The sequence below is a fragment of the Colius striatus genome, chromosome 2 (genome assembly GCF_028858725.1).
Source record: "Colius striatus isolate bColStr4 chromosome 2, bColStr4.1.hap1, whole genome shotgun sequence".
NCBI classification, from domain to species: domain Eukaryota; kingdom Metazoa; phylum Chordata; class Aves; order Coliiformes; family Coliidae; genus Colius; species Colius striatus.
The window spans coordinates 41,762,162-42,338,877 of NC_084760.1; the positions used below are offsets into that span (position 1 = coordinate 41,762,162).

The 576,716-nt window shown below is 38.3% G+C and overlaps 2 protein-coding genes across 10 annotated transcripts; one reads left to right on the top strand and one right to left on the bottom strand.

The window, feature by feature from the left end:
* Positions 1–67,063: 67,063 nt before the first annotated feature.
* RUNX2 (RUNX family transcription factor 2) lies at positions 67,064–217,449 on the bottom strand. Of its 4 annotated transcripts, none has more exons than XM_061989504.1 (7): positions 217,377–217,449; positions 153,788–154,074; positions 146,634–146,790; positions 140,364–140,468; positions 101,730–101,903; positions 92,119–92,280; positions 67,064–67,627 (listed from the first exon to the last, which is right to left on the bottom strand). In XM_061989504.1, the coding sequence occupies exons 1-7, from the start codon at positions 217,432–217,434 to the stop codon at positions 67,149–67,151; spliced, it is 1,422 nt and encodes a 473-aa protein (XP_061845488.1). In that variant the 5' UTR covers positions 217,435–217,449; the 3' UTR covers positions 67,064–67,148. The 4 variants fall into 4 exon arrangements, with proteins under 4 accessions (XP_061845488.1, XP_061845489.1, XP_061845491.1 ...); XM_061989505.1 differs by lacking the exon at positions 217,377–217,449 and having other exon boundaries at positions 153,788–153,967; positions 153,998–154,090; XM_061989507.1 differs by lacking the exons at positions 92,119–92,280; positions 217,377–217,449 and having other exon boundaries at positions 153,788–153,958; positions 153,998–154,090.
* SUPT3H (SPT3 homolog, SAGA and STAGA complex component) lies at positions 173,261–441,667 on the top strand. 6 transcript variants are annotated; one of them, XM_061989513.1, is made up of 13 exons: positions 173,547–173,595; positions 183,774–183,868; positions 311,882–311,966; positions 355,199–355,285; positions 356,449–356,539; positions 358,157–358,293; positions 382,872–382,947; positions 385,565–385,677; positions 386,357–386,464; positions 386,929–387,117; positions 389,370–389,480; positions 439,969–440,054; positions 440,750–441,667. In XM_061989513.1, exons 2-12 carry the CDS (start codon positions 183,774–183,776, stop codon positions 440,008–440,010), a joined length of 1,134 nt encoding a protein of 377 aa, XP_061845497.1. In that variant the 5' UTR covers positions 173,547–173,595; the 3' UTR covers positions 440,011–440,054; positions 440,750–441,667. The 6 variants fall into 6 exon arrangements, with proteins under 6 accessions (XP_061845496.1, XP_061845495.1, XP_061845493.1 ...); XM_061989512.1 differs by lacking the exon at positions 173,547–173,595 and adding an exon at positions 173,261–173,317 and having other exon boundaries at positions 439,969–441,667; XM_061989511.1 differs by lacking the exon at positions 173,547–173,595 and adding an exon at positions 173,282–173,344 and having other exon boundaries at positions 439,969–441,667.
* Positions 441,668–576,716: the final 135,049 nt, after the last annotated feature.

Below are 576,716 nucleotides of genomic sequence, written 5' to 3' on the forward strand. Positions count from 1 at the left end.
CACCAATTGGATATGCAGCCTGCAGAAGTACATCTTTGTTCCACATGGGACCACAAGGTTTTTCCGATCCAAATACACATGTTGGTTGAAGGGGGTTAGGACACAAAATTCAGCATGTCCTTGTGTCCCTGAGGTTTTTATGGAAAGTTACTGCAAGTTACTCGAAACAGTTTCCTGGCTTTCTTCCCAAAACAAAGTTCCTGCTTACAGAGGTGCTTGATCCTTGTTCACTAGTGGTTGGCTGAGGATGCTGGATGTTGGGTTTCCAAAGTGTTATAAATTGGGTCTTGATCTTTCTAAACAAAAGCAAAAATACAGTTGAGTTCAAGTCCAGCCTCCATTTTCATCCAAATCATCAACATTTTCAAAGAATGAGATGAAAGGTTCAGGTTTGGCTCAACTGTAGCGTTAAGCAAAACGGTGTTGATGGTCTGTATATAGCATGGCTAGTCCCTGTCCACACTGGCCAAACAATCCAAAGTGTAATGTTTTTTCATACTTTGGAGAGCAGCAGAAGCTCGACAAAGCTTGAAGTAATGGTTTAGCACTGTGACAAATAATTGTCACAACTGATTCTCAAATGGCTAAAGAACAATTTGGATTAAAATATAAGGAATAGTAACTAATGTAGACAAAAAGAGAGGCAAAAATCTGTTCACCAAAGGCTATTCTTTTAGCTGCAATATTTCCAAACAGCATGGCTTCCCTATCAGAAGCCACAGCTTTGTCATCTCCCTAATCTCCCCTTAAGATTTATTTATGCCGTGCAGCCTTTTAAACACATCTTGCTCAGCTTGATCAGGCTTCCATACTTCCATGTAAGAAATTCCACATGGGCATCTGAGCACCCATGCAGAGAGCCCGATGTATCCAGGACATGTGGAAGCAATGGCATCACTCAGATCAACAGCCAGGGATGTGTGTGGCTGACATAGTGCAGTCTGCAAGCCCAGAGAGACTGCTTGTCTGGATGGCGTCTGAATCAACTACTTGTCTGGATGGGGTCTGACTCAACTGCTCAATATCCAAAGACCCAAACTGATGACTGAAACTGCAGAATCCCATCATCGCTGAGATGTGAAGAGATCTCTGGAGACCATCTAGTCTCAACCTCTGGCCAAGGCAGTGTCAGCTAGGGTCAACAATTTTTTTCTCCATGAACGAAATTGCTAGGAGATGTTTGAAAAAGTCCAATAATGTGGAACTCCTAGGCACAATGAGGCATGTAGCAAACTATCACAGATATACAATAGGGTAATTCTATTTATTTCCTTCCCTTGTTTATTTGAACATTGCAACTCATAACGACTTCTAGTGGTAGCTCTTATCACTACTTTTATATAGCTCCAGCAGAAACAGAGTCTTCTTAACTGGAGCACACTGCTGCACACTCTTTCCTGGATGTGTAAGATTGTAGACTCATAGAATGGTCAGCGTTGGAAGGGATGTCCAGAGATCATTTAGTCCAACTCCTTGCTAAAGCAGATTCCCCTCAATCAGGGAGCACAGAAACGTGTCCAGGCAGGTTTGGAAACCTCCCGAGAAGGAGACTGCACACCCTCCCTGAGCAGTCTGTGCCAGGGCTCCCTCACCCTCCCTTATGTTTAAGTGGAAATTTTTGTGTTCCAGCTTATGTCCATTACACCTAGTCCTATCATTGGAGACTACACAAAAAAAAAGTGTTGTCCCATCCTCCTGACATCCAGCCTTTAGGTACTTGTAAGTGTTAATGAGGTCCACCCTTAGCCTTCTCTTCTCCAGGCTAATCAGCCCCAGGTTTCTCAGCGTTTCCTCCTATGAAAGACGCTCCAGTCATCTTGGTGGCCCTGCACTGAACTCTGTCCAGAAGTTCCCTGTCCCTTTTGAGCAGGGGAGCCCAGAATTGGACACAGGACTCCAGATGTGACCTCATCAGGACAGAGTAAAGGGGGAGGAGAAGCTCCGTTGACCTGTTGGCCACAATCTTCTTGATGGTCCCAGGATGCCATTGCCACGGAGACGTATTGCTGGTTCATGTATAGTTTATTGTCAACCAGGACTCCCAGGTCTCTCTCTGCAGAGTTGCTCTCCAGCAGGTCAACCCCCAGCCTGTCCTGGTGCATGGGGTTGTTCCTCCCCAGATGCAGGACTCTGCACTAGATCTACATCTAGACAGATCTGTAGCTAAGTGGTTTGGATGGATGCTGGCAAAGAGAGATGTCTTAGACACAATGACTTTTCCTAAATGTATTAACCCACCTATGCATGGTCATTTAGCATCCTCTAGTACACTTAGTCTACAGAAGGTCAGTAGGCACTAAAGCATACTCCCACACACAGACACACACTATTCAAGGTAGGCTTGTAGCTTAGAAGAAAAGTTATGAAAATTAGTCCAAGACTCAGAAAATGTGGGTTGGGATCCAATTCATCTAAACAACCAAATTTTAAGTGCCTATTGAAATAAAATCATGAAACGAACTGCATTTTCTATAATGTATATAGAGGGAAAGTCTGCAAATTGAAGGCTTAGACACATAGGCTGTATCTCTCTGAACAGTCTCAGAGACACTTCTTTCTACTGAGTGCACAGGGAGCTTGGACTCATCCTTTAGGAGGTCTACACTATAGATGTCTACATCCTATCAAGTTCCCTAGCCTTTCTCCAATCAGTGGATAAAACTGGTCTCTTTATTTCTAGAATGAGAAATACTTGTCCTCATCTCTTTGCTGGGAATAATATAGGATAATTAACCCTGATGTGAATGCCATTCACTGAAAATGTCTACATTTCAAAAGAGACCTCCTGTATGAGGCACATAAAATGAGTGCTCAGCTTAGAAACAGTGATTGTCTGATTACTCTCCTGATCTACTATAGATCTCCCAAAGACAAAGCAGCTGCATGTCTTTGTGTTACAAATCTGCAACAGGGAATGTATATGGCACTACCATCTCTGAGAGGACTTTGATGTATTAAAAACTCACAGGACTGTAGCTAGGTCAGGTGATACAGTAATAAGGGAGCAAAGGAGCACTCCAGGAGTGGATTTCCTGGTACTTCTCCTGCCCATGATGATGGATGTTACCAAAAGATTAACTTTTCAGGCAATCTTGCTACCTGAGCTGCTTTTGTTTGACTACTGATTTTATCTGTCTTGCAGTCAAATGGCTTCAAACTCAAATTTCTTAGTTTTTTTGTCAGCTAACAAGAGAAAGGTCTATGAAGAAAAAACCTTGAGTCAAAAGGAAGGGCATTGACTAGCACACTGTCATTTAGCTGGCATCTAGTACAAGGTAGTAAGTTATGCTCCAGTAGAGAGAGAAGAACCTCTGTGGACAAGATATCCCAAGTTACCAGGTCCCTAAGAAGGGTGAGAGGATCATGCTCTGCAATGTTCCTCTCCTTCCAGCACTTCTTATAGATCCAAGTCAACTATCTTAGCTGGGATGACTAACTTCTAAATGGCTAAAGTTGGGTAAGCTGATTCCTTACTCTGTATATAGATGTAGCAAGTAATTTCCTATCAAATCAGAACAGTAGATGGGTAATGCTGCCTCTGTGTTCCCGTGGAAGGCATAAAACCATGGGGATGAGGTTTAAGGTGCAAGAGAATAGAAAATTAGGCCTCTAGATTACTTCAAGAAATGAGCTGGTAGTTCAGAGGGTGATAATCTTCCAAGTGAGTCACCACTGAACAAACAATCTATTTCCATAATAAGGATATTAAAGTGTTGAAATGAGTAACACAGTCCCTTTGATGACACAGTAACCTGCAGGAGACCATTGTGCACTAACACTTCTGCTGAGGATTATGAGGTGGCTCTAAAGCTATCAGCATCTGCATGTGTGCCTGTGAGACCACATGCGTGCACGCACTACCAATTCATTTTGCAGCTGCTTCCCAAGAAAGTCTAAATATACACCTGCCTCCTCTTTTTGGTGAGAAGTGAAACTGAAGTCCTAACAGCTTGTGGTAAATGAAAGTCCAATAGCAGCATTTGCGTAAGCAAGGTTGGAACTCTTTTTACATGTGTAAAGTCCATCTTTGGAATCTGAATCTGAAGCTATACCCATCCCTCCTCTGCTGTTAAGCTCGGCTTCAGATACAGAGTAGCATTGCTTCTCACTGCCAGTCTTCAGTCAAGCATCTTAAATCACATTTAGAAGGGATGAAGTGACAGCATTGGGTAAAGAGACTTCTGGGCATTACATTAGAATAGTTCTAAACAGTGCAAGTACTGCAGCATTAACGTTTGCACGTGTCATTTCAGAAACTGAATTTGTTTCTAGATATTGTGTCTAGGATTTTTTTTTTATAGGAATTCAAACTAGCTCTGAATACTCACTTGGTTTTGTGTGAGCAGCTTAGAAATGCATAGAAAAATAATAAAAGGATTAGGCAAGGTTATGGATGATTATTTTATAGATAAGTCACATTTATAACCTAGGAATCCACCCCTCTCTGCATACACAGAAATTTCCTAAAACGCTGTACGTATCAGGATATTAAAATCTGTAATGACAGAAGTGGTTTCATGTAATTATATGTGTTCATTCAAGCTCTGGAGTTTTGTACAAAATATTTACTTGAAAAAAAAAAAGCCCATATTAATAGATCACAGTGTTCAAAATCAACCCTATTCTTCTAATTTTCAAACTCATGTGTCACTCTCACAATTAAATTTAAAAAAAAAAAAAACAAAACCCAACAGATTTTGGAGTTGGTTTTAGGTTACCAGAACCATGCTGTACTAGGGCATGTGGCAAAGTCTGTCCAAGACATTTCACCCCAACATTGTGATGTCAAGTTAAAAACTCCTGGTTGAGTCACTACAGCAAGGTTCCTTCCTCTGGTCTCTTAATTTTAAGCAGCCTAGTAACAATCCAAGAGCAATTCTACAGATTGTAATTAACTTACGAGTTTTTCTGACTTAATAAACTCATTAATCTCTTTGGAATCTTTTTTGTTTTCTTTTTTCTAATTGTCATCTGTTTTCGGGTCTGTTTCTCCTCTTTCAGGTAAAATACACCAGGCCTAGCTAGACTGGGCTTTACATGACTAATCACATTATGACTCCTGTGGAGTGGTGTTCTTTCAAAATTTCTTGAGTAATAGTCTGTTATGAGTACATACTTTTTCCCATGTCATGCGAACAAATTTGTTCTCACAGCTTGTCATGGGCCATCTGCTTTTTCATCTTTGTGCCTGGCTTAATTTCAGTGAGATTTTATTCACTTCCTGACAAAATGTGCATTTTTACACTCATCTGGGACCAGATTTTCCAAGAACCTGAGGACCTTCTTTGACACCTATGGGACAAAGCCAGACTTTTTGAAGTGCTCTGGAGCTCCTGTTAATTTCTTAAAAAAGATGTCCCTGAGGATGCCCTGACATCTCAGCATGGAGAAGGAATAGGAAAAAGGAGGCAGGCTCATTGAAGAGGTAATATTGTTGGGTAGCAGGCAATTCCTCATGACAATATTCATTGCCTAACATATTTTTCCTGCTGTGCTCAAAGCACTGCACAGACGAGTCTCACACTAGCTGCACTTTATGGGGGCCCAACTGAAACACATCACAAATGAAATGCCTTGACAGAGGTCCACAATGGAGCCAGAAGCAAAAGCCACTTTCCTCTTCCCCATCAACTGACAGACAAAGCAGCCGACATAGCTCCTTTACCCTTACCCTCTATTAATGCATCTTCTTAAATTGAGGAAGCCTTTTCCCCCTCTTCTTTGTAGCATAGAAATAAGGCACAGCAGTCAAATCTTTAGGTTTAAGGAGTCTGTCAACCTAGTTCTCCCTGCAGCAGTACAAGGGCATCTTCCATTCTCTACCTACACATGATCCCCTTCTCAAATACTTCCTGAGGACGGAGAAATAGCTGGACAGAGCGTCTGAGTCCTATGAAACTAAAATAAGACTTACATCTAGTTCCAAATAGTCAAAAAGAAACACTAGGCATAAGAAAGCACTACAATTGATCATTATAATTGGTCATTAACTTTGCCCATTTTGTCTTGTTTTGACTCTATCAGTGGTCCGATGCTATCAAAAAGTCATCAGTAACAGTTATGCCATCATTTGCTGTAGGAAATTTTCTTGACATTAAGGTATCAGATTTTTGGCCCAGGACAGATAATTCCACTGTCTTCCATCACTTTTTATAGGTCAGGTCAACAGGTCAACCAATGTGACTTAAGATCAGTCTCAAAATGGACTGCAACTGTGGACTACAATTGAAAGGAGAGCTGATGCTTAATTACCTCTTTGAATTTGATCATTACTACACCAAAAATTTTTACTGTCTTGAAACACATAGCCTTTCCAATGTTTTTAATTTTTCTGAGAGTCTTGTTTTCTTTCCTTAATAAGTACTATTGTGTTTCTAAGTGTCCTTATTATATTCCTATTAGTGTTGTAAACATCCCATCCATTTTGAAATTATTTTTATTTTTCCTGCTTTTTTTTTCTTTTTTCTCGTTTTCTTTTTTTCTTCTTCTTTGGCAAGGCTTCGGTCTCAATGAATTCCCATAGAAAGGAGTTTCTCAAGTTAGTTTTGCATTTTATGAGGAATGTTTTCCATTTGTACAGCAGATTTTTGGTACTCAGATAAATTTTCTCTGAAACCATCTGTGTATCTACTCTTTGTGCCTTTCTCAATAGCACTTCCTTCTACACGTGCCCCTAGAACAAGCCTTTGACAACGTGAAATTCGGCAGATACTAAAGGATACAAAAGAGAAGACAGAAGATATATATTTTTTGCCTTTACCCAAAGTCTGAGGCAACCAGGAACATTATAGAAACGAATCTCGAAGTTCCAGACATTTGAGGTTTTTCTTTTTATCTTTGTTCATTTGAGATTAATTTAATTTCTTTAGATATATGTTCTGGAGATTTCAAAACACATTCAGATGTTAACTAAACAAATGAAATTTTATTAACCTGCTCTTTTCTTTTTTTCTAGGAAAGATATAAGATGCACCATGTGATCTCTTATGGTTTTAGTAGCCAGTGAGTCAAATCTGGAAATTTGGTACACGAGTCAATGAGATTTTGGGTTCCAACGGAGTGTCCAGCAAGGACATTTTTCAGCCAGAACTGAATAAACCTCTGTTGCCTAGACCACAAAGATCTTCTTGGGCTGATTAATGAAACAAACTACATCCAGAGTGACAGACCCTGAACCTGTGCCATGTTATGCTTTGTATAGGATTGGTCATCTCAAAGATTTGTCCCAGTCATATTCCCTGCTGAAACAAAAATGACTCTATCTTTTCCTGGTTATTTACCATCTGATCGCACCAGCACAAGGCTTCTGCTGAGATTTAAGAGCTTTATACTGTAGCAGATCCATGGTCCAGCAATTCTTATCTTGTACCGTTTGTCAGGCTCTGGAAACTCAAAAGCAAGAAATGATGAAAAGGAGTGTGGAAAATCCCACACTCTTTTCTCGTCTTGAGCAGAGCCAAGGTTGTTGACCTTCCTTGGTAAGCAATGTTTTGATGAAAGAGTGAGAGACTGAGAAGGAGACCATGATTAGGATATGGAACAAGAGAGTGTCTCTGAAAGATTAGCTTGGCTGTTCACTGACTAAGAGCCTGCAGGGCAAAACCTGCTCATCACGCTAAAGGTAGACACTTTCACTATACAGTAAAGAGCCCCTAGGTGATCTGAAGATGACAGTGGAATGATCTTGCCTTAAGTATGCAAGAAAAGTAGGAACTAACTCATGGAATTCATTAAATTTTCATATATTTACCAATATGTTTCATCCCCAGAAGGATGGTGCCATTTTAAGGAAAATAATCTTTTAACAAAAATCCCCTGAAACTGCACAGCCTGAGGTGCTTTTTCTCACCTTCATACACGGAGGAACCGCATAAGCTGTATCTTTCCTGCTGAGTTAATCCAGGTGGGAGACAGCCATACCTGAACACCCGAGTTATGCCAGTCTGGACATGAATTATCTCCCTGAATGACCCTACTGCAATTTTGCTGTTTGTGAACTTTCTTGAGTGTACTGGGAGAGTCTGAGGGGAGGAGGCATTATCTCAAAAAATTTCGTATTTAGATACTCTGGATTTCTTTTCTGGTCTGCTGTGTCAGATGTGGGAGAACTTGTTTAGCCCAAGGAGAGGCTTTTTGGGCAAGTTCTGAAAGATTTGACTCCTGATCAAATCTGGGTCCTCACTGCAAAGCGGATCAGTGCCAGCCCATGGCCAGACAGGGCCCATGATGCTTATTCCGTCTTCAGGGTTCCTGGCCTGAACTGAAGCCACCTCTCAAGACTTAATGAAGTTTTTAACATGTGTGGAGGATTCGTCCTGGAGATGTACCTTTCATCTTAATTTTCATTTCAACTGCTAGATATGCCCAGGCAATCATGGCAGGCATTGTGGAAATGCTGTCTTCACAAAGACACTTTGTCTTCAATAACGTTTTCATTTTACACCCAAGTCTAGCCGGAGGTGAATTCTTTTGTTTAACGAAGAGCCACAGCTCCTTTGGAACAAAATGTTCTCCTGTAAGCTGGGTGAGCCACTAGTTTTATTGAAGAACAGTCCTGCAGACCAAGACAATGCTATACTTCACTACTCTTTTTGAATTACCACTCTGTCATTTCCCAGAGGAACATGAGCAACTGACCACTAAACTCTGCTTTAAGATCTTACGCCCGATCTAAATGAGACAGAATGAAGCCCTGGAGAGATTTCAACCCTTGCTTTGTTGAAACAACATTGCTTTGTTTGGAATGTATTTGCCTTTGTACTGGGGAATGAAAATGTAACCCAGTGCCCAGTTTTGAAATATATAAATTCAATGCTTTTGGTAATGTAGCATGCATAGAGATCCATACATATGTTCTGCCTTACATATCCTTTTTATTCTTGGAGATCTTCAACCAGTTTTGAAACTTTCAAGTCTTGAGACTTATGACAGTTCAGTGAAGGAGGAACATATCATTTCTGTGTCACAGGCTGGCACGGTGACACAGTTGGGAAATCTGTAGCAGACTTGAAATGAAACCCAGACCTGTGCTTGCAAAAGAGAACTCAGCCTTTCCCTATATCCAGTTCAATTACACAAGCCAGTAGCCACTCAGATATTCATGATGCTCACTCACAGCTTCAACCAGTGGTCAGGGTCTTCCTCCTGCTTTGCTTTAATAGCCTTAGATTATTAACCAAACAGATCTAGGGATATAATCCAGATCTTTTCACCCTACAGTTGAATCCTGAGCTGGCAACAGTTGGACAATTGAGACAACTGGGCTTTTTCTTACCCCTTCTCACATATTCACTGTTGATTCAATGCAGCTTGGGGCAGACATTTCATGAACACAGGCCTTTGCTTTGACATTAACTGTGTATGACACAACATCTTTACCAACTGGGCACCAGAGCCAGCAAATTTGGGATGTGATGCCTGTGATAAGGATGGAAGAACTGCTCTAGGAGCCCCCCAGTCCCTTATTCCTCCACCTTTTGAGTCTTCCCACAATGTGTCCTCCTGAATAACAAACCGGAGATGTTCACCCACTAGGAGAGCAAACAGACAGATCAGCCCTGCACAAACAGAGAGGCTTTTGTCTCTCTGAGTCCCTTTCCTTTGATTACCACAGATACCAACTCCGGTCTGATATTTTGGACTGTGCAGGGTGGGCTTTGACATTCGCTGAGTGGATGGAGACACCTTGGCAGGGCAGGAAGGAGTGATTCAGCCACTCCTCACTCTGAGTCAATATTTACCCAGTGTCTCTGGGTTTGAGGGAGGGGGATCATCTGTCTCCGTGGCACATTCCCACTCTCCTGAGCAAAGTAGCTGGAGCCACTAGTCAAGAGGGTGCTAGCAGCCTTCTCCTAAGAGCATATCCTCTTTTTTTAGGCTTCATTTTGGATGCAAGGTGGCATGCTGTGGCTGAGCCTCTTTTTCTTGTTTTTTTTCTGATTGTAGTCTGGAGTTTTCCTTAATGGGACAGAGAAGTCTTTGAGACTGGAAATGTGCTCTTCCCTTTGTTTCTGGTAAGACATAACACTGGCCTCATGGGACCGCCCTCCAACAGGGATATTTTAGTTCTGCCTGGCTCAACTTCTTGCTGGCTCGTGGTCTGATTGCTATTTGTCACTGAGACTGCAAGCACTGGGTAACAGAGACTGCCCTCAATCTGGCCGCTCTAGTAGACTAGAGCCCTGGATTTGGCTGGGCTTCCCAAGAATTTCCATGAGGCAAATAACAACACTAATTTCAGCTGGACAGTATATTACTTGCTACATTCCTAAAGAGCTGTGTTGCGCTGCTTTTGCCTTGCTCACTATTTTCAATGTATTGCTAAATTTCACCCTGGGGGTTGTTGTGTCCTGCTGGTGCATGACTGGATTTTTCTGTTTGAGAGATTGAAGATGAAAAGACCTTTGAAATCCCTTTTGATAGATGGAAGTACCCTTCTGTCTCAGTTCTCAATGTGATTTTGTGAAGGTGTTGGATATGTCTCAGCCTACAGACCTCGCTCTCAAATATATCAGTGTAAAACAGGAATAATTCCATTGACATCAGTATCATTATGCCAGGGTAGTCATAGGAGAAGGAGAAGAAACACGCCCATGGGGATTTTGTTTTTTATTTTTTGGGGGGGGGGGGGAATTGTACTGTCTGTAAAATCACAGCAAAACTATTTTTAAATGAGAAAAAATTCTTTAAGACAGTCTCTTAAAAATCAGTCAGTCTCTTAAAAAGAGAGACAAACAGAAAGAAACACTGCAGTTCAGAAAGTCCTACAGTATTTGGAAATAGTACAGTTTGCTTCAGAGAGGAGTAAATAGACAAAGCCAGGATAGTTGCAAAAAGAGAAAGACCCAGAAAATGAAGTTGTTTATGTGTTACATTATCAAAACTTCTCATAGCACAAGAGATGAGACTGTAGAGACAAGTTTATTCTCAGCACATCTGTGGAAAAATGTAAAACTCTTACGAGCCACTGAGTAAACCCGAGAAAAGAAAATGACTATGCCTGGAAATGTTTAGAGGATGGCGTTTGTCAATTAATGAAATGAGAGGCTACTGTTTGCAGCTTGGTACACAGCAAAGATGTACACAGACTAAGTCCAAAGAAGGTTTTTCTTTTTCCTCAGTAAGAGGGATGCAGGGAAAATTCGCTCTGTTCTTCATCCACAGTTCATTTATTTTTTTCCTCTTTCGTAAAACCTTGTGATTATTGAGAAGAGAAAGTTTCCTCTTTGTGGCTGAGCGGGGAGGGGGTCACAATTACTCACGCCATCAGACTCCTGCTTGCCTCAGGTTTGTTGATTTTGATGACAAGTCTTTACCGTTCATTTTCTTAGTTGTGCCAGCAGCTTTCCCAACAGCGTAGTAATGCATTTTGTGTTATGCTGTTCAAAGAGGACAGCAGCTCAAGCAAAAAAAGCACACATCAAGATCATGCTCCTGACTTTAAGCAACCTCATGGTTTCTCCAAGTTTGGATCCAGCCTTATGGTTTAGACTCAGCTCTAATAGAAATACACGTCTCCAATAACACATTTTAATGGAAAGAAGTTTTCCAAAGACACAATACATACATCTTGTCAGCAAAGACTCCTCTCTGTTCCACAAAGCTTCTGTCTTTCTTGGGGGACCTGCTCTCTTTACATACTAGCCTGCCTTAAAAAGGGGATGGAGGATGATTCTGGCAGCATTGGGAATCTTCAGCGTGACAAAAGGAAGAAAAACCAAAGGGTCAGCTGCTCTGTAAAAGGAGAGCTTCTTGATTAACTTTATGGGAAAAGCCTGAGCTGTAAAAAGATATAATTTTGTCTTTAACAACGGCTGTGATTCAGTAATGCAGGCATCTGGGTAGCCCAGAACTATTAGGAGATCAAGGTCAGAAGGAGCCCAGACGCCACTAGTAACGTGAAGAGAGACAGTCTGGCAAAGCAGCACTGTGGAAGAGTCGAGGTGCAGTTGCTGAAGTTCATAAATGATTCAATAAGCAAATTCACTGAAGATCCTGGCTTAGAAGGAAAAGAATTAAGTCTTCCAAGAAAAAATAAAAAACATCAAACCATAACAAAAGCCATATTGTGTCCATCTATACATCTGTTCCATAGACGTCAATGATATTGTTACAGGAAGAGGAAGACCATTTCAAGACAACACTGGCACTCAGTCTCTCTGGGCACTGCAAAAGTGAATGCTCCTTCATAAATGACTTTAAGAACCTCAAGTCATTCGAGCATATCTTCCACTACAGCTAATGCTTTCAATGTAATAGCAGCAGAGTTTTGGAACAAAATACGCAATCCAACACCTTGTGTACAATGTCAGATGGAGGTTCTCCACTCAGCCCGTCCCTGTGACATTATAATTAGAGATTGGGCTTGAATGACACATCCAAATGCAGAGCAGTGCTGTGAGTCAGCTGAGATACGTGCATCAACATTGTCATTATCCTCAATTTTGTCATTTATTATGAAATCCAAAAGCTGTAATCTACAGGACATTCAAAATTTGTATTGAGAGTCACTTCCAAATTTAGTTTTCTTATCCCTGCTATCCAAGACCCAAAGTTGGTAAAGTGTTTAAACACATAGCTGGGAGACTATGAGATTTTGAGAGCTGCACTTACAAAAAAGCTGCCTGAGGCTGAACTTTACAGAATAGAGATAGTCCTTGATTTTTAGGACTCCTTTGAATGAAAACAAGTCTCAAGTTCAAGCATCCCTAACTTGACCTTAAGAAAAAATTATCTAAGCTCCATCTCTATCTCTGTAGTCTCCTTCTCTGAAGGTTTTCAAGACCTGCCTGGACACATTCCTGTGCAACCTGATTGAAGGAAATCTGCTTTAGCAGGGAGTTGGACTGGTTGAGCTCTAAATATTCCTTCCAACCCTTACCATTCTTGGATTCTGTGATTTTCTGACTAGCATGGTTTTGATAAGAAAAGTGAATCTGTCACATAAAAAAACAGGAAAGAAAAATCTCATAAAAGAAATTGATTAAAATGATTTAAAAATATGCAACCATGGCACAGCATATGCCAGTGAAGCCTATCATTTTGGGGTAAGATCTGCCAGTCCTGCTGAGCACAACACACAGTACAGCTCTCTTTTTCAGTCTGGGGGAGTATTCTCTGCACAGTAGCTTGAGCTAAAGGTGAGATGTGAACTGTCATCTGAAATGTGCTGCTTCATATTAACTTCTTTGCTGATCACAGAATCACAGAATCCGAAGGGCTGGAGGGGACCTTGAAAGATCATCTAGTCCAACCCCCCAGGTAGAGCAGGATGTCCTAGAGCAGGTTACACTGATGCACCATATGTCAGCACAGAAAGTATTTTTGTAACAGAAATGACTGGGGAGCACTACAAAGCAAATGCACCCAATCTTTGAGGACTACAGAAGCATGGAAGGACATTAGTTTGTCAGGCACAGAGGGATAGGGGTTTGTAGATCCCCTCTAGCTGGCTAAGGGAGCATTAGCTGGCAATGCTGTTTTGAGCACCTAACCCATAGACAGGTCTGCTTTGCAGCACCAATGTCTATGCAGAACCCAGCAATTTTGTTATGAAAGCTCTCTCTGCAGGTCGTTTCTTTTCATCCCCAAACTTCCTGATGCATTCAAAGGACACTCTTGTAAAACTCCCTATATGTTTGCCAAGGAGCTGTTCCATTAAAGGACAGATTACCCTGAACAGGTGAGAAAGTACTCAAATTTCACTTGAATTCATGTTTTTGTCTCTTTTGGACATTTTGTAAGATATTGTATGGAATAAGTCATTCTAACAACCGTGTCCTGAGAAAACATACTCTACAGCCAGTCACACTTTTTTCTTCCTTCCTTTATTAATAGAGGGAAACAAAATCATTCAAACTTCTCAGTTTCTTACTTCAGGTATTGCAAATCTTTGAGACTGGTCCTTCTCAGTGCAAATGGGTGTGCATTAGCATTTGGCCCCTACATTTCTTTATCCTGTATTCGTTCCATACCAGGAGTCCTCAATCCCAAATGTTTTGCAGACATATTTGCAAGAACAGTTTAACTAACTTTTGACAACATAGCATTTGCACAAGAGAGAAGGAGTACATGCATTCCTTCTTCCAGTGATGAATCAAACACATTTAGCAAACTTGCAATTCAATCTAAATGTCTTGTAAAAATTAGAATTTTATTCACTGTGCAGTAGAGGGACATCAGCCCCTAAAGCAACAAATTTTCGGGAAATCCTATGACATATATTGATTAAAGGTGGGCCTGTGCTCTTAGCACCAGCAACCTGAAACAGTGTCTAAATAGTGGTGCTTCAAGATTGTGGGGACTAGTTTTAACACTTACTAATGCTTTAGATATTCCTTACAACTGTACCATGATCTGCTGATACATAAATAGCCCCAGGGCCATACTCTGCCATCAATTACACTTATAAGTTTGAAACATGTGCTAGCAAATCAGAGAGGTCAAATTCAGTCAAAAGTCAATGGGATTGAGAATAAAGTTTGGCACAGAGATATAAGTGAAACATTTCCCTGACACATACAAAGCAGTACATTTCTCAGGATTTGTTCTTTGCAAATGGAATGTGTGTTTTTGTGGATTGGAAGATGAATACAGTTACATTTTTCTCATGATGTGGAAATTCAGGAAGCTCATCTCTCTTTGATGGTTCAGCTGTATCTTCTATAGATTAAAACCTCTATTATCTGCTGCTGGTAGTTATCCCTCTTTATAACAGAATATCCTTCCCACCCGGAGTATACTTAACTATGACATATGATTATGTTAATTTTATTTCATGGGAGAAACAGGATGTAGTATTCACTTCTTCTGGAAGAAATAGTGAGGTTGACAGGTTGAAAATCTTGAGCTGTTGTGCACTGCAGTGGTTAACATTCAGGTAAAAAGAGAGTCGGGAACTCCGATTTTAATTCCTAGGTAATGAAATTGGCTGTATGGACTTGCAAATATCTATTGGAGTCATAATTCTCAAGCCATTTAGAGCTTTGTCTGAATGAGATTGCTATTTGTTTCACAGTTTTTCTGTCTCCCAAATTCTTGCTCCCAAATACAGTAAGGATAAATCTTCCCTCCCACTGGCACAGCAACTGTTAACTCCATGTTGGCAAAACTCATTACCAGTTTTGGATGAAAGGTGTTAGAGAAGTGCAAAACAGATTTGATACCCTTTTTATAGAGAGCTTTCAAGGTTTCCTGTGATTGTCCACATTTTTGGAGGTTAGTTAACTTCTCAAAAGGATTATGAAAAATGAAAGCCTGCAACAGCAGGATGTTTGGATCAGTGACCCAGAAGGTCCTTTCAGTCCTGTGTTCCTCGAGGCTTTTCCAAGTCACATCAAAGATATGAAAGACTACTTGTGTGGTCTGACTGTAACATTTTCGGTACATGCTCCCCATTGACATCTTTTGTTGTATCCATTTAATGGAGTGGAAGCAGGGGAAAGATAGGACCTCCATGCAAAGGTGAGAGAAAGCACTTGCCACAGCAATGGAGAATACCATACAAGCCAGTGGACAGCTCAGGAAACTGAAGCAATCAAACATGTCAAGAAACACCTCAACAGACACAAACAGCCTAATCTCTCTGGCCTCAAGATTCCACCTCTAGAGGTATCACTTGTTGTTACCACCACCCTGGACCAGTCCTGGAAATCCCTTCTGAAAACCAATAGATGGCAGCAGTTATGATGGCTGTTTTTGTGGTATAGACACCTGTCCCCATGAAACTAACCTGGAACCAACCACAAGCTCATTTTCTTGTGGCAATTTACCAGCTTACCGTATGGTAATAATTTTTGACAGTCACCACTGTGGGCTGGATTAAAATTAGTGATCCACTGGTGGAAGATGCTTTGGTCATGCTCTTAGCCAAGACCATACTTTGCCTAGCTGGAAAGTAGGTAGTGGTGTTGCTTCCCTGTGTTGGGGCAAGTATATGTTAGAGATTAATTCAGATAGTATCACATCACTCCACCTCTAAGACTATCCCAAATGAGAAAACCAACAGTTTCTATGTTCAAATGTACTTTGCCAGCCAAAATGTCAACCACATGCCACCTCTGAGTAGGCCATAATTCAGTGCTTGCACATCAGTCCAATTGGTCCATATTCATTAAGTGCTTTGATATCCCAGATGAAAAGACAGTACATAAATGTCTCATTCATTTAGTCTGCATACAGTAGCAGCAAACAGAAAAATCATTACCTACAGGGTTAGAAAGATATATTCCTATTTATTAATTGAAGACTTCATAAAGAATGCTTGGTTAAAGTGTTTGGAACGGATATTTCATTACCCGACCAGAAAATTTAAATAATCTTGAAAATTTGCATAGGCAAAAGGCATAAACATCAAGTTTGAACAACTCAAACCAAAATTCTCTTTAAAAAATGCATTGAAAAGCTTTTTATATGGAACTATCTTTGTTCCTTACACACGAATGGGAAGTGAGACAATCAGTCTTTTGCCAGGATTTGTCAGAATTGCAGTGAAATTATTCTGCTAGTTAAAAATAATTTAATTTAGAAAAAGAATATTTGGTGAGCATCATGGTGAGCATCAGCTACTCTACAACTTAGTATGCATTATATTAAAACACCCATGGGTTCACTGTACATCTGTTTCCTCTCTTTAATGCACATAACCGTGTCTTTGGGTTTCTAGACCTGTATTCCTCACTTCTTCCTCTGTGTATCTTGAGATACACAACCTTCTCAGTTCATTTGGAAAGTTATGTTAAATAAAACCTTTTCTGTCTGTCATCTCAATATGTAAGTGCTGAGCAGATACCCATTCACAGTCCCTGGGAGAGTGTAGTGTCTTTCATATATTGTAACTGTAAAAATAAATAAATTACAAAGCAGAAAGGAGATAAGGCACAGGTTTAGGCTGCCTTTTGAAGATTTATTAAAACAAACTGATATTTCTTATAACGCTCATGTAACCAGAATGCATAATTGACAATGATAATCATTAACAGGTACTAATGTTATTTCAGAACAGAAGACAGAACGAGACAGACTAAACCTCCATGAATGCAGTAGAGGAAATCCAAACTGTGATAATTAAATGCAAATAAAGCCTGAGGGTAAAAATTCCTGGTCTCTCTAAGATAAGAGAAATGTATTTCTACCATCTATACTTCATTTATTTCTCTTGAAGACTCTAATTTGTTTTTAAGCTAATAGATCAAACATTCTTGTCACAGTTCATACAACTGTCTCAAATATGTGAGAAGTACCCGCCAGGCGAGGACCACCAGCAATTTTTATGATTTCTTTACACTACAAATATTTGGCAGAACTGAAATCACCCAATAAAATAAACCTGTGGATTCATCTGCAGTTTTAGACTGTCTCCAAGTGTTTTTTGGACTCCTTCCCAAAATAACTGATGCTCATGATATTCCAATATGAAATGAAAATATGCCCTAATTTTCATGTCTCAGTACCACTGTTATTAAAGAGAAAGTTGTCTTTTTCCTAGCTGGACCATGAGTCCAGCAGCACTTCTGATCATTCATACTGTTGGGCTGGAGAGATTCAGACGTAATCTAAAGGCAGAACCATGGAGCAGTGGTGGTGGAATACAATTTCTTCCAGTACCAGCACCATCTGCCAGGTGGTGCCCAAAGAACCAGCAGCATTGCAACATGAATGTCTCCATCTCTCCAGGGGAGAGGAAGCTTGAATTTAATTATGTGCAAAATGGCTTCAGGGGGAGGTTCAACATCCTCTCTGGAAATGCCTTTGGTAAAATGAATAGATTAAAAAATACTATATCATTGCAGAGGTCTTCAATTAAAGCTGTTTAGCAGTATACAAATGTTGCAGTCACTTTTGTGAGGTTTAGATCAGCTAGCTGATACTTCAGAAAGCTGAGCTTTGTAGACGTTCAGCTCTCTTTAATTTTACATTCCATGCATTAAGAATAAGAGTAAAGTCTTTCTCCTTCAGCCCAAAGATGAATGAATTTAAAAACCACTCCAACCTTCTGCCTCTACTGTTGTATTTGACAACCAAACCACATCACCGTATATTCACCTCACCAAGGCATCACAGAGAGCCATTCCTAAACTGCTGACACTGCTCTTCCCCATTCCTGCAGATGTTTTTCTCTCCAGAGTTCTTAAGCTGTATAGTGTTAGCAAGTGCTACTTGCTGTATGCCTTGTAAATCCTACAAACCACTATAAAATCTGGTGGATAGTGTCAATTGTACATGTTTTCAGGAAAAAACAGAGCATGGCTTTTGTTTCCACCAGCCTCTCAGTTGTACAGTGCCTTGCAGATATTAATTTCTAGAGTTATCACCCACTCTGATTTTGGTAAAGCACCCTAATTTTATGAGGCTTGTCTCACATCTTGTTAGCCTAGCCGGCAGTCTGGCTAATACTGAGTAGATGTAGAAGAAAACTTCTTTATTAGAGTAGTGCTGAATTCAAACTTTGCTTTTTTCCTGTGTATTGAAATGGAATCCTTTTTGATGTAGCAGCATTGTTCTACAGTACTCACATAAAATCAAGAGGACAAGAAAAGAGAATCACTCAGAAATTTCCCATTTTGGGGATGTTCTGTGGGGTTTTTTAAATACCAAATTTGTTTTGTGCTTGATTTTCCTGAAATATTTTCATTTTCCCTCAGGAAAGCTGAAGGAAAGCATTTAAATTGAGAACAATGTGATCTAAAAATTGTTCATGTCAGGTCTAAGCAAGTTAAAACCGCTAGCCTGACATGAATCTACTTTAACTGGAGTTGCACCTGCATGTTTAGATCTGTATGTCTTTTGGAAAGCAGTGGACATTCGCTTCAAGAAGAAAGCTCAGCCAGCAAGGAAACAACTAGAAGAAAACAACTTTTTCAAGGTGAATGGTAAACAACTGTAAATACAGCTTAATGTTGAAGTAGCCCAAATTAACTAAATATTTCAAAATATTTCCCACATTCACAATAAAAGATTTCTCTACAAGTATCTCACTCTATTATATTGCCAGCAATTCAGTTTAGGACGCAAATTATAGATGAAAATTCAAGTTTAAAGGCAAGACACAAATCTGGATCTTTTTCTAGTGACATGTCTGCTCGGACCGTAAATCTGTTTTGTTAACTGACAGGGAATACTATGGTGGGTTTTCCTGTGTTTTATAATCCCATATATATTAGATGATGCTGTACACTATCATTCCTATCCACAGATAGAAAACTGAGACCACACGAGCACTGTTACATGGGCAATACAGAAAACTGCAAGGACATCTAGCTGTTAAAACTGAAAATCTGGCGAGAAAAACTCCCCTTGAGGTAAGCTGTCTTCTAGGACACGACCACAAAGGCATCACATGAAACTGTTAAGTGGAAGATTCACAAAACCAAAACCAAAAGCAAAGACATGATTCTTCACAAAATGTGCAGTGAATCTGCAGAGCTTGTGCTACAAATGCTTGTATGAGGTCAAAAAGTGATTGAATAGTGACAGCTTGTGTAGACAGGGGATGAAGAAGAGGAGGGGCATATTTCAAAGCCAGGGCATCCTTCAAGGTCATCTTTGACTGTACAAAGTTTGCTTCAGAGAAGGGAAGGATGTCTGTGATTCCCTGTCTCTCTAAATCTGCCCAGTCTTATCATGTGTTCCCTATTCTTGACCCAAACCACTGGCAGCCCATTGAGTCTCTCTTGTCCTTCTGTGACACACCTCAGCTCCAACATTGGTCTTTTGTTGCAGATTTGTAGATGGCTACAATGATCTGTGAGATAGAATGTGTTGTAGCCTGGGTAGCAAATCTCCTGCAGACACATCTGAACTTTACCTGCAATATGGGGGACTGGAAGTGATGATCAAAACCATCTCTTCTCAGGATCCTATAAATGAGGTATCATTCAGAGAGATTTGCACCAGGATAAGACTTGCTGCAAAAGGGCTAAATGCTAAAGGACCTTCTTGTTAGGGATTACTGTTCTTCAGGAATAAGTTCTTCTGTTGCTCATCTACTGCTTACACAACCTGACCATGTTCTCTTCTCCATCTGACTAGAATTACATATAACAGGAGTTCGACCCTCCACTGTATGAAAAGGCAAATGGGCTTTGTGGTAGAGGAAAATCCCAGCCTTGAAAGTACAGTACAGAAACAAATAAAGAACTGAGGAAAGATAAAGATGTACAGAAAGGGTCAACATTATCTGAGTTGCCTGCAAGTCCAGTGCAGAGCAGCCTACACACTCTGTCAAAACAGTCTCCCAGTTATTCTACTTCAGTTTCTTAAGAACGTTATTTGCAGTGTCAGCACCAAGAGAGATGGTTCTCCAACACTCAGAAATTGCAGATGGAGGCACCTTCACCAAATACCCACCTGGACCAGCTCAGTGGATGCTGATTTCCTGCAGATTGAACTGAATAGCCAAAACCTAGTAAGTGGGAGCTGTGTGAAGTCTCATATCCTCTACAAGGATCCAGTAACACATTCACCATCGGGTTAAGCTCCTACTGAACATGAGCAGAGCTCCTTACATGTTTTGCAACACAATGGAAAATTGAGACCATACCATAGATGAGGACATACGAGTTACGTGGTTTGCCTGAGGCCACACAATGAGTCAGAGGCTAAATTATAAACTTGGGAGTCCCTGGCTCCAAGTCACTTATTCAATCTATGCTGCCTCCAAGGCATATTACATTGGAGGTATTGTATGGAAATGACATTAAGTTTAAAGAGCAGTGTACAGTAGAAGCAAGAAAAATAAGTGGTCTTTATTGTGGGCTGATTTTTATTTTTTTTAAAATCATAAAAAAAGTGACATGACCAGTTTTGCAAGCATACAGTGTAAATTAATTTTGCACAATTTGATTTCGAAATCTCCCTCCTGGATTAAAAACCTAAACATCAAGTTTCAGGCCATAATGGACCCTTCTTTTCCACAATTTTTTTTTTTTTTTTTTTTTAAATCTCTTTTTTGTTTTCTGTTTCGGGCAATTCTGTTAACCCCCGAAAATCGAGTTTTAAGATGGAAATGCTGACAGCTCCTTAAGTAGAGCATTGCATTTGCAACACTGTAATTATGCCTACTTCAAAATGCTCCAAAGAAAACAAGATTTTCTTGTTCAAACAAATCTTGAATGGTTTTAGCCCAGAATTAAATCATTCAGACCAAAAAAGACTGTGTTAAGCATGCTGAACCAGGGCTATACCAAGGAGATGTGGAAAGAGATAAATGTAAACTGATTTTACAATACTTACCTAATAAGATCCACATCTCTCCTTTTCTCTCTTGAATGAGTAAAGACCAGATTAACCTTATTATTATTATGTTTATTTGATTGACTTAGGAATTCCATCTGGATAAAGGAGAGTCTCTATGTGTTTCTCCATGCACGCCCAGCGTGAAGCCAATCAACATGCCTCTCTAAGTAACAAATTTGTTTTATGTCATCTATCAGCAAGATACTGTAATATTGGATATAGCTTTAGTTCAATTGATTACTTCTCCTTAAAGACGACGCAGCTTGGAGGCTTCCATCCTGCATTTTTATGTCCCCACGGAAAATTACTTTGTTGTCAGATTTTCCACTCCTGTGAATATGTTTGTCAGTAAACGTATGGTGCAAAAGGCATGCATGGCACACTGAAATGAGAATGCAATCAATGTCTCAGCACTGCTTTTGATGGTGGAGGATGTTTGTTTATTTTGCAAGACTTTCTTGCATTCCATTCTTGCACTGTAAAACAAAGGCAAAGATGTGTGTGGGTATAGGATTCCTGTGGAGGTGATTGCAGAGTAAGAGAAAAGGGAATGATTTCTTCTGCTGCTCGTAGCTTGATTGCTATGACTGCTTCATGCAAATAATCCTTCCTAACAATGTGTGCTATATCTCCATTCAGCAGAAGTAATTTTAGATCAAAAATAGGAAGAAATTTGGTGCCAGCCTCATTGTGTTTGTACGGGGAAAAGCAATGTTTTGAGTTTATAGCAGGAGAAGTCCCTGAAAATGGATTGTAACTTCCTCTGAGAAACTATTCTACCAGCTAATTAAAAAAACATTGTCAGGAACTTCTCCTGGTAGTTACCCTCATTTTCCAGAGAAGACAGAAAATACAGTGGGCTGAAGCTGGGACAGGTTGGATTTATTTCCCAGCTTTAAATAACCAAGACAGAGACGCACAGTCTATTTTTACCATTTTCAACCTGGAAAACAGAAACTTTTTTTTTTTTTCCCCTCATTTTGTCAATGATAAAAGGATGCCATCATTTCTGGGCAGAGTCTTCTTCTGACCATGGGCAAATGTAACAGTTCAGACCTCTCAGTGCTACTCTGGCAAATGCAATGTCTTGTAAAGAGGTGGCCATTTGAATCCAACCAAGAACATTTCTATCATCAAAGTGGCCATTTTCTAACTGTAAATGGGCATCTCATGGATGTTTCTATGTTAACTGATTTCCCATTTCTCACTCCAATAAGAATATAGGAATTTTCCATCAGGCTGCCATCTGAAACAGTTATGTTACACGAGACTTTGCATGTTATCTCATTTCTAGGCTCCCTTTGTCACAGACTTTCTTTTGACTTCCTCTCATGCATTATCATAACAGACTCTAACTCACACGCTTTGCTTTTCTGTTGGGAAAATATTGTGTAACGTACAACACTCACAGCAACCCTTCCCTCACAGGGAAGGAAGCCTCCAGCCAAACTAAAGCTTTGATATTAAGAGCACAGCAATGTGTAAACCCATAATAATGCACTTGGACTGCATCTTCCCTTTAGGAAAACAACAAAACAAAACACTCCTAATTAAACTATTGGCTCAGAGGAAGTATGAAGTCCAAAATTATTTTGACTCCATATGGAATTTATATGGAATGCAACTTGCAGTAAAACATCAGCACACCCACATGTGGATGTTACCCAGCTGTCTGTCTGTCGCTTTGATGGCAAGCTACAAAGACCCTTCCCTACACAGTCATCTCCGCAGGAAACAAGAGGTGACTCCTCTGTGCTCACGTATCAAGCTGAGTAGTGGAAGGGAAATTTTAGAAATAGAACACGCAAGTTTACAAAAGAAAAGGTTGCATTCAGCTCTATTTTCTGTGTATTCAAAACAGTGGATTCTTAGTATCTGATGCCTCTCAAATTCAATCATGGGTCACACAGTGCCAAGAGTCTTCCCAAGGTTTCTGCTTGGAGCTGTGGATGCAGATGTTATTTTTCCCAGCAGCTGCTGGGGGCAGCAGACAATCAGTCCTGGGTTCCTGTAACCTGTGTGACCTGTGTGAGGATCTTATATGGGCAGTGTATGTACCTTGATGGAGAGCAGATTAGCAAGCCACATGGCATTTCTGGGAACATAGGGAAAACCTAAAACCTGCCTTGAGTAATGGGTATTTCAGTGGTTCTTGAGATATGGACTATTGAGCTCCCGATCAATGTAAAATTCTGTTATCTTAAATTGCAGTATGATTTAGCAAATGCCAGAGGATTTTGGCCAGAATTTTCTCATTTTCAAGCCATGAGTATAGTTATTTTAAATGTAGCTACTGAATTTTCAAACAAGTTCCAGGTACCCAGTTCTTTAAGTCCCAGTGTCAGGGAAATAGATTTGGTTTGGATATAGGCAGGAGGCAAATTACAGGCAGAAACAAGCGAGACAAAATTTTGGAGATTTTTATACTAATGGGTACAGAAGACTTTTTTTTAATCCCAAAAACTGCACTACAGCCATAAGGCATGCTGGGCATAGTTACTAGCACTGAAGTGTGCATTGAGCTACATGATATGGGAAGGCCACAGTACTGATGTGCAGCAGGAGCAAGGAGTTGGACCCAATCTAATCATTAATCGTAATTATGTTAAGATATTGTAGGATTCCTTGGTCTGCACTGATATCTGTGGTGAACGTTTACATTATTCAGAAGCCCCTAAAGAAGAAGAGACTAGCTTGTTCCCATCCTTAGATCTCAGAAATGAAAGGTCTTGTCTCCATTATGTACTCTCAGTAGTAAATGGTGAGTCTGCAGCATTAGAAAACTGACTGATTTCTCCTTTTTCTGCCCTTCTCCATCTCTTTGCTTGCTTATGAGCGAGAGGTGCCTCTCCATAAAACCAGCACAGCATGAACAGTTCATGGCTTACTTAAGCAAAGTTCATGTTCTCAGACCATCCCTGAGACATCTGATAGTCCCTTCAGGTCCTAACATGGCCCATCAGTTGCTGTCCTGAGGGTTTTGCTGTCTGCTGCCATCTGTTCATGATGTTTCAGGTGCTGCTTCTAACAGTCAACAAGCTCGATGTAATGAAAAATGAAGATTTGTAGTCTGGTTGCCCATACTACTCTGCTAGTTTAGTCTTAGAGTCAGTGGGAAGAAGTAGGAACATTCAGGATACAGCTAATCTTTCCTAAAAGAAAAAAAAATCACTAAAATGATTCAGGATTTATGTTGTTTCCATGTTTTTTTAGGAAGCATTAACTCCATGTGCCTCAGCTTGACCTTCTGCATCATCTCTGTTCAAAAACCCAGGGAATTAGATATTTTTTTCTCTAGGGTACTCTCATTCTGGAAAGCGAGTGCTCTGTGGCATACTAGTCCCCCACTTTGCCATACTGGGAACATGCCAGAACAGCTCCAACTGCCTTCTGGTCTGGGTTGGGACATAGATATATCTGGTACACAGCAGGGTCTTTCCCCATATGGGACTGCACCAGTAATTGTAGATGTCTGGTACAACAGGTGCCAGAATGCTCCTTTAATAAAATCACTGCTTTTACAAAGAGCAATGCCCAGTAGCTAAAAGGCTAGACCTTGATCCTGAAAATACATGCTCACATGAGTAATTATATACACTTAACAGTCCTCCTACAGGGCTCTGAGAACTTTCGTATGGGCCACTGCAGTTCCCATGGGCTGCGGCAGGGAGAGGACACTCCAAGCTGTGTGGTTTGACTCTTGTTTCTAGAGCACTATACCTTAGGTGTATGCCTTTTCCAAAAGCCGAAATGGAGTTCTGCAGAGGGCAAATGCCTAAAACAAGGTATTAGTTACCATGACATGGCTCAAGGTTTTCATGTCGTGCAGCTTCCCAGTTTCCATTGACCTGTGTGATGATGTGAGGATCTCAGGAGATTTAAAAAAGATTATTGGTTCCTATGTTGGAGCTATAAACAGTCCTGCCATCATTTCACCCACCCATTCATTCCTGCTCAATTTCCTCTTCAATTTTACATTAAAACATTTTTCTTTTTGGAAAGATCATCCAGGGATATCCATGTAGGTAATTATTTTAACAACTGAGCTCCAATACTGGACCATAGTCTTTGCTTGTTTCTAACGGATGTTTTCATTTACAACAGACTAAATTGTTAATCAGAATTAGTAGCATATGATAAACCCAGGTGTTGCATATAGTAGGTATTTTTTTTTCTTCAGGAATTAATATTTCACCACAAACAGTAGTGAAAGAGCTTAATATCTGTATCATAGAACTTCTAGGAATAGAGAGATGGAGATGTTCTTGCAAAGGCTTTCCTGTACAGACAGTTGCACTCTGACACTAGCACAGCTCTTTATAACTTAACATTTTTAAAGATGGATTTGGGAGTAGAGCTTTGAAAAGCTCCAGCCTGGAGAACTAATATTGCAGTGGAGCTCACCAGGTGGTTTTTCTCTTCTACCCTAGAGGTAGCTGCATTTCCACTCTGTGACTAAGCAGATCATACATACTCAGGACAGGATTTTGTTTTTCACTCTCACATTACCAGAACAATTCTTGACCCTGCAGTGGAGGTCCCATATAGTATGGTGGAGTAAGTGGCTCTCAGTTTGTAAAGAACATTTTGCTTGACTTGGTGAACACATGCCATTTTTTAAATATGTATACGGTGCAGCTTGGCCCTTTTGTTTCTCTACCACGGGTGAAAATATGCTTGGATTTATTCAGCTAAATAAGACATTGTCCTAATTCTTCCTCAGTCCTCAAGACGATGAGGACATTGATGAGGGAATGTGAGAGTGGTTTGTAAGCTAAGTTTTTCCTTCCTCTTATTCTCATAGCTCACTTAATAATTGGCATTTAAAAGCAAAGCAAACCAAAATAAAATAAAAATCTGTCATACTACAGTGTCCAAGGGAGTGTTTGTGTAAGCAGAGGACAGGGGTTCACAGATCGCCCCTCTTCTTTTCCTTACGTCTCAGCTTGCTGGATGGTTGGGAGCAACCCAGATTGACTCCAGTGCAAGACAAACTTTCCGCAAGGAATAATGCCGTTGGACAAATGTACAACCGGTTCTACAGCTAATTAGAGCTCAGAGTAGAAATGATCATATGTTTTCATTATGAAAAGCAGGAACTCCTGGCTTGTACCACTGTCAGCTCTGCACACTGACAGAGAATTCCTCTGGAGAGGCAGCTCATAGCAGCTGTATTTCTTGTACATACATCTTATCCATCTTACAGTTGATATCAAGAACAAGTTACCACTTGAAATAATTTCATTCTCATTTTCAGAGCACTAGCTGCCCAGCATGAAGTATTTGTCAAGAACAGCAGGCAGGGACCCTTGTGCTTACACTGTGCTTGTGATTCCAGTGAGCATTTTCACAGCATCCTTTCCCCACGGGACTAACAAGTCTCACCAGTGAGGGAGGGCTGCCCTTGAGTGAGTGCACATGGGACATATTTCCAGCTTAATGCACCTACCTTTATGTTTCACCACACCCCTGAGGTTTACACACACATCAGCATGCTGCTGAATGGATGACTGCAATGACCATACACTTTTAAGACCCTTCAGCAATCAAGCACAAATCATTTTAGAAGAAATCTTGATAGTTAATAATCTTTTTGTTTGTTTAGTCCCATCTAAGGATTCCTACAGTATTTCTACATTCTCCTTTGTCCACACATCATTGCCCACTGATTTCAGTTTTTGTCATGGAATTAGCTGACACAAATATTACAAGTGTCAGAAAACGGTACCTACAACTTAAGTGCATTGAGTGAAAGAAATAGTAATAGTCCTATTGAATATTCATTCTCTTGTTCGAATTCTTCTGTATCAAAATCCAGCCTTTATCTCCTTAACTGTTTCTATCATTTGTTGGAATTAACTTGTGCTCCTTCAATTTTTCCGCTCTTTATGTCAAAATTGCCAGTCATCAAAATTACCATCAGAGAAGCATTGGTTCACCCTCTTAGCAGGGTGAAGGGCTTAGAAGGGCTGACCAGAGAGAACTGAAGACCAACATGTATCAATGCTGCTCCCATGATAAGCAGACTCAAAAACGGATGGTCCAGAAGATTCCCTCTAGATCTGTGTTTCTGTAATGACATCTTTTTCTATTTGTGGGCTTCTACTCACAGATAAAGCTTGGAGGTCAGAGCTCCAAGTGATGTAGAAAGTCATGCTCACAAAGAGTAATAAGCCCTTGTGCCAGAGCAAGATACCTTTGTAATTGTCCTAAAAATGGATTTGGATTTATGCCAAAATTGCCTTATTCCACCATTTCACATTGTACAGATGTTGCCTAGTCACTCTTAAACATCATTACCAGCTCTTTTAGAAGATCAATGTTTTTTCAGATCTCTCATCCTCCTATTAAATATCTGTGTTTTGGATTATTATTCCCAGATTTATTCGTTTTCCTTTTTTGAGACAGAATCTCATTCTGTTTTCTTCTCATGTTTCTAACCTCTGGTTCCATTAGTGTTATTTCTCTGTCTTCACTTGCTTTACAGTTCTTTCCAGTCCAGCGTCATATGCAGATCTAGTTAATGTACTTGGTTGCACCTCCATCCATACCATTAATAAAAGTATTAAATAATGTTGCTGCTAGCACAAATCCATGCAGCACCCTGCTGTTCACCTCCATCATCTTCAAGACCACAGTCATCCATCACGTGCAACATTTATCATCGGTAAACAAACTTTGCAAACTAAAGCTGCTCTGTTTGAATTGTGTCTCTAGCTCTGGGTAAGGGCAAAAGGGAAGAAATGTCAAGTGTTAGTGGCAGAAGGAGGTGGGACAAGGGCTGGATGATGATACTGCTCAAAGCCACTCCCTACCAAGGAAATAAAATAGAGAGGAACGTAATCCCTCTCAGCATCCCACCATGTTCTGTAGCAGAGGTTTCCCTGATGCACTCTGGTCTGGCACTATCAGGACTGCATACTTGAGGAAGGAACTATATATTACCCCCAGTCTTAATCCACTAGCCAATGCACAATGGCAATAACAGTCACTGGCAGAAGAGAGATACGGTTTGTTCCCACATAATTATTTCCGGTAAAAAATAATCACATATTCAGACATGAATGTAAATTAAAGAAAGAGAAGTTTAGAGCAGGCACGCTGAGGGATGTTGGTAAAACTGAATATCAAAAAAAATCCCAGGCTGGAATGGGCAATTATCTGGGGACTTATACCAATTCTGGGCATCTAAGCTGAAAAAGAGGTTGGCAGAAAGGCAGCAGAGTTTCTTTCCATTCAATCTTTCTTTTTAGGAAAGTAACATGTTCCCCATCTACTTGTCTAGACATGTGGCATGTACAGACTGATGTCAGGAACCTAAGTGCTGCCACAGCTGAGGTCCAACAAGCTCAAAATCCTGCCTTGGAGAGTGGTCAGCATCACGTACCTCTGGGAGAGGTTTAGCCCTCTTGAAACATTCAAAGCTGGCAAAATGTGTTGCCCCTGCCTTCCTTCTAGAAATAACAAGTGAGGTTTCAAGAGCAAAAGACTGTTTTAATCCCTGAAGCCTGAAGTACAATAGTTTTTTTAAAATGTGTAATACAGCTATGAGAACTGTGGGTTCACCAGCTAACCACAGAAATGTCCCAACCTCATTTGTAGGATAAGAAGATCCTAGAAGTCCAGACAAATCCAACCTCCAAATATAGGGGTTAAGCAAGTGAGAAAATTGCACCGGAAGACAATATATGTAAACTAGGATGGCTGCTATGGCCTGACCAGTTAGTTAACATTTGGACTTCTGCAGATCTGTTTCTATGAGCCAGCAATGTGTCCTTGTGGCCAAGAAAGCCAATGGCATCCTGGGATGCATCAAGAAGAGTGTGGCCAGCGGGTCAAGGGAGGTTCTTCTCCCCCTCTACTCTGCGCAGATGAGGCCTCATCTGGAGTCCTGTGTCCAGTTCTGGGCTCCTCAGCTCAAAAGGGTCAGAAAAATTCTGGAGAGAGTCCAGCGCAGGGCCACCAAGATGATCAGGGGAGTGGAACATCTTTCATACAAGGAAAGGCTGTGGGAACTGGGGCTGTTAAGCGTAGAGGAGACTGAGGGGAGATCTTATTAACATTTACAAATATCTAAAGGGTGAGTGTCAGGAGGTTGGGGCATCCCTTTTTTCTATAGTATCTAGCAACAGGACCAGGGGTAATGAGATGAAGCTGGAACACAAAAAGTTCCGCTTAAACATAAGAAAAAACTATTTCACTATGATGGTGATGGAGCAGTGGCACAGGCTGCCCAGAGGGGTTGTGGAGTCTCCTTCCTTGGAGGTCTTCAAGACCCGCATGGACATGTTCCTATGCGACCTGATCTAGGTGACCCTGCTTCTGCAGGGAGGTTGGACTAGATGATCTCTAAAGGTCCCTTCCAACTCCTACCATTCTATGATTCTATGATTCTATTAGAATAAACTTCTCTTTTTCTTGAGTGCAAACCTGTTTAACTAAGAAATATACCTAAAAAATCCTGTTTGGTTGAATGGAGCAGAAACAAAAAAGAAATAAAAAAAGCAAGCAGTTGTACTGCTCTGAAATATCTAAATTTCTTTCTGTAACAATTTCTGTGCTGCTCAAACCATTTGTACTCAATAAATCATTTAATAAATATAAGTGAAATAAAGAAATTTGGATTTAGGTAGAATTAGAATTATGGAGCTCAACTTTCTCTGGATAGTTGATAGCAGAAAATACTTTAAGAGAATACCAAGTAAAAATATTTCTTGAGTGTACATGCATCTTTAGCTCGAAGTTGAAAACACTGTTGAATTTTAAAGGAACTGGTTCAATAGCTTACCAAAGCACCTGGAGTTCAGTTTTGAACAGCTATGGGAAACAGAAGATATAGGACATAGGTAGGTGGAAATAGGAGGAAACAGTATTGAAATTACTGTGTGTTTTTAATTAAAAATGGCAGTTTAAGCAGCTTAAATTTTGCTGCTCAGATATCATAAGTATGGTTATAATGAACAAGTTTGAACAGAAAAGCAAGAGAGCAAGACAGGTAGCAGAGGATAAGGTTGAAAAGGGAATAATAAAAATATGAGCTATCCAGAATTTGATTTCAGACAAATCACAGAATCACAAAATCTTAAGTGCTGGAAGGGACCTTGAAATATCACCTAGTCCAACCTCCCTGCCAGACCAGGACCACCTAGAGTAGGTCACACAGGAACTCATCCAGATGAGTTTTGAATGTCCCCAGAGAATGAGACTCCACAACTCATCTGGGCAGCCTGTTCCAGTACTCTGTCACCCTCACAGGGAAGAAAATGTTCCTTGTATTTCTTTGGAACCTCTTATGTTCCATCTTATACCCATTGCCCCTTGCTCTGTCGTTGGACATCATTGAGAACAGTCTGGCTCCATCCTCCTGATGTCCACCCTTTACATATTTGTAAAAATTAATGAAGTCACCCCTCAGTCTCCTCTTCTCAAAGCTGAAGAGTCCCAGCTCCCTCAGCCTTTCATCATAAGGGAGATGCTCCACTCAATCAGCTTTTTGGCGCTGTGCTGAACTCTCTTTAGCAACTCCCTGTCCTTCCTGAACTGAGAGGCCCAGACCTGGACAAAGTATTCCAGATGTGGTCTCACAAGGGCAGAGTAGAGGGGGAGGAGAACCTTTCTCAACCTACTGCCCATACCCCTGCTAATTACACCCCAGGATGCCATTGGCCTTCTTGGCCACGACGGTACATTGCTGACTCATGGTCACCCTGCTGTCCACCAGGATCCCCAGGTCCTTTTCCCCTGCACTACTCTCTAACAGTTCATTCTCCACCCTGTACTGGTATGTAGAGTTATTCTTTCCCAGATGCAAGACTCTACATTTTCCATCACTCACTCAAACAACACCAGAAAATTCTTAACTAAAACTTGAGAACTGAGAGGTACAGAGACTAGAGTGAATATAATGAATTTTAGCACAACAATTTCATACACATAGATGATTTATCATGAAGTTTCCTGCAGAGAGTCAGATTCCTGAATCCACACACGCAATACTTGAACCAACCCTTGTTTCTTCTGTGGGGCTTGGGTGATCTGTCTGTTTGCAGATCATGTGCTGTGATCTTATCAGTTCTCTTAAACCAGCTGCTCTTGGCTGTGCCACACTACTAACATTTCACTGGAAATTTTTATCCCACATATGTATGAAGTGGCATTCATTCTCTGGAGTCTGAATGGAGCTTTTGTGCACCCCAGAATGGTGCATCTGATGGCTTGGTGCTGTTGGATTGGGCATGATTGTTTAATAATCAAATAATAATTTTTTATCTCTAAATATTTCCATTGTTCACAGTGCTCAGCAACAATTAGGAATAAAAGAAGCAATTGTTCTTCTTTCATAATTTTAGATATTGAAACTGCTTGTGAGAAAAGGCTGTGGAGCCTGATGTGCTGCCTGAAGTTGAGTTGTGTACTAACACTGAATTACTTTATATTTCTGTAATTTAATTTAATAGGGTAGTAAATTTCACTTTCTTTCCTAAGCTATATCACTGTTGCTTTCACGTTTGGGTCCCTCATCGCAAGAAATTGAGGTACTGGTATGTGTCTAGAGATAAGCAACGAAGCTGGTGAAGGGTCTAGAGAACAAGTCTTATGAGGAGTGGCTGAGGGAGCTGGGGATGTTTAGCCTACAGAAAAGGAGGCTAATCACTCACTACAGCTACCTGAAGGGGAATTGTAATGAGGTGGGGGTCTTTTCTGCCAAGTAAGGAGCGACAGGACAAAAGGAAACAACCTCAAGTTGCACCAGGGGAGGTTTAAACTGGAGATAAGTAAGAACTTTTTATCTGAGAGGGTTGTTAGACACTAGCACAGGTTGCCTAGGGAGGTAGAGGAGTCTCCATCCCTGGAGATACTGAAAAGCTATATAGATAAGGTGCTGGGAGAAATAGTTTAGTGGTGGGCTTGGCAGTGTTAGATTAATTGTTGAACTTGATTATCTTAAAGATCTTTTCCAAACAAAATAATTCTATGTTTCTACGTATTAATAATTGCTCAATGCCCAGGACTCAGGGGAAGTGATCCCTCTGATTTAAGACATACATACATAAGGTCCCAGTGCAAACCACCCTACCAGCAAGGCATCTCCTCATGATCCATCTCCCCTTCCAGCTGCAATCATGGAATATATGTGTGGTAACAACAGCCACACCACCTGTCATGACATAGCACTAGGAAAACACACACTGAATTTCCTTGCAATGTGACATACGACTATAAGAAAACTCTGTTCTGGTGAAAGGTGCTGATAACAGAAATATTTTGGAGGGTACTGTCAGCAGTGAAAAGACCTGAGTGACTCCAGGTTTAAGCACATCTGCCCTGTGTAACCAAACACAGTGATGAACTTGGTGGAACCTCATGCGGTATGGTTTGATATTTTATTTCTCAGTTAAGCCAAACAAAGGGGCAAAGCCTTTAAGAGAGTAGAATTTGCTCCTCTTCCTACAAATGTCTGAACTTTGAGACACTCATGTACCAGGTTTACTCCCTGTGACACCTCATAGCAACTCTTCCTTCTGACCTTGCTGCTGTTGAAGGCTCCTCCATCTGCCTGAAACTGTTTAGAATTAACTGATGACTGAGCATGTTGAGATCATGAGCTGCTCACTTAGCCTGCCCTGGGACACTGAAACTTAGGTGCCAAGAGAGGAAAGAAACTTTTGGGTTTTTTTTTTTAGAATTTGTTTTGCTTGAGGCTTTAGCTATGAGTTCTCAGTGTTGCTATCAGTGATGGGGACAACAACAGCTCTCCAGGAGTGAAACTGCCGTGGAATTTGGAAGTATTTGCTTGCATGAAGATAGATATTGGAGCTGGCCAGGCAGGTCAAAATGAGTAAGGGCTTCCTGTCTTTTCTGGTGTTTTTCTCTGTTTAAACAGGCCAGCACACAGGTGTAATAAACAACAGTGTTTTAGCCACTGGCAAAAAAGAAACATTTCCTTCAGCCTGTCTACCAGGGATCTGGTTTTCCTCCATGCAAAAATGTTGAAGAATGCAAATGTTTTCATGCAGGGAATCACAGAACAGTTAACACCTTTATTCAGATCATGTAAAGTGAGATATAGGTGTGAGAGGGCCTGTGCAGTCATGTGAAGAAGAGAGAAGGTAAAACAGTATTTCTTAAAGCCAGAAGAAAATCAGTGCTGTCCAACTAGTGTATCCTGTAACTAGTGTTGCTAGCAAGAAAGCCAGGCACATCCTGCCCATCCAAAGTGAAAAGGTTGTTCAGCCAGCAAGATTGTGTCTTGTTCAGTCATCAGCCCAATAAAACAAAATTTGATATTTTTAATGCAGAAAGCTGTCTGGACTTCTTCTTACTGTTAGTAAACGTAAGGAAGGGTGTGAACACACAGTCTAATACAGAATTTCCTGTTCTTTTCTTGATTCCTGACACCTTTTGGCAAAAAACACAGTTAAAGTTGTAAATTGAGACACAACAAAATCTTACACTGTCTTGCACAACAGTTTGGCAGCAGCTGACTTTGAATGGGCTGTCCAGGAAGGTGGCGGAGTCACCATCCCTGGAGATATTTAAAAGACATATAGATGAGGTGCTGAGGGATGTGGCTTAGTTTAGTTATGGGCTGGGTAGTGTGAGATGAGTGATTGGACTCGATCATCTCAAAGGTCTTTTCCTATTGTGATGATTCTATGATTCTAAGACTTGCACTATTGTGCAAATTCTCATTTTCACAATTCACATTAAATTAACTTTGATTACTCAGGACAATAAATTAATGATGCATTAGATGCAAGATCTAGCTACCAATATATATGTTTGCTCCAGTATGCTCCAGAATGTGTTATGCAAGGTTATTTTCCAATATTCTTTATAATTTCTAACCTTAAGGTATACTGTCTTTGAAGATTTAGAAAATACACAGGTCCAGATCCAGAATGGTGTGGGCATCTACTTTGTATCTAGATCCCAATCCCTAGGTGCTACTAAGGTATGAGCCTTGACAGTAATATTATGAGGTCCATAGTAACAAATCACAGAGTCATTTAGATTAGCAAAGATCAAGTCCAACTATTAACCCAGCACTGCCATGTCTACTGCTAAATCACATCTCTCAGAGCCATAGCTACATGTTTTTTAAATACTTTCAGGGATGGGGATTCTACTACTTCCCTGAGCAGCCTGTGTCAGGGTTTAATAACATTTTCAGTTATTTTTTTCCTGCTGTCCAGTCTAAACTTTCCCTTGTGCAACATGAGTCTGTTTCCACTTGTCCTTTCACTTGTTACCTGGGAGAAGAAATTGACCCCCATCTCAACACAACCTTCTTTCAGGGAGTTGCAGAGAGCAAGATCTCTCTTCAGCCTCCTTTTCTTCAGGCTAAATATCCCCAGTTCCCTCAGCTGCTCGTCATCAGACTTGTGCACCAGAGCCTTCCCTAGCTTCATTGATCTTCTTTGGGCACACTCATAGTGTTAACATTATCTCATTGCAGTGCAGTCTTTACCCCTAGTTATCCTAGACATTTTTTTTTAAATTCTTTTAACCATTTCACTAAAGCAGTATGAACCCATATGGAAACTCTTATTTAAGAGAGATGTATTCTATTGTAGATATCCAGACTGGACTCCAGCTCAGGCTTTAAACTGATAAGGCTGTTCCATTCATCAGTATGTTTCAAACATTCCCATTTTCACAGTAGTGTTGTGTTCGCCCCTGAATTGGGTTAGCAGAGCTTTTTTCTACTGTCTGGCAGGTTCGCTTGCTTCTCCTCCAAAATCATTGGAAGTACCTAGACCCAAATAGACACTTCTTTAGATAAGCCTCAACCTAACATTTCCACTTTAATATCAACCTAAGATAGAAAAACTGGTTTTGGAGAAGCAGCGGTATCTTTAAATAGCTTCAAAAATGAACACAATGCAAAAGGCTCCCAGAGGTATGTTTGTGTAATGTAAGCATATGTTTCTGTATGTGTTTTCATATAAATGTTATTTCAGTATCTATTTCATTGCTAGCATTCAAAAGGAATTAACAATACACTGATAGGACACATGACAGTCCTCCCACATGAATTGTTCCCGTACGCAGCGATAACACACTTCCAGCACTTTATGCATCAGAAATATTTATTCATTTGCCTACATGGGAATATGAGGCAAAGAATATTAAATCAATAGCCATGCAGAGGGTTTTGTTTTTCTTTTAAGTCTCCAAAATAAAACTGACAAACTGATTAAACAGATCACATCTTGCAGTTTCCAAAGTCTGTTTCATGGACTAGTCCTTGATATGAATCAAATTCTGAGACTGAGAAAAACATTGATTAAACTCAGAGAATAATAGTTAGATCCTCCACTGATGTAAAATGGAATAATTCAGTATCTCTACCTCAGATTACTTTGGCTACACGTCTAGTCCACAGGCTTGACAACCACAGCTCTTTTGAAACAACAACAAAAAAATCTATGTATTATGTTTTCGCTTTCTCATTCACATGATAATAAAAGATTTAAACAGCAAGTTCTTTGAGGCAGGGATTTCCACAGCTGCCTACAATGAGCTGTGTGAATATATAACTCCCATAGTTTGGAGGAGAAACAGGTTTTCCCACCCTCACAAGGGTCATTCTTGCTGAAGGCACAAGTCCCTACACCTGTTTTCCATTGTGCTCTCAGTACGATGTGCTCATGTTTGACTGTAAAAACACAACCCTGGGCTCCTCAGAGTGAAACTGCACGTCAGAGCTGAGGCCAAGACGGAATTTCCTACAGCTCTCAATGTTGGGGCTTTCTTAATACTCTTTTTTGGTAGGTGGCAAGGTCTCCTTCTAGGATTATGTGAAATTTTGCCAATCTCACCAGCTCACAAGCATCCATGTTCACCCAGCAGCTGTTCCTACCACCTCTGGGTGTCCCAGGTCACAGAGCATTTCCCCAAAACCTAAAATACAGAATATAAACCACCAGTGTAGCACAACAAGAAGAAGGGAATAAGAGATATGAGGTGACTGAGTTACCTACAACAGGTAGGAACTGTTCTTGCAGTTGAACTTGCATTTCATGTAATCTCATCAACAGCATATCTACATCCCTGCTACGCATGTTATCTATAAAACCATAATCCCTCTGAGATACCCCACGTCTGCAGTCCAAACAATATGTATAAAAAGAAAAAAAAAAAAAAGGGAGAGAACACTGACTTTGACTTCTTTCCTTTTGCCTCTCTTTGCCTCTTTTCATAAATCCTGTGCTTTCCTATAGAATTTTCAGCAGACACTGCCCATGCATACCTGACCTAGGCAGATGACTTTTTTCTATAGAATTTTTATCTATAGTAGCCTACAGTGGGTGCCTAGCACAAGAAAAGATAATTGCTCTGGTATTTCCCAAGGATATTACATCTTGGGGTTAGTGGGCTGGGACTTGTCATTGTAAGAGCAGTTGTGAATAGTAGAGTCCATGTAAGCCAGGAACTGAAAAATTTGAATTGCAACCCCTGATGCCAGGTTACTATTTAAGTCTGAGCTAACCATTTCTTATCTCTACTAACTCATCTCCCCATCAACCTTTAGCATTATGGCAATGCAAAACAGTTTTAAAAGTCAGAAAAAAGGGACCATTGCTACATGACCCTGAACTCATCCCACTGAAGGTGCTGGCTGCGACCTGGACAGCGGCAGAAGGGAGGGACAACAACAGAGTGAGATGGGCTTCTTGTCACCTCCCTCTGATGTTGAATTTCAGGATGCCTGCAGCCTTATGCAAAAAGCCAAACCAACTACTGCGTCAAAAATGTCCTGTGAGTAGTTTTACATAAATTGTTGCGTACTCTCTTCTTATCTTAGCACAATAAGATACATTCAATGCAATAATTAGGAAGATAGATTTCTCTAATAAACATTTTCTGCTCTTGTGTATACTTTTTCCATTTTTGAGCCTTGGGGGACTATTAGCAACAGACCAGTAAATCTTCAAGATCTATTTTCCATATGAGCACAATTCTCTGTCGTTTGCCAGGTTACAAGAAATATAATTAGGACTCCTTCACCTGACAGATTAATGAGTTGAATGGCAAAGGCCAGATAGTAGTAAATTAAACACCTAAACCCTACGATCTCCGCACATAATATAATCATGAAATAGTACATCTTTTGTAATGGCCTTGGCTGTTCAACACATAAATTTTTAATAACATATCAATTTTATGGTAATTTTTTATTGTGCCTTGGTATAAATATTTACACTTGTGTCTTGCCTTGACAGTAAATATTTAGTATTTTGTTCTTAATGGTGACAGCTTCGGGTTTGTACGCACGAAATGCTGCATGCATTTGTCACGTGAAAGCATTTAATGAGCCACCGAGAATGTGCATTTGGCAATAATCACCTTTTAGAAGAACTAACAAATGCTCGACAAGCTGCTTGTTAAATCCTACTTGCCCCCAGACTCAAAAGACAGAGCTCCAAACGCGGTGAAAGCAGACACATCCGTTCAAGAGCAGCATGTTTCATTGGGTTAGATTAACATGCACTTGTGGAGGAAGGAAAAAAAACCCATAAAATACAACAGTTATCTGCCGAAGTACTTAATCCTGTTTCAACAAGAAGTAGCAGGATTATGCTATTTTAGAGGCAAATTTAAAAAAACAAACCCACAAAAAAACTTGATCAAGTTGTTTTGTACTTGCAATGACGTTTTATCCTGTTGATGCCATTGGCAAAACTTAAGGGTTTTAGTTGGGATTAGATGCTGAATTCCTCCTCTCTGTAGGAATCTAGAAGAGCATTGGATTCTTATTTAATTTTTATCATAGTGATGCTTAAAGAAATCAAGTTAGAGCACAAGTTGATTTCTCACATATCTTAAATTTCCCCAACATCTTACACTGTTTAGGTATAAAGTGAAATGCAACAAGCTGATAGAGTGTATGATCACCAGCGAAGCTGAATGGTATGGCTATGATAATAATAATAATAAGACTTACTTGCAACACTCAACTTTTCACTCCTCATCTTTCACAGCTACCCAAGAGGCCCCACCGGGGTCACGCTTCATGTGGGCAAAGCTCTCCACAAACACATACTCCAGCAACTCATTAGCTACTTCGATTTCCTTGGGGTGGGATTCATCTCACCTAATTAGCCATCACCACACCAGCGCTCTGTGTAAAACCCATCTTGCGGGTTCTCCCCCAGCCATGGGATAGATGGTCACCTCCCCGGAGCGATTTGTTTTGCCCAAAGATGGAGCGAACAACCCTGAGAAGGTGCCTCCGTCTCCCCAGGGTTGTTAGCAGAAGGTGGAATGACGGGTTTAGACTGGACACCTAGGTTTTAGACAGCTAAAGTTAGGTGAGAGAAACCCTATCCTGCTAGTGGGAGCTGATCCCAGTTCCCCACATGGCAACATTGTTTTGCTCAACAAAGGGGTCTTTCTTTAGGGTGAGGCTCAGGATGGACATCTCAATGAAGGGAGGCCAGGAGCACTTCCACTGGAAAGTGTTTACAGGAAAAAAGACCTTTTCTGTCTCTTCATGGAAAAAAGTTCCCTTCAAACTCCTCAAAAAAACCCTACAAAGCTGAAGCATAGCATTTAATTTTCCATCTGCTCAGAGACAGGTAGCTCAGACTACATCTGCCAACCCCAAGGCCTCCATGAAAAAAATGGAATATCAATATTATTTGGTGTTCCTCCATATAAAAAGTTTATTGATTTACTAAGGTTATCATGCATGCAGTGTCAGTGTGTGTTGGGTAGACATACAGCAAAGCAGTTCTTTCAATCCTTCTGATACTTCTACCATTAATCACTGAATCAAAATAGAGCAATTCAACTAAATATACCCATGGTATGAGCTAATACAGAAACATAGAATCATCAAACGATATGAGTTGGAAGGGATCTTAAATATCATCTAGTCCAACTCCTCTGTCATGGGTATGGACATATACTATCTGGCCTTGAACACTTTCAGGACATCCACAACTTCTCTGGGCAACCTGTTGCCAGATCTCACCACTCTCATCATAAAAAGCATGTTCCTTATATGTAGTCTGAATCTACCTTCTTTTAATTTAAAACTTCTTGTAATATTGCTCTAGGCCTTACTCAAAAAGTTTGTTCCTATCTTTGTTATACATTCTCTTTAAATACGGAAAGGCCACAATAAGGTCACTCTTCTTCAGACTGAATAATGCTCTGTCAGCATTTCCTCATGTGAGAGGTGCTTTAGCTCTTTGACTATTTTCACGTCCCTCCTCTGGACCTGCTTCAACAGTATGCTTCTTGTACTGGGGACCTTGAGCTGGATGTGGTACTCCCATGAGGTCTCATGAGAGCTGAGTAGATGAGAATCACCTCCCTTGACCTGCTAGCCATGCTTCTTTTGATGCTGTCCAGGATAAGATTGCCTTTTTGGCTTGTGAACATGCACTGCCAAATCCTATTCTATCCTGTCCTATTCGGTCCTGTCCTATCCTATCCTATCCTATCTCTTGAGAAACTCCACAGGCAGGCAGTGGTGGTGGGATGGGGCCATACTGTAGCCTGGAGTGATCCTTGGATAGCAGCAGTACCACGCCCCGATGTGCCTCATCAAGGGGGTGGCAATAGGGATGCACTCAGAGGGCTTCACAGACCCCATATTATGTCTCAGGGTGCTTCCTAAAAGACACCATGCCAACATGCACAATGCAGCATCTGCTTCTCATTGGGCACCAGCAGGTGCTTTCTTAGTCAAGCAGTTGGAAAAGGATTGGATTATCATGAGGAAATGCCAATGTGGCCAAGGGACAGAACAGCATTGCTGCACTGCATCCCTCATATGCACTCATGCTCTGCAAAATCCACAACGAGTGTCTCCCAGCACAAAGCTGATTGGACTCACCCCTCAAAACAAGCAAGAGATGTTTTTGTTATTGCCATGAGTCACGTTTCTACGGCTGACTTTAAAGAGTAGTCTCTAGGTTTTTAACATCCCTGAAAAATCAGGAGTTGATGAAGAGCAAGAGGCCCAGAAGATCCCATCTTCAGAGAGTGGGATTTATTGAGCATTTTGAAGAGCTCTTGTGAAATAAAACACCCTGATACTCAGACAGGGGTGTAAGGGCTTGTCTCTGCAGCAGCTCCTGGATGGGATGAACACTGCAGAACCCAGAGCCTGTATTTTTCTGTAGGATGACGGCAGGTCACAGTAGTGGTGGGGAGGAAGGACATCTGAGACCAGAGGGGCCTGTTTTGGCTGCATCTGTGTGGGTGCGAGGCGGCAGCCACAGGTTTCGGTTTGTGTGAGGCTGTGTAAGTGTCGGGCCTTGATGGTGCAGTGATGGCTGTGCAGGAGTGTGGGCGGCACACAGTGCCTGCATCTGACAGACAGTGTGGGTTTGGGGCTGTGTGGCTGTGGTACGGATGAGTTTGTCTGTGAGTGTGTCCCGTAAATGCTTCTTCTGTTAAAGGGAACCACTTCATAACAATGGGGTGGGGGGGGAATTAAAAAAAAATAATATGCATTGTGTGTTGGGGTGGGAGGCTGCAGGCTGGTAGCTGGGCAGCTCCCCAGCCCAGTCCATGCAACAGCAGAAGCAGAAAGAACATTCCCCAACTTTAAAGACAACGAGAACATGCAGTTGTTCCTCCCCAAACCAAAAGCTTGTGTTTGGAAGCAAGCAATGCTTTGTTATATCATCTCTGCTTCTGACCTCGGGTGAGTGAGCCTTTTCTTTGCCTTTTTTAAAGAAAAAATGTAAGATAAATAAAAATAATCCCATCCTCATTTCCATGAGTGTGAAGAAGAATCATTTTTTTCTACTTTTGCCACTGTCATTTTCAAGTAACTGTCAAAGCCAGAAGAGTTACTTTGTGTGTGCACCAGTACGACTGATGGGTGAAGCTAACCTTATTTCTCCTGGACCTGCATGGGTAATAAAACCTCAGTGGTCTTTTCTGGGCAAAGAGGGATGGCTGGGGATCTTTTACTTCACAGTGTGCCCAACTGTTGAGATGAGATTAAGACATGGGTAAGAAGGAGAGGGACAACCCCTCCCTTGCAAGTGGACAAAGAAATCTTTTCAGGGATGGCTCATCCTCACTTCATCATCCCAATAAACTCTCACCACCCCAATAAGCTCTCCCAATACCAGTCCTTTTATTTAACATGAACACTGGAAAGCAAGTCAATTCATAGGGGCTAAAGCAGATCACTGAAAACCTGAGTACTGAAATATGTCTCATTTATCAGTCTATCTCTGTCTCCATATGATCTACACGATAGGGATATTAACTTCCTTTGAAGAAAATAAAGCGAAGCAGCCACATGTTTTACCTGGCAAACGTATGCAGGGGTGATTCATTCCAAGAACGCTCTGAAAAATCCCCACCTCACTTTTACCTCTAGGAAATTCCCTTTTCATGGGAATGAAAATCACAGCTCCCACGCCCACAGATCGCAGGGCTTTGGCACTTCGAAAGGCTAGAGATGCTTCACCAGAGCTTTGCTCATTGAGATCGTTCTGCCACAAGCAAAGCACAAACAACATTTTCCCCCAACCAGATCATGGAATTTTTTTTTTAACTGGCACATTTCTACAGTGGGCTTAAGCAGCTTCCTATGCTCCTGTTGTTACTTTTAATTTTTTTCCCTACTTCGGGTGAAACCCCTGCAGGGGGAAGGGAAAAAAATAAAAAAGAGAGAGAGAATAAATAAATAATGAAGAAAATGTTTCTCTTTCCCTCTCGATGTCAGGAATGTATGGAAAGCTTTAGGCTGCAGCAGTATTTTGACACTGTGCGCAGTACTGCTCCCCTCCCCTATTCCTTTGAGGTTCATCTTTCAGACCACAGCTCTGTTCCGCTGCCAACTCGTTGGAAGTGTTTAGTGACTGGAGAACTGTTGCCTGCTCTCTTCAGAACTTCACACTTCATTTTTCCAGATCCCTGCGAGCAGCAGCAAATATTTCACCAGCCTGGTTTGCTGGCTACCACCATAAATCAGACTTAGGACCCAAAAAAATATCCAGACCTGTCAAGGCATTAAGCTTTTATTTTCAGGCTAGATCCAGTGGTAAATGAGAGCTTGTATTTTCCTTTTAAAACTGTAAAGGGATTTTAAGGATTGTCGTTGGACAATGGCCAGATTCAAAAGATAGAATGCAGAATGTAACTGGTTAGGGGAGATTTGAAAAAGTCTTAAGTATGAAAAATGGCTTTTCTTAAAGGTTTTTCAATGAAATGTGAAGCTGAACTTGAATTTCACAAAGTCTTTAGCATAGACTGTTTATGAGGAAATAAACTGGGAAAGTGAGAAGTATGATGCTCCTGAGCATTTGGGGGGCAATTTGTCCCACCCTGCCCCTTCAGATTCACCAAGTAGAGATCTGCTGTGGATATCACAGACATGACAGCAAGGAAAAATGTCTTAAATGGTTATTTGTTTTATGTTAATCACTTTAAAAAAATAGATATAAAATGGGGATTTATATAACATCATGGATTTGGGGAAGCTTGTGAGGCAAAGATGCTCTGGAAACTTGCTCTTCACTGCCTAGGCTAGAATTAGATTGCAGTAGGGTTTTTTATAACAGTCTCTCAAAGCAAACAACCCCAATTCCCTCAGTCTGTTCTTCATTACCCTAAACAAGCAATGAATAGAAACTAGATGGGGAGTCTAGAAGCGGATGCTTGATTGCCAGCATTGTCACAGGCTTGCTCACAACCTTGCGCAGCCAGGGTTCAGCAAGCTGGTAGCTGTATACAAATGGTCTTTTTTTTTTTTTTTTGCATGATAATAACAACCAAACTCATTTGCACAATTTAGGTTTAAAATATGCCACAAAGCTTCCTGGAAGAAGCAAGCTGAACATCATCAGAAATTGCCAACCGAGGCATTGTCACATGTCCTATGCCTCAGTTTCTACCACAGCTGAGAAGTGAGGAAAAGACCAGACGACTTTCTGGTTCAGTCCCTCTGAGCTGGGCAGAGTAGGGGTCTGTTCTCATCTTTGTTGTATATTCCCAGGGTTATCCAAAGCAGGTTGTTCAGTATTCCTGCTCCGGAGGGAGGCTTGTCATTCACCATGGCAAGGTGTTTAGAAAACAAGCTGGTTGATATTTGCATGGTGACAAAGTCATATAAAACAATCATGAAATCAGATCTATTGGGCAAGTATCCCTTCCCCAGTCTCCACATTAGCCTACATCTATTTTTACAGCTCCTGAGATAGCAACTCTGGCTCCTGGTCCCAAAGATATTGAGAATATATACCAGCTTTTGCAAATTGTGTGCTTCTCTGCTTCTCTTCCTGCATGCAGCATGGGCCAACCAAGAAGAGTGCTGGCGTTCACAAATATCAGCTACTTCACCTCCAGAAATGCCTTTCCTTTGCACTGCGTCTCTCAGAAATGTCAGCATCCTCCCCACTGTGCAGGCAGGGAAAGTTCAAACACGTGCGGGAGTGATGGTGGCTTAACAAATCACCTCTCTATCAGCTGAGCCTCTGTAACTGTCTGTGCATGTGCCCCTGGGCCACCTCGAGCAGGAATTAATGTGATTTAGCTGAATGTGCATTCACCAGGGGTTTAGGCTGTGGTGCTTTGCCTCACAAGCTGAGGTGGATGAAAGCGCGCTCACAGATCAACCCCTGTCCATCAGCCAGCCGTGAATGGGAAAGGATTATGCTGCCAGCACTCCATTGCGTGTCTGAAACATCCCCTGTGCACAACCTGCTCAGGGTTACACGCAGACAGACCCCAAAGGCATTTGGTAACTAAAGGATTTCCACAAGATTTCACTCTCTGGCTACTTTTGAAGAGCTGAACCTCATTAAATCAGAGCAGGCACAAGTTTTGGCATACTCTGCATCATGGACAATGAGTGCAGCCTGAGAGCTCCTTTTTTTTTTTTATTTTATTTTTTATCTATGAAGATACACAAAATGAGAGCAAATCAATGAAGTCACATGAGAAATGCTGTTGTGGAACTGTACCTGACCCTTGTTCCTTTTTCCTCTCAAGGGTCTGACTCCCAAGCAGATGGAGCGCCTGAGATAAACTACATAATTTAAGATTCCTTTACATAGCAAAGATGTTGCTTTCTGCATTCACAGGAGATGAGTCCTTGGGGTACTCTTTGCACATCCTGGCTAGAGGCAAGGGGTCTCTGGAGACCTCCACCTCCTACAGTGAGCCGGGGGCATTTCCCACCACAGGCACTACCAGCTCCCTCAATAAATACCAAAGCCTCCCAAGGTCCCATTGCCTTGTCTCCCATAGCTGTGTCTGATTTGAATGGTTTCCTTTTACATTTCCCGTTGGTGCCCATATTCTACTCTGCTTATTGCTTGCTACCTCTCTCGTGAAATTTCCCACCTCCTCTGACCTTGCTAGCACTGCATCTTGGGTGTTCTGTGTTTGAGGCTGCTTCAGCAGTAGGCTCCAAGTCAATTAATTTTCTAAATCATAGCTAACTCAGCAAGACATTCACGAGCAGCAAGGTGGGGAGGCCAGCCATACACCAGGAAAAAAAGAGAAAAAAAAGGGGTTTAGTTTCCCAATTTAGCCTGGTGTGTAGCAGGGGTGGCCAGGAACTGTCGTTGGCTGTGAAGTGGGATAATTTTCCAGGTATGCAGAGAGCACAAGCACTGTGATTAGACTAAAACAGAAACAAAAGCACCAACTCTTTCCCATGTGTCAGGATTGGACCCCCAGCAAAATTACTTCCTATGCCAGGAGCTGACATAAGACTCCACACTTGCAGGCAAATAAACACCTCTTCATTTCAGTGGCTATCTGACACTGGTGGAACAGAGGGCAGGTCAAAGCTTACAGCTCTTTTATATTTTTAATAGCTATGAATACACTGCTGCTGCTTAAGAAACAGGCTCGTTAATAACTGAGGAGCGTGAAAGGGCAGCTCAGCGGTTAAGGTGGGTGGTTCAGTAGAGACTGGTTCCACCCTTGCCTCTCTCTGCTGCAGGCTTCTAGGGTGATTTGGGGGCAAGTTGCTTTGTAAGGGCATATGAACGAGTTTCCACAGGGTGAGCTATGGTGGGAGCTCCAACTGAGTCATCTTCACCACTGCAAGTGTGTTTCTTCACCCCCTCCCCCAAAACTCTAAGCTAACTGCTCCTCCGTAGCAGAGGAGACGGGTAACTGGTACTTGAGGAGATGGGTCACCCGACACTCACTGTTGGTACCTGGAGGTAACATCACACACAGCTACAGTGGTGGAGGAGAAAGGTCACACCCTTGTTTACCCTGCCACAGCTTGTTTGTATGCCCACACTCCTAGGCGAGCAATGGTGTGATCGTAGCATGGGTAGGTACATCCCCTCTGCTTAGTGTGGGTCAAAACCACAGTGAAGACGTGACCCTATGGCTTCCAGGCTGAAAAGCTAAAAACTGACTCAAGAGGCATACACTACACTTTTGAGGTCCACAGTATGTCTTTACAATGTTTAACCTCCTTAACTTGCCTGCAGACAATTTGATCCGACTGTTCAGACAGACTTCCCTCCTCCTCTGTCATCCTCTCGCTTCAATAACGTTAATAGCTCTCTCCTACCTACCAGATGGGTTGCAAAGATAAATATATCATGGCTTGGTAAGCACCCAGACGTGCTGATGATAGGGTGCAGCTAAATGCTTTGGAAAGATAACAAAATGAGTACTCTTGGCCACATCAAAAATAAAGAGGACTAAGGCTCATTCCTTGGACAGACGGCCAACAGGCACGGCTTGGCCATGCCCCTGGTATTTAATTTAGCCTCCTAAACAGTGTGATCACATCCAGACTGCCCATTGGGAACAATCCCTGGCTCCTGAGCTGTGCCAGGCATTGTATGAGAGAGTCCAGGCCAAAAGCTTGCCCAGGCCCCTCCTAATGATTCTGTTAGGGCAAGTCCAGGCTACTAATGATAGCCAATAGATTAACTGAAGGATTTCATTTATTTGTAGAACTATTCCCTTTCAGGCTGGCTTTCACAGTTGAAATGCCTTTTTGTTTTAGATAATAATTTTTTTAATCACCTTTTTGTTGCCCATCACAGATCTATGATGTGGACATTTACAAGAAAATGGCAACTTTGTGCTTGCATGGCATCAATTATTTCATGTAATCTCTGCCTTCTCTCCCAGATAGACCACTTCTTTTACCTTTTTCTCCACCTCCTTCCTTAATCTAAGGAAAACATGAGTGATTTTCATTAGAGGATCTGAAGGCCTCCTACTCCTGTTCCCAGGTTCACCCTTTCTCCACCTGATCACAGTGTGGTGGGTGTAAAACCAGAGAATTGAGGTGTGCTTTGAGGGAATTAACAAGTCTTTTTTGAAGTCTTGTCACTGTGGCCCTTCACAGTAATGAAAAGCTTAACTGTGTCTGTCTGATTTTGAGAGCCTCAGCACTGAGCCAGCTCACAGACCAGATCCAGATCATGCCAAACCCTTCACACTCACCCCATCCACATAATTCTCACATACCCCAGGTGCACAACTGGCTTAGGGAGGCGCAAAATACATTTTAACCTGGTTTGCTCCAAATTTTATGAAATTGCAGAAAGGATGAAGCAGGTTGAGAGCTTAAATTATACTTTTTCTTAATTTTGTCTTACATTGGTTCACTTGTTACATGTAAATGCACTGAGTTCCTTTAACATGCCCTGTACTGGAGGGGTTTTGTCATCTTAGCCAAACCTTTCCTCAAAACCATCTGCCCCTGCAGTGAGTTACCTTTCATTTTGTCATATGGTTGTGCCATCTGGACAGTTATGTCCCTCGAGACATGTCCTTTTACCTCATCCCAACTCCATCTGAGCCTTGTGCACAATCCTAGTCTCTCTGAAAAATGTGCTTTGCAAGAGTGCCTCAGGAGCTGTTGGAAGCAGAGGGAACGTGAGTCACTGTGCAGGCGCAACATCCCATTGTGGGTTTTACAGCTCCTCCTACTCTCCCTGAAAGATGTTTAGCTGTCTTTTAGATCCAAATGCACAGATGGAAACAACTCCTTGCAACAATCTCAGCTCAAATTGTCCACCTAAAGACATCTGGCTGGGATCTTGCAAAGAATCCCATCACATCTCATCCCATCCCTGATCTTTCTCCTGAAATTGCCAATGGCAACGTGTCCTCATCTTCCAGATCTGTGGCAAGTCCCATCTTCCATTTGGAAAGTCAAATTCACCAATTGTTTAGGTGGGCCTAACTCTGTTGAGGTAAGTCAACGATGAATAGGTAATTTCAAATGTTTCAGCCCTTTCCTGCACAACTAGTTTCACTTTCCACTTGCGGAGTCCTTTTGATGCTTCTCTGCCCTCATCCTGGATGTGGCCCCTCCTTACAACCCAGCCCCAGCCTGCCTCCTAAATTCAGCATTATTGATGATAGCTCTGGCATCTCCAGCACTCCCAGATCCCAGTAACTCAACCCAGTAACACTCCTCAGTAACATGCCCAAGACAACCCTCACGTGAGGCCAGTGCAGGATAGTTGACAGAGGTGTGTTAAGGAGGTGGTGGTGGTGAGGTGGAGCAGATGAATTTCCATAGCAGGCTGTAACACTGTTACGTTTAAATTGAGCAACTAAAAGGAGGTCTAAGTCCTAAACAGGCTTTCTGCTACCTATTCCATACACTTTAGTTTAGACAGTGAATTGTGAAGCATTACCAATTGATTTCTGGGATGTAGTCATATTGGTCAGCAGTTATGTCATAGTACCAGGAAGCCTCAAAGCAGAAGCAAAGCCACAACTGGAAAAAAATCTCTTGAAATGGCTTTGTGTAAGAAACTTTAATTCAAATAAAGTTTCACTTTTTGCTTTATTTTTCCCTGAGAAAAAAGGATTTGATGAAAAAAGAAAAAAAAAAAAAGACTTTCCTGAACCAAAGGAATTTATTTTGGAAGAATTCTGTTTCTGAAGGAAGAAAAAAAGAAGAGTCACACTAAAGTTGCTTGTGTGGTTGGGGTTTTTTTTATACTGTATTTAGGCAACTGATTTCCTAATGTCTCAGTAGTAGTGTAAATATATACCCAGCAGAGAGATGAAATCATTTGATACTGTGGCAAGTTGTCAAACAAGACCTGGTATAGCAGAAGAAACAACCTATTTTTTTATTGTATACAGTTTCTTTAAAAAAAAAAAAAACAACATTAAAAGCTGCTGTAAGCACAAACAGAAGATCTTATCTTATTCTTTAAATCAAAATCTACCCTTTTGGTGATGTCATGTAATAGTTTGACTCTGACACGTAGTATTGACATTTCATGCCAAATGGAAGTAATAAGACTGTGGGTCTTGCTGAACACTTCCTCCATGCACACATAGACACGTGTTTCTCCTCCTACGTCCCCCCCCCAGCCTGTAATCACTGCTCTGATGAAGTGTGACCAATCCAGAAGAAAATTATTATGTGGGATGGTGGATTCAATGGAAAAACATCATTTATTTTCCATTCAGCAAAATCCGTTTTTGTTACTGCTCTTTGATAAACCATGGTTTGTGTTCTGTTCAGAAGCCTCAACAATGGTAGATTGTGCATTTTCACCACTCGAGCACTTTCACTTCGGTCACTCTGCTATATAAAGGAAAGTCTTTGTTCTCTCCCCCTTGGATCACAGTTACAAACATGATCCATGGAGGACACTCAACACTTTCCATGTTTCTTGGTTGTTCTCCTGTGAGAAAGCAGCCACACAAACAGGCTGCTTTGTTTGTACTTTCTCTGAAGTAACAATTTCTTCCACTAAATGTTTACACATTCCAAAGCTTAGTAACTTGCTTTGCATCTTGGGAATCCAGCACTGGTGATTTACATTACTCTCAGGAAGATTTGGAGATGTATATTTAATGGGTTCAGTTAACGAACTAATTAGCATGTTTTTTTTTTTTTCTCAAAGCTAAACTTTTGCTGAAATAAAAAACAACTAGCATTTATTTTTGTGCTAATGGGAAAATTTTCATTAAAATCTGAGCCAGTAGAAGAATCCTGGCTTAGAATATTGTCAGGACAAGGGTTCAATCTGAAGCTTTTTATACAGCCACATGAGTTATTCTCTCTGCGTCAATAAGTTTGGAGATAGTTGCTCAGTTTAGGTGTAGAATGTATAAGAGAGGGCAATCTCCCACTTAAGGTCCACAGTGTCCTCGAGTCTGACCTGGAGGACCTACCTCTAAGATTCAAAGTCAAAGAAAATGTTAATGATACCTTCAGACGCTGGCATTCCAGCACTGGATGCTCTGCTGGACATGTGTGACAGATTGAAAGCAGAAGAAGCTCCTGAAAACCCTAGTGCCTGCTCATAGCTGGCTTGGCTCATGATTTAACCACAGAGCAAGAGGCAAGCAATCTCTTTTTTACACGTCTTCACTGGATTGCCAGACTACTCAGTTACTCATTTGTGAAGCTTTTCCCTGCCTTGTTTTCATTTCTCTTTCAGCTCAGGCTCATTTTTTTCTATTTTTCTTTTTTTTTATGTACAAATGAACTAAATTCTTCAAACCCATCTGCATTACTATCAGACATCGTTTCTTTTAAAAACTTGGCATTGTTTCTGAAGTTTCCCTATGTACACTTTCCTGTTCGTGTATTTCCGTCATCCAGGTATCATCACTCAATAACCATACTGTGGCTGTAATGCTTTTCACATGGAAGGAATTGTGTTTTATTGATGGCAAATGTTGTAATGCACTTTCATGTCAAGATGAAAATCTGAAAAAGAAACATTTTATAGTGTATGCTACATGAAACCTCTATGCTGAACCAGGCTGCGGAGAGAATATATTCAAGTATACAGATGGTATGACTATATATAGTAAATTAAACAGTCCTGGCATGTGGAGATAGGCACAAGGACACATTCCTGATGAAAAAATTTTTGCATGGGCACAGTCAAGTAGCACTCTCCCAAGCCATTTCCAGGCATTTTGAATGTGGCTGTTCTCTTATAGGGGCTAAGGGTACTAATTGTTAGGGATCTGCCAAAAACAGAAAAAGAAACCCTAGTGGCTTCAGGAGCAGAGCCTGAGCCCATGCACTGTTTGGTTCACGTAGCTGCGGTGATTAAGCCTACCATGGCCATAGACAAAGACATTTTAGGGATTTTGTTCTACTTTACACCTGATTTCTAAGATCACAATAGGGAACAAATACTGCCGTATCTTTGCTGACGAGTGCCTGGGGATCAGTGGAAGCAGTATTCCAATGTAGGAGCAAATGCAAGAGCAGCCTGGATCCAGCACCATCTGTAAGAGATGCTTGGGTCCCCAGAATCAGAGTTTCTCCTTCCAACATCTCCACCAGCACTGTCCCAGCTCATCTTGAAGCACAGAGGGAGAAAAAAACTCTTTGTGGGAAGCACGTGGAGTCCTGGGTGTGTGGCACAGCGGCTAACATAACATGCCTGCTTGGCATCAAGGGGTTGACTACATGATGCAGCTGGCGACACCAATGCCTCTATGTTGTCACTATCCCACCTCTAGAGTGACTCTTTATGCAGCTGATTGATGTTCCTCCTCCCGCTGCTTAAGGAAATATGGAGCCTGGACAGAGCCCTTGGTCAGGTACCACCTGCACCCAAGCAATGGGTTCTTGCTATTGACACCATATGAATCTTTTTCTTGCTAGTTTTTAGTCCCTCACTCTGCTTAGGACTGGGAACCCGAAATGAACTGCTGAAATGCAGAAGACCCATCCCCTGACTGTCTTTTGTCCCAGTTTGTTACCCTGCTGCCACTTGCCACCAGCTCCCTTCCAACTGCCCCAACATGAGGAATAGTTGTCCCAGAGTGATTTTAGCCCCATCACACCAAGAAGGTTCAGACACTTCTTAAGAAAATCTTCCTGGGATGTTTCCAACTTGTTTTTTTTGCAAACGCAAAATGTTTAGCTACACTTTGGGAAAGAATCCAAGTCTATGTCTGTTTATCTGAAAAAGCCTTGGATCTTTTAGGTGGATTGTCTCCCTCATTCAGCCACCATTTTTTTGGTTATCTAGTGTTAGTGAATTTGCATCTATGTACTAGAGCAGTAAAATTATCACCTGTCCCAAACACAACACTGAGACAAATCCAAAGATTGTCATTGTTAATATCTCCTAGGGTAGTATGTGGAGCTGATAATTTTTTTTACTAAAACCAATTTCCAGCTCAAAAATACTTCTCTTTCACTGGTTTTGTAGACAATCATCAAGCCAAAGGACTGAAAAATAACTTTGGACTTCAACACTCAGAACTATTTCCCAGCCATGAGGTACATGAAATCTACTGGTAGATTGGTTCCAGGGCCACAGTATTTTACCTCCCAGATTCCAGAGTAGATGCCTCTGCAATTCCTCTGCAGTTAGGGGAAGGGGTGGGGGGGAAGGGAGGGGGTAAAAGATGCTTCTAGACCATCTCATCCTGAAGTAGACAACTAAACTGTTTCAGATTGAAGTGCTACTTTCCCTCTATTGACAATAAAGGGATCAAACATAGGGTAGCTAGCCCAGATGTGTAAGTCTGTCCTGATTTAGGACCTGTCCCACCTCTTTGAGCTCCAGCACTGGACCATTTGCAGTAGTTTTTTACAAATAGCCCCAACTTGGGCTGGGTTTTAGGAGGATGGCTGCTACATGTAAGCATTAATTAGCGAGTGATATAGGTCCTGGAAAGATTCACACCTGGTAAAATCAGAATGCAAATGCACTCCTGCCTCTTCGCAAGGGAGCATCACAATTGGTACATCTGCTTTCTTTCATTTATTTTGTCCCAGACCTCATAAATCTCACTTTCCTTTCCACACTGCCTCCCAGCATCAGGAGATGTGAATGCTCCTGTTTGCTCAGCCAGAAGGGAAAAAAATTAGATTTTGACAAGCTCAGCTTTGCTAAGCAAGATGAACTCTGTGTGTTAGGGGAGCACAGGTACAGGTAGATGTCAGGAATGCAAAGGATAGGCCCAAAGAAGCCCAAAGTGTGCGAAGAGGTAGGACCCAGACAGGCAATCCTGATAAGGGAAAAGCTTTTTGCAAACAACTAGCAGAGCCAAGAGGAAAAATTTACTCTCCCTCTGTACCATTTTCCTCTCTATAAGCTTGAGCTATGACAAAACCCTTCAGAAAATAGCCAAACCTACATTAACAGTTAGTTGTTTTTTGTGGACGGAAAGAGAGAGCTTGATCTTTACTCTGAAAACACCCCACCCAAGGTTCCTGGAAGAGGCTGAAGTCACTGGTTTCTACAGTGATTGCCTCTTATCAAGGGCTCAGGCTGGTGTATGACTCCGGTTTTAGCTCAACTCTGCAAAAAGTTCGGAGGAATAACCCCAGGAGTAGGCAAGGTGTGCATGGACACACAATATGGCTGTCACTGGTCCAGAAGTATCATGTTTCTGAGGATATGGAAAGTGGGAACTCAAATTCTTTTAAATGGAGCATCTTCTCATTTTGCTTCCACATTGCTGCACCTTTTCTTTTTTATTTTATATCTCTCCTTTTCTAGTTTCTGGGGCTTGAGTGAGAAAAGTCATCTCTTCCTATTTCTTAGATGTTTATGTTCAACATCCTGAGTTTATTCATAGAGTAACAAGCTTGCCTTTAAAAATCAAGGCCAAATCTAGGTCAACGCTGATAAACATTTAATTCTTTGCTCTTCAATCGGAAGACTCAGACACGTTGTGTCACTGAAGCTCAATGAGTGACACCATGTCACTGCACCAACGGGCTGCGCACACTGAGCTTCAAGGGTGAGGCTGAACACAATGAAATCTCTTTCACTGAGCTTTCAGAAAATGCGTTTTATCTCACATTTGTTGACAGTCACCACTTGAGTTACATTATTTTGGTGCTTGTGGGCCCAAAGCCTTTTCATAAGCACTTAATTTTCTACACATCAAAATTCCTTGCAGTATTTTGAAGGGACCAGGAAACGTGGCACATCTATAGCTGAGCTTATAAATCAGGGCTGGGCAGCACTGGTCTGCCAGTTATCCTGTTCGGGGTCCACTGATGCACAGTAGGGCTGTCCAGCCTATATTTCCTTTGAAGAACATCAGGATGCAGATGAAAATGGTTCATGGTCCAGTTTTCTCCCCACAAAAGAGATTATATGTGGCAAGAGTGCATCTGAGCCACAAATGTGTTGACGGTTGGAGAGGGAAAGGGCATTATGGAGCACTTCTATTGCCTGCTGTGGCCTCAGTCTTTGAAATAACCTTGTCCTTGAACACTGAAAACTACTCCAGCCCTCAGTATGCTTAACCACCAGGCAATTTGCTCAGAAAGCTCCTGAAACTGCAGCAGAAAACGCATATGTATGCATGTGCATTCACACAGGCACATCCAGGCACTACAGTTATTTTATCCTTTATAAGCCAATTAGCCATTTGAAAATGACACAGACTTCAGGATAATATGATGAATATGATATTGTATGCTTCAATTCTGGGATGAACTTATTCTGTAGACGTGATTAAATCCTTTCCTATTACTGTAACAAGTAGTAATGTTTAATGGCAGTTGTAGGCAGTGGATCAGTTTGAAGCAATGAACTACTTTAAGAGCATCAGTGGGACAAACTTGTAGGAGGCCTCTGAGACTCCTGTTGCCTTAGTCTAGGTCTAAAATATAGAGTCTGTAAAACTAAGAAAAGAATAAAAAAGATCCCATAAATTCTGAAACATGTAACTAAATGAAGAATAAACCAGTCTTGTTGATGAGTACAGGAGCTTGCTCTTCTATAATATAGCATGTCTTGGTTGTCCTCTTTGCTGCACAAACTTTGCATCCAAATCTATGCTTGGACAGAAACATCTCTGCCACCTGGGGGGATATCATAATGAAATGTGCTTGAACTCGGGAGTTCTGAAATTACTGAGTTTCATTGAACTGTGACTGGCCATGGGACTGAAAAGCTATAAGCAAAAGGAATAGACGGACACTGCCCTTGTGTCCACACACAGTACAAGCCCAGTAGTCTTGTCTCTTTCTAAAGGGGGATGAAAACTAAGGCTAAACACCCCGAAAAGTCTAACTTTTAAACCAAAGGAAGGACTTACTTCTGTAGAAAATCACTCACTTTGTCTCTCTGCACTTCATGTACATAGAGTTCCTTTCTTATTCATGGAACTGCTTGAAGAAGCAGCAGCTATTCATAGAAGTTGCTTCTACACACAAGTCAATCAAGGTAGTCAGGATGTGACAGCCCAGACAAAGTCAGAGCAAATAAAATTCAAATCATGAAACTAGATTCATGTGGTTCAGACCTTTTCTTCTGCTATCTTCAGCATCTTAGCAACACTGCTGTGATGGCTGATAAGAAAACAAAGGGTCAAAGTGTCAAGAAAACAGGTTGTTTCCTTTGCCACAAGTACGAGAAGCAACATCTCCAAATTTCTCACGGCTTACCCCAACCCAAAGAGTGGCTAAACTTTTCTGAGGTGGGACTGATGGGTGCTGACTGTGAGGCAGAGGCATCTGCACAGAGGCATCACACTCATTAGCATGATTCAAAGCCTGAGACACCTCATGTTCTTTTCTCTTGTTCATCTGAATGGTGGAGGATATCCATTCTGGCATCAAGCTTTGGTTTCCAATTTAATGGTCTGTATAACAATTCTTACATAGCCCGTGGGACATTTTTAAGGCAGTTTAAGGATTCAGTTCCTGCTTTAGGAATGATTTAGTCATTGTCCCCAACCCTGAGATTTCTGGGAGCTGTGAGGGATCATCTGGCAGGTGAGAAGTCACAAGCCAGGAGACAATAACATTCAAGGTTCTGCTTCCCACTGTCACTTCTGCAGAAAACATTCAGATGGCTTTTACTAGCTACAAAGGAGAAAGCAGTAGGATTCAGTTCCACCATTTATTACCTGAAGCAAGACATTCCTTTGTGTATTTTGCTGATAATGTTTTTAAACTTTTATTGTAAACTCATAAAGGGCAAAGTAGAATGAACAATTATAGCATCTGTTGCAGAAAAAAAACAAATCAAAACAAAACTTCCCTTATCTTTTTCTTTGGGACTGGTGTTGACCTGTTGAGAAATGTGCTTACTTGCAAGGTATTGCCCTGTTCCAGAAAAATGGCATCATAGCCTTTTCAATTCTTTGAAATTTGCCTTGTCAGAAATATTAACAGATGAGTACATATTTTACTACGAAATACTGGTTTCTTAACAAAAGCTGTAAAGCAGCCAAAAACCCTTGGAAGAAAAACAATAACTGCTTTTTAAGCTAAAAGAAGTCACTAAATAACAATCACTTTTCCTGAGCAAACCAGGAACTGCAGGATTAATAATATCAGCTCCCTTGTGCTATATATATATTTTACCTGTTTCTGATAATATTTCAAAAGCCACACTTGACTTAACAAGTTGGTAAATATAGAGGCCAATTCATATTCACATTCACATTCAACATTTTCACCAATGCCTCTCCAAAGTATTACACAACTTTCTTTAAGTACCCATTTCTCCTGGACACTTGAGAAGAGAGTGAGCTTAAAAAACCTTTTTCAGAAGTGAATTGTTTCTCATCTTGGGAGGCAGTTGAAAATTTTATTTCTCCCTTTCTTGTACTGCATGTGGGTGTGGGTGTGCTTCTGAGCTTCACATCTTCCGTCTTTGAGGTTCAATTTCTTACGTGCAGTTGTTTTGGAAAAAAACACTGAAGAAATTACTTTGACGTTTCATTCGCAAGGCCTGAGGTCTGTGGTCAGTCTCATCTCTCGCAGGAGAGCTGTGCAAATTCAGTATTCAGTCTTTTTCTCTGTTGGGTGCATATTTTCACGGGTTTGAGGACCAAGGGGCACTATCCAGGTAGCTATAATTTTACCTCATTTTAGTCCATAACACCAATGTGGGGCCAAAAGGACACAAGAAGACTGGAAAAGCCCTGCGTGCATCAGTGATGGACTTGGGCTACACACCTAAGGAAGGGATGGATCCATCTGTGCAGCTTGCATCAGCTCTCATGGGTCAAGAAGGGCTGATAAAGAAAATACTGTAACACAGCAGTAACTGAGGTGCCAAAAGATCAATATTGGTGTTAAATATGGCAGTGACTCCAGCAAGTCTATGGTTCCTCAAAGCACAAATTGGATCTGACTTTAGTTTTGCTTTTTGACAGAACAAAAAAGCCAAATGCAAGATCTGAACACTGACTCTAGATGTCAAAAACCTTCTGGGGTAGCTGGAATAGGAGATGCTTTCAAGATCCTACTGTTTCCAGACGAAAGACAAGATCTGAGCATGAAGATTTGCCTCTGAAAGGACTTTTGTTTATGGTATGCATTAATTTATCCATCTTCCTCAGGTTTTCAGCTCTCAGCCCCACTGGGATGGTCATGAGCCCCCACCAACTAGACTTGAACAGACACAGGGAGGTGGAAGCTCCTCTGAACTACGGTCTGTTCGGGTACTAGCAGTTTGTGTTTTCCTGTCTCTAGATTGTCACACTGCAGATGACCTAAATTCTCTCTCTCTCTCTATTTTGTCTCCACATGGTGAGGTTTGATACAGGAAGGTTTGTCTGAGCAGTCAATTGCCCCAGCAGGAGGTCCATGCCCTCAGACATGAGCAGAAGATCCTCTTTCCATCTTTCACCACAGGTGCTGCTGACAAGAGTGGGCACCGGGTACATTTTTCTGTACCCTGGATCAGTAAATCCAGGAGACGATAACTAGGTAACACTGTTGTTCATCAGCATGTTATCTTTTGGTATTTTCTGTCATGGATAAGCTGAGAAGCCTCTCCAAGGCAGATGTCCACGACAAATAAAACATCAGTCTTAACATGACTATCTCCCCAAAAGTATCTTTTCTAAATACTTGCAGTGCACAGAAAAATAAAAGTCCAAGTTCTCAGTTAAATGGAGTTCCTAATCGGAAACTTATGAAAACAGAAACTGGGGGGAATCAGGTGGAGACAGGGAGGTTTGAAACAGCATGTACAAAGCCTTCCCCAGCTGGCAAGGAAAATGGCTGCACAAGTACTCTGTAAACATTAGTCAGTAATCCTAAACACTGGATGAGTTCTCCCCATCATTTCACAATGAGTTTTTTCTGGTTTCTAGGAACTATTTTCAAGGACTGGCATTCAGCATATGAAAAAAAAAAAGTGTGAACACGATACACAGTCAGTTCTTTTTTCTCTTGGACATTGTCCCATTACAGAAATACAAAAATATCATGTCACCATGTACATTACTTTTCTCTAACACTCTCCATCCAATACCTATAAGCACATTACAAATATGAGTGATTTTACTGTGATTTCAAAGATCCTTGCCCGGAGGGAAATGTAATTTCTGTACTGAACATACGGAAAGGATGACTGAAGCAGTATTGTGAAGAGAGTAAGAGGCATTTTTTATAATGTCCAATGCAATGCCTTATAAAATGAAAATCCTGTCTCTATCTAGTAGTTTGAATTAATCTCTTCCAGACAAATAAAACAGACTAAGGAAGGAAAACAGCGTAGAGGAGAAACTACAAAAAAAAAAAAAAAAGATAGAACAAAGATGCCATTTTAAATCACTGGCCCCAACTCAGCATGTAACTATTTTCTACAGCAAGGAGCAAATCAAGCAAATTCCTCATCGACTGGTACTTTCTACAGCTCCATGAAAGCCAAAGCCTGTGGATTTCACAGCCCTTTAAAGTACAGGGGGAAATCCCCACCAACACTGCTGCAAATCCCTGAGCGGTGCAGGAATTGCTGCTCAACACGCGGCGACCCATCAGTAAAGGGACAGAAGCACAGACTGGATTTTCAGTCCCAACTTTAAGATCTAGCTGCCAAACGGCATTGCAAAGAAAGATCTCTGGAGATTTCTCATACTTTTTTTTTTGGCTTATTCTCCTGGTGTATTCATCTTAACAGAAATCAGCTGTTCTCCTCCTCACTTTTACAGTATTTGCAGAAGAGACTTTAGCATCTGGCCTGGCTTATATTTAAAGATGAGAACATCCTGCTCTGTTAGGAGGACACTACTACTGGCAGTAAAAGGTCAAAGAGATCTTTCACATCCAGGTTGCCCAATATCTGTCTGGATTATTTACGGGTTTCTTCCCCCTTCTGCCACGGCCCTTCCTTCCTATTTCCTGACATTTGCTAACTGCCCTCGCATACTACAGAGAAGGGATAGAAATTGTGCTTTCCTGGGAGAAGCTGTTTCGCAGCATTTGGATGCAACAGCACTGTTTTAAGCCACTAAGGACTTCTTTTTCCAATGGCGGAAATGAATAAGTAAACAAGCTGGGGGGTGAGGGTCTGGCCTGGTGTTTAGGCTCAGGCTTGATTTTTAATAGTGCTCTAAAGTCACAGCCTGGAGGAATTACAAATGAAGGGATGGAGAGGTTACTAAGGTCCAGATTCCCATAGTTGTACAAGGAGATTTTAAATCTTTATTGTGCCCTGTGTGCCCAAACCCAGAGGCAGGGAAAGAAACAACTCCAGACCCAGAAGCTGGGGGAAAAGTCACCAATTGCACTTTGACGTTAGAAGCTTGGGGATGTGATGCTCTGCTTAAGTCACGGCTTCTACTCCACACTTGGAAAGCATGAAGACTTGCTGGACAGAGCCACACTGAGCAGATCTGGTAGTGGTGGTCTTGCATCAGGACCAGGAGACCCATGGGGATCCCTTCCAATCAGCATTTCAATGACTCTTTATTGATAACATCCACATTTCTGGGTTGAAAACTCCTGGTGTCCAAAAAAACGCAATGCTATTAATAGAGGGACTTCAACTGATCTCTACTGGCGTAATCACCATCTGACTTTGGCCTCGCGGTGAACATTAATCACTGGCAAGTTGCTGCAGCATATCAACTGTAATGTGGGTTGTTTGCTTTTCTCTAAGTGTTGGGACATCCCACAAGCTCCAGCTGCTCATCCCGAGCAAGCTGCTGGAAGGGAGAGGCCAAGGGCTGCCCCCACGGATTGCAGTGATCTCTACTTTTCTTCCTGCCCCACCGCAAATCCTAAGTAAATCTGTTGAGACAGCACAACTTGGCCTTAACTCCACATTGTTTTTTGACCAGATCAGCAGTCTGGAAACTGGGTCAATTTTTCTAAACATGTGGTTTAGAAATGTGCTGTTTCAAAGGACATTATCCAATGGTGTGAGACCAAACACTGGATTTGTAGTAAAATGAGCTAAACAACAACAGAAAGAGTTCAAAGCTCTCTATAAACAGAGTCCATGGGACACCCTGAGAAAATAGGGAAATAGTAAATTCCCTGTTCTATAGTTTGGGAAACTGAGGCATAAAAAGGAGTCCAAAGCTGCCTGGACAGTCACAGACAATGCTGAAATTTCCCAGCTACAGGACAAAGGTTAATTTGTTTCATCTTTATAGGCCCTCACAAATATAACTATAGGTGTTTTGTTTTATTCTCTCACCCTAACTGCAGCAGGGAAATTCAAGCCCACTTGTTATTTGGGTAACACAGTTTACATTAGAAGTGTAGGTTGCATATATCCTAAGTAATACATGCAGTTAATCTGCATGGAAGTAGCAGAGCAGGCAGAACTTCAACTTTAAATTATGTTGTAGGTCCCCAGTTACTTCGTTTGCACAACAACAGATCACCAGACACTTTTGGAAGTTTAGTATTTGTTCTCTTTGTATCTCACAGCCTTATCTGTTAGTGAGGCCAAAGCTTCCTATTCCCAGAGGAGTATATGCCAACATCGCCCCCTCTCCAAGGCCACATCACAAGAGACCCCAAGGGAACAACTCCATACGTCCCAGACTGATATTGCACTGTTAGATCTACAGGGAAAAGATTATAATTACAGAAGGGCAAAGACAGCCCTTTTGAATGTTTAATTTTTTTTACTTTAAGCTCATGCTAAAACTTTTCTTCAAGATGTTGAGCAGAAATGTTCAGCCTGCTCCCAATATTTTATCCACCATAGTCACCGCCATCACCTGTCCAAAGATTACAGGCTTCCAGTGGATTTGCTTTTAATTTTAAGTTATCCAACAAATATTTCTGGCAAATAACGCTCTTGGGCTGTTCTCTGCATGTGTTCAGTCAAGTGGTGAGCGCCTAAGCTGCAAAGCTGGTCATCCACACCACACCATGCCCTCTCCTGCTCAAATATATATGATCTACTGTGATCTGCTCCCCCCACCCGCCACCAAAGTGCTGCAGAACATCACCGTGACTTATGCCAACCATTGGCCATCCACGAGCAGTTGCTATAAGGAAGTATTTCACTCCAAAACACCAACTCATTTCCTTCTGACCATGCAGAAGGTAACTAGACAGTACATGTCAAAACTTGGATGTAGTACTGAGGTTATTTCCTCCTTTTCCCCTGTAAACAGCTTGATGAATTTTTTATTTGGTGCCAGCATAGGGCTTGGTGATGAACCATAAAGTCAGATCCTGCTCCTTCTCTCCCCCACCTCTCCCCAAGAGCTTGTTTTAGGCACAAAAAGGCTGATTTAGACCTGTGGCTGCCAACATGTGGCTTCTCTGAGCCCCTCCAGTGTTGCTCTCAACCACAGGAAATTAAAAAGTTAAAATCAAGGCCAAGAGGGAAAGGCAGCGTGAGATGCCCACCGTATGCACGCCGTGTGGGACCAGTAAAGGCCTGAGTCCAGCTATCCAGAGCTGATGTTCTACCCTCACAAATTGAAAGCAAGAAGTTATTTACTGACACCAAAAGACGGGGAAGACAATAGTCAACATCCCTTGTAGGAAGCATATTTAAACCTTATCTCCTAAAAGTACTTTGAGTTTTGTCTTCCCTCACAGCTCTACATGTCTTTGTATGGGGCAGTCCTCCATGCTCACCAGAGGTGATTGCTTTGCTTAGAGACTTACTGCTTTCCAGCTAAGGCATGAGAACACGAGTCACTTTCTCAAGCTGCAAAAGGGTAAATGAATCAAAAAATCAAAAGCAACAGCCCCAATGTAACAAATGATGGAAATTGCTGGGAATTGCCACACAGGATCAGAATGATGGATCAGCTCTCCCAAGCCTTGTACTGATCTTACTGCCATAGATATCTCAGATAACCAAGAAAAGATAAATGGATCACTGTAACTTCTCAATAACCTGCTTATGTGAGAATTTCATCCTATCAGATCTCTTGATTCAGATTGGTTTTAGCTGAATATGCATTAGCTGTAGTCATGCAAGCAATCATGCAAGCTTAGACATCAACCTGTAACAGATAGCTCTTAAGTCTGACTCACAAAGCCAGGGGATAATTTGGAGAGGACCACAGGAGATCTCCAGCCAAACCTTCTGCTCAAGCAGCCTCAGCTCTGGTGTCAGACCAGGTTGCTCCTTCATGCTTTACCCAGTCAGATCCCATAAACCTCCAAGAACAGAGATGGCACAATCTTCTCAGGCCCCTGTTCCATTACTTGACCATAAAAAATGGTGAAAAATTGTTTATTTCCCTTTATGAGCATCTAAATTAAGTGGCCATGAAAGCAAGAATGTAATAAACATCACTGTGTGCTCTGACTAGCTGAGTTAGTCTGTGTAACAGAGGGCAGCAGAAAGTCTGAGCACTAATGTTTATAGCGTAAGTCCCCATCAAACAATTTCTATGTCAATTAAACCTCAGAGTATTGATTGGTTTGCTTGGTTCCACAACTCTAGGATAAAGCTTCTCTAAAATCAGAGAGAATCAAAATCAATTCTCTATGGGCTGGAATGAAAGCACCACTGAAAACCCCCAAACATTATCTTAATCTTCAACTACCACACAAAAATATGTGTAGGTCCATGGTAAAGACAACAGAGCCCACAAAATCAGCCTTAGTGACATTTAAACTTCAGAATTAAAGGTTTCTTGAAATGACCAGAACCTCATGTGTCTCTCTGCTACTATTTCACTTTTGCAGACTCACAAAATAGCTAAAAAGGATAAGAACTTACTATGAAACCAGGTACAAGCTTGCAAACAACTCCTGTCCTGTCCTCTCCTCCTGCAGACAGCCCTGGATGAACTTTACCTCACCTTCATTAGCTGCATCTCCTCCTACCCCTGACACTAGGCTGGAGGAAAAATAGCCTCCTTCCCCAGTCTCCTCCCTATCCATATATCTTTTGCTGCTTGGAAACTATTCTTGCCTCAGGCCATGCAAATCATAAGATTATCTGTAACTGCATTCCTCTGGTGTGACCAGGAAGAGGTGGGAATAGCACAACCTCCATCCTGGAAAAGAGCCATAAATCCAAATCCCTCCTTCCCTAGTTGGGAAATCTATCCCAGCTTTACCTATACTTCATGCTCTGCTCACAGCACCCTAGCAGCAGAATGTCTTGGCAGCTGTTAGGTTTCAGAGTTAATAATCTGAGAAAGACAAATGGAATAGTTTGCACTCCTCTAAAAAACACAGGTATTGATAGTTTTCAGACTCAAGAAAAGAAGTGACACCTGAGATCAGATATAGAAGGTGTCCTTTGCCATCCATAGGCCTGAGAAGCTGCTTATTCTAGTTAATTGAAAACTTAAACACTGCAGATACTGATGGGGCCACCTTGGAAGGGCCAGTATTATGTCCTACTGTCTACTCCCTTTACCTTGCCTGGTGCTAAGAGGAGATAGCAGAAGAAAAAGAAGCAGAGAAGAACATTAACAAAAAAAAAAAAAGCCATTTTATTGAAAATGAAATTCAAACTTCAAATTAATATTACAATCATGAGAAAATGCCAAACAATTCAATTTACAGTTGCAACATACAATACAAATAGTCCCTTTGAAGTTGAAGTAAACTGATCCACAATCATCATCTGTGGCACAACGCGGAGTGTGTTTGTACAATATGTGCATGAAAAGCAAATCTCGGGTGACAGCATTTGAAAAAATAAAAAATTAAAGCTTGTATTTACACAAAATGCTACAAATATTTTGTTCCAGCAGAAATTCAAGACTGGTAAAGCATATTTAACAACAACAACAACAAAAATGGAATGTCACTCATATTACCTAAAACAAAAAGTTACTGTAAAAGTATGGTTTTGGCTGATATACTTAAAAGTACTGCATTAAAAAAAAAGAGCAAAGACTTATCTGTAAACATGGAAGTAAACAAACATCTAAAAAAGTTCTCAGAAAATGTTAAAATGAAATGCATTCTATTTAAAAATAACAAGAAATACAGGGGTTCAGAGAATGGGGTTTCTTTGAGCTCATGGCTGATCCAGGTTCTAGTTATTGCTTTTGCTCATGGCTTGGATGCCCCAGCATGGGGCCGTGTTTTGCTTTGCTAAGTGTGAAAGTGCAAAATTTTCCCCACTCAAGATGGTACCTGTGGAAACCGGTAAATCTTTGCTCAGGGGACTGCTGGCAAAACAGTTCAATGCTAAGAAAGACACAGCAGTTGGTCTTTTAAAAGGAATGATAAACACCACATGAATGAGGCTGTGGGTTAAATAATTTTTTTTACTCATCCATCCCGACTCACTGATCCTGATCTGGTTACCCTTAGGAGTAAGGAGAGGAGGATTTGATCCTCTGTTAGGCCAAAAGGACATCGTGCCTGTTGTGCTGGAAGTAAATCTTTGGTAGGGTAAGAGAGCTGGAAAGTAAGAAAAAGGCCATTTGTTTATCTTTAGATCTATGACCAGTGTCAAAGGTTGCCACTTACTGAAGGGCTGTCTGTCGTACCTTTGAGAAAACTCCTTTCTGTGGATGCTAAGCACCTCGCAAAATATCAAATAATCTGATACTATTTACTACCTAATGCCGATTGGGGTGGGTTTTTTTGGTCTGAAATTGTGATTCAAGAGCATTTCCAAGTGAACTTGAAAGCATTTTCCGAAAGCTTTGAGGAGTATCTCTGCCTCAGCCTGTACAACTCCCTCTGTGCCTAGCCTAATGTAACAGGAGAGAGATTTTCCAAAGGCACCGGGAGGGTTCAGGAGCATTGGGAATTACTGAAGATCAAGGGGCTGGTGCTCCTCCATCTCTAGGTACTTAGAAAATCCTTTCCTTTCTGTCTCAAGCAGGCAGTGCCAGACACCTGCCTGCACAGCCAGGGGAGAAGAGGACACGGATTGGGTGTGCGCACTTCACCAGGCAGAGAAAATGGTTTCAATATCTGTCCCTAATGGTCCAGTTGAAAAACCGTGGGGACACAAACAGAGTCCTGTCGGTACTGAGCAAAACAAAAGTCTGGTCTGTGCTGGATTTATCCAGAAACAAAAACCAAGTGCTTGAATTTTACAACAAAGTCTTAAAAAAAAACACAACAAAACTGGGTTGCTGCCTGCAGCCACTCTTAACAACATTTCAACACAAAAGCACCCTAAAAATTACTTAATATGCATACAGTAAACCTTAAAAAGCCCTTCTCAGCAATAACAAATAATGTACAAATATAGTACCTTTTATTAAATAGGAAACAGCTTGCACTGGCAGTACATCTTTTTCTCTTGCTTACTAAACAAAAAACAAAACTGAAATGTGTAACCAGACACTGGCTTTTTAAGTGCTGCTGAGACTAACAAACGTATTTTACAGTTACAAATAAATGGACAGTGGTATGCTTCAAGCTACCACAAACCAACAATAAATAGAATCAATTACAGCTTCCATCTTTGAAGGAAAACTAAGAAGAAAAAAAAGTGTCTTACTTATACTTTAAGCATACTTGGTATACAACCTTTAGAAGGCAAAGAGTTTATTCATTTTATTCTTTTTTTAAGAGCACGTCACCATGAAAATCGGAAGGATGTACCATGCTAATGTCAACTTGTTCCACAGCTTAGCTGCTAACGAGCAGAGGTGGTGCTGCCCGGCTCTCTATGGCTAGGCCCACTGTCAATGTGTTGCAATACTTTGGAGGTGGCTGAAGTACAGACAAGGTAGCTGGCAGGCCCCTGTGGAGGCTGCCGACAGCAATGGCTAAGGCAGGGGAAGGAGGGAGCAAACCCTGCCAGCATGTGCCAAAGACCCCACTAAACCAGATAACGTCACCCATGTGGGGATGGCTTCTCAGCTCCCACCACATCCAGCTATGCCATGCCACTTCCCCCTTTGCTGTGGCAGTCCTGGGCTAGGCAGAATTTGGTCCCCTCTACTGGAGAGTTTGGTTTGGCACACACGTTGATTAAGGATTCTGGGTGGAAACTGCTCTCCCTGTATCACACCTGAGGGCCTCAGGGTGGCTTTTAAGGTGACTTTTAATCTCCAGCATTGGCGGAGGTATCACTGCCCTTGAGTTTGTCTCTCCAACAAAGCAACAGCCAAGTCAACACAGCATCCTTTATAGCTCCAGCATTTCATGCTAAGGGGTGGTGATATGCTACCAGGCAGACTCTGTCTCAAGTTTTGAACATTTTTATTCCATTGAGTGGGCTAAAATTGCAAGGGGAGGAGAAAAAGTTTCACCAGTTCTCCCTTAATCCCGTTTCTGAGATATTGCATGATTCATTATTTTTAAAATAAGGGCTATGAAATGGTTTTGATTTTCTTCTTTAGGAAAACAAAAACCCTGTCAAAGTGAAAATTATGCTGTCAAACCATAACATTTTAAATATGAATATTTTCAAATTTTTAAGTTCTGACAAAAATCCTGGGAGAAGAAATTAGGGGAAGGATGGAAAATACTTCATCCTTCCTACCATTTTTCCAGTGTCTCCACAACTACTGATTAAAAGGCAAGACTATGTTGAAGGCAACCAGAGAGCTAACAAAAAATATTTAAACACAGCATTTCCTTCATAAGTTATATAAAAAAATCCTACATCCAGAATCATTTGATGTGGATGCATTTGGGTTGGGTTTGTCATTTTTAAGTCACATTGTAAACTGGTTCACACTGGAACTGCTTTTCAGAGTTGGATAAAGGTTTGAGGTTCACACCATTGCAGAAATTATATAAGTAAAAAACAAAACAAAACACTTTTAGAGACCGAAGTCAATATATCATTACATTAAGAAACGTTTAAAGGGTCCAAATGTCATTAAATAATTATAAATATTCTTTTAAAGTTATATGATGATTCATGTTAGCAAACAACTTCAAATTTTACACATTTATAATTTAAAAAAAATAAAAAATAACATAGCCGAACACAAACACTATGTATACCATTTTGGCTCTAGTAATATATATTGCCATTTTTGTATTTTGCATAAGTAATAACATTTTGGTTTTTGTTTTTAAAGGTTTTGGTTGTTATTTTTGGTTTTTGGCTAATCGAAGGCAAAATGAAAAGATACAAAAGCAAAAAGGAAACCCCCGGGTTGTCTAGCCTAACTTGAAGACTCGTTCTTTTTAACTACCCCAAAACAAACCAAAAAAACAATGAACACAGAGAAGTTCCAACTGTTATCTGCAGCAAGGCTCGGAGAGAGTTTTTTGGGACAGCTGTTTTCATCTGAATATACATATAATGGCAAAATGGAAGCAACTCGATCTTTGCTTTCATTTTTATGTGCACCAATACAAGCCAGTTGAATTGCACTACGGATGTGAAGAGGGTCCCATACGTTGTATGATTGCAACTGTATCTGGAGTTCATGGTTAGGGGTTAATTAAGCCTTTGCTTTGCATCACCATGTTTCTCCTGTTATCTGGGGAGTCCATGCTCTCCTCATTGGCAAAAGAACTCACTAATTATAACAACACTCTAGACCCCAAAAAAAAAACCAACCCCAAAACCCAAAAAAAAAAATTGGAAAAGGGGAAGAGGTGATTTTTTTTTTTCTGGTGTGTGTAAAAAGTATATTTTAAATATAAAACAAGTTAAAATGGTTCCACAAGAGGGGGAAAAAAAAAAATGTGTCATGGTGTGTTGGTAACTCGTGTTATTTATGGCCATTATCATCCCATCTACACAGTTGCACATATTGGTAAAATCTCTCTTTTTTTTTTTTTTAAAAAAAAAAAAAAGGAAAAACAACACAAAAACCAGGCACTTCGTAGTTAGTCGACCATTTGTTTGGGCTTTGTTTGGGTTTGGTTTTTTTGGTTGGTGGAGGTCGGGCCGGCTACGGAAGAAATCTCAGTACGGCCTCCAAACGGACTCATCCATTCTGCCACTAGAATTCAAGACGGTTGGGGAGCTGCTGTGGCTGCCATCCGCCTCCACACCATCACTCTGGTTAGGCAAGTTAGGGTTTAACAGCGTGCTGCCGTTGGACGTGGTGGTGCACGGAGGAAGCATCCTGGAAGGGGAACGGTCCCCTCCTGGCACCATGGGGAACTGGTATGATCCTGATGAAGTGCCATAGTAGAGATATGGAGTGCTGCTGGTCTGGAAAGGTCCACTTTGGTTTTGGGAAGAGCCGGGGTAAGGTGGTGGTAGGTAGGTGTGGTAGTGAGTGGTTGCGGACATACCCAGTGACATGCCTGAGGTGACTGGCGGTGTATAGGTAAAGGTGGCTGGATAGTGCATTCGTGGGTTGGAGAAGCGGCTCTCAGTGAGGGATGAAATGCTTGTGAACTGCCTGGGATCTGAAAATGGGCCCAGCTCTGAAGCACCTAAAAAATTATAACAAAAGACGGGGGAAAACAATTCTGTAAATACCATTTTTTGTATCAAGTGATGATAGAATTTTATTTTTCTAAGAAAACCCACTTCTTTTGGCCCCCAAGAGAACAGCAGACCATATCAAATAATACATTGCAAGGAAGAGAGTCATACACCTGTCTTCTACAAGCGCTGGGCCAAACTTATCCCTGGACTAACTCCACTGATGCCAAGGGAGGGAGTAGCATTGCCAACCTTGAAGCGTTGAAAGGTCACAAGTCAGGCTGGGGGACAGGGAAAAAAAATTCTCCAAAATCAAGGGATTGAAAAAGAGCCAAAAAGAGAAAAGTGGATTTGGAGTTGATTTGCCTTCTGGTTTCTGAGCTTTGAGGACTGCATGTCTCTGGGTTCTTGTTATAGCCTCTGAAGAAACTCAGGTCCTGAGGTTCCCACCTCAGTACACGTTGTCAGAAGCTGGGCTTTTCAGAAAAGTATAAATCACTGTGCAACTTGTAATAAAACTACAAGGATTGGTAACACTGAGTTAATTGCACCACTGACACAGGGGAGTTACATCGGTGGTGACTAATCCCAGCTTCTTGCCTTAAATTAATTCAGTTGGGTGAGGATCTGCTCTGCTACTTCCTATGGCCAAAACCCACCATTTGCTGCATTCAAAGGACTGGCAAAGCCACTGAGCTGATAGCAAAGATGCAAATTTTACTTTTAGTGTAGTTGATGGCAAATTACAAGCCCAACACTCTTTTTGCCATTGGAAAAAAAAAAAAAAAGTTGTTTTCATATGTAGTCTGTGCAGTCTGGTTGAAAAAAAGACCACACAGTTTATGGCTACTGTGAACGGCTGGATGGTAACGCTGTGAATTGGAGTCTAACGCAAAACAGGGATGGGTAAACTCATTTTGCCTAATTTCTAATCCCACATCAAACACTCAAAGTTTTGGAGCAGAAGTGGAAAGCAAACTTTAGTAGCTTGGTGATCTGCTTAGGAGACTGTGGGATGGACAGGAGCAGAAGAAAAAGATGGTGAAAGCTTGTGTTGCAAGTCAGAAAAACAGAAAACAAAGAGGATTTTGGGAAAAGGGATGGGGGAATGAGAAAAAGCTTAATGAAGAAGTACAGTGCAAGAGGGAGGGAAACACGTCAGCCAGTGTGCAGTAGATATATATTTACATTTTTAGAGCGTGAGAGATTGAAAGAGTGGAGCATAAACAAAGCAGGAAAATAATGAAATTGAATCCTGTGCTTCCCAGCCGACACTTCTACAGCTTTACAGTCCTTTAGGTCCAAGGTTCACTCATCTGTCTGTCAATATAGCAAGACTGATTTACCTAAAAGGAAAACACAGCATCTTCTAGCTGGCAAACTGATGTGCTAATCACTGAAACACCCTGTGTATCCTCAGTGTAAGATGCAGAAATGCTTTTTTTTGTGGATATGCTTTGGACCTGACCTGACAGCCCTGCGGTGCAGACGGAAGGTCCCTCTAGCTCTTCCACCCTTGGCTCCCCTACAGCATCCACAATGGTGGTTACTACCTTAAGCCACAGACACAACAAAACTCAGCACCTTGTGTGGCACATTTTGTGATTTAGATGACTATTTTCTCCTGTTCTACTAGCTCATTTAACCCAAGCCTTCCAGGATATCTAAAAACAGCAGAGGGGCAAAGCTCTGGTACAGCTTGGGTTCAGGATGGAGAACCTGGGCCACAGCCAGCCAGGCATCCAAATCACCCAGCCTGAGACCTGGGGATCATAATCTATTGTCTCAAAGATATCGAGTACAGAGCTTTTAACGGGCACTAAAAGCCCATTTTTAACTCCGATGACAATATGATTACTATTATCTTTATCTAGAACTGAATCAGTGACCCACGGGGGAATGGGTCTGTCTCCATCATCAACCCCTCCAACCACAGTCCCGTGGAATGTAATATAACTTGTACCTTTACAGCAAACACTCTACTGCTTGATGCAACTTCTTTCATTCCCAACTGCAAACAATGGCCAGAGGCAATACCACCCAGATTCAAAGCTGTAATTTTGGAACACTATCCTTTATATTGTGAACAGGTCTGATATGTATCTGGAAATATAGGGTTAGAACATAATTTCCCCAGCTGCTCAAAATACTGAGTTTCAATCTGCTGCTGCTTATATTCCCCTTTTTTATTATTGCTATTGCAACTCTCCCAACATGAACAGAGTTGCTTTTAGTTTACCCTGATAGAAGCTAAATGAGACTTTTATAATCAAAGGTAGAATTGGTATGAGCGTAAGGGTGTAGAACAACATCATGGCATTTTTGGTTCCTTTGCAACCCATACTGCTTTTTCTTAATAACAAACTATCCACATAGCTTTACACATTAAAAGGCAATCTCCCTTTAAGAGCTAGATCCAAATATTGTCTGTGTGGGTGCTATCAAAAGATCATTTATATTGAATGACTGGGAAAGTGCACACCACACGTAGGCATTTCTAATGTGGGGCTACAGACCTCCTTTTACACCCTAGTAAATCCACACTTGTTTGTTTTTACTGTTGCTTGTAAAGCACAATCCTATTTACCCCAAGGCCAAATAACCATAATCCTTTCTTATCTCACTCATGGCTCTGTCTGCATGGCTCCTTGCACACTTACCTCCAAACTCCCCTTTTGCTCAAATGCCTTTTGCTATCTCCATCCCTCCCAGCACTAGGTTGTGATTTATTCCCAGACTTCTGTATCGTCATTGTGTAAAGTTATTTTCATAGATCAGAAAAATTTCCTGTGATGCCAATTCTAAAGTCTTCTTTCAAAGTGAGTCCAGAAACTTTTTAAAGTGTCACCTCTAAAATTCAGCTTCTTCGCATCCTCACTGCCATGCAATTTCACTGATGCCTTTTCACCCTCCTCCTCCTCTTTCTGTGCTACCACCTAGGAAAGATTGATTTTGGTTCTAACTTGGAAACACAAGGTGCATATTCAATTACATATGTTTAGCTCTTTGCTTGACTGGGAAGATAAACAACTCTTCTGGGTATGACATCCATCTTTGTATATCTAGTTGCACACAAATAGTGATGTTGATCAGCAAGATACTAACATGACAGTGCAAGTAAATAATTTATTCAGTCCTCTCCCCATTGGGATTAAAGATTTATGCTGATTTTAACTCCATCAGAGCAAGAAAACAATTTGCATCTCTGAATTCCCACTCTCATGATAGCTTGTATTAAATGGGTGATGCACGGATCCTCCACCCTCCATTGTGGCCACGAGATTGTGAAATCACATTTCTGTAAAGAGAGGAGACTTTATTTTGTGTTACCAAAACTGTTGCCAGCAACTGATCAGCTCACCGTGCTTGACAATACCAAAAAAAAAAAAAAAAAAAAAAAGTTGTTTTTTCTTTTAAAAAACCCTCACTTTTACATCCAAAAGTGTCCAGGTTAAACTGCTTTTTAAATCTTCCAAGCTGATTCCTCCTTAACGTAACCCAGCCCTCAAGTTTTCTGAGAGCTACACGTTTAGAACAGAAAAGTGGTCATGTTAATATGCCAATATATATGCTAACGTGCTAGATTCAAGAATACTTCTCCAGTGTGTTTCATATTTAGAATAAGAACAATTAAAATTCCATGTGGTTTCACTTATTTTGATGCAGAAGTCTCATTAAGAAGCCTAGACTTGGGCATTTGCCAGCAGCCGACTAAAATGGTTTTGCATTTGTGCTTAAAAAACAATTTTACCTGTTGCAGCTTTGCAGCTCTACAGTTTACAGCTGAATGCCTACCATGACCATTTCTCTTTTTCAGTTTACAGATGCCAGCTAATGCCGGTTAATGTTCATTTCTCAATTAATAAGCTGTGCTTGTGGTTTGCAGAAAATAAGGCAACAAATTTTTGCCAGGTTTACAGCACTTTGGCCAATCGCTTTCAATTATTCAAGATCATAATGTACCATGGATAGATTAACTCTTTGTGGGTATCACAAGTTGAAACCTACCTTAAAGGGTTATAGGATAATTTTATAACTTACAAATATTACAATTTTCTTTTTCATTTTATGCTATAAAAAAAAAAAAAAGTCCCCTTGGCTTACTGCATATGTCTGATAGGGAAATTTCTAGCACATCAAGTCAATGTGTAATCACTGGATGCAAGAAAACAGAGTGGTGCTGTATTCAAGAGTCACTGGAGAGTCTGTCTCGAGTAAATTCAGCTACATATAGCTAAATATATTTACCAGTAGCTAAATGATTCACTTGTGTTTTGGGGAACTTCAGTGTTAAGACATTTGCTGAAGCAGATACTAGACTTTGTGGGGTTTTTTGTTCAATAGTTCCACTCAGTCTGAAGCATAGCACTAATTTGTCTGTTAAAAATGATTTTTCCTTCCTTTACATCTACGTCTATGAATTATATGTGCAGCTTGGATTACTTACAGCTGATAGTATCGCCTCATATGAAGTATGCCACACACTTCACACGATGAGACAATTTTCTGTCTCTTACAGCTTTGCCAAACTTTAAATGTTCTGGCTGAAATTGTCCATGCTGGGCGTCTGTCTCAGGCTAAATTGTGATTTATGCATTTATTTGTTTTTAAAATTTCAGCTGAAATTCTTCTTCTGGGAAAAATATATTGTTTTACTAATCTTAAACTCTGAGGAGCCTTCCTTTGAAAAGCTGTACCCATTCCACGCTTTGAAGTAAGGACTTGAACTTTGGAATAGGAGTGGCTTTTGTGTGAGAGATGTTGCCACAAAAATCCAGCCAAATATGAACAAACCATAAGCATTCTGCCTAAAAATGGGCAGAAGAGTCTGTACCCCTACAGAGACACTTGTCCAGAGACTGGAATGAAATCCAGGAGTCCCGAGTCCCAAATCCCAGCATTATTTTCTGCAAATGTTGCTGAAACATAATGACACCCCCACCCACCCCTGTGCCAGCGCTGATCGAGATCTGTCCATCATCAGGTCTGTTCACTGGGATGGCAGAAGCCTCAGTAAAAGGAGATTAATGGTGGTAAACTGAGATATCTGTATGACAGTGCAAAGAAAGATTTGGGAAAGTGAGGTTACGTGAAGGTTGCTTTTTTGATAAATCTGAGAAACTGTAAACACAACTAGAAACAAACACAAGGATATTATTAAGGTTACCATGTGAAGAGTAAGAAAGTTAGGAAATACCACCATTCAAGTTACTTCTCCATATGCGCTATGATAAAGCACACAATTACAGGAGAAGATGTTGTTTCTTTCACGTGAACCCTTCTGCAGGCAGCACACAAGCTGACCTCCTCTGGAGAGCTTTCAGAGCTGAGGAATAGAGAAGACCATTGTCTACGTATCCCTCAAATCCACTTCTGCTGAAAATTAGAAGCGATGAAGTCAACAAGGCGAGGGAGACCTGATTATTTCTTGAACAAAATGGGTTTATATGTGTTTCTGCCACATGGCTCCTACGTGACTCACTTGAAATCTCTCCAAATCACATCTTAGTTCCTCTCATTTTCTGTGCCCAACAAAGATACTGGCTTCTGATTTGCACATGTGCTAAATATTCACAGATGCAGCTGAAGCCAATAGGACCATAGGACTAAACAGAAAAAAAATCATGCTATAGGTGACATAAAAATGTGCCTTGAATTACATGAGACCTTGGAGTCAGTCTCAATACTCTTTTTAAAGTGGATTCTTTCTTTCATGAGAATATTTCACTGCAACATTCTGTATACAAATGCTATGGCAGAAATATTAGAGCTCATCGAGAAATTAAGAATTCCTTCTTCAGAGTAGAATTTAATGTTCTGAAATAAGCAGAGCCTGAGGAAATGTAAGGAACAAGAAGAAAACAAAATATTGAAGAGCTGCTCATTAGCACTGTCCATCCTGTGCACTGAACAAGACAGGAATCCCGTGGGAAAACTACCATGTGATCCTGTAATTAAAATCTGTAATATAATGCATAAGCAGAATGAGACTGATTTACAGTTGCACAGGAACCGTAAGTACTGAGATTTCCCAATTTCTGAGCACTTGGTTTTGCAATCTTGCAACTTGTTCGGATGGCAAGGAGTGATTATTTGCTACCTGGATCTCTGTTTTCCCCAAGCATCCTTCTGTATCAGGGGCAGGGTGTTATTTTGCTCTTCATTTTGTTAATTCTTGTCACCCACCTCTGCTAATAAGTGTTTAGTGAACCACACATGACAGAATCCTGCTTCTGCCTCCTTCCATGCAAACCTTTGACTCTCCAGAGGTGTTATACCACCTTCCCTCTGGACGCCACTGAAGGATAGAGTCTGGGACTGCAATTCTCAGGGTTCTCAAACTATGTCCTCATATATCTGTTCCTTGCTGTAGCTGCTGGGTCACGATCCTGCAAACCTATGCTGGTGCTCAGCTTCAGAGCATGTATCTACCTGCTACAAGGGTAAGACCCTCTCAGAAATAACGCACAGGGCTTCTCCCTCCCTGTTTCACTTTTGGGATGAGCTTGCATTGTCTGGATACTTGCAGTCATTTACCATAGGAAATCGTACATTTTCCAATGCCATTTTCCTCCCTTTAATTCAGAAAAAAAATAACAAAAAAGCCTTTTATATATTAGGATTATATTGGGATTTTTTTTTTTTTCATTTTTCTCACCAAAATTACCCTAAGCAGGTCTCCTGGCAAACAACACCATCAGAAAAGGTGCAAAAGGGCCCCCCTCCCCCTTTCCTTCACCTCAACAAGGTGTTAACTTCAAGGCCTAGTTGGGACCATTTAAACTGCAACATTATTAAGCACAGCAGTCTCACAAAAGTCAGAGGCAGGAAGGAACATTTTAACCCCTTCAGAGCCTCACACACAACAGGAGAGAACCAAATTCTAGTGCACCTCCTCCTCATCCCTCAGTACCCCAATCCACACAGTAAACTGCACGCTTGTACCTTCTGCTATTTAGGTAACAGGACTTTGGCACCTAAAATACCAGGGATTAATTTGCAGATAGATGTTTTCACTGAATTTATGGCACGGCACCTAAGCCCTTTGCTGGGAGAAACACCCCATAAATAACACAGTTAGCAGCAACCATTAAAGTACCACTCCTGCAAATAAAGGAAAGTGTTTCCCAAGCAGAACTGTTACACTGCTTAATGGTAAAATCGGGATCTCTTTGCACTTCTCCAGCCTGGGCTCCATCGTTATCTGCCCTGCTTCTTCAATACGACCTTTCTGCTGGATTAACTGTGCTGGAAAAAGGTGATTTTCTTTAGGCACCTAGGTCTTGCTGGGTGAGACTATATATCTAAACACAAGTGGCTCCTGGCTGCACCTCAAGAGGTAGCTCATCTTAAATTTATGAACATCAATGGGTAGGAATTCCTCCCTCATGTGGAAAAAAGCAACAACAAATCCCTCCCAGATGGACTGCTGGGAGCAGAAATGGCGCTCCGAAAGCATCAGTCATCACTGTCTCATTTATAGATGTTGCCTCTTGTGAAGCTTCACTTATATAGAACTCATAAACCTTTCTAACGAGGACCACAGGAGGGGGACAAATGGTCATATTACAGAAATACATCCTCTGCCAGCAGTTGTGACCTGTCAGCTGTGGATACCTCTTGACCTGGTGTGATGGGGAGCCTCTGAGCCTCTCCGTCTTTGCTACCTCATCTCAGTGACTTCAGTTTGGAGCCATCATGGGTGATTCAGGTGGAAAGGAATTGGTAGTATGTCAAAATACTCATGCTTGTTTAAATCTCAGACCATCCACAATGCTTTACATTGGAAGCAAAGAGTAAACAACATTTCCTGGAAATAAGTCTAGCAGTTCTGCAACACGCAGACACACACACAGGCGCGTATCACTCTCACTTCAGTTTTCCCCAATTTTTTCTGCCTGAATTTCAGACGCTGTTGTTTTTTGCCAGCCCAGGTCGAAACGCATCAGAAGTAACATGTGAGGCTTTTCTTGGATAGCAACCTCAGCGGCATCGTATGCAGCAAGGAGGTAAAGCCGCGGGGCTGATTGCTGCAACACATACACAGTGATGGCAAGCATTGGTACAAGAAGAATCCTGTACAAATTCAATGAATGGGAAGATAATATACATTGGGGCTAGCAGTCTACTTTATTGCTTTCTTTTTTTTTTCAGAAAAATGTGCCTTAACTATCCAGTATAAATATTTGTTTCCAATGTTGTTATGAATTGTACTTTTCCACTGCATGCTAGCAACTCAGAAATACCATCTGATCCTCAAGCAGACACAAAGAAACTGTTTTGCAGGGGCGGGGAGGGGGTGGAAGTCCTTGGCATAGCTCTGAAATTTCACCCTTTAAACCCCTCTTTTTCCTCCCCATCCAAATTTTCCTTTCGAATCTCGTTCAACTAATATGCGTCCCTCCTGAGGACAGAGGATTCCTTGCTGGTTCTTGATTAAGTTTTTAAGAAGCCGGGAAGGAAGATATTCTTTGAAACTGGATCTACTGTAGGATGGGAGCCAGCACACAGGACACCGTGTCTTTCAGAGAAGGCCACACACAGTGCCACTCCAGTCATATGACTTCTCTGTCACATCCTGAAGCCATTTCCAGCTCGTGTGCGAGTTTGTACTCCCATTTAGAAAAAGGATGGGATATATTGGGAACACACATATGGAAACACTTTCAGGGAATCAGTTTCCATGAAATCCATAATAAGCCAAGTGGCTTCAGATGTGGCAGTGTGCCTCAGATTAGCAAAAAGAAAAAAAAAAAGAAGAAGAAAAAAGTTTTAAAAAAAAAGGAGACAAAAAGAAAAAGCACAAATCTGCCCTTTCAGCCCTTATTTCAGTTTTAAGGAGGGGAAAAAGGAAAAAAAAAATAATGACTTATGGCTACCAAAACAGGGAGCCACAAAAAAGTAGACCTAATGAGAGTGTTCCTCCCTCCCCCTAAAAACTGCCATGGCTCCCAGACAGCTCCCCCAGCATCCGCCGGCACAGGGAGCTCGCGTGGGGCCAGGAGAGCCATTGCCCTGCCTGCGCCAGCACGTGGGGTTTGGGCAGGCTGCCCACCCTCTGGTACCAGGCAAGGGCAACTAAGAGCATTTCCAAAACCTGTAGCTCAATGATAAACTGCTCATTAAATAAATCTCCCAGGAAAGGCTGGATTCAGGAGGGACAAGCTCTGCATGGGGCTGGCTATACCTGGCTCATAATAAAAGCAGGATTTATGGTGGGGAAGATATGTTGGGTGTTAAGCGGTGATGCCAGGCAAGAGGTGGATATCATCTGCCAAATACATCCCAACAGCCAAGAGCCAAAGGCCAAGAGCACCCCCTCTGTGCCCTCAGTGATAGGTACTGACAAGTAGGAGCCAGAGAGTGCACAGCCCAAAATTCTGCTGATCCCAAACAGCATGGCAGAAGGCCGAAGGCCACGTCAGCCCCGGACAGGAAGGAAGCAGCCAGCTCATCCGAGCTAGCATGGTGCTGGAATAATTTTTGCAAGGCTAAGGAAGTGGGAAGAAGCACGGAGCAAGTGGCAGGAGTTCAAACAGGAACTGAAGAGATGCTACGTGCACCTCTGTGACAGCTAGCTGTGTTTTTATCACGAGAAAACAACCAGGAATTTGTCTGCCAACTGGGCCTGCATCCTACAAACCCTACTTTTCCTGACAAACAAATGTCTCCACAAATAGTAGTCCCTCTGTTTTCAATAGGGTTATTTGTGGAGGGACGGACCACCCAACACGAGAGGATCAGGCCCTCCACTCCCTCACTCTGCAGCTCACTTAAACCTTCCATAGTCAAACGCAAACACAAAAATCCCCAAGAACTGCAAAGATTTTTCCTCGTTGTTGCTGGAAAAGCCCTGGATGAGAGGCTCTGTGGAAAGGTCTCCTGTGCTGCTATTAATACAATGTTCTCCCCGACTTCCGCCTCCAAAATGGGGATTTGCTATTTGTTTCTCAGGCTGTTTCTTTCCACCCGAAGCCTCAGCACAGTAAACTAACTGAAAACTTCTGCATCAAGGAGAAGGTCTCTTTTAAAGTTTTGCTTGGCTTTGCTTTCAAAGAGTTGTCTGTATACTTTAGAATATGTAGAAGTTGCCTTTGATTTAAACCTCTCTCTTAACAATAGACAAGAGACGATTTCTCTACTGAGCAATTTAAACAAAAACAAACATATTTTGGTTACCCAGGCCTTGTTCTCAAAATGTGCTTTTTTTTGCCTCTTTTTTTGCTTTTTTTTCTAGAGAAAAATCAAACCCTACAAATTGTTATGCTTCAGGCTGAAAAAAACTCAAATTCACAAACATAGATAGTCTGATTTTTTTTTCATGAACAATATACTACATAGAGGAAGAAAAGGCACCTCCCCAGCCCCCAGACATCCATAAAACACAAAATCCCTTCATCTAAACAATTCAAAACACACTTTTCTCCAAAATAACTTCTCCCTTAAGGGACATTTTCAGTCACAGTCCCTGATCACGTCTGGGCCATGATGTTGGTTTTTTTTCTCCTCCCTGGCATGAAGTCCTGTGTCCCCAGAGGGTAAACAGCCACACCTAGTCCCACAGGAGCAGCTGAAAGCGGCTTCTTGTGTTGGGAGCGGGAGCTGCGCAGGGGCCACAAGAGCAGCCACTCCGGAGGGGTTGAGGGTACTCAGCCCACAGAGAGCTCCTGGGTACTGCAGAAATGAGAGGACAGATAGCAGGCAGGCATTTCCATCTTAGGTTAAAGATTTTAGCAGCAGGCGAAATAACGCTGTTGGAGTGAAAACAGTGGAAAATAACTCGCCCAGTGACAGCCAGAGTTTTTTTCCTTACAGTGAGAACACACTTCCCTACACGACTGGCGGTAATGTCAGGCCATGATAATATTGTCAAACACGTCAGCATGACTCAAGACCCACTGGACAGAGGAATTTCAGGAGAGTCAGGGTGCGAAGGAGCCCTGTGGGGAGATGCGTGGGTGAACACCAAGCCAAACTGCTGTGATGGTCTCATGGGGCAGAGGGAGAGCAGCTCGGGGATGTCACAACCCTTGGCATCACAGGAGCAACAGTGTGGCTCTTGACAAGCCGCAGGACAGGAATTGCCAGTGTGCAGTGCAGCCTGCCCCGAGCCACCACAAGCTTCAGGGAGACAGGAAATCCTCGCACGCAGCTGCTGCTCTTAGTATCTAAGAGTCAAAACTACCGAGCAGTGCAAAGACCTGCAGAGTTTCAAACCATGCATTTAGTCACTCAGTGCCCGATTAGATATTGAACTGTCACGAAATTCAGCAGGACAAAGCTAAACACAGCTGTACAGCAAGGTTAGCGTCACTATGTCCCTTTTTATTTTCAGCATTGCACCACTTTAACAATATATGATTTTCAATTTCGTTTAATAAAAGTAGTGTAAAGCACTTGGTATATTTTCTTTCATTCATTTCAGACTCAACCTGAGTTTCTTACAAAGTTAAGGCAAACTGCTGTAAGCTAAGTTTCAATCCATTATAAGCTTGTCCACACAGCATCTGCATTCATCAGCTGAGGTGAAGCTTAAAGCAGCCCAGCTTTGAACACCTCTAAATAAATGCTTCTTCTCCATAGTGCACTGTCTGAATATGGTTTTTATCCTCCCAGGAAACTGGTGATGAGAAAGAGAAACAGACTTTGGTCTGTAATAGATCACACCATAAACATGCTTTAGGCTGTTTGCTATATAGCAACTTAGACTATACCACTGGCAGCTCAAATCACTATTGACGGCATAAACTTAAAATCCAAGTTACCAAGTCTAAGATAAACCACAGTAACAGTCACTTGAATGGCCACAGCTCACGGTAAATGTGAGACACTACAACTCTGTAACAGGAGGTTAAGACTCTGCCTTGTGCTTGCTACAGGCTATAGAAAAGTACACTCCTACCAAAGTCTAACTAGGCCTGCAGTTAAGTGAGAATAACGTGGCTAGTCTCTGAAAGTTCTTTATTACAGAAAAACAAAGAGCTTGGACCAAAAAAAAGTGTATGTTATTCAGAAGTTTAGAAAGTCCACTTATCCATTAAAGTCATTAAAAGGTGAAACACGATGCATTGCTTTCTGGCTCTTGCTACTGGTTTGTTTTGTAGCTTAGGGCAAATAATTTGATTTTCCTGGCCAAATTTTACTTGCTATAAGATGGATATTTTAATACTTTGTATTATCCAAGTGACAAAGGTCAGCAGCATAGTTTGGAAAATACTATGAAATCCTTTGTTGGAAGATGTTGTAAAGTTTCAAAGATTAAAGGCAAACCCACCAGACATTTTTTATAAGTTCTTCAACAGGTGAAGACACAGAAAAGGTGCCAGTCAGACAGAGTAAAGAGAACTTTGCTTAAAATAAACTCTCATACGCAGTCCCGAGATCTGAAGTAAAAAAGAGTCGTACAAAGCCTGAATTATCGCCTTCAGTTGTCTTCATCTGCTTGAGAAAGCAATGGCTAGAATTGCTTTAAACTAAACAACCCTCCAGCGCATCTGCAGAGCAGACTGGTGTGAGCAGAAGCTGGCCCGGCTGAGGACGAGGCGCCGTGCTCCAGCTCCACTGCGCCTGGAATGGTTTCATCCATGGGCAAGCAGCCTGGCCTCAAAACAGCTCCAAACCAGTCTGGCCCACCTACGTGGGCCAGGCCAAACTAGGAACTAGTTGGGTTTGGACTACCCTGAAACCCAGCTTCCTATCTAATTTTGGAATCTAATCCGATGGCTCCTAATTAGGCTCCAGTGGTACTTAGATCCTCCCCTGCGCTCCTTTTCACCCATAAAAAAGAAAACAACACAGGGTTGGCTTTTAGCAGGAATCAAAATGAAAACAAAAACAAGCAAAAAATCCCTTTAGAGGGAGATATTTGAGAGAGGAAGAGGGAAGAAAAGGGGAAGAGAGGTGCCTTTTTTCCCATTGCCAGGATTCCTCTGCGGCTCCTCCAGTCATGCCAGCATCCACATCACAGTTCCCAGGGACTTCCTCTGAGAAGCTTCTGTGAGATGCCTCTTCCAATGAGCCATTTCATCTCAGGCTTATTTTGCAGAGATTTTGGGTCAGCAGCCCTCCTGGTGTTTTTGAGGCACTTGCCTCCCTTCCTACTTGGTAAACCAGTCACCTTTGCAGAAGGTCTAATCATCTGTCCTCAGTCTCCAGTTCATATCCCAGCCTTTGCAGTCTGCACCCTGGAAGCTGTCTAAATGTTTATGCTCTTTCTCACAGAGGTTTCTTCTCGATACCTTGCCTCTGTCAACACTGACAATCCCTACAGTTCTAGGTCTATTCACCACACTCTGGTGATGGCTCCCCCTTTACAACCAGCAGTCTCACTCAGAAGCCCGGGGATATTTTGAATGTATTCATAAAGCCCCCACCACTTCTCAAGCATGTATTCATGTACTCTTTTATAATGTTAGGTTTGACTTCCTTTGTTTTCAAGTTTATTTTCTAAAAATCTTTTAACTGCACTGAAATGATCTATTTCAACCTTAATGAGGTTTTTTTGGCTGGGACTTTTCCTTCTTTAGGACATGATTTTATTTTTGTTTTCAGTGGCAGCAACACACATAACTAGCTGGCTACACTTTACAGGAGTGACCTGCAGATGTTCAATCCTGTTTCTGCACAGAAGGGCACAGACCATATCATCTCCTGAGGTCCCTATCAGTCCTATATGACTATGATATTATAGACCTATAGGAAACATAAGAATTGATCTATCAGCTCCTCTGGGGCTATTTACAGAGGTCTACTTAAATACAATGATCCAGATAGAAACCTCCAGCTTTGGGGAGTATGGACTAGATGATCTCTTAAGGTCCCTTCCAACCCTTAAGATTCTGTGATTCTGAAACCCTTACAGCCTGTGAATATACATATGTGGTCTGGTTTTGCACTCCAGGAGAACTGAGCGATCACTCTTGTCCATGCTGAGAAGGCAATGGGTACTTGATGGACCCTTGGCCTAACCTGGCGGGGCTGATCTTCTGCCCCACTCAGCTTCTTCAGTGATGGTGCTGACCAACACTGCTTTCCTCTTGTTACAAGCTGTAAAGAGCAACTTTGTGCTTTTCTTTCCTGCTGCCCCTGAAGCCTGGGAGGAGAAGAAGAGCCACAGAGCTACCCCAGTACCCTCCTTCAAACACCATCTGTGCACTCCCTTCTGACCCATGCTCACTATTATCCAGCTCTAGTGAGGTTGCAGCCACTGCTCTCACCTCATTGGTTTTCCTCCTGTTTCCTCAGTTCCCTCTTGTGTTCCCTTCTACATCTTGCAACCAATTGAATGCAAATTCATAGCGGACAGGGCTGACCTCTCTTTTTTTTCCTCTTCTTCTTTAGTTGCATAGTCCTTAGCACAACGGGATTGGATTTCCAGATGCTACCGCAGCACAAACAGTATCAGCAGCTGCTGCCTGTGGTGCGGTCAGCAGTGATTCCAGCAAATGCCCATTAGCTATTCACAAATGCAACCATTACTTTGATCACTGAGCCGCGTCCGCCTGCAGTAGCCAAACTTGGGTGCTCCAGCTAAAGTCAAAACCTCAGGCAAAGCCTTGGCAAGGGGACTGATCTCCAATTTGTGGAAATCTCCTTTCAATACCACGTTCAGCTTTCAACACAACACAGAACATAATTTCAGCACACAATTAAATAAGACAAGCTGTGTTTTTACAGACATCTACCACCTAAAAATGATGTGCCTTATACATTTGGTCCTCTGTCTCCGCTGCAATCCTGTTTTCCAGGCAAGCCCATTGCGCAGACTAATTATACAAACTAAAACAAGGTGGGCATACCTTTAGCTGACAGCTTTAGAATATTCTTCCAACTGTAGACAGAGCTTGTTTAATAGAAAACGGGATAAAAACCTACTGATGTCTGTGGATCAAACAGTGATAGTCCAGTTAATCATTAAAAATAACGAGTGGAAACCACGCATGTGGCATCACTAGACCTTCTGTAGAGACTTTACTTCTCAGCTAAATGAAAGAGGCTTTGTGGATATCACTCCTAAGCCAAGCATACCACCTTCCACTTCTCACTGCCAGAAAAATGTAGTGTTAAAGAGGCAGAAAGACTGACATGAGATGTCTTACCAACTCCATTTTGCTTTCAGAATTGATACTGGTTTTAAATGTCCCATACTGGTTATCTCTACTAGTGCTCTCCTTCACTCAGCATAGTTGCTCCTCTCTCTCACAAGAGCCCGAAGAGGTTTCTCCAGTCACCTACACTCAGTACTTCTGTATTACAAAATAGCATATTATGGCAAACATTCATGGCTACCATAGGACAAAAAGAGTGGTTAGAGAGACCTCTGGGAAAAATGACCTTGAAAGCACTTTTAAAATGCCACAAAAGCTCCCTACATTACATGTCTAAACCTTTTTTTTGTCAGAACCAAACTTTATGCAATGAAAGCATTGCCTGGTCCAAGTAATCCCAAGGGTTTAATGCAGTTTCAACTCTCTATTCTGAAATTTGCCCACAGAGTAATTATGGAGAGCAAAGAAGTTGCTCTGGCTGGATGTCTGCTACCCAATGGGGCCACAGAATGAGCTCTGAGCTGCAGGCTTCTCTTTGCTTTTGACAGAGCAAACGCTGAGTAAACCTGGAGGGAAAAGCCCCCCTGACTATAGTTGCATTTTAAAATGAAAGGTTAAACGCTGAATGAAAACTAGGGAAGAATGCATATCCTGTTGTATATCTTTTATCTCCATCTAGGATTGTGGGTGAGGAATGAAATTAATTTTGTTAGAAAAAGTGGGAAGGACTTTACAATCAGGCAACTATAAAAGCAGAAAAAAAAATCCTAAAGGAATCACAGAAGCCCACAAAGTCAGTGAAAAATTCCTCTTCAGTGCGTTTTTTCAGGTGGGCTAGAAAAGCAAAAGTCCCACTAGTAATTCAACCAAAAATAACCCCTTTTCAGCGGATATCGTAGGAGTTTGACTGATTAGGAAGGGGAACTTCCACCATTTGAGAGATCACAGTGAACCCACAGCAAACTTTAAATGTCAAAAATATTTTTGCACTGTGCCTCTCCAGTCTCTTTGCAAGTCAAACCAGTTCCACATCCAACAATGTCTGGTTCCCTGTGGCTTTTGCCATCTCCCCAAGACTCATCATAGCAACCTCCTTTCTTACCCACCTCCTTGTTGTATCTGTCACTGCCACAAGAACCCTCTCAGAACCTCAGAAATAAAAATCAGGGCTGCAATCTGACGGACAAAGTTAGAGTAAGTTCAAATGACTGGAAACTAAAGTTAGACAAATTCAGACTAGTAATAAGACCCACATTTCCAAAGCAAGCTTAATTAGCATCTGTAACGATAGGTTGTGATGGATTTGGGTTCCCTGGAAATTTTTAAATGAAGACCAACTGGGGTTTTGTAGTTTTATTTGGTTGGTTGTTTTTTTTTTTTTTTTTTCTCTCAAAGGTTATCCTCAAGTTCATATGAGAGCTACTTTGGTGAAATTGTACAAATAGGTTCAAAACACATGATCGCAAGGGTTTCACTGTATTAATAGTCTATGAATCTATATATCTATGGAAAGCTCCTTGTATCAGATTATTCTTTCCTGGGCTTTATAGATGAAGTTCCACCATTGCTTAAAGTCTTTGTCCTATACAAAAACTCCTTGGACACAGAAGCACTATTGAGCATCGTGTCGGTGCGGGGTTGGGTTCCCCCGAGGGGACCCTGTGCTACCCGCACACAGCTCTTGAGGACATGGGCAATCTGTCGCAAGCTCAAGAAGGCACCTCCTGCTTTGATCCCTTCCCTCACTTTTTTTTTAGTCTGTCTGAAAACAAATATTAAAGAGATTTCCAGATAAGTGTCCCCAAATACCCTCCCTTTACGCATATAAAATAGTTCCTTCTCTCTTAATAACATCATTTATGAGCCACTTGAAGATGTGCACCTTCATTTTATCTCATTGATCTTTCTCTTTTACAATTGCCTGCATTGTTTTCTTTTGTACGACCACAGAAAGTCTGAACCACCTGCATGGCTCTTACCTTCTCTTTTGGTCACAGGTATCAGCCCAGTATTACCAATATCAAAGCTCTTTTAAACCTGACAGTCAAGCTGGCATGACAGCAGATCCTTTTCTGCTAAAACATGCAACAAGGGAGAAGGAGGTTTGGACATCTGTAAAATGGGGACAACAAAAATTAATCACTTCAAAAAGGTGTTGTAAAGCTCCACTAGGCTCTAACACTCCCTTTCTGATCAAATTCTGCATGGTCAAATTCTGGACTGACACAAATGCAAGGATTTTTCACCAAACGTCAAGGCAGATCCAGCTATTTCTACCAGCAGCAGTTTTTGCCTTTTGAATTGTATTTTTCAGTGTAAGATTTGCAGAACTGGGCCTTTTAAACCAAACAGCTCCTAAAAGACATAAGATGCTTTTCTATCTGACTTGTACCACAGATGCAGTCTGAGAAAACCCTAATTCTTCTGCATTTTATGGAACTATAAGTTCAGCTTGTGCAAGTCATCAAATCACATCCACTGCAACAAAGATTCAAGCCCATGGAGACCTTTAAAGGCCAAATAAGGAGTCCTGATTACTCTATATGTACCAAAGATCCTCAGGTACGGAGTTAGGTTCCCTCTCTGTAATCAGGAGACACACGGTCATATATGTCAACACCACTGGTTCCATCCTAGTTGGAAAAATCAATGGTGATTCCACCAAGAAAACAGAAAGCTCACCAAATGTCTTTCCACAAGGATGAAACAAAGAGCTTAGTCCCACAGCCTTCCTGTTAGGAGCTTATTGACTTTATTGGAAGCACACATCTAGCTAATGGCTCAGGATCTGGCCCTTTGAAAGTCTGGAATTGAGCGCCCGGTTGCCCCATTAACAATTAGCATTCTGTTTACAAAACCCAGCAGAGTCAGTAAGAATAATCATTACAAAACATGCTCAGACTGTGATTCCGGTTTAAGTTAATATAATTTTAATGAGTTCTTCAGAAAAGGCCTGGCACTTATGGAAAATTTCCTTAATTAATATCAGACCCTAAATTAGTAATAAAAAAAAAAAGCCCTGAATATCATTTGGTCTCAAGCTGGAGCTAAAGTATGTTTTGGCATCATTACTAACTGTTAGCAGCAAGTTCTGGAAACAGATGCAAATCTCGATATGTGTCCTAAATATAAAACACATTGCAAAAAAAAGCTCAGATAAAAATATATCTATACATCCACATATATTTGAGTGTGCTATTTCCTGCCTGTATCAGCAACAAATTTATTCCATTTAAAAACATTCCACTTGTTTCTTTTAGGTATTTTTTAAATCCCTTAGTTCAGAAATAAAACCTCTCTCCCTTTGCCTTCATTCTTCCTGTTTATTTCCTCTCTCGACAGCCGTTTTAAGTAAATGAAAAGGGCTTAAAGATATGCATTATAATATTCAAATGTCTGAAAATCAGCCCACTTGTTTTACCACCTAAATATGGGTATAGGTACCTAATTTGAGGCCACCCACGCTAGAAAAATTTGGCCTTCATCCTTGAGGTAGGGATCATGCAGTGCATCTTCTAGACAATCACTCCAATGAGAGATTCTACCCAGCAGAGAGGCTGCTACTGAAACCCCACAGACGAGTGCCAAGGTGCTGAGATTCCCAGGTGGCACCTAGTGGGCAGGAGACTAAAAATGGAAAACCTGCGGTAAACAAAATAAATAGAACCACTGAAAAATAATGTATAAAAAGAAAAAAAGACAAGTTAGATGTTTAGGGAGGGTAGCAAAATAAGCAGGCTGTTTCTGAAGACTCAAGCTCCCCCAAGTTCTTTGCCTTTATTCAGTGTCACCTTGCAGGGAAAGCATTGAAAATCAGTTAGGAGAAATGGAGACAGAGACAACCTTGAGTCTCTCAGCTTCCGTTTTAAAAAAATAAGAAGACAGAGTGAAAATTGTTATAGTCACCAAGAAAAACATCACAACGCAGTGAGCACACCAGAAACAGAGCTGGCTTCTTGGGTTTGCCAAGAGCCTGAGACAATATTGCTGAAGCGTGAACTACTCATTCATTTCAGGAGCTGCTAACACCAAGGCTGTGGTTGGCAATAGCCACGGTGTTAACCATTTCTCTGCTTCCCAGAGCACATGAAGAGGAGAATAATTGTATTTTGGAGATAGCACTAATGCCTTCTCTTATTAAGGGTCTCATCTCGAAATGTGCTCATTATCTACAATATTTAATGAAATTAGTAGGCATTAAGGGATGCAAGAATAGCTACTTCATACAACGACAGTTTTAACTTCATGGTTGCAAAGTTTCTGAGCTCCTTTGAAGAAGATAAACAACATTTCTTTCATGTAGTTAATATTTTTCAAAGACTAAATCACCCCTAAAAGGTAAAATCCTTTTAGGGATCATGCATGTACTTGACATTAGGTATAAGCCAAAGTAATTCATGTTCAGGGTTTAGAAACACAAGATGACAACCAGCACAGGACCTCAAGAAAAAAACAGCCTATCACTGTGAGCTACTTTCTCATTAACATACAAACACTAAATCCAGAGGTTCAGCTGGAGCCGCTTCCATTATATTCAGGGAGTTTTACTTTCTGATCGGTAGACTTACACAAACGAAAATTAAATTGTGCAAAGGAACAGTACTGTCACTGATGAGGGCATGGCTGGAATTCATTTCCACTTGCCAGTCCTCAGTGAACTGGGAGAAAAGGAACATCTCTTATATTTAATACCTGATGAAGGTCCAGGATGGTCTGAACAGTGCGATCATATCTACAGAGCAAGATGAATTAATGGGAAAGTTTGGCTATGCTTGAACTAGCAAACAGTTCAGGTTGAGGGCCCATTCTATCACTCTAAATCATATGGGATGGCCTGGCCACAGATGTAATGTCAAATTCCTTTGGGCTCCAAAACAGGGTGGCTGCCTCTGAGTTGCCCATGGGAGCAGGTTTGGCACTCTGATCATTTGCAGACCACAGCTCAGACCTGTTTGCTACCACACTCGCCAATCCTGCTCAACACCAATCTTGCTGACAATTTAATAGTACTGATATTTAATAGCCCAGATCCTACCACTGTGTAATTTATTGGTAAAGATACTACTTTCTGGCCATTTTAGTTCAGAGGGATCAGTCTGCAGACTTCTTTTGTTTAGAGGCTGAGCCTAGCATATCCCTTATCTGTCTCAGCGTGTCCCTCATCTATTTCAGCATGTCTCTATTCAATGTCACAGTAAATATAAAGACAGCAAAATATACCCTGCACACTTCAGAGACTCCAGTATGTGAGATGGGAGAGTTTGGGTGTGGTGGCATGAGGCCAGCATCTCCAATTGACAACTGTCTGCAAAGACTGCAGGAGAAGGTAGGTTTGGTGATTTGTCCTGCTACTTAGATTCAGTTTTCATTGTCTCCTTTGCCATTTGGGCATTTGTCAAACATAGCTGCATAGGAAAGGCTCTTCCACAGCCAGCATCAAGCTTATTTATGTTACACTTGCCGGGCAGGTCCTCCAGCAAGACCCTGTCCCTGCAAGTCTCTCTCACAGGTGAAGCAAAAAGCAAGACACCAGAATTTAGGCAGAAGGGTGAGGAGGTCCAGGGAAAATGTAGGGGAAGAAGTGTCTCCATTTCCCTTCTCAGTATTCTCAACAAAATTAAAGTCAAGCTCAATCCCTGCAGTTGCAGAGCAGGCAGCGGTCAAGATGAGGCAGACTACGAACAGAGTTAAGCCAGGACTGAAGTGTAACAAGGCTGCAATACAGATATATTTATGGGACAGTTAAATCACCTCAACAAAGGCAGGCTATCAGATCAGACATGCCTGTACCTGAATTACTACTCACCAAGGCTTGCTTTAGAGGCTGTGGAGACAAACAGGCTCTTCCAAGGCACTGCCAGGGAACAGCACAGCTCATCTACAGACTGGTCAAGCCCTGAAAATGCCAGTTTGTCCTCACTGACTCAAAAGGGAGCTGTGAGTAAACTTCTCAGATATGGATATCTACCCTGGGGACACCTATACACATATTTCACCTGCTGCTGGGCAGCCCTCTTGTGATTGCAGGAACAACTCGACCTGTACGCCCTACTCTGAACTTTACATCTGCTGTGGACTTGTTGGATCAGTCCTAGAGCTTTATGTAAAATCGCTGTGATTTGTATTTATATGAATCATATACATTAATTACATAATAGACAGTTATACTCCCCATCCCACATGCACTTTGGTCATGCCTAGGACACAAAGACTGAGGGCAATCACTATGAATCATACAATAAGACTACGTCCTTCAGGCAAAACTCTCTCCAAAATGACCATGTTCTTATATTCCCATGGTTTCCACTACACTATTATTTAATTAAGAATATTAATCTGCTAGGCCACCAGCTTTCACCATTTTCTGGAGAAGTCTGAGCAGACAAAAATTTTAATAAAAGATGGGGAATCCTGCTCTTTTTATGACTGAGTTGGTGCAATAAGGTAAAGCAATTGGATAGCCCTGTGAGCTTATTTTTTATTTATTCTTGATACAAACATGAGACGTAAACACCAGACAGATCACCATGTCAGATAATTTTTTGTCCTTTGTTTGTCGGATATTGCTGTTGAATAGTACCCAAATGTGTGTGATACAGGATTAATTAGTTATATTACACTGAAATACAGCACTGATCCCCATTTGGAGAACAAAAGAAGAATACTTGAAGTCTGACAGTCATGAGTACTCATTTGCACGTGCCTGCAGCACGCATGCAAACATTTCAGTTGATCAAAGAAATCAGCCTAGACACCCACATGACCAGTTCAGCCACATTGCACCAGGCTGACCAAAAAACTCCTTGGAGTTGCAGCCCGCTGCTCTTTTTCCCCTCTCCCATGGGACAGAACTGCATGAACTGCTGTGGTATTATCTCCTGCCCAGCAGCTCCAAGTCTCTTCTGATACTCAGTCTAACCTGGTATTGAAACACAAGTGTTCTCACCACCAAGAGATGCACCCATCTAGGACAGGACAGAACTCCATCCAATTTTGGCTATGGGATGGATGTGTCATGGAGATACCATCAAAAAGTGCTCTTGAGGGCTGCCACTGACGATACAACCAGGAATCAGTCTTTTGAAGAACACAAGAATTTGTCTAGGCAGAGGCATGGACAGGCTCTGGAAAGCCTGAGTGATATTAAGTTGTTGCAGGTAGGAAGTCCTGTGCCTGTAGGTTGGACACTCAAGGCCTAAGGGGCAAGTTTTACCCATTTTTCCTCCTGCATGATGTTAAGCAACAGGCGGTAAATATGGCATTCATTAAAATTACCTTGAATACCTTTAACAGCCTTGATAATCAGATTTCTGCCACTGTATCAGAAAGTACAGTTTCTTTTTATTCAAGGCCTTGTAAAACTCTAATTTATCCCTTATGCACTGGAAGTGCCTGAAATTTTCTAAAATCTTTTTTTCCCCCTCTCTGTTCTCTGAAAGGTGTATCAAGCAACTGAACCAAGATTTACATTTCTCTGTGTCTGAGGGATAAACTGATTGCTGTAAGGGGCAGCTTTAAACTTGCTATTTCTCTACTTTATACACAAAAGCAGTTAGATCCTGCCTTCCCTCCCTGTGGTACTGCTAAGCAGAAACTCTTGAGAGGGACCGCAGGGTTTGCAGCTGGGGCTGCAACGTGCCTCCTTGCAACTCCTCCTCCACCCAGGAACACCGCTCCATTTCTGAACATCAGCAAACACTGCAGACAACCTCTGGCACTTGTGGAAGATCAAAGTCCCTTTTTGAAACCTTGAATCTAACCGTAAGCAAGATCCCCTTGCTGTGAAAAGGTAAGAGCATTGAGGAGGCGTCGGTTGAACCCCCAGAAGATGAAGGGCAAGAAGCGTGAAAGCAACCGACTGTTAGAGTACAGCAGAAAAGTTCAGTCTGCGGCCACATAATGCACACAGCCATGTCTTCTAGTCATTCTGCCTGTGCCCACATGCCAGGCACTCATGTCTGAATACACACAGACAAGCAAGGGCTGCAGGGCAAGTACTTGTGGTACAGCTGCTGAGGTCCCAGCCGAGCCTCTCCTGGAGGTATTGCTGGGGGCATAATTACAAAAATAACCCATTCTACTACAACACAGACCATTGGGAGGCTCTGACTCAAAGGGAATCTGTTTCAGGCCAAACAAAGCATTTCCTCAGCATCAAGTTGATCGAGTTTTTTGAACCAAGTCAGCTTGTTGCACAGAGAGCCTGCAGGAACCTGCTCCACCATCCTCCAGCCCTCGGCCCACATGGAGCTGTCTGGCATCTCTGAGAAGGCAGAACACGCTTAGGACGGCAGAGGGTTTTGCAGCTGTTTGTTTGAGAAACAAAGCTTCCCTCCTTCAAGATGAAAGAAATCAAGGAGTCTACGCTAATCAAATCCTCCACGCCTGTTGGCTGAAGTTCAACTTGTCAGCAATGCAGCTTAGTGAAGTGATCAACATTACTAGTGCTGTGAGCTCAGTGGAAGGCGAAAACACGACAGCAGGAAATTCACCTGGCTGTGAGTCAAACAGGTGTATGGCAGCAGCATCCAAGATTATAATAATATCTTGCAAACATGCAAAAATAGATGTAATAAGACTGATTCTTTGGTTTTCATTAATGAATCATAAAAGCTTTCTTTACACTACACATGCTTTTTTGGCATACGCTGCTAATATTTCCACACTTGCAAAGTTGGAGTTTTTATACTGAGCCTCCCTCCCCTAAGGTTCCTTACTTTTGGCAAGATATACAAGGTGACTGTGTGCCATGACAGGCTCTGTCTTACTTTGGGGCAATCAGATTATTTCACAGAGATGGTTTTATCATTGAGACCATTAGGAATGAATTGCACAGTATGTAAATGTACATTTGTTCAATTAAAAAAAAAAGTCTCAGCTGCTCACTGCTGTCTTGTCTATATTTCTAAATGTATTGTCCAATATTTACCCTAAAGTGACTCACCTAGCTTCTGATAGACATCTTAAGTACACATTAACTAAGGAAATAGGCTTCCTTGAGCTACTGGACTGGAACGCGGTAGAATGAACCTTAGCCTTAACTGTTGAAGAAATAAAGGCATCTATCTGCCAGGATGCTTAACATCACATACACCACCAACATAAAGCACCAAAAAATAGAGACTATCACAATTACTTTAAAACATGCAAATAAACACCCTCTTGTAGACAAAAAATAGAGAATTTCCTCATAGAGTCAGATTCACAATTCAAAACCAGCCTGATCTGAAATGGACCTAGAGACATTCAAATGATACATGTTCTGAGCAATACAGTAGCAGTTCCACTTTGGGAAAAAAAGGGACTTTGAACCCCTCCCAACTGTGCAGCAGCCCTGATATCACCAAGAGAGCTTTGCTTTTCTTATTAAGGTTTGTCTGAGGCCACAGAGGCAGCCTTTGGCATTCCTGTTCCTATCTACATAATTATTTCAGGCAAAACTCAGTCTTTACCTGAGAGGCGTCTGGGCACATCGGTGATAGCTGGAAGTCCTGTGCCTCGAGTGGAGGACAGGGGAGTTGTAGAGTGAATGGACGGTGAAGTCATCTGGCTCAAGTAGGATGGGTAAGACTGGTCATAGGACCATGGCGGTGATGACTGTGCCTGCCTGGGGTCTAGAAAAAGAAAGGAAAATAAAAATTATTTTAAAAGGAAGAAAAATTTTAGGGCATGAACAGCCTATTTGAAGGAGACGGCAACATATACACATCAATGCTATAAAGAATGAGAATGTAATGAAATACAACCTGCTCCTCTAGGACTCAGTCCCCTCAAGCCTCACTCTGTGCTTTTCCCTCCTCATAAAAATTTCGGGGTCAAATGAACAGAGCAGTGAGCAAAGATCCAACAGCTGTGCTGCATGTTATACCAAGACTTGCCAGTCCTCCAGGATTCAAGTAGATAAGCAGACAGCAAGTACAACAGCCAGGTCTGAGCTTAAGAAGTGGACTTCTGAGGTGGGGAGAGACTCTACAGTCAGCACTTGGCACGCCTGTCAAGCTGTTATCCAGTCCAAACATTACTCAGTAGTGTTTTCAATACTGAAAATACTATCCAAGAAGGAAAATGTCATTAATCTTATCAACATCCGTTCAAAAATGTCACATTTGGAAGCCGGCCCAATTACCTACAGTCACCTCAATGACAACAATATGAAACCAATGGTTTGGGATAACTATCGGAAGCTAGTGATGCCTTTTGATGTACTTGCCACAGCTCACTATGGAGGAAGTTATTTTAAGGATAAATACAGTTTATTTTTTGCTGAAGCACTGGTGGATTGCCTTAAGTGAGAGAGGAGACCTAGTTTTACTTACTGGTGTCTGGATTTATAAACCTTTTTCTCTCAGTTAATATCTGGTGATAAAGATACCACTGAATTCCTCATAAATTATTAGTTTTATTTCTTTACATCGATAGAAACAAAGCACTTTTAACCTCGAAGTTTATTTTGGGCACTGCACAATAAACAGAAAACTCTCTGAATTGGCTCATAGAAATTGTAGCACATCCTTCCAAATCATCCCTGATGTTTTCAGTCAGCAGACTCAATCTGGAGAGCCTGCAACATCAGAGGGCTCTGCTAAGGCCCTACTTTGTAGCCAGCAATGTGATAGCCACACAGTATAAGCAAAGGCACTTTGTCAGGAAATCCAGCTTTTTTTTTTTCTTCTTCTTTTTTTAACTCCTTTCCCTGCTCTTCCACACAGCAAAACCTTGTCGTTTCAGCTATTTCTTGTTTATTTTTTCTGTTCAGACATGATTTGTTTGAAGAGATGTCTGGAAAGCAGATACTTCCTTGAAGCAAAATAACTATATAGATATATAAAAACCCTCCAACTTTCCAATTTAATTTTAAGAGGATTTTCCTGGAGTTTGCCATTTATAATAGAGCTGAGTAATATAAATGGTTAACATAAACTCCTCAGAAATCCAAAGGACACTTGATCATTAAATGTAATGAACTTCTTTGTTTTAACAGTTTCAAGGCTAGGGTTGTATAGATTGGCATGGGTTCAAATCTGACTGACTGCTCGTTGTTATATCTGATATCGACATATTTCTCTGCCTCATTCCACTACTATAATTCACCATGCAGTCAATGGTAAACGATCTTCAACTGGGAACGGAAAGCCTAGGCTTGCTGTGAAAACAATCTTAAAATTAATGATGTGTCAGGAGCACAATCTCAAATCCAAGCTCTTTCAAACTCCAAGAGCTTTTCAATCTCTGCTTCCGAATCCAAAACAGAGGCTCTTAAAAGTTTTCAGTTTAGGTCAGCTCTGATGCTGGAAGGAAATTATCCAGCAGGTAAAGGCTGGAAAAAAAAAATCGTGACAGAGGATGTTTTTACAGGATTTTGGTCTAAGATGGTGAAAACCTCAGGAAAGGAGCTGCCTTCTGGAGGTTTGTGCCACTTCTGGCAGTGCAAACCTCATGGCATGAGAAGATCTTGAGCATCTTCAACACTCTCACCTCTTTGACCACCTGTGCTAGATTTGATTTTACACCTAACATCCTTAACCCCACAACTGCAAATGCCTGTGTGGACCCAAGAAGGGCAAATGGCAAAAGGAGTCTTTCAAAGGCCCATGTGATCTTTCAAACCAATATCTCATCCTATGTTATCACAGACAGGATATGGGTCTGGATGGACCATTAGTTGGCTCAAAACCATATAGATTCTTACAACATCCATCTTGGATTTATATGCAGCTTCTATAGTTCTTTCCAAATTCACATCCACAATACCACATTTCTTTTATATATATATATATACATTTGATTTCAGCTCTGCATGAGTCCAACACTGTATTTTAGATAAAAAAAGGGGACGAACTGTTAGTGAAGATGCTGCACTGTGACTTAACTGCTTCTGGCCCTGAAGTGGATATCCTGCTGGACTTGGGTAACTCACTAAAGCTCCATTTGACATAATTTCTATCTAACTGTAAGGACAATAATGACATATTGCATATTTAGTTGGTCACTCTCTGAGTACCTCATCCACAAAATGGAGTGCTTATCTTGGCTGAAAGCTTTCAACTTAGATGTTCAGGTGCAAACTACAGCCCGTCTGAAACTAGAGTGCAAGCAACTTATCTCCAATGAAATAAGATCATGATGTCATCTCAGGGAATAGGAAATTCTAAGGAGGGAAATCCTCAACCAAATTGGACATTAGATGATGCATCAGGGTTCAGTGACTCAGGAGAAGGTCGTAATACTCCAGGCTGGAGGGTTACACCAATTCCTTCACACTAAGGCATGGCTGGGGTCATAGTCAAGGCAGAGAGGGGAATTTTGCCCTCGTGCTGACTGGTTTCAAGAGTTATCTTCGGCCCCATAGGAAACCAGAAAGCTAAAACACAAATTTCATCAGATCCTAGAGTAAATACCCTAAACCCAGTCTCTGCTCACTGTCAGTGCCCAAGGTTTACACGGACATGCAAGGAGAGAGCAGTGAAGTACCCTCATCTTGCCAAGTCAAAGGGATCTGCTAGCCCACAGGGCAAATGTCACTGCTCAGCAGCATTGCCCAATCTCCACAATAAAATGTCACAAAGCAGCGTCCAAATGTGTGCCGTCTAATGCTTGAAGGCAGACATGAAGCTCATGTGGCAGCTTTTAGTGAGCCGGTAGACACTCTTTACAGTACTGCTGGAACAGAGATCTTGGCTGCTGAGGCCCAAACAACCCATCTCTTTTGGTCCCATACATCACCAGATTTTCCTGGGAGAAATTAGGGTGCTGAGAGCTGCACGGGAAGTGCCAGCTGCCAAAACATCACTTCCAGAGCAGATCTGTGCATATGCTTCTGATAAAAATACAGTAACGTCCTTAGGAGGATTACCATCTCCTTGGTCAGGCATGGAAGGTGCCTTGACTTTTTACACATACTAGCAGAGAAGAAGCCACAATCAGATTTGAGAGGTTTCCTTTGATCTCCTAGACCAGAGACCAGCTTCCCTGTTTGCTCCAGGCCAGGGACATTGTGTCAGCACTCAAGTATCCTGTGCTCTGCAGGCACAGCACATCTTCCCAATCACAGAAAGTCCAGAACAGATGAGAAACCTTAGAGCTCTGAGGCACAGTGAATGCGAATTTCTCCCTAAAGGAACTCCCTCAAAACAAGGCAAAATGCTAATACAAAAAGAGAGCAAACAGCTCAGGAGAAAGTCTCCCATCTTCCCATATGGCAACCATGGGAAAGACATAACAGAGCATTCAACAACAGCAAAGTCGTCAGATGGCCATTTTGAGTTGGCATTTGCTCTTGAAAATTTTGGAGTGATTACTAAGAGCAGTCCTCCTTTTGTAAACATTTCTGTTATGCCTGTGTGGGTGTGAAGAAAAGTGAGGCTTTCAGCATATTTTTCACAGAGGTCCTATCGTGTTTGTGCTAAGAAAGCCTGGGCACAGCGCAGATGAAACAAGTCAGTGGGGCGAGGTCTAAACCAGTACACAAACAGCTCTGTCCTATTTGAATCTCCAGGTGAACTTTGTCAAAGCAGGAAATATTGAGTATTGCAAATTATTTTGTGTCTAGGTTTTACTGCCACATTTGTAATCAGTGGGAGATATATATGGCTCTGACCCCTCTGATTTGGGGTTGACTGCATCAATGGATAATGGGCATTGATGCTTAATGGACAATAAGCAGTTTTAAGAATTAGTCTAAAATGGGATGAACTGTATAAAACTATAAAGAGAAGCAACCAAAAAACTAAGAAAAAATGAAAAAAAATAAACCCCTGTGGCCCATTCTCCCACTGATAACACTGGCTCTCCAGCAACTTCTCTTCCTTCAATGGAAATGTTCTGAAGTGTCAATGGAAAGAAGAAAAAAAAACCTAAATAGCCCCAAAGAAGTTTTTCCACTGCTTTGGCACCGGATTATGAAGCACATAGATTTACTATAGAAAAAAAAACTAATCTCCCATTTCCCAAGCTGAGTTACATGATCAGAGCACAATGACAGGCTTGCAGCTCCTCAGCTTGCAGCTCCTCCTTGCAGTTATAGTAACATCTATAACACCCCACTGTCATGTGTCACATGCTTTGCAAAACCCCTCTCATTTAAATCCAGACATCAGCTCTACTACTGGCTGCTGCTGATTGTATTTGTGTTACTGCCAATAGTAAAATAACCCCAAAAAACTGTCTGGAGCTATCGTTGGTAAACACTTAAAGCAAATATCCTCACTTCTGATCTTAACAAAGCCAAGATGACTTTCTGCATGAGTAACCAAACTATTGTTGTAACACTACCCCGGCTCCAGCAAAATAACAACAAAAATGCAATCTCTTTCTCTTCTCTATTTCTCTGGCATCTTGAAAAGCCCATGGCCTGATCTGGATTGCCCAATTCAATCAATGAAATCAAATCTGATGGAGTTACACCCCAAAGTACAGAAGTGTTATTGAGACCCGATTTTGGCCCGAAGAACCTCTAAAGCCATTTTTCCTCCCAACCCCTCAAGAGTCAAATTTCTAAAATAAGAAAAAAAAAAAAAAAAAAAACTAAAAACAAAAATGGAAAGAAGTAATGCCAGGAGGGCAACTACATTGCAAAGTGAGGAGGGGGGAGAATTAAGTTAAAAGAATATTTTAATAGGACGGACACAAGCTTTACTAAGTAGAGGTTCACAATGGCAACTCGCCAGTTGCCTGAAGGATGCAATTTGCATAAAATACAGCAGACTGCAGCCAGCCCTGTCTTCATGGCAGCAGGCTCATCTGCCACCTCATCCACTGAGTCTTGTAGCTTTTATTCTATGTTACAGCGAGTTGAAAACGTAATTCACCCTACAAGACTATTACCTGGGCTATTTCTAAATTACGGGTTCCAGATAACCATGTACTTGAATGTGCTCTCAGATTGATGCGCACCAGCTACAAACTGGTGTGTGCTGGCCCCGAGTAAAACACAGGCCACCTCTGGCAGAGCACTTGCATACTACTGTTCTAACAGTAGCTACACAAACTTGTCCTGCAGTTGATGGTCTTGGAGAACAAACATTGGTCTTTGAGGCACATGCTGCACAGCTTAATATCCAGAGCCCAGGAAAATGCTAGATGAGCACACTTTTCTGCCTTCTCCCTGACTCTGCCAAAGGGCAGCATCCAGTCCATTGCCTGCAAATCCTGATCGGGGGAACTAAAGAAAGGCCTAGCTTGTACCATCTTCCATCTGAGAGATGAAGGTACTTTCTCTCTATGGTCTTCCCAGGAGACTCAGTTTACATTGTCCCTGAAACCACTCCCTGCCTGTCCATGGAGATGGGTCCCCTCATTAACTTCCAGGTAAGCCAGCTCTGAAGCCTTTAGATCTGCTTCCTACAATCCTAAAAATGATGAGAAACAAGAGTGCAACGTCCCTGAAGTGCACAAGGAGGGGAAGAGGAAAAGAGGAAAAAAGAAAAAAATATTTAATGAGACCTGTTTTCAGTGCTGTTGCTTCAGTGATGAAAATCACAGGTTGCCTATAGATCAGCTGGTGCCACAGTGGTGATGGAGCATGAAACCTCACTTAACTCCCACTTCGCAGTCCCCACAGCCCAGTCACCAGCGTCCTCTCACAGAGCACATTCCTGCCCTTATACTTGGGGCTTTTCCTGGCCCATAGAAGCTAACCCTCACAGGCTGCATTTTAGAAAAACAACATTTTTCCTCATTTCATACTGAAGCACTGATGCAACAGCTCAGTGCCTGAACGGGAATGTAATCGGATCTGTGAGCAAGTTGTGTGAGTGCCGTTAGGGAAAGGGGGGGAAAAAAAAAATAAAAGCAAATATACCAGTGTCCAAATGCGAACAGACAGGATTCCTGATTTACAGGCAGCAAGCAGGGTTCAAATTGAATCTGCATTGCCTCAGCAATGGCATCTGCTTATTGGATGATTTGTTTTTTAATGACCCTTCGATGTTGCTTTTGCAGGATCCTAGTTAAAATGCCATGTTGAATAAGGGCAACTCTGTGCCTTGTAGTGCCACAGCCAGGTCCTGTGGTAGGTAAAGAACTGTGCCGTGATTTGTAAAACCTGTACTCTGATACTCTAGGAAAACAAACACAACCTAGACGGAGAAAAGAAATGTAAGAGTGAACCCCAAAGTGCTGAGTTCTTTCAGACTCAGGTATGGGTCAGCCAGGCTTTAAATATTATTTCTGTTTAATCATGCAAGGGCTATGCAAGACCTCAAGTAGAATGAAACAAAAACAGTTTATGTGCTTACTAGCAATAATATAGATTTTGTTGTAGGAAACCAGTATTTACTGTTGAAGTTATTAGGAATTAATTATTTTCCCTAAATTACTGGGTAAAAAGATTAAGAAACAAAGGTATTTCTAAAGGAATGCTTGGTTAAATCCAATAAAGGTAATAAATAATCCTTGGCGTTCAGACAAGGGTCTATTCTCCTTTTAATGCATACCCAAGGCATGGCAGCCATGTGAAGCCAGTGATATTCCCACATCACAACGAGGAAACCACTGTAGATGGACAGTCCCAACAGCTCATTCCCTACTACCACATCAAACAGGTGGACGTTTAGCAATTTCCAACGGCCACCTAAGACCTGATCAGTGGTGCCTCATTTACAGCATCAACTTAATCTCTTGTTGGCACAGTTTATACAGCAGCGAGCATCTATCCATTCCAGAAGAATTCAGAAAGACTGTTTGCAAAAAGCATCCCACCTCTTTGGTGGAACATAAAAGCACATGGAGCTTTACAGATTAAAATCAACATCCTGAAGAGCACCAAAAAAGCTTGTGAGGAAGCCAATGCAACTCACAGAGCTTGCACCGATGTAACATGTTCGTGTTAATCACCTTATAAAATGGAAGGGCTACCAAAAAGCTAACAAGTAACCTCTGAGCTTTTCTAAACTGAGGAGGAGACAAGGGTGGGAATAACATAGCAAATACTGTATGACACCACTTATTCACTGCAAACATTAATAAACAGCCGAGTCCTCACTGTTCTGGGGGAAATGAGAACAAATTGGGATTCTAAGTATCCTATGACCCTGAGTTTATCTGGCAAGAAAAGCACATAATCCACAATAGATGGAAAAGTCAGCCTGCCTTCCTCCATTCAGCTCACTTCCCTCTGGCTGACCAGCACCACATCTTCCTTCTCTTGATAAAGTCCTGGCTGGTACTTTGAACTGTTGATTCCTAAATTTCAAGAGATGACAGTGAATGCCACACAGCTTTGTTTCCAGTCAGGCTTATTTAAAGCTCATCTGAAGTTTTCACCTCCCGCATCTGTAAATGCTGCTGCTGATAAATAGTGAGGCAGAGAAGTACTCTATTAATCAAACCCAGCAGAACGTTTTCTACAGGAGGCATTTATGTGAGCAGCATATGAGGTTACACTTAGCTAGTAAGAAAATTACAAGGGGATCTGTTCTCATGCTTCAGGGCATAAGCTGATCACCAGATGGGGTCAGGAAGAATTTCACTTTCCTAGATATAGTGTAGCACAATAGGTAGACGATGGAGGCATAAAGAAGAAGAAAAAAAGCTGATTATAGCCCTCAATTTTCCCCTGGCTTTGCCAGAAACTATGTCCCCAAATACCACCAGACAGAAGACAGTAGGTTGTACAAAATATCAGACTTCACTTTGGCAGTTTGTACCCACAAAATGATATGCACATGTCCAACAAACAAAACACTAAGTCTGGCCAAGAAAACTGCTCTTGGAAGCTTGTGGATGGCAGGTACTGTGATAATAGGTAGTATTGACATATTCAATATATGATAAACATTTTACACTAGTTAAAGCAAGACTTCTAGATCTGGGAGAACTTTGACACAGCTCATGGGAACAATTTTTTCATTTCAACTCTCTTGAGTGGTTTGGGTTCAAATTAACACACTTGCTTCTCTTCCTTACTGCAAATTAATAAACCAGTTGAACTTAAAAAAGAAGAAAAAGAAAGAAGAAAAAAGCCACAACACTTTGTTAAAACCACTAAGTTTCAGCTGGTAAAATGTCAAAACCACTTGAAACATGAAACCAGAAATCTTCCTAGGTTGACTCAAAGACTATGTCTATACTAGGAGTGTGTTACCGGTTATGGAATGCTGGTATATAACATTGGCAAAGAACTCCTGATGTAGGTGCAACTATAGCAGCAAAACTGATTTTTAAATCACTCTAATTAATTAAGCCAAGAGTTTTGTTGATAAATTTGCATATAGGTGAAGTTCTCCAACAGCTGTAGCAAATGAATTGGTCAGAGGCAATACCCCGTCACATCCTGGATAGACACAAATGGATTAGCACAAATTTTGAGTGTAGGAATTGCCAAAATTAGGTAGAGGTTGTTTTGAAACTCTTGAAAAATTTAATCAGTTCTGGATTTATAAAAGTAACAACACCGGTTTTGTTGGCTTCACAGTTTTCTTGCAAACTTCTGGCATAGCTGCAGTTAAACATCTTATTTCAATCTTAAAATCTGTGACACGTGGTACTTTATGATTTCTCTCCACACAATGAAATCTGTCTCTCAGCATGCAATCATAAATGTTGCATACGATCCTCACAAGCAATCTTTGGAGACTTCTCCATAACCCAGTTTGTTTATTGTAACAGTGGTCAGCACTGGTGCTAGAAGGAAACCGCCACGTGAGGGGTTTGTATTATTACTCTGAGAGAAAGGATATTAAATGCTGGATGCTTCCCTCAACACCAGTGCAAAATAAAAAGGTTGAACAAGAATTTTCATTCTATTATACACTAGCATGTATTATTGCACACGTGGAGGAGAAGGCAGAGCAAAGTGGCAGTTAGAATTTCATCAGACTCCTACTCAGTTTACCCAGATTGACTATTTTGGATTATTTTGGATGTATGGCAAAAGGATATTTTTAAGAAAAGAAAGACATTTTCAACTTCAAATGCCACAGAAAAATTCCACTTCTCACCTAGCTTTGCTTGGAACACATTTCTCTCTCTGTAACAGCCTCTTTTACTGCAGTTGAGACACAAATATCCATAAGCAATTGCTACTGTTGCCTGTGCAAGTCAAACCTATGGTTCTGTCTCTTACCTGTAATCTGACTCTGTCCTTGTGGATTAAAAGGACTTGGTGCAGAGTTCAGAGAGGGCCGTGGGCTCTGGGTCGGGACCCCTACTCTCATACTGGGATGAGGAATGCGCCCTAAATCACTGAGGCGTTCAGAGAACAAACTAGGTTTAGAGTCATCAAGCTTCTGTCTGTGCCCTGGAAACAGCAAATCATAAAATAAAAGGGTTAATAACAAGATTTAGTAATTTAACATACACCCAAAAAAACCCAAAATAGCCTCTAAGGACCTCTTATTAGACTTAAGAGACTTAGAGGTATCTCAGCTACCCCCAGTAACACAGCAGCATCAGTGTGGGGATTTGTGGTGTGGATATGGTTGTGCTAGTGAAAGCCATATCAATCACAATTGTACCCATACAGATGTGTAATGTTGTAATTTGGATCAAAATAAGCATTTAGGAGGACACCCACACAAGGTCTTTCTTTTTTGTCTTTTTTTTTTCTTTTGCTGCTTTAACTACACTAGGAAGTTAAAGGGGCAAACTTTCTGTTACAAAATCAAGCCTTATACATAAGAACAAACTATGAAGTAGGGCAAGTAATCCATGTCTGGTTTATATGTTGTGAATTTTTGCTAAGAAAGTTCAAGAATTTCTTCTCCCTTTCTCTTTTGTATTTTACTGTGTCACAGTTAGTCATTAGCTTTCATTCCTCTTGGAGCTCTTCCAGAAAGTAAACAGTCATTGTCATTTGAGGAGTATTGCGCTGAAAACCTTCAAAGCTGCTGGCTAAGACTGGGTCCTGCACTCCCTTGCATGGTCAGCCTTCCTCAGCTCTCCCATCTCTCTCCCCAAAAGCAGGCTAACTCTCCCTTGTGCTGTATGGCTGCACTGGGAACACTCATCTATGTTACTGAGATGTTTCAAGAGTAAAGGCCTTAATTCTCTAACCGTTCTATTTTTTAACTCCTGGGTTTAATTTCTTTCCAAAGTAGTTAGAGGATTCTCCTTGCCCAATGATGCCTTTGAAGGTGATGTGCAGAAGGTGTTATTTCTATCATTCAAGGGATGGAGAAACAGGCATGCATAGAGATTAATGTCAGGACTAATTTTACTTAACTTTAGCCATTCATAAATCAGGCATCTAGTCTAAACTCTTCTAATGTAGACTTCCTCTACAGTTAATGGAAAGAAATGGCTACTTCCAGAGGGCAATTAATCTCATTTTTCTCTGACACCAGTCTTAAAACAGGGTGATTCACCTTCTGAATTTGCTTTCTCTTCCTCCTCTGATCAGAGAGGGAACAGACATGACTAGCTTAATTAGACACCCTCATCATTAGTCAATATTAGATGGAATGAATCTTACCCTAAGTTACCGACCAAGGTCACACAAAAACCCTCTGGCAGAGCTGAAAAAGGGGCCCAGACTCCTAACTACAACCCAGAACCACATCGGCCTCCATCCCTGTAAGCAGTGCTGAGACACAGGCACAAGCAGTAATTGGGTAGCATATTTTTGTTTGTTTTTAACAATAAAATGGGTCCCTGGTAGGGTCTGGGCTTGAACCCTTCCAGATGCTTCCCAGTGGCTTGAGATAATCCGTGTTGCCTCTCAGCAGTGTGAACAGAACCATCTGTCAGAAGGCTGTGAGAGTTCAGCTTTTCAGACACACTCAGATTGCCCCATCGGTCTTAGGGCCAAGATAATCAATTCCATCACAGGACAATTTATTTTAAAAGCATAAATGAGGCCTCCAAATCTTGAGATTTAACTATCATACTACCAGTCTTAAGAAAAATGCCTTCAGTACTCACCACAGTACTGAAGTACATCATCTAACTGGGACTGTGGTGCTTACATGACATATAGGCAAAGCAGCATCAGCACTAGACAGCTAAATCCAAACTAAGTTTAGAGAAATTAGGGTTCTAGATGGAGAAAGTGAAGGATGATTCTATGGTTCAGGCTGAGAGGTGAGCAGAAACTGGATGGAACTTAATTTTTGAGAAATTTCTCTAGCAACTTTAAAAAAATAATTGCTTGACCCATAGTTTTGTACTTTGAAGTATGATTTTTCTCCCCTGGGATGATTCACTCTAAAAGTATGAGGTAGGTGGGAGCTTTCTTCTTAAGAAGAAGGTGCTGTTCCATGTTAGGACTACTTCTCTTCAGGAGGTATCAATTATTTTAAATGGGAGGGATTTTTGGTGGGCTCCTAACAACTCCATAACGGCAGCTTAATTAACACGATAACATCTAACCTGGTAGTCTTTAGCATTATCTTTTTAATCTGTTTAAATTACATCTTGTACAATTTGGGTGCTGCTAAATCTGAAGACAGGACTTTCACACACATGTGCCCAGTCAGTATTCTCATGAGATTTCTTCCTTCTTCATCTTATTTTTCTACACAATTTTTATGAATTTGCTTTTCCCTTTGCCTATTATATTTTCTATTCTTTTTTTGAAGGAATCTCCTTCTTCTCCCCTTTTCTCTTCTACTCATTTCTAATTACATTTTAGCAAATTCAAGGGGGTTCAAAATAAGGCAAACAAATCTGACCTCACACATCCAGGGTTAACTTTCTACAAAAATGAATTCCTCCTCAAAGTGAAATTATGAATTTTTGTAGAAAAATATCTTATGTGATGTTCATACAAGGCCCTTTTTGCTAAAGAATCACTAACTGGTGCACAAAAGCTATTTTAGCTGTCTTGAGTTAACTCAATGAGCACTTGTGATACAGGTCACCACTCCTTCACCAACCCATGCCTAATAACACCCAGCTTTTTTCTCACTGTGCTTTATTTGCCCATGCACAGCTTTACTAGGAAAGAGCTTATATTTAATTATGTGTACTGTTATTAAAAAGAACTAGTAATATCACAGAAAGACAAAATTCATCAGGATAGAGCTGTACTTTATGCAGGAGGAAAAAAAAAAAAGGAGAAAAAAAAAGAAGGAAAAAAAGGGGGAAGAAAAGTGAGGGAGGTGGGGGAAAGGAATAAGAAGAAAAGATTCCTACATCTGGTTGAACTGAAATGATCTAGAGATGTGTGGGTTGGGTATTGCCACCTACCCCCCTTCCCCCAAAAAGGAAAAGGTAGGGAAAAGGGAGCTATATGCACATCTGGAAGACCCCAGGCATCAATGGAACTGCAAGTCCCCAGAAACCAGCACGGAGCCAAAGGCAGACTTGACTTCCCCTTCTGGACATTTAAAATTCAGGGTTGTAAGACAAAGTCATGTTGTGACAAAGAGATCCAGAGGAGTCACTCCCTCATTGAAATGTCCCAGTGAGACAAGATTACATCACAGCTTTGCACGTTACGGGTTTCTATGCTTTGACAAAAGCTAAGACATGCTCACACTGAAAGTAAGTGGGAAGTTCAACAAAAACTTCATATTCAGGAGGTGCTCACAAAGAAGTGGATGTAACTTAAATAAATCTCCTGCCCTGATTCCTGTGCAGAAAAAAAAAAAGAATCCTATTAAGTACAGAGGAGCCATAAAGCATGGGCTGAAAACACTCTAAAAAGGCCTTCCGAGTAGCACATAAGCAGCAGCAATGAAATATGTGATACATGTTTAAAACTCATTCCACAAGCTGCTTTTCATCTCTCACTGATATATGTGTCCGCTGACAGAGAAATTCCTGATCCCAGGGGAGCATGCTAAGAAAAGCTGTATTCCTCAGCCTCAGTCATGAGGTGTAATTTTATTTCAGGAAAAAAGATTAGGGTAGCAAGTGCAGAGAGCTCAGGGAGAATCTGTGATCTGCTGCAGCAGTGAGTACATTAAAAAGCAACATAATAGCTACATAAAGAATAGAATTAAATAATGTTGCAGATATTCCAATGACTGCAACACTGCATTCAGTGCCTGTTGCTCTGTTACAAAAATGATTTTGTGGAATGAATTTGGCTTAGAGGGGGACAAGATGCTTATGGACACAGGCAACATTGGATACAAAATGCAGTCAAAAAGATTAAGGCTGTTCCATGAGTTACTGAATAAGGATGGGACACAGCAGCCATTGGAATAGATCAGATCAAGGAGATGGGAAAGATGAGAAAAATTAGGAGTTAATAGACAAAAGCTATACAAGCTGTTCTATCTGTTGTCATAGCACAAAATATATTAGATATTATAAATCCATTATTCTCTCCAAAATGCTGAGCAACATTCTGGTCTGTCACCACTACTCAGCCATTTCAAGCCAAACACTAACCTAAGCGTTAGTTTCTGAAGACAGAAAGTATTGCTATTAACGTGCCTTGGTACTACTTTTGGCCATATTTCATGAATCGAACCAGAAAATAACACTGAGATGGTGCAATAAAGCCCGGGCAAACTGCAGCCAGCCAGACAGTGCCTGTACTGCTGCTTCAGCTATCCAGTCCAGAACACATTAAAATGGCTCATAGAAGTTAATGTTCAATTATCACGTCCCAGTCATGGCAGAAGATGTGAGGAGACTTCATCTCCAGCTTAATCATTTCAGTTTAAGCTAAACGTAGGAATGTCTCCCAGATTAAAGCAAGGAAATCTTGAGTCTGCTGGATATGGTAACTGGAAAGGGACGTGAGCTCATCTCTTAATCACTGAACTTCTACCACTACAGTGGAGAAGTCAAGATGTAAATCGGGCCATGGAAGAGGCTGACTTGCAAAATGTAAATATGGTGTTGATGCATGAAGTTTTTTACCTCCTTGGGGAGGAGGGGTGTGAGTTTTTTATCTTTCAGCTTGTGGGTGTGGAACTGAAAACTAATCAGATTATGCCACATGTGGCCCCGCCAGATGCTGACACTCAGGGACTCCCTTTCTTTGTACACCACCCACCAGTTTTTTGTGTGTGTGTTTTTTCTGTCCTGTACCAAAGAGATCTGGTTACCAGATTTTTAACAGATGCTTTTATCACTCTCAAGTGGGTTAGCTATTTTCAGTCATCACCCAGTTCTGTCTTTTTTGCTTTTGCCTTAACAACAAGTATTGTGGGAGTCAGGTGTCTCTGTAAAAGAGCCAAGGGAAGGCAGAAAGGTCATGAAAGTAAGAATCTGGGCTCCCACCTGCTGGGGACACATTTGCTGGGACATCTCAAGCATAATGGAGGGTAATGACCCAACATGAAACATCACCCTAATTTCTGTTTGGTGTATGTCACAAGTGCAATCAGCATCAGCTAGTGAAGTCTGGAGAGTCACTCCATGGAGTGACTACAGCTGCAAAGGGCAAACAAAAATTCTTTGAACTCTGGGGCCAGCAACCAAATTCTTTGAACTCTGGGGCTTTCTATGGCTCTGGGTTCGGTTCTGAGATTTAAAATGAAGAAAACTTTAACCAAAAACGGACTGTCCTTCAGGCTAAAGGGTGGCAGAAAGAAGAATCACCTAGTTTACAAGCTACGAATTTATAGCTTATACACTTCAAGCTTTCCCTGACTTCAAAAGAAGCACAGAAGAGCCCGAGAACACAAGTTTTGATTATTCCCAATGTTCTCCAAGGGTGAAGTGCTTTTAAAAAAAAAAATGGGCACATTTTTTCTTACTGACATTATATATCTTTGAGATAAGCACTCTGATTACTTCTCTTTTAACATTAGCATGCTAGTGACATACTTCTGTGTGCACACTACAGAAGACAGTTTCACACCCCAAGAAAGATAGGTTACACGTCCTCTGAATTTCATCACAAAGTCTCCTTAAATTCTCTTTAGATGTATTCCTGCATTTCAACACATATGGTCCTATGGATCAAATATAACTGGAAGATATTGATATGAGCTTGACTGTGAATTCAGCTACAGGCTTGTAAAGCTGAAATCAAGGGAACCACATTTATACCACAGTAAAGGAGTTGAGACCTGAGCCTAAGGCTTCTTAACAGCTGTTGTGCAGGGACTGAATAATGCTGAGCATTCACCATGAAGCAAAAATATTCACTGTTCTGTTACAAATTTCAGACAATACATCATTGCAACAACATGTCACTCCAAAGCAGTGTCAATCTACACACAGGAGGCAAAAATGAGAGTGCCATAAATCAACAAAAGCCCAGAAGATGCACATCAGCTCTTTCCAAGGAAGAAATCTGTGAAGTAAGTCACAAGGGTCCTTCTTGTGTTGAAATATGACTCAGGCTGGCTTCTTCCCACTCAGTCCTACTGAAAGCTCCCAATCTAAACTTCATAAAAAAACCCAAACCCAATCCCAAAACAAAAGAGCTGGGTAATTTTTACCCAGGAAAGGGGAAAGCTTGGAACCCTTCCAGTCTCTTGGGTAAAGACACAATTATGAGAAGAAAAGTATAATCCACCTAAGAGACATAATTACATAATTAGGCCATAGGCTGTGCATAGGAAAGGTTCTTATAGTTCATAAAACAAGGAGCTACGTAGGTGCGGTAACTACAGTTAATTCGCTCAATGGAGGAAAAAAAAAGATGTTTGGTTTTTAAATAGCTGAGGGCACCAGTTTGCATGAGACTGGAGAGCTTATTTTCCTGACTATACATAGAGCCTTATTAGTGTCAACAGGAGTCACTTAGACGCAGGCAGAAAACATGACTGTCTCTTTTTGTTCTCAAAAAAAAAAAATTACCAAAGCAGGTAAGCCCTATACCTGAAACTGCTGTAGAAAAATGGCAATAAATAGACAGAGGAGTGTATGCTGTGGATAGGCTGAGTTTCTATACAACAGATCTAATATGGCCTATTGCCAAAATCCCACTGAGCTCCTCCTTCTTGACTCCTGCTCTCCTGAAAGTCTGCAGGCTGCTGGTACAGCTCCAAAAGGGCCAGATCCAGCACCCAGGGGAACCAGTTAGGCTACTGTATTCCTGGAGTTGTGGCTCCAACCCAGAATGAGCAGAGGAAGGGGCAAGTTTGAACCTTAGCATAGAGATCAAGCCTGCAGAGCATCTCTGGTGTCAATGGTCACCTCTCCACTGACTTATTAGGAGCAAAAGCAAGAGTCGACTCAGCTCAGCTCATCTCTCAGGCAGCGTGCCCAGCATGGGATGGAGACAGAGCTTCCAGCACCTCAAGGGGAGGAGAAAGGGGCAGGAAGTGTAAGGAGAAATGATCCCATGGATGTGTAACCTGCATCCCTTCGTGCCCATAGGAATGCCTCCAACTCAACCATAGCAAAGCCTTTGAGGATATAAAGTGCCATCAACGCTTTTTTTCAAATTCAGAGTGTGAAAAGCAAGTATCCAGCTGAAAGGTAGACCTAGAGGTCAGTGTTTTTCAGCAAACTGCAACAGCTGCAAAGAAGCCTCTCACTCCCAAAATTTCTCTGCATAGAGGGCGGAAAATACTGACTTAGAGCAGAGCTCTAGGCTGCTCCTCCAGCAGACAAAGGGTTGATGGAATGCATGTGGCAGAAGCTGAGCGGGTCTGGGAGCCTGCACAGAGAAGGTTGTGTTAAAGCAGCAAAACCAGAAGGTTTAATGAATGAAACCCAAATGATAATTTGAGAAAAAAAGACAAGCAGACAAGATAAGGGGCGTGAGTGAGTTTGTTTTTGTACCAGTTCTCTCCCACCCTTCAACTCATCCCAGCATTGCAGGAGTCATGCCGTCCTCTGCTTTGCCCCTTTGCTGTGGCATAGCCTTTGTTCCCCAGTAAAGGAGCAACTTTTGCCTTTGCTGTAGTGATGAGGGTTTGGGTTTTTTTTTTCTTTCTCTTTTCTTTACAAAAATCATTACAATTCTGACTTAGATCTTGAAAGTTGTTTTGCAAAGCTGAGCAACACCTCATATGAACATCGGCACAAACCAACTGGGTTGAGGAGGGAGCAGGTGGGACCCTCTTGTGCAGTGATGCTCTGCCTTTGCCTTCATGGGCATAGAGGACTCTGTGCATGAGTGCCAGGAAACCAGATAAACACTGCTGGCATCACCGCTCGCAGACGTTAATGCCAACTCATATAAACTGAGGGTGTCACACAAGTCTCAGCCCCTGCCTTAGTTCCCTTTGCGTGCTGGTATCTGTTATGCTCTCCCCCTTCTTCTCTCCCTTTTTTTAGCAGAAGGAGGGAAGAGGGAGAGCAAATGCTGTCCCTCAAAGGCTCAAGAGCTCCTCATTAAGACTTTATCATCCTTATTCCAACGTAATCCAGCAATATCTTTGAGGAATAAGGCTTTTTCCCCCCCACAGAGGTAGCTATCCTATAAAGCACCCACCAAATTCTGTTGCTTTCTGCAGCGACCGACCTGCAGTACAGATCATAGCAAATGAGGGCGGGGGAGAGAGGGAGGAGAGGAAAAAACCCCTCCTTGAACTGGCCTCCCTCCAGCTGGGAGGAGGGGATGGTTTTCTTAACGCTTTTGAAACTTGATTACTTTCAAAGAACCAAAAGGGATGTGGGGGGGTGGGGAAGAGGGCTGTGTGTGATGTAAACATAGCCATTAAATCAGATTTAAGGCTCTTAGTTTCACTCTAGTGTAAGAGTTCTCCAGTGCTATGCTGCTCTACTCTCTAGATATCAATAAGGTGCATTTTCATTTTTGGTTTTGCTTTACACCCCCAAAACCAGGAGCATACTGCGGGCCGAATGCTGCGGTTACAACAGGAATTCAGGCATAGAAGAAACAACAGTTAAGCAATAATAGATGGATGTGTGCATGTTTGCACTCTATCTTTCAACAGATTGTTTTGCTGCATTAGAAGACTACTGTGTTTATATCCATACAGTGGGTTTTAAGCAGACTGTTTAAACTTGATTAAAGTGGGATATTCCTAGAATAACCTCACTAATACAATTCAGATGGCTAAAGAAACCTGAAAACGTGGTTGAAAACAAAAAAATATGCCATTTCAATCTACAGTGGGGAGGGGGGTAACTTGATATAAACTCCAAAGGAAAACAGTCTTTACAAGTTCGACTTGAAGGATTATCTTGTGTATCAGCACCCTCTGTGGCAGAATAGCATTTATCCATGTATCCACCCATGTTAATACTGTTGCAAAACTTACTACAGCTGTGATAGACAGATAATTGCTTTATCCACCCAAGTGTAATAAACGGAGTCTACTATGTTAATCCTTGTGTTCTTATTGTCTGCGAATGCCAAGTAAGGGAGAGACGTACACTGAAAACCCTGCCCTCTCCTTCCAAAACTACTGGAGTTTACTCGCTGTCAGACCTGCTAAAGTGTCCTTATTGCATTCCACTCCCCTGCTTGCAGCGCCAAGTATTTTGAGTAGTATCAAGTTATTGTTATATAAAGGGCACCTACAGTCAGGCTATGTGCACGCAGAAGCCAGGATGCAGCAGCCTTTGGCAAAAAAAAATACACGAAACCAGCCACCCTCAAACATCTTTTCCTACTCAGTAAGTAAAACAGGCCAAGTATTATTTGTTCCTGGGCAAAGCACAGAAAGGAATTAACCTGTCCTTCTAAAACTGGACATCTACTCAATTTGTGTGGAGTCTGTCTGACTGTTGAGAAATGTCATTTAGCTGCTGGCCCATCAGTGTTTTCCACAAAAGTCTATAAAGATTTTTTTATTTTGAATGTCAAAAACAGGCGTATCCTTTAAAAGGTTTACAGATTCCTGGCGGCTCCATGGGCTTAGGTTTGTGCCATCAAATTTGTAATGACAGTTTGATGGATATCTCCCTTTCTTCCTCCTGAAAGGTATAAAGGATTGGTGGTTCCCTCAATAAAAATCACACTTAACACCATTCTTTGCTCTTATTTATACACTCAAGTTTGTAAAAAAGTCTTGTGCTTCTGACAAGGAGTGGGTTTATTGGGGAAACATTCACGTTGCAGAAAGTGTTCAACTTTCTGTGTAGTCAGAACACTTGCACAAGCACCTACACGATGCACAAGGTTTGAAGATGGACAGCCTTAAGCGACATGTAAATGATGCAGCTGGGCTTAAGAAAAGAAACATTGGCTTGAAGATTTTGCCAACAATCCTGGAGGTGAGTTGCAGTTTTCATTCCCTCGTTACGCTCCACCTCTATCTGCCAATGCCAGCAGGGGCACTTCTGTTTTGAGGTGGAAGATGGGATGGATTAACACATGCCTTTGGGGAAGTAGAAAGTCATTTGAATGCTAAAACATAGCCATATGGGATGCATGGATGGGGGTTCAGTGTTACTAGGTTGCCTGATGACTATCACTAGTCATACTAGAGGACTCCAAACCCGCCTGGACACATTCTATGATTCCTGCATAACCTGATTGAGGGGAATCTGCTTTGGCAGAGGGTTGGACTGGATGATCTCTAGGTGTCACTTCCAACCCTCACAATTCTGTGATTCCGTGATACATAAATGGAAGATATTTTGTGTCTTCATCCACTTATATACTTTTTTCTTTAACAGCTTGGATGATGCAACACAAAGCACAACTACAAAATCTTGAGATGACATCTAGTAGACAGAGGTCCTCCAGACATTGGGGAAAGAAGTCAGAACTCCAAACAATCTTAGCCAAATGAAGAAATGATATTTGACATGTCATTAGTAAAAGTGCATGTGGTAAAAGTTAAGTGGATTGTACTACACTCTGGAGCAAGAAATCAAACACTCAGATGCACCACACTGACAAACCTCTTAGCCAGCAGTACTGCAGAGGGAGATCTGAGGGTAGCAAGGAGTTATATGTTGAATGCAAGTCAGTTATAAGATTCTGTCTTTTTTTAAAAAAAAAGTTCTGGGAAAGATTAATGGTTAAGTTGCATTGAAGACATAGAAGGTAACTATTACACTCTGTTCAGAAGTGGTGAGACATCAGCTGGACTGCTTTATCCTGTTTGGGACACCACCCTCTGAGAAAGATACAGACAAATGAGAGAGAATCCATAGAAGAGCAACAGGAGCGATAAGAGATTTAGAAAGCATGACCTAAATGGAAAAGTTGAAGGAAGTACATTTGTTTAGTCTAGAAAAGAGATGAGCAAGAAAGGACATGATAAGAGTAAAATGTTTTCTGAGGAAAATGGTAATCAATTGATCTCTATGTCAGCTGAGAACAGAACAAGAAAAATCTGTCTTCATTCAAGGTAGAGGAGATTTAAGAGATTCATGTATGGTATTAACAAACTCCTTTTTAAGTAAAAAAGAATAAAACACCATAACCAGACTTGGTAAGTAGAAGACATGGTACTGGAAGACTTAAGAATTTGGACAAATGTCAGTGATGATCTAAGTATATATAATACTTCCTCTGAGGAAAAATGGACTGGGTGGCCTGAGGTTTTTTTTAGCCCTATGGTTGTAGGACTGAGTGATTGTCTGTGCTTGGTTAAGTCACGTACACAATACTTTTTACATGAGTACATCAAGTCAGGCAGCTCATGCTGTGGGCCTGACACTGCAAAGACCTCAGCATCTCCATCTGCCATGAAAGGACACGATGAAATGCAGGCTGTATCTGCTTAAGCATTCCAGACCACAGGGACCCTGAGTTTGGAAATGCTGTGCCAGAGTTTCCTATGGCTCTGACTTCAGAAGAGCTGTCATTTGTCTCACAGTGGATATGACAAGATTGACTTCATCACTAATTTAATGAGCATGACTCTAGGTTTCCATTATTTTTGCAGGGGACACAAAGAAGTAAAACTAGAATTTTACATCCAGCGCTCGAGAGTGTTCCTGCATCCCCACATGAAGGTCCAGATACTAGTCCACAATTGGTTTTAGTTATTTAGTTTAGTTGTTGCTTTCTTCTTTGTGCATCTGCTGATTACTCAAAGAGATAAGGTCCTATGCAGAGTACCCCTTCTGTTGAAACATGCATGTCAGTATGAAGAACAAGACATCCAAACAATATACTTTTTGGGAAAACAAACAAACAAACAAACAAAACCACTAAACTTGGAAGCAAATGTTTTGGACAATCTCAGTCTTCTATGAGAGTGTAGGGAACTCCTCGACACAGTGAGAGGCTATAACATCCTGGCATTTTCCAACAAGACAATCTGTTTCTTTGCATTATTTGCTCCTGGAAGAGCTTCACTCTTAACTACTTTCACTGCATTTTTTTTTTCCTTTGGTGGAAAAGAGAAGCAAAGCTACATTCTGAAGTGAGCTACACAAATTGAAATCTCATCCTTGCTATGGCAACCCCAGCCCTCGATACATTTATCTCACATCAACTCCCCCAGCACTAAGGCTCACTGCCCTTACCCTGGACCGGCTGTTTAATAACATTGTGCCCAAAACTCAGCAAAGCACTGCAAGCACATGAAATGCAAGTTCTTGGCCAAAGTTAAGCCTGTACTTATGGGCTTTGCAGGTTGTTAATTCAGTGCCTAAGCCAGGTGTTTAACCTGCTCAAGGGCAATGACTGCTACCCAAAGCCCCAGAGGGGACAGCAGGGAGGGAGGTGAATGACACAGCTGCATTTGGCTGCGAGGACTGTAATTTTTTTTTTGAAGGGCTCTGGCAGGAGGCTGACCCTTTTGCTGACAGTTGTAAAGTTTGTTTAGTAATGGGGAGCCTCCTGTGAACTTAAAACCAATAGGAAAACAGAGTCCTGGAGAATAAATCTCGCCCCCTGCCCCAGTTGCCTGTGTGTTTGGCTACCAGAAGGTAACAAATCCCCAGGAATGCAGGCGGTGGGGGGGATGCGCCTGCGAGACAGAGCTGGAAGATGGCCAACACAAGCAGTGGGTGATGCCATTCACGGCACAGAGAACTGCACCGATGAACACCCAGGGAAAGCCTGGGAAAGGCTGGGGCTGTCTCAGCCAATATGTCCCCCACTACTGCTCTGGCTGCTTCTACAGGGAGCTCTTCAGGAGTGTGTCCCACAGAAGCCTCAAAAACTTCTACTGCTTTCAGCTGCATCGAGTTCAGTATAAAGTAAGCTTCTCAGGGCACAGTGGAAAAGAATGATCCAAACAGGACACAAGTTTTGCTTCTGAATTCATCAGTCTCCCTCACCCACACACCTGGGGAGCTCAGAGGAAATTAATTTTTGGTCACTAGACAGGATGTAGCAGATGAGACAGGGAAACCTCTGTCTTATCACCAGTCCTCTCAGCCATATAGCCTTCATAGAGTCATAGAATGGTAGGAATTGGAAGGGACCTTTAGAGACCATCTAGTACAACCCCCCAAGTTAATTTTTTAAAGAAGTTCACAAGCTTTACTTTGACCTTGCTGTAACTACTTCATTATTTCACTGCTCTATCGAAATCCACTTGGGCATTACATTGTGGGTGCCATCCTCTGGAAACAGAAAAATCGAAGAAACAGAAACTGTAGGTGCCTAGTTATATAAAACCTAAGTCATTCAAATGGACAGCTGTGAAGCTGATAGTTTTTAAAGACATACACAAACACATAGAGCCCTACCTATATATCTCTCTCTATATATGTATGCTTCAAGCTTGGAAAGACATTAGAACTTCTGGCATGTGCTTCATATAATCTACAGCTATTTTATTATTATTTTGGTGAATCATTAAGTTTGGGTGCCCACTACAGTGCACCAGCGGAAAACGTCTCTGCAGTACAAGAGTGGCAAGGATATTTTATTCTGCTCTCTTACAACAGGCAGAAATAACAGTAAAGTACTTAAATTCTGGAAATACTCATCATCCCTGTGCTATTAATATCGTCTCAATAGCTTGTTCTATTTAAAGCAAGTTTATTTCTTTGGATTTTATTTTGCGGGTGGCAGATCCTCATTTAATTTGCAGGATAAAAAAGTATGAACCTCCAATTGGAAAAATGGGATTGTATGGGGCCCAGGCCATCCACCACAGCCATGAATAGAGGCTTTGCCACCGTCTTCAATGGGAGACAGCCTGGCCTTGAAGTCTTTCCAGCTTGCACAAATTTCAGTTTTATTCTTTGCTTTGCTTTTAATGTCATATGACTCATTTTAAGGGATGATATAGCTGCTTCCACTGCAATGCTTACATTTCTGTCTCTCTGAGGCCAAAACTTGATACCTCAGTTATGGAATTTCAGACACAAGCTGTACAGCCTACCTTTAAGTGATACTGTTTGCTTTTTTCCACAGAGAAAATTAGGCACATTCAAGCCATTGGTATTATTTATTAGAGGACAACACATACGTATGATGGCTTCCTTTTTCTTTAAGCACAGCCCTGATTTAATTCAATCAAAGAATGATGGAAAATAGAACACAAAGTACTCTTCTCCTTTTGTCCAAGAAAAGTAAAACAAGCAATGCTAGTGATGCTGAAGAAATTGGATATCATTTAGTAGTGTGTTGCCTCGGGTTTTTTTACAAGTAAAACTTATCTGTCTTAACCAATTTAAATGAAGTAAAAAGGCAACAACAGTAAAGAGGGATGGAAAACTTTTACCAGCTTCAATAAACTGTCAGGAAGTTACTTTGTTTTTTTCATAAAAAAAGAAAGTGATTTTTTTTCAGTAAAAATCTACAGAAAGCTCAGTACAACAACAAAGGAAGAAATTTAGTTTTAACTCATGTCCAGGTAGGACAGATCATTGCTTGCCCCTTTGCTCCAGATTCCCATAAGGCCCCCAAGATTATTCTCCTTTTAGCAGCACAAAAGAAGTTTTGCTGTCAGTGTCTCCATCATTGACCATTTTGACACACAAACAAGTTATTCCTCTCTTGACAAAAGGCCTTGTGTGCTAACAATTCACCTTCAACAATGGCTCAACATTAGACTAGGACTGAACTCAATTTCAAATCCCTGATGGATTTAGATGGTCAGACTGCTCTCAAGGGTGATCTGATGTCAAGTCTACCCTCCAGCATCTGGCAGTGTTTCTGACAAGACATTGGTTCAAAATTATATATCTTGTACACAGCAGGGGAAAAAATGCCCCCTTCTCCATGATACTGATATTTCACTACATTGTTTGAACAGAATATTTATCCCCAACACTCTCTCACACCAGCTGTGGTGGTAATTTACTTCCTGTACACTGCTCAGATTTGAGAATGAAAACTGTTTTTTTCTGGTTTTGCTTCTGTGTGATAAAGTTTCTTGATATTGTTTGAGGAGAGCTGACATTACTGTTTGATAATGTTTTGATGTTTCTCGCTTTCTTGTTGATTGTTGTACAAATCTCCACTACAATAAATGGATGAACTTTGGTATAAAACTGATGTAAGAGAGAACTGTGGCCTCCAAAATTAAAGTGGAAGTCAAGGCTTGCTCACCTGAGAGCTAACTGTACCTCTACCAAGCTCTGTGGTTTTGAGACCTTCATATTTAGCGTTTGGATGTTTCCTTCTTTCACAAAAAACAGTGACATGAAAAACTGATCCTATGAGGGGCAGCTCCCTCCAACCCTACCAGTCAGGGAGAGATGTCTAGCTCCTGATATCACATATCCCATCACATCAGACCAGGGTAGCCCCTCTGTCACCTGTAAAAGTGGCAGGATATGAGACGCCAGGGAGAAGGAGGAGGTGACTTATAATTAAAACCTGCCCTTTGGGTTTTATTTTGTGTATATGTATGAGTTAAGTGGCCTCACTTAAAGTAAGGTAACATCATTTCCATGGGCTGCAGTTTCTAAAAGCACCATTGCTTGTCCTAGGCTTAAACATAACTCATTCTGACAGAGTTTCCCTGTTCCGCAGTTTTGGTATGTACATGTGAAGGTACATTCCTTCTGTATCTCTCATTTTGTTCAGAGGCACTGCCTTTTATTGCTGCTTCAGTACGCTGAAAAGCAAGTTTACATGTGTATGCAAACAAACACACCAGCACCCTCACACATGCTAAAAATGACATTTTTGTGTCTGCTAACAAGGAAAAAGAAGGATTAATTATGCACAAACATAACAATTTTCTCTAACTCTGCCTGGAGAAGTGAAAGAGAAGTGGCCCTGTAATCACGTCTCTTATGAGAATACTGCCATATGGTTTTAACAGAGGTTTATTTCCTGAAGCAAGAGAGGACTGCAGATTCTCAATCCAACTAAAATAATTATGCAGACAATTTCACTTCATTACTTTCAGTGGAACCCAAGCTGTGTGGTCCTCGCATGCTTGCTGACACCTTTAAAGAGACATTAAACCATTTTTACATAAAATTCTCTCAATGGGTGGGATGCAGGACAAATTTCCTGGAAGATTAGCACCTGTCGCATTGCCTTTGCCTGCTGCATTAATTCCCTTCCATTGATAGACAGCAGAACTGTGACTGAAGCCTCCAGAACACGGAGCAGTGAAGCATCAATCCTCTCTCTACAGAGGGAAACTTCTCCCCTTTCTGAGGTTTCCTATGCAATTATTTCACCTCCCACGTTTGACCCCGAAACAGTACAAGAGTTAAGCACAAATGGGTGCCCCACGTTAAGTAGGAGGAAATTGAAATATAGCCTTGAATTTCAGCGTTGGGTTATGCTGTGAGCACAACACAGAGAGTTTGCCGGGAACTTTTTTCAGAGACATCCTGGGCTGCCAATCTTTCCCCTCAACTAGATAGCCCACAGTATAAAACTTCCAATCTTTCAACCAACAAAGAGGAAAAATCCAGCAAAATGAAACCACTTTGACTCAACATAATACAATATGTATTAAAACATCACCTATCCAACTTTGAATGCAAACTACAGGAATCCTGTAAAAACAGTGACGTTCACCAAGACACACAGTGATTAAAAGATATTTTAAAGGGAGAAGGCAGACCACCCTTAAAGCACTGGAATATCCCTTTAGGAATAAAGTGCAATCTGGATTCTTTTTTTTGGTAACTGTGTCTGATTTTAGTTACAGTAGCTGGTTTATGGAATTAGCAAACATACTACATTTCGAACTAACAAATCCAATCAAATCAGAAGAAGGCATACACATACTTTCAGTGTGTCAATCTGCCTACGGTGTTAGAAAGACATAATTCCCAGGAGTGAAGGGGTGAGGAAAGGGGAAAAGGTTTGCCACGGGATCAGGGGGTTGTTCATAGCATAAACCACTAATTTCTTCAGATCAAAAGGTAAATGTAAGGAAGAAAAACAAGTGACTGGGACTGTGAGATCAGATGAGCAATCAGGTATATACTAACAGCAAACCACAGGGCTCGATCAAATGGTGCACAGGAGTGCTTTCTTGATGGCTTGCAAATCTTTGTGCAGCTTGAGGCGACTGAATGAGCATCTTCCTCTGCTGGGCATGGGAGCTCTGCAATGGTTAATGGCACACTTTGCATGTGTGTGGCCTGAGTGGAGAGGAAACCGAGCAGGAAACATGTTTCTAATCTTTTTCCAGTGGCAATTTCAACATTATGTTTCATTTAAATTATGGTAATGTAAATAGTAAAATACATTTCTCAATTCTTTGGCTCGGCATCTGCCACCATCTGAGGTTTCTGCAGGCGGGACAGGCACAGGGTGCTCTGCCATGGGACAGACATTCTGTGCCCAGCTCCTGATGCTGCCATATGCAAGGCAGTTTCCTCTCTGCTTTCCCTCCCACATTTTACCCCTTTGCACTGTAAGCTCTGGGGAAATTTCTCCCATTTCAAGTCAGGGAGTATGGTACCAAAAGATCGCCCTCTTAGCTGTGGTTCAATGCGTCTTACTACAAAGCAACTGCCCCCTTGATAAAAATGTGAAAGTGCATTTACCATTATCAAAGCTGCCCTTACTAATACAACTAAATAAGGTTGGTTTGTTAAGTCAACAGTATTTTCTCTGTGATAACCAAGCAAAATGCTCTCACTGAGCCTTTCAACACAGTGAAAAAATACTGAAGACATTAGCAATGGCATTGTCTTTCTGTGACAAAACCTTCCCCCAAAACCTTCTGTTTTCAAAACAAAATCTAAGTTTTAAGCTGTTTCCTGTGGTGATCACTGTGGTTCAACAATATTTGTGAGTTTTGTGTGATTGATAAGGTCTCTCAGCGCTGTAGCAGAATTGCTTGTCAACAGAGGTGTGGCATTTGGAGACAGAGGTTAAACCCATCAGAAATAGCCAGATCCAGTTCTCCTCTGAGTTTATGGCAAAACTCCTACTGGCTTCAAGAGATGAGAGATTTGGGCTGATACAGCTATTCCAGTTAGCCTTTGGTCTTGTGGGGAGAGGGGTGGCAGATTTTCTTGTGTTATTCACCAAAACAGGAGGAAAATGCTCAAAAGGATAAGAGTGCCAGGGTTTGGCCAGCTGCATCTACTCTTCACGCTATGTGCCACAGACATCTAAAGCGGATCTTGGGGAAATTACCCATAGTGGTTTTGAGGTTTTAAATAAGGACCAAAAAAAGCCCCACCCAAACCAAAAAACAAACCAAAACAAAAAACCAGGAAAACTGCACTTGAACACTGGTTCACGCTACAAATGGATTTAACTTTCTGACAGTTGAACTGAAAGTTCAAAGAGGCAACATGGTTTATCAAGATGCAACCCTGCCATGCAATCATTTAGTCAAAATGTTGCTTTGGAATATTTTGGCTCTTCTGAAGTATTACTCATTAATTCTGGAGTATTCTGGATCATGTATTTAACACACTTTCTCCCTGATTTGGCATGGACACATGAGACCAAACTGACATAGAGACCTGCTCAAGAGGCAGAACCATGACTATCTAAATGAGTTCAGTCTTAGTTTAGGAATAAAACCAAGCAGCAGTGATTTACAAATGACCAGCAAGAATTGTTGACCTCATCAATTAATAATATCAGGTAATTTGGGGGATTTGCACACAAGTCAGGAACTCAGCAGCCATATAAAAATGTGCTAATTACGTGAAGCAGCAGTGAAAACTCCTACGGGTATGGTTATAATGGCTGGCATTCATGGGCCAATATTAATGTGCTGGTGAAAGTACAATGAGATCTCTGACCACAAATGATAACAACCTTAGTTTTATGCCGCTCCCTCAAGGTAAAACTTGGGAAATGTCAATGTTCCCTTGGTCTTTTCAGAAAAGGGCCTGTTGGTTCCTTATCTTGATGGGGATTTCCACTCAACTCTTTAAAATGGAACCTCTAAAGTTGGGGTTTTTTTCCCGGTACCTGGATGCTTGTTTACCCAGCTACTATATGCACTATATGCAGGCTTGGACTCATTTGCCCATGTCAGACTGGGGAGAAATTGTGTTAAAGACATGACTCATAATACTCCAAAATTAATGGGTAATACTTTTGGAAAACCAAAATTTTCTCAAGGAGGGAAAGGAGTCTACCTGTCTTGTGTTGAGGTCTAATTGCCAACACTGAAAAAAATGATTTCGTGGGACAACTCATCAATTAATCTTAAAATTATGGGCTTGTTAGACATTGTTTCTTCCCGTAGCATTGCTTTGTTTATTAACAGGTTCTGGAGCACTCTAGGTTATGCTCTCTTCCATGCCTCAGAAATTACTGAACTTAAATCAATGTTAATACTACAATTAATTCAAAACATGCTGGCTGTTTGGCTTTTAATGGTGCAACTAAGAGGGAAACAATTTATCAGTTTGATTCCGGAAAACCTGATGCATTTTTTGTGCTCTCCTTTTTTATTTTCTGACGACTTCCTCCAGAAAACAAACGAAGACCAACAAACATTTCTTCTCTAATGTATCCCATTCATCTTCTTTTCCCCTCCTTCTCTTATAATTTGCTGTATGAGTATTTTGGGTGCTTTACTCTCCTCTCATTCACTAACCTTTCACTGTTCTAGCTATAACAGCACTAGACATTTAAGTCTACTGTCTCAAAAAAACATGATTTTACTACTTATCTGCTTTTCTTCTCTGTGAAATGCAAGGTTTTCAAGATATTCGAGAAGTTACTTATTCCTTGGCTATAGCAGGTACTCTTTTCTTTATAGTTCTACGCTGGCCAATATGCATGGAGTAACCGAAGCATGGGCTACTTGTGCCAATATAGGTACAAATAACACAGTAGCAACATTTCCACAGGTTTTCTTTTCTGCCTGGGTTTTTCTACACCAGCACTTCAATTGAGAGGAGGGACATGCTGGACAGTAACACACAAGAACACATTTAGCATCGCAAATTGCTCCCATGTGTTCACTACTGCAAATGAAAGGTGAGGTTAGCAAATACGGGAGGCTCCATTTCAGGAATACTTATATGGGCAGTGTAGAGAAGTGACAAAAAAGTAAGTTATTAATTACAAAAGACAACAAAAAGGTCATTGGAGTACTGTGAGCCAAAGTGAAATGGGATTTCACAGTGACTCCTCTGGTACCTTGCATTTAGAAATGCATCGAGCCAAACTTCCCACAAAGAACTTGACAATTTACTGCTGTCTCTAATGTAGAAATGAACTGGACAAAAAATTGAATTAAAAAAAAAGTTTTACTCATTAATGTCAGGCTGCAGAATTCTAGATTAAAACAGCCTGGAGGCTTTCTCCCCTCTCATAGATCTCAATTATTTTATCCCCCTTAGGGGAGAAATGACCAACTAGGCCTTGCAGCAGCAGGTTTGTGGCTAGCACACTGTCAAATTTCCAGGAGAAGCCTCTGTTTTCAAGATTTTTTTACACTATTGTAGAGCTCACTCAGGCTAACATTTTTTTTTTGCCTAACAAACTCTATAAATTTTTAACGAACACTTTCAAAAATAAATCTTGCTTAGGCACTCAGATAATGGGAACTGACTTTTCTGGAGCTCACTTTCCATTCACAAAGCAGAAGCTGATCTCAGTGAAACTTTTAATTGAAGCCTTGTCACTGCCCACTTTGCAGCTTCTCTATTCATCATGAAGCTTGGATGTGCCATCAGCATGGGGGTGAACTGAGCCTGACACAACCAGGGCAGTGTTCACGCAGCCACTTCAGGTTGCTGCTGTGCCAGCTGAGGAGGATATCGTGACTGGCCTTTGTCTGCTCTTAATCAGTCATTCTCAACCACAGCCACCACTGATTTGGAGCAGGACTCTGCTAAGCCAACTTCTGCCTTTTCTAGTGTATTTGCAGCAGGTTCTGCTATCAGCTTCCCCCACTGGATGTGGTCATGAGAAATACCTAATGCAAGGTCCACCTGAGCTCAGGAAGCGGCTGATCTACCTTCTCATTTCCTCCATTACAGAAATAATATTTTATTTTACAGAATCTCAAGGGCTGGAAGGGACTTCAAAAGATCATCTAGTCTAACTCCCCTGCCAGAGCAGGGCCACCTAGTGTAGGTCACACAGGAACTCATCCAGAATGATGGTTTTGGATGTCTCCAGAGAAAGAGATTCCACAACCCATCTGGGCAGCCTGTTCCAGCATTCCATCACCCTCACAGTGAAGAAATTAATATCTTAATCCACAAGGAAAAGATGAGAGATTTTCCATAGACATGCATGTTTATGAACATCCATGGACTGTCCATACTTATATATGATAATAATCAGATGTCATTAGGCACATCAAAAAGCTAGTACAGGGACAAACACCACTTACTAGAATATTGCAGACATAGAACAGAGGAACAACCTGGAGGACTGTGAATTAAGGAACTGGAAATTATGTCTATTTAAAAGGTCTGCAGAAAGCAGGAAAACAAATTCACTGCTTTCTCAAATCCATTGTCTAAGGAGGGTTATAAGATGTTAAAGAAGAACAGATTAAGAGTATGCTGTTATAAATCCAGCAGTCCAAGTTTAGGAACTCACTCTGAGTTGAAACAACTAAATGAGTTATTGTTCACATTGGAAGTCAAAAGCAACACTAAGCTGCAACTTACTGAGCCAGGTCAGGAGTCTGCCCTGGTGCATGGTGCAGTCTTGCCTTCTCACATGAAGCTCACAATTGTGCTTGCTGCCTATGTCCCGGAGAAGTGTTGCAACTTTGCCTTACTCAGCAAGAAAAGGAGGCCACAGGGGATTTCAAAAGCAACTTTCTTAAATCAGCTCTTGGTTGCTATATACTAAATATTATAGAGTGTGGAAAATACAGAGTTTAAGGTAAAGAAATGCAAGCTATTTTCCATATCCAGGATATCTGAGAAGTCAAGTCTGGTAAAATTTAGGGCCTGAAATATCTGTCAACCAGGCTGAGAAATAACATAATTTCTGTTTTAAATGAGCCCCTCAAAGCACCATTCTCCTGTGAGCGACAGTGCTTGTGAGGCTGAGAGAGAACTGGCAAAATTTCTATTCAAGCAAACAAACCCAGCTATGTCAAGGGATTCAACAGTTGTTTTTTAAACGAGAATGTAAATGCTGATCTAAAAATTGTCATGACTATTGCCAGTATAGGACCATACAGATATACAGCCTGGGGTGTATATATTACATACAGATATATTCCTTGGATGGAATGGGTTACCATGCCCTGGACCTAGATGGTAACCATCTGCGCATGTGCTGTCTGCCTGTGGCAAGTGTGCAGTGATTCTACTTATCTTAAGCCTCTTTTATTGAGGGCTAAGCTAAATCAAATCAACTCACATTTATGGGGGGCCAAGAACACCTACTGGGCAGCTGCTGTGGCTCAGTTGACATGTGGAAACACAGACAATCCCTGTAACTTGATCATGCGTCTAAGCCCTGAAATTTTCTCAGTATGGACTCAACTGGAGGCTGAAATTAAGTGCAGTTTCAGATCTACCTTCTTTCAGACTGAAGTGGTGCACGGGTCTAGTGTTAGCACTTCACAGTGGGGCAAATTCCATTCATACATACCAATGCTATAATGATTCTGTAAGTTAAATATAAACAGTTTTGTTTGTGTTGAAATATTTGAGCATCTGTCTACAGTGTTGGGAACCTGAATAATAGAAGTACATTACTGCACAAGAATCAAAGAATGTTACTTATGGAATGGAAAACAAAAATTCATGATAGACTGTTTCACAAGCATCCAGTACTATTATATATATATATACACATATATGCATATGTCGGCATATGGCATAATAAAAGAAAATGCAAAAAACTCAATAATCATCAACAAGAAAAATTTAAATGTTAAAAGTCTGTCTCATTGAATAAGTGAGACTGTGGTTGGAAACACAGCCACAGACATTTATATGCAAGTCTTCAACATTTCAACTTTCTTTGCAATTCAAAAACAAAGAAAAACAATGGTGCTCTCATGAAAAGGACAAATTCACAATGCAGAGACTACTCCTCCCCATCAGGCAGGGTATTCATTACTATTTTAGATGTTCAGAGCCTAAAAAGCTATAAAAATATTTGAGCATGGTGTGTATGCTTTTATTTCTGCACATACTCATCTTGTTCCACCAAGCACTTGGCATCAAAGGTTTCCTTTATGTGCAGGTGTGAAAGGTGTGTGTACAAATGAAGGAAGATCTCACTAGCTATTCTGTCTGGAGGAGCACATGAAAGAATCCGGTTATAACAACCCAAGGAATTCATTTTCACTCTGAGCTAGGATTCCCATGCTCCAGAGTTGCTCCTGCCCTTTGCACATCCAAGACTCACACTGACTTCTGCAGGACTTAGTCAGGAGTCCTCATGCTAATGTTTCCTTGTTACAGAGATGGATGCAAACAGCTATGGCTGACTTACCAGTTAGCAATTGCAGTTCAAAAATGCCAAAAGTTATTGGTGAGATTAATTTCTCAAATGATCTGCACATTCTAAGGGCTGCAAGAGGGCTTTTAAAATTTATGAGGTTTCTTTCAGTTCAGAAAGGGAAGTCATTTGCCCCCACAAAGTGAGGTGCACCCGTGCCTTCCCAGCAGCTCCAAATGGCTATGAGTTCAGCCATATATTCTGGCCAGTAGTCTCAAGGCTGGGGTTAAACAAGCAGTTTGTTCCTCTCTTACATAAGCACTGAAAGACAATACTACATTCGAGCTCATAAAAATATTTTAATTGGTGATGATTTCCAGACAACTATGTCAAAATTAACTCAGAGTTGATGCCCACTTGCTTAAATTTCATTCATCTGGGTTAAAATTATTTGCTTAAAAGAAGAAACATTTCCTTTTATACACACTTTGGTTTCAACCTCCAAAACCATTGCTAGAAATTAGTCCTAACCACCCAGTCGGCTGCCTCAGAAACCAAGCTCAAATCCATCACTTTAATGACATCAATAACAAATATACAACTTTAAACTCTATTGTGAACAGTGGCATACTATGGAGCATGTGTAGCTGTCATCTCATTAGTCATTAGAAAAACACCAATGAAACCAAAAGAGCCTGACCATGACAAATTATTCAAGACTTTAACCTGAGACATTAATGAGCACTAAATAGCTTGTTTTCATGCTTACTTAAGGAGATTTGTTTAAAATCCCACCAACCTCCCCTGAACGTTGCTCGGTGAAGCCGTTCATTCTTGTCAAGCTGGTTTTCCTATTCCAGCTAAAACAGCAGGTTGCAAATGTTTGGTTAAGGATGGCTGCCTTCCCCACCCCTCAAGACACACATGCGCACAGAGACAACTGCACCAGCAGTAAAGCTTCCTCCGTTCAGCTGCACAAAAGTGCCTGAATTCACTTCCCAAAGTCAGAAAACGCTTGATTGATGAAAGCATGAGCACCTGACTGCAGTCATTCAACAGCCATTGCTATAAAATAAATGTGAAAAGAACATCTATCCATCCAGAAGTTTCATTTGTTCAGACTTCTTATTTTGTCTGGTTTTCATCTCTCTGGTGTAAAGCTCTAGCAAAAAGCTTTATCTAGCAAAAGCTCTCTCTAGTGTAAAGCTCCTAAGGAAGCACTAGAAGACCCTGGTACTTACCATTCTCTGAAAGCGGCACTAGGCATGTAATTCCAAGTAAAGGCTGATTTCAGGAGAATTCAATGAGCCTAAGACAACTATGTTGTTCTGACATAGCGCTATGAAGCAGTAATGTATGGTGGGAGCTCGAAGCTGACAGGATAGAAAAAAAACCCCACATTTCTTCCTCTCTCAAGGATGGATAAATATGAAATTAAAAAGAAATATATGAAGATGTTTCCATTATCAAGATAAACTGAAGTTTTATGACTTTTATTTTGATATAACATGGATGGGAATACACCTTAAAAACACAACTTGAGTAAAACAAACACCCTGACCTTCACCATCTTCCCATACTCCCGTCATTTGTTGGACAGGGTAGTGCCCCTATTCATACTTCACACAAGGGGAACTGAGGCTGAAAGAAAGAGGTACTCAATTTCCACTTATATCAGTAAGTCTAGACATATGTTTAGAGGGATTTTTAAATGCACAGACATCATAAAGATGTCAAAGTCAGATGACAGACCTGGAGGACCCATGGTTAAATGTGTCACTGAACCATCCTCCTACATCCCTGCCTTATTCATCTGGCCAGAGAGCTGCTCTTCAAAACTTCTTGACATGAGAACTAATGGGGAAAAAAAAAAAGCGCAGGGTAGTAGTGCCTTTATACTGATGTTCCAGATATGCTAACATTGCTCTTTGCTATATACAGTCTAAATCGGCATTCAAAGTAGACATGAGCAGGCTTCCAAAACAGGAGCAGTCTCAAATGCACTCCAAAAAACTGCATTGTTCTGCAACGTAAAACTATTCTTCAGTCCATATGGGATGTCTCAAGCATTTGCTGAGTCTGGCTTTACTTTTAATGGAATTTATGTTGGAGAAACAATTTTACTTTGACCAGATTGTTTTTTATGCCAGAACCTTTTTTTTCTTTTAAATTTTGGGCCAAATTTTATTTCACAGTATCTTCTTTGAAGACATGACCAAGCACATGCAACTCTTCTATGTTGCATATGAAATCTAAAACCTAATCTCTCCCCAAACTTGTGTCCTTATAAGAAATATGAAGCCTTTTCACAACTTTAAGTTGCTCTGCACACTGAATGTAAACTAAGTGAGGGGTTTTGGACTTTTTTTTTAATAACTCGTAAAGTTGGGGCGTTTTCGACGTGGATTTTGGAACTGAAGCTCAGGGCACACTGAACTAATTTTAAAATGTAAATGTAAAAAGATATGACCCATAAGTGACAAATTAAAGCGGGAATGTAAACGGTTTGCTGAGCACGCTGCTCTCTATTGCTGACTGCTTACACAGTGTGGCTACTCCAGGGTCAACAGTTTCTGGCAGCACAAGACAATAAAAAACACATAAACTTGCCGTGCATGGTAAAGCTACTGTGTCTGACACAACACTAACGCAGAGGCCCAAAGAGGTGACTGAACTCTGTCTCCCAGCTGCATCAATCCCTATTTTAATCACCCTCCTGACAACACTTCTCTTTCAGCTCTCAAGCTGCTTGGCTCCCAAGGATGGGAACATCATTGTAGTAAAAGACACAGGGAAAACCTTAAACAAAGTTGTAGTAGTGAGTGAAATAAAACTGCCTGTGAAGGTACATTTTGCCCAGCGCTCAAATCTATCTCCAAAAGAGTTTGGTTTAACTTCAAATAAAAAGTCACACAGCAGGTCACTCATCCCTGAGCCTCATTCCAGGGAATGGCAAACAACTCAACCAGGAGCACAGTCCAGCAGTGCCATTTCTTCAAATAAGAATAAGCTTCAAATAAGAAAGTATGTGTTTTACACAGGAGGAGGGGAAGATTTCCATGCAGGAGCAGATTTCAAGAATAACTTGCAACACTGCTTCCTTCTGATCAGCTCCTCATTTACAATCCAGATAAAACAACTCTTATTGCTGGGTTTAAAAGGGCCAAACATCCTCAGCAGCTCTGAGTCACGTAAAGAAAGGTAATAACGAGTAAGTATATTTTCACTGGCTGACAGTGTCCAAAATACCACAGACTACACCTCTGGATGCACCTATTATGCAGGTATGCCCAGCTTATTTTGCAAAAGAGATGGTCATTTGCTCTGTATCCTAAATAACCTGTCACTCTCCCCAGGAGGTTCTCAGGAGCCCACAGTACCTTTCTCCACATCCACCGATTCCAGTTGGATTTCGGCAACAAGACTGGGACCAGATTTTCCCCACCCTGAGACCTGGATGGTGCCTAGATGCAGATTGTGGCTTTCTGTTACCTCAGCTAAAGGAGGTTCAGACAGCAATGCATAGCCATACTGGGAGCTATTGTGTCTAAAATACTCTTTTTCATTAGCACTGTTGCCCACACTGGCTCTCTCAGCTCAGCAAAGGGGTACTGGAGGTGCAGGCACACTTGCAGTGAGAAGGCCCAGGTCTGCACCATAGACATGTTGGAGGAGTCCTGTCTCTGACCCAAACCTCTCTTGGCTCACACCCCATGTATGTTACAGCCTGCAACGTCTCAGCGAACTGTGCCAATTTAGTTGAAGTGAATACACACCAAATTACCCCTCTGAAGAGGTTAAGGGTGGGGAAGACGAGTCCTGCCAAACACTGGCGCCTGAGGGCATGCTACCTTCCAACCTGCACTGCCGCCAGAGGCCCTGACAGCTGCCATGGCCCCTGTTTCATCTTTTACAAAGCTTGTTGCCCCAGTTCCACCTTTCACAAAGCCTTCTCCAACACATCCCTGACACACAAGGTAGGAGTCTCATTGTGTTTTCCTGTGTTACTGGAGACACACCTCACTCATGGCCTGTCAGTCACCAGCCAAACCTGACCTGTTGAAGTTGACATCAGCGTTGCTGCAGCCCACAAGGAGACCCTGCCAACTGCTGAGTTAATTTTCTATGCAGGATTTCCACTGAAGCTAATAGATTATTTTTCAGTGAAATTAATACCACAGTAGATTAAATATGTCAGAGGTGGGACTGGTCATTCAACTTGCCTAATGCTTCCCATTATAAGACCTCATTTTTAGTTGCCTGTGACTTTACTGAACTTTGTTTGCATTCCATCTTTTCTTGCATGAGTAAGGAACACATTTATTCAGTTTCAATCAAAACGTCTCAGACATTCCTGGAAGTGAGTTAGCTCAGGGAAAACGTAGCGCCTTAAAAAACATTTTTGGCAATCTTTTCTCGAAAGAGTTTTTTTTGACACTGTATTTTGGAGTGGAGACTCAAAACTTGGCTCAGCAGGTTGAGGTAGGGTTTTTTTTCAGAACCCCGTGATAATCCATCCAGAAATTGAAAACTGGGTAAAATTGTAAAATTTTGAAAATAAAATTACATAGTGCCAAAATTCCTTAGAATTTATCAGCTAAAAGCTTTGATTACAGCTTGATAAAGGTAGCTGATTGCTGGCCCGCAGGTTTTATGCTCCTGTCACGTGATTTTTTTGTTGTAACAAGAGTTAAGTTGCTTAAAAAAAAGTGTATTCATACTTTTCCCCGTTTCTGGTATAAGACCTTCACAGCTTTTCTTCAGAAGCACTGACCTTTCACTATTAACTCAAACTGAGAACAGTATTTTGAACATATAAAGCACTATATATTGTTAGATTTCTAAAAAATAAGAGTAACTGGCTATTCTCGATGTCACAGGACATTGCTGTCCTATGGATAAGCCAACACATGTCCATGAAGGACTTTTGTTACACACACGACAGGAATGAATTAAAATTGCACAGATAACCATAAGCTTGTCATGTCCAATTCTGAGTGCTCAGACACGTTTCCTACTGTAATTTTTGTCTGTAGCATATGCCTAAAGTAAAATTTAGAAGTATCTGCCTTTTAATCAAAAAAGGTCTATTTCTTTTATGTCAAGAAGTTAATATTTATCTGATGAGTAAGTATCCCCTTGTTACATACCTTAAATCTACTATTTATTGCCTTTTACACCAAGATACTAAAGAAAAATACTTCTTTTAATTCTTAATGTTGCATGGCATGTAGAGTTAGTGAGGTGTTTACACAGAAGTAAACATGCTTCCCTGACTTCCTTCATCCTTGAACTGGGTCTAAGGAACAGTCACTGTTACCTGGATTTTGTGGGCACCAAGTCCTTACTACTGTTTCCTACTGGTCTATAATAAAGACTACCTCTATAAGCCAGCTGCTATCAGGTTTCTCTTTGCTGCCATCTTTCAGAAATAGCAAAGATCAAGAAGAGTGAAACTAGTAACATAGATTGCTAAGTCTGTATACATGCTAAGCATGAACCCTACCTAAACACTGTATCTGAATTTTCTTCCTGTACTTTAATTCTGCTGTCCTAATTTTCAGGGATGCTTATGATTGTGTGTCATACCACAGGCAATGAATACCACTTTGTGAGGCCTCTTATGGCACTAATAGGCATACCCTGCCCCATTCTTCCAAAGCAGAAGATAAAAGCTAATTAAATTGTCTGACTTTACTGTGAAGTTGATGAGGATCACATATAAAAGCCAGACTACTGCTGAGCTGTAGGGGCCACAGCCTTTAGGAATGAAATGGTAACAAGTACATCGGCACAAACAAAGACATTTCAAACCTGAGAGCTTCAGCCCAGCAGGCATGGAAAAGGAAAACATAAAAGATCATACACTGCCTAATTATGTCAAACAAGAAGGGGCTCATCGACATCCTAAAAACAGACAAACTTCAGACAACAGCCCTTCAATGTAGCTTTTGAAAAGCAGGCACTAAAGCCTCCTTTTACAAAATTTAAAGAATGATAAGGAGTGTAAAGAAGCATTCCAAAACTGTGTGCTGCTGCAGTTGCTGGTAAGCCAGGTAGCTTGTTCAAAGCCAATGCAAATATCTGCACAGCACTGACTCTTAGGCCTTTGGCCCACATTGCCCTACGTCACCTCTGCAGTCAGCGTTCATTACCACTTGTCCCCCGGAGTTCTGCACACTCACACTTGTAGATTCTTAGGATGGGATGAACCAGGTTCTAATGCATCCATACACCTCTCTCTCGACCACAACAGGCCAGAGATGGCTTGCTGAAACACCATATCTAGCTTTTAGGTAACTATAGCTAAAGAGAGTCAATCCACCCTGTGTTTCAGAAAATTCCACCCATATATCACTTTACAAAAAAGATTTTCATTTTGACTGCTTAGTTGATGAATTAAAACACTGAATAATTTACATTCACAGCTCTATCACTGAGCCCTCTTCTGTAGTCAACACTTCTGTCTACAGAGGTGGTAATTTTATTACAGCACTGATTTTACAAACAATTTTTCAAAGACATCAAAAAAGACCAAAAGTGGAAGTGGACTCATAGCCCAAATTATCAAAACAAAAGAGTGTCCAGTGTGAAAAAAAGGATGTTCCACAATTCTAGAGTCTATGGTGATAAGAGATCTAAGGAATGAAAAATTAAATTATTCTTAATTTAATTGGCATCCTAGAAACACAGAACATTATTGCACCTTGTATGGCCACAGTGTTTGATAAATTCACTAGATAATTAACTGAAGTATACTGTTGTCTAAGAATCTGAATCTGTGTCTTTGATTGTGTCTGTACACATGAAAAAAAATAAAGTGTTCCATGTATAATACTCTCTGTATTATACCTCCTGTATTATAAATCCTAAGCAGTGGTTTCTATGACACAGTGATTGTGTATTTCGTTTCCAGGTCTCTATTCTTTTCCGGTTTCTACACTACTGAGAAACACAGGTCAAATTTCAAAAATACAACACATAATGGAGGGTATCATCTCTTTTTGATGGGTAATCCCTGAATTTCTGAACCCTTTTAAAACAATCAGTAAAATCTTGGCTTCTTTTGCAAATCTATTCTAGGATTTGCCATATATGAACAAACATACACCTGATACTACATCAGTGCCTCCAAGTGCCTACTCCTTTCCAAGAAGATGATGCAGCAATGTGAAACTGCTGTATATAATTGTCTACCTGTCCCATGATGTGTGAAAAGAAACTCTGGACTAGAATGAGCTAGATCCCTGTTTCTAGCAAATTAAACTACAAATGTGAGCTGAACCCATCCATTTCTTCCACAGCAGACTTCTGCAGTGCTTGTGGAGGTAATGATTTTCCTGCTGAACTCTAAGAGCAACGAAACAAAACACCTTCAAGTGCCTCTGACTGCACGTGACATTTAAGACCACATCTTCTACTGTGGGAATGCAAGAATGAGAAAGTGTGTGAAGATTTAAGGAAGTAGACAACTAATTGGCATTACTCACATGGATTACAGGAAGGCAGGAAGCTGTCTCTACACTTGTAAGCACCCTGATTAATACCTGTTTGGCATCTTGAATTTAAATTAGCAAGGCTACTAAAGAAGCAGGGTATTATGAAGTGGGAGCAAAGTTCACAAAAAACAGGTATGAGAGTTAGAAGAGGTATGGAAGCAATAAACATTTATGCTGGCAATAATCAGGTTAAAGGGTTTGCCTTTCCACGGTATGGGAAAGATTACATCTCAGAACTGAAGGAGAATAGGCAGCATGTTCAGCTAAGCAACAATTACTATCATAGAATCATAGAATGTTAGTGGTTGGAAAGGACCTTTAGAGATCATATAGTCCAACACCATGTTCTAATGTGAAGCACAAACACTGGAAACATGGAGTATTTTCCAGTGTTTGGAAAATCTTTAAACATATTCCCCAATATTCTTTAGGTATTATTACCTGTATATTGTTTCATATGCAGCTGCAATATATCAGTTAGTGTGAGAGTCTTATTGAATATTACGCCCATAGCTAAATACCTGAGCTTTATTCTCAGCAGTTCACACAAGCTAAACTGAGAAGGGTCTGAGCAGTACTTGACTACTGAAATCCTGCAAGGGGTGATACCTATGCCTCAGTAGATAGCATCATTTTTTAAGTAAGTGTGTATTGCTCTCATTATGACAGCTGTGTAGACTCTTCAAAGTCAGCTTTAAACAATTCCCTACATTGTCAGAAATGTGGCATAGACTGTTCACAGTTCAACTGCAGGCAAAGCATCTACCCAAGAAGCTGGGCAAATGGTTAACCCATGCTGAGCTCCACATTTTCTGTGACTGTAGTGCTACCACTACCTGAGCTACCTGCTTGAAAGCTAATTCCAGTCGTCTGAATTTCACAGAAGTCACTAGGTATACCTTAGGACTATAATATCTCTTGATCTCATCTGATTTCAGCCATGAAAACACCGTGCGTAGTCTAGGTTAGTCATCTAGCCTCCATTTATAATCAATGGAAAGGGATGGATAGCTCTGAAGGGCAGTTCATTGCACTCTAAAACAGGCATTAAGATAGGTGGAATGAATCACTCTCTGAAAGTGCCTGTGTCTCTTCATTCACGTCAGAGGAAATCTACCCTACGTGTCTAATTTTTTGAGAGCTGAAAGCCACTCTTAGTCGACAGTGAGCCACTATTGTGCTGAGTAAGCTGGTCTACTGTAGATGAGATATGTTAAGGGAATCTGAGCAGACACACACACTAAGGAACCCAGTTCTTCATAAGAGTGAGGTTTCCGGTGTCCCAAACATACTGCAGCATGAGATCATTACTAAGTTTCTTCCCCTGAAGTTTCAATTAAGTATGATATTCTTCCTCATTTCCTCTTCTGCATTCCTTGTCTGGCTAAATCAGCATCTGTGTTTCACGTCTGGGATGACCATGTTGCAGTGGAAAATGAAGTTTATGTGGACAATAAAAATAAATTTTATAAAAACCTTATGAAGAAATTTTGGATTGAGAGCAAGGAAGAGATACATAAGTGCTCTACTTACACTACCCTGATGCAGCATCTCCCAAACATATTTGCCCTGTTCCCTGTTTCCCAGTCCACTTTGGAAAGTGGAGAGAGAAGTGTAAGAAGTGCTACACTGAAGTGTGAGAAAAAAATGCTGACATTGGTAGCAACATGCTAAATGCATTTCAAAAGTGAAGGTGTAAAAGAGCTCAGTTGGAAGGAAAGTATGGAACAAAACAATCTGGGAGAAGCTGCTCAAATGGCTTTTCTCTTATCACCTTCCTCCATAGTACCTACATGGAGTAGAGTCACAGACATATATACTGCAGGTTTAGGTTTACATTTGAGATGGGTAGTGGAATACACAGGACAGTGGCTTCCAGTGGGATGAAAACAATCTGTTCTATTGACAAATACAAATTTAGACTGAATTACTATTGCTGACGACATCCTAGGGAATGGTTTTATGCTTGGACTTATTTGTTTTATACAATCTGAAGACTCTTCCCTCTCTCCGTAATGGGGAATACATGATCACTCTCATTTCCCTAGGTAGCAATGTCATCCTGTGGAGACAGTCAGTATCACGTAGGTCACTGAGATTTCAGAACCGCGGCATATGAATTCAAGACATGAGTGAACTAAGTGGGTTTTGCTTTCATCTTACCCTGTGCACTACACTAGCAGATAAAAGTTATATCACTGGAACAGAACGCATTTTTACTCTCACATCTTCATATTATGAGGTTTTTTTGCACCAGCCTCCCACTAGCCACAGTGTTAAAAACAAGAACTTGTTGGCCCTTGGGATGCAGTTACCACCCCTGAGAGCCTCCTGGTCACCTTGTTCCAGAGGCATGCATCACGGCTGGGGTAACTGTAAGAAGCCCTGCTCTGTGAGTTCCACACCCATCTCAAACGTAAACCTAAACCACTGGCATATATGATGTCTGTCACCTTTGACGAGGAACACTTGAATCATCTCCTCAGTTTCTTACAGTGTCTGGGAAATACTCAGGAGCTCCAGTCCCCAGCTAGTACTGTTTTGTGAAATTACACATTTGCAATAAAAAAAAAAAAAAACCCAGCAGCAAACGATAGTGAGTGAAACTACAATGTCTTGCACTTTACACTGCAAAAAGGACCTGATGTTGTACCACTGAAATCAGAAATGCTACAACTGCTTACCAGGGACCTGAGCACAGGAGGCCAGGTCCCAGCCTCTAAGTGGACTGTGATCACACTCAAATCCCCATAGCATAACCACACTGAACATTTCTTTGACTGTAGAATCACATTTTGCCTCATTTCTTACAAAGGGGCATTATAACACAAACGTTTAAACTTTACAAAGTCATTTGGAACAACTTGCAAACCACCAGACCGCCCACTCTGCCTTCCTCTGCTCCCACTTACGCTGGGAGAAATCCGGAATAACCTAGCCAGTCTCAGCAGAGATTTGTCACTCTGAAAGACACCAGTGCGAGTCACAGATTTTCTAACTTTGGTTTGGATGAAAACCCAGGACTTGTTCATCATATCTGTGTATTTAGCATTGATTTTAATTAAAAGCCTCCTTGCCGTGCCAAGACACACGCAGATGCAAACTTCCATGTTCAGCGTCTGTACCACACTTCTTGAAAAAACTGCCATGCTACATTTACAGACTGAGGTAGAAGGCACAAACTAGGACCTGTCTGTAAAATTTCCTCTTGTTCTACAAACTCTGTCTCTCTGTGCTGCCCCAGTTTACCATAGTGCAAAAAGCCCACAGTCAAATCAACATATTCTTGGGAAGAAAGAGGGGCTGGTACAGTGGTTTTGAAGGCAAGCCAGAGAATATTTTAAACAGGGGACACACAGCGTGTTTTAACTGCTGTGATAATTCTGCGTAAAGAGATGTTAAGGATCTAGCTCCTTGCTGTAGCTTGCCATGTGTCCCCGAATAAAATTACTGCCATGCAGGCTGTTAGCAGAGGAATGCGTAAACAGACAATGTATCCTTGCATCAGTTCCACAAAATGTTGCACAACACAAATGCCTCTCGATGTGTCATTTCCTGCTTGGCCATCGGCCCAGCTCCTGACAGACAGTCAACAAAAAAAAATTAAAAAAAAAAAAAAAGGGGGGGGGGGGAGAAAAAAATCCACCAGAAATATTTAAAGCTGTTTTACTCCAAAGCACATTCCACTGCCCCCAGATTTATCCTCCCCCCTCTGCCTTTGAAAGAAAAGTGGGAGAACTTCCTAAAAACTGTTACGGTTTTCAGTCGAGGAATCTTAAAAATCTCAATCACTTATCTGCGTCTTATAAGGCGGTCGGCCAAACAGTTAATACAAAGACTGAGCAGAACCTCTCTGGCTTTCGCTGGCTTCTGCAGCATGCACAGACAAAAAGCCGGTGTTTGCTCATACCTTTCATCACGTGTACACCTTACAAGCTGCAGAGGCAGAGAAACATTCAAGAACTGAATGAAATAAAGCTGTTTTCTCTTACTGAAATGCTTCAGTTCAAAGCTCAAAACTACTCAATCATGCTGATAAAGAAATCTGTGGTCAGTGACTTTGCAGACTACTTTTAATTAGAGATGAACTAAAGTCTTTGGAAGCGACGCAAATATAATAATTAGAGTTCTCTCTCCTTCCTCATGATTTCCCTTCTGACTGGGTTTCTATCAAAAGCAGTTAGAAAGGACAACATGTCTCTTATTTAGAAAGTACTACTATGGAAGGGCAAATAAATATTTGTCTGTTTGTAATGAGGTAAGGCAAGGCATTAATGGGGGCTCAGATACAGTCTTCTAGGGGTTTTGTTCTGTTTTTTCCTCTTTTAAACCCTTTATAGTGATCCCTAGCTATCTCTCAGTCAGTTATGACCTCATGACAACTTATTTCTCCAGAAAACTTCTTCCAATCCTCCCAGCTGGAAGATAGTTCTGCTGGCTAAGGTGCATATGGCAGAAGTCTCATCCTGGACAAGAGGAGAGAAAAGTATCTGCAGGATTTCCCAATGATTCCCAGAGATCTTATACAACCTCATCTCTAGACTCCATCACTCAGAGTGCAATGTGCTGTCTCAATCCAACACAAAAACTGTGCAAAATAGCAGATGTCATTAGACAGTGATCTAGATAGATTGAAATAGATATTTAAACAAATCTTTTGCAAGGAAAGCTTACCTGAAAATTTTTTCTCATATAGAAATGGGCAGGTTTTCCTAACAGAGCAATCTGACATCACTGTTTCTATTAAAATGTTTTAAAATAATAACAGAGAGACAAGGCAGCAAGCTTCTACAAGCATATGTTTAATATGACTAAACGGCACTTACATATAAGAATCTGACTTTCTAAAGTGCGGAGCATCCAAAGCATCAGCTGGAGTCACCATGTGCCATGACAGTTGAGCACTCTTAAAGCCAGGCTCTAAATGACTGTGCTATCTGTCATGGCATTGCTGCTGCTCCTGCTGCTGCTGGGAAGCACGCAGCATTCGTTCGCTTGAGTCAACTTGCCAACAGAAGGTCAGAGTGCCTTGTCTATAAACAAGCCTTACAAATTCATGATCTAAAGCATGATGTCATGTCTTAAAATGATAAGCTGGCAACAAAGTAAATGACATTTTGTAAAGATGTGCATAATTTTATGTTTACGCTACTTAGAATGAAGGTTCTAATAAGTCATCGGTTGTGTTCCTTTAAAAGGAAGTTTTATAACTGAGATGAATCACAACTGCAAAAGATCAAAGTTAAAAAACATCAATGATGCCATGGGGTACTTTTTAATCTTGTAATGAATGATGATCATGTGCTCTTATGAAGTTGGTCCAACTGCCAACGCCAGATGTGTATATTAAGGAAAAAATTGTTTGTGATGTGACAGCTAGGCTTGAGCTGCCAGGGAGAGGAAAACTAGGGTAACATGCTTGAGATGTCGAAGTGAAATACAGATCCTGGCAGAGAGGGGCACTATTTGCTGATACATAATTTGTTAAGAAAAACACATTTCTTATCAGAGCCACTCATTGACTTGAATTCCTTATTGCCCCAAACCACCTAATCTTCCTTATGAAACATAAATACCAGATACACTTCTTGAATGATTACTACTAAACAGTAATAAATCTGCACAAGTGCAGGGGCTCTCAGAAGGAAGCAGAACTTCAGCAAAATTCCCTCAGCTCACTGGAGCTACTCTTTCCCTCAAAATTAAAGTTTAATAACTAGACATTCTGGAAGTGTCATAGCTTTGACAGTATCAGACTGCAGTACTGGAACTTTCAGAACCAAAGTGAGTAGAGCATCACTAAGTATTTAGCCAAAATACTAAAGTTCAAACAGATATTCAAGCTCAAATTTGTCTTTTTTTTTTTTTTAAAGACAATTTTTTTTTTTTTTTAAAGAGGAAAATATTAAGAAATACTTAATATCTCTATCTAGGCTATAAGAACTAAGTTAGCAAGCATTCCTAGGTTCAGCTATTCAATGAGAAGAACAGACATGCATTATGTACAGAGAGGCCTTTTAGGTCCAAACTAAAAAAATAAAAAAACCCTTAATCAGAACTTGGAAACCTGATTAAGTTATATGAACTTAATCCACTGATCTCCAAAGTGGTTAGTCCCAATGCAAGCAAGTTTCCTTCCTGTGATAAATAGGGTAGCCCAAGCTATTCTCCACATAATTTCCAAACTGCTCTGCTCTTTCACAGTGGTTGTGTTCCCTTCTGGGAAATTTCCTCCTTTGCTGATGCCTCAATACATGTAAGAAGCCTCCAAATGGGAACAGCTAAGTGATATCTAAACTATTCCCTGGTTTTTGTCCCATGAATGCAGTTTATCCAGTGTATTCAAGTAAGTCACATGGAGTACTAGCTGCAGGTGAAACTTAAAAGTAGGAATTACTTCAGCTCAGGAGAGAAGGTAAAACAAAAAAACCCTCACTGTGACGATGGACAACTCAGCTGTGAGCAGGTAGCAACATAGGTATCTGTGTAATGAAATTTATCCATAGATCTATAGCTACTTGCTTTTTCTTATCTGTTATTCAAGGTGAAACTCCACAGCCTGGACAATTCTTACAGAAGGCATTTCAGTTCCCATCTCATCGTAAGAAGAGGTGACACCGAAGCATGTATTAGCATGAGAAGCACTTAACAGTGTGAGTTCTGCCTACGTCTTTCTACTTCTTCTGTCTTTGTGGTATTTTAAACAACACTCCATAAAAGCTCCTTAAAAGTCTCATTTGTATGTGCAGATCAAAGGCAAAATAATTATTTGGGTGTTTCTATCATAGGGATTTTTTTAATGTGGCTATTCATCAAATAATTCTTAATCTCTAAATGTAATTTTAAAACAGCTACACCTGGTTAATCCAATCAATTTAGAAAGAGTCATTCTAGTTAGATTAAAAAAAAAAACCCTCCGGAACTAGCCCATCACTGATATCCACATCATGTGAGACCAGTTACCAGCTAAATGTTCTAGACAGACAGCCATATAAGTCATGATGCATTAACCAGACCTGACTGTATCTAAAAATAAATGCTACCCTTAAAACTGCTAGAACATGACAAACACAATTGTCATAAAAATATAGCCAGTGATTACTGCAAGTAGATTCTTAGGAAGAGAAGAAAGTGCATTGCTATGAGCTAAACATGATGAATGAAAATCTGCTCAACTACGTTTAAATAAAATTTGTGTTCTGTGTACAAATAAGAAACAAAGATCATGCTGTTAATATACTGTTTTTTTATCTTTCGTTGGCCCCCAGGGGTCTGCGATGAGTCCATAGCTGAAAACTGCTTTCGGGTATAATGAGATTAACCAGGTGCATTAATTACCTGATGGCAAAAGAATTTAAAAGCAAATAAAAAGGCAACATATTCTATATTTTCTCTCTCCCCTCCTAGGGCTGATCCTGAAAGATCGTTCTCCTATTTTGTCCTAAACGCCTTTGGTTGGAACCTTACTGGATTTTAGGAAATCAGCATGCTGCAGGACTGCATCTATTATGCCTAAATGAGATTATATATAAACGTAGAGGGTTTAGTTCTCATCTACACTGGCAGATAATGTATCAAGACCTTGATGTGAATGAGAATCAGGTTTGTGATTGCTCAAAATCAGCCAAGCACTTATATGTATTTAATGTAAGTATGTGTGTGGTCCAATAGACTTCAAATTAAGCATGCACTTACATATTTTGCTGAGCAGGAATCAATGTTTGACAAAGATATATATTTCATTTACGGGTCTCTGTTAAACAAAATTAAGCAGACATAAGTGCAAAAATAAGAATATAATACTCACTTCTTGGCTCCCTCGGCCCATCCACTGTAACCTTTATAGCTCTGTGGTACGTAGCGACTTGGGGGGGATTTGTCAGGACAGTTATTGTCAAAGTAAAGCTCTTCCCTACAAAGGGAAAAAAGCAACAAGGAATGGATGATTACAACATGAAAACAGTCACATGCATGTTCAGTAAAGAGTCAGAGGGAGACATTTAAAATTATTCCCTGTCATTACCACAATCGTGAAAATTAAAAACATAACTGACCATAGGAGTTTTCTTCCCCTTCAGTTTTACTCTATGTCAAGAATATGTCCATGTGTTGACAATCTAAATGTTTCTTATTTAATAATGGGTCATCATACAATGACAGAAAAAAAGTGATTCACTGCTGAGGACAAGTCGAATACTTTACTGTATTGAAAGTGGTGTAAATCCAAAGCAAGTCAGATAATTTAAAAATTTACTCCAGTTTTGCAGCTGTGTGACAGAGAGCAGAATGTATCCACATGTTATTTACTTCACACAGTTTTATCATTTCATTTCAGAGCTGTCTTGCAGAAAAGGACCTGGGAGTGTTGTTTGAATGTGAGCCCGCGGTGTGCCCAGGTGACCAAGAAGGCACTGGCCTGTTTAAAAAATAGTGTGATCAGCTGGACCGAGGAGGTGATTATCCCCTTGTATTTGGCAATGGTGAGGCCACACCTCGAATACTGTGCCCAGTTCTGGGCCCCTCACTAAAAGAAGGACATTGAGGTGCTGGAGCGTGTCCAGGAATGGTCAACAAAGCTGGTGAAGGGTCTAGAGAAGATGTCTGATGAGGAGCAGCTGACGGAGCTGGGGATGTTTTGCCTAGAGGAGGCTGAGAGGAAACATGATCACTCTCTACAACTACCTGAAGGGGAGGGGATTGATCTCTTCTTTCCAGTAACGAATGATAGAACACAAGGAAATAGGCTCAAGTTGTGCCAGGGAAGGTTTAGATTGTACATTAGGATGAAATTTTTACCAAGAGGGTTATTAAGCATTGGAATGGGCTGCCCAGGGAGGTGGTGGAGTCACCATCCCTGGAGATATTCAAAAGACGGGTAGATGAGGCTTGGAGGGATATGGTTTAGTTCAGTGACGGGCTTGGCAGTGTGAGGTTAGTGGTTGGATTCGATGATCTTAAAGATCTTTTCCAACTGTAAATGATTGTATGATGTTTCTATGATTTGTTTGACTTGACTACAATAAGATGTGGAAAGAATATATTTTCCTCCTGGGAGGCATTTTAACAGGGAATCAGTGTCTCTGTGCTTCATATACTGAGGATAATATGATGATATCATCATTACTGGAACACATTTTTTTTCCCTATGTATATTCCAACTTTGAAATACCAAGGAAGCCCCAAGCTTTCCTGCAAGGGTGAGAAACTGCTGTGTGCACATACATTGCTATTGCAAGTCGGCTTTTTTCTTTTTTTTTTTTTTCATTTTTCAAAGTTAAAATTGCACAAGTTCATACGCAGCCTTTTGAGCCGAATGAAAACGTTAAAAAGAAACACCACACTCTCACAAAGCCCTGGCCCCTGCTCGGGAGACTCACTGACAGTTGTAATCTGTTAGATATGCAACGGTTAGTCACGTCAGATAGTCAAAACTGAAAACTGTTTCAAGACAGGAAAAGGTGGGCGTACAACAGTGACTCAATAAAACAGTCAGCAATCTTCAGCCTTCATGCTCATTTAAGCTGCTACTTTACCAGACACTGAAAACTCTTTTTTTCCCCTCCTTCCCTGTGTGCATATGTGCATTTTTGTTGCTAGGGCTTTTCTTCTTGCTGATCTCTGAAGGCACTCAATCAAGACATAAATCTTAAATGATATGTAACAGTGCAAACTTAATGCAGTTTTTCTGAGACCGATATAGAACAGCTTATATATAAAGCATAATACAGAACAGAGCTCTGGCTGTCAAATCTAGTAATTGGTCTTTCTTTCTCGTCGAAGTCATATATCCCCTAAACCTGCCTGAGACACGCATCATTTATTATTAGGAGTGCAACTGCAAACTGCCTCGGCTGTATTTTTCACATGGATTTTTTTTTAAAGGAAATATAGCTGTCATTTAGAGTAAAATGATTTTCCAGGTGTAGCTAAGCTCCTGCTGTGCCCACCTCTCTGAGAGATGCAGGTTAGAAGGAAGGTCAGGACCTCCAGCAAAGGTGCAAAAATCTCAGGAGGCTGAATGTTGCTTCAGCGGAGTTCCATGGCTGAAAGTGGCTTTCCCCAGTTTCATTGGGAAATGGATTGTCTCTCAAATCTTTTTAGAGTGATCACCACAAAAGGAGAGTTAAGTGTTTTTAGGACATCCAGTCTTTTTCCAGTCCTGCCCACCTGCTGTCCCCAGAGGTAAACTATGCATCCTGACAGTGTACAGCACATACGTAAGCAGCCTTCTGACATATAGAAGCAGCCCCACTGAACCACATAGTGCCTCCAGACCTGCTTGTTTAGGGCTGAAAAGGGTCTGTGCCTTTTATCCCTCTCCAAGTAGGAATTCGGCCTATTGCTGTGTGTATATAATTCACCAGGAGCAGGTTTAAGGCCTCCTTTGGCATCATCTTATCATGTAAAAAACTTCTGGCTATTAATTTGTACGATTACGACATCCAGATCTCAGTTATCCATATAAAATCAGTAGAATATTATTGGTAACAAAGATACTAGGAGGCATTTTCTGTACACCTTTGAATGAAGAATTTGGCCTTCCAATGCTGTCATTCTATTCATACATCAAATCACTATAAAAGTTTATCACAACTAATTATTAACCCACCAAAATACACAATTTGTCAGACTCTGTAAAACTATTCTACAGAAAAGCATTGCCAGGGTTTCTACACTAAATATATCTCAACAGGATACAGTGTCCAGAAAGAAATGCATTCCTTAATATAAAGAGCTATATTTCAATCTCAACTTAGAGTATTTCCAGACTGCCATCTCTCTCACTGACAGGCTAAACTGAACAAGTAAGAATCTAATTTGAAAGGGAAACAGTCCATAACTGGTATTCTATGAAAATAAAGCATTAATGAAATAACACTGATGAAGTCCAGTCACACTCAGTAAACAATGCATCATTTCATCATGGGGACCTGCATGGCCCTACCAGCAAATGCAGGTTGCAGAGCTTTCAAAAGATGATTTACATATTACAGGATTGAGGAAAAAAATAAATTTTTAGGTCCCCTGATTCAGTGATGCTTATGCCTTTCACAACTACCTCACAGATATCCCTTCTCAGCTACAAAATCCTTTAATGCACTTTTTATCACCTTTCTTTATTGCTCTTATCCACTTTGAGAAGCTAAAGACTAATTGTAGCTCGCTTTCATTAAATTCCCCAGCCAAGCAGTCATCTGGCACTATTGCTTCAGTGTGTCTAAACTGTGCATTCTTTGTTATTCACACATGTGAGTTGAGCTGACACATGAGGATGGGATGGACATATGCTGAAGAGCAAGGCAAACCCCAGAAATTAGCTTGAAAGGAGACTCGTCAGCTTGTGCATGTTGCATATTTTTTCAGTTAGATGCTAATGTGATTAAAGTATCAAGACACAACAAAATTAAGGTTGTGATCCTTTGCTTATTGAAGACAGGAATTCTTTCTTCTCTGTGCTGTGGATCGGCCTTGTAAAAGTGAACTACTGCCTCAAAACCACATACAAACAACTTCTGCATTCACATACAGCACGCCAGTTACTTATTCTTATGAATCCAGAAAAGGTGTTTAAGAGAAATTATACAAACAAAACCATGCAGCTTCTGTTAGGCAAGCAACATTAATATGTATAAAAATCAAGTTTCTCCATTGAGCCATGGGAAGCAAGAAAAAACGTGGGAGAGGAGGTAAAGTGGTAAGTTGATGATTCAGCCTTCACAATCAAATTTAGAGATACAGAGATCAAAGAGCAAGCTGTTTAGAAAGATGTAAATCTAAAGTCAGGAACAGGTGTGGATTAGTTTCTCGCCACCGAAAAAATGATTTCTTTATTACTTTATTTTTCCTATTCTACTTCAAGACCTGTATGTACCGATATTTGTCTAAGTAAGGAGCTTTCTCACTTCTGTTTGCCACTACTGCTTTCTTTTCCTGCTGTTTTAAACGGAGTTTTAAAAATCCATCATTAATGATAACTCTTCTCCTTCTCCCCCCGCCTCTCTCTCCTCTTCTCTGTTCTAAGTCTGGAAGACAAGTCTGGACCAATTTCTCCATCCTGCCTCTGGCAGCAGAATGCAGCATTTCAGATCCTCCACCGAGTCCCGGCTGCTTCAAAGGAAAAGCCCTACTTTCTTCCGTTAAGATCATAAGAAATATAGGGGGAGGGGGTCAGCTCTGTTTGGACATAATTACACTTCATCAAAAGAAGCTTTCTTCATCTTCCATGCGTGAAAAGTCTGCAAGCAGTTAAGTCTGTCTTTTTTCTTCTTTTTTTTTTTTTAAATATAAAAATTGCTATTTGGGAAACTAGCCAAAACTCAGAAAGCCAATATAGTAAAACAGTGCACACCCTTTGTTTTTCTTTGAAGTCTCTTAAATAAATATGTTGAGGGTTTGAAAAGTACACTATCACTTTTCTGTAGATTCTACCCAGACTGATCAGAAGTCTATTCCAAGTCTGCTAGATACAAATATAAATTAAAGTACTGGAACCAAATATTCTCAGGTTTGTGTTTATATGTCCCTGTAGTCATATCTACTGAGGCTTTAGGCCTTCTATTTCGTTTCCTATGCTTTAATAAAAAGTATATATCATAGGTTTCAAATGAAATTCACAGATCAGAAGTAGTACATCACATTTCAGTTCTTTTTCAGCACTGCTGAAAGACTGATACACTACTGAACTTTTACTATAAGGCAGCAGTAGTGATGGAGCCAGAGAACTTTCAAACCTAATCCATCAACAGAAAAACAAAGCACACTAGTCTTTTTTTTTCAAAGCAAGCAAGACAAATGGAAGAGACAGGTAACACCTGATCCAAAAGAGCAATTAACTCCATATTTATATTGCATTTCTGTTGCAATAGTTATTCTGTCTTTTAAGTTATTCTTTCTTATCAACAATTTTTCAGTTGTAAAATGATGAAGAGAATTGTTGTCTAGGACACTAAAATAAAAAATAGCCACTGTAAGCCACTCTTATGGGCTCACTTTCACAAAGCACTTGTAAAAGCATGCCAACTCACTTAAGCTATCTAGGCCTCTGCTGCCATATGTTTAATTTTTTTCCCAGATATTCTTTCCTTCCTTAAGATGAATTGCAACTGCTTTCTAAAGAATATTACTGTAAAATTTACTTTATTGCTAATTTTCAAGCTCAATTGTTCAGCTTCTGTTGTTTTGTTTTGCCTCATGCAGAGCTAGTTTTAAAAAGTAAAGAATCACCTTAAATGCATAAAGGGAAAAAAAAGTAGGTTGAATTGATGACTGATACAACAAATCCCTCTTAAAGAGGAATTCTTGCTAACTTGCAATGATTGCAAAGGCTTTCTATGACTGTAGAGCAGTTTCCAGATCATAGGGAACTCCTAAATAGCTGGAAGACAATGACAGCACTCCACATCTTCAAAAAATAACCAAATTGAAAGTTACTCTGTCATTTAAAGTAAAGGTTAAATCTAGTTCAAGCCCGAGCTTACTAGCGATTCATAAAAGGTCAACTAGTTTACTAAAAAGAAAAGTACAGATTATTTTTGTGGGTCATATGCAATTTGATTTTAAAGGGCAAGGAAGTCATTAGAAAGCTTTCCACCAATAGCTGTAAGCCTTTAGAGATGTAAGTCCTTGAAGAATATAACCTATAGGACATGTGATATGCAAAATCTCCTTAATTACAAGGTATTCTTACAACAACTTCAGAAGCAGCTCTACTGCTAAAGGGAATTCTGCATCTCTCATTGCTGTGGCCTGAGACACACTCTCTGACTCCAAGTAATCCAGAACACAAAGACTTCCATTTCCTTCTGTCTCGGATGTGTTGTTAAAAAGGGAATATTTGTTTAAAACTTGTGTCTGATAAAAATGCACAGAGATGTGAGGAGTCAGAAAATCTTGAGAGAAACTCTTAACTTGGTTTGCACAAATGCTGAAGTTCACAAATAAAACATACATTCATGCCTCCCAATGAAAGGTTGACAACGATGTATTCACAGATTGATCAGCATTTCCTTGCAGAGTAAGTCTGATGCCTAGAGATTGGTTTTACTTCACTATGGACATATAAAATGTGGTGGCCTACCTCTTCCACTTCGGCCCACAAATCGCAAGTCATTAAATCTGGCCACCTGGTTCTTCATCACTGCAGAAGCGTTTCGCAGCTCCGCGGAGTAGTTCTCATCATTTCCAGCCATGACAGTGACCACCGTCCCATCAGGCACTTCTCCTAAGGCCACCACCTGTTAAAATGGGAAGACGGCCACAACTCATGAGGCAACACTTGGAAAACGCGCATCTCCGTCCCAGCTTTGCAGGCTGCCATGCTCATTGCAAAAGCTCTGTGGCCCACTGGGGTGAAGCGTCATGTACAAGTTGAATGCAGAACAAAGTGCCACATCAAACAAAGAAACATCTTGTATTGTCTCCCTTTCTCATAGCCTAATATGGAGTTTCTTCTTTGTTACATTTCTTCAGAAACATTCAACATCTTTACGTAGAGTGTATGGTTTACTGTTTCCTGAAGGCCAGCTTTGTTCTTAGTAACCAGTGAGCAGCAAGAAAACATGAGGCATGGCTCATATCCATAAATTATACGCGGGAATGTATTTGAAATTGAAAGCTGGAAATTACTATTAGAAGCCTTATCACACAGATTTGGTTCTACTTCTCTGCTGGTTGCACCCAGCACCCTGACCCCAGAGCTCCTCAGGCTTCAAGCTAGAGAGAAACCCTCCATTCCACCCTTCCCAGCAGTGGCATCAGGGACATCAGCAGAGAAAGCACTCCACCCAACATGCTGCTGCAATGGAGCCTTTTATGGCTGGAATTCAAACTCTTCAGATACAATATAAAACAAAGGCTGTATTTCCTTGCAGGCATATAAATTTTCATAGTGCTCATAAGAGTTGTGTGTGGTTAGTGCTGATACCTCCCGCAAATTCCAGAATGAGGGAAAAGAAGATACCAAAGTATTCCATCAAAGTATTCCATTTCACCCAGCCGACAGACTCACTTTTAACCTTCAGTGACTATGTAGTGCTCCAATGTCTTATTAGGTAAGTGTCACAGAGCAGATAGCTACTGTCTTCTAGTTTGAAAACACCTGGGATACCTACAGTGTTACTGCACTGACTTTAAAAGTAAGAATAAAGTTAAACAGGAATACTAAGTAACTAGAAAGAAAATACATATGTTTCTTCACATGGGGTAAAAAAGGCAAAAATAGTGTCACGAAAATAATTTCCTTTGCCCAGCTAGCTGATAGTGATTCTGGAAATAAATTTATAGCAAGAACAGATTCACAAGTATTGTGTGGCTGAGCTCAAACTTGGGGAAAAAAGACTCATCTTGCGACACAAAGTCTATTCCCTGGCAGCTTCTACCAGTTTACATGGTCAGATAGGATTTTTCATTCTGTCTCCTGAAATAGATACTAAATTTTATCGTAAGCCTGGCCTGAAATGTCTTTCTTATAATTGATCTTGGCTGAAACTAATAACTAAAGGCTGTGCTTTAATATTAATTAAGCAGAAAGAATGAAGAGTTCTGAATATACAGGAAGAGCTCTCAGTGCATTGTACAGTGTTTCTCTAAAGCAATAAAAACTAAAGGAAAAAGGTATACAGAATCAGAAAATATTTAAAATAGACTATACTGATAAAATTATAGCTCATTTTATTTTAAAGAAATATGGAAAAGAAAGAAGAAAGCAAAGATGAAACAATGTATAAAAAGGATCTACCCTGGTGCTTTTCTGTTTTTCCATAAAACACCAGGTAACACGACCCGAAACTGAAAACTGAGTTTTGCCACAAACTATGGTGAAGTGCCCATCTATCAAAGAAAGATTTCACTTTAAAGTGATATGAATGTCTGTGAATGTAAAAAACACAGGAACCACCGTTGTGGATAAGATCTGAGGTCCCACTAGCGTGGGTCTGACAGCAACCAGTTCTGACAGCTTCAAAGTGAGGTGTACGGAAAAATAAACAGCAATCAAATAGCAAATAATAATCTGCTGAACAGATTACCGAGCTGACTCTAACCCTTAATAAATGGATATTGGTCTCAACTCTAAAGCACGGGGCTTCAGATTACTTCTAAAACACTCCCTTCCCAGTTTGCGATAGACCATGTTATCTCTGGATAGTCTTGTCATGCACATCCAGGGGAGTTGCAACCTATGCTTTTTCATATCTCACAAAACAAACAAACAAACAAAAAATCACATTAACTCCAGAAATGCAAAGAAGCCGAGAGCACAGGAGGAAGTGCAAGTCTGCCAGGGGCCTCAGAAGAGGGAGCGAAATGACTGCAGCCTCAGCTCACCTCTTTCTCTTTAGGTAACCAGAGTACAGAGCAGGCAGTGGCATCACCTCTCCATCTCAACCCGGGCTCCCAAACACGAGTAGAGCTGGCAACACCTGGGCAAGAGGGAGCAAAACCTCTTAAAAGGCCTCCCTGTGCCCCGCTGCTTTTCAGAGCTTTCCTTGCTATCCTTTCCACTCGACGACTTCAGTTCAATTTGTCAGCTTAGACATAAGCCTAAAACTGCATGTGCTGCTGCCCAAGCTACTGGCCCAATCAAGCCTAATCACGAACTGCATCATGCACCAGCTTTAAGATGTAGTATGATGCAACACTGCTATTTGTATCATTAGGAGACAACTGAAGGAGAATACAAACTGAAATCTGAGGTGAAAATAAAAACTTTGACTAATAAAGTCCTAATTACATGGGAGGCTCTCCTGCTACGCAACAGGAGTAAAATGCCCGCTCATTTAATAATTTCCTACGTTTTTTGCCATGAAATACCAGAAGACTATTGCACACATACATAATAGCACTAGTTAGAAAAAAAAACTTTGCAAAACAAGCTTGAAACCCTGAGAAATACACATCATTTTGAGAATTTAAAAAAGTAACTTTACATACTGAAAGACTGTTGGCATAAACCTTGACTTGGTAATTTTATGTCATGTATTAATCCAAAATTATTTACATGTTGTTAGAAAGAGAATTGAAAGTGCACTGGGAATTGAATAAGGACTGTGTAAAAAATTAAAGATTAAAAGTAGCCATAGTGCACATTCCTTATCTATTCCTCAAACATAAATACCTCCTATTTCAAAATCTTATTTTAAACTACTTGCACATTCTGGTTTTTAAAGATAGATTTTGCTTTTGCCTTTTTTTTAAACTAAAGTTCAAAAGATACTTGAAGTCAGGTGAAGCCACAAAATAAAACCAAACCAATTCTTATAAGCTGAAAATAACTATGTATTTTTTTGCATAGCACCATTCTCTTCTGGTTAGGCAACCTGTTTGCCCAGTTTCGGTCCAGTGGGATTTGAACTGGTCAAAGTATGTAGCCTAAAGACGGAAGTTAGAAGCACAAAGCAAAACTACTTTGGTACTAAGCAGGTACTAAGACTTTCTTCAGAGTAAAATGCTTGTTTAGAGAAAAACAAGGTAGTGTACATGCTAAGTAGCTCCTCTCTAACATTGGTATCTACCATTTCAATAACTTTACTTGCAAAACACTGAATTGAAACAGACTCTAAATGTAAAATCTTCCGTATTGAGAACGCCTTTTCCAGAGATTGCCAAAAGAGCATCTGATACTATTAAAAATATTGTAATGTTCTGTAACCTAAAACAGAATAACTGATTTAGACTACTTTTTGTTTCAAAATATACATCTGGGCTGACAATTTATACAGCAGGTTGCAGCTTGAAGTTATTTAAAACAGCTGAGTTATAAACTCTGAAAATTGGGGTTTGGAGTAGAAATGCTGACAGACCCTTAACTACTGTGGTGCTACCGGGGAGAGATTTTAGACTTCACATCCCTTTTTTCCCCCTCTACCTTTAGATCGGCTATTACTTGTTGCTACTATCAGCATCACACAGAAGCCACTTGTAACATCTAACGTGGCAATCTGGAGCTTTATGACTTTCAGTAAAAACTCCCAGACTGATACATGAAGAGAGAGACGAGTTCTAATGACTTGACTCAAATAAAGTACTGTTGGCTTAAATGAGTACGATTTGAACCCAGGTGTACTACATCTATTTCTTTTATGCCAGAATAGCACTAGATAGTTAGAGTGGTATTAGTAGGTACATGGCTAATACTCTTCCCCACTAAACCAGTTTGCATGGACAATCTTATTAGTTAATATATGCAACACAAATTCCCTCCCCAGTGCACGTAAATATTAAAATCTAAAATTCAAATCCAATATTAAGCTAACATTATTTTAAAAAATTACAATCAAATCCAGCACTGTTTCTAACACACTTCCCTTCTTTCACATGATTTATATGCGACTTTTTTAAAAATTAAAACAGCGCAATATCCAGAATACTTTATAACTAGAGATCTCTGCAAGAGAATTACAAGACACTTATCACACCACTCAAAACATTATTATCAACATAGTATTTGTTGCCAATAAAACTTCAAAAAGTGTGATGCCTGTGAGCTATTTGAATTTCATGTTACTGTTTAGTTGAGATTTCTATAGCCCAAATCTGGTTTGTTTTTTTTTTTCCTTTTCAGAGATAATTCCCGTTCTGTTATACCACAGTCAAGTGTTTCACTATGTGATACAAGCAGCTTCCTTGGTCTAACAGTACTGGACATCTGAATGCAAGTTATATTTGAAAAATAAGTTTTTTGAAACAGTCAAAATTATTTTAACTCAGCTTCAAATGAATTTAGCAGCAAATAAGAGCATGTGTGTCTTTAGAAGTAAGCACCACACACTGTGTGTGAAAACACTGATGCACCCACAGCAGAAGGGTGGAACTGGCAATGCGTACTCTTGATGCATCAGTAAATTGGTCGTATCTATGCCCCCCTGTCAGCAAACAAATATAGAACCCAAATATATGACATATATATATATATATATATCTACATAAACACAAAAAGATGGGGAAATGCTGTGAACCTTTCACTGTCCTTCAATTACATGTAAGCATTCTCATTGCAACAATATTCTAGATATTTTAATATTTAGTTTAGATTTTTCCTTATTCTAATGAACTGCAACTGCATCCTTTGAATTGCTGTAAGGTAGGAGAAGGCTCAGACGTTTCAAATGAAAACTGCAGTGTGAGTACAATAACGTAACAGCTCTCGTGTCCCTTCTATAAAGAGTAACTCTAGTACCAACTCAATCTAAAGCTCAATTAAATTATAATCACAATTCTCTGAAAGCTCTTCCTCCTCACCCCGCAGCCCCTGTGAATCAGAATCACCATGAACCTCACCGAGAGAGCCTTTGAGTGCTACAATGAGTTAGGAAAACAAGAAGACACTTCTGACATTTCTACTGAGTCGGTCCATCGTGACCTGTGCAAGCAGGCCCTGCATAAAGGGCTCCTCTTGCAGCTCTCTCAAAGATTTCTCCCCCACACAGCAGTGCTTTAGGCAGCTCTGGTGTGCACTCCTGTATCATTTTTTATGCAAAGCTTCATCTTTATCACTAGTCACTTTAACATGAGCTCATTTAACTTTTTCTACCAATTTTTCCTAGACAAACGGCCCTGAAAACATGGCTAGCAATCATAAAACACAAGAACATGTTCTGGAAATGTGCTGGGTGAGACCATATCCAAACTCTTTTACTTTTTGAGTGATTTCTAGGCATGTTGATTTTACCTAAAGGATGTGGGAGCAATAGGTCCCTCACAGCACCACCTCCCTACTGTCTCGGGCAGGTGCTTTGGGACACCCAGGTCACTGCCTTTTCCCTACTAAATGCCACAGGAGAGAAAACTCCTAGGAGGGAACACTTTCAAATATTGCTAGAGGAGGAAGAGGGCTTGCTTTAAAGCATGAAAGTATTGTTGTTGTTATTAAAGGCTTTAAAAAAAAAAAAAAAGATATTTCCTCTCATTAGCACACTGTGGGGATCTAGACAGAACATTAAAAGCAGCATCCCTGATGCAGATGGGGGTTGTATTTATTATTGAAACATGTGAGCCCTGACAAGGAGAGGTCTTCTGGCCAGCCACTTCCTCACTTGTCCACCAGGAGAAGTGCAGGGGTCCCGTGTCCCCCCATGCTAGCCCCATCTCATCCTGAGCTGCCTCTGGGGTAAGGGGTCAAAGCGTCAGTCCCTCTTCTCCCATCCCAATCCCCCCAGAACGTTTCAAAGCCATCCTAAATCCCCCAGTCTCACTCCCGGGAGTGGGGAGGAAGACAGGGGTATCCCTGTGGGTGAGTTACCAGTCTACTCGGGGCAGGGAGGAGTGGTCACCTCGCACCTCCACAGAGAGGTCCGGCAAATGGTCCCTCGGTGAGGGAAAGGTGGGCTGGGTTGCTTTTTTAGGAGGGGAAAAAAAAAAAAAAAAAAAAAAAAAGAAAGCCCAGGAGAGGGGTCGGGGGCGGGGGGGGAGATGTTGAAGGTGTTGAGAGATGTCTCTGGGGGTGCTGCTGGGGGGTACAGAGTGTGTCCTCTGTGTGCGGTGGGGACACGTCGGCGCTGCCCCGCGGGGACGAAGATAACGGGACGGGTCTCGAGGGTAAGCACTGTGCCGGTGAGCGGGCGGGAGAGCGAGAGGAGGGGGCGCATCACCGGGAGACACCGGAGCCGCTGAAGCGGGGAGCGGGCAGAACAGGGAGAACCGGGCGCAGGGCCAGGGGGGACATGGGGGGGGGGGGGCAGGGGGTGCACAAGAGGCATTGGAATGCGGTGGGGGCGAGGATGCGTCGCAGGAGACGGGGCACGGTATGGGACACGGAAGTTACCGCGGGTCGGGGGTATGGGGCTACAGGAGTCACAGCAGGACGGAGGGAGCACAGGAGACACAGCAGAAGGAGGGCTTGATTCAGAAGCCACTGCAAGACTGCGGGGGGTTACAGGAAGCATTGCAGGATAGGGGGTACACAGAAGCCCCTGAGGGCCGTGGGGGGCAGGACTGGGCGGGGGGCACAGAAGATACGGTAGAGCTGGGGGGCACAGGAGGCATTGCAGGACCTAGGGGAACGAGAGGCATTGCAGAACAGGCGAGCATAGGTAGCATTGCAGGACTGACGGGAACGGGAGGCACTGCAGGACAGGGGAGCACAGGAGGCATTGCAGGCCGGGGGGGCGGGAGGGGGGACGACTGGGCAGAGAAGCCCCTGTGGGCCGGGGGGAGCAGAGGCGGCTCTGCGGGAGGAAGCGCGGCGCGGGGGGAGGCATCGCCGGGCAGCGGCTGCGGGAGGGGTGGGTGTCTCACCTTGAATGCCACCGGGAGGGTCTTGTTGCAGCGCCAGTGCGAGGGCAGGACGGAGCAGAGGAAGTTGGGGCTGTCGGTGCGGACCAACTCGGCCGGGTGGTCAGCGATGATCTCCACCATGGTGCGGTTATCGTGGGGGCGCAGCCTGGGCACGGCGGCCGCCGCTTCTTGCTGCTGCTGCTGCTGTTGCTGCTGCTGTTGGGCTACTACGACCGGGCTGACTTCGCTCATCTTGCCAGGCTGCAGGCTGCTGGAGGGGGGGCTGAACCTCCGGCTGGTGCTGGGATCTACGGGAATACGCATCACAACAGCCACAAGTTAGCGAATTGGGGGGCGGGGGGGGGGGGTGGAGGAGCTGTAGGGGGATCACTTGAGGAGGCGTGTAGTGGGAGGTGGGGGTTGCAAAAAAAAAATGTAGCGAAAAAAGGGGTGAATGAAAAAGTGGTGCGGTGAGGGTAAGGGGCAAAAAGAGCAAATCAGGAAAAAAAAATCTCCACAATCAAACAAACAAAAACACTTAGGAGCGGATTAAACGCACGAGAGAGAGAAAAAAAAATCTCAGTCTGTTTTTGTTTTGTTTTGTTTTAAAAAAAGAATGATGAACGGGTTGGGGGGCGATGCCGATCTGTGGACGCCTGCAGCCTGGAGCAGCGAGGAGACAGAGTCTGGCTGTGGGGTCCGAGGCTGCCCCTCTTAGCAAAGCCCGGCTGGAAACTGCATGGTCCCGGCTTCTGCCCAGCTGCAAAACGCTGCTGCTGCTGCTTCTCCTCCTCCTCCTCCTTCCTTCCTTCCTTCCTTCCTTCTTGCACAGTCTCTCCTCTTTTCCCTCCTTCTCGCCACTGCTTCTTCCCTCAATGCTTGAATTTCTTTCCTTTTTCTTCCCCTCCCTCCCTCGTCCTCCTTTCCTTTTCAGATTTTTTCAAAAGGTTGTCTTGGGAGAAGTAAAACTCGCTGCTGGTTCAGCTTCCTGGGCTGCTGCTGCTGTTGGTGGCTGCCAGAAGAGGAGCGAAACTCTCAGCCCCGGAGAATGGGGTGTTCAGGGGAATGTCCCGATTTCTTCCGAAGAGATCTTCCTCCTCCCGGACACATAAAAAATGAAAAGAGCAAACAAAAAGCCTCGCTGGGACACAGGCGAGGAGACTCTGGGCTCCCCGGCTTATTGCCTTTGGCTTCAGGAAGCGGGATCTCGGGAAGGGGCTTGGGAAAAGTGCCTCCCCCTCCAAAAAAAAAACCGCTCCCGAAGCGACTTCGGCGTGGAAAGTTAGTTAACTGGGGTTGCTGGGGTGAGGAGGAAAGTCACACGAGTAATAACTAAGTTAATAACACTTTAGTCAATTCCTTTGGGAGGATCAGGACTTAAGAAAAAAGCCGAACTTTCAGATTCTCTGGGGAAAAAAAAGCGGGGAGCATATCTGGGAAAGAAACCCAAACCAATACCCCAAAACACCCCTCCTGAGGCTGATTTCTAAAATATGAACAAGCAAATTCGGGGGAAAGGCAGCCTCGGTGCAGTCCGCTCCTTTTAATTAAGTCGCCGCTGGATCCAAGTCCGTGGAGTTGAATAGGCAAACAAAAATCTTTCTCTTTTTTCCGCTCTTGATGAACAACAGCAGCAAAAAAAAAAAAAACAAACCAAAAAAAACCAGAAAAATCATAAAAATGCCGGTTTGGGTTATTTTTTTCTCTCTGAAAAATCGGTTTGTTTGGGATTTAAAAAAAGAAAAAAAAAAAAAAAGAAAAAGCAGTCAAAACCCAATAAACTTCTTTTGGGTCCCAAGAAGTTGAGGTCGGGGAAGATGAAGGAGTCGAAAAAGAAAAAAAAAAAGTCTTTGGTTTGGTTTTTTTTTTTTTTTCCCCTCGTCCTGAATGTGGTTTTTGGAGGCTGGGATTTCTAATGATTAGGTTTTTGCGGTTTATATATACAGGAGTCTCTGGCTGAGGCGATCATTATGCTGATGGGAGTCAGCAGCACGTGGTGCTTCAGCCCTCTGACTTCTGCAGCCTCGCAAATCAATACGACAATGTGCATCCCTCCTCGGAGCAGCAGCTTTGCTTTAAGTTCCTCTCACCCACGGGTAGAGGGACGGGGAAGGGAGGGGGGGAGCAGAAGACAGTCTCTGATCGCCACTTCTCCCTGGGTTGGGTTGGTTTTTTTTTTTTTTTCTATTAACACTTTTTGGCTTTGTCTGGTAAAAAAAAAAAAAAAAAAAAAAACCACAAAAAAACTTGTTTGGGAAAAAAAAAAAAAAAGAAGTAAGAATAATCTGGTGCCAAAGGGTTGTTTTGTTTTGTTTTTTCTTTTTCTAAGTCTCCGGTAGTCTAAAGCCTAAACCATTTCCTTGAATGAATGAAAGCTATAAACCCCCTTCAGACTATTAAGGTAAAGGGAGTCTGGTTTGCTTTCTCCCTTAAAAAAAAAAAAAAAAAAAAAAAAAAGGCAGATCTTATTAAAAACAATTTACATACCCAATAGTAAAAAAGTGTAAACGCCTCCCAGGGCAGATAACCACCTATCACAACCCTCCCTCTAATTTCTAAGGCTTTACTTCGACTTGCTATTTCCACCTTCTTGTAAAAAGCCAGCGCTGCGTGTGTGCTCCTTGCTCGCCTCCTGTGTGTGACTCGGGGCTGTGTGTCTGTCTGTCTGTCTCGATGTCTGTCTGTCTTGGCGGGGGGTGGGGGTGGAGGAGGAATGTCCTTTTTATGAAGCCTTTTCAAACCTTAACTCCGGTACCCAGACCTAGCAGAAAAGTCAGGTTTGTCCTTCCCGCTCCTCCGTGAAGCGGCCCCACGTACATGGGCACGGCGGTGTGTATGGGGCTGTGGGAGGGAATGAAGAACTTCTCGGGGCTGTTTCCGCGCCCTGCGAAGTCTCCACACCTTCCGCCGGCCTAGCTGGCAGTGCTGCCCACCATGCAACACCTGGCAACGTTCCTCTCCCCTCCTCAAAATTTCTGCCCTTCCCCCCGAGAGCGAAAGTCCCGGCTCCGCACAGGGGGAAGGTGGGTGCGAAGGCAGCTGACAGGCTGCAGCGCTTCTCCTGCCGTTTGGGGTTTTAAAGAATAAGAATAATAATAATAGGAAGAAGAGATCTGATGTTCGGTCACAGGGGAGAGCTCTCGCTCCGCGCACCGCGGCTGCCGCCTCCGCTCCGCTCCGCGCCTGCCCGCCGCTCCTCCGCCTTTCCCACGGTTAAAATGGGGAGTGACAGCCCCTGACCCACTGCCTTGCCGCATCTATGCCCTCTTCCCCCCTCCCCGCTTTTTTATCCCTTCCCCTCGCCTTTTTTTCTTCCTCTCTACCCCCCCCCCCCCCCCACCCCCCCCGGCTTTCCTAGTCCAGCGTCGGAGGGGCTGTGGAAGTTTTCCATCCCGTTATGAAATGCAATCACTATAGACAACTCTGCAAACCCCTCCTGAGCTCGCCTCACTTCTCCAACAACCCTAGGGATCTGTGTTTCCCCAAAAGTGGCCACAGGCATTTCCAAAGAGCAATTACACGTCACCTAAGAGGACTAGTATATTCAGAAGCCCCGGTTTGCTATAGTTACAAGAGAATTTTTTTTTCATAATTATATTGGTAAAATGTTTATGACCACAGGTTCTTTTGTCTTCCCCCTTTAGCTTTACCTGGAGGGGAAATACATTCCATTACAGCCATGCCAAAGGTACTAGAAAGAAGGGCAAGAGGTTGTTTTCTATCCCAATAGTATATGTCTGATAATCATGATTTATTTTATTTCAAACAAGAAGATACATTCCTAACTTTTAATCGGCCATACTAAAACTTTTACACTCTCCTCTCTTCCTACTAAAATAAAAATAAAAATTTAATTAGGATAAACTAAAATATAAGTTATTGGAAGGTACAGGTACAAGGTCACTTAAAAATAGTCGATGGTTATTTATAATGTCGAAATAAAATTTTCCACTGAACGCCCTAACAAAGTTTCAGGTATCTGGCACAGCTGATTTTCAGTCTCCGTGCAAAAATATCTTTCTGCTGAACGTTTACACATTTAGCAGGAACTTACTACAGCCTGGAACAGATCACAGCTCAGAGCACTAGAGTTTTATTTAAATGGCTATGGACAAATTAATAAAAGTACCAGTAATGTTTATGGACCTGCATAAAAGCTGGATGGGATTTTTCAGGAAAAATAGAGTAATTTATATTTTGATATATATAATCTGGAACATTGGCTTGGATTTGGCTGAAATGGAGAGCAACCCTGCTGCTCGGCTTTCCTCTGGTTTTATTTCAGAACTTCTCGGAATTTTAGCACTGGTTGCAAAAATAGGTCATATTTTAAGACATTAGAGAATTGTAGGAGGTTAGTGAAAGAAATGTGTTTGGATGGTAAACTATATCTTAACAAACACCTTTGTATCCACTTTATAAAATAAGATTTTCATTAGCACGGCTATGTCTGCAGCTACTTCAACTGTCTTTTAGCTTTTTCACTTTTAAGTATGTTATGAATACAGGCATAATTATATTGCTTTTGGACAAAAAGGTAATGTTTTAAAGAGCAGCGAGTTTGTTTACAATTACATTTATAAAACATGGGCCCAACATGCTCCTGGTTGTAAGAAACGTATGCTCAAGATGAAAAATAATTGTCAGATGTGAAAGATTCTAACCTGGATGATGTTCCCTAAAGAAAGGGTTTCGATGCCAGTTTGTTGGGCTGGAATGTGCTGTAAATATGATGAATACAAGATTTACTTTGAGCTTCTCTACATATGTAAATAACTTCTGTGAAATGGGAATAAACAAATGGGTCCACTGGGTTTGTTATTGTACTGGGTATTTTTAGTCAGAGCAACTATAGCAATGTGAAGCGATTATTATGATAGTTCAGGACTTGCCAATATTCTCCTTCCAACATCTAGCTTCCTGAAGTTTTTTAATTCACTTGTGAAAATGTGCACTGACCAAAATATGTGAACTTAAATTAGCTTAATTCGAGATAAGGTTTTGCCCAAATTTCCTGCAGTAGAGGCAGGATAAGCCCCAGTGACTCTTGTCAGCCCTTTACTTTCCCTTTGGTTGTAAATTGACTGCTTACCCAGCTATTCTTTACTTTTTATTAAGTATGACAAATAGTCACTCTAAGATTTGCACATTATTTGATCTGTTAGTCATGTGGTAATGAATTCTGTAACTAGTAAGGCTATGGACTACTATGGTTTGTTTAGCTACTGTGTCCCTGCCCCATTGATTTATGGCCCTGATAAAAGACAATTATTTTTGTCCCAAAATTAGTAAAAAGCATTTAATATTTCAGCACCATGCACTGTTTTTTAGTGTTTATAGTCCCCGATACAAATGTAAGCATCAAAGTTTGAAAGACAGGCTAGAAAATGATTACACCGAAAAAATAAATTTTGAGAATATTACTTTTTCTAGCAGTATTTTCAGTAGGAAGTGAGGACTGAGAGCTGAGTCTCTTGCTTTCTGTCGCAGGGTTCAAGGCTGAACTGCTCTGTGACCTCAAACAAGCATTTTAGCAAGTTTTCCTTCGGTATAAAACGGGGTACTAACTATTGCCATATACTTTTTAAGATATAAAAATATCTGTTAAATTCTCAGAAGTACAAAGGTTCACGGGGCTCTGCATCTGGAAAGCATACTGGTAATACCAGGAGAAAAATTCTGAAAGCTGGTGTGTCGCTACTGAAAAATTGTTGTCTTTTCCATGGCATGCAGTAAAACGCACGTTATACAAACAACAAAGTAAATAGTTACCGCTTCTGACTTTTTTATCTTTTTTTTTTCTTTTTTCCCTAAATGATGTATTTTCTGCTTCTCTAATAAGCTTGGTCTTGGTCCTGCTGTAGGGTTCTCCCATTTCCTTCCCTGTCTTCAACCTCTTATGCCCCATTGGAATTGTGTGTATTTCAATGAGGTTTAAAGCAGCAAATGACCATGTCATCATTGCATAGGAAAGAAACATGGGCCTACTTGTCAGCTTCTAACACTGTTTGAAAGAGAAAGTATGGTCTGTGCTTTCTGGCAGTAAAAACCTGAATGTGTAGTATGATTAGAAAAATGAATGGCCTGTCTTTTTCAAGTAAAAGATAGATTTTTTTTTTTTCCTTTTAGCTCCCAACATGCAAACTAAAAATTAACTGTAGAAAGTTGTTAGGGTCCCCATTGTCAGGGATAAACTATATTTTTTTTCTGACTGACTCTACAACACTGACCTTGTCCCTTTCCATTAATCCTCCTCCCAACTTCTGTGTTAATAATTTCAGATGAGAAAAAAGTTGTGCTTTTTAACTTGAGTGAATTCAGATAAAACCAGCACATTGTTTTAGAGATATAAAGGTTAAAAAAGGAGACTTTAAATTTTCTTCTTTTTTTTTTCCCCTTTTTTCCTTCTTTCAGCATATATAAAATCAGCATGAGCCAGAAACTTCACGGTTAGTTTTTCTGTTGACCTCAGTGAAAACTGGTTCCCTTGACTAACCATGCAGAAAGTGGGTGGTATAACTGTTTGTAATTAAAAAGGGTTTATACATTTGGAACCTTGCAGAGTTTCTAAATTTTGCATGCTGTTTTTTAAGAGACTAATGAAGTGCACTCTGGCCAGATACAAGCTCCATAAAGCTCACACAGAAGATACTACAACATGTAAGACAGTCTCGACTGGGAGATATTGCTTTTCATCCTCTCAACCACAAGCACACCACCAGGCCCTTGCATTTACTCTCCCAATGTTGCAACGGTGAGGATTCACATTGTAAATCTATTCTCAGTGGCATGAAAGGCAGAAAAAAAGACTCAGGCACATTCTTTGTTAGTTACAGGAATATTGAAGCTGAAGCAATAGAAAAACAACAACTAGTGATAGACTTCTAAGAACCTTGAAAGAGATGGTGCAGTCTACAGGTCCGAAATAGAAGGAGAAAGCATATAGTAATGGCAAATGCAGAGTAAATATAGCTGTCAGAGTAAACCAACTCCTTTAGGAACTATAAAATTAGTCTATTTTTGACCTTTCTTTCCTGAAAATTCACTCAAATGGTGAAGGAAGCATAGTCAAGCCAGACTAGATAATCAAGAACAGAATTGTATTTATCGTATAACTTAATGTAATCCTGAAAATGCTGAGCATCCTGATCACATTTTAGCATGATATATGGGTGCCCCACATGTCGTGTGGCCTTAAAACCTTGGGTGTGTGGAGCATAACACCGGCTTAATCCCTCAGTTGACTATTGTGGAGTTGGCAGCCAAGTCACTGGAGACAAGACTGTCAGTCCAAAACCAAACCATACGAGCAGATCACAAAATATCAGACATCACAGGAATGATTCTCTGTAGTAATGAAAGATGAATATCTGACAGAAAAAATATTATAGGTGAAGCTGCCAGCAGTATCTACAGTTAAGCTTGTCTACCACTTTCAAGTATAAAACCTTGTTTTCACTCACATAATGTTGCCAATTTTTAACTATTCAGGATCAGCTTTTCAATCCTGAGTCTGCCTCAAGCTGAATTTTTTGGAAACTTCCAGCAGAAATATTTGTGTTTCTTCTAAGGCACTAAGAGAAAACATATTGTTTCACAACAGTTTAAAATTTCTTAGAATCACCCCAGTATTTATTTCAGATCTGAGAAGGGTAAGTTTTACGAAGTAGGAGAGGAATAAGGAGCAAAAATCAGATAAGTTAATTTTGTTGCTCTTGACCAAAAGGATCCACCCGAACTTGGCCGAGACAAAAGTTGCTGAAAGTTGTTGAGGTTTCTCTTGCGCGTGCTCAGTAGAGATGCAGTAGTTGGCAGCTGAATTTTTCAAAGCCTCCACAGCAGCACTGGGCTTGCTAGACTGGACTGGATCTGTAGACAGTCTAGTCTGACCAATATTCTCCTTGACAGTAGGCTGCACTGTTTTAGAGGAAAGGATAAGAAACTCTAGAGTCAGCAGATAGATATGGGATCTATTCCTCCTTTAAGGTCTCATCCTAGTTAATAGTAGCTTATAAAATATGATCAGAATGACTGTCAGCAGTTCAGTTTTAAATTGTGTCTTTTAGAAGCCTATAATTCAGCCATAAAAATTCCTTACAGGCTGAAATCTGGCTTATACTCTCAGCTCTGAAGTCAGATTTTTTTTAAACAGTCTGTTTTGAAATGCTAGAAGAGAAAAAAGAGTCATGTACAAATTCTGGCCATTTATTTCATAATGCACTTCATAATTCAGTTATGTTAAGTATTTTAAGTTTTAAACTATTTGTTTCAAATGCTGGTCAGGCCCTAGAAGGTACATGAGTCATTAAAATCTGCACCATTAACACTAGACATTCAAATGTGAGTAAGATTCTGTGACCTTGGGGCAATAGGAATATTACAATATTAAGAGCTTATGTCATGTAATATCAAAACCTGTTATACTAGTTTATCTTATTAATATTTAGGTCATTTATTAAATGTATTCATAGTGAAAAGCAAGGGAGAAATCTTTCTGTCCTTCCATGGCAAAACTCATTTTGAAGATAGTCATTCAAATGTTTTCCTAATTTAAGCATAAGAAGAAAGACAACCTGGAAGTGTCCAGGAGGAATGAGTAAGAGGTCCTCAGAGAGGGGAAAGTAGATGCAAAGCCTTGCTTGGAAGACCACAGCAACACTCATTACTACCACTCTTTTCTTTGTAGTGGAGAAGATAGAGCAATTCTTCCCATCTTTGGAACGCTTTCAAATGTACTATGCCTGGCACCTGAGGTTAGCATGATATTTGAGCAGATAAAAAGCCTGTTACATGTAAAGGCATATCTCACTTTTATCACTCTCCACCCCCACCCCCCCCCCCGACTCGCCTTGCTAAGAAGGAAAAAGAGAAAAGCCTTATTCTGTCTCCAGTTCCACTGATTTCAATGGGAGTCTTCATGGAATAAGGTGCTGTTTCACCTAAGAGAAGTAGAGGCTAGCCTTTAGGTAACTTGCTACTTTGGGTTACTCTCCTTATCCTTTATCCTTTCATATTTCTATGACTAAAAACTTGTCTTGCTGAAGAATCTGTAAAGTCTTTCAGTTCTTCATTTTCCCTCCGCTTTAAAGAACTAGAATTTTTATGCATGAGAAAACCATCTTCCACTGTTTTTGACAATTGAAGAACGTGGACTGAGGGAATCAGAGGAAAGCTCTGTTTACTAAACACCACATGTAGATTACCACTGATAGTTTTTCTAAGGAAATTTATGACCTGTGTGGAGTAAATAAACTCCCTTTTTGGTAAAGAATCTGCAAGCCAATCATTCATGCCTGCTTAGAGACATTACTGTTCCTGTTGCTTTTATGTGGAAGGCTACAGTAAAGGGCGATGTTATGTCTAAAATAGACATTTGGCAGCTTGGAGAAAAAAAAAAAGCCATTTCTGACATTACTTATCTTAAAATTTTTGCTATATTATGGCACATTCACTCCGATTCGGGAAAGAGAGAGAAGATAATGTCAGGACAGTTCTAATTCTTGTAACTAATATGTTATCTTCATGCATGCACGTCCATGCCTAGCTGTATTTACTGGCAAGTTATGACATTTTACACGTCTGAAATAAACAGAAAGCTCTTAGTATCTTCAAAATGTTTAGTAAGTCTGAAAGCTGTTTGCTCTGTATCTCTAAGTAAATGAGAATGGGACAGGCATTTTTCTTCTCCTGGCTGCCCACTCTATTCAATCATTGCACTCCTTTCTTGCTCCCCTTCCTCTCCCCATTTTATGCTCTGGATCCAATAGAGACATAACCATTACAGGCAATCAGGAAAATGTAGTAAGTACCTTTATATAATATTTTCAGAAATATTAGTGGCTTCCACACACACAACTCAGTGGCTTTCATTGGTACCCCTCTTAATATACACTGATGTGAAAGGACAACTGGGCTGTTATTATCTCTTATGACTACCTAATTTCATAGCTGCATGCAATATGCATGCTTATTTTCTTTTGACTATCATATATGAAATTATCAACACAATCCTTAGTAAATACTGTTGTAACTATGAAAGTATTCTGAATTTAAAACAAGTAAGTGCCTTTCTGAGTGATGATCCCACGTCCTTAACTCTACCTGCTGCACTTCAACACATAAGCTATGCAATGTCACTTGGGCACTGCCTTCTCTAGAAAAATGATCTGTCTCTGACAAGAGGTGTCAAAAATAGTTTTCCACCCTCAGATCCACTCAAGTAGTAGTAGAAGTGGGTTGCTTATTGGTGTGGACAAGGTCAGATATGTTCATTTCTTACTGTAGCAAATCACTCGTCGAGTGCTCATGGGACAACTTCCCTCTATAGAATTCACCTTGGAGTGTATAGAATATTTTATTACAATAGGTGTTGAACTCGATTGACTTTGTTGTTACTGGAAGAGCAATTGTTTTGAATGCTACTCCAAGATGTGAGGGAAGTGGGTAGACATTTTGACACCAGTTATCAAAACCACATAATTTGTCTGGGGTAGGTAGGTAGCTACTGAAACATTGATGATATAAAAGGCCCAACACAGTAGTAAAAATTGAGACAGTGCAAAGTCTGCAGTGTCCACATGGACTATGACTTTCTATGCTGGTGTACGCTTGCAGGATGTCAGATGCTGAATGGGATTTTTAACACTTTGTCATCATCTACATAAATATGGGACTCAAGGTTGCACGGTATTTGTCAAAACCAGATAAGTTTTAAGATCATGCAGACAAATTTAAAGAAAAGTTGACTTTGACAGAACAGTTAGTGGAAGAAATTACCCATGTTATAAGGAAATGATCAATATTGTCATCACATAATGTTGATGACATAATACATAAAGCCAAATCCTGTAGCCCCTTCATACACCATGTGTTCTTTGTGTTCTGTGAAAAAGCCCAAGAAACTATTTTTCCAGACCAGACTGGATCAAGTATCTCTGCTTCTTAGACACTTATTAATAATTGACCAGCTCGATGAAAGCATCATGAAAGAAACAGATTTCGTTTACTATGGTATTTATTTTTGCAATTGCACAAAGAATAAGCTAGCATATGAAGAAGGAAACTGAAGCAGTAGTCATTTTCAAACTGATAAAAGAAGATATTATTTTGTATGGTTTGTATTTTGCCCAGTTGACCTTTGCAATGAATGCCATAAAATATCATTTTGGCCATAAATGGAACAACATTTTTAAAAGACTTAATGTTTAATCTGTCTGTCTATCTGTTTATGTATCTATGCAGGGTTTAAAAAAGACTAAAGGAAGTTAGCATCTCACTCTCATATTTGTATCAGCGAAACTTTAAAACTGTGCAAGACCTTTCTCTACTGTGCTGGATACCATTAGCATCTTACCACAGAAAAAGAATCTAATCATAAGAAATCTTTTGAAAGCCTTCCATCCCTTAAAAACTTTAATCCCCAACAAGAACCTGACTTTCACAAAACCCACTAAAATATATGAACTGTTCAGTATACTTGCAGTGTTGATAACAGTCAGAGTACTTTTTGATAATGATAAAATCCAGAGCTATATTAGATGGGAGAAAGTACATGTTGAGGAATTTTGAAACCCTGGAGAAATTTCAGAGTGGTCAATCTCAGGGGTTTTTTTTGTGGGTTTTTTTTTTTGTTTTTGTTTTGTTTTGTTTTGTTTTGTTTTGGTTTGGTTTGGTTTTTTTTTGCATGGGTACAGGTTTCTGTCACACAGCATGTCCTATGGCATTCACACAATATTGCATGAGTACCATGCAGTCATCCTTTGTTTTCACTGGCCCTGGATCTTAGGTAACTCACAAAATGGTTTGGGTTGAAAGCAACATTAAAGATGATCTAGTTCCTACTTCTCTGCTATGGACAGGGACACCTTTCCCTAGACCAGGTTGCTGAGAGAATGTGAATTTTATAAATAAAATGTACGCTCAAGCATCTAGATACTTTACAAATGCTTTATAACAGAGGAGAAAAAAAAAAGATAGCATGAATAGGGAAAGAATCTCCCCGGATTCAAGAGTTCTGTATTGGTACTCTTTAGCAATTTCCAGTAAAAATGCACTGGTTGATCATAGTTGTAATACTGATTCCTTGGATTGGACGTGTCCTTTGGCTGATCTAAATACATTGCCTATAGTTTAAAATCAACATCTTAACTTTTGCATAGTTAAAAAAGTCTCTGATTCATTAATCTCAGAGTATTTACAAATGCTTCTGTATTTTCCATCATGATGCTAAGTTAAAACTGGCAGAATGGAAAATGAAAGAAATAAAAAAAGTATCCTATTCTGTTTTCCAGCTACAGAAATGACCAAAGCTGCCAGAGAAACATCTTATACAAAACAAAGACTGTCTCAAGAAGAAGTAAGAATATCTTCAGGAGCTCTACTGAAGGCAGTGCCTCTTACTCAAAAGAAAGACAGAAACATGTAATTGTAGCTTTCCTTTAAAACTAGGTCCTGTTCCTTTCCTGTGGATTACACATCACACGTTATTTTACATTGGAGGCTTAGTGCTAAAATCTGAAACATTAAGGGCCAAGTTCTGCTCTTAGATACACATGCACAACTCCAATGAACTCAAAGACAGCTGTGTTCATATGTTTAGCAATGGAATTTGGCCCTAAATATTTAAACATTTATTCAGAGGGGGGAAAAAAAAGCTTCTCTGATACATTTGTATCTCATATCTAAAGTATAAAGATCACCACCACTGGGCACTCACACTAAGGGATAAAAAGTTTTAGGGAACCATAAACTCAGCATTTTACCTGCTCTGTACAGTCAAATAATGTGAATCTGTTTCTGAACATTGAGGAAATGAAATCCTTAGCAATCTGTGGCTGATGTTATTTATTCTCCAATCCAAGAGTCATTTGATGCAAATTCCTGGCACTATTCCTGTATTTCAAGAAATTACTGTTATGAATGGACTGATTCTGGAAACTTTCATTATATTAATATGCAATACAGAAAGAATTAATGTCCTCTGCTTATATTTCCTCTGCTCAGGAAAGTTTAGTATTCTGCCTAATTCTCACTTATCTTTCAAAGGCTTATGATGGGAGTCCATAATGATCTAAAGAAGTCATTTGGAAATGGTTAACCTGAGGATCCCACCTGCTTAATGGGAAAATGATCCCAGATGTAATTGTGTTAAGGATACAAAGGATTTAGAAACCTGCAAATTTTCTTCAAGCAACATAATACTCCAATTTGTATATCTAATGTAAGTAAACAATAACTATATATACATGCTATTTTCCTTGGACAAATGACAGCCAGAGGAGAGCTGAGTTCCAGATTCAGACATCTAAATTTGGTTGTCTCAAATGTAAATGTTTACATTTAAACTAACTGTTTAAGCTCTTGTTATACTCAATAGTGATCTAAGGCTCAATTTATTTGCCTAAAATTAAGTCTGTTGTGCCATTACAGATGCCTTAGGCTACGTAAGAAATTGCCATAAGGCTGGCACCTGACATCAGGACGTGAGGCCCTTTACTCTTTGGAAAGGCAGATGGAGGCCAGACAACACAGCCCTAGAGTATGTGATGTATATAACTAAACTCAGCCCTAGTAAATGAAGCCAGTAGCTTCTAGAGAGTAAGTCTAATGACCACACATAGGTGTTGCCTTTTGGATGATGCAAATCAGTCTCTTGCCTGCACTGACCATGTTGACTGGGTTTCCATTGACTATAATTGGAACCTAAACACAGTCCACATGTAGACATCTAATTTTAGGTGACTGACTGCACCTGAAATTGAAACTTGCTCCTGAAACCATAGTTGCCAGAATATATACTGCTATTAGTGATCACTCTGCATTTGATTCAACCAGGGCTAAGCTATTTTGATTGCACACTTTGTGTAGTAAGGTGGTTTCAGTTAAACAGTGGCAGGCAGGAGAGCAAGAGTAATGGGCAGGTGTGATTACGTGGGTGATTAGTGTGTTGTGAGGTTGTTTTGCTTCAATGAGTTCCCTGTAATCCATATGGACAATGTTTAGCTCAAGCTGCTACCTGCTTCCCAGCCAGAGAAGTCTCTAGCTACTCATGCTGGCTCTTTCCCTTGCTTGGCAGAACTAGAGCTTTGCTTTTGCAGTAAGCTCTCATTTTTCAGTGACCAGAATATCTAGTATACTGACAGGGTTTTCTTTTCAGAGCTGTGTGTTTTTTGGGCACAGTCAGCTTTGTAAAAAAGGCTTTACACCATGACTTAATTTCTGTTGTTATAGGCTTTGGCTGGAGCTCTCTAATCACAGAGGTCACCCTTTGAACATCTCTGGCTACAGAGGCACAATGAAAGACATCGCCAAAATGTGACCGTTGTAGGAAGTAGGTTGGAACAAAAAGCATGTGCAGACTTGTAAGTCCATTAATAATCATGACCAGTTGGGCCTTCTATCCAGGTCTTGCATCAGTACTAACAAGGTAAGTTAGCAATGATCCAGAACCAAGAAATGCTTTACTGGTACAAATCCGGATTTGGTTTGCTCTGGTGTTTATCTTGGTGGAGATCAAATCTCAAGCATTACTTCAGATAATATTTACAATTACTAGTTTAAGTTTTCTTGACTGTGTCGAAACTCCCAGCCTCATTTGCAGAGCCATGGTTTTGAACTGCATATAGCAAGCTACCATTACTTAAGCTATAGTCCCAGTTGACTGGAAAGACCATGAAGAAGTTGGTGCCTAGGAAAAGGACCTCTCTAAGCAGTTTTTCTTCAAGTGAACTGACTCCGGTCACTCAGGAACAAAACTCTGCTTTTATCATATTTTCTATTTCATTTGTATGCTCCTTACTTAAGGGCGTGCCTACGGTGTTGGCTTCTGATAGGACTGTTAATACATGTGAAAAATAACTATTACAGTTTGAAGGTCTTGGTCATAACTGGATTACACACATAAACTTCTACCTTCAAGATCATGGTGCTGCCTAATTCTGTTTCTCCAGGTCTGTAATTTCCACGCGTTGGAATTGCCTCAAATACATTTTGGCACAGAATACATCGTTATTTTCATATCGTGCTACTCTACTCACCGACTTTCATCCATATGAGCCAGGAGTGAATAAGAGCTGGCAACTTTGTACTCGACTATTATATGGCAGAGTACACTTTAATCAGCACCATAATAAATAGCACGCCCAATTAATTGGGACACTTGCCAGCAAAACAATTCACTTCCCTACACTTCAGTGTCTGTAAACGATGGATAAGTAGCACGCTTGCTGTTGTTTGTGAGCATATTTGTTGTAATTAACAGGTATGATTTGATGTTTGCTGGCATGCATTTCCTCAGTAGCTCACTGTTTATTTTTGACCAGTTGCTCAAAATTAATAAGGGACAGATTTCCCTTTTGGTATTTGCTTAAATGAGTGTAGTGCCTTTGTATTAAAAAATACTGAGCATAAACTATGTATTTCTATGTAATACATGCCCATATGGTTTTGACAATAAAGGTGATAATTTAATTAGCACATTTCTATTTTAATTACATAGTTATATATTAGTATGGCAAACATGACTTTGCCATACCATTGAATAATTTATAATAAAGGGAGAGATTTCTGCTGCAGCTTTCAAAGCTACCTTTTTTTTTTTTTTCCCAGAGGCTGCAAGGTGGTTTAAAATGGTACTTCTTTGAGGGAGATCCACCAAAGTACAATCTATTCTCTGAAACTGGTATATGCTATGATTTACTGTATGCATGTGACACCTTCCCTTATCTGGAAACTCACTGCCAAAGAATTAAATAAAATTGAACACAGCAAACCTTTCTAATCCTTCCATTCACACAGAATCAGAGAATCTTAAGGGTTGGAAGGGACCTCGAAAGATCATCTAGTCCAGAGCAGGACCACCTAGAGTAGGTCACACAGCAACTCATCCAGGTGGGTTTTGAATGTCCCCAGAGAAGGAGACATTTACTTCCAATATTTTTTTGGGTCTCTATTAAAGCATTCCTCACAGATTGCTTTAATGGAGACAATAAAAAAAAATTGGAAGTAAATGAGTATGAAAAGCGAAATGGTACTGGAGAAATCTCAACAAGGGATCTTAAAACTCAGGATGGCTATGGATCAGCAAAGGGTAGAAACATTCATGTAATTAAAGGAGAACATCATTTGTGGGTTATCTGAAAAGAATAACCCACAAATGCCGTATTGGCATTTACTTTGACTTGTTGGCAGGAGGAAAAGAAACTGCCCTGTACCACTGCATATGGTTCCTTATTAGTTGTGGCTTCTGCAAAGGCTCCATCTCTTCTTTGGAGCATGGAGGATTTCTTTCATTACATAATCTGGATACTGTTTGGGGTTTTTTTTTAATATATCCATTTTTTTTTCTCTTGTGTGTGCAAATTCTCTTTGCACACATGCTTCTATACTGAGGTTATTATGCCAAAGGAATGCAAGCATCTAGAGTAACAATGGTTAATTTTCCTTTAATGACTTTGTCGACAGGATGGAGACATTTTTGTGGTGTGATGAATTCACTCGGCCTCCCGTTGTGTTTTCTCCACATGCTTTAGAAACTCTCTCTCTTTCTCTAAGAATTGTGGCCATCCACTCCAGCAAAAGCTTCATTACTTTATATTCATTGTATTTAAATGACACCCCAGTGGTACTGACCTCCTGGGATGATTGATGTAAATTACATGCTATGTAGGGGAAAATAAAATCTCTTTCTGACTTTTTATGTTATGTAGAGAAATAAAAAGTGAAAACAAATGACAAAGAAAATCGAGCCTATTCAAAGTGAAACTTTGTAAGCATTATGATTTGAGCAGATTCCAGTTTGCAAAAGTGCTGAGACAGTTTATAATGACCTTATGATCTGAAAGTTGACCTGAAAAGGGAAAATAATTTTGTAGGGAGCAGGCACTGCACTGTCACCAGCTATGCAAAGATACAGTAAACTTCCTGTCTCCTAGATTTTTTTTAATATCAATTTAAGATTCTGTAGCCAGTAGGTATCTGTCTTTCTATGCCAGAAGTTATCACCTATAGAAATGGCAACAGTGGGAATGTTCTTTCATCTGCTCAGCTCATGATTTAGCAGGAACTTCAATTGCTTTTCAACTGGTAACCTCTCACTATGAGTAAAAAAGTTTTGCATAACAACAAAATTTGTCAGAAGATGTTCTGCCAGTGGTTTTTCAGGCACCTCATCAAGTCACATTATTCTATCCAAGCTCCTGGAAGCTATGTAGTTCACACTGGACAGGCTCAACTGTATTATCCCATTAATTCCCTTATTAAAATTACATATGCAATTGGCATATCTCAATTTTCTATGTTTTTATATTACTCTGCTCTACCAATTCTGATATATGTAAAGATATGGATGGTACATATGAAAGAAATGTCAGCAATATGCTGCCTTGCCTTCCTCAGTTTAATGTAAGGTTTTGGAAAATCATAGAATTTGGCAAAAAAATTGAGTTGCCTTGGGGTAGACTGCAGTATCTTTCATAATGTGACAGAATGCTTTGATTCTCCTTTTGGCCAGGAAAATACTTACCAATAACTGTGCTTCGGCTAAGGTTGCCAAGGTGGCGTAAAATGTGTAACAGGAAGAAATAGTTGAGGGCATCCTCCTCACAGCAATAACTAGACTTTTCTGTACATGCAGGAATCAGCAGCCCAAGGTCACTTACTCTCTAGGATATTATCTTAGCTGCATGGTGTTTTGCCCTGTTGCTGCCAGTGCTTGGGCTGGTATTGGCTTTACCTTCACAATCGTAAGCAACAGGAAAGAGGCTGGCAGCACTCAGCAGCAAGCAGCAGAGTCGCTCTGTCTGAAGCTGATGTAGGAGGTAAGAACGAGAAGGAAGTAATGCAGAGGGGACTGATAGGGTGTTTATATGAAGTAGTAAGAAGTACAGGGAGTGAATGCTAGCCAAAAAACCCATGTAAGTGTAGCAGGGTAGCAGAAAGAAGCTAAGGGGGAAAAAAGGCAGAAAATAAGATGATTTTCTAGTAAGCTGGCATTCAGATGGCCCCTAGAGTGTTAAAATCATTGCAGTGGTTGCCAGAGCTTCCTCCTTTTTGTATCCCTCAAAAACAAGTAAAATGCCAAGATGTACTTAAAATTACAAACTCCCTGTCAGTTTCTTAGAATGAATTCTCATAGAAATAATATGGATCCTGTTTAGTGGGCAGGCAGGAATTTGAAATATAGATGGACTGAGAAGGATAAAGCAAAAAGATGTAATTTTGGAAGTTATATACCCTACAAACCTTCAAGCAAGATTTTTGGTGGTGAAGAAAGCACTGTTACTCTATTTACCTCACATTTATTAATGTCAATTTATACAGTGGTACATCAACCTGTCTCCTAACAAACCTGCATGTGTACTTGCAGATGAGCAGAATGGTGAAATTGAACTCACAGAAACCTACAGTTTGGGTGAGTCGGAGAAAGAAAAAGTTGAAAGAATAAAGGAAAGGTTAAAAGAGAAAAAGGAAAGGTAGGTTAAATGCTCCAGCATGCCCTTCCTATCAACCTGTTGAGCTGACAGGACACAGGAAGAGAAAAGCCACCATTGCCAGAAATCATAGGCACTCCTTATGAAAGGAAGGTGTTCAACCACCCTGATACATTTAACCAGCGCAATATAGAATAAACTATTTGATTGCAAAGGACCTACAACGATCATTTAGTCCAGCTACCTGAGTGATTCAGGGCTGACCAAAAGTTAAAGCATGTTGCTAAGGGCAACATGTCCAAACTCTTTAAACACTAATAGTCTTGGGGCACAGACCACCTCTCTAGGAAGCCTGTTCCACTGTTTGACCATTCTCTCAAGAAAAAAATGCTTCATAATGTCCATAATGAGCAGCTTTGAACTGTTATTGGTATAGCTGGAAGTGGTATGGCTTGCTATGTTGTAGAAAGGATCCAGCGGTATTTCTAAGGGCGAAAACATATGCAGACAGCTATTTTTCACAGTGATAGGAAGATGCTGTACTATTTTCAAACATTTCTTTGTGCTGCAGCTGCAGGGATGAGGGTGCGCCGATACTTGGGCTGAGGCCAGAGACCTGTGTAAATGCACTCGTCACCCCTGCTACAGGGGATCCAGCCTTCTCTCCCTGTCCTTTCCCGCGTTTTAGCACTTGAAGCAGCCTTAAAGCCTCGCACCGCCACCCTCCAGCGTCGGCCCGTGCTGAGAGGGAAGGGGGTGTCCATAGCCGCCCGCGCCCTCCCCACAGCTGCCAGGTAGCACCTGCGGGAGGCCGGGCAGGCCGAGCAATACCGCGGCGAGCTGACGGGAGCTACGACGCACAGGAACCAACGGACTGCACCGCCCGAGCTCCACCCCTCGCCCTGGGAGGCCGCGGCTGCCACACAGTAGATGGAGGCGGCGGCGCGCCGCGGTCGCTGTGTGGCGGAACCGGCTCCTCCCCGCCGCGGGCGGCGCCATTTTGCCCCCCCCTTCGCAGAGTGTGCGCTTCAGCGCCGGAGCCGCAGCTGCCGTGGCGGAGGCGGGAGGGGGGTGAGGGGCAGAGCGAGGCTGCCGTTTGCCACCCCGTTCGTTTCTTGCCACGGTCAGCGCGTGGAGGGGAAGGGACGAGGTTCAGTTCCGACCCTTTGCTTTCCCCCTTCGGATAGCCGCACACGGGGTGGTGGTGGGGAACCGGGCACCACCAAGTCAGGCTGTTCCTACCCTTCTTCCTTCCTTCCTTCCTTCCTTCCTTCCTTCCTTCCTTCCTTCCTTCCTTCCTTCCTTCCTTCCTTCCTTCCTTCCTTCCTTCCTTCCTCCTTCCTTCCTCCTTCCCTCCCTCCCCATCTCAGCCTCCTCCTCCTCTTCCATCCATCCCCGCGGGTGAGCCTTTGAGTGAGTCACCAGCGAGGGGCACGCAATTAGACAGTGTGTTGCTGTTAACTAACTTAGCGAGGCTGCTCATTTTTTGGGCCTTCAGAAATACTAACCTCGCGGGCTCCAGTCAGCGATACCTGCGAAGCGCTGCATGTTTGGCGGGAGGGGGGGTGGGGGGTGGAAGCCTGTGGGTGCGGGGGCTTCTGTTAACCCCATCTGTTTGTGATCGCGGTTTTGCGTTTCGGAGGTCGCGCTGTCTAAAGGCGAGCGGCAGCTAGCCAAGCTCCTGCATAAAGCAGTCTGCTCTGGTATCGAAGCCAAGATGCTGAGAGGCGGCCCTGCCTTCGAGCCAGGCAGCGATGCTGCCTGGTACCCGGCAGCCAGCTCACCCTCGGCGCCGCAGCCTCCTAACCATACCATTTCGGCTGGAAGCGCTGACCTGGGGCTGCTGGCTGCTGGGAGGTCGCAGCGAGCAGCTTTTCCCACATTTCAGTCTTGCGTCGGTTTGTCTTACGGTCTGTGGTGGTGTTTACGCACATTTGACCCTGCCCTGTTCATTTTGTTGTCTTGCAACCAATCTTGAGGGTGTTTATAGATTTTTTTTTTCTGTTATGGGAGGCTTAAAATTATATGACAGGAGGCCAGGCTTCGGCCTGCAGTATGCCATGCACTGTTGAGTGTGATTAATTTCTTCTTGTCGGTTTCATGCTGTGAAATGTCAGTAGTTTGTTTCTCCCGAAGAAGTGGATTTCATTTCTTTTGTGCCGACAGGTGAGGTGGTTTATGGATAGGAGTCGTGCAATATTCTTTATATAAATTACTAGTTCTTACAGAGATTATTAGTCCTTATAATAGTAAATTTTAAAACTTAGAAATAACAGCTAATCCAGATAATACTTTTATGTAGATTTAAGTGGTTTTGCCACTTTCCAGCTATATTTTTGTACGTCTTATGTACAGATTGATTGCTTATACAGTCCTAGAAATTATACAAATGAATGCTTTGTTGTCTCTGAATTCAAAGGACAATATACATGCAAAATATTTATTACCCTGTGTGTGAAGGGGAGGTAAGAACCTGACATTGCAGACAATCAAGTTTGCTGTACAGCATTAGTATTAATGATTTATTGTGAGACATTTGATTTCCTACGAGCGAATCTGTTTCAAGATTTGCAGTGGTGTTGGTGATATGCTTAATTTTCTTTTGAAGTCTTTGATCTAACTCCCACATCATTCTCTTTCTTGGTACAGGCCTCTCTTCCCCTTTGGCTTAAGGCACTACAATCTGGGCAGTGCTAGCTTACTTGGCAGGGTGCCGTGCACACCCTCCCTTTCTCCCTTTTTGCATATCTTTCTTCATTGTTGGCCAGATCCAAGTGACATGGAAGGCAGTGTCATTCTTTCTGTTAACTGTGGTGGACTTTGCACAGACTTGTTATTTGCACATTACTACTACAGAAATAAGATTTTATTTTATTTTGGTTTCTCTGTCCTGAGCATTGTTGCTGTATAGGTGGGAATGCTGATGTTAAAAGTCGAATTTCCGACTGTGAGAGTATTTATGGTTTTCTGAAGGCCTCATCTCTGTCAGTCTTTAAAAATTGTGAAAAACATTAGTTTTCACTTAGATAAAACAACTTTTAGTTGTGATGATTCTGAAGAAGAGCTTAAGGTCTATCCAGAAAAGGCTAAAAAATGCCAGAAAAAAACCCCATCCAAATACCGTCTCTGATGAGTAAACAAGAAATCCTTCTTTACTTCACTGGCATTTTATTTGTGATTTTTCAAATACATGGCTTTGGAAACATTGCTTAAGGTTTAAAATGATTCAGTAGCCTTTAGATTATTTGTTAAGCCTCTGAGTGTCATAAGCAACTGAATTGCTCTCATGGGCTCAATTCTGAGTAACACAGAGTGGAGCTGTCTGAAATTTGATTAGTCAATTAGTAACTTGTCAGCATAAGCAAGCTGTGATTTAGTAAGCTACAAGTGTTTTAAGAATTACTTATATGTAATAGTCTAGAGTGACACTGAAGATTGTTACCGTTGTTATTGCTGTTCTGATGTCATGCCCTCAAGCAATGAGACTTGCTAGACAGTGGCTTTCCAGGTCATTATTGCAAGGGTGTTTTAAGGCATGAGGCCAAACCCAAGCAGTATAATTATACCATAGAAACTAATTGAGTTGATGTGCCTGTTCTAATTGTGAAATACTTAAATGTGTAGATGTACAAAGTATGCAAAGAAAAAGAAACTAGTTAGGCTTATGTTCTCATGGAATCAGCCAGCAGTGACTGTCTGGAGCTGATCAGAAAACTGCATGTCAAAGGTACTGAAATGATATTGATTAAATCTCTAATCTGTGTTGCAGATACTTGGCATTTGTACTGCTACAGGGAATCATTAATTTGAAGTAATCTTACTAAGTGTTCATTTGTAAGTTAATGAAGAATAAATTATTGTTTATAAATAATCTTTGACTTTTCTTTACCCCTGTATTTTGCATACGTTTGAAGTATTATATTTGATTACAGTCAACATTCACAAAGTCATTTGTGAAGTTTCTAACCCACACAATTGCTTCAACTGTTAGAGAATGGTAAAAAGAGGCCAAGAGGTTGTATGAAAGAGGTGACTTGAAGCTCCTAGGTATTGGCCTAACTCTTGCTACCTTATCACAGGTAAATTACAGGAATTATCAATACGACTCTACATTGTTAAGTACTTTTGAAAATCATGTGCTTAAGTAGTGAAGAAAAATATTTATCTTAAACAAGAATACCTTTTAGCAGAAACCTGTTGGATATCATCTTCGACAGTGAGATGTCTGGGAACAGAGTGCACTGTCAGTGATACTAAACTGAGGGGAGCGGCTGACACCCCAGAAGGCTGTGCTGCCATTCAACAAGACCTGGACAGGCTGGGGAGTGGATGGGGAGAAATCTGATGAAATTCAATAAAGGCAAGTGTAGAGTCTTGCATCTGGGAAAGAATAACCCCATGTACCAGTACAGGCTGGGGAATGAACTGCTAGAGAGTAGTGTAGGTCAAGGGGACCTGAGGGTCCTGGTGGACAGCAGAATGACCATGAGCCAGCAATGTGCCCTTGTGGCCAAGAAGTCCAATGGCATCCTGGGATGTATTAGAAGGTGGGTGGGCAGTAGGTTGAGAGAGGTTCTTTTCCCCCTCTACTCTGCCCTCATGAGATCATATTTGGAATACTGTGTCCAGTTCTGGGCCCCTGAGTTCAAGAAGGACAGGGAGCTGCTGGAGAGAGTTCAGCACAGGGCCAAAAAGATGATGAAGTAGAGCATCTTCCTTAAGATGAAAGGCTGAGGGAGCTGGGGCTCTTCAGCTTGGAGGAGACTTGAGGGGTGATCTCATTAACGTTTATAAATATATAAAGGATGGATGTCAGGAGGCTGGAGCCAGGCTGTTCTCAATGATAGGACACGGGGCAATGGGTACAAGCTGGAACATAAGAGGTTCCAAAGAAACATAAGGAAAAACTTCACTGTGAGGGTGATGGAGCACTGGAACAGGCTGCCCAGATGGATTGTTGAGTCTCCATCTCTGGAGACATTCCGAGCCCACCTGGATGAGTTCCTGTGTGACCTACTCTAGATGGTCCTGCTCTGACAGGGGGGTTGGACTACATGATCTTTCGAGGTCCCTTCCAACCCTTAAGATTCTGTGGTTCTGTGATTTGGGTTGGTGTCCTCAATGTTACTGATTTACTGTTACAGCTACTTTTTAAGAGCTAATTTTCATGACTGATATTAACATCATGGCTGTATCTTCTGCAGTTTTTCTTGTGTTGGGTGCAAATAATCAACAGTGGAAGTGGACACTTTCTGCTCTGGAGAGTCGAGGCTTATGATGGCAAGCAGTGAATTCAGAAAGGAGAGGAACAATTCAACAATAAAAATTGGAGAAAATTGATTAGGAGTTTTCGATACATACATTGATGCCCTAAGTTCAGGACAGCAATGGGGCAAAGAACTATATTAATGAAACTTCAAATTTTAAGTTAGAGGAAACCGAAGGTAGTCAGGAACCATGATAACTAATGGATTTGCTGTTGGCAGATGATCAGTAAAGCATACTAGCAGGACTAACCTGACATCTCTGTATTCATATAGGTATAATTGACTCTTCAGAAAAAGCAGAAGTAAAGAGAAAGTTACAGTTTGGGATCAGTTCATCTTTGCATGCTGGAGTCAAGTATGTACATTCTCAGTGACAAAGCCTTTTTTTTTTTCCTAAGACTTGCAAGCACACCTTGCATTTGTTTTACTGAAAGCTGTCAGAAGTTACATCAGGAAAGTCACGGTCACTAAATTGCATGTGGGTACAGTTATTAAAAAATAATTATGGAAGATTTAGAATACTACTAAAATAATGCATTTTTGAAAAAAGAAACTCATAGTTTCATGAGACAGGTTCTGGAAGTTGTGATGTTAGGTGTGAAAACTTTGCTGTTGCAGGTTGTTTGGGCTTTATGCTGTTTTGTTAAGGCATTGTTAGGAAGGAAATAAAAAGTCATTGGTGCTTAATTTGCGGTTGCCATTAACTACCAAGTGTGTCATGGAGTTATGCAAGAAGTGCTGCATTTTCCACTTAGAGGGAGGTGGTCATGTATGTGACATCTATTGTCGCTGCTTTCCTGGTTAAAAATAAATAAGTTGCTTTTGGGAAAGGACAGAGCTCTGATTAGATGAGTTAGAAACACTGAGAGCAGTGCTTGTAAACACTCCAGATGTAGAGGCATACCTCTTATGTAATATTATGCTATATTGTTTTTCAGTCTCAAGTAAAATAGTCACATCTGTGTATTAATATTTTTTCAGTGGTCCAAACTATTCTGTAGTTGGTTAGAGACAGCAAAGTCAATGAGAGGCAGTAGTGCTTGCTTACTGCTTTGATTTAAGGTCTTGTTAAAATTAATGCACAAAGATACCTTCTTAAGAGATGTGAAAATGAACATTAAGGATTACTTTATCTCCAGGGATGTTGAAAAGGACAGTTTTAAAGATGCATTTTATTATTTGGACCAAAATCTATGCCTACATGTGTTTGAAAATTTATTTTGCTGTTTTTTATTACACATACATGCTTCTGCTGTAACTTCTAAATGGGAATGAATGACTGAGTTGCCTTGTCATTGTAAAGGGGCAAATGACATTCAGTTGTATTCTTTGTATTTATGTAGGATTTCCAATCATCTTTCTTTCCAAGAAAGAGTGTCATAGTTAAAGATGAAATGCGTATTTGTCTGAGTAGTGAAGCCTAGACTGTGCATTGACAGCTGTAAGATGAATATTTCTTTTTGGTATTCACTTTAAAAGAAAAACTATCCTAAGTATCTAGTTTATCCGGTAGTAAATGGAAGCAGCAGTAGCAGATGTAATTAGTTATCCTTAGTCTGAAGAGTGCATGCATTCCACTTTGTGATACTTTGTTAATTAATTAAAAAAATGAAAGCAAGCTGGGATTGCATCCCTAGCTTTGAACAATATTATTGTGTGCAGTCCTGATGCAGATGTGTCACTGCCTGCCCACAGATTGCTTATAATCCTGGATTCGGTCTGGCTGTTCCTTGAAGGTTGTGCCTTTGCTTTATCTGCATGGCTTTTAAGAGGCCACATTTAGGGAATATGGAAGTTATTAATTTTACTGCCTATAAGCAAAGGCATTTACTCAAGAAGCTGATTTTTTTTTTTTTTAATTAAAGAACAGGTTAGAGGATGATGAAGGAGTTTCATTATATACTTTGAATCATTCATTTGTTTTAAAATCTAGGTCATTCATGCATTGTGCTGAGACCCTTGATAGTATTTCAAGTTCCAGCAACAGCTCAGGAGAACTTAAAGACTTAATACTTAGTGTTTTAATTTTGAGTTATTCCATGCTAGTGGGAGAATGGGTGATGTGCAAAACAACATATATATTCCACTATTTGATTATGGGTTATTGGGTTTATAAACTTTATTTTTTTCCTTTCTTTTGATAATTTTGAGCATGGACTTAGAAAGCCAGTCTTGCATGTGTCCAACAGGATTTACAGTTGTGATTGGTATTGTTTTTAAAAGAAGTGTGCTAACAGAAATTTGTATTTCCTGCAATTGGTTAAGTTTGTACATCTCCAGTCCAGGAAAACTTACACTCTCTTGTCTTCCTATGAGGCCATGCATGCAGTAATATACTCATTGGTAACAGACTAGTCCATCTAATTACTCTGAAATAGAAGTGTGTGAAAACAAAAGCATTAATTTTAATTTTTTGTTAATTCATAGTTGTCTTGGCTTTTTTTTCCTTCCTATTTTGTTTGAGTTTATATAAATGATAATATGTCAGTCTTTAAATTTTTGCATGGTTTCAGGTTATATGCAAAATGTATTTATGAAAGGCAAAAGAAGAGGACTGATGCAATAACCACACTAGATGTATGTTTGAATTAAGTCATCATAACAGTAAATTATTCTCTTAATGTGTTAATTAATACAAAAATTATACAGGGACACTGCTTTTTTTTTGTAATTCTGCACCTTCTTCTCATATGGCAGAGATATTATATGGAATCCCTTTTTTTTTAATGAAGTGAAAGCTGTAGTAATATTAGTGTTTACCCTTCTTGATTGAGCTTAGGTCAACTACTGAACAGATGTACTGAAGGACTGTTCTGGAGTTACTGATTGGATGTACCTTTCTCTTAGATCCTCGTGTGGCATTCTGGTGAAACTATTTGAGTAATATTTCAAAAGACAGTTGTTGACTGTATGGAAAAGAAAAAGGAAATATATTTTTAGGACTTCTTATGTATTTCCCAAATGATACGAAATAGCTTGATGTTTTGGTGTTCTGCAGTTACTAGCTAAATGTATAACCTGTATATTAAGTTCAAGTTTTAGGAGCAGTGAAATTTAAATTCTTGCATGTCTCTCAACTCAATCTTGATTAAATAGGTGGGTTACACAGCTTGCTTACTGATAGTACAAACATCAGTGTTAGTTAGTATTGCTTGATAATTTCAGAGTGGTTATGGATATAAAGATTGCTTATGAAACCAAAGCCTGCCCAGGTATCTTACTTCAGTGAGAAGGATGGAAATACACTTGAGTAAAAATTACTCAAACTTTGTTCCCTGAACTGAGAACTTATTTATTCTAGTGATTTAGATGGAACTGTTGTTACATTAAAGTAAAAGGCATTGAGATTGTAGTAGATGCTTTTAATTATGTATATTAATGATTAGATATCCCTTTTAATATATATTTTAATTTACATTTGATTGCAGTATTTAGTGGGAAATTGTGGGAAAAGAATTTGTTAAAACTGGACCTATTTTGATAGGAATTTGTAATTACTAATATAAATAGTGTTAATTAAAAGTTATTTTCTTGCCAGAGTTCATGATCAAAATACGACATGTTGAAGTAATCTGTGACCTAATCTGAACATCTGAATTCATTTTGTAAAATATGGCAAACAGCTGCATTTCAGTTTGGAGCTAAAACAAATACAGTATATTGACCCATTGAAGATTACAGTAGGCTTTTCAGTTCCATGTTAACTGTACTTATTGAAGAAAATTGATTTGAGAAAACTTCTGCTTTTGAATGATTTTTTTTTTTTTTAATGTCCGGAAGAAAGGAAATAGAACATACGGATGATGAGACTTTGATGTGTAAAGAAGTTAATTATCTAAACCATCAAACAAAATGTGGGCTGTGGAAGTAATTATTGTAAAGGGTCTGATGAAGTCTGACAAGCTGTTGTTTTTTTAATGTCAAGAAAATGCTGTACACCTGCTTGATTTGAAAGTTAAATCATTTGATTGCAATAGTAAGACCAAGTTCTTACTGAAGCAGTAGCTGATAAGCTTTCAACTCTTAAACCTACTGATACAGATGTGCAGTCCTTAAATTTTTTAAAATTAAACTATTCTTGTCCACTTGGAGGGAAGCGACTCAAAAATTTACTCCAAAACAGGACACACACGAATCTCAACTGTTAAGTGTGTGGAGACAACTGTGAAACAGTCCCAAGTCTTTTGGGAATTTTTGAGAGGATGCTTCATAAGTTAGCAGAACAGAAACTCATGGATAAAGCAAAATGTCAGCCATGGATGTGCAAAGAAAATAGCCATATGCTTTAAATGATGTAGTTAGTTTCAAAAATAGAAAATAAACTTTAAAACTGTTAAATCTTTTGATGTTATTCAGTGTTTAAAATTGAGGATGCATATGATTGGTATGTTTCAAGACTTTTTCTACCACTGTTTTACAAAGTATTGACTGAGGTGTTCCCCTAGGTACTTTCCTAAGAGTCTGAGTAAAATACAGAATTCACAGTGTATTGATTTATATTTTGGAATGTTGGTACCATGATATTGTATGTAAAATATTGCTACTAAAATGAATTGTAATCAATGCCAATCAAACAATGAACAGTAAAGTATAAATTTTCAAATCTTTGGGCTGTTCCTGGTGAGTACTATTGGAGCTTCCTCTTTGCTCTTTTCCTATATATACATAGACCTTTTGTAGAAATACTGTGTCACCTTCCTTTGTATTATATATGCTTTTTAGCTTAGTGTTTTGCGGTTTTGTTTTTTTTTTTTTGTTTTAAACTCACTAATTTGACTGTTTAGATTAATTGACTACTTGGTAACTGCTGATTGTGGCAGGATCCTGCCAGCACTTAAGCCTGGTGTATAACTATTGATGTGATTAAAATCAGATTTAGTGGGAGTAAACTTGTGATTAAAGTTATACATGAGTGTAAGTGCTTGCAGGATAGGGACCTCAATTAGCATCTGCTTGAAGATGAACAGAAGTCTGTGAAGTTTACTTGAAAGCATTAATTAAAAAGTAAACATACCTGAATGCATCCACTTCTTATTGTTGTGTTTCATGCATAAGCTGTTATGTCATTAGCCTTTCAAAGCACTAATTCTTGCTTTTGGAAGGTGTCTTGTGCTTTGTATTACACATTTTCTTAAGCCAAAGGATAATAATTGTGATTGATAGTGATGCTTTTAAGGGTATTTAATATAAATTTGCTTGTGTACTTTTAGATTCTTATAGAAAAGAAGTCCATTTTAACCTGAAAATTCAAAAGTGGAGAAAGCTGGAATCTCTTTAGAGGTCTTGCAGCAAAGCAAACTGTATTAACATATGGTTTTCAATGTCATTACTATTACTACTACTGATAGTAAAAGGAGTAAGCAGTACAACTCAACTGTTATTAGTGTGCAGTAAACTGGAGGAGGAAGGAATATAGTAGTGATAATATATCCTGTTTATCAGGAGGCTGAAATAATGTGTGCAGTTCTTTTTTTAAAAATTCCTTAAGGGAAAAAAATTAAACTCCCTATTTTGAAATTAGAGTTTTTCATAATTAGATAAATTTTGATTTCTCAGTGTTTAATTATTTTTAAAAATTACATTGTTTAAAAACATTTAACTTGTCTGTTATTGAAGGGAGAATGTATATGCATGGATTTCTTCTTGGATTAAGAGTAGAAATGTCCTTAGTTTAGTTTGGGGTTTTTTAAACGACAAATTTGTATTAAAAAAATCTGTAAAATATTTTGGATAAAGATAGTACCTTAAGCCATAAGTATTATGAAGATGTTCACGTCCCACTCTAATGTATTGCTGTTTTAAAGACTTAAGTAATATATGTACATAAAGCTGGTGTTTTAGGAAGGAAGGACATGATCTCAGTGCTCATCAAGTTTTGTTTGACTTTTTTTGAGATTCTGTTTTACTCCTCTTAGTCTCAATGGAGAGAGTATGAGCGTGATTTACTGGTGCTTAGAATACTGCAGAAATATAAGAAGTTGGTTGGGTAGCTAGATCCTAGTGTCTATGAATATGAATTCCAGGATAACAGTGTTTTTATCCAAACATTTTTCTATTGGTGATCCTAGGATACAACTAAACGATATTTTAAAAAATAGTGTGCTTTACAATACTTGCCTTAGAGTGAACATCAACTTGCATGTTCCTAGAGTATCCTAGATAGGCTTGTTTTTATAAGTAGAGCCTTTAGATTCAAGTCTACCCCAAATAGTTTTTGTTCCCTTTTTGCATATCTAGTCTGAAACATACATGTCCCCTTTTTAAAATTGAAGTAAAGTATTCTAAGTGCTGTTTTTTAATTTGTTTACTCAGATGAGCAGCACTGTGGCTAGCCCAATGTCAACCGTTGCCTCTTCAAGCAGTGGAAGAAAATCAACGAGCTTTACGCCAGAATTGCAAAGTATGATGTAAGTAATTGGTCAAAATATCTGGTAATATATGCATAGTGTATGCATTTTTTAGCTGGTTTCTTACAATGTGTGTATAAGGGTGGTGGGGGAAAGAAGAGCAGGTGGTAGTGATGGAGCTGTTAGTGTTTTTCTTCTGATCTGTCAGACATTCAGAGGTCACTTTGATAAATAAAAAGCACATCCTATATTGAGAGAAAAACCTGCTGAATAAGAAATGTATTTTTAATCTTACTTGAATTATTTAGAGACCTATACTTCTCATTCCTTCATCAAAGAAAGTTAAGCTTCCTTTTGTCACGTACTTGGATAAATATTTTGTATTAATGTCTTTCATTGTTAATACAGAGGTCTAGACTGCTGAGATCATAATACCGCTGATGAAAGTTAGATACGAAACCTAGTTGGGAGTAGAGTTGTTTAAAAGTTATTTTTGTAAATTAATAGTAGATTCTTAGAAACCCAGTTATAAGCTATGATATTACGTGATTTGTAGTTTACAGCGTCTAAAACCTTGGATGTTGCTTAAGGTGAGTTTTGTCAGTCTTAAAGACATTTTCATAATCAGAGGAATTACTTCTACAGAAGTAGTTTTTATCTTGACTGGTAACCTACTATGCAGAGCTGACTGTAGATCTTCGTTTCGTAGAAAAGCAACACATTTGTCAAAGTTTGACCTGCCACTACACGTGCATTTTTTTTTACCCTATTTCTTTCTATGTGCATCCAAGACACTACTGTCAGGATGGGGACAGGCAGGGAAGGAATGAGCTTGTTTCCATGTGGATTTGTGCTCTTGATTTATCAAACACTTTAAAGAGTACTTCAACCTAGAGTTAAAAGAAATCTAACCTCTGTAGCTGTAGATAGAGAGCTGGGCTGTAGTGGCTCATGTCTAAGTTGTACATTTCTAAAAAATATGTGACCCTGAATCTTACTTATGGAGCCGGGGGAGAGGATGCACATTTGCCAGTTGCTGAGGTCAGCTGCACATAAAAGGGAGCTTTGCTTTATGTAATCTTGCAAAAGTGTCTTAAAGTATTTTTCCCTGTGTTCATTTATCTGACTTTAAAATGAAATGGAGAAAGCTAGTCCCATAGTGCTGAGACATAAATCCATGCTTTCAAAAGGCAGTGATTATCATTGGTTCTTTAACTAAGGTCTTGGCTTTGGAAGCCCATCCAGGATGTTATTTAAAATAGGATGAGGTAAAGAAGGATGGTCTTAATCAGGAATTTTGGGCTACTGATCTTGACTTTGGCAAGATCATTGAAAACACTCAATATTGGAAAGCTTCTTTTTTAGTCCTTTTTAAAAGAATGAGTTTTTAATCAGCTTGTTGTTAATTTTGATTTATATAAAATCAAAATAGTTACAGTATCTACCTTTCGACCCATAGATAGATAACTTTGTTTATAATGACAAAGAAAATGTATTAATTAAAATTATGGATATGTCCTGTTACCATGATACCATTTTATTATTGCTGTATCACACTAGGTACACTCTTTGTTTTCTTTCACATTTGCAAAGGAATTTATTTAGGAGCAAAAAGGTGTTTCGGGTCACTTCAGGATACATGTTAACTGCCTTTTTGTTTTGTTTTGTCTTGGTCAATTATGGACATGAAAATGTTATTTACAAAGAATAGTAAATCTTCTGCATGTCATGTGCTGAGTTCCCCACCTTCCCTACTTTCACACACTTGACTTCTTGCTGTTACTTTTAGGCAGGTGAAATAGTGGTGAGAATAATGTTGTCTTGCTTGGTCTGTTATGTGTCATAGATTCACCTTCAATGTCCTCTAACAGTTTCTGATTTGAATTGCTATATGGGCAATAGATAAACGCATTTCTTGCCTATATTAATTTTACAAAAAGTTCCCTGTCCAGAAGCAGAAGATACATTTTGTTTTCAGTTGCATGGCCTTAAGAGACTACTGAGATAGAGTATGGGATGCATTCTACTTGAGATTTTTTTCTGTGTAATGTAAATGAGACAACTATTTCCTGTACATTAAATCTTCTGAAGTAGGTGAGTACTTTTGGTATTCAGTTCTTTTCAGAGAGAAAAATATTAGTTCACTCCTTCAAGGAAACTCTGTTCAGTTACTCTTCATGTCTATTATAGTCATCTACACTGGAAAAATAGAATTGTTGTTCTTGGTGGAGAAAAGAGCTGTAACTATCTTTAAAACTTAGTTCTTTCGTCTGAAACAAAAGGCCAATCGTGAAGTTTGGAGTACATCAATTTGGATCAGTATCTGGGGAGCCTGCTTTTTATTTAATTGTGGACTTCCTGATAAAGTGTTTTGAAACTACCCTCCCTGCCAGTATACACATGATTCTGTCAGAATGTAGAAGTTATTGTTGGCCATATAAGTGGAAGAAATAGACATTTTCCCTTTACTTCAGAACTGGTTCATTTTTACTTTGAAAGCTATGCAAACAGCTCTTCTGTGCTTTAAAGTAACAGTTCCTTTAAATGTAAGGAGTACATTGAAAATTACTTTTATTGTTTGCTGGAAAAGAGGCTTTTGAAATGATTAAAGTTCCAGGGATGAACCATCTGGAGAAGAAATGACAGACGTTTCTTTTGGCCAGGATGGCAAAATGAAGTTCCCCCTTTAAAAGAACTTTCCAAGATCTGACAGAAGATGACATTTTTTTTGTAAACTACACAATTTAGGAAGTTAACAGAATCTTCCATTTCAGCAATTGATAACAAATCCATGCTTACATCTCAGGATCCTATGATACAGTAAAGACTGGAACTTTACAGCGAAAAAAAGGTATCAACTTTCTTGAAGAAAATAAAGACTATCTCTGCATAGTTTGTTATTGTGAGGTTGAATAGGATCACCTGTTTCCTATGTATTGTCACATGGAATAATGTGAAGAGTAACTTCAACTTGTGTTGACTTTCACAAGAAGAACATGTGTGCAGCAAGATGGACTTGTGAGAAATAAGTAGTATACGGTTATTGAGTACTAATCCACAACGTTATTTGGTAGTTTGTGCTGGTGTTAAAAACTGGGCTTTTGGGTTTTAGAGACTTTAAAGGCAGAAGGAAGGCAAATTAGAATTAGAATATCAAATCCTGTTATAACCTAGTAGATCTGAAAATCTGTGACTAACAGTGCCTCATAGACTGGAGGCGGTATCTTTGAGTAGTGTATAATTTATGACACTTAAGTGTTGAATCAGGGCATGATTCCCTGGAATGCTTAAATTTATATAGCATGTTGAGCTTGTGAGTTATCCTGTTTAAAGTGAGAAGGTTATACATGTGCTGCATCTGCTATGTATGCTACACCTATTTTTTAACCACAGCATTAGAGAATGAGCTGAATCCTTTTGTAGAGCTGTGTTTTTACTCAAAAATATTTTTCTGATCTATTTGAGAAAGCAGAAAATGTATAGGAGTCTTGCAATCATAAAATATTGCAAAAAGATGTTTTAAAATGTTTAAATGATTTGTGTAGTACACATTTTTAAAATAATGGTGCTGATTTTCCTTTAAGAATATTTAAAATACTTACTTGAATTTGAAGAAACTTCTATGTTTGTCAGAAGAAAACCTGTTCTGTATTATATCTAATGCCTGTGTAAATAGTATTAAGTATAACTGGTGATAGTACTTAATGTGCTTAACTTAATTATCTCAAGATTAATGCAGAGTTAAATGAAAGTATCATACTGTCACAGATCACCCAGACACATGCCAGTTTACAGTGTGCTACCATTTCCATGGATTTATTTGGCTTTAATTAAGTCCTGTGGATTATTTCGTATTTATATTATAATAATTTTAAAGAGCATAATGATATGTAGATTTTCTTTTGATTCTCACATCCTTCATTTCTATTTGGATATTTTATTATGTCAGAGCTTACAGCAATAGGTGTTAATAATTTAAAACAAATTTTCAACACATCTAGTGCATTTTGCTGAGGTTTGTTTTACATAAGCTTCATTGGCTGATCTACAGCCTGTTTCCAAGCTACTTGCTAACCTTAGGTCACTTGTGCTTAAAATTCTGCTCAGGAGATTCACAACTGTGCCAGTTTCACAGTAGCCAATAAAATTCATAATTTAGTTGAGATCATCTATTTTACTTATAAATCTCTGGAAACTGAGACTATCTAAACAGTTACATTGAAAAATTTTCAGATAAGAGGGAGTTTTTACCCCCAATAAAATACCTGGATCTGTATAAGCTATTTTAACTATTTACAGAAATACTAATTACTAGGATCTGAAGTAAATTGAGAGGTTGTTATTATTGATTCATTTTGTTCTCTTCTCCTCCCACTTACCCTCTTCTCCAGAACTCATATACAGGTGGAACAGAGGCCATAGTCAAGATTTAGTTTAACTTATCAACAGAATACTTTTAAAAATCATGTGAGTAAAATTTTCCACTGGCAAACATATATTAAAAAAGCGATATGAATCCAACACTTGTTTCCTACACTCTACAACTTGATCCTGCAGGTGACCCAGTGTTTAGCTTTGCATGTTACAGTAATTTTATGACAGTTAAACTTTTGTAGGATTTGGCTCCAAAATTGATGATAAATCTTTGAATTATATAAAGTACTAGTTAGAAAACAGATATTTTTATAAGGAAGTTCAACTATCTAGTACACTTTTTGTGTCTCAATGTGCAGCATCATTGGTAATGGTAGGCTGTATTAATATAGTTGTGAAAGCTGGTTGAAAATGTCCTTAGGTTTAATTCATAGGAAACTGTGAAGAGCTGATTTATTTTGTTGTTTCTATGGATTGAAGCCAATAAGTTGAAGATCATCAGTGGGGATGCATGTAAAGCCTTCCTGAAGTTAGTTCCTACTGAAATAGGAAGGAAGCCGTAAATATTTGTTTAAACTGGATGATTTTCTGATGTAAAAAAATTGTAAAAATACATATTTCAAGTAAATGAGTGGACATGTTTATTTTTCAACATTGTAGCAACATGTATTATGAAGCTGATGTTCATTACTTAAACTGAATCAAGAGGCTGAACTATATTCAGCCACAATGCCCATGTTTGGTTTGATAACATTATGAATTAAGTGCATTAAAAGCTGCCTTTTTTATCCCCTTTGTATATAACTTGAATATATTCAACATAAAATAAACCTAGTTTCTTCATTAGCTCTTAAGGTAGATTTCATACCAAAACTTAAAATTTGATGTTAAAAGGATAAAGATAAATGTAATGATGGAGGTAGTGGAGAAAACAGTAATTTTTTTTCAGTTTTATGTAAAGCTTTCTGGTTATTCATTGTATTTTCTGTAGTTAGTATAAAAAGAATAGTATCCATTGATATAATATGAAATTTAATATTGCTACTAATTGACTGTTTCTTTCCAGACAGTGAAAGTCAGCTGTTATTTCAAGTGTAGCTCTTATTTCAGCTTCCTCAAGCTTGTAGCTTATGCCCATCTCTAATATACTCCAATGTTGTGTAAGTGTGCAATAGAAATATTAATAAAATATTAATATTACTTATTAATTTATTTTTTCTTTAATATGTAGCAAATTATGGGAGAGACTTTAGAAGAATTTGGGATAGTTCTTAAACTTTTATTTTACTAAGTGCCCTTGGACATATCTGTCCAGCTCTGGGATGTTTGCTACAGTATTTGGAAGCTTTCTTAGTATTAATAGTTTTTCTTCTGTTCTTCAGTTTTATGGATAAGCATGTATATGTTCATTGTTCATCTATATATCACAAGAATCAAGTAAGGAAAACCTAAGCTAAGGACTTGTTTTTTTAACACAGTGGTTGTTTTGTTCTGTTGGATTAACATTTTATTAAGATTATATATGATCCATAATGAATCGACTGACAGTTCTGTTTTTTCAGTTACTCTTTCTCTAGTAAACAGTCATAGAATAAGCAATAAGAGTAAATGATTGATTATGAAGAACACAGTTGTGGGAGTGTTCAGTTTGGGAAAGTGATGAAGAATCATTTCAGAGTTTAAATTATTATCTGGATATTTTCAGTGTCTAAAAAACCTCAGAGGAGGTCTATCCTAAGTTTAATGAAGGCTATATCAGAAGTCATGATTCAGTTCAGTTTTTCTGTATATACATATGTGTCCACTTAGAGATTAGTGAATAGAGATTATTTATCTCTATTCACCATAAGAATAGTGAATGTTATAGCTAACTAGGAACATCTTAAACCTTGCTCTGGATATTGCATTGGTATGGATAGGCAATACATTTGAGTAAAGACTAACTTCCATTTCTTTAAGGTTTCTTTTTCATACGCTTATAACTCTTTAAGGTAATTCTGGTGATGAAAAAGTTTCAGTTCAGACTAAAAGGCAAATGTGAACAAGTCCTTTGTTTTAATTCAGAGTTAGCATGGAGAAAACATTTGTGTTTGCTTATGTTGCTTTTATAAATGCTTACTGCAGTAGTTGAAGTTAGAAACTTGTTTTGACTGACTTTGTAGATCTATGATATTGCTCAGTCATGTTTCTGCCTTTGTTAATTTTCAGCTTCTAAGCATCATAATTAAGGTAGTTACTCAGAAGCAACAGAGGAATCAAAGCTTGTGTCCTCTGTCTCTCTATTCTTTCCCCTCCCCCCTTTTTTTTCATTTTTTCCTCTTTGTTTATATAGATAAATAAACGGCAAAAACTAACCTAAAATAACTTTAGGAATTTGTAAAGCTGATCACTGGTGACTGCCAGTTCCACTTTGGGTATGATGTGTGTTTCATTGTACTCAAGAAAAATGAGGGAGAGTGAGTTAGGCTTTGTCTCTGTTTTGCTAGCATTATTTCATCTTACTAAGATTAACCTGGTATTTTTGATCTTTTTAATGCCACTGACTGTGTTGCACAAATTGCCCATGGGAAAGGGATAGAAAATACTGTGTATGCAGAGTGTAAGAAACAAAAACAACTGGAACACTTCCCAGTTGATCTTAATACAATGTTAAGTGTCTTCTGTTATTTTTATTTCTGTTTTCAGTTTTGCATCAAAATACTTCTGGAATGGAGTGTTACAGAGAATAGTGTATATGGTGCTGAGCCTGAAGGCTTTTCACTGGAGTACACTTTCAGTAAAAATTTCTTATGTACTGGGACATCACTGTGTAACAGAGTCCGCTTTTATGATCATTTCTATTTGTTATATCTTCAATAATATTTGCCAGTTCAAACTGGCTAGTTGAGCGTTGGTCTAGACCCCTTGTCACTCATGGAGTGCGTGTGTTGAAACATACCTTTATTTCAGACTTGCAGACACTGCATACTATTTTTTTTTTCTCTGTATACAGTGTGATCTTATGAACGTGCTACTCTTCTTACTGTCTGTTGCAACTTTGTCAATAAAATAAATTGTTTTTAGGAGTTCTTCTACTTCTTTAGGATTTCTCATGCTTTCTGAGATCTCACTGGTTTCTTCTATTATGGAACTTTACATTTATTTTCAAATGCAGAAATGCGAATTGTGTTTGATAACAGTGCTTATGTATGCTAAAATAGTGTTTTGTTATCAGTTAGAAAGTTCAGGGACTTTGTTGCTCAGTGCCAAAGGAATGCACACCATATGTAACATTAAAAGATGTGATTCATACAGCTGTGCCTTGCCAGGTTGGCTTGTGTTTGTGTTTTATTTAATTTTGAATATCGGAGTAATTATAATCGAAGTATTTTGAGTCATTCAGACTAGTTACTAACTAGAAAAAATACACAATATGTATTTTGTGCTGTTTGCAAGACATAATTTATGATGGAATATTTTACCCAAAGTGTTTGATTATATGATTTAATAAGGTAACTTTTAAAATACATTCCCTAACCTGATTTCTAGCTCTTGTAAAAAATCTTTGCTATTCTTTTTTTAACTGTTACAGTCAGCCTCTTTGGTTCATGATAAACATCTAGTTTTGTTATCCTAGTCCTCAAAACACTTTTTTTTTTTAATACATCTTTGTAAAAATGTGTTTTGGTGCTGATAGGTGTGGTTTGCAGTTTATTGCCTTGATTATTTTGAGTTTATGTGATTTTTTTTTTTTTTTTTTTTTCCTTTCTCATTACACCCAAATGTATAAGCTCAACTCACTCTTGTGAAGCAGATGTAAGTATAAATATGAGAGTTGCCATTCCCCTCATGCCAGGTTCCTCATGAGGTTTCCCCTTATGCCAGGTTCAGTTCTTCCCCAGGAAGAAGAGAGTTTTTAGTGTTGACTTTCATATGTCTTAGGTTTCTTGGAATGCAGAACACATGCAGTCCCTGATTCTACTTGAAACAAGTAAATGATTATAGTGACTAAGACGTTATGCTGAATAGACAGCCTAGATAATTATTTTTAATAAGATGGTGCAGAATTTATCTAGCATGTAACACACAATGAGCAAGTGCTTGAGTGGAATATTAATAATTTGTTTTATCTTATGTATGATGAGGGATGTTAGTACTCACATAACCCTATTATGACTGTTATCTTACTATGTCAGTTGGTCATACATTTATCCCTCTTTGCTTTGAAGTTGATCGGTAAAATCATCTGACTCTGGATGGTTCATTTGGAATGATAGTGGGAGAAAACAGCAGTAATGACCTGGCTGAGGGAGCTCTTTGGTTAACCAAACTGTAATTTAGGATAGTGAAGAATTTCTCTGTTCTGTCCTATGCTTATTTACCATACTTGAACTCAGAATTGTGCTGAGATTGCATTGTTCAAAAATACCAAGTTTAGCCTCCTGAGCTGAAGTCTTTTTCTGCAAACATGCATGGAAACGTTCCCCTCCCTCCATTTTTAGTATAAAGACAATGCAAAGGCAGTGGCATCAGATATGGTACTTGTTTATCAGATGGTGTGTTGCTTTTTTTCATCTGCCTTATTAAATGCATCAGGCAAGAATGGTATGAGATGGAATACTAGGAGTAGACTAAATTTTCCTTTTATAGGTTGGATGGAGTACAGGAAGGACATTCATTACAGAGAGAAAGAAATGACTACAGCTCTTTCTGCTGCTACTGTGATATTTTTAAGTTCTTAAAGGCAAAATATCTTCTGTGTACAGTGCTCAGCACAACAGTATTTTGCTGGGGAGACCTGATAGGGTTTGCATAATTGATAATAAAAGATACAAGAGCTGAAAAGTTTTAGAAAGCTATTTGAAAATTCATTCTTTCAGGCTACCACATTTCTGTACTGCATTGTAAAGTGTAGTTTCATTTTACCTTTTAGTAGCCGAGTTCACTTGAAAGCCAGCCTGAACTTCAGCCTTTCGAGTGTCAAACATCACATCTAAAATAAACTTGTTTTATCTCTTGCATTTCTCTCTAGTTTTGTTGTTGTTTGAGTATCATTTCCCTACTTATAAGGGGGCAAAAGGTGATGGAGGATCTTAAATTAACATGTAGAGCGGTACCCAGGCAGTCTTTTACATAGAGAAAATAAAATGCCGAGTCTCTTTATAGACTTATGAAGGAACATTCCTGTAACTAATTTCAAAACTACATTCATATGCTGAAAGCTTGGAAGTACATTAAGGATATTTTTATGAGGAAAGACTGGAGAGATTAATCTGGATAACAGTTTCTACTCTGAACAGAATGACCTGTAGTTTAGCAGTAGTCTGGGTTACGCATATCTTGAATTTCTGCTCTCCTGGTACTATATATTTTTCTTGCCTGTGCAAAATTAATGGGTTTTGCAGTTAATTTGTGAAATAAGTTTTGATGAGTATGAGAAGAGTTCCTCTAAGTATAGTTACGATCCATACAGGTCTACTCAGTTTCTTCTGGATTGCATATAACTTCTCAAGTAGATTCTGTGTTTGAAATAATTTTGAACTGAAATATTTTAAGACATATGGTTCCAGGATTCTGAGCTTAGATTCCTGAAACTTTCTGGTTTTAAGTTTTGTCAAGTGACTTTAAGATATTATACCTAAGTTTTACTTAAAGAAAAAAGAGCAAGTTTTGCATCTTTGTCTTCAGACTTTTAAAATTTGGAAGTTATCTGTCTTACTGAAGTGAAAACAAAAACAAACACATATTGTAACCAAATACTAATTAAGGCATAGACTAATGTGTTGATGAAGATCAGCATTTTCTACCTTTTTCCCTGGTGTAATAAGTTGTAAAACATGAGTTCTATCAGACTGAACCAGAAAATCCAGTTTAACTACAGCTATGACCGTAACTGACAGATGTGTCTGTTCTCAACTTCCAAGGTCTTTAAACTGCAGCTGTTTGCATAACTTGCAATCTCAGTTTATTTGTTTTAGTCACATTTTGTATTGTACAGATTGTAGATGTCAGTATACAATGTTGTTATAGAACAGTATTCATAAAGAACAGAAGGGAGATACTATTGACTTTTTCACCCTTCTGAAGTCATCCAAGCCCATGGTATTATTTGCAGTTGCATCAGATAATTTATTGAAAATTTACTGTTAATATGTACCTAAGTGACCAGAAATAGAAGGAGCAGAAGGGAACTGCAGATTGCATTGCATCCTAGGCAGCTAACAAAGAGGGTCTTTCCCATCTGGTAATGTTTCTCTCCCATTCAGTTATTTGCTCTGTGACTTGTCTGGTAGATGACTATCTCCTTGGAGGTACAAGGTAGCCCTTAGTGGTTAGAGAAATATGTTTATGTGTTTTTTTCTATCATTAGGAGTTCAGGATAGTAATTTAGATTGTGACGTTTGCCCTAAATCGGTCTTTAAGGTGATTAGTTTATCCTCAAATCCCACACTGTCTCTAGGACTTGAAATGAACCAACTAAATAGTAATAGATGGAATAACTTCTCCACTTGCATAGTTTCTAGCTCTTTATAAATCATCAATTTTTTAAAATAGAAATATGTTGCAGAAATCATTTACTCTTAATTTCCATCCAATTACTTACTCTTCCATTTGACTTTGTTATAGATATGTATACATACTTGCTATATATATCTAGTATACTACATATTATTTCTTACTGTCTCTTTTTAGTAAGTTGATTTCAAGTCCTATAGACCAATGTTTGATCTTTTTGAATAGCAGATTTTCTGTTGGAACTTCTGTAATGATAGACTCAAGTGTTGCTCTGATTAGAAGGGAAGCCACCCTCCCCTACACACTTCTCGTGGCTGTGCAGTAACTGAATACTGTTTCTTTTAGCTTAGCTGTAGAATTGTTAAATAATAATTCGGCAGTTGTCATATAACTGAATGGCAGAAATGTCTGTAAGACTAATGGCGAAGTGGAAGAGAAGTGGGTGGAGGAATGGACAAGAAGGAGAATAGTCTAACAGTATGTGTTAGTTTATTTGATAAAATACTATTGTAGTCTTAATGTGTAAGCAACGATGAACTTTTTTAGAGTTGAAAAAGCAGCACTACCCAGAATATCTAGCTTATACTTAAAGCTTGCTCTTTGTTGAAAAAAGAAAAACAACATTGCCAAACAACTTATTTGCTTTCCTGATTTGGTGCCTTTTTTTTTTTCTACTCCAGTTTTCAAACAGGAAGCTATAAGCATTTCATGGTGTTAAAAAGCAGCAGTTTCTGACCTTATGTACCCTTCTCTGAATGGTAATGTTTCTTTTTAGCTCAGATTGTTTTTCTCCCCTTTCCCCCAACATGATTTGTACAACCTTTAGAAAACTGAGTAGTTGTGGTTTTGAATCATCCTCCGTTTCTAGTCTCAATGAGTATTTCTGAAGCAGCACTGGCTTGCTTGTAAGTGGGTCTTTTTCTTAAAAAAGGCAACAGCCATGACACAGTCATACTCCTTGAAAAAAGATGCAATACCATAGACGCTTAGTAGACTGCTGTGACCCTGGAAAGGACAGTGTGTTAAGTACTCATTTCATTTGGTACAAATGTTATATTGCTAGCTGTTGTTTTCCTTTAATTGTGATTCAGAATCATTTGGATAAAACATCTTGAACAAGTATACTTAGGTAGTGAAATGAAGCATGACTATCCATTCTGAAACTATAGTAATACTTCATAGTTAATCAATCTGTATTTAACTCCATGTTTGTTTCTAAAGCCTTCGGTATATCTAGTACAAGTCTAAGTACTGTTATTTGTGCTTTTGGTGAAGTACAGTGAGATAGCATAAACATCTGGTGTGTACACAGAGATTTAAAAAAAAAAAAAAAAAAAACAAAACAAGGGGTAAGGATAGTGGTGCAAAAAAGCCTTAAAAAATAAATCTGAGTTTCACGAATTATAAATAAATGTAACTGACCATGTTAAGTGTGTGAGAAAAGAAACATTGAATTTTGTAGCATTTTTTTTTCCTTTTAAAGTTAATACCTATATATTGGAAAAGATTCCTATTAATTCTATAAATACGATAGGTCCTCTTTAACCAAGCTTGTAGGTTTTAATTGGTTGTAGTTTTCACATTCTGAGTTATTCATAGGAAATCAAGAATCTGAGGGATAGTCCTGTGCTTTTTTTGTTGTATGCGCATATTATATGGATTTTCATTTAAATGGGTACACACACACACACTTTCTCAACAGTTTGGCAGTATTTCTGCACCAGGTAAATAATAATACCTAATCTAAAAATAGAAAGGAATCATAGGAAAATTTAGATTGGAAAGGACTTCTGTAGTTCATTTGGTCCAATATATTTGTTTCAGATCTTAGACCAGATTGCTCCTCAACTGTATGAGAAAAATGTTTTTTATTTTATAGCCTACTTTAACTGCTGTAGCCTACAGTAAAAAGTAAACTACTTTTTCTAATATAGCTAAGCTACTGTTACTACTCTGGAAAAAATTAAATGTGGACTAGACCTTAATATTAAGCAGCATCTAAAATTACTAAATAATATTTAATTTTAATTTTTCTGGAAAGTCCCTTTTACTAGCCAAGTTAAAAGGACAAAAAATATATAGACCTTATGGAAGGTATGTATCAATGTGGTTTAATACGTGACTCCATACCTATGACCAGTTTTTCTGCTAGACCACAAAGCTACTGCACATCTATATTTTAAACTGTAGACATTAGAGTAATTCTGCATATTTCCCTGAAAAAACATGTTTTAGAGGTAACACTCCCACTCCCCACCACCCCAACTCAAACACTTTCTATTATCTGTTTCTAATTTTTAGAGAACTTTCACAAAAAAAACATAATTCCTATTTCACAGACCTCCTACTCAGGTGTGATAAAACATTTGTGTTGCTTTTAAAACCAAGGTTTGTTATGTGGCCATTACAGTGCTGAAAGTTTGGTTTGGTTTTGTTTTATTTACAGTACTGAAGGAATAATTTTTATAAAGCAAAGATTTTGAGAAAACTTGGAGACTTGATGAAGTATTAGAAAGGGTGAAAAAGCACCTTTCTATTACTTATTTTTAAGAAAAAAAATACTCTTGTTCGAATTAAAGTAAATTCTGTTTGTGTATTTGCATATATACGCTTGTATACAATCATAACATCATGCTGACTTAATATTAAACTATTTATCTAGCCATCAAGGAAGAAACATGGGAATAAAAATGTTAGCATACAAGAAGAGGTTGATCTGTGAGAAGTGTTTTCTTAACATCCCTCCATCCCTCAAAAAAGCTGCCTAAAGTTAGTGTTTTGTTCCTCAGAAACTTTAAGTGTAATGTATAGCTGTTGGCAGATTCATTACAGTTCTCTCTTCTACAATTATGCTTCATCTAATAATTTGGTAAGGCAGTTTAGTCAATAGCAGTGAAGGCTACTGAATAACTTGTATCTCTTGATTTGCAATCTCCATGATGAGGACTTCATTGTAGTATACTGGCTAGTATATAAATCCTGTGTGGTATTTTTTTCTCTTTTTCTCTTGTTTGTGTTTACAGAGGTTAGAGAAGAAAAAGAATCTATTAGTTGTGATGTGCTAATATAGTACGGGTGATTATTGACTAAGAATTTTAATGTATTGTCTGTGTAAATATTGTGTGACAAAACCATGGAATTGAGTGTGACTTCATATTGCAAGCTTTGATGTGAGAGAAGCCAGTTTTTTTATATTACTTACCAGGAGGGAACATAACACTTTTTGAAGGTGGCCATAGTAGCCTTTTGCTTTGTTTTTAACACAGGAAAATATTATCTCTTGAACTCCCTAAGCCTCAACTGATGTCTCAGTAATTCCAGTTTTGTTTATGAGAGTGAACAGATCAGTAGGGGAGACCAAATTTTTGGTAACTCTGAAACATGTAATAGAAATAATGTAATTAAATTTTGCTGTATGTACAGTAACAATTCTAGAGGCATAAAGGCTGATTGTCTCTGAATGGGATGTACTATGAGAATTACAAAAATGTTATTGATCCTGGATGAGACATTTCCAAGTCTGTTTATGTCTGCTGAACTGAAATGGCAAGTAAGTAGCCCTATGTATTGAATACTGGAAATCTAAACTGACCCAGCCTTGACACATGTTAAACAGGGCTAGATGTGTATCTGGTGACTTACAAGAGAAAGGCTCTGTAGCTAGTTGTCAAATTACTGTGTTCTCTGTTTCTCTATTAAATTTTAGTTTTATTACTTTGAGAATGAGAGACTCTTTTGGAAAGAAATGTATTAAAACAATCTCTGCCTGTGACTTTGCACTGGCAGGATCTTCCACTCTGCCTGCCCAGGTAGGAACCTTTACATTCTGCTCTAGTTATGTGACCAGTGCTGACTTTAATCACAACTCGGTATCTATTGCGTTCTGCTATGGTTCAGATGGCTGAAAAGATAAGTGATCTATAGAAGGAGAGATGAAACTCTAAGGGTTCTTTCTAATGAACTAGAGAATTCTTTTTTTAAAAAGCACTGCAGTGTTTGAGTAATCAAAGTCAAGTATATTTCTGGAGCTGAGGCTAGGATGACAATATTTGTCTTTGAATTCTTAAGACAGATAAAAATAAAAAACCTAAACCACCAGCTATTTTTTTAATGTTTCAATTAATTCAGAAAAGATAGATCAACATTTTTAAAATTGCTTATCTCAATGCCCCATATTTAGTTCACCAGTCCATATTTAAAGGCATTTAATTTCTTTCTTAGAAGACTTTTCTGAGTAGCAAGATAGGATTTAAAAAAAAAAAGATACTGATTCATCATTAAGACCCTTTTAAAACACGGAAGTCATAACACTGTTTTATCAGTTGAAAACTGGGGCTCTTGGCATAAATTCCTCAACTTCATTTAGTTTTAATGGAGAGGCTTTTGTTTTCTCCTTAAAAGTTTTAATAAAGCTTTTTCTAGTCTGATTGATGTAGGTGATACAGTGAAATGTGTTTGATACCTGTAAGGATATCTTATTTTTTTTGTTGGCAACACTGTTTTCTTTATTTACATGCAAGGGAAGATAGTTGTCTTACTCAATACAAATTAAATAGGAAGTAGAGGTGAGATTTCTTGACACCATTTGTTATGTGTAAGTTTACCATGTGGCTTTCTGTAAATGCCACTTTTCCCGTATAAGCATCTACTATTAAAGATGAGTGTTGGTAGCTAGAATCACTAACAATCCACATACAGTAAATTGTGAAGCTAACATCTTCTCCAGCTGATGATAGATATCATTGATGTTTTGGTAGTTTTATAGCTTTAAATTTTTTTGTGTGAGGTAACAGAAGCACAAAGAACAGCTGCTCCTAGTTGAATAATACAAGAGAAGTTAAATATTAATGTTTGTTTTTGTGATGGGTGAAAGACTTCATTCTTGTATATGAAAGCAAAGATATTGGGGAATATTTTATTGCTGATTCTAAGAACGTAGCTGTCTTTATGTACTTCAGAAATTCAAAGAGCACTTCTCAGCCAAAGCTGAAGAAAATTTTATTGCAGGGACTTTAGACTTAAAGAAGTGTAAGTATGAGTGTCAGCAAACATTAAAACTGCAGTTTAGATTTTTATGCATGGTACAGTAGTTAAATTACTGAAGTTTTTCTGATATACTTGCTTGTACGTGCAACAACATGTGTAAGTGGTCTTTATTTTTTGCCCAATGAAAGGCCCAAGTATTTTTCTCAAAGAGGTGATGATGAGTTGGCACAGTCTTTCATAGACCCATGGAATCATTTAGGTTGGAAGAGACCTTTTGAGATCCAGTACAACCATTGGCTCAGCAGTAAGCACCACACTAAGTGCCACATCTACACATCTTTTAAGTATTGCCAGGGATGGTGACTCCAGGTTCCAATGCCTGTTCCTCATCTCCAATCCAAACCTCCCTTGGTACAACTTGAGGCCATTGCCTCTTGTCCCGTTTCTTGGGAGAAGAAACCAACCCCCACCTCACTACAACCTCCTTTCAGGTAGTTGTAGAGAGTGATAAGATCTCCCTTTGGACTTCTTTCTACAAGCTTCCTTTCACCTTTGCCTCAATTTGTCTCAGTTCTGGTCTTCTGAGGCTATTGATGGAGAGATCTGTATGATTATTTTTGTATATTTTTAACCTTGGGGCTTGGCATGATCAGACTTGGATTAAGAGTTGGAGTCATGTCTTCTAAGTCTTGGTCAGGACCACTACCTTAAAGTAATCCACTTGATTTATAAACCAAAGATGGACTAAATTAAAATCTACTAAAGAATTAAAAGGTAAAATAGTAATTTACTTGCAAAGCTGTCAGCTTTCAGAAATTCATGTTACTTTGTTAAAATTTATCTCCATAAAAGCACTATTTCTTGTAAAACATAAGTTTTAAAACTCCTGCAAAAAACCCCACCCTCCTTATCTGAACAAGAACAGCACCACTCTGCAGTGAAGTTCATTAGTTAATGAGTCCTCTAGTCATTGTGTCTGTTAAAAAAGAAAAAAAAAAACCTCTAAACATAAATTCAGCTGTTATGTTGTTACTGAAGCAAATGTTGAGCTTTGGATTTTTCTCTTAGTAATGCAATATAAAAAACTTATACTCTTCAGAATGTTCTTCCAATTTAAAAAAAAAAAAATCCCCATCCCTTTTTGTCTGCAGAGTCAACATTGGTGTGCTTTAAAGTTTTGCAGAAACTTAAATATTACTCGCAAGAGAAACAAAAAATTGTAGAAGTCATTCCTGTCATTTGTGGCTTTTTTTTTTTTTGTAATCACAAATTAAAGATGAATTGTGCATCACTTACCAAAGTCAGAGTCTAATTCCAGTAACAGGAACTGGAAACATTTTATATGTATTTTACACGTTGAGAACAGGCTGTGAGCTGATTATCTGGATGGTTTCAGTTTTTGAGCAGGATATTAGCATTGACTACTGGGAATGAGATACAAATAGTTGTGCATGTACTTAAGTGTTTTGCAGGGTAAGATCTATGTATTTCTAAATAAAACCTTTCACTGAGACCTAGAGATCAAGACTCATGATGCTTTCTGGTATGAATTATTGCTAGGTTGTTGGCATGCAAACAAATTCCCCATAGATAAACTAGGATGTGAAGTTGTACTGTCTTATGCATTATCATAGTTGAATATATATGTGCTTTGTACCCTAATAAATAGCCAATTGTTCATTCCCTCTTCATTCAGGGATAATATAACCAACTGAAAAACAAATAGGTGCACCTGAGCACATCCTTTGGAGTACCTGAGTCACTGACAGGCTTCCATCCTGCTTTTGTTTGTGAAAAGTTAGGTACCAAAGTCCTTAAGTTTATCAGTGATTGTTATCTGTTAGTCACTGAATATAAGATGCATAGAATGTGAAGGGAGCTAAAAGAATCCATTTATTTCAGTCTGAATCACCGAGGCAGGATTCTCTTACAACAGTCTTCCTGACAACTAGCTGCCTCATCTGTTCCAAACTCTAGTAAAGATTATTGGGTAATTTCCACAGTACTTGCTTTCTCTTACGATTGTTACTCCACTGTTTCTTCAGAGAAACAATGGCTGTGATAACTTTGCTTTTTTTTTTTTTATTGCACAAGATACGACCTGGGTCAGAGTGTACCCTCAGCAAGTTGGCTGATGACACCAAACTGGGAGGACTGACTGATTCCCCATAAGTCTGTGCTGTCATTCAGTGGGATCTCGACCAGCTTGAGAGTTGGACAGAGAGGAACCTCATGAGGTTCAACAAGGACAAGTGCAGAGTCCTGCATCTGGGGAGGAACAACCCCATGCACCAGTACAGGCTGGGGGTGACCTGCTGGAGAGCAGCTCTGCAGAGAGAGACCTGGGAGTCCTGATTGATAATAAACTAACCATAAGCCAGCAATGTATCCTCGTGGCCAAGAAGGCCAATGGCATCCTGGGATGCATCAAGAAGAGTATGACCAGCAGGTCAAGGGCAGTTCTTCTCCCCCTCTCCTCTGCCCTGGTGAGACCTCATCTGGAGTCCTATGTCCAGTTCTGGGCTCCTCAGCTCAAGAGGGACAGAGAACTTCTGGAGACAGTCCAGTGTAGGGCTACCAAGATGATCAGGAGACTGGAGCTTTTTTCTTATGAGGAAAGGCTGTGGGACTTGGGACTCTTCAGCCTGGAGAAGACTGAGGGGGAATCTCATTAATACAAGTATTTAAAAGATGTATGTCAAGGGGGATGGAAAAACACTTTTTTCTGTAGTGTCCAGTGGTAGGACTGGGGGTAGTGGACAGAAGCTGGAACACAAAAAGTTCCACTTAAAAATAAGGAAAAACTTATTTACTGTGAGGGTGATGGAGCCCTGGCACAGGCTGCCCAGGGAGGTTATGGAATCTACTCTGGAGGTTTTCAAAATCCACCTGGACGTGTTCCTGAGTGACCTGATCTAGGTGGACCTGCTTGATCCAGGGAGTGGACTAGGTGATCTTTAGAGGTCCCTTCCAATCCCTACCATTCTGTGAAGATTGTAGAGACTGTAGGACCACTTGGTGTTAGTGGCTCTGGATATAATGTGAATTAGGTTGGATGTGGAGAATATATTTCAACAACTTTCTAATGGTTTAAAAAATAACTAAATATCTTGGGACACAAACAGGCTTTAGAACTGAAGTAGATAAATCTTTAGACCTAAAAGTCCCAGAAAAAACAAGCTGTCAATTCCTAGTGTGGCATATATAGCATAGTTGCAACCTATCCATGAAATACTGAATTGTTTGAAAGACCTTCTTACACCTCCTTTGTTTCTAATTTCTTTCTGTCCTTCACTGCAAGACTGAGGAATAATCACCATTCACTTTATAGTGACTAAACAAATTCCTTTAATCTTTTCACATTTATGATGGTTTCTAAAACCTTTTATTCTACCAGTTTTTGGATTTTTTTTTTTCTCTCTCCTCTCCTAAAAGATGATGTCCAAAGGTAGAGGAGAAAAAAAAGATCAAAATCATCTTGGGCCACCAAGATGATCACAGGACTGGAGCATCTTTCTTATGAGGAATGCTGTGGAATCAGGGACTGTTCAGCCTGGAGAAGATGAGACTGAGAGGGGAATCTCTTTAATAAGAATATTGAAAAAATGTATGTCAAGACAATGGGGCAGCACATTTTCCTCGTTTCAAGTGATAGGACAAGGGGTGATGGACAAAAGCAACATAGCATGTCTCTGTGGGACTCTTAACAATGATCCTATATGAAAATAGAAGATATTATCAACTACAGTTCACAACACTGTACTGCAGTACTTAGTCTGTCTTGGATAATATGTAGACAAGATAATTTTTTTTCTGAAGCCAAGTTGCTTTGATTCTGCTGCTTAATATTTATTAATAGTTTTCTGTGAAACTGATCTGTTTGATAGCTAATTATTCTTAATTTGTTTTTGTTGTCTTTTAACCTTGCTACTCTGCAAGTGTTTATGGATTGACTATTTTGGTTTGTTCAGAATCTCAGGGGGGCAGTGGTTTTAGTGGAAAATATTGGTGTATCAGGACCAGATGTGCAACAACACTTTGTATACAGTGTAAACTCAGCTTTTAGGAAGCTAGCAGAGGAAGAATACAATCTCTTTTCGATTAGAATCCTGTATGGTGCTGTTCACATATCCAAGTCAGTCAGTGAGGTTTTTAAATGCTTTGATTTGATTTTTTTTTTTTTTAATTTTTAGTTGCAGCCTAAACCAGTTTTCTGGTTGAAAATCCCTTCAGGATTCTATCTAAAGTAGGAAACAGCTATATTTGGTGGTGGCATAATTGTTTGCATTGCTATTTTCAGGTTTAAAATATGCTTACACAAAGAAAATGAAAGCATTTTGCTGACAATATTTGCTAAGCATTTTTCCAGCAAGAACCAAAATTACCAAGTCCTGATGATGTGAGTCATCACTATGCCTTTTACTTTTGACTAAAACAAGCAGACACTCAGCAAGGCTGAACTGATGATGCTGTTTTTATGCTAAGTAAGGGCCAAACCTATGGATCAGTATTTTTATTATGATAGGTATTGAAAAAGAGGTATATAAAAAAATGTAATTTAAAAAAAAAAAACAAACACTAAAGAAATGGAGAGTACAGGTTTTTTTGTAAAGATATCTAGAATTTCCAGGTGACGCTGACTTGTACCAGGACCTCTGAAAGGCATGCCAGATAATGATTGCCATGTGAGAATAAGACAATTGAATGAAAAACCTTTGGTCAGGTGGTTTTATTATTTTTTGTGGATTTTGAAAATAAAAGAATATCATTTATAATCATGATACATTTGAGTAAGTTTCTAGTCATCTTGTAGGAACTATGCCTTGTTCTATCAGAAAATAGAGGAGACAGCAGGACTGTAGACAAATGTGAAGATACTTAGAAACACTTTTGAAAGAGAAGAACAAGAACTGGTGTTTGAAAAATGGAGTCATACCAAACTTCTTACTTTCAAGAATTGAGCTTGCGAAGATCAGAAGTATGAGAGCTAAGTAGTAAAGTCTTAACAGGCAAGTTTCCCAGAGTCCAAATTTTGATTGTGAAATGACATTCTCCTACTACTTTCACTATTGGAATATATGGAGAGAACCATTAAACCAAAAAATTAATCCCCTGAGAAAGGTAGAGAACAATCAGAATTGCCGTGAAAACAAGATGTGTTACTCAACTTATATGTTGTCAAAGTATGCACATTGCCTAACCCTCAATGTTTGTTGCTAAGGTCAAGTATTTTTTGATGCTCCTTTCTTGTTGTGTAACACCAATCATGTCAGAAATACAACTTTTCTGTATCTTATAACTTTTCTTGCTCGAGTTCTTATAAAACAGCTTTGCAAAATATTTTCCAAGAATTTGCTGTGTTATTACTTTGTTTTCCTTTATTCAAAATACTGAAATAAAGTTTTAAGGTTCCGAGAATATCACAGTTGTAGTCAATGCAGTCTTGAGTAGTGAAGTGTGTTTCTTTTTACAGACATATATGTGTGGCTGTATGTTTGCATGCTTATATGTGTGTGTATATATAAAACCTTTATGAACTGAAAACCTGGAGGTGTTTTTTTCTGTGGCAAACCTGTGTAGACAAATGTACTCAGAGGCCTGTGCTCTCGAAGTTGAACGTGTACATGTTGTGTTCCATCGGAACAGAGCAAAAGGTTCCCTACGTGAGTTCTTGGAAAGGTTGTGGATCTCCCCTGCTAGGATATTTGTTAGTAGTCAGGAAAGGAAAGAAGTTTACAGGTTAAGAACAGAAAGTTAGTTTTCCACCATCTGACCTTTCTCACACATCAGCACAGAGCAGCTTTTCTGTAGCATCAAAAGATGTTATTGTTTGCCACGATAACTATGCTAATAAATTCTCTTGTACAAATATATCTATTATGTTTTAAAAAAACCCGTGGGCTACTGTAAGTACTTTCATTAGTGTGACTGCATTTAAACTAGGCCTTTTTCCATCATCACTGGCTATAAAAAGTTTGCATTTCTCATGTATTTCACCGCTTTTCAGTATTGCCTGGGTTCGTCCTTAAGGCGCACTGTTACAGCAAGTGACAGCAAGTTCTGTTCTGTGACATAAAAGTGGAAGAGAGATGCAGCTCTCAGCACCAGTCTGTTCATTACAAGAATTCTCAAATGTGTATTGTTCCAAGGATATATTTTTTTCCTAAAATCTATAGGTTTTGTTATTCATCTCCATTAACTTTTATTCTACAAGTACTAAAGATGAAATTGAGTAAGCGTGAGCTGATCCGCTTCAGTGACCTTCCTAGGATCTTTTTTGGAGTTACAAGTTAGTTATTCATGGATATTGCACTCTGGTCTGCATGGAATAACTGATTGAATGCTCTCAGTCTACTGCAGTACAAAGCAAACTGGGTTTGCATAAATGCAAGCACTCATCTGATCAGATCCTTGAAGTGCAGCATGAATGAAGGCAGAACTAGGCTCTCTGTAGAAAAATCTCTGCTGCCTGTCTTAGTTTTTTCTGGTTTAACAAAGTGCTAGGCTCTTATCAAGGGATATCTTATGCGTGGCTATTGTATATTTGGATATGGATTTATCTTTAGTATATTTCTTAGAAAAAGTGGCAGAACAACCGAAATGATTGATGTAATTTCTGACAGGCAAGCTGAGCTCTGAGGGGGGAAAAAAATCTGAGAAATTACAGATCCATATTTTTTGGTATGCCATACATTCTAATTCTAATTCATTGCCTTGATATACTAACTTATCTGCTTACTATTGTAGGTGAGAGAGACCTTAATATCAGTGATTTGTAGACATTGTTGTCTTCAGGAAAAAATGTAGATACAAATCTTAGTAAAACATGTGATCTGTGTTAGTGTGTTGCCCACCTAAACTGTGCCTGGCTATGGTTCTTTCAGTTTTGAGGAATAATATATTAGAATTTAATGCTAATAGCTATTAAGAGTAAGAATAATTTTCATTAACAGGTTTTCTCCATTTGGGTTTGTTTTGTTGTTTTGTTTGTTTGTTTGTTTTGTGTTTTGTTTTTGTTTTTAAAAAACCCATCTCTCTCTCCCCCTAGTTTTCACTAAGAAATAATATAATTTGTAGCATACTTGCTTTTGTTTGACTAATTACTCAGTCACTGTATCCACTTCTGCTATACATTGTTATGCACTTTACCATAATGAGCAACTCCAAACAGTTTACTTTCTGAAAAACGAGTTACTCTATATGGTTTGTAACATTTTAAAGGGCAGCAAATAGTAAAATACATTATTTTTTAAAATCCTGAGCTTCAAAATAATAGACAATGAATCTAACATCAAGAAATACTGTTTTGAAATATGTATGAAATAGATTTCTGATGAGGGAATTTGAGAAGTACTTCTTTAAGAATTCTGGTGAGATACACAAACCACCTTCTGTAAGCTTTCTGAACATAACTAGCATGCTGCTCAGTTTATTCAAAACGGACTGTAAATTCTGGAAGTTTTAACTTGATATGTTTGCAGGTAACATGATTGATGTGTAACTCTAGAATGAAAGGAGTATTTAGAGTCTTGGCTATCAGTTCACCAGTTCTTATTCCTTAAACAAAGACAGGTCAGATATTAGTCCTGTCCCGTAAATGTTACAGATTCTGAATTCATCCTATAAATACAGACACATACAAACTTTGAAAATATTCTAACACTTGAATGCCTATCGATCACTGAATCATAATAGTGGAGGGGGGCTAACCTATCTGTTATAAGATTATTTTTTCTTCATAACTTCTCAGAGGTATATCATATTATAAATGCATTAGAAATGTTTTGCTCTGAGGATATGTAGCATTCCTATAAAGGTTAAATCAATAAAAATGATTTGGCCACATTCCTATGCATGACTAGAACAGGTAGCCCGTTGTTTAAGGTACCCTTGAATTTCTGGATCAGATTATTATGGTGCAGCAAAAAGACTTACTAAAGGCTTCTTACTGTCTGCAGACCTTGTGTGTTTTTATGTGAAGATATCGTCTGCCTAAAAAACACCTTCAGATTTTCTGGGCTACTAAAAAAAGAGTATTTTTATGTATATAAGTCTCAAATGTTGTGCTGTGTGTGCTGTAATTTTTAAAGGAAGTTTTGCAGCAAGAAGGCGTGAAGACACATCAGTAATTGGTAACAACCAGGTATGTAAAGAAGAAAAAAAAGAGATGTCTTTTCGATCAGTGTTCAGGCTAGTAAAATTGTTGCCCATCTCAGTATCTTAATTAGTTTAGATTATTGTTATTTTATGCATATCTGATCTAGTGGAATAGCCATTATATTATGTGTGTTTACTATATCGAGCCAGTTTAGTAAGCAAGTAGGATTACTAAATGTGATGGCAGAAGACTTGAAAATATTGTTAGTTCACATTCTTCTAACTGTATACAAAGCTGATAAAATATATTAGCCATTAAGTAGTGTTTATTCAGTCCATCTGGTCGATTCACCATACAGTGGTGAAATCTGACAGTAGGATGTTTTTATAGATTTAGTGCATTTTAAAATCTTTCATGCACATTGAAGAGCTACTGTATATTATTGTTACAGGGCAGATTTGTGTCTTACATTGCATGCATGTGCTAGGCATCTATGCTCCTGACGTTTTTATGTAGGTTTTATGGAGCACAAGCTCACAGTAAGATCGTGTCACTAAGATTAGAGTTCAGATTGTATGGATATTTTAGCTTTATTTCATTCAGTCTTACTGCCCTTTAAGAATGCTGGAAGTGAAAAACAGTGCCTTTTTATCTTTTTGCTTCTTCCTTTTCAATTTACTTTTTTGAAATGTGAGAAAGAGATTATATTGTTTTTAAGATACATCCTAAAATGTAACATGATGAAGAGTAATTTTGATGCTAAAGTAAAAGGCATACACTATTGGTAACCAGGACTATATATTTCAAGATGTTTTTCAGTTGTGAAAATTTGATCAGTGAATTAACCACACATCCGGCTACATACATCTTTGATCAGAATTGGAATGTTCCAGTTCCTCTGTGTGTGTGTATGTAAGCTGGCTGCATCAAGTAGATCTCACACATGTGCACTACACATGTGCCTTGAAATTAGTTAGTAAATTAATATTATAATTTAAAGTAATAAAATTATACTCTTTCAAGTCTTTGTTTTTTACCTAATGAGTAGAATAGTAATGTAGCTTTCTGTCTGAACAAGCTCAAGTCTTCATTTATTTTAAGATGTATTAATAGGCATTTAGGTAGCTCAGCTGTAATTAAGATTTTACTTTTGCTTTTAAAGGTAATATTAAAATGTTACTTTAATTATTAAATCATGATGAATTAATTTCTATAAAGAATAGCAGGGCATGATTTTAGGTCCTCTTCCTGACATACTGTAAAATTAAAAGTTGTTTTAGTGTTTGCATATGCAATATACAGTGTTGTGTTTGAATGAAACTGGTTTTGCTACATTATGAAAATGATTTGTGCTGTGTAAGATACATTTATTCAGTTTTCATGATAAATTAGATTTTGTTTTTCTACTTAGATAGTGATGTTATTCAAAAATGACTGGACTTTTCCTGAATGTTGATTTCTTAAATAAAATGTTGGTATAAAGAGTATGCCCTCTGAATCTGTTTTAATGTTTCTATTTATGCCTTTTAATCAGAAAGGGAGAAATAAAAATAATACTGAATAGCAAGAAAAATAAAACAGTTTTGAATGTACAGAGTTGGATGTAAGAGGGGTGGGAAGGAAGCAAAGTGAATGCCCTTTATGCAGAAAATCCTTTTGGGGAAAAAGAGAACATTTTTACTGGTGTATACTAAGGTACGCTGCCTAAGTAAATAGTTGCTGCTTTCTGGTCCTGTCAGTTTTAAATAAACCATTCATTGTTATGGCTTGGTTATTCCACAAATAACCAAACACAGTGGAGTTAAACTTTGATACCGCTGATTGGAAAAACGCACATGGTGAACTCTCTTAATGTGAATTTATACTTAGAGGAAACAAGCTTTGCACATTGTGTTAGGAAGTAAATATGCTGCAGATTTTACTCTCTTACAAAGCTGCTCCTATGCCTTGAGTATTATACAATACCTAGTAGCATTAATTCGTCAAATGCTCATTACTATACAAGTCACTAAGCTACACTGTATCTGTCTCTTGGATGTTAAAGGGCAAATGTGACAGTTTTTTTTTTTCCTGAAAGTTTTCTGTTTAAAGGTGGAGGATTCTCAGAAGAATAGGTTATGCATTTTAATGAAAGCAGTTACTTGTCAAACTTATATAAAAGCATAGATACTACAGCGGTTCAGTATTGTGGCTCACCTGGAAAGGCTTTTTGAGACAAAGAAACATAAAATAACAAATTCTGACAAGCAGCCTTCAGAATTTGGTTTTTTTTGTTGGTTATAGCTTCAAAAGAAGTTAAAAGACATTTTACTCCTAACTATTTAATCTGTGAAATTACTCTTGCTGATTCTACATGAAGGTTGGTATTTGTAGTAAATTAATGATGTATTATAGTATTAATATAAAAATAATGTTGTGAAGTAATATAATTTCTTGGCAGGACAACTCTGTATTTCACATCAGAATTCTTTCAACACAAATATGGTGTGCCTTATTTTTTTGATCACTTTCAGAAGATCAAAACCAGCAGCCAACCGACAAATAAGACTCTTTTGGCTAAAATATACAGTTTCACTTTGAAAGTTCAAGTGCATTAAGATTAGCCAGTCTAATGTCCACAAAAGCAGTTTCTCTCTTCATGGGACTATGGAAAGAAGCAAGAAGATACTGAGACTTATTCCCAAATATCTATTTCCTCGGAAATATTGCCAAGTATTATAAATGAGTACTTCTGCCATCTATTATTTTACTAGTAGCACTAACATTTACAGTTTTTGTAGAATGCTGTAATAGCATTAATAGACCTTTTTCTTTACAAATATTAAGACCCTTGCTGCAAGTTCCTACACTGCCTATTAGAGTAAGGAGAGATAATAAAAATTCTTTGGGTATTTGTACTACTGACAAATCTGAGTGCACTAGCACATTCTCTTTTACAGCTTCAGCGTTAAGGGACAAAATATTGTACCAATAGAGATGTTTTCTAAATTTACACTATTGCTGGGGGTTTTTGGGTGTGTTTGTTTTCTGTTTTTTTTTACCTGAAGAAATAAAAAATTTTGGAAGTACAGATTAGAAGGAATTAGAGGCTTGAACTGTATACATGTGCATGTTTGCACATAAACAGCTCATTAACCTTTCTAAAAAGAAAATACCCTGTTCTAATGCCACACATGGATGCATTAAAATATCATGCTTTTTTAACTCTGTCTTTTCTGATTTGTGTTTAAATGAATTACAGATACTTTGAGGGATTAACACAGTTTGGAAGTGAACGTATTAAGGCATAATGATTTGTCTATGATGATTTCCCTTAAAAAAATCGAAACCCACAACCTTCTTTCTTTCTTATGTGTATAGGATCATACGTATTAAAGATATTTAACAAGGAAATTAAATTAATCAATTAAAAATTATTTGCAACATCACCCTTCTCTGATCTGTTATACCAGACCCACTTGCAGAAGAACTACACCCAGCGTATGGTCGTTGGTGTGTATGCATATACGTGCATATAGAAACAAACATATCTTATTAGTGCTGTAGTTAATTTTCATTGTAGTAGAGGCTGGATTCTTTTCCTCCAAACAATAAAATATTATATAACTGGCAGTGGCTCTGTCTTTCTGTTTTAGTAAACCACAGAATGGATTTAGATGTAAGATATCTGACCATGAGGGATAAGTAAACAATGGTTTGGCATACTTATGGTTCAAATAACTTCTGAGGAAAAAAATGTATGTAAGGTCATCAGCTTTTAACTTTTCTTATTCAGGAAAATGAATGATAATAAATTTTAGATCATTATGAAATGCAAGCAGTTCTGATGAAATATAATATGTGAAATGAGCTAGTGTCTATTAGAAATATAGTAACCATATTTGAATGAATTCCTGCCAAAATATTTTTTTGCCATGGGGTTTTAGCTATAACATATTAAAACTTAAAACTATTGTTAATTCCAGAACTGCCTGACCTTAATGAATGCGGCATTTTTAGGAGACAGAGAGCAGAAGAAACTGTTTTTAGCCTTTGCTGTGAAACTAATGATAGTTTCATTAGACATAAAAAAAAAAATTCCTAAAGAAGGCTGTTAAGAATATAGTAAGTATGATACAGAAATACCTTACTTTTTAAAGCACAATGTGTATTTAAAGGAAAACATAGTCTTTTCCCCCTTAATCTTTTGCTCTGCTGAAATTAATTTTTAGAAATAAAAATGCTTAAGAAGAAGGTTGCACAGAATAATTTAATTGCTCTGATTAAAATGACTTCAGCAGTTAAAGTGAGTCAGTAGAAAACCTATGTTTTTTTTCTCTCCTGGGGCAAGTCCTATATGAAATAGGAAACTTACAGCTACATAAGGAAGGTTAGAACAGTGCACAATATGGTAACAAGCAGAATAAAAAATATATACAGGAAACAGATGCATGAATAATGGATTTTTTTATTGGAAGTGTTAAACTGTTTTACGATATAGTAACTGGAGTTTATTTTGTCTCTGTGCTCATCTTTAAAATATTCTCTTTAGGGTGCGCTTTTCAGTATGGTAAGTGGCAGCTCTTATATTTATTTGTAAAAGAGAGCATGTTTATGTAAGGAAACCTGCTCTTAGATTTAAACTTTATTAACTTAAAAACAAAAACACCTGAGAGCAAAAGACAGACTTCCTTCGTCTGTTCCCCGTAAGACTTTAGAAGGCAGTTTGAAATAAGTTTATACAGTAGTAATTAAAACAATTGTATATTATGTGAGGAAAAAAATAATTTTGTTGATAACACTAGTTTCTTGTGGGAGATCTCCCATAGAGAAGGTGGATGTTTTCTGCATTTTGTGGGTGTCTACTGTCTCTGGATGAAAATCTGTGGTTAATTCATAAGCCTGGCAAAATTTACAAGGAAAATCTCTTTGAAATAAATAGTGCACAGTTTGCTAATTCATTTCTGAAAACACTTATCAGAATAAATGTACACATTGAGTTTTTTGTTTAAAATAACGATATTTTCATGTTGCAGTTTCTTAACTTGTTGTATGAAACTTGGATTCCCTTCATGCTGAAGTTAAGATCTTAAAACGCTTCAGTTTTTAGCATCTTAAACTCACTATTTATCTTGAGGCTGCCTTAATTAAAACATCATATACTCTTGGGCATATTAAACGTGGCAATTTATTGTAATTCTTATTAACGGAGTGTATTTAATGAGTTTTCAAAACCAACTCCATCACCTGCAACATACAATGTTGATTTTTATTAGGTACGTAGAGTAAAACATACACAGGGTGTAATTTTCAGGAGGTGTCCTGCACTGACAGCTGCCGTTGGCTCCTGTAGTAGCCAAGCAGCAGAAATGCGAGTGCTCAGCACCTTTGCAGCCTGGCAAGCATGGGATAATTCCTCCCTTCCCTTTCTGCTTTAATTTCCCTGGAGTGTGCTAGATTTGTGTGTTAAAGTATACCAGATTTTGCTTGTATTTTCGGCTTCTGATGTAAACTTACATTTCTTCTTAGTTGTTATTAATGCTACCCCTGGATGGAAGTGTGCCACAAGGTGTGATATATCCTTAAACACTGTTATCTAGCTCTTTTGAACTGTCTGCACTGCATAGTTAGCATCTCTTGCAAGAATTATTTACCGCTTTTGTTTTCCCTTTACACTGAAATAGATGCAGTATTAGATCTTCATTATTTACTTAAGACTGCTCTGAGCTTCATGTTCATAAAATGTACAAACATGTTCTGAAATGCAGTCAGGAAAAATAAAGGCCTAGGTGCAGTTTTAAGATTAATATTAGTCTGACTGTGACCAAGAAATCACACCGATGAAGAGAAATTTCAGTGTTATTGTTATGCTGTTAATGTGGGGTAGCAGAGCCTTTAAATATTTCTGGTGGAGTAGTTAATACAGCATGGAAGTTTGATATTTGTACAGTTTGTAGAGGAATTTGAGGTGTTACCCTATTTTGACTTCAGTTTTCAAGTATGCACTGGTGCATCATTAATCATAGGAAATGCAAAAATAAATAATATAGTCCCTTTGGATTTTTCATGTGAATACTTACCTTTTCCTTTTTTTGTATATACAGTTGAGGTATTTAGGTAACCCCTAACCTTTTGCTTCAACAAGGAGGTACAGTATAAAAATATTACCACAGTCTTCATATGAGCAGTTCTCTCTAAGAAAACCTCTAGATGAATATTTATTGAAAAAAAGCAAAGTTGCAATACAGAATGACTTAGCTTGGCCTGAATATTATATTTTAGACCACCAGTGAATAAAATTAAAAGCACATGGATTTTGAATAACTAGAAAAGGTTGTAATTGATTAGCACTGCATGAAAGTATTGAAGTGGAGTAAGTTTTGATTTGTGAATGGTTCTATTCAATAGAGATTAATCCTGTATGTTTGATAAAATCTTAGTGCCCCTAATGAGTTAGGCTTTTTTCCCTCTCCCCAATTTATTTAACCATCAGATATTTTCATGTTCTTCTAACAAACTGGAACATTTCGATCTCAGTGAATTTTACGTAAGTGTGGTTGATTTAAACAATATTGGCTATTAATAGTTCATTTGAGACAGATAGTGAAACAGATCAGTGCATTTTTCTGACTAAGAACCCTGTAAGTGGTGTAGTGCAATTCTGCATGGTTGAGGGTTTTCATATACTGAAAACCTTAGTGAGAAGCTTGCAGCTTGCTTAGCACACATGAGAATAGTCATTCTTGTACAGTTTTCAGTATATTTTTTTAACATTCTAGTATTTTGAATTATATTTTATGCCAAGGGCAGCAGTTCCTGAGATTCTGCTTAGCATTCACAATAACAGGAATATGTTCAACTGAGCTGGAACATGCAGAAAACTTCTGCTTTATGTAAACAGATAATAAAAAAGGATCTACTTCTCTTCTTATTTTAAGATATCGATAAAATGTAAGGTTTGTTACCAAGTAGTAGAGCAGCAGGGACCTGAAATCTGCAAAAGGTCAGTGGGTTTTTGTAAGGATAAATGAGAAGGTTCTGAGGAATATTTTAATATAAGCAGAGTAAAATTGATTTATTATTAATCTGAAGAATTTCATTTAGATTTACCATGTCTGTCTGTTGTGATCAGCATGTGAAAGAATCGATTAAATTATCAGCCAAATTCTGATATGGTTGACTTTTTAGGAAGAAATCCACCTATGAAGAGGCACATACTTGCTTTTTTTTAAAAAAAGTGTTGTAGGTGATGTTTTCCCCTTCATATGAAGTCAAAACCAGACAAAAATAAGTGAAATATGAATTTTCAGAAGTATAGTTAATGGCATAGAATAGCAATCATGTGAGTTAATCATCACAGCCCTGTTCTCCCAATTAATACTCATCATTATGTTTCATCAGTTAGTTCTTGCAGAGAAACATGATTAAATTCAACAGTCCTGAAAGGAATAAGGTGGAGATGACAGTAGAAGGAGAACCAGTACAGAAGAGAAGAACAGACTCTGTATTTTGATGTACTGCTGTGCCATTGGTAGGGAACAGCAAATTTATGAGTAACTTGGGTCTTCTGACATTTGTTCTTTTTAAAATATACTCTGTCTTCTTTTTAAGAAAGTGGAGGGTTTTTTATTTATTTTTTTTTTAGCTTCAGATATATCACTTGATAGAATGAATGAGATTTTCTTGCTCCTTGCATCCATTGTTTGTGTCTAAAGTGAAATTTGTATTTCCAGTCCTATTTAGTGGAATTTGGGGAAAAGTATTATTCATATTACACTGCTTCTCACTTGCTTTAGGAATGATCAAAAGTAGATGAATTAAGCAGTCACCACTCTGTGTTTTGATAATTTTAGCCAACTAAATTTCTTCTAATCTCTTTTGGAAGTAAAAGCAAAAGAAATCCCTATACATGTAAACTGTATTTCCTGTTGTAAACACTGGGATAATGTGGTCTGGCTACACTTCTGCTGTGCTTCATTAAGACAGCCGTTTCAGTAGAAAAGCTGCTAACCAGTTTTGAGTTAGCATTTCAATGCAGCATTTGTTGTATAATAGCTACATGATCAGCCACAGCTTCTGTTATCTCTTTCGGTGTCTGTGGATTATACATTAAATTGGTCTCCCTGAAGAAGCTATTCTTCATTTCTATTTCTATACACAGTCTTATAGCTTATTCCTGTGCTTTACTGGAAACCAGTCAAAACATGTGAAGTAGGAGGGGTAAAAGGAACTCCAGTCGTCAGTTCATTACAACACAAGCTTAATAGGGATGTATATACTGGAAATGTTTCTATCATTGTTGGTTTTCTAGAAGGGGGCAGGGGAGGAAAGTAAATAGATTTAGCCACGATCCCATTATAGTTTCATCATGGACACCATTAAGAAAATCCTGTAAGTTTTCAGAACTTTTTTTCTTGATCTTTTAAAATTTTCAATTAGTTTTTCTCATCTGTCTCAGTAAAAGATGCTTTGAAAGAAATTTTCAACAGATTTCTTAGTGCTCGTCAAGGAGGACTAGAATACAGTATTTTCCAACACATTTTAAAATATATCTAACTTGCAGATAAATCAGTCATATTCAATTTTATTTACTATTTACTGAGTGAGGTGCTCTGTACTGATTTTAAGACTGTATCTGAGAGGAAGCAGCTTTTCAAAGAAAGCAATGATAGAGGTGCAATTTTATAGTGTATTTATGATTTTTATGGGCATGCATTTATACCTCAGTATACATACATGATTTCTTAAAGGAATCTGTGTTTACAGTTCAGAATAATGAAGTAAATATTTGGCAGTCCTCTTCCATGTTTTTTTAAAATACCACCTTCAATTAAAGCATAAATTCACCAGCATGTGAAATCTTGGTTATTTTCTTTCATAGCTTAGTATTTTTATACAGGAATGTTTGCTTGTTCATAAGTGTAATGAGAGGTATTTGCTTTTACAAGTGAATATATTATCAAACATGTTTAGCTGTGAAATGAGGGCAACAAAAGACTAGCTAGAGAACTGCAGATTTACCCTGGTAACTTCATCTGATATATATGCTTAAAAATAAGATGTTCGGAACAATGTGATAGAGCAGTTTGGGTAGGATAGGATACTACATGTTACTCATTTTCATCAGGCTTAGAGAATAAGCAGTCTTAAGTCATATAATTTGTCTCATATTATCTTTTGTTAACTGATCACGGTGGGTAAATCTTAAGTATTATACTTTACATCACAATATCTTAATAAGATATTCTATGCTGTTGTTGATTAACTCATTAACTGTTGATCTTTTTCCCTAATACAAAATTAACCGTTACACTAGATCCCATCAGAGTCTTCCAAATTTATGTAGCTATACCTTGACCCAGGTGACAACTGAGCACACCTGCTGTTGAACACTAAAAGACTAAGCCACCAACTTCAATTTACTCAGTTTATCAACTAGCAAATTTGTTCAGAAATCTGCAGAAGTTATTTATGGTGACTTCTTTTTTTTCTTTTCCCCAACAAACCAGGTATGCTATTTTAACACCCCAGCATCCCATTTGGCAAGTTTTTGCTTAGGTAACTGTAACCAGTGTTAGTAAAATTAAGAAAATTCCCGACAACTGAAAACAGAAGCTCAAATATTGCAGTACTTACCCCAAAAGAAGTTTTGCTGACATGGTGTCACTGAACTGAACAGGCTGTTTGATGCCATAGTCCCTTCTCGGTTCACGCTGAGCTTTCACCTTCTGGTGTAAATACTTCTTGGATCCTCAAACTGAAAACACAAACCATAGCCAAGCCTTGTTTTAGTTTTACAGTGTTCCTGGATTGCATAGACTCTATAGTTGTTTTTTTCCCTGTCAAAAAATTGTGTAGCACTGGTAACATGTGAAAAGCAAGGAAACAAAACCAAAAAAAGAGAATGAGCAAATATTTGAAGGACCTACTATTACTGCATAGACTGTGGTTAGAGAGCACTTACTGACTCTGTTGGTCTCAGTGGCTGGTAGTGACCTGCGGAGATTAACCATTTAAAAACCAGAGACTTCTTTGCTGTCCTCCTGGAGAAAGTTTGCACCGCACTTGTGGTTCTGTGGTTGTTTGTGAGGCGAATGAAGCATTCACACAATCCAAAAAAGCAAAAGCTTTAAAACTCCTTTTTTTTGCAAGCACTGTTACTGGAGCGAGCGAGTCATGTGGCTGTGACATCAGAAGACTCCAAGTAGGACTGCCTACACTGTGGCTTTTTCTTTCTCTCCTTTTTTTTTTCTTTTTTTTTTTTCCTTTTTAATTTTTTTTTTTTTTTGACAAAAGGCCCGTGGTAAGGCCCTTCCTGGCATCCAGAAGGATATAGCTTTTTAATTTTTGTGACTCACGAGGATTTGGAGAGAGTACAAAACGCTGTAAGAGCCCAAACTTCTGTGCAGTTAAAGCATATGGACAGCAGAACTTTATTTGTACTTTTAGTTCAGGTTCCCCCCACTCTTTTTGTCCCCTCCTTTTTTTTTTTTTCCTTTCTTTTTTTATTTTACTCCCATCTCTCTACTTCATTATTTTGTCTGTGGAAAAGTGAGCAAAATTGGCACAAGTGGCTGTGTGAAATTCAGAACAACAGTGATGATTTACAATAATTTACATCTTTGGATTGTATCACGATCTTGGGTCTGCTTCATATTTGCTGGGTTGCTGGATTCCTTCTGTTTTACTTTTTCTCCTTGTCTTCCTGTACTTGTGAATCTGTAACTCATTGTAAGAAACTTTACCTTTCCTAAGGTCTAGTAGCAGACTGCTTGTTGGGGTTGTGTTTTTTACTGTAATTGGCTGTCACAGAAGTGTTAGTCTGGGGATTCCTTTGCAAATCTTAAATCATGTCTGCCTTTCCTTTACATGCTGTCAAAACTACTTGACAGTTTTATGTAATGCAAATTAAGGGCAATTATGTTTCTTTTATATTTAGGGGAAAAATATGTCATTTGGATATCATAGCTAGTTGTGTACTGCCGTCTAAATGATGCTTTGAATACTGATATTGCTAGGATTTAATGTAGACATTGCATTACAGGAGGAACTGTGAGAGTTGGGAGATTTTGATTGTACTTACATTAATTGCTTATTATAATTTCAGTGTTTAAGAGAAATAGAACAGTCTTAAACTTTTTGGGAGACTATAAATAACTTTATTCACCAGTTAATGTTAACACTTGGTTTTAAAATGAAACATAAATTTGATACATATGTAAGATTTAAATACTTAATATCATATGTGTGCATGTGTGTATAATTTTTTTTGTATACTTAACATACTGTAACTTTGATTTTGTAATATAAGCCTTTACTGTACCAGTACAGAGTGGGTTAACAAAAGCAGTATTTTTTTGTTTATAATAGAGGCTTTGAAATAAATTGCAAAATGCTGTGTGTAGTAAGGAATAATGTGCACAGACAGTGTGTATTAGTAGTCTTGATTTGCTCACTCAGATTCAGAGCAAAATTGGAAACATCTTTGAAAAAGTATCTTATTTTTAGCCTCTTTGGACATTATGTCTAGAACTTTTCTTATTAGTCTGATTGTATCACATATGCACTGTATGTTTTAGTTTTAGATGAATGATTTTAAAATTTATTCTTTTTTTTGTCATATTTTTGGAAGCAGAAAACCATGTAAAACAATTTCTAGATATTGTTCAGTTTTTGTTTTGAAAAATAAAATACATCTCTTTGAAGCTGCTGTCCCTCCTTTTTTATTTTCCTCTTTTTTTCTCAGCTTTTCCAGTAAGAAATTGGTCAAGAATGAGATGAGATGCATAGCTGGAGGTGGGGGTGGAGAGCAGGTTCTCTGTTTTGTGCACATTTTGAGAGAATGGGAAAGGAGGTTTCAGTAAAAATTACAGATTGGGTTTTGATTTTTATTGTATATTTATCAAAGCAACATAAACCTCTATTAATAAAAACTAGTTTTGTACTATTTATTGTAAAATAGATGGCATTATACTTATTTCAGTACTTTGAAAGTTATTAGATGCTGGCAAATTTATAGAATTCTACCTGAAAATGAAAAAGGCACATTCTGCAAATAATCCATATCATATGTAAGTTAGAGTGATATTTATTTCTCTTAATGATGGATTGATTTTACTTCCTTGTTTTCACAGTATGGTAAACAATATCAATGGAAAAAAAAGTTAAAGGTATAAAAACAATGGAAAGAATGATAATCTTTTTATATAAACAAAATACGTTTGTGTGCATTACAGTTTTAATCAACTTTTGATGCAGCCAAAGCTTTTTTGAGGTTGCTGCCTCTATTATTTGTGAAATTTTTAATTGTAAGCACAGTATTTCTTCAACTGCAGTTATGCATTTAAGATAGTTATGAACTTCTATTTGACGATAGGTAGATTCAATGTTTTTATATAATAGATAACTCATGTCTTGATCTTAAATATTTTTTTTCATTCATGTGAATGCAGTTGTTTGATTTTTAAAACTCCAGAATTTATTCTTAGTCACATCCTTAATTAAATTCCTACAGAAGCTGGAATTTTCAAATTTATTGCACTGAATTACTATACTCAGGTTTTTTCTGGAATGGCTTTTTAATGCTTTCGCTTTTGTACATAAAGTTGTTCTCAAACTTTTTTTACTGTATTTTCACATAATTACATTATAAGATTTCGGTTTTTTGCTATACATACTTTTTCACCTGTGCTGTCAAGATTAAGAACATTACAGTGCAGTCTTTATCTGGTAAGGCAAAAACCAGTGAAAGCAGAAAACCAAGCAGTTTATCTGAGAAATCTAGATGCAGTTTGCAGAAACTGTCACTGAAAAAATTGCTATTGTTTAGTATAGAAACTTTATAAAGTTCAACTTTATGTGGACCTGAAACCTGTGAAATCGATGTCTTTGTTCAGTGTAATTTGCCCTTCTGATAAAGCATGATGTATGAATCTTGAAAATCCAGTGTATAAACCAGTGTCTTCACTGGAGACTCATGCTTGACAGTCCTTTGTTTAAAACATAGATCTACAAAAATCAAAGTTAACTTACGTGTTCCACAGGGGATGCTTTAAGTCACAAGTACACTTACAAAGGAAGTATTATGTGAAGGAATTTTTCTGGTAAACTATGAGCTTGATCTTTGACGACAAATGAAATCTTATTTAAAGTTAATTGTAATGCAATACTAAAAGATAATTACGTCTTTCACTTTTTTGAAATGTATTTTGAAACTTTTAAGCTGTGCTTCATTTCCAAACATTTTGCCTAATGTCACTCAAAGTTCGTACAGCATATAAACAGTGTGATGCCTTGCTGAAAGTTTTTATACTTCAATGTTTGTTCCTATGCTACAACTTATTAAGTTACACTCACAAGTTTTACAATATATCCTGTAATAAACCAGTCCTATTGCAGTATCCTGTGATTCAGGTATTACTTATATCAGTTTCTACTGGAGCAACATTTTCTTTTTTTACATAGTGAAACCTCTCCTTGGCTCTTTTTTTCATAAGTTAGAAGTAATATTTAGAGGTATCGTACTGTGTTTTTTGATGGTTCTTAATTAATACTTTTAACATACCATTGATTTAAAGTATTTCCACATTTTATAGAACTTTTTTCCTAGACTTCGGTATCTTGTAGACTTCTAATTTCCGTCATCTCTGCAACAGCTTCATGTATGTCGATACTACATATATACTGACCTGTTAAAGCAAAAGGTAAAACTGTCTGTGAATTAAAGTTATATCAAGAAGGTTGTTTTAGGAGTCCATTTTAATATGCTGCTGATTGGTGTCTGCAAGGAGTAACATTGAACATCTGGATGGTCATGTTCTGTTACTCAGCGAGTACATCATAATAGCAATTAGTAATAAATTGGTTTAACTCATCTTGAGTTGCCAAAAGATATTCTCCAGTGAAATGATCTACCACCTGATCAGGCTTTGATTAAAGTGTTAATGGTCAAATATGTTTCATCTTGATTATTCTTGCTACTCAGACATGTTTTTTCTGACAAATGTTACTTTTCTTGTATTCCTCAGATGCTTGTCTTGTGCATTGTAGAGAAACTGAGGGGAAAAAAAAGCCCTTTTATTATGTACATGCATTCTAAATAGTGAGTGTATGGTATTTAAAATCATCCTAACCTTCTAGATATATTCTTGTCTGATTTTTTTTCTTTTTTCTTTCTTTTTTTTTAAAGTCAACTTGCAGAAAACATGGGAAACTTGTCTCATATAACAGCTGAGGATGTGGCTAGGTTAAGGCAGGAAACTGCTACCCACAATGCAATGTTACATACACTACCACTTAATAAAATTTATTTCAAACATGCTACTGACAAAACCAAAGAAAAATAATATCCTAACTATGCTAGTTAGTACACTAAATATATCTAGGGAAAAGTGAAAGTAATCTCTCTAGAGCCTTTCTTGCTTCTAGGATACAGTGCTACAAGTAGTTAAACCAGAGCAGATCTCAGTAGTTAAAAGCAGTGACCTATTTTTAGAAAATATTCACATCACTCTGGAAATTAATGATTATATGCTTTTTAATAACAGTCAAAGTTATTTTATATAGACAGAATTCAGATAAGCTCTCCTCAAGAGGATATTTTGACAACCAGAAAATTCTAAAGTAGTTTTAAAACTGGCAACTTTTCTCACTTCGTCCCATTTTAACTGAATCTTACCTTTACTGTAGCCAAGCAGTCTTTATCTCTCCTTCCCACAATCTATTTGTAGGTTGGTGTGAAAATGTTTTCAGTGTCTGAAGTGGGAAAAGAACTAAGAATAGCAAATTTCATCTTCCTAGATTACATGAGGTTTAAGAGTTCTAGTTGTTGATTGCCTGCAAATTGAACAGTGTAATAATTTGTGGAACGTAAATAAATTTAGTTAAATTCTCAAGTAAATTAGTAGACTTGAATCTTCTGTTATTATTTCCAAATATCAGACAGAGATAAGTATGAAGTCACTGATGCTGTTCTGCCATAAATGTCCTGAAAGCCTTGTTCTAGATATGTTTTTGTTTCTGTTTGTTTTTAAATGCATATATATTAAGGGTGATCATCTTACGGAACGTTTTGGAAGCATTTGCCTCTATAGTTCTTGAATGCTTATCAAGAACAGCTGCTGTAGTGCTGTGGATCCTATCCATGGACTCATGGTGGTCTGCTGAACAGCGTTCTTCAAGTTTGACAGGTGAGACAGAGACTCTCCAGTGCCACTGCTTTTGGATGAATCTAGCTGTGGTTGGGGAAAGTGCATCTTGCCAAAATATATGGGTAAGACCACACACAGTCTTTAAAATAGTCATTGTAAGCTTATTTTTAGGCAATCTGTGTCTTGACAGTTCTTTTATTTGCATGCCAGTTTCACTGCTGCTTATAGATTTTTCATTTATTTTAGTAATGGCAATTGCAGATTTAGATCAATGTTTGTAAGGCTTTTGCACAACATTTACACTGGAAAAATACAGACTTATTACTTTCAAGCCTCAGTCAAGATTAGAGAACAGATTTTTAAAAATAGGAAAGCCGAGTATTCATGCTCTTCAGATTTAGTGTCAGCAATTCCATATTTAACCCCATTTTTAGGAGCATAGTTCAGCAATAAAAATTTCCTTCTGGTTTTAAATTTATACAGTTTCAGTAGCTTCTGTGCTTGTATAAGTCTGTAGCAATGTAGATTTAAGACATGAAATTAATTCAGTAAGTAATAAAAACTAGATGTTTTCCTAAATTGTGTAGTTATTAAATACTGAATTTAGAGTCTGTATTTGATTTATAACTTCTGGACAGTATTTTTCATGTGTATTTTAATGTGTAGCATTTTTTTTTTCCTAAGTGCCTGCTTCAATGGTTGGCTCCATAATATGTATTTAAACTATTGTATGTTTAACTGACAGTCTAGAAGCAGTTTGAACCCTGCAGAATTCTGAGTCAACAATACTCATTTGATAACTTTTAGAACAGATGTTTTTTAAATACCTCAAAAGAAATTAAATATAATACTAAAATGGAGTATCGTAAACCATTCTTTGGGTAGTGATGCTTGAAAGTTATGGATTCATTATGGCTTTTTTTTTTCTCCTATTTCTGTATTTTCTGGATTATTGTGCAGGATTAATACTTGATGTATCTCAACAAACATTACTATTTTTTTAATACTTATCATTGCATAGTACCATTGTTTATAGCAGCAGATTTTACAGAAAATTAAGGAAATGGTCACTGCCCTGAGGAGTATACAGTTAATTATATGCAGTTAGCCATTTAAGGAAAATAAGAGAAAAGGAGAGAAAACCCCCATATAATGAACTGTAACAAAAATGAGCAATGCGATGGTAAAGCGAGAGTAGTTAGTTCTAATTTTATTATTTACTTTTTCCACGTATTCTAGTATGATTAGTGTTAGTTATTTGAGTGTAATTAGCTGGTCTTGTTGTCTGCTTGAACTTGAGCATGATTCCCGATCATCGCAGTTACTTCTCTGTAATTTTTAATAAAGCAGAAACCCCAAACAAAAATGCCAACCAAACAACCAAACTCAGCTGTTTAATTTTTTCTTATACAATCATTGCAAGTTGAAGTATTTCTGTACCTGTTTGTGATGTTTGTATAAGCTTGAGACACTCAATATTGTAAACAGCATATAAAAAAAAAAAGTTAAAATGAGGTAGTTTCATCCTTTCTCACATTTCTCTCTCTATGTCTTTTCTTCTTTTTTTTTTTCTTCAAATTATTTAGTACCTGGATCTGCTACTTTTTCACAGCTTGTCAACAGTTTAAGCTTTTCCTTGTAATTAAAATGTATTATGGTATTTGTTGGAGAAGAGATCTGAAGATCATTCATGAGAGAGTTGAAAAGAGGAGATTAAAAGGAACAAAAAATGGGAGGAGAGTTTTAAAATATTTCTTCTTTTTAATGAGTTTTTTAACAATGTGGTTCCCAGGAGGAATCATAGAATCAGAGGAATACTGAAGTTGAGGGGAAATGAAGGCATTGAAACAGGATGAAGAACTGAAAGATGCACTGTTTTTTGTGGTAACAGCATATGTAGGAGAAAATTGCTCTCCAGCCTTCCAGGCAATGTGAAGCCCAATTTGTTCTGAAATAGCCAGTTCAGAAACTGGGAGAAACATAGCTGTGTTCAGTGTGGTGTTGAGCTCATTTGAAGTGCAGTGGGCTATCTCTGCAGAGCATATAAAATGTTCCATATAGATTTGCCTAAAGAGCTATAGAAGAGAATCAAACTTAAGTGGGGTTGGAAAGAGTATGGGAGACGTTTGTATTAAATTTCCGACATATGGTGTGTTCTGTGCTAGATAGTAGTTGGTTTTTCATATCTGGAGGAGAACGCAGGCAATATTTATAGAAAGTCCATTAATGGATAAGTAGATGTCAATTATCTTAAAGATTTTTTTTTTGTTGTTTTGGTTGTGCTCTGACCAACAGACTGCTTAATAACCGAATGTTGGTAATGAGGGGGAAAAAAATCAATTACAGCCATTCCTTTCACTCACACCTCCTCCTCTGACCTTCCAACCCCAAAAGTGAGGAAGAAGGGGTGTTTTTTCAGAGAAACCCTGTGGTTTGGTTGCCAGAATCCAGGCCTATAACTTCCAAGGTAAAATACTCTAAGCTTTGAGTAAATGTTCTGTGTAGGTAAGACAGTATATGTGTTGTTTTTTAATACTGAAAGATTTTTAGCACTTTGGCCATTTATTTCTGTTCTGTTTAGATGGATAAATAAGAATTTGTTTTAAGAAGATAAAACACTATGTGTACTTAGTAGCTTCATGAGGGAAGTGTCTAGTAAGCACCCAAACCACTTAGCTGCTTGGAGTATTGAGGGTTGGATAAACAGAGTGCTTTTAACTTGGAGATGCAACCTATAAGTCAAGTGAATTGTTATATTCCCATTTGAAGAGGAAACACAGGTTCTGCCTCTGCCGCTTATCTGTATGTACTGAGGGGACAAAGGTGCTAAGCAGGTTGAAATTCTGCATTTTGGCATAAGATGATGATGTTGGACAGCCTAAAGACTATGATTACAATGTGTATCAGGACAGGCCATACAATAAATGGGTACTTAGTACCCAAATCACTGTACAGACAAATTCCATGTTGGTGATTGAAGTAAGTTAGAATGGAAGCACTAAAAAGCTGTTTTATTGGAAAATTCATCAGCCTAGTCACAAATTAATCTAGAGCAAAAAATAATCAGTGTTACCCAGTATTTTCTAAATTCTTGAGAGTATTCTGCTCTGTTTCTTCAGTTTTGAGCCTGAAAAGACTTCCACCTCAAGTTCATCATTCTATCTGAAGATTAGCTCAGGAATCAACCAAAGTGGTTTTTTCCACGTATTTGCATATCAAAGAGCATGTTTATTGCTTAATATTTACATGGAATAATAACACTTTTTGACTCTTTATAAGCTTAGTATTTGTTTTTTAAAGGTGAATTCTTATAAAACTTCTTTTTTTACCAAAATCGTTAGATGAAGTTGGTTCTGAGTTACATCCTCTTTGACATGTATCCTCTGGATTTCATGTTCTGTGCTACCAGAGCAGATCCTTGTAGCCAGGCTTCGTATATTTGAGGGGCCTATGGGCATATTGGTGATGCTACAGAAGTGCTGTGGGCAGTTTACTGCTTTGCCAAAAACACAGTGCTAAAGGAAATGTGGCTTTTTGTGAGCCAGAGTTCACTCTCATGGTATAGACTTTAAGGTTAGGGCCCTGAGAAATAACTGTTTTCTCTATAAAGTGTAAAATGAGCTTTTATTTTTCCATTTTGTGCCTTGACATCTGTATAAATGGAGTGTATCTCTAATTATTTTAAAAAGAAACTTCAGTAGCTGTTGGGATTTGGGAATAAGGCAGAATATGCCATTTTATTTTTCCATCTTTATCCTGCTCATTCTCAAAAATTTGCAATTATCCTTTCTTGAGAGGATTTAAAATTGTTGTTATATTTTATGGAAAACATAAATGTTTTCTTGCTTTTAGTCCAGTTTTGTCCTCTTGTGGGTTGGAATCAGCTCTGCGGCAGAGTGTTTATATTCCTCTATCAGAAAAAAATTACACCAGTTTGTTCAGAAATTAGAGTATTTGCAGTAGTGAGTAGTATCTTTAAAAGCTAAACATAATGATCAAAGAGTTGAAGAAATAGCAAATTTACTTGTCTTTTGGACAACATGACAGTGGAATAGCATTTGGTTTGTCGTTTAGTTTCAGTATGGTTTATTTTTCTTTTTATTGAAGAACAAATCCAATTCATAAGTGAATGCAATTCAATCTTCTCATTTTCTGATGTGGGTAGAAAATATCTGTTTTATCTGTGTATACGAGCTACAGTAATTCAAGCTTATTTTTCCTTTTGATTAACTGAAATAAACTGAAAGATTCAGACTTTTATTGTATTTATTATTATGCCCAGACACAATTTTAGAATTCATGAATTTTACAGAACACTAATTCTTTAACTGCTTTCTTTTCAGTTCTCATTAGCAACTATTCCTAGATTGAATATACAACAGATATACAGCCAAAATAGTAAAGCTTCTCTACAAGATTGCCTATTAATTTAGAGGTGAAATCTGAAGAACTCACAAAGTTTAGCTAAACCCTGTGCTGATGAAGACTAAGTTGATGAAGTGATCACAGAAATGCTACAATTAAGGTTTCTAGTGATCCTTAGTATAGCTCCACTGTGTGTGGTACATTATAATACTGTTAATTGATTACTCTCTTTTTATTCCTAGAACTCCTGACTCATTCTTTGCATGGAATGAGTACTGCTCACTTCAGAGTGAGTTATTCAGTGATTTTTCTTTTTATCACTCATTGCTCATTGCTCATTATATGGCTCTCTGCCATCTTTCCTACACAATAATCAGAGTCTGGTGTGAAGAATTACTAACTTTCATGTGCTCTTTTGTGGCATGTATGACACTGTAAGAGTGCTTAGCAAATTTACTTTTGTTTTCTTCACAATACTCTTAGGAGAAATGTTATTCGCTCCATACCTTCACCAAATTTTGTCTGATAGAAATTTTAGAAATAAAAGACAAATAAAACTCAAACTTAAGTCACTCTACAGTATGCAACCAGGATATCCTTTTTGTAAAAATGCTTAATGTTATCTGTGCTTCATTTTAAGTATAAACAGCTCATTTTTTCCCAATGTTTGAAATTTAACAAATCAAATACTCGGGCTTACACAAGGAATGGATAACTGTTGATTACTTTGTAAAAAGGAGAATGGTTGGGTCGAAGGTTGTTCTGATGTAGTATGAGCTTTATTGAATGTGTTTTCTAAGCCTAAAGTTAACAATTTGGAATTCAACATATCTACTTCTATGGTCAAGAATGTGCTACTTTTTACAGGTTCCAGTGTATAACTTCATGGAGACCAAATCACAATACTGGAAGTAATGGATTTAGGCTACATGTCTCCTTAACCTTAATACCTGAATCTTCATGTGGCCTGAACTGACACATTGGCTGTGTATGTTACTGGTTAACTAGCAGATTGCATCTCCTACTGCTAACAGATAGGACATGAGAGTGTTCCCTGTGGTCTGTGTCAGTGTAAAACAGGGAGAGTGTGGTGAGATAAACTGATGGGTCCTGAGGTGATGTTTCCATCTTAACAGTTTGTATCTTGCTTAAAAAAAATAATTAAGGATGTGATTATTTCAGCAGATCTATTGATAAACATAACATTTTTCATGCACAGAAGCTGTGTTTGAACTAAGCCTTACGCAGGACAAGAACTAAACAGATGCTTCACTTTTAAGAACAATGATTTACTGTCATGAGACATGGATTCATTTTACTACGGTCTTTATCAAACACAAGGATGTTTTTGTAACAAAGTGCCTGGTTTAATGCGAAGTAGAGTATTAAAAATACTTAGGGACTCTGATGTAACTCTTTTTTTCATTCTGATCTGTGAAACTGGGTGAGTGTGGGCTGAAGTATCGAGGATGGAAAAAATTTCTAAACATTAAAGCCACTTCTTCTGCAAGATTGTGGAAAGGTCACTAAAACATTGTATATAGGAGTTTTCTTTGCATTTCTCTTGATGGCTGTATAGGAGTCGGTAGAGCATAACTCTTTGTTTCCAGGATTCTTGTATTTTTGTAGAATGTGAGAGAACTGAGACAATCGGGAGAAAAATGTTTCTTCTGTCTTCAGTGTTGTTGTTTTTCACTTTGTTAACAATCAGGGTGTTAATGGAACTTGCTGTGTTTTATGTTTTCAAATATTAATTTTTAACTGCTTCTGTCCTAATTCATGCTTGTTTAGTAGGTAAGCAAGTTAATTTCTGTTTTACAAGTATGTAAAAGAGATAGACTAATTCTAGGTCTAAATTTGGGGGTTTGTAGTGCCTGTTAAAAAATAAGTACCAGACTTACTGTTGAAAACATATGATTGTGTTCAGCTCTTAACATGCCTGCAGTCTTGTTTAGTTCATTTTTATACTGGGTAAAAGTGAAAAAAAAATATTAAAATGTGTTGCTAGCAGGATGACTTACATAGCATAATAAAGATCTTTATTAGATATTTACATGTAGGATCTTAGAAGCTTTGACTATTGGGTTTTTTTATTGACTTTGGTTTAATCACTTGAACTTGACATACATCTATCTGGCCTTGATTATTCATTTCATTTACTGTAAGTCAGGAGTGATTATGCTGAAGTTATGGCAATTTTATGGAGGTAAAAGATCTGTACAAAAGCAAAGAGAATGTGATAGTGGTAAAGAGCTGTAGTCTGGTGCTTGAGGTGACTTTAGCTGTGGGGCTGAACCACAGACTTCTCTTTGAACCTTCGGTAAGTCAGGTGAATTGTTCTGTTCTTCAGTTTGCCATATGTAAAATGGAAGTGATAGTTTTCTTTTTTAGAAAAAAACATTAATAAATCTAATTTATGTAATTTGAGGGATATTCATATACAAATGCTGAAGGTCATAGGAATGCCAACGTTAAGACTGGGTTTTTCTCTTCTTAACAAAGTTTTTAATCTCCTATAACTCTAGAGAAAGACTACCTGATATTTTACCATAAAAGCGAAGATTTACACTACTTAAATAGTTGAGGTGCTAAGTAATGTTTAATTTTTTTTGACTTTGTCTACCAGTCAGCATTGTAGAGTATTTGTATAACAGTGTTGCACCTTTCAATTGATTTAACTTTCCTAATAAAATGTCCTACAAGCTTTCTGATGACAGGTTTTCTGATGCATTTCTTCCCACCATCAAAGTTAATATCCTGGGAACTGCTTGAGCTAGCTAAAGAAATTGCTATTGACTGTGGTACTTTCATAGTTTTAGATTTATGTGGCTACTGAACATGTAACTCTAGGGAATTTTTTAAAAAACTTAAGGAGGATGCAGAACACAAACAAGTGTTATACCTAACCCTATCTATTAAACATCACCATAAAGTCATCAGAGTACAATCATTGCCTGTCCCTTGTACTTTTCTAATTGCTTTGGGTTATTTTTTTCTTTTTAAAATAAAAAATGAGGCACTTACAAATCTTCTGTAAAACTAGACTTTTCAACTGAGATGAACATTTTGTTGTTCAAAACAGGATAACAGCTGTGACTTTGTAAGCTACTGTTAGTGGTTTTTGGAAGCTAATTTGTCAGCTAGCTGGCACACTGAGCTCATTTGCCAAAAGGAGTTGATGTCATCTCCCATATCATTCTTTGTCAAAGCTCAGCGTCTCTTTCTCCTTAACCAGCGATTCTCAAATAGAATGTTACAGAATGGGCCATTTGCCATTGGCATTAGTTTTCTGTTTATGTAATTTCAATATAGATCATTCATGGCTTAAGATAAAATTCACTTGTCATGTGAAAGTTGATTACTCTTTTTTTCTGTATCCAGTATTCATGATATGTAGCTTCTTTTTGTGTGCTTTGAATGAAAACATGTGAAGAGCAGGAATGTTTATTATTTTCAAGTATTGTTACTTAATTTATTCAAACAGTATTCAGTGTGGTTTATTATTGCTTGTTCCACATATAGCACAAAATAAGTATTTTAGAGACTATAGCTGATGATTATACATAAAGTTTCTTGGAAGAATGAGTGAATATCTAAATTCAGTGATTATCAGTTAAATGTCAATATTACACATGACTTCGACAGAAAATTATTTATAATTTCTATTGAACATCATGTCTAAAAAGGAGCTGCAAAACTGCATGTTTTCACATTCTGTCTTACTGCAAAGTAGTAGGTAATTACAACATTGACATGGAATTTGGTGGAAGCCAAAGTTTTAATCTTAGTGAATTGCTTAGTGGCTTTTTAGTAACTTCAGTGTCTCAGTAGGTTTACAAAATGTACTGAGATACAACAAAGAGATCCTTTTACAAGTTATTAGTTAGATAAAAAATGAGAAATTAAAGATACGAACAGTTTGTTTTCACACTAGTGTAAAGTTACTTCTGAGATCTACCAATGATGTTAGAGAAGAAAGAAAGCTTGTTAACGGCAAAGTTATCTAGAGTATTGAAATCAAATGCTTATTGTCTGTAGCCACCCAAGGATTTAACAGAATTTAGTGCATGATAGAATAGGTGAAACCAATTGCTGATAAACCCAAAGTCATATATGTGAACTCCATGTTCTTTATTTTCATAGAAAAAGAGAGCTGAGATTCACAAGAGAGAGCTCTCAGAGCTTAGTGGTAGTGAAAAATTGATTAGATTTTAAAGGAACTAGAGTATATGAGGAAAAATGTGTTACTAGTACCTGTACTGTTGTTCTCACCCTGTTTATAAATGCAGTATTCTAGAATTAGGGAAGAATTGAATTAGTTTCATAAAAGGAGAAACTAAATGATCAGGATGCTAAAGCCTGGAAAGAGACAACTGGGAGGAGGATGTGATAAAAATCTAGAATTATGAGCAATTTGGAATAAGGAAATGGGAACAATTATTTATCTTTTTCATAACAAAAACTAGGGGAACCTAATTCAATTATCAGATTGCAGGATTAAAACTAACACAAGGAAGTAGGTTTTTTAACCATGTACAATTACACTGCTGAATTCATAAATTCATTACCACAAGGTACCGGAGAAACCAAAAATTATAGTAGCTTAAAAAGGAGTAAGAGAAAATCATGGAGAGGGAAGTTTATCTATAGCTATAAACCGCAGTTGTCTGGTCATAACCTTAGGCTAAACTTTAGGTCTATTGGAAAGAAAACCAAGTAGGGGCATTACTTAAGAATTCAGTACTGACCTTCGTAGAGAGTATTTGATCTCTGTATAGATTGCTATTCTGTAGGTTTTATGTAAAGATAGACTGATAATAGTGTCTAGATGATGGTTCCATGTACTGTGTAATAGTATATTACTGTGCAGAAAAAAGAGTCACAAGATCTTCAAAAGTTTGATGTTAGTGTAAAATCAGAGTGCAGGAACTTAAGTTACGAAGGTAAGTAGACTGTACTTACTTCTGTAGAAGGATTTTCAAAAGCATATAACCTTCACTACTATTAAATTGATTTGTAATTTACTGGTCATCAGAACCTTAAAGTTTCACTCAGAATTTTTTTTTTAAAGGGTTTTTGTTTGTTTGTTTTATCAGGGTAGTTGATCTGAGTTTTTTCAGACACTCTCTTCCCTTAAATGTGTCCTTTACTTTGTTAGCACTTTTAAGCGTGCTTCCTTTAGAGATGGTATTTTGAACTCATATTTATTAATCATCTTCATGATTTTTCCTGGTCTTTCTGGAAGAATTTGCATGTTCAAAGCCATCTGATGACACTTAATAGCTGTTTGTATCATAAAAGTGAAGCTTTGTTTGAGAGAGGGATTACGACTTTAAAAGATCTGGAAAATGCTAGTTTTAATAGTCTGCACCTTAATATTGTTGTGCTTTTTGAAGGAAATAGTGCCGTCGAAAGCTATGTGAATATTTGTGATACTAAGGCTGCTAAAATTCTATTTATTTACCAAAATGACTGACTTTTGGGAGAGATTCACTTATGTAGTTACTATTATCCTACATTACTTCCTAAAAGTATGCTTTGATGAAACCCTTTGGGCATAAATCTGGTTCCATTTTGTCCTTAGATATGAAGAAAATCAAGTCTTAAGGTGCTTAATAATAAAAAAAAGCTCCAGTAAACTTTCAAAAGTATAACATTGTAGATGATAATTTATAATAATTCTTAACATGATAGACAAGCAAAATATATGGAAACCATAATGTATGTATCTGTTATTAAACACTTGAATTTTTTTTTAATTTCATTTTTGAATCTAGCATTTTTCATCTTAGATTTCAGCCACACTTTTATATATGCCTTAGGGTAGTTTTATACATATTTTTATAGATTAGGAACACAAAATGTTATCACACTGCCATCTGGACTAATTTATGCCTTTATCGTCACAGATTTATGATGATTATATTCAAACAGTTAATGTTTTCCTTTTCAAACATTTCAACACAGTAGACTAGTAAATCAGAACTTCCTTTTAATAGACTGATTGGTCTAAATGTATCTAATCAGGTCTGAAGTATATTGAGAACTCTATTCAAAAGCATTGATGCCGTGTTTTTGGATTTCAGAAGGACCACACATATTGTAAGTGGTTCTTTAATGGTTGCATAAAACTTGCTCCTGTTTTTGCTGAATCCTGATTATTTCCAGAGGTAGTAGGTAAAACATTCATACTTCCTCGTGCATTAAAGAGTTTTGTGAGGTAGAAGTTTTATGGCCTGACGTTTGATTTCAGCATTGCCAAGTGAATATTTAAAAGCCTACACCTCTATCCTTGTGATAACAGGTAATTGTGCTGCCTTTCCTAGCTATATTTCTTAGACCTAAAATTGAGTATCTTAATACTTAACTATAGGCTTCTTTCTACCCCTTCTGCATGTGAATTGTCCTGTCCCCAAAAAACCTCAAGGTGATATGATGATTTTTTAGGGTTTTTTTTCTTCAAGTGACGCTGAAAATTCAGGTCAGCCATTGTCAAGTATATTTTTATCTTTTGAGAAGCTACTTTACAGAGCTGGAATCTGAGATGAATTTTCCTTGTATGAAAACCTTTTGAGGGATCGCCTGTGCAGTGTCCATATGTGCAGTGTCCATATGTGCTTATATTTGGTGAAAGTAGACTGATATTACAACATGGCTGACAAGGACTTTTAAGGTGAGATTGTTCTCTTTTTCTTGTTTAAAAGGAAAATAACATTTATTTTGATACATAGACTTTATGAAACTTTTAAGTGTCTGACGTTACTGTTAGTAGTATAACACTAATCAAAAAAACACCCCAAAACCCCTGCCCCCAAATACAACCTTCTCTTAATTAGCAAATTCATTTTGATTTTCTACCAGAATGCAGATACCTTCTTTGTGAGTTTTAGTGGGTTTTTTTGTTTGTTTGTTTTGTTTTGATTGGTTGTTTTTTTTTCCCCCTTAATTGTAATAATGAGACTATTTTCAAGGCACATAGAGCTGAAAACACTGTAGCCAGATGTCAATTTCTGGAAAAGCCTGGAATATGGGTTTACCAGGACAAGTAGGATAGTAAATATATGCATGTAACAGTATTAGTAGTTTCAAATAAGTATCATGCACATGCAAATATTGATTGATGTGTGTGTTGTTTTTTTTTTTAATAAATGGCAAGAGAATAGTTTTGGAAAAATGTAAACAAAGTGTTTAACCAGAAGGAATTTACGACTTGTTATGACAAACCCATATTGAGTCTCCAGTTAATACATTTTGTCTTTAGCAGTGGACAGAATTAGTTACTTGAGAAAAAAGCATAAGAATTTTGAAGGAGGACAGCTGTACAATAGCCAGCTCTTATGGTGAGGAAAAATACCCTACAACCCAACTATCAACTAGTGATTTAATTTTGTGAAATACAAGCATATGTCATAAGGTGCATAAACCAAGAATTTAAGAATTCTTGAATTGAACTCTATCTTGAGGTGTATTGTGTTGTCATATGGCCGTTATCACATGCTATAGAGAAAGATGAAAGAAACTTTGCAGTAGATAGATGAAATAATCAGCTTTCCAAGAAAGTTGCATTATAATCCTTAATACCAAGATAAAATTTTAAACGTTGGATCATGAGATTTTTATTTATTTCAGAACATGTTGGAATACTAGCTTTCAATGTCCCAAGATACGTTCGAGTACCAACAGGTACTTGTTATTGTCCATGAGGATACTACACTTGAAAGGCAGGTTAGCAGAAATTTTAGTCACTCTTTCAAGTGTTTTCTAAGGCTACTCTTTGCTTATCTGTCTTTCTAAGTTGTCTTCAACATCATCAACTGCATGCGAGCTGTACACTATAAGTACATTCTGTGGGAATGTACTTTCAATTAGTGGTTAATTCTAGACGGACATAAGCATGTCCATTCTTTGGAATTCAACAGGGAGTGAACAGGCTCCATGAAGTCTTTCTGCTTTCCGTCAGGGCCATGACATACACATGATATGTAAAGATACAGTATTTCATGGTTTTTATGGTAGCATCGAAAGATTCTGCACTTACACAGGGAGTATTCCTATGACCCTTCTTTTCACTTATGGCACTTAGTCTCATATTAATGGAATGATTCAATGTTCTACCCACCACACAGGTTGATATTGACAAGTGAGAGATTTGCTTTAAAGGCGTATGCTGTTTTCAGTGACTATCTGATTGAGCATCTACAAATCAGTAAATTTTGTTATGAATTCCAACAGAAATGTCTTGTGTATAAGAGCAGGACTGAGTTGCAATCTTTCCATTGGATGAGGAGAAAGGTTTAGTGTGTTTTCCCTTCTGAATACTCCAGGTAACAGAGAGATTTTAACCCCCTGGAGTTGGATAGAGTTTTAAAAATACTGGGGTAGTTCTAGTTACAAGACCTTTTGGGTCTGTTGGTGGGGACTGCTTTGAGAAAGTGTACTTCTCAACCTTGCCAGTTCTCATTATAGCATCCCTAGGACAGAGGATGGATCTTGTAGAGGTACGGACTTCTGTTGTAATGCTAACTAGATGTTCTTCTCTTTTCTCATGTTAACCAGGTATTAATCTTTTCTTCTTGCGCATTTGTGGCTAAATAGTTGTTGCAAGAGGGATTCCTTTCAATAACTTCACATGTCTACATTGTCAGCATATACACCTGAGAGAGTAATCATAACTTTTCTTTCAATAGCCAGCAGAGAAAGTGGAGCAAATTTAGTTAGTGATTCACTTGAAAATAAGTGTCAAAGATCAGCCAGATGAATCAACATGTTTCTCTCTACTGCCTCTGAAGGAAGCGTCAGCTGACTCGTTTGGACATAGTAACATCATGCTTCACCTATAGCACAAGTATTTTGTACTGTTAAACTGATGGAGAACAAGACCATGAAATGCAGTCTGTTTTTTCTATGTTAGTGTTGGAGTCTTTGCCATAAATGTGTGCTGCTGTAGTTTTTTGCATGTTGTATGTCACTGGGGCATGTTCTTAAAGTTACTTTTCCTCTCTTTTGTGTGAGTGGTGTAGAATTGTGTTGTTACTGACATCAAAGCTTGTCTTCTAGATTCTCTAGCTGGACCTAAATATCAAGTTGTTTTTTTTTCTCTTCTTTTTAAATGTACTGACTTAATTATTTTTTCTCAGTTACAACCACTTTATTGTTTTAGTTGAAATTGACTGTATATTTCTGTAACATTTCTATATGATGTTTCTCTGCTTATAACTTCTCAAAAAAGTATAGTTACATTTTTTTAAATTTTATTAGGGCAAGCCTTGTCACCTTTTTTTTTTTTTTCCCTTCAGTAATTGAAAAGCAAACAAAAACATTTCATCAGTCAATCATAAGGTCTTATGTGACATTCATCACATTTCATCCTTGAAACATATCCTGTATTTACTTCTGTAAATCAGCATCTTTGCCTGTGGAAACAATACAGTGACGCATGGTAAGGGTACAATAAACTCCTATAGTTATTATATTTGTAAGAGCATCCCATTAAAGAGTCTCATCCCAATATAGAAACTGCACCTGACTTCAGCACTTTAAACTGGTACAGTGGAACTTCTGATTTTGGGATCAGACCCTAGATTCTTTGAAATTAGGGGAGAATCTAATTTTAGTGACAATATTAGCAACTCTTGCTGCAGTTTAATCTGTGAGCTAAGGGAATTAACTTTATTATTTTTTTCTTCTTAAATCTGTACTCTTTATTTGACTCTGGATGTTATGTTCCCTGTCTCCCAGGCTTGTGATTTAGATGTCATCTTCAATTTCTTTAAGATGTACCTCAGAGCAGTTATGGCATATCTTGATGTTAAATAATATGCAAGATAACAATATTTTCTCCAAACTTTTATGTCAGTTTAGTGCTATGTGATTTATTTTAATTAGTTCAGAAAGAAGTGGATTATTTTTTCTTTTGTCATTTGATCTTTTTTTGAAATGTACCTTCACAGTTTCTTCATACTCTAAAATTGAGACATATAGGTAATCTGTGACAATAAAACATAAAGGCTGTTCACAGGAACGTGAATAGTGTGTAAAATAAAATTAATAATCTAAATTAATTTTTGTGGATAGATAATACTTAAAATGAGAAATTCTTTTAGTTCAGGTGGGTTTTTTTATGACTTGCTATTTCAAGTTGACTTTCATTGCATACTTATCTCAGTAGCAATTGAAACAGTGAATATCCTCTCCACCCAACTTGTGTTAGTGTTGGGAGTTTTTTAAAAGGTTTATTTCTTCTAGGAAGAGGAAAAGAGTTGATGTAAAAAAATTTGTCATTTCAGGTTGAACTGAAGTAATAATACAAGCAAATGTTAGCTCTAAGCTTTGAAGAACATGGTTGAAAAGCAGGAAATACATATTGGAACAACTTATAATAAACTTAATCAGCAAAGTTGCATTCTGTTTAATGGAAAGGCTCTGAGTCATTCTCAACTAAAGCTGAGAGCAATCATTAGAGTTTATGCTGCTTAAAAGAACTGGGGTTTTTTGTGTTTTGAGTGTTTTTTTTCTTCTTTTCTGAAGAGTAGGTTCATGTGGACTGAATTCCCTTTTACAAAATGGGCATGTTTCCCAGGAAAAAACATGATACTTCTTCACTAATCAGGATGGAGCCTTGTCCTGCAATGGGACCTACATTTTGGTCTTTTTGCCACATCATTGCTGTTTTCTATATCGACAAAAATAGATATAGAGTAAACCAACCCAAAAAGTCAATTATAGGGTTTTATAGTGATGTACTGTGAAAAATTTGGTCATGTTTTTCATTATACAGAATGTTCTTTCCGAAGACATAAACAGAAAAAAGCACATATGTTTGATTTTAAAAATAACTTTGCTTAGTTGTTTAAAAATGCTGGAGACATTTTGGAAAGTTCTAAATGATCAGCATCATAATTATATGATAAAACTTCTGTGTAAAGACCTATCTGGCTTATAATTATTTAACTGTTGCAAATTTGGAGTTCAAGGCGTATACTTTGAAAACTTTCTCTTATATATCTGAAAAGTCTGAGTTATTCATCTCTCTAATCAGAAAGTAACTGTTAAATCTGTGATGTCAGTTTAGGGGGAATGATTTAATTTTTAAAGTATTAACATATGAAAGAAATATTGGAATGAATGAAAGCAGTTTGGTTCACTGATATTTGAACCAGTGATTATCGAAGATAGCAGAGGGTAGGAGAGATACTGAAGTAATAACTACAATTACTGTATCAAAGCAGTAAAAATTAATGTGTAATAATAGAATAATAAATGAATTTTACATTTTTCAGTTGTGAGTGCCTGAAGTTCAATAGATAAATCCATAGTTAGACATCTACAGAAATATAGTCAGGCTTTCATAGGTGTGAAGCTTTGGCATGTCACATTGTTTTCATGGCAAAATGTGAATCCTCAGTACCTCTGCAGATGAGTCCAAATTGGTTTAAGTTTCTAAAGGTGGACACCAATATTTGAAAAAAAGGAGACACTTCAAGATCCTAAGAGTGATACCAAAGAGAATAGCTACTTTTTGAAAAATAAATGCAGGTGTGTTTTTTTAGATAAAATGTATTAGATTTAATTCTTGCTAGATTTAGTTTGGCCTAATCCAGTTCCCACTAAATTTAGTAGAAACTTTTGAAACTTTTATTTGTATGTTTATTACTAATATGTTTTCAGACAAAATTTACTATTTGTTTTGCTTGAAACTGAAACTGAGTAAACAGTTGCTTACCTAGATTTATATGAAAAAATCCTTTAATCTTATTCTTTAAAGGAAAAATAATTCAAAAATTTGCTATTTGAGATTATTACAAATGCCAAAATTGTCAAATGTGTAATATAATAATAGAGATACCACTAAATTGGTTACTGATTTCTTTTTATGATTTCTAAGCAGTCTAACTCCAGTTTACAAGTATGTTGTGTTTCCAGTACAATGACCACAGTCAAAGTACATTTACATGTCAGCTCTTTTTTGTTACTTGTGCAGTGTTCTCCTATTTCTCTCCCTTGTCAGTCTGCATTATCTTTTTTAATTTATCCATATAAAGCAGAACTTACCATCAGTTTTTCATTTAGTCACCTTATTTATGAGTTGCTTCCTTTGTATGTTCTGGGTAACACAATAGGTATTTCCTCCTACTTACTTCCTCTGTACATCTTCATTTCCCCAAACCATACCATACTTCACTTCCTTGAACTTCTGTATTTCATTCATTCCGAATATCTTCTAATTACTCCATTGATCTCTCAGGCTTCTTTGTCCTCTCACTCGGCCGTTGAACATATCTTCAGTTCATGCATTTAAAGGCCAAAAGAGTATTTTGGCTTGTATGGCAATGCTGGTTAAAAAGTGCTTCCATCAAAAATGTTAGTGAATATTTGACTAAAATGTTTCTTCCAAAATATGACCCAGATAGGATTTAAAATGTGAAAAGATAATGAATCTGCCATGTCTCTTGGTATTGTTTAATTAGTCAATCACTTAATTAAGGAATAGTTGTATTAAATAAAATTTGAATGTGTCTGTATTAAATCAAATTTGAATGTGTCTGATGTCCGTTCCCAGTGACTTTGCTTCATTTCATGCATCTTTCTTTAGAAAACACAGGAAAGAATATTAGGGTACTGAATTACCTCAGATGTTTTGATTTTTTTGGATTTTTTTTGCTAAACTAGACAAGATGGATTTTCTCTGTTTCTTCTATGTTTTCTAGTCAATAACTTGCCTCTTTTTTCAAACTGGATCCTGGCACACAATTTTAATGTTTCACAAATGAAGGACAGAGAGCTAGAGGAACTTTCCACTCTTAGATCTGGTGATACCATTAAACATTTCTAACCTACTGTTGTGGTGGGCACTCCTATTACGATGAAAATCTGCTTGAAATATTTACTTCTTTTTTTAGAGTGTTGTCCATTTTGCAGGAATGATGCAAAACGTTTTCTCCGAAACATTTAGCTTTACTCTGACATCTGTTATCAAGTTGTGTTTTGTTTGAAAGGACTATTGTTTACTACATAATGCACATCATGTTAATTGACTACACTCTCTTGTACCGGGTGATGCTAGGATGGTATCCTGTTTTGGGGACAGTGTTGACCTGGGGGTAAGGGTAGAGGGTGAACAGCTGTGTGGGTGCTTGTCTGTTGGCTGGAGTCAACCCAACACGTACTCAGGTTTTCTGGTCTCCCAACTAACAGTCCTTGGCAAAGGTTGAAACAGGTGCATGGACTTGTGTAGATGAAGCAAAGTAAAAGATAAGATATAGAGCAACAGAAGTTGATGAAAGAACTGAAGAATAAAAAGGAAGGCTGGATGGAAGGGAAGAGGAGTGAATAAAACATGAAAGGAAAAGACAGTAAAAAAAGAGATAGAGAAGGGAGATCTAAGAACAGCCAAAGTTGATTCATTCCTCAGTAAAAAGATTGGAATTGTTGAGGAAGTCTCAGTTGCAGTGTTCTTCAGAACTCTAATGTGAACAAAGATATTAAAAGAAGATATTTTTTTTTTTTTTAAACTAGATTTTCTCAGAAGTGGAACTGCATGAAGACATCCTGGGGGTGAAAGTGCAATAATTCCAAAGACAGAATAAATTATTCTTATGAATGCCCATATATACTGCTTCTGGGCTTAATGGAATCAAACTGTGGTCACAATAAAGAGAACTTTGATTACTTTCTCTCGATCTATTTTATGTAGTGAAATCTAAGTTATGTTTCTTCTTTGGGGTTGATCACGTATTTTAAACCAGAGCCCAGTAATGGAGTGCAACAAAAAAAAGAAAGAGTATAACTAAAGGATCTATGAAATTCACTGTTAAGTCTGTACTCAAGTGTCTGTACCATTAGTGAATGCAGTTGTGATCAAAACTTTAAGTTCTATAAAAAAATTAAAATAGTTATCTCCCCTTTGCCTTGATATCAGACTTTCTTTCAGGAAAAAGAAAACACTTTTTCAGGAAAAGAAAACACTTTCAGGTTTCTGATTGCTTCAGAAGGTCAATGAGGTTTATGGTTTTTTGGTCGTGTGAATAAATACAGCTCTTGGTGCCCAGAAAGCAGGATTCAGGTAGCGTATGGCATAGAATGAATTTAATGAATGATTCTATTTGTATTTTGTGCAAGTGAGAGGGTGCATTCCCATACTACATCTGAACCAGATGAGACATTATAATAAAGATGATTACTCTTGTTTGTATCTCTTTGAAATATTTTCTTCTTAACATGATAAGAGATTATGTCTATACATAGAAATTATTAGCATGGAAGTGAATTTTAGAATCACAAATGCAATTACACGTGCTCATGTTTTTGTGTGGAAGCATGGAGTGACTGTAATGTTAACGGAATGTCAGAACAAAATCAATGTGTAAACCAAACTTCTAGAGAAGATTTCTGATGTGGCCTCCTGCTGTAAGGAAAATTATACTATCTTTTAATGCTTCCTGATAATAATCTTCAGGTATCATCTTCTCCAGTACTTTCTGAGTGATGGCTCCTTTTTTTTTTTTTTATTTTGAAATTATTTTCTATATAAAAGTAAGTAATTCTATCCTTTTGGTTTTTTTCGTAGTTTGGATAATTCTTGTTTTTTTAAGTAGGTATTGTGTATTAGCATCACTGGCCTTGTTTTACTCCAGTGCCTTGGGTTTGTGAATATGGACCAGAACTCGGTTATTTGGATCTGCAAAGAACAAAACCGTTACATGCTTAAAAGTAATATGAAGTGAAAGAAGTTAATTTAGATAAGTGAACTCGAATATAAACAGTCAATTTTTCTGCATTTTGCCCTCTGATCTATGACAAAGACAAGAGGAACCCTCTACTATATCATTGTATAGCCTATCTTAGGGGAAAGTGAATCTCGAGTTGCTTTTTTTTTTTTTTTCTACTGAGAGTATCAGACAGTTACTGTAAACGTTTATCTGCCAAAGTTTAGGCAGGTGAACCAAAGCAATCTCTCCACAGTCCTCTGTTTTCTAAAATCGAATCAGCCTTGCTGAAGGTGGTTTTTTTTGGAATATTTTTGCAGTTTTGCAATGATTGAAAGTCATTAACTCTGAAGCAGTGAAGGGCACATGGTTCTCTTTATACCCAAATTACATTCTTTCTGCAATATTGTATGAAGTGCAGGTTAATACAGAGCTGAGCTCTTGGATGCCAGTTGTTGACCACTAACTTTTTAACATACTGATTACGGAAGAATACCTGCTTGAGGAAAGAAGGAAAACCTGGAAAGAGGAAATACTTAGGTCTCAATGGGATGAAGCAAAAAGCATCTAATTCGCTTTACATCTTTAGCTTTCTTTCAATTTTAACTTTTTTTTTCCCCATAAACTGAGCAGTCACAGGCACAAATTAATTCTTTACTGTTAGAATATTGCTAAAATGTTAACTATATGAATCTCATAGTAAAAATCACAAAATTTATACACATACCTATACCCTTGGACCAATAACAAGAAATTAATTAATAAGAATAGGTATACTTATTGGCCCCTGCAGTGGGGACAGTGCAGAATTTGGCAGTCATCATTTATATAAAGAACAGTATTAACTGCTGAGATATATATTTGACAGTTATGTACATACCAAGAAATACTTCGTAACCTTTGATGTTTTAAGACCACCATGCTAAGAAAAAGGAGTATACTTTTCCATTTAAAACAAGTTATCTTTGCTTTTTGTCCCAGTATGGTGCTACTAGTTGATGTTAATATTTTTCCTATTGGTTTTCTGAATTCATAGGTGAAACTCTTTGGATTAACTGTTGCCCTAAGACTTTCAGAAAGTTTATGGTGGTAGTCACTGGTAGTTTAAGGAAGGCAGTATTAAATATTTATATTTATCCTGAAGAGCTTTTGATCACAGCTCCATCCCACTCCATCTCAGAAGCCAGCATTTTTCTCCCGTCTGTATCAACAATCCCAACTTCTAAGAAGTTGGAGATCATAAGTAAGTATTTAAAGATACCTTAAATCTATTTAGTTCCACAGATTCCTCTCTATTACCCTTCCCCGTGCCACACACATACATGGAAAGGCAGAGCTTGGTGGCCCCATAAAAACTCAATATTGACCCTAAGGCCCTCTGAAAATCTGCTTTGAAACCTCAGTTTTATTTTCTTCAAGTTTTTAATGGTTAAAGTTGATATTCACAAGTATTTAAAAGGTGTGGATCAGGACCTTGTTTGCAGTGTTATTTAAAGTCCTTGGAGTTCTCAAATTTGCTCTGAGGTTTTTTTTCATTGGGTTAATTATAGTGGGATTTTTTTTTTTTTTTTAAATTGAAAAGTATTTCTTTGTCCTTATGCCTAAATCTTGAAAATTCCCAGGAGAGAAATTTTCACATTCTGGAGTTTAGGACAGAGTTTTGCAAGACGCCTACTGTGTTTGGCTATTTCCATCTTAATAAGAAGGGCTTTATGTATACTAAACCATTTCTACATTTTTATGGAATTGGGCAGTGCCCAGTTTCATAAAAAGCCATTGTACCAGAGCTGTAGCAGTAGCATTTCGGCAGATCGGCTACATTAAGTGGTCTGTAGTCATTTGTAAAAAGTTAAAAATTGGCTATAGAAGCTTAAGGAAAAATAGCTTGTCTTAGAAGTGGAGAAAAACTGAAGTTGGTTACATTTGTTTGTGATTTATGTGGAATATTTTTAATGTTCACAGTCACTCAGGCATCTCACAGAATGAGAAGCAAGAAATCGGCTACCTGGAACTGTGAATTACTTCAGTATTTTTCTGAATTGCTACTGAAATGCTTTGAATTGTATCTAGCACAAATCGTTGCTTTATTGTCAGCATAACATTTTATATTTGTAGGCTATAAAGTTGTCCCCCCCGCCATACCTTGTGGTTGTCATTTAATAGTTTCTTGTATTTCTAGTATTTTTATCCTGATTTTTTTCTATATTGACTTTAGTGATAGCAAAGGAAAGTTTTTGTGATGCTATTTCAGTGCTGGGAAGTGGTAGTCAGATAGAATTTGGTAGCTCGGTAGTCCCTTTGGCATCTGTCACATCTCAAAACTCTTCAGTGTTGTGAAAAATTAAACTTGATAGCATAGATATCTACCAGTGGTGCTAATATTATGAAGACTGCTCTGTGATTAACTTCTAGTAATACTGAAGATATTTTAAACTCACATAATTAAATAGTAATTTCTCTTGGAGTACTCTCTGAAGACTTCTGAGGTGGTTAGGACTTCCCAGTAGAAAGTGAGGGGGTTAATATGAAACATGAATATCTTAACAGAAGTGATGTTTCTTCTTCAGCAATTCTGTGTTCACTTTATAGTGCATAGAAGAACACTAGGCGGTGGACAGAAACTACACATGTATCAATATAGTGGTTTAAAAAATATAACAAAAAAGAGTCTGTTAAAACCAATTTGTTCTTTTTGCAGGATTTTTGTAGATTACCTGTGTAATTTTGCAAGAATGAAGTTCTTGTAAAATTTATTTTATAGAAGTTTATTTCCTTTAGAAATATTTTTGATCTGGTTTTATAAATGGTGTTAAGTATAAATGCTACCTGTATGGTACTGAAACACACTCATGAAAGTTTCAGAAAGATTTTTGTTTTGAAGCAGTATTTTAGTACTGTTCTAAATCTTCCATGTGAATTTATCTGCAAATCTGTAGTGAAGTACGGATCATATCTTCCTGTAAATTCAAGGTAGCTGTATGTAGGATTTGTCAGTGTTTCGTTTGTATTATTGTATTATAAGTTAACTGATCATGGTCCTATTACACCACTGACCAAGCCATGTATCTTGTGGTAAGACTTGATCAGAAGCTGTGCTTGAAAGTAGCTATGAACTGGGATGTAAGTCTTCATATTATCGCACGCAACTTAGGCATTCAAGTGTGTTGATGTACTTGCTACTGTTTTATAATAAGCTAGATACTTGAGCTCTAATCAGAAATTGCAAGATTATGCAGAGTGTGTATGTATTGTAAACAAAATTTATATTATTAAAGATAGTTTACTTCATTACCTTTCCCATAAGGGCCATAATTTCAGGATGTTTTAAGCACTGCTTGCTGGAAGAATTTTGATGAAATAACAGAAACAAACTCATTGTTTCGTCTCTAACTTTCAGTTTGGACTTTTTTACTAAAGGCTTATATCAAATACTAATTTCATGTTTAAAAAAGTTAATTCCAACTTGCAGTTAGTAAAAGACACATTATCACACATAATGTAATTTCTGTCTTTCCGCATCTTGAAACGGTGTCAGACACTGCTGTTTAGCCTTGAGAAAGTTATGTTTTTGCTGAAATTCGTGAGACTTTTTTGTAAGCTCACAATCCTCTGATCATTGCTATTATTTCACCTTAGATAAGATGGAATGCATTATTTCAATTGTGTATTTTCTCTAGGTGTCAGGAGGTTGGGACATCCCTTTTTTTTATAGTAGCTAGCAACAGGACAAGGGGTAATGGGATCAAGCTGGAACACAAAAAGTTCCATTTAAGTATAAGAAAAAAATATTTTGCTGTGAGGGTGAGGGAGCCCTGGCACAGGCTGCCCAGAGGGGTTGTGGAGTCTCCTTCCTTGGAGGTCTTCAAGACCCGCCTGGAATGTTCCTGTGCGACCTGATCTAGGTGACCCTGCTTCTGCAGGACGATTGGACTAGATGATCTCTAAATGTCCCTTCCAACCCCTACCATTCTGTGATTCTATGATTTTTCTGCATATAACACAAATTAGACATGACATCCTTCTCAAAGGATCCTGATGAACTTAAGGAGTTGGAGGCCATGTAATAAACTTAAATTATTATGGTGAATTTAATAACTGTGTGTTTTTATTAACTGAAGTGTTTCCTAATAATTACAAGTTTTGGAGGGGAAACCAATGAAGATAAAAGGGCAGCTTTTATGTACCATCAGGCATATTACTTAGATCATTTAGAGTGATAACAATGCATTTGTACATTATTAAGTTCAGCTGTGCTTTGTCCCTTTTGACACTGCTGCTGTTTAGCGATATGCTATATGAAGTTATTTTAGATTTTCTGGATAAAACGTGAGCTAACACCAAATACACTGTATTTTTTCTTTCCTAGGTAGTTGATAAATATCAGTGTTAATCAATGGAATTACAGTGTTAGAAAAAACTAGAAAAAATAGGAGCACCTTTTAAATATGTGAAAGGTATATTGCTTATTGTATGACTTACTACACGTATAAAGAAGTACTTGGATTAATAGGGCTTTCTTGGAGACAAGTCTGTTATTGCAAGTCTTCCATGTCAACTGATTGTCTCTTGATGTTTTTGAAAGAGACTACTTGGATTCAGTTCTTATTGTACCACCATGAACAAATGTTTTGATGCTCATATGCATCATAAATCTATCTAATTAAAGTACTAGTAAAACATATTTTATCAAACTGCATCAGAGCAATGGTCACTCACTGCTCAAGGACAAAAATGTGTTTGGGCTACACAGAGTCAAACAGAAGGAAAGATACTTTCAGTCAAAGAATACTTTGTCATGAACTATGCTTTCAGAGAGAACTTTAGGTTTTATTTATCTTACTACCACCAGTTGTTTACACGAGGGGACTTGGCCACAGGCAACACAATGATGGCTGATACCAGGCTGCTGCCAGAGACTTCATTGTAGGAATACCTAAGGGCCAGAGTAACAAGAGCTCACCTCTATTGTCAGGCAGGTGATCATTCAGGAAGATGTTGGACCCACTATTGATCTCTGGGGTACACAGCTAGTTACTGGCCTCCAACTAGACTTTATTCTACTGATCACTGCCTTTTGGGTCCAACCATTCAGACAGTTTTTGACTCCCCTCACTGTCCATCCTGCCCATCCTTCATTGGCTTCATCTTCCCCCTGTACATGGAAAAATCACAAATGTGTTGCCCTATTTTTTCACTTAGCATTTGCTGTCTCTTGCTTTGCCTGTCAGATCTGCTTGGTCTTCCCACACTGCGGACTTCAAGATAATAATATATTCATCATAAATTATTAAGAAATCTAGAGAATGTGCAGGAATATATTCTATAGCTTGTAATGGTTAGTCACACTTCTCTCATCCCTTTTTAAAATTCCTTTTTTAGCTCTTTTTTTTTTCCCATTATTCCTTATTCTTGAAACTTTTTTCATTACTAGATGAATGAAGCCCTCCTTTTTCATTTCAAAATACCCCTAATGCAAAAACTCTGTTCCAACAATATGTGCATACACAAACATCCATGTCTGTTGAGATTAGAATATTGTTTCGTCCGGTCTCCTTTCTTAAATTTTCTTAAATGAAACTTTCTGTGCCTAGGAGAAGCCTGAATGGACTGTATTCTTGCATAGTCATGTTTTTTCCTACAAAATTGCCATGCTTTAGAGAACTTAGTAAAGGTATTTTCTGCTCCTGACCTTACTGATACAAGTTGTTTAATCACTCTGGTTGCTTTCTTCCTTCATGAGAACTTTCAAAAATAAATAATTTTGGACCAATATATAAGATATATACAGTGAAATAGATGATTATTTGGGAAAAAAACCCACCACAATTTTTATGGTGTCTAAGTGGAGTCAAAGAAGAAGTTGGAAGGAGTCTCCAGTGGTCGTCTAGCCCAACCAGCCTTTTCAAAACTGGGTCAACTAGAGCAAGTTGCTCAAAACCGTGTCCAGTGCATGTTTTAATATCTTCAAGGATGGAGACTGCATTGAACATCTCTTAGCAATCTGTTACAGTGGTTAACTACCCTCACAGTAAAAGAGTCTGTTTTGTTTTGGGGTTTTTTTTCTCTCTTAAACTCAATGAAATTTCCTGTATTTCGGTCCATGCACATTGTGTCATCTGATAACTCCAGATAGGCTTTGGCTTTTCCTAACTCCATTCCTTGAACAACGTCTCTATGCTTCTGGGTCATCTGTCGCTGTTTCCACTTCTTCTATCATTTTTTCTTTATTTTTGAGTTGTTGGGAGCTCCTTGCTCATTCAAACAGTCTTCTTGCCTCCTTTGCTTGCTTTCCTGCTCATTGTGATGGGCCATTCTTGTGCTTGGAGTAGGTGATCTGTGCAAATAGCTCTCCTGGATCCCTTTTCTCTCCAGCACTGTATCCCACTGGATGCCTCTGTAGCCTTGTGTCCTTGAAAAAAGATTGAGTGTTGTCCTCATATTCTGGCTTTTTTTTGTTGTTGTTGTTGTTCCCAATTTATTTTTAGTTTTTCAGTTGTAAATGGCAAGGTTTAAACTTTTTTTTTTTTCCTGTCATGGATAAGTGTTGACTTGTTAAATTCACATTGTAAAAATTATGCTGCTTCTCAAGCCTTGGGGATATCCTGCCTGTGTAATTACAGGTTTATACTGCGACTATGCGAATCTGATTATTATCAATAGTATGAATAGTTGCGCCACTTGGCTGGTTTGTGGTCAGGTGCTCTCTAGTACCTAGATGTGGAACAGTTAAAAAACAAACCAGAAAATTGGTGAAATGCTTGTAAGTAATGCTCACGACTGGCAATTTTGTTTTCTATGGTTGTGCAGGTATTATGAAATTTAATTGACAATAAATCCCACAAGGTGACAACTCCTGGAATTTGTCATAGTTACTGGAAAGAAGGTAACATGAAGGGAGTGTTATGCATTTTTATTGTTAGTTTGGACCCAGTCCTTTCCCACCCCTTCTAGAAGTACTTGTGTAAATAAAAGACAGTGTATGTTACGCTGGAATTTAGTTAAGAATCTTTGTAAGAATAGAACTAGTGATTATATATTAATGCTTTTATTGCCTTATATTATTTAATGTTTTATCGTATATTTAAGAAGTGATCCAATTTTTTCACCTATCCCTCTGATGGAACTTGTCTTTAGGGGCTTAAAACAGGATTTTGTTCCCATTTCATGTTTCCCTTCCTTCCCAGCTGTGACTTGGTAACGCTCTGTCATGAACGCATGCCTGGAAAGCTTTAAATTTTGAGGTTTCCTTTGCACTCAGAAACTTAGAGAATATGAGAAATTAACAGTAGCTGGAAGTAGGATTAGTTCTGGTTAGGAAAGCTATTGATTGTTAGTATGTAATATATAATGGATTGATGACAATTAAATCTAGATAATTACTAAGATGAAGGTAAATAATCATTTGGAAGATAATATTTATTTACATATAAATCATAGTTTTAAATGACAGATGAGTGCTTACTGACTAAGCAGGTGTTAATTACAGCTGATTGTGGCAAAGAGAGAAATAAATAGCATTCCCATTTTGGGAGTGCAAGTGATAAAAGCAAGGCTTAAAGACTTTTCAGATTGAAGTAAGGATTATTAAATGTTTGGCTTACCCAGAAAGAAGAGATGTTCCAAGGGAGAGGAAAAGAAATCTTAGGATACTAATAAACTGTCACTTGGACCACATAAATTGAAACTCTTGGAGCAAAACTAAATAGCATGTAAATGCTTATTTTTCCTTGAATTTTGGTTACCAAGTTTGTATGCTAGCGTACTTGAGCACTGCCCAATGTCTTGGTTATGTTGCTGTAAGATACTGAAAGGATATTAAGTGTCATTCCACTTCACTGCAGAGTTTATTGCTGAGAGTAGCAAAGCAGAAATACAGGTGAGAAAAGTATCTGATGTCTAGGGTTATTATCTATGCAAGCTTCGTTAGAGATTCATGGTAGTGAATCCAAAAGCCCATCAGAAAATGTGGCACTGTGTATATAATCAGATTTGAAAATCGTTATAGACTAAGGGTAAAAAATGTGGTTAGGGCTGAGAAGAGCACAGGTAAGTTGGTAGATGTACAGCTTCAATAATTTAGAGTCAACTTAGGGCTGTTTTCCATGGGACTGAAAGTATTCCAGAACTATATCTTTTTTCAAGTATTTGCTTTTTCTAAGGAATCCTGTAGCTGTAATTCTACCAAAAGCAACAGAAAGACCTTTACTAATTCCTGTAAAACGTTGTTATTGTTACAGAATTTCTCCTTGTTAAGTGTAATTCCCTCTGTTTCTGAAGGGGATTTTTCATGCGGGGAAACTGAGATGGAACATAATGATTTGAAGATAAGCAGGAAGGGATGATAGCAGCTAATAAACGGAAAGTGATGTTTTTGTCAAAATAAATGCAGTAACAAGTAACCGTCTTTTTAATCTTCATTTTTGTGGTGTTATACTATTAGGTGTTCTAAAAGTAATGTGAAAATCTCAGTTACACATGAATATTTAACTGATATGTGAGCTCTAAAGCTTTGGTTTGTGATTTGTCTCCAAAAATGGTACTTTGAAAGAAAGTATTCTAGAGTGGCAGATCACAAGTACATGTTGAAGCTGAAAATGTTTTTCTTCGCCCTTAGTGGTGTTTTCTCATCAGCTTTATATACATCTCGTTAGTTATTTTTGCTAGGAATTAATTCAATTTAACATTTGGAGAGAAGAGTGGTCTCAGAAATAACAGCCACTTTCTCATTGCTTTTTTTTTCCTTATTTTAAAAGTAATTTTAAGATTGTAGATGTTGATGCCATGTGAGAGACTGCTGTTTTGCAGGTTCATGTAAGCACAAATGGAAGGCTAAATGAGGTCAATCACATCGATTCAAGTTCGTGCTGCAGCCTGTGTAACCCACTTCACAATTATGAAGAATAAAGATAAATAATTTAAGATAGATAAATGTAAATGTAAATTGGGCTTTAATTTTTGATTTCTCCCTTTTAAAACCTGTATTGAAACAATATTGAAACAGTGCAATACTAACCTCTCTAGCAGGTCACCCCCAGCCTGTACTGGTGCATGAAGTTGTTCCTCCTGAGCTGCAGGACTCTGCACTTGCCCTTGTTCACCCTCATACAATTGGCCTCAGCCCACTGCTCCAGCCTGTCCAGGGCCCTCTTGAAGAGCCTTTTTGTCCTCAAGCAGACTAGATTCTTCATTCAAATAAAATGTGAATGACTATAAAATGAAAATTTAGTTTGGGTAAGGGAAGGCTCTTTTTCTCTACCCTTGATTCATTATTCCTAATGTGTAATGAAATACTTCAAAACTTGACATGTTTTAGGTCATTCAGAAGGAGAACCTTAATCACTCTGGTTTTAGTACCTCTCAATGAATGTTTCTTCCATGAGTTTATCTAGCTGCTGTTTGAACCTCTCTGAACTTTTAGCAGTAGCATGCAACTAGTCCTTTACTTCTGTAAGTCTCCCTGCTTATATAGCGTGAACTGTAATGGTTATGAAAATTGCCTTATCTTGGGTAGGAATAGTGGCTGGAAAAAGTTAATGAGTTTTATTAGGTTGGGGTTTTTTTTTGGTAGGATAGTCAAGTAACAAAAATTGATTATTGCTATTAACATTTTTAAAATATTTTTTAAAATTGGAGGACACTGAGAGTAAGCTAAGAATAAACACTTTATGCTTTACACTTAAAATACATTCTGCTTATCCTCTTATTGTAGAAATTCCCTAAAAATACCTGTTGTGCTCTAAAACTCTATGTTTATTTTCAAAATGCAATTAGCATACAAAAATTTACCTTTTCTAACCTTTTCCTTAAACCCCATGTGCATGCAAGAAAGTGCAACTCTAACCACAAAGTAAAACCTTTGACCTTCTAAAGTTGTTCGGTGCCTATCTACTCCCCCAAGTATAGTTGTCTTTGTGGAACTTAGCTGAATTTTGAATAAGTTAATGTTAATCACTTCTATGGCACAGAATTCTGATTACTTTAGATTAGGAATCAGTGAAATCAAACGATTTTCTAATTTACTGGGTTAAATATTTAGTATATGCAATAAGCAGAGCTTTTGGATAAAACTTTTTTATTTTCCTCAGTAGAAGTTTCTGCCTGTAATGTGTGAACTAAGCTAATTTTGTTAAATATTTATCTTAAAGGAAGTGAAATACAGACTCTTAAGAACTTCATCTAGTCTGTTTTAAAGATACTGGAAAGTAATTTCCTTCATTTATTACCTGCTGTCTTGTGTTTGGTTAGGATAGGGTTAACTCTCGCCAGCCGCCAGGGGGCGTGGCCAGGGTATTCAATCCCATGTGACTTCACGTTCAGGATATAAGGGCAGCAGCTGGGCCGTGGCGGCGCTGCGGACACTGCGGGAACTGCACTTGTGCGGCCGGGCTGAGCGGCGGGCTGAGCGGCGGGCTGAGCGGCGGGCTGAGCGGCGGGCTGAGCGGCGGGCTGAGCGGCGGGCTGAGCGGTTACACTGGACATTGCTGGTTTCTGTGTCCATTGGCCATCATTGTAACTGCCTGCTCTTTGTATTTTATTAAATTGTCCTTCTCTCAACCCAGAAAGTTCTAGAACTCTCTCTCCTCCCCATCCTGCTGAGTTGGGGCGGAGTGAGTAACTGGGTCGTTTGGTTATTGTTCAGTTAGGGCTAAACCACCACATTCTTTTTGGCGCCCAACTTGGGCACGAGCATTGTGAGGAGTTTGAGATGAGAATTGCAATTGGGAGCGGCAATGGGCAAAACAGACAGAACAGTGTTAGAGTAATTATGGAGAATATTAGTTTGTTTTAATATGTGGTGAAGGTATAATGGGTAGATTGTGTGCAAATTGTCCACTTTCATTTGGTGTTGTGATGCTGTTTTTTTCATTTTGAGTGTGGTGAATTATTTTTCTGTTGTTGTGAGTTAAAGTTGTGAAAGCGTGTGATGAATGTGTCTGTTTAAAATAATTCTTAAATATGTGATTCACAAAGGCAAGGGGTGGAATGTAGTGGTTTTGCCTGGGGCAGGTTTTTCCAGTAGCCGGGAGGCTACAGGGATGGCTTCTTTAAACAAAAAGAGTTGCCAGAAGCTTCCCCTGTAGCTGACAGGGTTAGGGCCAGTCAGTTTTAAGCTGGACTTTCCATCTGACCCAGGCCTGGCCAATTCTCTGAAGAAGTTGTTGTGCAGTTGTAAAACAGCAGCAACAGGGAGGAAGATTGTGAAAACATCTCCACAGACACCAAGGTCTGTGGAGAAGGAGGGGGGAGGAGGGTGCTTAGGCACTGAAAAGTGTATGAGTACACTTTTGAAAAGTATATGTAGTGAGGACCATGGTGAAGCAGCTTGTCCCCCTGCAGTCCATGGAGGACCACCAGGAAGCAGAGATCCACTTGCAGCCCACACCAGAGCAAGTGGATGCCTGAAGGAGGCTGTGACTCCAGAAGTTCATCCTGGAGCAAGTTCCTGGCAGGACCTGGGAATCTGCGAGGGAGTTGCCCATGCTGGAGAAGGTTTGCTGGCGTGACTTGTGATCCCGTGAGGGACCCAGGCTGGAGCAGTCTGTCCCTGATGGACTGTTCTCGCGGTGGATGACCCACCCTGGGGCAGTGTGAGGAGCTGCCCCGGTGGGAGGCCCCATGCTGGAGCAGTTCGTGAGGAGCTGCAGCCCATGGGAAGGACCCACACTGGAGAAGTTCTTGAGGGACTGTCTCCCTGGGGAGGTACCTCACAGTGTAGCAGTGGGAAGTGTGAGGAGGCCTCCCCCTGAGAAGAAGTGGCAAAGTCTATCTGTAATGAACTAACTGCAAGCCCCATCCCCCTTCCCCTGTGCCACTGGGAGGGGAAGGAATGGGAGTCCTGGGAAGAGGAGGGGTGGGGGGAGGTGTTTTTAAGACTGTTTTTATTTCTCGTCTCCCTGTTTCTTTAATAAATAAAATCTTTTTCTCCCTAAGTTGAGTCGGTTTTGCCCATGACACTGGTTGCTGAGTGATCTCTCCGTCCTTAACTCACAAGCCGTTTGTTATTTTTCTCTTTCCTGTCCAATTTAAGAGGGAGAGAGATTTTATGACAGGGTGGACATCAGGCTAAACCACCACACCTGCCTTCTATTGGATGTCTTTCAATGAAATAATAAGATTTACTTTTTCACCAGATTATTTAGTACTAGTATATTAGTGTTTAATATATTAGTATTTAGTATTAGGCCAGGAAAGCCTATAAGACAACAGGATTTTAAGTGGATTGTCATTTAGTAGGAATGGGTACACAAAAGGCACAACAGAAGAACAACATACTGCCAATTGCGTGAGCTACAGAGTTTTGTAGTTACAAGCGATAGGTTTCTAAGCTTTGTACCATTATAAGCTTCGAGTTTTAGTCTTCATTCTTGGACAGCAGTCATGGTGATTAAAGTATGTGATGTTAGATACATGGATCTTCATAGTAAATTCCTGCATGTTCTCTGTGCGTGGTCTGTCTCAGTGTTGTGGTGCTGAACCATGGAAATGAGAGCTGAGTGAGGTGGTGATGCCTGAGAAGTGCAACTAGAGTCAAAGGCTCTAAAACATGGAATGTGTTGCAATGTGCTGTACGTGTTTGAAGATTGAACTCTGAGGTAGATGTTATGGGTGAATGCAAGGAAGATATTTAAGAAAGGAAGAGGCTAGGATAATATGATAACAGAAGAGCAATGGGAAAGAAAGATAAGGTGGGAAAAAATAGAACAGTTACGGCTAAGGGTGAAAACTGGGCTGTGGGAACTCAGTATTGGGCCTGTAGGCCTTTCATTTTTACCTGCTACTGCATTAAATCATAGAATCATAGAATGCTAGGGTTGGAAGGGACCTTTAGAGATCATCTAGTCCAACCCCCCTGCAGAAGGAGGTACACCTAGATCAGGTTGCATAGGAAGTGATAGGTGATAATTTGACTTCAATTCCAAAATTGCTCACCATCTATACATGCAGGAAATACTTGGCCTGAAATTAACATATATTTATTATTTTTATTTAAAAAAAAAAGTGTGGCAAATTACATAGTATGACCTATGGTAAGAGAACATCAGTGTAGCAAAATGAAGCACTAAAAATTAGGAAATAGTGCAATAATGGTTACTTCTGTAACCTTGATTTATCTCCTTATGCAACGAAGAATGAATTGGTTCTAATTACTGCTTCTGTTTTGTAAGTGTGCTGCCCTGAAAAGATGCAGCAGTTCTTTAGCACTGATTAATACCATCTTACTGACTTAACCATACATTAGGCCCTTACTGAAGCCTCATAGTATCAGTTGCACTGTTAAAAAACCTTGATATGTGGCTTTTCTCTTTCAAAGGATTTTGTGAATTATCTTCAGTCAGCTACTTGAATCTTGTTTTTTGTAATACTGCCAAATTTGGCACCTTAAATATAAGTATTGTGCCAAACAGTGAAATGCCTTTGTTCTTGTTATAATATGTAAACAGCAAAACTTATTCTAGTTCTCCAAACTGACCTTTTGCAAGAAACAGATGCCAAGAATAATGACAGAAATAGGACTTTATTTTTTTTTTTTTTTAAGAGACGTTGCTGCCCTCCTTGTGGATGCATTTGTTCTCTCTCCTGCTTTCCGGATTCAGAAAACTACCTTTAATTCTGGCAAGTCTACTTGTGGAGATAGATCTGCCACTGACAATTTTAGTCTTTCAGTCCCAGATATTGGACTTACTGTTTTTCTAGGTTCCTATTCCAGTTTTGGTACTCCTTAGTTGTTTTCTTTTCAGTGGACTCTAAGTACTAGTCACCAAGCAGGGCCACAGCAAATTCTTCTAAAGCAGCATACTCCTTGTTTTGCAAAAACAGACTAATTTAGCAAAACTTGACCTGAATTTTAACCTTAATTCTTTCTGATGATGAAAAATAGGAAAGAAATAACGATTGCCAAATCTTCAGCATATCACTGGCTAGGATGCTCCAAATCAGGTGAAAAGCACAAGTGAAGGTGCAGAATTGAAATTTATAATAAATTGACATTTATGTAAGGTACGTACCTTCAATACATGATAATATCATCTGGGGATGTGTTATCTTGTCATAAGTAGTGTTCTTTATACTTGAATGAAAATCCATCTTTGTGATCATAATATCAGACACTCTCTAGATGTTTATATTATACTGTATTCTTTAGAGGAATTGCTACAAGTACATGACAAAACTTTATTTTAAACTTGATTCGATGTTTTCTAACCAGACAGAGTTAATTTGGAAAAAATGTGAATAAAAGATCCTTTCTTGCAATGCTTCCCTTTGAAGGCTTTGTAAAATCTCTTTTGCTAATTCAGACAGTTTATTTAGCATAGCTTGATTACATTTTTCCATTATTTTATACTGGTTGTTAGAGACCATTATGTTTTATACATATCAGCATGTTGGTATTTAAAGGCTTGTTCAAAATTTCCGTTCTTGGATCATTATCTGGAAAACCACTGCTAAATTTCAGTTATTTACATGTTCCTGTTCCTTAAATTTTGGCATTCAATAAAGTCTTAACTAACCTGTAATCCATCAGGATCTTTGCAAGCCACCCTGTAAGCACTTTCAAGCTTTCTGTTCATTTTGTTAGTTTCAGATAATATGAATGCTACTTTTAAGATGCTGTTGCACGTTTCAAGCCTGGAATTTATTTTAAGTGGATAATGGTACACCACAAGTTGTTAGTTTTTCCCCTTATGATGCTGAACAGTTGAGTATGTTGGTCAATTGCTGATGGAACTATCTCTTTGATAGAGTTGTGTATGATGTGAATTTTTTGGACACAGAACATATGCCAGTGTAATCGTAAAAGACGTTCTCTTAAGACATGAATCATGCTGATGAGTTATGGGTTAGTATTTGTTTTCAAATGTGTAGGGCTCCATGACACAAATTGTTTGTAGCTGAGAATATTATATATAGGGTAAAAGTTCTATGGCCAACTTAAGATTTTTATTAAATATTTGATTCACCAAACACTTTTTTTCAGTGGTCTGAGCAAATAGTTTTTGTTTTCAGCAACTTTTTCACAAAGTGTAGGTTAGTATAAATACCCGCTTTGAGTGAAAATCTTTACTTCATAGTCTTGATCTGTTGCTTTTTTAGCCAGTGAAATGAGTTGGCATCAGGAGACTTGAGGAAGTTACAAGAATAAAATGAATGATGGAAAGTTCATTTCTATGAAATGTTAGAAATGGCACGCTGGTAATTTTCAGTATATTCCTGCTACCATTCTATGATTCTATGACAATTAATGCCTGAAAGCTAAACACTCCATCTGTTTTTTCAAGATCTGAAAATCTTTTGTAACACCTGCATTTCTAGTGTTTTTATTGAGGATGTTCTCCTATAAAGGAAAGTAAAATAATTAAGTTAAAATGAAATAACCTTTTAACACTTAGAGTGCTGACAGAAAAGGAGTATCTACATACTTTCTAAGAAACTTGGCCAATGATATGTGATCTATAGTTAACAGAACTGTATTAGTGGTGTGTTTTAATGTGTAGTGCAGATAATACAAAGCATTTACATGTGTTGGAAAAACAATTCTATACCGGAAACACATTTTGATGTACTTAAAATACATATAAAATCCTCTGCCTATTGTTAGTGGAATGTGGTTATGGGAAATCTGTATAGCTGGATAAGAAAATGAGTATAATTATGAATATGAAATGAGTAACTTAAATTACAAGACTAAAAAATAGAATGTCATCTGTATAGCTATAGCTAAGGTATTAGTAAACTCCAACATTGGTGTGGGATTTTTTTATACACATATCATACTTCGAGAGCAAATAGTATCCTATATATAATATGAATATATTTTGTTCATGATGTAGGTCTGCAAAAAAATGTGAGTATTGGATTTTTGCATTAAAAATAGCTGAAGACTATGATTATATATTCTAATAGGGATGTATACTGTATGTTAAAATTATAGTTTCATTAAAAACTGTTCCTTACTCATGGTATGTATATGCGACCTGATCTAGGTGAACCTGCTTCTGCAGGGGGGTTGGACTAGATGATCTCTAAAAGTCCCTTTCAATCCCTACCATTCTATGATTCTATAATGTTATCTACAGTATCTTCATGCTACCCTTCAATTTCACTTGTTTGCTACTGTCATATAAATATTTGTATTTAAGAGGATAAGTAGATTTTTAACAACACTGCGAATATAAAGATTGATATACAATATTGGCCATTAAGAGCTTAGCATCCCACAAATATAAGGAGAAGGTAGTGTGATTAGAACCACAGCAAAAATGTCGTTCTCCAAGGAACTTATTTCTCCTTAATTAATAAATTTAAGCAGGGTAAAAGAAATATTTTGTGAAACAGAAATATTCCAAGACTTGCAATTGAGAAAGAAAGGCTATCATTTGAAGTACTAGAAAGGAGACCAAAGTCAAGGTGAGGATCATGGATATTTATAAGCTTAGCTTTTTGAAATTTAAATTTCTTCCACTGCCTTAACAATAATGCCTGGGAGCCGCTGCTGATAGTAATTAGGCAGATGATGAGATGTGATTGTTCCTTGATATCAATACAACTGCTTGTTTTCCAACTATTTCCTTCTACCCACCCATCTTTTCTTTTATGACTATTTCCTACTACGGAAAACTTAAACTTATGCTGTGGACCTTTTGGGCTATCCGTGTATGATTCCCCTCTCTGTTTGCTTACAACTGTTAGCCCCTTAGGCCAAAAAGCCAACCATATTCTGACCTGCTTCAAAAGAAAGGTGCTCATCAGGTCGAGGGAGGGGATTCTGCCGCTCTCCTCCACTCTGATGAGACCCCTCTGCAGTGCTATGTCTATCTCTGGGACAAGACAGACAAGGACCTGTTAGATCAGGTCCAGAAGAGGCAAAAATGGTCAGAGGGCTGGAGCATTTCAGCTAAAATGGGACCTATAAGGTGAGGACAGACTGTAGTAGGACCTATTGGGATTGCACAAAGGGTAAGGGTTTAAAAGTAGAAAAAAGTAGCTTTAGATTGGACACAAGGGAGACTTTTTTTTATTATGAGGATGGTGAGACATTGAAACAAGTTGCCCTGAGAAGCTGTGGATGCCCTATCACTGGAAGTGTTCAAGGCCAAGTTGGATGCAGCTTTCAAGAACCTGACTGACAGAAAAATGTCCCTGCCTATGGCAAGGAGATTGGACCAGATGATCTTTAAAGGTCCTTTCCTGCCCAAACCACTCTATGATCCATTTAAGTACTCAGACTGTTACTGTAATACCAAAAAGTCATGCTTAGAGGTGCTAATTTTGGCATCTTGAGTAACATCTTTTAACACTTGTATATTCTACACATGGTATTTGCATCTATGTAAAGTTATTTCAATTTGTTTTGAGGCTGATCTTCCTGACATACAATTAGAATGCATATAATAACAGTAGCTTTGAATTTCATATGTAACTGAATTTCATGGTAATATTTCAGTCCTTTCAGTGGAGATCTCATTAAAAAATGAGAAATTATTCATGTCACTTTTTCATGACTGACTTTTTCTAGTCATATTTCAGACTTTTGGATGTTACTAATTAAGAGTTTTTTAATAAAACACATTTATAAACTTCTGTTTGTTTAAATTGTTTTCCTTAATTTTGGGGGGTTTTGTTTTGTTGGGTTTTTTTTCCCACACTGCCTGTGTGTGGTCAGAAAATTTGGGATTGTTGTGGGAAATGTTACTTGCTTCTAAACATCTCTATACTTGGGTGGTCATTGAATGGCTAGATACTGTCACTATAAGCCATGTTGCTCATTTATACATAGCTTTAGTGTTTCAAATCTCTTCCTGCAGTTAACTGCTGTCATTATATTGACATTTTTATGGTTTATGAAAGTTTAACTTTCAGGTCTTTAAAGTTTTTGACAGTATGCTCTTGGCTTGCTTAATGTAACTTACATTAAGTGGTATACGTGGCAATATGTTTTTAATTCGTTTTTCTGCAACATCTTTTCATTGTCGGGGAGGAACAGCCCCATTCACCAGGACAGACTGGGGGGAAACCTGCTGGAGAGCAGCTCTGCAGAGATGGACCTGTGAGGCTTGGTTGACAGTAAACTAACCATGAGCCAGCAATGTTCCCTCGTGGCCAAGAACATCAATGGCATACTGGGATGCATCAAGAGTGTGGCCAGCAGGTTGAGGGAGGTTCTGCTTCCCCTCTACTCTACCCTGGTGAGGCCTCATCTGGAGTCCTGTCTCCAGTTCTGGGCTTCTCAGCTCTAGAGGGACAGGGAACTGCTGGAGGGAGTCCAGCACAGGGCCACCAAAATGATCAGGGGACTGGAACATCTCCCTTATGAGGAAAGGCTGTGGGAACTGGGGCTGTTCAGCCTGGAGGAGACTGTATGGGGACCTCATTAGTACTTACAAGTGTTTTAAAGATGTCAAGAGGATGAGTTAACACATTTTTTCTGTAGGACTAGGTGTAATGGATAACATGAAGATTTCCACTTAAAGATAAGGAAGGACTTTTTAACTGTGAGAGTGAGGAAGCACTGGCACAGGCTTCCCAGGGAGGGTTTGGAGTCTCCTTCTCTGGAGGTCTTCAAAACCTGCCTTGACATGTTCCTGTGCAACCTGATCTAGGGGGACCTGCTTGGGCAAGGGGATTGGACTAGATCAGAAGTCCCTTCCAACCCCTGACATTCTTGATTTCTGTGATCTTTTTGTCAGCCATACATTTCAAGTGATTAGGAAAGTTTGTAAAAATATTGCACTGTTATTTAGTATAACAGTAGAGCAGATTGATATTTTAAATCCTTTTTTATCTGCCCATGTACTTGTAGGGTGAAAACCACTCTGAAAAAATGTGGGCTTGTCTGTGTGCTCTGTTCTCTACTAGGATGGACATGGATGGTCTGAGTCATCTCATTTGTCTGGTATCTGGCTTTTCAGAGGACAGATATTTTGGCTTTTGTGAACGCTTTCAAATTTATGGTAGGATGTTGTTTGTGGCATATAATGTAAGACTTTTGGTTTAACATATGTTGAGATGTGTTTACATATAAACTTCTGGTAAGGTGAAAATCATCCTTTCCTATTTATTTTGAGCCACAGAATAAAATATGACAAAGTAGCTAAGTAAAAATCTGTCTCATAATAATTTTAGTGAAGCATCCTGAAGCATCTAGGGCTGTTTAGTCTAGAAAAGAGGAGACTGAGGGGATATCTTATTAGTATTTACAAATATCTAAATGGTGGGTGTCAGGAGGTTGGGACATCCCTTTTTTCTATAGTAGATAGTAACAGGACAAGGGGTAATGGGATGAAGCTGGAACACAAAAAGTTCCACTTAAATATAAGAAAAATCTATTTTACTGTGAGAGTGACGGAGCCCTGGCACAGGCTGCCCAGAGGGATTGTGAAGTCTCCTTCCTTGGAGGTCTTCAAGACCTGCCTGGACATGTTCCTATGTGACCTGATCTAGGTGACCCTGCTTCTGCAGGACGATCGGACTAGATGATCGCTAAAGGTCCCTTCCAACCCCTACCATTTTATGATTCTATTATCCTGTCTCACAGCTTTATTATTTATTACTTATTGCTATTATTCATTCACTTATTTAAAATAGTAAAAATTGCCCAAACCAGGTGATAAAATTGACATTTGGTTTTTCAGCATGATGAAATGATATATCCCAAAGGATAGTTGAGTTTATCTATGTTGTTCTGTGTAATCAACAATATGTTTTAGAAGTGCTAAGTGTTGAGTAGCTTTTACTGTTCTTTTCCTGTTCACTGTTTGTCAGCATAATGATGTCCATTGAGGCTGGGCTCTTCTCATGTTCACTATTGTGACTAGCTACAGAGACCTAGTAGTTTAAGCTAGCTTTTGTATTGTCTCTTTATAGTCTACGGTACTCTCAAAAAAAGATGCACCTTATTTTGGAAATCTTATTGTCCAAGCTGACCTACTAGGCAAAATATCCAGTCCCCTATCAAAGTGAGAGTGGCTGCATGGAAGGCATGACACTCCTTCAGTAGGATATTGCGATTTCTTAGACCTTCCAAGATAAAAATAAATAAGGTTTATTTTCATCAACAAATGCATTTGTTGGACCTAAGGCTCTGTGTTGGATTCTTCATGGAAATGGTGGGTCCAGAGTGGCCAAGGGGAAGGAAGTGATAAAGAGTTTAATACTGGAGCAAGAATAGAAGAGAAAAAAAAGTGTTGAGAGGAGTTGAAAGATTTTTCTGGAGCATAGTTACAGTTTGAGAGTAAAATAAAGAAAATTTGAACATAAGAGTAAACCATTGGAAAATTTCTTTCTTAAAAGTTGAAATACCTATGATGCCTTGAAGTGACAGCAATATATACAATGGTTTCATCATCACTTGGAAAACTTCCTGTAAGAGAATCAGAAGAGAATTTTAAGGAGTTTAGGTGGAAACTGAGTTCATAAAGTTTGCTAGTAGGGACAAAGACAGATTTTGGAATATATGAATTGTTGCTATACTCTTGGAAATGAAGGTAGAGCATTTCAGATTGCATGTGGCATATAGTCAATGTTTATTTACGATGATGACACAGGGCTGTGCAAGTAAGTAGGTTTCCTTCCATTAATGGCATTCATAAAGAATGCTTGAGGCAGAAAAATTGGAATTTCAATGTATATGAACTTATGGATTGCATTAATGAAAAATTAACTTTAATATTAGGCAAAATTTAGTTAGCCTGAGTTTAGATTTGGACACTGAAATCAACCTGAGGTTCAGACGGTGGTTAAGTCCTATAAACTTTGGAAGCCTACCTGGTCTTTTATATAACTTACATAGTTTACCACCTGCTGTGGGAATTTAAACTGAATGATGATCAGAGGTCCTTTCCAAACTAAATTATTCAATGAGTGTATTTAATATGATACTTTACAGCATATACTCTGAATACCTATTCTGGGGTAGTATGCATCTGTCTCTCATCTACCTCCTACCTACAAACAAATTTAGGAAGACACTTGAATTCTGCTCCTGTATTGCAGATTAAAGTTAAATGTAGCATGGAAAATATTATTTATGTCACCCATTTTTTTTTCAGTGCCCTCATGGCACCCGGGAGGAGTTGTAGCCTGAACTGCAGCCAGATGGATGGATATTTCATCCCAGGGTTTCGCCTTGTATATACAGAATGAGGGTCCTAATGGTTGCACTCTGACTTGATCTTGTTGAGCTGGACCAAGATTCACCAGGGACAGAAGTCATAGGTACCTAATTGACAACCTGACCTGTCATGACGTGCATGTTTATGGAGTGATTATTGAAAGCTGGAGTTACGATATCTATTCATAGAACTATTTTTATCCAACTGTAGTTTAAAGTCAATGTATTTGTATTTAGTAGTGTAGTGGGTCTGGGACGGGAGATCATTTTAGAACCAGATTGTACCCTTTCCCAACTAAATGTCCTATGTGTCTACAGTGGCATGGATTCGGAGCAGTGCTATCTTACTGGTGTAGTCAGAGGACAAACATTACTAGAGGAAAGGATAGAATAAATTTGATGAGCACATGTGACAGTGGAGTGTAGGAGGCTACTGTGAAGAATAAAGGGTTTTATGTAGTTTAATTCTCAATAGAGTAATGACTTTTTCTAAAAGTTATTCTGCTACTGTTAACTCAGATTTCTTATGATTTGTTACAATTTAAAAATCAGTAGGTAGTGTATTTCATAGTCAAACAAACTGTAGTTAATACTTTTAAGTCAGATTTATAATGGCATATATTTTTCATTTAATTTTAGTTTACCTTGTGTGTAGTATCTCTTTTTTCCTTTTCTGTTTAAATACATGTTTCTTTTAGTGTCTACTTATCTTACTCTGGTGCTGAGTATGTGAAATCTTACGTGCTGGTGATTTGAATTGTGGCATCATAAATTAAAGTACTAAGAGGTTACCAATTCTATTTTCCTGCCTGGGCAATGTACTGCAGAGAAAGTAAAACAAATTTAAAAAATACAGAAATTTAAAATGCATAGGTTTCTGTGCTATTAACATAATTTTTGAATGTAAGTATTGAAGCTGAGACCTTCTCTTCAGTATATTGATGTTGGAAAATGAAGAGTCTGTGTGGTGACTGAATTTCCATTGACACTTTTTTTGCCATTTCTAGCAGTACTTACTTTAAATATTGAACATTTAGCCCCCTGTTATTTCAACTGTTTCTTGAAATGGCTATTTCAAATCAATAGTAAAGCTACGTGTCCCATGCAGGCCTGTCACGTGATAATGTAATTTATTTTTACTTTTAAAATTGCTGATTACGATGGAAAATAATGTGAAATACACTTTTGACTATTTTATTGTATCTATAGGTATTTTTACAGCTTAACTCTCTTAAGAGGTGCAAAAGAAGAAACTGTTTTTTTTCAAGTACCATTTTCTTCTTTGCTATTCATTTAAATAGTAATGTTCTACTCAGAAGTACTGACTCTTGAGTTTTGTGTATTTTAAATGCATTTAAGTGAGACTTCATAACAAAACTGGATTATACTTCTGTCTCATAATAAAAATATATTTTTCATATTAATTAGGAATAGAGTCCGTATTGATCCAAATGAAAAATGTAATATTTACAATTTTATCTTTTTAGCACATTGAGGAGAAAAATGTAACTTAGTGATTATCACAAGATAGAAAAGCAACATTAAGATTTAGCTTGGCTTCCTAGGATGTTATATAACTGTGAATTTATATGTCTTTAAAATATGATAATTTGCAAAATTTTAGGGAAGTGAATGAAACTTTAAATTATAGAAAAACTACTTCTCCTTTGGAGTAACTTTTTTAATTTCAGTATATCAACAACATAGAACTTTCAGTGATTTATAATTTCATTTAACTTACCTGAGCAGGTACCCCTGAAACAATTTTTTTATACATCAGTTTTAAATGTGCTGGAACATTTGCCAAGAGTATTGTGTAGTAACAACCACTGCTACCTTAGATGATTCTTAAAAGAAATTTTACAGCTTTTTATTCTAACAGGAAAATATTTTTGGGAAAAATAATATTTAGCCTATTTTTAATTTTCTAAAAATGTTGTCATGAGGCAGAGCCATAGACTCACAGATAGGAATAGGTGCTGCCTTATCTTATTCTTATAAACTTCTAAGTATTAAATGCTATTCTATGGATACTGTGTGTCAAAAGCTGTTCATTGATTTTGTTTCCAAAATGAGTATATTCTATATATTATTTTCTTGGAAATATAAGAAAGCACTGTGTTTGTATGTTAAACCGGTTGTATTATGAATTCTAAGAGGCTTGGTCCATTCTGTTGTGTCAAATGAAACTGGGCTGAAGTTACTGCAAAAAGGGTACCACTTACTTTTGCCATCTGAACATCAGTTTCAAGTATGTTGTGTTGTTTAAGTTGCACAAAAAGAGACGTGGGTAACTGAGGTTTTTAAATAAGTTTAACAAGTAAAAATTTATAAATATTCTAGGTTTGAATAATCATTCAATCATTTCAATTGAAAACTGTGTTTTTCTTACGTGCATTTTCCATTAATACCTTAGAAATGGAAGTTTGTTATTAAAACTATAAAGTTACTGAACTGAGCAAATACTTGTATAAATTTTTCAAATTAGAAACCAAAGATCTGAAGTGACTTCAGTCAGCTGCAGTTGTTTGGGAGAACATCCTTTGGTGAAGCCGAGAAGCAGCACATGATTATCCATAGAATAACTGACAAAGCAGCTCTTTTCTTATTTATTAGTTAATTTTTAAACAAGACTACATTAGAAATCAGCTGGTTTTGGTTCTTTAATCAGGTTTTCTGCATTGTAGGCTAGTAGTGTAAATAATGTGAAATTTGTAGTATTTCTAAAATTACAATAACCATCTCTTATAAAGATGAGGACCCTCAGTAAAAAAGCATCATGCAACTGTGTATTTTTCAGTATTTCTTGGGGTTGTTTTTACTTTGCACACTTTAATATGATATAGTTCAAACACTATATCCCCTCTTATTAACGTGGCTTTCAAAATCAATTTTTTTTGGTGCAATATGGAGTGTCAGAGCACTGGAACTAAATCACAACTTATTTGAAACCTGTAGTCAATAAAACTGCTTCTTTGATAGTTAATTACCCATTTCATATCTCTGACAGGCTAGGCATTATGAGTAGGCATTTTTAGGCTGTGCATGATGAACTCGAATAACTTGCATAGTAAAGTTTATATATTGAGGTATGGGAGGACTAGTTCATTTTCCATTGTCAACTGCCAGACAAGTCGAATTCCAAAAGAAGACTGTTATTTAGTTATACATAATTTTTTAGTAATCTGAAAAGAAGCAGCATGTTTACATAATCTACATGTGAATATAAGTCTATGGTTTTAAATAGTGTCTGTTTCTGAACGAAATTAAAACAAAAAGCTGTAATCTGTTGTAAATTCAACTCAAGGCAGCTTGCTAGAATTTAAATTGCATTAATGTTTTAGTTGGAACTCTATGTAGAAGAAGTATTATTTTAAACAAAAAAGAAATCTTACAGCTATCTGGTTGTGAATGTCTCTCAATTACAGTGGCGTCCGTGGATCTTGGATCTGAATGAAGATTTGGCTAGAAGTTTTCCACATCCTTATTCTGTGTTTCCTCTGAATAAGAAACAGCATGTGTGAATTACATTTACTATAATCTGCTCCATACAGGAGGGTAAAAATTCTGTGAAAAATGATTATGCATGGTTTAAAATTGTTTTGATTGTAGTGAGTAGATTTCTTTTTAGTTTAGCTAGTTAGAAGGATAGTTTGAGAAGTAATGCTGAATGGCTAACATTTTAATATTTATCTAAACACAAAACTATGAATAAGAAGTAACTCTGCAGTTGCAGACAATTGCATTCCAATGGTGGTGTAACTTCCTGCATTTAACCAAACATGAAACATTATTCAGTGAAAAGGAAAAATATGCTTTTTCCTGAGTGTGCTACCCAGGCAATTAGAATGAATTGCTACTGCTGTAAAATGGGGAGTTGCTGAATGAGATAATCTGTATTTAAGATTCCCATAATGCAAGTCTATGGAATAAAAACATGTTATTTTATATATCGACTGAAAAATATTTATACAGTTGTAGCTACCAAGTTTATAATGAGTTTTCACCTATATTCACAAAACCAGAATGTTTTTTGTGTTGTGGAAGTAAATTTCAATGTAACTGCTAAAGTGTTGCGATGCATACAGTGTTTTCAAAGGAGTTACTCTTCACTTTCCAGTTTCAGTCAAAGGATTTTTTTTTTCACATGAATGCATATATATACATGAATATCATCAACATGAAATGGACAGCTTGTGTGGTTGTTTGTAGGAGAATAAATAGAGCTCAATGAAAAGTTACCTGTTTTCTAAAACTGAATTTTTTAAAATGCAACATAACTTTCAATACAATACTGTTAGAACAGAATCAAAGAGTACAACTAAGACAAAAAAAGCCCAGCATATTTCCAATTGATTGTTTTGTAGGGTATGATGTGACCTTCAGGTGGAAATTCAATCTAGTATTATAACTAAAAATGGCATTTTCTCGGTTTTTCATTTGGAAATGGGAGAAATGATCATCTGCATCTTCTATATAGGATAAATAATATTTTGTGTTCCTAAAGCTTAAATTACTTTTATTTAAGAAAAACCCAAAATATTGAGTAAACCGATGATTGGGTTATAATGTATTCACAATTCCCATTTAAAAAAAAAAAATCTGAATTTGTCTGAATTCAGATGGAATCACTTAAGGTAAAGGTGAAATCCAATTTTTAAATGTCCAGTTTGGACTGCTAGCTGAAGAGGTTACTGAAAGAAAATAAAGTACTATTTAGCTTCAGATTCTAATTAATGCAGAAATGTTACTTCTTAGATGTTACTTTTGAACTAAAAACGCTAAAGTGCAACTTTGACTGCTATTAGCTGTACATCTTTGCTTCTAGGTCAATAAAGTCTGTCGTTTGAGGGCTCACTATCTAAGAACTGGAAAATCTTGTGTGAATAAATACTACATAAACTCATGTAAAAGAAATGCTAAAGTAAAATATTAATGCTGGGAAGAAATATAATTTTTAAGGTGCTATTTCCATGTCTCCCAGCAAACTAAAGAGGTCAAACTCCTTGCAACTTGTAAAACAGAACCAGTTAGCCCGTGGCCTCACATAAAAACAGCAAAGTATTGCTTATATCCTTTCTACCTTTGCATTCAAACCAAAACCTACTATTTGTATTTTTTAAAAACAGAATTATTTAGATTGCTAAGCAGTCTTAAGAGCTGCAAATATTTTTGACCTTCCTACACCTTTACCATATTTTTTCTTTTGTCTTGGGTAGAAGTGATGAATTTCACGGATTGTATGTGGCCTGTCAGTGGGATATAATGTGATTTAGTTTACTGACTGGTCCTCTTCCAGACGTCTACATGGGTTGAAAACTGGATTATGCTATTTAAGATACAAACTGTCTGCCCTTACTTGTTACAGAAAAATACTTGTCAGTTAAGCCACAAGCTCATATAAATAAGACTTTGGTCTTAGAGCAACATATTTCTCCACTGATCTTTGAAAATAAAAGTTCAAAAGCTGTGTTCTTCAGAATCTCTGATTTATATATGCCTTATACGCCTAATAGGTAAAAGTATTTTATTTATGGAATTTTACAAGACAAACAGGGAAAGGGAAATGGGAGATGTTACATACTTCATTAAAGAAAGAACTATAACATAACTGAGAAGAAAAAAGGAGTGAGTAAACATATGAGGGAATAAATTAAGAGTACATATTTTAATATAGAAAACATTGTTCCTAATATTTAGCCAAAGTAGTTTCTACTTAATGTACATTAATGTTGTAATTAAAAAAATGATGTGTATGCCTCATCTTTATATTTCTTTAAGATATTTCTTGAAAATAATTAGAATGGTTAAATGATTGCGTATATTTATCACTCTTGTAAATGTTGACTTCTGCTTCATTAGAAGTGATCCACATTTTTACATTATATTAAACATTTTATATGCTCTGCAACTTCTACTTCCCTCAAGGAAGCAAAAACAAACCCCACTATTTTTCTGACCTTACTGACATTTTAACAATATCCTTATTTGAGAGTGGTTCTGCAGTTTCATTTATTCTGTCTCTCTGGAATTCCTTTCAGGAGGATTCTCTACATGGTAGAAAGATGTATATGGTTAAAAAAAAAAGAAGAAAATTAGACAAAATTAGTTTTGCTTCATACTGTGAACTATTTCTTGTCATTCACGTTGCCTAAGCCACCACATTTTTACATTATCAAATATGAGATTCAACCTTACTTATAAAATTAGTTGTGTTTATTATTAAATGATCTAAAGGAAAAGTGCTTAGAACCACAATACCTGAATGTGTTCGTATAAATACCCTAGACATGATGTCAGTATGGCTCCGATCAGCACCATTGCCTCTGTTTCAGTAGCTTTGTCACACGTTAACCATTTGAATTGAAAGCTGCCATAGGGAGGGATGTTGCGAGAAGAGACTGGTTACACATACGGAATGGAAGGTTTTCAGTTGGGCAGTAAAATGATCTCATGATTACATTCCTTTGGAGCATGCTTGAGCTCAGGTCTGTGTGGGTGTCCAAATGCTTTTTCTAGCAGCTGGGAGAGGCTATAAGTCACAACTTCTCTTGCTGCCTCAGGACCAAGGAGGGAGAATTAAAACAATTAGATTGATTAAAATGCAGTGGATATCAAAGCGAGGGCAGGCATCTGCTCTGTGAGGAATCGGACCACACTTATGCAAAAATTATATGTTAAGTGGACAGAGCAAAATAAATTGTTTGCAGCAGAACATACATTCCTCCATGATGTGGGGGAAGAACCCAGGGTTTTGGTTTATCCATGGATTCTCATTTCTTTGCCATGTGCAAATTGTTTGTGAAGTTGCTGGAGAGTACCCAGGGAGAGCGTGAGACATAGATTGGTAGGGCAAGGAGACCACACTTTACTGGATGAAGGGAATGAAGCCAGGGACTGAAAGGATAATGGTGTGGCACTAGGGCTCTGTTAGCAGGCTGGGACAGAGGTAGACATTCTTCCAGTTGAAAAGGGGAAAAAAAATATGCCTCGTCTGAAGACAAGCAGTCAATATTAAGACTGACATTTCCCAATTTAGGAATGCAGGCTTTTGCAACTCTAGATGCCATTTAATGCAATTTTTGTATGCAATTTTATTTGTTTGTGTTGTGGTAGTGCTCAAAGAGCCCAGTCACGGTTATGGTGGCTTTTTGCAGATTGGAAGACAGACCCTGTTCCTAAGGGTTTGTACCATAAGGCTTGGCGTCTGGGAAATGTTCCATGCAGGAGTAGTTCCTTTTTAAAGGGTGGGTGTGCTCACATGGCCTAAATAAAGCAGACTCGTATATGTTAACAGGGTTTTATCCTTAAGAGGAAGCTACACTTTAGTGCTTGGAGCCATGCCAGTAAATTCTAATGGGCTTGTCATTATTTGCTGTTACAGACCTATGTATGTCTTTGAAGGACTGGAACCCAAATTATTCTGTATGTGAGTGTTCTAGTGAGGAAGACTTTTTGGATTTCTAGGATAGAATCTTGTTAAGATTGGAAAGTTGTGCCTTCTGCCTGTTGTTAGCGGAAATGGCATCACCGCTTTTACTTCAGAGGACAGACCATTTTTAATATTGGGCATGTATGTTCAAGTGCATCAAATTAAGGAAATAGTGCACCATGTGGAAGTTACATAGATGTTCAGCATAAAAAAAAATCTTCAATGCAACATATAAATTTCACGTATTCAGCTTTTTCAGTTTCAGCTGCAGTGCTGTCCCACCACATTTCAAGAATCTGCTCAGCAATTTTTTAAAAATATTCAAGGAAAACTGTATAACTTATTTTCTCTAATTGTAAATATTGATGACAGATATGTACTGTATTCAGAGAAAGGATCAATTTCTGTTGTTGCCTGTTTGGTTTAAGCAGGCATATTTCTAGAAGCCAAATGCCAGATTATTCCTACAAGAATGCATATTTCTTCTGGTTGCTTTTTTTGTTGTTTATCTTTTTTTCAAATTTTGTTTAGGGTAATTTGAAGGAAGTAATTGGAGTAAATTTTTTTTTTCCTTTAAAGAAAAAAAACACAGGACTTAGGTTAAAAAAAATTAATGTGTTCCGTTCAGCACGCCCCTGAGAAAATGGCCTGGAAAAGCCAATGTCTTTCCTATTTGATCTTTCTGCCTGTGCTGTCTTCTATCTCCTTCTCCTAGCATGTACATTCATTCCCTACTGTACACATTTTATACCGTATCTTCTCCCCTGCTTCCCACGAATGAATAAGCCAGACATGAAACTTTTTTTTTCCTGTGATATTTCCAGTGACATTATACTTATTAATAGTTTTACTATCTTATTTCTTCTAAACAATATTTTTGTAGTTCAGGTACAGATTTAATGCTTGCTTCACTTTACTTTTCTCTGTATTGCTTTGTATGAGGTATATACATTTTTGCACCATGCATATTGAGTGTATAATTTATTTAACTACAGCATGTGGAATTAAACATTTTCTTGTGTAAGAGTGCAGTACATTATGGTTAGGAGGATCAATTTTTTCCTTCTCCGGCTTCAGTGGGCTTAGGTTGTATCTTTTACTATCTTAAAGATTTATTTTTTTACATAGCATATTAGGTTGTGGTTTATAAATGTAATTTATCCTTTAAGCCCATATTAACAGGTGGGCAGTCAGCCTTGATTCTATTTTGAATTTATTTTTGTGTGCCATAGCTCTGAAGGTGACCTTCAAGAAAATCATATGTTTAAATATTATTCTTAATGTGAGTGCAAAAGTAGGTACTTGAATTCTGATTGTGTGGCTATTAGTAAACTGGATGGAGAATTTTTTGAAAAAAGGAATGAAATTATTCCTTTAAATAAATTGAATCAAACATATATTAGTACTCTTGCCATTATTTGCATCTCTCAAATAATTTTTCCTTTAAAGTCTATGCATAATATTGCAAAACCCTTTTGGGTGGCAGGTGCAGTTAACCACATCACAGTATTTCAGTTCTATATTTATAACAGGAATTTTCTAAGTTAAAATTATACTTTGCAAACAGTTTAAATTTTAAACTAATATTTTTCTTCTAATGAGGATTGGGAAAGGTTTTCCATCACAAAGCATAATATCCAGCAAAAAATACCTGTGTAACACAGTTTCTAAAGCAAAGCAATTATTGAGTGTCCCTACTACTTCCCGGAACTGAAAAAGTGACCCAGTCCTACAGGTAATTCGGTAGTAATGCAGGTTGATGTGCACATCAGTTTTTTCTGTTAATCTTTATTTATAAAGGACATATTTTAGAAAGAAAATTATTAATGATACCTTTAAAGAAAGCCCTCCATCCTATATATTTCAACATTTAAAACAAAAAGAAGTATGACTTTCACCATATAAAAGGCCGTCAACTTAGGGTAAATAAGAGATAAATGCTAGTTTGTAATTTCATTTTAAATGGAAGATTTTTCCGTCATATGATACAAACTAATTTGAGAGCACAAAATTGACATGGTCCATTCTTAAAATAAATCTTAACATGCACATAAAAATGTAGTGTAAATTCTTAAATTTTACTTCATAGTCTCTAATTGTCTTATCTCCAGATTTTTTTTAATGCAACATAAATCCCAAAATTGCTCAAATATGTTCACTCAGGCTTACTAGGAAATTGGTTACTGTGAATGCACAAAATGTCTACTCAAGGAAAAATTTGTAAGTGCATGGAATTGTTTTAAAGAACGTAAGTATATGCCCATGCTGCCTCCAAACTTCATGGTTAGTAAAGCCTGTAGCAAGTAATCTCTGTACCAAAAGAAATTCCTCCCAAATTGTAATGCGGGGGGGAGGGGTGTGTATATATGTATGTTTACCTTATCTTTTTAGCTGCAAGTGATCTGAAAAAAACCTGTCCATTCTTTATAAAATTTATACACTTTAAAAGTTTTTTTTTGGTCTGAACTCGTGGGTAACTCACTTTTTAATTTTTTTTTTTTTTTGAGAACTATTACGCCTTAAATGTTAGGCTTTCAAGTGGTATGCAATTGGTAGAAACAGTCTATTGCTATACAAACCACCAAAATGCTGCTTTTGATCAAAAGGAATGTTACCTGTTTCTAGTTTTGGTTGTATTTATGTCAGGATAAAATAGTTCAAAAATAGCACTCAAAATAGATACTTTTCTTAGTGAGCTCACTTGAATTCATACATGCTAGGGCTGAAAATCGCAGCCCTGTCGATTTTAAACTCCCATCAGCGTCCTTGGGATCTAGACTTCTTTCAAGATGTGTACTTCAGACAAAAAAATATTGACATTTCCTTCAGGTTTTCAGACTTTTGATGTTCATCAAAAGAATGTAATGACATTTGTTAACATATCTACTGTTACCTTTACCTAGAAGATACTTTGCCATTATGTACTGTGTTTCTTGAAATAAATCCATGTAAAAATATATGTATTATTGGACTACCTTAGCTTTTAATAGAAGTACTAAAGCTTCAAATATACAAAACTATAATTGTGAAGGGTTGATTTAATGACCTGTGAAATTGAGGGAGGGAAAGAATAATGCATGTAGCACATTTACTGATTGCCATTAAAATAATTTTGTCAGAAAGTAATGTGCCTCAGAGTATTTGAAATTAAGCACGCTAATGCAAGAGGATATCTAAGGTGAAAGATGTTTGTGTAATGCTAAACATAACCAAAGAAACTGTGGTTTTAGCAAAGGTACCATGCTCTATTTTATCAAGTGCCAAAAGTTGCATAATGAAAGTCTTTCAGTTAAAAAAATGTAAGTAAAGAAAACACAAAAATGCCACCCAGCTGGTAGAGATCTTCCTAATTTTTACCTGATTGTATTTCTGAAGAAATATGGCAGGGCCCTCGTAAATTTTCAACATGAACTGCATTTTTGTTGCCAATTTCCATATCCTTTTAAAAGTGCTGAAGCGTGCATTTGCTATTTATGTTTGCAGTAGACTGAGTACACTTTTACTATTTGTGGTTTCAGAAATTGGAAACAACCAAACAGTGGTGCTATGGTCTAAAAAAATAAATTTTAAACAGCTGTGGGACAGTATTTTTAGAATGGTAGGAGTCCTTCTGAAGACAGACTCATAACTGTGTCTCTGCGGAGGAATGCTGCAGAGGGCTTTTTGAAATCAAAATTATGTTGTCTTCACACCTTTGTAAATATTGTCTGGGGTAATCAAACTCTGGGACAAATAGAGCTACTTGAAGGAATACCATCACCCTTATATTTTTATGCTATCTATGTGGATATTTGAATTACTGTAAACTTCTTAGATTCTGTATATCCAGTTCTCTCTAGCTTAACCATTCCTTATAATTGTCATACAAGATAGGTAATTGATTATTGTCTTCTCTATGGAAATGGTAAGAGATTGTGATGGGCCAGAAAGCCACTGCTGTGATTCTGGCCTATTTTGACATGTTTCCCTTAAAAATTGACTTTTATAGTAAACTATTTCTCTGAATATAGCAGCATTCAATCGTTTACTAGTAGATAGTTTGATTAAAATAGGTACGTTTCATTTCTTTGCCACTTCAGTGGTGAATATAGCCCTGTCACATATAATACCATGTTATGTTTGGATACATTGCTCTGAAATGAAATAACAGTTTCAGTTTTCCCATGTTCTTTTTTTTTTTTTTAAATATTTTAAAGATAAATTGTCTCAATTTAGCCTAGAAAGACTTGAAAATGATACTATGCTTTAACCTTTTGTATAAGTTCAGCATTGTATTGTGTCAACTCCTTTGTGGGGGCTGATGAAGTAGCTAACTAAATCATAATTTGTATTGTTCAAAATTTTGACTGCTACATTTGAATTTAGCTGTAACTAGTCTGTTAAGGGCTATCAAGTGTCTGATACTGTTCCTTGGAAGTTGATTGTAATTACTTAATATAAATTTAAACCCACATTATTTCTGATTTTTATCAAGTTATAAACTGTTAATTCATTTCTAGGACTCCAATTATAACTGCATAACCATTATCTGATTTTTTTTTTCCAATTTACAAAAAAATAGTTACACTTCCAATATCGTTGAGTTCTGTTCTTGCCATGGTAACTGTGCAGCCTATGTGAAGCTCACTCTGCCCTAATCCTCCAGCCTGCTGGATTCTTTACTTTTCTGTTGCCATCTTGAGTTGTGCCGTTGTTGACTTTTGAATCCAGCCTTCCAACTTTGTTTTTAGGTGATCATCCTTGCATTTGGTTCTGAGTTTTACTCAAATAATTGATCTGAACACATGATCAGTTTGTTCCATTTTGGAATCTACCGGTAGATGTTATCTGTAGTTGTCTTTACAGTATATTCAAATTTAACTCTACAAATATTGGAGTACTAATGGTGTTGAAATGGTTGTGCTCACCAAAGAGTAAAAATAAAACATACCAGTAACAATTGCTTTCTGAGGTTGTGAACTTCTTTCTGTACCAAAATACTCTAAACTTTTAAAAAATATATATGTCCTCATACTTTTTAAAAGTTAAGTTAATTTTAGTATTAGTCTTAGATTCTGATAATGAATGGCAGTTTTCCTCAGTTCCAAGAAGTACACTGTTTGTTGAGTATATTTGCTGTCAGGACAAGATGAAAAGATGTGTTATGATTTATTTTTTGGGTTTTTTTTTTTTTTTTATTTTACAGCATGTTCTGATGCAAGTTAGGGCACTTTGATAAAATTACTTTTAAAAAAATTCTCATTGAATGCCTTTTTTGAAAAACCAATTTTAAATCTCTCTTCCAAAGTGTTTTAACTAGAAAAAGATTATTCTGTTAAGATGTCAATAGGGTTAGATAGTCTTATACTACTGTGAAGGTCTCCTTATAACCACATCAATACTAAACCCTGATAAAAATAGTATTTCTGTTCTACATGGCTTTCTTCTGGCATGTAATTCTTGCATGTAATTGTTGTAATTGCTTGTAATTCTTTGCATCTTCTGCCTGTCAAAGAACTCTGCTGCCAAAAATATTGTAGACAAACTTGACAGTTTTGTGTTGAACTTGCTTTGTCAATGAAACTCCTAACTGCAGTTCATTAAGTCTTAATCATTGTCTCCAGAATGGTAAAAATAAAAAAAACCCCTTCAATATTTAAAGACTGTTATCTGTCACAACATTTTAAAAGTGCTATCTGCTAAGTGTATGTATACATACATGTGTGTTTATAAATACAAATACAGATGGAAAGGTGTTGTAACAATAGAGTAGAAATAAAACATAAGGAGTGTCTTTCATTAAAAGATAGTAGCAATTATTCACAGATGAAAATTAAGTAATAAAAAGCCTGCAGAAAACTCTCTTGGTAGTAATTAATGTAAATGATAGAAAACTTTCTATCAAAATGGAAGCCATGTTTAGTTAGTTGAAATTCAGTATATCAGCTTTAGAGCTGTTTATAACAAAACAGTTTTGCTGCATTTTCAAGAAGTTTTGTTTAATAGAATTTTATGATCTTTCAGATGGTCAAATTAAAAAAAAAACACACAAAAAAAAGTTTTGGGGAGATAAATTTCAGAACAGCTGTGTTTTGGCTACTCTTTCAATTATGTTAATTTGTGCTTAAGACTTGAATGCCAAAATCCAAATATTCTTGCATTTTGTTGACTGACAACCAAAGTTGGGTCTTCGTTTAAAACTATGTCATTTCAAAATGGCAACATATCTCCGATGTGAAAGTAATAGCTGTTAACTGATATTTTGAAAAACAAACCCACCAATTCTAATGTCATTTTTCAGAAAATTGGTATATGCCCCAGTTCAGAGTTTTTTTTAAAGTGATGTGTACTTAGAAGATAAATATATTATTTTTCAGTTGATATGGCATTCCTGTTTTGTTACGCATTATTTGATAAGATAGGTGATTATGTCATTGATTCAAAAGTCTTATGCTATGTAGAAACTCAAGTACTGCTTACATAATATATCCTCTACCCATAATTACCAATTAGTTACATAGCTAGTATTTAGATTTCTGATACTGAGAATCGGCATCTTAATAGTATGTGTATATTTTAGATCAGTACGTGAATATTGTTTAATATGTCAAGATAATGATTGTGATCTATTATCTAAATTATAGATGAGGCAGAAATTTAACATTTTACCAAATATATAATCCTGACAGTGGTCCTCAATGTTAAAATTCTTAACTATCTGTGATTGCCACTAACATCAGCTAAACTGCTTTGGTCTGGTTATGCTGAGTTTAAGCACCAAGTGGACCACTACTTTCTTTGTAAAGATGAGAACGGTTGCAGTAAATAAAATTCGATTACCCCAGTGATGTTAAAATGGTTTTAAGTATTGAAACAAACCTTATCCCAAGTCCTACTCTCAGTACTAAGACATCTAGTTAATTGCTTCTTTTATAAGGAGTCTAGCAAGTCTTAGTAAAATCAAATCATCGTGATCTGAAAGTGGATGCTATGTGTTTGTGTTATGATTTTTAGTATGATTTTTGTTCTATTCAAAGAGATAGAGTTTATAAATGTCTTTGTCCTTTGGACAGTCTGGTGAATGCTAATCTGTAGGTCAGTTAACCACATTTTTTAGGGCTTTTTAAGGGCATTATGTTGGTCCGTACTCAATAAATATAAAATATTGTATAAAGTCAATAAACTTATTACCTCTAAATGCAGAAGGGTATTTAAGAATCAGTTTAGTCTTGCATCTTAGAAAGGGTCTCAACTTTAAGGACCTCAATTAGACCCGCCATAGTTTCTTCTGGAAAGAGTGCTGTTTTTGTTGGTCCAGAAGACTTCCTCTTTAAATTTCTGAGCTTTGACCAGTTAAAATGTCTTTGTGTGGTCTGATGCCTGAGGGTTTGAAGGGAGGGGAGAGGAAAAAAAAAAAAAAAAAGACCTCACCCTTTTTTTTTTTTTTTTTGATTCAGGGAAACAGCAGCTATAGACATCCCTTTTCCATTCCCATCTTTTTAGTTACTTGCACACTTTAGGCAAATACTTGGTCTTAGGATCAGTTTTAATAACGAGCAATTCTGGTTTGCTTAAATTAGTACCTAGTATGATAACTGCAAAAATTAGAGGTGGCTTAAAATACAGTGGTGTTTCCATGATTATATCACAACTTTGTTTTGACGTTTGAAACCAAGTTGTAGTTTGATTTGTGATTAGATCAAGTGAGATATGATCACATCTTTCTCAGTTCTAAAAAGAACAACTGAACCAACCTCCCCGCCCATCTATCCCCCTCCAAACTTCTCACGGTTGAAAACCCCTGCATAGAACATATGATTCAATAGTGGAGTATGGGAGTAGAAATCATGCATTTGTGCTGTGTCTTCATCTTGCACACTGCTTCCCACGTTGATTATGTTTCAGACTTAAAAGAACTCTTAATTCATGCAGTGACATAATTAGGTAGGGACAAGGAGCAAGACTGTGTAAAAGGAGAAAATAGAATCTGTTTTTAAAGGAAATATCTAGGGTCCAGTCAAACTTCATATGAAAAACCTCCTTGAGGCCCAGCAATGGAAATTGTTTTGTAGAAGTCAAGATGTCATATGGTTGGAGCACTGGTTTGAGTGTCAAGAGAACAAACACCCAGTCTTTTCAGCATTGCTGTTGGTGTTATTTGAAATCTTGAGCACATCCTGATGGCTGTGTTTGTCACAGTTTGCTTGTATCTCTACAGTAACTTTATATGTATGTGAAAAGCGCCACATATAAATTAGAAGGCACGTAACACTGATGGTGGTTATTACTTATAGATAACATCAAGGTGTGATTAAAGACCGGCATAATTGACTTTTATTTATGAGTGTTGAAGTTCTCTTTGAAGCACAGTGTCTGTAAACTAAGGATTTCCATTCCAGTGTGGAATTCATGCTTAAACGAGTTTACTTGCTTACACTGTCTTACTAATGTCAACTAAAATTATTGATATATTTTAACCTTATTTATACATTTTAACCACATTTAGCTGTATGATGAAGATAAGAGATATTAAATTATCTGTCATGGGAGCAACGTAAGGCCAGGGAGCAGTTTGGTTGGTGCAGCAGAAGCTGAGAGGTCAGTGTGCATCCAGCAGCCAAGTGGCACTTGCTTGCCAATGGATTAGACGTGATACACGCTGTTTCTTGCCTGGCAGGCAAAAGGTATGGGTGCATGTCACAGGGATGGATAGAGAACTGCTTATGCAGCTGATGTGTCGTGGAGTCCGCTGTTTGAAACATCAGAGAAACAGAAACACAATCAAGAACTTATATGTTGTATAAAAACTGGATTTCAGCACTTTTGTATTTTGCCTCTGAGATGGGCCTCTGGAATGTAACTAAACTTCATGCTCATCTTTTTTTTCTGTCTTGAGGATGTTTTGGTGTATTTTCACTAATATATTCATTAGAAACGATGGGTTAATCCTTCTGTAATCTAAAATATTGTCCCAGGAGACTGGTTTCACAAAGGTATCAGCCATGGAGTAGAACTGTGGTATGTTGGGAATGGCTTATGCCTGTTATATCACTTACGAGGGCTTATGGGATTGTGCTAAGAATATAGGGTTGCACTTGGCAGGATGCAGATACTGCATGCTGTTCAACAGGTGTGTCTTGCTCAGAATCTCCTTCCAGAAAGATGTCTGTGGCAACAGATGCTGTATCTTCAAGAGCTGGGCAACAGAGCTGTTAAGCTGTGAATCCCTTTCCTCTGCTTTGTTGTAGTGATATTTTAACTGGAACATTATCAGAGATGGGAAAAAAGAAAAAAAAAAAAGGTAAAGAATGGTTACATAGCAGTTATGTAAGAGTCTTGAGAACTGTTGGTGATTTTATATTGAATTTGGGTGGGTTTGCCGTCCCATAATAGCCGTAATAATTAGTCATAATCATGGCCTATTTCCAAAACTGTGATTGAAATAAATTAAGTGACTTAAGTGATCATTGAGTACTTAAAGAGATTGATTTAAGTGAAGCAAGATTTTTAGGGAGGGGTAATTTATTACATAAGCTGAGACAGCTGGTCATAGGAGAGAAGCTTCTAAGTGCTTAAGCTCTCTTTCAGGACTTCATGCTGTTCTCTAGATGATGATACATGATAAGCGATGTAGATTATGGCTGAGGATAAAGATCTTGAAGTTTCTGAGTTTACCTGTCTGGGGTCAGGCATTTGAGCAAGAAATTCCTGACTTCCTTTCCTGCTCCAAAGATTTTGATGCTTTGATATTTTTCATTCTTTCTAGATGCATCATGATTTATGGATATGTATGTACAATATGAACTTCTAAAGATTGTATGTTTATGTGACAATAAACAAATATGAAAAATTTCTCCAATTCTACATCTCTAGACTTTTAAATCTTTAGGTGCTTTAGGGCAGTCAGCAGTTTATGGAGCTGAGTGTCATGCACTGCTCTGACTGTGGTTTAATGCCTGTAACAGCTCACTAGCACTTTCTTTATGACCCTCCCTTAAGACCACGGCTTTACTTCCTACCCTGCCACTGTTGTAATTCGCTGCTTTCACTACTCTGCATGAATTTTCCTATTACAGCTATGATTTGCTGCAGATATAGAAATGGATCTGAAATAGCCAGTGTGTAAGACCTATAATGAAATCGTTTGTTTCTAGCCTTGTAGCAATCATAATTTATAAGGATGTTCGTGGACAAACAGGGAAATTCTATATTTTGATGAATATGGACTGTCAGTCAGGATAGGTACTCTTAAGCAATGTTTTACCTTTGATTATTTTTTTTTCTGACTATACCATTACTCTTCTGAAAGTGATAGAAATTGTTTAACTAATACTTCATAGTAGCTGTGAGATTTTGTGCAGATAGCCTTCAAAACTTAAATCTTTGGAAGTCTTGCAGTCACTTTAAAAAAAAAAAAAATCCAGGGAAATATTTTCTTCACTGCCCTAAAATCACCAGTCTTAATAACTCACTTTCAAATACATGAACACAGAGGAAGAAAAGGGAGATTAGCTCGAACCTGTTGTCAGTTAACAGTTCAAGTTTTGTAAGGATTTTCCTGTTTAGGTAAATTTTAACACAAAAGTATTGTCAATTTGAAGTTTGGAATGGTCCCTCACTGCTGAGGATTCACAGATTCTTTTTTGGGCAACCACTATCAAAAGTACAAGCAACACATCTCTAAGTATAGGTTTTCTTTGGATATTGACACAGTACTGTGTCAAACAGTTTACTTAGACAAGAAAGCATCACTTAAAACAAAAAATAAAAGTAAATTTCAGCAAATTATACTGTGAGGTTAAAATGGACAGGGCTAATGGATCTAAACATGGGGCAATTAGTAGAAATGTCATTTTTTAAAAACAAAGTCAACTTTTCAAGCTAGTAGAGACAAAACATTTTTTGAGGTACACTGAAATGCCATCTTTGTAGTAAATCAGACCTTGGATATATCTCCTGAGCATCATTGCTAACGATTATGAATTATTTTTATTTCCTCCATTTACAAAAGGGTACATTGATTATTGATTCTTTTATAGGACCTTAATGGCTCTCTATGTACTGTAAAACAGGATCTTCATCAGAAAAGGAAATTTAATTCTGACTTTCAGTCAACCTTTTTATTACTCCTAGTATGGAAACTTTTCCGCCAAGGGTGTTCAAATTGTGAAAGCTGTATAGAACCTCTCACTTTGATTTGTTGAACCTGTGATATATGTACATCTTCATTAAGCACCAGTATGAGCTTTGCAATTAAGGAGTTTCTAAGTTGCAACTATATTGAAAAGAGTAAATTCCCCTGTGCCATTCTACTGGTTTGCTTCTCATGAGTAACTAGTAAAATATGTGCAGTTCTGTTGCTAGCTATCAGCTGACCAGTTGAGATAGTCTTAGGAGCTATTCTGCTCTCTTGAAAAATTTTCCATCAGAAACTCTGATTCAGTTACAAGCGTTTGTTTGCTGTTTATCCAAATTTCTTGAAGTCCCCCTTGAAACAGTTATCTCTACCTGAGATATTTCTGTGGACTGAGTCTCTGTTCTTTGGTTAAAGCAAAACTCTCTCCTCTCTCGCAAAGGAAACATGTTTTGCAAAATAGATATTACTTGCAATTGATTTTTTTCTCTTTTTGAATGACTGACAAAGTAATTTCATTTACTTTAACGGCACTTTTCACATACCTAACTGAGGATAATGATTTCTCATCTTTAATAAATGATTTCATAATTTACAAAATATGTTTCAAGTGTTAGGTAAAATAATTATTATTTCCTATTCTTATTAAAGAAGAGAAGGGGGAGAGAAATTATTATAAGTACATAACCATTCCAGTGAAATGCAGTAGTTGCCAAGACCCGTGATTGTTTTTTTTAATTCCTCTACATTGACAAATGTGCAATGTAATAATGTGAATTGTGGAGTCGTTTAGAAACTGTAGGAAGCAATCATAAGCTGTTTCAATTGAATTAATTGTACTTTAAACTTTGGAAGTTTGTGGAAACTAAACAATTAAGTGAAGGATTAGGATTTGTAATTAAGACACATGTTTGCCCTTGGTTTTCTCTAACTGCATTTCCATAACCACTGTGTTGAAACCAAATTAATTATTTTATCAGTAGTTGTTTTTATCCTTTTCAGATGCTGTTCCTCTCAATTGACTTCTAAGAAATGCTAAAATCCCCTCGTCACCAAGGGAATAAGAAACACAACACAAAGAGACCCAGAAAGCTGTTCATTACTGAAGCTAAATTACAAGCAACAGGAAAACTCACCATAATTCACTTACATATGCAAAAAGTTTTGTTTTCACCAGCTAAAATAATATTTTTACTTTGCAGTTCTGCTATGCTCTGCAAAAACCACCAATTTTGTTCTCATCCATTTTTATAGAATTGCTTTGCATCGAGACTTTTGTCCATAGAAACCTGGTGTTAGACTAAGTTGAATGTACGTACTTGGATATGTGAGTTTGCTATGCTTTTTCATTTTTCTGTGGCTTAGAACATTTGGTATATGCCACAAATGTAAAATTAAATAAATAAACTGTTGAGTGAAGCAAAACTTAGGACTGGGTTAAATAAGATGGATATTATCAAGTTTTTTTTTCATGTAAATTTCATCTTAATATTGAGAAAACCCCTATGGACTTAAAGAAAAAAAAAAACTGTTTTGAGGCAAAAAGTAGTAAATGGTGAGTTGATTAAAATTATGTATTAAATGTCTTCTGAATAGTACTAGCTGAAGGAAATTTTTTTCTTATGGATGTAGGGTGTTTAGAAGCCATATGATAATAGAAGAATTGTAGAATCATAGAATGGTAGGGTTGGAAGGGACCTTTAGAGAACATCTATTCCAACCCCTCTGCAGAAGGTGGTCAGCCTAGATCAGATCGCAAAAGAATCAGAGACTATAAAATGACCTCTGTATAAAAGGTGAATCTGCACTTTGATTTTTATTTCTGGATTCCATCTTAACTCCATGCTGAATACAAAAAAGGGGGCATAAATAGTTGGTCTTGGTGTCCTTACTTTAAAATATTTATCTCTATTTGAAACCTGAGGTTTGGTTCCACAGGGCTGTGCCCTTGGCTCTATGCTGGTTTCCATCACTTTCCTGCCTAGTTACTCTAGATTTCAAGTATAGCACACAGGGAGTCTCGTAGGAAGGTAGGAGCAGCCCATGGCAAGTGAAGTTCAGGTAACACATGATCTGGAAAACCTCGGCCAGGAATTTGGAATTTTTTTTTTTTTAAATAACACTTCTCAACACTTATGACCATGTAACAGACTAAGTTCAAAATAAGCATCTTTGAGGTTACATGTGTGAAAACAGAGATTAGATATTGATTGGACACTTTCCGTACCACGAAGTGTGGTAATGAGAGCAGGACCTACTCGAGGGAAGCTGCAGGCAGAGGATGACTAGAAACGAAAAACACCTGCAAAATTTTCTCTACCTGTTTTATTTCTGACTGCCCTCTTCAAATAAAAATATGTATGATTGCAGAGAGATTTCTTTCTGAGTTTTGACCAATGAATCTTACCAATGTATTTTCAGGTTACGTTTCTTTTGCTGATTAGAATATAAAGATCCATATTAACTGGTTCCCTATGACTAAAGCATGAAAGGAGGATTAATACACACTTAACAAATGCTAAATTATATTGTAAACATGAAATAAAACTTATTTAGTACTGTATGTGACCATCAACACAATAAAAAATGCATGCATTCAGGAGGTAAGCAAACTTAGCTTGTTGAAAGGAGCTTTGGAAAACTGAATTAGCTCAACAATAATAATAATAATAAAAATTTCCAATTTTTTAATTAATTTCCTAACTAACAGGACTATGCCGGGAGTTATTTAAAAAAATCCCAACAATCCTTTTCTTTACTTAGATTCCGCTTAAATATTTTTAACATGATATAGGTGGGTTTTTAAAGCGCAATGTTTCAAATTTATTTCTACAGCTATTTGCTATTCCTAGTAAGTTCAAATTAAAAGATTTCAAGCTCAAATTAATGTATTCCAAATCCTTCATTTTAGAGATGAAATAGCCTAGCCTAACTTAAAATTTCTAAAAATTATGCTTGATGGGAAGTGAGAGATACCATCTATAGTGTGTACTTCTACCAAGCAGAAGTTTTATTCTTAAAACGTTTTATAGCTTCTCTGAGGGCAATTATAAAAATGAAGGACCTACGTAGGCTAAGTAAGAATGTTAATTGATAACGTGGAACAAATCAACGCATTTAATTGCTGTTCTTAAATTATTATTTGCTCTCTGATCCAAAGAGTCTGAAGTAAAATGAAGTTTAACCTCCCTTTGACTTCCTGAATGGTTTTGAATCCGATCCTTTGCATAACAAAGTATAATACTTTGCTGTGTTTTGTTTTTGCAAGAAAGTTAACAAAATACTATATAGCTTTTAGTAAAATGTGTGAGGGCTGACAGAATTTGCCACCGTGAGAACTATTTTGGCAGCTTCTGTTTATAGCCTTTGAAGTAAGAACTAATAACACACTTTATTTGAAAACTCTTCAGCCAAGATAATTAAAAGCAGATTTCGTACTTCTTTGCATTATCAACTGAAGGAAGATATAATGCTACCTGTTTATATCAATGATTTTAACTCTTTGCATCTTGGTATCAGCAAGCCAGTAAATTAAGATGTTTAAAAACAGTCGGACACTTTAGTAGCATATTTTTAACTTTCCAGAAGAAAGGGTAAAGTTAGGGCGTTTTTCAAGCTAGGTGCGAAGAATAATTTATAATCCTGTCATATCTCCTAATTGTATGGTTTGCAGACGGGTGAAAGGATGGAAGAGAATTTTGTTGATATTTCCTCGCCTAAATATCCTTTTGCTCTTTAAAACATGTGCATACTCCAAGCCACCTAGTCCCACAGCTGTGTGAGCAGGGTTGCATGAAGGCAATAGAAGGTGGGTGTCATTTAATCTTGACACAATGTATGTAAGTGTACTGAGAAGTCACATCTGAAGTGGTCATTTTTCTTTGTTAGATCCATACTGAAGAACAGAAGGTGAAACTCATTCTTTACCCACTTTGACAGTTCTGTTTTTTTCAATGTGATGGTGAGGATTAGGGAAAGAGACACCAATTTTTTTGCATTACCTTCATTAAAGGAAAGGTCAGAAAGGATGTAGTAATTTTGTTATTTAAAAACACTATACAAATTTTGAGGATGTCCACCTGACATTGGTAAATTTAAAGCACTTTGTCATCCTGTGTAAAGAGTTAGCCCAGGTGCCTGACAGCCTGTGGCTTAGGATGTGGGTTTCGTTGGGCCAACTGCATCCAGAGGCAGGGGAAGCAGGCAGGGTATGCAAAATGGGCAGCAGTTTGGAGCTGTAGTTGTGCTATGATCTTGCATACACTTTGGACGTGTGACCCATGTCACTTGTGCCCTTGCAACAGGAAAACATTTTCAGACTCTGTATCAGTGATATTAATGGCCAAAAAAGAATTCTGTAGAGCAGATTATAAGTGTAAAGTTCTTAGTTTTGAACCATTCCAAAAGGCCTTTCATAAGATCTTGTCTTTTGAGTGTGAAGTCCTTATTAATGGTTTGATGTGCTGCTTCTTCCATATATTAATCGTCTCTCAACAGTCTCATATTAAGTATGCAGTCAGTAGTATCTGTTTCCTTACAAATAGAAGATGTTTAATAGGCATATTCTAACAACTTTGCAAAAAAAAAAAGGTTAGTGAAGCTTTTATCTATTTATTTATTTATTTATTGGCCTACTCACCTATTTATTTATTTATTTGTTTGTTTGTTTGTTTTCCAGATTATAGCACAGTCTAGGGAAAAATCTTTACTAAGTATCTAGTCACTTGCCATTTCAGCAGTTTGATATTTAATGACAGTTTCATTCTAGTTACTCTATGCCCAACTGGTTACTTTTAAATGTTCTGAAGTGAAAGAATTTAAATGCAGTAAAGAAAAAGCTGCTCTTTTTCCTGTGCTGTGCCTGAATATAAAACCCCTTAATGATCAGGAAAAGTTTTCAAGCATTTTCATGGGTTTTTTTCACCCTTTGCCATGTAATTGGTTTCAGTGGACTAGATGCTGATAAAAATGTTTAATTTCTGAATATCTTTTAAGGTGAAAAGCGAAAAAAAAGGACTGACATATGAAAGGAGGAGGTGGGTCAAAAAAAGAAAAAGGATTCTGCTTTATCTGAAAGTTGATACTTGAAAAGTTTCATCATCTGAGGCAGTGAGAGGACTGCTGTTTGATTGATTGCCTTCTGAGATCAATGGTCACATCCCAGCATTGCAAGAAAGTATTTTGGTGACAGAATTTCAGCCTGTAGCTTTGTCTGGGACATACAGGACTTTTAAGCAACATTTTCTGCTTCTTTTTTCAACACCTGGTTTTATTGTTACCTAAAAATCATGTTAAAACTCCTTTAGTTTAGCAACAAGAATTCTGCGAATGAGCAGATGTGAATCCATTTGGATTTTCATTTGCAAATTTTATGTTGTAAACTGAAATTAGTTTTCTTAATAGTCTTAAGAGCCTCCAGAAAGCTGAAAGGGACAGAGGGAGCTTCCCATGCTGATTAGGGACCAAGCAGACACAAATTGTCTTCATATTTGCTTAGTGTGTTCTTCATTGGGAACTTTCAGAGGTTTCACAAGAACTTTAACATCTTCCCTGAATCTTATTTCTTGTTAAGCTTTATAATGATGCCTATTCCTTCCTGGTACTCCACCAGAATTCAGGCCTGTGGGTTGTCAGTATGTTTCCTCTGGTGAAGTGATTATAGGCATTTACACTCTATATTGAATATCTGTTCTTATGGCTTTGGACAGCAAGTTAGGATAGCTGTTTCGCAGATTTTTGCAGTGCCGGGCATGGGAACAAGGTGCTTATATATTATAAACATAAAATGATACAGTAGTTTTGTGCCAAGATTTCCTTTGCTAGGGCTTGTTGGTTTCTTGTATGAAGTTTTAAATCCTAGCACATGAAAGCCTCCCAGATATTCTAAACACCCTGAATCTCTGCAGAGATGATAATGAAACAGTAGTTAAGAGATTAAAGGCCTTTGGAGTGTACAAGCTGGATGAAAACCAAGTCAAGAGAGGAGTTAAACAGTCTCCTTGTATCCTCATCTAACCTGATTTTGTTGTTGTTGTTGTTAGTTCTAAAGGACTTTTGATATTTGGAGTTGATGCATGCTTTGTTCCTGATAAGCATGAGAAACCACAACAGTAATTACAAAAATGCATTAATGGAGACAATTTTTTTTCTCCTTCTCTGTATTAATTTTAGTAAACTACATTTTTAATAATCTGTTCTGTGATTCTACATTTTCTCTATTTTAAAAACATTTGAACAAATCTAGATTAATGCCACTCTTCTTTCTCCAAGCTATATACAAACGTCTAACATCTAGGTGCGATCACAGCAAGGTAATAGTTTCTCAGTATCTCTTGATATATGCATTGACTAAAGTTGTAGTGGCAATCGTTTTCTTTAATACATGGGTTGGCATATTTTCACACATCGTGTATTTTTGTAGAAAGTCATCCATCTTTGGTTGCAAGTATTAAGGTCAACTGTAACTTAAGTGACATACTTAAGGGGTACTGTCAATGTGTAGAATACTCAATGCAGTTTATGAAAGGGAACTTAAAAATATAAGAAGGCTATCCTTGGGAAAAATAGGAAGTGCAGGAAGAATTTTTGAGAATTGTTACTATGCTAGCTAAAACACAGCATAGTCAACTTCATTATTTACCACAAGCATCTATGACAATATTTTTCTTCTCAACTTCTTTATGAAAGCTTTAACTGATGATTCAAAACATTCTTTTACTAAAATGGCACTGAAAATTCAAGGGTTCCTGACAGTCAACATGATAATTCTTGACAATCTTTTCTTTGGGTTTTCAGCTGTTACCTGTGTGACTGTTAATTAATTGGAATGTAGGAATGTGGTACAAATATAGGAATGTGATTGCATGCTAATGTGCTTGCACAATAATCATTCTTACCAGAAGTACTCTTCTCATTTTTTAGTTGGTGAAAGGCATCTGAAGTCATTTACCATCTTTCCTATCTAGTGTTTTCCCAAGCAAAGTACCTCTGTTTATTTTATTATACCAAGAAATATAGAATTAAAATCACATGTAAGAACGTGCGGATAAGGTAGAGTGTATTGTTTCAAGCTTGGGTAGCTAATTTGAAAAATAAAATGTCAACAAATATTCTATGTCACTAATTGTTACCTGATTCTTTTTCAAGATAAGTTATTTATCAATGATTTAGAAGAAAGGCTTTTGTATTTTCAGTAGCATTATACGCTAATTGCTTATGCAGTTTGTGATGATACTTTGCTAAACAGAAGTAATATCCAGAGTCAATTTGAAATCTAAAACAACATATATATAAAAATATATATATATATATAAAGTATATTATTTTTCATTAGGGAACATGAAAAGATCAGTGGGATCTTGTGTGTGACTTCTTACGTATTCATCATGCTCTATGCAATGTTAGTCATTCACATTGTTTAGAATGACTGTCACAATACAAATGTTTGAAAACCTATAGCATTCATTAGATCATGTTATTTGAAATATCCTTGAAGTATTTAAATAATTCAACATTTTTTTAGGTCGTGGCCTTTTTTTTTTGTCAGGTACAGTAGCTCAAAGGGTACGTATCAGACTAGTTACGTGAGATTAATTTTGAATCAAAGGTAATGATAAGGACAGTGGCAGATCTTGATTGGTGGGTGAACTCATGTGAGCCGTCTATTTTTTGATCTAAGTGTTCCTGTCTGGCTTTTGAGAATAGAGGAATGTTGTGAAAATAGTGGCAGGAATGATTCTAAATCAGACACTTTTCATCCTTTCACTGTGTACTTTATGAAATAAAATGTCAAAAGTTGATTGGTTGCTGTTAACCTGCAAAGCTAAGGTCTATAATCTCACAGGAAGAGTGTTCAAGATTGGTGTCCAGTTCATGTGCTCTAGTGACTGTATCAACAGCAAAGAGTGGCTATTATCAACTGAATCTTCTGATGATTTTCAGGTTGCTGAATCCCACAAACATGATAGATCTCCATTGGCAAATTAAATGAGGTAAATTAATACCAAAACAAAATAATCTTTTTAATAGTAGCAGTGTGCTTTTCATCTGTCTAATCTTTGTGGTCAAATATTACCAAGTCTTTTAAAAGCAGAACTCAATAAAATAACACCCATGACTGTGAGCTGACCCACTTCCATTAGCCTGTGAAACTTGTTTCTTTACCAGCTAGAGATATGCTTGATTTAGGAAAGGTTTCTGGTCTTCCTGTCTTATCAGTCTTACCTCAAAACGGGGAAAGGTAAGTATGAAGGCCACAAATCTATAGTGTGGGGTATTTTTGGCTTCAGAAGAAAGGGTTTGGAAGAATCTCCTTTGTCTTCATACTACTGAAACATTTTGTTTTCAAGATACTTGTAGGAAGTCTGCACATCTATCATCCCCAAGGGATTTCCAGTTGGGCTTATACAGCCAAGATCTCTTGGGACAAACTAGGGCAAAATTGAAGTTGCTTTAGCACTTCTCATTTCTAGGATTATTGGTAAGATATTGTAGTATGCTTATCTTCAAGCATTTGTTTAGGTTTTCTTTGAGGAGATTTTTTGAGTTTTTTGAGGATTTTATTCTAATAAATATGGGTACATTTAATACAGGATGATATGAGCCCTATGTAATCTTCTGAAAAAGCAGATGAATAACAAGCATTGAACCATCCCTCTGAATTGGTTCCTCTAGGACAAAACTAGCAGTGAAAAATTTAGGAAGTGCAGTGATTTTTAGCTATTTTTCTGTTTCAGTACATATAGATTAGTGGTTCATCTGCTGTTATTCTACAAGATCTTCACTAGTAATTCTTTGGCAACTTTGCTGTCAATCCTGGTAAAGGAACTGTGAACAGAGACAGTTTTTGTTCATGTCCAAGGCCAACCAACTTGTGGTCCAAGATCTCTGTCTGAGGAATTGCAGTAGTCTTGACATCCACAGCTTCCTCCTGGAGAAACTGGCCAGCCAAGGCTTTGACGGGGGTGGAAAACTGAATGATGACTGGGCCCAGAAAGTGGTGTTAAATCCAGTTGGTGACTGGCCATCAGTGGTGTTCCCCAGTGTTGGGGCCGGTTCTGTTTAACATCTGTATCAATGATCTGGGTGAGGGTATCAAGGGCACCCTCAGTCAGTTTGCATATGACTCCAAGTTGAGTATGTAGATCTGCTTGAGGGCAGGAAGGCCCTTCACAGAACCCCGGATGGGCTACAGTGATGGGCTAAGGCCAATTGTGTGAGGTTTAACAAGGCCAGGTGCCAGGTACTGCAACCCCAGGCAACACTACGAGCTCGGGAATGTGTGGTTGGAAAAATGTCCTACAGAAAAAAGACATGGGAGTGTTTGTCGAAAGGCATCTGAACATGAGCCAGCAGTGTGCCCAGGTGGACAAGAAGGCCAAAGGCATCCTGGCTTTTATCAGAAATGGTACAGCCAGCAGGACCGGGCGGTGATTGTCTCTCTGTTCTTGACGCTGGTAAGGCTGCACCTTGAATACTGTGTTCAGTATTCAAGTTCCTGACTACAAGAGGAACTAGTGGTGTTTAGCCTGGAGAAAAGGAGGCTGACAGGGGACCTTATCACTCTCTACAGTTACCTGAAAGGAGATTGTGGTGAGGTGGAGTTTGGTCTCTTCTCACAAGAAACAAGCATAGGATGAGAAGAAATGGCCTCAGGTTGTCCCAAGGGAAATTTAGATTGGAGATCAGGAAAAATATCTTCACTGAAAAGGTTGTCAGGCATTGAAACAGGTTTCCCATGGAAGCAGTTGAGTTGCCATCCCTGGAGGTATTTCAAAGCTGCGTAGGTGTGGCAATTAGGGGCATGGTTTAGTCATGGCCATGGCAGTGCTGGGTTAACAGTTGGACTCAATGACCTGAAAAGTCTTTTCGAACCTAAACCATTTTATTATTCTAAATTATGTCAAAAGAAGTAGAGCAATAACCTTGCTAGTACCAGAAAAATTAATTATATCAAACCATGGAAAAGTTAGAGAGTTAGGAGAAAATACTCCTTCATATGGTGGCTGCATTCAGATAATGATATTCATACAAATCTGTTAGGCAGTTTCAAAGTAAGCCTCAGTGGAAAGATATTTGCATGTCAGAGGACCACAGCATTTTACAATATTCTGTCTTTGACAATCCCATAGAAAAATTATGTTATTGTCAGATCTCAGTACAGGAGGTTGTCTTTTTTTCTGATAGTATTAAAGCACACATTTTTTGGCAGAGCCCTGTTCATATTTGTAAGCACCTCATTCCCGTACAAAGCCATCTCAGTTTCCCTTGCTTGGATAGCATCTCAGTTGGGTTCTTAAAAGACAAACCCCAAAGCACCCATTCCCTTCCCATCCAAACAACAGTAGAAACATTTCTGATTTCGTCTGGTAAAATGCCTTTAAGTGCTAGCTCAAATCTTGACCCTGCTCTCTGATAACATGGATTCGGTAATGTTATATAATACACTTTTCATTCATCATCACCTTACTTGAGCTTCTATTTTCTTGTCTGACTTTAGAGAGAAAGAAAAAGGATGGTATGATTTGTCACCAAAACTTACGTATAGAAATGAGGAGCTGGGGAACCATGTCTTTTTATTTTCCCTTTTATCCTGTAAAGTATGATGTTCATTTACTCTTGTGCTTTCTGATTCCAGTAGTTGCATCCAATTGAAGTTTAACAAATAGCTTTCTACAGAAGAGGAGGACCTACTTGATCATGTGAAAATCTTTCTGCCTCTATGAAGTTGACTTTGCGACCTGTGGTTTGCATACACAAGCCATTCACACATATGCAGGAAGTTTTCTTGACTTTTGCTAACGACACTAAGTCAATGGAATTAGAGAATAAATGATTTGTTGTAAATATTTAGTGAACTGTGACTAAGCACCTTTTAATAGAAAGTGTCAGTGTTTTAATTCCAGAGGCTAGACTGTTTATGAATAGTCATATTTTATAAGGTACTTTGTCATGGCTCGCAAGATATTTACAGCAGATCTTTTTTTAGTGATTTTTTTTTCATTAAGTAAACTCATGAGAATTTCCCGAACATACAAAGCAGGCTCATGATTGCACAGTATGTCACTGAAAACAACTTTCCGTGTAGTTTGTAATTCCTTCTATCTTGACAGACTGGAGTTGCAACAGTCTTATTACTATATCTGCCTTTGTAGGTAATGCCTTTGTGGGAAAGATGAGGAAAAAAAAAGAGGAAAATGATTATGTAGTTCTAAAATCATATTTATACTCCCTGCTTTTCTGTAACTGTCCAGAAAGGTGACAGAGAAAGGTCCTACCAGTCAGGATATGTGAGTAAGTAGGGTTGTTTTGGTTGTTTTGTTTTGTTTTTTTAAAAAGAAAAAAAGAAAACCACCCCACCTTATTATTTCTATTGCTGATTTTTTAAGCATTACCTGCTGTTCCTGTTAAAGTGGTGGAAGAACAGTAACCATTAGATGATGATTGGGGATTGGACTAGATGATCTCTAAAGGTCCCTTCCAACCCCTACCATTCTATGATTAAGCTTCTGGGGAAGAAAAGGGAGGAAAAAACTCATACATGGAAGTTATTTTTCCATTTAACTCTGTGCAATTTTGTGTTTTATTCTGTCAGCTATTGATGAGCAAATACAGTCTCCTTAAATCCCTCTTAAGGAAGGATTTAGGAAGTCCATCAGTTGCAGTGTGCAGTTGCAGAAAGTGATTCAGCGAGACTACTTTACTGAAGTCTTACAGACATGTAAAGCCAATAAAGGATTTGGTGTTTTCTAGGCATCAGGCAAAAGCTCTTGAGAATTGTAAAAAATACCTCTCTCTTATCTGGAAGAGGAGAGAGTTGTTAGGAGTCTGAACTCTGCTGCATTTCAGAAGGAGGCAAGGACTCCCTTTAATACATAAAATCCCCATCTCCTCGAACTGTTTTCCTACACAAGAGTCACTTGTACTTAAGTATAGTTGTTAAACTGTGTAGCAGAATTCAGAAGCTTAATACTTTCATTTTCAAGTTTTTAAATACTTAGTATATTTTTCCTTAAAGGTAACTTATAGCATATTTGCATGGTTAGGGACTGACTTCTCTCAGCTGTGCTTTCACAAGCAAATTTGATACAATGTAGTTTTATGGATAATTAAATAAGAATTAAAATTTTTAAAAGTATCAAAATAGACTTTTCTTTATCCAGCAAGTGTCTCCAATATTTTTTCATACAATATATTTTATGTTGTTCAATTGATTTCGTGGGTCTCTATTGATTAGTCAAAGGCAAGATGAAAGAAAATAAATATGAATGAAGGCAGTGGAGATTAACTGGGAAATTTATCTGGATCCTAGAAACTTTTCAGTTTTTTAAAAAGCAATGTTAAAATAGCACAATTCTAGTGGTTCATGGCCAAATGTTTTTTCTACTTTTTAGATTGACAAGTTAACTCTACAGACATTTCTACCTTACATAGTAATCTGCAGTTGCAATATAAAGTGAAGATTTTAAAAAAGGTATAACCCTACAAAAACCAAGGCCAGCAATTTCACCATTTTAAAAATTTCATTTGTAGCTTGTATATGTCTCCTTTGTGAGAGTAATCAGGAAAGTGATTGTAACTTCATGGGGTTTTTACTGTTTTTAATTTAGCATTTCCTGTTTTTAATTCATAGCAAAAGGGTACAAGGTACAACTTCTTTGTTATTATCACTTCAGTGATAATAATGAATATGGCAGCAGAATTAGATTGTCGGCAGAAATGAATTGTTCATTTTAGGAATGGAGAAATAGAGATGTTAAGACCATGAATCTTGGTGGGAGATCTTTATAAGGAGATTGTCTTTTGCATCTTCTGCTATACATAGCTGTAAAGACCACCTCTTCTGCTGAATATCACTTTTGTTGCCATTCCTGGTAACCACACTAATTGCTTACATGGAAAAGGAATATTACGAAAATATTAAGTAAAGCTAAAAATACGTTAAATATGATATAGCAGCTGGAAATAAGGAAAGCCAGCACCTTCCACCAGCCAGATCTCCACAGACCACCAGCAAAGTGCTCCAGGGGCCATTGCAACCATGCAACCACATAACGTTCTTTGGAACATTTACTTTAAATATCACCTCCTGCTTTTTACCTTGACCTCAGAAGACTTCCCCAGCAAATGATAAATGATAAACTTACATAGTGTGCCTGAGAGACTTAGGTTCTAAATAAACCCTGTATGGTGCCACACATTTTCGAGGAAGAGATCTTACCATAGACCACACAAATCTCAGCCACGAGCACCATTGCTTGTGTGCTGAGTGTTGCCGAGCTGAAGTTCTAAGAAGCAATGACTGTGCCTGGATGTAGAAGCACAGTCAGGGTGTTTATTTAAAACAAACAAACAAACAAAACCAAGGAGGTTACCTTGGTGTTTTGTGACTGCCGCTTTCATGGCACCCAGGGTAACCTGGAGCTCAGCTCTTCCTGTCTGCTCTGGCTCCAAAACTGAAAGGAAGGAAACAAGTGTTCAATAACTGCAGTGTGAAGGGAGCCATTTATTACTCTTCCGTAACAGATCATTCCAATACCAAAAATTGCATTTGCTTTTGCTTCTGTAATGTGTGACTCAGTGAAACTGAAGCTTGGAGAATTTAGTTTTTCCCCAAGTCCAACCATTAATTCCTTGGCTTCTAAGGAGGAAGATGAAAGGAAAGATGAGATGCTAAATACTACTCCCTCAATTATGGCAATTCCTGATATCTGTCTATAGAAAGTATTTGTTATTTTGAAAGTTTGATTCTTTATAAAAACTGCTCACAACTGAGCATCTGTCAGTGTTGGTTAGGGTGCTGCACATGTACTTTATTTCATCATTTTTTTTCTCCTGCAACCATAGGAATGTGGTATGAGTAATTGGAAATATTCATTGGAACGATTTTTGGGCTTTGGTATTCAATTTGTTTTGTCTAGCTTGTTTTTTCATAAATAAGGACATTAAATTTTTACCTGACATAATTTTACATAATATTATGCAGATACATATAAGAAAGCAAAGTACACTATCCACAATAATTTGTAGGTAATAACTTCTTTAACTTGTGTACTAGGCATAGTGCTGGATGGACTGTGTCTAGAAAACAAAAATCTCTTTTTAAATCCTTTTATTTCATTACTGGTGTTTGCCCTACCTCAACGGCCTGGAAATTGCAATTACAATTTCATATTAAGATATTAATTCAATCCAATTATGTTTTTATAGTAAATTTGCTCCAAATTGTCAATTACATGCACATTTTACCTGAATGAGCACAACTCATATTTGTCTGATTTTTTTACTGAATAAGGTCAGAAAATGCAGTCTTTTTCCAAAAAAAGAGGCAAATTTAAATGGATACCAGGTTGTCCTTTACATTGGCCCTTTTTGAACTACCATCAATAAAGCGAAATAATTAACCATGCATTTATTTTATGTGATGTTCTGTTGAACCTTATGAGAGTAATTCTTGTACCACTTTTCTGTCTTTCATTCTTAACCATAGCTTGTACTACGTCTGCACTATAACTTCAGACCCTTCTTTTCAGAGTTCTGATATTATTATTAATCAAACAGCACGTTTGGTACTTCTAACATTGCTTCTTTCCTTTGTAAACAACAGTTTTTTCATATTTTTAAAATGAAATTTTGGAGTGAAGATTAAGTGCTGATGCTTCAACTTTAATTTGCTCATGAGAAAATATTCTGAAACTCCACACATCTGCGTCTTCTGTTTCCTACTTTCCACTGAGCTGCTTTTCATTGAAAAAAAGAAAACAATTTATTTTGAGAAAGCTGGGAAAGATGTTTCTTATTTCCTTTTGGTCATCTTTGCAGTCAAAGTGAGTTTTAGTGCACTAAAGTGTCAGTATAGCCTATTTCTTGTGTGTATACTCCAACTCTTAAGTCTTGGGAGGGACCTGGGGTAATTATCCCCCAGGGATAGAGGGCAACTATATTGTTGTTTGGACATATGGGAAAATAGAAGTTTGACTGTGCATGCAGAAATATATTTTGCCAGTATTTTCACCTACTGGTTTGAGGGTTTTTTGTTTGTTCGGCTGTTTGGTTTTTTAAAATTTTATATATTTCTTAAACAATATATTGTGTCAGTAATAAAATAAGAAAAGTAACTTGTATTTTTAATGAGGCATTAATTGTCTTAAGTTTTGATTTAGTGTGTTTGCTCAGTATAACTGTTAGAGAGCACATTTTGGACAAAAGGAAAAACTAAAGTGTAATTAGTAGACACGGATATGGTCATCTTCCAAAGTCCTTGTTTTTGCTTTTGTTGCAAGCAGATGAAGACTAGGGTGACTGTAAAACATCAATATTTTATAAAACTCTTCCTGTTCCAAAAATTCTGCCAAATTGTACTTAAATAAAGTCTTCTGAGGAAAAACCCTTTAAGAGTTCTTTACTGTAAATACATTTTTTTGATTTTAAGAAGAATGGAGTATTTATAATGGATTCAACTAGAGCTTCTCTGCTCTGTGTTATCTTTATAATGTTTGCCATAAAGTGCTTCCAGGCGACATCTTGACTTCTGTAATTTTTTTCTTCCTTTTCATTGGTGCCTGGAACAGATTATTGTGGGTTATAACATTTTAAAACATTTAAGTAATCCATTTGAAAGCAGGAAAAAGAGTGCACCATTGATATGAAAATGCACTGACTTTCCAGAAAAGACTTTATCACAGAACTTCCAGTTTCTTACTCTAGGGAGAAAGCTGCATAGTTTGATTTCTGAAATAAAGTACATTTAGGCATTGTAGTTTTCAGTGAAGATAATGTAGAATTTTCCTTTCAGAAAAAAACAAGAGTATTAGTGTGTTCACTGCATTGTAAAGTTAAACTCAAATTAAAACCAACTTCTCAAAATTATTATTCTACATTTTTATATTCTACTGTAACAGTTCAGAGTAGGTTTGATTTTGGTAGCTGAAAGGCCGTGGTGCTTCATTTAGTTGTAGAAGATACAAACTGCCATCCTCCTAAGTTGATAACTGTAACTTAGAGCACAGACTTCTAAGCTATGATCTGTGGACTACCAATGATCCAAAAGTAAAATTAAATATTTTACAACAGTTTTGCTAATAATAGCTTTTAAAAAACTGGACATACTGTAAATATTAATTTCATAGTTATGTTTTACAGTGTTGGTGAGAAATGCTGACATTTGTAATGCTCTTTTGGTCTCAGATATTTCCATATTTTTGAGATATGTCGTGTTTGTTTGCCACCTCTTTTTATTTCTGCCTGTTACTGTAGTGAGTACTGTAACGTCTGACACAAGTACTACAAATATGAATAATGAGAGTACAGGCTCTTTACATACATAGGTGGACTTTTCATATAATTTGTTATACTATTAAAATTAAATCTAATTTGCTAATTTACTATTAAAATAAATCTAATTTGCAAAGCCTGATTTGTCAGTAGAGCACTTTTTACCACCCAGCAGTGGGAGGCATAGGAGGATAACTTGCCTTTTCTGCAACAAACCAACAGTGGAGAAGTTGCTCCCCTTCTCCAGACGTTGACTTCAGGAAGAGTAGTAAAATAAAATAAAAAAAGTCATTAAATATATTAACATGTGATAAGGAAGTATGTTACGTAAGAATTGGATGTAATCACCATCATTCAGTATCCAAAGACCTTATTCATAAAGTTGTGATGTGAATTTTTAGAACAATGAAAAATGATCTTGACATTTTTGAGACTAAAAAAAAATATTATTTCTCTAAGGATTAGCATAAAGCATTCATCCTCATTTATATTTTGTGTCTTGTGGATTAGTTTAAATTGTCTTGTGGTTTTAATCCAGATTTAAAGTAGCTAGGGATTTCCACATTTGGTTAACACTTATAATGTATATATACACTGAAATGATGTTTTGACTTCCTGCTCTCCTCATAACTTTTTCGCCCTGTCCTCATAAGAGAGGACTGAAAATTCATCTCTCTTGGCTTTGTTAAATTCCGTTTCTGTTTGGGTATATTGTTGAGATGAACTCTTTCCTAGAGCAGAAATGACTGATTATAGTCCAGTTTATATAGTCTAGAAAGACAGTTGTCTCATTTATTTCCTGAAAAACTGAAAGTCTTTGTGAATGAGCGAATGGAACATATCATGTTATACAACTGGAATAAATTATATCTTTTTCCTTTGCCAATCATAATGATTTATAAAATTAATTTATGTTTAAGACACTTTACTGTTAGTTTTATGTATTCTGATTAGTGTAAAATGATTCTGGAAAGAGTTCTTGCCACAGCTTTGTGTTGGGCTAAATCTGCTGATTTTCAGCAGTTAGAAAGTGTTTACTAGAGTATGAGAAAAAGAAATCCCAGACAAACCAGGGTGAAGCCTATTGTGTTTTTTGTTAATAAGCAGGGTTTTTAAAAGCACCAATATAACGTAGCTGCTTGTATTCTAGCATGTGCTTATTTTACTATTCTTTTATTTTACTATTCTCAGCCAATGGGTATTGAACTTAGAAGAGTTTACAGAGTAGCCAAGTTAGTTGAGAGAAACCATGCACAGAAAGATTATTCTGCAGAGCTTTTAGAAAAACTTAGAAAATTAGTTTTTGATGGAATTTAGACATTCATGTTGAAATTTATGTACCTATAAATAGTTTGTTGGAGGTATGTGCATGTAGCATCTTGCATCAAAATTGGCAACATTCTGCATATCGACAGTTCTAAAGTAATAGACCGTGGGGAAAGAAAAATACTTTAAAAACTATTTACTCAAATACGTTTTCTAAGTTTTTTTTTCTATACATGGATTCATTTTTCCTATCTAACTGTAGTTATAAAAGTTTAAGTATGGATAATGTTTCCACACTTTCTCCTTGAAAACAGCCTTTAATTTACATATTTATTCTTCCAATAACATAATATGTGGTATTCTGCATTGCTTTTATGCATAATATTGCTCATGAGCAGAAGTCATGGCAACTGAGGGAAGGTCCTTCATGAAGAGTGGAAGAAAGCAAATGCAATTTTTGACTCCAAAAACAACAAGAAAGAGAATACAGGACAAAACAGACCAGTCGTCCTCACCTTTATCCCTGATCATCTAGAAGCCATTTATAATCCTGTAAAGGATAGGTTGGTGGAGTCATCAGTGTGGGTTTATGAAGGGGAAATCGTATGTGACCAAATTGATAGCCTTCTCTGGTACAATAACTGGTGTAATACAGGAGATAATAGCAGTGAATACTGTTTACCTTGACATTAGCAAGATGTTTGACACTTGTCTCCTGTGACTCCTCATTTAGAAGCTAATGGAGTAGATAAATGGTTGGACAGTGAGATCGACTGAATATTGGCTGAAGGGCTCGATTCAGAAGGTTGCCAGCAGCATTAAGTCTATCTGGAGGCAAATTACTGATGATGTTCTTCAGGGGCTGATCCTGTGGTCAATACAATATAATATCTTCCTTAGTGACCTGCATGATGGAACACAATGCACCCACAGCAAGTTTATTGGTACAAAACTGGGAAGAGTTATTGATATACCAGACAGTTGTGCTGCCATTCAGAAGGACCTCAACAGACTGGAGAAATGGGCCAACAGGAACCTCCTGAAATTCTAGAAAGGGAAACTGTAAGCCATTCTGCTGAGGAGGAATAACCCCAGGCACCAGAATGAGCTGGAATCTGACCATATGGAAATGAGATTTGCAGAGTAGGCTGTGGAGGATCCTGGCGGACACTAAATTGGGCATATGCCAGCAACATGCTCTTGTGGTAGCATCTTGGGCTGCAGTAGGCAGTGTCTTGCCAGCAAGTGAAGGAAGTGATCATTCCCCTCTACTCAGCTCTTGGTGAAACCCATCTGGAGTGCTTGGTTCATTGCTGAACTGTCATGTCCTGGATGTCATCTCTAAATACATGAAGGAAAAGATGGTTATCAGGGGAAGTCAACATGTATTCACCAAGGACAAATCCTCCTTGACCAATCTAATAGCCTTCTGTGATGGCATGACTGGCTGGATGAGAGGAGAGCAGTGGATGTCGTCTACCTTGACATCAGCAAGGCTTTTGACACCATCCCACAACATCCTCTTGGGGAAGCTCTGGAAGTGTGGGTTGGATGAGTGGATGGTGAGGTGGAGCGAGATCTGGCTGAATGAAATAACTCAGAGGGTGGTGATCAGTGGCACAGAATCGAGTTGGAGGCCTGTGGCCTTTGGAGTTCCACAGGGTTCAGTTCTGGGGCCAATCTTGAATTCAACATCTTCATCAATGACCTGGATGAGGGGACAGAGTGTACCCTCAGCAAGTTCCCTGATGGCACCAAACTGGGAGGACAGAAGGCTGTGCTGCTGTTCAGTGGGATCTCAGCCGACTTGGGTGTTGAGCAGTGAGGAACCTCATGAGTTTCAACAAGGACGAGTGCAGAGTCCTGCACCTGGGAAGGAACAACCCCATGCACCAGAACAGGCTGGGGGTGACTTAGTGGAGAGCAGCTCTGCAGAGAGAGACCTGGGAGTCCTGGTTGATAATGAACTAAACTTGAGCTAGCAATGTGCCCTCGTGGCCAAGAAGGCCAATGGCATCCTGGGATGCATCAAGAGAGTGTGGCCAGCAGGCTGAGAGAGGTTCTGCTCCCCCTCTCCTCTGCCCTGGTGAGGCCTCATCTGGAGTCCTATGTCCAGTTCTGGGCTCCAGCGGAGGGCTACCAAGATGATCAGGACACTTGGACATCTCTCCTTCTCAGGAGGTTTCCAAACTTGCCTGGACACATTTTTGTGTGACCTGATTGAAGGCAACCTCTTTAGCAGGGTATTGGACAAGATGATCTGTAGAGGCCTCTTTCAACTCCAACTATTTTGTGATTCTGTGCATATGAGAGAGACATGGACATACTGGAGCAAACTAGTGAAGAACCACTAAGATAATTAAGAGACTGTTACATCTCATACAATGAGAGGTTTGAGAGAGCAGGAACAGGTCAGCCTGGAGAAGCCTCGGGGACATGTTACTAGTGTCTATAAATGCTTCATAGGGGATAATAAAGAAGACAAAGACAGTCTTTTTTCAGTGGTGTCCAGTAACAGGACAAGAGTCAGTGAGAACAGACTGAAATACAGGAAATTCCACTTAAACACAAGGAAAAAACTTTTTTATTGTGACGATGGTCAAACATGTGGGAACAGACTGTGCAGAGTGGTTGTGGATCATCCATCCTTACTCCAAGTCCAACTGGGCATTGCCCTGAAGAAACTTAATTTAGCACAGGAATTAGACTAAGTATCTCCACATGTCCCTTCCAACCTCACCTGTTCAGGGAGTAGCAGGGGTAGAGTGGTATCTTCTTTTTCTCCCCGCTTCTGTCCTGCAAGACAGTAATTTTCCAGGTATGAATTTATTAAAGTAAAAATTTTATACAAATTTCTTACTGCATATATTATAGTGTGTTTAAAGAAACATTAACAAAAAATGCCCTTTCTGAAGGGAAAACTTAGAGTATTTTTTGGTTTCTACAAGTTATTAAAATATTTGAGATCAGCTTAAGAACATGATTCAGAGGGTTCATGCTTAAACAAAACACTTTATTGAGTCCAGAGTGACTTCTGTCTCTGTTGGAGACTTTAGCATCTCTAAAATTCATTCCCTGGGGATTTTTTGTTATTCTTGATTTATGGTGGTGTCACTGAGGACAGAGTTTGTCATTATGTGAGAAGAATTGGACTTTTCAATTGGCAAGATCTTAGACATTGTTAATCCTGCTGGCTGGCAGACGTTACCATTTAAAAACTTATAGTGTAAACAAGCTACTTCCATTTTCAGGTGAACAAAGTTGCTCTTAGAAAGGTCTTGCCTTGTTTATGTGCACTCTTGCCTCAGTGAACTGATGAACTTGACTGATTTCTTTCAATGTTGCTTTCCACCATAGTAATTGAGAAGCATCTGTAATGAAGATAATTGAATAAGCATTGATATTTTTTCAATAAGCTCAAAATAATTACTAATTATGAAGTCTCTTCCTTGTTTTAGAATTTCAGTATTTATAAACATTAGTGAAGCTTATTTCAGACTCCAAATACAGAGTTCCAAGACTTGTTTGTTGCAGCTGATGTGCCATTTTAGAATCTGTTCATATCTTATTTTTAAGTATTTTCAGTCACATAATTAAGATTTCTTTTTATATACTTGTTTAACACCACAAAAAACCCCAGTTTTTGGTTAAGCTTGGTTTTCAGTGTTTCCAGCAGTGAAACTTTTCCTTCTGAGATGGTTAATAAGAGGTTTAACTCTTGTTTTCAGATGTTTTCCTTTTGATTAGCTCTGCATGTTCCTTTTTAAAATGTTAATCCATTATTTGTAACTGTGTACTTTTGAATAATTAAATGGTATTATATAATGTTTCTCTTCTCATTGTTTATGCTTTTCTAATATTTGCAGACATCATCACAACCTAATTTTATACTGAATAAACCCTGTTTTGTAGTAGCTGAAATTTCATTTTCTTCCTGTAGTAATCAGTTACCCAGTTAGCTCAATACTATACAGCCAGTTATCTTTATACTTACCTATATATCTACTTCAAGATACAAATTGCCTCGTAGGTGCAGCTTTATATGTACGAGCAAGTTATAGCCTTTTGTCAGTGATGTTTGTTTAAATGCATGCAGAGTTAGAAGTGAGGACCATTTTCAGTCAGTGGCAAAGGTGTTAAAAATGCAGGATTTTTACTGGAATAAGGGCACTGAATTTAGTGCCTGAAATACAGGCGCCTCTGTGTACATCCACATCTCTCCATCAACTATAGGAAACTCAGGCTTTTGTGTGAATTGTTCTGAGACATACTGTAGGGATCTTAATAATGTAAAAGTGTCGTGGTTGATAGAACAAGTCTGTCATGGACAGACAAAGTATGGAGATTTGGGCACCTGGGAGTGCTGCCAGCTCCTACAGTTTACGTATAATGTATGTAGATGAACATATACCTTATGGCTTCCACTATCTTCGGTAGAGGGCTAGTTGAAATTTGGGATTTTAGACCCTGTTACAGTCCTCATTAATTATGGAGATGACTGACTATATAGATTAGATAGGTTCATTTTAAAAGACAGCATGATTCATAGCTCTTGAGTCTTCATGTTAGAGCATGAGGCTGTTCTACTCATATGTTGGATTTTATGATAGCATAGTTGCATCCTCAAGTAATCAGAGTAAGAGTAGCTGAGTGCAGATGACAATAGGAAACTTCATTATCTGTCCTTGCAGCTCTTAAGTTATCATCTGGAACAGTGCCATCCTGGAGTAAATTTGACTCGAAATACCTGGAGTCTATTTTTTCAGCTCTTTTTTTCTGTGAGGAAGTAAAAAAATCTGTATGCTTTGTCTTTATGTAATTTAGCACTTAAATATGTTAATACTTTTATGTAGTGGGCTTAGTGCAACTTCCTTTATATGTTTACACCACCCCTGTATTAGGGAGAAGCTGTGTCTGACAATGTTAGTGTAGATCTTGCTTGATTAAAGAGCAATTGGACTGCAGAAGCTGGAGTCTGTTGTATCGCTTAAATCAGCATTTCTGGTTTCCTCTTTGCATTTAGGACAACTTCCCTCAGTGCTGAGAGCAGATTCCATTAGGATGATGGTAAATGCTCCCAAGAAATCAAAAGTCATGGAGAAATTAGCTCTCTCATTTAATCCCTTTCTCCTGATAGAACAAATGACTACTTGGTTTAATTTTCCTGAATACTTGGTCTAGTTTTCCCAAACATGTTTCAGTACATGCCGTGCAGTTTGTTTCCCTTGGTCTTGTCCAGAGTGGGTGATCTTCTCAGTGGGTAAAGTGCAAGTAGATTATTTAGAAGTTGCCCCACAAGCTTTTTAAAACCACTATCGAGTGATTACTGATGTACCAAACAGCACACGACAATCTGAATCTGCAAGAATTACTTTCTTGCAAAATGCTAGTATTTTCTTCCAAAGTTAACCACTGAAGATCTTGGCAGAAAAATATTGGAAAATAACCCTAATTTTTGTAATTTATGTATTAAAATTGCTGTAGGTTTTAAATGCTTGTTTTTATTGTAACTTAAACATGTTTTTTCTAAACTTTAAAGAAAAATCTAATACTGCTGCAGCTTGCAGTTTGACTTTATCTCTCTCATACTTGCACTAAATCCTTGTAAAGAACCATGTTCAATGTGACATAGGAAGTCTATGTAAACTTGGTTTCATTAATCCAAACAGATAAATATATTAACCCTGAAATCTGATTGTAATTGCATTTCTTTTTAAATGAGCTTTGATGGAAGTTACATGATGAGCAGATAAACATAAAAATAGCAATAAAAATTCTAGTGCTTTTTCAGGTAGAGCTGGTAGAACATGCTATTTAGTTAACATAACTTAATGCTTTAAATTGTTCCTTTTTTCATTAAGCTAAGGCAATAAGCAAGACAAGATTATTTAACTTCTAAATTAATATCTCTTTACTAAGTTCACTGGCAGTATTAGAAAACAATGTCTACAAACCAACAATCTATCATATCATCTTTCTCTAATATAATGTATCTTAACATAAAATAGGAATTATTTTGAGGCCTCATTGTTTACCCATTTCTCTATTGCAACCAACCTTTTACTTAGGGCAATTTCTTCTTCCTGGATTTTGTTCTTCCTTTCCTCTTCTACTCTCTGTGCAGTATGTCCATCCGCGTGTCTGTCAAAAATTTTCTGGTTTGGCTCAGTCATCTCATATTCTACTTTTGCCTAACTTGTTCAGCAACAGCTGTGGCAAGCAAAATGTTAAGAGCTAGCTTTAGCTTTTGAGACTTTGACAAAGATACTATCCTTACCTTATTTCCTCTAGGACGTCCTCTCCAATGGTAGGGTCATTCTGATGCTCATCAGAAGGAAAACCCGTAATCTCCCAATTTTCTGTCATCTAAGGGACCAGATCTCTGTATTTTTTCTTTGTCTTCATAGTCATATTCTTACAGCACCAAGCTGAATTACTGCCAGTTTATGTTTATTAATTTTTAGTTATTTGCAGTGACTGTCCTTCTGATATTTGAGTTGCTGGAAGTTTTCTGGATGTTCATGTGCTCCGTACTGTAAAACTGTTTTTCTTTGACATCATCTGGCTATCAGGTCTCTAATAATTCATGTATTTAGGAGAACATTTGCTTACAGTGTGGAAGCATCTCTGAGAATTAATATACTATGTATTCCAAATGCATTCTTGCCGAACAGCTAACATAAATTTATTGTGTATTCTTACAATACTGAGGAGACGTAAGCCCAGATATTATCCAGGCCAAATATACCTAGTAGTTGATTTGTCCTCTGTGATTTTATGGTTTTAGATTTGTAACAGTGAATTAGTTGATTCTGTATGTGGTAAACACTTATACCTTTATTGTGTTCTGGTAGTCTAGTCAGATAAAAATTCAGGATGTGAATTAGCTTTCTGATACACACACCCAGGTTCAGATGTCAACAAGCAGTTAACTACGTGTGAGTTGAGTCTTGTCTCTAGGTCCCTGTTACATCTTGGCTGAACACCTTCCAAGCTCCTTTGATTTCTTTTGAATCTCCTCAGTATTATTTTTCTGTATGTTTCTCAATGTGTGAATACTCACTTCCACAGTCACACCTATTCTGTGTCTGATACTTCAACGTATGTACTAAGTTAGGAATTGCCAAGTCCTTAGCCGCAAGCCCTGTCATTCACTACTGGAGAGCCTCATTTCCTCATGTGCAGAGACAAACACACAAACAGGTCTCTCAAGCCCCAGGCCCCACTGTCTCTCCATCAGCTAGTGTGGACCTCCTGGTCCCTCCAGTAGCTGATTCACAGACCTTCTGGTCTCTCTGATATCCAGGACAGATTTATGACCCCTTTGGTATGTGGATCCGAAACCTTTTATCCTACTTATGGGCTATACTCCCATATACTCAATTTCCATTCACTCAGATCTCTCCTGTTGCTGCTACTGCAGACATGTGGACCCCTGTGACCCACAGTCCCAACCCAATTACAGGCTGGATCAAATAAATACCTCTGTGGCAAAGTATCTGCTTACCCTATGTAAGATCTTCAGGTGTTTAAAAAAGCCTCAGATCTGGAGGTCCCATCTAGACTGTGGGAAATCCTTCGTGTAGAAACAGAAAAAGGGATTTCTAAAAAAGAAAAAAAAAAAACATGTATTTCCCACCTCACTGCTTTTATACTTTTCCTAGGCTTGATCCATCAAATTTACTCAAGGTGGTAAATTCCACATGAGTTGGGGCAGCTTTGTTATCATATGAACTCAATAGAAGCCCCAGTAAGGGAAACTATTTATTCTAGCTTAGTGCACTCCCAGCCACCCTGGTTATACTTCCTTTCTGGCCAGGATAGCTTTTCAAGGCTGTGGAGGATGGGAGGTTGCAGCAACTTTCTGTCTCCACAGTCTACTCTCCTGGTGGTCTGGCCACCTGGAGAGCTCTGCATCAGGTTTTTTTGAAGCAAGCCTGTGCTGTGCCTGGCTCAGTACCTTTTGCAGGCATTTAAAACCCCAAGAAATGGTGCAAAGAAAGTTCCTTATCAATTTCTGTAGCTGCCCAAGATTTTGAGGTTCTTATAAATTTAGGTCTCTGCACCATGAGTAGCTGTCATGCCTTAGCATGTGCCAAGTATGTGCATGCATCTTTATACAAGTAGTAAGCATGATCTTTCATGTAGGCATTTAGTGGCTTGCACATTTATCCTTTTGATGAGCCTGGAAACATCATTACAGGAACTTAAATAAATTAGAAATAAAAGCTAAAATGTAAACAATAAAAGAGCTGCAGCAGTCTTTCCTTTCTTCGTGCTTCTATTTAAATCCTCCTGTGAAAATCTGGGTAAGCTGATCATCCTCTTGTAAAAATGTTTCCTTAAAACAGGCTAACCTTTGAAATTTGATCTTCTAAGAAGGCTTTGTTATTGTATGACATGTATAATGGGTAGATGGTTCTATTATCAGGAGAGTCTTCCATATCATTTTACTGTTTGGATGCACTGCTAATGTTATATTTTGATATATTTCCTCTTCGGTATTTACCTGTGGGGAAACTGCTCTTTTCTATTTTCAACGGAATTTTTATGTTTCACAGGAAGACTTATTTATACTTCTAGTGGACGGAAGGTTCTTTAAAAGGCTGCAATGAACCGTTAAAAGCAAAGCATATGTGAAATGAAATTCATAAGTTATACCATCACGTTCAATTTTGGTTCCCAGAAGGAAGGGCACCAAATTTTGACTTCCTTTCTTTTTTTCAGGGTTTTCTTTGGGTCCTTAACCTACCTCGTATTGTGCAACTTGGCAAAAATCTGAGGCCCTCAACTATTCAGTTTAATGTTTGTTCTTCTGTGTAAAACTACAGTGTCAAAAGTGAACTAAAACTGGAGGAGCTTATTACTTTAACTGCTTGCGCATTTGTAATCATTACTTCTAGTAGCAGAAAGAGGTAAAAAATAGATTGCGTTTAGTATCTTAATATTATCCTACGAGCATGTTAGAATCCAGAAACATATCAAATGTTACATAAATACAATTAACAAGTATCAAAGCTTTACTCTTTTTTTTGTGTCTAAAAAAAATCTCATATTCTTAGCCATGAAAAAATAAGCGGCTGTAGGTAGGTGTGGTGGGTTTTACTTTTCGCTGAAACCACTGTGCCAGTATCTAGTTTTCTGTGTGTGGGAAAGAAGTTGGCAGTACTTACGTGGGAAAACAGTGAAGGAAAAATGAGATAAAAATAGGTTTTGAAGGTAGAAAGAGTGAGGGAGGAAGAAAGTAGGTGCATCTGGAACTTGATTTTCTGTGTAATCAAGTGTTGCAGTGGATTTTGTCTCTCCATGTTTTGACATCAACCTTGAAGTATTTATTGCATCAGAATGGAGCAAAAAGATTTGATAGCTATCTTCTCTCAGATCAATCTGCTGCAGCTTGATTGCATCTCTTCTGCTTCTTGTGCTGTTTAGGGAGCTGATAGTTGTGAGAGAGACTGCTGAACACAGACAGGGAGGGCATTGCAACGTGGAGGCAGCATTCTGCCTCCAAAACAGAGTTTTGCTCTTGCACTTTGTTGTCTTCAGAACAGAAAACCAAACTCCTTTAATTCTATATATGGAATACTTAGTAACACCGTGAACAAAAGAAATTTATGTTCAAGATTATAATGTTGGTAACCAGGTGCTTACTGCTTTCTTACATAATTGTTTTATGTTGCATTTTAAGTCTTAGAAAAAAAATTACATATTAAAAGAGCAGTAAGTAAGAATGAACAACATAATGTGGTTGTGATAACTCAGTTCTGTTTGGTTTTATATATCTTGTGTGATTAGAAAAGTAAGTGTTCCTATTAATATACTTATGCACCTTACTTTAAAAAAAGAAATATTTAGGTTTTAACCTGCATAAGCGCTTGTTTTGAATTAGTGATATTTTTAATATTATTTTACATTCAACTGTAATACAGTAATAAATATTTCTATTTTAATATTTATTTCCTATCTTAAATCCAGGTATTTACAGTTTGTAAAATATTTATGAAAATCTTAATTGTTTGCTGTGTTTATAGTCCTAGACAATATCTGACATTATAATTCATGTACATGTGTGTTCCTGCATAATAGGAAAAAAAACTTCTTGGAATTGTGCTCATTTTAGAAGTGTTGTATAGCAACATGCCCATCTCTTTAAGATGCTGATGGTCTCAGCAAGAGAGACAGCTGATAGGGAACAAACACAGAAGATGATTTGCTCATGCTAGGACTAGTATAGTACAGTAAGTTATGCTCACATGTTGCCCAAGAAATTTAACATATTAGAATTTCAAATGCTGTTTGAACAATACTGTATATAATTTCATTATTAGATAAAGCAAGAAAACCCTACTATATAACTCTTTAGTGTTTACAGTTAAGATACTGTTCTATTTTGTTGCACGATAGAGGAATGCTTTTGTAAGGAAAAAATCATATATTCAGTCACCAGTGAAGATTTAAATCTTGCTTATAAATAAAATTTCACTCTTTAAATAAGAATATGTGGTGTTATTTTTGGCCTGTGCTGTTTAATTTATGATGAATATATTTTACTGTACACGTTTTCTTATTTTAAAAACTCTGGTTTAGGAGGAGAGAGAACACTTTTTTCCAAAATGCCCTGAGGAAATGTTAGAAAGCATAGCGAGTTGTCTTTCACTATAATGATGTAAGACTGGAATAGCATTTCTAAAATTTTGATATCCTTTCAATGATATTTTCAATGAACAAGCATTAGGCCCCATTGAGACCATTTTGGAATGAACAGCTTTGAATTTTAAAAATAATAATAGTAGATATAGAGGGACTGGAAGTAAAGTGACCAGTAAACCCTTAGATTGGTTAATAACTTTGATTTCATGAGTGATTTTGATTTAATGAGACTTGCATTGACAGATAATTTTATTTCAAATATACTGTGCCTGCTTTAGGATGCTGGAGGGCAAATGCCAGATACTAGGATTGAGAGTTTCAGCTTTATAAAATGTCTAAGCAACTGTAGACCATAGCTGTCCGCCAGCCTTGCACTGCATGTAGGTGAAGTGGGAAGACAGCTGAGCAAATTCCTTGAAGAAATTTATGCATTACTCTGACAGATTTTTGTTTGCCACAGTTTTGGGAAACCAAGGGAGAGGGATGTGGGTATATGAGGCAAATGATGTGGCAAGAGGAACCTTTTCTTCTAGAGGTCTCTTAGCACATCTTTATGCCATCACAGGCATGTTTCTCTGATACTTCATAAGTAGCAGGACAAAATTTCATGTATACTATGAGGATCCCTGAGCCAATTCTGGTCATCGTAACATCGAAAATAAAGATGCCTCTCTTTTTTTATGTAAGTAAAAGAACTGAAGTAAGACAAAGTGGAGGATTTTAATGCTCTTGAATCCTCTATCATGTACACAAATGACCAAGTAAAAAGGAAAAAAAAGTGTTACTTATTTATAGCATCCTTCTTGAATAAGTAGTATAGTTGATGCATTAAGAAATTCTTTCCAAGTTGTGTGTAGCACAGAGAAATTTGTGTTGTTCTGTATACATATAGATGTATAAAAACCAGGACCCATATCTAGGATCTTTGAATACCACATTTGTACTGAAAATGTAGGTTTCAGAAGCAAAGAAGAGAGAGTAGTCAACTAAAATAAACAACACCTTTTTTGTGGTTTATGTGATGAAGGGAAGGTGCACAGAGTAAGAGACCTTTTCCTTCCTCTAGACTGCATTTCACCTTCCCAGATGAAGATAGGTCTTAGGGAGTGCTTAAGCTCTCTGCTGAGCTGGACTGATGAAGGATGGAGTTTGGTAGCAACCTAAAATCATTTTGGGCACTTAAAGACCTTCAATGGATCTTCAACAGCTTGTCTGAAAGAGTGCAACTACCAACAAGTAGTAAATCTATCAGCCCCCTTTAATCTCAAATTAAGTGCCCCTGTACTCTGGATATGGAGCTGAAGCCCACCCTCCCAATTTCAGATGAATAGTTTCATAGGGTTTTTGGGGCATTGTATGAGAAATAGCTTAGGCTCTGCAATGGGTCAGAGGTGCCACAAACTGAAGGTCTAGCATTCAGATTTTCTGCAGCATCTACAATCTCCTTTAATAGGCTGGTGATGGCCATTGCCCATCCCAGATCAAAGGAGCAATCCCAGCTTTTAACTGAATGACTAGCAGTCAAGGCAGACGTAGAGAGCAGCTTCTGGCATTTCTTGGAGATGATGAAGCCTTGAAAAAAGCCCATTGTCACAATTTTCTCATTTGATGACACCTATTGGTTTGGCTTTGCCTTTTGTTTTTGATGTTATAAGGACACTGTCATCTCTTTGTGACCTCCTGCCATTTAATTTTGCAGTGTAGACTTAAAAATAGTTACTTGTTAATTTTGGAACCAAAGGGGGCTGCAAATGCAGAATTACTGCTAGTAGTGTGTGAGCCAAAGCTTTGCCTACTCTTTTTTCAAGTGCTTCTACAAACTGGATTTTCCTATTTCCTCAGTTCAATTTTTCTCACCATGTACCTTAGTATACATTTTTTCTAGCTTTTTTGTTCCTTTAATCAGATTACTTGGGCTTATGTTCCTTGTACCACAGTGAGTGACCTATTCCTGTACATACAAGTATATTAAGCTCGTTGTTATTAGTGTATATTTTTTAGTTATTGTTTTTCTGGAGACCACCCATTTGTTTCTTTTTAACTCATTGCAGTAACCTGACAGTAAATCTCTTTCTTTCAGGTTCTCTTTAGGTGATGCTCGCAGGCCACTCCATGAAACTGCAATACTGGTGGAAGATATTGTCCACACTCAGCTGATAAATTTGGTAAGAACATGATGGATAAAATTGTCTTCACTCTAAAACTCTTTGAAACAACATAACATTTTCATGATCAAATGACTAACAGTAACAGATTGCTCTGGTTTTAGAAACACAGAAAGTGAGTATGATGTTCTGGCCTCAGCAATCTGTAAGCTACTCTTAGGTTTACAGATAGAGAGCATGCATTTAGCTTATAGTTATATCCTATATTTGCAACCCCACCTAACCTTAAAAGAAAGCTGATGGGTTATTTTTGTTAAATCTTCAAGTTATTTAAAAGAAAAAAAAACTGGCTACTCATCTGAAAACTTCACTGATTGTTTTTTATGTTCTCGTATTTGTGTAAATGCATTTTTTTTTATATTTGTTTTCTAATGTTCATACTATTTGATATTTTTATGTCTATCCAAAATAATGTAGAAATATGTAATATTCTTCCTTATCAAAAGCCAATGAAAGTGTCATGTAAGTTCAACAGCACCTTTTAAGAAGTCAGCAATGGTGTTTTATACTGTGCCACCAATCTGCAGTCTGATATTTTGTACAGGAAGTTATACTCTTAGATGTCACCTGAAGCTTGGAAAGCATAACAAACTTTTCCTTCTTATTAGAGTAATTCTTCAAATTAAATTACCATCACGTATGAGTACAGATATTACACAGAACCAATGTATATAAATGATACTAATACATATTTGTGATCTTTCAAAGTCCCTTCCAACCCTAAGATATTACAGTTGATATTTACATATCATGAGTCCTTGGATTAGCCAGAGCTTTGAGCTGCAAGTTCCTAGATCTGTTCTCTACAATGAACCCTTGTAGCGATCAGAAGGATTTTTGTTTCAAGGCAGATTCTATTACTACATTAGCTAGAATTAAAAATTTTGTAAACTGGGAAAATTCCGACCGCATATTGTAGATATATAAATGTGTGGTATGTATGCATATTTCTATATATATTTACAAATATGCTTGTATATTACATATAAATATATATTTATAAAAATATACTGTAAACAAACCTCCCCCTGCCCAGTTTGCCTGCAGATGGATGCTTTCCTTCAGCTTTGCACATAATCCAGCAATTGTTTGGTGGCTTCCCAGGTCTCAGGAAATGCTTTGGGGTTTTTCCAACTTTAGGTAGTTTCTGCTTCTGCCTCCAAAAGCCTTGACAGCGTATCCCTGTCTCTGCAGTCTCGTGATGTCTTTGTGCTGGAGTTTCTTTGCACGTTGTGCTTCTCTTGGACTCTCCTGTGAGTCCTTGGGTGGGGCAGTCTCTTCCCTAGTACAAAATTAATTATTTCTTTTTGTCAATGACCCCCTTAACGTATGCAAACCTATGGCTGTGGCTTCACTCTTCCTTTAGCAATAATGTGGTGAAGAGTCTGTGCTTTTACGACCCTCTGAGGTTTCACTGAGCTGAGCTTTACAGAAAAACGTGCATTTTGAGCAAATGCCACCTGCGGCCATGTGGTCTTTTGCACTTAAATCAAGGCTGGGTGCTTACTTGGGGAATGACCGTGACCCAGAGTTAACCCTGCGTGGGGTGTAGGAGCATGTACTATTTCCTGACAGAAGGAAGAATGGGAACAGAGTGGCAGATAAACAGCTTTTCTAACCTTTCCCCTCCAAGCCCAAGACAGCACTTTATTTCTGAGGAAGTGAAAGTATCTTTAATAGCTCATTGTTTTGACCTTTGACACTCACATGCCGGAACTCTTTAATCAGGAGCTTTTTCAATGCTTCAGATTTCTGATAGGGATTTTTGCACATTTGTCATCCTTAATAACTGCACATCCTTATTGAGCTGTTACTATGTAGTTAAACTAAATTTTCACTGCAGGTGTAGGTGTTCATGTGGGTATATATCCAGTACTAGAAAAGGTCTGGTTTTATAATTGAAACTGACTGCAGATGTAAATTTATTGCTTGCTACCTGGATTTTGTCGTATTACTCATGTTAATGGACTGCACAGTTCTTGTTATGTAGCTTAATGATTTCTTCTCAAAATTCATGCTCATTTTGCCATGTGTAATACATGTATAAGGCTAAACTGTAGAAATTTCTTTTATGCCTACAATAAAGCTGGCACATTGCATACATCTTTCATGGTAAACATTTGTAAGAAGAGCTTGTACTTTTTGATTAAGTCCAGATTTGAGCTACTGAATTAAAAAATAAGTTGCCAAAGTGATTGCCTTTGATTGGTTGACTTTTGATATCTCGCAGGTTTATAGTTCCAGCTTCCTATTTTCAAAGCTGATCTGAACTCTATTAAATCAGGGTCTGGTTTAGACAGATTTATATGGTCAGTGCTTCAAACCACTATATACTTCATGAGGTACGGCTGCTATAGCAGATGACTGCAGTAACAAGTTGAATTCTTGAAAGCAGACTTTTTAAAGTCTGCGTCACAATTTATGTTTGGTTTTTTGTGCGAGTTTTAAACGATATGTACTCTGCTTTACATTAAGTAAATTGTTCTAAAAGTGTATAGCAATGTGTGGAAAGAAATAAGTGTACTCAGAGAATGATACACATCATACTAAAATTAGTTTCCGAGTTAGATGAGATGAATGTCTTAAGGAGTTTCTTTCCTCAGTGGACTAATAAATGGGTCCTTTGGTGGTTTGATGAGGTTTGAATACCTAGGAGATAGGCATAAAAGTTGACAGAGAAGTTCCATCCAATTTTGTGTCAGAATACTCACATGAGTTTGGCATTTTTTTTGCAAGTATTGTGGTTACAATAGTTTTGGGGTTTTTTTTAATGCATATCAAACAATAAAAAAACAAAAAATCATACCCTAGAATGAGAAAGTTCTGTACATTTTGTGTTCAAACATAATGTATTTGAAGAACACAATGAATTTAAGTTTTAATTTTAAATCAAGTTCACTGTTAACAAGAGGTTGGGACATCCCTTTTTTCTATGATAGCTAGCACCAGGACAAGGGGTAATGGGATAAAGCTGGAACACAAGAAGTTCCACTTAAATATAAGAAAAAAATATTTTACTGTGAGGGTGATGGAGCAGTTGAATAGGCTGCCCAGAGGGGTTGTGGAGTCGTTGGACTAGATAATCGCTAAGGGTCCCTTCCAGCCCCTACCATTCTGTAATTTTTTGTCACAAAAAAAGAAGCTGTAATTAAGAGAAATGGAATGGGTGTTTTTCTTGGTAATTAAATTGTGATTAAGAGGTTTGACATAAAATAGCTCGAATCTTGCACATACACAGATGTAAAATCATCTGGAAATTGTTTCATGTAATATTTGAGAAAGTGTAAAAATCATCTCTGGCCAGAATTTCTGCTATGCTGGTCTGAATCATAGGAAACTGCAGTATTATAAGGCTAATATGAAAAACTAGAGATCTCTTAGTACCTTTTCTTAGTAGAGCCATGGCTTCATGTTTATGCTTCAGATATTATGTCCAAAGGCTAGTAGACCGTAAAATTATGATGCTCTACTTAAATCAAAAAGACTGTTAAGGTATTACATTCTCTGTGCTGGGAATGTGTCAACTGGGTGTTTATTATCAGAATGAACTACCAGCAGTTTACTCTCTAGGCATGCAGAGGATGGTAGTAGAAGTACTGATGCCTGCTTTCACCAAATTTGGTTGTTCAATTTAGTATTATATTTGAACTTTGGTCCTTTAAGTTTTGTTTCTGAGATATCAGATTGTTTCTAGGAAGAGGTTAGATTTGTTTTTCCAAAGTAAAAGACATTTTAGCAGTAACACAGAGTTCAACGAGGCAATATGAAAAATGACACATATACGCATCAAAAATAGAGATGCACTTGTAAACAGGAGAGCTCAAAAGTCCTTCCATACTGGTAAGTAACTTTATATGCCTGCATGGATCCACTGCTCAGAGGTAAGGCCACAGCACGTCACAACAGCCTTGGCCTACATCCTGTAAATGTTTTCTCCACTAGAATTCTTGGTGAAGTGTGATAAGTCATCTTGGAGGCTGTCATGAGTGATAAAATTCATGTTAACAGAGTTGTGGTTTACTCCCTGTCAGCTGTGTGTGTACTAGAAGATGGACTCTGATCTCTTCAATTGGTGTCAAATGATTTAAGTCAAACACACTCAACTTGCTTTTTTAGAATGCAGTCAACTTAAAGGAACTTCAGTTGCCGAAAATTGTTTTACATATGTTATCTGTTGGGATTTTTTTTAATCATTTTTATCTTCCTATGGAAGAATTTCATTTTATGCAACTTGTGCTGCTGCCTAATACATGTTAACACTACAGTTTTGATGCTTTTGTAGAAGTATTATTTGGGTCTTGTGTTCCGTATATACATATATGAACACTTTGAGTATAAACATAGATAATTTTATTTTTTGTCTAGCCTGTTAATTATTGAAAATTAACACTGACAGTGAGATACAGAGATTCAGCATATGCCATGTCCTGACTAAGTCAATGGTAAATCCATCCTCTGGGGTAAATTAGTTTTTATAGGAGGGACTTAAGTAAAAATTGGGTATTTATTTGCCACAACTTGGTATGGTGAAAATAGAGAGGCAAGCATAAGGATAAGTTTACTGATATGAAAGGATGTCAGTGGATGTCAGGAGGTTGGGGCAACACTTTTTTGTGTTGTTTCTAGTGACAGGACAAGGGGTAACACAAAATATTCCATTTAAACACAAGAAAAATCTATTATACTGTGAGGGAGATAGAGCTCTGGCACAGGCTGCCCAGGGAGGTTGTGGAGTATCCTTCTCTGGAGGTCTTCAAACCCACCTGAAAGCGTTCCTGTGTGACCTGATCTGGTGGACCTGCTTCTGTAGGGTGATTGGACTAGGTGATCTCTTTAAGGTCCCTTCTAACCCCTACCATTCTATGGTTCTATGAAGTATTTGATTGTAATTGGTATGAACTTCATGAACAACAACAATGGAGAGGGGAGTAGGAAAAATGAGCTTTTAAAAAGAAACAGGGATAGAGCTTTCTTGGTTCTTTACAGCCTGCTCCTGACACTTATTCATACATAACTTGGACGAGTCTTTTTAATGTATGTTAACTGTCTGGTGTTCTGAAATCATGTAGTCCCAGGTTTGTTTACTGCACTTTTGAACTATTAGGCTTGTAACCTGTATACATGTAATGTTAGAATTGCTGACATTCCTTTAAAAAAGACAGAATTGAAACTAGCTCATTCATTAACAGAAATTGCCCACTGATAAATCGAAACAAACAATGTGAAGCACTGTTCCCTCTTGATCCCAAAGTTATACGCAAGTGTCACTATGCCACCCTAGTAATGGTAAAAGTCCTTGCTTCATGAGTCTGTTTGAAAACAGTAATAAAGCTTCCTGTGCAGGACATTAATTAGAGGGGTTATCAAAATAAGACAAACTAATATAATTTGTGATTGTACAAAATAAAGGAAGTTGAGGGTACCATGGGGACCTAATGAATCACAGGATGGAAACAATCTTCCGGCTAACTAAACATTCAGACTTTGTGCTAAGTCATAGGGTGTATATACAACTCGGCAAACCGGAACACACTGTGTGTTTACATGAATGGGATAAGGAGTTCACAAAAACCATCTGGGAAAAATCTTTTGACGATTCATTTTGTTCCTACTGTAGAGTAAATTAAGCAACACACATGCACTTCCAGCAAACTCTTGGCACACCTGCCCTGGAAGAAACCAAACTGGAAAATAAGTCTGTAATATAAAAAAATTCCCTGAGTACCAGCAGTGTACCTTTGTTAGCATCTCCCATGTGGGATGGAAAAGAAGAGAACGAACTTTAGCAAGCAGTTGTTAATTGTTGCTTGTGCGTTTACGTCATTTAAATGTGGTCAATCTTATCTATTGTATTGGTAGAAGTAACTTGTTTGGTTTTGCTTTTTTTAATGGAAGTAGCATCTTTGACATTAATGTTGAGGTTTGCTTTTCTCAAAATTGTTTTTATTGTTTAATTTTTTAAAGATTCCTGTGTAACTTTAAAAAGAAGGGCTGTTTTTTTAAAAAAAACCCACCATTTTTGTTAAATTTGATGAGTAATGTAGAGCAGGTTTTACCATTCATAGAATTCCCTGCTGTTCTATAGAGATGCTATTACTGTTGTACCAAAGGATTTCAGTGACAGTATGTCTGTCATTTGAAAGTGAAGACAACACTGGTTGAGAAAAGGCCACATCAGACACAAGACAGTGTTTTCTCTTTTGTGTTAAAAATATTCTTTTTTTTCTTTTCTAATGTTTCTTTAGTTTACTTGTGCAACTGGACAGCAGGTTCATCTTTAATCTCCTGGAGTATTAAAAATATCTTTTAAAGAAACGTTTTATTGAAAACTAAAATTTGAAACGATGAAGTATTTTTTCTGACTTTTGATGAAGTCTTGCCTTTTCTTTGTTGGTAATTTATATAAAAAATAGTGTCCTGCGTTCTCTAACAGTAACTGTCTTTCTTCACCGTATTCAAGCATATTTGTTGTAAAGCACAGAGTCTACTTTCAGGAGGTGGTTCAGGAGTCACAATTAGGGATTCTGACCTCTTTCTGTACTTTGTCTTAAAATGAGAAACTTGATAACTGACATGGTCAGATGTTTTCTTTCCCATGGATCTTTCTGCAGACTCAACAAGTGCTATGAGACTGAGCTGCTGCTTTTTGCCTGGTCATGCAGAGATGCTGCTTAGCATCCAGTGGTGATTGATCTTACTGATCTAAAAAGTGGAAAGACTAAGATATTGTTATTAAAAATCCAAAGAAAAACAAATAGAAGGAAATTAATAATTATGCCCACATAATTGTAACAATGTGTCCAATAGTGAAGAAAAACATCCCAACTGTTGACTAGATTGAATGGAACAAGCAATGGAATGAATGGTTAAAGATCGCCTTGTAGTGCATATAAAATAGAGGTAGTGCAGATGTGTTGTACATGTATGCATATAGATGTATCAGTACTTACAGGTCTTTTTTGCCACCCTTAACACATCAGACTTCTGTTTAGGCTGTAGAGCAAGAGGTATTAAGTATGTATGATAATTCACAGATGAGGAATATGGAATCTGTGTCATTCTTAAATAGCTGTTTTCTCATTTACCTTGGCTTTTTTGGACCTTTTATGAAGCAACTGATAAGCTGATACTGGCCTGAGTTTCCAAAATACAAATACATCCTCTATTGAAGTTTACATACTGTTGGGGATAATAGCATAGATTGATAGCTATTGAAATCTTGGATAGGCTGTGGTGAGCTAAGACATACAGTGTACAGATGCACTGTGTCCAGGGTATGTTGGCAACTTATATTGATGTCACTTACTGTTTTGCTGGAGCTCTAAGAAATTCTAGGCAGCTAGCTCTTTAGAAAAGGACAAATGAAAAAGTTAAGAAGTTGAAGACCAATCACTAGATTTTTATTGCACAATATGATGCACACTGGTAAATCAATATTTTGTCAATGATTTTACTCCTCCTTTATTGAAAGTGTTTATAGCTGAACAAGCTTCTATCAAGAATATTTTTGACAAAGCCTAAAAAATGTCTCAAAGAATTTAGCTGGAACAAAATGAGGGAGCAGTATTTCCATCTGTGAAAAATCATAATTACATCCTGAGCTTCAGAAGTCAAACAGAAAACTGATATTCAGGGCTTCATTCTTTCTTTAACTTGTTTGTAAGATTTAAATTTAGTATTGTAAGTACATAAACATGTGTGTAAAATCAATATCAGTAGTCTGATTCTGGAAGCAATTAGTAAATTAAATGAAAAACTGAAAATTATCAATGATATTTGATATCACAAACACAGATATTTGATTAGGAAGACAGTTAACTTTCAGAAGCATCTGTATATTTCTTTATATCAGTTCCAGAATCAAAAACAATGAGCTTCTAATTATTATTTTTATAGTCATGCTTGCTTTGTTTCAAATAATTGTCCGAATATGTTAACTGTCAGTGTCTGGTAGATGGTGACATTCTATCTGCTTTTCATTTGAAATGCTGAGTGGATTCACCTGAACGAACATAAAGACAAACATATTTTTCTGTACCTGAGGTAGTGATGCCAAATCATCTTTTGTGTCAGAGGGGATAAATGTGCATTTCTAGGGTGTCAGTCTTCATGCCCCCGAGCTTTTATTTAACATTCTGTCCATCCATTTAAAATCTGTGCTTCTTAAGTGAACTGAGACACATCTCACCACTCTGAATTTTGCTATTAGTTGTATTAGTCTGATATTTCACTTTCTATTGATTTTTGTCAAACAAAACTGTAAACATTTGTGAAATTTGCAAACTGTTTTATGGATATCTGTGGCAAAGAAATAGTAGTGTAAAATTCTGCATGGTTGTTAAGTGTAACTCATAAAACTTAAAGGTCATCTCAGAGTGTTTAACAGAGCAAATTCGTTGTAGTTTTTACATCACCTTATCTGATTTTGAGCAAACCTGATAGTTTCAGATTTTTTTTTTTTTTTTTTTTTTTTAAGGAAGATTGGCTTGTTAACAGTGTTATGCAGTTACAGGGAAATGTGGTCACAGCTGGTTCTGGTTTTTTAGCTAATCCACCTGATTGGAAACAACAGGTTTTTGATATTTTTCCATTTCTTACACTGACACCTAGTGTTCAGAAGTCTTGAGTTTCTAATACTTCACTTTGTTATTAATAGATAACTGTTGATACCAAAGTTCTCCATCCACCTTTGTCAACATTTCTATTCTTTTGCAAAAGAGAACAATAACTGAAGGCAAAAGTGTTACCATCATTAAAAATCATTTTGCTTTAGAAATACAAATAGTACATCGCTACTGGAAGACCTGGTAAAGCTATTTTATTTCTTAAAGTGCTGCAAAATTTGTTTTCTTAAATTTTAAGTGCTTTAGTTTTGGCAAATACAGCTATTTTGTATCTGTAAGTGTCACTAACCAACAAAAACAGTGATAATAGCAGAAACTTTTAGATCAATATTTATTTTATTGTGGGAGATGTCAACAATTTTTATTTCCATTCTAGTATCTTCAAGTCACGAGTTCTACCTGATAGGAGTGTTGATGGCAGCACAGTCCTTGAGTGGACAGAAAATAACTTACACACAAAAACTAGCACAAACAGTCTTTATCTTAGACTTGCAATTAAACAGAGCAATCCAAATATAGACTACAACCTATTGCTGACAAAGATGACAACTGCCAGAGTAAAATGTACTTTCTCTTATACATATGATTTTCCTGTAAATTATCTGGAGATCTTCCATAATTTAAGATAATTTAAGAAACCAAACAGCAATGACAATTCACTGAATACCCACTTAGATGGTGGTGATCTCCTCTTCAGGAAGCCCTTGGTTCTTACCTAATTTTCAAATGAGTCAGAATGTGAGTGTATGAACCTTCTCTTCCCATAAACTGTGGTCAACTGTATTAGCCAGATATCGAAGTTTAATTCTACTGCCTAGGCTGAAGCTTTTGCTCCAGAGATATGTCTCTCCTTCCAGACCCATTACTTGAACAATCTGTAGATTCTTGTGTTACAAAGATAATTCCTGTTTAAAGAGCAATGCAGCTGGTCTGAGACTGTTTTACATGAGGTGATGGAGTTAGTGGCTTGGTCAGAGGGAGTCATAAAGTAAATGAATTTGAGAAAACATGTCAGGAGCCCTGTACCAATTGATAAAGACATAATGCTTTCAAAAACATATATGCATTATTGTCATTCTGGTTCAGTTGAATTATTTTCAGCAGAGCTATTAAGTACAGTGGAGTCCATGCAGTAGTTTTATCTATGATTTACATAAATATTCCCAAACTCAGGTAGCTCTGTTTTCATACACTCCTCCTTTAAATTGCAACATATAATCTGCCAATTTAGACTGTCTATTTTCTCGTATCTTGGATAAAGGCATTGCACTTTTCTCTGTACTCAGTGCATGCTATGATATTGCTTATCAATAGTTACATTCCTGTGAACCAGTCATAGTGTGCTTATTGGAGAAATAATCGGAGCGAGTAGAGGGTAATGTTGCTTATTTGATGTCTCTTAGGCATTTATTTTCAGAATGAAAGAAGTCTGGCAGCTGAATGGTCATTTCTGTCTGGTAATTATAAATGATGCCATGGGTGACCAGGTCAGATTTAGACATCTATGGGAAAAGGAGATGATCACAGTGTCAAAAGCATCAGAGAAGTCAGGGAAAATAAAGTCTTATGAGATGCCCAGGTTTCTGGCCAGGAAGAGGCACATACCGTCCCATATATGAACAATTTTAAGGGAGGGGATTTATGAAAAATCAAGTTGGAGCTGATCCAAGATAGAGTTAGTAGGATGAAAGTCTCTGCATTAGCTGAAAACTGCATGTTCTATGTTTTTCTACAGATGAAGAGGGAGAAGGAAGTGGGAAAAGATTTGGAGAGTCAGGCTGGATTGAGATGTGTTTTCTTTAAAAGAGAATATATACTGAGGACATCAGTACACAGAGGGTTAAAGTAATAGAGAGCAAAGAAAAACTGAAAACTAAATAGACAGAATATTATGCACCTACTGAGATGATTCAGAGTTGTAAAAAAAGGCCAGAGATTTAGGACAAGAGATTTAGGAGCAAAACCTAGGAGTACCGAGATTGAAAACAAGCAATAGGAAGCCTGAGATTTAGCAAAGACTTGTTTAATGAAGTGGAATAAAGAAATATGAAAACAAACTTGCTGTAGAAGGACTTTAGAAGAGGATCTCATCATCCTCTTTCCAAATATTCAATAGCAAGAAAATGAGAGTAATTGAAATAAGAGGCATAGGAGTTTGAAAGAGAAACTGTGGCTGGTGCATTGGAGCTTGCAGAAGATTTGGTATGGAGAATGAGATTGGGATGTAGCTTTAAAGGACATTAAGTGCTGATGACAGGAAAGCCATCAAGAAGTAGCAAATGGAGTGAGAGTCAGCAGATGTGTTGCTCCCAAACTGAATCTTAGGTGAGGCCAGAGAAAGTAGATGAGTAATGATGAAACAACTGGAACATGGCCATTGGTGTCACTGTGAAGACGAGTGCAGGACCAAGAAAAGGAGAGAGAGATTCTACATTTCAATAAAGAATTCATTGTCAAATAGAAAGTCTTGTGAGCAGTGCTTCTTCTGAGGGCATCACCATACACTGGTATATCTGAATGCAGACAGCTTTGTGCTGTAACATATGTGCAAGCATATATGCATATGTAGAGATATTAATAAGGAACACTTGTAACACACGTCCTCGTGCTAGTATATCAACTTCAATATAGTCCCAAGATATTGTTCGTAGCAACCTCACAACACTCAGTAACTATGATTGTTATAATCTCTAGTTCTTGGATATTTTTAACATTGTTTATGTTAAAATAACCATATTCTATGATTGTTTATCTTTTCCATTTTCCAAATTAGGGGAAAAAAATGAATCACTATACAGATGGGAAATTCAAGTAGAAAGAAGACAAAGATTTTCCCCATGAAACAAATGAAGGTCAGAGCTGAAAAAAAGTCAACTAGCTGTAGTTGAGAGGGAAACTGTGCAAAGCCATTTTATATTGATGGTCTATGTCTCAGCCAATTGGATTTTTATTTGGCAATCCAAAGGTGTAATAACTTTTATTGTAAGAGGAAGAAAAATACATCAAGGCTAATAAATAATGGAGAACCTACCAGGGATATGCATCAATGCATATCCTGTTCCTATGTATATACAAGCTTAATTGTGTCTCTTCTAATTTTGCTTTCTGATTCAACAGGATTGTCAGGTAATCGTCCAAGTGAAAGAACAGAAGAGGATAAAATTTCAAATAACTTTGTTAATCTCTTCTGGCTGTTAGAAGAAAAGATTTATTGGTATCAAATTTTATTGCATTCTTAAAATTTAGGGATTGATTGGCTGCTAGTTTAGCTTACTTGTCTCTTCCAGTTAGAAACCCAAACACAACAGAAGAAAGACATTGCATTGAAGCTGACATGCAACAAGTGAGTGAAAGTTCACTTGGCTTTTTCTCTCGCACCAGGTGCAAAAGTTGGCTAAAAGTGCTGTGGCAGGCAGTTATTTTAAAGCAGTTTCTGGTTTAGTATTTTATCAAGCCCAGGAGTAAAATATTCTGCAACTACTGCAGTTTCACAAAGCTGCTTTTTAAGGTAGAACCCTGAATTGTTTAACTAATTAAAATGGACCAGTACAAACATTAATCATAACATAACTCTTAGGGACAGGATTTGTGGGATTTATGGAGAGCTGTATGTGGTATTTTTAAAATGTGTATCATTTCTTTGTTTAATACACAATACACTTTCATGCTCTGAACACACCAGAGGTTCTTGGAATCTTGAGGAGTATTTCTAAATTTCCATATATCTGTTTATAAATGTTGGAGGAGGTGTATTCATTTCTGGGGAAAGATGACTCCTAACAGTGACTTACTGGTGACTTGATTTAATCTGATGGATGTTTTTCTTGAATAGCTGCTCCATTACAGCTTTATAGTATGCTTTAAAATAGTTCTCTAAACTGCAGCTTTCTCAAAGCAGGAAGGTGGCAGCTCAATGATGACATAAGCTCCAGGAGTATAGAGTTCAAGTGGTTTGCATGTGGGATTGCCAAATAACACAGTTTTGGTTTGTTTTCATATTACTACACTGATTCTCCTCCAAAAATGTCTTGGGTTTTTGGTACCCCCCCCCCCCCCCCCTTTGCCTTTGATTCTTGAGACTTTTAACTAACAGTTTTTATTAGTCATCCCACTAGTACTCACTGGTTTTACTCAGCACCTGTTGTCTTCAAAGCACTTTGCAATAATAACTAGTTAATCCTTATACCACTCCTGAATTTCACTGTCATTACTATTCACAAGTGCAAAGTGTGCTTGATGACTTGCCTAAAGTTGTGTAATGGTTTTGACACCTGTGCTAGGACTTAGTCTGCCTGTTCCATGTCAGCATTACCCAGGCTGATCCTCTGGCCTCTCTACATGCTGAGTTTGTGGCATGCCAGTTAGAAATTGAGCATTTCCTTTTGGTTAATGACACATTTTTACCCTGATTGCTCTGGAATTTCAATCATGAACCATGTAGAAGAACTGTGCTGGAAGGAGCCTCAAGAGGTCATCTGAGCCGTATCTCTGATCCTGAATGTATTTTGACCTTTGTGCAAGAAAGATCTTAAAGGTATACATATAAATGGAAATTTTGTGTGTGCCTCTGTATATATGCATATATATACACAATTCTTTTTTGAATCAAGTCCCATCTTTGGAAGAATTAGGGATAACTGCCTGGTCAAAGTTTGATGCAAGCTAACAGCAATTTCTTTGAAATCCTTGCACAGAATATCGTGATTGGTATTGCTATAGGAACTCCTAGAGGTACAAATAAATTTGTACTAGGAAAGGCAATGCTGTTAAATCTATTGTTGTGACTTCTGAAAGTATTGCTTCCTTTTTTTTTTTTTTTCTTTTTTTGGTTGGTTTTTGGTGGATTTTTTTTTTCCGTAATGGACCTGTAGCAAGAAATCTGCACTACCTCAAGTAAAGTAGTGATTTTGCTTCTAGGATAAACCCTCAGCTAGCTTAACTCTTCTTGGCATGTCCATCTGAAAGCTACAACTTTTTGGAAATGAAATGAAATGAAGTGCTCTCTAATATGTCACAAATCATAGTTAAAGCTGGAAATCCAGTCTGACACTGTGGTCTTGATTTGTATGGTTTGCCTAACCTTTTTTGATTCTGCAAAGCAGTATGTGTATTTGAAGGCTGGAGTTTCAGTCAGGATTTTCAGTCTTAACTCTGAATTTCCTTCCTTTAACAGATTTAAATCAAACCTTTTAGATTGCCTCAGTATAGCTTTTAGGACTTGAATTTCCTTTGTGTTCATTTTGGTGTTTTTCCAATATTTATCCATACATTTGAAGCTCCTTTGTATCTCCATCTATGGAGCAATTACAATAGGAGATGGTGGCATTTCTATTATGTTACTGTTAGAACTGATTCAAATGATGCCTGATTTTGAACTCAATCAAACACTGCAAGCCTAAAATTCAGTCTCTTGCCCAAGCATCGCAGGGTTCATGTACTGCTCAGAGATCTCTATAATTATGCTGCTGCAATACAAATAATAAACAAATGAATAGATACCTAGTAAAAATGAATAAATCAGTTGAAAAGGGATTTATTCTTTAGCATCTTTAAGGATATTAGAATGTCAAGTTAATGGCTTCATATGACTCCAAGTAGGCCCTTGTTGCGATGTTTTCATATAGCTATAGTCTAATATAACTAAGCTGTCTAAGCTACTTAAGACTCTGTCTTGCAGGACTATGCATGATTGAAACAGCTGCTCAAAATCATGGTAATGAAAGGTTTACATCTCACCGTCATGCATTTTGTATGTATAATATGTAAACTTGTGGTCATGAAAATGTATACACACCTGTTTTGGGGAGCAGGAATGGGGATATTCCTTCTTCATAGATTTAATTAGTTATTTTGCTCTTACCTGCTAACTGCAGCTCCTACAGAGATTTTTACTCTATACACACAAAAGATGGGTAAGAACTGTATTTCCGCATCAAATCCTTCTTTATCACATAATTTGTGGGTTTGGGGGAGTTTTTTGGGGAGCTTGATGTTTTTTACAAGCAGTTAGGTCCTTCAGCAGTTAATCTAACAGACTTAAAGTTACAGATATGGTACAGTTCTGGAGGATGATTAACAGAAAGTTTGCATTTCATATTTTAAGGGAAATGTAGTGCCGTTTCTCTGCTGTGTGCAGTGCATTTCATTAGTGTTGGAGACAGCAGGAGGTTATTTTGTGGAAATGTTTCTGTCACTGTCAGTTGAAACATGCCCGTCTGGTTGAAAAATAGCCTGTTTCTTGCCAGGTCCCTACTTCTAAGCAATTGCAGTAGGAGGATGTTAATCTTAACCTGTCACAACTCATTTAAAATCTAAATTTTCGGTAAACTTCCAAATGCTTCGGGATTATAAGTATGGGAGCCATGACTGTGTTCTTATGCAAGAGCTGCCACCATTCTCAGATGTCGGAAACATTTTAATTAGTGTTTATTAGTATCTAGTATTTGGGTGTGCTGGAACAGTCAACCATGCTCTGTGATGGGATGCCAACCTGGTAAGGTAGACTTGAGTCACTCAAGAGCACTGGATTGCAGGTCTGTCTGTTTTGCAGACTGTAGACTGGCAATTGCATGCTTTCAAAAAAAAGTTCTATAGCATATTTGTTTTAGATATCTGTGCTTTTTTGCAGACACTCTGAACACACCTGCTCTTGCAGCAATGTCAAGACTCTTTCTTGGAACATCTAGTTGCCTCATGGAAAATGAGTTACTTACATCCATGCTTATTCTTTGAAAATGTATTTGTGTCAGAGGCTTTTCCTGTGAAACCAGGTCCCTTTTTGGTTTTTTGCATTGCAAGCTTTGGGCTGATGGTTGCAACCTGTATTTGGTGGATGAACTGTTGGAAATGTGTTTGGAATTACATACTTTATGTCCTAATTGTCAGGAGAATGGTATGCACGATTTCATAATGAAGACAGAAAGGTAAGATTTCCAATTAGGTACCTGAATTCAGGTCTATATGTGTGTGTATGATCTGTATGTCTGTAAGTGATCTCTAGAGGTCCCTTCCAAAGCCTAGTGTTCTGTGATTCTGAGTCTATATGTCTGCTGTAGATATCTGAGTACCTACTGTAGCCACTGAAGCACAGAGTAACTCTGCAAACCTCTACTGCCTTGTCACCTGAATGGCTCCTAGGCTCCTTCTGCTGTTTGGGAGCTTAGACGTCTGTATGCATTGTATCATAGCTCCAGATGTCCATCTACAGCTAAACTCTACCCCAAAATTCCCATTGCAAACTTCTGAAGTGAAGAATTGTAGAATCCTGGAACAGTTGGAAGAGACCTTAAAGATCATATTGTCGAACCCTCTTGCCATGTGCAGGGACACCTTCCACTAGACCAGGTTACTCCAAGCCCCATCCAACTTGGCCTTGAACACATCCAGGGCCATCCACAGCCTTTCTGGGCAACCACTTCCAATGCCTCTCCATCCTCATAGTAAAGAATTTATTCCTTATTTCTAATCTAAATCTTCCCTCTTTCAGTTTAAAACAATTACCCTTCATCCTATCAGTACACTCCCTGATAAAGAGCTTCATCTTTCCTGTATGGCCCCTTTCAGTACTGGAACGGTCTCTTTTAGAGAGATACAATAATGAGTGGTGATGATGAGTCATAGCCATTAAGTTAAACCTGTAGATTTCACTGTTTTCTCTGTAATTACTGCTCTAATTACAGCCTTGTTTCCTGTATTTCCAGGTAATGAGCCATAAAATGACATGCAGAAGCAGTTCTAGCTGTAGCAGTATTAACCTTGAGCTACCCTACCTTAACCAAACACCTCAGCATTAGTGTCATTCTCCCTCTTACTCTCCTGCAGATCCAGCAAATACCAAAGCCTCATATACACATATAGTCTTAGGACAGGGGCACAGATCTCCCTCCCAGGGCTGATGTCTGTTGGAGGAAGGAATTCAGCTCATCTCAGGCGGTAGCTCTGATCTCCACTCACTTTAGAAAGTGTCTTCACTCCCATATATATTTTTTTAACTGAGATTACTCTGACTTTTGCATTTTGTGCAGAACTCAGTTCTCCCAAATGATGATAAAGATAGTCCTACTAAAACGATGTCACTGTGGCACATGGTTTTAGGCAAACTCAGGGATGTTAGTGGACACATCCTTGGCAAAAATATAAGTGCTTAAATTCTCTCCATGTTCCACTTGAGGGACAGTGATATGTTTATGGATATGTGCTAAATCCTTACACTGGTCAGATTATTGTCTTTTGCCTGAGTTGTTTCTGGAGTGGTTAAAAGAAGATTCTGTTTCATTCCTTAGCTCAAATCATCAAAGCAAAGGACTCCAGAGTGCATTTCTGCAAGAATCACTGGAATTGTCTGGGCATTTTGAGACTTTTCCCTTTCTAAGTAGATAATACTTGAATAAAATACTGGGATAATGAGGTTTCAGCAAGCGTATCTAGCGGTGTAACGCACAAGGAAAGTTTTTACCACTTACCTGCAATGCCTTAACTGGTTACCTCTTCTCTGAACCAGTGTTAGGTTTACCCATTGCCAAACATTAAATTTAAGAGGCCTGGTGCTTTATCTTTCCCTACCAATCAGCATTGTGGCAAGGAAAGTTCATTTCTTGGTGACAGGAAAAAAATTACTTTCTGTACTCATTGCAACAGCATCTAGCTGAAGAAATTGGTATAGACTGAGAAAATTCAGGATGGGATAGGACTGTAGGAATAATCCAGAGATCTCACAGCTGGAAGGTTGTACCATTTAACCAAAGGAAGGAGTTAATAATTAAGATGATATTACTGTATTTAGTACTTGCTAGAGCCGAGCAGTCAACATAAAGCTGTCTGAATTCAAGACATTTTTATGCTGTATGTTTTGGGAGATTTCCACAAGACATACTGTAAGCAAGCTGGAAAAGATGTGTCATGCCACTGAATATGAAATGACGTTAGAAATTTTTTGCCAAGGTCCTTTTTCTTCACAGCATATTCCTTATGTTATTCCTTATTACTTATGTTATTAAGCATGATGTTCAGGGAAAACATCCCATCTGGATAGCATTACCTGTAGGATGTGCAGCTTGTATGTATCTTCTGGAGGTTAGCGTCTAATGTTAAACAAAGGAAGCTGATTAAAAACATCTGTAAAACATTTTCATAGTTCAAATTTTATACAGTGGGTATCGAATTACCTTGCACATGACTGCATGTCTGAACTAAAAATAATAAGGTAAATCTTTTCCTTTTATTAAAATTAGTATAATATTAATTTTATAGTTAAACTACATTTAATTGTTTCCCTACTTGGCAATAGAATTTAAAGCTGCTGACATCACTATGTATTTTACATGCCACTGAGAAATAATTGTTCATTTATTGATGCAGTATGCTACAATAAGCACATTTTAGGTGCAGTCAAAATATAAACATTAAATTGAAATACAATTTCTTCTGTAAAAGTGTGGCATTTACTCAATGCACAAGGAGAGAATTGCTAGCTAAATGTGTAATGTTTCTGACCATTAAATATATTATGTGAAATAGTTATATAGAATATATAAAATGATTGTAGTACTGCCCACTTAGGTATTATGTTGATTTATGAATTCAGTTAGAGTCCCTAGTAAATACCAAAATTGCTGATTCTAGGTCAGTATTTATTAGGAAGGTAAATTTTATGGAGAGGAAGAATTTGTGCATCTCAGAACTGATGGAAAAAGGTGTTATTTATGTAGTTAGAGAGAGAATGCAATTCTAATTTCACAGCTGAGCTCAAAAAAATGGAGTTTCTTCATATTCTAAAGTACTTTCTAAAATAGTTTCTAAAGCCATGTGTATTCCAACAGTAAATATTATTTAAAGCTCTAAGAGGCTAATGCTTGAGATTTACTGTTCAGTATCATAAGCAGAAATTTGTTACCTTTCTAAAGTTACATGCAGCATACTGACTCAGATGCATGTATCAAAACAGAGAGAGGCAAACATTATTCTTTGGGAAAATATTTTGAAACTCAGCAAGGTTTTTGAAAATTATTATCATTATTGTTTATTGTAAGTGTTCTAAGATTGTGAAAATGAAGTGTTGCTTATAAATACCATGCAGGCTGAATGGCCAAGGGCAGTTCTCATCTTGAACCTGCAGACTCCTACTCAAAACAGTTTCATCTAGTTTGAGTACTTGGTTTTATTATGTTTTTACCAAAGTTCATAAAAACTGCAAGTAGAGAAAACAATATGATGTGTACGTGCAGTTATTTTTATTCAAGGAGACTGGATCAGCACAAAAACATTTTTTTAGAACATAACATGACCAGTTTCCTTTTCATCAATTAGTGGTCTTACCAGTTCTAAGTGCTTGGTATCTTATCTGTCTGCTGAAAAGACAATGGGATGTTTTATCATTTCAAAAATAAAAAGACGTGTTGTACCATGATAGTAAGACGTACAGAGTTTATCTTACTATCCTGCTTGGGAATGTATTTTTCAGCACTGATAATAATAGCTCATTAAATAACTGAGGACAAATAATGCTCTCTTTTTACCATATCTTAAGACAATATGTCTTATGATAACTTGTTATTTTTGCCTGTGTTATTGCATGAGGATTTTGGAGTTTACTGAGCTCATAGGTGAAGTGCTGCAGCTGCACGTCCCCAGGTCCAACGAGTCTGAAGGCTGTATGTGGATTTCCACAAGTCAAACTCAAACTACAGATATAATTATATACACACCAGAAAGAAAGCTCAGCAGTGGCAGAAAACACAAAATTCATCCTGGCCTCTTTGGCCAGTCAGGATGAAAGGGTCTCAGTAATAAATACACAAATATGCATACACATGCTCATACATATATATATCTTTATCTACGTGTTTAAAATTAGAGACCCCTCCAGCAGCCTGGCTTATGTGATATCATAATTTTGGAAGGTTTTTGAAGCACTAACAGGAATGTAAGCAGATAATTATTTTAAAAAGTACAGTTGGCAATGTTGTGATTAGATGCTTATTGCATCTTTGGACCAAATTGTCTCAGATTCCTATCCCACGAAGGTTTAGAAGGCAGGATTTTGGTGGTAGATAGGGAAGAGCAATTTTCAGTAGGTTTGGAACTTTACCAATTCACCAACTGTGTGTCTGCTGTGTAAATGATAGTCCCTCATCACATGCTGAACTGGATGATTAATTCAATGGGTGGTTTTATGGCCAAAACCATCAGCCTGGGGCTCCTGTGTCTTTATCACAAACTGTGCTGTATGAAGTGCAAAGCTGAAAAGTTTACTTGACAGTTTGAAGCTAGAGTAATTTACTTGACCGAGACCTTAATGCAACTCTTTACAGTACCTCATCATCACTTGAACAGAAGGGATGTGCTTTAAAGCAGGAATCAGTAGTGTTTGCCAGACAGGGCTCCAAACTAAATGATAGATGAAGAATTGCTGTTACTGAGTTTGCTTACTTTGTAATTGCAGGGACATTAGGGATACTGGACGAACTGTTTAAGAATGTTGGAACACCTGCATATGGCACAGCACCTTTGTTTTAACAAACCTATAGGTGCTCACACAGCAAATTATCACTGCAATGAATTCCCTTCATTTTGAGTTGAGTCTTTGCCAAACAAAAGATTCGACTGATAGAAAACTGGCTGAAGTGCAATTGACTTTGGATTATAATCCTGAATTTAACAGCATGGGTTAATGGGTGCTTTTTTTTTTTTTTTTAAAAGATGCCATGGTACAGGCATGTTAAAGATACATTAATTTAACTGCAATTTTTGTTTATCAGATCTTTTAGAACTGGACTGGGATAAATCCGTGATGATTAGAAAATGACTTTGCTCATTGTAACACTGAAAATAATATTAAAATATTAATGTATTGTTTGCGTGCTTGACTTACATGTTATACTTGACCTTTGAAGGGGGTGACTTAGTTTCTTTATTCATAGGACATTTTTATCTGTTTGTTCCTGAACTATATGCTAACTATATCAAAGATAAGTTGGACTGAATAGTCTAGAATATTTTTTTCAGAGAAAGCATCCCTTATAAATCATGACTATTAATTCAAACAAATAATACTTTTAATAAAAAAAACCCCAAATAATCTGTGCAGACCCCAACAGGTTAAAGATATGACACATGTACCTTGCTTCGTCACCACAATGAATTAGGGGTTTTGTACCTACTTTTTCTCTGTCATGAATTTTCCCATTATGTTCTCCCTCCTTCCCATTATCCGTGTTAATTATTTCTGGTTTCATTGACAGTCTGGTTTCTCAGGGTATTTGACTGAGTTCTCAGATGATGAAAAAGAGGTGTTTTTTGTTATCAAAATGCTGCATGAAAAGATAATATTAACAGATTTTAAATTCTTAAGGTATGAGTTTATTTCTTTATTTATCCTTGGATGATAGATATATCTTTGTAACAATTGGATGCTTCTAAAAAAGCCACCAACAAAATTATTTCAGCTATAATAGGGGGGTAGAGACAACTTGCCTGCCTACTGAAGTGGATCTTTCGTCATCAGAACACTATCTGGTTCTTTTCCTTTGTCAATTGACCATCTTTTTCTTCTATTAATCAGCTGAAATCTTCAAGAATTATATCCTTGGCCTTCTGCTTCCTGTTTTGATAATCCCTCAGGGTACTAGAGATATAATGACAAATCTCACAGGTAAAGATGTTTGGAATCTTGTTCCTCTGCTGATGAGACAGTGCCGTGTCTTGTATGTATTTTCCTGAGTTTTTCTCTGTCAGTAGAGAGGAATATTCTGTGTCTTTAAAACCATAAATAAAAATTACAGAATTGCCATCATTAAGCATCCATATAGGAGGAGACACCTAATAGGTCTCTCCCACCAGTCTTTTTGTATGTGCCACTCAGATGACTGCTCAGGGAGACAGAATAAGAGGCACTGACAATGTAAGAAAAAAACTTGTTCCCTTTTCATTTCATACACCCAGTGCTACATACAGCTGCCAGGGAGAGCTTTTCAGAAAATAAATTGTAGGGGAAATCTGTTTGACTTCCAGTCTTATAGCTGCTTTGGTTGGAAACTTTGTAGATTTTGCTTCTGAATTCCGAACAATTATCTGCTGGCCTGTGCAAATACATTTTTTTTTGTAAGGCCAATCAACCACATCTGATGACTGATTTTTCTCAGGTATTGCAAACTCCTTTTTATGAGGGCAAGATATTATTCAGCAGAATAAAGATGTTTATAATTCTTAAAAAAAATGAATGCATAAGTTTTAATTTTTACTATTTTTTTTCCCTCAATGCCAGTAAAGCGTTATTTCTGCTGCAATTTATGTGAAGTGTTTTAAAGGAATCAAAATTACAGAAAGCACATCAGACCTATGCATAACTGCAGATATCCTTACCTCCATAGCCCGTATGATGACAGATAATCCTTTCTGTACCACCAGTCCAATGATTTATCATTCCCATCTCTGCAACCAGAGATGGCAAAGACCTTGAGGTAATAAAATTGAAGGTGTCAGTAATTTCTAAGAACTCAAGGAAGGTTTTGAGAACTTTCCAATCTATGTTGGTAAATGGAGGGATTCGGGATATGTGTATCTATGTCATTTATTTTTGAGCACTGGATTTGCTGAATGGACATTTTGATGACTTGGTGGCAAAAGAAGGTGCAGCAAAAACATTAGCTATGACAATGTAATTATGTTGCATATATATGGCATTGCATTAGCAGAAAACATGGGTTTCTATTGCTTCTAGGCCTGGTTTATGAACCTCATCAAAGTACTGCATTAACTGTAGTATCTGCATTGTCATGAGCAGATATTTTTGACTAAACTGTTGGCAAATTATTTATTTTCTGTGAATAACCTAACAGAAATGAATTAATCTGTGTTTCCACTGGAACTTATCAGGGCTAGAGCTTATGGTATAAGGCTTCCAGAACAAGGCTTGTAAAGAGTTTTGTCTTGTATTTGAATGGGATTAAAATATCTTGACATTTTCTTTGAAATACAGAAGAGAACCTCCTCTACACCAGGCTTCAGTGGTGCGCATAGTTGCCTGGCATACACAGGAGGTTGATACTCAAATTTCTGCCCAATTCAGGCAAGTGAATTTAACTCCATCTTTCTTTCTCCTAGATGAGATCCATAAAAGCCTGGTTCTATTTTGTTATTCTTTTTCTTGTGTAAGCAATGTCACTTTTGGTGAAGAATTAAATGTATTTTGGTCAAGTAGAGTGACAGAGACCATGTTCTTATCCCGCCAGAGTTTGATTGTTCCTGTAAGATGTGCTTTAAGAAAAAAAAAAGTTTGTTTCCTGATAAAATAAGGAGGTATTGCTACTAAGAGGTGTCCTTCAAAGACATAATGAGAAAGAGTGCCCATGCTTCATAGTCAGTTTTTGGCATTCAATAATGATGGTTGGTCCCAGTCTCTACTATGTTTAGTTCCTCCTAACATTTTGGAGGATCAATGTTTGCATTTTGTCAGAAAATTGGTAGCAAATTCAACTTTTTCTTCACTTGGCTATTTGTTTTTTGCAATTTTGCAGAATATTGTGAGCCCAACTGTAAACAAATACTGGTACGATACTTACATTTATATGTATAAATAATTCTCCCATTCTTTATGAATTCATAAAGGCCTTTCATTTTGCTTGATATGCCTTTTTATTCACATGTGCTGGAGACAGATCTCTCTTTGTAGTTAATTCTGAATTGAAGATGGTTAAGAAGAGAATTGGTAATGTTAAAGCATTAAGAAAATGGCTTAATCAGTTCACAGAGACTAGAGATGGAAGTACTTGAACCCACTCACTGCATGATTAAAAGAGTTAAGCATTACTTCACTAAGAAACACTGCTAGATCTCTGTCAGAACTCATTTTCATGTTTACATCTCTGCTGGACTTTTAAAAGCTAAAAATCCAATAAACACGGTTAGAGCTTTTCCTATTTTCTTGCCTTATTCTTTCCAGCAGTGGGCAAAAGTGGTATATGTCATTTTTCAGAGTGCCATATTTCACACTTCAGTTTAATTTGGCTGATAATGATTTGTTAAGCAAATGTAAGTATTTAGAGCACATGCTGGCTCTCACGCATAAAGTGTTCAGTCACTTCAGCAGTTCCTTTAAAATCCCACTACTGACTTATAAAAGCTGCAGGTGCAGAACAGTTTGCCTCTGTACTAGCTCAAACAGAAGAAAAAGTTAATGTGGAACTTTATGTTCAGAATAACTCCTTGCTAAGTATAATACAGTAAGAAGTGGACTGGGTTGATAATTTCCATCAGAAATACATGTTCTAATAAATGGACTTAAACTTACCCCATGAACTATTAAACAGAAAGGGCAAGTAGTCATTATATAAACCAAGTCTGAGTCAGCTGGTTAGCATCAGAAATGGAAAATACATCTCCTCTTCTTGTGTTTGGAGGGAAGAGCTGTTTTTGAGACTAACGACCTCAGGTCCCCTGCTTGTGAAGTGATTCTTCTAGCAGGAGTTACCTCATTGCTGAATCTTATTTTGAAGTGGAGGGTTTGGGGTTTTTTTTTCAACATAACGAGAAAGATTTCTAATCTTCCTCTCCTTCCACTATGTAATTCAATGTATCTTTCCACAGAATTTTCTTTCCTCTTTGGGCATCTCACAAATGTCTGGTTTTATCCCATTGGTGGACTTGCTAACCTCATCTGCTTTCAAGGATTCAATATCATCTTTACATTGGTGTTTTGAGTATTTATCTCTCCTCAACTCATCTCTGTTTACCCAAGACTGCATTGTGGCATGTTTCCCTAGAAGTACCTTTTTATCCCCTGAATTTCAGAAGGGACAAAACCAAGCTCCTTATCTTTTCTCCCTTAGTTTCTGAGTGTTAATTAACACTGTAATGTGACCTGGGCACTGGGACCTTCTGCCCATTTTTTATCTCTCTCTTTGTTTTGGGCCATACCTAAATCCTGCCACTTTTTCAGCATAATACTTTTTGATAGTTAATGTTATGTCCCTGTTGTCAAAACTATCATCTGCTTCCACGTTTGCTATGACAGGAGGCATTCCTCCTTATATTTTTAGAGTAGGATTTGACTGTTTTATAGCTCAAGGATAATATTAATGTTGTGATCAAAATCAGACATACGTCTTTCAGCTCAACAGTATTTAGCATTTACTCTGCTTCTATTTTCTAGTCTCTTAACCAGTAAAACAGGACAAAGTGAAATTTTAGAAAAACACTTCAAATATTAATTATTAAGTTTGCTAATTTCTAGCTTAATTAAGCATTTATTAGTTTTTATGATGATTCCTCTCTGAAGATTTCTTTTTTTTTATAAGCCATATTATTTGAGTACATTAAAAAGCCATAAACATTTTGAAGCAAATTTATTTTGAACTTTGCTAACTTGAAAATGACCAAGTGCATTTTTTCTCACATACTCAAACCAAAACATTTTTCTTAACTGAAACTGAGCATAGAACATGGCAAAAGAAAAGCTAATTACAGAAAAAGAGAAGAGTAAGGGAGAAAGGGGATTCCAGTAAAATTTGCATTTACAAGCCTAGCAGTTCATTTGAAAGGTAAAGGTTTTTAGAATATTAAACATATATGTGTATACTCAAAAGGACATTCAAATTAAGCTGTCATACAAATCTAGTCACACATAGCTGTGGGATTTTTTATATTTTCTCTAAGAAGCAGGAGTATGGAATGATTCTGCATAGAGAATGTGTTTTAGTAGCCACTGGAAAAGATGTATGGAGAAAATAGTAGAAAATTTAAAGAATGCTGTAAACAGATGTCTTTCTGAAAAATAATGTCTGTGCTTTGTGGAAACTGTGCTTAGAAACTTGAAGAGCAAGAGGTGAAATGCCAATGTGGTCCCATTTCCCATGCTTCCTTGTCCATAACCTCAACCATTAGGTTAGGCTCGAGTGCTAATTAGCTCTGTGCTTATCTTCTCCTGGGCACAGGATGACACCAATGCCAACTGGCAGCAAACTATGGACAGGGTATTTTGTGGATTGCAGCTAAAAACCAGGTGCTGATTTAATGTAATAGTTTAGATCAGGTTTGAATTGTGGTTCTAGTAGTGAAAGGAAATTGCATGAGCTAGTTTTCCCTTAAACTTAATCAATGTTGAAACTGGTACTGATATTAGAGGTGGGAACATGTGATTATCTGTTCCTCCATCAAAGGGAATGCTGTTTAGATGAATTTCCTTGACAAAGAGGTCAACTGTGACACGTTACCATCCTGGTTTAGATGAATGGGGAGAACAGCACACTTGAAAGTATGACATACAGTTATAAAACAGCTGTTCCAACACACCACTGCCTACACTACTATTACCAATTGTGCACTTGTACTAGAGTACAGTCTATCTACTGGAAATAACACCTGCCTAAAATAATGATGCAGAAGATAAATACAAGTTGGAAGACTAGGACAGTACTGAGACTAAGGGCATTCACTTTTTACTAGGTAAGTGTGAATTCAAAAGTATTTCTGGGCTGTAGGAAACTCCTTCTGACGTAACTATAAAGCCTGAAAGTGAAAGTTTTATAGATTAATACTTGGCATTTACAGAGTGGAAGTAGGAGCAAAAGTAAACTTTGAGAATTAGTACAGTTGACTTCTAGGACTCGTGTATGTGTAACTACTGAAGTGAGAAAAGCCATTGCATGTCCTGAATGAATAAATGCACATTATTAGTAGAAGCTGCTTATTAATTCTTAGATGAGGAATTTGTCACTTTATTTCTAAGATAATATTACTAATATGATTGAATCCACTGTATTAGTCTGTAGTTGACAGAATACAACACTATTTCTACTTAACTATAAAACCCTTTCATTAGAAGAAGCTATTAGCAAAAGTACATTGATCTTTAAGGAATACAAATTCACTGAAATTAAGCTATATTTTCAAACTAAGAGCTACATCATCCTATGTTTGAGTATAATGTATGTAAAAAAATTTTCCCATTATTGCTACATCACTCAATGTTGTGTTTCATAGAATGGTAGGTTTTTTGGATTTAGTTTATAGGTTTTTAAGAAGGCAAATCTTAACTAAATAAAGTTATAAAGTTAACTGAGGTTGTGGCAAGGTTCTCCCTTCTCCCAAGCCACAAGCAACAGGACAATAGGAAATGAGCTCAAGTTGTGCCAAGGGAGGTTGAGATTGGAGATAGGGAACAATTTCATCCACAAAAGGGTTTCCAGCATTGGAACAGGCTGAAAGAAGTGGAAGTGGAGAATCACCATCCCTGAAGGATTTAAAAGCCATGTAGCTGTGATGCTGAGGGATGTGGGTTATCTGTGGCCATGGAAGTGCTCAGTTAACGGTTGGACTCAATGATCTTGAAGGTCTTTTCCAGCCTAAATGATTTGTGATTCTATATGAGATTAACTACTCTGCATACTCTTCAGAGAGCAGAGATACTCACATCTGTAATGAATAACTATTCTTTTCTAAATGAAGCTCACTTATTAGCACAGCCTATTTATCTGAATGAACCAAGGCTGCAAATAATTAAGGAGTCTACTCTGGCAATACTTACACCATCATGGCAGATGATTGTCATTCAAGTTGTATCAAAAGAAACTCCAGTAACCTTGCTCAACTCATTTTACACACAACTGCCTTTCATCAGCCTAGATTACTTGCTGTGAATGAACCTGTTGTTTTTATGTATTTATTCATACTTTTGGAAGGAGCCAGGAAATTTCATCTTCTCCGCATCTTGTTCAGTGCACAGTGGGACTGATAGTGTAAAGGAGCAGACCTTATTTCTTTTACTTGTCATTAGCAATGCTGTTGCAGGCTTTTCCTCAGGACTGATAGATACTGGGGAGTTGACTACAGCTGACCTTCTGATTTGACAGTTACAGCAGCAGCTCAAAGATGTGCAGAGGTTTGTCTCACCTCCACTTGTGTTTGTCTTTTGCAGAGTCCTCAAGAGTGGCTTTTTCCACTTCCACTTTGCTAGCACTATTTTTTTATATGAATTTTAATTTTCGTGTAACAGTAGATAGGAGACTGTATTCCAACAGAGGGAAGAGTGACTGTTACGCTGGAACTTGTACAAACAGAAATAATTGCCTCTACTCGAAAACTCTGTAAGAATATACAAAATACGAAAGGGAAGGAAACACTCAAACCTTTGGAGTTACCTAGTCAAACTCACTCATTTACTAGGTCTGATCAGACATGGCTTTGCACACCTGAGGCCTTGGAAGCTCCATGGAGGAATTTTTCCGAGCCTCTCCTACTTAGCTGTTGCAGGGCTGCTCTGTCCTCCCCATAAGAAGGGTTTTCCTGATATCCTACTCAATCCTTCCAAATTGCAATTTCTGGATGTCGCCCCTCATTATATCTTCTGGCATCATGAAGATGAATTTGCATCCATCATCTTTCTAATACTCTTCAAGTATTTTTAGACTGCAGCCTATAATTATTTCATTCCTTTAGGTTCTCAAAACTTAGCTGATTTATTTGAATATTAATGTCAGCAGACATTCAGTTATGTTTACAGTTAATTTATATCTGAGATATCCAGTGCTGATGACTGGACTGCATTAAATCTTTGATTTTTACTTCCACTGATAGAATGATAAAATGGTAGGGGTTGAAAGGGACCTTTAGAGATCATCTAGTCCAGCCCCCCTGCAGAAGCAGGTTCACCTAGATCAAATTGCATATAAAAATGTCCAGGCAGATCTTGAAGACCTCCAAGAAAGGAGACTCCACAACCTCCCTGGGCAGCCTGTGACACTACTCCCTCATCTTCCCAGTGAAATATTTTTTCTTATATTTAAAATGAACTTTTTGTGTTCCACCTTATGTCTAAATAAAAATTTAATTGTTCCAGCTGCTTTCCATTACCTCTTGTCCTGTTACTAAATACAATAGAAAAAAAGGGATGTCCCAGCCTCCTGATATCCACCATCTATATACTTGTAAATATTAATGAGATCCCTCCTCAGTCTCCTCTGGACTAAACAACCCCAGTTCCCACAGCCTTTCCTCATAAGGAAGATGTTTCAGTCCCCTGACCATCTTGGTGGCCCTGCGCTGGACTCTCTCCAGAAGTTCTCTGTCCCTCTTGAACTGGGGAGCCCAGAACTGGACACAGGACTCCAGATGAGGCCTCAACAGGGCAGAGTAGAGGGGGAGCAGAACCTCCCTTGACCTGCTGGCCACACTCTTCTTGATGCATCCCAGGGTGCCATTGGCCTTCTTGGCCAAGAGAGCGTATTGCTGGCTCATATTTAGTTTATTATCAACCAGGACTCCCAGGTCTCTCTCTGCAGAGCTGCTCTTCAGCAATTAGACCTCCAGCCTGTCCTGGTGCATGGGGTTGTTCCTTTCTAGATGCAAGACTCTGCACTTGTCCTTGTTGAACTTCATGAGGTTCCTCTCTGCCTACCTCTCAAGCCGGTCAAGATCCCACTGAATGGCAGCACAGTCCTCCCAGTTTGGTGTCATCAGCGAACTTGCTGAGGGTACACTCTGTCCCCTCATCCAGGTCATTGATGTAGATCCTGAACAAGACTGGCCCCATAACCGATCCCTGAGGAACTCCACTGGCCACAGGCCTCCAACTTGGTTCTGTGCCATTGATCACCACCCTCTGGGCTCTGTCATTCACCCGGCTCTTGATCCACCTCACTGTCCACTCATCCAAGCCACACTGCCTGAGCTTCCTGATGAGGATGTTATGGCAGACAGTGTCAAAAGCCTTGCTGAAGTCAAGTTAGATGTCATCTGTATGTAATGACATTCAGTACATTAAGAATAATTTCTTTCTATATACCTCTTCTATGAATTGTCATACCTTTGCTCCTGTGCTCAAAATCTCAGTTCTTACTGCTCAGCAAAAGTTGTTTTCCTGGTTTTGCAACCAGATTTAGATTTTCTGTCTTTATTTCATCCTGCACAAATTACCTTTCTTCATACTGTTTTGTGTCTGAAGCCTACTCTGCTTCGCTTCTCTAATTTGACTTGCATACCTAATTAAGCATAACTTTTGGTAGTTCTTTATTCCTCTATTTCTTGATCTCTAGCATTATGGCTTTGTGCTGCAGATCCTCATCTTCCTCAAAAAGCCACTGATTGAAGAGTGATTTCGTGTGAATATTAGGAATTTACTTTTATAGTATTACAGGTCTGGGTTCTAAACTGCACACTAGTGACTATGTTGATATTTTTTTATGCTACTGTCTCTTAGCTGTATATTAAAATGACTAATACTATTTGTAAAGCTTTATGGAGGTTTGCAGGTTTTTACTTTAAATGTTTAGTTGGTTTTTGGTTTAAATGTCATTGAAAATTATGATTATATGTGATATAAAGCTGGCCCACTTACTCTAAATTAGAAGAGCAATATATTGGGCACAGTTTTTATGGTTTACATGTCTGCTAAATCACCTCTGTGTTTCACAGCTTTAGGCATTGGGAAATATTTACAGTTTTTGCTTAAGAGTGCATACAAGTTTAGATAGGAAAAACTGTGAAGTTAAAGCTCAGAAGGGATTTGGTTGGTCTTTTTTTAATTGATTGGTGAGGGAGGCAGAGAGGACATTTTCTCCTGGTCCTGTTTTTGCCTATGTGCAGTGAATTGTTCCTTACCTTATTTTGCCTATTTTTAAAATGGATGTAGAACAGATATCCTTGTCATGTAAAATTCATGTAGGTGACTTAGCTTTTCCGAAATAAAGAAGTCATCTTTAAAAACAACCCAAAAAAGGGAGTGGTATGTATTAATGGAGAAACTTTTATTTATTATTTTTAGTAAGCTTATCCTCTACTTTCTTAAGCTGTTAAATCCCTTCAGTAATCAGCGTTCCTTCTTAAATCTTATCTCAGACTTGCAACTTTTCTTCATCTACTGTACATTTTGTTTGGATCACTACTTCCTCATAGAAAAGCATCATCCACTCTGGTCATCTGAGAGCAGAAATTTCTTTCTATCTTCACTATACCTGTTTTGATTTCACTCACACTTGTTGTCACTCCTTTTTGGTAAACATATTTATCAGTTTCTGACTGATATTTAATTTCACTTTCTTGTAAATATATTATAAACATGAAACTGTTACATTTTTGAGGAACAAAGGTACTTTTCGATTTGTGTTTTGATGCTTTTTTGTTGTTGTTTTGGTGTGGAATTTTTTGTTCGAAATTAACCATTTGCAACAATAGCAATTATGCTTTAGCCTTAGATAGTCTTCCCCTTATTTCCATAAACACTGCAGAGAAATAATAATTAGAGAAATATGTACCCTTTTTTGCAGATGCTTTAGGCTGCATGCTCCTGGAAAAATATCGAGGTCTCTGGTTAAATAAATCTGTGCTACCATATTTTATGAGCTGAATATCTGAATCCTGCTGATTATGCTCATCCTTTTGCTGTAGTTGGAATCGCTGTACTCAGGTGCTAATATACAGCATGATTTCCCCAAAGAAAATCAAGATTTTACTTTTCATCTTTGCTTTTTTTGCCCAGAGCCCCTCCTCTCAAAGATTTTGATGATGCTTCAGTGTTGCTTGAAATAGAATCTATAGCACTAACACTTTCCTTTGTGGCTCCCAAAGGACACAGATAAATGCTGGAAACACTATTTTTTCTCCTCCCCATTGGCATCATTGAAATTATCTTCTTCTGACTCCTCTGGTACCAGTAATGGATATCCTGGCTTTGTGCTCAGCCTTAGTAACTTAACATGTGAGCAGTTTTAGTGGAGCTGCATTTAATTATAAGAGTGTACAGTTGAATTCCCAAAGCAGAGATTTCCTTAGGGCAGGGGAAATTATTTGTCCTTTCCTAATGGATGTGTATAAATCCACAGCTTGGACCTGTTGCCCATTTTCAGAGACTTTTGCAAAAGACCAAGTACTTCTGTCATTTGACATGAATCTCGTTTCCTCTGTTTTATCAGACTTCTTGCTTATTCAGATGATAGTTTATTGGATTGACTGTCGACTGACTGTCTACCAAAGCCTTTCTGGTTCGTAACCATTTTAAGATTAATGTGCAAGTTTTAGTTGTGAGGCATTGGTAGATGAAGTACTTAAAAATTCACTGAATTTGACCAAACAGCCCCATAGCCTGCTAAAGTCTGATGGAAACCAATAACTTGAGTTTTAGCCAATAACCTGAGTTTCAAAACAAGAATAAGAAATATACCACGTATTATGAGTTTCGTGACATATTTTCTTGTTTTTTTATATTCAGCAGGTGAAACATGAGTTCTATAGATACATTAGGGAAGAGTAGCCTCCTAACATTCTCCATTGAAGGTCAGACTTCTTTAAAAAATTAGTCATAGGGTTCTGTGAGACATGACATGGCTGAAAGGGGTTTTTTTATGACTGCTTTTAAAGACTGTGTTAGAACTTTAGACTGTGGACCAAATTTCTAGTAGGACACCATGAAAATCTTTGATCTAGAAAATTTCTGCAAACAGCTTTTTCTACTTTGCTTCCTTTATCCCCTTCAAAACTTCTCTACATCTGTCCTCAAAATCTTTGTGGATTATACTCACCTCATCATCCGTCCTGCAGTCTTGAGAGGTCAGTATGTTCTCCTACTCTGCTGGGCCTAGGAAATTAGTCTCTGTTGCCTCCAGGATAGCTTTTTCAAAGAAATGCTTTCTCCCATACTGCCCTTAGGCTTAGGAGTAGATTTCCTGAACAACTTCAAAGATATTTTCTATTGTTCTTCAAAATATCTGTGAAATGCCCTCGTATTTTAGTGTATTCTAATTTTGAGAAGAGATACTATTTCCATGTAAGGTTATTTCAGACATCTCCAAACAAGTAAAAAGGAATTGAAATTATCTAAAAGATCACAGCATTTGCACAGTCATATTCCAGTTGTTCACTCTGTACCAGTTGCCAAGTTATCTGTTCAAAGATTTCAGAACTCAGGCTATCTCTTCATTATAGTTTAAAGCCGTCCCATTTTTTTATGCCAAGAACATACTTAAGAAATAAAATGCTTTAACTTTTCCAACAGTTGCATTCAATTTGAACGATCTAATAAACATTACTGAAGCACAGCTAAGGCAAATTCCCTATAGCTAATAAAAATTTGGTAGTAATAGCAGATAAATTTTGAAGTTTTCATAATAGGTAGCATAAAGCGAAGCAGGCCCAGAAGCTATTGTGTAGTTTTTAAGCTATATTCATATTCTGGAGAGACTGAATAAATACAATAATTTTCAAACTACTGATGTTGCAACTTTTTTCCCCTTTTGTTACCAATATTTCTGTTAAGAATTTCAGAGCACATTTTATGGGGTTTTTTATATTAACAAGATCTTCCTACCTCCCAGTAGTTTGATTTTAACCATTTGTAGAGTTTCAGTCCATTAAAACTGTCCTTTAACAAGAGGAAGGACAGTAATTTATCCTTACAGGGATGCTGTGACTCAAACACTCCTTTCTCTTCCTGTTGCTTGATCCAATGTAATTAAATAATAGATTTGATTTCATAACTTTGCAGTAGCAATAAAGAGGAAATTATGTTCAGAAGATGTGTTTATTTTTTTTTTCACAGCCTTTTCATGGCTTAAAAGTGATTCTTTCTCTTCGTGCTACAGTAATGTGAAACTGCCTTTTCAAACTTATGTCCTTGGGAAATGAATGTTAATTAAAGAATGAACATTAAATCAGAGTTAGGAAATCAGTGCCATTTTTCAGACACAAATATCTGTTGTTCAGATTTTACATTTTTGCTCTTTGCTGTTGCTTTCTTTTCTTTCTCTATAAATTATAAATCGTAGGAGAAAAAAAATACAGGAAAACAACACATATATATCAAACATTTGAACTTCCTTTCCTCATATTTTTACATGAAAATAGAGCTACCTTGGACTGGGGTTATTGTTTTCATAAATTTCTCACTATATTTATCTTTCTCTTGGATTAGAATATTCTTGGACAAAGGCACTATAGATTTAGGATTTTGAAGACATTTTGAAGTGGAGAAAAACGTCTTGATACAAGAGAAAAATTTTGTAGAACTTACTGTTTAATTACACATGCTTATTACACCTTGTTATCGTTGACAAATGATTTTTGTTAGATTAAAGATCACAGAACAGACTAAGACTCTGTAAGGTCACAGTATGCACTCCACATGCATATTGTGGCTGGAAAAGCATTGAAACTAAGTGCTTCCACTTTTTTTTTTTTTTCCTGTTATTGCTTTCTGTTTTGAATTGATAATTTGGGTACATTTTATAAGATGACACTTGTCTGTGAATATTCTGCAGATAGTATAATTTACCTTAAGACCAGACATCCATATGGCGTAACTGTCACCCAAAAACATTTAAACCAGTAGTCATTTACATATATTATGTACCTCACTACATTATTTAACCTGAACAATCCTGTTGCATTTGGTTGCAATCACCATGAAAACTGAGAAGTTCCCACTTGGTTGATGTCTGCAGTTGAGGAGATGAGGATAAAAAACAAGAAAAACAAGTCCAATGTGAACAATTTAAGGTCAAATTTTTTAACTTACAAAGTCTTCCACCAGTAGCGTAATGTTTCCGAGTATGAACATAATATATCCCTTCCAAGTATGAACATAATAGCATATCTCTTCAGGGTCATGATTAATTTTAGACCTAATTAAAAATGTTTCCATTTTATATTTTTCATTGAATCTGAATTGGTTTTTTCTCCCTCTGTCTCCAAGTCTAAATTTTGAGAGCAATGACTTGCTTATATACTTTGCAGGTTTTAACTTTTTTAAGTACATTTTTTTTCCTTTATTTTGAGATGTTTGAAGAAAATTGCTTTGGGATAGGTTCAGCCAGAGGATCAAGGTCCTGTCTTCTCTATATTCAGTGCACTGATCGTTGTCTGTTTTTCATAGCAATACTTGCTTTGCAGTTCTTTCATTAGCATGAGACTTACTCTAAAAGCACTTTAAATCTGTGCTTGGAATAGATAAATATATGTCTTATTTTACCTATGGCAAACAGTGAAACCTGATTCCAATTTGCTGTCATATGGAAAGGAAGAGTGTTCATTTAACATTCTGGTGAAATTAATATAGGGCAATGATTATTTTCTTGTGTGAGCAATGTTAAGGATGCATGATTTAAACAAATGTTACTTTTGAAAGAAATGGAAGAAAGAAACCTGTGTATATTAGATGGCCTCTCAATCAATAGAGAGCAAATTTCTTCTGCTTGCAGTATTGGAAATTGTGTAATAATAATCCTGAATGGTGGTTTCTTCTGGGATTTGAAACCAAAGGACAGGAAGCTGTATTATAATGTAAACCTCCGCTGGTTTGCATTCCACAGTTATATTGGAGAAATAAAAGAAGTAGATATACTTGATAGAGAAGAAATAATTGTGAGTTAATAGACCAAATATTCAAAACCAATACTATCTTCAGTTCTTAAGGAGAGTAAATTCTAATTGCTTTTTTTTTTTTAATTAAAAGAAGGGGGAAAGTATTTATAGCTGACAAGATTGTACATATTTAATTTTCAAAGCAGTGTTTAGTAGCAAAAAGGCACTCAAAGATCATCAACTTAGATAGAATCATAGAATGGTAGATTTGGAGGGGACTATTAGAGATCATCTAGTCCAATCCCCCTGCAGAAGCAAGTCAACCTAGATCAAATTGCATAGAAACATGTCCAGACGGGTCTTGAAGACCTCCAAGGAAGGAGACTCCACAACCCCTCTGGGCAGCCTGTGCCAGGGCTCCCTCACCTGAACAGTGAAATAGTTTTTTCTTATATTTAAATGCAACTTTCTATGTTCCAGCTTCATCCCATTACCCCTTGTCTTGTTGCTACCTACTACAGAAAAAAGGGATGCCCCAACCTCCTGACACCCATCATTTAGATATTTTTAAATATTAATGAGAACAAATGATGGAGAGAGGCTTAGAAATCACATAAACCAGCTCCCTCAGCACTCTAGGAAGTAACAGTAAAAGATGAGATGCTCAACTTGGAAGATATAATGATACTGCTATAAAAATTAAACAGCTTGTTGTGGAAGTTTGAATTGAAATGTGGTTAGTTTCATTTTAATTTGGACTAGATGATCTTTAAAGGTCTCTTCCAACCCAAACTATTCTGTGATAATTTTCTCCAAAACATCAGCATTTACTTATTTTAGATGCAGGGAAATTTGCTGCCAGTGATTTACAGTGGGATGCACTGTTTACCTCAGTGTCTAGAGTTTCCTGACAATCCTAAAACATGGACATTTATTCGAGGACCTCTACACTTGTCTTCTTTAGAGAGTTGTGTTTGCAAAGATTTGAGTACTTTTGGCCATGAGAATTTTTCCATTTCACTTTGGCTAATGAATCTTTCATATCTACAAAGTTTGCACTTCACAAAGCTTTTTTCATGGTCTCTTGCTCATTCTGGAGAATGCTACTCCATCCCCTTGGATGATATTTTTCAAGATTTTTTTTTTCCCTTATAATAATAATAACTAGACTAGAAGTTTTCTGACCTCCTGTTTTCAGGACCAGCAGTGGGAGAGAGCATCAGCAATGGTCAACTCCAGCGCTACATCAAATCTTGAATTAACATCTATGTAACCACTGAATAATTCAACCACATTAAAACTGAATTTAATGAGTCCGAATACTTGTCTGCATTTTGAAACCTTATGATTTTAACGTTGTTGGTATAATTTCACTTTGTTTGCTCAGTATTGCCTCTTATAAATGTCACATATGCAACAGGATTTCTTTTGTTTCATGGGGAGTAAAAGATTTATAGGTATAAAATGTTGACAGAAAATGTTGAGTTTGGAATTAGAATTGAAAGAGGAAAAAGAGGAAAAAGTAAGACCTGAAGCTTAAGTTGAAATGTAGTTATTGTTCATAAATGCATTAAATTCTGTTCCCTATGTGACAGAATGAAATAACAATCTCCAATTTAAGAAGCTTAAACTATTTATAAATGGGATTTAGAAAAAGCCAAGAAACTGTGCTTTAAAGCTCGTCTTTTGCAAAATATCAGTATTAATGTTCCAGTTTACTAGGAAATTTACTTTTCCAAAAATTCTATTCTATAGATTAAATAAGGAAAGTAAATCATACTATCTCTGTTAGATGCAAATCTCCAATTTCACTAGCAGAGCCAGCGCTATCGGACATTAAAATGTTAACATTTTCCTAATAATTGTGCTTGTTTATGTTTTAAACAAGAATGGGTCAGATTATTAACAAATATGGGTTCGGTTGTGATTATTCCTGCTAAAAATAAAAAAATATAGAGCACAAAGATTTGACCTTCCTTATTCTCATTTTATGCTGCTCTATGGCCTACTGAACTGGGGGAATTACTATACCACATCTAACAAGCTGAACAAACGTGCAGAATCCATTGTGGAAATGGAATTACTCGAGACATGACAAAAAGGTTTTCACCTATTTTTTCCCATCTCTATTGTATGACACTTATATATCTTAGCCATTGGTAAAGAGTGGAATAACAAGGCCCATATGTCTATCTCAGCAACCTGGATGGGTGACACAGGAGATGCTCAACAGCTTTGTTGATAACACTAAATTGTGGGGTGACTGACAAACAGCAGAGCTTCATTCCAGTGGGAGCTTGATAAACTTGAGAATCAGATGGACATAAATCTGATCAGTGTCCACATCCATGGCAGAATAACCTTATATATCACTGTGGTTTGGGAATCTGTGGCTCAGAGATGCATTGTAATGTACAGTCTGAAGTTATTCTGGCCACATACACCTTCTAATGTTGTATTTGTACTTTTGTTTGAAAAGAAATGGTAAGTACTTTAACTGAGAATTGTTTTGTAATGTTCAATTTTAAGACATTGGTCCATAAAAGCTTTCTCCTCCCTGCTGCAGTGTTTTGCAGCAGAGTGAAACCATGTGTACACCATAGGTAAACTCCAGGACCATGTTACATTTTCCCATTAACCCATTCCATTATACAGTCTAAGTCCAAGTATTTCTCTAAAGGCTGTGTAAATTTGGGGGATTTTTCTCCTTGTGTGTGTTTAGAAGGGTCTTGTTTGTTACATGAAGAATATCAGCTTGAGCAAACTGAAGGGTGTTCTGCTCTTGCTGTTTTCTCTCCCAGTACATATGTGCCTCTGTGTTGTGTTTCTTCTATTTAGATTCTATTGACTGTTACTGAAAAAAAAAAATCAAAACCAAAAAATCCCTGCAACCTTTTCTGCAATCAAAAGAAATATGTGGGTTGTCAGTAGAATGAAGAGAGATGATGATGTCCAAAATTTTATTAAATGTTTAATACAAAGATGTCTTTTCATCATACTATAATCTGTAAGGGTCTTTGATAGTAGTGGTATGGCTAAAAATATACAGACTAAAATGCAGAGCTGTTCATTGTAGTTCGTAGGACCAGCTTTCTCTCAATTTCAGTTGCAAGACAGCTAAGGAAGGTGCTATTTTCTCCTGTATTTGTTAGAACAGTCCGATTTCTTAAATTTATACCAACTGCTTTGATATCAAAGCCATCATTGGACATTGGACTTGCAATGGCAAAGAGTCCTGGTGTTGCTGGAGATACTTTCAGGACAGTTCTCCAGTTCCTTGCGTACTTATGAAGGCAATGAAGGAGTCAATCTTGCGTCAGAGACTAGAGAGTAAGAGTGTTTCTGAAGAAATAAATATAACAAGTTGCATACTTCAAATTGTGTCCTTGGTAAATGCCAGAGACTGTGGGATGTTTTCTTACTCGCATGATCTGTATGGACTGAAATTTACTGTATGTGAAGGAAGAAAGTACTTCTTTTAAAGTTTCAAAATGAGATACAGAGCTTAATCTTCTCCTGGTCGCACATAATCTCCTGGTGTTATGTTAAATGATCTTAAGTAAAAGAGTACTTAGATTTGAAAACAGAAATGTAATAACAAGAAAATTTATTGTATTTTAATCTGAAATTAAAACTTTTATGTTTTATACAACTTGTGCTGATTTTTTCATTCTATTTAACCTTGTGTGGCCATCCTAAATCATTACCTATTAGTGCTGTAATGGACTCATAATGTAGTTATCCTCCCAGGATATGCTGTGTAAACCATGATCCTATACTGACTAATGGAAGTAAATTTTTTGTTTTTCCCATGCATGTTAGCATTAGAAGCTCAAGTATCATCATTTGCAGTATGGGAGATATTGTATGAAAAGATTGAAGTGAAAAATAAACTTTGCTTTCAAAAAAGTATTGGGATGTTCTGTTTAGAATATATTTATAGAACTATATCTAAATTAAGACTATTCTATTGGTATTTTTGTTGCTACATGGTTTTTATCAAGAAAAGATTAAAGAATAGAACATTTTTATTCATGTTTTATAACAAAACAACCTTTCCTGCCTTAGAAAAAAAAAGTCAGCCAGGTGAACTATGATCTAATTTTCCTCTATAATGAAAAAAAAGTCATAGCTCTTGAAGCATTATTCTTGGCTCCCAGCAGTTTCAAAACATGCAAACATTACCATTTTGACTCTGTCCTGAAGTTTGACTGGAAGGATTATGTCACAACATAGTATGTTTGTTTTCCACCTTTTTGTCTGTTTGTCTGTCAAGGTGTTTTTGTAGAAGTATCGGTGATTGTTGATTTTGGAGGTAGTGGAAGAAAAAATAATTATGAAAAAAAAAAAAAGCAGACAGTACCATTGAAGTAACTGTGCTTCTGTCACAGGAGAATGAATACTCCTTTCAACAAATCTATAATTTGCAAAAGTTGCAAAAAGAAAATAGCCTTAAGGTGACTGTTAACATACTTCAGTTCATCCTGCCAAGAAAGTTAACTTCATAAAGTCATTAAACCAGTGATTACATTTTAAAATATTATTCCCCAGCCATTTCTTCTTAGACTTTAAAACATAGTTACTGCATATACTACCTTCTTTGTAATGTGAAAAATTGTAAAATACACTTATTTTTCATAAACTCCTAATTATTAACAGACCTATTTGCGCTCCTATAGTTAAAGTCATTTCAACACTTCCGTTATTTAGACTTCACTTTTAGGGATTCATAATTTGGCTGTAATAAAAAATACATTCAGACTCCAAGGTCTCAAATATTGTGTACTGAATTAGGAAATTTAGCTTGCTTTTCTGTAAGAAGCTGAGTAATTTGGATTGTTTGCTGCTTTTCAAGATAATCCAAACAAAAATACTTTGTCATGTGAACTAAGTAATTTTAATTGTTAAGAAAACAGAAAAAGACAGTGAGTATGCTGGAACTGCTGCTGCTCCGGGTTATGTGTCTGACAATATAGCTGTGGCTTGCAGAAAGGAGATGGTGGGAAAATCTTGCCATGTCTCCACTGTTACCATATGGTAACCTCATACATGAAAAGTTATAGCAGCATTTATATCACACCTATTGTCTGAAGTCACAGGCAGCAGACCCACTGCTCACAAAGTAAAAGTCCCAGTACTTCTGCTGCAATGAAATGAGAAAGACCTCCTGACTTCTAGGTTACATAGTTGAAAATTGCTTTTCTGGAATGATAAATGTTCAGGAGCTCTGAGATGGATTGTTTCTGTGGTATGGCTTCCTGAAATCCCCCTTCATCGCTTAACATGGCCACAGTAATGACTCAACAAAGCCTTCAGCTCCGGAAATTAAGGAATCGGGGCTTATTGCATATTAATGGCAACTCTGGGACAGTCAAATAAGACACTTTGTTATAATACTAATTATAGCACAACACTCATGTTGTGGTTTGAGTGAGTCAATTATGTGTGTGCTAAAACTATAAATATATCTTCCCTCCAACCTAGGTTGTGTGGTACGTAATTTTTTTTTAATTGCTTGGATACATATTTACCTGAGCATATCCTGGTTTCCCAGGTAAATATGTGTACCAATGCAGAACTCATTATGGTCTTTTTGGATAAATAATCCATATTTTATAACTGTACAGGAAGTAATTATTTTCGTATTTTGCTTTCTTTAAGCCAAAGAAATTAGATGCTATGTGTTCGTTCCTTAAAATAAAGTAGATGCAAAAGTCAAGGCAATATGAGGATAAAGTTTTCATTGTTTTGGTAGAAACTGAGAATATTATTCTTGATCTTGATCTTGTGTTTAGTCCAGAATAACTCCATTAAAGTAAACAGAGTATTCTGGATTTTCTTAGATGCAAATGGAACGTGAATTTGGCTTCATCTCCTTACTCTCTCTTACTTCATTGGGAGCTTCCTATAAGCAGCTTGCACACAAGTTTTGCTTTAAATAATGTCATGTGTTTATCATTTTGAAAAATAAGGTATTTCAGCTACAGACAGAAATAAACATTCCTGAATTTTTATGGTAAGAAAATGAATGTCTTCTAGAGCCCTAGAATGATTTGGGTTGGAAGGGACATGCTTCTTTGCGACCTGATCTAGGTGACCCTGCTTCTGCCGGGGGATTGGACTAGATAATCTCTAAAGGTCACTTTCAACCCCTACCATTCTATGATTCAATGACTGTAAAGATTATAGCTATGGTTCTGCATGTATTAGGGAACTAGAGCATACTTTCACATCAGATTTTTCTGCCATTGTTTTATATGATATATGGAAAAGCTGTGTTGTGTTATCACCAGACTAAGGTCAGGTTTTGTAACACTTTTAAGCTCAGTGGTGCCAAAGTCAGCTTTGACATAAATCCATTAACTGCAGTAGATTTACCCCAGAGATGAAAATTGGCTCGTTCTTGGAGAATGTATTTTTATCCAGCTCTTTATATTTAATGTTAGAAATATAAGTAGCCTATGTGCCCTCAAACTAATCAGAATAAGAAACAGTTTTGCTTATGCCAAAAAATAGAACTATCATTTTTCACATTCTTACATTTTTCAAGTAAGATTATATTACTGTGACTTCTGAATTCTTGAAATCTCTCTGGTCTCTGTGACTGCAAGGGCCAAGAGAGAGGTTGAAGAGGAAAATCTGAAACTCTTCATGCAGTATGTTTTGTGTCGTGCATGCGAGATACAGTTAATGTTTTGTATGCATGTGATTAGTGTGGAAAAAAATTAATGCAGTCCAGTATTATGATTTATGGACTAAATTTTTTGCCCACTGAACACTTGCCAAAATGAAAATCTTCCCCCCCACCCCTCCCTCACTTTGAATATTAGAAACAGCTACTGTTTTTGTTGATCTTTTTAACTTCTGAATAGGCCTATTTCAAGTCATAGCAGCATGGGAGCTCAGATTAATAATATACTTATTCAGCCAGTGATACTGAGTGAAACCATTGCTAGTGTAAGTAGAAAGGATAGGATTTCTTTAAATCATTTTCAGGTGCATGAATGCATTTCTGAAAGAACAATCTAGAGATATTTGAAAATAAATTTCTGTTTATTGATCATATTACAGATGTGTATGAGATTTAATATAAAAATTTTTTTGAAGCATCTCTCTTTTTGATAACACTTATACTCTGCTCACTCTCAGTCCATTCATTAGATGGCTAAGAAGGTTAACAGAAAAGAGTTTCTGGTTAAATCTTTTTTAAATTTAGAGGAACCTTTTTAAATTTAGAGGAAAATGGATATTTGCTGTAAAGCATCCTTTTTATCTCACCTACTCTACAGCATCATCTTATGCCAGAACCAAAGACTAGTGAGAAGAAAGGAGTAAATCCCATAGACTTCTCTTCTGCCTTTGAGTTGGACCTCCTCAGCCCAGTAGTTTGATAAGCATCTGCTCGTGCAAGTTTGGTTTCTAATCTTCTACAGGTTTTCATATGATCTGTTTGCGTATAAGCTAGCCTGATTTCCTGCACCTACTGAAGGAGAATGAAAGGCTGATGTACTTAGTCCCTAACAAAGAGATTTTTGCTCTGTACAGCACAATTTGATGGAGCTTTGCACCTCTAGAGGCACTGATGTGATAGAGGTGAGAACAATTCTTTCCTTCATGCTCCTTTGGTCACCTCTTAGCATTTTTTTGGCATTCATTGCTTAATTCCATCTTTGTCTCTTTAAGGGCCTGGTCTACTCAGTAAGGTTTTTACAAATACTTTATTAACAGAGTTGGTGTTTCTTATACATTAATTTTCATTCTCTCAAATGAAATGAGTGTGCCTAAAGTAGTTCATCATGTCAGTCTGGTTTGTACTAATGATAAGTCCAGCAGGGTTAGCTTTTCTTTCAAAAAAATACTTAAGTCAGCTGTTTAAAATTAATATTTGTTATTCTAAAAAATTTCAGAGAGGGATCAGCCACCCTTCCAGAGTTGCAGATAAAGTGCTATGGCAAGATTTTGGCATTTTTACATTGCCTGAGAGAATTATGCGTTCATTTTCAGAGCTAATGCGGTGCAGGGAAAAAAAAAGAAAAAAAAATGCAGTTCTTTTTAAAGCAATCATTTTAAAAATAAACAAAAGTGATTTTGCTTGAGATTTGTAAAAAGTCTTTCAGTCTTTTTGGAAAATTGTTATTCACTTCTTGGCTAACAAGAGCTGAATGAGTGACACCTTTGGGAGTCCCAGCTTGTGTTTTAGTGCATATCTTGTATGTTGTCTTGTGCTACCATGCAAAATATTATCTGAAGTTATTTAAAACAAACCCTAGTGAATAAATTTTTGTAACACAGAAATAGCCATCCTAATTTATTCATTTATTGCAGTTGCAGCAAGCAGCTGAAGTTTCTCAACTGAGAGGAGCTCGAGTAATCTCTGCTGAAGATCTCCTGTTCTTAATGCGCAAAGATAAGGTATTGTAATAAGGTGGAAATTTTTTACTTTGCATAGTAGCCTGGTTATCATGTTTTAAACCTTAACATAAGTGAAAGGAGTCCATTGTCATGAATAGTTTTATTTAAAAGCATAGCTGCTCTGCAATTGCATTTTATTGTGCACAGTACAATAATTGTTTAATGTTTTTTTAATGTTATCATTGTTTCTTGTAACTTCAATTATCAATAGATTTTTTACTAAGGTTTAAGGTGGATAATGTACCTTAGAGCTCAAAACAGTTTCTTAGTAAAGGTATAAATATTGATCCTTATCCTTTGTATGCCGTTTATTAAGTCAGTCATTCTAATATCCTTCTAGTTATGCAAGATGTAGTTGTGACATTTGACACTGTGACCATTACATTTGCCATCTAAGCTCTTGGTAAATCCTGTCTTGATTTTCCTGTATAATATCTCACTAATTTAAAATCACTTTCTCTCAAAAAAAATAAAGAAATCATTCTATCTCCAAAATCACCAATGGCCTTACTTTCTCTGAATCACAAATAGAGCAGGTCAATAATTTAAAACCCCTGATTCTTTATACAGAGATTAAATTTATTTCTTAAAATTATTTTCAGATTATTCTCAACTATTATTTTTCCTTTATCTCCTTTTCTTCCTCCTTTTCCTCCCCTTTTTTTTTCTTTGTGTGATAGGTGAGCCCTAATGACCAAAACTGTATCAAAATTAAAACCCATTAAAAAGTGAAAACCATTTGCAATTTCTTTATCTGATGTGATCTTTAAGGCTCTACTGAAATCAGTGGTTAACATGGATATCAAAGTTCATGGAAATATGCATTATTAGGTTTAAATTTTCAACCTAACCAAGGATTTGGGAGCACCCTAAAAGATGACTGATTTTTGAAGTTCTGATTTCTGAAAGTCACACTCATTTCTGTTTGGCAGTCCAAGTACCAAGGAGCTCAAATAAATAGTTTTTAATATGGAATTCTGGACTGACTTTGATCTAGTATGGACTTTGATCTATGTATGGATTTTTGACAGAGTAAAAAAATCACGAATATTGTAAAAATTATATTTACTAAGTAATGTATTATGTATTTTTATGTTTGTGTGTTACAAAGTTTGTCTAAATAAAAAATAACTATATAATATTGATAATTTTTTTTCTTTTAGAAGAAACTTAGAAGGCTACTTAAGTACATGTTTTTTCGAGACTACAAATCTAAAATTGTCAAAGGAATTGAAGAAGATGACCTCCTAGAAGGTAGAAAAAAATTAATCTGGGGAAGCTTGATGTTTTGTAAATGCACTGAATGGCACAATATAAAGTATTCATGTCTTGCTTAATAGGTAAAGTCATGAAAACGTTGACTTCAAGTGATTTGGTTTAAAACTTCTGTTTTGCAGTTTAAATACTTAAAAAATAAGTATTTGCATCTACCATCCAAATGATGAGTTAGACTACATAATATCACAACTCTTGAAGTAAGAAACTGGTGATGATTAAAGGGCTAATTGATTTCAGCACATGTAATTTAAATGCAGCAGCTACTGTGTGCAATTGAATATACATTTGTTAAATTATTATCAAAGAGTTTTGACACGTGTAAAAAAAAAATAAATGTAACTTGAAGTCATTAAATACTAATATATGACCTGCATTTGTTTTCAGTGTGGTTTAATATTTTATGCTTTGAATATGTAATTTAAAGAATGGGAAACACTTCTGTTTCCCCATTTCATGAGCAAGTCACAGATTTTATAACCAATGCTTTTAAAGAAAAAGTTCTTTGAATTAAAAATATATTAATTTATGCCAAATAACTGGCTAGTATAAAGTTTGGTGATTTGTATTAACGGAAGAATTAGTATTTCCTTTGTAAACATTTAAGAATTATCATAGCAAATCTAAACCTCGCCATACTTTGATAACATCTATCAATGTCTATACACAACTTTTTGTATTTAACTTACTTCCTTTCTCAGGGCCTTTATTTTTTCTTTCCTCCCTTACAATGGATTAATTCCTTGTGTTTGATTCCTCTGAGCATCCACACTGATGTTAGGTAAACATTGTACTTTCTTTGACTTAGTCAATCTGTGGATAAGTTTTTTTCAACTCTTGAGATTTAATTTGCCTCTGGCATTTTATTTTCACTACATGTGGAAGTGTATTGTTTTGTGGAAGAAATCTGACAGTATAGCTTCCCACCTGACAGCTTTGGGGGTTTTAATATATACCTCTATGTCAGTACTTAAATAAAGAATTTTCATAAGCTATTAAGGTCCTCGTGGAACACTTCCTTAACATAGTTCGTTTGAAAGTTAAAGACTGCATTTTCTGGCATGCTTTGGTCATTAATTTTAGTTTGTGAAGCTAATGTCTTTATAGCTGCTACTCTGTTTAGAAGAACAGAGATGACCTGGCTAGGGTTCTTTTGGTTTTATTGGAGAGCAATTGTCCATCACCTGTAGAAGTGCATTTTTCTGTTATGGTTTGCTGTAGGTAATGAGGATGTTCCTTGTGCTTCCAGGAAAGAGCATTTCCTCTATATACCCAGTTGTACAAGTGTGTTTTTAACAACCAAACAAGGGTGATTTCTTCTACAGCATTGTTTGCTGTGGATTCTTCGCTGAGAGATAATGATATACAAGCAGTAGACTAGGTTTTCTAGATTATGAGAAAACACTAGAAAACAATAAAGATGGGCTTTTTTACTATAGTGCTACTGCAGAACAGTAGTGACATCACCTTGGTCAGGTAGCACAACAGGTTTTTTCAGCATAGTGTTTCTGATTCTAAAACATGTGCCTCCTAGGGACATCAGTTGATATTTGGGGGAGCCAAATAAGTTTGTTTTCTTTGCTTACCTTTATGAAGACAAATTCAACAGTAATAACACCAACAAACGGCAGAAGCTTGCTCAAGACTTTCTCAACTCCATTGACCAGACTGGAGAGCTCTTGGCCATGTTTGAAGATGATGAGATTGATGATGTCAAGCAAGAGCGAATGGAGGTAATTCTTTTCTTTTACTATTACCCAGCTCCAGCAGTTAAAACTGAAATATTTTATACTACCTCATGCTGGTCTGATGCCTTTTTCATGCTGCATATTCTATCACTGTTGCATGTTTTTTCCTTTTGCCCAGATAGTCTAAAGGAATCCTATTGCCATTTTTTCCTGTTCCCTCAAATGTTTCTTAATATGTAAGCATGCATGCTGAGAAGGAAGATTATGGAAGGATAGTTATGGGTCTTTCTGTCTGCTATGTATTTGTGTTCCCTTCCTGTAGAAAGCAGAATCTGTTTATAAACATTTCACACAAATTTTTCACTATCTTTTTTAAAAATCTATTAATTATTATCATTAGAAAATTATTTCCATGTCATTTGAGGACTCTTTCCTTATAACTCAGCTTACAGATAAAACTAAAATATTCAGTGCAAACATGCTTCAGTAAATGCCCTCTCCCTATCCTTCTTTCAAGCCCTATTTTCTCATCTATATACGGATGAAAAATTATGTCTGTGTTCCAGAGTGCAGTACCCTATCACTGTCCAAAAACTAGATGGGATCAATATATGTTAGCATGAAAGTCTATGAAACAATGGCTTTGATAGCAGTTGATTTTGATACCAGTTTTAGTCAGTTTCACTTAGGTTTAGCTATACTGGCAGAAGGTACTACATCATAACAAGTACACCTTATAGATCTTACCAACACTATGTTCTCTCTTTTAGTAATCTTCTTGAATACATTTACTCTGAAATATTTAAAAGATCCAACGACTGTATCATTACTAATCAATAAACTAGGCCAGAGCCAATTCTGTGGACTTGTGCAGGCAAGTGACAGGGCATGGCTTGGATCTCTAAGGCTAATTTTTTTGTAGGTGGACGTGACTACCCTCTCTTTTCGGTAGCTCTGTCCATAACAAATACAGAAAGCAGTCCATGACCACCATTCATGCGCAATTCCTCCTCATGTCTTGTGTGAACAGCTGGATATCAAGAGCAAAATTGTACCTGGAACATGCTCGCAATTCCACACTAATGCTTGAGCCAATTCCCATCCTTTTTAGTTAGCAGAATAGTACATGTGGCTGTTGGAAACTTGCTATTTTTTGAGTCCTTCTCATACCCTTTCAGTGGTAGAAGGCTGGTTACTTTGGTTTAATTTCCTTTTCTGTGCTGAGATGGCTGATGCATTCAGTAATATTTATGTATTCGTTATTTAACTGTTAGAGCCTCATTTCATTTTCAGGATTTCATGGAAAATTCTAAGAAATAATCCAATTTTTATCCTGACCTAGTTGTAAGTCTCTTTTTATTTCTTCTTAATGGAGCCTTTTTTCAGAACTGCAACTTTCCTAAGTTTTCTTACACTTTCCTTTTCCTCCTTACGATTACTCAAAATCTAATCAAGAATCCTGTCTCCCTAAGAATTTGGCTAGGAACAATTTTAATTTCTTCCCGACTGAGAATCAGTGTCATAGATCAGTTCTTCCCAACCACTGCTTGCATTTTGGAAACTGAAGGTTTGCATTACTTTGCTTTGCTTTCTTACTTATTTATGCAAAATGTTATGTTTTGCGTAAAGTCAGGCAAATCCTTTGAAGTGGAACGCAGAAAAGTCCTTAACAGAACTGTTCTGAATGAATGGGTTATGGGATTGACTTTACATTCTGTTCTGTCGTTCCAGTATAAGCTCTTTTTTGGTCTAAAAAAACTACAGAAGATGCCAGAAATCTGAAGTTCCCTGTCCTAGGCAAGGACAAATCTGACTTTATGTTTGTCTGTGAAGGAATGTGTTCTTGTAATAAAATATTTATCTTTCATCTGACTATATGTTTTGTTTTTTTCTCACTGGACCATAATTTGTGAACTGTAGCATGTGTATATGTATACATACATATATATAATTCTTCTTTCCGTTGGTCCTCTTCATTACATTTTGTGAACTCTTGATCCATTTCCGTGTTACAAGACAAAAATCAGGATATCTACTCCTTTTTAGAATAGATCCATGAGTTACATACAGGTATGAAGTCAGTACTATGTATTGTCTGTCTTATTAGTCTTTTAAACTAATGGCAAAACAGGAAAGATTGCTTGAGAAATGGTATTTAAAATGTTTAACATTTTTGACATTGTTTTCTTTGGGATTTGGTTATCAAATTGAGGTGAGTGGAAAGGAATGAAAGTTAGTAGGAAATGTAATCCATTCCTAAAGGAAGAGTTGTTAATAGATGGGCTAATCTTTTGTATCACATTTTCTTTGTGCAGTGGAGTATTTAATCCACTCTAAGTTTTAGAAGAAATCCAATAAACACTTTAAAAGTTGTAACAGTGTTCTTTAAGGAATTAGAATACTTAAGTCATGAACTGTGATCTAAAGACAGTGTTCCTTTTAGGAATCAATTACCTTAGAATTTGTGGTTATCTTGGTTTGGACAACTGTAAATGATTTCAATTTCACTTTGCCTTTGGCCAAAATCATGCTATGTTGTCCAGAGCAGATGATGAACATGTATTTCTGATGTCATTGTGGGCTAAACAGGATATAATTGTTTAGCAGCATGGTTTCAGTTATGATACAAAAAGCAAATATTGTTTATACTCATTTATTTTAAAATGTTTTATAAGATTAGAGCTAAGACTTCATGAGATTGCCTGCTGTTTTGTGAGGTCTATTCTGTATTTGTACCATGGACGAGTAAGCAAAGCTCCAAGCTGTTTTCACACATTACTAAAGGAAAACAAGCAGTTCCACACTTTCGACTGAAAAACACCCACTAGCATAATATTGAAAAGAAAGGACATTCCTCTAGGATTGTATTTTAGAACTTACTGATGTATCTTATGGTTTTAATTTGAAGCAAGGGACTATCTCTAGAAGAGTAATAATAGTAATATGCAAAGAGGAAGACTCTTAAAATAGAGAACAAAATTTAGAACAAAATTCACATTACCTTTTAATAATGCGTGATTATGTTATCATACCTTGTGATCAGGACTTATAAAAACTTCAACAATAGCGATAAATAGTGTCAAACCAGCCAACTGTATCGGCAGAATCAAAATAAAACAAAACCTGGAATAGGTCCTCTGTCTCTCTTCATAACAATTAGTATTTTGCTCTCCTAAGGTAGCAGTAAAACACCAGTGAAACACTACTCCTCAGAGTAAGAATAGTTCTAGATAGAGTAAACTATTCTAATTCATAAGTGAACTATGTATATGGGGGAGAGCTACCTGAGTCATAGAAGTTATCTTCTATGAGGTGATAATCTCTTGAGAAGAAAATCTAACAGTGATCTACCAACCCCTTTTTTTTATTGTACAAGTTGGGCTCTGGAATAACCAGAGCTGGAGGTGCTTGGGAATTCAATTTTCCTAGAAATAAAGAAATGCAAAGTGGATTATAATTTTGCTTTCCTCTGACACTTAAAAAATGATTTAGAGGGGAGAGTTGTGATTCCTGGGGGATATGTCTGAATTGGTATGGGGAGAAGGTACATACTAATTTAAACTCATGGCATTTTTCCTTATTTTTCAGTTTGGGAACACACTTTAGGGTGCTTGTGTCCTTATGTTGCTACCCTGAACCTCTCAGGTGACCTGTCCATAGTAAAACTAGCTGAAGATTTGACTGATTTTGTGAACAGTAGTGGCAATTCTGGTAAATTTTTGTATCAGAATCACTATCAAATTTACTGTGTCTTGTTATTAAAATTGTGCTGGAGGGAGTCCAGCGCAGGGCCACCAAGATGATCAGGGGACTGGAGCATCTTTCATACGAAGAAAGGCTGCAGGAACTGGGACTGTTTAGTCTGGAGAAGAGGAGACTGAGGGGAGATCTTATTTATAACTATCTAAAGGGTGGGTGTCAGGAAGTTGGGACATCTCTTTTTTCTATAGTAGGTAGCAACAGGACAAGGGGTAATGGGATGAAGCTGGAACACAAAAAGTTCCACTTAAACGTAAGAAAAAACTATTTCACTGTTCAGGTGAGGGAGCAGTGGAACAGGCTGCCCAGGGGAATTGTGGAGTCTCCTTCCTTGGAGGTCTTCAAGACCCACCTGAACATGTTCCTGTGCGACTTGATCTAGGTGACCCTGCTTCTGCAGGGCGGTTGGACTAGATGTTCTCTAAAGGTCCCTTCCAACCCCTACCATTCTATGATTCTGTTCTATGATTCTGTGTTAAGACTTCTGTCAGCATTATTGCAAAGCTGACTTTTGTCTCATTCATTAAATACCTGTTTTATAACATTTGTTCTATAGTTCCACCCTCCCATCTCCCACCCCCTCCTCACCCCCAGGAAAAAGTCTTCTCATCAGAAATCTAAACTGACATACAAAGGAATGCATAGAGCATCACTCTGTGAATGCTCCGTTTCACTTTTGTTCCCATAGGATTAAAAAACCTACCATTCATCTGTCACACTGACTGCTAGTTTAGGGATGTATTTCCAACACTCAGATGTTATATGGCAATCATTCAGTTGCAGTAGCTACCATAATGCTTTCATAGTACATTGCAAGTTTGAATAAATAGCGGAGGGAAAATAACTTCCCTAGAAGAATATACCACCTTGAAAGCAGGCTAGATACCAGGAAAAAAACCCTAAGTTACATGCCTACAGAAAGAGACAAAAGCTTGTGGTTCTTTAAAGTGTGTTGTTCTGTGAATTGCAGTAGGTATTTAAAAACTGCAGGTACATATTTTTGTTATAGAACGTTCATTGTGGACATCATTTTCCCTGCACTGTTCATTAGTATGTGTCTGTAAAAAGCTCTGTAGAAGTGCAATGTACCTTGTGCAAAATACAGTAGAATGCAATAAAATGTAGAATGTGTTTGGAATAAACCCTATGTTCATGTGAGAAATAACTCTCATTTAATTGTAGCTTTCTTCAGAGACAATTAATTTGTATCCATCAAACGTACCTAAACACATAGATGCACCTTGCGATGCAAGGAATCATGTTCTGGAAGTCCATTCTGTTTCAACTGTAGAAATAAGATAGACTTGTAGTAAATTAGACCGTGGCCAAGAATATTCTGTCCAACTGAAATATGATCATCAACTTTTGAGCAGTCACACTTTGACCTGAGACAGGTAACACTGCTCCAAACAATTTGTCACAGACTGGGTATCAGTTTGGGCCAGGAGCTCTCTCCATAGTGTGATTTGAATGTGGGCACTTTATTTGGGAGGCTCAGAGGGCTCAGGAGCATATACACAGTTTGCTCCATGCTGACAGCCCTTGGAGCTTGGGCAGGGACCTGGTGGTGTTTAGTTGAGGCAGCTAAAATTCGGTGACATACTTCAGGAAAAAACTAAGAGCTAGATTGAGGATCCAAAAGATGGTGTTGATTGGACTAATTTGGAAAAGATTTACAAAGAAAACAAGCAGGAAGTGATTTAGAATGAGCTGTGAGGCCTTTTAGTACTACTGTGCTCATTTCACTGGTGAAAATTATACCAATGTAAGTGCTGCATGGGGCCATTATTCTTTAGGGATTATCTGTTCATGCAGGGTGTATCAATAACAATCTGGATTTTGATTTAAAGCACATATGGAAAGCTTAGTGCTGTAGTACAGACAACACACACTTAATAGAAACTGCATGCCGGAAGACAAACTAAGTTTTATGTTACTAAGCATCAGGGCAGTGCTCCTCAGAGCACATCTTTTTTTGCCACACAGTTTTTATCATACACTTATTTTTCTTCAGAAGTAATTATTTTTAAGTTTCTTACTGATTTCAGATTCTTGTTTACAGAATTTATATTTTGGGACAGGATCTTTGCATGTAGTGGAGTCGTGACTTCTGTTATCTCACAATATTGGGCCTAAATCTAATAAATGATTAATTTTTAGAATCACAGATTATAAGCACTTCAATTTTAATAGCTACACATTATCAAATCATGCATCTTGGGGTAGGATTTGTCTACAGATTAAAATGTTTACATTTGTTTTGAGTTTTTGAATGTGAGCATGTGTATTATCTGTCACTATAATTACTGGAGTCCAAAGTAGTTAAATAATGGAGTTTAAATGACTATTCAACTGATCAAATGTTTGTATCTTCTTTACACTGAGATATACAGCTCTGTCAGCTCCTCTGGATGTATTTATCTTACAGGGAATTTCTCTTTGTTGTCAGCAATCATTCTGCTTCTATCCTGGACATATGTGGAGTGGACATTAAGAGACTAAGATGAAAGAAATGGAAAAGCCTTGAGTTTTGGGGAACTAGCAAAGGAATGGAGTATATATGCCTGCAAATTGTATGGTTACTTAGGTTCACTTGAGAATAGGAATGTAAATTTGTTGCACTTTTGTACTATCTTTAAAAATACTTGCACAGATCTATCATCCATCATGTGCTTGTCTACATACAGAACTGCAGCTTTGCAATATTGTATAATTTACAACAGTAACTCAAGTTATAGCCTTAAATTTTAAGACAATGAGTTTTGAAAAATAAAAAGGTCAGAAAATAAGATTCCTTATTCTTTACCCAACTTTGTCAAATATGGGCAAGGGGATCCCAGTGATGGAACAGCGGACAAGCAATACCATTAAAAACATTGTGTCCTGCAATACATTCTTATATAGACTAAATAATTGGAGCCTTAAGGCTCCTTACCTGTGTGTCCAGGTCAAATAGGAGAAAGTTGTTGATTTTTTGAAAAGAGACTTACAGTGGCTAAGTAATGTACTCCAATAGCAATGAGAGACTTCTAAGTTAGGAAAAACCCAAGGATATCCTCTTTGCTGATGGCACAAAACTGGGAGGACTGTCTGTTCCCAAGAAGGCTGTGCTGCCATTCAGTGGGATCTCGACCAGCTTGAGCATTGGGCAGAGAAGAACCTCATGAGGTTCAACAAGAGCAAGTGCGGAGTCTTGCATCTGGAGGGAGAGACCTGGGAGTCCTGGTTGATAATAAACTAACCATGAGCCAGCAATGTGCCCTTGTGACCAAGAAGGCCAGTGGCATCCTGGGATGCATCAAGAAGAGTGTGGCCAGCAGGTCAAGGGAGGTTCTCCTCCCCCTCTACTCTGCCCTGTTGAGGCCTCATCTGGAGTCCTGTGTCCAGCTCAGGGCTCCCCAGTTCAAGAAGGACAAAGAACTTCTGGAAAGAGTCCAGCACAGGGCCATCAAGATGATCAGGGAATGGAACATCTTCCTTATGAGGAAAGGCTGCGGGAACTGGGGCTGTTCAGTCTGGAGGAGACTGCAGGAAATTCTCATTATTTACAAAGGATGAATGTCAGGTGGTTGGAACATCACTTTTTTCTGTTGTATCTAGTGACAGGACAAGGGGTAATGGAGAGCAGCTGGAATACAAAAAGTTACATTTAAACATAAGAAAAAACTATTTTGCTGTTCAGATGAGGGAGCCCTGGCAAAGGCTGCCCAAGGAGGTTGTGAAGTCTCCTTCTCTGGAGATTTTTAAAATCCACCTGCATGTGTTCCCGAGTGATCTGATCTAGGTGGACCTGCTTTGGCAGGGAGGTTGGACTAGATGATCTCTAAAAGTCCCTTCCAACCCCTGCCATTCCATGATTCTATGATTCCCATTCCCTTAAGCTACTTTGAGATCTTGGTGCATCACTGCCACAAATTTACTGAATTTCACTGAACCATACCTGCCCAAAAGTTTAGACATCCCAGTGACTTAGATCAGCTTCTGTACTCAGAAATGAGAAAAAAAACAGTTCGGGAGGAAGTTAATTTGTTAGATGAGAGAGAAAAAGGCTTTCTCTTTTTTTTTTTTTTTTCCCCAAAAAACATTTAAGTCCCATTTGAGTGCTATTCATCAGATGTCAGGAAAAGTACTTTTGGTGCCTCCAGAATGGTTCTTCTTGGAGACTGAAGTCGTGAGTATGTGTTAGAACCTTGATGATATTAGAAAAAGAGCGTAATGATGATCTGTAATAGACTATAAGGTCAACACTGACTCCCTATGTACTGTCTACTTCTTTTAATATCCATAGATGCAAAGATTAAAAAGAACATAGGTGGAACATCAATCAAGAAAAGAGTCTTTAGTCTCTCGGCAGTGTTTTTTTCCAATATTGCAAAACGTATCTTACTAAAGTTAGGAATGCAAATATAGAGTGAATTGATTTCACTGCATCAGTCCAGTGTTTCCAGATAAGTGCAAAGATAGCACATCTAGTAGCATCTGAACTATAAATTAACTGTCTGGGCATCAAGACGTTTGTAACCATTATTCTGTAAAAAAAATAAGCCTGCTGCTATTAACGATTTCTGAGATTACACATTGCTTGGGAATGTTTGGGATATTTCTCTTGGTTAATGGTTGAATTGGTTAAAAGCAAACAGAAAATAAACAGAAACAGATTTTCTCTATTATCTATATGTCTGTAAATATTGTGTCATTCTTGTCAGAATGGGAAAAAGCTACCAAGTGGAAAGGATTTCTTGTTGTAGCCAGTAATATCTATAGACTACAAATCTAAGATCATTACAATTTTCTAATATTGGGATTGATTGCTCTGATTACGTAAGTGTGCTACTTGTCTGAGTCTTCAGTTCTGGTAAAATATTGTTGTTTGTAGAGCATTTCAGTGAATGTTGCTCATACTGCAAATTTAGACGGTTTTGCTGGGAGGACAAGGTGTTATTTGCTTTTCTATCTTTTAGTTCTTTGAGTATTTTTTTGCCACTGTTTACCTTCTCAGAGGACGATTTTGGGCTGTTGTATTTTGTGGTTTTGACACCCAAATGACTATGTTTTAATGTAACTTTGGGAAGGAAACTTTATATATATATTATTTATATCTATAATTAAATGTAGATACACATACATAGAAACATTATTTCCATGGAGCATTTGATTAGGAGCCAAACATAAAACCCTAGAAACAGTATTTTAAAACTTTGATTATTTGTAATCCTGTGTTTAACATATTTGTCGTTTAGATGTACTAGTCACTACATACTGGTACTCACAACACACCTACTGTTTATGTAAACTTTGGAGACCTGGGAGCAAGGAATAATGCTGAAGTCCCAGTGATGGCAGGTTAATGAAATTTCAGTCGTACTTTAAAGTAATTAAATGAATAGATGCTGATAATGCTTTTTATTTTGGAGGTAATTTTACAAGACAGGATGTATGTAATTCAGATGCTTTGGAGAGAAAAAAAAAAGGTCGAGTTTTTAATGCAGGTCTTTGAACCTTAGTGTAGCAAATTCACTCAATCACTCTCTATGTATCATCCTCCTCCATTGAGTAATTTTCAGAGTAAAAGCTAACGTCATAACATTTGATCACAAATAGTTACCCAGTTGCTAAGTACAAGTGCTGTCATTTTTAGTTACCATTTGGAGAGCAACCAGGGGCCAAGCCTTTCCACCTACATTCACAGTAGAGTTCAGATGTCATTAGAAAAGCCAAGTGACCTGTTGCTAAGGTGAAAGTCATTAAGCCAATCTAATATTAAACACATTGCTTCCTGTTGAATTAAGAAGTATATTAGAAATACCAACATTTTTTACTTCAGAAATAATTATAACCTGACACTTAAACTGTCCCTAAGATAGGATCCTATGGCAGATTTTTACAGGAGGTGTTCTCTTAGTACTGAAAGAATGAGATTACTTGTACAATGAGGAATACAAATTATGCATGTTAATATGATTTTAGTTTTATCAGCTTTCCATGTAAATTTACATGCAAGGAATTAAAGAGAGTATAGGACCTCTTTTAACTAGGGTAGTTGCATCCACTTGCACTTCATTTTCTTGAAGCATCTCTTTCTCTTTATGCATTAAATTTACACATTAACTCTTGAATTTTATAAGTTAATAAAATCAATCATTCATAGCATGGCAAATAGATACTGAGTCATGATACTAGAGCAGTCAAATCTCTGGAAAACAGGCCTGCCGTTTAGAAGTACCTTGATGATAAGCTGGAGAAATGGGCTGATGGGAGCCTCAGGAAGTTCAACAAAAGCAAATGTGGGGTGCTTGTGAGCCAACTGTATGCTGTGCTGTGTTATCAAGAGGTTAGTCAACAGATCAAGGGAAATAATGCTTCCCTGATATGTGGCATTTGTGAGACTACATCAGCAATCTGTCCAATTTTCTGCTCCCAAGTAAGAGAAGAACTTTGACTTGCTGAAGAGAGTCTGGCAGAGGATCACCAAGAAGTCAAGGAAGCTGGAGCACCTGCTATATGACAAAAGGCTGGGAGACTAGAGCTTGTTCAGCCTGGAATGGAATGGGCTAAAGGGAGATTTTATCGCTGTCTGCAATTGACAAATGGCAGGAGGTGGAGCCAGACCCAACTTGAACGTCCATTGCAAAGAACAGAATTCAGACTGATATGCAGTAAGACAAAAAAATGTAATAAAAGGTTGGAATTGGTTGCCCAGAGGAATGGGGGAAGTGTCTGACTTTGAAGATATTTTCAAACTTGACTAGTCAAGATTCTGAGTCACTTGATCTTGGTGGACGTCTTTTAAGAAGGGAGTCAAACAAGAGATCTGTGGAAAGGTCCCACACTTTTGCTGGTGTAAATTGCAATCGAGTTTCGTATTTCAGATATTAAAAAAGCGGATAGGTTAGAAATAGAAGAGCTTTTATGAAATATAGATAACAAACCTTCTCAAAGTTCTAAAAACTGTTTAAAAATCTAGCTAGCAGATAATTGGACTTTGCAGCTTCTGCACTTTCTGTAATCTGTAACTGCTGGTATTTCCTGGAATAGATGTTTTATGTATACAAGGAACATAGTTTTCTGTCTTTCATTTTCTCCCAGCCGTTGTGGTTTATTTTATCTATAATGTGGCTTGCTGTATTCTTCCGTAAGAATATGATCTGGCTGCTGTGCGAAATTGCATTCCCTGATAGCTTCACACATGTATCACAGCTACAGAATCAGAATCAGTAGGATTTAAGCATCTTAAGTATCTGCTGAAATGGTAGGCTAACATAATTAAAGCCCTATATGTTGCAGAATGGGAGATGCAACCTTACCTAATACACCAGAAAGCTGACCCTGAAAATTCCTAACAGAACAGCATGAGTAATAAACTGGCATAGTTTATTAGCTCTGCGTGAAGTAGGATGTTTACATTTTTATGTTTTGCCCCTCAAGCTTTACATTTTGTCTTCTCTCATTTCTTCCATTTTGCTCTACCATCTTTGATTAAAGTCGAGGATACCTAGGCAGTTATAGACTTCTCATTAAATAAACTAGAAGAGACAAGTTTAATTCAAATGCTCAGGAAAAACAGTAACAGTTTGTATTTTCAGCTAGTTACTTTACATAAAGTCTGCATGGAGTGAACACTCAGTGCTTAATTTCACAGATATTCCTGAGATCAGCATTTGACCCTTTTAATAATCTGGGATTCACCTTTAGCTAACTTGAACTTGTCAAAACTTGAGACATTATTTCCCCTTTGACTTGACAAAGTACATCCATAACTAGTCCTAAATTTTCAAGGAAGACAAGATAATTCTACCACTAGTAAACGACACTGATTTTTCATAGAGAATAAATTTTAGAAATTGATTTATGTAAATCAGTAAGATCTTTATCAAGTTTGGGGCCACAGGTTTATTTTTGAGGAAAAAACCCCACTGTTCTCAGCTGAAGTGGATTTATGACTTAAGATGTAGCTCTTTTCATTTTGATATGCAGGTAGCAGCAACTTTTAGAATTTCTTTGGCATAATGGAATATTTACCATATGCGCTATACTTTTGATGTTCTAAAAGATATTTCTTTAAAAGCAATGTAATATAAGAAATACATTAAGTTGCATATGTTTTATTCTCAAACAAATCCTAACCATTTTTTCCAGACTCTTCTTTTGAGTGGCACATGTAAGGGGCAAAGATGTAGACTGCTTGGTGGCAGTGTTAAGTGGTGTTGAAACTTTGCCTCTGGAACATCGGAAGCAATCATTAAATTTTGTTTTCCATTTGATCAAACGAAAGAAGGATGAGTAGTCTCTGTCAGAGGGCTGGATTTTATTTCCCAAGGCTAACAGCCATTTCCAGGACTTTGTCAGACCTACTAAGAGTTTTTTCTACCATTGTCAGATGGTATTATTTAAAATCAGTTCATCCACTTGTGTGGGATTCATATCCTATATCATACAGTGACTCTGACAAGAAGATGCTTTTACTAGGAGTGTTATTCAATGCACTGTTGACTTTCTCAGGCTGCAGACATCTGCAGAAAAAACTTGTAGAACATACAGCATCTGGTATCGAGTCCTAGCTTCTTACACAGACCATATCAAACAGCTTAGGAACGGAACACATACTCTACATCCGCTTGGAAAGAATTTTTCTTATGTTTATTGTAGCTGTATTAGCTGTCAGCTCATATCATCAGCTAATTATTTTATATCGGAAAATTGTAATAGCATCCTCAGATGTACTAAACTCAGGCAGATTTCCAGCTGCTAATCACACCCTTCTTAAAATGGGAGTTAACTCTTGATGTACCCCAAGGCTGGAAATCCAATTTCTAGTTCCAGTATTTATGAGATGATTGCAGTGCTAGCTAACTTTGTTACTCTCAATTGTACTTTAAAGAAATAGAAAGAACGCAGAATTGGTACCTTTGAGAAATGCTAGATCTGACTCTAAAAATGTCAGAAAAAATCAGAAACCCTGAGGAAGCCAAGCAGCCATGAATGAAGAATAAACTTTTATTCGGGATAAATTTACAAAGCTGTCAATGCCCAGCAATAAGAATACCAACTTGAACTATGGCATATATTCAGTATCTTCATAACCAATTTTGAACAGGAATTAGAGCCATGACAGCCTTTTCAGGAGATTATCCTGGTAGTAGGATCCTAGGATATCTCTTATTAAACTCTTGAATTCCAAACTTTCTACCTTTTAAAATCTTTTGGCTGATTGTAGAATAAAAATAGAATATAAAACCACAAAACTTGTTTCTATATTTAAAGAAGTTACCTACTTTCCTCTTTTATGAGTGACTGGAAATTTTGCATGTTGAATGTGCACAGGGAATAGTCTCTTGTTAAATTTATTTCTATTAACAGTCTGGGTGAATGAATACTATGTTCAAAAGCTGTTATTAATGCAGCATAACAGCTTGCATTTCGGACACTACAAATTAAGAAGATTGAAAGTCAGATTCTCCCAACTGGCCCAGTTTGTTAATGCGTTACAGCATGAATACTCCTTATATGACTTCAAATTGCTGACTTGAAATAAACTATGGCTTCTCTCTTACAATGGAACTAAGAGAAGCTGTGTTGATTTACAAGAACTGAAAATCCTAGCAGTTAGTTTAGTAGTTTATAATTAAATTTACAAATCAGGCTACATTTAAAAGAATTCTTTTAAAGGTATTTTAAATTATGCACTTCTTCAGGCTACAATTACAATAAAGGCTGGTGTTATTATGGCAATTTAGAAATATTTCAAAATATTTCCTAATTTTACATATCTTTCCAAATGAGATAAAATTAAGCAGTTTTTAAAAGTAGTTTTTTCAAATACTCTTAGTAAATCAGAATAGTGTACCTCGAACTTCATAATTGTTTATAATTCAGATATACAGGAAAAAGTTGTGTTTGTGGGTTTGTGTCGCTAACATTAATTGAGATTTGTACTGTAGAAGGGAAGTGAAATATCTGCATATTTAGGCATTGCAGCAAAATACTTTGAGAATTCAAACCAGAATCCAGTATCCATCTCAATTTATGAATCAATGCCACATTAATAAATGTCGTTAAGAGTTTTAGAAGGTCATTGACTTATAGCATTTAGATACTTTCAGACTGATATAAACGCCTGTCTTCACTGAATCATGTCTTGTTGCAAGCTAAAGGAGTTTTTATAAAATTGCAAATGTGTGATACTGAACAGAAGAAGAGTGCTGTAGGATTTAGCTAAGATGGCGTTAACATTAACTCATTGTATCAATATCTATAAGATTCAGATTCGCAAGGGTTGTTTCTGTGGAAAGCTGCATGTGTTCATTATCAGTTTGGACCATCAGTATCAGAACTGCTTTTGTCTTTGAAATAAAAACAAAAACTCGTTAGAAGAAGATAACGACTCTACCACTTTACAAGTCAAGAAAATGTGTAACAAAGACTACAGCAATCTGAAATTTCAGCTGAACATATTACTTTTATAGTATGTCCTATATTAGAAAACTTACAAATATTTATCAAAAAAGTTTCTTCTAATGTGTTATTTTAAATTCTATATTACTTGGGCAAATATTTAAATATTATATTAGTTTTTCTGCATGCTTGAATATAATTCTACCTTCCTGCCAAGTATTTCAAAACCCAAAGTCACTTTCATTTGCCAGGGTAAATGTTTATTTTGTTTTCCCACATAATGTGCTCTTTAAAGTGTCACCAGGATACCAAATCTAATTGCTTTTTAATAGAGACACGGTGGAGGTTTTTTGCTTTCATTAGGGAACAGAAGAAACTATCAGTAAAGCTCATGGTAATGAATCCATATACAGTAGATGCTCTTTTCTTCCCTTCCCCTCAGCATTTAGAAACCCAGAAATTCCCATCAAAACTATTGTAGTGGTACTTCATTTTTTTAAAATACATGAAGAGTCCATAGTAGTAAGAGGTACTGGAGGGGTAATCAGTGCTGCAGAGAAGAGATCGGGATATAAGACCTGTTTCTTCTATTAAAGTCAATGTAAGTTATGATAACTTGATGAAGTCCCTCAAAACAACTTTGTTGTTTGTTTTGCTGTGAAATGGCTGAGATCATTTAAGACATAATTAAATGGAAAGTCAATATTAAGAAACTATGGTTTTGCTAGTACAGAACATCTACATTTCGGATACTAAATGCTACCATCATGTACTTGTGCAGTTTTTCACAAGTCAATTAGTTTAACAGTGACTTTTAGCCTTGAAGGTCTCAAGCTATTCCTCTTAACCAGACTAGCAATATGTAGCAAATTTTGATCACAAATTAAAATTTGAAATTTTCTGCTTTCAAATGATGTATCGGTAAAGTTTCAACTAAAAGTTTCAATTCTACTTCTTAAAAAGTGAAATTAAATGTAATGGGTTTAAGTATGACAGTGAAAGTTTTACACAATTCCAAAATATGGGGTTTGAGACTTTTTTTCTCTCCAGAAAAAGGAAATGGAATGTTTAATAAGAGAACTCCTGTAGTGGTTTTGGATGGTGATGATTGTTTTGAATCAGCATATGACAGCGTACATTTCTTTGGTTTTATATAAACATTTAATAATTTTGTGGTGTATTTCTCAATAGGTATGGTGTAAGAGACTGATAAAACACATTGTTCAAAATCAGCTGCTGGATGAAATTTAACTTAATTCCAAATGCTAAATAATTTTGTTAAATTCTGGAATATAAAGGAAAATTAGAGCGGAAAAAAGAAGTGTTTTTCAATTAAACAAACTGCCTTTGGGAAAATAACCTTTTTATGATTCTATTTATCATGTATATAATGGAGGTAAAGCTCACAAGGCTACTGTGAAGATTAATCTTCACACCTGGGCACATTGTGCAGTTTTGATTTTGCTCTTTTCTCCCCCTGGCTCTGCAAGCTTGGTGTACGCAGCTAGTGTACATCATGGCATCACGGCACATTAACTTTGCACTGGTTTGGTATTAGTGCTAATCACCCCATGAGCTTTTCAACAATTGGGAAATGAGCCTCAAAGCATGATTAATTCAGCCTTTCTTCCCACTTGGTCACGCTCAGATGACAAAGTCATAGCAGAACCCAGATAGGAGTACTGAATATTGAGATCCTGTGCTTTTCTTGATCGGAAGGTCTGAACTATTCATAATGCAGCAGGCAACCAAACTCAGCCTAAGAGGCTGAGAGAGACCTCTCTCTTGTCAGTTACTTTGAGCTTAAATATAAACATAATGTCTTTATAAAAACACATGGAGATTATATGCAATGCATAGTGGTCACTAATTTTCTGGGGAAACAATTCCTTTTTAACTCTATGTGCCACACAGTCATGTCCAGAATTTCATGATGTGATGTTTATCTGTAGTTCCATGTCTTTTGGACAATGGCTTTTCCGAAAAAATTAAAATCTAACCACAGAGTTAGTCTCAGTAGGTGTAAATACTACAAGTCGAATGTGAAATGACTATATGCACACTTCTCGTGTTAAGGAAGCAAGAATGCATTGTTGGACACCACTCTATATTGTTCTCTGTTTAGAGTGGATAGAAAAAGCTTTCTAACAGAAAAAGTTAACTGAAGTAACTACACACTCTCCAGTCATAAGCGAGGGAGAGCACATCTACATACAGATAATACTATGAATTTTAAGCTTCATTTTAATGCTTCCCTTAAGCATGAATACACTTCTTACACATAATCAGCATAAAAGTTGCAGATTTCTATGTGTCATGGAAAATGACTGAGCTAAATTGTTTTATGCATTTTTGTAGTTAATAAGCTATATTCATGAATTAGTGGCCTACCTTTCAAAACCCAGATCAATGTCTTATGTTAGGTTCATCCCATAGTTTATAATATCCCAGTTTAAATTAACAACATGTCTGTATGGCTAAAGGGTGAAGTTCTCAGCTGGAAACCAGACATTTCTTTTTTTTTAATCACGTACAATCCTGTCACAGAATCACAGCATGGTGAGTGTTCGAAGGGACCTCTAGAGATCACCCAGTCCAACCCCCTGCTAAAGTAGATTCTCCTTGAGGTCATACTGAACATGTCCAGGTGGATTTTGAAACCTCCAGAGAAGGAGATTCCACACTCTCTCTGAGCAGCCTGTGCCAAGGCTTTGTGAGGAATGGCTGAGGGATCTGGGCGTGTTTAGCCTGGAAAAAAGAAGGCTCAGATGTGACCTTATTGCTGTCTACAACTACCTAAAAGGAAGTTGTAGAGAAGCAGGGGTCGGTCTGTTCTCCCTAGTAACAAGCAATAGAACAAGAGGAAACAGCTTCAAGTTGTGCCAGGGGAGGTTCAGGCTAGATACGAGGAAGAATTTCTTTACTGAAAGGGTTGTCAGGCATTGGAACAGGCTGCCCAGGGAGGTGGTGGAGTCACCAAAAACATATTTTCCTGTAGAAATCAAAGACATCCCATGTAATGGAAATATTTTGTTTGCAGCTTCCAGCTCCGCTTTTCAGGCCAGCAGTAATAAATTTAGGCAAGGAATTTGGATATGATATGGAGTGTTTTCAAGTCGGTAATGTGTAGATTTTGCATTATATTCAAGGGCAAAGTCTTACAAGCGTAGTGAGTCCCTCTCAGGAGGTCACTTTTATTTTTCCTTAAGCAATGCCAGCATGACTTCTGGGAAGTCCATTCCTTTCATTTCTTATTGTCTGTGCAATTTCATTTTCTTGTTTCTTTCATAATTCTACTTAAGTTTTTACATAATTTTAAAAAGTCTTGCCAACTCCCTTCCCTCTACTTATCTGCACGTACTTTATTTGATTATTTTTTACGTGTTTTGACAAAAATGAATGGAATTAATATACATTCAAGTTACAAAGCCACCTTTGTATATACTTGCATTGCTTTGAGATTAGAGTGGGAACCAAATTTACTGAGTCATTCTTTAGTCCTTTGCTTAGCCTTAAAATGGAAGTTGCCCTATTGGTGATGATATTCTTCACTCATCACACATCAGAGTGGGATTCATCTTGCTTTTCTAAGGATGTCTGTACTGTGGTCATGTAGATGTAAGCCACTGTTCCTAGGGCTCTACTGATGATGTCCGTAGTTGATGAACTTCAGAAAAATTCATAGATATAATTAACCTGGCTTGTTTTAAGCATCTAGTTTAGGATGAAGTTGCTCTCTGAAAGTGCCTGATATCTTTTTTACTGTAAAAGGACTTAAGATGAGTAATGAGGATTCTGTAAATGTCAAACTTTTTCAAATGAATCCTGTCTTTTTTCACTGGACAGAAAATCACCAATTTTCTATAAAGAAAAACTGATTTTTCTTTAAGTCTATTTTAATTAATATTTGTCATCATTCATAACTTTCTCTCTTGACTTTTGCAGTTGTAGATCCTTAACATCTCAGTAAATGTTAAGATTTTAAAGTTCTCAAGGTCATAAGCTCTGTTTATTGAGGGAAGTGGGGTTAATAATATTGTAGAGAAAAAAAGTAGAACTATTTATAATTATGAAAAATACATTAAAATTGCGATTATCTTGGTCTACCAGAAAAAGACTTCATGTTTTCTTCTAATATTGGTAACTTAGTGCTAAACACACTAAACCGCTATTACATCAAAGGCCTCAAGTTTGCCGTGCAGACTCATTCAGATTAATGGTTACTGCAGAATGTATGGTATGTTCTATAAGAGGTGGGTAAAAATGATAAAAATTCCCTGTATGTCTGTACTTTATAGCCAAATCAAGTATTACATTACAAAAGCTATTGATCTTTCCCCAAGTGGCATTTTTATTTTCTGTATAAAACTCTGAGTAAGCTTAATCTTTGAAAATGCTTCCTCTTAAAACCTGTTTTTTCTTTGCTTACCAATTGAAGTGATTCTAAGAAATGTAAATATGTTTTTCCTTTCTGTAACGAAAATCTTCAGATAGTGATAATCCTCAGATAACTTCAAGATACAGAAGACTAAAAATGTGGTTTCAGCATATTTGTAAATGCTTCAGTTTTTAGGTACCTGAGGATTTATTTCTCAAATTACTTTTTGGTTTTGGATCTAGGTAATTTTTGCCTTACAACCCTAAAACTGTCAGGTACCGCATATAATGCCCTGTTATTATCTAGTCTAAATTAAGGGAAAATACTTAGCGTACTCTTTTAGTAATGTCAGCCAATGCAGGACAGCTTAGTTTTTTCCCTGGGGTAGTTACCTCTCTCCTTTGGAACCGTGATAGGTATACAATGAAAAGATCTTTAGCGAAGAAACCATGCCACAATATGAATATGCAAGCACTTTGGGAAGCCAACATCTTCATCATTAGTGCAGAGGTGTCCAGCCGTGCTGCATACATTTTTTTTCAAATGATCCAACTTAGCAGCTCCTTGACACATTTCCTTCAAATATTAAATAGTTGGTAAGCAAGTTAACATTTGGCCTATTGCCTGTGGCCTTCCCCTCAGTCAGAGAGCTTTATATGTCAAGAGTGAAAGCTTCAAAATGGAATCAAAGGATTATTTTTCATCCTGGATGGTAGGTGACAACATGCAACTCTTCACCTTTTTTTTCCTTTCCCTTTTAATCTTAGTTTTTAGTTCTACATGCTGAGAGAAAGAAAAAATGCAGCACATTTTTTGAAGACTAAGCATACATTTACTGTGTTGGGTCCTATCTACTGCATCCTTCAACATGTTCCAGGGAAAGCATGCACACTATTTTCATTCTGTTGTACACCGCATAACTGAGCTTCTTAAGTGCTTAGAGTGACTAGTAATTTTAATTTTATTGATAAGCCAGTGGGGCAGTGTCAGTGATGCCAGTTGTTGTATCTACATTCAAACTGAGATTGCTTCAAGCAATGTGTTGTTACAAGTTTCATTGTCTCTTCATGTAGGAAAGATTCCCAGCAAACTTGCTTTTATACTGATGAAAGAGTACTTCAGTCCTGTTGGAGTGACTTGCTGCTCCTTCCAAGAACGGAATTTGGAAAATTTCAGTTGTATAACATTGAAATTGTTTCTTAACTAAAACAATTCTGTATAATTTGTTTCCAAGAAAAAATAGTTGACAAGCACTGTGAAAAAAAAGCAAGTGAGCATTCTGTAGACTTAAAAGAAAGCAATGCTTAGAAGTTATTGCATTTTCACAAACTTTCTATGATTTTCCCAACACTAAATGCTATTTCCTTGAAACTCTTTTGACCTGGAATAACTCTGTGTTCACAGTAATATGCTCACTCTTTCTTCTCTATTTTTGTCTCACATTATTGATTTGAGTTTATAAAATGTACCTTAGAAATGTAAAGATACATGAGCATTAAATCTTTCCAAAGTGTAGATGATGTAAGAGAAAATAATTACTGTTTATGATCTTGAGAAGTGAAGAGGAAAGATGATCTGCTTTTGTCTTCTGCTTTGGTGTTTCCTTAAACATGATCTACCTATGCTATCCTTTTATTTCTCTGGCATTTACTGTTTATTTATAGACTGTTCTAAAACTGTTAGGACTGATGGAATGGCTATCCTTATCCCCTGAATTGTTAGTGTCCATGCAGAGATGTGGGGGGGGGGGGGGGGGGGGGGCTGTGTGTGTGTGTGGGGGGGGTGTTAAAAGTGTATTGGGAAGAAAATATAGTCCAGTTATTTATGATAAAAGCTATTTTATCTGGTGGAGGTTTAGAGCAGCACTGTAGAATCCAGTTTTCAGAAAGAATTCTTTTAGTGTGGAGAATTGAAGGCAGAAAGCAATTTCATTTCACAGATATGTAGGTAATTTTACTATGCAAAAATATTCATACAGAGAAAATGCAAATGTAAGTATACATTTAGTATTTAGGAATGATATCAAATCCAGTGTTTAGACAACTGCAGTAGACAATTGTGTAGAGAAGTCCCTATTAGAAAAATCTAAACTTCTTCACTGTGAGGGTGACGGAGCTCTGGAACAGGCTGCCCAGATGGATTGTGGAATCTCCTTCTCTGGAGACATTCAAAACCCACTTGGATGAATTCCTGTGTATCATACTCTAGGTGGCCCTGCTCTGACAGAGGAGTTGGACTAGAGGATCTTTCGAGGTCCCTTCCAACCCTTAAGACTTTGTGATTCTGGGTGAATATTTTGTTGTTTCACTTGTTACAAAGAAACTTGCAACATTTTGAGAGTGAACATGCTGTGAAACATATTACATTTTCAGAGTTTTATAGTCTGTTTGTTGAGAGTAGCCATTGCTGAATCCTTTAATTTAATATAACTGCTCTTGGGATTAACCTGATTTTGCAGTTTCCATGTTATGTTATGGGATGCCTGTAAAAATGAAAATGTCACATTTCTAGATGCATCTTTTCTTTGTCATCTCAGTTATGCCTTTGAAGCGTAATTCCTCATGTTAACATTTTGTGTCACTTTGTTTTCCTGTGACTTTGTTATGGCAGAGGGTTTTTAATTCCCAGGACTGCTGGATGTTGAGGATGGCTTGACATATAAGTATGAACAGATGAAAATATCCTGGGGATTGATATTGCAGCCCATATTCCAGAATCACAGAATCCCAGAATGGTGGGAGTTGGAAGGGACTTTTAGAGGTCATTCAGCCCAGCCCCCTATTAAAGCCAGTTTACCTAGATCAGGTCATATGGGAACATGTCCAGACAGGTTTGGAAAACTCCAGATAAGAAGATTCCACAACCTCCCTGTGCAGCCTGTGCCAGTGCTCCCTCACCCCCACAGGAAAAAAAGTTATCAATACTTCATCAACAATGTGGGTAAACATGTGAGCAAAGATACAAAATGCACATTCTGCAAATCTGTTGATTATAGTAAATTAAGAGTGGCTGGCACACTGGCTAGTGGAGCTTCAGTCCAGACAAGTCTTGAAAACCTTAGAATCTAAACCAACAAAAACTTCACTGAGTTTCTGCATCTGGGACCGGGTTACCTCATGCATCAGTACAGGCTGGATACCAGCTGTCTGGGTAACAGCCCTTCTGGGAAGAATCTGAGGGGTGATAATAAACATCAAGTAGAACATGAGTCAACAGTTTGATCTCATCATGCTCAAGCAAACCTCATAGTTTAGCAGAAATGTGGCTGACAGTCTGAAGGAAGTTGTCATGCCATTCTACTTGGTGCTGTTGATTCAAATCTGGAACATCCTTCAGTTGCAGAAAAATTCTGAGAAACTGGAAAGGTTTAGCTGAAAGGTGCTGAGAGCTTCAGGACCCTAGAAAATGTGACCTGTCAGAAGAGACTGAGAGAGATTACTTAGTTTTAATGGTCTGATGAAGGGGTGACTAAGATTAGATAGCAACCTACAACTGCTGAAAGACAGTTACAACAATGATAAAACCAAAGTTTTCTTAGTAGTGCTCGCTAGAATAAAGAAGGTCAAGAACCACAAATTGTTGGTTGGCAGTTTCAAGTAGGACATTAGAAATCGTTTTGACCAGTGCAGTGGAGCAGGTTATCCAAAGGACATGTAAAATCTCTGTCTTTGGAGGTTTTCAAGACTCTGGTAGAGAAAGCCATAGCTGGCTTCATCTTGTGTTAACAATAGCTCTCTTTTAAGCTGGAGGTTGGACTACAGGTCTTTATAAGGAATCTTGTTGGAGAGGGATCTCAGGCAGCAGTTCTGCAAACTTGCATGTTTCCATGTAAAATTTCAAGAGAATTTTGCCATAGAGAAGCTCAGTCTGATTAGCCACCTAAAGTTAAATTATTTCAATATTACCTGGGAATATATAATTATTAATTTCTGACTGGTAAACAAAGATACAAACAAACATAGAGATTAAACCATGTTGCATGAAAGGTTAACATGTTAAATTATTTGAAGATATTATTTCTTAATATGTGAAAAATTAAAACCCAAATTAGGTGCCTTTAGAAAACATATAGTAAAATTAACCAAGAAATTCTTAGACAGTCATTTCTAGGACATATTATGTGAGAAGTATCCTGTGCAATGCAGAAGTTCAGATTAAATCATCCTGATGGTGCCTTCCATCTTCAAAAGTATGACTGAATTAATTCAGAGGCAGAACGGATCTCTGTTATGGTTGCACTAAATAAGGGTTGAAGATACGGCACATATTGTGGAAATTATTTGTAAAGGATACAAAATCAATCTAGATTTACTCAGCATCTTGATGGAATAGATTAACTGAAAAAATTTACTTATTGGAAATGACAGCTTCACAAAATGTAGTCAAGATGCCAGAAGCATGCATAGGATAACTGAAAAATGCCTAAGTGGCACTGCTTCTATCATGGTGACAAAAAGTCAAAATACAGGAGAAATGATTGACTGGGTAGAGAAGAAAAGAAAGGAGTATCCAGGTATGTTCCTGGACAGGTAGTGGTTTAGTTTACAACTAATTTGAACATATTGACTGTCAACATAGTGTAGCTGATGAATTGAACTGCCATAGAAGAGTGACCTGAAAAGTAGATAATAGAGGAAGAAAATTATGTATTTGAAGTACTGGTTTTAAACCTTTTTTAGTTTTTTTTTCCCTGATTTAAGACACTGTTAAGGCCAAATTAAGTCTATTAAGGCTGATTGTAGAGCCTCTCTTAAAATACACTTATCAACAAGCCTTTTGTTTCTTATTCAGTGAGACTGAAGAACTCTGAAATGTCAATTTCATTAGATGTAAAAGTGCTCGGGGAATCAGAGTATTTGTGTGTATTTGAGTTGTCTTTCACTTATTGGCTTTTGTCTTTAATGTGAACACACCTGTACTTCACCTTCTTCGTGCGTGATTTCTCGAGCTGTATGGACTTACTGCGGAGGTAGTGTCTTGGTATCCAATACCACTTGGTATCCTTAGTTGCAGTCCTGTTCTTACCAGGTGTAATGATTTATTCACTAAGTTATTGTCTGGAAGATAGTTATATTCCTTTCTTTAATATTTAAGACAGTCTGATTTCCTTGTTTGAGACTAAACTGTCTGCTTCTGAGGAGTCTAATCGTTCTCTTTAATCTAACTACCTCTTCCTGCCTCCAATATGTGAAGGATTTAATCTCTTCTACAGACCCATTCATTACTTTGTGAAAGTCACCCCTGCTCAGTTGAAGTAAAAAAACCTCAAGCATGTGTGCATACCTAACCATGAACTTCAGTACTGTTTCAATCACAATTAAATAATGGCATAACATATATGTAGAGGGGAACATGTGCATAGTGTTTATGATTTCATACCTTGACTTTTTTGAGATGACATACAGTCTTAAATCCGGTAGTGAGCATTTAAAGCTGTTTTATTCTTGAATGACCTCTAATTCAGTCTAATTTCTTTTTGTATACATGTTGAGAAGTATTAAAAAATCAAGCACAGTGAAAAAAAAACCCCCAAAAACAACAAAACCACACACTTAACACTTAGTTTCCTACTGTACAGTGAAGGCAGAAGAGGCATCTCAGTGCTCCTGCCTGGTATATCATCAATGAGATGGAATTCACATGTCACTGCTGCTAGTGCTCCCATTTTAAAAGCACACGCATTTGGATGTGCTCAGTGCAGAACACATTGGCCTTAGTCCAGGAGAACATTTTACTTGTCTGGTCATCTGTAAAAATATAGGCAGACTCCCCATGTGCTTCAGTTTAAGTGTGCACCTTGGTCAGAACAAGAGTGCTCAACACCTTTCCTAACTCGGTCTTCATCACTGTTAGTGAGTGGTGTACAAACGTATTTTTAAAATAAGAATTGACACGCTCCTCTGGGAAATTTAACTCATGAGACTAATAACCATTATGTGGTTTTTATTTCTGCATCTTAACTTGTTCAGTGCATGTTGAATTTGGGAGGGTTACTTGAAAATTACGGCAGGAGTGCTTTGCTACTGTAATTTCTGTTGTGGAATGCAGTTCTTGCTTGAATAAGGTACATCATGTACTTCTACTCTTTTGTCAGAGAGCAGAAAGACAAACACGAATGATGGACTCGGTCCAGTATGCAGAATTTTGTGAAAGTCGGCAATTGAGTTTTTGTAAGTATTATAAAGGTTGCCCTGTATTAAGATGTTTATTATTATTTCATGTAATAGAGAACACAGCAGAATCTTGAAAGCACTTTTGTTTCGTCTGTAATAATAGATCTTTAAATTCTTTGTCTGCATAACTCTTGGGAACAGTTAATTTAGCATAGTTTCAGGCTGTCAGACAGAGTATTTTATTTTAATATTTACCAAGCTTTCTGTGTGTCCAAATACTGTGCTGGAGGGGATGAGTGCAAAGATAGAACTAATAAAGAGTTAATGGATTAAAACAGCCATACTTGCCTGAAGACTGTCATAGTGGTATTGTAGTCAGCATATTAATAAAGTTTCATGGTTGTAGGAATGCATCTAAAATTAGAGGAGAGCAGCAAGTTTTGCTTTTATTTTCCCCTATCCACAGAGACACAAAGAGCTTACTAAAGAGTCTTTTCTATTTTAAGCTGTAAGCTCTTACTGTGGAATTTATTCAGCATTAGCCAAATTCATCAGTATACGCCATTCCAACACTAATAACATGATGACAGAATTAGGGCTTTGCTAGCACTGAAAACCAGCTTACTAGAAGTACTTGTGGGCCACAGCTATAATGACCTGTAAATTAATGGGCTTGATCATGTAGCAAAACATCATTACAGAAGCGGTTAAGTGATGACTAAGGTTTTAGGTCAAATGTCAGAGAAACTGAGGTGAAGGAGCCAGTAAAAATCATGACAAAATAGCACATGATCCTACAACATAGACTTGAAAACAACGATGTCTTTAAAGGAGAGACCTTCTTTTGTTCTTCCTTTTAAATTCAATGAAAGAGTGACTCATTTATGGCAAATAAATGACACATTTGAAATACTGTTCTGTATCAGCAAATGTCAGTGAATGCAGGAAAACATGTTTTGTAAGCATTTCTTTCCTTAGTACACCATGTTTTGTAAGCTTAGTTATAGTTTGGCATCACACATCTGTGAGCCATTCGATAAATAATACTTCAGATTAGAGTGACTTCAGAAAATGAGAATTTTGTGATAAAGTCAAGTTATCATCTGGAGACAGAACAAATAGAAAACTTAAATTTTCAAAATAAAATTGAATGTTGCTGACCAGGGGACTGTGATCTACAAAAGTATCTCAATTGTAGTTTCACAGTGTTTTTAAATGATCATGCCTATACAGTTCTTTGACATTTAATGATAAAGAATAAGAGAATTACAGTGTTTAAAAAACAGTAGTAAGATAGCAAGAGAGTTATGCACAAATTTGGTTGCCCATGCAGAGCTCTTGTTTAAAACTAACACAAAGGCTATTTTTTACTTATTTTCACAGATTTTAGTAAAAATATAGCGTATTGCTATGTTTAAAGTAGTAAGCCCTTTGTACTGTAATAGAAACCCATGAAAACAGTGTTACAAGACAATAAACCTGAAAGGGACTTCAAGAAACTTATTCTAACGATATATATAAATAATTACAGCTCCACAGATTTCTTCGTATTTCAAAAGACAAATAAAAGCAGAAGTCCATCAAAGGACTGAGTTTTACAGGAAGAATAAATTAAATTCTAGGGAACATTTTGTTGTCCTGCTGTCGCCTTCACACTTCTTATCTTGCTTTGGAGTTTGTTTATTTGTCTTTAGCTGACCCAATGTAGCCCTCTTGTTCCCTCCTGAAAAAAGATAACCCTTATTTACACCTGTTTTCTGTTTAATACTTAAATTGTCCTTAGCATTTATTCCTTGTTGAAGACTCTCTTTGAAAAAGCTATTTCAAATGATCCTCCCACCTTGTATTTAATTTGGTTTTGGATGTCTTGTCTTCAGAAACAAGCCTTCATTAAGGCCTCTATATTACTGACTCTTTCTGTCTAGGTCTCTGCAGCTTTCTGTGATCAGCTTGTCCACCACTTACCTAAGAAAGACAATCCTTTTTTTCCTCCTTTTTACTCTCTTAGCAAATATTACATTTCTTTATTCCATATTTTTTCCTGTACTTTCTCTTAAGTGATCTCATTCATTAGCTGTATGAAATTCTCAAATGAATTTTGATCATTTGCGGACCTACATCTATCCTTATTTCTTTATATCCAAAGCATATTTTAAAATCACTCATCTACAAATCATTTTGACTAACTTGTCACCACCTAATCCCTGTTGTGTTAACACAAGGACTTCCTAGTTCTTCTATGCTTTTTTTTTTTGTCTTTGCTGTTGTCAGTGCAATTATGTCATTTGATCTGGACCCAGATTTGTGTTGTTTCTTCTAGTGCATTCTCTCATTCATCAAAGTTATGATGCAATCATATTATTTCTTTTTTAATTATATATTTAAAATCAGGTTTGTCCTGTCAACAGTCCTCTGTTGTAGACTCTTGCTTGTTCTGAGATCTTCCATGTGACTGACTCTGTGTTTTACTCTTTACTCCATGCTGCTTGTGAATCTCTAAAATATTATGTATTAAATAACAATCATTCTCCACTAATTCTTTCCTTGGCCAATCAAATCACATTCACACTCCTTCATTTCATATTTGCACAATTTTCCACTCCCAGAAAAAATAGATTATTTTGACCTACCTGTTGTTAACTTTTCCTTTTCCCCTTACAATTTTAACTGACAGCAAAGAAAGCCTCCAAGTTTCGTGACTGGTTGGACTGTAGCAGTATGGAAATTAAGCCAAATGCAGTTGCAATGGAGATTTTGGCATATTTAGCATATGAGACTGTGGCACAGGTAAGGGAGTATACTGATCAAACTCTAGTTATGTATTAATTACTCTTGGATGTACTTCAGCCTCAGATGACTGTGTGAAGCCCTTTCAGAAGCAGACATTACTTCATCTAACCAAGCTAACAGGATTCCTATGTGTCTTTCAGCTTGCTGTATGACAGATGCATACTATAGCATATTTGTCCATCTGATACAGAAATAGAAATGATTTATAATGGTTGCAGAGGAGAGTGAAGTCCAGTATGAACTTTATTCGAAGTCCAGACTGAAACCACATACTTCACTATGTGACCTTTGGCAGTGTGCTGAGACACATTCAACCCTCTTGCACAATTGGATTAAAAAGCAGGGTTTCCTGGAAAACAAAACATTACTTTAGTGCCAAGCTGAGCCCTCTTGGGTAGACAGATTACTCCATATATTTGCAGGAGTGGAAAAGAAAGCTTAGGCTTTCTGAATTTCTGAATATTATCTCTGAATAATTTTAGTTTCAACTGAGAAATACTAATACTAGTATTTATATTATATTTAAAATACATATTTTATATATATATATAAATTAAATATTCTTTAGAATATTATAATACTACCTCAGCCCACAAGTACACTCTCTCTTCATTGTTGCAGCAGCATATGTAGTAAGTACTGTGTCAGCTAAGGGTACCTTGTTTTCCTTCTCCAGTTGGTGGACTTGGCCCTTTTGGTTAAACAGGACATGACTCCCAAGGCTGGTGACCCATTCAGTCATGCCATATCTGCCACCTTCATACAGTATCACAATTCTACTGAGGTAAATCTTACTTTTACACATAGTAACACATTTTAGGTTTTACTTCTATATGTATTTGCTAGTTTGTTGCTTTCAAAGTAGATGTTATTGAATCTGATACTGATACAGATATCTGTTATGGAATTTATGAACACTGAAGTTAAGAACTGAGACAGATATTATTGCTCCAAATGTTAAATTCTTAACAGCATCTTTATATTTAAATGTAAGTCCCCTTTTCTTGGATGGAAACTCCTTCTCTCCATATTGAAGACTTTCTATTGCAGAACTGGAGGTTAAAGCTGTAAACAGTGACAAGTGACTACACTGTATAGCTGTATTGCATGCTTTGCTATGATAGAAATATTATCATAACCTCTAGAATTGTACATTTCTCAATACAAATCCCCAATAAATCTAAGGCAATAATTTTGTGTATGTGTGATTTGATTATATAATGGCGGTTTGACATCTTGCTTTTATAGCCACATCTTTTAGGGCAATCTACAAGTGTGAAGACCAGTCTTGACTCTCCTGAAAACACACCACCACCTACACCCACACCTCCAGCATCAGCAGGACAGCAACATCTTGGAAAAACCCCATCAGGAGCCCTGGGGAATGGTGGAATTGGACAAGACTCTGCCAAATCCAAACAACGGAAAAGAAAAAAGGTATTTGTTGCACAAGCCTGGGAAGGAAAACAAAGTAAAACAAAAGAAACCAAAACATCTTCAGTAAATAACATGGTTCATATTAAATATTAATTTTAACCTATATCACATGTTAACTATTAGTGTTATTGTAGGTCCAAATGTGTGGTTTAGTGTCTTTTTTTATCAGAACAAGACTAAAGTGTCTCAGTAATGCCAGCAATCTGATTTTTTTTTGGAGATAATAACTGCTGCTTCTAAGAGGAACTGCTCCTTTACAGCCACAACAACATTGTCCCAAGCAATTGTCCTCTTCTCTGACAGTAGCAGCTAGTGTATGTTTTGAGGGTGAAAGCATAAGCAAAGTAGGCAAAGAGATGGTTGTGATTTTCCTGATCCCAGCAGCCTTATGCAACTGCCTTCTTTGCCTATAACAACTTTGCCTGACCTGCTGTATTTTTATGCCAGTTGGTTGCATTCAATCTTAACATTTGTTTATTTTGTATAAAATATGGACATCTCTATATTCAGAGTGTGAAATGTAAATATTACAATTCCCATCTTCTGTTGTAGAGCCTTGGTATTCTATCTAAGAGAAATATATGTACCTTAAAACCACAAGGGAAATAGATTTGATTAAATAAACTGGACAGGAAGCACTGTGTTAGTCAGGGTGTTTTTTAAGAAAAAAAAAAAATGCGATGGCAGTACTTATTTTGCTGCAAAGCAAAGGAGTGACTTGTGATTTTCTCAGCTGTGTTATTCCCTTAGAACACATACTCGGTTTTCACAGAGTTAAACCAGTGATTTTTACGACAGGCAGCAAAAGATGTATTTTCACATGCTAATGTCATCAGTGCTGTAGAAACTCCTAATATGTTCAGCTTTCTATCTGCTGTTATTATATTCCATTTAGAAAGCTTGTAGTGAATCTTGAAAGTCTCTCTGAAGACTTGCTTTTTTCTCTTCATTTTTTATATTACGTTTGCTTATGTTTTGTTTCTCTGGTTGATTTCCATTGTAATTCCCAAGAACAAGAATTTAGCTGGAGATACAGCTTTGCTAGTGTTGGGAGTCTATTTTAAATTGTTACTGTTTTACTTAATGCCTTTAAAAATAATTATATCCTAAAAAGTGCAATTTTAATGCAATGTTCCAATGACTTACCCAGTTTGGTTAGGCATATACTAGATATAACTGAGGCATCGAGACAACCAAGTTAACTTGGTGAAGAATGTTATTCTTATTTCTTGAAGGCCCAGTGCAGAAGAATATTTTTCAGTTTCATATTCCCTCTTTGAACATCAATCAGCGAGGGAGAAATCTACCATCTTATTCTGAATAATTCTGTGTGTACACACACAGGCTCCAGTGAACTCAGCACTCTTCAAGTTTGATAGCATTAGCATATAGTGAAAATGTATGAGTCGAGTATGTATGTGTGCACATTAAACCTCAGTGTATAATTTTGTCATTCCTAGTGCATTTACTATGTCATTTTCATGGATTTATTACTAAGCAGCCATCGTTCTGATAAGTTGTCTGAATTCTGGAAAGCAACTGTGTCTAAATGGAGATGAAACCAACATTTCCATGTGACTAGCAAGGACAAAAGAGTATCTTTTTTTTTTTTTCCTAAATCCTGGGGATGTTTTTGTAAAATCAGTAGACCAGTACCGGTGAATTCTTATTTTTCTTATTTAGGGCCTTTAATCAAAAAGATCATTTGAAATTTGAAAACATTCCAGTTTTTGAGGTAATTAAAATATTTTTGCATCCCTCTAACACTATTATGTCACAGGTTTAATGTTGAAATTTCGATCTGATATTACTGAATGATGATTTTGATGTCAAATTGCTTTCCACTTTGGGTCCTTGTTCAATATTTACCCCACCCCTGGACATCATAATGAGAGCATTAAATGTTTTAAAAATAGTTTCTATGGTTATTGCAGCATGACTTATGTGACCCTTTCATTTTAGTTTGAACATTTTCTGCTCTTCTCATTTGCAACATACAGCAGCATTAGGTGAAAGATTTAAGAGGACAAATATGGTGTTCCTTGGATCTCTTAAGCAAAGTTCACGTTAAAGTCTTCTTTGATTTGTTAATAGCTTTTTTCCCCTCTAATGTAGTGTGTTGCAGCAATGATGTGTATCCTCAGGAAAAAAAAAAAGGTCCATTTTATAAAGGTTTATTTTCATACTTTATGCACTGTAGATCTGTTGTGTGTTTTTGATTTAGTAACAATTTATGTGTTTTTCTGTTGCAGAGCACTGCAGCCTGTGGTATAGAGGCTCAAAGCGATGCCATCCAGCCCAGCCACATCAGAGAGGCCATTCGACGTTATGGCCACAAGATTGGCCCCCTTTCCCCATTCACAGTACGTAATAACAGAGTTATAAAAAGTTATATTTATAATCTTAAAGAACTTTGATTTTCAAGTGGTCAAATGAAGAAGCTTTGGAACTGGTGAGAGCAATTTGTGGTGACTGTAATTTTCTTTATAAAAGTGGCATAATCCTCTTGGGAAATAAAACTTAGTAATTTCTGTCTCTTTTTGGAAAGACAAAAAAGTTTTTTTCTTTAAAATATTATTTTCTTTCAATTACAAATTATGCTTTTTTGTTGGTGCTTGAATTTTCTGTTTTTGCAAAGTTTACAGTTATTTTAAATTATATGTATTCCAATATGGTGAGGAGCACTTTATATTCTAAAATTAGTTATGTGTCAGATACTGCTCCTATTGGAAGTTGAACTCTCAAGTGGCACATTTACGGTTGGAGAAAGAAGAGAATGGTTTCTTTAGGCAACTTTGAACCTCCACTGAAATGTAATAGAACCGAGATTGTGGTAAAACATTGATGGGTTACAACGTTTTACCGTCATTTCTTCTACGCCCATTGCAAATCCATTGTTCAGAGTAGCCAAATGAATTATTTGATTTTCTCAACTGATAAAAATGTAAAAGTAGCCTGTCTCTAATGTCATAAATTTGGGTCATTTTCTTCCGATCTGCTGTTCTCTGTGACATATATCCTTGCTTACCTCAGATTAGCTACATTTAGGAAAGAATGAACGTCAAAGAAATCATTATAGGATCAAAAAAAAAAAAAAGATGAAACCAAGCCACCAAACTATATATGAGGTCTTAAAAATCAAGAAGAAATTGTCCATTTTTGGAGGGATTTTAGGAAAAGGAAATGACTTTGAATCCAGAGGAAGTTAATCTGCATACAAATTATATAGAAGTATATGAAGACTATAAATATCAAGGAAACAGTGAGAGCTGACCTCAGAGGCAAGGAATAAGAAAAAGGAAGACTGAATGAGTATGTGAAGTTATAATTTTCTTAGTGTCAAAACTGATTAATGCTTTTATAAACATGGTGGTAAATATTTGGTTTATTAATGATAATTGATATGTGTTTAAAATGACCTATCGTTACATAATTTTACCTCTCTCATTTGCCGCTCACAAATGCTAGATTGATATAAAGAGAGCCTAAGATAGAAATTCTAGTCCAAATTCGAGAAATGTCTTTAGCAGAGGTTTGTTAAGAGATGTAGCTAAAATCATGGCAATGGCTTCTAAAAGCAGAAAGTGCATTTAATTCCATTATAAAAAAGTGAAGAGCTCACATAACTAACCATAGAGAGGTAAATTTTCCTACCTTGACCCTCACCAAAAGTGATCAATTATTAACCAAATTTTGAAAATTCTCTGCCAATACAAGATATAATAAAATAATCTGCTTTGGATTGGGTTTTTTTATGTCTCTCAATCTTCTGAACTTATATTTCCGCATTCTCAAATGGCTGTATTAAAAATGTTGTCTCTAGGCATTTTGAACAGTGCTGGGGCTACACTGCTTTTGAATGATTTCTGCTTTCTCCTGTTGCCACTGCCTTCACACTGGTTTCTTTGTGTATCTGCATGGCCTCCTTGACAGGATGACAGAACCAGGGGCAAAAATGGCTTTACTCAATGTACTGCTTGTGATTCTGTAGTGACACTGTCATTAGATTCAGTGAAGTTATGCTTTCAGCTGTTTCCACTCTTAAAACTAACCTGAAAGTCATGTAGAAAAATTAGGAATATACATTTTTCACATCATCTCTGTTCTTTCTGAGTTTATAGTCAATAGATGCCCTGACAGAGTCTACTTCGGGTGAACAGGAAGGACTTTTCTGTACATTCAGGTGTTTTACACTGGCTTCTGATGGCAGTTTACCATTCGTGTAAGCAGCACTACTACAGATGCAAGGAGATAAAAAACCAACCATTCTTGTCATCTATATATGTGCTCAATGCAGTCCCTAAAATACATAGATTAGACAGAACTTTAAGTAAGAGACATAGTTCTACAGTCTTAAAATAGTTACAAGAAAAGACACAGGTTTGTTGATGATGAAGTGCTTTTTTACTCCAGTATACGTTTATGATACTCGTACTGAGAGAATGTAGAATCAGTCCTAGAAACCTATGTACCTATCTACCCTGAATACCATGACATGTTAGGAAGACAGAGGAAATCTCATACAAGGACTAATAGGCAAAATAAGATATCCAAAGTATTCAAAAACAGGTTTTCAAAAATAAGAACATTTTACTGCTCTTCAGTGCTGACCACTGAGAAAAGATCATGGAAAGAAAACAAAAAAGGAATCACTGCAAACATTTTCCTGTCTTCCAAAGTAATATTATATTAATTTTAGCACAGTACAGTTATTGGAATTCAAAAAATTATTTTAATTTTATATCCCTATGCTATTCTGATGTTTTCTTTGATATGTGACTATTGAGCAGCAAGGAGGTCTTAACAGACGAATTTCACCCTTCCTGTAAATTATTAAGAAACAATGGACAACTTTGGGCTATCTTTTCATGTTAAATATTTTCCATCTCATTTAATAAAAAAATATGAGACAGAGTGCAAACATTTTCATTTGGGAGATTATTTTTAATTTAGCTAGAGTTGAATTTTGGCTTTTTGCCACGCTGCCTACTGTGAGGCATCTTGTAGTCTCCCCGAAGTTTACTGTGTATTATTTTTAATGTTTATGATTTAACAATGTTAGGTTTTGAAAGACTTTATCATCTGTACAAATGGATTGAGTTTAAATCAGCAGTTCATCCGGAGAAATTAATAAAAGTCTGGACCTGCAAAGTATCTGATAATATTTGCCCATTTAAAATTGCAAGATACTATGAAGTCAATGTTCTCTGTAAGAAAAATCTCATGCAGATGATTGCATTTTAAGCCAAAACAAGACAAGAATATTCTTAGTTAATATCAAAATATAGATTTTGTCGGTTTCCTTCTTTTGTTTGGTGGTTTTTGTTTATTTTTTTCTCCCTGCATTATAGTTTTAAATCTTTTTTTTTTTTTCCTCACCTTCTTATCATTTCTCACCTCTGGTGAGCCACAACCTCTCAGTTCTTAAAGCTAATTTCTGCACTGTCTGGAATCTCCCCCTCCATCGTGGCAAGACTCACATGTAATTGTAGAGACAGATGAAGACATAGAAATTTGACTAGATTGCCAGCTGGAAAACCATCTTTGTTTTCTCCAGATTCAGTATCACACTCCAAAAATGTGAAGACCCCCTACCTTCCATCTCCTCTGTGAAGTTACAGGAAGGCATATACCTTGCTTTCAGACTTAATTCACATGTTTTTCATTGATGACTTATTCATATTTTGACCCAGATACTTGCCCATTCACACCTAAAGCTAACTCTACAGAAAGGCCCTCTGTGTTTGAATCACTTGCCATGGAGGCTGTGATATATGAGGCCTTGATCCTGCTCAATTGCATAAAATTTGCTTGTTTCCTTGGCACAGCTCACAAGAGGATGTCCAAACCTGTGTTAGTATCCTGCTGTGTTTTGCTTGCTTGTGTGAATTGAGATGTGTTTCCTAAATGCAGTCACAGTGGGCCAGTGACTGTTAAGCCCAGAACCAGTAATGTTACTGTCTCAGAGTTAATGTAAATTTCTCTAAATTAATACATAGTTATATTAATAGTGTTAGGTAACTGTTAATTTTGTTAGACAGATGTTTTTTGCAGAAACAGAAATCCTGAGTATTTTCAAGCATTAAACCAATTACAAAGGTGAAGAGCATATGTAGTAATAATAATTGTCATGACACTTGGATTATTATAACAACTTTGTTATGGATATCACAAATGGTTAACTTTTTGCTGGTAACATCCATGGAAATATTTTCTTGATATTAAGGGGATAATATCTGACATGCTATGTTTTGTCAATTTTTTCTGAAACAATTCTAGTGTAATCTATCTGAGGTCTGTGACAGCGGAAGAAGGGACAAATGAAAGGAAAGAGCAGAAACAAACAAAATTGCTTTGACCGTGTATCCCAGGATATTTACTGATTTTGAGAAACCCTTGCTATACAGTATCCCTGATAGAACCTGTCACTCATGGACTTGCATGCCAGCTGACAGGTCACACTGGCTGATTCTGGTGCTGGGCAAACCCCCAGAGGGGTTGTAGAGTCTGCTTCCTTGGAGGTCTTCAAGACCCGCCTGGACATGTTCCTATGCGACCTGATCTAGGTGAACCTGCTTCTGCAGGGGGGTTAGACTAGATGATCTCTAAAGGTCCCTTCCAACCCCTACCATTCTGTGATTCTATGATTCTATGAATTGACCTAGCTTGATCTATTTTCAAGTGTTCATAGTGATTTTACGTTCTACTTCAGTTTGAGACGCACATGCCAGAACCCTGTTATTGCTAAGCTATATTGCTGTGATTCATATTTTATTTTTCCCTTCGCTCAGTCTTGCTGGTTTTGACTGGTTGAACCTTGGTGGAACTGAGATGAGTCTCATCACGTTTAGTTGCAGATGCAAACATACTTTATTTCCAAAATTTCTTTCCAAAGGCACTTCAATTTGGAAAACACTTCAAAATACTAATATTGCTTCTAGAATGCAAAACGTGAACTTGAATAACTTGAATACTGAACAACTCAGTCCTATACATGAATTTAGATTTTATTTGTTTAAAAAGCAAAAATAGGAGAATACTATCTATAAAAAAAAACACCAACCCACTTCAAAGCGTTATTTTGGGACTGCTTTCTTACAATGATTAATATATATTTGTAAAGTACAAACATTGATTTTTTTAAACATCTATCCCTTTTCTGCTGTTTCATCATGGTTGTCCCTCTCTTCTGTCTCTTCTGAGATGTGTTCCTAATAAGGCAGTTTTGGAAGAAGAGTTAAGCCATGTAATTTATTCTGTAACAGTATTTGATAGATATTGGTTTGGACAAAAAGTGCACTTTGAAAGTTTTATAATCATATAGTAAGTGAGAACTAACATTAAAGTAGTGAAAATGATCCATTTGCATTTATTTTGAGCTTAGCGGCTATGTCAAAATGACTAATGTCATTTAGGTTTTGTCTCCAAGTGCAAGCCACAATGAAAAGCAGCAAGTGTACTCTAGATTCTTCTGCATTGTATCATGTCTAAGGTATTTTATATATTTTATCCATATATTCTCTACTAACAGTACTGGATCATGCTCAGTATTTCCTTCTTTAAAGCATGGTCCAGGCTTTCAAGGAGAAGAGATACAACTTAATTTTTTTACATAGTGCCATATAATTTTGCAGGACAGGAATGAGATGCAATTCTGTGTGCTGTGCCTGAATCTGTTTTTCTGTGCATTTAAGTTAAGGAAGTGAGACATTTTGTGTTTATAAATTCATTTCTGGCTAAATCTTGCCTCCTTGGTCAATGAAAATGGGAAATTATCTATATAGGATTAACAGTTTTTTTGTAGTGAGAGACTATTTTATATTTGGATATATCTCCAAATTTATGTTTGGATATTAGTATATATGAATATTCTAAATTTTTATATAGCATCTATTTATAATTACATACTTCTACGTGTGTTCTTTGTATCATTCATTTAGCTAGTTAAGGAGTGGAATGAACCTGAATGTGCAGTCATTAAGCATCAGTTCAATATATCCCAGGGTCTCAAATACAATGGTATTGGTGTTTACAGCTCTTTACCTGGAGACTATAAGCACGTGATTAGAATACTTCATTATTCATTTGAACGAGTAGTCTAAAATTTAGACGCATTGAAATGCAACCTAGAATGAAAAGAGTAAGAGGATTTCTTCTCTTACATGTACAGAATGTGTTGGAGTTCAATGGGAAATCAGTGGGAAGTCATTTTGAGAAAGAGCACATTGCTGTATCTTGCAGCATAACGTGGGTAGATCCCACTGTCTTCATTAAGCTTTGGTTTTAGACTTTTACTTAGTTTAGAATATGGCTGCACCATTGATTTTAGTAAGATTCAGGATGCAAAGGAGATTAAAATCAATACCAAACCAAATTATAACAAGCTCAATATTTCTACAGACTGGCCAGAAAAAGCAAAATAGAAATAGTATGTTATATTTAAATTACTCTAAAAAGCTTATCTCTGTAAAATGTGTAGTGAAAGTGATTTGCAGTCTTGACTAGGACCACAGGTATAATTCTAGTATTCATCTGAATATTATTCTAAATAATAACATTTAGTATGCCAGATGGATATTTCTTACCAGGAGTACAAACATAATGTCTCTAGAGACATTTTTAACTTATTTTAATTGATTGTATTTCTAACAGTTGGACTACCGAACAATAAATAATTCTTTACAAATTTTTATTCCATCATCAATATGTGGTGATAACCTGGAACTTTAATATGAGTCATTGTAAGTAGTACATGAATTTGTGACCATGAGAAAACAACTCCAGTAAAGAGTACATCTAACACCCCCTACTCTGAAATTGAAAACAAAGTGGTCAGCTACAACATTGGAACACCACAGACGAAGGAACAAGAAAATGTTTCAAAAATAGATTCTTTGTCCCCTTGAGTTTATGCCAATTTTGAAATGAAATATTTTAGACATTTAATTAAAGAGAAACTGAGTTTATAAATGTAAAATGTTGTCCTGCAGAGACCTGTGGACGATAGCGGTCATCATTCAGTGGCATATGTGTGTGTAAATGGAGCATATTGAATGAATAGAAGGCACATCCAACTTTTTGGGGATAATTACGTTTTGCAGAGAATGCTCCTTCACGTTCATTTCAGTATGAAAAGACTTGCTGGTCTAAAGTTTCTCTTGTTAAAACTTCAGTCCCGTCAAAATGCCTAAGCAAAATAAAGCAATGAGTATTTCCAAAACTCTATTTATGATACTGCTTGTGACGTTCTCCACATGAATCACAGAATCTTAAAGATTGGAAGGGACCATATGTGTAACACTAGACAATGCTGCTTGGCAAAAATTTACATTATTTGGGCCTTTTACCACCCTGCCTATACTTGTACAAGTTCTTAAATAATAAATGCAACTGTTCTATGTAGACTTCAACATGTTACATGTACATGTAAACAATAGTTTCACAGTCAAATTATATACTTAATCAAGGCTTTAATTTCTAATTTTTTAAAACAGCCTGTTATTGATCGTGATTTGGCTCAGCTTTTATATAAATGCTTAAATCCATTTCTGTTGTGAAAAAGGTTGAAGCTCTTTACAACCCTTTAGAAATTACAATTTAACAAAGATGATATTAACCCTACTAAATTCTCCTAGAAAATAACATTTGTGGAATGCTACCTGAAGACTCGGCAGAGCTGAGTTGTGAGAAACTAAACCAGCAGACTGGGGAGATGGAAAGAAGAGCGGGAAACTTTGAAAATATATTGTGACAGTATGATTTTTGTAGATATAAACAGAATGGAACAAAGCAAGTTTATCTGAAAGACCTTAAACTTCAAGAAAAATTCAGCTTAGTATTTGCTCTGCAGCTTAGTCTGCTTAACTGAAAAAAATTTCTTTCTTCCACATAGAATATAGAAACCAGATAAATCTCTGATATTTAGGAGTATTTAGCATATATTATATACTGGCCATATTGATATTCAAAATCAATTGATTTTGAAGAAATCAGGATTTAATTCTTTATCAGTTTTTAAAAATGAAATGTATGTATTTGTGTCAAAAGGCAGTAAAAAACTTCTGCAGTCATACATTCATTTTTTTGTATGTCAAGAAGTCAAGTTGATTTTGAAAGCAAAAAAGGCATTTTATTTCATTTGATAGTTATATACTTATGATGTCTTTGTCTATACTTCATGCAATTGTCTGTAGTTATTTGTTATTCTACAGAGTTAACACTGTGTGTTTGAAAACATGAGTTATTATTCTATAAAAGCTGTAGGAAGTGAAATCTCAGTTTGGAAATCTTGTTCCCATCTCTCCCAACCCCCAATACAAGGTTCCTCCTTTCAGATTTATGAAAGAAAACATTTCTTTCTGTAAAAGGTTTTTGTATGCCAGCATCTGGAAGTGTTTATTTCAGTGGTGTGTAATCTATCTGTGGATTTAGTTAGCACCAGACCCCCTTTTGTGTACTCCTGACTTAAAATTTTTATAAATGATCTTGTTGAATTTGTGCCAGTGTGCACATGGTTTGGCTGATTGCTGCATATATCCTTTACCTGCCAGTCACCTTTGATTTATATTCCTTCCCTTCTGCTTTTGCCTTCCAAAAATGGTGCCACTGAACTGTCCTCTAAATCATCTTATTGGATAAATTACTCCAAGATGAGATGGTAGAGTTTTGGCCGACTCCTCAACAGAAGGCATTCCTATAATCTATCCTTACCCGCTCTGTGTAGAACCATTCAAAAAAGAGAATGAAGAGGGGAAATCAGACTCCTTGTTCGATCTGAGCACTATTTCTTCCAGTGCTAGTCAAAAATGCAAAATTGGACATTTGATTTATACAGCTCTTAGTACAATCTGAAGACACATAAACTGTTTGAGAATCTTTCACATACCCTTTCTTGAACAGAATATCTTCATTATATGAGTTTAATCCTGAGAATATGATTATACGATTTTCTCCTCAAAACAGTGAAACATGAAAGAATAGCATATTTAAGACTATTATAAAACATTTCATTTGGAATAGATTATGCAATATACCTGACAATTCTTTCCATGATAAAAATCCCTATTGATTTCCTTAAACTAAACAACTAATACTCCTTCAGAATAACAACAGTTCTGTAAGCTTTACTTAATGACATTACTAATTTATGAAGTTTATGAAGTTTCCTGGAGAAAAGCAGGTGGCTTGGCAGTAATTTAAAAGGTTCACAATTTGTGGTAGCGTTTCAGGGGGTTTCATGTTTCTGAAGAGGGAGACCAAGCTGCATATTGCTTAAGAGTGTCTGACACAATGATGTATCATTTTGAACTAAGTTTCCAAAAGTGCATTGGTCATTAAATGTGCTGCTTGACTTTATATTGCAGTTTCCCAGCTGTCTCTACTGGGGGTAATCTTAATGCTCAAACAGAATTTATTAATGAAGGCATAAGCTCACAGTGCTGACGAAACATTAAGTTGCCCAGATGATTTTATTAAACAGGAACATAGATTTTTAGATAAGACAAAAATGTCATTTAAGTAGATTTGAAAAGAACTGACTTATTTTCTGCAGAGCGCTGGGAAAGTATTTACAAACGGTCTGGATAGTATTTGATATCCTGTGGGGACATTTAAAATTCTTGGATTGCACATACATCAGTGTCTTACTACACAACACAGTACATGAATTGTTGCAAGCAGTATGCAAGGCTTTCAGGCAGTATAGATGTGATTCTGTTTAGGTAGGAGATACTGGCATGAAATTATTCTGCTAATGTAGTTTGCACAGCCATGTGGAGTTGCTACCATTGTGTTGCTGCCTGTTCTAGCATGGTACACTAGAAGGGCTAAATGTAACGTGCATCTTGCTAAACGTAGAAGCTTGCACTGTGAGGTTACTTTTCATGTCTAATAAAAAAAAGCCTGACTTAGGAAATCAGTTCACTAGCTCTGCTGGTGAGAAGATGGTAAGTAAGCTATGAAGTTACAGTCAACTGACTCTCTCATATAAAACAAAGCAAATCTCATAAACCTTACATAATTATTTTTTTCTAACTGTATGGCCAGATTCAAATTCATACTAGAGACATTTTACACACGGTTGTACTAATGTAAAAGAATCCAAGAGTAAGAATACATTACTTTTTAAATGAAGTATATGTTCTTATATGTCTCTGGAGAGACTTAAAAGACTTTAGTATAAATGAGAACCTAACTTCTGATTCTTGGCTCGAGGCAATCTAACATGTAATACAAAAATATGTATTTCAAGGGTACGTTTATCAAATAGAATTCTATAGCAGGTACTAGGAAAAAAAGATAATTAAGTTTTCCAAGATATTACACAAAGGGAAGATATGTAAACATTACTATCTTCAATAATTTACATTTATTTTTGTAAAAATAGTGCCATTACATCCATGTGACATGTACATTCTGGTACAAAGGTTCATAAATAAAAAGTTGATAATTAAAGAATCTTAAGAACAAAACTGAAGTTCTTGAGAACTAAGTGGGTTTTTTTTACTTATTGTCACATAGAATAATAGTGCAGCTCCCTGCAGGTTTCATCTTTTTGTGAGTATGTTGGGCTCATATGTCCTTATATTGCTAAATAGTGCAGAATGAGTTGTTATAGTCGTTTTCTGTACAAGATTTCCCTTGAAAATGAGCATTCATTCATGTTTTTCTCCCTGGAAGATTTAAAAATGCTTTATGAACTACAACTGCTCAAGGTTGTCAGCTCACCTACACACTGGACTGAGCTAGCTGAGATGTGAAATGCAGCAGCTGTGTAAATCTGAAGCAATGCTGCACAGCTCCGTAGCACAGGATGTAAGCTGTCTAGATGAAACATTGTGAGAACTTTAGGATCATGTAGTATAACTGTTTGAGTCAGAATAATCTATAATTGAAGAAAACTGCATGGAACTTAATTACTTGTGAAGAGGATCTCTATTTTAGATGTCATTTCTACCACTAACACTTGAATGACTTGTCCTTTTGTACTGAGTTTAGATAGAAACTGTACCTGGGGACATCTCTGACATCACAGGTTTGTCACCTTGCAATTAAAGAATGTGAAATCTCTAGAATAACAGAGTAAATCTGGGAAGGAAAAAATAAGAATTTGGAAACACCAAGACCAAGTGGAAATATTTTTTATAACTCATGTTATCTGTTGATTTCCGTGTTGATTGCCTGCTTTCTTGTTCATGAAATCCTATGATACACAGACTTCAGCACCTGTTAAGCTAGGCATTGCACACAGGGGAAGACAGAAGACTTCTGAAGTTTAACAGGGACTTTGTATGTTATTTTTGTCCATTTATTGTGCCCCACAGAGGAAGATATCAGTTCTCATTTAAATCTTTGATACCATTAAAAGCAAAACCAAGTGTTTAGTGAGCAGGGGTACAAATGATGATTGGATTCCTTTGGTCTGTGTCCTCTGTCCTTTCTATCCCTCATGGTGATGGTGATGATTCTCTCCTTATCCCTCTAATATGCCTCCAGGCTGCAGAAGCCAACACGGCTTTATGGTTGCTAGAAAATCTCTTTAACACCTAAGTTCTCTTTTTCTCCAAACTAGACCCATTTTAGGGATCCTGACTGCACACTAGATAGTGATTGCAAATATTTCTCCAGCAAAATCAAATGAAAGCACCAGGCTTGAGTCAACTGAACACATTTTATGAATTTCAGTTTGGGGTTTCTGTGTTTTTCCCTTGAGGTTTTGCATTATTCCAGTTTTCTGTCTTTAACTTCAAGGTCGTGTAAACCTCAATTGAGCAAAGCAATCATCTGCTTAGCTTTTAAATGATACTTTCAGTCTGACAGAAGTGAATGCTAAATTGAGGGTTTCAGTAGTATTAGGAATATATGTTTTGATTCATCTATTATTTCAACATTCTTTTTGTAAAATTTATTGCACATAAGAGAAAAATAAGGAGGAAGATGCTTGTAGGAGGAAAGGATTTTAAGAGATGAAAGCAGAGGTGCAGAGAAATAGGTCTTTATATATTGTAAATGTATCTAAACATATATTAGTAAACCAAACTAGGAAAATAGTCCTTGCCATGAAAAGAGCTTTTACATAAAGTGATTTTTCCTGGCATCTTGATTTCTATGGGCATTTAATTTATGGTAGTTGTTTTGTTGGTGATGGTGACCTCAAAGACACCAGTAGTAGATTTGACGAAGACAAGATCCAGGAATTTCTGCTGCTGGGACAAAAAGTAGAATGTTTCAAAAATACATTAGTGGAGAAAATAGTTTAAGGAAGAAGTGGGCTGAAATTTGAGATTCAGTTTTCTCTGTGTTCTATTCCGGAAAATAAACATGGATACTGCTCAGCTGAGTAAGTGCAAATTAGAGATCTTTGTGTACAGTAAAGATAGATGCCAGAATCAGAGAAGATAGCTAAACGTCCTTAAAAGTAGTAGTAATAAGCATCAAAAGAGGTGAAATTAAGTTCAGATGCTTTTTCTGTCCCTGTAATACTTTCATCACTGGAAGGTCTTGGGAGGTACTTTCATGACTTACTCTGGGGCAATTTAGTCTAGAGAAGAGAAAACTGTGGGGGAATCTCATTAATGTTTATATGTATATAAATGGTGGATGTCAGGAAGCTGGGACATCCCTATTTTGTATTGTATCTAATGACAGAACAAGGAGTAATGGGATGAAGCTGGAACACAAAAAGTTCCATTTAAACGTAAGAAAAAACTATTTTACTGTGATGGTGGCGGAGCCCTGGCACAGGCTGCCCAGGGAGGTTGTGGAGTTTCCTTCCTTGGAGATCTTCAGGACCCATCTGGACACATTCCTGTGCGGCCTGATCTAGGCTGACCTGCTTCTGCAGGAGAGTTGGACTAGATGATCTCTAAAGGTCCCTTCCAACCCCTACCATTGTATGATTCTATGACTTAGTGTTGATAGCAGAACTAGAGAAAAATAATAGAGTGAAGGGAAATTCTTGAAAGGAGTGTCAAACTCTAGAAAATAAAAAAAAAAATAGTGGATAAAAATTTAGCGTATTGGTTATTCATAAGGATCCTGAGCTTTTCTGCAAAGCTTAAGAACAGGTGTCACATAGGTGCTTTTCTTCAGGCTTCAGTTGCTGAATGACTATGGAACCTGGAATATAGTTGAGTGGTTAAAAACCATCCTGTTCTGGTTTATCAGTTTGGAATGAATTCCAAAGAGCTTTGTCTAAGAGTAATATATATCTAATTTAACATAATTTAAGTTTGAATAATGCTAGGAGAATAATAATAAGACAAAATAATGAAAATTGTTATAAAAACAAGGAAAAAAAACCCCACACTATAAATGTTGGCATACCATTGTGAATGCTGACAGGTTAGATAGGTGGGGAAGGGACTGGTATCCAGCCTGGAGGAATTGTACTAATGCAACATTTCAGGCTGTATACTGGCACAGGCTGGTCTTTAAACATGATGATGTGCTGACACAATTGTCATTCTTGATGGTAAAGATTTGAGACAACAGGGGGAAAATAGAAAAAGACTCTCCAGAGATCTACATGTGTTAGTTTTACTGCTGAAGGTGATAAAACCACTGGAAGCAGGCAGTATCCGTGCAGAATTATTGCAGTACAAACTGGAAGTGAGACATATTAATTTCACTAGGTTAATTTTGTCAGTAGTGAAGTGTTGATAGTGGTACTTTTTTTTCTTGCAAGAAGGAGGACAAATTATTAATATTTACTGTCAAGAAGACTGTAGTTCTAATTGGTGTTTAGATGATACTTAAATTACCATCAGAAGATATATATTTGGAGTGTGAATTAAGTGCTTCTGAGAAAAAGCATACAGCTTTCTCTGCATCTGTTAGCAAGAAAGTTTAAACAATCTCACCATTGTGTGTAGAGATGTTTTTTTTTTTTTTAAGAAGCATATGGTAGAGAAGGAAGGTATATATTTGTTGCCACTTTAGGAAGCTTGAGTTTTAATAGCTTACTAAGTAGATGAGGTCTATCTTTTTTCCTAATTTACTATGGCAATGCTTAAGTGATAAAAAGAGATAACTAGATAAAAAAGAGAGAAACTCAATGGTTCAACTAGTTGATAAAAAGCTATTAATAACAGCTCTTTAGAACATGTTGAGAGCTCTTCATGAGATCAAGGAATATTAATTTTGAGACATAATTTTATAGGTTGTTCCAAATTATCAGAAGTGACATGACATTTTGAATGCTTAGCCTGAAGTATGTAAAAGAGTGTTGTTTTTGTTGGCTTTTTTTTAAGGTACATGATGACATTTCCTCAAAGGGGGGCTTTTTCTGGAGCCTCAACTTCCATAACAGAAGAAAATTTTCATTTAAAAAGGGGGAAGAATATCTTATTACTAATCCTTTTCAATGTAATAACATTAGTCAAGATCCTGGACTCCTCAGTATTTGTGTATTATGTGTAATACAGAAATGCAGAACAGAAGTTGATGATAGCTCAACAGATTTTGCAATATAAAGAAAAGACAAATGTCAAGATTTGATAGGATAAACGGGAGAGTAAAAAGGGAGGTACTGTTGTTTAGCTTGTGAGGAAGTGATATCGATATAAGTTATCCAATTAGTATGACAGTTTTTTCTGTAGGAGTCATAGCACAGAACAGCCTTAAGGACTAAGTGGCAGTGGATGATAAAGTTAGTCTGCTGTTTGCTTGTTCCTAACAAAAAGATGTTTCAGAAGACACACTGGCTGGAACATTTGGCGTGTGCACAGCAAAGAGTGGCAAATGCACTAATCCAGGTTGGAAGCTGTCATTTGATGGTAGATATGCTGCTGCACAGGAGGGGGATACATCATGTAGGAAAATAACAAGTAGCTTCTAATGCATGCAGATGAGAGGAAGATTCAATGACAGGCAAGAGAAATGAGCTTCACAGGAGCTTGATGCAAACAAGAAAATGTTGGTTTTTTTCAAAGCTGAGAGTTCCTATAATTTCTCAGTGCGAAGGTCAGAATCTCGATGAAGGATAAGGAAGGCATTTACGTGCCACTAAGATTGTTACCTGGAAACAAAACACATGGATCTACAAAGCAAGTTTGAACACAGAGAGCATCCAGTATCAAAGATGACACCCATGTTATACATTTTGGTGGTGGTGGTGATGAGGCTTTGGATGAACATGGAAGATTTGGAATAGGTGGCAGATGAGAAATTCCAGTTTATCCACATTCAGCCTGAGCTGGCAGCTTGACATGAGACCTCTCAGAGGGGCATGAAAAAAACTAACTAGCCATGAGTTATTCAGCCAAGGATCTTTATCAGTTGTATTATAGGGTAAGAAACACTGCAATGTCTGCGAGCAAAGGCTACAATACCTGGTATTATTTGCTTCCTTTAATTTATTACACACTTCCCAATTCATCAAAGCCCAATTTCCTTTAGGTTGCTGAAGTAACCCTTTATATTTCTTTTTTTTTTTTTTTTTTTTTTTTGTGGAAAGCATTCATTCCCAGCTTCATAAACTTTATTTTTAAGAAATTTTGGGTTCAAGGTTTCTAATAATGTCTTTTTCCAAAAAAGCAATACTTCACTTTGAACTCGTTTGGCAGTATTCAGTTACCTGTAGTCAGCATCAACTTTTTAGCTTTAGTACTTATTGACATATATCCCAAGAATAACACTAGGTATTGGGAAGTTCTGACTTTCAACATTATTAACTGAGTATGACATTTTAATAACAAGTCAGAAAAACTTCCTAGAGGGACAAGCCCAAACTATCCAGACCGGGATGTCCTCATCTCTGTAGTTCTTTAACACTATGCCAGGAAGCCTTGCACGTGGAAACACCATCATGTATTTTTAAGCCACATATCAAGTGAGTTCAACACATACCTTCCATTATAAAGGTGCAATTCTGGTAGAGTAGCCCCACTATCATCGTGGGTACTATGAATTGAAGCAAACGCACAAAATAATATTCAGTCTTAGGACCTTTGGGCACCTTGTCAGGGTGCGGAGGAAATCTGGAGTCAAGTGCAGTAAAAGGCAATAAAGCTTTGCAGGTTGGTCTGAGAAGTCCATGATGCTGCTGTATTTTATAAATATAGAGTTAGGTGAATGGCTGGAACTCTGCATTCATACTGAGTGTTGCAGGTTTGGAAAAATTATATTGCAAACTCTTAAACTTTCCAGCTCTTCAAACTTAGCTTATTTAGGGTCTAGTTTCCGTGTCAAAAGTTTTTGGAAAAGAGTTAATTTGGGCTTGTAAGTAATGAAGATGACAAGTTAATGACAGAGAGTTACTGAGTTACCATTTGATAAATGAAGTGTAAGCAAACTGTTTTCGTTCCAGAAGACCCAGATGTTAAGTAATTTATCTGTGAATTAAGAAAAGGGCAACATTTTACAGACTCTGGCTGTGTCTTGCAAAGTAGTGATTTTGAAAGAGTCCTGGAGTCTTGAGGAGTCAGTTGAATGTGATGGGGCCAGTACAGTGCCGTACCTGAAGGGATTTATGCAGTCCTTGTGCAGGCAGGCAGTAGAACAGGAAACAGAAGAGTTTTCTTATGTACCAGGGCAAGCACAGCTAACATATTTCAGTTTGAGTGTTCCTATTTTAGTAAAAACATTAACAATTAGAAAAGGCTCAAAGATTTAGGAGAAATTGTGAAAGACTAGAAAATATGGACATAGAAATATACATAGACCTTTATTTGTGTTTATCAAACTGAAGAAGTGTGTGTTCAGTCTTTAAGGACCCACTAAAGACAAAAATAATCACGTTTTAAGATTTTTCAGTCCTAGCTTCAAAGTTATGAAGATATTCAGGGCAGGATTCCTCTGGCTAGGCACAAACATTTGTGTCTGAGCACAATAGCTAGATTTCCTTTATAGTCAATTTAGAGAAATAAGCATTTCTGGGCCTTATCTCTTCCTGAGGGAGATGTTCAATAGGGTTTAAATGATCTGTGCTGTGGAAATGCCTTGATGGGATTATACCTGTAGATATTGACATTGCAGAGCTCTAGATTAGGTGAGAGGAGTCATTCTGTGGACTGTGTGAAAACTGTGTGGATTATTTTATGCAGCAAAGTTAGATAAGATGGTCTTTTCTATCCCTAAGAGCTATGAATCGTACTTTGCTGGTGCTTCAAGAAACTGTAAATATGAAAGTCCACTTTGAATGATTGTCAGCAGCTTACCCATTTTGAATTCCTGATGTTCAAGAGCATAGTTTCAGATTAATTAATTTGCAAAATTTATAGTAAATTTCACATCTAATTATAGCAATTTTACTTCAAAGTCACAATTTTCAGTACCTTTTCATTATTTTTGTGTGACACAGTGTAGTCTGATCTTTTTTTTCTAAAAAAGTAAACATTATAACTATGTAACAAAAATTTTAGAGAAGAAGCATACGTTTATGTAATTATGGCATTTGGTTTTAGAAAGAAAATTTTCATAATTCATTATTAGAACTGGTAGATTGGAGACAAAAAGCCAGCATTGCTGTTAAAACTCAGTGGCATAACCCTTTCTTCAAACCTTCAGAAAATTTAGGTAATAATTTCTATATGCAGTATCTATATACATTCTTATAAATATTCCTATTACTCTTATATTGTTAATAAAATGGACTAAAAACACCACCTTAATTAGAGTAGTGGAAATAACAAGTTATTTCCATTCTTTGAATGTCTTTGGCAAATTTCCATTATGTCAACATAATTAAGATATATTAATATTAATTTGGTAAGTACTGTAACTTTGCATAGTGGAAAAATAAAATAAAATGGACCATGAGAGCATTTTTCAATATCAGTTTCAATTTTAATACTTTATATTGTTGTGAAAAGTTATAAAAATGTGTTATTATTTTATTACCCCATTAAGAAAACAACGCAGCAACAGATGCTTGTTACCCTGATTTTCTCAGTCTGTTTATGGGGATGTTTTATCAAAATGGGTCTTTTAAAAGTTATAAAGATGTAATACTCCCCTAAATTAGGTCATAAAGGCCTAATGTGGAAAACTAATACTTTTTATTATTTTTCAAGTATGATTTTATGTATATTAAAATACGCAGCTGTTAGGAAGTCTGGAGTGTGTATAGCAGAAACATATTGCATTACAAGATGTTAGTGTCTCTCTGTGTATGTACATTCTTTATGCTTATACCCACACAAGTTTTTGGCATGTGGAAGAGGCTACATTAACATTTTGGCTCAGTGTTATTTTCTTATATCATGGATTATTTTTTTATGAATAGATGTAAGTGCTAAATATACTAAGCACATACAAGTATTTTTACTCTATATTTGCCAAAATCTTCTCTTACACAAACTGTGCAAATAGATCTCAAATATGTATATAAAACAGTGTGTAAAATGTACACTAAGTTTTGTGGCAATGATGGAGGGGCAGCAAACTAATAGGGACCTGTCTCCACCTCACACACATCTCCTTCCTTACTAGTTTATGTATATGGAAAAATCTATGTGTAGTGTTGTTATAAAGGGGAAACAGGATTTTTGTGACCTTTTCTTCCAACTATTGCAGCATTTCTTGTCCACCTATATGACTGGATTTTTTTAAAAAAAGAAAAACAACAACCAAACAAGAATCTTTTATCTTTTATGTTGAGGCCCTCATACTTGTGATAAATATATCTTACCATCCTTCAAACACTCCCTTCAAAACACTCCTTTTCTCCACGATGCTTAAAAACAACTTTTCAGTATTTAGTTTGCCAACATGTTGCTACCAGTCATACTGATGAACACTTTTTTTAATTTGCATTGCATTTTTTTGGTGTACCTTTTGCCCTTATATGAAAATTATTAACATCTGAGGGAGAAGTTTTATTTTGTTTAATATTCCTCTTGTACTTTAGAAAGTAGGGTCATGAGCTGTAAGTATGGAATCAGCTCTACAGTATTAAAATAAGGAATTATAAAAGTTACAAAGCAGCAATTTAAATGAAGATAAATTAGGAATAGATGCTTTTAATATAAGCACTGTGAAAACTCACCTTACACCATGAAAACTAAATCCATCTCTAGTATTTGTAGCTTCATCTTTGATGTGTCTTATGAAGATCAAAATAAAATATCAACAATCCTGATTCTGCCATGAAGGGATACTTTCTTCTTGCTAGGTCTGTCTCAGTGTGTATAATTTCATATAAAACTGAATATATGGAATCATTGCAGACTTCATTTCAGACCTCTGTCCACCCACTTGCCTTTAACTTCATTTTTAAGTTTTCTGTTTGCAGGAAGTGCTGAACTGCAGAACCTGGTTTACTCCATATTCAGATGAATTTCTCAATTGATGAAAAATCAAATGAAAAGGCAGGGTTGACTCTGCCTTTGAAACTATTCTTTCTTCAAATCCTTGAACAACTGGAATAAGTTTTAATTTGGATGACATGTGAGCCATGCTTCTTCACTCACTTCTGCATCTGAAATTTCTACAAGTTTAGAGATATCTTGTACTGGGATTTTGATTTTGGCCTAATTTTTATGCTGGTAATTTTCTGTCTTCTTTTCTTTATTATGTATATTTTCTGTGAGGATTAGGAAGATTTCTGCCTCGTCTTACTAGTCAGTAAATATTGATTGTTGTGTTGTAACCGTGTGTATGATGACAGAGTTTGTTAGAAAAATCTTCAGCATAGTGCCTTCTCTTATCCACATTCTATTTATTTACTTCTTTGGGCCAGAGACATCTGGTTGGTGTGGCATGATACTGTCCTTGGGATGGCTTCATATTCAGGTTTTCCAGATATGTTGGGCATATCATATGAAGTCTTTCCACGGGGAAGCGTCTGAAAAAGTAGCTTTGCAGAAAAGGTCCTGGGTGTCTGGGATGGATCCCAAGTTAACCACGTGCCAGCAGGGTACCCTTGGGTTAAAGAAGACTAACGGTACTTTGGGCTGCATTAGGCAGGGCATTGCCAGCAAATCAAGGAAGGTGATCCTTCCCATCTACTCAGCACTGGTCAGATCCATCTGGGCTTCCCAGTACAAGAACGATGTGGACATACTGGAGCAAGTCCAGTGAAGGGCCACCAAGATGATTAGGGGACTGGAGAATCTGTCATATGAGGAGAGACAGAGAGAGCTGGGACAGTTCAACCAGGAGATGAGAAGCCTCAAGGGGACTTTATCAAGATCAGTAGATACACAGAGAAGCTGTGGAGTCTCCATCCTTGAAGATATTCCAAAACAAAGTGGACACAAGTGAACATGCACTTACTCTAAGTGATGCAGCTTTAAGCAAGGAGTTGGACTAGAGAACCTCTGGAGGTGCTTTCTAGCCTTGATGAGTCTGTGAATTGCAACATTGTTGAGAGCATGTTTAGGGATTGTGTAAATCCAAGTTTTGTCTTCTCATCATGCTCTGGATTCAAGACTTGCATTCAAAAGACTTTATAGATGTACCCGTTACAGTTAAAATCATGCTGTAACATATTTACCTCCCTTCTAACCATGTTCATGATTGCACATGAAGCCTATATGCCATATAGTTTTAATTAACCTAATTGATCACAGTAGCCGTGCTGCCAACCACCAAAGTGTTGGTAGGACTTCACCGGAGGCTCAACTAGTCTGTCATCATCTGGTCTCAAAATGTAGTTAAGATGAACCTCTTCTTTCAGAACTGTAGGGTTCTGCGAAGTCTGAAATTCAAGCCAATGTGCAAAAGGCTGAATTTGCTGTCATTTTCTACTTTTCAAGCTTTGCAAATAGATGACTTAACAAGAGTGCCCTGGATGTAATTCAGATTCATGGATTTCTTTAAAGGCAGTATAAAATATACCATGATTTAATTACTAGGGATCAACAAAGATTTTAGTCAGTCTTTCTGCCAGGACTTTGTGCTTCAGAAATGATCAGTCAGAGGTGAGCTTTTCCAAAACTAAAAACTTGAGACATGTTTTTCTGAGTGAGTTTCGCAAGAAGTTGTTGTTCCTGTTGGTTAGATATGCCTGTTGCTTTGTTACAACCTGATAACTTATTTTATGGCCTGCTCCTTGTTAAGCCTGTTTCTTAATTTAGCACTTAGTCAAAGCATTCATAACAAAGTGGAGCAAGACTTGGTAAACAGTTGTTTTATAGCTTCAAGGTTATTCTTTGAAATATCTTTTATGGACTAAATGTTTCAGAACTGATTTGGTTATCTGCTTGTCGCTTTTTCTAAACCAAACTAAAAGGCTTGTACACTTGTACATTTTTCTAGGCCCAGGCTTCAGTGGTAGAATATATCTTCTCTATCTGCCTTCCCAAAAGAAGTGAGAGGAATACTGGTACTAATAACGATTCACAATTCTGTCTAAAAGTTCATTTTGTCTGCTGTGCAGCCAGATTAATTTTGTGTCTCTACATGTTAATAATACCCATCCTAGGATTTTCAGGGGGAAATGCTGAAAATGCCATTTTCTGAACTATAAGGTACGTTGCTTAACCTGAGACGACACAATAGCTCATCTGGGAATGCATTCACACATCATATAGTGTTGAGTGTGCTAAAGTGGACCAGGCTGCTGGGCTACCCACATCCTCAGGCTGAACAGGGACCAAGACAGCTGGAGGTGTACCAGTTGCCTCATTTTGTAGGAGGGTACTGCTATGGCTAACTGAAATGTTACACACATTTTAAAAAGCAGTATTTGGGGGTAGTGAAGTGTTGATGTAGGATACACTTGCAGAGAATGTAGTCCAGTACTTCAACTTGATTATACAATACTGTGATCCAAGAAAGCCACAAGGATGGTTCTCTGCATTCTCATTATATCCTCAGACTTTATAAGTGTAGTGTTTTTGTCATCCTGAGCATGAGTGTAAGGTGTATGCTTTCCTGAACTATTCACTTTCCAGGTTGTAAGGTGTGTAAATTGTGAACAGTTATACCTTGGGAACTTAATTTCTCCTGTTTGTAAAAAGAGATTGATGTTGGCTCGTTTTCATACTGAGAACTCCTGTTTTTAAGGTGCAGTAAGTTGGGAGGGTTCTGTAAATGGTAAGTCACTCTTTAAAAATATTGCTTACTTAACTTGCAGTCATTGAAAACAAAAAAATAACTAGGGTTTCATGAGTTTCAGTTAACAGTCTGATTTGTTGACAACTGGCTTGATATTTGAAGGAAACCAGTCATAATTTATCATTTGATGAAAATGTTCATGATTAGCCACTCTTTTTCAGAAAGCTCAACTTCATATGACTGACATGGTTGAAATAACATAGAAGCAAAATAAATTCTGGAGTTTTATATGGCTAAGCTAAAGAAGTTCAGATTTTACAAAACTATAAAATCAGAAGTCATCTTGACAAATGCAGGCTTGTAGGGGAAGTCACTTTCAGAGATGTATGTCTTTCTAAACAATGCCCCGGTGAGGCCTCATCTGGAGTACTATGTCCAGTTCTGGGCTTCTCAGCTCAAGAGGGACAGAGAACTTCTGGAGAGAATGGGCCACCAAGATGATCAGGGGATGGGAACATCTTTCATACAAGGAAAGGCTGCGGGCACTGGAGCTGTTTAGTCTGGAGAAGAGGAGACTGAGGGGAGATCTCATTAACATTTATAAATATCTAAAGGGTGGGTGTCAGGAGGTTGGAACATCCCTTTTTTCTATGGTATCTAGCAACAGGACAAGGGGTAATGGGATGAAGCTGGAACACAAAAAGTTCCATTTAAACATAAGAAAAAACTATTTCACTGTTCAGGTGAGGGAGCCCTGGCACAGGCTGCCCAGAGGGGTTGTGGAGTCTCCTTCCTTGGAGGTCTTCAAGACCCGCCTGAACATGTTCCTATGCAACCTGATCTAGGTGAACCTGCTTCTGCAGGGGGGTTGGACTGGATGACCTCTAAAGGTCCCTTCCAACCCCTACCATTCTATGATTCTATGATTCTTAGCACAGACTATAAATGGAGATGGAGGTGACTAGCTCAGATTGAGAGATGTCTATGGTCTAAAATGAAAAAAGTTACATGAAATGAGTGCCCCTTAAATAAGCAGAAAAGATTTTGGAATGTCTTTCTTTCCCTTCTTATGGAAAGTGGTATTAGCACTGTAGTAACGTAGTAATAGGATTGTTAGCTACAGTACAAATTCTGTTTGCTTTCTTAAGCCTAAATATTTATAATTCATGCCATTTTTATATTCAGGATAATATTTTCAGATGTTTGTTACATATCTCTGTACTTGCTAGTCCTCTTAAAGGGGGTTTTGATATCCATTATATTTTGCTGAATTCCCTTGCTGGTTTTGTAATCACATTCTGTCAATTAATTATATTTTCTTTCTCTTCCTAGTGAATAAAATATACAAAATATACAAGAGAATAAGAGAAGAGCTGGAAGTTACTAAACCAAAAGTATTCTCCAATTCAATTAAAAAGTAAAATAAACAATATATTTCTTTTTCTCTTTCAATTGCAGCTATGAGCGATCTCACTTATTACAGTGGCTTTTAGGAATACTTCTAGGTAGAAATAGCTTTTTATGTTGAGTATCTCCATCTTATATCCAATATTAATATTAAATATACGAAAACTCTATGTAGAAAGAATATTTTACATTTCTAAGTATATTATATGAATTTTAAAAGATTTTAAAGTTTTTTTAACAGCAGGAGAAGTTATATGAAATATTATTAGTTACTATCCTTTTAAATAAGCTGTATATCAAGAATTAGATAGAAAACAAATTGCATTTTAAATATATGGTTAATCGGAATTGGATTCAATATTATGGACAGATATTTAGTTGCAAAGCAAATATGCAAATATAGAAAAATGTGGCACCCAGAAATTTGAAGTAGTTGGACTTGTAAATTCTTGATGCTTTTGAAGATTTCTCACAATTTTGTCATGTTTGTTAAAGTCATATCTCAAGGATCTTAGTTGGAACTTGAAGACTCCTTGAGCTAAGCAGTTAAGTCTCGTTTTAGATGTGTGAATTAGATAAAAATGTGAAATATTTAGCTGGAGCTGCAAAGGACAGTAATGGAGAGGCAGGATCAAGCAGAAGAGATGAGAGAGGCAGATGTAAGCATTATTGTTGTATTTGTCATTAGCTCAAACCAGCACAAAAATTACCAAAAAATAACATAAAAAAATAAATAGAAGATTCAATTACTGTCGGTGCCAGAGAAAATGCCTGAAGAAGCAGGTCTCTTAAAGGGAGATCCTGAAGGGATGATGAGAAGTGGAAGGTGAGTTAGGAGAGGGTAAAGTCATGACTATTACAGGAAGCTGTGGTTTTGGGTATATACAACTGACCCTATCCAAAGCAGCTAAATAAACCAGGACAAGTAGTTGACAAGTGTACCCATTAGTTTTGGTCATGAAGCCATCTTTTTACATCTTGACAGAGGTGATTAAGAGCTGTAGAGGTTGCAGCTGTTAAACTAAAAGAAGTTTCTGCCAGCATTGAACACTTGGGTTTGCTGCTAATGGGCTATACCGATGTGAATAAGGTTTGCTAAATACACAGCCATAACTGTTCTTATTTATATGCATAATATAAATATCACATTGTATAATAGCTGTAAGACAATCCAGAGTATTTCTGAGGGATTATTGCACATCTCTGGTAGTTTAAGTCATCCAGCCTTTTGGCTTCATGCCTTAAAAAACTACCAGAGAGATGTTATAATCGTCCAGAAATGCACTGACTGTTGCAAATTACAGCTTAAACTGAAATATTCATTACATTACACATATACCCAAAATATACAATTTAACCAGGTAATGTGCTGTGCATGTTTTAAAAAAATAAATCTAAATATGAAGAAGTTCAGTATGTGTTTCCACAAGCTAACCAGAGAATTTACCGACCTATCCAGAACAGCTCCAGAAAGACCTTTCTAGTTTGCAATATCATTTGCTTCTGCATTTAATGGTGACGTTATCATCATCTTTGACCTTCTCTTTGGCTTTGGTTATTTGAGCTCCGCATTGAATCCCAGAAGTGCCCTACATGCTTTGAGATGCTCAAATATGCAAAATAGATAAAGCATGAAGTGTAAAGAATGTTACAAATAGTGCTCAAGACTGAGCAGAGACAATGGAAGGAAGAATAACTAATGACTAAAACTCTAGCACAATCACTGTGAAGTTTTTCTTAGTTACATTTCCCAGGAAAAGGTTTTCCTGTTAACAAAACTTTGTCTAAGTGTTCATACAAATACCTATATTGAACTGTCTTGATTGTAGGATTAAATGCCATTATTTATTTTTTTCCCATCTTCTCTTACACGAGAGATGCAATAGGAGATTCCTGTATATCTTCTCTCTCCCTTTTTCTACTATTCACCCACTCTAAACTCTGCCATTTTGGGCTGTTCTCCCTCATCCTCTTGAACAGATTTCTCAGCCTAATGTTTTTAGTCATCCTGTCTTTATTGGTCTTGTGATAGTTTGCTCTGGATAAAGCAAAGCATTCCCTACCAGATAGGGTTAAAGAGCTGCTGGCAGCCAGGCACACCTTACATTGTTGCTTTTTCCCTGACCACCTTGTTTTTGTCAGATAAAATTGCAAGCAAAAAGCAAATTACAGTGTTTTTTGATATTAACTGTAATATTATGTCTTTTTCCTTGTAGACAAATTAGCTCAAACTGGCAGGCTGCCCATTCTAATGTGCAAGGACACTGCTTTTCTGGGAGGCGGTGTCAGATAAAGCAGTTAGCTTTTCTGAAAGGGAAGACTATTTTTTTTTCTCCTTGTTAGTGAAACAAGACCTTATCAGCACATAAACACAGCCTGCATGACAACACAAAGATACCTGATTTGCCTCATATTCAACTTCTTCAACAAAGCATATTTCTCATGTGGATATTAAAATAATAGTTTTTAAGTTTAAAAGTATGTTTGCTTGCACTGCAGTTATTAACTACTCAATTAGGACACTTTTCCAGCTATCTGGGCTGAGATTTTCAGAGGAGCCTAGGGATTTGACTGCATAAAGCTATGTCTGTACCAGGAGATTAACTGTCTGTGCTCTCTGACACTGAATTTTCTTCTCCTCCAAAATAGGGTGACTTTCTCCAAACCACCTCCTGAGAATGGTTTCTGGCCCCTACATTCTTCTCCATCCCAGCACTGGGCAATGGTAGTTTCCCTGTGCCAAAAGCATTCCTGGGGCTAGTCAACCAATTTAAGTGTAGAGGGATTTTTTTGAGAGTCCGGGAACATTCTCTGAGACAGTTTTAACTTGAGGTCAAGTCTCAGTGTTGTTGGCTGCTCTAAAGCTGAAGTCTTAAGCTCTGCCCCTCAGAGCAGCCACATGCACAATCTTCATGACGTTACCACATGCTGTTAGATCTATCAAAAAAAAGATCCCTATCACTCAGTAACTTTATGTTGTCAATTGTGGTTCATAAAAAAGCCATTCTTCAACATTAATTATAGAAAATGCAATCATCATTAAGAACTTCACAACTCTGTTATGTTAGATCCCCTTCAACAGCATTCATTATCTAATGCATCTTTTTAAAAGATGCCTATTAGTAATAGCAGAAGAAGAATATCATAGTCTCTCATTTTGTAGGCTTCAGCATTATATAAAGTTGTGCTGCCTTACTGCACACTGCAGACATCACTACTGCTTAGCTCAAGGCTATGTGATCTACAGATTTTGATGATGATGTTGTTGTCAACTTGCAGCTGACAAGAAGAATAGAAATATTTTTTTTCTTCACTTTGCTTTCCTGTAAGAATATCTTTTATCTTCTTTAATGCCATTGGGAGGATTGATGTCAAACCATGTTTTTGTACCCTCTGATCAAATGCTCTATATCTGTGACTGGTATTTTTATGCACCTCAATGTGGTCAGTGTATTTGCTATACGTTCCTAATGGTCAGAGCCTTACTCCAAAAGCTTCTGTTGGTTTTTGATTCGGGCACTGAATATCTATTGTGTAGACTAGTAATGTTTTCACACAGTCCTTCTATGTTCTGTACACATATAATGAAATCATAGCACTTGCTATGTGACATCAAAGCCTGTGTCTATGAGAAAGAGCATAATCTAGCATACAATGATCATATTGTGTGTGTGTAAGCAGGGGAAAGAGAAGGCAGGTTATAAACCAGAACCTTTTTTATTTACACTGCAATGTTTAAATAATCACCAGCTTTGAGGAAAAGAGCTGCAAAAATAGTAAAAAGATAAATGTACTTATATTTCAGTGTTGTGATTTTTTTAAAACAAGTACATAAGTTGATTTCTACATATTAAAATAAGAAATTCCCTTGAATTTCAGGCAGGATCCAGAGAGAGCTGTTGGCATTCCAAATCAAAGCTTGTTAGGATATTTTCTTTTTGTTTTCTCCCAGTCCTTCTGTTTAACCTCCTTAGCTGCACACTGGAACAGCTCAGTGTGATAGCTTTACTACAAAGGGCTCCTGTGTATTCCAGGAGTCAGGATATAGCACTCTTCTGACAGAAAATGCCCTGTAATGAAGGTGAAGTTTAGACTTTACTTATTCCAAATACAGGATCTTTCCATCTGCAAGTTTATAGAGGCTGAGAAATTGTTGAATTTGGAGATTTGCAGATAGAAATTACAAGTTCAACTCTGAAAATATTCCCTCCTGGAAAACAAGTCTTATTCCCTCTTGAAGCATTATCCTTATGCAGCATTAGGTTGGTACAGAAGGCATTTCTAAGGTGAACAGCTTTGCTCATAAAGGCACAGCACCACCCTCTCTGGAACGAAGCAGCTAAAACATTTTGATCCTGTGCTTGAGTACCTGTAGAGAACAGACCAACACTTGTGTTGAATTACATGGAATATTTTTGTGTCTCTTAACTAGGACCACTTTTTAGGCTGCAGCAGGTTAAAGTTAGAGCTGTGCAAACTTTGAGAAGTCTAAATCCAAATTAAGACTGGCTCACTTCCAGAAATGGCTGGAGCTGGCAAATTTAAATCATTTTCAAGTTGGAGCTGTTTTTTCTGGGTTTTATGTCATCACTTATGAGTTAAAACTGAGGAAAAACCTGGTTGTAACCAATTTAACCTCTTTTTGCCTCCTTCCTTGGTCTAGAGGTTTTTTTCCATAAGTGTGACTTGTTTGTTGGGAACTAACCACTGATGGGATTACAGTATGTTGAGTGTCTGGAATTGCCCATCTAATAGAGCATGGGATCTTAAAGCTTTGATTTTGAACTTGTATAGGACATCAGTTGTGGAAATATCTAGAAGAAAGTGACTCTTAAAACATTTTCTGTAAGATAAATTAATTTTCCATTTATATTTTTATGCAATTCAAACATTAAGTTAAAATTTTTTAATTGACTGGCATTACCAACACATCGGGAGGTATCATGCTTCTGGCCTAAGATAGTAATAAATTAAAGGCTTCTTAGCACTTATATTTTCAGAATTATTCCTGTGATAGGGGATAATTTATGTACATAATGAGTTTACAGGTGAAATCACTCTGAAGCCCCGAATCAGTGCCTAACTTTATGCATGTGGATTTTATTATGAATGTGGATATTTATTATGAACTGATCTGAGAAGGCAACTGTGATCATATCATGGGAATCTGAGGAAACAGTTTACCTCGGTAGAATACAGGTGCTTAGTTAGGACTTGACCTTTTAAAGAGCTGTCCAAATATTTACTTGCTCTCACAACACCCTTGTGAAGTAGAGAATAAATATTATCTCAATGTTATGAATCAAGAAGGTGAGTACCAAGAAAGTCTGGATTAAAACTCAGGAATTAGTGGTATGCAGTTGTTTGCGTAATCCATCAGACCATGGTGTTTAGTTTGTCAATAGTCCCGTGCTTTATAAATTAGACAAAACAGTTAAAAAACCAGTTAGTTTAGATAGACTGGAGTTCAGTTATCTTTCCATAAAGCAGAGATGAAGCCATTTTATGTCATCATCATAGCCAAACTGGGTGAATTTGTTCCATATTTGTCTTAAAGTGAGGATTGCTCTTGAAGGTGGTAGTGTATCAAACAAACCCCTTCCTCTGGAGGAAGGACGGCTTAGATAAAGGGATGATATTTCCATAGTAAATAAAGCAGATTATCACTGTAGCCTTAATTTACCAAAACACATTGTTAGGGAAGCAATTCTGTACATGTAATTATCTGAGTGAACGGTTCTATCATGTTTGCATACAATGAGTTTATACTTGTTTTATGCAGAATAGAATTTATAAAGCATTTCTATAATTTAGAGCAAGCCCTTGTGATGCTTGCTGTCACCTATCCGTTCAAAGAATGAAAAGCACTGTAGAAACTACTACCACCATCATCTCTTCCAAACTGCAGTGGAACTTAAATGATACAAGACAAGAGGGCAAATGTTGAGAACTGGAAAAACAGAAAAAGAGAGCAACAAGAAATGTCAAACCACATTTTTAAGGCACTTTTTACTATATTTCCATAAATGCATGAGGGAATTATGCTGCAAATACTTGAAACTGTTTATTTTCATTTTTGGCTTGATTTTCTAGCATTGACAAAACCATGTCTAATGATCTTGAGCATTCTTAAAGAAAAAAAATTATATTTTACATAATGGTTTGCATGTGTGAGTTCCCTCTGGCAGGAGCACTGTAATTAGCCTGTCGTCTCTCAGAGAAGAGACTATCTGTCTTAAAGATGCAACAGTGAGTCTTGGCTGCTAGAGCTAGGAGCAGAACATTGTAATTTTGTTAAAAGATAAACATTATCCCTTTTCACTTATTCATCTTTCTCCTCTTCCTGCTTCTTTGGCTCAAAGCTAGCCTGGAGAAGCAATGAGCAGCTGAGTATAAACAGTTTTCTTCCTTCCTCATTCAGCAAGTCATGTCGAAAGATCTTGGCTTCTTGACATCATTAACTTCGCTTCAACTAAACTTGGAACTGTTTGGGAAGCCTTTCAAAAATAAAATGTACAATAAAAGGGGACCGAACTTCCTGGTTTATTCATAAAGTAGCAGATTGAGCTATGGCACACTTTCCTTTGGGATTGTCCATATACTGCCCAGGAGAATCATAGACATTTGGAATTGTTTAGGTTGGAAAAGACCTTTAAGGTCATTGAGTTCAACTGTTAACCTGGAACTACCACAGACCACCACTAAACTATATACCTCAGTGCCACATCTACTTGTCTTTTAAATATTTCCAGAGATGGTGACTCCATCACCTCTCTGAGTAGCCTGTGCCAGTGTGTGACAGTCTCCTCAGGGAAAAAGTTCTTCCTCATCTCAAATCTCAAACTTCTCTGGCACAACTTGAGGCCATTCCTTCTTGTCCTGTCACTTGTTACTTGAGAGAAGAGACCAACCTCCACCTCGCTGCCTACTCCTCAGGTAGTCACAGAGAATGATAAGGTCTCCCCTCAGCCTCCTTTTCTCCAGGCTAAACATGCCCATTTCTTTTATCCGCTCCGCGTAAGACTTGGGCTCTAGACCAGTGAGCTGAGCTTCACCAATGTGTTGAGGATGTGGAATATTATTCCTTTGCACAACTTTACTGTAACTATTAAAACACAATCTACCAGAACAGGGTGATGGCAGACAGTGTTACGTGTTTCAGTCTTTTGTGGTCTTGTTACTAAAGGAGAGTAATTTTGGTAGAAAGGCTTTGCTGCTTTTGGGTAGCCATGTATGTCCTTGATCCGAGGAAGGGGAAGGAGTGAAGGAAAACTCAAAACCACCACAGAGTCAGAAAAATGTAGCTGGTTTGAACTGGCATAGCAGTGCTGGTGTGTGTTAACTCTTGGTATTATCATGCCTGAGGTTTCATTTCCAGCATCAAGAAAGAACACTGTAATACAAGAGATGATCACATATGGAATCTTTCCAGGCCTAACGAGTTACATTAGCATTATATTAGTTACATTAGGGACTGGGTAAGAAGGTGACGTTTCCATTGAGGACAGGAAGATACTGAATTTCAATTTGAAGACTGTCATGTACGTGTTCCAGACCATCAGAGAATGTGTTGATACGCTGGTGATAACTCACTGCAGTGACAAGGACATTTCTCCACAGATAATGATATATGGACCAGGTTCCTTGGATGTACTCATTGTCAAATTCTTTGACTTGTGCCATGTTCTTTTATTCTTGAAGTTGCTTTGTGATCCTTCTGCTGTTGCTGTCCTTCTGCCCCTTTTCTCTTCTATGTTGTATAATTTGTCCGAACAGTATAATTTTCTTTTCTTATTCCTATTGCTTACAATCTTTCCCTCTCCACTCCCCTACTTTCCTGATACTTTCCTTTGCCAAATAGCCAGAGATTTTCTCAGTTTTGAGTTCCTATGTAAGCTGTAATTTTATTCTATTATAAGTGAGCACTGCTACTGCAGGCCTGGAACTGATTACTCTTTCCATATATCCAACGTCACCAGCCAGAAAGTCAAAGACCAAAGAGACTTCTTGGAACCTTACAAGATTTTCAAGATCACCTTGCTGTTCTTTTCAGATTCCCCCTTTTGTTGGGAATTTCTTTTTTCCTTTCAGTTGTATCTGGGATTCAAAGACCATGTTTATCTTTTTAAGTATTCTTGTAGATATTGGTTACCTTCCCAAGCAGTCCAAACTCTAAAATCTAATTTTAAATTAACACCTATTTCCAGTCTCAGACATCCCAAAAAGTCATTGATTAGATCAACATGAACTGTATCTGCTCTTTTGTGCAGTGCATTTCAGAATTCTGGATTGGCAGACCTTTGCTGGGAGGGTAAGAGCAAAGCTTTTATATATTTTATGTTGATACTTGACCCTAGTTCGAACAAATATTTGCATTGTTTTTTTAATATTTCAGTACCTTTAATTCTTCATTCCAGAAAGGAAAATAAAAGAAATGAAAAAATAACTTGACCCCTTGGAAAGCTGAAAATATTAGGAGCAAAAAGAGGAGGGTTTATGTTGGGTTTTTTTTTTATGAAAACGCTAAAGAGAGCACTCTTCTGAAAGTGCTTGCTGAAATTTCTAGTTACTTTCATTTTATAAAAGTTATATGCTGCTATTGTGACCTGAAAAGGTAGGATCATTAGGAATTGTGATAAAGAGGTCATACTGACCAGTTTGACAACTCTTCTCCATTCTGAAAATCAATATATACAGGAGATATGATTTAAAAGATGGAGAAAATAGTGGAGAACTAGGACTAGAATAGTTCTTAATTCTGTGTCAGTCACTTTCCTAAAGACCTCTGTAATAAACCATGGGTAGCCATGATCATCCATGCATTGACCCTTATGTTCTCCAGGAAATTTCCTTAACAGAAATAAAAAAATATTTGACCATCTTCTTACTGTTCTTTGTTCATTTTTGGTAGTTTCAGAAATAGAGAAACACTTTTTTTCTGAGAATGGCACTGCTCATCTGGCAGCCAGAAAAAATCCTACTTTCTTAACTGGTCTTGTGTGGAATTGCATGTCTCATTTTAAGTCTCTTCTAGCATAAAATGCTAAATTGAATAATATCTCTGAACTGGGTAAATGGACATGAGCTCTGAAGGTATAATCCCATTCTTCCTCTCCTGGACACTGTATTGAAGGTCATTGACTGGAGACAAAAAATGAAAACAACTATCTTAATGGGCTCTGAAATTTCATTGAATAGCCATTTCTGAATCTTGAATTCTTAAGTCAGATTTGTTGTCCTTTTTCCATGTCAATGTCAATATCTCCTCTTATCTTTTGCTGGCAGTTCTCCAAGAAGCCCTTTGTTTCTGACTTGATTTTTTCAGGATAAGACAGGTAAATTAGTCTACAATATTTTTTATTTCCTAAATGTAAAGATACGACTGAAAAAAAGAACTCAGATGGGTGTATTACGTCCTGATCACTGCTGTTGTTCTTCAGATTATGGATTATACCCAGCTTTTGTTCAATTAAATTAATTACTTACCGTTCTCCTGAAATTATTTGCTAAATCTTTATTTTTATATTATCTGCTGCTACTGGCATAAGGTTCTTTAAAGTCAGGGAGAATTAGGCTGTGATTGGTTTGCAAGTAGTACAAATAGGAACAGATGTGTAGAAGACAAATGGCTGATGCTGACCTGACATGCAGACAATGAGCATTTCATCGAGTTCTACTTTCACTCTAGGTCTAGTCTGGCCCCATTGAATGAATGCGTGTTAGTGGTTTACAGTGCATCTTTTGATTTGGTTTTATCCAAAAAGCGTCCAGTTAATGTGCCCTGAAATTGTGCCACAGTACAAGCCAATATGCAGTAAACTGGGATGAATAGGAGATTTGTTTCAAAACCACACCCCCAGTCCAAACTAAAACGCTTCCATAGACGTGTCCTTTTGTACCTGACTCAGAGATCTCAGTAGAGCTGGTAATAGGCTTATCTAGATCAATTGGTGTCTAAATATTTCTGTGCATGTGGTCAAAAGGCTTCCTAACATCCTGACTGGATGTGTTCTTTTCCCATTACTATTACCCTTATTGTGAAGACTATTAATTGCCGTTGTTATAGCTTGTATTTGTATACAAATGTAATACTAGAGAAATTCAAGTTAGAAATAAGGCACAAGGAAATGAACAGTGGAACAAGCTACCAAGTAAAGTTCTGCATTGTCTAGTTCTTGATGACTCCAAGTGGAGGTCAAATGAATTTCTGGAAAATACGCTTTTGTTAAGCTGGTTACTGCAACAAAATAGGGGCAACTGTCTGAAATTCTGTGGTTTGTGGTATGCAGGAGGTCAGCTTAGATGATCTGATTTTGCCTTCTGGCTCTTAACTGTATAAATGTGAGTAATTTTCCTGATTACAGGACACTTTTGACCATCAAAAACTGCTGGATCAAGCTGTCACTTACTAGTAAAGAATTTACTATTCCACCAGCAAAGTCAGAAGTTAATGTTATGATATCACATTGTTGTATCCTGATGCAAATATGACGCAAAGAGCTTTGTGTAAGCAAGTTAAAAAACCCCACCACCTATGGCATGACTTGGATTAGTGCAACTGTGTATTGTAAACTTAGCCTTTGCTAGTGCTTATCACAATTTGGATTCAAAATCAAAGCTGAAACAGGACTTTGTTTCAGAGTTTCAGTGCCAGGAAGGTTAACAGATTATTGACAGCTTTAGGAATGAAACGTCATGGAGAAAATTAGAGCAAACATGTATCATGAGCCAGCACACATCATGGCTGGTTTTAATAGACACAGCAGATCTTCTGTAGTAACGCCTCCATTAATAGTGCAGTTATCACTGTTTCCAGATGGCATGATCATAAACACAGAGAGCTTTTGCAGGGACCTATAATTTACCCTGATCCTTTCCTCCTCTGGATTCACCCAGAAGGAAGGCAAGTGTTTCCACAGCCCATCCCAAATGTTTTCTCTTTTTTTTGTCAGGAAGTGTGGGATAGGGACAGGATTACATCTGGGAGTCCATGGAGCCCACCAACAGAGACTGCTTCAAATCTGTTGAACAAGAGCATCACTGCCTTCTCACTTCATTGTTTCACTTGTACTGGTACTAGGCTAGTCTATGCCCCATATTAGAATGCATTTTAGACCCTCGATCTCTTTTTTTTCTTTCTTTTTCTTTAAATCAACATTTTAGTAGCTAAGTACACATCCGTTCTCAATGTGTTTCACTCAACCACTGCAAAATTACCATTACAGATATAAACTTGAAAAATTAGGAAGTGGGAAATGTTTCTAACTATGTTCTTCACAGAGCATGTTCCATGTTCCTTGAAAAATTGATAAACTACTCCATCACAGTAAACATGGATGTAAACACATTTGAGAAGCAGAAAAATAAGAGTCTCCTAAAGAAAAAAACTGCAGAAAAAAATGTTTCTCTTATCTACTAATATAAAGATACAGCCCCGTGAAAAAGCTTGTCTCAGAATATGCTTAAGTGATACAATGTTCTTTTCAGAAGTCTCAGATCTGTATCTTCTACTTCCTAGAAACATTCAGATGACAATTTAAGAAAAAAAATCCTCATTGTAAATGCATAAAATTTTACACTTCCCAGTTTAGATCTCTGAGTTACCTAAGCAAGTGTAAACAAAACAAATGAAGAAAGGTATCTCCTTTTGGCCTTTAATTGTACAAAAAGGAGCAATGTGCATTACTGGTGTATTTCCTTGCTGTATCTGTCTTACCTGTTTTAGAAGCAGTGGGAAAAGAAAGAAAAATTCAGCTTGTGCTGAACTCTGTTTGATTTTGAGCTGTTTGTGTATTTCCAAAAGCCAACTCTGGCACCTAAAATCTTTCTTTCATCAGGAATGTAGTAATTCAAAATAGTTAAATTTTAGTTAGCATAGTAGCAGGTCTCTTAGTATCTCAGTTTTTGGTATTTATAAGTAAATACACATGATTTATAGTATATTTTATTTCAGTAATTTTGACTTCTCATTTCACCTCTTTGACCTAGAAAATCTAGAATGCTTTAATAACCAGTGTCCTTGTTAGAAACTTATTATGTGGCTCTTTTTGGAAAGGCAAGTTGAGTATGTGGCATAGTGTACGGAATTTTGATGTAATTTGTTTAGAGAGGCTGTTACTTGACAAACCTTTTCTGAGCAGGCTTATGGTAACTGAGAAATTGGAAGTCTCAGGGCTGAATTGGATAATGGACAATAGAGGCTTTCAGTTCTGTTGCCTGCTCAAATCCAATTTGCCAAAGGTTGAAAATTGTTCCCTTTTCATACTGGGAAAGTGGCCTGTGAGTAATTGGTTGGTTGACTCTGCCTGGTACATGATTAAAATTTGCCCACAAGACAAAAAAAATCACCCTATTTGGCACCCTGGCTGATTGCTTCAAAAGCCAAAGCTGAATCAGCAGATGTCTCTGCTATATTCTCTTCCAGGTTAGGACCAAGATGTTTTATTGCGTGGTATGAACATGCTTAGGTTTTGTTGTCTCCCAGTTTTGTTTCTTGAGAAACCTGTCTTAAGTACTACATGTAACAGCAAAAAAAGATTGTTGGAGATGAATGAATTTCATCCCCTTACAGAAGGGCAGGATCAATGGTTTACCGCGTCAACAGCTACCCTTAAAGAATAAATACCACCCCAAAACACACTCTGTTCCACAATATCTCTGCATTTTCTAATGAGACTTAGTCTTGCATCTGTAGTTGACTCATGCCCAGCTAAAGACAAAGGCAAAAAAAACTACAGCAATTAAGTGGCAACAATTTATCAAGGGAAAATAGAATCTTGCTAGAAATGGTGGCCTGTGAGTTCATCCAATGTCAGATCAGGGCAAACCTAGGGGCCGCCATTTCTGGAGAAGAAGCCCCAGCCTTTCACAAGGGGAATATATCTACAAAGGTGAAATGTTTTAAACCAATTTTTTCAATGGACTAGTCACAAGCATACTTCTCTTTGACATGAAAGTGGTATGTAACCTGTTTTATCCCTCTCCCTTTTGCTTTCTTTTCCTTAAACAAACTGAATAATTACGGGGGGGGGGGGGGCGGGGGGAAGAAAACTACATGTTTCATTTATATTTAATTTCCAAGATTGAACTTAAGCTTGTGGGAAGTACAAAAATGCCCTCAGGCTTCTGAGAGCTCTGCACCCTGGATGCCAACTGCTGGGCAACTCCAAATTGACATTTAGGATTCTCCTGCTCCTATATACAAACATTGAATTTCTCTTCCATTTCCAACATGCCCTTTGGTGTTGCCAAAACACTTCTTCTCTCCTACAGTTATCATAAACAAAAAATCCAGTTTCCTATAGTTTTTGCAATGACTTCTAATACAGTTGTAGAGCTAAAAGCTAGGATGAAATAAGTTTTGGATGGAATTTTATCAAGGCCTTTACTTCTTTGCAGAGGAGATTTTGTCAGCAAAAGACAAAGACCCACAGAAATAAGACTGGAAAGAAAAACAGCACAGAGAGAGAGATGCTGAGCAAAAGTGAGTGAGAGTGGTGACTTACGAAAAAGTGGGAAAGAGGGCTGGGAAGCAAGGAGTGGCTAAGCTGAACTGAAGGGCAAAGACATAATAGAAGGAAAGATTTAATGAAGGTTAAGGACAATAGAGTTGGTAATAAAGAATTAGGAAAAAAATGCTGTCATAACAGAAAGGTGAACAGGAAAATATTTTGAAAGAAGAAACTATTTTAGGTTATTTGGAAATATCTTGTAGATTCAAGAAGTAAATCAATGGTAGTGCACATTTTAGATAACTGAGAAGGAAATAAGAATGAAAAAGCAAAGAAGAAAGATGAAAAGTTCAAGTAGATATTATTCCAGGTTTATTTTTGAGCCTATTTAAAGTTTCAGACACATAACTCCTGGTGAAATGACCAGGAGTAAAACAGCTGAAATTGGTAGTTGACTTTCAAAATCTCAACATTAGAGTTTATTTTGTAGAAACATTAGAGATTTTATTACTATTACACAATAATGTATAATAACTAATGGCAAAATATTCAAACTAGTGTGTATATATATGTTACAAGTATTGGCTAACATGAAGAAACATTTTGGTCCAGTTACAAATTAAAGATATACTGACATAGATGTTTCCATGCCTTGTCTAAAACCAAAAGCATAGGCAAATAGACCAATAGGTTTATTTATTTTTAACACAAATTCCATTTTTTTTCATAAAGTTTAGTGCTTTTGAGATAAGACAATTGTGGGTTTTGGGAAAAGAGTGACGGAGATGAGAAAAACCTCCATTACAAATTGAACTTTTAGAAAGTCACACCTGGATTCAAGACTCATTAGACTAGCGACAGCATCCAGAAAAAGTGTTGGGATTTATGAAAGGATGAAACATCCTGACTACACCTAGAGTGATGAACTCCTTTGAAAGATTGTATGGATGACAAAATGATGCTTTGCAGCTCAAAGATATTTCAAAGACACGATTCCCATTACAGGTGCTGAACGTTTGGAAATGCAACTCTGCTGTCTTAAAAATCCAGTGGTGCTTCTAAGTCCCTTTGAGTTATAACTATTATTATTTATTGATAGAAGCAATACACAATAAGGGGCAACAGGTTGATTGTTATAAAGGTGTGCTTGTGATCCTGTGGATATGAATATGTGACAATGTTTTAAAAGTAGGTCCTAGAGCCATTGAGGTGCCTCAGATTCTCATCTCCTTAAAATCATGATCTTTTGTGAGAGAGAACTCTCCTTTCCACAGATAAGGATTTCAGGGAAATGATGTTGAACCCACCTACTGATACAGAATTATCTACTAATTTAATCTATTTTTTCCATTTCATCATCTTCACATCTGAAGCCTAGTCTGACTTCTCTTGACCATTTAGACCAGAATATTTATGCAGTACAGTGGTAAAATGGGAAGCCGAAGAGTCAAAATCCTCACCATAAATGAGCTACAGTGTTGTGTATTCCTGCCCTCTACAATGAAATTCAGCTTCTTCATTTACAGTACGTGCTGATGGAGGCTTCTGTGCAATATCATTTACAGACATGTTGTCTTTGTAGATGCCTTCTACGATGTGAGAACACTGATGAGTGGAGGGGGAAGGGGCCGACCTTCCACTTACCATATGGAAAACATCTGCAGCGGGCAGCATTATGCTCTCTGAAGAAATGTGTTGCCGTTTCATAGTTTCTTCAAAGTGTTACACAGACAAAAGGTATCCACATGAATTTTTTCCAGGGTTGACTGTCCCAGCGTCTAGAGACGTTTACTGTAATACCAAAGAATTCTTTTAAATGAGACAGTCAGTAATGCTTTACACTGTCTCACACAAACAGAATGTAACATCAACTGGAAAAGTATAGAGTAGTGAAAGGGCTCCGAAAATAAAACAAAAGAAACAATATTGTGGCCTTTTATTGTGGCCCCTTAACTCTAGTCCTCTGAGAACAGTGCTGATTGATGTCAGTGATGCAACCTAAAAATTAATGTCAATTACCCAAAACAAAATGCACATAAGTGACGTTAAGGGTCCGATTTCAATCCACAAAAGCCAGGAAATTTAGAGCTACTGGAGACCGAAAACCTGGATTTGACATTCTGGTCTTACCAACAGTCATTCTGCTGGGGGGAAGAGGAGGAACAAAGAAAAAAAGGAATTACACCATTGCAATAAATAATGTGACTGAGACAACATGCTCTCTCTTTGCTGAAGGCCGGATCCACAGGGTCCCATTAGCTTTAAGACCGGGAACTGCAATGTGTTGTAGGTTTGGGACTCGGTAAATCTCTTACCACCTTTCTGCTTTTTTTAATATAAACTCTTTTATTGCTTTAGTAACAATAACATTTAATGAGACCTAACTCTTTGTTTGCAGTAGTTACGTATCGTTCTTGTGTTTTCAGCCATCGGAAGCGGGGGTGTTGCTGTCAGCACGACGGGCGCATGTTATCTATTTGATGCTATAATTGCGCATCCGAACGGGATTGACTCCTCACTCTTTGATAAATGAACATGCAGTAATCGAGCTGTTCTGGTGTCAGCATGCACACAAATCAAAATGTTCTAACTTCAAAGAAGTACTTATGAAAAAAGAAACAACTTTCATACAGGATTTAAATATTCCTCAATGTTATTAAAAAAATATGGTCTGCGATATCATGAAAAGCCCTTGATGGAGTTACAAGTGGGTAATCCATCTCCCTATTCGTAAGTCTATCTTTAATGACTGAACAATGGCAATCTGCCAGAAGAATCTCATAGCCTGGCCAGTTTGTTTTCAGACAAGTATCAGTTTTATAGACATGCATATAAATGTACATCTTCCGTAAAAATGGATATAAAAGAAAAAGATGAGTTGTGGCCTTGCAGAAGAGAGAACTTGATGTGATGGTTCAGACCACCAAGATGTTGCTAATGGCATTGGACTGTCCTAGCATTTCAAAATAAGTTTCCTTTAAGTGTGCCACAGCAAGTAATGTGTATAAGTGGGTCTATGGAGAGGGAGTGTGGATGAAAGTTCAAAGGCCACTTAGTTATTTCATTTTCTTCACAAAGGAAACATTATTGCTCCCTCCATAGGCCTATGATCAGAAATGACCAGAAGGAATTTTCAGCCAATTCTAAGGGCATTTTGGAATTCTATTTCCAACAGCCGTCCAGTGTCTCTGAGATGATCTGTTTTGCCAAGATGGTAAGGAACAGATGGACAGAAAGATATTTGGAAAGATTATAGATAACTTGAGCCACATGTTAGTCCATATTGTCTTGTGAACCAGCTTTTCTAACGTATTATCCTGGATATAACAATATTTTTAAAATATAATGTAAAAAAAGTCTGGCCTTCCTCAGGATCACAAGTTTCTTGGTAAATTCTTGCATCTCTTAACTTGCCAAAAGCTCTATGAAGGTGCAACAAAGGCTCTTTCATCAGTGGGCTGCTGTACACAAAAGCCTGCAAGGCTCTGGGCAGTCTTCGCGTGGGCCTGTGTGTCATTAGCGCTGTTAGTGCCTGTTAGACCCCTGACTATATATGTGAAAGAGTCCATGCAGGTGTCTGCTGTTAGGAACTGCTGGGGAGAGGCCCAGGTCCTGTGTATTAGGACCAGTCCCTGCAGGATGAGTGGTGACTGGGAGGAGACTGTCCTCCCGACTTGTCCCTTCTTGCTCATTTCAAATGAAGCCACCCACAATGAAGCTCCTCATATGCTAAGCATGTTTCAGCATTGAGATCCTGAGTGCTGACTGTCAGGAGACAGTAAGCAGCACCACTATCACACAGACCAAGACAGGGCATCTGGCATTGTTCACAGATGACCAGATCATTTGTGTTATCAATTCTTTTCCTCATTAGCTTTCCATGTGATGAAGAAATATGTTTTTAATACTATCTTCTGTTCCACATCTTCATGCTTAGGTCTCAATTGAGTGGGATAAACGTGTCATTTCTTTGGCCCCTACTAAAATGGGTTGATACTTAAAGGAGGAGCATTTTTCTGTGATTATCACATGTTAACTGTTCAAAGAAATTAAGTGCTCTGCATTATGTTTTTTGCAAACACATTGCTTTCTTTGCATAAGGAGTCAGACATCTTGCGTATTGTTAGTGAATAACCATTAATTGCTTAAGTTATAAATGCTTAACATTGTCAAAAATCAAATTACTTTAACAATAGATAACTGGATTAAAGTTCAAATTAGGAATGGAGCATTGTTTTGAAGGATAAGAGCATGCAGCTTTCATATTTATTGGACCGTTTTTAAAGTCTGGATTTGATCCTGGTTTTCAGATGTTCAGGGGGGACCAGAAAACGTAGTTTCATTCAAGGTTATTTCTAATATAAATGTCATAAAACCTGGCAGTGTATAGTAATTTATTCTGCTGCTAAAGCATTGTTTCAAGTGGTTAAACTGCCTCAGCACTTGGATTTTTTTTCCACCGTGTTGCAGAAACATACGTGAAAGATCGATTGGATGCCATTCTGCAGCCTAATCCTAGGTAATTTATTCAGTTTTACCTGAGAGAAAGGTCCAAATATATGTTCTTCTGGTTTTAATCAGTCAAACTACAATTGATTCAACTTTTGCCTGAATAAGGAGTAAGTAAAAACTGGCGAAAGCCTCAAGATTTGGCTCTTGTTCATTAACCTCAGGGCAGACTTCATTTTGTGTGATTTTTAAGCTATTAAAATGTTGGTTGGCTTCCATTTGAGCTCAAATTCCTAATATCACCAAATAATTATGTGTAGATGATGAAATGAAAAAACAGGCATGTAGTCTCCAAACATGCGTTTCAGTCTGGGTGGCTGAAATGGCTCGTAACATTCAATGCATGAAAATGGGGTGGATTGAATAAATTAGCAGAATCACAAAAGGAAACCACTATAGGAAATAGTTTTACACGTGTAATCACTGAAATACTCCAGTGAATGTGTCAATCTGTACTAAATAAATATATTTGTTTATAGACATGCTCTGTATTAGCTTCCACTCTTTCACAGCACTTTGCCAAACAAAATCCCACTAGAAGTAGGATGTTCGCACCCGAGTAGGAGTTTCTTGGATAAATATTTTTTCTATATTGAGACCAAAACCACTTCTACAAATTTCAGACTTTGATTGAAATAGTATATTTCTTTTTGCGTTTTTTTTTTTTTTGCTTTTTTTTTTTTTTAACTTCTTCCCATCTCCTCCACTGGCAACCACTGATGCATTACCTTAATTCCTCTTACCTCCCACTGCTCCGGTGAGCTGCAGACAGAGTGCATCAGTCAGTCAGTCAGTCAGTCAGGAGCGTGGCTACAAGTGGCCGCACCCGGATGCCGCCACCAGCAAAGGGCCTTGGAGCCTGAGAAAATTTCTCTGTTTACAGACCAACTCCCTGCCCTGCGTCCTTAGTTGGGTTCTCATTTCCCCCATGGAATGCTTCGTCGAATCAAAGGGAGAATAGAGATGCTGTGCTCTCTGCAGAGAGAATTCACAGGATGTTTTCAGGGGGTGGGAGAAGTATGCTGCAAAATGTTGTTAAATGCTCCTTTTCATTATCGTTTCAACAGTTTTAAGAGAAGAATGTAGGTGACTATCTTGTTTTGCACCAAAAACTAATACTCACTCCTTCTATCCAATAACTGCCAATTTCAGCATCCTTTTCTGTACACCTGGTATTTCAGCCATTACAATGGAAGGGATAATGTAATGAAAATAATAATTATGGAATAACATGCAGTGTTTTCAAAACACTATGTATTAACTCTGTAATCAAGTAATCCTGAGAAAAAAAAAATTTTCAGTGAGTGATAGTGTTGCTGTTTCAAAGGCAGGGAAAATTGAAACACAGAGACGTTAAGTGGTTTGTCTGAGCCCACACAGCAAGTAAGTGTCAGAGCTGGGAGCAGAGCCCAGCCCTGGCTCCTGCCCTCGTACTCAGACAACTGTACCACACTATATTGTTTCCAAATAAATTTGCTAAAAAATCGTATGCTGAGCTCATAAGCAGTAGTGACATGGCGAAGGAATTTAACCTCTTCTGTCACTTCCTACAGAAAAAGAATTTTAAAATCCCCGAGCTTCTTACAGCGGTAGAAGGAAACTTTAAATAGTCAAGAAAAGCCATTCTTTGGAGAGAGTGAGACATCCATGTTATTTCATGCTGAATTACTCTCAGGTTGAAGGAGTTTTTATTATTAGTGGTATGTTTTCACACAGGAGTGCTGTGACTGCGCAGTGCCATGAGTCATAAACCAGAGATTTGGGTATGTAATTATATCCAAAGTCTTTTCTTCATGTGTCTGAAGGCTTCTAGGTTTAACTTCACTTCAGACAAAATGGAGTTTTCCCCATACATTATTGCTGCCATACACCTAAAGTAGCAATTTGAGACACATCAGAATGGAAGCCTTTGGCCTCTGAGTAACTCAAAGTATTTTGACCAGTTTGACATAAGGCGGTTAAAATTATTGGTGAACTAATTGTGATGCTTATAAAAAGATCCATCGTGGTGGAGGATTAAGCTTTCTCTATTACACTGGAGTCCAACAAGTTGTATCCATCTAGGTCTGGTGCCTCATGGAGACCTGCTGTGTGCAGTAGCTTGTCATGGGCAGACACTTATAGACCCTCAGCAATAATAACTTGCTGGATTTCAGCTTGCTCCATGGGAGAATCATCCTGCTCGCTTGGTTCAGGGAAGGGTGGTGAAGGAGCCCAGATGCAGGTTTTGCAGCCTGGGGGAAAAGATTCCCCTCTCTGACTCTGAATGGAGAGCAGTGTGCGATCGAAGTAGGCCCCATAAGAGGAATTTCTGTCGATATGCAAAGTGCTGCCTTTTCTCTAAAAATTAAAAAGGGTTTATTGCTCTCTGTCAAATAAAGCCTATTAAAGTTGGAGGCAGTGATGGGAAGAACTTTGTGAAAATATGTTTGTTTTGCAAAACTGACTGCCAAGTATTGTTTTATAGTTCCATTTTTTTCCTTCTTTCTCCACTGTTTACAGCACCCTCTGAGAAACTTTAGATGATCTGTCTCTCCCTACCAATTTTGGGGTTTTTTTTTTTTTTCTTCTTCTTTTGGCAGACATTGGTACCCCACTCCCACACTCCAGTTCTTGCTGCAACAGAAGCCATGATCTTTTTGCCTTGTTTTTCTTTCTTATAATGCCAGCCCAGCCCTGAAAACAACATTTGTTAGTTAACTGCAGCATCACAAATTTGGCCAAATGAAGGACAGCAGGACAAGGCTTATGTTTTGTTCTCCTTCTACTGATAGTATTTCATGAGATTTCTGAGAAATGTATTTGGTCCCTGTTTTTCAGAGATCCTATGTTTCCATCAGTCTTGGGAATGTTGTTATTCACAGTAGCAGAGAGCAACAATAAAAAAGTTGAGATCTAGATTATGTTCTTTAACAGACTTTGATGATATATGCTGGATATATCCTGTTCCTGGACACAGCAACACAGTTTTATGTGATTATTGAAAAAGTTCATGCTGTTGGCAGATAAAAGGTAAACCCAAGCCCAGAACTGACTTTGCTGGAAAGCATTTTGTTACAAGCTGTTGAAGGGTGGTTTACTGAAGCAGGGCTTTTATCAGTGTGTGATGTTTGTGGTCGCTTACATAAGGAGTGCTGGTGATCTCGGCCCCCTTCCCAGAGGGCAGGTACTCATGATGTGGAAGCCGCTGCTGTCACTGGCATCTCACTAGATGCTGAAGACTCAGGGAATAGATCTGAGGAACAGAGTAGTTTTGTTGCTGTTTCTTACACCTAGCTATTCTTTCTCTGTGATTTAAGCACAAATGTGGTTGTGCTTCCAGAGGGACCATTACTGTATGGATAAACGGATGCTGTAGCTTTCAGCACATCAGTCTGGTCCCATCATAAATGAAATCCATGAGATTTCATGAATACGGCAGGGCAGATCTGCTAGAGCATCGTACAATTTCATAGCCTTCTAAACCTGGTTGTTCATGGGTATATATTTTGGATTGATTATTCATTACTGACCATCTACTAGACTTTATATACATAGAAAGTTCACTCATCCTCTGAGTAAATCAGACATCCCTGCCTTCACTACCGATTAAAGATGAGTATGTAGAATTAGAGCCTTCAGTGCCATTGTTTTCTGTTGGAGAGTGAATTTAACCAATGCATTTCTTTTGTGATATGTGTGTATCTTTAATAAGGAGAGATTATATCCACAAAAATTTATTTAAACTTAAACAAAAGTAACTTTTTCTAAACAACATGGATTTTCTTTTTTTAAGCAATGTTACTTATACTTTGCCTCCCAAACTGTTATTTTAATCTCTAAATAAGCTGACACTTCTTTCCATGTGGTTTATCTATGCAGGCTGGGAAAAATTAGAGAAAAACCTTTTAATTACAGGGATTTTAATGTAGGTATATTTTTATGTACAAAGAGCTATGAATCTGTTCAGGATGATTTGTTTGATATGGTGGGCTAAGGAAATTTCAAAGTTAACATTCCCCAAGTAAAATGGAGAGAAGACACAGGGAGAAAAGGAGCAGATTTAAAATTAGAGAATCTTGGTGGTTTATGGGTTTCAGGTTATTTGGAATGGAATGAAAGTTAATGCTACATCCTTTTTTCCATCCTGCCAGCCAGAGTCTGATCCAAGAATGTCTCTTATTTAAAGGATAGGGCTCCCTCCACTGTTCTTAAGACTTTCACTGTCTGAGATCGAACCCTCCCTGATTTTCACATTAACATTGTAAAACTGCATGAAGAGGGTTGTTTAATGAAGTTTGAGTATGAATCCTCTGTTCAAGTCATGTGCCTATTCGGGTCATATGGTTCGATTTACATTTATGCAAATATCAGAGAATGGAGTAAAATTACCAAAGGCGAAGGGGACTGTAGCATGTCACAAACAAGATGTGTCTATTTGTATTTATGTTTGCTAATGAAGTTCAGTCAAGGCTTGCTCTTTGATTTTGATGTCTCTGTCTGCCGTTCCACTTTATGCATTGTAATTAAACCACTTGCCCACACACATTCAAGAGGACACCAAGAAAAGGAGCCTTCAAATTTTAAAAATACTATTCCTTAAATTGATTATACAGGATATATAATTCAGGATTTATCCTCTTTAAATGATACAAGAGACCTATGGTATGACATTGTACCCTAGTTTTATCAGAAGCATAACTGCAGACTTAAACCAGTGGAGGATTTGATCCAATAAACTTTAACGTCTCCTGCTCTTCAGTAAACTCTATCATCTCATGACCTAGTAGGGGACAGGAGTTTTGCTACCTTCTTCATGGAGCAATTATTTACTGTCCTTTATCATAGAATCATAGAATGGTAGAGTTGGAAGGGACCTTTAGAGATCATCTAGTCCAACTGCCCTGCAGAAGCAGGTTCACCTAGATCAGATTGCATAGGAACATGTCCAGACAGGTCTTGAAGACCTCCAAGAAAGGAGACTCCACAACCCCTCTGGGCAGCCTGTTCCACTGCTTCGTCACCCTCACAGTAAGATAGTAAAGTGGAACTTTTTTGTGTTCCAGCTTCATCCCATTACCCCTTGTCCTGTTACTAGCTACTATAGAAAAAAGGGATGTCCCAACCTCCTGACACCCACCATTTAGATATTTGTAAATGTTAATAAGATCTCTCCTCAGTCTCCTCTTCTCTAGACTGAAGAGCCCTTTTCCCACAGCCTTTCCTCATATGAAAGATGCTCCTGTCCCCTGATCATCTTGGTGGCCCTGTGCTGGACTCTCTCCAGAAGTTCTCTGTCCCTGTTGAGCTGAGGAGCCCAGAACTGGACACAGGACTCCAGATGAGGCCTCACTGGGGCAGAGTAGAGGGGGAGAAGAAGCTCCCCCAACCTGCTGGCCACACTCTTCTTGATGCATCCCAGAATGCCATTGGCCTTCTTGGCCACAAGGGCACATTGCTGGCTCATGCTTAGCTTATTATCAATCAGGACTCCCAGGTCTCTCTCCGTAGAGCTGCTCTTCAGCAGTTCAACCCCCAGCCTGTACTGGTGCATGGGGTTGTTTCTTCCCAGATGCAGGACTCTGCACTTGTCCTTGTTGAACCTCATGAGGTTCCTCTCTGCCCAACTCTCAAGCTGGTCGAAATCCTGCTGAATGTCAGCACAGCCTTCTGGGGAATCAGCCAGTCCTCCCAGTTTGGTGTCATCAGCGAACTTGCTGAGGGTACCCTCTGTCACCTCATCCAGGTCATTGATGAAGATGTTGAACAAGACTGGCCCCATAACCGATCCCTGTGGAACTCCACAGGCCATAGGCCTCCAACAACTATAGTACACTGTCTTGGACTACCACTGCAGGAGAAATATAAGACCAAACCAGAGATTGGAAAATTTATGTTTTTACTGGAATTTGGGGAGTTACTTGACCATGGCCACTTTTTCCAAGTTGCCTTTTTAAGATGTTGGTTTTCCTTTCTTTCAACAAAGTAAGAACAAAGCATGATCATGCTTTTAAATGACTGACAGCAGTGAACACTGCTCATCTTTTCTGCTTCATTGTACTTTCTTTCAAACTGTTGGAAAAAAAACCCAACAACAAAACACCAAACCAACCACTCTCTTCCTTTATTAAACAAAGATAGCATTCCCGGAGGAGATCTTTATATCAAAATCCAATGAGCTTTGGTAACTTGAAGAAGCAACATTTTTTTTCTCTAGGCAAAGAGAGGATGCCTGAGAAGTCATGAGAAGATTCTTCAAGTGGTGCCTAGAGGGAGTGGCATTAGGCCTGAGAAGTAGAGGATTAAGCAGCAAAATCATCATGCTTCTATCCTAAATGGCAATAAGTGGCAAGACTGGACTGGGCAAGATGAAGGTTGTGTTTCTGCTTTCACTTTGGTCATCTGTCTCTGGTTGTGGAGAAGCAATCTGTCCTTTTGCCTTTAATGAGGTCAGAGAAGGGGATACAAAATCTTGTCATAGAATGGCAAGGAGGAAAAGTTTCTGTAAGAGCTAGATTAGTCAAATAAGGTTGTTTAAGCTTTTCAGAGCATGAAATCCACCCTGGGAAGGTGAATTGTGTCATTTGTGCCAAGCTAGGTGATTTCCTGTGTCTAAAAGGTGGTCCGTTGACCACTTGCATACATAATGGGTACAGTAAGAGGCTGAAAGACCTTCAACCATAGGCAAAGAGTCAGGAAAAATCAAAGCACAGGCTGGTGGACCGTAAATTTTGAGAGAGAGAAAGCACACAAAAATTTGGATGCGGTAGACACTTCTTTAGAAAGGGCTCCAGGAGGGACCGAGGGCTTGTGTTATCTCCTGACATTGGGCTATATCAAGACATATCCAGCAAAATGGATACAGCTAAGTTTTGCCATTTCAGCCCCACGTCAAGAGTCTGTATAGGCCTCTCTCTGTAATTTTGAGCCAAATAATCACATTGAAAAAAAAAGGTACATATACTGCTTAAGTGGCATAAAACACCCAAAAGTGTCATCCAAGCCCTTTACATTGTATGAAACCACATTAAATGACTGCCAAATACATACAAGCTCTCACTTGCAAGGGCACATACACAAGCAAGTTTTATAAAAAACATCTTGTTTCTCTTCACAGTTCTTGACATGTAAAGATATGTCTTTTAGTATCACAAATTCAGCTGCCTATATCTTAAAGATATATGGTATAACTCAGAACTAGGGGATAACTGTAAAATAGATTTACTATGGATAAAAGCATTTTAGAGGTTAAACTTTATTATCTAGTAATGTATCAAAATAAGAATGAAGTGTTACCTTGTTATGGAACAGGATGAATCAAACTCTCTCCTCTGAAATACTGTTTTTCAAAACAGTTACCTTTAAGCTGAGATTGAAGGTAAAGATTGTTACTGGGTAAAATGCTTCAATGTATGGCTAAATTCCATAATAAAATATGCATATATCAGAATCACTTTCTCTGGCTTGGGAAGGAAAAAATGTGTTGTTTTCATTACTGCTGAACTTTAAAATGGCTTAAGGAATTTTGTTGGTCCCTTCCAAAGAAATTGAACTTCAGGCAGAGATTAAAGCAGAGGAAATTTCAGCCCAAGGGCAAATGTTTCATAAAGTTTAAACTATGTGAAACAGGGACCTAAGTAGGAAATAGTTTTCAATCCTAACTATAGCTACACTGGTTATAATATATTACTAAATATAGACTGGGGGGGTGTGTCCAACTTTCTGAAGGTGTTATCCTCTGTCCTGTGAAACTTGCTTCTAAAATGACCTTTTCAGGAATAAAACTAACTGTTAAATATTGCCTGTGTTGGAAAATGTTAAACTTTGTTATTTCCCAGGTGAGCCCATTCAAGCCCAACTTTGCTTCGCAACTGAAATTCCTTTCATAAAATTCAAACCTTTTATCTTTCGTGTGAATCCAACTTTATACTCGGGTTCATTTATCTTCAAGCACATTGCACAATAACTCTGAATATTTTAATTTTTTTTATGTGTTAAAGGTTGTCACTTGGGCTATAAAGCTTTGTAAAAATATCGGGGTCAAGGAGCTGAAAACATTACTTTTGCATCAACTTCAAAATGCCAGCCATCATGGTTTGGGCAAGCTGCAGATCCAAACTCCTTTGGACTTGCAGCTTGTGGTTGTGGGAATATATTGAATCCTTTCAAAATTAATGGCTAGACTGTTTTTGTGCATTTCATGTTTGGGTATAGAGCCTTTGGATTTATTTTTTGTTTTGTTTGCGGTGATACTGTCATGTCTGATGACTGCCTATGTATCCCAGAGCTAATATTCAGCTCTTTGGCCTTAATGACATATGCTGCTACATCTCTGTATTGAAGTATGGTGTTAATGTAAAGGATGCTGAAGTGAACATCTTGTACACATTTCCTTTTCATACTCAGTGTCTGTAAATGTCTCTCTGAATCCATGCTTGCTGGTTTTGAAATGGTTTCCTTACTGTTCAGTATAAATACTATTTATATGCAAAGCTGTTTGAGGTTATTGTTTGCTCTTAATGATACTCTTCTAGTTCTAGTTTAAGAGAGAAGTTGATCTTGCCAAAATTAATCAGGAAATTGGTAGAGCCACTAAAAATGGTAGTTACATATGGCACTTCCTAAGTGCATGAAGTTAAGAGGTACAAAATAAATCTGACGAAGCACTAACTGTAATGAAGTGGATGACTACATTTTTGTTTTCCAAATGGAATGACTGCTGAAGGTGAACCAAATAAAGCAAAATTATTTAAACTCCTTTCCTTTTAGAAGGAATCACTAATATATTTTTTTAAAAAAATTTAAAAGACAATCCTTTTTTAAACTGAGAATATCTCCTTAAAATACAGGGTTTCCAGCGTGGCTGGCATAAAAAGGCATAGTTTCCTATATTGATTCAGAAAGAGTTATTAAAAATACATGAAATGTATTTTAGTGAGACAGTGGCATAGGATCATTTAAAATTTTCACAAATGCTATTTAACTCTCATGCTTCTTTGCCATTGGGAACACTTGATCCTAGGTTACAATGTATGCGGTATCAAATTATTTTGTACTGACCAGAGGATTTTTAAGATTAATTCGGTTTTGGGGGATGGGAATTATACCAGTGTCTGTTTACACAGTTTTAGACTCAAACTATAAATTAGGTTTGGAAAACTGTAATTATTCAGTAATTTTTATGCTATTAAGATAGGTTAGAAATTATTCCTGAACACAGTGAATAGAGAACACATGCTTATAAAAGACAAACAGATTTGGCATAATAGTGTATTTTTGGCCTCATCTATTTTGCAGGCAATTAACAAAATAGGATGTTACATTTTTGCATATCTCTTGCTTTCCTGAAATAGAGTTGCTAACCACTTGTTAACCACACTGATTTTTTAATAGACAAAGTGGTTGCTTATAGCTTCCCCACCAGAAATGTTCGGATTAGGCACACTATTAGATTGCAGCCAGAGTAGTCTACAAAACAGGAAGAAAGCCTTGCCTTTCTCTCTGCTTTCTCCCCTTGTTTAAGTTGATGTGATAATTCATTACAGATTTTCTCTTTCTTTGACAGAGTGCCTACCGCAGAAACGGGATGACTTTTCTCGCTTGCTAATATGGATGTGGCTGCAGCAACAGGAAAGGCAGTGTTATATTAAGGTGATTTTCTTTTCCCCTCCATCGAAGGAAAAAAAATACAAGCTCCAATGTCTCCATGTACCAGTGAGTGGGCTGGTTTGTTGTGACTATCTGCTGGCTGACTCTGTCTCTTTTTCCAGCCCCCTCAATTGTTATTCTTGTTTACTAGCTGGAACATTTAGCTAATTAATGGCAGGATGTTTGGGATAGAGTGTAGGTGGACAAAAATGCAGATCAGACAATGCTGAAGTTTGCAGGGGACTTGCTGCTGTCAGCCTCTTCCTGAAATGAGTTGTCATTTTTATTTAAGTGTTTGGAAGTCTGTATGTTCTCCTGGAGATGTTTGTTTTGTAAAGCAGGATGAGGCAGAAAAAAGCCGGAGATAGACTGGGTTATAAAGGTTTGTATAGGTCATACAAAGGTTATACAGGTTTTCCTTGTCATTTTTACAAAAAGAAAAAGTGTATGCCACTATTTCCCCTTGACTTCTCACAACTAATGTTTAAGTGTTCATACAGGGAACCCCAGTTTAATCCAGTGAGGGGCTTTTTGATGAGAGTAATTGCGAGTTCAGATCCAAAAATGCTCAAAAAAAGAGTTCAGATAAACTGTACTTTACCAGTTACAGACCTGCCTTTTTGCAGTCCCAAGAACAGGCTAGATAGTCACCCCCATATAGTACTTGCATCTCTATTTTTATTCCGTTCCTCTCCTAGGGCTTGAGCTATCATTCTTGGAAATCAAGGAAAGCCTTTGCAGTGACATGCCACTGGATTGGGCCCCTCTTCAGAAAAATATGTTCTAAAGTATTGAAATATCTGTGTCTGTCTCAGTGGTTCTAGGCAAAGGCTTAATGTTATGTCCTTGCTCAGCATTTGCTGCAGGAAGAAGATGTTGTCTCTGTTGTTGAAAAAGGTAACATTACTGTTGGGTTTGGTTAAAGAAGAAACAGGCTCAAATGGCCTTTTTTATATTTTAGCTCACGTAGTTTGTTTTCAGATTTATTTTTTAAATCTCAGTCCTTCCCTCTATGCTTCTTCTCATCCCCTGCTCCTTCAGCCTCTGCTGGCCTCACAAACACATTCGTTTCTTCCCATAAAAACTGAACAAATATAGAGCTAACCACGATGATGCTTTACCAGAGAAAATGGCTCATGCTTCAGCCCGTCATCAGATTCTGCAGACATGTAGTGCTTGTGTCCCTGCGATACCCCCTCAGCCCTGGGGTCTGCTTGAGCCACTCTTAGCCCAGGCTTTAAAATCCAACTTAAACCTCAAATTAAGACAGAGCACTCAAGGGATCAAGAGGAGCTCAGCAAAACATTACTTTTATATAGTGCAGCCGTCCCCCTCTTTTGTGCTTAGTACGTGAGGTCTTAACTTTTACTCCCACTTTATGCTCTTGTGGTCATTTGTAAGTGGTTTTGCTGCCCTGTTTTCCTGGACCTTTAAAAAAAGTACATATATTTTTAAATAAACAGAAAAATATCTCTTCTCTTTGCAACCAAAATATTGTAGAAGTGAACTTTGTACATCAAATGTTACTGCCGTTCATAAATTGTGGGGTTTCCTTTTCTTTTACCTGCTCATGCTTCTGTTTTCTGGAATTAATCTGTGTGTAAAGGACTAAAAGTTGTGTGTACAATGCAGTATATTAAACGGGGCCGGGAGGGGGGGGGAGTGGAAGTTTTCTGATGTTCCATCTGTGCTTCTTGAAATATATGATTAAACTTTTCTTTTTATCATCACTCTTATTTTTGTTGGCGTCCTTAATCATGGAAAATTATATGCTTGCTGTAAACATCCAGACTTTTTAAAAGGACACCAGCATTTATTGTATTTGGTTTCGATCTACAGGGATATAGACAGAAGAAACCATTTCAGGCACTGGGTACTGGAATCAAAATTCCTTCCGTAGCTGTCTTCTCTCCCAGATTTTACATTTTAAAATATGCATAAGCAGGAAAAATACTGGCGCTTATTTTTCACTGGTCTACTTAAAGTCCCAGAGAATGAAGACTCAATATACATTTCTCTCAGAAATATGACAGATCATGTTTTTGTTGGTCTACTGTATGTTTGTCTATCTTGAACAGTCTGACAGGCAATTATTTATAAAATCCAGGTTTGCCCAGTAAACCCATATAATAACCTTTCACTTCTCTACACAAGTCAGTGAGCTGAATTTAGAGTAAAACAAGGTAGGTTATGTCTCCCTATCTTGGACTAACGCAGTTTATTCTTATTTTGGGAAGTAATCACTTTTTTTCGCATCTTCAGACATTTTTTTAACTCTCTTTAAAACGAAAATGAGACCACTAGGTCTTGTGCTGCACACAGAGTGTGTCTTGGCACCACTTTATGTCCTGCCGAAGCAGAGGTGTCTCTTTAAGCTGATACTACACACTTTACCTTAAACTTTTTTTCTTTATTATATGTATGAAAATCAGTTTGAGATTTAGTTAATGTCTGTGTACAAATAACTTTGTGCTTGTGTAATTTCAAATTGCAAATCATTTTGATTCCTGGCAAGGATTCATAGGAACTTAATCAGATTATACTGGTTATTTAACATGTTAATAGTTACCTGAAAAAGGGAAATAGAACCAATTTAAGTATGAATAAGACTGCCTAACATTTAAAGAATTATGAGATGTTCTTACAGTTCAGTGTCTGCCTTGCTGTGTGGTTATGTTACTTTGGTTTTTTGGTTTCTTAGTCCAGCCATCCACAAAACCGGGACAATAATTCAGCTTGAAAATTGTCAGAGGTGAGGGAAAGCGCAACACAGATTTCTAATTGGGCTTCATGTCGTATCCTGACCTGTCCTTCCTCAGAATTTCTTCTGAGAAAATAAAGCCCTTTAAAAGGCTTCGTCGGGAAATCAGGAGAAGCTGACAGTTCTCCATATTTCTCAGGAGACACTCGAAACTTTGCAGAATGTGGCTCCCCAGGGTTTTCATAGTACAATTCTCTTCTCTTTGTCAAGTGAAGATGTCACTGGGGAAAGAAAAAAAAAAACAAGAAGAGAAGAGAAAAAAAGGTATTTTCTGGTACTTCTTGAATTTAGATGAACCTTAGTGTTGTATTAAAGGGCTGCCATCAGCCGTGTGTAGATCTCATAAAATGTTTTATAGCTTCCTGTCTCGCTCATACAGAATATTTCATGGTACATAAACACTTCTACTAATAATTTAAGAATAAATAGATAGTGACATTAGTCACAAGTCTAACCTCTAGTTGAAACTTACGCCGTTATTGTGGGGTTTTTTTTTTCCTAAGTGAATCATCTTGTCCAAGGTTAGGCTTTTTATACCTCCACTATATATCTAGACTGTGCGGCGGTGCAGATAGGGAACGTGGTGGTGGCATGCATTAAATCCCTCTAATTCAGAGGGCACAGAGCCAGCATAAAGCAACAGAGCCATCCCTGAAGGAATTGAATGTAAATTTGATGGTTTAAATAAGGCCAGATGCCTTTAAAAATTATTCTAAAAGCCTTATCTTTAATGTAGCTCTGAACTCTTTTTTTTTTCCTTTTTTCTGCTTGAGATAATGATGTTGCCTTTACAAAATAATTATTAAAAATAGCTCTCATCTATTGTGGGGAGACAAAAATCAGATACTTTGACTTCTATAAATCACTGACATGTTGGCAACTGAAACAAACTTTTAGAAAGCAGATGACTGCAAATTTGAAGAAAACCTTCATATTTTACTGTTAAAAGCTTTTTAACTGTCTAGAGAGCACTCTGAGACACTACATTAATAGCCGTTCTCAGTAATCAAGCCCCACTATACTTATATACTGGTTTTCCTAAACAAGATAGATAGTAGTGGAAGAAGAGCTGGAAAGATATATAAGGAAAACTAAGGAGTAAAATTATAATACTAAAGTTTCATTGTACTTCTTATACTTCACTTCTATATTTCTGATTGATAATTCATCTTAATTCCAATCGGACATACATACTGGCACAACAGTCTTATACCAATATTTGTGTCTTTCTAGGCTAGTCTTCATCCAGATGCTTTGCAGATTTTCTTACTGATTTTGTGAAGATGTGATCTGTCAATCTTTGGTGCTTGTATGACTTTGATTACTGTAAGATCTGAGCGCCTCACATGTATTTATGCCTGCAGCACTGCTTTGAAATAATAATGTATTGTTATTTCCATTTCTTCTGTAGTGTAGAAAGGCTAAATGACTGGCCTGACTGTTGTGAGAAACCTGGGATGTTTCAGAAAACATAGATTTCCCAAATCCATACTGATGCTCTCAGCTCAGAGTCATCTTCTCTCAGCAGTGAAGATGATAGGTGTACTGGAAAGCACATAACCCAGCTCCACAGGTTAGGAGAGAAAGTGTCAAAAACAGTATCCAACTGCATCTACAAGAGGAATTTGAGGAGGAAGAATGCAATCACTCAATTTGGATCCCATCGAGGACACAACACTTTAAAACTTTCCATCTGAAGTGTGCCACAGCCACTTAATGACCCTGTGTAGAAACATAAATGTTACATTTCCACCAAAACAGGGACTGTGGGACACTATTTTTTTTTTTTGATTTATGCATCAGAAATCACCACAAGGGACATACTCAATAAAAAAAAAATCCTACTTTGGCAGTGCCAGAATGTTCTTACCTTGATCTTCTGCCAAACTGTCTTTGCATAGTGCATCAGAGCTGCAAGAAATAATAGGAGAAACACAGTTAAGAAATGTAAATGTCCTCTTTTAGATGGGGCAGCAGCTGCGATAGGTGTTCACAAAGATGTTAAAGTGAAATGTTGACTTTTAATAAATGAACCAGGTCTTAATCTAACAAAGAGAATTAAGGGAGTGGATCATCTCCCTTATGATGAAAGGCTGAGGGAGCTGGGGCTCTTTAGCTTGGAGGAGACTGAGGGGTGATCTCATTAATGTTTACAAATATGTAAAGGTCGAGTGTCAGGAGGATGGAGCCAGGCTCTTCTCAGTGATGTCCAATGATAGGACAAGGGACAATGGGCACAAGCTGGAACATAAGAGGTTCCAAAGAAACGTAAGGAAAAACTTCTTCACTTTGAGGGTGAAAGAGCACTGGAAGGGGCTACCCGGATGGGTTGTGGAGTCTCCTTCTCTGGAGACATTCAAAACCCACCTGGATGAGTTCCTATAACCAGACTTGGAAGAAGAGAAGCTGTACGATACCTGCAGTGAGATTCAGATAGTCAAGTGTCAATAAAGCAAGTTGGCTTCAAGGAGTTCAGTATAGCTCTCATTTCCATAAGTATTTAATTAATCTGCAAAATAAATAAATAAATAGAATCCTGTTGCCTTCCTTGTACTGACTTGATTTCTTCAGATCTGCAAATGAAATGACAGCAACTGTGTGAAGCCCAGGTGAAAATACATTTGTAACATGACTGCAGAAGAAGAAGGAAGGCTTTTATTAGAGCAAGACGTTTCTTCATTAGCTCCCTTGCTCAGATTAGTGTGTATCTGCTTATCAGTACAAAAATCTACTGCATGTGCAGAAATTTTGTAGCTTCAAGTAAATTATTTGAGTAAATTAGACATGATCTGTCTAGTGTTCTCCATGTCACCTTGTCCTTATTTTACTGTTACCAGAATTTATATTCCTCTGTTTTGGAATGTCAATGTTTTTTTAGTCCTCAGTTTTCACTGTTCAGCAGACTTTGGTGCAGAGACAACACAAGTAAATTGAAGCAGTTATTAAGATTGGAAAAGGTGTCTTTGAAAGTCAGTTCCTCTATGGAAGTTGCTGTTCTTACTCATCTTGGATAGTAGCAAAATTGATACAATTCTTCTGTTGAGGGCTTGTTGAAGTCAACAGTTGAGGTCAACCTTGAGGTCTCCTGCAAACTCATATGATCCCACTTACCTCCTCACTCTGCAAATCAGGCACAAGCCCAAGAAGAAAAACATGAGAGATTCTTCCACTGAAAGATCGAAAGCCACAACACTGAATATTACCAGGTAAGGCAAAATAAAATTACCTTGATCTGAATGAACTCGGCAGCATGTCATTTGTGAATATTTGTTTTTCCTATTTGTCAGTTAACTCATGATTATTTACACACTTTGATGATCAAAACTTTATCCTCAAGTGGCAGTGAAAAATGGCAGTGAAATAGTTAAAGAACAGTCCCTGGAAAAAAATCATCGAAGGAATAGCCAAAGCTCTATCCACACATGGGTTATGGGAACAGTACAAAAAATTATTCCACCAGGACTCTGGAGTTACAAGTTTCTCTATGATCAAATCCCATTAAACCTCTTTGGACAGTTGTCTATGAAGCAGACTATATTCTCGTGTCTGTAACTGGGACTTATGTATGCAATTAATAGTGCCTTGGGATGGTACCCTACCATCAAACTAAATGAGAAGAAGGAAAGTTTTGACTATGGACTGTGAGAGGATGTGTGGCCATGCTCGCAGGTTACTGCCTTCCCAGTGACAGTTATGGCAGTGAAGATTAAATATGGTACAAGCAGAAAAACTTTTGAATTTTTTGGCCAAAGTCCAAACCTTCCCAGTTTTTGCCACAGCAAGTTCTTGTATGTGTTCTTTACAGTGCTGAAGTTGGGCTTATAGGTGATAACTGGATTCATTTGTATTTTGTTGAGGCTTGTTTTGCACTTTGGTATGCATTTGTGGTACATAGTTTAAAGGGATTTTTGCATCTTAGTTGGTTTCTTTGGTGGTCCTAAAGGCAGGGCAAAATTAATGCAGCACTTAAGGATATTAAAGGTTATTAAAATTTTATTCATAGATGAGTACAGGCATAGAGCATTTATTTATTTATATGCATCTATATTAAATAAATATATATATTCATATTGTTCAGGAAGACTGAATTCCAAAAAACAGCTCTGCTTTTACAAATCCAAATGCAAAGTTGATCCTGTTTCAATACCTCTCTCTCTGCAATTAAGTAGTTTCTCCTTGTAAAGATAATAATTTTTACCTTGTGGAAGTAATTTAGTTGTAACCTTTTGGTTTATTTGCTGTCTGCATTATGCATTTTTTTCCTGAACAAAGTTTAATGTTGCACTATGGATCATTAAGATATTGTGAAACCTGATAAAGTTTTAGAAAAATCATCTCTGATCTCCTGTATGAAAAAGGTATTTTCAGATCTTCCAGGAAGTGTGATGGGTTCCTGATGGTTCATTGGGTTCATTTAAATCCACTAGAATATTATTTGAGAGGGAGAGATCTCAAAGGTGTTGTAATTAAGTCTCCAGTTTATGCACTGAGGGCAACAGCAGGTATTTTTGTAGCACTTAAATATTAAAGGGAATTGTCAGAGTTAGACACCACAGAGATAGCTTCTTTCTCTCTTAAAATGTGTCTGAAATTTCCTTGTATTTTATGATACATGAGTCTTAGTTGCCAATTTCTTCCTTCAGACTCCCAAAGGTAAGTGGATTGTGCCCTCTGGGGGCTCTCTACTGCTTTAGCTTAGATGTAAGGGTAGTGGTAGTTTCTTTTTCTTTTCTTTTCTTTTCTTTTCTTTTCTTTTCTTTTCTTTTCTTTTCTTTTCTTTTCTTTTCTTTTCTTTTCTTTTCTTTTCTTTTCTTTTCTTTTCTTTTCTTTTCTTTTTCCCTTTCTCTCTTTAGCATGAAATATCACATAGATTCTTTTTCCTCCTTGTGTCTTATGAAGGAAGAAATTTATGGCCTTTTTACATCAAGAAGTCTAGCTTTTCCTGGTGTTTTATTGCTTTGAATATTTGAAACATTTCAATCCCAGACAATAAATATTACTTGATTATTGTTTTCACATGGATAGGCTATTCCTTCCTGTTTTTGTATCCAGCTTTTTACTAGAAAGTGACACCCAAAAACTTCTATGTACTAAAAACATTACTCTTCAACTTTACTGGGAAGGTCAGAGATAGTTCCTTGATTTATATGTAATATACAAGGAGAAAAAAGTTAAAATCATCTTCTATTATTTTAATCCTGTAATGATGCAAACTTTCATCAGAAAGGTGCTTATGTTCTATATCAAATCTTTTTTCCACTGAATTAAGTGATAGCTCTTGAGGCTTGGGTGGGAGAAGCAGTGAACCCCAAAGGTAGGTTTCAAACACCAGCAACTGGTAGTCTGCAGCTGCAGAGATTAGGAGTTTACTTCAAGTTGGTCAGATGGGTGTAGGTTTTCTGATCACCTGGGTCAGTATTTTGTTGCTCTCATGGTAGAAAGAATTCCTTGTCAAGTGGGAACTGTGAAATCCAATCTGAGGTTACACTTTTTAATGCTTTCTATTTGTGTGAAGGCAGTTGGCTCCTTGCCATCTGTATGGAGCACCAGTTCTACAGTACAAGTCATGGTGGTCAAGTCTATCTTGCAGTCCCATGTCTGATTTGACAGCCAGCAGATAAAGCAGTATGTAAAATCTCTGGTCAAGTATCTAAGGTTATAAGAATATAAGAGGCTCATGTTTTGCTCAGAAGCACTAGATTGTCTAGTTTTTTTATATTGACATTTTTTTCATGTCTATCAGGCAGGACCCTGCTACCTGTGCTCCGTTAACCATCTTATTATCAAGGACTTCATATGGATCTTGATTGCAGAACTGGATCCTAGATAACCAATAAATATCCCTGTTTCAGTCCCTGATTGAATGTTTCATCCAAATTCAATTTCTATGTAGCTATGAAGAGAGTAATCCTCACGTGTTTCATGTAAGTCTTTGGAAGTTTATCTTCAGAGATGCATCAGACAACTATCAGGCTGGATAAAGGTTTGATATGAGGATAAGAAAAAAGATGAAACCTTTAAAAAGCGTTCACCTGCAGCAATGCCCATGAGCCAGTGATTCTTTCTCTCCTTGCTTTGTGCAGACAAAGGGAACCAGAGTCTAAATCCATTCGGAAGGAAACACTAGTAAGTACTTGTTTAAAGTCTTTTTTAAGTGTTGTTATGTCTTTACCCTCTCTCCTGCCTCGTCCTCATTTGGGAATGTTGAAAATAACATTGTGTTCTGTGCTGCCTTTGTCTGTCCTTTTCCATTTGGTAAACATGGAGTTTTCCCTCCCTGTTTCTTACAGGCTTTCAGCTAATTCACCTTTTCCTGTTTACTTCCTGTCAAAGGTGTCATTGGTGATATCACTCCAAGTTTGGAAATAAGGAGTTTGCTGGTTTTCCTAGCTCCTTGCTGCTTCATCTGGTATTGATTTTTGCATCATACCAGATTTGGCACTTCTACTGATGCATTTATTTATTTTTTTTTAAGGAAAACAGGTGCTTGCTTTTCCTTCTTAACAGCACATTCTGAAGGAAAAGGCACTGAAATGTCTTTCTGGAGACCTGGGCTAACATCCCCAACTATCAATGCCTTAGTTCATTACAGCTGTATTGTGGGAATGAATTTGTGAACCTAGTCTTTTTTAAATAGTTACGATAATAATAATACTGAAAAGATGATCATACAGAAGCTGAAAGTAATCAGCAGCACTCTTGGAGGGTGGTAATCTACAACCATCAGTGAATCTTGCTAGCTAGAGCTAATACCCTTACCCTTGGGTCCCTCACAATTTTATTGCTGCTCTGTAACAGGATGTGCAACTGCTATGCATTAATACGTTACTACAGGTTGGCTAGTGTAAACTCCAGGTGTTGAGAACATGATTTATTCTATTAGTTTAAAAAGGTGTTTTCTATGGCCATATTAAAAATTATAGTAACTGTTGGGCTTGCCACTGCACTGTGTGTGGCACATGCCAATTTAAACCTGTCGTTTCCTCTAATTTAAGGGTGTGTCCTCAGAAAATCATTAATTTGGGGTGGAGTTGGGGATCATAGTGCAGCTGTGGCCTATTAACTCCCACCTGGCTGTTAATCCCTGTAAGGCACCTTCCCCAAAGATATCTTCTACTACTATATAGTATACTACTATATGGTCATTGAAGCAGAGACCAAAAATTACATTTTTGTGTGTATTTTGTATTTCAGTCTAGTTTACATTGCATTTTTAATTTAGAGTGAATTGTACCTATTATACGACCTGAACCCGGTAGCTGATAGGGCCGCATTTGTTGTGAATTCACTGTCTAATGGCCTGCACTACAAGAGCCCAGAATGTTCCTGTGGGCTTATGTCTGAAAGCAGCCCATATTCTTGCAAACTGCAATGCTGGAATAAGCAGGCATGGGCTCCTAATTTCTCCTATTTGGGCTCCTCTCTGCCAGTGCAAGACTCAGGAGTCATGGCCGCACATTAAGCTCAGAGGCCTGATTCGATCTCTGTGGCATATGTGTTTTTTGTGTGTGAAGGTGGAGTGACTTCAGTGTTTCCCAGATGACTTCTAAAACCCCAGGATTACCTGTGTAACACCCTTGCTGAGAACCCCCGAGCTATCTCTACTGCATCCCTTCCATATGCTTCTTTGAGGGGTTTGCTTAGGGACAGGGTTTAGTGATGGACTTGGCAGTGTGAGATTAATGGTTAGACTTGATGATCTTAAAAGTCTTTTCCAACCAATATGATTCTATGATGTTACCACTTTCTCACTCTTGAGTGCTGTTAACTTTATTGGGCTTTACCAGCTTACTTTACCAATGCAGCCAAGCAAATATCAAAATCATGCATTTTGAGAAATCCACATCAATTCATCTACCCAATGCTGAAAGCAGAGGAGATAGATCAAGAATGTTACATCAGCCATGTAGTGAGTTACATTATCTGATGCCACACTACTTGGTCTTCCAGTTCTTCGTGCCTTCTGTCCATACAAGTCCTTGTTCCAGAGCTGGTTTGAGATGACCTTGGAGAAAGCACAGAGACGACTCAGGTCTACACGTGACCCATTCTTGTGCACTTGGGTTAACTGTGACTTTTTTCCCATCTGTCCTTTCTGTAGTGTTGCACAACCACAGTATCTTCTAGCAAAGTCCCAGCCTTGCCTGGTGTAAAATTAACTCCTCTTTTTCAGGCATCTTGAGAGTGGATTATCTCTGTACACTGCACTGAGCTACCAGCAGCCTCTGCCCAAGTGATGCTGAAGCACAAAGCGTGGCCAGAAGTACATCAAGCTACAGGGAATCATTCGATCACATGCAGAAAGCCTATTGGAGAGCTCCCTATCTTAAGCAGAGTCCTTTATACCTGTTTTTTTTTCTAGCAAAGTCTATCCAGCCTGTGTTTAAAGACCACCAAGGACAGAGATTTCACAATATTGAATCTGCTGATGTTCTTGATCCTCGTAGGGTTGTTTTTTCCTGGTTGGTTTGAATTTTTCTTTGCAGCAATGCAAAGACATTTCTTTTCCTACCAGTGACGACAGATTGTACCAGTGCACTCTGTAACAGCCTCTCCATGCTCAAAAAGGTATTTATATCCCACCAAGTCTCTCTCTTTTGGCTAATAAATGTAACTTGATCAGCCTGTCTTCCCAGGTTGTGTTTTCAGGATTTCCAGCACCGCTTTCTGTTTTGACAATGAGACATTGATAACTACTCTCTGGGTACATATCTGGGTACATATATCTATAACCTTGTCCCCACCCTCTAGCAGTTTTATCTAGACCCATGTTTCCCTCACCTGATTAGGAAAGTGAGTATGAGGCAGTGTCAGAAGCCTGCAAGCGCCAGTGATGAGTCTATTGCTTTTTCTTTCACCATAGGGCTTGTTACCTGTCACAGACATCCCACAACAAGTATTCAAATGGCCACCAAAAGTCACACTTTGCATGCTCAAGAGTAGACAAAGGCTTAGTTAAAAGCAGAGATTATTCAACCTATTGGTGTACCAGGCAACAGAAGGATTGAGATGCCAGAGTGTCAGTAAGAGACTTGCAGCCAGATGGGCATCACAAGCAAGAGACAGACCACATCGCTTCAAAATCCCGTGCTCTCATCATGAAATGTCTTCATACTGATACTGGTGGCCCTGGGATAGGTTGATCAATGCTGATGGGCAACAATTGCAGTGTCTGCTCTTCTAATATACACTGTAGATGACCTGTCATCTTAACATTGATAATCAGGTGTTTTCCCCTGACTTTGCTCAGCAGGTCGACTGAGATGAATATCATTTATAGTGAAGTTAAATGCATTTCTAGTGACTATCTAATGGCTCTTTTAATTTTATCTGGCTTTTCCAACTTTGAGCATGTTGTTGTTACATGCATGGAGAGAGACAAAGTGCTTTCATCTGTATGATCTTCCTTACTGATCTGGATAAAAGAGCTTCATCAGTTTAATTTCCAGGTTTTAATTTCCTGCATCCTGCACCTCTCAAGGCCATGAAATAAAAGGAGCTTCATCCTCAGAGCATGCATGGGAATAGCAATCATGACTTTTGGATTTCATTTCCAGCTCTCTCTGCAACTTCATCAGTGTTACCATCACCTCTGCATGCTTCAATGACCCCATCTGAAAAAATAATAACGTCTTACTCAGTTCACCCCTAGCTCTTAAGATGACTTTCAAAAGAAGAAGAAATCATCATTCCAGTTTTATAGATGGGGAAACTGAGGCCTGGTAAGGGGAAATGACTACTGTTAGCTTCCCACAAGGCACCCTCTTCTCAGCCTCTTTGCTCAGTGCTCAGGGACTTGTCCACTGGACCAGACAAGTGCTGGAGTGGAAATAAATATTCCTCCTGATGACTGTGGTCTCTGTGGTCAGGGCTGAGGGTCGAAACATTCGCACAAGGCCTGCACACAGAAACCACAGAATCCCCCACAGCTCCACTGCACTTTATTAAAAGTCACTGCTTCTGTGAAAAATGGATTTTATAAGAGTTAGGTGCCTTAATTATAAAGACATGTGAGTTTGAATGATTTCTTCCTTGCTAACCATTTGTGAAAGCCTACAAATGTGAAAAGTATTACCAAGCCTATTTTTAACGTGGCTATGGAGAGGCTGTAGTTGTTGAAAACCAAATCCTATAGGATCCTAATGAGAAAAAACAGTGATTCTTTAAATATGGTTAGTATTGTCCAAGTTTAGCAACGATGCTGATGGTACCTGAAAGATGAGAGACACAGAAGTCTTGTGGTAGCAATCGTGTGTTAAATAAAAGATAGGAGCAAGTGAAGTATAGGCCTAATTTTGGAAATCATACAATCATAGAATCATTTTGGTTAGAAAAGACCTTTAAACTCAAGTTCAACCACTAACCTCACATTACCAAGCCCACCACTAGCCTATATCCCTCAGTATCTCAGCTATACGGCTTTGCAATAGCTCCAGGTATGGGGACTCCACCCACCTGGGCAGCCTGGGACAGGGGCTGACAACCCTCTCAGGGAAAAAGTTCTTCCTAATCTCTATTCTAAACCTCCCCTGGCACAACTTGATGCCATTTCCTCCTGTATTATCTCTCATTACTTGGAAGAAGAGACTGACCCCCACCTCACTGCAACCTCCTTTCAGTTAGCTGCAGAGAGCAATCTTATCTCCCCTTTGCTTCTTGTCAAGACTAAACAACCCCAGAAATGGGTGAACGGTCAGTATATGGAAATAAAAAAATAATTTCAGAAGGGTGCTGGCCCGTGTCAACAATGTGCAAATTTTACATGTGTTTTTTGCAGAGCTGTAACTTCTCAATAATTCGTTCTGTTCCTGTGGTTTATTACATAAACTGTCATCTAATGGGGCACACAAATAGCATGGGATCCAATGGATGCAAGATCCAACTGAATCCTTGATACTGCTTCTCCATGGATTGTGACAGATTTGGGGCCTGAAACTCATGTCTGTAAGCTCTGCAGGGGAAAATACACATCCTTCTGGCAGCCTTATTGCCTACATCCAGTAACAAGGGTTTCACCCCTCTTATAACAAGACTAGACACTAGAGAAGGAGAGCAGGCCAAAATCAACATTAATGTTAGAGTAGTAAGTGCTAAACTTGGTTGGAAAGGAAATTAAAATGACGAAAAGGAAATATCCCAAATAGAAGGAAGGAGAAAGAGAGAGTGCTGTTCCCTTTCAGTTAAAAATAAGGAATAAGGTGAGGCAGATGGATAAAAAGGTGACATACCTGCGGATAAACGTTTTTTTGTGGGTTGCATTTAAGACTGGTGAACATCATTATGAGAAGTTCCTCAGATCAAACATATAACTCCAGTTTTAGCTCTAACTCTATGATTCTTCTTCCCCTTATGACTTCTTATAGAATTATGGAGACCTTAATCTTGGCATAAGGTCTTCAAATAGTACCACTTCATTACTGGATAAATCATTATAGTGTTAAGTGACAGTACAAAATGTACACCTTATTTTTAGTCAACTATGGTTTCTCCTTATTTCTCCACTGTTGAATTATGTCAATTTTGAGTGATGAGTTATGTCTCCCTACTCCAGTATCATAAATATTCTATGCATATAATTTGTAATTACATTGCTTCTTAACCATTTCTTAAATAAATAAAAGTCTACATTTCTGTAGTCCAAGGCATATTTTTCCAGACTTAATTATCAGAAATCTGTCGACTTTTCTAATTTCATCAGCAATTTAAAAAAATATATAATCGGCAGAACTGCATGTTTCTTCCCAAAAGCACTCTCAGTCATACCATGGGTAAAGGTAAAATCTTTTCCCTAGTGGTACTTAGTATTCGAATAGTTAAGGGTTGGTTTACATACACCTTGGCCATCACTTGACCTTGAGAGTTTCATTGGCTTTGTGGGTGGTGGGAGCAATCTTTGGAGGCCATCAGATGTGATATAGCCACATCAATGCCATTAACTTTTCAGTCTGCTAAACAGCATGGACATATCTAAACTGACTGTTAGAAATGGGCTCTGGACACAAATTACTACTTGTGATGCAAACCACACGTATGTTTCTATGAATATAGTTCATCTCTAGGTATATACAGTTACATTTATGGAGACTGCGTTGCTGTGTGCCCAGGTAGGTATGCACATACGTACGTGCACATAGATATGAATATATATATGTTGCATGTATGAACACATCAGTGTGGTATTTTTAATAAATATTAATAAAATCTTAATCATTGCCCCTGTTAAAACAAGTTAATTATATTGTCTAAAAAAAATAGCTGGTCTTAACTCTTAGTTGACCTCAGGTCCAGAGCTGGCCTTCTGCACAGAATGCTTTTTCCTTTAATCATTTCTTAAGAATAATGATGAAATCTGGTTTAGGATTATTATTGCAAGGGACTGGATAGTGTCTAGAAGAGAGATACCTTCAGATCCTTTACCTTCTGATTCAGCCAGACACTAAAAGAAATTCCTTTGCTCCACAGTGAGTTGGCAGTATGAGAGGTGTGAAGATTGTGAACCAAAGAAAGGCAATATCCTGCTTCCGTATTTTTTTCCCATTTAGGAAAAATAAGTGGATTTTAGTACCCAATGTATTTCTTGTATGACCCTGCAATGAAACCTTTTTAATTGCTTACAGTTTGGTGTGCCTGTACTGCTATGAGAGATAGCAATTCATTCATAGAAGTCTAAAGAATTTCTACAACATTTCTTTGTCTCCTCTTTTTTTTAATTATAAGAAACTTTATAAAAGCTCTGAACTATAAGCACATTTATTTTAAATTCCTTAAAGTTAAGGATTGAACCTGATGGTCATGAGATGCTTCACACTGTAGTAGAAACGAATTAAAAAAAAAAAAGTGGTTTGTTTTCATGTCTTTTTTATTTCTTTTATTGAGTATCATTAACGTGCCTCTGAAAATAAGTTTTTGTATAGCAGGCTGAAGCTGAAAAACATCCCTTGAAGTAGCCATTGGTACCAAGCTGTCAAGGCACTACCTGCAATCAGACATAGCAACACTGAAAGGTTAAAACTTCATCTTTTACATATTAAACTACCAGTGAGAACCTCTCTCTGTCTTCCCTCTACATTTTTGTGTTGCATTCATATGTCTTTCACAATGCCAATGGCAAATTTATTCAGAACATCCACTAGCCTGAAATAAGCTCCACAGCTAAAAGTGCAAATGAACTTTTAATTCCTCTGCCAAGTCCAGACGTGTAGGCATGGCATACATAGGCTTATCCACTGATGTTTATTTAAACAAAGAATTTAAAACTATTGAAATTTCTTGGAAAAGACAAAATTGTTTAAAAAGTTTAAAATAATGATGAATAATGGCATGATTATGATAACAGACTGTAAATGTACATTGGGGAATATAAAATGCTTACACTGTAGCTATATATTTAGGGAGAGCAAGTAACCCAATAAGTTCAACTTTGTGCCTAATCTCTCTTGCACACACTGCTTTTAGAGTTTGAACTTGCAGTCCTCAGTGCTAAAAAGGAATCTTACTATTACTTAAACCTAAAAAGTAGTTTTGATGATGGATCTTCCCAAGTCTGTGGACAAACCACTGAGGCATATCTGCACCTTCCTAGATAGTCTTTAAACGGTGACAATTCAGAATTCTCCTGCCACTGCTAAGACAGACTCTGCCTCAACGCATGCTCTAGTCCTTTTCTGGTCCACTGCTGGCACAGAAAACAAATGGTATTTAAACCTCACTGTTTCCACCTGTACGTTTTGCTTGACAAAAGAACAGCATGAATTTCTCATTGCTCTATTGAAATGTACTGGTTTTATGATTAAACCAAGCCCTTAGTCATGAGGCTCTGACACATTAAAGCCTAGTATTGAAATGTGGGTTAATTTTTCTTTCATGACAAATGTAGAATCTCAGTTTTTCACTATAATCACACTTGTCCGAATTGGGAGTCTGAGTCATGAGTTTGTCTGACGTTTTTGTCATGGCCAAATCTGCAGTCTATCAGGAGACCTAAGGGCTCAGGGAGATTGAATACTTAAGAGGATGTAATTGGAAGTAATAGGGAAATTTGGAGAAAGACATTGGAAATATTTTTTTTCTGCTTCATGAGTTCTCTGGTCATGTATCTTTATAAATTTTTATGTTTGTTTTTAAACCTAATATAAAGTTCTTTCCAGTCTAACCTGTGGATAAGATAGAAAAAGGCTGCACTGTGAAGATGAAGCACTGGCCAGAGTAGATACTGGCTAACTTAGAAACCAAGCCTGTGGTTATAAGGCTGTGTTTACCATGGAGGGAATCAAATTCAAGCTGGTTTGACACTGGAGGTGTCACTCTTTAGAGTAACTCTTAAATTTGAGCAACTGACCTGGAAATCTTAAATCCGGCTCTCTCCTCCCTGACACAGACCATGAGGCTGCAACAAGGAGACACAACTGCCCTTCTCACAGTGTTCCTTTTATTCAACTTTTATTCAAACATGACATAGGAGAAACTTCAGGTTCAGGAAAAAAAAGTGACAAGGTAATTTGGCAAAATAATTAAAAGTACATTGCAGAGAATGTGTCTGGTTGCAGAAAACAACAATGGTTGGGCAGCTGCGATATAGTTATTTACACTTCCTTACCAATTTGCCTGAAGTAATCTGCATCTCCTATACCCATAAGAATATAAGTACTTTTAGTGTGTCCCTAATATATCTTCTGACCAACTAATAATAGTATGCTTAGGGGTTTTTTTTTTTTGGAGAATGACAGGTGGTGAATCTATACTGAAGTTCCATGTTTTTTTATGAGAGGTACTGTCATAGGCCACAGCTCTTGATAAACAATTGAGGTGAGCTCACAGTCTTACACAAGCAAGTCAAGTGAAGAGTGGAAGAGGGACAGTAGATAATATAATCACAGAATAGTTTCAGTTGGAAAAGACCTTTAAAATCATCAAGTCCAACCTCTAACCTTACATTGCCAAGCCCACCATGAACCCTCAGCACCTCAGCTACATGACTTTGCAATAGCTCCAGGGATGGGGACTCCACCACCTCCCTGGGCAGCCTGGGCCAGTGTCGGACAACCCTCTCAGATAAAAAGTTCTTCCTAATCACCAATCTAAACCTCCCCTGGTGCAACTTGAGACTGTTTCCTCTTGTCCTGTCACTTTCTAGTTGAGAGAAAAGACTAACCCCCACCTCAGTACAACCTCCTGTCAGGGAGTTGTAGAGTGACTATGTTTTCCCTCAGCCTCCTCTTCTCCACAGTAAATATCCCCAGCTCCATCAGCCATTCCTCATCAGACTTGTGCACTAGACTCTTTACCAGCTCCGTTGCCTGTCTCTGGAGACTCTCCAACACCTCAATGTCTTTCTTGTAATGAGAGGCTCAAAACTGAATGCAGCACTTGAGATACAGCCTCATCAGCACCAAGTACAGAGGGACAATCACTTCCCTGATCCTGGTGGTCACACTGTTTCTGATACAAGCCAGGATGCCATTGGTCTTCTTGGCCAACTGGGCACACTGCTGGCTCATGTTCAGCTGGCTTTTGATAAATCAGCTGTTTCAAACTGGCAGGGTGTAGGTACCAGGTTGAGATGGACATGGAGTCGAGGTTCCCAACAAATTGCATTCTGCACTCTTGTGTTCTCAGTGATGTAATAGCTCCTGTGGCTCTTTCTGAAAATATTTTCAGAAGCTTCGGGTGATGTGCACTCTGCTAAGGAATTGCTTAATACTACGATCCCATGAGGATTCGGGGCTTTAATGTTTTGTAATCACTTGATTAATTTCCTCAGAATCATATCTTACAGAATCAGCTGTTATTGGTTTATTCATCACTACAACTGTGATGGCTACACATTCTAACAAAATACCAGAGGAGTTTATTTTATTAGCTTTAGTTAATTTTTATATACCAATCCCTGAGTAAAACGATATTACTGCAAAAGTAGAGGGGTTTATGCTGTCTGAGTTCAAATGCACCTGTGTTGTCCCAGGAAATCTTGGAAAGTTTGGTTGGCTTACTTTGCTCAGGTTTGGTCCCATCATGAGCTTTCTAATTTTTTGACTACTCCTCGTTTCTTTCTGCAGCCAAAATGAGGCTATAGGTGAACTTTTAGTGTGGAGTTCCACCCAGTATTGACATCTCATCTCCTTGTCACAAACTCTCCTTCCAGCCAATGGAGAGAAATAGATGCATTTAGGGAGTAATCAATCTGACCTATTTTAATTGTCTGCTTTAATATTAGATGAATTACACCCTATAGACATCCATTTCTTTGAATTGAGTATGAAAGGAGAGTCAATGTAATTGTCAACATTGCAGCTGTCTACACTTGAAAAGATGAATGCTGCCCTTCAAGCCATATTTAAACTTATTTATGATGAGATGCATCTGATGGATGATGAATGTCTATATCTAACCTGACTGTCTAGAATGTCTTCATAGTCAGAGCAAATAAATAGACTTCTAGGGTGGAGTCTATCCCACATTATGGCAAATATCTGAAATAGTTTAACTCCTGACTACAGGAGGGGGCCCAGAATGATTAAAATTTAATTCTGCTGTTGATATATACACCTAAAATCACATGGGAAAAAATCCATTCCCAGGAAAGGCACCTGACATTTTTATAGTGCTGTAAGCTGTAGTCACTGCAGAAACACTTTGTCACTCTTGATACTGATGGTCCCAGCACAAGACAATCGCATTTGTGTCTAAACTTTCACACAAGCCTTCTCTAGGGAACTAAAAAAAAAACCTGCTGCAGAATGATGCTAGTGTAAGAAGTCCTTATATTTCATAAAATACCAAATTAAAACTATTCTTACAAAGAGCCTCACTTAATGTAGTGCTACTCTTATTATTTATAGTTTTGTCCACAGATTAGTTCATGCCTAAATTTGAAAATGTTTTTTGATTATTCAGGCACACTGTGAGCTTTACTTTTCTTTGTGGTATCTGTGTAGCAAACCGTAACTAAGATATGTGTTTATCAGATAATCAGATTCATTAAAAGCAACATTTAATTGCAGTTCCCAGCCACTGTAAATTAAGTGGAGATACAATGTGGAAAGGAGAAGTTTCTTATATATCCTACATAAAAAATCATGATAGAATTAAGATGACTACAGCTAATGGAATAATTTACCACAGAGAATTGATTAAAATATACCCCTTTTACCTACTGAGGGAATAGAGCTGAGCTAAGTATATTTTTCTATGCAGTACTTACTTGGACAAATATCATTATGAACTTTTTTGCCTTCTGACTTATTCACGAATAACAAAATTTGAGACATGTTGGTCAAGCCAGTCACATGGTGCTATTCCTCCTCACTTCACTGAAATATTGCTGCAGATGCTTCTGGTACAAATCTCCAGGTACACATCCTTAAGATTCTGTTCCTCTTTATGCTCTTCCATTCAGCCCTGAAATGTGCTGTCCTAGCCCATTTAGGCCTGTGCTGTTCAATCATAGGAATGTCCAGATGGAAGCTGAACCCCATTAATTATGAAGTAAATTGTAACAAATATTTACTTAATGAAAAAAAAAGTCCAAAACTTAGTAAAATACAAATGTGGAACATGCCATACCCCACATCTGTCATTGAACAAAAGCATGCAATTTCATCTCAATCACTGATGGCCAAATTTTACTCCTTACTTTAAAAAGTAAGGTAATCCATTTTGTTTTGATAGACATAGTCTTACATTTCTTGCAGTGCATAATCTTACATTGTACATACATACCAGATGGACTATAATACTGATCTTCTTCACAAGGGAGGATTAACAGCGTTGCAGCTACTTAACTGTGAAATTTCAAGTCTGATATCATCAATCATCGGTGTATTACAATTCATACTGCAGACGGGGCTGGTTGCCTATTATGGAGGTTGTCTGACACTTCCCATTACAAGACTCTGTTTTCAGTTTCTCAAAGGTTTGCCAAGCTTTAACCGTTTGGATTTAAATTCTTAATGCTGAGTGTCTGCCTCAGGCTGAATAATTTTAGAAAATGTCAGCCAAAATCAGAGAAGTGCATAAAAATTCTGACAACCTCTATGTGAACTGCTTCTTTGCCTCCTGTACTTTGCAGGAAGGGCTTGACATCTGGCAAACAGACTGACCTTTGTGTCAAGGATTGATTGCATTGAAAGTCTGTAAGAACACTCACAGAATCCCAAACTTGATAAATTCTCCCACCTTTTTCCAAAGTGCAAGGCCCAGGAAAGACTTTCGTTCCATCTACAGTAGATGTACTTTTGCCTGGACTGCTACTACTGTCATGGAGTCCAAGAATGTTCTTTACCACCATCTCTGTAAACAAAACAACCAGTCCTAACTTCTTCAGTCATTCTCAGGCCTGTATGTACCTCATAATGGCTCTACTCCATCTATCATTGTTCTCTTTTCATCCAGGTGGCTGAAGGGAAACATTTTTATTATTTGTGTTATTAATCATTCAAAATGATCCGCATCTCACTTCCACTTCCCACTTTATTCCTGCATTACCCAATTACTAATCGACAGCTACTGGCACTCTCTGGTCCTTGTAGGCAGTCTATTTACTCCTAATAGCCAATACTAATGACCTAATTTCAGTCCTGACAATGTAATTCAGTTTTCAATCCTGACGATGAAAAGCAGTGAAGCAGAATCCACTAATGAGACCTCTGTGTCAGTTAGCACAGGACTTCCTGAAAGGCTTTATAGAGATATATATATATATATATATATATATATATATATATAAAATTATCCTGAAGGCATTTGAAGTAAAAATGGAATGAAGAACAAGACATCATAGTGGTAAACTCCTTAAGTGACCTCCTAGAGATGGCATTTTGTCATCCATTTGCCATGTGCCAGAGATACCCCTCAATTTTCCAGATCACTCAACACACTTTCGCGTATTTAATTCAACCCTTCCATGGAAATCTCTGAGCTGGATGGGTTGGAAGCAAAGAAAGTAAAAGAGTCCTAGCACTCTGGTATGAAAAGGCTGATGATTGCTGCTGAGATTCCTTCTCTATGAGAAAACCATCCCTTGGCCAATGGAGGGCTACATCTTGAAACATCAAGCACGGTCTTTATGTAAATCTCAGTGTTCTTCAGCTTGTTCTACTGCAAAAGCCATTCTCAGTGGGACACAGAAGGAAATCCATTGAGACAAGGTAATACGGATGGAAGGCTGCTAATGGAAAGATTACGTCTCTGGGCTGTCAGACTTGTCTCTCTTAAGCACATGTTTGTGCTTTAAGTTAAATAATACAGAGTACTTATGTATGTGAATATATATATTGCATATGTGTCTGAATGTGTGAATGGTAAGATGCTGTTCTGTGTAAGAAAGTTGCATCAGAGGCTGGTTTCACATTTATATATGTTATATTACATTTCATTACAGTGTAAAAGGCTTCCCCCATTACCCAGAAAACATGATCTTTACATTCATGTACTCATGTACAAGCCTGTACATACACTGGATTTTGGCAATCAAGTTGGTTTGGATGTTACCAGAATTTTCTTACCCTGCAGATGGTTTCTGTGACTACTAGCTCTGGATAAAATATGTACTTTTCATTGAAATAAGTGCTTCAGTGCTGAACTGAAGTCCTGTTGAGGGAATTGGTGAGTCAGGACTCTCAGTACTCCAGGTGTCCTTTTCCTTTTGTTCCATAAAAACATTTTTCTATGCTCCTGTCACTGTTCTTTAAAAAAAACCAAACAAACAAAAAAAACAAACCAACATAAAAACACCCATTCCATTGCCTATTCTACTTTACCAAGTAAAGTACACTTTGCAAACCCTGCTATTACTTGCAGCAACCCATACTTGCTGATACACAACTGCACATGGGGAGCAGATCTCTTCATCACTCTCTCTTTGGAGGAGTCAAAGTTTATTTACTGTTTTTTTTTACCTAATAGCACTGAAACAGAAGTAGCTTTTTGTATTTATTTTCTATTACAATTTTTGTAGAGGTCTTTGGAGATATCTTACTGTCCTTCAACATAATGGCAGGGGAGAGGAAGGAGTTGCTCTTGCTTAAACTTTTTTTTCATTGTCTTCCCAGTTCTTTTTCTTCCACCTTGAGGGGATAAGAAGATGCTAAATAAAGAGTTGATAGCTCCTTCTATGAAGCCTTTACCTGACATGCCATATCAGGTGGGTATTTGTAGAACCAATGCACATCAGTAGAGTTTTCAAGATCATTGTCCTGAGAAGAAATGGATGAGTTTAGATGTGCTGATTTTATTGTATTTTCTTGGATAGAATGATAAATACTGACATAAGAAGCCCATAATTGAAGCATCAGGCTAAAAGATTTGTGTGCTCTGATCTAATCATTCACAGACCAACTTACTTTAAACTTTCTCACTGTAATTTTGTCTATGTAACCCTTTCAGATGACGTTTTATGAACCAAAATATCATCCACTCCTTGGATTCAGAAGAGTTTTCAGATACATCATAGCAAAGCAGAACTGTTTGGTGCAAATGGCAAAGTTTGGCCTGGCCTGGATTAGTTTGTGTTGAATTCCACTTTTTGTATCCTTTCCTCAGGGAGAAAAGAAGTGTGGATCATGCTTTTCTTCTACATGTAGTAGAATGTGATCTGGAAGGAGGTGAATCTCGTGACACCTGAGCATATTCACAGTAGCCATGTCATAAAAGTCAGGCTAGAACTGTTTCAGCTCTTATAAAGGGTTTATATTTGTTTCTATAGATGTGCGTTCTTGTAAATTTAAAAAACAAACAAACAAAAACAACCCAAAACTAAGAACTGTAAAATCCATTTCTTTCTGCTGGACAGTTGGGCGGGGAGAAATATAATGAAATCCAACAAGGGCAAGTCTTGCATCTGGGAACGAAGAACTCCATGTACCAGTACAGGTTAGGGAATAAACTGTTAGAGAGTAGTGTAGGGGAAAGGGACCTGGGGGTCTTGGTGGGCAGCAGAATGACCATGAGCCAGCAATGTGCCCTCCTGGCCAAGGCGGCCAATGGCATCCTGGGGTGTATTAGAAGAGTTGTGGGCAGTAGGTGAAGAGAGGTTCTCCTCCCCCTCTACCCTTGTGAGACCACATCTGGAATACCATGTCCAGTTCTGGGCCCCTCAGCTCAAGAAGGACAGGGAGCTGCTGAAGAAAATTCAGTACAGGGCCACAAAGATGATGGAGTGGAGCATCTTCCTTAAGATGAAAGGCTGAGGGAGCTGGGGCTCTTCAGCTTGGAGGAGACTGAGGGGTGACCTCATTAATGTTTTTAAATATGTAAAGGTCCAGTGTCAGGAGGATGGAGCCAGGCTCTTCTCAGTGATGTCCAATGATAGGACAAGGGTCAATGGGTACAAGCTGGAACATAGGAGGTTCCAAAGAAATGTAAGGAAAAACTTCTTCACTTTGAGGGTGAAAGAGCACTGGAACGGGCTGCCCGGATGAGTTGTTAAGCCTCCTTCTCTGAGGACATTCAAAATCTGCCTGGACACCTTCTTGTGTGACCTACTCTAGGTTCTCCTGCTCTGACAGGGATATTGGACTCGATGATCTTTAGAGGTCCCTTCCAACCCTTAAGATTCTGTGATTCCATGATTCTGGGATTCTGTGTCTTGAGACAAAAATGGCTGAATGTGAGATGAAAAAATGGTACATTCAAGCATGGCTCAAAAAGAGATGTTGTGTGCTCTTACGAGAAATATTTCTTTCAGTAAGTTGCTCAGTTGCTTTCAGGATGTGGTCCTCTGTCTCACCCACAGCCTATACTGCCTTTCCTATTTCAAAGCTGCATCAAATTTTAAGAAATGTGTTGCTGGAAAAATCTTATTTGATCCTCAATATTTTTATTTTAAGAAGATTTATTAGTTTCATTTTTGCTTGTTTCTGTGTTCAGCTATTAGTGTATACTCTTGGATGAACAGGGAGAGTTAGAGGCAAAAGAAAAATTCCTCCCATGCTTTCAGCAGAATGGAACTAATTAAAAACCTGCTTGCAAAATATACATGAAACAACTAATTAAATATCTGATCTCAGTCATGGTTGCTGCCAGCTGAATGCAAAAATTGCCTGTTTTGGTGCTTTCGGTGGTCTTCCGCTCATAGTGTAATGCACTTCACACTCTAGCACTGCCCATTCTGTCTCCCTTGCAGCAAACCTTAAAGAAAGAACTTTCAAAATTATGATAGGAACTGTAAATGTGCAATTTTCCAAGAAGAATGTGGCCAGTAGGTCAAGGGAGATTCTTCTCCCGCTCTACTCTGCCCTGCTGAGGCCTCATCTGGAGTACTGTGTTCAGTTCTGGGCTCCTCAGCTCAACAGGGACAGAGAACTTCTGGAGAGAGTCCAGAGCCAGGCCACCAATATGATCAGAGGACTGGAACATCTTTCATACGAGGAAAGGCTGCGGGAACTGGGGCTGTTTAGTCTGGAGAAGAGGAGATTGAGGGGAGAACTTATTAACATTTATAAATATCTAAAGGGTGGGTGTCAGGAGGTTGGGACATCCCTTTTTTCTATAGTAATTAGCAACAGGACAAGGGGTAATGGGATGAAGCTGGAACACAGAAAGTTCCACTTAAATATAAGAAAAAACTATTTCACTGTGAGGGTGATGGAGCCCTGGCACAGGCTGCCCAGGGGAATTGTGGAGTCTCCTTCCTTGGAGGTCTTCAAGACCCACCTGGACATCTTCCTGTGCGACCTGTTCTAGGTGGACCTGCTTCTGCAGGGGGCTTGGACTAGATGATCTCTGAAGGTCCCTTCCAACCCTACCATTCTGTGGTTCTATGATTTTGCGTTAACTGTAAGTTAATTGATCACAGTCAACACTGTGCAACAGTGTCAAAGACCATGGGTTAAAAGCCTAATGAGAAAAAAAATGCAACTGAGTATTAAAGCAGAGTAATTACTGCTTTGATACTACTGTCATTACTTGTGATGTTACACTGAGCAGTATTTTGACTTCAGAAATTTGCTGGCTTGCTGAGCCTCGTCAGGATTTGTTGTGAGCATGATAACCCCACCAGGATTCTATCAATCAGAGCACAGCAAAGCCTAGGAGTCCCAAAAGACATCCAAGTTGGCCTATGTGAGGCCTAGCAGTGCTTTCGAGAAGGGAAGTGAAGTTGGGGAGATTGGAAGAGTCCTCTTTGCCTTTGTATTTGACAAGACAAATAAGTGGGATTATGATTGGTAGTGGCGAAAGAAAGCTCCACAGGGACTGTGGGCTCATTCTAGCTGGAAACTGAAGGGGATTTTTTAGACACGTAAGGGATGCAATCAAAGTCAGAGGCTGGGTTTGTTCCACTAAAATTGGTTGCAATCCCTGCTCGCTTGAAGAACTTTATTGATGTGAGTAGTCCCATTGAGAGTACGAGTATTTATGTAGCTGAGAGAAGCTAATGAAATGAACTCAAGTGAAAAAGAGATTGTTCATATGCCCAAGAATTGTATGATGAGGGCCTTAATCCAACCATTGTGGTTTAGGGATTTGCAAAATTACTAATTTTTACTATTGCATCTATGTCAGTTTTGCTAACTCTTCACAAATTCCAGACTCTCTCTTGAAATCAATCTTGTTTGCTATGAATTTCTCTTTCCAGGACAGTCATAGCAACATACTGACCTAGTTCTTCAGGTTGTGCAGCTGTGTACTCACTATTTTAAGAGATAAATGAGTAACAGTCTCTCCATTCTCTAGTGTAAATTGACCAAAACCTCTACATGTCAATGAAGCAACATGAAGTTGTGAAAACGGAAGGCCTGAGGCTAGACATTAGCTGCAAAAAGAAAAGGTTGCTGTTGCATAATACTTCTAAAAATTAGAGCAAACATACAACATTTTCAGGTAGAAATGGTGATCTAGTTAAAAAAGAGCTATGGTTAGGATGAAAGGACTTTGTAATCTTCCCTGGACTGTTGCAATACAGATCTTGCAATGCCCAAGGTCATCCCACTATTCAAACTGATTTTTCTCAGAAGGGATGTTTTCTGCCTTTTCAGCTATTCATTTTTTATCAGGGTTATATTTTTGAAGGTGTCTGTACTCTTGTTGGCTGCTGGACAGCTGTATCACAAGGATTTCCCTCTGGTATAAAACACAGAGCTCTTCTGTATCAGTGTGGAATGCAGTAGCAAATCACTGTACAGTGGCCCATAAGGATACCAGCTACCCTTATAAACTTTTTATAACTTAGGAAAATAAACATGTGGTTTCAGGTCTCTGCATAGTCGGTACTAGCTGACTTGGAGCTTGCTTTACAAAACTAAGAAAGAAAATATTGGTAGAGCTAATAAATTTCTGAGGGAATCAGCGAATGGTGTTCTGAAAGGTCTGGAATATTTGATGGTTTATGGATAACTTTGTATTTTATCTCCCTGAGCATCATCCAAGTTGAGCACTAAAGTGCAGTGTTCTCCATAATGAGTACTGTGATCTGGGAGTTCCTGTGGGACACCAGCCTCACATCAAGTTATCCACAGAAAGACCTGCTAATCCAGGGGATCCAATGTGTTGTCTGCAAGGCCAGCAGATATGTCTCTCTTGCTTAGAGAAAAAATAGCTTGTCATAGCAGCAGCAAGAAAGCAATCTATGCAGATATCTATTAATTCCTTTTATTTTATATAAACTTTCCTTAAAAAAAACCCAAAACCCAAAACTTACTAATTTAAAGTTAGTAGCTATTAGGGGTGAGCAGAATTGAAAGATGCAGATTGTGATAATGGATATTTGCCACCTCTTTCTGGCAGACTGTATTCGTTGTTAGTTTTCAGACTCTCTGTCTACATACAACATAATCCAATTTCTTCCTATAGGAAAAGTGTGCTCACAAGGGATCTTTGGCACATCAAGAGCAGAAAACAGGAAGGTAAGAATAAGCCACAGCCAGGTTGCAAGACACCAACTCCACAAATTCCTAGTGTCCAGGTAAATGAAAATGTGAGAGGTTTAATTCCTTATCATTTCCATAGTCTGTGAAGTGCCCTTACCAACAGAGACATTTTCAGTGCTGTGTGCTAGATGGCAGTTTCAAAACCTGTCTCCTTTCTCAGGAGCTCTTCTTCAGTTTGTGACCCAGTCTGTACAGAAAAAACAAAATAACATGCCTTGGAAAAATTCTGAAGCAAGAAATATGCCTCTTCCCTGCCCATCTGAAAGCCTGTGCTCAGGAAACCATGACCCAATCCTTTAGACACTGAAACCCAATCATGTAATGCAGTCTACATTGAACTGTTCTGTGGCTCAGCTGACAGACCTTTCTTGCCCAGGAGACAGGAATGCAAGGGACTTAAAAATATATATATATTTTACAGATGGGAAACTGAGGCACGGAAGGATTAAGTGACTTGCATACAGACAGTCTGTGTCAAAGCTGGGAACAAATCTCAGAAACCTGATTTCCAATCTAGTGCCTTAACCAAAAAAATCACCCCTTCCTCACACCAGAACATCCTTTGTCATCACAAGCTGAGAGCAGTAAGTACTGGGGATGGGAGAGATGGAGGTCACAGTAGTAAGAATTTATGTTTACTTTGTTTAGGTACATTCACTTCCTGATATGTTCGTTGAAGAATATCAGTGTTTTCACCTGAAGGTGAAAGTTTCTGCATTTTCACTGTCAGTCCCTTGGGTCTCTGTACATTTCTTTTGAAAAGCCAAAGCAAGAGTTACAAGAAAAATAACATTCATTTAAAAAGTAATAATAATAGAGCTACAGTACAACAACAAGGTGAAATTAAGTTTGGAGTTGTAGCCTGCAAACAACTGTGTGAATGCTGAAACTTCAATTCTGTTGCTTAACTCAGATGAAATTATTTTGGTGCCAGTAGAAAATACCTTTCTTCAGGAAGGTCTTCTGGGCTCTAATTTGGAAATTCCAAAAGACTCAAATGTATCCAGTTGTGCACTTGTAAAGAGGTGAGAGACCTGCCAATAAGTGATTTACAGTATGTTTTCCCATGTTTTACATTTTAGTAATTTCATGTTGCAACTCAATACCTAATAATGTAAAATCCAGCTCCTCCAACTAAGCCAACAATGAACTCATGGAGGAGTGTCCCATAGGAGAGGGCATATACTACGTTACATGTCTGTGTGCCAATACCGGAGATGCAAAAACAGCTCCGTGGAGATTTGTACTGTAAGGGCAGCCTCCAGAACTGAAAGGGTTGACTGAATTCACCTCTTGCTACTGACTGACTGCAGTTCCCAAGGCTCGGACATCACTGCAGAGTCTGACGAGTTTGGACTGCTGAACCCTGTAGAGGCTCGGATGTGCCTCTAGATGAAACTAAATTTGAACTAAACTTCAAGAGAAACTTGAAGGAAATTTGGAGAAAAGCTTAACTTAGAGAAGCAGGTCTGAACACAATTCCTATGCCAGCATGATCCAGAGAGCACAGGTCTGAACCATGAGAGATCATGAGGAGATCATGAGGATATCATATTTCAGAGATGCCTTTGATTTTAAGGTGCATAGGTAAGGTGCATAAAGTATCGCCAAAATAATTTAAGAGCCAGATAAAATGCATTGAAGGGAAAGATTTAGAAGAGCTTGGTCTGTTAAATTTGTGAAAAGCAAGGTTTTGAGGAGGTTTGCTTATGCCAGATCAATTAGCTTTATAGAGTTAAAGTAGCAGTACTGAAGATCACCTGGTACTGTACCCAGAGACATAACAGAAATTGGTAACAAAAGTTGCTCCTGAACTCATATCCTGACAAGAAAGAAGGCATACATTTTTAACTGTTGGGATGGTTATCATTAGGAAAAACTATCAATACAAGTGGGGAATTTTTAATCTCTTTGGTCCTTTTAGTCAGATCTGTGTGTCGTTTGGTCCTTTTAGTCAGATCTGTGTGTCATCTTGAAAAAAAATGGCCTATTGAGCAAAAGACATTTGAACTCACAGCAAGATGAGTGGAGGATCATCTTTGAGGCTCTGTGTTGAGTAAATGTGTTTTTTTTCAGGTCTTAGACTGTATGGATTTACTGCTCTTTCTGAGACATGAAAGACATAAACCAAACATTTCTTCTTAAAACCTGTGTGTGAAGGACATCGTTTCTCCACCTTTCATGCTTTCTGAAATCCTGATGATACACAAAACTCTCTGTTCTTGTGTTGACCAACTTGCCTTAGTCTTTATGTAAAAGACTAAGGCCACTAAAGCTGATGACATTTTTGTGACATCAGCAAATATTTTACTGTCATCACAGAAATTAAATGGGAATAGCTACAGATTTGGCAACAAAGGACAGTCTGCTGGGATAAGAACTGAGTGCACAGCCTACAAAGTCTCAAGAAGGAAAGGAAATAAATCAGATATGGGACGTTATTCTTGATCTACCACTAACTTGTGGCAACTTCATCTGTTTGACCAGTCCAACCTGAATTGTGACAAATTCCTCATAGCACAGGAATCTGCTAGAACCAGGGTTTCCAGTCAGGCTAGGCTCTGCTAAGAGGAAAGAAAAACAATAAAAGAAGGAAAGACCTTGAGCTCTGACTGTATTTATCATTCAACAGTCAGAGAACACAATTAAATCAATGTTTGTGTTCAATGGGCAGGAGTGTTGGATCTGTTTGAGGGCAGGAGGGCTATACAGTCAGACCTGGACAGGCTGAATTGATAGGCTGAGGCCAATTGTGTGAGGTTTAATAAGGCCAAGTGCCAGGTCCTGCACTTGGGACACAGCAAACACAGGAAATGCTTAGGGATGTGTGGCTGGAGAGCTACCCAGAGGGAAAGGACCTGGGGAGTGTCAATTGATGGCGGCTAAACCTGAGCCAGCAGTGTGCCCAGGTAGCCAAGAAGGCCAATAACGTCCTGGTTTATATTAGAAATAGGGTGACCATCGGTACCAGGGAAGTGATTGTCTCCCGTGTACTAGGCCCTGGTGAGTCTGCACCTCGAATACTCTGCTGAGTGTTCAGTGTTGCAAGAAAATCACTGAGGGACTAGAGCATGTAAAGAGACAGGCACTGGAGCTGATGAAGGATCACGAGAACATTTGATGAGGATCAGCTGGTGGAACTGGGAGTGTTTAGCATGGAGAAGAGGAGGCTAGGGGGAGACATGATCACTCTCTACAACTCCCTGACAGGAGACTAGTGGCGGGGGATCTATCTCTTCTCCCAAGTAACAAATGACAAGACAGGAGCACCAAGTTGCTGACCTCAAATTGCACCAGGGGAGGTTTAGGTTGGAAATTGGGAAGAACTTTTTCACTGAGAAGGTTTTTAAACACTGTCCCAGGCTGTGCAGGGAGGTGATGGAGTACCCATCCCTGGAGATGAGGTGTTTAGAGATATGTTTTAGTGGTGGCCTTGGCAGTGTGAGGTTAGTAGTTGGAAACGATCTTAAAGATCATTTTCCAACTTAAACAATTATATTATGCTATGACTGCTAAATATTTTTTTTTGTCTGGAGAAATTTTAAATGAAACTGACTTTTCTAGATCCTGATATGACTTATGCTGTTGCCATAGTTCGGTCATGATGAAAACAGCTGTCATATGAATGTAATATTTGGATTTCCCAAGCTATTGGGTATTGTAGTGCTCCTGTGTGACTGCAATGTGCCAAGGTACTGCCTTAGCATTCTAGATGACAAACTACAAGAGCATTACTAGCTAGCACTTGTGCATCAGATTCTGTTTACATCTCTCAGAATATTTTAGGCAGGTTGATATTTTTTTATCCGTTTTGCAGGGAACAAAACCAAGTCATAGTGATTTGTCCAAGGCCAAATTGCAAATGAGAATGAGAGACTGAAACAAAAGATCAGTTCCTACTTCTATGTCCAGTAGATTTTGGCTTGGCCATATCACATAGTCACATAGATTACTCTTAACTTCTTAAGCTACTGTCTTGCTGTCTGGTTGGTTCATCCTCACAGTGATCTTGCTGTTGCACAGTTGTACTATTTTGTGGATTCCCATCCCATTAGACACCAACAGATCTGACAGTACCAAAAGACTCAAACATATGTGATGGTAGGGAAGAGGTAATTTTGGGAAACAGCAATGGTGTTGTGGAAGAAGACCCTCTTTATCATGGCAGGGGTGGTGCTCAGACTCCAGATCCCCCTATCTCCAGATCTCTGCTCTGGATCTGGAGGCCTGTGCTCTGCTGAAACTTTTATCAAGGCAACTAAACAAAGCAGGTTAAGTCAATGTGTTTTGCACATTCATGACCATCCCACTCCCTTCTAGAACCAGTCAATAGGGTGACTATGACAAAACTGTTATTACTAATAGTCCCTTTGTCATGGCCATGAACTGTGCTATCATTTTAAACAATGCCAGTTCTTGAGCTCGGCACTGGTTTATTTACTGGGGAATGCCTTGCCTGTTTGTGAAACAGGGATTACAACACTGCCTTTCTGCTATTTTTCCTGTCTTTTCAACTGGCTTGTCAAGCCCTCTGGAGGAAGTCTCTCCCAGCCATAAGATGTACGTACAACACTTCACTGTGGTTTCTACAGCATCCTGTCACAGGTGCTATTTGAGGGCATTTCTATCCCAGCAGCAGAACATGAGAAGGTGAATTAAGCAATACCACCTTGGACTGCAGGAGCTTTGCTTGGAGTTCAGTATCTGGGCAGAGCTTACTCTGCAAGGGAGTTTAAAATTGCTTTTTGGCTAAGAAAGCAAATCCTTCAGCGTCAATCGGAAAATTGTATTTTTGATTTATTTTGTTTAGATAAGGGTTAAGACGACCAATTCAGAGCCCCTTTATGCTGTGATGTGGGTGGAAGTTTGTTCAGCCACTGAGATAGACCAGTTTCTCCCTTCCCCTCCCCACTTCAGCCTCCCCAAACTTGCTTTCACCATGTTTTTCTGAAACATATGGGCCTAATTCAGACTGAAGACTAAAACGTTTGCACAGTGCTGGGTAAAAATTATGACTTCTTATAATGAAATCTTTGTCAATGGAAACTTGAAATAGTAGCTTGGCTTGTGAATTATGGGGAGACTGATGATGGAAATCAATTAATCATCCCATTTCCCAAAACCTGAACAGGGGGCACACTTGAATCAGAATAGGGCTTCGGTTTATGAGCTCCTTGGACAGCTTCAAGACTTTCATTGAAAATCCCAGGAGCACGAGTGGGAACAATATATTAAGACTAAATGTTTTTCTTTGGGAGAAAAACATAGAGTAATAGAGATCCTCTGTTGAAGAACATTTGTTTTTGGTCATTGGGTAAGGCTTTTGTTATATGAGAGAAAAGTCCTTTGCAATCTTGGTAGTAGGGTCTCAATTTTTAATAAAGGCCCACTGAGCAATTTATCAAGGTCTCCTAACTTACCAGAGGGTAGTAAGCAGATAGCTGTGTACTCGCTTTTACCTATGCTGGATCAGCTTGGTAGTGGACATTGGCTAGAAGTCCTGACAGGACCCTGCTGCAAAACCCAAAACAGTGGTAAAAACCATGGGACGTCCTTCAGAAATGTGTGAGATATGTCTGCGACCTTGGCAAGACAGGGGGAAAATGTATGTGAGGTCCAGATCCAGACTGAAGCCCACCATTTCAGTAACCTGGGGCTACTATTATACTGTTCTACATCTACTTATTAAAAGAAACCATACCATAATTAGAGCAATACGTGTAATGGATTCTCTGGTTCAAAGGGTGAACTAAAGTGTTGGGGGGACAGGGACATTGGTTTGGATAGGACCAAATTTGGAAGAGGGAGGATCAGTCTGGATAATCTTAAAATTTTTCACTTGACCTGAATTGATGTTTTGCCTTTTCTGGTGTTGCATAACATCTTTTTCTTTCTCTTTATATATCGGAACTTGGAAAACTGGGTTTAAATAATTTTTAAAATTAACCCATCCACACACCCTAAAGCAGCAAAACAGGAAATCATGTAATAGATACTCCAAGCATCCCATGTTATATTTCATACTCTTATCTTGCCATAGGAAGGGATAATTGTCCATATGGTTATGCTGTGATAGTCCAAAGTAATGTGAAGCAAACACATTCTCTTTCAGGATGTCCCAGAGTTTTGGAGCTGCTACAGAGGAGTTCAGTCCCCTCAACTTTGCTTTAAAGTGGAACAGCTGCTCTTAAGTCTCCACTTACTTGACAGAAGCAAGGCAGATGACTGGGGCAGTCGAGACAAGGAAGGGAGAAGGGACTAGAGGAACACTGGAGCAAAGGAGCCTGAAGAAATCTCACCATTTGGCACAAGGATGATTTTCTTTGTCATTCCTCTTGCTTCCTGCCAGTGGGTTAACTTTAATGAATAATGGGAGATGAATGATAATTTTGGTTTCTGCCTGGAGTGGGAACAGCTGACAAAGCGTTTAATGGAAGCTGACAGTTAAGTACCCAGCCACAGCAGTAAAGTGTCAGACAAAGCATATGAAAATAAACAGCCCAAATGAAAGCTATTTCTGAGCAGATTGCTGGCACACTTTCCCAACCCCAGGCAGGTTATCTGAGATGGTAATTGCTGCCAAAAAATTCCTCCTCCTCCTTTTTTTTTGTTTTAATATACCTTATGAGACTTACCTCAAGGGACCATAGAGCATATTTATGGATATGTTTAACTTCAAAATAAGCAAAATCAATACCAGAAAAAGCAGAGTTGGTTTATGGAGCTTATACTAAGTTTGTTTACGTGTTTAAAAAAGTTGGTTTCTTAATAGCAACTCATATATAGTATCTGATTATATATATGTGTATTTATGTATTTAAAAGGTAGACAGACTAGGGTTAGCTAAATGCTTGAAGGAAGCTACAGTGCCCAGTTGTCACTGCCTTGCTGTAAAAGCTCTAGCCAAAATGGTCTGGGGACATCATGAACTGCTCCAAAAGGCTCAACGTGAACTGTAGAGCCAAGATTCCCATTCAGTTTTTATGCAGTAAAAATCTTGCCATCATGAGCTGTGCTTTGACGTCTTTTTTTTTTTTTTTTTTTTTTTGCCCACAGTGAACGTTAGTTCTGCTTGTGTTGCTTTCAGTCTTGCAGAACAGTTAATCAAAGCTGATTTGGGTTATTGAATGTTACCTCATGTTTAAAAGTAGGATCATTGGCTTTGTGGCCAGAAGGGACTGCTCTGATCATCTCCTCTGACCTCCTGCATATAACACAAGTATGGGATAAGTACAATTATATGAGCGTTAATGTACACAGTACCATCATTTATTGGCTTTCTACCTCATTTATTAGCTTAGCTGTGAAAACAGGTGACTGGGAGCCAGCATTCCTGGTCCTATTCTTTGCCAAAATGGGCTGAAAACTGGTTATAATAATATTTCCCTATCTGTGATGCTTAACTGATTCCTGCACAGAAAAGGCAACAAGCTTGTGGTGACTTAACAGTTACTGAAAAGAATAATCCTGTTACAGCAAAAATAATAATCTAAATACCAAAACCAATCCCCTTCCCAAATCCAGGCTTAAACAAAGATTTTTTTTTTAAATACTTGAAATTCTGAAATATTGGCTGCATAAACCTAAATGTTTTAAAACACTGGAGTATGCATTTTCCATTTCCAAGCTTGACTCTAACCCCACATCTTTCTTTTCTGTTGGTGTGATTCATTTGCAGATATCAGGATTGCACAATTAATCACAGATCTTTACTATAGGTGTAATTACAGTGAATGCTTTAGCCTAAACAGGGTGAAGCCTGGTCTAAACTGAGCACAAGAGGTATTTGTAGGTGGTGCTGCTCTGGTGTGGTTTGAAAGGTGGTGGCTACATGCTTTGTGGTGACATCTGCAATGGAAAAACCCAACAGAGCACTGCTGTGAAATAAATGAGGAGACAGAGAAGCAGTGAGTTGTGGTACCATTGCCTTCAGGGAAGGCACTTGTGTTGGTTAGTGGACTGAAAGGAAGAGGTGAGAAGTGGTTTCCTAGCGATGTACAAGCCACTTGTATTTTTCCCATTTCCTTTGGAAATTTATATGGCACATGAAACTGAAGTTCTCTGGTTTGCTGGAAAAGTGCTAGGGACAAATGACTCTATGGGCATTGGAGGAATATTAACTGTGTTTCTATGTCTATTCTAAAGAGCTTTGTCATAATTACTTTTTGATAAGTTGGTCTTTGAAAGCTTAACTTTCTCTGAAATATTTTTATGGGGAATTTCTTAGAAGAAAAGGGCTACTAAACCCAGCCCTTTTGTGTACGAACCCTTAGTATGAACCCTGAGGTTCATACTTTAGCCACTTCAGCTCACTCTGTAGTCTCTCTGCATACAAAAAAAACTCCTGCAGGAGTTACAGCTAGTAAAGGTAAAGGTCTGAAATGGCAACAACATCATTTATCCCGAGTTTTGGAATAACTGAAGTCCCTGAATTACATCCAAATCTCCTTCATTGGGCCCAACATTTTGTATTTCACCAAATCGAGTATTTCAGGAAGACCTCCTCTTTTGGTTTGAAGACATTAAAAGATGGAGAAGCTACCACTTCCCTTTGATAGCCTACTCCAGTGGTTAACCACAATCACTATTAGAAATTTGTACCTTATTTTTAATTGGAACTTCCCCTGGCTTCCAGGTCTTCTTGTGCTTTTCCATTTTCCACTACAGAGCCTTTTAGCATCTGGTATTTCTTCACTCAGAGGTATTAACATACTACAATCATATCATCTCTTTCATTCTGCTTGTCAATGAGCTCAACAGCTTGGGCTCTTGGGGTGGAATTCACTCGACGTGGATTGGTTCTTTGGTGTCTTTGATTGGTTCTTTGAAGGCACCTCTGTGTCTTGGAGTTTCTTCAGATCTTCAATTGCACTTATGCTCAGAGGTATATGTAACACCACGCCAGGTTTAAGCAGTGGGTTTCTATACTCTGCTGTAGAAGTCCAAAACAGTTAACTATAAGATTGGTGCTCACTTTTGGCACAGAATTTTAAGGGGAAAACCTTCATGCTATGATTCTATGATTCTATGCTTGGCTTGAGGGGACTAAACTTCCCATATCCTGGGACTATCTCTAAGCATCAAACTGTGAAGGAACTTGAGTGTATTACGGTCCTCTCTTGACTAAGTAGCTATAAGAGCAGAGTCTGGCAGAAAACAAGCAGAGCAGAGTGTGCTAAGCACATGTTGACACTTCCCCAGGTTACTCTTCCAAAATCCAACCATTTGTGGTTCAAGAAGTTGTTTTCTTTTTTTTTTTTTTTTCAGTACTGCAGTCTCTCCTTGATGTGAACTTTTAGCATCCTGTTGGTAATTCTTACAGCTTAGCCATGTGTCCTCTGAAAAAAACACCCCCTCTTATTTCATAGGTGTGTCATGACTTTGTATTACCATTCTAACAAGATCAGGTAATAATGTTTCTCTACTCTTAATCATAGAATCACAGAATCACAGAATGGAAGGGACCTCTAAAGATCATCTAGTCCAATCCCCCTGCAGAAGCAGGTTCACCTAGATCAGGTCACATAAGAATGAGTCCAGGCGGGTCTTGAAAACCTCCAGAGCAGATTCCACACCCTCCCTGGGCCGCCTGTACTCCCTCACCCTCACGGTGAAGAAGTTTTTTCTTAAGTGGAGCCCTTTTTTTTGTTCCAGCTTTTGTCTAGTACCCCTAGTCCTATCACTGGACACTATAGAAAAAAAATGATGCCTCATCTTCTTGCTATACACCTTTTAAATACTTGTAAGTATTAATAAAGTCCCCTCTCAGTCTCTCTTCTCCAGGCTGAACAGCCCCAGGTCTCACAGCCTTTCCTCATAATAATTCCTGACATTCAATTTACCTTTTTTTGTATGTTACTAAGAATTCAGGAGCCATATGAGCTATTTCATGGGGTTAATTTCTGATCTTATTTGTGACTGGTAACGGCTAACTCCAAGCCCACCATTTTATGTGAGAAGTTAGAGTGGTTTTTTTTCCCATTGTGCAGCACTGCCTTCATCTGTGCTCAGCTTCATCAGCTAGTTTTAACACCAAATCTCTCAGTGTAATAAATCCTTTCTGCAGCTTTTCATAGATAGGCTTGTCTGTTCTGAAACACTGTCTCATCAGTGAATATGACCACTTCGCTATTAATTTCCTTTTCAAGATCATTTATTAATCTCTTGCCATCACAGCTCTCTCCAGCACTTACTGGTTACCCTCTTCCACAGTGAAAATTCCTACCATTTCCTCATATTGATTTTCCATTCCTCCTACTGTTTTCCATGCAATTGACTGGTTATTTTCCTAGAAGTCTTGGGCTGAGAAGGGCTCCCAGTTCACACTGAGAGTTATTCATGCTCTGCTGTTGCTTGCCCAGAACAGAACTGAGCAGTTATGCCTTACATTTCCTCCTGTCTGTCTAAGCTGAAACTGGAAAGGATTGGCACTCAGCTTAAGAAAAGTGCTTAAATTCTTTATGTCACTGGTAGACCAAGGCATAAAAGGCAATCATACAGGATAACTCTTTGCAGGTGCTCACTGGCATGAAGTTCTTTCCATCCCAACCACATTTGAAATTAAGGCCATGAGGATATTCATCATCACTCCCTGCCCAGGAGCAAAACACCTGCAATTCCTGTAGGCAAAATCTTAATAAAGCATTTACCTGGGGCAAAAGACAATCCCCATTTACAAACATGATCTGTGTTCTTTGTTCCTAAACCTATGCTTTTGCATTCAGCACCTTTTTGAGTATTTTCCCTGCACTGACCTGGTTTATCAAGTGAGTTATTGGTCATTCTCCTGTTGTCCTCTTAGCCCTTCACTGATCCTTAAACATATTTTCCTAGTGGTGATGCTAAATTTATTTCCAGAGCTCACCAACAGAAATGCTGAAATGTACCAAGCCTTGGAGACCTCCCTACAGAGCCTCAGTGAGTCCCTCATAGAGAAAGGGCTCCCACTAATGGCATCTTTCTGGCTCAGTCAGTCAGCGAGATCCTAAGTCGCTCTCTTTATCCTCTACTGATATTACATTGTGCTAATCTTAAATCAAGAATTAATTCCTGTGCCCTCAGGAACATACACAGTCTAGCTCTGCTTTGGCATTGATTTATTTCTGCCTACTCCCAAATCTCCTCCCTTATTCTATTGCCTTAAAGGTCTTGCTGTTTTCACCCAAAGTCAATATTCTGCTATCCTTTCCCACAGTGATGCCATACACGTTGGTGAAGCTGGATCTTATTTACACTCACACCCCTTTATAATGTCCAAGTTTTGAAGTTGATGCCTGTAGTAAGGCTAGTTCATACTACTGGAAAAAGAAAAAGAAGCTGTAGTGCAAATGCACATCAGATCTTCGAGCTTTTTTTGCCTTAGGTCATATTACAGTCAAACAAGCCAGAGAAGTGGGAATTGTTAGCTTTTTTCACTGGGGATCATTGTTAAGTGACCTACACAAGAAGCCAGAAAACTGTTATTGCTTGAAACATAAAATTAAAGAAAAAAAAAATTACTCTCTTTCTCATTTCCCTGAACTGGACCACATTCATCCCTGGAGGAAAATCATTGTTGAAATATGTTGACTGCAAAATTTTCTGCTAATCTGAATATTCCTCTCTTGCTCTGAGCAACAGGATATGGGCAGAAACCTGTCCCACCTGTTCTGGAATGATCTGTGCAAGCTGTAAGTGTGGCCCTGCTGGAGATGAAGGATAACCTAGCATACTGCCCATACCTCCGTAGGATTTCACACTTGGGACAGCTCCACCACACAGTAGAAAAGATCACGTGGTCTACTTGGCACTGCCAGTGGGGTTCAGACTGATTGGGACCCTACAATAGCACCAAGTCCACTAGTGGGATGTGACAACCTGCTTGTGAACTTTGGGAGCTCCCATTGATGTTGGGCATGTCGTGTCCTAATGATCCTTCTCATTACTAGACTCATGCCAGGTCCACTTAAAGAGATTTCTTTGTCTTTGACAAACTGCACTTTAAGAAGACATCTTCAAGATCAATGTGTCAAAGACAATCTCACAGATGTCAATTCTGGCCATGGCATTCACTCCTGAAGGGTTTACAACATTCCTGAGAGACCATCCCTGTCATTTTTCTCTCATTCTGGATTGCTCTAACGTATTTCCCCTCTCCTACTCTCTTTCTCTCTCTCACCAAGTTAAAGATTTTTAAGGATGTACCTTTTCTGCAGAACCTTTTGCTTTTAGATTTTAATGCAGTCCTGATGTATTTTTACTGTAAATCCCTGAAAATCCAGCACAAAATTTTGTTGGAAACAAGAACTCATTGGAAGCAAGTTTTACATATGTGTACAATCTTCCTCATCTGTGCGCAAGAACTACATGATTAACTGAACTGAGAGAAAATTTCTCTATACTCAATGTCAGTAAAGTGTTTTATACTAACACGACCTCAGTGTCTTCTGTATTCAGCATAAAGGAGAATCATGGCAAAGAGTAGGATGGAAGAAATGTGCTAGTTTTAAAATTCTGGAGATTTTTATCTAAGGGGGAAAAAAATGTTTCTAGGAAGGCTTTTGGAAAAGTAGCAAACATTTTTGAGAACGTTTTTGTTTATATGAAAGTCTCTGTCTGCTTTCCATTGGTTCCATCATCCAGTGAATGTTTTTCAGCAACTTTTCCCATTCAGTTTTCTTTTTAAATCTCACATTTCTCCTTTACACAGCTTTACTCTCTGACTCTAAAATCCGATTTTATTCTTTACCTGCTCTTAATTTTAGAAAGCATTCTGCTTTCTTAAGAAATTATTGATCTTTGGGAGAGAGATTGAAAGTTCCTTATCTGTCTTGCACCAGTCAGGCAGTCTGCTGGGTAATAACACCCCCTAGCCACAGAATTTTGTCTCTTTTTTTGCTGTGGCTTGTGGAGTGATTGGATATTGTGGTCCCAGCCTGGGAGAAATGTTAACAGAAAACAAATAAAGAAGTCGTGTAGGTTATCAACTGAAACCCCAAACCCTGTCAATCCCAGTGTTGTTACTGAGTATAGGATCTACACTTGTGGTGGACCTGGCTATGCTGAACAGCATGGGAACGTTTATCACACAGGCTACACAAGAGGTGTGTGAGGACAAGGGCATCCTGTTTTTTCTGGTGTGTCTTACCAAGTTTGGTTCAGAACTGCGTCCAAGGAGCTCTATTGTCTTCTTAATCCAGACCATAGGAGAGGCCCTGAGAGAGTGTGTTGGCTTCACTTCTTTCTGTGCACAATTTTCAGGTTATTTGTACTCTCTCAAGAAGTCTATCTGGAAGGCACACTTTAGTTGAGGCAAACAGGAATAAACACAGATTTCTACTATGAGATAATGAGATTTTCTCTTTTTGTCTCAGTTCTTTTCTTAATAGTCCCTTGTGTTTTATAAGGCTTTTTGATGTCTCTCTGTGAACAGTCATAGCTAATTAAGTGTATTGTAACTTATGTGTAATTAGGGTTATTTTTATCCCATATTCATTTCTTTGTATCTATCGACACTGAATTTCTTTCAGGGACATGATATGTCATCAACAATGAGTATCACTCAGTGTCACGGGAGAGCGTATCATCTGTAATCTCTGTTATTTCATGAGTCACTGTTTCCTAGATTTTATTAATATATTGAACAACGCTCATCTGTGTGGAACTTCATGTGACCTCCTTCTATTGTGTAAATTGACTCTTAATTCTGTATCTTTTTAGCCAGTTAAGTGGGAGAGATGAGATCTTAGTTACTTTTTAAACCTTTTGTAAGTACATTACATTAACCAATGTTAGTATCACATTGCTTCCTCAAAATGCTCTGCAGGTTAGATGAACTATTACTTCTTTCTGCATGTTTGAGTTCAGCCTTATGACTGACTGAACTTTATGAGAAGAACAAAAGTGTTAGAAGGAATTTCTACACTTCTCAACATACTTTTTAAACTCGTGACTTTGGGATCAATGCAAGCATCTCCTTAGTCTTGGGCATCCTAGACACACCATGCCACAGTCAAAATCTGTTGAAATTCAAGCTTGACAGTGTGAAGTAAAAAAATAAGAATGTATTTTAAAAAAAGTATAAAAGTCCTCTAAAATGAAGTCTTCTTATAAAAATAAGCAGTACTTGAATACACCGGCATTACTTTTCAGCAAAATATTCATGCATACTGGGCAGAGAATGCGTAAATAATGTTAAAAAAATGGGGTTTGGGTGCTATTTCAGAAGAATCTCCAAGCAGATATCAGGCTATATCCTGACTTGATTCCCCGTTATAAAGTATTCTCTTGTTAGTACAGCACTGAGAGTAATTGCACAGACAAACCTAAGGCATGGAGCAGCCGTTCATAAATTATTCCTTTTAATATGTCACTGGAATTCCTAAAGGAAAGATGCCTTTTAAAAATACTTTTATTTCATTTTGTTTCTCATTTATTTCTAGGAACTCTGGTTATGCAACAGACTGGTGTGGAGTGGAGAGGGACTCATCCCAGACTAATCCAAGCATTGCATTCTTCCTCTTTGCAGAAATATTAGAGGAGTTTCTACTCTCTTTTGTGCAGTCAGTGAATTCTCCATGGGGATCTCCATCTATCTGGCAGGTCACATTACAGCTCTGCTCTTGTAAGTGATCTGTCCATTGGTTTCTAAAGAAGTGTTATTGATGAATTACTGCACATGGTGCTGAGAGTTATGTTGCAGAGTTGTTACTTTTCAGCTAGGGAGCTTTCCTGGGAACATTCCATGATGTACTCGATGGCTAAAGAGTTTTGGACAATATGTAGCATACAGCTGCCATAACTCATTATGACCAATAAACAGAGAGAGCAAAAGGGATAGGAAAGTTGAAGATCAAAGATGCCAGCAGGACATGTATATCTGTGATTAGTGATGAATTTTACTACATTAGAGAAAGCTGGCTGACTTCAAAAGACACTGGACCTCCTGTCAAGGCATAGAAATAAGCCCCCAAAGTTAGCATGTTATGACAATTGCCGTTTCCCTCAACGTGAGACAGAACTGATTGCAATGCCAAATGCCAGCTAAACAGATTTATTTTCTCAGAGACCATTTTTTTCTTTCCATTGAAGCCTTCTCTGTGCTTTTCCATGAGGTGTAGTTAGAAGCAGAAATGGTAACATTGCCCTAGAGTAGGTCCATACTACAGCTGGGCAGAAAATGTTTGTGCTGTTCTGTTAAGAGTATTTGACATAATGCAGTACAGACCCTGAGCACACAGCTACAAAATCCCAACATTTCTAATAAAACCCTAAACCCTGAGAAACAAAACCTTTTATTTTGAAGTTTGATTTGCACCAAATGAAACATTTGAAGTCACTAATTACGGAAAAAAATTAACATTTTAATTTTTTTTTTTTTAGCTTAGTTTAGTCTACTTTTCTCAAAACAACAACCTTATTTTTTTTCTTTTACTTCACAATATGGCATTACAGTAATTTCTCTTTTCAGCTTACTCTGAGTCAGGAGATTAACTGAAACCAATGTTTTTCTGTAGTGTTTTAGTTACCAGGATTTCTGTTTTTCCTATGAAAAATGGTTTAAAAATTTCCAACCAACTCTAGTATTTATGCTAAAATGATTCAGAGTAGTGTCCTGTGGAGTCTTAAAGTAAAGACAGCATGTACAGAAGGAGTTCAGTGTTGCAGTTAAGGGCTCGATGGTGAAATGGAGTATCCAGTGCCATCCGTATTCAATCTATTCATTGAAGTCTTGTAGTAAAGGGGAACATTGGAGTAGATGATCATTATCTTTTCTGAAGATGTTCAGAAAGAAGAGAACATCACCTACAGAGATATAACTGAATCCAGTTTTTGTGATACTGCTTGTCTCCTGTCCTCTGGGGGTATCATGTGGGGAGTGATGAGAACAGAGATCCATTCATCAAAATAGAAAGGGAGGAAAGTTTCTCACCCTACTGAAATGGCTTAGAAGGCACCTTAACTGAAGTTGGAGGAGTAAGAAATCTTGGCTCTGATTCCCAGCTTCCATAAACTGCAAGATGAATGTTTGATTTTTAAGGTTGCATTCATCCAGTTTAGAGAGTAATTACCCATCCATGTTCTGTAATTCAGTTATGAACTGGCCTCCAAACTCTCCCCACATTAAGGTCTGAGTTTCTATTTATTTAGATAACAAAGTCTATTTCTGCTATTGCTGTCTTGCCTTTGCCTCACACTGCAAGCACCCAAGAAACCTGAAAGTACTGGAAAAAAGAGTTTGATCCAATATCTTCTTTACTTAAGACAGGAAGTGTGTATGGGAATGACCTATTAATACATTTATTTAATACCCTTCTCACACACAGGAACTAAAAATCATAAGGCTTGCTTTGAAGCTGGAGCTCTCTCACATGCATTGAAACTAGTTTCCAGTGAAGTGCAGGTGCATGCCATATGAGTAGAAGAAACTCTGGGCCTGCGAGTGAGCAATTTGATGAGTGCTGTGTGCTCAGTGCCCAGAGTAGATCCCTGCCAACATGACACTTCCCTGGCTCTACTCTCCCCTTGTCTCTTATTGAAGAGCTGTAGATATTTTACTCTTGCAGGCTCCTTTTCTTACTTTTTATTGCCTGATAGATGTTGTTCCTAAACACTTTTGCAGGTGATTACTGTGGGGAATTAGTAGGCTTTTTATTCACACCTTTTTGTCCAGCCCCTCTTGACTTGCATAATTCATTAAGCCAGAGGAAACAAGGGATCTCACAAAGGCTGCTGAGGCCCCAGCCAGCCCCAGAGGGCCTTTTCAATGGTTTAGTTTAATGATTGTTGTGGGAAATGCTTGTGTAGATGTTAAGTATGTTGATTCCCTTCCCATTCTTTCCCCTGTTAATAGGTGGTTGTACCACTGAGACTTTCCTTAGGAGGACTGTTAATGTGAAGTATGAGTGTTGTTACCTGTTGACATACTGGCTTACAAGGATGAGACATCAGACTTAAGTTACCAGAAGGGGCTCCTACATTTTTGTGATTTTCAAGCATTATATATTTTACTTTCTAGCACAGATGAGGTTTGAACCCATACCTGCTAACACCCATGTCCCAAATGTCCCTTTTCAGTAGTGGGGACACTGCTAACCAGTTTCTCTCCTACATATAGTCAAGATATGAATGATGGAGCAAAACTTTATGACTAACAGACATGAGTCCAGTGACACTGCTTCAAGGCATGACATCAAACTCCCAGGCAGTGTTTGCACTACAGAATTACATATTCCAAAAGAGCATTCCCAGGTGCTTTAATTTGGTTTTGGTCCTCAGACTTGTCCCTCGCACACTTTTGGCCTCTGCTCACTAGAATCCTTCCAAACAGTTTCCAGGAACAATTCAGCAGCAGGCATGGCCAGGGACCATTCCCAGTTGGCAGCTTGGATATAGCTTCTCTGTTTTGCAAAGAGGGAGAGGTTAATGAATGGATGCAGGCATTTTTGTGCCAGTTGGCCTCCAGACTAGAGAGTGGTCCTTCAGTGTTTAATTTGCTGAAACAGATATAGCCTCTGGTCTCCTTCTTATCTCTGCCATTGACTTCCTGGGTAGTGAGGGCTTGGCTGTTGATCTATAAAAACGACTTTGTGAAAATGGAGTATGCATGAAAGAATGGTTTCAAAGACTATTTATTATGAATATCATTCTTTTTAACTTAACAAGTCATTCACAAACTGATCTTGGCTTCCTTGGATTGAGTTAGTGTTCAGAGATATTCACTGATCATTTAAAGCAAGAAACATTCAGCCTCAGGTTTGTTTTCTTTGCTTCCTTTTTGCAGTGGGGGACTAGCCAGCTGAGAGATCTACTTTTGTTTTCCCTCTCCTTGATTTGATGATTGAAGCTTTTCAAACAGACTTACAACACATGGCAAATATCCATGGTGAATTTCAAGATAAATAAACACATCAGCTGAGATTATTTTGGAAGAACAGCAGTCTCAGCGCCTCCAAATGGCAAATAATTGTGTGAACTGAGCCCAGATTTTTTTTTTTCTGGAGTTGGAGGACTTCTCCTATCTATCCTGTTGACCTGTGCTTCTCTGCTTCGTGGCTTTGCTCAGTAGTTCTGAAGTACTGTGAAAGACACAGTTAGGACTGATTAAGAGTCAGTGCAGGTCCCCGCTGAGAGAAAGGAGTCTTTTCCTCTTGCCATGTTGCCCAGAACTGGGGTGAGGACTGTTCCTGGTCTGTATGTTTGTGAGGTGTGCTCTCAGAGGAGATCACCCCCTTTGCAGAGTGGTCCATGTGAGGTGAGTGCTCAGCCTTTCTCAGGAGGGAATGGCTTAGGAGACGTGCTGGAGGCAGGATTGTATCACCTAAGCATAGCTCTTGGCTCCATTGTTTGCTCATCTGTGGCTTTGCTGTCACTCGTTTCCTCAGATGAGTTCCTCTGCCTTCTTATTTGTGTTAGGAAAATTATCATTCTTGTATTTTGGTCTGTGTCACTTCCTCTGGGCCTGTTTTGTTATTGCACAGAGGGATGTCCCTAATGAAGTGAATGGAAGGAGGAGTACTCAGGGCTTATTTTTATCCTATACATAGAAAGTTGTTCAGAACAGGGAAAAATAGAGCAGAAAGTCCTCAGAGCATTTCCACCTCTCAGGCCTCGAGGACAACAATCCCCATAGACCTTACTCAAATGTTCCATTGCTGCCTGGGGATGCTGCTAAGGAAAACTTTCTCCACAGTTTTGCTTGTTTGTTTTTGAAAGGAAAAGCGCACATTGCTTCCTGCCGCAGGGACAGGGCCTGCTGCCCTGCCATTGCTACGATCCAAGCTTCTTTTATTAATGAATTAAACCTCAGACCACTAGACTAACTGCAAAGGAAGAGAAAAGGTGGATTTGTGTGAAAGTGTCAGTAATGTGACAACACCTCGAGGCCCTGATGGAGCTGGCAGTTCCATCACACATTTCTATAGAGGCATGAGAGCTCGCCTGAGGAGCCTCAAACCCAAACCAAACAGATGGGCTCTGGGTAGCAATACAGGGCAGAAATGCAGAAAATTCTGACAGTTATCACGCTGCCACAGAGAAGAAAATGGAGTAGGATGAAGCCAGACTTTGGTTCAGTGGGTGGCTTATTAGATCATGCTGTCCCCAGTAATTTTGGGGAAACGGAAGCACATGTTTTATGACCAGATGTTTACCTTGCATTCATCTTTTCTTTGTCTCACTAGATCTCCTTTCCAGAAGGACCGCAGGCCATCTTTTTAGTTTGGAGTTTTTTCTGGAGTGGTGATGTCCAAGGAGAGGAGCAGCAGAGCACAGAGCCAAGGCTCTCCCACACAGCTTCCTCAGCACAGGCCGGCATCACCACCGAGTATCTCTCTCCTTTGCTGCTGGTCCTGTAATGCAGCTGGGCTTCAAAAGATTATGCTCCTCTCCCATGTGCTTCAAAGAGAAACCAGGAGTTGCAGAACAATTACTCCCACTCACAAGACAAGGGGAAATCCTCTTCTAACAGGGATCATCCTGTTAAAATGAGGATGTCTGGTGATTTATGACCTGTTGCTTTAAACTCTCCTCCCTCTACTGAAGAAACACACCAGACAGCAAAGCTGGAGGCAGATACAAGAGAGAGATGACATTGGCAGCACATGAAATATAGTGGGAGAGACAGGAAAATCCTTTCTTTCTGTCCTCATTAGCATGACTTAATTAATAGTTATAATCTTATCAAGCAGAGGTTGCCATGTAAGAGGATGTGTAGGCTCAAAAAACCTTAATAAATACATAGTTTAAAACCAAAAAGCACGACTGGGTGATTTTGGTTTACTTCCTGTATAATTGATATCAGAGATAGAAGTTTAAAACTAAAAAAATAGGTGGACTTAATGGGAAGGTGTAATTAATGCTTTTTTGTTGTTTAATTCTACTGAGAAAGCTTTGAGTGGTTTATTTTGCAAAACACGATCTATTTTTATTTCCATTTTCTATTGTGTCTTATAAACCCCAAAGACTGCATGCTTTTTAGGGCTTGGATTGCTATCTTCTTTTTTTTTCTTGACTCCAACTTTAAAAAGAATATTCTGAACCTGAGACAAAGAAAACAGTGCATTTGGACACTGTTGAACTCCTGCAACCTATATTAAATACTGCAAAAATTAATATCTCTGCCATCAGTTTTGTTATTGTCTCTGACATTTTTACAGATATCACAGTTCATTCCATTTGTTCTAGCCATTTGTCCTTGGTCTTGGAAGTGGTTACATGTCTTAATCTCTAGAATATCTTGGCATCTTGATGTCTGTTATGGCAGTAAGACAAGTTATCCTCCCAGGAGTGAAAACGGAGTTTCGCCGGAAAGTCCTCTGTCACACATAGCAGCTAAATGGCAAGCCAGCTTACATCAAGAGCTAGAAATAGAAAGACAATGATTCACTTATACCAACTGGTAAGTGAGGAAGAGAAATCCCATTTTAGGACCCACAGAGAAGCAGAAGGCAAAGGCAACCAAAAAGACAGACCTTCATGTGGACAGTGCACTGTGGGGCAGCTCTGGGGGAGAGTCAGAAGCAGAACAGATCATCCAAATTGCTACCACAACTGTTTTACTACATGGAGCAACTCATCTAAATGTGAACTAGTCCATGTCCAGATTAGATTACTCCACATCCATTCATATTCTAGGCATTTCTAAAAAAGCATCACAGCCTGTGGAAGCTCAAGCTCCTCCAGAGTAGCTTTTGACTATAGAGAAGGTAATATTTTTAATCCAGATGAGTCCATCAGTCCCAGAGGACCTTACACCAGAATCACTTAGATTTGAATTTGAACTAGAATGTTTAGCACAGGCCATTACCAGGATAGATTTCTCGAAGCTACAGGGAGAGAGAGAGACTGAATTATAAACCCACATGCTTACTGATGGCTATAAATTTGAATAAATCTCCTCCCCCAGCACTCTGGATTCTTGAATGCTGTCTCCTCAGGCTGTTTCCCTCTTACTTGTGAAATATATTACAGTAGCCAAATTACCAGGGGATGAATGACCTCTATAAATTCAACTCATTCTGCTCTAAGAGAAGATACCATGCTGTGGAGAACAGAGTGAGAATGAATTTTTCTTCTCAAACTTGCAATTATTCCCATTGTGTGTCAATTTTATTGGCAGGTGATTTTTTTCCTCCCTTGATTGGCCTCAGTTTGAATTTTTCCGTTTTGCTTTCCACTGTAAATACCTTTTCCAATTATCGTACTTCAACTCATATCAATGAAATCTGTGTGGGGGAAGAGAACAAAATAGGGCAGGTCCTCAGCTGGTATACATCCGCCTTACTCTACACATTTTGAGAGAGTTCTCTGCTGCTCTGCCCAGCTCAGGATCCATGCAGCAGTGCTGTGAACACTGAACATAATCCTACCATATTTTTTGTAGACAGACTTGCTAAGCTGGTTATACATGGGAGAAAGTCTCCCTCAAGTTATGAGAGGACTGGCTGAATTTAATTGCTTCTTCTTTTGTGCAACATGTACTTATAGAGATTTCTCTCATATCTGAAAAAATTAAACATTTATTTCTGGAGAATAAAGCAAAAATATTATAGAGATACAAAAATCATCTCATCTTCATCTAAAATTCAGCAAAAGTACAGGTCCTCCTTTCCATTTTTCTAGTAACTTGACTTTGTGTCCTAAGCAAAGAGCCTAGGGGCAATTGCATCTGAGAAGCTCCCATCAGAAGCAAAAGAAGTTCAAGCTTCACTGGGCAAAATGTCCTAAGTTCCCCGAGGAAAGCCTCAGAATGGCAATAGAGGCAGAAAACAGCTGAGAAAATCCTTATTCCAAATCCCTAAGTGTTGTGGGTTTTTTACAAAACCTTCTCTAATACTAATGTAGGTTCTCTTCCAGATGAGGACAAACAGAAAGGACTAATGCTTTGTTTTAGCATCTGTCTAGGTAGCTTCAACCTTTCTGAGGCAATAGATGCACAAATCTAGTACTGGCTGAGAACAGAGGAGGTGTGATTTTCAGGAAAGAGACAATTTAAAAAAAAAAAACAAAACAAAACAAAACAACAAAAAAACCAAAAAGCAAAACAACAGATAACCAAAACTAGATTCATTAATTTTATAATAATCTCTTAAACAGCCTAAAAATCATGTGACTAACATCTGTAAAAAGTCAGCATTGCTGTTTCTGTGCCAGGGAAACAACCACTGTGTCTGGAACTAACTCTTGCCTCACCTGGTTATAACCAAGTAAAATGTGGACATCAGTCTAAACTACTCCTAGAGTCTTCCCCTGAAGCAGCTGGAGTAAGACTAATATTGTTGGGGGGGATCACATCATACCATGAAGTGCCAAGTGGTCGAAATGTCAAAATGACACCATGCAGAACCACAATCATAGGATTTGGAAACATTCAAGATCAGTTTGGACAGGGCTCTGGGCAACCTGAGCCAGCTGAAGATGTCCTGGCCCTTTGAAGGAGCAGGGCTTGGGCTGGATGAACTTCAAAGGTCCTTTCCAACCCAAACTATTCTATGATTCTATGACCTTGGACACCTGAGCATAATGAGCGGCTGAAGAAGGGGCTCACTGATGACTTTGATCCCTCTGCTGCATACTGGAGGAAGACCCATGCTGTTTGCTTTCTCCCCAGCCAGTGATCTGGATTGTACAGCAGCTCCTACGTCAGCTGAAGAACCTCAGTCACATCTTGAGAGCTGTTTGTGGGACATTGCAGCTCTGACCAGATGGGGAAAATAAGTCTTCATGTTATGCACACTGTTTCTATGCAAGAGCAAAGCGTGTGAAAAGGCTCCTACCTAAAAATCTCTGAACTGAAGAATTTCTCCTCAACTCAGCATCACAGCAGCAGTGTTGAAATAGTGGAAAGTTGGTTCCCTTTTTCTTATCATGAAGATCAGAGATGGAGGGAGAGAAGCTAATAGTCAATGAACCAACAGCTTCCCACAGTTATTTCCTCTAGGACGAGGAATAAATGCAGAAGGCCTGATTCAGGAAAGTAAGAACCTCCCAGCAGGTACTGGATCTTCAATGAAGCTGAACTTCATTTCAGTTTTTGTTGGAGCTGTCATTGAGCAGGACCATGGTGGTGGCTACAGGATCATTGCCCTAGTTCTGAGAGACAGGAATCCACTGACTGATCTTTATACTGGAGCAAGACACTCAGTCTTGGAACTACAGTTGCACATATGATTATTCGACTTGCTGGCAGACTTTTACTTATTTATGCACAATTTTCATTTCCCATCTGGTATTCTTGGTGTTATCAATATTAGTTTTTTCTCTCTCTTGCCAACACCTACATCAGCCTCCAGCTCAATTCCTTCTCCCTCTGTCTTGTCTACAACTGAATCATGGTCACAAAGGAAAGGATGATTTAAAAAATACGCTGTTTAAAAAGGCAGATTAGGAATACAGACACCTGTGCTTTGCTTTCATTGGCGTGAAAAGGGAAATAAAAGGTCACTCGTGAGTGTCCTCTACTAATTATTTCACCTTGCATTGTCGCTGCTGAAAGAAAGTAGTGATTTTGCTTTATCTTGTCTTTTATGACATTTGAAGGTTGGGACTAAACAGGAGACAGCAGTAACAGAAAGTTAAAGCGATTGCTTTAAAGCCAGATCCTTTCATAATGCCCTTAAAACCTCAGTGACTGCAAAGTTTTCTGTTAGCAGATTTCAGCTGATAAAGCTGGGGGAGGGAGGGAAAAAGCTTTTAGGCACATGAGCACTTCTTCAAACCTCTGTAGGCTTTGAAATGTCATTGTTTCCTGATTTACCTCATGAAACATAAACTTTACTAAACATGCTACATTAACGACAAGGTGTGCAAATGTGTGTTTTCAGCTCAGAAACAGAGTTACTTCTGTTCCAGACAGAGCTACCTCTTTGGACCAAAGATGACAAATAATTCAAGTTTAAACATATGTAGTTGTTTGTAGGCCCCAAGACACTTTATGGCAAATTCGTTCCAGTTACTTTTCTCAATGTCCCCATACAAATAAGTCCTAAGTATCAAGGCCGGGAACAAGAGGGGAGACAGTTACGTACAGTCTGAGGATATGAAGCCACAGTGATTTTTATATATACATAGACACATGTACGTATGTATGTGTATATATAAATTAGGAACTCTGAAACTTAAATCCATGTGCAGGAAAGTCTGCAAACAGAGAGAAAGCTGAAGGCATTTTGGAAGAAAAAAGATATTTCTGCCTGCCAGTGTGAATGCAAACTGGATATAGGTTTAGTATCGTGTGCTTTGGGGGTTTGAGATTTTCATCCGAGTAGTTTTCATCTAAATAGAAGTCAGGTATTTTTCAAAAGGCTTTTTCTTTTAATGCATCAAAGTATTTTTCCAACAGAAAGGGACTGGCTTTTCAACCAGAATGGAAAATTTTAGTTTGATCTGAAATTTTGTTTATTTTGGGAAAAAAAAGTAAAAAACCAACCATGGAAACATTCTCACTAAAAATGCTGGCTTTAGATCAAAAACCCCTTTGAGATTTTTTCAAATTAAATATTTCCCTTTAAAACTTCAGTTTGTAAAAGAACCTGCTTTTTTACTTACAGTTTTAAATTGGGAAGGAAGACAAGACTAAAAGGTAATAAACAGAATCAACTTAGAAAATCTTTGTTGAGAAATTCAGATATTACAGTGTTATGTGAAAATGATGATCTCTTCAACTAAAAATAATTGTTGTATTTTAGTCTAACAGGGGAACATCTGTCCACATCTGAGGGGGCTGACAATATTGTGTAGGTGGCTCCAGGGACTGCATTGCAATGGGGAAAAGTTGCACTGTCAATAAAACTGGCCATGGGCTGTTCGCTTCCGACCTTCCCATATGCTGGGCTCATTAATGGAACATCAAATCCACGAACGTGGACATAAAGTCAGCCTATACATGCCTAATTCCCCCCTTCTTGGGGCATGTTTGAAAAGCAGGGCCATGTCCTGAGGGTTGTAAATCTATTCTTTTTTGATGGAAAAAAATCTCAGTGGGTTTCTTTCTTTTTCTTTTTTTTTTTTTTTTTCCTTTTTTTTCCACAAAAAGAGTTTTGTGCTCTGTGCTGTGAGCCTGAATCACAATGAGGAGGGGGAAGCTACAAATCCAGCTCAAGGCTTGAAAGATTTCCACTGTCATTGCTTAGAGCTCTGCGGAGTCAGAGCCCCTCAGTGCCAAGAACAAACACATCATCACCACCACATAATGCAAACACGATGCTCTTGTAATCTGCTGCGGAACACTGGGAATCTGCCTCCTGGGAAGCAAGTTGGGCAGGGAAAGCCTTGGAAATCTTTTTTGGTGACTAAAACCATGCTTTATTGCAAAGTGCTTAAAGGGCCGTCTCTCCTTTCCAGGCTGACTTCCCACCTGCAGCGCGTTGCTGATTTAATAAGGGCTGGAAGGGATTATCAAGTTGTGAAGCTGTTTGCATCCTACTGGGTTGTAATGAATGAAGGTTTTTGTTTGGCTCAGCCTAACTGAATGCTTCTTGGAGTGATCATAGCTGAGGAAAGGCTGTAAGTGACCGGAGTTTTTGGTACATAGTTAATACTTTAACATTACATGATGAAATGGTGGGTGCACAAACTCCTTGTTAGTTCTGTAGCGTTACTCCTGCCTCAACACTTGCTTCAGGCTAAGTCCTTACAATGTTTTTTCAATCTGCTTTGGTAACTCAGAATTCAGTGAAAGAAAAAAATTCAGTGTCTTCAATTCCAGTAATTAAAGAGCAACAAGATAGTTCCCTCATGGGTCCCTGTATTAACCTTCCTCCTGTAACTCTGCCCCAGGTTGCCTCACACCTGAGGAGTTTATATCAGTTGCAGTTTCGCTTGCAAAACTAGTGACAAGAAAGATGCTCATTACCTGCCAGTTCCCTGCAAGCCAGTTGCATCTCCTGCTGAGAAGGACAAAGAGTATCACAGGCATGCTGAGGTAAAAGCCTCTTAATCCATCTAATTTTAAACCCGATAAAAAAAACAGAGCAACTCCACTGAATTAACAGACACAAAACCTACCTGTCCAGGCAGAGCTATCTGAGTGATAAGAACTTAAAACTCCTTTCTTCCTTCACTCGATGCTTTTATAAATCTGGCACTTGTGTGAGAAGCAGGACTTGGTCCTCTCCTAGAAGGTCTTCTCTCCCTCTTGAAAGGTCAAATCTGACCTGTTGTAGTCCTTTCCTCCCCGTATGGCTGTTTTTTGCTGCCTCTCTTTAACCCAGTAGATTGCTCACAGTTCCTCTCATGCTTCCAGCCCACCAGTGAACTTTGTCTTGAGATGATGACCCGATAGGTGAGGAATTCTCTGTGTCAATGCTCATGCTAATACAGTGGTACAAACATGATCTCTACCAAATCAGGAGAAGCTGTCCCCAGTCTCTTCATCTAGGAGAACCTAGCAAGTGCAGGCTGCCTCAGTGTTTCTTCTCTTACTTGAAATTTCCTCCAGAAAGTGTCATCCACCATTCAGGAGTCTGGAGCAACTAATGAGGAAAGTCTGACTCTGAAATAAGAGCTCTAGAGTTTTATTTCTATCTCTCCCATATCTTTTCTTGTCATGACTTTCCACAGCCTTTCTCTATCAGCCATCCTATTCAAGTATTTTTTCATTTCCTCTCACACTCCTGCCTCTTAGTACTTCTTCCTTCCTGCAGGTAATATTTGGGAAGGAATCTCAGCGCAGAAAGTATGACGTTTGCCGTATCCAACTTTAGTCTTCTGTCAGCCAACAGGTCTTTCCATACTTCTGCTGCAGCTATTGAAGAAAGAAAACTTCTTCAAGGTATGAGGGACCAATCCTAAACCAAACTACTTCTCTGAGACCTTCAGAAGCCTGACTGTTCTTTGAGAATCCAGGAAGATTTGTTGTCTGGCAAACAGCTGACCCTTAAAGTTGTATAGCTATATCCCAAACACATCACCTTGTCCTGTTTCAGATGCTGCCTAAGCACTTATTTCTTCTGTAATGCTATAAGAAAGATGTGTAACAATTGCAGGAAGAAAGAGAGTGACTCAGAAGTTCGTGGTGGGTTTTGTATTCTTTAGTCTAGCACAGCAAAAGAAAAGTTTTATCCAGGCCAAATTAGCTTAATATCATAGGAGCACAGAAGAATTCCCATTGAAGAAATCTCAAAAAGTCTCCTCATAGCAGGGTGAGCAATAAAATAAAACCAAGTTACTCAAGGTTTCAAATTAGAAAAGTTCAATGTTTTAGATTTTTCACTTGAAGGAATGTGAAAAAGAAGGAAGCATATACAATTCCCACTGCAATTCTGGGCTATTTTTTTTAAGTAGGGAGACGGGTTGGGATGGGGTAGTTTTCCTGTAGCTACCTTTTGCACAATGGAGTCCAGGCTCCAGTACCTTGCAAATGGTTGAGACAATCAAGTTCAAAAGTCACTGTTGGGAGTGTTACTTTATTGCTGTAAGAGCTGGCCCGATGGAACAACTGCACTGCAAAGTCAGAGGTAACATCAATGAGCATGAACTGAGCTCACCTTGACATTTATGCATTTGGAGAGGTCCCTTTTTAGACTAAAAGAATTTCTTAGCAGACAGTTTTCCCCTCCCCTAGACTTTGTTCCTGACTCATGTTTACCAGCTGGAGAAAACACGATGAAAGAGTGAAAAAGGGAACTGCTTTGAGCGTTAAACTTAATTGCTGAAAGACTAGAAACTACTGTTTGGCCTGCCAAGGCTTTTATTGTCAACTTACGTAAGAAAGGCTCCTATTTACTCCCTGTTTGAATTCACCAGGGGCTTCGTAAAACAATTATAAGCATCTAGTGATACTCTTCTTTCAGCCTTTGTGCTCCAGTAAGCCCAAAATATCAGTCCAGTAGATGATTGCTTGTATCTAAGGTCAGTGAGCCACTAACTGGCTGCATGACTTTCTGACTTATTATTATTAATTGTTTTTATTGGTTACCATTACTGCAGAGCATGTGAGTCATTCACCCATCACACAGTCCTTAATAGCTTCATTGTACTACCCCAATCTAAGTTGGTCCTTTCTGTTTCCCTTTCATGTGATCTTCAAAGTCATCTTTGGGTGGACTGAAAAATAAAAATCTCAAAGGCAATTTTTGGCTGAAACAAAAATTGACATGTCCATATTTTTGATAGTCCACAGATTAAAATAGTGTTAGACTGTCATCTTTTGAACAATCCAAGAGAGATGTGAGACAATCACAGATCCCATGTGGAAGCAAATCAATGGACTCTCCCCACTAGACTGGTGGGATCAAAGATAGTGAATGTCAGACTCTGATACTTCAGGTTAACTTGAGGTCACATACTGGATGTTAAATTATACACTTTAGTGCTAACTGGTTGCTGAAAACCCTGCTTTGTGTGCAAATGAAAAGGATAAGACTTTAGGACTAGTTGTATTCTGTTTTTGCGTGATTGCAAGTTGTATTTCATGCAGTATCCCTGTCATCTTCAAGGTGAACTTTTGTAGATCAGATCTTTGCATAAAACATTGTTTCAGGCCTGGATCTTGAAAGTTCCAGATCTTGCAGGACAATGTAATGTTTCACTCTTTGATTTAGATTGCTACACAGACAGGAGAAAAAGGAATATTTTACCAACACTATATTATTTGCTAAAGACCTGAAGCATATGCTAAAGTCTTGTTGAAGACCAGGATGATCTAGAGATTCTGAGCTCTCAGATTAAGCATGTGCTTTGAAGTATTTTATTAAATGTGATGGTGTCCCTGGCCTTTGGAATTGATACTGGTATGAAATTCATGTCACAGAGACAAAGCAGTCAGAATTAACTCCCTTTCTCATAAGCTTGTATCCCAGACTTCTCGGCAACATGGTATCAAAATGAGATGAGGTTGAATTTCTGCTATGCTACTCTTTAAATCCAGGGTCATGATGAATTGAGAATAGGGGAAATGCAATAAAAGAGTCTAAATAACAGGAAAAGTCAGATGGCATTTCTTTTTTTGTCCTATGGATTGTTTTTTCAATATAACTCTGGATAGAAACATGAATCTCTCGCAGGATTTACAATTATGTCATAACAAAATAAAATGCTCTTAATCAAAAATATTTGTCAGATTCAAATATTTCTAGAGGAAAAAAAATGCATTTAGGGCTTCTTGTCTGAAGATAGAATTAGCCTGGAAAATAAAAAATTATTTTCATATCAAGAAACTGGCAGAAGATTCAATCACTCATTGCTTCTAAGATCAGAACAATTTCCTGTGCTGTGGGAGAGGAGTAATTTATACTTACTTTGTATGTAGTCGTGAGAGAATAGAACTTAATGTCATGGTAATAAGATAAGCTGCTAAAAGCTTTTACATAGAAACCAGCAACTTGGAATGGGCTTTTCACCACTGATGCTGAAAATGGGCCCACATTTAAGGGGTGTCTTTGCTAGAAATCTACATATATTACAGTTTGAACAGAATGAATAGTTTTGCCTTCTAAGCAGAACTGCTTTTTTCTCTCAAGTTAAATAGTGGCTAATTTTTAAAATGTCTCTGCACTGAAAAAAAAAGTGCATGGATAACACTGTCATATTTGCACATAAGGCACAGTTTAGAGCAAAGAGAGAGATGGTAGAGGGATGTAGTACAAGATTTGAAAAGAAAGTTGGGCATAACTTTTACATAGGAGCACAGGACTTTGTAACTCTCTTCTACACTATAGTTTTCCCTAACTTACATGAATTAGATATTTCAGTGTTTCTGAGAAGATTCCAAATAGGCATTTATTTTTGCTGATCTTACCAGAGGTCCAAGAATGACTGAGTCTAGAGATGAGAGTAATTGGCAGTTGTAACTTGGAGACTGGTATTTCTCAAGGTTGGAACAAAGGTACTGTATAGCATCATCTTTTCGTTATGTTTTGCCAGATTTAAGGACTGTGGGAAGAGGTGTTCTGAGTAATAGTGAGCAAAACTGCCAACATAGCTTTTAAACATTCCAGCTCAAAGATCAATTTAGCTTTGGCCTTTGCCAAATCTATTTCTTAACAATGGACTTGAAAACTATAAGGATGAACTGTGTTTTTCTCTCCCTACAGGGCAACAATTTTTTGACAAAGTGAGTTACCAGCAAGTAATTTTCTATGCTGGAAATGAAGAAAGGGGAAGGAAAGAAGAGAAAAGATGCAATCTTTTATTTTCTTCACCCCAAGTTAATGGATTTTTTATAAATGTGTAAGCATGTCACTATTCCAAGCCACATCAAATCACTCCTAAAATCTGTATTTTAAAAACAGGAATGTGTGTAATATGAATGGCTTAAGGAATAAAATGCAAAAATATGTTGATTACCAGCCAGCTGGAGAATTAAAAAAGAGGGAGAGAGAGGATGATGATGATGATGAAGAGAAGAACAAAAAAGCCTGTGTTTCACTAGCCAAGTCCAAAACCTTGTTTTTTTAATCACTCTCCATTATGGAAAAGTGTATTTAGGTTATCCTGGAATCTGAATTCACTGTTTTTAGGGAATCACATCAGGATTTTTTGTTTTAAGGTATCATATTAGTGCAGAGCAAATGACGGGGAACATCTGGACATTAAACTACTGAGGCTGCCATGTTTTGCAGAGGGGTGGCTCTGAGAATGAAGTGGAATGAAGTGTAACAAATATGGGATTTTGTTGGCAGCTTTAATTTATTTAAATGCATCCCTGGCTTTTGAGCTATTTCTTTGTTTTGGATGATATTTAAACATGTCAAAAATTCTCTCTCCTTCCTGCCCTTCATTACACATTACAGAGAGTGGATTGTACCGGCCTTCTATAGAGTAGGAATGAACAGAGCTACATCTAGATGGACTGGGGATCACATGAAAGCTCATAGCAAGCCCAGAGGAGTTAATTCAAAACCTGCCTTTCCTTGGATGATCTGAGACGGTATCACAGTTTTTGCCAGGACTCTGAAGTAGTGTTGGAGCCTCATAGCTAAACATGTCTAGAGGGTGTTTGGGGGCTCTCTCTAAAGTTAGGCACCTCTGCCAATCCTGCATGTGTCTATGGGTTGTGTTTAATAAAACATTTGGCATTTATTGTGTGACATCTTGAGCTTATGAAGCCATTCTTGAGGCTTCACTGTAGCCTTACTATGATTATAAAATCTTCAAGGGAGAATACAGAAATACATGTGGCAGCGTTTAGAAGAGGGAAGAGCTGATAATGGAGTGGACAACCTGCAGGTCCAGAGACAGACACAGCATGTGACAAAGCTGTACAATGCTGTTGTAGGGTGCTGGCAAGCCCCAAAACCACACGTAGGGAGACACAAAGCAAAGGGTGGGCTGCTGAAGCTGCTGCTGCTGATACCACTGAGGACTGAGCTGAGCCCTGTTCCTGGAGGGTACTGAGGCAACGACTTGGAAGCCATCACCATCCCTTGCCTGTGAACTACTGCCAGAGATCTCTCCCCCTCAGCTCTCTGATGTATATGTATATGTCCTGTGGCTGTCAACCATATGCGGCTCATAGGGATCAAGAAAGATGGTAGGTGGGCATTTGTGTGGGAGAAGTGGCTGCAGTGTATTTTCCCCTTTGAAGCTATTTTCATCTCAGGAGGTATGCTTGGTTCCTCCCTTTACATCTAATAGATTAGGGAAAAGGATAGCATCACCCAGTTGCAAGAGGAAATATTTTGGTTTGCCCTGAATTGCTACACATGGTCAGTGAGGTCTTTTTTCTTCAGCATGTCAGTGTCCTTTCCTGAAATTAATGGCATATAGAAGTACTTTCTGTAACGTTTTCTAAAAAGAAAGTCTTAACTGCAACTACAAAGCCAAAAGACACCTCTTTTGGGGTGAGAATCTGGAAAGAAAAGGTTGGGGAATGTTTTCAGTTCTGCTTATCAAAGCAATCAGTTCCATGTTGATTATTTTATATTTTATTTTTAGTTCATTTAATTTTATTTAATTTCATGCTACTCTATTCAACTGAGGATCCTTAAGCTGTAGGATTTATGGTGTGTGACTGACAGTAAGAGATGAACGTATAAGACACTGACCCATTGACCTGAACTGACCTGACTTGTGGACAGAGAAACTATCTCTTTCTCTATGTCCATTACACGCAGACCTTGACCCAACTCATGAGCCTGCTTAGCAAGGGGGCAATGAGTCATAAATGCTGGCTTTTATTATGTGAGTATTTCTCCTTTTGAAATGCGATGCAGGCTGCCAACTTGCAGCACTCCATGTGATAATTTCGGCCAGTATCAAGTGGACAGCTGTGCTCTCTCATTGCAGCGGTGCTGGCTGTGCATCAATGACAGTGCTGGAAAACCTTCATTGGTGCCCTGACTCATGGTTTGACAACTCTGAGCTTGTCCTGAGCTGCTTTTTGCCAAGAGGAAACATATTGCTCAATGTAGCTCAGGCTTTGCTTCCAAACATCATGATGAGGGTGAGAAGGGCAGACAGGGATCAAGGCAACCGCAGGGTGAATAGCAGCAAAAGAGCTGCTGACAGACAGTGGGACAGATTAAGTCAGCCAGTGCAGGCTCTGCTCTGGTGAGAGGTCAGCACTTCCAACAGAGTTTTGATCGCTTCAAAAAACTACCCAGAGCTGAGTCTTGACTGTCCTGGAGTTGCCTAGAGGGTCTGAGCAGCTCAACCCAGGGCTAGCTGCCACGGGGAGGTAGGAGCCATGCCAAGCATCCTGGGGGCTTATACCCCATTACTGGACATGCTGACTTCACCTGCCATGGTCCTGTGGCTCTTCTCTGCTCTTATCTGCACCCTGTCTAGCAGCCACCACTATCTCAAAGTCAGGAAAATTTCTGAATGTAAAGATTACGTCTAAAGGGTTTCATAAAAGAAAGAGAAAAAAAACACAAGCTCTTCCTTTGCTGAGGCCAAGCTGTTGTCAGCTTAAAGAAAATGTTTTCTCTTTGTGTTTGGACAATTTTCCTTCCCCCTCCTTGGATTGCAAGGGATTTCCACAAAACAAGTTTGGAGAAGCCAAGGCTTCAATACCAGCAGTTTTCAGTCAGACCATTGGAATGATCAATAAATTGGCACTGACTGATCTCAGAGTCTGAGGATGTCTATGAGGCACAAATAGCTCTTTTAGGTAAGCTGGAGCAAGTGAGTAAGTCCAGTAGCTCTGGAGCCAAACCCTAAAGTGGATGCAAAATCATATGGGGAGCCAGTGCTGTGATTTTCAGTACAAGAGTGATGTAATGATTGAGTACGGTTCAAGTAAGTAATCTAGTCATCTGTTCACAATTTTGAATTATGGCTGATGCAGCCTCTGCCTGCAAGCCAGAAAAAAGAGAATGAGAATTACAGTTATTGAGGCAAGCCAAAGGCAGGGATCAGAATCTTGGCATCAGCTTGGGGATGTGGTGGGGATTGGAGGTGCGCAGTTTGAAATATAACTTGGAGTCTAGCATGAGCCTGATATTTCAAAGACAGTCAGGATCTGAATAGAAGATTGTAGATGGACAGTGCACTGAGAAGTAGGGATGCCTGCATCTGACCATTGCCCCAAAGAAGAGGAGAGGCATCAGCCCCAAGCACCAGTAACCACATCCAAATCCGTACCACCCAAGACAACTACTTTGAACACATACTCATCTGTGGTGTTTGAATTCCACTTTAGAAAATTTAGAGCCATCCAGGGCCTGACCTTTAGTTCACCACAAAGAGAACTCATAAACCACAAGGCTGGAACCATCTAGAGGGGACAAGTAAATCCAACACATTAGTGTAGGCTTTCAACTGCAGCTGCTTACCAGTGATATTACAAATGGGAGACGTACCAGTAGCATCTTTTACTGGATTCAGTAAAGGCTCCACTGGGGTCATCACCCAAAAGAGGGAATAACACAGCATGACATTTAATAATAGTAAGTGGCTGACTTCACCACCAGGCGGAAACAAAATATTTTTAAGTGTCAGAAACCATAAAAACATGACATGATTCATCTTAAAACAAACAGTTGCTCATGTGAATCTTAGAGCAGAGGATATATGGAAAGTCCCAAGATGAGACCGTCTCCAGAGTGGCGAGGTTTGGGCAAACCACATGTTGCAAGCTAAGAATTGTAGGACTTGATCAGCTGAAGAACTATTGGGACTGGGGTACTAAAGGATTTACTAGTAATTGGGAAACTAAGTCTCCCCCTCAAAATCAATACCAGAGAAGCCGGTGTTTTGGGTTTTTTTGTTTTTGACAAGACAAAAACCTTCCCCGTAGAATGTACATCTAGGGCATTATCCATTCATCATGGAAAATCTTTGGGCACTGAGTATTTATGTCAAACCTGCAGTTTCTGATGAAAGTTATGTTTTTCCCACTTTCAGTTATAAACTGACTACAAAGAATGAGAAGATAAAACCATCTCTCTCAATTTTTTTTGCATAAAAACACCACATTTCAAAATATGTCAACTGTTTGTCAAATAGTGTTATGCACAATTAAGCCCTGAGATGACTGCCTTTCTTCCATGGGACAAATGATGCATTACACCCTTTGTATGGATATCTAGTGACCTTTTATTTATGCTAGGGAGGAAGTGATTACTCAAAGCTGTAATGTGTTTGTAATGACCTCTCTTGTTTTCTGTGACTGCTTTATCTGGCTCATCAGAGACTTACGTGTACCTTAAAAGTACAGTGTCTCAGTGGAATTATGTTGACTTTATAGTCATATTTGTATATTTTAAGGGCATTTGAGTCAATAGGTATAAGACCAGCTGTTGCATTTACCCCCATAATTGAGTTCAGCAATTGAAAGACTGAAAAGGTACTTTAAAGTCCTGAAAAGTACTTTACTTGTTTTGAAGACATTATTCCTATCTGCTGTATACTTGTTGGTCTTCTTTTTGGAATCTCTGAAAACCTTCTAGGAAAAATAACTGTCATCCGTTTGTCCAATTATTTGCATTAAGACCAGTCACTCCACAAGCACTTGCATTAGTTGAGTCTAGTTTCCAAAGGATTGACTTTTAAACTCAAGGATGCACGTGAACTAATCCTGCATTAGACATCAGAGATTCCATACTATAACAAAACAGTGATGTGGGGTGCAGGTTTTCTGATGTCTTCTAAAACAGGAATGCTGGCTGAATACTTTGCACAGTTAGCACATCTATGTCAACCACCCTCTACATGGAGGCTAAGATATCTAATAAAAGCTGAGCTCACAACAAACAAGAAGCTCTCTTTTTTGTGAGAATTAAGAGGCCTTTCCTCCACAGCCACCTATTCTTATTTTTAAAAACTACAAAGTTTTAATAATCTAAGACCTCTAATTTGCTGTTAAGTTTGGTCGAAATAGTTAAGAAAAACACCATGTGTGGATTGTCAGGTAGGGAAGCACAGACAATGACTCAGTACGTCTGAGTGAGCCTCTTATGCTAAGAAAGGATTGGTTTTGTTTCAAGAAATCTCTCATGGCATTAGTTATGACATTTTGCAGCCTGGTAGGTCTAAGTCTAGAATGTTCTTACTGCAATTGGAGGCACCTGGATCCAAGCCCCGGTTTTGAGGTGGAGGCTCACATAGCACTGCTTCTCACTTTGGTTTTCTTTCTGGTGTCTGATGTGTGGCAGCCCTCAACCTTTTACTAATGAAATTAATTTTATCCCCTCCCAATCCACATTATGAAAACTTGATTTTCTCTTTATCATCCTATGCTCTTGGTCTCACTGCATTTGACCTTTTGTTCAGAGACTGAGCAAAACAAGCTCAGAAGAGCAAGAGCATCTCTTAGGGGATGACTCTTCCCTGCTTTGATATGAGCCAGGAGTAACTCTGTTCAACATCAATTTCAAAAACTTCTTGATAAGAACATACAATCCAAAAATATCAGAGACCAGGATAAATCTAGACAAATTTTAATTGAAATAAGGATGGAGAGGTTGTAACCTCTCCAGTTACGTGGAAGCAAAGGCTTAAGATCCCAGCCCGGCCACTTGGTGTGATCTGGAGCATTATTTTATACCTTGGGATCAAACACAGAATCACAGAATGGGAGAGGTTGGAAGGGAACTTTAGAGATCATTTAGTCCAACCTGCTAAAGCAGGTTCACATCTCAGAAATTTTCTCAGATATTTATATGTCCTCTCTAAGCATTTATACTGTGTTGATTTCTATATGACCTGCTGATAATTGGGCTCTTGCGTGTTTCGTTCCTTCAAAAGCAAGGTTGTGATGCTTGCCTTTCTCCTTGAGGAAAAAATGATTAAAGTTCATTTATTTCATGTTGATACACTGCTGACAAATAACACGTTGTTGAAATAATATTTATAGGATAAGAAAAGCCCTTTCTTTCATGTACAATCTACTCAAACAGAAGACAGTTTCTGAAAGAATAACACTGATAGAACAATTTTTCTCTACCAGGTTGTGCAGTCTTGCTCCACCAAGCACTTTCCCCGATACATATCAGCTAGGATCTAGGAGGTGAGCTTGCATTATGCCGTGGAAAGGGCAAGTTCTATGATGCTTTACAAGCAATGTCTACTTTGGTCTACTTCTGTGTTTAAATCTTGACCTCAACATGTTCGAGAGACTTTTTCAGGAGCTTTTGACTCAAATTGCTCAGCTGTATTAACAATTCTCTTTTCCCCTCCAGCCACCCCACTGAAAACCCCTAATTTCCCAACAGCAAACCTCACTGTCAACATGTTATGCATTGTTCTGCTTCAGGGTAACCAAAAAGCAAGTCAGAGGCAAATCTGACTAATCTCTCCTGAAACTGTGAAATCAATGAAAAAAATTTCAACTGAGTACAATTTCAGTATTGTACCCATGGGTAAGCCACAGCTTTTAAAAGAGCCTTGAGAGCTACCGAAAGATAGTGTTGCAGTCATTAATGTCACTGATATTGTTGCCTGAAATAGTTGCTTTATACTGCAGTAGACAATGAATTCCTTCTTACCCCATTGTTTTCAGAGCTACTGTGTTTGGGACATTCCAGGACTGCTGCAAAGTGGTTCAATTCTTTTCTGACATATAGCTCACTGACTGTTCAGGGAGTGTTTCTCTAATCCTGTCCAGATGAGCTGTGGATTCCAAGAGGTTTCTATTTATGGATGTAGTCTTCTTCCTATATACTACTGTTGGGCTCAAGTTCATTCAGAGGAATCACATTAGCGGGTATGCAGATTTATTTCTTTGCTTCTGCTGAATGTGAGTTCAAATGGTTTGGTTTTACCAATTGCCTTGCCTATGCAGGGGGCTCAATGTCCTTCCTTTCCATTTTCCATAAATTAGAGTTCTGTTCTGATGAATCAGACCTTGATTTTTATTAGTTTTTCATATGAGCTGCTTCCTCTTCCCACCACTTAATTCAGCGACAGTTTTTACTATTTCCAGTTCTTTAACGGCAGTATATTGGGACCTCAGATGGCATTGGAAACTCTTTGTATTCACAGGGTAACAAGCTGAAAGAGACACTTTCTGCTTCAGAAACTAGAATTTCAAAAGAAAAGGCATGTATGAAATAGGAAAAAAAAAAAATAAGATGACCTGAATTCATCTTTTCTTGTGTCTGTGGATAAATTTCAGGTTTTAAATCAAGAATCAGAATCCGTAAACTGAACCAAATTCAAATGATAATACCAGCCAATACAGTTTATTTTGATTGACAGTCTCTAACACAGATCCCTGCTCCCAGCTGTGTGCATAGCATCACTGTTTTCTCTCTATAAGCAGAGCTGTTTTGCAAAATTTCAGCCAAAATTGTTCTTAATGTCAGAGGAAAAAGACATTGCAATGTTGTTTTGGAAAAAAACCACACAAACAAACCCCCAAGTCTGAACAGCTATTTTGTCAAACATATAGTAGGCTGGGTCTGTGGAGTAAAGATTTGGAATGGGAGGACTAGGGTGTCCTGAAGTCATGGAGTCCACTTCAGTGACGTGGAAGAGCTGAAAAATTGTAATTACCATCCCTTAAATACTTATAATCCTAGTATCATGCAGAACACAGGGGAAGGAAGCAGCCTCACAGTAATTTGCCTTAATCTGACAGTGAGAATCCTGTCAACATAGTGAAGTAAGAGACTGGAAGGAAGGTTTGTGGAACTTGTAGAATGGTTGTGTGGAGTACAGTGGAATGGAGCTCTCGGCTTTAAGTGGCAACTAGAAAAGGTAGCAGTGAAGAAGTCTACTGGGGTCAGTAGAAGACTCTATGCTTGTTGTTATAGAGGAGAACTAAGTTCTGGAATTGATATCATTGACCCTGAATTATTCTGTGTGCTTATGCTGCTGTTATTTATTAGTTTCCTTCGATGTATAACATCAGACTTTATTTCAGGGTCAGAGAGTGAAAACTTCACACTCTTGTAGTCTCTTCAATGATATCCCTCACATTGGTCTAAAGATATTTAATTAACATTAAAGTACTTTAAAGATCTTTACAATGCTTCTATGAAGAGTGGGAAGAAACCGGGACCAAAAAAAACCTCAGCCTCAAAAGTAGACCATCATGTCAGATGTCCAGTTACTGATATCTTGGGTTTGATTTTGCAGGGATTACAAGAGGCCAACATAAATTGTCTTAGGGATTTAAAATCATTTCAGTAGCTTCATAAAATCTCTTAACAGTTTGAATAGTTAAAGTTTTGTGTACTTTTAAATCCAAATCAATGCCTGGAACAAATTACAGTACATTTTGCTCATGACTTTGGAACCTGAAGAGTAAGTATGGTAATCCCTATGTGTTCTTATTCATATTGAAAGTTTAACCTAAATCATCAGGCCTCTAACTCATGAGCCAGAAAAGTAGAAAAACGGAAGATGAAGAAAGATGACCCAGATTCTTCCTTATTTCCCTTAAGACTGTGATGTACACTCAGATTGTTCCAGGCCATCAAGGAAAATAAGGTATTTTTTCACTATAGAATAGTTTTAAGATTAAATGAATCTTATGTGCACTATTCTCTGTTCTGGCTGAGAAAACCTTCTCAAGAGACAATGTCAAGAAACAAGTCTGTGAGTAAAGTATAAACTTTAGGAGAAAGTTAAAAAACAGAATACATTGTGGTAGAGGATGTGGCCCAGAAATGGGAATCTGACACAAATTTTCTTCTCAGGTCTCCCAGCCCCTTTCTTGATGCATACCACTTTCCTTCAGTCACCAGTTCTCATGGAGCCCACAAACTATAGAATAAGAATGTGAATAGTGTCTGGGAATAACTAAAAACCAAACATCCAAAATCAGTTCAAATTTCGGTACACCTGGGTGAAACTCTATTACCAGAACTTTTCTATTTGAGGGGAGTGCCATGTTTAGGTAGTTGATGCAATCAAGGCTATGGTTTTTGTTTTGGTTTTTTGTTTTTTTCTTTTGGATAACAGCCTGAAGTACTCTCTTCTATTTTAGATGCCTCAGAGATGCTTTGTGCCTCATGACCAGTTAAGACACTGAAGTAAACTCCCCACAGCAGAAGACCACCTTAAATCAACATTGTAAGTGAATCTTAGATATCAACTAGTGGAATAGAGGTAGAAAATGGTTGCTAATTTCTTTATTTTTCTTCAGCTCAAAGCAAACATGTAAAAGGAGCAGAGGTTCACTCAAGCTCTGAGACACTAAATATTTGTGAACTATCAGAACTGTAGCCTTTTTCCAAACAGCTTTAGCATAGCAAAAAGCAAGTTAGAGAAAGCATGGGAATAGAAAGCTTTGAACAAATAGACCAGTGCCAGTGGTGCCACTTTAAAGGAACTGGGGTCCTCAGCATGAGACATATTTGCTCTTCTCCATTAGCAATTTCTCTTCCTCCTTGCTTAGTTTAGGCAATGAGTCTCCAATATCTTGTTTTCTTTCTCCTAGAAATCAGAAAATTAAATCATAAGCACATGGTCAAGGAAAAGAGTTGCTAAAATGCAAGTACAAATGAGCAGGCTTGATCTCCACCCTTGGAACTGTCTTACAAGGCAGTTCAGTAGGATCTACTGAGGTAAGTTAGCAGTGACCTGATATGCTACTTCTGTATTAGAGCCTGGCTTTTCTCAATAAGGCTTGATTGGTTATACTGCTAATTTATTAGGAGAGTTCCATCAGATCTTAGGCTGTTATTCACACAGACAATTCCCGAGACACAGTTCAAGACTCAGCAAAGGCTAATATGTCCTCCCAACTGGCTGCTCTGTCTAGCCACAGATTACTCAGCCATCCAGTATGCGACCATCTTGGCACATACAGGAGAAGCAAAATGCTAATAATTTACAAAGCCTTTACAGTTGTCTCTCTTCCCTGAAGCCCATGGGTCCTGATAGGTCAACGTATTTAAATGACATTTAAACCCCATTCTTTTTGATGATGTGACCACCACCCCTAGCACAGCTCACGGGCTATTTCCCCTTGGCTGAAAAACAGGCTTACAGATGTGCACTTCCCTCATATCACTGACAGAAGTTACTAGGCAAGGAGAATATATTTAAATTAAGTGCCTTTATAAGCATACAGGTATCCCTGTTTGTGTACACAGAGTTACTAGAAGGAGTTACTTCTAGAGAGCACCGTCCTGGGCAGGTGCTGAAACTGGATCACAGAATCACAAGATGATGGGGATTGGAAGGGCCCTCCAGAACTCATCCAGCCCAACTCCACTGCTAAAACAGATTCCCTCAATCAGGGGGCAGAGGAATCCATCCAGGCAGGTTTGGAAACCTCCTGAGAAAGAGACTCCACATCCTCCCTGGGCAGCCTGTGCCAGGTCTCCCTCACCTCAACATCAAACAATTTTCTTCTCCTGTTCCAGTGGAAGTTCATGTGTTCCAGCTTGTACCTGTTACCCTTTGTCCTGTCACTGGACAACACTAAAAAAAAGACTGGCCCCATCCTCTCAACAGTCACCCTTTAGGTCTTTATAAGTATTGCTAAGATCCCCCTCAGCCTTCTTCAGGCTAAACAGCCACAGGTCTCACAGCCTTTCCTCACAAAAGAGATGCTCTAGTGCCCTAATCATCTTTGTAGCCCTGTGCTCATCTTTGATCCCTATGTTATGCCTCATCCTTGGAAGTACGATATCTGTTTTCTCCTCGACTATCAAGACCATTTATAAAGGACAATCACCCAGAAGAGGCTACAGTAGCCATTTTACATTGTGCTGTATAAATACTGTCCAAACAGTAGGTTTGGGGATAGCTGAGCTCAGCGTATCTGCTGGTGAGTGGTCTGTGGTAAATCTGTTGTTTCCCATGCTGACTGCACCCAAATATATATGTATATAAACAATTAATTGTACATGAGCTCATTCTACGATGGAGGCCTGGACTACGTATTAAGTGAATGGTAGTCCAGGACTATTTTTCCAATAAAGTCTTGAACCTCTGCCAGCTCATGCCACTTGAGAATCTGGCCTCTTGCTCTTTATTTTGTAAATTAACTTTACTGAATTGGTAGATTTTCCATGGTTAATATTTATAAATGTATAAGCAGGAGTGTTTGTTTATGTTTGTTTAAGCAGAGAAGGAACTGTTTCAAAGAAAAGATGTTTTGAGAACAGCCTAACTGCAGTCCTATATAAAATCGCAGGGTCTTATCTACCACATGAACTGGTGGAGTATGGAGGAGGGGAGTATCCAAGAACAGTTAGGCAGTATTTCCAGCTTGTGCACTAGTGAGAGAGGAGATTGGGTGTCTACATATTGTACCTATACCTTTTTTGCCTATGTCACGTCTGTCTCTGAGTGATCAGAAATGAATGTAGGTGGGAGTAAGTCATAAGGAAAATTTTCAGACCCAGAAATAAATAAGTCTCCTCCCTGAATGAGTATCTTTTTGTGGGCTGCATATTGCATATGTATTTTCTGAGGCAGACTCGGATTCCTTTGAGCTTGGCACATTCTGATTAAGATGAACTCAGTATCCAAATGTTGACACAAAAGCTGACTACACCATATACCATGGCTCCATGCCACCTCCAGCTGGCCTGAGTCTGTGCTGGCATCAGCTTTGGTTACTTGATTTAAGACAGCTATAGTAAGAGGGAAGGGCAAAGGGTGCCTGAGGTGGGTTTACCTGGCATCTCAGCTAGAGGAAATGACCTGCGTTCTTTTGCAGAATAAGGAGAGAAGGATGAGTAGAGAGAAATAAAATAAATACAAGAAGCCAATTCTGTCATTAAAAAAAAAAGGATGTATCACGGTTACTGTTGAGAGCATGTGACTCAGACGTTCAGACATGAACATTCCTGCAAAGCCCCAAACACACACGTGGAACTGAAATTTTTTGGCTTCCCAGAATGGCTTAATTTTATGATTCCATGACTCATTAGAAACAGCAAAACCCCTAGACATGCTACATCAAGACCCAGTAAATATCAGTTTCTGGTGGGGACACAAAGGAGCAGGTGAGGGATGGATAGTGAGGTGGAGGGGATGGAGGAGAGAGCAAAGGAATAAGACTCTTGGCTTCCTGCTTCTCTCTTTCTGTTTCTAGTGGTTTCGTAAACATGTTTCTCTCTCTTCCTTTTTTTTTTTTAAGATTGGAGTGGAGGGGTTAATAGAGGTCATGTTAGTTTAAAAAATTATGGTTAACCTTACAAGCTGGGTTGCCTTAGGTCACAGTGATACAATTCCCCCTCCCTTCTCCTGTGCAGCAGTGGTTCACAGAAATTCCTCTAATGCAGGGAAGGACTGGGCCTGCCAAGGCTGTGAGCAATGCAGAACAGACTTACCTGTTTTTATGCACTGTTTAACTAATTATTTTTAAAAGAAACAGCCAAGTTGGAACAACTACCTTTTTCTTCGAGGAGGAACATTTTCCCCTTTTCCTTTTTCCCCATGTCCCACTTCTCCCCTCCTCCCTTCCCTTGGTTTTTTTTTTTTCTCTCCATTGCTTAGCTTGGCATTCAGAAGAGGTTCTCGATATCTGACACCTCTTGAAAGTGTAGTTTGGCAAACAGGAATTGAGTTCGGCTCCAAAAGGGCCCTGCACAGGGCTTGCTGTGAAAACACCTGGGTGTCTCTTACGCCTCTAAGAACCAGCTCTACTCATGTAGAAATAACAGCCACCCTCTCCCTTTCCCCAGCCCTTGCTCTCCACTCAAAATAATAATAATAATAATTAAAAAAAAATAATAAATGCTGGCACTGTTTCTGTAAAAAACAGGTGGTTCGAGGGTGCTGTGAAAGGAGATGAAGGCCATCTCAATGACAGCATACAAAAATCCTGTGCAGAGAGGGTTTTGATTGCAGCACATACATCTGTAATTCGTTTTCCCAAGCTCAGGACAAATTAAGAATCTCCCAGCAATTAGGGGGAAAAGCTTCAAAGTGCAATCAGCAGTTCTTAAAAGAATATATGCTGGGCTTTGAGGGAGGCTAATCCTGCTGCCTGTGCTGTGCTCCTCACTGCAGTATGCATTTTCCAAGGCCAAAATTTTGGCCTGCTTTTCAGTCACACCATATAAAATAACAAACACGCAGTCTAAGGAAAACAATTTTTAAGACACAGTGGAACCCACTTTAATGAAGAAAACTGTTAAATGCATAAAACCCCCATGTGCCAATGGATAAATGTGCTGGAAGTGTGAACTGTTAAACCAACAAAATTGTTAACACATCATACTGCTGGGCAAAAAAATAAAATTAAAAAAAAATGTAAAAGGAGAGTGAAACGGTTTTCTGACATGCAACCCACTTTGCCTTTATTGTTCACATTCCTGCTGACATAAAGTTTCCTGATTTGTCCCCTGGGCTCAGAAATATGGCAAAAGCGGGAACATTAATTGTATTTGCCCCTTTTAAACTGCCCTCCCTGCTTTTTAGCTCACATTGGCCAAGAATAGCTTCATGGAATGGGGAAAGTTTGCCCTTTTTTATTCAGGGTGATGAGGGAACAAGTTCACATGGATTTTTAATTTTTTTTTAACTGGTATAAAACTTTAAACTATGCCTGAACATCTTTTTCTTGCTTCTGTGGGGAAAAACAGGGACCACTTTTGTGTTTGCTTCTTCTTAAAATTCTTAAATCCCTCCATATTCCTGGTTTTCCCTGGGGTCAGTGTCGAAATGAGGCTGTTCCTCTTGCCTTGCTGCTTCCTCCGAAGATGTGGAGCTCTCACTGAGTAAAAGTCTGATCTCGTGAGAGCCCCAAAAGCAACTGCTTTGATAAGTGTCCAACCCTGCGGCTGTGCTGGCATGGTGGAACCTGGATCTCTGCCTCGCTCCGAAACATGAGAAACTAAAAATCAATCCATTGAATTTATCTTCATCCGACTCCTAAATTAAGCGCTGTTCACTGATTTCATTTCTGCAGGTGGTCAAAATTTTCCACCAAAATGGGATTTCCACAAAAGATGGGCTTTTGTCACAAATGAAGATTTTTTTTTTTTGGAGGGGGGAAGTTTTTATCAAAAACTTTTCCAAAACTAGAAGAAGAGTCTGAAGAAAGAGAGTGATGTTTCATGTTTTTATATTTCCTTTAATTAAAAAAAAAACCAAGAAAAAAACCAGCAGAGATAATGCAAATTAAAAGTTCATAAAAATATTCATAAGGAAAAAATACTTAAAATATTAATTTCCATTTCATTAAATGATTCTTAGAATTGTAGCATTTGCATGGATATCTTTTCAGCTAAGGTTATGCTGCTGTTTGCCTATCCGAGGGGCCTTTTAAGTGTTGCTCTATGAGTATAGGTATGAAAGTGCAGTCATGATGTCTAAACTCCAACTACGAACTGTGACAATGAGGAGTTTATTCCTGCAGTTCAGAATGTTCTCATTTTTCTTCACATTTCTGTGTCCCTTGCAAAATAACATGAGGTCGTGCCTGGCTTGAGGATGGCTCCTCTTTTTCTTGGCACTTGCTGATTTTGCTTCTTAGACTGATGTTTGCAAAGACATTCCAATCCCTGAGGGCCACTAAATATGTATTACATTACAGTCCTCACAGGTCAGGTTTGCACTTCCAATGTGCCTGAGTCTCTTGCTCCTAAGGAAGTTCAGTGGCCATCTCATGTACTTGAGACCACTTTACAGACCAGGAAAACTTAAAGCCAGACTCAAGTTTTGTTGTAGTTAAGCAACAGAGTTATTCTTGGTTACAAAAACAGAGAAGCAAAACTGCAACAGAATTTTATAAACCTTAAAATCTGACACTGGCCTCTTCACTGTTATTCATTTAGGGAATCCCTGGGACTCTTTCTCTGCAGCTAAAAGTCAGCCAGACTACCCCTCATCTGGAAGGTGTACTATTCCATTGCATACTGAGATCTAGTTCTTTTATCCCAGTTGCAGATGAGGACCATCAGGGTGTCACTGTGACAAAACCATCACAAGCAATGCATTTGCTATTGTCATGGTCTCACTCTGCCATTGCCAAGGCACATTTTTAAAACTCTTTTGCTAATGAATTTATATGACATCAGTTTTGGTCTGTCCTGATGTTTATGAGACTACAGACACAGTGTTGTTTCAGAGTCATATAAGCATGACTTTGAAATGAGTCCTTTGGCATATGTGGATGTTCATGGGAGCTCTCTTTCTTCAAAGAAACTGTGAGAATATCCTGCTCCTTCTTCCCAGGCTGGCTGCAATGTTTCATCCAACATCTGCAACCAAAAAGTCAACTGTCTACTGTCTAGTCTAGCCTAGCCCTCAGCTCTCCTTTGTCAGTGGAGGGAAATGGAGGGCTACTCATTCCCACCTTGAAGTATGAATCCTACCTTTTCCATTGACTTATGGCCTTCTTGAAGGTTTCAGCACAACAAATGGTTTCCTACCATTGGGAACGTTATCTATGAGACACTTTTTATTATTGCCCAGTCTGTGGTATACTGGTGCACTTCTGCAAGAAACCATCCATGACAGCTGGTTACGGTGTTACCATGGGGTGAACTTCTGTTCTTTTCTTTTACTATTTATAATGTCTTGGTCTCCCATGGGGGCTTCAAGCTGTAGCTGTAGGATCCACTGGGGTCATCTTGCAACTCCATGAGTCAAGTGCTCTTTGTACAAAGTGGGAGTAGTCATAGAAATTCTAGGCTGGAAAGAGCATCAAACTATTCCCCTGCTTTGTGGCAGGGTCAGGAAATCTCGTTTATTCCTGACAGATGTCTGTATAATCTATCCTCAAATCCTTCCAAAGCCTTCCACAGTAAATCACTTTGAGATCTAAAGGTAAAAAATACTATGTAAGACCTGAATATTGTTACTATTGTTAAGAGTGTTGTTGTTCAGAGGACAGCTTAGCAGCACAGTCCCAGATGGCACTTTAAAAAAGAGCCCAGAAGGAATGAGTTATAGAGAGTTGCGCCAGTCTTGGTGGAAGTGCTGAGCCAGCACTGCTGGTGCCGGATTAATCTGAAATTAAACTCCACGGATTTTGCTTGTGTTTACACAGAGGCCAAGTTCTGCCAACAATTTACCACATTACAGGGTTTGGAGTTTCATTCCTGAATGATACCCAGTGTGAAGAGAAATGGGTATTGCTTCCTTCATCCCTTTTGCAGGTGCCACATGCAGGATGCACAGAACAAGTGCTTCGCCCTTCATAACATGGTCCATGATGTTCAGTTGAACAGGCCATGTAACCTAGAAAGCTGACAATTGTGTATCTACTCCATAGCATATGTGGGCCCTGATTCTGCAGTTGCATTGGTGTTCGCCCTAACAAGTGGTCCTGAATGAAAATTGTCCCTCAAGTCTCAACTAGACTGACCCTCAGTTCATCTAATTTCCAGTATGCTCCAGAAAATCATATATATACATTCAAATGTAGATCTGTCACTAAAAGTGCCTTGGGCAGATTAGCTATTGGTCTCTCTATCTGTCTTCTGCCCCATTTACCTCACAGTTCCCTGTACACTCATTGCCTCTGGTGCCAACCCAATCATACTGAGATCAGTCTAGACAATTGAATGAAACTATTCTCAGAGTCTAAAGCTGTCCAGCATTTGGACAAGGAGTCCCACCTTTTGCACTCAAAGCTTTAGAATTTTGAGTAGAAGACATTGAATTTAAATATGGTCTTGGAGTAATGTCATTATCACGGTAGCAAATCTAAGTCTGCCAAGACAGATGTTCAAGCATGGAGACTTAGGTGCAGTCCCTGGCATCTGTAGGTGATACCTAACACCTCCTGATGTTTGCACAAGCCAGATGGTTCCTGATATGTGGTTTGAATGTGGCTGATCTATTCAAGAGAATAAAGAAGCTGAAGACTATGCATTTGCCTAGGCAGTGCCCTTTAAGCTCCACACTAGTGAACAGGTCTATGTACCGTTTGGATCTCTAGCTATATATTAAATGAAAGAGCAGAACAGTTTACCTAGCTTTCATTCTTATAAAAAAATTGTATGGATTCATATTTCTCTCAGTCTATTACAAAGAACAGCTCATTTAAAGAAGGTCATTCCCTTTTGAATTCCAGAGGAGAGAAGGAGAAGAGGGTTTACACCATTTTAACCAAATCTATGATGGCATTTTAGCCAAGTCTATTTAACAGGAATCATAGAATCACAGAATGCTAGGGTTTGGAAGGGACCACTAAAGATCATGTAGTTCAACCTCCCTGCTCAAACAGGTCCACCTAGACTGGGTCACACAGGAAGGTGTCCAGATGGGTTTGGAAACCTCCAGAGAAGGAGAGTCCACATCCTCCCTGGGCAGCCTGTGCCAGGACTCTCTCACCCTCATAGTAGAGAAGATTTTCCTTAAGTTTAAGTGGAACTCTTTGTGTTCCAGCTTTGTCCATTACCCCTAGTCCTATCACTGGATACTACAGAAAAAAATGTCACTCCATCATCATGATATATCCCTTTTAAATGCTTGTAAGTATTAATGAGATTCCCCTCTCAGTGTCTTCTTCTCCAGGCTGAACAGTCCCTGAAGCCTTTCCTCATAAGAAAAATACTCTGGTTCCCTGATCATCTTGGTAGCCCTGTGCTGGCCTCTCTCCAGCAGTTCCCTGTCTCTCTTGAACCGGGGAGCCCAGAACTGGACGTTGGACTCTAGATGAGGCCTCACCAGGAGAGAATAGAGAGGGGGTAGACTCTCTCTTGACCTGCTGCACACACTCTTTTTGATGCAAATATGTATCTCAATGCATATCTGATCAAATACATGATAAAGTCTGTAAGACTTTATTTGAGAAAAATTAGATTTGCTGTGATTAACCTCATAAAACAACTTTCTACACAAAACTGTTGTTATATCCAGAGCTGCAAATCTGGATGACTGCAGACAGAGTTGCAGGACTGCAGCCAAAGCACAACCATGCATCGAATGTGTCAGTCAGAACCAGCACTTTCCCCTTGTTAGCAAAAGAACAAAACCCAGATGTCTTTTTTTTTCACATGAGCTATCATGTCCCTGTCATGGACATCAGAGATGACATTTGTGTATAATGGTAAATAAATTTAATCTGGCTCTGCTTCTTGCATTTGTGACAAGCAACTTGGTAGTTTGTCTCCTAATCTGTGCCTAGGACTAGAAAAGAAGCTGCCATTATTTGGTCTCAGAGTGACTAGGCAATTAGCACATCTGGGAGAGAGGAGACTTGCTCTGTCTACCCATTTATTTCAGTAGACAGACAATCTCCCCAGAAGGTTAAACTTGCACAGTGTTCCTAGCCAAACACTGAACTACCTTCCTATACTCAGGCTCCTTTATCTATTGTGGGGCTGTGCACTGCAAGAAAGTTACCTGACTTTCAGTATTCAGTTATATATGTGACAGAGTCCTGTAAACAATGACAAAGTGTTTGTTACCTCCACGTTTCTACAAGTGAAATCATGGGTTTATAAGAACTGGCATAACTACTCTCCAGGCATCTAGTCCTTTCTTTAGCTGGGGAGTGTTGTACATCAGTTGCCAACCTTTGAAGAGGAAAAAATTTGGAGCTTAATTCCTCCCTGGCTTAAACCTTTGTGTTTTTTTGACTGTAGATTTATGTTCCAAGAACTTGGATTTACATAAAGACATATCTATTTGCACATAATTTGCAAGAGTTCCTTTTAGCCTATAATTGTGCTAAATACGGTTGTGGAGGCCACAGCATACCTAAAGTATTGCCGAATGGATTTTTAAGAGTAATTTTTTTCAAAAGTGTGCTAAAATAGAAAGATCGGAGGGGAAAAAAAAAAAAGAAAAAAGAGAGAGACGAAAGATGGCCTTGTGGTAAAAATCCTGGCCTGCAATTCAAGAAATCTGGGTTCAATTTCCAACTCTGCCACTTACTTCCTGTGTGACCTTGGGCAAGTTGGATAATCTCAGTATGCCTCAGTTCATGGGCATGCTAATAATATTGCCTTTGTCTCTTGTGCTGCCTAAAGCATGAACGCACCACATGTTTGTTTGCACAGCACTTAGCACAACTGGGACCTGGTCTCAGCACAGCCTTCTTGCTCTACTGTAATGGTAACAATAATAGTAATAATGTTTTCCCTCAAGATTATGTGTTGAAAGAACGGAGTGGGTGGTGTAAAGGGGTTTCTTTAAGAGTGTTCTGTGGGCACAATCAAAAGGAAGAAGTGATTACTCTTCTGTATTCGATACTGGTGAGACCCCACCTTGAGTGCTGTGTTCAGTTTTGGATCCCTCACGACAAGAAGGACATTGAGGTGCTGGAGTGTGTCCAGATACAAGCTATGGAGCTGTGGAGGATTCTAGAGTACAAGTCTGATGATGAGCAGCTGATGGAAGTGGGTTTTTTTACTCTGGAGGAGGCTGAGGAGAGACATGTTCGCTCTCTACAACTACCTGACGGGAGATTGTAGTGAGGTGGGGGTCAGTTTCTTCTCCCAAGTAATCAATGATAGCACAAAAGAAAATGGCCTCAAGTTGTGCCAGGGGAGATTGAGATTGAATATTAAGAAGAATCTTGAGAAGGTTGTTAGACATTGGCACAGGCTGCCCAGAGAGGTGGTGGAATCCAGAGTCCCCATCCCTGGAGCTATTTAAAAGCTATGTAGCTGAGGTGCTGAGAGACATGGTTCATTGATGGGCTTGACACTGTTAGGTTAGTGGTTGGACTTGAGAATCCTAAAGATCTTTTCCAACCAAATGATTCCATGATTCTGCCATGGGAGCCCATTGGTGACACCATCTTGCATGATTCTTTTGAACATAGGTTGTTGGATACTAGTCATGTCTTTTAATACTTCATTGCAGGGTGTAAGAGATTGTAAAAGACAAGTGTAGTCTACAAAATCCTGCAAAACAGTAGGGAGATGTGTGCTCTTAGGGCAGCTATGACTTCAGCACTATCTTGTTGAGTGTTATTATTCTCCCTCTCTCCACTCAAGTAGGTGACACTAATATGAGCTCGAAATGAAGCACCCCAAATGTTTCACTTCACAGAGTAAACAGGTTGAAAACAGTTGGGTTAAATAGGTCTGTTAACATTGAGTACCTTATCCAGATGTGACCGGTTAAGCTCTGTGATTCCAAATTATGAGATTAGTGTTGTGGATTTAGATCAGTGGCTGATTAGTCTAGGAATAACTTCAGTTTCTGAGCTCCGTCTTGATTACCTGAGTTTTTGGAATAAGTGTCAAGGATCTGGAAATAACCTTGAAACAACAAATAAAAAGCTTGCTTAAAGAAAACATGTGCTGTGTGTCCTGACAATCTGTCATCTGTCTAGCCTGTGTCGTTAGGAAAACCACTTTTCTTGTGGAGGAAAGAAAGGAGACTAGTCAAAGTCCCTATGTAAAGAAAAGGAACTGAAAGAAACTGAATAGCTCCTGTGAGCTACTGAGCTACAAAATGAGGCTAAGACTGTGAGAAAGGATCAGTGCCTTTGGGTGCCTAACTTGCTGCAGCTTAGAGAAGACCGATTTTTTAGGAAATGGATGTTCAGCACAATGTGAAAAGCAGGGCAAGGTGGTCAAATAAAATTATAGTGTTTGTGACACAAAGGCATGATGGGTGGTTTTTGGCAAAATTACTTTTTTGTTGTTGACATGCTCAGTTACATGTATGTAACCTCCCTTTTCCATCCTATTGCTATGGGTAAATGAAAGCTGACTTTGATCTGCTAGCTGTCTTTCTGGAGTCTGGTTAGAGAGTACCCCTCCCTCAGGGAGGCCTGGGGAAGATGGATAGTCTGATCTGGGCACTGGCTTTAAGAAATTATTGCAATGGGAACTTATTATTGCAATATAAAGTAACACAGAGAAAGATGTGAAAGGTCTGGGGCAACTCTTCTCCTGCAGATATAGAGCCTCTTTGCAGCCCAGCTATGCCTAGAGTTGGTGGAGGGTTCTGCTTGAGCTTCCACAAAGATATTTGACATGGACAGGGTACATTTCACCATATCTTTCTAAGCATTTTTCGGAGTTTAATTCACAGTGTTCCCTTCCCCTCCAAAATATCTTCCTAAGATTTTTTAGACACTCATGCAAAACATTTTGACCTCAATGGAACGTTTTGAAAATATTTTTGTTTTATATAGAACCTGGAATGTTTTGTTAAAGCAAGTATTTCCCCCTTCACTTCATTCAGAAGCGAAATCCCTATGTTTTTGATTAAAATTATAAATTTCAACCCAAAATTTCTTCCACTCAAAGTTCCTAGTATTAAGAAAAGCAGCAATACAGCATACATTGACAAGATTAGGCTTTCAGTGTTATAGCATAATTTCATAGCCACTTATCTTCTGGCTCCTGCACAGATAGAAGTATAAAAGATAAACAGAAAATAATACCAAGATAACTTTACAGTGGACTATAATGTCTGTTGCATACCTCACCATGTTGCTGTATGAAAAAAATAAGGTACTTGTTTATATGAAATTAAAAGGAAAATATTTTGATAATGTATAAAAAGTCCTTTTTCTACTCTCCAGTCTTTTTATTTTTTAACAGACTTCTGGAGAGATATATGACACAAAGTAAACTCCAAACTTTCAAGATAGATGTGGGTTTTTTAGTTTTCCAGTGTCGTGCTAAATCTCAAAACTAAGAATGAAATACCTGGCTACTCTTTCACTCTCTTTCAAGGAAATTACTCTTGGGATAATTCACATATGTAATTTTTACTAATTTCCATGTCCAAACTTTTAGTATTATACACATGTATAGTTTTGCTAATTTTCATGTCCAAACTTTTTGCAGACTCATTAGACTTCTGTCCTTTCACAGGTATGGAAAAAAAACATGCTCAGGAATTCTTCATAATAACATTAAGTTTGTAACTCATGCAGTTTTGGGACTTAGAAAGTTTCTTCATCCGAGGTTTTTGTTTGTTATTCCAAATTTACTGCCAGAAACTTGACACTTACTCTAGAAACATTTGTCCAAGATGGGTTCCAGAGATTAAAGACTGAGTTTACTTGTGTAATTTGAATTTAAAATTATTAAGTACTTTCTCTGTTAAATTTCTTATTTGCAAGTTCAATTTATGCTCATGGGCTTGATTTACAGCAGTAGTAATTTAAAAAGATAAATAGTTCATTAACTAATATAGAAATAATTATGGTAAAGATGTTGAAAATTTACATAATCTTAATTTCTGTGCTAATAGACACAAATTTAATCTATATCACAGTCTTGACAACTCTGAAAATGTATCATACTGATATGAAATGCTATGAAATTCATATCAGCCATTTGATCCGGCAATTAATGATTATCGTGGCTAGGGGAAAGCTAGCAGCAGTGTTGGCACCATAGCAAGACATTTGGGAGTTGAAATTTTCTCATTTAATGTTAGATGATTACAAGGTATACAAGTAGAACTGAGCTAATAGTGCACAGGGTCTTGGGAAATCATTAGCAATGGAAGTGTATTTTTAAGACACAATTCATCCAATCTGTTTTAGATGCCCACTTTCAGATGAGAATCATGTGCTAAAGTCATATGCTTGCACTGAGCTGGTTGAAAATTTTTCAACTGAATTTTCCTTTCAGAAAATGGCAGATTTCTGCTATTGGTGTTGATGTGATTCTTCATATAGCAAATGTGAGGTAACAGAATACAAAAATAAAGTGGAGAGATGTGTAATGTGTGGATATGTGTAGGTACAGCTGTTTAAAAGTGTGGTTATATGTGTATGTTCATAAATAGGTGTGCTGAAATTAAAATGAAAGATTTAAAACCAATGTTTTTATTGACCTGCTGTATTTAGAGTGAAGAAGGGAAAATGATAGTGCAGAGAAGGGATTTGCTCCCTGTGGCAATTTTGAGTTTTAATCTCAGCTTGTAAGGAGATACTCAGTCTCTGATGGCATATGCACCTTGATTCCCATGTCCGCCTAAATCCCTGTTCTGCCTCCAACTTTCTGGATGATCTGATTTTAGAAGCAGCAGCTTTAAAAATGGCACTGTTTTCCATACCTTTTCTGGGCTGCCAGACTTGGTTCACCTTCAAGACTGAACCACTGTGAGCACTCAGTCTTTTTGCTAACATCCTTATTTTGGTTTAATTTCACCTACAGATAGCACTCCCAGCCAATAACAATCCTTTGTGTCCTCAGCCAACGCTGCTCAGGTTGGCAAGTGCAAGCTCAGCTCTGAGAGCTGTAGGCATGCAATTATCATCATTGCTATATACAACAAAAAACCTCTCGCGGAGCAAGAGTGTTTTTGGAGAAACTTGCCTTCAAATGCCAGCTCAAAATCCTCTCCAGCCCTGAAGTAAGAAAGAGTTATATCTGGAATATTTCACTCCAGCTTTGAGAGAACAACTCTGTGTATTCCTCAGTGTGTGAGCGCTGGATGAATGGCAACAGCAGTTCAAACTGTTTATTCCTTTCTTAGTAATAATGTTTAGGTTCATGAAAACCTTCCAAGATATATAGAATTCCTCATGCTGAGTAAGGGCTCCTTCACTTATTGCTGCTACTACACACTATGGACCATTCTTATTATACCTCCCTCCCCATTCATACCACTATAGTTAGGGGACTCTCAATGTTGTCATTATAAGCCCCTTATTTTTCAGGGTGTATAATTCAGCTGTAAAAAATTTGCCCTGGGCTGAAACTTGGCACATGAAGACCAGAAAGAGGATTTCTGTGTTGATTATTTCTTTTAAAGAAAGTTTTTAAAACAAAATAAAATAAAACCTGTTCAGCCATATTATGTTGTAAAAAGTGCAGGAAAAAATAGAAGTTAGTGGTTTCAGATGCTTTTTTTCAGACCTCTACTGTGTAACTCAAAGCCAGCTTTGTTTTTTAAACTGAAATTTTCCAGGCTATTAGTCCAGAATGTGAACTTGTACCTTTCAGATTTCTCTTTAAACAGAGGCACACACAAAAAGAAGAGCTGAGTGATTTCAATTAGGCATGGAGGCTGCTGTAATTTATTTTATGTGCACGTTTTCACAAGGAATTTTCTTTTTTTTCCTTCTGGAAGGCACAAAGGTACACACCAACTGAATAAGCAGCGGGATGAATCCCTCTGCCCCTGACTGCTGATGTCTGCATCTCTGCTGTGACTGTGCTGGATCTCCAGAGAGCAAGCAATTGGATACTGCTCCAATAGCAAATCTACCATCTTCCTCACACTGGATAAGTGTTAAGGCAGGACTGGGTTTCCCAGTGGGTAGTTTCCTCAAATCTTTGGAGGTTTAAAATGTAATCTGAAGAAGCCAGGGCATTTTCATTTCGCCTTCAGGTCTCTTGGATCCCAGTCCATTTTCTTGGACACAGATCCACATATCATCCTGTTCCTGAGGTGGATTGGGTGATATTTGATTTAAATTCTATTTGGCAAAGCCCATGAACATAAAGGTTTCAAGCCTGTTGACTCTCAAGAAAACTGTGGCCTGGAGTTCAGATCTTGTACTAAATCACAAGTTAAAATTCATTAGGTGGCTGGTGCCTGCTCTCTAATTTGTTAGCAGTTGCAGGGCTGTAGCATGACAACAAACTTTCTTCACAACATGGCTAGGGCTGGATTAGCAATGGAGAAGGTATAGGCAGAGGCAAAGTTGCTCAAACAACTCATGGCTATATGGGACCAAATTATCAAGTGTTTTTAAATTTCCAGTTTAGCTAGTATCTTTTTCCTCAAGGAAAAATAATCCCTAAGATATAGATGACCTAGTGGGAACTGTTCTTTTATTTCATTAGAAGCAAACCAAAAGAGTTCTCTCTTTCCTTCAGTTTCTAAAAAATATGTGCATTTCTCAAAGAAGAACTTAAGCTGGTTTCATCATTTTTTTTTTTAAATTATTTTGATGGCAAATCCCAGGCTTTTATACACTTAAAGTATTTATTATCAGCAAAAGTCTTTTGTAGAAGATCCATATGAGAAAAAAATGTAGTAATATAGACCCCATACCAAAAGATAAGGGCACAAAATGGTACATCACTAACTCCAAGTAACTCCATCAGTTTTTCCTCTTGGTGGCAAAGCATCTGTTGGTGGGCGAATGAGGGGATATTTGTCAAGGCAAGCAGCTTGAGATACTGCAAGGAGCAGGATAAAATGTTAGACCCCAAGCAAGAGCCTACAGAGCCTGGTGCCATTACTCCGCATATCGTCTGCTAGCTGATGGCGCAGCTTTAGGAAAGAGACTTACCAACAGTGTGAGATATGGAGGGCTGATATCTCATACACCCAGTCACCACTGGGACATTTTTAGCAAATGCTGTTTATACGAGTGTAGTGGTTTTGCCTGGGTAGCAGGGGGCTACAAAGGTGGCTTCTTTAAACAAAGAGCTGCCAGATGCTACCCCTGTAGCTTACAGGGCTAAGGCCAGCCAATTCTTAGATGGACTTGCAGCTGACCAACACCTGGCCAATTAGTGACTGAGGTAACGCCTCTGTGCATAACATATCTGAGAAAGGGAAGAAATTGCTGTGCAGTCGCTAAACATCAGAAGCAACAGGGAGTGAGAATGTGAAAACATCTCTGCAGACACCAAGGTCCGAGGAGAAGGAGGGAAAGGAAGGTACTTTGGCCCTGGAATAAAGAATCCCATGTGACCTGCGGTGAGGACCATGTGAGGCAGCTGTGCCCCTGCAGTTCATGGAGGCTACCAGGGAGCAGAGACCCACTCACAGCCCATGGAGGACCCCACGCCAGAGTAGGTGGATGCCCGAAGGAGGCTGTGACCCTGTGGAAGCACCTTGCAGCAAGTTCCTGGTAGGACCTGGTAGTTTGTGGGGAGAGAGGAGCCCACACCAGAGTAGGTTTGCTGTCAGGACTTGTGATCCTGTGAGAGACCCACAGTATGTTCCTGAAGAACTTATTCTCCTGGTGGATGACCCATGTTGGGGCAGGGTGTGAGGAGCTGTTCCCATGGAAGGGCCCATGCCGGAGCAGTTTGTGAGGAGCTGTAGCCTATGAGAAGGGCTTACTTGGAGAAGTTTGAGAAGGACTGTCTCTTGTGGGAGGGACCCCACCCTGTAGCAGTGGGAAGTGTAAGGAGGCCTCCCCCTGAGAAAAAGTCCATCTGTAGTGAACTGACCACAACGCCCATCCCCTGCGTTGCTGGGGGGGAAGGAAGGAGAGTCCCAGGAAGAAGGAGGGGTTGGGGGAGGTGTTTTAATGTTTGGTTTTATTTCTCATCTCCCTGTACTGTTTTGATTGTTCATTAAGAAATCAAACCTTTTCTCCCCAAGATGAGTCTATTTTGCCTGTGACGCTAATTGCTGAGTGAGCTCCCTGTCCTTAACTCATGAACCTATTATTTCTATCTCCCCTGTCCAGTTTAGGAGGGGGAGTGATAGAATGACTTGGTGGGCATCTGGCATTCAGCCAGAGCTAAACCACCACAATGAGGTACTACTATTGCTTTGCCTGACTGTAGCAGACTGTTTATTCAGCATTAGGATTTCTTGTAAGCCTAGTGCCTTCTCTGAAAAGAGGACAATTCTCTTTACTATCTCTTCAGTAGTTCTGAGATAATACAACTTATATTTGTGTATGAGTGTGTATGCAGAGTGAGTGGGGAGGAATTGGTTGCAGTTGCCTTTCAATATGTTGCAGTCCTCCAGCCACAATCTCATGGCTGCCATCGAAGCCTACAGCTGTGTATGTTAGCACAGAATTGAGGTTTCAAAGCCAGAAATGACCTTGAAGTTCCACGGAGTGGAAAGTGGTTATCCCCAACCTTCATCTCACCTGCTGGCATGGTCTGCATGTGGGGTTTTTTGTTCATGCTGGGTAGCCATAAGATGACAAGTCTGGGCACATCAGCACCATGATATTCCATAGTGGAATTTTGACCTTCCTAGAGTTCAAATTTGCTCATTTATATTTCTTTTAGCAAATTAATGTTGCCTCCCAGCCAGGTTTGGTTCTTTTTCTTTTTCTTTTTCTTTTTCTTTTTCTTTTTCTTTTTCTTTTTCTTTTTCTTTTTCTTTTTCTTTTTCTTTTTCTTTTTCTTTTTCTTTTTCTTTTTCTTTTTCTTTTTCTTTTTCTTTTCCTTTTCCTTTTCCTTTTCTTTTGCCTTTTTCTTTTGCCTTTTTCTTTTTCTTTTGCCTTTTTATTTGGTTTGAGGTTTTTCTCCAGTTAATTCAGTGCTCCTACTGGGGGCTTATAGACAGGGAATACCACACACACAGGCACAGGCTCCTCCTCACACCCCATGTTGCAGCCACCATTCCTGCAGACAAGGAAGCTGAAATGAAGCTGCCTAGAAAGCCTGTCATCACGGCTTGCTAACCAGCTGGAAGCCGTCCCACTGAGCAAGGGGAAGAGCCATCCCTTGAAGATTGGGAGCCCAGCCTCAGCTCCAGTGCGTCCTTGCGGGTGAAACAGAGCCCGCAGGGAGGACCTGGAGGCTGTTTCTGGTGTGTGACGGCATTCGGAACCCAAGCCATAACAGCAGCACTTTGAAAACAGAAAAGAAACCAAAGTGTCTAATATTGGGTCAAGCCAACATCTATAAATCAACGTCTGTGAATTTATAAACTGTTCGTAAATTTAAGTGCTTTTTGGAGAGCTGTTTGTTATTATGTCAGGGCTGGGAAGAGGGGTGAGGGAAAGTACTTACATTCACTCACTGTCTCCTGCTCTGGACTTGCTCGTACATTGTTCGAGTAGCGAGAAGAAACAGAAATTGTCTGGGTGAGGGAAGACATTAGGAGGATACTGCTGTTGTGCCCCAGAAGCATTCAGTGCAAGACAAACAGAAAGGATGAACCAGATTGAAACCACATTTTTGCTTTTCAAGTTTCCTATCTGTCCTTTGGCTGTTTTAGCCTTCCACCAGCTAACACAGCCAGAGAGACTTGTGGCAGGACGGACTCAGTCGTGATCTCTCTTTGCCCCTGGTACCTCCAGGAGGGAGCAGAGGCACAAAATCATCTCAACAGCTCTACAGGCTTTCTTCCATCATGTTCTGAGATGTGTTGACAGTCCCTGATTACTCTCCCTGCAGTAAGCCTTGCTCCAAAGCACACTGTAAAGTGACGTGGTCAGTGGGGTACGAGATGTCACTGTTGTCAATGGGAACCAGCAAACAGTTCTGAGGAAGAGGTTAAAAAAAAAAAAAGAAAGAAAAGCATTCTGCAGTATTGGCTCCTGGCTGAAACTTTTAGTGAGGTTCCACTGTATTTGGATAACTTTTTGTCCCACCTCTATTCATTTTTGTTCCTTTCACCACCTGCTGTTTCCACACTCAAGATAGGTCACAAAAATGTCCTGAAAGGAGTTGTCCCAGCCTAGTGGGAAGCAGGAAGTATTGGAAGGCCTAAGAGAGTGTGAAAAGTTTTGGAGGTTACATTCACAAAATAAGACATTGTTCTGGTACAATGCTGCTCGTTCAAGTATCTCAACACTTTGCACACATGAATGAGTTAAGCCTTATAAAACACCTATAGGGAAATGGTATCCTCCATTTTATATGTGATGAAATGGAAGTACTGAGGGAGTTGAGGCCAGATTTCAAACCTGAATGCCTCCAGTTAAGCTTTTAAATCCAAAACAAGGCATTGAAAAAGTGTTCACAATCTATCAAGTCATGCTGATATGAAGGGAATGGCTGTATGCTTAACCAAACCCAGGCTCCGTATTGAGCAACATATTTCTGAAAACTTTGGCCTGGGCTTTTATACCAAAGCCACACAATCAGTGTAGACAAGCACCAGACACCAAGCAATCAAATCCTAACTATACAGGTGTGTGTTTGAATGTTCTCCAAACCATGCAGGCTGCTTTAGTGAAATAAAATTCCCCTTGGAAACACACTTTGCTTCTGAATTGCATAAAAATACCCTGGGAAGAACCATCTTCCTGGAAGCCTAAGCTCAGGGATAGGCAGAGTATATATCAGTACATATTCTGAAAACCAGAGAAGTTAATCAAAACTTTTTAGAGCTCTAAAATAATATGTTGAGACTGGTTAAGTAGCCCTGGGCAAAGATTTGAGGTTAGTTATCTACTTGACTTGAGCATGACTTGAGTTGAATCTCCTCATTTCTCTACTTCATGTCCTGGGCTGACCTCAGCAATATCTGAGATACTCCAAAGTATAACAACTTTTCCTGCTCTTGCATGTTGCAGGAGTAACTTGTCATGGCCTGTTTGCCAGAATTTAGAACGTTTCTTTACGTTATAATGTTTCTATGATCTAGTAAATGGGATTCTTTCATTTCTGTAGTGCATATTGTCAGCCTCTCTCAGAAAATTAGCTGTCTAAATATGAAGGGACTAATTCATCTGAAGGAACTAAACATTTTACTATTGTCATATTTTCGCTGACTCTGTCAGCTTTGTTTTTAGTCTACCAGGCAAGATTGTACTTAATGAATTTCAAGTGTGTGGACTGAATACTCTATCCAAACATGCTTCTTGCAGGCTCAGGTAGATGTTGCTCCCTCAGTGGTATCACAGAATCATAGAATTGTAGGGGTTGGAAAGGACCTTTAGAGATAATTTAGTCCAACTATGCTGCTAAAGCAGGTCATAGAATCACAGAATCACAGAATGGTAGGGATTGGAAGGGACCTTTAGAGATTATCTAGTCCAACCCCCCTGCAGAAGCAGGTCCACCTAGATCAGATCGGACAGCAACGTGTCCAGACAGGTTCTGAAAAAAACATTTGTGGTTCAGGTTTTGAGGTTTTAAACAAATTCTTTTCCCCATATGAAACACCACAAGAACTAACTCTGGTCATTTTGGACCAAAACCAATTGAGGGCTTGAGTTAACCTCAAAAAAGCCCATGTTTCTGAAGAGGTTTGTGAGGGTCCAGCAGCAGCACATTGTAGGGGAGAGTTATTTCATGAAATAAAATCTGTGCCTACTTCCATCTGTCTGCAATATTTTCACTGCTGAGTCAGTGATCCGCTCCATATAGAAAAATGCATCAGCATTTGCAATCCTGCATTGGATCACAGTTTCCCATCCCTCTTCCAGGGTGCAGGACAACCATTCATCCTATCATTGTCCTTCTGGGTTATCCAATGGCTTTTCTTTGGGAAATAGCAGAGGTTACTCACACAGAAATAAACTCTTCCTCTTTCAGAAGCAGTTAGACTTAAAAAGGAGATGATAGGTGTAGAGATATTTTTTAGTAGAGCCTGTCTTTGTAAAGCTATGATAGGCAAGACAGTGGCTAAGGAATTCATGCACATAATATTCACTTAGACATCTTTGATGAAATTATATTAATGAGGACCTTCCTGGTGTTCTGGCTTGCCAATGTTAAATGGATTCTAGATGAGATGAATGGGGTGGTTAGCTCAGCTTGGATCATACTGCATGCAGACTCAGGCAGATGTGTCTGCTTAACTGACTTGTGTCTTAACCAGGATGATGCAAAACACCATTGTCATTTAAATTACAAAAAAAAGAAAAAGGAAAAAGGGGAAAAATCTGGTATATTTGGTATATGACTCATGGTGTTCTGGAGATACTGGGGCTCTACCTCCATATGTTTTAAGATGCAGAAACAAAACACTGCTTGCACATCATCTAAAAGCAGCCTGGCAGCAGAGAAAAGGCATTGCTGCAACTCTAATGTCTGGGATTAGGCCTTCCTGATAGACTCCAAATAGACTTGCTGCTGATTTAACCAGTAACACATGACAGAGTATGAATTTTCATTGCATAGCTGCTCGGAAAATGAGTAGGAAGTGGCTCAAAGCAAAGTCAGGGAGACAGCTATTTGTAGGGATTGCCTTCTGACAGCATTGCATGGTGAATCCAGCCAAAGGACTCAAATATGAGTGAAAAAAAGCATTGGAGCCAGGATTTTGATGCTTTTTTTTCACTCATGTTCTCTACAATTCTGTGTAGTCCCATTTTCTAGGCACACTTGGTCCCATCTTCTTCTGGAATAAAAGGTGAGGCAAATGAAAATGGTGTCCAGAAGTTCAGAGCAATCCAGACAGCCCTAACCACATGACAGACCCAGAGGGAAGTTTTAAACCACCCACACAACAGCTTGCACAGCTTGCCAAAAAGTCAGATCCTTCAGCTGGGGGAAAAATAACTTGCATCTGTATTCTGTGTTTGAAGCTCGTGGTAGAGGAAGAAGAGAATGGGGAGGAGGAGTGGGAAATGTGTTCTGCACAAACCAGATTGCAGTTTGATTTGAAGCATAAAAGGAATGAGTTTATTATTCTGATAGTAATAAGTAATTTCTCCCTATAAGCGTAGTACAATCTTCTACGAGTAGCAGATTAGCCAAGAACAGAATTAAGGCCATTCCTCCCATGGTTTCAGTCCAGCCTGCCTTCATTTATTTGAAAAATAAAATACGATTAAGTGCTTATTTGAATGGTTAAAGAATAGATGTTCATCAGCTCCTAATCCTATGGGCTAAAATGTGGATCCCTGGCATCCTAATCCACCATGAAGGGACTAACCGTGAAACAAGCTAGTGTACATAGGTTAATGGTCAGATATCTATGTCTTGGAAAGGCATAGACTAAATAGCTATTGGCTTTTGAGACAAAGGACTGAAGTGTTCATGTTTGTGGCACTAATATAGTGCATGATCCTGAATAAATCGTGACTCAATCTTGTTTTCTTTTACAGTGGCAATTGAGAGACAGTGATGCTTGACTTCGAAAGTACTTGAGGACAAGGTATCCACATTCCTGACTGTAACTATAGTTTGGCCACACAGATTAAATCTGAACTAGAAAAGCAAATAGTATCAAGCCTTGGCCTGCTCACTGCAAGTCGATTTTTTGTGCCATTAAATAATTGGAACTATCTCTGGCAAATTCTTTGCCTAGACCAAAAATGCTCTTAGCAATTTCCAACCATGGCCAGAAACTACACTCCAAAGGCATTTTGTGTATGACCATCGTGTTTGGGAGACTTAAGACTTGGAGAAAAAGCATGATCACACTGTTCTACTTGGTCTCGAAGGCGGGCAATGGACCCTGGCACTGTTTAGTTATTAGAACTGATGTGGCTAAAATGTCCACAGAGTGGTTAGAAAGACACAGTCCTGGGTTATTTTCTGTTGAGATGAGCTGTGGAATACCTGAGGTTGTGGCTGCTAAGTCTGGAGGACATGAAGGAAAGGCTTAGGCCTGTGCTGGCACAGGGAGCTGCAGTAGGAACTTTGTTATGAAAATTGGCCTGTGCTGTTTTTTGTGTATTAGCAATGTGGCATGTAGTCTGGCACATGCGTAGCCAGACATAGCCAGGGCCTTTGGGAATGCAAGGCAAAACAGCATTTTTCACTGCTTTCTTAGTACCTGTCCAATGCTCACATAAGTAAAAACAGAGATTGGGCTTTGGGCACCAGATGACAGTGTTGCAGGAGGAAGATGCCTAGTGAAGCAGGGGATGAGGATGCTTGTGGCTTTGTCATCAGCTCCCTCTGACCTCAGGCAAATTACTTAACCTCATTGCTTCCATTTCCCTTGCTGCCACATGGGGATAATAATACCATCACAGGATGGTTGTGAGCATTAATTAGCATATGTAGAGCACTTTGAAGATGAAAAGCTTTTAATGACTGCTGCGGATTATTAAAGTCATTCACGTTCAGTAAGTGTTATTAAAAAGAAACCAAATCACAAGTCTTTGCACCAAACTTCATCAGATCCTGGGGCTTGAGTATGGGTGGAAGGATGCCTCTACCACACTATGCAATTCCTCAGTAAATTGCCCAGGGACTGAATTTGTCACTGGAAACCACAATCCTGAGAGCTAGCCAGAAGAACTGAGAATTGTCTGCTGTGACTCATTCCACCTCCTAAAAGGGGAAAAAAAGGCAGTGGCATGATTGCAATCAGGTTCGTTTTTTATTTGAGTGGTACATGCTTTCTAACACTCCTAATTTTTTTAGTAGACTGGGGATTATCAGGGGAATGTTTAAAGTAACAGCATCTGCTCCTCTCGGAGACAACCAAGATGTGCCTGGATGCCACCTGACTAAGGTGTAGGAACTGGTTCAGGATTGCGTGAATGAGGATGATGTACTGTGAGCAAGTTTCTTGGAGTTGTCTGGCATGAGTGAAAGCCTGTGAGAGGCCAAGAAAAAAACAGGCAGAGGGACTGCATATAAATATGTGGTAAAATACTGAAACACAGACAAACATATGTTAATCAAATGGGCAAGAGGAAAAAAAATAATCATTTCAATCTTCCTACGCTTGTCTTTACAGATGAAATGGAATATCTGAAAGGCTGTCTCTTGCTTTTGATCTCTTGCTTTTACTTGGAAATACTGCTGTTCATGAGGAGTGGTGCTAGTGTTGTAATGGCTGGTATTGGAGAATATGCAGGTTTGAGCACCATGGATTCACAGTGTGATTGTAATGTGTAACTCATCTCTGCCTCAGTTTTCTCCTCTGACTTACAAATTTACAACACATCAGGCTTCCATTGCCTTTGACTTTCTGGTGTCCAAGCGCTTCCACACAGCTTGTGGGTGATGCCAAAAAGTAGCTTTTCTCTTCTCCATGACTAATTACTAAGGACAAGATGCTGACATTGCATAGTAACTCATGGTAGCACCAGGATTTAATTCTACTAAGACTTCAACCAGCAACTTTCACCATGGATTATCGGGAGAATAATTTGCTGACAATTTGGCTTATCTTATCTTCTTAATTCCAGGTGCAAGTTAATATTATTATTATCATCATTATTATGAATAATACTATTTTTCATATTATTACTCTGGCTATGAGAGCACTTTGTTAAGTCTCCTAACTAACAAAATTACTTTGTTTATCACAAAAGAGATGCAGCAGTGCTCACACATGGATATCACAGACCTATTTTATAAAATCAGTTTTATGCAGTTGTCTTAGTTTGCCTTTATGTCTAATAGTAATAAACAATTATGATCATTGCAATGACCTCTTTTACATCCCTTGTTTTTCGCACTCATGGATTTTCATGTGACTCTACAAGAGAGATTGGAACTAACATCCTTATCACAGGGATGCTGATGTACAGAACACAGCTCATCACCAGTGTCCACCCTTGGAGTAACATCAACATACAAGTAAGTCTGTGCTTCAGTTTGCTATAAACCAAATTACACGTGTTCTGTGCTGCTCCAGGATTCACAGAGATATAAAGCAGGGGAGTGGCCTACTCCATTTTCTTACACTTGAATAATACTACCAAATGCCATAGAAAAAAGCATCACTTGAAAAGCCATGCTGCAGTTTAATCAACAATTTCAGTTTTGGACAGGAGACATCCTGGAGGGAAACTGAAGGTCAGTTGTTTTTTTCAGCTTTAAAGTGAAAAGGGCACAGGATGACAGTTGTGCTGTTGTATGGAATGATAACATGACCTTTTGGAAGGGCTTTTTCAACATCTGTGGACAAAAAAAGCCATATTTTAATGGACAACTCTTTTAAATTCTGTTTGGTTCCCCAAGCTGTTGTTCTCCTTGGCCCAGATTCATTCCATCCCTGTGGAACAGCTCATTTTTCCAACTAAGACCCAAACTTCCTCTTGAAAGTATTTTTTTTCTTCACTGATGATGCAGGAAACCTTGAGATGGTACCTCCAACATAGGCATCATATTTCAGTGCCATTGTTATGGGATTCTACTGAAGCCAGTAGCTTCACATTTGTGGGGAATGGATTTAAGACCTATCAGTGTGTCATCAAGAACTTTTTTCTCCCATTCTTGATTTCCAGTGGTGTGGGAACCACCCTAGTTCTTAAATATGGTAGTATCAAACTGCCCTTTCACGCCTCTCCATGCCATGCCTGGAGTACTGAGGCACAGCTACCACTGAGCAAGATATTTCTCAGCACTGAAGACACTAGAAAAACACTAGAAAATTGAGACTTCTCTGTTAGCTGCTCATATCTGCCTTCACAATGAAGCAAGGATGACTGACTCCCAGCTCCCTGCGAGTACAGAGGAATACAGAGAACTTGCTTTTCTCTGTTCTCAGAGGAGTCTAAAGAAGGGCAGGACTCAAGCTGCAGCTCTCAACAAGAGATGGGCTGCTGCTGCTCCTGCAGTTACTCCAAGGTTGCACAATATCTGAAGCCCCATTCTACTTTTTGGTAGTAACCAAGGTAATTTCATCCACTTTCAAAGACTATGATGCACAGTCTATAGGAGCTCTACCATTTCATTTTTTTTTTCTTTTTTTACCCTTTTAGGTTTGTTTTTTCCCTCTCCCATCCCACCTGAGGCTGACTTCTAAAAGATTCCTCCCTCTGAAGCTTTGAAGCTTTGTGCTTGCCCATGAAAAGGAAATATATTACCTTGAGGGCTGCTATTTTCAGCAGTTGAGCTGCTGAGTGGGAAAAAGCTGCCACAAAAAATGGAGGCAGCCTGGTGTTAAAATGAAAGGGCTTGATTCTGAACTCATGCTGACTTTACACTGCTGTAACACAACTCACTTGAATGGAGTGTTTTTCCTGATTCATAATGATGTCAGTGGGAAGAAAAAGCTAACAGACTCTAATTTAATCCCAGGCTTTGGCAAGAACCTTCATCTCCCTTTAATGAGTGGAGGTCCTTTTCATTAGATTCTCAAATAGCCTGGTGATGGGTGCCAGTATAAAACCCTAGATAGGCAGACGTTTATGTAATGGCAGCAGGCAGAGTGCTTTAGTGAAATGGAAAAGGCATTTTAATCATGGTATTAGGTTAGATTCCACAAGACAGTATGGAAGGCATCAAGATGCGAATGCCATAACAATCTGGAGTGTGTTACCACTGCATTGATCTAATATTGTGATGTAGTAATAGTAATTTCAGGGATGTCTTGAAAAAATGCAATCTAAGTTACAATGGAAAAAATAGGGAGGAGGAAGAAGGGAAGCATGGAAAAGTTAGAGCCTGCTCAACTGCTAACATGCGAACAGTCCTATCTCAAATCTCCACTGTTGACCAAGAGCAATGCCAAAGGTTTCCTTGGAGAAGTCAGGGCTGTAGAAAAGAAGAGCAAAGTCGCCTCCCTGAGTTATTGATTTATACACAAACCAATTGAGTGTCAATTTTCAAGGCACCTCTGGCCTCTGTAAATCCACTTGATTAGGTTATAGCAAGGTGAGGGTCGGTCTCTTCTCCCAAGTAATGACTGAAAGGACAAGAGGAAATGTCCTCAAGTTGCACCAGGGTAGGTTTAGATTGGAGATGAGAAAGAACTCTTTCCGTGAGAGCGCTGTTAAGACACTGTCCCAGGCTGCTCAGGGAGGTGGTGGAGCTCCCATCCCTGGAGATATTGCAAAGCTGTGTAGCTGAGGTGCTGAGGGACATGGGTTAGTGGTCAGCCTGACAGTGTGATGTGAATGATTGGACTTGGTGATCTTAAAGATCTTTTCCAACTAAAATGATTCTACTATTCTATGAAAGCAAACCTATGGATGATTTTTGTGGTCAGAGATAGACAAAGCCAAGGGAAGGTCCCTGCATTTGTTTCATTTCTGAGCAGCAGGAGATTTGGGGATCATACAGAGGTTAATAAAAGATACTGTTCGCACTCAGCTCTTATCTTGAGATTGTATCGGCAGTGAGTCTGTTCCAGCCAGCACTGAGCTGCATAGAGACAGAAACATTTCACTAGCACCATGCTTGATATTGCCAACAGACTTTTGAAACATGTCTGAGTACTTTCGAAGAGTTGTTCTTAGACATGACACTTGTATCCATAACAAACCTCATCTCTGAATGCATTATGCATACATCTGCCATATTGGTCTGGAGGGCTGCTACCACGTACCACATTAACCTCACGGACAGCGTAAAGGCAACTTGACTTTTGTTTGCACATTGATCCCATTTGCCTTTCTAGCAGAGGACATTGCATCATTTTGAGGAAAAAGTGTTCCTAAGTGTACCTGATAGTATTATGGCAAGGGAAGCTGAGAGGAATTCAACTTTCACAATGGTTGTGAAGTATATTCACTTAGTTCCACAGGTGTCTCAAGGCTGGCCATGAAGAAACCCTGCAGGAATGGAGTATCCACAGCAGGGTAACATGGCCTTGAGACATCCATTGAGCTGCTCTAACACAGACGTACTTGAGTTCAGAGAGCTCGTAGAAGACAGGGATGTTGCTGAAGCATGTGATGTGCGTGTTACTGTAGTGTGATTCACAGCTGGTAGAGGTCTTTTATGCTGGTAGAATCCTTGGACTGATTCTCCAACTGTTGTTGGCCAGTATGACCATGAAGCATTTTCATGCTGGTTGTGGAGGCTAACAGCATCTTAGATACTCATGCCAAGTTATTACAATATCAGAGCCTGCATGATCTGGAGAGGGAAATTAAAGGCCTTGCACTTGACATTAACATCACAACATCCGTATTCTTTTCTGAAGTGCTTTATTTTAAATCTCTGTTGTACTTTTATGTTCTTCTTACTGTACAGGCCAGGCAGAGTTTAGGAAGATGAAGTTCTTACATTTCCTTTCAACTTCCACAGAAGAAATAGCTTTGCAGCCATTAGTGAAAACCAGAGGTGTCGTTTAAGAGTGCAGAACCACCATGTAGTTGTTTAGAGAATGAAACAGGAGTTGGGAACTTAGAGAAGAAAGGCATGAAAGGACAGTCTGTGAGGCAGAGTTTGACTTCTAAAAAGTTATTTAAAAGTGAAGTTAAGCTCTGGTTTAAAATGCTAAATACAAGTTTGGATTCCGATCAGCTTGAAAACCAAGGCTCACCTTTGATTCTGTTTCTTGTTTTTGCCACTTTGGTTTTAGATGTGAGATTTCACTCAGTGAAAAACTGTGTGCTATTAAACCAACCTTCCCCTATTCTGAGCTGTACAAAAAGAACTACTGAAAATGGGATTGTGCAGGTAGTATACATGGTAAAATGTGGATGGAGAGTTAAAGATGGAGATATAATTTAAAACATCAGTTTAGAAAAACAAAAGAATGGTGAAAATGAGAACAATGGCTTTTTCCCCCCCTATTAATTTTCCAACATCCAAAAGACGGTGTTTGAAATAGCTCAAAAGACACAAAGTTTCTGATCTTCTGTGCCGCGCAGGATGCTGTGAGCTCTGAAGCGATGTTGCCACCTTGTGGAATGGGAATCAACTCTGTTAACTGATGTGAAATAGAAAATTTACCTTTCTCTCCTTGTACTTCGTGCCAAATTAGAAAGAGAAGTTTTGTGCATTGTGAGGGAAGGAGTCGTTTTGCAGCACCCAGCCCAAGGGCTGAAGATGTGCAGGGAATGAGCCATGATGACAGCGTGCATTCCTTCACTGCTTCTTCCCCAAATTAAGTATATCATCTTTGATTTCCTTCCTTTTTTTTTTTTTTTTTTTAAATTTCCCATCCCTTGCACACATTGAATATTTTTTCCTTTCTTTCCAAGGGACTGATGATTTGCCCTTTATCTTGCAAGTAAAACTCCCTGGTTTTCTAAGATGCTACAGGTTGTTGTCCTGAGAAAAGAAAAAAGAAAGATCACCTAGATTTTAGGCACTTTAGTTGTGCAGTCTTCGCACAATCAAAGCTCCCACTGACCTAGGGCAGACTTTTGTCTGGTTTCTGAAGCCACACTTCTCCATGAGATTCATAAAAGAAACCTTCAAAACCTGTGGGTACATGTCCAGCTAATGTGGGCAAACGTTTTGGAGAACACAACATTACTTTTATACTCAGGAAATCAAAACTGGGCACAGGGAAACGATCACTTTAGCTTTCAAAAAGAGTGAATGCCTGACCTGGAATTTGCAGTATTTCATTTCAGTTTGGAACTACATGATGGAGAGATTTGACTGTGTTCGGCTGGAGGATGTTGACTGGTATCACCAGACACGGCTGCTGCATCGTGCATGCTGTCTGGAGAGCAAAATCCAGAGTCCTGATGAATTTTCACTCTTTCTCTCTTTCTTTCTTTCTTTCTCTTAATAGTATCCAGGCTAACCTGCAGAGTGGGAAATTTAAGGGAAGTGGTCAGAAAAAGTTCACATTACCCTGCCTTTTTCTGGCAAGTTTTAACTTTTCTGAGCTCTTCTATCTCTGCAGGACAAAGGGGGATTAGTCTTTATATCTACCAATGGGCCCTAAACTCTGATGTTACTATCAGTGACTCTCAAAGCATTTTCTTAACCAAAAAAAAAAAAGTCTCTGACAAAATAGGACTTGTTATTTAGAACCTCTACTTATTAAAAGCTGCGAGTCTGGAGTTTCAAAAGATACCCAGATGCTAGGATTTTCCTGCATTTCAGTATTTCTTCTTTAAAATATGACCTTCTGTTTTCTCCCATCCTTGTTGCTTTTTGCAGTGATGAAACAAATAACACAGAGCACAAAATAAAATATTAAAATAAAACCATATAAAAATAAAATTTAAAAAAATTAAAAAGCAACACTTAAAAGTATATAAGAACGTAGAAAGGAGAGGAGGGAAAATGAAATATCAATAAAAGAATGTAAAGCTTTAACTCTTCCCTTAAAATAAAAAAGAAAAATATTCAAGAGTTTTTTTGGGGGGTTTTTTTGGTTTTGGTTTTGTTTTTTTTAATGAAAACTCCACTGTTTCTGTTTCTGGTCAGCACTATTTATAAGCAATCGCTGCTGAATCATTCAGCCTCTGGCAACATCAGCATCCAACTGGCAGTGGGTAAACAGCAGCTCCCGTCGTACAATGTGAATAACAAACTTCCATTTACAAAATATGTTTACCCCACTATATGCTTGGGCATGAATGGTACCTTCTTTTTTTGTCTCCAGGTCTGTATTGCCCTCCAAAGAGTCCTGGAGAGCCCTACCAGCTCCAGTGCTTTCCGCATACGTGCATACATACACACACACAAACACGGACGGCTTCAGCACGGAGCCTCCCACCTCCCTTCCAGGATATGGTTTAGCAAGTTATAAACCCAAATCAATCCCAAGGAAGAAGGTTTGGGCAGCATGACATTCCTGCTTCATGCTGCCCACTACTCTGAGGCCTCAGTATCAAAGAAAAAGGGGGGAAAACGGTGTTTCACGTTTATTAAAAAAAAAAAAAACAAAAAACTAAACAACCCTAAACTGATGAAAACTGAGGTTCGGGCCACCCCAGCAAGTTCAAGGCACTGGTAGATCCTGAGCCAGCTGATAAATTGTAATGCCTAGATAAATTTCTCTTTGATGGCATCAGGGCATATTGGGGTCCAAACCTGGATGTTTTCTGACTGTGCCAATCCCCATCTAACCCAGCACAGCCACAAAATCCTCATTCCCATCTGATATGCTGCCAGACCTTTGGGATATCCCCGTCTTAGCAAGCAAGTGGGATGGCAGCCCCAAATGATCACCCATATATTTGCCAGCCTTGAATCACTTTGAAATGCCATAAATGGTTCCAACAGGATTGAAGCTGGGCTCCTGCCCTTGACAGTACAGGTTTGGGATAAACACATCTCTTGAATAGAGTCAGATTTATCCAGAAAGCAAAATGAAAGAAGGAACATTTACATTTAATTATTTTTATGAGTCTCTCTCTCTTAGATCATAGAGAAACAAATTTATCTCCAGACTCTCCCTTGAAAGAGATGGATTCACAGAAAGTTTGACCTGGAGCATAGTTTAACAGTAATGATAATTTCTTGTAAGGTCATATTTTGCCTGGAACAGAGTCAATGCCTATAAAAATGCTATAATGAATTGACAAAATAATTTTAGGATTTTTCTTTTTCCTGCTGTTTTTCTTGTACAAGAGTAGTTTTTGATTGCAAAGGCAGATGCGACTTCTGGTAGCTCAAGTGTTGAAGCAATGAAGGGCACAGTAGGCAGTTTCATGGTCAGTGACATGCTTTTATTTTAAAATCATGCTGGAGAGCTAAGAAAAATACACAGACAAAGTTTGCAGATCAGTGTAAAAACAGCTTGTGGGCAGCAAAGGGAGGCTGAAAGGGAAACTCATGCCTTGAGCCTTTTACTCTCCAGCAGGTGCAAAGAGAGGACCAATTCTACCACCCCAAGTCTGTGGTGCTACTGAGAGCAGCATTAAATGCCCCCAACAACTGTATGAGTGTTAATGACCTGGGCTTTAAACACTCTTTTCTGACTTTTTTGAGTTTTCCTTTTCTCCTCTCCATTCCAGCCCCATCCTTCCTCTGAAAATGTGACAATCCCTTTCTGACCAACTGACTGAAAACACTGGAGTTTGGACTATTAGATTTTTCCTTTGGACCAGAGAAGTGTAAAGAAGAAAGAAACGGCACTCACTACTGGACAAGGAAAATTTCAATTATCAAAATAAAACAGAAGCTGGGCAAAGCTGTTTTAATGAAGACCATTACAGGGAGAGGTGATATTTTCCTTCCCTCTGTTTATGTATGTGTGCACATCAAACTCTTTTCTATCTGGTCACAATCAGGGAGCTAAAAAATCTGTCTTTAATTGCAGATGTAAAAATAATCTCATAGGAGATTGAACTAGCATTAAAAATGTGGATTCTTGACTTGTTGCCTTGGAGTGGAACATCTTTCTATTGAACTGCTTATAAAGTAGTAAACTATGAGTCAAAATTTCTTCAAGAAGATGTCTTTTCTTGTTATGGTTATTTTACTTCAGAGGGTGTTTCGTGGCTTTGCCAGAAAAAGGAGATGAAGGGAATGTTAGCTCTGTCTTAAAAGACAGCTTTGTTTTTAATTATCCTTGCTGCAGAATACAGTGAGATCTTTCTACTTGCATTTTTTAACTCAGATAAAATTCTTGGCATTTCAGCATTTTTTTTTTCTGCTCTGCAGCTTTTTCCCATTTGAACTGTTATTTATTACTTCTTTACTACCTTTCCCACAGTTAAATGAAAATCTTGACTCTTACTGGTGAAAACACCCCAAAGGAGTTTAATTTTATTTTAAGGGTAATGTCGCACTCTCGAACAATCTGCCTCCAAACAATGAGAAATTGTTTCTCCGATCCCACCTACCCTCCTCCTTCTTCCTTGACTCTTCTGTTGAGTTCCAATCCCACTAGGGGAAAAGGGGTATTTTGTTGGTTTGAAATCCGATTGCTGTTGCTTTTTTAGTACCTTTCTAAATCCAGGAACATTAGCTGAAATGAAGTCTAGTGCAAAATGTTTCCTTTCTATGGGACCTAACGCACTGAAGGGTGCCAGTAGGTGGTCACTGTTCATAGACTTTAAAATGCAGATTAAGCCTAGTTGAACTGTGCCAAACCTTTTTCAACCCTGTTGAAGTCCAAAATAAATTCACACCTCCTCATTTCTGTCCTATTAATCAATCAATTCAAGAAACGGCAGTCTGTGGTGGGTATCAGTCAGAGACTTGTCTATTCACTTGGGCTGATGTACAGAATAAATGTTTTCATATATTTTAAAATTAATTTTATTTCCTGTGTCTATATTTTTAATTTTGTTTTCTTTTGCAAGAATGCAACTGTGACTACCTGTTGTCAGGAAGACCATAAATTTGAAAGTTAAAAAAAACATTATATTCCAGTATTTGTTTTTCAGGGAAAAAAAAATCAAAATAGTAATCTAAAAAAAAAAAAATGAAGAGGAAACTGTGGACCCTGCTTAGTATAAATGTACAATAATAAGATTTATTTTTACTCTGTCTGTTTGAAACTTCTCTAAGTTTATGCCAACAAACATAGAATGATCATAATCCATCCTCACCAAGCACAAAGAAAGTTTTCTCTTTTATAGAGGCTTGTCTTTCCAAAGTTAAATTGTTGTGTGGGGGAAAGGCAGAAATAGCTAATATTAATCACTTCTGATTCTTTGTACTTTTAGTATTCAAGTTTCCAACAGCTTTGCAAAGTTCACTGAGATAAGCATCCCAGGAGATCTTTGGAAGGGGGAAGAACTGTTCTCTCCATTTTGTACCTTGAAACTAAGACACGGAGAAATTTAAGCAAAATCTGATATTAAGGGAGTGGCAAAACAAGTAATAGGATTCAGATGGCTTCTTGCTTTAACCACGTGACAAAACTCACTCCCCTTATGATGATGATAATAATAATAATAGCAATAAGAAAGAGGAAGAGTGTATCCAGTAGGTCATGAGTGGTTCTTCTCCTCCTCTACTCTGCCCTGGTGAGGCCTCATCTTGAGTCCTGTGTCCAGTTCTGGGCTCCTCAGCTCAAGAGGGACAGGCGACTTCTGGAGAGAGTCCAGTGCAGAGCCACAAAGATGATCAAGAGACTGGAATATCTTTCTTATGAAGAAAGGCTGTAGGATATGGAACCATTCAGTCTGGATAAGAGGACACTGAAGGGGGGATCTCATTAATACTTATGGGTATTTAAAAGATGTATGTCAAGAGAACGGAGTGACACCATTTTCTGTAGTGTCCAGTGACAGAACAAGGGGCAATGGACAAAAGCTGAAACACAAAAAGCTCCACTTACACTTAAAGAAAAACTGTTTTACTGTGAAGGTGATGGAGCCCTGGCACAGGCTGCCCAGGGAGGGTGTGGAGTCTCTTTCTCTGGAGAGTTTCCAAACTCACCTGGACACATTCCTGTGTGACCTGATCTAGGTGTACCTGCTTGAGCAGAGGAGGTTGGACTAGATGATCTTTATAAGTTGCTTTCAACACCTATTGTTCTGTGATTCTGTGCAAAAAAAGTACATTTTTTTAGAAGATATGAAAAATAATTTTCTTTCTTTCTTTGGAGAGGAATGAGAAAAAATAAGTAAAATATTCAGGTATTAAATTCTTCTCTTATTCTTCCCAGTTGAAATGAAAGAAAGCTTTCCCACTCCCTATCACATGAATAGGATAAAGCTTTACAATAAGGTCATTTACTTTGCCTTTGAAAGTCTACTTATCAACTTGAGTTATGTACTAAAGTCACTAAAGTCAGTGCCACTTAGCTCTCCTGAAGCTCGTAAGGAATTTCAATGTTAAGAGTACGCATGTAGTTCAGAAATAACAAAGCTCAGCTTTCTATAAAACTTTTCTATAAATATACAGTAGCTTATCAAAATCCCAGCTCCTTTCAATGGTCTTGAAGAATATATAAGTGTCTAAATAATTGTTCAGTGAGGCTTGATCTGGCTTAAATGAAGTAGTTTACCAGTGTCATCTAGCTACCCTTTGCATATGACCACAAAAAGTTTAGCATGGGGACCTAATTGCCACAGCAAGAGATGAGTTTGGTAAAGCATGTTAAAAAGTCACATTTACCAGCTCCATTTGACCTCATGGCAGTTACTTAATTTTTAAGTCTTCCTCTTAATTTTTAAGTCTTCCTCTTTCAAAAGTCAAGTTGCATGGACATAACATAGCATCAAGGCATAAAGAAAATTATGTGATACAAAGCAGGCATACAGAAGAAGCAACCTCCAGAGAAAACAAAACCTTAGGATATGGAGAACTGGCTGGTGGAAGATGCTAGCTAACTCACTACTTACCAAGTAGGAGCTTTTCTCACTTTGTGCTTGTACAGCTCAAGCACAGACTTTTCACTGTGGGTTCTCAGTGCCTCATTCCTCAACATTTATTAGGGAAAGGCCATCCATACCGCACATTCACTTGTGCATTATAAAGCCACTAGAGGCAGACAGTTAAAAATAGAAGACCTGTAATGAGATCTGATGGGTTAGAAGGATTACTGCATTGCTGACTATACTGTTAGTGGAAGAGGCTGATAAAGTGTGGGACCAACAAGGTCAGAACTGTGCATTGCAGCATATTGGTGTCCTTATGGGAAATCTCAAACAATATGTGGAAACCTCTGTGGAAAAGGAATAATTAATCATGGGTGACATGTGGCTACAACACATCTCTGATGTGCTCAGTTGCCCGGATGTAGACGTACATGTAAATCTACAAAGGTCTTCAAGGAACGAGGGCTGGCTTCTTGACCAAATACCCATGATTGGCTCAAGCCTAGACTAAGAAATCTGCCAAGTCTTCATTGACATCTTCCAAACCATGTCATACAAGCAGATGCAAGCTCAGGTGGAGAAGATGAAAATTCGGATGTGAAAAGTGAAGGGGAGATAGATGAGCAGTGAAAAGGTAACTTTGACTGTGATTCCTTCGACTGTGCAATGCTGAAGGTGAGAGTAAAATCAATGGGTTGGAATCCAAAGCCACTCTTACATGCCAGGAGTATAAGGAAATCCTCACATCTGAGGTTAAGTTGCAAAGGACCAAACCAGCTGCTGTTACTGCTGTTAGTCATTGAAAAGAACCACTGGCTTCAGTAGGGTGTTATCAATACCTGTTAACAAAGTGTCTGACCTGTGGTTTCACTGAGAAGTTGTTTGAGTTGTATGTTGACAATGATCAAGTAAAAAATGCAGGAAGGAAATGAAAGGTTATTTGGGGGCAATAGTCCCAGTAACCCAGTGATTTCCCACCTGCTGGTAATCATGAGTATCAGCTTATTTTGTGGATAAGTGTGAGGAAAATATAGTTGCTGCAGTGTGTTATCAGCAAGAGCTGCTTCAGACATGCTTGCGGTTGGACTAGGGGACCAATGCTAATAATTCAAGTTATCCTTATTTAAGCTTTTAAAGGCTTCTATTGTGGTAAATTTGAAAGCTTCAGGAAATGTTTGCACAAACTCAGCAAGAAGAGAAGTTATCACTAGTTTAAACTGTCTGTATAGCTCACGTGCTAAAAATGAGTAATGCTTGGAGATATATAGGGCTCTTATTCAAGGACACTTATCTGTAACACAATTCTCATTCGCTGCCAACCGAGGAAACTTTGTCAACCATTTGAGCAGTAGAATAATCTAAACTGTCCAAATAATTTACCAAAAACTTAATGTCTGTGTGGTCTTATCTGATGGTTATTTATGTCTATTGGTACTGAGTTGCCATCATCCTCCATTATCTTAAGTGGTGGCTTACTACCCTCAAAGCATTTTTTTTTTTTAAATCACACCTATAAAGAAGGACAGTGCTATTATCTGCGTTTTTCAGGTGGAATACGAAGCTAAGAGAGTCAAAGCTATATTAGGAACTTTAAAACTATATTAAGAACCTCGTGCTGGTTGGGTGGAGGGGAGAAGAGGAATATAAACAAATGAAAACACCCTTGTGCAAGTCCTCATGGAAATTTCCTTCCGAACAGAGCAGCAATGAATCAAGTGTAGTCCTACGTCTCTGAGAGCGTTGATTCCTAAATCCCCTGGTGCAGTATGACAGTCTATGTGAATTGGGTAATAAGTCTCTGGTCAAGGGGGTTTGAGTCTGTGTTATCAGTCTCCATGGGACTCCGTGTAGTGGTTTTGCCTCAGCCAAGTTTTTGGTAGCAGGGGGGCTACAGGGGCGGCTTCTTTAAACAGTTGCCAGAAGCTTCCCCTGTAGCTGACAGGGCTAATGCCAGTCCATTCTAAAATGGACCCAGTGCTGACTGAGCCAATTAGTGAATGAGGTAACACCTCTGTGAATAACATATCTGAGAAGGGGAAGAAATTGCTGCGCAGTTGCTCAACTGCAGCAGCTGAAGGGAGTGAGAATGTGAGAACACCTCTGTGGGCACTAGCATCAATGAAAAAGCAGGGAGAGGAAGTGCCCAGCCACTGGAAGAGAGATCCCCCTGTGACCTCTGGTGCAGACCATGGTGAGGCAGCTGTCCCCCTGTTGTCCATGGAGGCCACAGGGAAGCACAGATCCACTTGCAGCCTGTGGAGGACCCCACACTGGAGCAGGTGGATGCCTGAAGGAGGCTGTGACTATGTGGGAAGCTCACTGTGGAGCAAGCTCCTGGCAGGACCTGAGAGTATAGGGGGAGAGAGGAGCCCACACCAGAAGAGCTGCCCCTATGGAAGGCCCCATGCTTGTGAAGAACTGTAGCCTGTGGGAAGGACTTAATAGGAGAATTTCATGAGGAATTATATCCCATGAAGGAATTATGAACCCACCAAACAACTAGATTATCAGCCTTTGGCTTTAAAATGAGATTTCTTTACCTATGGAAAAAAAAACCCAAAAACCAAAACATATAAGTTTTATGTAAATACAACTACATATTTTAATAGTAAATACAACTACATATTTTAATAGTGCACATAATCTTAAAATTGAATTATATCTAGCCCATGAAGTATGACAGGATGGATTGCAAATGGGCCTCGCAGTTGTTACTATTTTGTGCAAGATGTTTCTAAAGTAAGTGGCATCTTTTGAGATGTCAGAGAACTGCAAGATGTCTGGACTTAAATCACTCCTCTAACCTCAGGACTAGTTCAAGACTTCTCATTTCTGAGATGAGAAGAGGGAGTATCTCAGTGCAAATCTGTTATGCTGTTTCCTTGTTGATCTGGACATGTTCATGATGAACAAATTAGCTGATTTGCAGCTACTGTATCCCTTAGATGTGATTATCTCATCTGTTTGCACATATTCCACTGAACAATTTACCAGATTTGATATTCCAGACAAAAATTTTTGAAAATCGAACAGTTTTTCATTGGCATGTAAAGCAGTAAGAAGACATCTGATGTTCATTATCTTTTATCACTACCAGTCTTGTCTGGACATAAAAATCTCTACAAACAATGGTCAGTCTGTAGATTGTCTTAGCTAATGTATCATCATTACTTCAGTCTTAGTCCTCTACCATCAGTGATAAGTAGGTCTCCAGGAGGAAACAAAATACAGTGCCAGAAATTAAAATGAAGTATTCTGAAAGCTGAAACAACATGAGGATCCATCTTTAAAAAAAAAAACAACAAACCCACACTGGAAAGAGAAGACAGCTGTAAGGCTCAGCTGGTCACACCTGAACCTCATGAAAGAGATGATAGAAGAGGATACTGGTGAACTAAAAAAACCTTACTAGTTTATTGTAACAGGAAGGGGTACTATAGGATAAGAACAATGCAAATGTAAACCTATTCCATACAAAGAGGACTAAGGTGAAATCAAGGATTTACAGGTTTGCAATAACGTTTGTTTTTGACTGTAGGCAAGGTCTTGGAGACATTAGTAGAGGATGAGATCACAAACACATCTGGAAAAATATGAGCTGATAGAAAGGAATCAGGATAGTTTCTGGAACAGAAAATAATGTCTGACAAATCTGATGGAATTTTTGCAGGCAAAACAGAGGGCAGATGGGAAGCACGTACTGAATTTTAAGTGCCCCACGTGAAGGTCCTTAACATTTTGCCAGCCAGTGGATATAACTATATTTGTTAGAAGGTAAGGCATATTTTCACTAAAAGAGTAGAAGTCTTACACAGTGATCTAGAGTAGACAAAAGTGAGAAGAGTGACAGATTAAGAACTGTTTAATGAACTACTTAGTTTCACTGTACTGCTTCCTGGATCTTGTTCCTGAATAATGCTAAAGCTGACAGATTAAAACTGGAAAACAATAATCAGAAGCCAAATCACTGACTGAATGTTCTTTGTCATTCTATTTTGTACATTCATGCTTTTAAATTAGCTAATTATCCTTCCCTTTATACTTCTATATACTTCTAACAGGTGTAAATACTTTTGTTGCTTGAGCCTGGGACAGTCTGTTGCTTTGAGTAGAAAGTAGTCTGAAAACAGGGATTTTTTTCATCACAGGAGCTGTTTACAGTGAAGGCAGCATCTAGCTGCTCAGTTATATAAAGACAATAGCTCAGATCTAGGATCCTGCAGGACCTGAGTAGCATATCCTTCCCCTTCCCCTTCCCCTTCCCCTTCCCCTTCCCCTTCCCCTTCCTTTTCCTCTGTCTGCTGCTCCACAATTAACTAGAAAAAAAATGGTTTGTGATGTACTGGTCAAACCATTGTGAAAAATATGCTTTAATTTTCTCTGGAGAAAAGATCTACCACTTTCTACAGCTTTTAGGCTCATAGGAGGAAGGTGGAAACTACCATGTTTTTGTCCTCACTGCACTCTGACTTTGAAGCCCTTCATTTAATGAACTTATAGGCCTATTTAATGAACAGTCTAGGAAAATACACGGGCTGGTTTGCTGTCTGTGGCAAAAGTGGGATTTAAGTAGACTGGATTTAATTCCAGGTTGTTTAGCTCTGCCGCTCAGCTAGCCAGCTGTCTTGGACTCTAAACCTGGGCTAATACAGCTAAACAATACCTTCATTTCTGGAACATTCTCACTTGTTTCTTTCCCAGATATTTTGTCTCCATCCTGTTTTGCACATCACTGACATGTTTTGAATTGTGTATTAATTCTTGTGCTTATTCTCTATATACAGCATGTTAAGTCTGGCAAACATTGGTCAGGTTCTAGTAAGACAAAATGAAAATGGACTTTCCTGAGGGTCTAATACTAAAATCTTGCAAAGAATGTTAATTAGCCCATAGGGGGACATGGACTAATTTCTTTTGCCTTATCTGTTTGGTTTAGTGTCTGTAATGTCACAAAATCAACTTTTCCTGTGGTTATTCAATTACTTCCTTTATTTGTTCAAGGTGGAAATAACACTAAAACTGCAAAGTGAGAGTAGTTCTATGCTCAGGGTTACATACAGAAAGCATAAAACATATTTGAATATTAGATTGTATTTTTTTCTCTGAAGTAGCCAGAAAGGAGTCTTGTGGATCATCAAATTCAGACACATGCTACTTCAGCCTCCCACGTAACATAATCTGTTCATAAATTTAGTGTGCTCCTTCATAAAAGGGGTTAGACATCTTGCTATAACTACTCCTGTGGGAAGGCTGCTTCAAAACCTCACTCTTCTTACAGTTAAAAACTGTCTTCTAACGTCCATCTGAAATTTATTCACGGATAGTTAATGCCCATTTGTCCTTATGCCAAGATCATCCCATAGTTTAGTCATTTTGTCTTTCAGCTTCTGTTCTGATACTTAAGACAAACCTCTCGTATACTGAATACCACATTCCTTAGATAATCACAGTGCTCTTCTCTACATCCTCCTTATTTCCAGTTCATCTTTCTTGATCACAGGTGACCTGAACTGGGACTGCTATTCCAGAAGTAAATAGTTTTGCACCTGTGTAATTGTAGTCACCAAACTTAAAGTTTCCAACTTGGTTCAACCGAGTGAAGACATGTCAAAAAGATTCTGATTTTAACCAGGCTGGTTTGTGTAATGAAAACAATTCCCAGTACGTTTCCACAGTGCTTTCAGCTCCATCTAGATGGGAGACAGGCTTAAAAAACTGTAATAAATACTATCCTCTTCCAGGAAGTTCTCATCAATCTACATTAGGACTTAAATGTCTTTGTGTTTGATTTGGCTAGAATGCAAATTGCATGTTCACATCTGAACAGTTCAAGAGTTACGGCCTGGGGACACAAACGAGTTACCATGCTTTTGCTAGCTGCCATGTGCCAGCTGAGCTGCCACAGTTGACTGTATTTGTTGTAAATGTGATATAATGCAACACAGTTTAGCTGGCAGTGAAAGAACTTGCTCTGTGTAAGCTATTGGATGCTGCAAATGAGAATTGGAAGACATCTCCACAAAACGACTAATTTTAATCAGCTCCAGACTAAGACACCCAAATTTAGTGCTCATATGTATCCAAGCTGCTGTTACAGTCAAAGTACATCTGGACAATCATGGAGAGATGAAATAGACAACATATGCAGTTGGACTCTTGTCTAGAACTTGCATGGATTTTCTTGTTAGTCAATAGAGAGGGTCACTAGCAGATAGCATCTCATACACTCATCTTCAGACATCTAGGTTAGAATCTGCCCTACAACTTGCTACAATACAATAATTCAGGTATATATTCACACATTCTTGCTGGAGCTGAACCTGATAAGGATCAAGGGTCACATGTGCTATATCTAGGAACAATATTCATCTCCTTTCTACTGCTTTTTGAGACCAAGTGATGAAAAGTGCTCTTTGACTACATGGTTACTGATGCAGTGTACTGGATGGGGACTCTGGATGCTTCTAGGTAGTTGCATGTAGATGTCTGAGTTTCCACTGTAGTTAGAGGACATAAAATTGATGTGGTCAGTATAATCAGTGGAGTCCAGTAAGTATTTCACTTTGTAGTAAATATGTATGTATTATGTCATTCAGCTGCCTGATGCCACCTGGGGTATCCTAAAGTATCTCAGTAGTGTTATCCTAAATTGTCTCAACTTCTGCCGTGTCCTGTTTAGCAGCCTTTGTGTGTTTCTCTTGGCTAGCCAGGGCATTTCATGCTGTGAAATAAATCTCCATTGCCTATAATGTGATCTTAGAGACCTACTCATAGATGTTTGTATTTATCATATCCTCAGAATTAGTCTTATCCTGTAGATATATTGAGGGTTTATTGAAAGAAGGCCTTGCTCTTCTTTTATGTGAGTAATTGAGAGCCATGCTCAGCCAGGGGCTTTGGAATAAAAACCAGGAAGGATTATCTGGGAAGAGTTCTCTGTGCCTCTCTCCATATTGAGAAGGAACTTGCTATGAGGATTCCTCTGTCGAGTAGTACTTCTAAGCATGTCCACATCCTTTACTAAGCAGTAGAGGTCCTGGATGCTTCCAGAGGTTCCATACATTCTTTCACTACCTTGCACCAAAGGATGGGGACATACTGATGCTTCTTACCCCTCAGAGGCATTTCCAACCAGATGCTATGGGTAAATGTTATTTTTCCTTGCTATTCTTGTCATCGTTTTGGAGTCATCCAAAGCCATTAATCTGAGTCAAGCCGCAGGTTACAATTGAGAAATAGTTTATAGCTACAATATTTATATCCTTGTGTGTTTCAAATAAAGAAAAAAGCAAGCTCATGAAAATGCTCTCTTGCATTCTCCCACTCTTTTCTACAAATTTTCTCCTTTTCAGAATGGTTTGATTTGATTACCTTGAAATATTGTAACATGCATAAAAAAAATATTCCTCAGCTGAGAACTTTTTATATCAAGTTTCAGTCCTTCTGCAGTTACTGGTTTGGGTTTTTTTTCCTGAAAAAGTTACCCTGAAAACAGGAGGATTTATAATGAAAGTACTGGCAAGGCCTTAGCTGTAGCATTTCCAGATGTGCTGTTGCAATTAGGGCTGGGCAAATAGAGTTGGATAAAATCAGAAATGCCCCAATGTCTTTGTCAAAGCCTTGAACTGAACCTGAAAGTCTTTATGAGGTTGAAAATATTTGGTTGAGTTTTCCTCTGTGTTTTGGGAGGACGATATATGCTGTATTGGGAGGGAATTTAACTTCAAGAGTGTTTTTTGCCCTGTGGTACAAAATTTATGTTTCCAGTCACAGATAAAATGGGAAATAACAAATACACCATTCTGTGATTCAAAACAAGGCTCTCTTTTCCTTCTCCCACATAACCAGTATTGAGGTAAGCAGCTCCTTTCCTCAGACACCTCCAGACTCTGGAAACCTTCTAACAGCCTTCCAGTTGTATAAAAAGCCCAAACAAAACACTTGGATTTGCATAATTAGAGAAAATGTATACAAATTTTATTCTGGATTAAAGCTCTACAGTACAAGTTCATCTCACAATAACAAAAGGATCCTATTAGGGCTTTAGATAATACACAAATGCACTTCCCATTTAAGGCTATAGGAGACGCAAGTTTGTACCTACAGCAAGGTTGACAGATTTTTATATTTTCCTTGGTTTTTTGCTTCCTTGTTTGTGTCTGAAAAGGAAATGGACAGTGGAAAAAATCAATGTCTTCTCACAAAGTACCCTTAGGTTACTGCAGTGGATTTGCTGCTCTGTAGTATACACATAGCATGGGGATTTGAAAGAGGTAAGAATAACACGGAGGAGAGGTTGTCTGTGTCCTCCAGGATAGAGTCACCATCTTTCATACATGCTTTGCGTATCGGAGCTTTGCAAGAAGCAAGAAAACCAAACCGATTTGTGTCAGAGGTAATAATAGAACCATAGAATCGTTTGATTGGAAACGACTTGTAAGGTCATCGAGTCCAATCATAAACCTCACATTATCAAGCCCACCACTAAACCACACCCCTTAGCACCTTATCTATTAATCTTTTAAATATCTCCAGAGATGGGGACTCTGTCACTTCTCTGGGCAAACTACTCCCCATAGCTGGGGAGAGCCTAAAGGTCTTCAAAGCTGTAGTCAAAAGCCCAGGAGGTTTCTCATACCTGTGTCTGGTTTTCCATCATGTCACTTTGACCTGAAGTTTGAACTCATTACTTAAATTTCCAGTAGGACTCTCCCTCCATGTCACACCATTCACTCAGTGAGGAAACAAATCCCAACAGGCTTTTGAGTTTTCTCCGTCTTGTGTGACATGCTGTTCTTGATAACCATTTCAAAGCCATGTCTTTACTCAGCTAAGCTTTATTTACTTCTAGCATCCAGTGGCTTGCCTCTGTCATTGTCATATATTAAAAACTAAATTAGTAAGTAAGAGTTCTCCAAGAACACTCAGGTGCTGAGGAAGGGTTTTTTTGCCTCCAGAGGTGGCATGTTTTCCTGCTCAGATGATACCTGATCTAGTGTTACTGTATTATGTTAACTGAGTATTATGCTCAGAAGAGCCACAGCTCAGATGAGACATAAATCTGAGGTCCTGCCTGATTGTACTGAGTGCTTTAACTAGGGAGAAAATTTGTGAGGAGGGCAGTAGAAATGACAAGGAAATGGAGGGGAACTCTCTCACTGCAGGCTGCTTTTTACCAGGATTCACCATGAAGGTTTTTCCCCTTTTTACTGATGTCCCAAAATTACTGGTCCCCACCCTCACAGTCATAAACCTGCACCAAATGTAAAATACTTTTGCTGCTTCTGGGTTGTCTTTTCAGCTGTGATTATAAGAATATAAATTGGAAAGAGAGCTGAAAGTCATTGAGTTCCTTACTTTTCAGAGAAGAGTGATTGCATGATAGCTGTCTTGCCATCTCTCGTGGCAGCCGAACTGAGCAATAGAGCCCTGTTACCTCCTGCATCTGTCCATCAGAGTTATATTGCACTAGCTCCCACCTCCACATCTTCAAAGGTACCCCGAATTGGTGGCTCAGGTCCTCAGTGCTGGGGAGGGCTTGGTTTTGCTAGAAACATTCTGCCTTGCAGAGCTGACAGAGATGGTACGTGCCTTCAGATATGTGAAAAAAACAGAAATTCTCTAGGATTTAATTCTGGGCAGATTTTATCAAATCAAGGAGAAAGATGGATCTTTGGATCCTTGCCATTTTAAAGCTCTGAAGATTATTTCTGGTTACTGAAGTCTGACCTCTGCATTTCAAGTTGGAGCCTGTACTCCCTAGCCTAAATCTAAACCAGTCTGTAACGTAACTGTGGTTTTCTTCCAGGGTCAGCAATGGCTTAAATCCATGCCCAGCTCAGTAAATTGGAAATGGCAGAAGAAGATGCTAGGGTGATGGCCTGAGAGAAAGATGAATACATCAATCCCAGATAATTACTGCTCTTTTTAAAAATTTAGGATGTCTTGAACCTGTTTCCATGTATTCATATATTTCACTTATTAAGCTGGAGATAAGATTACATGATTTAAATGGTTCCCTTCAGTTTTAAAAAATCTGTGAAGGCTTTGAAAAACTGGTTAACTATGTTTGAAGAATGCTTTGGAAATCTCAAGGGAAAAATACTGCAGCATAGAAAACCAGTTGTGTTTCTTTGGGCTATAATGAATGGCCAGTACAAATACTCTGCAAAATAAATCCAAACCTCTGTGTTTGGGTAGCACTGCATATTCTATTTAAAATAACTTTTTTTTTTTCTTTTCCCCCTGCCATAATCATCTGGGTTAAATTACAGTAAAGGAAAGAGATGAAAAATTATAATTAGCAACCTGGTCATCTGTCCACCCACAAACTCAAACCTGGATTAACTACAAACTTTCTAGAAACTGCAAAGCTATTTCATGATTCAGGTCATTAATGAATATATTGTACAGAGACAGACGAGATACTTGAGGAAAACTACTGGATATATTTTTGCACTTGACTGTGACTATTACTAACTGCTTTGTGAGTATGAACAGGAGCATATCCAGTTTACTGTACTCCTCTCTACCTTATATTTCTTTAAACTGTTCATGAGAAGCTCAGATAAGACAATGTAAAAAATTTTGTTTAGATGTGACATACAGATTGTTAGCCTAATGTAAATGGATATTTAACTGGTTTGACTTGATTTACTCTTGCAAATTTGTCTCAGATACCTTTTGTAAGTTTCTGTGAATTTACAAATTGAGATGCAAACATTTTTAAGCTTCATTTTTATGAAAAAAAAAAAAAAAAGCTCCTAGGGATTGTCCTGGGAATAAATGTTGAGCCGACTGATACACAAGTGTCAGAGTCTTGATTTTTTTCCTTTTTTCAAAGATTGGCACTGAATTTGATCTAGTTGTCTGCAATCTCACCTATGTTTCAGGAGTTTTTGAAGACATTACCTAGCAGCTGTTGTCTCACACTTTGCTATTCTCTTGAACTTTCCAGAATGAACTTGACAAATTATCTTGCCTATTATAACTGTACTTCTAAATTTCCTTTCCTGGGGACCAAACCTAAAATTAATACCTGTATAATAAAATAATAATAGCAACAACAGCTAACATTGCCAGAGCTTCTGGCTTTCATGTTCTTTATATATTTCAGTAGATTATTATCCTAATAGTGCTTGCTAAGTACAAAAGTAGTATCCTCAAATAGTGGTCTGATTTCTTCCTTCTCACAGGAAGACAGATGAAGCCTAGAATAAGCTTTCAAAGTGCCTGAGTCCTATGCCTGCATTTTCTCCCAAAATAGTTATATTGAACTGTTTTATTTGAGGAAAAAGTGCTCAGCATTAAGTTAATGGCCCTTGCTGAAGTCAGCTGCATCATCAGCAATGCTGAGTGCATTCAAAGCCTTGGCTCTTGATTTTGGTGGTTTTACACTTATATAATATGTACATACATATATACTATGTCAAAAAGCAGAATTTATGCCTTCTTACTTTTTTGATTCATTACATTTGTATCTATGATCCATGATGCAACTACCTTGTTGTACAGTTAAGGGAATTTAATAATATGAGTATGACCAGAGTATGGCAGTAAATGTCGGGGTTAGAGAGTGTCTCCTGGCAGTATTTAGGTTGTGTACATAAACTCTTAGTGCTGCTATTTTGACAGGAAGTGAGTCCAGGCTTTCTCTATTACAGAATGGTAGGTAAATGCCATAGAGTTTGACCTTTGGATTTGGCTAAGCAAAGGATATTGTCCCAACCTGGAGCATCATCAGATCTGGCCAAAGGACTCCCTGGATGATTTCTTCCTTAAATATTACCGAGAGCTCTCACTTGCTGTTGTGGGCTATCAGTAACTAAAGAGACTCAGGCTTTCGGGAATTTCCCCTCACTGAACTGAAAGAAGTATATGAACAAACTTTCTCCAGGTAAAACTCAGTGCCAGGCTTTGAGATTGACAGGTATGAAGGTATGCTTATCAGATGCACATATGGAATCACAACAGAAAGCTCTAGAGGTAAAGTCATTTAAGGCCAGCTCCTGACTTCCTAGAATGCCAAGTATCTTTACAACAGACAAGGTGGGTTTCTGATAACTTCTCATTCTTCAGAAGTCTGGATATGAGCTGTTGCTGCCCTGGTTTGTAGTACCTCAAAGCTGAGACAATACAAAAAAACTCAAACTCAACAATTTAGTTTTGCTTTGTTTTGTTTTGTTCTACTCTTTAGGAGCTGTTATCACTGTGCTAAGTGCTGTAAAAACATGGAACAGAGAGAGAGAGCCTTCTGCAGAAAGTTTATCTAAGTACAGAAAAAGAGATGACAGACAGAGAGATGGGGAACAAAAGGAAACAGTGACACTATAATGATTTGACTAATTCAGAGAGAGATGAATTGGATGGATGGACTGCAAGGTAGGTGGAAAACTGACAGGACCCCTGGGCTTACAGAACAATGGTCATCCACAGGAAGTGTAATTACTTATCAGTTGTTAGAAATTTTTTTCAGGGGTCAATAGTGGAACTGATACTGTTGGATATTGCCATTAATGACTTTAAAGATGTGACAGAATGCAGCTCAGCAGAATCAAGGAAAACAGGGAAAGTAATTGGTATGGTGGAAGGTAAGGATGCTGTTCAGCAGGAACTCAGCACGCTGGATAAGTTGCATGTGAGTCACTGATGTATACTTCCAGCAAAGTTCCCTTCCAACCCACACTACTCTGTGACAATGGTAGCACAGTAGGTTGCTACAGCTTCAAATCATGTAAAGGCGTTGGTTTGGGATTTTTTTCTCTGTAATAAAACTCAAGGATTATGAATATGAACAGTGTCATTTTCAGTGGAAATCTAACCTGAGATACAGTTCAAAGACCTGTCTACTGTTGATCAAGTAGCTTTTATTATTTCCCACCATGCTAGATCAGACTGGCTGCAATCTTTCCCATTACCTCAGCAACTGCTTTGCTGAAGGGAAAACATGATGAAGGCAGAATTTGAAATGGCTTCAAGGTGCTGGTGACTTTTACAAACTGCACAAGCACCTTTTAGTGGTTAAAGGACGTGTTTATTTCTTGCAGTATTGGTTTGATTAAAATAGTTCCTCTTGCAAGTATGTAAAAGGTAGCTTTAAAACAGGTCCAGAGACAGCCAGGTTGGTTTCAGAGCCACCTTTTCTAAGTCTTGTTTAGCAAAACCAGACTCTGTGCATATGTGTATGTACTTGCAATACTTAGGGATGCAGTACTTAGGATACCACTACTTCTAAGTTACCTGACCTTTATGTCCTTGCTTTCCAGTGCTTGTAACACTGTCACACTTCACCTTTTAGAACTGAAATTCTGGAATCTTTTTTTTTTAAGCTTGAGGAAAAAAATAGTTCTAGTATTTCTGACAGCAAAGCTACAGGTGAGAGAAGGGAGAAGAAGTGGAAGGAGAGAGGGCAATTGCTGTTTTGTTTGTGTGAAATTCAGGATTGCCAAAGAGGCTGCTATACTGAACTGAACCGTAATCTGGGAACAAAAGAAAAGATGAAGAATAGATTAGGTCAAGAATCTTAGAGAAGGAAAAACAGTGTGAGATCCAGTGGGGATCTGATACAAAGACAGGGGATGAATGGATATTTTTGGAGGGAAAAATCCTCAACATAGAGAGGAATTAGGAATAGAAATTCTGAACCTCATTGATTGAAAATATTTAGGAACCACGGGAAACAGGACGTCTGGGAACACAGCTGTGAAGACTTCCGGAATATTGGGACCAAAAGCCCTGAGAGAAGATAGAAGAGGCTTGAGACTGTGACAAAAACTGAGAGTGCAGACTGGGACTATCTAGAGGAGATATATGGGACAAGTAATTAGGGATATGAAAAGGGAAGGTATGGGTGTGTAATGGAAAATATGGGTGTGATGAGTGTGCTTAGGATGTCGGGGCACATGTGTCCATCTGAGGATGTTATAGTTGCACATGTGAGCCCATATTGTCATGGCTGATAACTCTCAACCTCCATAGACTTCTCAGGGGTTACTCACAGCAAACAGTGATGCAGCCTGACCCTAACCCTGGAATTCATTCATCTGACTGTATAGTCCCATGATGTAAATGCCAGCATCTGAGTCAAGTTCCTATTATATCCCTGGGAGATAAAATAGGTGCTTGAAAGATATATCTCATCTAAAGTTAGTCATCAGCCACCATAAGCTTTTCTCCTTGTTAGATAGCGATCTTTTGTGGGACTTGTTATCAATTGTTTCTTCAGCACATGAGGGTGGTGCCAGAAAACTGCCAGCATGCTGATGGCAACATCTCCAGATGATACTCTGTGGTCAAATTTCTGGCTTTCATCTAGCTGATAAATAGTTTTGAGAATTACAGACAGCAGCTTCGTGTGTTGAAAGAAGTCACAAATGCTGACAGAATATGTTTAAAACCAGTTTTAAAATGAGAATAAAACCAGTGGCTGATGATGAGCTGAACTGGATTCTGAGCTAACCACTTCAGGAGAGATTAGTTTGATTTTGCAGTTGAAATGTCTCCTGTTGTCAGATAACCAATATAAAATTTGAATCTGGAAAAAGTATAAAACAAGCTGAGTGCATGATACTTGTTCAGGCGTTGATGACACTTTTGATGAGAAATCTTCTGTTCTATCAACTCCTCCAGGTACTGGATTACAAAATATTTCCATTGTCCAAAAAGGCTGTGGTGGTTTGGCCCTGGCTGGATGCCAGATGCTCACCACGCTGCTCTATCAAGCCCCTCTTCATCAAGCCAGAGAGGGGAGAAAATAAGATGGAAGCCTCATGGACTGAGATAAAAGCAGTTTAATAAAGAAATAGCAAAGCCACATGCATGAGAAACAAAGCAAAGCAAGTAAAGCTGTTTCTCTCTACTTCCCATCAGCAGCAATGTCCAGCCACTAAGCAGAAGCCTAGATGCGTTTACTCCTGTGCTGCCAGTTGGTCTTCTTCCATTGCTGTAGCCATCCCCACAGGGCACTAGCCACCATCCAGGAGTCAGTGTAAAGATAAAATCCTGGCCTCTTTTCCCATTTGGCAATCTCTAGGGCTAGTTGAATGGCTTTCACTTCAGCAATCTGACCTGACTTACCTTCTCTTTCAGTGGCCTCAGCAACTTGTTATGGGGGACTCCACACAGCAACTCTCCACCTATGATGGTTTCTTATCACACAGCTGGATCCATCAGTAAACATCCTGCAACAACTTAATAAGCTGGTCTTTCTATATCTTTGATGCAGGACCAAATCTGGTACCGAGGCATGCTGTGATATAGGTAATTACATCCAAAATGGGCTCCATTAAGGTACTCTGTGAGTTAATGTTGCATTAAGCTGCTATGTTATTGGGATTGGGATTGTGTTGTATACCTTCTACTATGGTTTTAGGAATGAGATGCTTACACAGATGTTGTGTGCAACATTTTGAAGTGCTATGGATGACTTTTAGAATGTTGTTTAATAATGCATTACAAAGAGGATAATAAATTCATGGTAGTTCTTTGATCTGTGAAGCAATTGTGTCTTACGCAGAAACTTTTGAAATGATTTAGCGGAGGACCTGATCTTGAGATAAGACTGTCTTGATTTCAGTAGGACCACAGAGTGCGGTGATTAGCAGAATCACCAGGTAGGGCGAAACACCATGGGAATGTGCATGTGTATTCCCAAATCTCCTCAAAGATATCAAGAGCTAGAAACTTAAACAGCTTGTCACACTAGGCCAGCTTTCCTCTACTTCCTAGCACAAAAGAAAGCTGACAATTTCAGTGGTTAAGCCAAAAGAATTGTCTGCAGCACCCTTTGCTGTTGAAATCTCCTACTCCTTTCAGCATAATGTCTTTCCTGCTCGTATAAAATCCCTTGTTTAAGGGCTGCCTGGAAACATATGCACAATCCCATCTACATATGGATTTGACACAAGAATAAAGACCATAAACAAGGCCAGGATGACTGTCTTATCCATTTGCATACCTTTCAGTTAGGAACTTGCTGAAAACTTCTCCCAGTTTTCCATCAGAACAGAGATGATACTTGAAGCTGTGTAAATGCATAGAAAGACAGACACCCTGACCCAAATGTCTGCTTGTGTAAAGAAACCAGACAGATGGAAAAAGGAGGTGGATCCAGAGTTCCTCTCATTTGGTCTCATCTCAATCAAGCTAGCAATTGCTCACTGTGTCCCTGCTCTCTGTCTCTTGCATAAACTTTTGTGTTATTTGGGGTAATAACTGTTCTTCTGTTCAGTGTTTACACAACTCTTGTCTTAACAGCTTTCTGGTTTGGGTATGAGGATGGTAAGAGCAGTGATAATACTACCAATAGTACTATTTATTCTCCAATTTTGTACTTGAACCTTGAAGTCATATTTCTGGGCTCAGCTCATATTAGTGGGAGCTCAGGTATTTTTTAAAAAAATTAATTCCAGACAATTTGGCCCTTCTCCTATTTGCTTGACATAGGCAAGGATTAGATCACAGACCACTTGGTCAGACAGCCTGCTTTACCAGCTTCAAGAAGAAATCAAGACCCAGTGTACATATTATTGGGTCAAATACTGTTCCCTCCATGAATTCATAGTGATGGATAAGCTAGATATTTTTTTTCATTCATGTCCTGAAAACCTGAGCATGAATAGAATTCACCATACTTTTAAGCAGATTCCAGTGCTCCCAGCATCTGCAGAGAAACTCATTTGGCCAAACTGCAAAAAGGAAAAGGGTGTGGGGAAAGGAAATACTAATTGCTACAACTATCAATGTCTCTGCCATGCTGGAGCTGCTCCAAATAACTTTGCCTCTTTTGGAAGTTGCTGTCTACCCCAGGTGCTTTGTACTGTGCTAATGGCTCCAATATATGCAATGCTATTCCTAGGGCTCAGGGTGGCTGTCATCTGAGTTTATGAATGTGAGATTTGTTTGGCTCTCTCCCCTACGAGTGATTGGGGTTAAAGAGTGCAATTATATTTGGGCAGAGGGAGAGAGATGCTGCAGGAAAGCAAACTGAACAGACATTGTGAATATTTTTTTTAGATGGAAGGCAGTTGCATTTATGTGCAGTTGTAAAACAGAAAAGATATTGGATTTGGATGCAGGAATTATATACTAACTCAAAAAATGTATACAGTGAGAGCTTATAATGGAAACTTATTCCAGCAGAATCTTTTTTTTTTCAACAAACATGTAGATCGGCATGTGGAGCACGCTGTGCTGAAGAGATCGAAGCTTGATTGTGGTTTCATATCTGGCATTCCTGACTGAAAGGAGAACTGTGGTTCTTATTCATAGTTTTTCGGGCTGGGGGTAGGAGAGGGGATGCCGCCATGCAGAACAGTTCTTGGTTTTGCAAGAGATGGGAAGAGAGAGGAGAAGCAAGTTCTGCTGTCCCTCATTTTAACTCCTCCGCTCTCTGTGCATTGACCTAAAATGCCAAAGAAAAGTGGAAGTTTTTGTCCTTCTAAATCATATCAAATCAATTAATTGCTAAAAGAGTAGGATCTTCTAATTCCATGGGTTGCTTGGGCTTCATATGAGAGTTCAGGAGAACTAGACATTTTCAACTTTGTCCTTTCAGTGTTTGCAATATTGAGGCCTTATGAAAGAGATGGCACTTTCAATTCCTAAAGTGCGGTCTTTTCTTTCAGGAGGAGGGAGAGAGAGTTGCCATGTTATAAAATTCATCAGAGTGACGAGCTAGAGACATACTAGTGAGATGTCATGTAGCAGAAGTCTCTAAACCAACTGTCAGGAGTGCTACCAGAGGAAATGAGTTTTGGGACTACTTCAGGGCTCTTCAATCCTTCAGTGCCCCTAAGCTCTCACATTGCTGAATCTTTCCTCTCTTACTTTCTAAGGAACTGATGGTGAACACAGCAAGTTTTCAATTTTTACCCACTCAAATGGAGTCTGAGATGATTTAAGCTCTGCCCATTATTGTCAATTAAGGCTTTGGATCACTAAAAAGATCTCTTGCATTGAAAGTTTATGTCCCAAATCTCATCCCATTCTAGAATTTTTGCGTAATAAAATTGCTGGTGCTTTTAGGCTGGCAAAAATTAATGATCTCTGTTTTCTTATCCTGCCAATGACCTTAAACCCAATCTTGCTCACATAGCTCACAGAGGCAATAGAAGATCCTCACTGGGATGTGATTCAAAAGCGTATGCAAAATTATCATATGTGCTTTCCTGCTTCCTATTGGATTCACTGATTGATATACTACTGAGGAAAAGCTGGCGAGCATTGCAAGCAAGGCACCTGGGGTATGTGTGCTGAGGGACATCTGGGGAGGTATTTGGAAGCTGAAGGAACTCGGGGCAGAAAAAGCCCAAAACAGAGCTGATGCATCTGATTTATTTCAGTGATTTTCAGACAAGCTACAATACATTTTCTCCTGTAAGACATGATGTCACCTTCAGTTCTACTTTGTACTCCAGATCTCAGACAAAACGTGGGTTGGGACTTTTTTTTTTTTTTGGATCTGGATAAAAAGTTGGTACGTCCAACAGAAAGAAAGTATTGTCCCAGTGATATGGATCATATCATCTAACTCATGGTATAGCTCTGCCCACCTAGCCTAGTCACACGAGGCTTTCTTTATAGACAGTGGAATAAAACTGGTATGTTTACGAGTTCTTTCTAAAGCCAATTCTAGACATTACCTTAGGCTGAGAGGACCAAGTGGCCTGGAGGAGTCCCTCCATTCCCATGACACACAAAAGGAGGCAACCACCCTCTATTGCAGGTTTTAAGGATTCCTGTCCTTTCTGTCAGGAAGAGTCTCAACTCCTTCATAAAAGTATTGTCTTTCCCCTAAAAACAACAAAGATATTTTGCTACCAATCTCACTGCAAATACACTCCAGGCCAGCAGAAGTCTATTTTCACTTCAGCTCCCATCAGTCTTTCACTCATGTAGAAGTTTTCCTTGATAATAGGGAAATGACACTGATCTCTAATGCAGAAAACCAGCTGTTTTTAGACTCCTTTCAGGAAGAACCTTAAGTTAGATTAAAAAAAAAAAGCTAACTTCCACTTTCTCTTAATTGAACCCAAAATGAATGTAATGCTAAACCTCTCAGCTAGAAATATTTCAGTGATGACTGGAAATATATGACGGATGTGTTCACTGCTCTAGATTAGCAATCAGCTAAAAGTACTTTTGACTATTATTAACTTTTTATTCAGAATTTACTTAAGACTTGGTCAGGTTCGGAAGCAACCTATATTCAGATCAATAAATGCAAGTTTATGGGAATATCTAACAATACAGCAGTGATTGCCGTGTCTTATTTTTCTTAAAGAGAAGATTTCTTATTGTGCAGTGCATCAAAATAGAGTGCTATGTTTTAACTTAGCCTTCTGAAAGACAATATGGAATTGCGTATCCAAAAGCACAGAATTGACATATTTAAAAGGGTAAATGATATTGAGTCTTCAGAGGAAAGAAACTACGGAAAAATTAAAGCAGTCTGCTTGAGTTGCCATTGAACATATGGATGCCAGATTGCAATGGTGAAAGCCCTCACATGATTTGAATGCTTTGACTTTCACAGTGGCCTAATTATGATTAAGATCTGCCCTCTGTAACAATGTGCAAATCAATAACTTGTTTTCCTACACAGTGAGGAGGAGAGTTCTTTAGGTTTGCTTGGCTGGCCGACAATCAAGGACGTTGTTCTTAAGTACTGATTGCCCTTCATGGTGTATTATTATTCATGGATATATTGCTTGCCACTCTTCTAATGGTGACATCACGAAATCAGTGAAGGCAAGCCCCTTTTCTCAGCAGGACAGGCGCCAGGATCAGATACAGGCATGACTGACTAGTCCCCAGACAGATGCTTTCTGGTTTCTGACTGCTCCCGGAGGAGGCTGTTGGGACTACTCGCCAGCAAGCTGAATTGGTATAGGACTGATCCTAGCAACCCATTTTAATGGTGCACTTAGCTATTCTTTGCTCACAAACTTACTTTCTTCATCTTTCGAGAGAGAATTTGTGAAAAACTGCCCCACATAGTAAGAATATTTAAGTGACCTGCAATTTATTTGTCATTATAGTAACAGAGAGTTTTGAATTTCCAGTTCTTTCTGGGAAATTAACCAAGGTAGATTTGCTAAGACATTACTGTCCCACACAAAAAATATAGTTGAATTTGATAACAAAGTTTAAACTGGGTTTTGTCAAACAGGTTTAAGAAAGGGTTGAGTTAGATCCAGGCCATTAATGAAGTAGAGGTGATGATTAGAGAAAAGGTGAAAAAAAGCATTTGAAAGAGAAAAATCTCAAAAGAAATAGCCCAGAACATCCAGATGTACTTTGTGTCACGATTGAGAAAGTTCAAGAAGGCTGAAACCAGCAGTCATCATGAAAAGACATATATTCTCCATTACAGTTAAGGAAGAGAGAGGAAACCTCCACTCCTGTTAAGAAACACATCTCTTCTGTTAGTTCCTGTCTCTTTGATTACAGAAGAGCTGAAGGTAATTATGCTACTAATTTTTGTGGCTCCACTGTGTGCTTAAAGTTAGGCAGGATGAATATGGGCTTTGGAATCATGTTCATATTACTTATTCCCCAATCTGTTAGTAATGTATTCAGACTGCCAAGACTTTTCATTTATTTCCGTTTCTGAACTACATAGCAAATAGTCTAAAAAGTAAAGATGAGTCTGCTCAGAGCCAAGCCAAAAGCCAAGTGCCTAGGGCAAGATAGGAAGCTGTCTGGACAGGACCCTGATGGAGCTCAGGTGGACCTGATTATGCAGATTCCTGTAGTCTTGTAGTCCCCATTATTTGTGATGTAGTGTATGTGCCTCTCCATCTCTCTGGTTTCCACTGATTAACACGAGAAGTTTGCTTTCTGGTGTAGTGCACTCGTTGCCATTCCTAAGCCCCAAGTCCAATGCCATGCACCAGGTACTCCTGAGCGTTATCACTGAGCACTGAGTCTATTTCATGACGGCTTTTTTTCCTCACAATTTTGCTCATGAGGTGCTGACTCTAGACACAGATGGATTATTACAACTATGCTTGAGCACGTAGCTGTGTGTACCATTTGTAAGGATCAGAGCTTAGTAGCTTGTTGGGAAGGAAGATGTCTTGGTGTGATAAGTCCTGAGCAGCTGTAAAAGGCTTTGTACTTTAATCCCCAAGCAACTTACACTATTATTTTCTTGCATCTGCTGCCTGAGCTCCTCAGATCTGACTTGTCACTGGTACTATTACAGTGACTTAGATCCTGTAGTTCACCCCAAGGAGAACTTCTAGTATCAAGCAGCCTCTCAGGGGAAAGCAGCTCTGAACAGTGAGCTGTCTCAGCAAACTGCTTCGTAGTTTCAGTCCCCAAATGTCTAGGTCTGTGCATTTGACCTTGGGCATCTGGTTATATATAAATATATGTATATACACATACACACACACTCTAGACAGTTTGTTCTGTATTGCTTACAGTGCAGCTCCATTTAAGCTCTGTGTTTTAAATGCTTCCCAAGAGCCATGGTTTAAATTGAGTGGAGTTGACTACTTATATGAAAAGCCATCTTCTCCTGAATCCCATCCATATCCTGGTAAGTGTCTGCCAAAAATATTACTCCCACCCCCTCCTCTCATGAAATATGCATATAAAATGCCCCCTGAATGGTACCTAAAAAATTCATAGCTCCTGACCACATTATAGCAATGTGCTTGGTGGAACCTAGCAGTGTAAAAGATGCTTTGTGACTCTGACAGAGATGATGTCCTATTCAGGAAATTAATATACAGGAGAAGTTTAAACATACAGGCAAGATTCATGTGTATTATTCTGTAGGGGTTTTTCATATCTTTGGAAAGAATGCTAGAGCTGTACTCATTTACAATATTTAGTGTGCTTGATAAATATTTGAAGTTCAGAGTTAGAGAATATATATATCAGCATATGTATACACACATATTGAAATATACACATATTCTACCATGAGGTAAGAGATCTTAAACTGCATTCCTTTAGATTGCAATCATTTTCTATAATACCTAGCAACATGTCAAGGGCTAATGGGATGAAGCTGAAACACAAAAAGTTCCACTTAAATATAAGAAAAAACTGTTTCACTATGGGGCTGAGGGAGCCCTGGCACAGGCTGCCCAGAGGGGTTGTGGAGTCTCCTTCCTTGGAGGTCTTCAAGACCCTCCTGGACATGTTCCTATACGACCTGATCTAGGTGAACCTGCTTGAGCAGGGGGGTTGGACTAGATGATCTCTAAAGGTCCCTTCCAATCCCTACCATTCTATGATTCTATGATTTTAATTGCATCTCATTTCATAATAGGAGAAGGGTAGTCCTGTGGTTGGTCCATAAGCACATTCTTAACCACAAATGACCTAGGATTAACTGAGTTTAGAAAATTTCTCAACAAAAAATAATTGAAGGACTGGAAAAAATACTTGGTTCTCTCACTCTGACTTTGATGGGAACCTGAGGGAAATGTTTGGCTTCTTTTGTTTTGAAATACGAAGAAGAAACCAGTTAGTACAAGCTCTGTGACAGAGATTTATATTTAATTCCCAGAAACTCCACAGGGATTTGGAAATGGGGAAACTATCACTTATTCTTTCTGTTCAGTTTTCAATGTATAAAGTGGACATAATTGTCTTTCTTTCTTTCTTTCTGTAGGGAGCTGAATTGACATTCTTGTCCTGACATGGTCTGATTTTCAAATCTTCAAAAAGTTTTCAGCTTTCAATAAAGATCAGTCTTGTCCTTATTTATTATCTATAATAACCTGTTAAGGGAGTTCGAGGATAAATGACTCATTATTATGGTAACACTTAGGAATCTTTTCTGAGTTTGCAACCTGTTGGGGAAGGTCCTGTATCTACATGTAATAGGAGACATTGACTCCAAAGTGTCTTGCAGGCTAAACAAATTCAAGAGAGGAAGGAAGTCTGCAATTTGTTTTTCTCATTTACCAGGAGAACAGAAGCACAGAGGTATCAGATGAATTGTTAGGGATCATATAGGCAGGCTGCAGGAGAAACAGAACCTGAACTAACATCTCCTGCCTCCTAGTATTGTGTTAGTCCCACAAGATCTCCTTTCTCTTCTGCGAGTGGAGCCTGTGTTCCAATTAAAGATGCAATTTTTCATCACAGTCGAGACTTGTCAAAGAATGGGAAGGAAAAGCTTCTAAACAGAAAAACACAAAGAGAAGCTTACCCTGCCTGCCTGGTCACATCTTCCATTATTAATCCCTCCTTGCTGAGGGAATTGAAGAGTTACCAAATTCACATTGACCTCAACAGGAAGGACTCACCTTATCTGAAAGTCATTTTTTGCAGCGTGGAGTGCTGCATCTGCACAACAATATGTAAGATTTAATAAAGTAAGTGGAGAGTGTGAACACATCCACTTAGCAACAGAGCTGTGACAAGTGAATAAACACTCCTCTGTGCCTCTGTGTGTGTGTTAGAGTTCAGTGAATGTTAGTCCAAAAGGCATCTGTCTTCTTTGCTGGCAGGGATTTCTGAAAAAAACAGCATGCCGCATCTCTGACTCCTATAACCATTGCACAGTGGCTAGCATGATATCAGAGCTCCAAGAGGCCAAATCAATGCCTGGCTTTCCTCCCAAACCTTATTAAGGCTGACTAGAGCTGTTTGCATATCATTTTCCAGCAAAGTGATCTGAATTTGTGATTAGTTAAGATAAATTATTCTTTTTTTTTTTTTTAAACAGTCTAATAAAACAGGGACTGTAGTTGTGAATAATTTAACTGATGGGTTTTACACTCGCTCTTGAATAGCTTGTTTTGGGTAACTGCAGCCAGAAGTCAGTGGAGCTGCATTCACATGCATCAGTAAGGAACTTAGCCCACATTTCTGTGTTTGGAGTACTATGTCAGTTCATTTAGAAACATACAGGGGAAAAAAAGTGTTTTGCTCCTATTAGTCCATTCCTTCTATCGATGCCTAGAGCAGATATTGTTCTAGAAAAAGGCACTGTTTCAAAAGTTTAGAGATTTCTCTTTTTTTTCCCCCATTACATTCTTCTTTTTTTTTTAATTACACTTCTGCTTGTGCTGGATACAAATCAAAAAATTATTTTGAATTTCTGATACATTTCTGTTTTCAGGACTCCAAAAATACAATGGCTTTGCAAAGAAATCATCTCTTGACACAGAGATTTTCCTCGTTCCAGTAACTGCTTGGAGAAGAGAGAACTTGAATCCCTGCCACTGCAGTCATTGTCCTGCTGGCATACCATTCCCTAATTCATGCACTGGTCCAGCTATATCCAGAAAAGAGGGCAGCTGGCATTTGATCTTGATTTCCCCATCCTTAGAGACTGTTCCCTTTGTCCAGTCTGAGTAGCAGTCTTGCAGCAGGGAACCAGCATGCTTGAAGATCTCTGGCTCTAGCCAGGTTTCTCTGAGCTTCCAAGCTCCCTGCTGTGGACCTGGGAGCTGAGCCCAGATTACATCTACTCTTCCAGGCTCTTGGCTCCAGGAGAGACTGTCTGAAAGTTTTGGCATCACTCCCTGCCCTACAGCTATAGAGTCTGTACTCCTGGCTTTGGAGAAATCTTCTTGGTGGGTCTATCTGGGGACTGTCCCACCTGGAAAGCTCTCAATGTGAATTTGGATATCTCTTTAGTTCAAAAAAGAGCTAGTGCATGAAATTTTGGGCTATCTCTTGTAGGGGAACATGAAGGACAAGTCTCTCTCTGTTGCTCTGTCTCTGGCCCATCACTGTTGCATGGTATAGCTGACAATCTGTTAGTCAGTGTTTTCTTCTGGGAGGTGAGATAAGAGGGGTTTGAAGCTCTAAAGACTGAGATGACAGATGAACCCAGGTATCTCACTTCTTAGGTAGAAAGCATGAAACTACCAACTGAATACTGCATCATACCCCTCATCATGATCCAGAGAGTAAGGCAAGTGCCATATTTCTGCAGATTCACAAATAAGCTGCAAATATGTACACAACCCTCTGTGCTCCCAGACAGCTTCTGGAAAATAAAAATAGGGTATTTCTGCAATGAAGTTTTCTAATCTCAAGTACAGGCAGCAAGTCAACTGGCGAATTCAGTCTATGAGTAGTAGTCTCACACAGCTACTTACTTCTGGGGACTATTGGGACCCTGGTCTTTGGAGACATAATTCCACATCATGTGATCTTTCAGGATTTTGTACCACTGGTTCTTGTCCACAGCACAGCTGCGTGCCTCCTATTCTTTCCTGGATGATCATCTACTTCCATAAAGGCACATAAGCACCTCTTTTGTGAAGTCCTGTCCCAAGGACCACGCTTGGCTGTGGCACTGCTGGGAATAGATTGAAATTTTGTGTGGGAAACAGATAAGACATCTTAATTCACAATGGATTTCATCAAGCCTCTCGTTCTCTCTCATCATATAGGCCCACTAGTTTTATCCTCCCCCAAAAAAATGGAAACTGGAAGATTATATCAAGTGGTGTACCCTTTTTTGCTATGAGGTAGAAAATCATCATCAAACTAACAAGGCAGCAGCTCATCTTTCATTTCTCTGTCTCATAAAGCTATTTTTATCCACAAAAGAAAAAATTGAGGCAGTCAGGATAAGTCCTTCCTTCTCTCTCAGTTCTCTTCATCAAGTTGTGAGTGTTGAAGCCTAGTTAGGGTTATCCAGGTATTGACTGAAGTACTATTTACCATAAGAAATATCTCCTTTTCTTTTTGGAACAGACTAAAAAATTAAATGCAAGGTGACTTGAATTAATTCCAAGTAGAGCCTCCCAGCTCCCAGGGAAGTCAGAAAATGGAAACATTAAATCACTACTCGCTCTTAGAATGCACCATTACAGCTTTCAATAGCTGAGATCAGCCATCCACAAATCATGGTCTCTCTCAGACATCCCCTGATAATCCACACAACATACGTTGCTTCCAGGTGGGATGGAATCATTAGTCTTTATTTCCTTTGGTGAGTAATACATTAACATAGTTGTCTCCTGCCCTTGCTCCCCTTTCCCTGAGGTTTTATTTCTTGGATGTATTTACATGATTGGTCCTTTCTTGCTCTGTTGTAGTACATTGCACTGCAGATGGGGACAGTTGGTACGTCTTTCTTTCCAGGGTTGATCACCATGGTGCTCTTTTGAATCAAAGTAAGCAAGGCCAGGTAAGCACCACAAGTGGGGATCTACTTTCAAAGGACTCTGTTGAACATCATATTCTCCAGCCTTCAATATCTCAGGCGATCAGGAGAAAAATGTATTCCTTCTCCACAAGAGCATGACTTTGCCTCCAAGTATTTCAGAAATTTGAAGTCCAATGTTAAGGAAGAGGATGGAACTGGGGGAGGATCTCCTTGCATTCTCAAAGCAGAAAATGGAGAAGAGCACTGGGTCTCTGTAGTTGGGGACTACATCAACATTGCATTTAGAGAGTGATTTAGATGGTACTTTGGTGACTTTGGGAGTGATTTTGGAGCTCTGTGAGATTACCCTCCTTCCAGACACTTTCCTTGATTTGTTTTGCATTTCTCTGACTCTGAGGAAAGTTTCAGGAAGAGGGAGTGCCCTGTATTTAGCCGAGTGAATCCCGGTGTTTGCAAACTTCCTGGAGAAATTTTCTCAGGGAAAAATATATCAATCCCCAGCCTCTGTATAGTAAAACCGTGGCACTGTGAAAAGCTGGTGGATAACTTTGTTTCAGAATTTCCAAGATGAGAGGACCCTCTCAACACCTCCGAGGACAGATGAATGGTAGTCTAGTCCCACTTGCTGAGGAGCCAACATGGAAAATCTGCAGGGGGGACATGAGTGATGGAGTTTGTAGTTTGATGGTAGTTTGAATCACAGTATGATGAGAAATTGAGAAGGAACAGCCAATACAAACCATCCTCATCCTGTTATCCCAGCAGTCTCTCCTCTAAAACATTGCTTGGAGGTGAGCATACTGGAAATACTATTATTACTCAACTCCTACTACTGTGAGACTGCCAGTGACTTCTGCAGAAGGAGCCAACTTAAATGACAATAAAGTAAAATCCTTGGCAGCTGAGAGTGTTTGCTTCTCACTGTCTGAAAGGGAAGCCTGGACTGTGCTCTGCACTCATGCTGTTTTGAAAACTTGAAGTTGTCCATAAGGCATCATCTGTGCAGAAGCCCTATCGCCAAGCAGCAGGAGATGTTGTCCTTAGTTTTGACAAATGATTGCCAGCAATGATTTGAGAGAAGAAAGAGCCACTTTCAGAGGTACTATATCTAGCAAGCCTGGCAGCTAAGCTGAGCTGCAAGAGCTTGTAGCCATGCAAGCACAGCGATGCCATAGAGATGGGCCAGATCCTGAGAGTATTTACTACACTGTGTGGGTGGCAGGATTTGGCTTGATACTCAGTGTTACATGTTATTCCCAATATCCCAATATCACGGGGCCACCTCCCACAGAGTTGCATAACACTGGCAGAGACAGAGCTCTGTAATTCCAGAGAGCTTTCACCGTTGTCTGGGTTGCTCCTGACCTGGCTGATCCTACTTGACACAGCTGTCCTCACCTCACTGTACTTCCCACATCTGACCTGAAAGGGTGATTAACACCTTCTTGTGAGTACTCATTGTTTTTCTGAATTAATGTGGGAAGATCTGGTACAGTTTTCGGAGACATATGGAGTGTCTTCCCATTGATTTCAGTGGCTCTTGGAATGGTCTCTTATTGCATAAACTCAAATCTCTGCTATTTCATGCTTCATTTCCTACCATACCCTTGGGTGAAGACCATTCACTCCTATTGATTCACTGCACTTGAACTTCTCAGGTTTCTCCATTTTTTTTTTCCTTTGGAAACTTAGAGTCTCTTTCAAGACCACATTCAGATTTCTCCATAAAAATTCCTGGAGAGCAGGAATTTCCCTATTATTTTTTATAATTGAAGAATAATGCACCAAAAGGAACAGAAGAAAAGCACCTTTAACCTCTCTGTTTCTTTGTCTTGCTTTGCTCACCTTTGTCTCCTTTTCTTGTAGATATTATTAAGCTTTATCTGAAAACACCACACTGTTTATTCTGTGCGTAAACATAGGCTTACTTAAAATCAGACACTGATTATGGGAGAACCTGATGAATTTTTTTCACAAATTTAAAACTATGCATTCTTAATTACTGGATGGAATTAGGGCACTGTAAGATGCAAAGCTCTGATGCTGTCGTAATATCCGTTTAACTGGCTTAATGTCAGTTCTATTGCAACCTATTCTTCCTCCATACCCTGCATCCCGAATTCACAACACTCACTTGCTCAAATTATTTTAAAGCTGCAATAGCATTCCTTCTATTGATTCATAGGCAGCTGTTTTTGTCTCATGCTGAGATTCTTACACTGAAAAGCTAGCAGGAAATGACATTTTGTTAGCCTGCATGCCTACTCCTGAATGTGTTCAGAGCCACTGGCTTTCAGCCTTCCTAGGCTTGCAGAACAAGTAGATTTAAGACCCAGTCAGCTGCCTCTCACTCCCTGTGCAGACAGTAAAATTGTTTTCTCTTTGTTTCTAATAAAATCCACCAGAGTTTAGTGAGTTAGACATGTATCCTTGAATATCTTTTTCACTCACCTTAATGTACACAGAAATTAAGGGTATTATTTATTCTAAAGGGTTCTTGTTGAAAGTAACACTACAGGAAAGGAGACAACCCCTTGCGTCTCAGATCCAAGGCTACACTTGCAGGGATGAAAAAGAAAAAAGTCATCCTGCACTGTTGTGCATATCCTTGATAGGACATTGCAACTGAATGAACATATGGTCCCATGACCCCGTTCTTATGTGGCTTTTGAGATCAGAATCAAGTGTCCCACTGTTAATGGCAACACTGAAACACTGATTTGTATCTCTTCCAACATCAACAGCTTATAATGCTGTACTGTTACCATAGGTACTTGGTGAATGAGATTCCTTCACTGCAAAGATTCCTTGTTTGAACATTATTTTCACATTCATATTTAATGCTTTTGCCACAGAAAAACCTTTCTTATTCCAAGATAACCAAAACCACCAATGGTATGCATCTCTTCTAGGTCTCATCTCTTTTAGGTCTCATTGCTGAAACAAATTTCCTCCTTGAGATTTGTCACTGCTATATTCCATCTACCTTAGGGACTCCTTCGTCCTGTCTTAGTACCGTGTCTGAGCTCTGCACCATGAGATGGCAGGGCAACAAGAAAGAACAGCAGATCACCTGCACTTAGGCTGTTCATGGCATCTGCTGATATTGATGGTGCTTCCCCTATTCCCTCTTACATCATTGTTAATACCTCACAGTGATGCCCTTTCTGAGATTTATAGGTGTTTTCTGAGTAAAGATGAAAGATGACATACATAGAGCTTAGGAATCTCTTTATGAAAAGACACAGTGAGTTTTGCATTGAAAAAACTTCTCACATTTCAGGTGCTTGGTCCCTGGGTGAAATTCACAGATACTATTTACTCATTTAGATTCACAGCTTGGACTCCGTTTCATAACTTTGCAAGATACATTGTCCTCTTAGGTCTGTGAAAATATGAAAGAAGGACAAGATGATCATGAGCCCCTTATATAAGCTGCTAAACAACAATGGAAGGAGAACTACACTGTCCTTCAGACGTCTGTGCTCATTCTGAGGATAGATTCAGATAGTCACTTGCTAAGCAATTTCATCAACAAAAAAAGCTGCCAGTCCTCAGGTATGGATAACTGCCTTTTCAGAAGCAATACGGAATGGACGTAGCTTCATACATTAAATGTCTCTACAAAGCTATTAAGCTATCAATAAATTTACTAACCTTTCCTTTACAGTGAGGCACAGGTCCCAGCTGTCCAGCTCATACCCACACCTTATGGTGGGTACATCCTCTCAGTCTTGGCTTCTGGTATCACCCATGCTGCTGGAACAGACCTCAGTCCTCATCTACCTTATCTATCTTTCTAGGTCTTGATGTCACGGTCTTCTAAAGTTCAACTCTGGGAATAGGTCACAGTGGAGTGAAGACCCCATCCTTTTCTCTCCTCATCATTCCTGGACCTTGATATCTGCTGAGAGACAGCAGCCAAGAAATTATTAACAGCAGCTTCCCAAACCCCTTTCAGATATATTGCACCTCCTCTTTAAACTGAAAATGAGAAGCAAGTCAACTTACCCTGTGGAGCTCTAACCCAAGGGCTCAAGGATTCTGCAATCTAGGTAGAGAGCTATTGCAGCATGGATTTAGGATTTTCACAGTCTGACTGGAGCTCTGATCTGAATTTGGATTCAGGCTAGACATATAGTTTGAGCATATAAAAAATCTTCATTGAGATATCATGAAGGATATCCTAATATTTACTTCCATGGTCCTCTGAGTTCCCTACAAACAGTTGACAACTGCATTCAACTTTTAGAGAACTTTGTGGCAATTTTCTTGTTGCCACCCAGTTTAAACACTGCAGAGACTTTAGTGGTGATACAGGAATGCTCAAGTAACAGCAATTTCCTTTCCTGCACTGCTTCCTGAAAGGACATGCTGTCTCTGCAGTTGTGAAAAGCTGAGGAGACAGCCATCACCCCAAGGTGTCACCCAAGCCAGCCAAACTTCTACACCTCCTCCACAGGAGCTGTGTCTTGTTCTTCAAGGAAAAGCAAAGAAGCAGAGAGGGGCACCCACAGCCATGGACAGTGTTTGTTCTGGTAACTTCTTTCCATAAATCTTGGGGAAAACAGTGGGTGGAAATCTTTACTTAGTCAACAGATAACATGGAGTTCAAATCCAGCATCTAAATCCTGGCTTGATTGCTTGCTTTCATGCAAATCCTGATTAGCTCCTAGAAAAATCTCACTGGGATCCAGATGTCAAGACTGATGTGCATCTCTGTAAGGGCCTGTCCACACCTTTAATGCTGAGAGAGCTTTTCTCTGGAAGCACATTTTGAAGTTGAGCTATGCTTTCATTTGAAACAGAACTTGATGGCTCAGCTGCGGAGCAGGAGGGATCTGTGCTCCGTGGCTGGGTGGACAAGCTAATAGAGATGTGTTAACAGCTGCTAATGCACTGCAGCTCCAATTTCAATTTCAGAGCATTGTGTGCTATTTTTTTTTTCTTTAAATCAGACATTAACAGTTAATAACAAGGGATATTTCACCAGTTTCTTGTTTGACTTAATGGGGCAGGAGGCTTGTTGAATCAGGAAAGGCTCCATAAGGCAACATTCTAAGGCTGACACAGAGCAGAGAACAGATGAAAAAGCTCCTATTTTGCCTTTCATTTATAGGACACTTTATTACATTACATGGGTTCAATAAATGAAAATATAGCTATAAGGATAACAATTATAGAGGTGCTGTACTGGAGGAAACAAAACTTGGAGTTCACATCAACCTATAAGTCCCCAAAGTTGCATCCACAACCTCTTCTTTCCTGTGGCACTCTCCTCTCCAGGTCTAAACAGCATTCTCTACATCCCAGACACATGATTGGGTGCTGGAGGAAAATAGTGCCACAGCTTTGTTATTTTGCAGTTTGGAGACAGAAACTTATGCAGAGATATGTCTGGGGAGGCACACTTGTATGCTGAAAAGTTGTCACAAATAAGACTTAAGCACCAATCAAAGAGTTTTAAAACAGATGATTTGACACATAGTTAATCTCAACAAAATAACAGAAAAAAACCCCTACCAAAACCTGACCACACAAAACCACTACACAATCAGACCTCAAAGAGGTTACATGGATAGTGGGTGGCATTTGAAATACTATAGCAAAACAAAGTGTTTGTATCCATTAGAGATATTTCCCAGCAACAAGCAGCAAAATAATGACCTTGCATCTGTATTTGTATTAGTGTGACTGCTACTGCATTGCAAATCTGGTGAATTTCAAGAAAGATGTGAGATAAATGGTAAAAGTTCAGAAAAGGTTTAGAGAAGGGGCTCTGTAAAAAAAAAAAAAAACCCACACCTGATAGTGAAGTCACCTACTTTGTCCGTGGGTCAACTAGAGAGTAATTTAAACTGAGTCTGCACAGTGGAGCTGACGTGATCGCTCCGTGATCTTTTGCCCATACATGACAGAATCACAAAATTACAGAATTTTAAGGGCTGGAAGGCACCTCAAAAGACCAACTAGTCCAACTCCCCTGCCAGAGCAGGAGAACCTAGAGTAGGTCACACAGGAACATGTCCAGACAGGTTTTGAACATCTCCAGAGAAGGAGACTCAACAGTCCATCAGGGCAGCCTGTTCCAGTGCTCCACCACCCTCACAGTGAAGAAGTTTTTCCTTATGTTTCTTTGGAACCTCTTATGTTCCAGCTTGTACCCATTGCCCCTTGTCCTATCATTGGACATCATTGAGAACAGCCTGGCTCCATCCTCCTGACACCTGCCCTTTACGCATTTGTAAACATTAATGAGATCACCTGTCAATCTCCTCTCCTCTAAGCTAAAGAGCCCCAGCTTCCTCAGCCTTTCATCATAAGGGAGATGATGACACTTTGTCATCTTGGTGGCCTTTCACTGAACTGTCTCCAGCAGCAGCCTGTCCTTCTTGAACTGAGAGGCCCAGAACTGGACACAGTATTCCAGATGTGGTCTCACAAGGGCAGAGTAGAGGGGGAGGAGAATCAATCTTGAACTACTAACCATAGCCCTTCTAATACACCCCAGGATGCCCTTGACCATGAGGGCACATTACTGGGTCATGGTCATCCTGCTGTCCAACAGGACCCCCAGGTCCCTTTCCCCTACACTATTCTCTAAGAGTTCATTCACCAAACTGCACTGGTACATGGGGTTCTTCTTTCGCAGATGCAAGACTCTACACTTACCCTTGTTGGATTTCATTATATTTCTCCCTGCCCAACTCTCCAGCCTGTCCAGGTCATGTTGAATGGCAACACAGCCTTCTGAGGTGTCAGACACTCCCCTCAGTTTAATATCATCAGGAAACTTGCTGACAGTGCCCTCTGTTCCCTCACCGAGATCATTAATGAATATTTTGAACTGTACTGGTCCCAGCACTGACACCTATGGTGTACTCCCTTAAACCTCCATGACTTCAGCCTAAGTTGGGAAGCCCTCTGAGATTGACCCATCAGGCTCAGCCTGCCACCTTGAGCTCTGATATACAACATGAGTGATGGCTTCTGAGTTCACAACCAGCTTGGGAAGTTATCCTTACCTGTTTTGCCTCTTTTAGTTTCCCCTTCTTGGCTATGATACTGAGAAACATCAGGTCTGGTCTTTGGCCCAATGATTAATAACACTGCTGGCTGAGCCTCGATTGCAATTACATACTTCTTCCTCCAGCAGAAGTAAGGTGGAAGAGGCTTTCATGGAGATCCATCAAGAAAGTCCCTGTTTCTCAGCTGAAACTAGAGCCTGACTGTTCAGTTTCAATCTCTGCCCACTGTTTTGGTATATTTCTGTCAGTTGGTTCGGCTGTAGACTCTGGTTTCAGCTCAAAGACAGCATTTGCTGATGGTTGCTACATTGCTGTGAGGCACTGCACTGGTCTCTCAGATGACATTTGGCTGTGGACCCTTAAAATAGCAGGCCAACTCAGATGAAACTTAGGAGCCACATCCCTAACCATGGCCTACAGGTACAGTTCAGGACAAATACAGTGCATGGTAGAGTTTCTTCTAAAGTTATTACAAGGTTAAATGTCTTGAACTGGGACTTGCAAGTGTCCTAGGCAAAAACTTGGCACAATTTGAAGGTATAAGGCTTACCCATTAGATCTGTATGTCCAAAGCTGTAATGGTCCCTGCAGGACCATATGCTCGAGTGCTTTCCCAGAAAATGTTGTCTAGCTCTTTCACAAAATTCACAAATCACTGCATGAAATTCTATGGTTTGTGGTGTCCAACAATCAAACTAGACCGTCCAAAAAGTTCATTCCCTTCTGGCCTTCAAAACCATGACTACTCTAAAAATAAAAACCTTGAATTTCTCCCTTTTCCATTCTACTGTGAATGCTTGGAAGAGAAAAGGAAGCTGGATCTGATTTGGATCCAGGGGACAGGTTAGAAACAAAATAATAAGAAGCATTAAACTGAAAATGAAGAGTAGCCAGATCACTGAATTTTAAAAGAAAAACAAACACACAATAAAGCAATACCTCCACTGCTTGGACCAGCTCCTGCTCCAAACCACCTATCACATCTCATTAGAACAATGTTGAGCTCTTTGGAAAAGAGGTGCCTGCTGAGGATCCACTTTCAAAGAAAGCTGCTGGGAGTTTATGTGGAGATGAAGAAAAAAAAAATTAGAGCTTTTATAAGAACCAGAGAGAGTAGAATTCCTCACTCCAAAGCAATTGTTATATTTTAAATATTCTATTAAAGAATCCATTTTCTTCTTTTCCTTAAATGGCTGGGGATAGGTTTCAGCGTACATCTTGAATTGAGTTCTGCAGCATTAGGATTTCCAGTGGCATTTGGTTTTGATAAACCTCTTTTTTTTTTTTACTTTTGCCTTGAAGCAGTTTGTTCTCTTGGCAAGAATACAGAGACTGGCAATTGTAACTTACTTCTTGTTGCCAGCAGTAAGGAAGACTTGAGGTCC

Excerpts from the sequence above, each read along its gene's own strand:
- SUPT3H (XM_061989512.1), top strand. The coding sequence starts at position 183,774 with ATGAGCAGCACTGTGGCTAGCCCAATGTCAACCGTTGCCTCTTCAAGC. Across the intron at positions 311,967-355,198 it reads ACACTCAGCTGATAAATTTG|TTGCAGCAAGCAGCTGAAGT; the intron begins GTAAGAACATGA and ends CATTTATTGCAG. Across the intron at positions 385,678-386,356 it reads CATATGAGACTGTGGCACAG|TTGGTGGACTTGGCCCTTTT; the intron begins GTAAGGGAGTAT and ends TTCCTTCTCCAG.
- RUNX2 (XM_061989504.1), bottom strand. The coding sequence starts at position 217,434 with ATGGCATCAAACAGCCTGTTCAGTTCAGTGACACCATGTCAGCAAAAC. Across the intron at positions 154,075-217,376 it reads TCAGCAAAACTTCTTTTGGG|ATCCCAGCACCAGCCGGAGG; the intron begins GTAAGTACTGCA and ends GTATTCCCGTAG. Across the intron at positions 140,469-146,633 it reads TGTGGGCCGAAGTGGAAGAG|GGAAGAGCTTTACTTTGACA; the intron begins GTAGGCCACCAC and ends TTCCCTTTGTAG.